The 466,700-nt window shown below is 39.4% G+C and overlaps 1 protein-coding gene and 2 pseudogenes across 1 annotated transcript; 2 read left to right on the top strand and 1 right to left on the bottom strand.

Moving 5' to 3' along the window:
* Nucleotides 1-43,004: 43,004 nt before the first annotated feature.
* On the bottom strand, nt 43,005-44,765 carry LOC136397996 (bromodomain-containing protein 9 pseudogene; annotated as a pseudogene).
* A 22,563-nt stretch (nt 44,766-67,328) lies between these two features.
* Nucleotides 67,329-385,026, top strand: CPA6 (carboxypeptidase A6). Its single transcript, XM_066378927.1, has 11 exons — nt 67,329-67,444; nt 203,055-203,130; nt 280,304-280,428; nt 287,250-287,364; nt 289,329-289,430; nt 291,524-291,628; nt 318,308-318,418; nt 318,897-318,987; nt 373,989-374,191; nt 378,643-378,727; nt 384,839-385,026. Exons 1-11 carry the CDS (start codon nt 67,329-67,331, stop codon nt 385,024-385,026), a joined length of 1,317 nt encoding a protein of 438 aa, XP_066235024.1.
* LOC136401156 (general transcription factor II-I-like) lies at nt 295,501-298,827 on the top strand (annotated as a pseudogene).
* Nucleotides 385,027-466,700: the final 81,674 nt, after the last annotated feature.

Below are 466,700 nucleotides of genomic sequence, written 5' to 3' on the forward strand. Positions count from 1 at the left end.
TTCATAAGGAGGATTTCTGGAGAGAGCAGGGCAGGCCTCCCAAATAGGTCCAAATGGCTTGAAAGAGAACAAGGAAAGGAGACTGGTGTGAGGTTTTCACGAAGGTTGAGGTGGGGCTGGAGTAAAGCTCACCACATGCAAGTAGGGGCTGGCGTGGTTTAAATTTTCCACCAGCACCAAAGGGAGAAGCAGCTGAGCTTTCTCACCGACTTTCCCTAATGTGGGGCTGAAGAGGGAAAGGTGAGGCTTCAAAGCAGTCAGCAGTCAAACATCAACATCAGCAGACTCAATTACAAACAGTTCATGTTTTGTGGTATCACAAGCTGAAGATCATTTCCAACATTTTTAGGTAACTTAAAACTTGTATGGTTATTAAATTGAGTTAATTAATCAGTAGTCAGAGGATGCTAAGATTAATTCTAGTAAGATAGAATACTGAAACATTCATTGCTAAGCATGATTCTAATTTTTATATATTTTTGCCTCTTATTTTTATGACAAAGAGAGGGTAGGTGTTTGGGGCTGTTAAAGAGCATGTTCATCTGGGCCACTTTGAGAAGGTGACTGTAAAGGATATGCTTGTGTCAAGGAAGTGAGGATGGTTTTGTCCTAAAGTAAAAGGACTGGTTGTTCCTGAGTGAGAAGAGGAAAATGAAGGACAAAATCTGAGTGAATATAGGAAGTTGAGAAAATTTTGCTGCAAGGGAATTTTATGGTCATGGTCCAAGCTGACGTGACAAAAAATTTGGTGGGTGTATTGGTTTCCTATTGTTGCTGTGAAAAACTACCACAAACTTAATGACTTAAACCAATCCAAATTTATTATCTTCCAATTTAGAAGTCTAACATGCCTAAAATCAACATACAGGCCGAGCTACATTCCTTCTGAAGGCTCTGGAAGAGAATTCATTTTCTTGCCTTGTCAAGCTTGTAGAGTCCGCCTGCATTCCTTGCTTGATGGCCTCTTCCATCTGAAGTCTCCAGCAATCTGTTGAGTCTTTTTCACATTGCATCATTCTGACACTGACTCCCCTGCCTCCCTCTCCCACATCTAAATGATTGTTGTGATGACACTGGGTCCACCAGACCCAATATTCAGAATAATCTTGTTATTTTAAGGTCATAGAATTGTCAACCATAATTAGTGAAATTAATTCCTCTTGCCATGTAATGTAACACATTCATAGGTTATAGGGATTAGGAAGTGGACATTTTTGAGGGACCATTTTTCTGCTTATCACAAGGAATTTATCAGGTTTTTAAAAGGAGATTTTATGTCAGATAGTGGTACAAAAACAGAATTTGGTCTTCTCTCTGATACAGAAGGTAGAATTTTTTTTTTATTGGCCATCTCTAAGAAGTGGTTGTGAGAGGTGATTCTTACCTTCTGTGATAATGCCCAGATGCCTATCAGGACTCTAGGTTGCCTGGCAGCTGGCTTTTCTCCCCACATTATGAAAAACCCAGGGAGCTAAAGCCCAAGGACTTAATACAAACCTCAAAAGACTCACCACCACTGCAGACCAGACATCAGCCAGGTTTCCTCCTGGATCCAAAGAGAAAGCCCTCTCTGGCCACTAAGGAAGTCCCATGAAATTCTTGTCCACACATGTATTTATTATTATTATTATTATTATTATTATTATTATTATTATTATTTTTCTGAAGTGAGAAGCGGGGAGGCAGAGAGCAGACTCTCGCATCTGCCCAACCATGATCCACCTGGCAAGTCCACTAGGTGGCAATTCTCTGCCCATCTGGGGCATTGCTCCATTGCAACCAGAGCCATTCTAGTGCCTGAGGCAGAGGCCTTAGAGCCATCCTCAGTGCCTGGGCCAAGTTTGCTCCGATGGAGCCTTGACTGTAGGAGGGAAAGAGATAGAGAGAAAGGAGAGGGGGGAGGGTGGAGAAGCAGACAGGGACTTCTCCTATGTGCCCTGGCCAGGAATCAAACCCAGGACTTCCACATGCCAGGCCAACACTCTACCACTGAGTCAACTGGCCAGGGCCCCTTACATGTATTTATGAGAGAAGTAACCACAACTGTGGACAATAATACCACATCCAGCTCCTGAGCTCTAAAAAATTCAACAAGTGGTCTTGTGTACTATTGAGATTTTCCTCCCTCCCACATTTTAGAACCCACTGATGTGCTTACATTCAGAATTCAACCCCCAGCTCTTGAATGCAACCTTTGATATTAATGTTTCTCTTTTTAGTCTGGGCATCCCTCCTTTAAGATACGTGAACCGACACTACAGCACTCTAAAACAGCCAACCTTTGTCATCCACGTCCATCAGATGGTTCCACTGATTTTACCAAAATAGTGTCAACAAGAATTCCTAAGGGACAATTGCCTAGCCCCTGCTTTCTTCCCCTACTCGGGAGGTTTATGGTTGTCTCTCAGTAAGTCAGCATGCAATGTTCATTGTCTTAAACAAAAGGGGAGCTGACAATGTTGAACTTTATCGGAGCCCCATGTTCCTGGAAAGGAGAAACAGGGTCAATAAATTCTTCCACCTTTTTGCAGCCCTTTTAGGTTGCAAGTGTCCAAATAGCTAACAGCAAAGAAATCTGCCCTTAAAGATTCAGACACATGCCATACATCATATCCTCAATGACACCCTTGTTTTTTAAAATTCTAAGTTCTCTTCGTCTTTGTGACATTAATTCATGAACATTCTCCCTGTTGCAACAACAACAACAAAAGAATAAAACATTTTCTTAATTGTGTAGTACATTGTATCTTTCACAAAATCAAGAAGTCATCCTAAGCTGACTTGTGCTTCACTTAGAACCCTGGCTCTTGAGGAGCAATGTAGTTTGGTTATTTGCTCAAAACATGGGGTCTGGAGCAAGTCTCACACTCTGGTTCTTCCATTCATACCATGTAACCATTGGTAAGGGACTTGATCTTTCTGTGCCTCAATGTGCTCATCTGTAAATAGGGATGATGATGATGATGATGATGATGATGATGATGATGATGGAACCTACCTCACAGGGTTGTTATGTAAAAAGCTCCTAAGAAGTGCCCGATTCAAGGAGCTATACACATGTCTGCCACTATTATTTGAAGAACACCTAAGGCTTCCCAAACTCTTATATTCTGATGAGTTTATTTTCTGTTCCATATCTGAACTGAAATTTCATATTCACCTTTTAACCACATATATAGGAGAACAATAAATATTGAATAAATTAATAGATTGCGGCCCTGGCTGGTTGGCTCAGCGGTAGAGCGTCGGCCTGGTGTGCAGGAGTCCCGGGTTCAATTACCAGCCAGGGCACACAGCAGAAGCGCCCATCTGCTTCTCCACCCCTCCCCCTCTCTTTCCTCTCTGTCTCTCTCTTCCCCTCCTGCAGCCGAGGCTCCATTGGAGCAAAGATGGCCCAGGTGCTGGGGATGGCTCTGTGGCCTCTGCCTCAGGCGCTAGAATGGCTCTGGATGCAACAGAGCGACGCCCCAGAGGGGCAGAATATCGCCCCCTGGTGGGCATGCCGGGTGGATCCCGGTCGGGTGCATGCGGGAGTCTGTCTGACTGCCTCCCTGCTTCCAGCTAAGGAAAAATGAAAAAAAATTAATAGATTGCTCAGTGAATGAATGGTTGGATAGAAGAAAAAGGGAAGTATAAGCGAGGAGGCAAGTATTATTACAAGACAAAGATGACTGTTTTAAAGCAAATGTAATATTTCTTTCCACAGTTAAATGAACAAGTTGAATTCCATGCTCGATCTTAAAGATGTGTCATTTATGCTCAGAAATCAACTCAAATACATATCACTGAGGGTGTGGGTGCTACACAGGAAACTGACAGGTTCCAGCACATTGGACTCAATGTTTTGGGGTCAACGCATGTGAGGCAATAGGCCCTAACTTCAATTAATGGCAGCTGTCTCTGGTTTCTTTCCTTAGGGAAAGAGAGTATAAATTAAAATCTAGCCAGATTGAAATGCATCATTGTTCAACTGAGTGCAGAAACTTGAATTCACACTTTTTGATTTATCACTAAGACAGAAATTCTTTCAACATATAATCAGCCCCATCATTCTTCACACCAAATGAAAATACACAGACTCATCCAGCCACTAAATGTGTGAAATCTTTTTGAGGTTTAAAACAGACAAAACTGTATGTCATTTTTTTAAAATTTAAGCTGTAATGTGATATGCAGTTTATGTCCTAAAACAAATCAATATTCCAAGCAACCAGCCATAACTCTTACTGTATACTGCCCTCCAGTGGATTCCTGTCTGACATAACCTCTGAAAAATTTAAATAACCTATACACAAGTTTTGTTTCAGCAGTGATATTCAATCTTTACTATAAACTTTAAAAATGCCCTAGCAGAGGATTCCAAGATGGCACTGAAGTAGGCAGGTATTCCATTTGCCTCCTTCCAGGACCAAACTGGGATTATAACAAAATTTAAGCACAATCATTCTGAGATACCAACTTGGGACTAAATGAAGAGGAGTCTATAACCAAGGATCACAGAAGAAGCCACATCTAGGCTGGTTGAAAGGGTGGAGACGTGAAAAGGGCTTCCTCGCTCCCAGGAGCTAGTGGCAGCTGAGGGTCCAGAAGGACTCTCAGCTCTGTGGAGGGTTGCCCTGAAAGGTGTGGGTCCTAACCCCAGGCCTGCACCCCAGCCTAGAGCACCAGAGCCTAAAAGAGGGGCCCACAAAATATTTGGCAGTAAAAATGGTGAGGTTTCTGTCTGTGAGAAAGAGACAGGAGTTCTTAGAGATGCAGGCACCCTCTTAAAAGGCCAGTGCAGAAAATCTCATTTACAGCCACTTACTCAGGGCTCCAATGAAGGGAGAGCTGAGAGGACTCGAGTTGTGTAAGGAGAGTGCAAACTTGGTAGCCTAGAAAGAGAAGTGGTGGGGGACAGCCATGGGAACCCCTGTGCTGAGTCATTCTTCAATACTCTACTTGCCATCTTTCTTGGGTGGAGCAGTCCCATCCCTGTGGCATCAGCCTGGGAGAGAGCAACTGTTCCAACTTCAGGAATCTCTCTTGCCCCACCCTATAAAAACTGGGCCCTCCTGAGAAGTAAGCAGCCTTGGCCAGGAAACAGGGGGAGTGACACAGACTCAGTTGTCTGATGTTGAGGCTTGAGCTTTCTCCCCCACTTTCCTGAGAATATGACTGGTGCTTCTGCCCCATGGGAGATCCAGTAGAAACTGTTCAGACTCTGAAAAGACCAAATATCTGGGTGTCAGAGACCATACTGACTCTGAGTGACCACACCCTACTGAGGTCAGTGAAAAAAGTCAGGACAGACTGACACCTGGGGCTGAAGGCGGAGCCACACCCACCACCTTTCCCAATCCTTAAATTGCCTCAGGCTCTAGACTCTACCAGAGGTTTTTCCAGTGGCTAAGCCCAACAAGCAGCCATCAGACAGAAGCAGCAGGAGGCAAATCTCAGGGAAAACTTGGGCCTTTTGCTGATTTAGCCCCAGGTCCAGTGCAGATAAAAGCCAGCCTCGGTGTGCAGCTAGGTCCTTCCATGTGCACCTGGGCCCAGCAGAGACAACCACAATCTCTGCTTTGCTTATAGCTCCAAAAAGTTTATTAAGGGTTAGCCATGGACAGTGTCTTACATTGGTCTATACCAGGTCCCTCCTAAAAGGCCCAGAACCAATACATCTGGTGGCCAACTACAGACTACATCAGAGCACAACCAGCTAATCTTTCTAGAATCATATCCAAAGAAAGTACTCATTAGCCACCAAACCCAACTGAGGAAAATTTTGCTTTCTGTGGTCAACACCTGTACAGCAGCTCACACACATTGGATGAGGTAAAGTTTCACAATCAGCTGGCCCAAATTCTAGATATCCTTCCCACTGGTCTAAGTTCCACAGGAGGAAGAGAGAAAGGCTTAGAGCACAGACATTCAAAGTGTGAGTTCCTTGGAGCTTATTATTGGGACTGGTTTAGGGGCTTAGCCACCTTCTGGGGGAAACAATCAACCCCAGTGGAGGACTCTCTTCATCTCTGAGACCAGGGGCTCCCCAGCTGAAAGAAATTCTGCAGAAGGGACTGCAGAAGGGATCCCACCCAATCTGAACCTGCTGCTCACCTCACTGGGGAGAAACAGAATTGAGGTATCCAACAGTGGCTGAGGGATTAGGTTCTAGAAAGGACCACTTTCTCTATATTGAACTCCTGACCAAGAGAATCTCAAAGTAGGGATTCCCACTAATGTTGTCATCCTGACCTCAGCTGCCCTAACCCACCAAGCTTGTAACCTGTGGAGAAGTTGGTAGGGTGAGGGCAGTCTGAGCCCACACTACAGTCTTTCTACAGAAGACTCTGGGGGGAAGGTCTGATAGCTAGCTACAAGAGGATGTGAAACAGTGCAGAAGTGAAGGCAAATCTTAAGGAACTTGGGCCCTTTTATGAAGCTGCTGTCAACTCTAATAAGAAGCTGATCCTTATACACAGGCTGGCCTTCCCACACTATCCAGGCACAGAAAATGCAGACACAAACAGCGAACAGAGTGGTAGCCCCAGACAAGTAGTCCACAGTGTTTTATAAACAATTTCTGACATTGCCTGACCAGGCGGTAGAGCAGTGGATAAAGCATTGGACTGGGATGCCAAGTACCCAGGTTCGAGACCCTGAGATTGCCAGATTGAGCATGGGCTCATCTGGTTTGAGCAAAAGCTCACCAGCTTGGACCCAAGGTCACTGGCTTGAGCAAGGGGTTACTCCATCTGCTGAAGGCCCGCGGTCAAGGCACATATGAAAAAGCAATCAATGAACAACTAAGGTGTCGCAATGCGCAATGAAAAATTAATGATTGATGTTTCTCATCTCTTTGTTCCTGTTTGTCTTTCCCTGTCTATCCCTCTCTCTGACTCTCTCTCTGTCTCTGTAAAAAAAAACAACAACCCAAAACAATGTCTGATATCAACTCTTACCTGAACCCCACCCAAGAGGATCCAGAACCAACACAACCAGTAGTAGATGGCAGACTGTACCAATACTAGACTCAACAAGCCACACAAGTGGCATGCCCAAAGGAAGAGTCCAGCAGGCACTGTACCCTAATGAGAATAACTACACCCTATAGGACAGCCACTACATGGCATCTAATACACGTGATCAAGATTGACTCTTAGAGCCAGCCAATCTGAAGGGTTAACTACATTCATGAAAGAACCAATAGCATTCAAGATTCACATACAACAGGAGGGTATATATAACCCTCAAGAAACATTCTTAGAGCAAGCAGTTCAGATGGCCTGGAGCTTAGTACTACTGAGCCTACCTTCCTTAAAAAGACATCAGAACAAATTTGGGAATCAGAGCAGAGTTACCTAAATACAGACAAAATGGGCAAAGAAATATGTCCCTAATTAATCAATAAGAGAAATCCCCAGAAAAGAATTAAATGAAATGGAAGTAATCAAACTACCATGTGCCTGTCAGTGGATGAGTGGATAAAAAAGCTGTGGTTATTTACCCAATGGAATACTACTTGGCAGTGGAAAAGAAAGAGATCTTATCTTTCGTGATAGCATGATGGACCTGGAAATTATTATGCTAAGTGAAATAAGCCAGGCAGAGAAAGACAAATACCATATGATCTCACTCATATGTGAAATCTAATGAACATAATGAACTGAGAAACAAAATAGTAACAGGCAGGGTCACAGGGAACAGATGGACAGCTGTAAGAGGGAAAGTGGAAGAAGAGACGGGATCAAAAAAGGAGAAGGGATTAGCCAAATTATATATACATAACACATAGATGCCGACAACTGGGTAGCAATTCTCAGAGGGAAGGGGGGGTGGAGATAGGTGGATGGCAGGCAAAGGCAGTGAAAAGAGGGTGGGCTTTGCATCAGGCTTGGGGGCATAATGTAGTGTGCAGAGAGTGTTATATTGAGTGGGACACTTGAAACCATGTCAACACATTAAAAATAAAATTTTTTATTTTATTTATTTTTTTATTTTTTACTTTTTTGTATTTTTCTGAAGCTGGAAATGGGGAGGCAGTCAGACAGACTCCCGCATGCGCCTGACCGTGATCCACCCGGCATGCCCACCAGGGGGCGATGCTCTGCCCATCTGGGGTGTCGCTCTGTTGCGACCAGAGCCACTCTAGTGCCTGGGGCAGAGGCCATGGAGCCATCCCCAGCGCCTGGGCCATCTTTTGCTCCAATGGAGCCTCGGCTGCGGGAGGGGAAGAGAGAGACAGAGAGGAAGGAGAGGGGGATGGGTGGAGAAGCAGATGGGCGCTTCTCCTGTGTGCCCTGGCCGGGAATCGAACCCGGGACTTCTGCACGCCAGGCTGACGCTCTACCACTGAGCCAACCGGCCAGGGCCAAAAATAAAATTGTTTTTGAAAAGGAAAGAAAAAAATGCTCTTGCAAATACTAAAAAATAATTCTGAAAACTATTTTTTTTCAAAAGAAAGCCTTGTATTTAAATGATCTTATCATATCACATCATTTTTTTAGGTGGAAAGTGTCATAAGAGTGAATTTCTAATCAGAAATATGACCATATATGAAGTACCAATTCAATTCTCTCAAAGCTTTACCCTACCTCAGTGCTGCCATAGTATTGGTTTATTTCTGTTTTGGCTCATCTCATTAGTGGGTTCTGAGCCTACTATTTTTTCTAACTAAATTCATACTGGGTAAAATGACTTTGTATTTGCCAGAAAAAACTCCAATAGCAATCTTTAAATGCTATCTTAACACTACTGGGTAAGCAAGCAAATATTTCTTTTTACTTTACAAATGAAAGTCACAAATTAATGGTAAAATTGAGACTAACAGTTAAGTTAGATGGCCCCATTTCTGGTGACCCCTGCATATGTGAAGTTCTGATAACAGTAAGATGACTTCCAACATACCATAATTTGACTTGTTCCATTCAAAATTTGGTTTGGTGAAATGTTTTCTATTTTTTGGTGTCTTCCCAGTTTCTCACAACCTCCTATTTAGTGTCCGGATACTGCAACCTTTTCTCTTGTTTTAAAATAGTACTTCCAGAGGGGCTATTTCTTGCTTTTTTTTTTTTTTTTTTTTGTAAACCTTGTACAGCAAAATTCCACAAGGAATTGAGAATTAAATGCATGAGGTTTTCTTAGGGAGGAAATTTATGATGAATACTAACTAAATAGCAGAACTCTCACAGGTAACTAATTTGATGAAAAAGTAAATGACTAGAGGATATTTCTGCAAGAAAGCAATTGTGTGGGGTTTTTTTTTCATTACTGTAAGCATGACTAAAGTTAAGCTAAATTTAGTCTTCTTGATTATACACAGAAGAAATTAAATAATTCCATGTAAACTGGCCTCTTTCTAGCTGGTAAAAGACCTTTTTAGAAGTGGGGTTTCAGTCTGACCAGGAGTGGTACGGTGGATAGAGCCTCGATGTGGGATGCTGAGGTCCCAGGTTTGAGACTCCAAGGTCACTGGCTTGAGCAAGGAGTCGCTGGCTTAGCTGTAGCCACCCTGTCAAGGCACGTATGAGAAAGCAATCAATGAACAACTAACATGAAGCAACTATGAGTTGATGGTTCTCATCTCCCTCTTTCTTTTCTCTAAAAAAATAAAGTGGACTTTCAAAATATTGTTCTACTAGTAATTTACTGTTGGGCAAATAAGGTTGTAAAATGTGATTTTTATGTTTGCTCACTTTGTTGTGAGTGGAGCTGCCAGGTGAAACTGCTAATTACCTTCCTGCTCAGGAGGGGCCATTGTTATGCTAATGTTGGTGGAAGAGAGGTCTTTGTGGACCCAGGTAGTTTTTTAGAAGAAGGAAGAAGAAGAAGAAGAAGAAGGAGAAGAAGAAGGAGGAGGAGGAGGAGGAGGAGAAGGAGAAGAAGAAGAGGAAGAAGAGGAAGAAGAAAGAAGAAGAAGAAGAAGAAGAAGAAGAAGAAGAAGAAGAAGAAGAAGAAGAAGAAGAAGGAGAAGAAGAAGAAGAAAAAGAAGAAAGAAGGAGGAGGAGGAGGAGGAGAAGAAGAAGGGGAGGAAGAAGAAGCCACCAAGATGGAAGGGAAGAAGAGAGAAGCCAGTTTTGCAGAGTAAGAAGATGTGCACATGGGGAACCAGAGGTGACTAAGACTGGTCAAGGGCCTTTGATTCTAGGAAAACCCAGATGTGTCAGTAGCTTTGTGAGCTCTAAATGAGTGGGTTTTGGAGTCCTGTGTGTTTTTACTTGCCTATTGGGTGCAAGGCTAGAATAAAGGAATGGCCCACCAGTTTTTGGCTCTGCAATTTCTTTACCATCTTCTTGAATCTATTAGGAACCTGCATGTGAATGGCCATGACAATGGCTGCCATGACTACTGGGCCTACATTTACCATCAAGTTATTGGACACAGAAAATGTGCTTGCTATGTAAAGAAATTTTGAAATAATATTAACACTGTGAGTCACACTATTTGAGTTATTTTGAAAGCATTTTTATATTCTGTTTGCTTATCAAAATATTTCCTCAATACTTAACAAAAATAAACATAGGAAATTATCTGTTTAGCTTACAATAATAACCTCAATTACATTTGAGTAGGCCACAACTAAATATTGAGATAAATCTCTTTATAGAATGCTTTAACAGAAAGACTAAATTAAGAGGAGCTCTTAAAAGCGATTGATTAAATGTGGTGCTTGTGTAATTTTTATATGTTCAACATGTATTCACTCTCAGCTCTAAAAATATTCATTGAACATCTACTGTATACCAGAAGGTATGGAACAAATGGAGGAACAAGACAACGTCCTGATGAGCAAAAGTCCAACATTTAGTGGGAAAATCAGGTGGGTAAATAGACCATAGAATACAATATAGTTAAATGTTGTAATAGACGCTTGTAGAGATTATTTTGAGGACATAAAAGGAATATGTAGCTCCAAGTGGAGATGCTTCTCAGAAGCAGTGTTATCTACATTTTAAAGTTTATATGACTTTACTGGGTACACAAGGCTGCAGCGAGGCTTCTTCAGATACAAATAGAGCCAGGCAACAGAAAGGTGTCTTGGGAGGGAAATTGCAAATAGTTCCATCTGGCCTAAATAAGGACAACCTGTGGGAGAAGTGGGTGTTTGCAGGTAGGCTGGGGAGGGGAAAGCTTACATGCTTCTACAGGTGTTTTGGAAAGTTAAGGGACACAGTTGAAGAATTTTAAGCAGGATAATGGCAGGGTCAGATTTTAATTATAGAAAGTTTACTCTGATGGAAAAAAAAAATTGTGAGGGGCATTTCATTTGCTGTGAGCAAGCCAGTTAAGCAGATTGGCTGGGGTGGGGGTGGGGGGGATCCAAATGTGAGATGATGGGGAAACCAAAGCCAAGCAAGTAGTAAATCCAATGAAATAAGTCTTAAAACATTTACATTCAATTTTTTCCAACTTCATAAATTTTCTAAAGTGTTTGTATAAATCATATCAAATCGTTTTTCAGGTGAAAAGTGTCATAAGAGTGAATTTCTAATCAGAAATATGACCATATATCATCAATATAAGCAGTTATTCATATTTGCTTACTTTTTCTTGCTTTTAGGATACCATTCCATATACCTATTTGGTTCTGCTTATATCTTTAAATTGTCAGATCTATAATCAGATCTGGATCTCGCCTTCTCAAGTGTATCCTATCCTTCCTGTGGTTATTTTAGTCATTTAATAGCATTATCCATGGGCCAAAAAATTATATATATATCTGAAATGAGAATGAAAAAAAAATATGCTTTTTACCCCTTAGCTCTGATTTTTTCCTTTCCTCTTTCTAAAATTAATCCAAATCTGTGACTTCATCTATCCCTCACCTTCTTAAGCAGAATTATTCCTTGAACTTCTCCTATTGACTTCATTATGATGTTTTTAATATCTTTTACTTGTGTTCTACCTGATGCTCAGTTATCAATTGTTCTGCCCCTCATTACCGTTTCTAATCAGGGGACTTTCTCCCCTGCCCAGTTTAAATCTTTAACTAATTTATTAGTTTTGTTTTTGTTTTCTGTTTTTTTTGTGTGTGTAACAGAGACACACACAGAGAGAGACAGAGAGAGGGACAGACAGACAGAAAGGGAGTGAAATGAGAAGCATCAAATCTTTGTTGAGGCATCTGAGTTATTTGTTGATTGCTTTCTCATATGTGCCTTGACCAGGGGGCTACAGCAGAGTGAGTGACCCCTTGCTCAAGGTTGAGACCTTGGGGTCAATCCAGAGACCATGGGGTGTTGCGGTCCTGGCACAACAAGTATATACCGGGGTCCTCAAATGGGAAAAGGTATGGAATTGAAATAAATGACAGACAGGAATGTAAAGATATATATATATATAGATAGATAAATAGATAGATATAGATATAGATATAGATATAGATATAGATATAGATATAGATATAGATATAGATATAGATATAGATATAGATATATCAGGGGGTCCCCAAACTTTTTTACACAGGGGGCCAGTTCACTGTCCCTCAGACTGTTGGAGGGCCGGACTATAAAAGAAAACTATGAACAAATCCCTATGCACACTGCACATATCTTATTTTAAAGTAAAAAAACAAAACGGGAACAAATACAATATTTCAAATAAAGAACAAGTAAATTTAAATCAACGAACTGACCAATGGGAGCTATGGGCCTGCTTTTGGCTAATGAGATGGTCAATGTCCGTTTCCATATTTGTCACTGCTAGCTGTAACAAGTGATATGACGCGCTTCCGGAGCCATGACACATGCGTCCCACATCACCGGAAGTAGTACTGTACATGAGCGACGCCATGCTTTGCAGTGCCGCCACATACAGTGCTCCTCTCACTGACCACCAATGAAAGAGGTGCCTCTTCTGGAAGTGCAGCGGGGGATAAATGGCCTCAGGGGGCCACAGTTTGGGGACCCCAGATATATACAGATGGGTTCAGGAGGACGCCACGGCAAACAGTCTCTACTGTTCCTTTGCCGTAACGTGCCTGCTCCCAGAAACACATCCACTTTTATTCATAGAAAAAAATGTGGTCCATCAGCAATTCAATTAAGTTTCCAAGGCAACTCAAAGACAACCCCCACCATACCATCCAAAGCTACTTTACACTAATGAGAAGCTAGCTTCCAGCCTACTCTGGAGAACATGGGTGAGACAAATGAGAATCAGGTGTAGCTCTTTGTTAACTAGGCAAATGAGGTGGGGTTTGGGCCCAGCACCTCTGTCCAGATTGCAAAAATACCCTGTTTATTTATTCAGTCCCCAACAATGGGGTCATGTCTATGATGCCATGTTCAAGCTAATGATTCTGCACTCAAGCTGGTGAGCCGCACTCGAGCCAGATGAACCTGAGCTCAAGCCAGTGACCTCAGGGTTTTGAACCTGGGCCCTCTACATCCCAGTCTGATGCTCTATCCACTGTGCCACCACCTGGTCAGGCTACTAATTTATTAAGATTTAAAGCTACTAGTAATCTAATCACTACCACACATGCATTTATTGACTAGCTTATACATGCTCTGGAGGAAACAAAAATGAATCAGACAGGTTCTCTCATAAAGAAACTTACAATCTAGTAAGGGAATTTGGGCAATTTAAAGAAATATATTTCATTTACATCATGCTTCAAGAGGAAGTTGCTATGGTTTACTAAATTGGTATAATATTAAAGCAACCCATAGTGATTTGTGCTCTCATATATTCTTGAATTTTTAAGCTAAATAATTAATTAAATATCTCCTGGAGAGTGTTTACTTTTCTCAAAAAAAAAAATATTGAATTTTAAAGAATCTCTAACTCCTCTATATAATATTTGCTAAAGTAATTATTGCTACTGGTTTCTTCATGTTTGTACTGGCCAGCCTTATAGATGTTAACATTTATGTGCAAAGAATGAACAAAACTGTATCTACATTCTACTCCTGACTCGGAGCTTGCAACCTGGCCCCTAAGGAGTCACTTGTAACTCCAGATGTGCATGGTTGGGCAACACTGTCGGTTTTTTAGAATTCTTATTATTTTCCATACTGCTTGCAAGTGATTTATCATGCACATGATTAATTCTGTGCCTTCTGCTGTTCCTCTGATGTTTAGGTCTGGCCCTTGCATCCTCTTTCCAGCTATGCAAATCCTGTCCATCCTTCAAGAGCCGGACACCTGCATCCCATGATTAAGCCTTTCTTATTAGTGCTACTTTTCACTGACCTTATTCTTTTCTCTAACCACTTTTATATGGCCTTTTTTATACATGAGGACATGTGCTGAAAGATTCATTCATTCCTCATTTCTAGAAGTGGCTTTGCCTGCAGACACAAAATGACTACCACTATTCATGACTAGGAAATCCCAGGGTTGTTCTGTTTCATTCTATTTCTCCCACTTGCTTTTACATTAAACAATTATATGTGTTTATCCATTATAAATATTGCATCTATCTATCTATCTATCTCTCTATCTGTCTTAAGAAATTAATAAGGAATAATAGTGAAATATTTTGTGCAAAGGGTTAAAATAGTTCATAATGAATAATGCTAATAATTAAAATTATACCTATATAATCAGTTTATCAGAGTTTTCCTGTGCATTGGGTACACAACTTGAAAAAATGATTTGTGTTGTCCCATTGTCATTTGTAGTCCCATCGGTAATATCTAGCATGTATTTTTCAAGGGTGTAAATTTCAGTTCTCTGGCAGTATGGTAGCTTTGCATTTAATACAGCTTTTGGTACCAGGCTACCTACTGTCATAGGTGAGGTAGACTCACTCTTTTAAAATTAGAAAGTGAAAGTCAATCAGATGTTGAAAAGGAGAATTAGAAAAATATACTGAATGAATCAAATATGTTGACATTTTTAATAACCCACCCACAATTGCCATGTTTATTTATCATTCACAGCAGGAAAATGCTTCAGAGCTATTCATTAATTAAAAATTATTCTGATCATGATGCTTATATTCATAAAATAATACACACACGTATAGTCACAACAGATAATAATCTCTACAAGCCATCCAAATCACCTAGTAGAGAATTTGGAACACAAATGGAGCACTGACACATTTAGCACCTCCTGAAATTGGCCATTCTGATTGGATTTCTCCTTGATTGGCTGGCCTCTGGCCTCTTTCACTTCTCAAACCATTTTAGTGGCCATACTTCGTCCCTAATTTTCAGTATTGAAATGTGTGTTCTTTCAAATCTCAGGATTTTAAATAAAGGAGGAAATAAAATAAAAAAAACAAGACTCTTATGGTAATGGAAGGAAGCACAATACATAAAACGCTAGAAAGAAAATAGAACCAGAAAAATGGTTAGGTCGGATTTGTGTTTTTCTGCCTGTAGGGCAGTGATTATTTCCATTCTAGGGAAGCAATGCATATTTCACTCTTTACTAGCTGTTAAAAGCTACTGTGACAAAGGTGCATATTTTCTTAATTCAGGAGCATAGGTAGGTTGTAAGATCACATGGTTAGTCACACTCTTGAAGATAATGGAGGAAAATCAAGCCCTAAAAGAGATTCATCATCTGAGGAAATTTTGTGACTATTTGTAAAATATAGAGTCTACTGGTGTCAGATGTCCTAACTGCATAACAATTATTACACATCAGATAATAATGTTCACTTTTTATAATTTTATAACATCTTTTTAAATTTACTAACTTAAATGTTTTCTGCTATATGTAACCAGGAAAGGTTGGGGTCTTTTGTTCAGGAGTGAGGATGGGGTAAAGCAGCTTTTTTTCAAAACTCCAAGAAGAGCTGAGACCAATATAGGCCTCCATAATCACAAAAGTTAATTCCTCATAATATGGGTATTATTTTCTGGTTCTGAGGAAATTTAATTGAATTAGTCAGTCTCTGGACAACTCTGACTAATATAATTGATGATGATTTCACTTTCCTCTCACATTTGCTCAAATGAATTTAAAAGAAAATACCACCAGATGTTTCAGAATTTTATTTCCCAAAGATACATTTTCAAAAACTGCATGTAACTCCTAAATAGCTTTTTAAATGTCAAAAAGAAATTGCCAATAAATATCTTAAAACAATCTTTTAAAGAAGTGTAATTTAACAAGTTACGTTGACTTTTTTCTAAGTAGCTTAAAATTTCAACTAGTCTTTTATTCCAACATAATATTCATAATATTTGTAAAAGACTAATAGATTTATCCAGTACTTCAAGTTTTAATTTCTGAAGGCATAAATATAAGTAGGAACAAGTGTTAATGGTCTAAATCAATTACAAATAAAGATAACATTTAAATTAACATTGTCTGCGTATTCCTAGGTATTAACAAGTGATACCCCATGACTGCGGCTTACCAAATGTGTATCTCTCTCAGACACTTCTCCAATTCTTGCGGCTACTCTGATTGGTCTCCTTAGGTGTCCTGACGAATGTTTCTTTGCATTGCTTCTGGAAGCCTCTGAAATGGTTCAAGATATTATTTCAATGCCATTGACTCCAAGGCTCCACCAAGTAAAAGGCTAATGTTTCCTAAACCTGGATGTGCATCAGAATCATCAGGGGAATTTGTTACACTGAACTTTATCCTCCTAGGTCTGTAATGGCGAACCTTTTTATAAAAACAGCGCCATGATTGACCCACCATGAAAGCTGGAATGCCCACTAGTGGGCAGGAGGGAACAGGTTGACCAGCACTGCAAAACTGTGCAGTTTTTATAAAAAGGTCCAGCTATACCACTTTTAGGAATATACCCCAAGAACACCATAGCACTGTTTGAAAAAAAGAAATGTACCTCCATGTTTATGGCAGCATTATTCACAATAGTGAAGATCTGGAAACAGCCCAAGTGTCCATCAGTGGACGAGTGGATTAAAAAGCTTTGGTACAGATATACTATGGAATACTACTCAGCCATAAGAAATGATGACATCAGATCATTTACAACAACATGGATGGACCTTGATAACATTATACTGAGCGAAATAAGTAAATCAGAAAAAACTAAGAACTATATGATTTCATACATAGGTGGGACATAAAAATGAGACTTAGAGACATGGACAAGAGTGTGAGGGTTATGGGGTGGGGGGGGGTTGGGGTAGGGGAGGAGCACAAAGAAAACCAGTTAGAAGGTGATGGAAGACAATTGGACTTTGGGTGATGGGAATGCAGCATAATCAAATGTCAAAATAACCTAGAGATGTTTTCTCTGAACATATATACCCTGATTTATCAATGTCACCCCATTAAAATTAATTTAAAAAAATAAAAAATAAAAAGTTCGCCATCACGGTCCTATGGTTGTAGATTCAGGGAGAGATCCAACATCTGTTTGATCTCATCTGAGAAAATTTTGTGACTATTTGTGAAATATAGATTCTACTGGTCTCAGATGTCCTAACTGCATGACAATTATAATACATCAGATAATAATGTTTACTTTGTAATGCTGTGACACAGAAGATGGGGTCCAGAAGTCCAGTTCCCTCAATACATACTCAGGTGGCACAAGTATGGGTTTCAGCACAGCAGGAGGTGGTCCATTCAAATATTTCCTAGGGAACACGGCTGCCAGTGGGATGGGTCACCTGAGTGGTACATCACTGTGCATCCTGGTAAGGCACCTTCTCTGCTTCTGGAACCACTGAAACTCCATTTCTTAATTTAAATGAGGATTCAAGTCTTCATCCACAAGTAGGAATGTCCCCTTTCTATAGAGTAAATGCTTGTGTCTCCCCAAAAGTTATATTTTGAAGTTCTAACTGCCAATATGATAGGATTTGGAGGTAGAGCCTTTGAGGGATAATGAAGTTTGAATGAGATCACAAAGGTAAAGCCCTCATGTTGGGATTATTGTCCTTATAAGAAAAGATCAAAGAGCTAGCTCCCTCTTGCTTTGCCGTGTGAGGATACAGAAAGAAGGTGGCCATCTGTAAGCCAGAAAGAGGGCTCTCACTACAACCCAAACATGCTGGCACCCTGATCTGCCCCCCACTGACATTTCTGGACTCCATTGTCTTGCTCTACTCTTTTCTATAGCATTGATGGCCCTCTGCCATATTATAGAATTCACTCACTTTTAAATATATTGTACCCACAAGAATTTAACTCCATAAAAACAGAAATCTTTGTCAGCTTTGTTCATTAATATATTCTGCACACTTGGAACAGTGACAGGTGTCTGGTGAGGCTCTATAATTACTTGTCAAATTATTCAATCTCAATCTTTTTCTCCTTTCTTCCTCGTACTTAGTATTATGTAGCTCAATATTTACCATCCATTTTATCTCTTTTGCCCATCTCTCTGACTCTGGATGATACACTGTATGAGAAGCTGTATAATTCTTATAAATAAACAATTTTTTCATGAGTTTTTCCCTAGAGGCTATTCACTACCCAGCCCATTACCCATTCCTCCTGGAGGCCATAATATTTTGTGGAGTAGACTCTGCAGTTCAGTTCCCTGTATATCTAGTTAGGAAAATCTCTCCCTACCTTACCATATATAACTATCACCAAAATAACCCACTATCCTTTTTCCATTGATTAACATAAAGATTATGTCTCTAAGCTCAGCTTTTCACGTTGTTGGAAGTTGGTGGCATCACACAGTATTCTAGGCCACAGGAACATCTGTATTGGGATCTCAAATGTCTCTCAGCCTTGGTTCTATAAACGCAAGAAAGCAGTTCATCTCCAGACCCTTTGGAATTGTCCCAACCTATAATGAAGGTGTCCTCTTGTACTTGGGAGGTTTTCACATGACCCTTTCTATCTAAGCATCACAAGCGGGGAGCATAACCTAGGGAAAGAGGCATCACATACACCACTGGGCCCTGCCCATCTGAGCAAACCATTCATGACACTCCCAGGTGCCAAATGCACCCAGAGACTACACCGGGTTTGGACCCCAAATCCTCTTAGAAGAATAAAATGTTCCTCTGTGGATATCCTTCCTCAAGGACCCAGCAGGCATGACAGCAGCCACTCTGGCCTTCTGGTCCTGGCCACTGCCCACGGGTGCTCTATCTCCCTCTTAAACCTGCTGGCACAGTGAGCAGCTAGGGGAGCGGCAGGGATTCAGGATGCTGGCTTTCTCATTCCCCATTGCACCAGCTTCATTTTGCAGTTGTGACTAACCCTTATTTCTGCTCAGCTATCAAGAGTTGAATTGAAGTAAAGGTGGGAATAGGAACTGTTAGCCAAAATGGAATGTGAAATTATCTTTAGATTTCAGTGACAAGTGTTTTTTCTCTCCTGTCTGCTTGTTTGTTTTTGTATTGGTCTTTACTGTGTTTGGTCACTACTGGTGCAAATTGTGTTTGAGTTGCATAGACTGGTAAGGGGAGAAAAAGGTCTTAACCATTAAAATATTCATATTTGCTGCTGAGGCAACATTAAAACCTTATTCCAGTTTTGAAACAGTCTGCTGTGAATGCCAGTAACACATCAACTTGTTTGGGGCAGACATCAATGATAATGATGCTCACTCTAATGACCTTTGGTCTCTTGCCTTCTTCATGCACTTCCCCAGCCCGCCAGCAATGTGTGATCTAGAAGGCACTGAATTTTCCATTTCTAACTTCTCCCAGTTAATAATAATCCAAGCTTACTGCCCAAAGATAAAGATCTAAAACCAATGACCATGCCTCTATCACAGATCACTGGGGTACACCGACAACTCAAAGGGCTTCACACGTGCCCTGGCTCATTAGCAGAGCATCATCCAGAAATGCAAAGGTTGCCAATTTGAACCCTGATCAGGGCACATACAGAAACAGATTGTATTCCTATCTCTCTCTTAAATCAATAAATACATCTCTTAAAAAAGGTTTCACACAATACCAATGCATAAAAAAATGTACAACCGAGGCTTAAAGGAATAAGGAAGCCTCCTGGTGTAAAAAACACTACAAAACTCTCACACAGCCACATTTAATAAGCCATTTTTCAATGTATGCTTGGTATGGAGACATTGCCAGTGCGCGCTCCATGCAGTAATGCTCAGCAGCTGCAAAGCTACCCCTCAATGTGTTCCATATGGAGCTGTGGCTATGATTGGCTCCTTCCGGAAAGGCTCCCTTGGACTTCTTTAATTAGGATTAAAATGCACCGAGCACCCACAGAAGATGCGAGAGAGGCCTTTTATTTCCATTATTATCATTTCTCAGGCAAGCTCACTTTTCAGAAAAAGCTGTACAGATTCTCTCTAATCTTCACACACAAAAAAGGAGTCCAGCCTGTTCAACTGAAGCCTCTTGTTTTTTTTATAATCTGAACATGACTCTGAGGCAGCAAGCCTCAGAAAAATAGCAATTGTTTGCTGCTCTACTAAAAGATGCTACTGGGGTCAAGAGTGGGCTGGCGTGTTTGTAAACTCATAAATAAATAAATTAGTATACCTTACTAGGAAGTACAGACATAGGAACCTTAGGAAGAAAGCTGACTGACCATTTAATGGAGTAATCTCTCCCCATACAGTATCTGAGACAAGACAATCATTTAAATGAACATATACTGAAGGCTGGAAAGACAATAGTAAAAGAGCTATCAGAAATCAACTGTGCATGAAGAAACAGAATTCTTGAAAGGAAGAGATTATTTGACTACTAAGCCTGTCAAGCTTCTATGTGACACAACACTATATATTAAATTAAAACTTAAAAAAACAAACAAACCCAGGCCCTGGCCAGTTGGCTCGGTGGTGGAGCGTCGGCCTGGTGTGCAGGGGTCCCGGGTTCGATTCCAGGCCAGGGCACACAGGAGAGGTGCCCATCTGCTTCTCTACCCCTCCCCCTCTTCGTCTCTCTCTTCTCCTCCCGCAGCGAGGCTCCATTGGAGCAAGGATGGCCCGGGCACTGGGGATGGCTCCTTGGCCTCTGCCCCAGGTGCTAGAGTGGCTCTGGTCGCAGCGGAGCGTCGCCCCCTGGTGGGCGTGCCGGGTGGATCCTGGTCGGGCGTGTGCGGGAGTCTGTCTGACTGTCTCTCCCCGTTTCCAGGTTCAGAAAAAGACAAACAAACAAACAAAAAAAACAAACCCAGGGTACGGAGAGGGAATTGCATATATATGTTAAATTGTAGGTGAATATCCTTCATATAGAAAAAGCTCTTAACGCACAGTAAGGTAAAAAATATATAAAACATCTCAATAGAAAACTTGGCAAAGCCAAAGAACAGGAAATTCAAAAAAGAACAAACAGCAGTAAACATAATTTAAACTTCATCATTAATTAAAAAAAAAAAATCTTTGCTCTGGGTAAGAAGAGCACACATTTTAATAATTTAGTAAGAGTGGAAATAGTTTTCCAGAGTAGTTAACTAACACCAGATTGAGCCAACTTTGGACTTCTGTAGCCTGCTTTTATTAACTGAATGTCATACAGTCTTTGCAGTTGGGTTCACAGGAGAACCATTTCTCCATGAGGAATTTACTTCCTTTCTGATGACATTTTATCCAGAAAGCCATCTCCAGGGAAGCCCATAGAAGGTTGTTAGGGACAAAAAACTCACACACTGCTTCTTCAGTTTGGGCACGGCTTTCAACGTCAATCCAGGTGCCAACAAGTAGCTCTGTGGGCCTTCCTCCCCAGATCCCCAAACCCTGGAACTCAGGGCTGCTTTCCAAATGGGCTCTTTCAGCAAGAACTAAAAGTATTGGCCTTAAAATTTTCTCCACAGACATACAATCTCTACAATAACAGATTGTTGGGATTTTGATTGGTGACTGAATAGCCCAACTCCATTTCATCGATGTCCAAGATGACAGAGCAGCTGCCAGTTCTACCAACAAGATAGTAATTCAGTTACTTCCCCTGCTACTGGGCATCATTCTGTGTTGCATTCCATGAACTGGAATTTAGGGCTCTTGCTCTGTGTCCCCAGAGTCCCTTAATCATTCTCACCCCAGTTCTCCAATAGTCTAGCCATGTCTCACTGGGATTTCACAGGTGGAAATTCAGGGTACTGCTGCTCTCATCTCTATGGTCCTCAAGGCAGAACTCCACAGATCAGGAATTCCATGGGTAAGGAGCAGGGGCACCAGGGGCTGCTTCTCGGCCCCGTTTAGAGACAGCTGGCAATTTTCAGTGTTCCCTAACACGATCCTTTACCCCCGACCCCAACACGCAGTCCCATACCAAGCACATGTATCTGACCCCAGGACTTCATATTTAGACCTGGTAAGACTATCCATGCCAGAATGTGACCCACGTCCAGCAATACCTTGCACCTCAAGTAAGTGGGATTTAGCATTCACAGTTTTACGTCATATCATTACATTTCTGCTATCAACCTGTATTAAAGCATCTCCATGATATTATTTTCATATCTTTCTCACACCATGACAAATGCATAAAGTTGTCAAGAGAAACAGGACATGTAGGAGGGCTGCCCAGCCCAGCTTCTTATAGCCATCCCAGGTCGGGCCACCTGTCCTGCCATCTTGGCTCCCACTGCCAGTTACTTTATTTGAGAACATACAAGCACGGAGACAAGCTGTTGCTGTCTATAGTTGTTCAACCAACTATACTCTAGAACAAAACTTGGGGAGGAAATAAAGACTCTAGGCAGAACAGGACTAAATCAAAAGAAAACTATGAGATTGACAAGGTCTTTCTTGGTTGCCTTCCCACTTTGCATTTCAGAATTCTCCTTCCATCCAGGCTGCCCCCACCCTGCCCTCATATCCTAGAATATGGCATGCTATTCTCCAACAGCTGAAGGTGCTTACTCGGAGAGGGAGGTCCTCATGGACTTGCCCTCCCTGAATAGCACTTAGTTATCGAAATAAGAAAGATTATCTCTTCTCATAAGTGCAATAAAATGTTATACCTTATATTTTATCCCTACATCTTAGAACACTGGTATCTTCTTGCTTCTCTGAAAAAAACTGTAAATGCAATTAATAGGTACCAATAAATTAATGTTATCTTCCCTGGGAAATAGTTCATTTTTCTCAGTTAACTAACATCTATTAAGTACTTACTGCGAATGAAGCCTTATGCAAAAAAAAAAAAAAAAGAAAGAACAAAATAGGGTTTCTGCATTTAAGAATAAGCTTACATTCTAGCTAGGAGGAAGGGCGCACAGCAAAACACTAAACAAAATAATTGTAATGCAATGTTATTAAGTGCTATAATAGATGTGTGCACAAGGTGCCATGGAGATAATGGACAGAAAAGAGAATGAGAATAATGGATGAGAGCATCTGGAAGTAAAACTATTAAAAATAGCTGAAGGCCAGATGTGAGGAGCTGTGTGTTGTCTTGAAAAGTTAGACCTCACTATCTTCCTGTAAGTGGAAGATTTAAACAATCACCTTCTGGGAAAATGTGACTAAAGAAATGACTGCATAAGAGGGAGGTTTTTGGTGCATCCCCCATGTAGAATACACTTTGGGTCCAACAAATCATTCAGAGTGGCCAGCACCGAAGCTCTGGCCTTGACCCCCCACCTTCATCACGCACACACTGTCCTGACACTGTGTTTGGGAAGTAATTGTTTAAGATATAATTTTAAAACAGCTTTCAGTCTGTACAACCCCGTCTTCTCAGATGATTTTAGAAAAAAAGGTTATTTATACCTCTATCAGAATGAGTACAATGTTATCAAACAAAAAAGGGTTGGGAGAACAACATTCATACTTTAGAAGTAGCAAAATCCATCAATAAACAGTACTGAAAGAAAGTATAGACTTCAACTTCAGTTGACAAACAGATTATCAGCAGATATCAGATGTAAAAGAATACAAATGGATAGAATACAAGAAATACAATTAGAACTACAATTTAGAAATTAGTAACCAGTCTTCTTGTTTCTTTCTTTCTTACTTTTTACTTTTTTCTTTCTTTTTCTTTATTTTTTTTTGAGTCTTCATGATTCTTTTCTTTAATATAAGGTTTGGAAATCAGCCTTGTGAATGTGATAAAAACATAACATTTAATATTATACATATCCTTTAAAATTTTTTAAACCATTACAAATGATTTTGACATCCACAGCTATGTACTTTGGGAAAATCTAAACCAAAATATATAGGAATGGGAGCCACTTGAGAGAAGTGAGAAGGAAGAGAGATTGATGTATACTAAGTTTACAAAGAAAAAAAAATAGAGGACTATCCAAAAGTGTAGAACTAAAAATCAGTCCTATAGCTATAGAACAAAACTCTTAAACTACAATAGACATGGGATTCAGAATTTTAAAATTATAATTGGCCTTTCAGCACTGTTTTTGTATTGAGTTAGTCTCCTTTTATTATTAATCCAGAAATACCAACCCAACCAATGCATCTTCCAAGCACCTCCAAAATTTGATAAATATCATTAGTTTCTTTAGTATACATGAATGTAAAGTTTTTGGTGAATGATTTCTTAATGTGCATTTTAAAAAGGATTACATGCTTTGGCACACAGGAAAGCTATAGACAGTCCCCAATTTATAATTGGATTGCATTCCAAAACATATGGGAAAGTTGACTAATTAAACCTCAAAATGTATTCTCTTGTATAAATAAATGGTGGATAATTTTCTGGATTGTCTACACCAGGTAGGCCAGGCCATGATATACTTCAACCATGTGATGTACCAATAGCATAGCCTATATTCTGGGTCCAGACAACAGGGATTTTTTGGTAGAGTAGGAGGAAAGGAGATATAGCGGGCCTTGCTCCTTGTTTTTTAGAATTACTGTTATTATATATTAAATAGATTGAGAGTGTCTTGGTCATGCTCTCTCCTCACATATAGGGTCTCTGTCCCCCTAGTTTGGACTCCTCTCTTTAAAGCCACCATATGTCATCAGCTAGCTTTTGTGGCACTCTCAATCCCCCACCCACCACCCCCTGCTAGCAAAGTGCTACAAGCTCTAAAAGTATCTTCCTTACCCCCATCTGAACCCAAATGCTCAGTTTTCCTATCGAGAGCTCCACAGAATGGGAGGCAGCCTAAGAGAGGCACATTTGCAGTTCATTAGAATTGCTACTTATTGACCAGAATTAATTTAGGAGCAGCAGTTTCTCTAATTGCTTGTTATGGCTTCCAAGTGATCAAATTGTCATTATGGAAAATTCAGTATATTTTCAGACGCTCCCTTCTTGTCAGGAGAAGAGTCCTGGTGAATGTCCAGACAACAGAAGCCCATGCCGCCATCATTTCTTGTTTCTGTACCAGTTTTGAATTGGTTTACAAAACATTATCCATGGCTTATTGCTCTTCTTTCCTCTTTTCTTGAATATTCTTCAGCACATTTTCAATAAATGCCTGGTGTTCCCTTTATGTTTGTTTTTGAAACAAGTGCATTTGTTACTATCCTATTCTGGTCATGAGATCTGTACCATGCAACCGTGTTGTCTTTGCATCTAGTCTGAACTTGAGAGAGCCAGCAGGTGAGGAGCAGGCATGGCAGGGAGGGCCTGGCTCAGTGTAAACTCTGAAGAGCCATGGGGCTGCCTAGAATGTGCCATGAGAAGGATTCTAGGAGAAGGTGTCCATGCCCCAAAGCATATAACAGCAACCTTGACTCACCAAAGCTTCTTAGAGGAGATGAAAACCATGTCAACAAGCACCCCAGGCATCTCTGCTCTTCAGATATCTGTGCGCCACCCACCACTGTGGAGTTTCACTGTCCTGTCTCACCCACTCCCACTTCACATTCTTCCTCTTTCTCTTTCCCTCCCTTCCTCCATTCCAAGAGCAAAGCAGAATTCATGTCCAGTCTCAGAAGAACTGCATCTACTCTCCTGTGAAGCCTTAGATCTGCCATTACTGGGACACCCTCTGACCTCAGCTCTTTCCAAGACCTTCCAAGCAAAAACAGTGGTCCTCCTAAGAAGAAATTCTCTTCAGATTACCCTGTAAAAAGATGGAGTGGCCAACAAGGACTGCTTACAGAGGAAGCCCCAGTGGCCAATAGCTTGATAGCTGAACAGAACAACTATTTCTGGAAGTCCTCCAATCAGAAGACATGACCTACTGAGAGGTTCCCCCTGATAATTTGAAATTGTTCAAAGAGAATGGACAGGCAGGACCAAGATTTCTAAATAAATTTAGAATCTTTACTTTCTTTAAGTCATACTAAAATTATTCCACCTTTTTATATAAAAGAGAAGTTATGAGGCTGAACTTGTTGTGTGGCTGTTTAAGATAACAGTGTATCCACTATAGTGGAAATGGTGTGGATCCAGCTAAACATGTGTTGGGTCCAATTTTGCCATTTAGCAATTGATTCTGGGCCAAATTATAAATTTTTTTTAACTTATTTTTATATTCTTAGCCTCAATTTCCTAATCTCCTAAATGGGAATAATAAACCTTGCCTTAGATGAATTAGGTCTTTTCTTAGTTTTGTTTTTTGTTTGTTTTGTTTTTAAATCACTGGTTTGCTTAGTTGGGAGAATTTTGGTTTCCTACTTCCCTCACTTTCCCCTTTAGTCATGTATTATGTTTTCTGCTATGTACTGAACATAATACCATTGAAACTATTTGTTCCTAAAGCTTAAATTGAAGCTGATATCAGTAGCTTCTATTTGAAAAACAATAATATCAGCATTAAGTGATAGAAAGATGACAAGCTTAGGAGCTAGATGCACCTGGGTTCCAAGCGTGCTGTTGGGTAGTCCTTCTCTCCATCAGTGACCTCCTCTGTGAGTGGGGATGTTAACACCCACCTGACAAGGCTGATGTAAGGCAGAGAGATGCTGATGAAGAATCTGACATGAAGCAAATGTGCAGTGAGTGAGAGCCCACCATGGAGTGTGTCAGTCCCTAATGCATACCCTACCATATTCGCATAGGATGCCATATACCCTCACCCTGCTATTCATGTTAGAGGCAGTCACACGGGATGCCAATGGATAACTCTGCACTTTCAAGGGACCATTCTGGTTATGCTGAGAAAAAAATCAGGCACTGCAGAACCTTTGTGATTGCCAAGGAATAGTGGCCATGGAAATAGCTGGCCCTGGAGCTTGCATTTCCATTCAGCCCACGTGTCACCAATTCCGGATGCAGGAACGCAGAGCTCCAACAGGCCCAGGAATGTGGCCTGTTGAATGAGTCACTTCATCTTTGAATTCAGTCATTTAGCACCAAAGAGAGAACCTAACATGGAATTAGATTCTCAATTAATTTGTTGATGATAAATTAATGGCATAAATATTGTATACATGCATTCCTGTACCCTAGGAACAAAATGTTTAGAAAGGGAAAGCAAGGAAGCAGTCAATAATTAGAATACCAAAATCTTTTAACATCACACTTAATCAAGTCTAGCAATTCTATCTTATGTAGCCCTATTATAACAATCTGCTATTTTGATTACTTTTAGCTCTGGCTTAAACTGTCAGGCTGGTTATCTATTGCCTGGATTTAAGATTCAAAAGAATAAAATATTGGGGGTCATTTTTAGGCCTGAGAATTTTTAAAAATTCTGATATTTAAGATAAAAATATTAAAATTATCAATTTTCTAGTTGTTGCCAGAGTTTTATATAGTATACCACCTTTAATAATAAAGATATATAAAGGTCATAGATAGCCAAGTGATAGCTAGAAATAAAACATTGATTCTTACTTAATAATTTTAAATCATTCAAAAAAAATTTTCCCAACAAATGTGGTATTTATTGCACTAAAGTTGTCACATTAATGATAGCCAGACTTCAAATATTTTCTATCCCCAAATTCTCTAATATAATTTTATTTGCTGATACTAATGCATATGGTTCATTCAATATAAAAGCATGAGTGCATTTTTTTTGTCACTAGAGGGCAGAAAATTCAAGTACATTATTTCCTAAACCCCTTAAAAATAATGGTGCTTTATTTAGGGAATCATAATAATCTCCTATAGAAGGAAATAATTAAGTAAATAAATATTGACAAGCAATTAAGCATTCATTTGTTGTTCCACTTAGTGTGCACTCTGCTTGCTTACTGCAACCTTGGTGTCTTGGGGATAACACTCTGACCGAGTGAGCTAACCAGACAAGGCCTTTGTTTTTGCTTAACAATGTGTGTGATATAACATATATAAACATTGTTATATATAAACATATATATATACAATATAAACATATATATAAATGTAAACATACATATAAATATATATATATAATGATAATCTTAAGAATGAACATTTCTCCTAGCAGAATATAACTTTCCTTTTAATAGGTTTTATTCACTGTAAAATATCCCTTCTTTCTTTTTTTTTTTTTTTTTTGGCTATCTACCACATAATGGGTTTCTTTCCCAAAGTCAAGTTTATTTATCTTTGTTACATTTTTAGCTAATGTTTAAAATTTTAAATAACAGAACTCTCTCTATTGATTTTCAGTCACCTTCTGAATGGTTTTCCAGGTGCTCTTCCATAACTGGCACACTCGTGAATGACTCCTGCGTAAGACCTCCAGGTAAATGCCTGTGAGAGGTATTTGCACACCCACCATTTCTGGAAGTATCCACTAAATGAACCAGAAGGGGCTCAGTCCTTTCTTATACTCTTTGGGTTTAAAATACAAAGCTGAAGTTAGACACTTAAATAAGAAAATAATACAAAGGAAAATGATAAAATATGAATTCTGTGGACGAAGAATTCAAATCAAGTGATCTCAGGCTTTCACGGATCATTTGTCCCAACCCTGGTGTGGTAGGGAGAACAATGACCCCCTGGAACCTGTCAATCTGTTACCTTCCACAACAAAGGGACTTGCAGAGATGATTAATGTTTAGGACCTTAAGGAGAAATTTTTCTAGATTATCCAAGTGGACCAGTGTAATCACATGGGCTCTTAAAATCAGAAGAAAGAAGTAGAAGGAGGAGGGGCAAAGAGATGAGAGGGGAAAAGGAGAAGATGTTTGAAGTGTGAGAGGAGACTGACCCACCGTTGCTGGCTCTGGAGATGTGGGAGCAGAGCCACAATCCAAGGAATGCGAGTGGCCTCTAGAATTTGTGAATGGCTCTTGGCTGACAACCACAAGACAACGTGGCCCATTGTCCTCCATCTGCAAGGAACAGACTTTGGCCAACATTCTGAATGAGCAAGAAGATAGAGCCTGCAGAAACCTTGATGTTAGCCCAGTGAAAACGGTGTTGGGCTTCTGCCCTATAGAAGTGTAAGATAATTCATTGGTGTTGTTTAATCTACTAAATTTGTGGGGGTTTGTTATGCAGCCTTAGGAAACAGGCACCTGGCCACTGCTGATGGGATGGGCAAGTTCCCCTTTTCAGGTTCCACCCCGTGCTTTAGCTCAGCCTGGTGCTCCCAGCTTCTGGGGCATACACCAGGTTTTCCAGTTTACCCCCAACTCTGCCTGGACTGAATCTTGTAGGAGTCATCCAAAAGAAATGGGAGGAGTTTCAGGCAGAAGAGATGGAGATGGGAAATTATATGCCATGTGGGAGAGAACTGAAGGCTGTGCTGTATCTTGAAGCATAAAGTGTGGCAGGGAACACAGAAAAGGAGCCTGGAGAGGTAGGCCAGGGCCACACTAGGGAAATAAATACCACGTTAAATACCATCTTAATCTATAGTCAGTGGGAGCCATTCATGGACTGTTAGAGGTGTGAGTATGTGCATCATAGGTGATCATTCTTGAAGCTGTCAGGAAAAAAACATTCATGGAAAATAAGACATTAAAATATTCATGTAGAGAGCCGGGTAAGATATGATGGAGACCTATAACAATGGTAGGAAGGACAGCTGTTTGAGGATGAATCCAACAGGTATTTAGCTCATTAAATTGGTAGAACTTAATGATTGATTAGAAACGGGTTTCGAGTGAGAAACAGGGGCATGACTATCTCTCAGTGTCTGAGTAAATAATGGTATCTCAACAGGGATGAAAAGGAAGGGCTGCTTAGTGAGAAAGAAGGTATTATGCTAAGTTGGGAACCGGTATATGCTCTGGAATTGGAGCTATTTAAGGATGAGCTGTTCAGCACTCAAATGGATATTTGAGTCTGGAATCCAAGGGAGATGTCTATGTTAAGTATATATAAATATAGAGGTTATTGGCATCTGGCATGTGGGGAGTAGTGAAAATCATGAGCGGCAATCAGTCCCAGAATGCATATGTAGAATAAAAGAAAATAATCTCAAATTAAACCCTCGAGTATATACTATTAAAACTGCAGAGAGAAAGAAGGACCCACTAGGAGGCCATGTGGTTAATCTTGATGGACATGTGGGGTATGGTGGCTGAGAGGGAGGGCAACGGAGCTGAAGGAAGAAGATGACCAAAGGTTTTAGAGATGGTCACGGAGTTGCATGTGGGATGAAAGGGACAGGGGTGTGCCTGGTTGGTGTAAAAAGATAAGCATGGAGTCATAAGGCCAAAATGAGGGTGAGGCCAGAATTTGGAGGAAATTAGGCCTTTGAACAATTAGCATAAAAAAAATAAATCTGGGCCCTGGCCAGTTGGCTCAGCGGTAGAGCGTCGGCCTGGCGTGCGGGGGACCCGGGTTCGATTCCCGGCCAGGGCATATAGGAGAAGCATCCATTTGCTTTTCCACCCCCCCCTCCTTCCTCTCTGTCTCTCTCTTCCCCTCCCGCAGCCAAGGCTCCATTGGAGCAAAGATGGCCCGGGCGCTGGGGATGGCTCCTTGGCCTCTGCCCCAGGCGCTAGAGTGGCTCTGGTCGCGGCAGAGCGATGCCCCAGAGGGGCAGAGCATCACCCCCTGGTGGGCAGAGCGTCGCCCCTGGTGGGTGTGCCGGGTGGATCCCAGTCGGGCGCATGCGGGAGTCTGTCTGACTGTCTCTCCCCATTTCCAGCTTCAGAAAAATACAAAATAAAATAAAATAAAAAAATAAATCTGATGGTTTTTAGGACTAAGAATATGATTGGTGTTCTATCTTAGAGAGATACTGTCTCTCTTTACCCCTACCTGCCTCCTAAAGTTCCCTATTAGAAGTTACCCAAGAATTCTGTATTAGTTTCCTATGACTACTATAGCAAATTATCACAAATTTGGTGACTTTAAGCAACAGACATCTGTTCTCTTTCAGTCCTGGAGGTCAGAAGTCTCCAGTCAGTTTTCCTGGGCTGAAATGACAGTGTCGGCGGGGACAAGCTCCCACCAGAGACTCGAGGGAAAATCTGTCTTTGTGCTTTTTCCAGCTTCTAGAGCTTCATCCCTCACATCCTTGGCTTGTGGCTCCTTCCACCTTCAGAGCAGCAATGCAGCATCGTGCTTCAGCGGACACATTGCCCTCCTCTTCTGCCTCAGATCTCCCTAAGATGTTATTCCTCCCTCTTACGATGCTTGTGATTGCACCTAAGGCCCACCTGGATAATCCAGGATCCTCTTCTCCTCCTAAAATCCTTAAGTTAATCTCATTTGCAATGTCCTTTTTTGTTGTTGTTGTTGTTTTTCTGCTACAAAATATAATACTCAAATGTCTTGAGAGTAAGACCTGGAATTTTTGGAGGCCATTATTCAGACTAGAACAACATCCATTTAGAACAATTCCAAGTCCTTTGGCCTGTTTTGCATCTTTGTCCTTGAGTGACTGAGTGGTGACAAAAATGTTATCATTCAGTTAGAACAGTGGTCTGGAATTGGCAATGATGAATGAGAAAAATGAAGACCCCCTCCATTCGCTGCTGTGGGGGTGTAGGAGGTGAGAGAAAGAAACAAACTATTGAAAGGAAAAACTAGACTTCATTTGACCAAGAGACGAGTGAGATGCCCTTTATAGTTCAAGTGGGGAAGTGGAGAAATGTAGGTGGGAAGTGGGTGATTCACTTACAGAACATGCGTTCATGGGAATGAATGGTGGGAGAGACCAGTGCATAGGTAGACGGGAGTGAGGACACTGCCCTCATTTAGGACTAAACTGGATGAAGACATGGAGTTTGAGAGGAAAAAGCAGTGGATGGGCTAGTACTCAGGCATGAGTCAGTTTCAACAAGGAGCAAGGGCAGGGCCCCTGGGGCAGCTGAGGCCCATGGATAGGACAGGAGTCCAGAGCAGAAGGATGTCCTGAAAACTTGGACATGGTGAAGTATAGATTTGCAAAGAAGAGGTTAGTTCAGCCCCTGTCAGGATGACAAGAAATTTTGAATAAGGAATAGCTAATTCATAAAAATTAACATTTTTGGCTCATCTCTTGTTATATTTCTTCCATCATTCCACTTTTCTGCAAAATTTAGATTTTTCTGCTTATTTTTAAATGTTGATTTCCACAACAAGAAATTATAAGTGCACAATGTCTGATAATAATGAGCTAAATAGGCAATTAATTTGTATTAAAAATATTTATTAGTGAAAAAAATATTGCTAAAGAACATCAAGCCCTTAGGGATTGTATTATAATGAACTTTCATAAGCTATTCATTACATTTGGGCTGGGATCAAAACCAGAAATAAAATGGTGGCTTTCTATAAATACACTACTAAAAATGTAAAAAAATTGTTTTAAGCTGATAAACCTAAAATGTTACCATACTGATAAATCTTAGAAATGGAAAAGATCTACTTTAGAAAGCTAGTACTTTTATGATGCAGATGTTTGCATACTAGATATTTCAGTCAAGGTTCTGGAATATGACAAATGGCATCCTCAGCTGGGACGTTTGAGGAGGCCTTTTGGTGGAGGTCTTGTTTGGAGTGGTGTAGACAGGGTTAAGGGAACCCACAGGGACTGCTGAAGCATGCTCAAGGACTAGCGACAGCTGGAAACCATTACCATCCATAGGCCTGAAGGCTAAGACGAGGGAGCCTTTCCTGGAACCAGGGATGGCCAAGATCTTGGGAGACAGAACAGTCACCATACTCACCAATAACATGTATTTGGTAAGACTAGGAGTCCTCAAGAATGAAACTCCAAGCAACTCCCACCCCTCTATCACGAGTCACGCTATATAATATTTTGCCCTGAGCTGTAAGAGTTGGCCTCAATCCAGAACAAAGCTAACCTTTTTTGGAGATTACCTCTGAAAAATTGTGTGCACCCTCAATTTCAGGCAAAAGCAGAAACTAAGGTGCCTCTTAGCAGCCTTCTGTTTACCAGAGCTCTGATGTGGTTTGACCCTGATGGAACGAGATTAGAGCAACCCGAGTATGGACAGTTCCGTACTGTCATCCCCCTGCATGAAATGCTCTGGTAAACATAGGGTTACTAAAAGGCACCTTAGTTTCTGCATTTGACTGAAACTGAGGGTGCACACAATCTTTCAAGGGTGATCTCCAGGAAAAAGAGAATGTACCCATTTCTCATATACAGAGTTGAATGTAGTCAGATTTAGTACAGTGGGCCGTCAAAGGTAAGCCTTGGACGCTAAGGTTGGAAGGAGCCCAATCATCCCTCGGGACAGTGAACAATTCCTGCAGGACTTGACCCCTGAACAGATATCGCTGAAAGGTGATAGACAAGTGTTCGGGGGGAAACACTTTTGCTAAAGGATTTCATACATTCAAAATGGGAAATGTCAAAACTGGAATATTATTTTTACTGTCATTATTATCACTTTTGCAGCAAATCATCACATATAGGCTTCACAGCTGAAAAATTTTCCCCAGCTTTTCTATTCTTTTGTCAGTCCTAAAGTAGGCAATTACAGAAGCACACGCAACCCTTTATGCGATCCAAAGGTTTTTAGGGAGCCATCATCACCTACACACTGGGCAGCAGGTCCTGTGGGAAACCTTCAGTGTGAGCCACATCTGAATAAAAGTAGAAACCAACAGCTTTAGTTCTGGCTTTGGAACATATGGTGTGGTAAATTATCAGCATGAAGTCTATAATTAAAGACACAGCTTCTCAGTAATGATGCCTAAATCTGCATGTACTCAGCTGCACATTACCTTCTGGAACGGAATCAGATATAGATCAGCTTTGGTCTGAGGCAACGCTGGTGCTCTGGTGACTGTGGTGGCAGCCTCCAAATTATAAATACCTTCCCTATCCACTCCCACCAGCCTTCCAGCAGCCTGCAGGACTTTTTTACCCACAAGTTTCAGATCTTGTATTATGTGACCCTATCATCCTGGCTGCAAGCAAATGGGATCAGGGACTGGGGTCTCAGTAAACAGCTTTGAGCTGGGTTAGCCTGAGAACCCCGCAGAGGCACTCTGCACTGATCAATGTGACCCAGGGCCATTTCATATTCTCTCTAGAGAAGTCTCAGTGGAGGCAGAGCTGGGCAGCAGGAGCACCCAGGAATCAACACAAGCCATCATCCAGAGGGTAGGAGAACAGAAGAAGGCAGCAGGAAGTGGCAGAGGAGGCAGAGAAACTGTCACTTGGCATAACGCACAGCAATAGAAACTAAGGCTCCAGAATAGTGGTGCAATTTAAAAAGAGAGCAGGGTAGGGATGCATGCCTGATTCTGGTACTGCTACCATTAACTGCCATCCATGTCAGCCATGAATGTGGCTTACCTTCCTTAGTGCCCAGCTATGAAATTCCAAGTACCATGTCCCCAGGTCTCCTTATAAAAATTCCCATCATTGAGGCAACATACACATGTCTCTGTACCTTGAAACTAGGCGAACAATTCAAAACTGAACACAGAAGATTCTGTGTTGAAACTACATTTGTGCACCAGGTCACTCCCATCGGCAATGTTGTCACACACAGGACGACAGTGGATGAGTATAAAGACTTGGAGGAACTTTGCCTCTAACTGTGAAGCAGCATTGCATTTCAGCTCTGCCGAGCCAACTGAGTACTTCCTATGTGCCAGCAACTATACTAGGACACAATTGGTCACAGGTTGGGGAAACTGTTGCAAATAATTTGGAAGAAACATGAGCTGTTAGAGATTTTAATTCCTGCTAAGAATAACACTACAAGATTTACATTAACTCAACTTACATGGTAGGCAACTTGAGCCTGAGAAATGTACATTAGTGCATTTGGTGTTGATGCAGAACCTGGCAGCCCTATTAGACTGTGCGAAGCTGGTCACCACTTCTGAAGTCTGGGTTGTCAAGACACCTGGGCCAGTGTTTAGGTAGATGTGGCCATGGACCAGTATTGCCTTAGTTTACTGTTGTTTGATCTTCCCACTTGTAAATCAGTGAGGGAAAAAAAATCTCTTTTGATTATAATTGTTAACAAGACCTCATTATCAAGAGAAAGCACAGGATAACTTTCACCACTTTTCGTGGTTTGCAATGCAATGGAAGCAGTTTTGTTGGCTGGTTGACCAGCTGCTCACATCTCAGCAGTGAGTGCTGAATTTCCAAACAGCAAGGTTTTGTCCTTAGTTTTGCAGGCTCACATAGGTGTGTGCCCAGAACTTAGACAATGCCACTTCCTGATTTACGTTAACAATATAACCACATTACAATGTAACAATGTGGGGCATTCATATGGGCTTGAGCAAGGTCTACCAAGAGAGGTGCCTGAAAACCTTATTCCAGGGGCTTCTTAGTTTGAACAGATAGAAGGAAGGGGAATAAAAGATATACTTTTATGCTTTGCAGCATCAAAATCTGTTATCTCAGTGCTTCTGTCTCTAAGATGGGCATATTCTACCAGGCATATGGTCCTCACATTGGCCTTCTAAGCAGGATTTGTATGAGTACCACCTCCTAGTTCTGACCTTTCAGGTCCCCTTTTTATGATATAAAGCCTGGAACTTTGTTGTTCACCATCCACTTTGGCAGACTGACCAAGTTCATGAATCCATTCTCAGAATTTTAAATGCTTAAAATAATACATAGTATTGCAAATGAAACTAGTTATAATGAAACTCATTGGTAGTTCAATTCACTCGGGCTAAGATCCTCTGTATCCTGACTCATTCTTACAGTCTTTCTACAAATCAAAGAGAGTAAAATTACATACTAAACTAAATTCATATTTATGCCTGGCCTTTTTATTATTTCTATCTTTTTTATTATTTCTAGACTGCCTTGGTGAGTTTGGCACATTTCCAACTTCCTGTTCTTCTGCCACAAAATCACAAACCTTTTCTGGGTCATGCCAACACATGGCTCAAACCATCCATGGCTGACAGAATCCATCATTGCTTCTATCTTCGAGTCCTTAAGAAGTCCCTCATTACCACTCACTCCCAAATACTGATCTGCAGTAGAGAACTAGTAAGAAGTAGTGCAGTGCAGTGCAGCAGCCTAGACAGAACCCCCTTACTTATAGCTTGCCTAATATTTACTAAACACCTACTGTGTATCAAATACCACACAGAGTCACACTCCCTGCTATAGCTGGAGTCCAGAGAGCTGTTTTGTAATTTAGTCTCATCTCTCAAGTGACTCTGGGAAAATCACTCAAAACTCACTGGGATTTTAGTTCCTCATGTGTAAAATATGTAAATAACAGCAATACCTCTGGAGATTGTTGACAATGAAATAAATGAAGACGTGAATTCCAAGATTGCAATGGAGTAGGCAGATGTTCCAACTGCCACCTCCCGGGACCAAATTGGATTACAACTTAATTTAAGAACAATCATCTTGAAAAACCAACTTTGGACTAAACAAAGAGGAGTCTATAACAAAGGATCACTGAAGACACCACACCTAGACTGGGTGGAGATGTGGAAAGGGCTGCCCTACTCCCAGGAGCGAGGGGCGGCTGAGAGTCCAGAGGGTCTCTCACTGCAGGGAGAGTGCCCCTGAGAGATATAGGGCTTCAGCCCCAGGCCTGAAACCCCAGTCTAGAGCCCCAGAGCTTAGAAGAGGCAGGCAGACAGCACTGAGTGGTGAAAGAGCAGGTTTCTATCTGTGAGAAACTGAGCTTTCTGAGATGCAGGTTCTCTATAAAGGGCCTGCACAGAAAATCTTGTTCACAGCCACTTACCCGGGCTCCAGTGGTGGAAAAGCTGAGAAGACTAGAGTTGCATGAGTACAGTGTAAACTTGGAGGCACAGGGAGGAACACGGTGACCAGAACTTCTGTGCTAAATGATTCTCCAATACTAAAGTGGCCATCTTTCTTGGAAGGAGCATCCCCTTTGAGTGGCAACAGCCTGGGGAAAAGCAACTGCCCTGCCCTTGGGAGTCTCTCCTGCTCCAGTCAGGGCAAAGGGTCGTTCTGAGAGGCCAGGAAGCAGGGGTGTGACAGTGACTCAGGTTTCTGGTATTGAGGCCAGAGCTACACCTTTCCCCCACTCTGCTGAGTAATCCCCAGGAGCCTGGCAGAGAACACCTCTGGATCTCAGAGGCCACATCCACTGGACTCCTGTGGCCACACCCTACTGAGATCTGTGAAAAAAGTCTGAATAGAATGATAGCTGGGGCCAAGGGGCAAACCACACCCACTACCCTTCCTAATCTCTGAATTACCTTGCAGAGCCCAATAAGCAGCCAGCAGACAGAGGCTGCAATAAGTAGGACTCAGGGAAACTTGGACTTTCAAGTGGACTTTCCCCAGGCCGAGTGTGGATAAAAGCCATCCTAGGTGTGCAGCTGGTATTTCCAACTGCACCTGGGCCCAGGAGAGGCAACCAAAAACTTTGGATTGCTTATGGCTCCAAGAAGGTTGCTAAGGGCCAGTCATAGGCAATGTCTCCCACTGGTCTGTGCAGGTCCCTTCCAGGAAGGCTGACACATCCAGTGGCCAGATGTGGAGAGCATCAGTTCAGGACCTAAAGACACTTGTTAAAGGGGTATCTTAAGGAAGAGCTCCTCACACCTGACGCAGCTAAGGTGAGTTCTGCCCTCTGTGATCAGCACCGACACAGTGACTCGTGTGCATTGGATAAGAGGGTGCTTCATTGTCAGCTGGCCTGCGGGCTGGATATCCTACCCTGATGGGCTAGACTCCAAAGGGGGAAGGGAGAGAGGTTGGAGCATTGACATTCAAAGTGTGGGTCCCTGTAAGCCTATTGTTGGATCTAAACAAGGGGGTTAGTAACTTTCTGGGGAACAGTCAGCCATAGGAGAAGACTCTCCCAGTCTTCTTCCTTGAGACCCGGTTCTCATCAGCTGTAAGAACTTCTTCAGAAGGGACTGTCTCTGAACCTGCTGCTCACTTTGTTGGGGAGAAATAAAATTTCAGTATTCAGCAGGGGCTGAGGGATTAGTCTCTGGAGTAGGGACCACAATTTCTGTACTGAACTACTGCCCAAGAGGCCCCTGAAGTAGGGGGTCTCACCAACGTTGTACTCCAAACTTCAGATGCCCTAACCCCCTGGTTGGCAAACTGTGGCTCATGAGCCATATGCGGCTTTTTGGCCCCTTGAGTGTGGCTCTTTCACAAAATACCATATGTGGTTGTTGTACTGTTGATATTTGGCTCTATTAACTAATGAGTTTGCTGACCACTGCCCTAACTCAACAAGCTTGCAACCTGTAGAGGGGTTGGCTAGGTAAGGCCAGTCAGGTCCACACTACAGTCTTTCAACAGAAGACTCTGGAAAGACCAGGCAGCTGCAAGAGAAAGTGGAGAAGCTGAAAAAAGTGGAGGCAAATCTTATGGAGCTTGCAGCTTTAACAGAGCTGCTGCTAGCTCTAAGCAGGAGGAAGCTGATCCTTATACACAGGTTGGCCCCTCTCATACTACCCAGGCATAGAAAACACCAACACAAACAGCAAAAAAAAAAACCACACACAAAAAAAACAACAAACAAAAAAAAAAAACCCAGTAGCTGCAGACAAGTAGCCCACAGCAGATTATAAACAACAGCTGATGCCAACCCAAGAAGATCTAGAACCAACATAATTGGTAGCTGGAGGCAGACAACACCAACCCTAGACTCAGCTAGCTACACAAGCAGCACTCCCAAAGGAGAAGTCTATACATAGACAAAATGGGCAGACAGAGAAATGCAATCCAAATGAATCAACATGTGAAATCCCCAGAAAAAGAACCGAATGAGATGGATGTAACCAAACTACCAGATGCAGAGCTTAAAATAATGATTTTCAGGATGCTCAACGATCTTAGAGCAACAATGTATGGACATAATGAGTACCTAAATAAGAAGATAGCAAGCATCAAAAAGGACATTGAGATCGTAAAAAAGAACCAGTCAGAAATGACAAATACAATATCAGAAATGAAGACTGAACTAGAAGGAATTAACAGCAGGCTGGATGAAGCAGAGGATCAAATCAGCGATTTAGAGGACAAGATAAATGAAAGCACAGACATAGAGCAGCAAAAGGAAAAGAAGCTCATAAAGTCTGAGGAAACTCTAATAGAGCTCTGTGACAACATGAAAAGAAACAAAATCCACATCATAGGGGTTCCTGAAGGAGAAGAGAATGAACAAGGGATAAATAACCTGTTAGAAGAAATCACAGCTGAAAACTTCCCTAAATTGATGAAGGAAAAAGTCACACAAAATTCAAGAAGCACAGAGTCCCATTAAAAATGAACCCAAGAAGGCCTACAGCAAGACACATTATAATTAAAATACCAAGGTTAAGAGACAAAGAAAGAATACTAAAAGCTGCAAGAGAAAGGCAGTTAATTACCTACAGAGGAGCCCCAATAAGTATGACATCTGACTCTCAACAGAAACACTTGTGGCCAGAAGAAATTTGCAAGAAATATCTAAAGTGATGCAAAACAAGAACCTACAACCAAGACTTCTTGATCCAGCAAGGCTATCATTTAAAATTGAAGGAGAAATAAAAAGCTTTCCAGACAAAAAAAACTGAAGGAATTTATTATAACTAAACCAGTATTGCAAGGAATGTTAAGGGGCCTGCTGTAAATAGAGCAAAAGAAAAAAAAAATCTAGAAAAAGAAGGTTGTAGATTTAAAGACTAAAATGACAATAAACAACTACATATCAATAATAACCTTAAATATAAATAGATTAAATGCTCTAATCAGGACATAGGGTAGCAGAATGGATAATAAAACAGGACCCACACATATGCTGTCTATAAGAGACTCACCTCAGAACAAAAGACACACATAGACTGAAAGTGAAGGAATGGAAAAAAGTATTTCACACAAATGGAAAGGTAAAAAAAAGCTGGGGTAGCAATACTTATATCTGAAAAAATAGACTTTAAAACAAAGGCTATAGTAAGGGATATAGAAGGTCACTACATAATAATAAAGGGAGCAATCCAACAGGAGGATATAACCATTATAAATATTTATGCGCCTAATATAGGAGCACTTAAATCTATAAAGCAGACTTTGATGGACATATGAGATCAATAGCAATACAATAATAGTAGGGGATTTTAATAACCCACTAACATCAATGGATAGATCCTCTAGACTAGTGGTTCCCAACCCCCGGGCTGTAGACTGGTACTGGTCCATGGGCCATTTGGTACTGGTCCACAAAGAAAGAATAAATAACTTACATTATTTTCGTTTTATTTATATTTAAGTCTGAATGATGTTTTATTTTTGAAAAATGACCAGATTCCCTCTGTTAGATTTGTCTAAGACCCACTCTTGATGCTTGTCTCGGTCATGTGATACATTTATTCATTCCACCCTAAAGGCCGGTCCGTGAAAATATTTTCTGACATTAAACTGGTCCGTGGCCCAAAAAAGGTTGGGGACCACTGCTCTAGACAGAAAATTAACAAAGAAAAAGCATCCTTAAATGACACACTAAATCAACTGAATTTAATAGATATCTTCAGAACCTTTCCCTCTAAAGCAGCAGAATATACATTCTTTTCAAGTGCTCATGGTACATTCTCTATGATAGACATATAGTAGGACACAAAACGAGTCTCAATAAATTTAAGAAGATTGAAATCATATCAAGCATCTTCTCTGATCACAATGACATGAAACTAGAAATTAACTACAATAGAAAAACTGAAAAACATTCATACACTTGGAGGCTAAATAGCATGTTATTAAATAATGAAGGGTTAACAATGAGATGAAGGAAGAAATAAAAAATTTTCTTGAATAAAATGAAAATAAACATACAACTCAAAATTTATGGGACACAGCCAAAGCAGTCCTGAGAGGGAAGTTCATAGCACTACAGGCACACCTTAAGAAGCAAGAAAAACCTCAAATAAACAACTTAATCCTGCATCTACAAGAACTAGAAAAAAAAGACAACAAATAAAGCCTAGAGGAAGTAGAAGGAAAGAAATAATAAAGATCAGAGCTGAAATAAATGACATAAAGGCTAAAAAAATAATATAGAAGATCAATGAAACCAAGAGCTGGTTCTTTGAAAAGGTAAACAAGATTGATGAACCTTTAACCAGACATACCAAAAAAAGAGAGAAAGAACTCAAATAAATAAAATTAGAAATAAAACTGCAGAAGAAACAACTGACACTGCAGAAATAGAAACCATTCTAAGAAAATATTATGAAGATCTGTTTGCCAAAAAAATGGACAACCTAGGTGAAACAGAATAATTCCTAGAAACATATAACTTTCAATATTCAATCTAGAAGAATCAGAAAACCTAAACAGACCAATTAAAACAAATAAGATTGAAACAGTTATCAAAAAACTCCCAACAAACAAGAGTCCTGGGTCAGATGGCTTCACAGGCAAATTTTACCAAATATTCAAAGAAGAACTAACACCTATCTTTCTCAAGCTATTTTCAAAAAATTCAAGAGGAGGGAAGATTTCCAAGCTCCTTTTGTGAGGCAAGCTAGTCCTCATTACAAAACCAGCTAAAGATACTACAAACAAAGAAAATTATAGGCCAATATCCCTGATGAACTTTGCTGCTAAAATTCTCAACAAAATACTAGCAAACCGGATTCAGCAATACATGAAAAAAATCATACATCATGATCAAGTGGTATTTATTCTGGGGAGGCAAGGCTGGTACAATACTCACAAATCAATAAGTGTGATTTATCACATAAACAAAAGGAAGGATAAAAACCACATGATATTATCAATAGATGCAGAAAAAGCATTTGATAAAACCCAGTACCCATTTATAATCAAAACTCTCAGCAAGGTTGGAATACAGGGAACATACCTCAATATGATAAAGGCCATCTATAACAAACCCACAGCCAACATCATACTCAATGGGCAAAAATTAAAAGCAATCACCTTAAGATCAGGGACAAGGTAGGGGTGCCATCTTTCACCACTCTTATTCAACATAGTTCTAGAAGTCATAGCCACAGCAATCAAACAAGAAGAAGAAATAAAAGGCATCCAAATTGGAAAAGAAAAAGTAAAACTATTCTTATTTGCTGATGATATGATATGATACTGTACATAGAAAACCCTAAAGTCTCAGTCAAAAAACTATTAGACCTGATAAATGAATTTGGCAAGGTAGCAGAATATAAAATTAATATTCAGAAATCAGTGACATTTTTATACACCAACGATGAACTGTCTGAAAGAGAAATCAAGAAAACAATTCCCTTCACTATTGCAACAAGAAAAAAATAAAGTACCTAGGAGTAAATTTAATCAAGGAAATTAAAGACCTGTACTCGGAGAATTATAAAACATTGATAAAAGAAATCAAGAAAGATACAAACAAGTGGAAGCATATACTGTGTTCATGGATAGAAAAAACAAACATTATTAAAATATTTATATTACCCAAAGCAATCTATAAATTTAATACAATTCCTATTAAAATACCAATGGCATACTTCAAAGATTTAGAACAAATATTCCAAAAATTCATTAGAACCCCCCCCAAATACGAATAGCCTCAGCAATCTTAAAAAAGAAGAATAAAGTGGGAGGTATCATACTTCAAGATATCAAGTTATATTACAAGGCCATTGTACTCAAAACAGCTTGGTACTGGCATAAAAACAGGCATATAGATCAATGGAACAGAACAGAGAACCCAGAAATAAACCCTCACCTTAATGGTCAATTGATATTTGACAAAGGACGTAAGAGCATACACTGGAGCAAAGACAATTTATTTATTTATTTATTTATTTATTTATTTATTTATTTTTTAATTTTTTTAGATGATCTGGTCACAGCCTTTATATAGGATTTCCACTATTCTGGGTTCAGGGGCTATCTACAGAAACACTGGATCAACGAGCAGCCGACATGATATCCAAGACAATTCACCATACTTCCCCAGGCTGCCTCCCGCATACCAGAGGAAACATGAAAGTCTATCTCATGACAAAACTCTGTACATGCAAATAAAAACTTTAAAAAAATAACATAATTAAAGACTATCTACAATGCTAGCTCTTTGTAGAGGTTGCAGGTTCTGGAGACTGAAGAAATTCGTACGGATCATGGGTCATCTCTGGCTGCTCACCGACACTGAGGCGAGAAGGGCTTCCCAGGTGTTGTTGATCCCTGTCGGAGGTGTTAGGGAGCTGAGGCTGGATGATGGCCAGGAGCCTCCACGCTCTGCCTGAGCCTCATGCAGGTCCTGTAAGAGCTTTGTCGTCTCATCCAAGTTCAGATGGTTGTCATCATGGTCCAGCTCTTTCTTCACTTTCCCCAGAGAGCTGAGCATGGAGATGTCCAGAGAGACGTCAGAATACGATTTCACTGACATGAAATCCAGCACAGAGCCGCCATCTCCTAGGAAGTCCCCAGCCTTTACTTCATCTGGGGGCTTCATTGGGACACTTCTCCTCTGCCACAGCTGAAAGAGCATCCGTGAGCGGTCTCCGCCTGTGATCTGGTCCAGGAGGTCATCCACCATTCTCTTGATGTAGCTCCCAGCATCCTTCACAAACTCCTGCAGGCTCAGTGCACACTGCACACCCGTATCATCTCCATAGGCTGAATATAGAAGCTCCATTTCATCTGATTTCAAGTCTCCAAATACAGAATTATTATGCATTGACAGTGCCGTGCTGGCACTGGAGAGAAATGTGACTTTACTCCTTCTCTCATCTTTGAAGCCAAGCGTGGTGAAGCTGAAGCCGGGGAGCAGTTTGCTGGAGAGTGAGCTCAGGTCCACCGGTTGGGTCTCCTCCTCCTCAGCATCTGGCTCAGCCGTGTTGACCACGCTGTAGAGCAGGCTCCCATCTCCACTCTTCTTCAGATAGCCCATCTTGCCACCCGGAAGGAGTCGGCTGATCCTGTCCCGATCCTCGTCCGCGGCCTGCTCTACCAAGGCCAGCATGCGTTCTGCTGTGCTGTCAGTCAGACTGGCTCAAACATGCAGCTGATGACTTCTCTACTCGGCCTTTTGGATTTCTTGGAAGTTTCTACTTGTACAGGTACAACTTCAGGAACAGGTTCCTCAACAGCTGTATCTTCATTGCCCAGAAGAGCTGCCTGTTTGCTCATCATCTTAAAACCTGCGTGAAGGATCTTCTTAACTAACTTGTAGTACACAGTGTCTGGTCTGTTGTATGTCATTGCATTATCACACATCAGTTTGAAATCTGCCTTAAATTCCGTGACAGACTTGTATTCATTAGCCACAATTTTGTCTTTCGTTGTGCCAAAATCCATTGGATGCTTTATTATCATTGAGTATCCAGGAGCAATTGCATCCGTGACAGAAAAAGCAAAAAATCCATGAGGATCTTTTCTCTGGAGCTGACGGAGGAAATGCTCTAGTAGTTGCTGAATAGGCGTGCTCTCGTTTTCAGCTGGCTGTGTCCCGCATGCTCGGACTGGCCCATCAGGAGGCGGCTCGACCTCTATCTTCTTCCCAGGATCTAAGTCATCGGCCTCTCCTTCTGTGTTGCAGTGCTCCTTTTCCCATTCCCGCTTCTTCTCTTCCTTTCGCTTCCTTCTTTCTTCATCGTCCAGATATTTCTCCTTCTCTGACTTTTTTTTCTTCTCTTTGTGCCTCTCTCGCTCATGGTCTGACCTATCATCGTTGTAACTGGAGCCATGGTCAGATCCAGAGAGTTCAGTTACTTTGCTTCCTCCAACCTTGAGACCAGCTTCAGGGGCTTCTCCAAGGGCTTGTCTGAGTAATCCTCGTACCACGAGCGCCACTCGGTCTTGTGTTTCTTGTGCTTCTTGCCCATGGCGGCAGCGAGGCCCAGGCGAGAGGCGGAGAGCAGCAGCGAGCGCCCCTGTGGCCTGGCTCACTTGCCGCCTCACCCTGTGGGTGTCTTAGAGCCGCGGAGGAAGCAGGTCCCGCAGCCGAAAATCTTGAATAAATGGTGTTGGGGAAATTGGACAGGCACATGCAAAAAAATGAAACTAGACTACCAATTTACACCATTCACAAAAATAAACTCAAAATGAATAAACGACTTCAATGTAAGTAGTGAAACCATAAACATCTTGGAAGAAAACATAGGCAGTAAACTATCCTTCTCTCGTAGCAATATCTTTGCTGATTTATCTCCACGGGCAAGTGAAATAAAGGACAGGATGAACAACTGGGACTATATCAAACTAAAAGTTTTGCACAGCAAAAGACAACATGAACAAAATAAAAAGACAACCCACACAATGGGGGAACATATTCGTCTGATAAGTAGTTAATAACCAAAATCTATAAAGAACTTGTAAAACTCAACACCAGGAAAGTAAACAATCCAATTTAAAAATGGGCAAAAGAACTGAATAGACACTTCTCCAAAGAGGACAATACAGATGGCCAGTAGACAGATGAAAAAATGTTCAACATCTCTAATCATTAGAGAAATGCAAATTAAAACCACAATGTGATACCACCTCACACCAGTCCAAATGGCGCTCATTAACAAAACAACACAGAATAAGTGCTGGCGAGGATGTGGAGAAAAGGGAACCCTCCTGCATTGCTGGTGGGAATGCAGACTGGTGCAGCCACTGTGGAAAACAGTATGGAGATTCCTCAAAAAAGTAATAATGGAACTGCCTTTTTACCCAGCTATCCCACTTTTAGGAATATATGTTAAGAATACCAAATCACTGATTCAAAAGAAGATATGCACCCCCATGTTTATTACAGCATTGTTTACAATAGACAAGATATGGAAACAGCCCAAGTGTCTGTCAGTGGATGAGTGGATTAAAAAGTAATGGTACATAGCCTGACCAGGCAGTGGCTCAGTGGATAGAGCGTCGGACTGGGATGCAGAGGACCCAGGTTTGAGACCCCCGAGGTCACCAGCGTGAGTGTGCGCTCATCTGGTTTGAGCAAAGCTCACCAGCTTGAGCCCAAGGTCGCTGGCTCGAGCAAGGGGTTACTTGGTCTGCTGAAGGCCCGTGGTCAAGGCACATATGAGAAAGCAATCAATGAACAACTAAGGTGTTGCAATGCGCAACAAAAAACTAATGATTGATGTTTCTCATCTCTCTGTTCCTGTATATCCCTCTTTCTGACTTTCTCTCTGTCTCTGTAAAAAAAAAAAAGTAATGGTACATATACACAATGGGATATTATGTGGCTGTGAAAAAGAAGGAAATCTTACCTTTTGTGACAGCATGAATGGACCTGGAGATTATTATGCTAAGTGAAATAAGCCAGGCAGGGAAAGAAAAATATCATATGATCTCACTTATATGTGGAATCTAATGAACAAAGTGAACTGAGAAACAAAATAGAGGCAGAGGCGGGGTCACAGGGACCAGAAGGACAGTGGTCAGCAGGAAGGGGGAGCAGAGGATGGGATCAGAGAAGGTGAAGGGATTAGTGAAATTATATATACATAACACAGAGATATAGATAGCAGGACAGCAAATCCTAGTGGGAAGGGGGGAGGTTATTGGGAGGAGGGTCAAGGGGGGTATAAAGGGGGATGTGGGGGTGAGGGTGAGGAAGTTATATTTGGTGGGACACCTGACTATGTAAACAAAAAAAATTATAATTAATTTTAAAAAAGAAAGAAATGAAGGTATGTGTGTGGAAGGGCTCTGTATTAGCAAACTAGGTGTTGGAAAATACAAACACTTAGGTCCTTTGTAGGCTGTTTCTTACACCTACATTCGACTCCTGTTAGATACTGTTGGGTGGACCCCATCCTCTCCCCACCTGTCCTCACGTTCAGGAGCATCAGCATCTTCTCCACCCTCAGTATATCCTATAGTTCTTTCTATTATAATTATTAAATATAACTCATTCTAAAAATGATAGCAATGTAAAATATCCTTGGTCCTCCTGGGATATTTAGCCCCCAAAAAATTGTGGGTGGTTAAGCTTCAGGATTTTAACCACCCACGATTGACTTTCCAGACACTCAACATTCAGTCCATAGCGGGAGCTTGATAAGTATCTGTAACATCTGTGAGGGTCTGGTCTGTGTGGCCTTCCCTCCAGGAAGCCAACAACTCATCCTCCTTTTGTCTTACAGATTTTTAAATCGGGACTTACAGAACAATCCGTCTTCTCTTGCACCACAGGGCTCATGTTAGGGTTTATTTCCTTCCCTCTTAGTCATCCTTTCAGATTGCCTTCTGACTCAGTCTCCTGCGTCACGGATGGGTTACAAACCGCTTTCATGTGTGAAAGGACAGGCAAACTGGCCCAGGCATTCTTCCTGTCAAAATGCCAAAGACACGCCAGCTATGTAGAAACTCCCCGTGCAGTCTAAGCCCCGCTAAAATGAGAGGACTCTGGCTCTTTTTCCTGTGCTCATCATTTCAGACTTTTGTGGGGGAGGATAAGGAAACATTGTTCTCTCTTTTTCTTTTTCATGGAAAAAACCTGTTATTACCCCTCATAAATGTATGACAACTGTAATACAGTCCTCGCCACTGTCTTACAGTGAGAAAAATTCTCTCCTGTTTGAAAATAATTCACAGGAAATAAATTCTGCTAGTGACAACATCAGATTCCCAGTAATTACACATTTTTTAGAAAAGTTCTTAAAATCAGAAGCCATTTTTGCTGAAACTTTGAATGCTCCAATGCAGCTTTCATGAGCCAAGACCTCTGTTTCCTCAAGTAGCATTCCATCAGTTGTCACTGGGCTCCTTCCCTTTGGTTCCACAAGCATTTGTCTCTGTGGCAGGTGTGTGTGGTGTTGGCACTGGCCTTACAACAGTGAATGGGACACAGTCCTTGCCCTTGAGGGACTCACTGTCTTGGTACTGTTTTCAATACTGGCATCACCAGTTATGAAGTAATTTGTCACCATCAATAGAACCATTATTGACCATGGAAGGAACTGGATGATTTACTTTTTTTTTTTGTAAATTAGATCGGGTTTAAAGTGATCCCCACAGAACATGTGATTTTTCTGATTGGCTTTCTTGAGTGCAATGGGTGGAGTTACAGTAACATCTAGATTTTTGCACAAAGGACTTGCAAACACCACTATTTATGAGTGTCACAGAGAGAAAGAGGGGTTGAGTACAACTGCCCTGGTATGTGCAATGATGTGTTGGCCTTGATAATTACAAGTAGTTAAGACATGGCTCCTGCCTCTAAGGAGGTTATAATATAACTAGCAGGATATATTGGATAACCATATGGATAATATCTAATTAACTAAATTCTGGACTTTGGACTTGGAAGTGAGAGAAAGTATAATGCAATAAGGAATGACTTCCTGTCAGCCTTAGGACATTTTGTAGAGGTGGAAATACGTCAAGGTTGGGAAGGTTTTGACAGGTAAGAGTCACAGAGACAAGCATATTGGAGCCAGATAAGCTTCCTCCAAAGTAAAACTGGCTGAGGTTGCTCCTGGTATCTTAAAGAGCCTCACACCTCTCCCACTAATCCACTCAGAGCTACAGCTCTCATCATTTCAAATCTCAAATCCATCTACTTCTCTGCATCCTCACAGCCTCCACCCTAACTAAGAATCTCATCAGGGCTCTCCTGTATTCCTGCTCTTCCTGCCTTCCCTACTGCCTGCTTCATGTCCAATCTTCACAGAATGACCCTCCCAACATCAAATCGACCACGTCACTAACTCTTTTGCTTAAAACCATTAAATGACTCACCTATCGCCTCCAGGAAGAAGCTGAGCCATGGGACTCAAGACCTTTTATAGTGTAGTTGTTGCTTCCTCTTCAGCCTCATCTCCTTCTATTTCCCATCATTCATCTCCCTTCCCAACCACTGAATTACTCACCCAGTCAGGTCAGCCTGCCATAACAAAATACCAATAACAATAAATAACAAATTTATTGTTTCACAGTTCTGGAAACTAGAAGTCCAAGATGAAGGTGCTAGCAAGATGGTGTCTGATAAGGGTGCTCTCCTTGGGCTGCAGATGGTCACCTTCTCGCCATGCCCTTTTCTTGATGCATGTCGGTGAAGAAAGAGAAAATGTGCAGTCTCTGATGTTTCTTCTTATAAGGACACTAATTCTTGCAGATCAGGTTCCCACCCTCATGACCTCATCTAACCCAAATAATATCCCAAAGGCCCCATCTCCAATATCATCACATTGGGATTAGAGCTTCAACATATGAATTTGGGGGGACACAATCATTTGTATAACTTGCTATTCTCTCAGCATACTCTATTTTCCTACATAACCCCATGCCTTTGCACAAGCTGCTCCCTCTACCTGGTGTGCCCTTCTCTGAACCACTCCCCAACAGCCCCACCAACAATCTCCCATCCACCTTATATATTTTTTGGATAAATGCTTTATACACCTTGATATTTAGTTAGAGCTGGGCTATGTACCTTCCTATAAGCTCCCATTGGGGTCTTATGTACCTCCATTGGAGTTGTTCAATAGCTGACTAGTGCAGGACTGTGACTTCCTTTGGGGTAGGAGCAAAGTCTTATCTTTTTTTTTTTTTTTTTTTTGTATTTTTCTGAAGCTGGAAACGGGGAGAGACAGACAGACTCCTGCATGCACCCGACCGGGATCCACCTGGCACGCCCACCAGGGGCGACGCTCTGCCCACCAGGGGGCGATGCTCTGCCCCTCTGGGGCGTCGCTCTGCCACGACCAGAGCCACTCTAGTGCCTGGGGCAGAGGCCAAGGAGCCATCCCCAGCGCCCGGGCCATCTTTGCTCCAATGGAGCTTTGACTGCGGGAGGGGAAGAGAGACACAGAGAGGAAGGAGGGGGTGGGGGGTGGAGAAGCAAATGGGCACTTCTCCTATGTGCCTTGGCCGGGAATTGAACCTGGGTCCCCCGCATGCCAGGCTGACGCTCTACCGCTGAGCCAACCGGCCAGGGCTAAAGTCTTATCTTTATACATTATCTGATCCCTTAAGCTTAGCACAGTGTCTAGCATGTGTTTATTGCATGCACGAATGCATGCATAAAGGAATGAATAAATGATAAGGAAGGCAAGGCCATGTTGTAGAATAAAATGAGTCAGAAGATTTATGATATAATTCAAATGGTTTTAGAAGAATTGGGAAGTTTTATACAAAAGGACAGGGTAAGGGTAAGGAGACCAGCTAGAATGGCATCATAATAATCCAATATTGATGTAATGGCACTGGAGATAATAATAATAACAATTATATCTAGCATTTATTCCAGACTCACTCTATGCCAGTCATGGTTTGAAGTGTTTTAAGTGTACTAACTTATTCTCACAATAACCCAAGCTTAGGGGAATTAAGGAAAACAACATTTTTTAAATCCCATTTTACATCTGAGGAAGTTGAGATACAGAGAGGTTAACTAACTTACCCAAGGTCACAGATCTAAGAAGTAGCAGAAACTAAAGGTAAACTATGGCTCTGGCCTGTTGGCTCAGTGGAAAGAATGTAGGCCCGGCATATGTACATCCTGGGTTCATTTCCCAGTCAGGGCACACAGAAGAAGTGACTAAATGCTTTTCCCCCTCTCCACAGCTAGTGGCTCAATTGATCTGAGCATCAACCTCAGGCACTAAAAATAGCTCAGTTGATTCAAGCATCAGCCCCAAACAGGGTTTGCTGTGTGGAGTGCATGAATCTGTCTCACTATCTCTCCACCTCGCTTAAAAAAAAGGGGGGGGGGAAACTATAAGAGATATTCCCAAGGGGAAAAGGACATTCAATGAAAGTCAAGGTATTATAAGATAATGGGATGTAAGTAAGAAACAAAGATGACTAGGTTTCTAACCTAGGAAGAAAGGAAATTGAGGAAGTTGAGATGGAAAGTCAATTTGTTGAGAGATGTTATGATTGTTGGGGAAAAGTTGGCTTTAATGCAGTGACTAGACATCCCTATGGAGACAACCTGTAGACAGTTATAAATATTCACAGCAATCCCACATAGACTTACTGAAAGCCAACTATAACAGATTTATTGAGGTCTGAATGGATTTTATATGGCATTTTCTAAAGCATTGATTTAATTATATTCTGTACACAAAGAGAGTGAGTGGAAGATTTTAAATAACAGGCCGACATAGATTTAGTTCATTTGAGCAAGCAAGTGAAGGATAAGACTGAGGGATACTTACTTAAGCTGAAGACACAGGGTAAGAACTGAGGGGCTTTGTATACTTAAAAATGGCTAAAATGGTAAATGTAATGCTATGTATATTTTATCTGTTACATCCCAGGAGACAGACCACAGCAAACCAAAGTGAATTTTATAAGTTTTATTGCAAACCTGCGCAGGGACTGCAGGCAACCCACGCAAGGGAACACTGCAGCCCCGAGCTTCTAAAATGGCTCCTTTTTATAGGGTGGCTATCTAGGCTGAGCAAGCAAGCAACGTTTATAAGGCGGGAGAGATGCGATTAGCTGACCTTGTTCTTAGCTAAGTCTCTAGGGTAGGGCTTCCTTGACGTTGGGTACATAGAGTTCTGTGGAAAATATTGCTACATTTCTAACGGTTGTTTATCTTTTTTTTTTTTTTCTCCAGCCATGTACTGGATGTACTCAGTTTTCATGGCTGGTGGCCTGCACCGCTTGTCCTAAGATGTCACATTATCCTACTAAAAAGAGTTGAGAAGTTGCTTCAAAGATCCAGGTAACAGAGGATGAAGGTATGGACTGGGGGAGGATCAAGAGAAACTTAGAAAAGAAGATTTACTGGGTCATTAATCCTCCCAGATAGTCTAGTTAGAAACACAGGAGTGGCTTATATTATTTCACATTTAGTGACCTGGTGCTCATGCTGTGCAGTATGAGGATACATAGATCCCTGCCCTCAAATGGCATAATGCACTTGATTGTCTAGTGTTACGATTCTCACCAGACAGCATGTGAAGATAGCATTAGAGGCCAAGAAAAAGCATCATGGAGGCCCAGTAGCGGGTAATCAATAAGTTGTGGGGAATAATCAAGGAAAGGTTCTGAGACATGGTGGGTCTTCAACAATGAAGTTGAGGCACTTGCTGGGAGGCAGAGAGAGGTGAGGAAGAGACTGGGAGGTCCTGGAACCCAAAGGACTCTTGTTGCTCTAGCACGTCTGCTGCTCCATGACAGGGCCCATTCACTTTGCCCGCAGAGGTGGTGACGAAGCCCAGGACTCAGGCACTCACCTGAGGAGAGCAGCTCTATCAGTCAGGGTATACAAACTTCTACCTTCAGGACCAGAGGGATACAGCCCCCATGAAGTGCCTCAGTCCCTCTTCAGGAGGGGAAGAAGTGGAGCGTGCCTTTGAGAATGGGTAGACCTCAGCAGTGGTGTCATTATGACCAGGAGAAGATTGAGTGGGTGTGGGGAAATGGGAGGCCCCCAGGGTGAACTCTAGAATTTTATTAATGAGTACCCATGGGGGCACAACTGAGAGACTCCCAGAACAAATGCAAGAGTTGCTTGAGGGGAACTGAACTTCCAGGGATGTCTCTGATAGTGGCTAACATCAGAAAAATCTATTCTATAGTGGATAAAAGCAGGCCTCAAAGTTGGGTACACTAAGCTTTAAAACTGAGACTCTGCCAGTTAGTAATTGTCTGCACTGGGCCACTGTGTTAACCTCTCTGAGCCTCTGCTCCTGTTTCTATAAAATGAATATAACAGTAGTGCCTGCTTCCCGGTGCTGCCCTGAGAACTAAATGGTACAACAGCCCTGTCCTCCACACAGTCCTGTCACACAGTAATGCACTCAGGTTCACGACTGCAACCAAGACTACTGAAGCGACACCCTTTCACCTCCCTGATCGGAAGGAAAGACATCCAGAAGTGGAGATCCCAGTAGTAACATTTCCAAATTTATAGTATAAGTCAGTATTTTTTTTAACTTAATTTCTAGATGTTTCCATAGAGTGAAGGAAATCCATGTCATCAGTCTTTTTATAACAGAAGATCTTTTTATCAATCAGAAAAGAGGAAAATTACAGGTTATTGAGAAATTGCCCTCAGTTTACCAGTAAGACGAAACCAACTATGCCAAATATGCTGTCTCAACATTAATTTTGGAGTGAACTGATCAACAAGAATTTTTCTCTCTCTGTCCTTCTTTTCATAGTTTTCTTGTTTAATGAAAACCAAGCATTCTAGTTCATGAAATTTGTTCAATGGGAAGGGCTGGCGTTCCACACCCGGGGTGAAGGCAGCTGTCTTAGGAGCTGACAAAAGGGGACATCATCACATCTCAGGTACTTTTCCCAAGAAGAATTGTGCCAGCTATACAGTCTACATTTTCACATATTAAGAAGCTGAATATCTTCATATATAGGAATTAATTAAAAACCAGTGCTATATATATATACTAACAATCCTAAATCACTGTAATCCTACAAAGGATCCAAAAGTTACAATAAATGAAATGGAGCTTTCTAAATATTTTTATTAAAACTAAACAAAACAAGAGAGGGAGATGTCACTTGCCTTCAGAAAACTCTAATGAATAAAAATATAATTTTTAGGGAAAAACATAAACCTTTTCTATGTAAAATTAAATCTGCAATCATATCTGTAAACAGTACTTCCTGTTCTGTACTGAAATGATGCCTTTAAAAAAAAAACAAACTCTAAAAACTTTCTGGAAATGTTAACAACTTCTACCTTGTTGATTGAGAAGAATGATGTTCAATTGTGAAGACAGCACAAGCATTGTTGAGAGGAAGCCAAATCTCAAGATATGGAGAAGGGTCAAGGAGTACTTGGTCACAGTGAACATATCAGACATTCAGACCAAGATGTACTATATCTCAGGATACAAAAGAAATGTGCAGGTACAATCAAGAACCCAAAGAGATTACTAATGAGAAATACAGATATCTTAAGACTTGAAAAAAATGACTCTGTCTTCTAAAAGATAAGCTCAAGAAACTATCAAACAATAAACTCTATATCTATATCTATATCTAGAAAAACCTTAAAATTGCCTATGACTTGCCAATATTAATGAAATAAGTGAGTGGTTAAGGCAATTCATAGAACCCAAATGGGTTCACTAAGGGAAAAAAATTGTCCAGCTACACAGCAATTAAGGAGCTGTCACCCACAGACCATATACCAGCATTTTAACAACGTGGTTTAAATGCTTCTCAAAAAATTCTATGAAACAAGCAAGGGTTTATTTGCATGCTCAATGTATGTGAATTCATGGAGGGTTGGATAATGTTAAATAAGGATAAGACTCCACTTAGAAAAATGTTTAAGGGGTCTTGTATCTAATCTAGGTTATTTCTGTAATGTTGTCAATGACCAGAATGAGCATCAAGAAGACAAAAATCTCAATTGCATGTTTAATTCATTAATATTTAACAGACTAATAAAAATCGGGTTGAAAATAAATAAGATAAAATGTATGAAATGCAGATAGACTATTTTACGTATCAGTTCAAAAGGCAAATTATGCAAGGCTTTTCTTGCTTTATCTTCAGAAAGGTCCTGGAGGTGGGTATTACATTTGCTATGTTATAGATGATATAAGTGAGTTTTGCCAAATTAGTAATTTCCCCACCATATTACAACCTCTTGCTTCCATTGTCACATCTCCATTGATTGAATCTGACTCTGGAACCTTGTGACTACATTGGACCTACCCAGATAATCCAGGATGATCGCCTCACCTCAAAACTTTTAACTCAATCCCATCTGCAAAGACTCTTTCACTACATACAGTAACATTCACAGGTTCCAGGGATTGAGACATGAATACTGTTGGGGCCTATTACTCAGCCTAACCATACCAGTGCACAGTGAGCAAGGGTGGGAGTAGTTGGAGATGAGGTCAGAAATATAACTGGGGACTAAAACACATGGGCCTTGGAGGCCATCATAAGAATCTCAAGGTTTACCAAAAGTTAAATGAGCAGTCGTACAGAGGAGGGACACAGCTGATCTTGTGTCTTTAAGACCCACTCCAGTAGCTGTAGTAAGAGGAGACCACAAGGAGGCACGATAAACACAGGGAGAACAGTGAGAAGATGCTTACAGTGAGCTAGGTGAGAGATGATGGCAACTTGTCCCAGGGAGGTATCAGTGAAAGTGGTCAGAAGTCGTTGGATTCTGGAGACACTTTGAAAAACAGAGGCAACAGGAATGATTTCTTTTTAATCTGACCAACTCAAATAATGAAATTGCCATCATTGAAATGGAAACGTCTGTCCAAGGAGTAAGTTTGGACTAGAACCATATACTCTGTTTTGGGTCTGTCATCTTACCATGACTCTTAACTTTCAAGTAGTGACATTGAGCAGGGAGTTGGTTTTAGGAGTCAGGAAATTAGGGGGAAATTTGGAACTAGGAATATAAATATGGGAATTGCCATTGTATAAAGGTGTTTTCATCCATGAAACTGGATGAGTTCATCATGGGAATAAGTGTAAGATAAGCAAGAGACCGTCAATAAGTAAATTCTTTAGCACATCCATGTTAGGAGGACAAGAAGAAGAGAAGCTAAACAAGAACTAAGAGAAAATGATCGTGAATGTGCAGTTTCCTAGATAAAAAAGTGAAAGAGTAAGTGTATTAAGGATGATGAGTTATTATCTGTGACACTGAGAACTGGATTGACCAGTCCATGTGGTCTGTGATGGTCTGAGAACTCTATCACAGTGAGTTGATAGAGATAAATCACTTAGAACAGTGGTAGTCAACCTGGTCCCTACTGCCTACTAGTGGGCGTTCCAGCTTTCATGGTGGGCGGTAGCTGAGCAACCAAAGTATAAATAAAAAGATAGATTTAACTATAGTAAGTTGTTTCATAAAGATTTATTCTGCCAAACAGCGAAAATCCAACATAAAGTACTTGGTAAGTAATTATTATTATATGCTTTAACTTGCTGTAACTCTGCTTTATAAATTTTGTAAAGTAAAGTTACTTCCCTACTTTATAAATCACCATTACTGTGGAACCAGTGGGCGGTTAGAAAATTTTACTACTAACAGAGATACAAAAGTGGGCAGTAGGTATAAAAAGGTTGACTACCTCTGACTTAGAACAATGTTTTCCAAACTTTGATGCATTTGGAATCACCTGAGAATCTTTTACAAAGCATGATACCTGGCTGCCTCCTCATACACCCTGGTTAGGATTTTTAAAGCTCCCCAGCTGAATCTAATGAGCAGCAAAGTTTGCGACACACTTGTTTAGAATAATGCCCAGAGTATAAAAAGCTTTTCCAGTATGTTAAGTTGAGGAAGCTTGTGGGAAGAGAGAGGGTTTGGGAAAGAAAAGGAATGGAAATCAGTGTGTATCTGACAAATTAGTTGAGTACAATAGTTCTAAACTGAGTGCTTCTTATTCAAGGGTTGCCTTGACAAGTGTAATTACATCACTTTTCCCCATTTGGTGCACCAAAAAGTTTGGTCCTGATATCAAAATAAGGCAAGTATTTAGTTCTGCTTAGCAACTGTTGGACAGAAGCAAAGACAATGGCTCTAAGAGTGAAACTTACACCTTGAAATGGTGGGCAAAGCCAAAACACACAGACTGTACAAAGCCAGGGCGGAGTCACCTTTAGTCCCAGTAATAATTTGAGTGATGCTGTCCCCACAGCCCTGAAAACAGTTTCTTCCACAACTCCAGGCTGCCTAAAGAAGTAAGATTACAGATAGGTTTTATTTCTCCTGTCGCCGATGTAACTCTATCCACACAATTTTTTTCTCCCTCCTAGAAATCTCACAGCTGTGGGTTTAATGCCAAGTTACACATATGAAATAAAGTTCAATAAAGGAAGGCCTGACTCAGATAACAAGAGGCTCTCTGAGAGTCTTTATACACCAGCTGTTAACTTTGGTGTTGAAATTCTGGTTGGACATCTGATGCTTTCCTTTAATTCAGAAAAGCACTTAACGCACTTAGGGAAGCACAGGGTTGATTTTCAATGTGGGAATCCTATGTCCAGAACTCGGAAACAGTTCCATAATGTTTTGTGAGTATGTTTCAGCTCCAGCAAGCAGGTAAAATGGAGTTAGGAATGCGTCTTGGACAAACAAGTGTTTGCATATGGTACACTAAGGAGTCCACACTGTAGGCCGGGAATGCGGGTCAGTCAGGAGGGAAGTAGAAGGGGTCATGGATTAGGAACATGGGTGACAATTGGGAAGAAAAGACCTGGAAAAAAAAAAGAAGAGAGCTCCATGATCAGAGAGAAGGGGTAGATCAATTAATAAAGAACTAATGATCATGACCGGGAACAGGAGATAGTAGAACCAAAAGACAGGGAAAGAAGAGAGCCCCTGAGCAAAGGGAAAGGAATAAGAAGGCCAGTTAACCTGGAACCTTTGGGGTGGGACAGGAAAAGGGAGTGCTCAGAGCCAGATGGGAGGTTGGGAGGGCAGGAGCGCAGGAAGAAGACTGCTCCAGTTCTGACATGACGGGGGAAGGAGGGCCAGTGATCATCGTTGATCACTCTTCTAAGTGTCACACCTACAGCAAAAAAGCCTCAGAAGAAGACAAAAACTATCTGTAGATGACAGAAGTTAAAATAGTTGTGGTTCATTTTTACTAATAATTTTCAAGTTACTAATAATTTTCAAGTGAAAGGTCTGATGAGAGTTCAGAATGAGAGTGATGCAAAAATAAAATTTTAAAAATAAAAAAATAAAAGACATCTCTAAAAAAAAAAAGAAAATGATGCAACTACTAGCAAATTTGGTTACACATATTCCATGAAATACAGGGTAAAGCCATTTCAAAGCACTTCAGTAAAATGTCTGTAAGGACCATGATTAAGCCTATTTTCAAAGAAGTCAGTGAATATTACATCAGATGTATGCAATTAGATGAACATACTTTTACAGAGGAAATAATTTTCATACATAACTAATAATCTGAAGACATTAGACACATAACATACTAACAATATGCAAATCATATGCTAAGAATATCCCAAGATAATTAGGTAAAGAGATTTAATATGTTTGAAGTAGAATCTAGACATCCATAATTTTATAAAACTTCATACATATGTCTGATGCACATCCCCAACTGAGAGCCACTGGCCTAGAAGATATTTGATTCAAATGAAGAATGTGCTTTTGGACAATAGCATTTTGAATAAGAACTGAAATTTATGATTAACAACACTTTACTGTTGATGTCTAATAATATTAGGCAAAGCAGCACCAGGACTCTAATAATTAGAAACATGTCATGGGCAGCAAAGACAAAAAATCCCTAGGAACTTCCTATACAGGATGATATTTCTGAACTATTGATATTAGTATAATTTACTTATATAGATTTTACCTAGAGAAGCATCTCTTTTGATCTGACAACTCTTCTTGGGCAACACATCAATAGGCATATCGATATTTTCAAAAACCCCAATTATTTCTAGCACTTTAAAAGTAAAAGAAAAAGTCTTAGTAATTTCACTGAGGCCCTCTGGGAAATAATAAATATAGTTTTAGATGCAAAATAAAACTTATTTTTTTTTCCATATTGAGGATTGATTTGGGGAGACAAAAATAAAAAATATCCTCAGAGGAGATGTAAACAGTTGATTAAGACAAAATTATGGACGCCTCAGAAACAGAACTTGTTCCCTATTTAATTGAAGTGACCAAGAAAATTTAAGAATAAACACAGAAGGTAACAAAACTGTAAAATGGTAGCTCTTTCAGAAGTGAATATTCTATGTTCTGTTCTGTTGTTGTTGTTCCTTTAAACAACCAGGATGTAATGAAGTCAACATAAAGCACAGAAGTTAGGCTGATAAAACAACCATTGCTACTCAGATGGATGACATGTACAGATGAACCCTTCATTGTAAGCGAAAGCAATAAACAGTAAACGGAGGAAGCAATCCCATTGCTTTGAGCAAACTTTGCCAAGCTATTAACACATTCCGTAGCTTTTCAGACTCAGGTATTATAAAACAACGCAAATAAAATCTACATTCCAAGCTTTGCCTTTCATTGTGCATGTTAATATTCTGGAACATACTCTTCAGAATCAATCTCGCAGCACCACCAAAACTAATTTCATAAGTTATTAGCATACAAGGCTTTCATCATTACTATCTTCAAATGAATCAATAAACATTTTCTTTTAGTTCTCGGTTTTAGTTTCAATACAGTGAATATCAGTAGCTATGACCCACATAAACAAACTCCTTGGAGGCCTCAATAGCTGTAAGAGTGTAAATGGGCCTGAAGAGCAACAATAAAAATCAGAGAAGTACTGTTTTAGGAAACATCTACTCTTCCTTAAACAATAGAAGCACATATGCAGTTGTATTTTCTCTGTCACTATTATTCTTAGTATAGTCTTAAACACCAATATTAATTAAAACTTTTAACCAAAATAACTAATTCGTATTTCACAGAGAAAATTTGGAGGTAGATAATGAAAAACTGTCATAAATCAGCGTTTTAGCCAACAGGTAAAACTCATATATAACACAACTTTCTACAGATGTATATTTGTTACAACTTTATATATCCTCTGAAAGTGGCAAAACTAGCCAAAGATATACCTATCTGTAGCACGTTAAAAGCAAAATTATATAAACATAAATTACACTTAGCAATCAATGTGTCCATGTCCTATCTTTTACATATATATATATATATATATTTTTTTTTTTTTTGTATTTTTCCGAAGTGAGAAGTGGGGTGGGGGCAGACAGACAGTCTCCCACATGCGCTCAGCTGGGATCCACCCAGCATGCCCACCAGAGGGGGGTGATGCTGGGCCATCTAGGGCGTTGCTCTGCTGCAACGGGAGCCATTCTAGCACCTGAGGCAGAGGCCATGGAGCCATCCTCAGTGCTTGGGCCAACTTTGCTCCAGTGGAGCCTTGGTTGTGGGAAGGGAAGAGTGAGATAGAGAGGAAGGAGAAGGGGAAGGGTGGAGAGCAGATGGGCACTTCTCCTGTGTGCCCTGGAGGGAAATCAAACCCGGGACTTCCACACATTGGGCTGATGCTGTACCACTCAGCAAACCAGCCAGAGCCTCATGTCTTATCTTAATTATAAATAGGCATCTAGTGAGTAATCATTAATTAGTTTAATTTAATCATCCTAATGTCTCAGGTGCCCCAAAGGTCTTTTCTAAAATTGAAATTTAACTCACATACAATAAAATTCACCATGTTAACGTGTACAATTCAGTGGTTTTTATATAGCACAAGATTGTATAATTATCACCATTATCCAATTCCAGAATAGTTTCATCACCTCTAGAAGAAAACCTTATTGCTATTAGCATTCTCTCCCCATTTCCTCTCCTTTCCATTCTTGGCAATGGATAATATTCTTTATGTCTACATGTTTTACCTATTCTGGACATGTCATATAAACATAATCACAAAAAATGCGGCCTTTTGTGTCTGGCTCCTTTAACTTAACATAATGTTTTCAAGTTTCATTCAATGCTGCAGCAAATATCAGCACTTCCTTCCTTTTGATGGATAAATACTATTCCATTATGTATATACCACATTTTATTTATCTATTCACCATTTGTGGGTATCTGGGTTGTTTTTACTTTTTAGCTACTATGAATAACGCTGCTATGAACATTTGTGTACAAGTTTTGGTATAAAAATATGGTTGAATTTTCTTGAGTGGAACCCAGGAGTATAATTTCTGGATCATACAGTAACTCTGTATTTAATTTTTGAAGAACTACAAAACTTTTCCATAGCAGTTGCATTATTTTACACTTGGACCAACAATACCTAAGGGTTCTCTCATTGTCTGTCTTTGACTAATTATCTGAGTGTGAGAGAGGTGGTATCTCATTGTGAGTTTGATTTGCAATTCCCTAATGACTAATGATAATGAGCATCTTTTTTGTGTACTTATTGGACATTTGTATATTTTCTTTGGAAAAATTTCTATTCATATCCTTTGCCCATTTTTCAATTTGGTGTTTGTCTTTTTATTGTTAAGTTCCCTAAAGATCTTGGAAATTCTCTTCAAACTGACATACTATAAAACATGATTCCTATTGAAATAGTGTTTGTCAAATCATGAATCAATTTAGTTGTACACAAATTCACATTTTTCATAACCACTCAGTATAGCTGTATAAATTTACAGAAAGAATGCCCAAATAGATTTTGTTTATTTATATATTTTTTTCTAAATAGATTTTTTAAATGTGCTTTTTATTGTAATTTTCATTGATAAACCAGAGAAGATATTGCTGTCTTTTATTATATTAAAATCATTCATCTAGTCTTATTTGTCAAATGTTTACCTTAATTCTGTGAACTTGGATCTTAAAATGTTTCTGAATTAGTTTCTGCAAGAGTACTTTTTTTTTAATTGTAGCACATTGGAAGTATTATTGAAGTTCCCTATTGTCTTGGAATTTTAGGAGCATTCAAACCACACTTATTTATCACTAGGACCTGATTGGAACAGAGCTCCTTTAATTTTTATTTACTTTTTCTCTGTCCTTCAGCATCAAGGAAATATTATTCTCCCTTAACCTTTATGAGTGTATGATATGTCTGGAGATGAAACATTCTTCACAACAGTTTTTCTTTCTTAAGACAGATTCTATCACCTGTCCTTTTGATCTTTGCTGTACTCGAAATTTCCCCTCTACTTACTCTTTTGGAAAACTTTTGACATCTGTCTTTTGTCATTACATTGTTTCTGTTCTTGTTTTTTTTTTTTTTTTTCTTTTTCTTTTTCCTCATTATTTCCCACTGACTTAGGCAATGAATGGGAGAGGAGTCCTTCAATCATTTGCTTTAATATTTCTTTTTCCTTTTTTTTCTAATCAAACTTTCTTAGTCTGTCTCATGCTGCATCTATCTCAAACATCTCTTAATTTTTATTTAAATGCTTAATGTCACAAATGGTATAACACAAACAGCCTTTCTCTGTCATTTTAAAGAGTTATCTTTAGAGTCTTTTTTATCGACTATGTTTTCCCTACCTTCTTCATTAAAGCCTTGGGGACAGCTATCGGAAAGGAAGGGAAAGCAGGGGAGAGAATGAGAGATAGAGAGGGAGAGGAAGAAGACAAAAGCAGAGAGGAAGAAGATGGCAAGGTCTCCTCTGCTGCTTGGAATCAGCAGCACAATGAGGGTACAACTTCTCATTCCCACTTTTCTACACCAACATAATTTGGTTTTGCTCTATAAATTCTATGAACATCTTTGTAACATAATTACAAGGGCCTAAAAGTATAATAATAGGCTTGGCCAAGGACAAGGGTGCAGTGTGGGTTCTGGACAAAGGCTCCCAGAACAACTGAAAGGTTCTATGAGCACTTGGCTGAAGGGCAATCTAACAACTTTGTGGATGTCAACTGTGGACCCATATGTCCCCCAGGCATGATGTAATATGAACACAATAGAGCAGGGGTCGGGAAACTTTTTGGCTGAGAGAGCCATGAACGCCACATATTTTAAAATGTAATTCCATGAGAGCCATACAATGACCCGTGTATGTTATGCATTATCTGATAAAAATTTGGTGTTGTCCCGGAGAACAGCTGTGATTGGCTCCAGCCACCCGCAACCATGAACATGAGCGGTAGGAAATTAATGGATTGTAATAAATAATAATGTTTTATATTTTTAATGTTATTATTATTTTTATTAAAGATTTGTCTGTGAACCAGATGCAGCCATCAAAAGAGCCATATCTGGCTCACAAGTCATAGGTTCCCGACCCCTGCAATAGAGTGACTGCCATCAAAGAGTCTACAGTAGATGGTAATATTGAATTTGGTGTCAACATCCACTAGAAAAAGCATGTACATGAATGAATACTGTCTGTTCCAAGAAGGTAAGCATGGTGGACAGAATGTGCTGGAACATTTTCATGGAAGAGACTGACTTGAGCTGGGTCCTAAAGGGATGAAAGAGTTAGGGTGAATAGAGGATAGGAAGGCTGGAGAGATGCCCATTATTATCAAGGAAACATTATAAACAAACCCAGAAGGAAAAGATACAGAGTATACAGGAAATATTGAAGAGATATAAAGTCTCAAAGGTCTTGAATGCCAAACTGAAAAGCCCAAGTGTCACTCTTCGTCCTGTCTTGACTTAAGGGAGGACAGTACATTCTGAAGAGGATTTCTTTGCATATGCTTTTCCCTATGCCCACAATGGTCTTATTCCTACTTCTCACTCCAGCCACACCACCACCACTGTTTGCTTGGTACAGCTGGCTCCTTCTCATATTTGGTTTAAATGCTCACTTCCTCAGGATGCCCTACATATGTGATCCACTCCCCTCTTAATTGTCTACCATAGCATCTGTGATTTGTTTGCACATAACTGATTTAACCTCCAAGTGTAACTATGTTATCTTCCCAGCCCCTCCACCAGCACCAATGTCACAAAATCAGGAACCATATCCTCCATGTGTGCATACAACGTTTCCTTGACAACAGTGGCCACCTCTATCCAGCCTTCCTATTCCTATCCAGCCAAAATGTCCCATGACTTCCAGACCTAGCTCAGGCTAATCTCTCCATGAAACTGCTCCTTACTATTCTGTCCACAGTGTATCAGGAAGAGGAGAGGCCCAAACAAAGAGCCTCTTGAAGCATTTACTTTTTAAGCAGGCAAAAAGAGAGAGAGATAGAGAGAGAGAGAGAGAGAGAGAGAGAGAGAGAGAAGTTTAGCAAAGAGAGGAGCCGGAGAGGACAGTGTCCCCAACTCCAAAGAACAGGTGGCAAACAGCCTTAGAAACCAGGCAACTATACAGTGGGGTGAGAACAATGGGTTTTCCCATTGTTAGAGATCAGCTATGATCTTTAAGAGAAAGTTCCATCAGGATGGTAGTGATGGAAAGCAAACTGTCAGAGTTCAAGAGTATGCTTTTGAGAAGCCTGAAAACAAACAAACAAACAAATAAATAAATAAGTAAATAAATAAACAAACTACAGAGGGAACTTGAAATAAGGATTGGAGAGATATGGATAGTAGAAAAGAAGATTAAAGACATAGAGGGAAGAAGGGGCCGCTGATGGCACTGAAGGAAATCACCTACACTGTGTTGTTAAAGGAAGCCTCAGAACATTCTTCACGAAGTAGCCAAGATACATGAGGTAGGAGCCTACTCTAACTTTACATTTGCTATTTCCTCACAGGTCTGAACAATGGCAGGAAGCCATAAGAGGCCTGACAGGCAATAGGTCTCTATTAATAAGGCAGCGAGGAATGAACTGAAAACCACCTCCAGTGGGAGGGTTGCCCGCGCCGCAAAGCCCAACCACACCCGTTTATCTTCTCCCCCAGATAACATGACCCAAATGAATCCACATGGCTCTCACTCAAATACTTACATAAGTTTTGCAAAGTCTTCTCCCACAACACCACAGAATTTCAGATCTAGAAAGGACATTAAAAAGCATCTGTTTATCAACAAAATGGACCCAAATCAAGACATTTTTTTCCCCCGACTGTCATTCCCTTTTTTTCTCTCCAGGGTAATATTTCTTTTAATAAAATTCACTAAAATATGACAAACGCATAGCCAATAAATGGAAATTCTCATCTTCCCATTGCCAATCTCTGAACTGGTTTAATAATTCACTCCCTCTCAGTGCCTCAAAAATGGGACTCTTATCTTTGAATTCATCTAAAACTGTTTTCTTCTCCTCCTGCTTGCTAAGTGAACTCCATTTATCACTCATTTTATGGGCGCTTATCTAATCCAAGAGAAGTCTGATCAGATAACCTGGTCCTCAGAAAAGCAGGGGAGGATTGTTACGAATGGCTTCTATTGTTTGAGAACCTCCCTTTGATCTGCATTTTTCAGGCCGGTTATAGGATGTCACCAGGGTCTCTTGCATATTTGATGGTCCAAGAAATTATTACCTTGGTCTCAGGGTCTGGAGAGCCTGTGTTGAACATGCCTGCTGCATCCAATCCTTCAGAATGATTTGAGGATGAGCTTAATCCCCAGTCAGAGGCTGAACATTCGTAGTTTAATGTTGTGATATAATATGACAGATTTATACATTGTTCTGACATAATGAAATGCAAAGAGATGAAGTGTTTTATTTACACAGTAACCTCTTATTTCAACAGTTCACTGGCTGTTATGTAGGCTCCCTTGGTTTCGGCAGAAAGGCTTCGGGCAGCCTCGCCAGTTTACAGAGACCAAAGTGCTGGGTCACGGAGTCAGGAAGAACAAAACAATATAAACCAGGGAGAAACAAAACCAGGAGACCCTGCGACTTCCTTTCCTTAAAGGCATCTGTAAAGCTCTCTGCCACTGAGATATCCTTGCCTCCGTCTGGATGCAGAAGGCACAGAGAACATGCTTGTTGAATGAATCCCCTCCCAGGTTCATCATTCACTCAACAAACACTGTTGATCACTTCTTCAGCGAACATGGTGCCCTGCAATGCTGATGGCTGAGGCCAGGCAATTCACACTGTATTCAGGCAAATGGTAGAAAAACTGCAGAGCCGGAAAGGGTGGGCCCTTCTGTTTGACAGTCTCACAACTGCAGACAAGCATACAGTCAGGGGGAAACTGTGCTTCTCAGGCAAAGAAACAGCAAAAACGGCCCTGCACAGTGGCGGGCAGACAATCCACAATGTGCCACCCACAATTCCCACTGAGCACAAACACCCATAGCCTTACATAGGCTATGCACACATGCCTCTGCCACGCGCTCACACACTAATCAAGCAAAGTGCTTGCAGCTGGTGAACCAGTGAGCAAGCCTAATGCACCTGTTTTCCCAACCTGCCCCCTCTGGAAGACAGAGGAAGTGCATAGAAAGGTGACAGGGATACAGCTCTGCATTCAAGGATAAGGCAGCCTTGTGAGGAAAACCAAACACTTAAATCCATGTGCTATGTGTGCTCTGCAGTGGAGGACACAGCAGGTGTTAGGGAGGGGTGCTGGGAGCAGAGATGAACTAAACTAACCCCAGGGTAGTGAGCATGTCAGCTCTGTTGAGGGTCAGCCTCCTATGAGTTAGGTTCGGCTCCCCAGGGAGAGAGACTAGGGAGAGATTTGGGGCTTCTCTTTTAACAGGTGCTCTGGCTACAATATCGGAGGGCACAGGAGTTCTTAAACACGGGTCTTCACGAAATTTGTAAAGTACATGAGTGAGTGTGACAGATGTTGGCTCACACTCTCTTCCATAATATGGCCAGGACCTGAAATGGGGGAAGAACAGGAGACACCCTATATAACATGGTTCTTATTTACTAGAGCAAGCACTTGGCCCAAATGGGTGTTCTGGTGTGCTTGGGCAGGACCAAGTGGGTGCAAAAGAGCCTTCTTTATTACCAACACTAGAAAAGCATGGTTCTCTCCACTTATAGTTTTGAGAGAAGAAAAAATAGACCTCATTCTAAAGAACAGCTTTGCTAATCCAGGTCTGGCTGAAGGGCCAGCAGCACAGGCAGCACCTGACCGCTTGTTAGAAATGCAGACTCGCAAGCCCCTGCCCCAACCTGCTTCATCAGAAGCTGCAGTTTAACACGCTCCTCAGGTGATCTGCATGCACATTCAAGTTAGAGAAGCCCAGTCAAGGCCAGCGTGGTGGCCGAACATCAGAACACCTGAGGAGCTTTTTAAAAGACTGATCCCACCCCCAGGAATTTTGATTTAAATGGTCTGGCTCCCTAAGTGATTCCAAATGTGCAGGGAAGGTGGTAAAGCACTCGGAGTCCTTCTGTTTCCCAGGAGAACCGCAGGAATAGCCGCCGGTCTGGGCGCTGCTGCCGGGAAGGACAATGAGAGCTCCCCGGGGCCCAGGGAAGCGGCTGCTCCTTCGTGGTACAGAGAAGCCTGGGGACCAAGGCTGGCTGTTCGTGTGCGGGCGCCCCCAGCTCACCCCTGTGTCCACACGCCTCAAGGCTCTTCACTGTGTATCTCAGGAGGTGGGATTCCTGTAGAAATTTGTTGTGGTAAATCAAAACTTTAAGCCTGGAATGTTCTACGCTTGCACATTTAGCTCATCTTCAAACAAATTATTTGCAACTAGGTTTAAGGTCTCTGCTATTAAAGGTAATAGAAGAAGAAAGGTTGGCCCAAAAAAGCTGGGAGCCTAAAGTTGGAAAGCAAAAAACAAGCAAACGAACAAACAAAAATAAGAGAAGAGTGACCCAAAGGAAGCAGCACCCAGCAACCCCCTGCTGTGAGTCAGCACCGGGCAGGCCCAGCCCCTTCCAGGAGAGCCTGGTGAGGGATCGGGCTCAGCCGCTGGGCTGGGCTGTGTGAGCTGCTGCTTCTCGCCCCAAGACCAAGTCTTAAGAGCAACTTCCCTTCCTCCGCTGCTTAAACTTTTTTTTTTAGTCCTGTGGCTGGAAAGAAGTGTCACATTTTGCTCAGTCCCAGCCCTTCTTCCCCACCCCCTCTCAGAGACCCTGGCGTGTGGAGGGGGTGCTGGGAGCCCCCTCCAGCCTCGGGTGACTGCTGGAGAGAACTTTCAGCTCCTCTCACTGTGACGCTATGGAGTTCCTCGGGAAGCCCAGGAGCCGGCCAGCTGCTTCTCTGCCTCTCTGCTTGCTTCTTTTGAAGATCCTGCAACCAGGGCACTGCCACCTTTACAGCAACCGCTATGCTGGGTGAGTGCAGCCACTTTTATGTCCTGCGTGGCTTTTAGTTGGACGAGCGGGCTGGTTTAGGTATGGGGGTATCTGTGTGAATCTGTTCACTTTCTGGGTCACCTAGAAGAAAATGTACATGAGCTCGTGGCTCGCTGGTTGAGCTCACTGAGAGAATGTGGGTGCTAGTCTAGCTGTCCATACTTTTAGTAGCGTGCCAACCTCCCCTGTGGACTGGTGTTGAATGGGATTCTGTCTTTGCAGTGGCTATGGGCAGTATGTGCAGTATTTGCTTTGGGGGATGCTGGACGGGAAGGATGCTGCAGTCCCACGTGAATTATGACCTGAAAAACTGAACTTCTCCTTTAGCATTGTATGTAGGAGCAAGGGATTGGAATTCACCAGTGATTAATTTAATAACTGAGTGATATATATATATTTAGTGTTTTTTAACCCACAGCATGGTTATTAGATTTTCAAATCTGAGTGATGCAAATGAGTCAACTTAAAATAAACGGAATAAAATAAGCCAACTGTAAAATTATGGGTGTTTTTCTGAAGAGCAAAACGGAGAAGTGGGGAAACAATTCGCTTTCTCCTGTAGGTGAAAGAGCTTTGTGTTTGCCTTTCACGAGGAGACACGGGTGCACAGAACAGTGTGTGGCTCCGCGCGCCCACTTGTCCCCAAGGCTTGCCGTGGAATATATGTGTACAGCATGTGCTTCGCTCCAATTTGCAGGGGGTCATTCTTTGAATCTAGAAATTATAGCATTCCTGCATTTTAGAGCTGGGGAAACCTTAACTCCTCTGGTTCAATTCCTTTCTGCAGAGGAGGAAAACATCTTTTTAAAATACTCTACTATCACACAGTAATTACGTACCAGCTGAGGAAAGCTTGCATATAGACCTGGATTATGACCATGGAGTGCCCAGTGTCTTAAAGCAAAGCTGTTCTTTCTAGGAATCGTGGAAAGAAGAATTTGTAAGTGTGACCCTGGAACAGACAATTGTGTTTAGCTTCTTCCCCTAAAGCACTGGGGCTCTGCTTTTAGAGTTCGCCTAAACACAGTGCTCACAGAGGAAATTTCAAAACATGTTCTCGGTTTTAGGGGGTGCAGGTTGGGGGTAGGGGTGCTGGTTGAGATGGGGACTAAAGATGGTAATGCAATCCCAAATTTTTCCACCCCAGTGTTCCCACAAGAAACAGAAAGGCATTAACATCTGAGGACTGCTTTTCGGTCTCCTAGACACACACGGTCCAGGCTTTACATCCTGTCATTTGTCACTGCCCTTGGAGATCTGGTTGAAGAGGCCCATGTTTAATGACTGATGGTACAGGCTAAGGTTGTGGAGGAATTTACTCTGACCGTCCTAGCTGACTCAGGCCATGTGATAAACATACATCACAGTTTTAGATGCACCATGTGACACGGGACCTCACTCCTCCACTCAGCTGTGGTTCTTACAGTAATTATTTCAGCGTGTGGCGCTTCTCAATGACAAGTTACAAGGCCTGCTTCAGCTAAGCAGGTGTGCATACTTTCCTAAGCACCACTTAGCAGGGAAATGAGGCCAATGCTGGTGCCCTTTCTTCTAGAATTTTCTGCAACTGTAATTCTGGAGGACATTGCATTAGCTTTTTTATTCTGCAGTGAAAGTAATAATTGCTATTTTCTCTTTGGCTGCTACATAATAAGTTAGTCCCAAATATATTAATTACCAGATGTCTGAAAGTTGGAAGAAAACGACGTAGCAATGAGGGAGTGAAGAAGGCAAGCTTACCTCTCCATCACAGTAGAAGCCTAGAGCTTTCTTCAAACCAGAAATGTTTCAGAGCACACTCACCACCCGAAGTGGGGGCCTTTACTTACTTGCATTACTTACCTATTCTCTCATCACCAAAGACAAATACTGCATAAGTTTGGGAGTATTCTGTTTTGTTTACTCAGTAACTTCTTTTTTTTTTTTTTTTCTGAAGCTGGAAACAAGGACGCAGTCAGACAGACTCCCGCATGCGCCTGACCAGGATCCACCCGGCATGCCCACCAGGGGGCGATGCTCTGCCCCTCTGGGGCGTCGCTCTGCCACAATCAGAGCCACTCTAGCACTTGAGGCAGAGGCCACAGAGCCATCCTCAGCGCCTGGGCAAAGTTTGCTCCAATGGAGCCTTGGCTGGGGGAGGGGAAGAGAGAGACAGAGAGGAAGGAGAGGGGGAGGGGTGGAGAAGCAGATGGGCGCTTCTCCTGTGTGCCCTGGCCGGAATCGAACCTGGGACTCCTGCACGCCAGGCCGACGCTCTACCACTGAGCCAACCAGCCAGGGCCTCAGTAACTTCTTTCTGCAAGTCTAGCTCTTCAGTGAACAAGAACTTGATGGGATGGCATAGACGGAATAATATTTAACATTATTTTGGTTGCATTGTTTTTGTTGCCAGTCCAAAGTTATAACTGGAAACCACTTCATTGTTATCCCTTACGTAATTTGTTCAGGGTTTTTGCTAATAATTATGGAGAAGCCCTATTTCTTGCATTTGTATAAAAATATTTTTCTAGGTCTTGATTGAATCTAATAATATGGGATTATCATTTGCAGGACTCTGTACATGAATAAAAAATAGACCACTGGGGGCAGACCATCATGCCCTCTTCAGGCAGCTATCAGCTCAGTCCACCTTTATAATGCCAGTGGCCACGGCTAGGCAGGTCCACATTGGATTCAGGCAGACAGTAGAGAAACTACGGAGCTGGAAAGGGTCGGGCCATTCTGTTTAATAGAGTCTTATAAGTACGGACAAGCACACAGGCAGGGAAAACCACTTCTCCTGCAAACAAACAGCAAAATGACCCCTCACAGTGGCTGGCTGGCTGGCTGGTTGACTGGTTGGCTGGTTGGCTGGCTGGCTGGCTGGCTGGTTGGCTGGTTGGCTGGTTGGCTGGTTGGCTGGTTGGCTGGTTGGCTGGTTGGTTGGCTGGTTGGTTGGCTGGTTGGCAGGCAATCTGCAATCCCCAACCTCTCTCAAGCACAAGCACCCACAGCCTTATATAGGCCATACACACGTGGCACAGTAACACACTCACGTACCAATCAGGCAAAGGGCTTGCAACTGATAACTCCTTGAGCAAGCCTAACACAGCTGCCCAAAGTTTTCTACATAAACTAGTAGCAATTGTATAATGCCGATTGTATAATAGATGCTTAGTAAGTAGCAAATTTAAGTGTCTTAGGAAAAAAATATTTGCAGAGGAACTACAAGGAAAATCTGATGAAAATTAATGCCTTTTAGATAGCTATATGAAATTACACCTTTATATAAGAGATTTAAAATATATAGAAAAATCGCTTCTCAGCCTTTTGGCTAAGATTAAGTATAAAATACAGAGGAAAAGAATTTAGCTAAATGTGGAAAATAACTTGACTTCAGATAATATTTATTGATTCTTTACTGTCAAGGGCTACAAATGTAAGTAACTCATTTCCCAGATAAACTAATGTCAGTCAGCGAGTAGACACAGGAGGACATCGCTGTTCTCTCCTTCTCCTAACACTTCTAGAGGTAGACCCAGTTATTGATTACACTGTCATATTGAGGGCAAAAACATAAGGATATCATATGAAATTAGGATGAATTTTATATATATTTTTAGTGATGGTAAAGGAGAGATCTAAGACAACAAAGTAATAAATTATGCCAACAAGGTGGAATTACAGGCTGCTTTCGAGAACTACTCATTCAAGTATTTTTTCCATGCAAGTCAATGTGACAACGTTTATAATTCCTGAACTTCAAACTGCGTAGGTTTCGATTTCTGCTTTTCCATACTTGGTAGTTCTGTTACCTTGGGCAAGTTCGGTAACCTTTCTAAGCCTCTGGGACAATGGAGATAGTATTAGAACCTTCTTTACCAAGTTCTTGTGAGGATTAAATGTACTAGCATGAGTAGTGCATGGTTCTTAAGAGGGTGATAAAATTATTATTAATAGTTATACATTTATAAAAATATTAATTTTCTCAACAACTTTTTGCAGGTTTTGGTATCCCCATTTTACAGATAAACTAAATGAGATGTGGACAGAGTAACCCAAGTTTAGCACTAACTAACCCAGCTCACCTGACTCCACAAACTAGTACTTCTAACTCTGCCATCCATTTAGGTATAAGAAAGAATTGCTTTTAAGAAAAACTGAATGTTGAATCTTGTTTGGGAAACTGATCTTTCAGGTAATAAAGGAAAAGAGTAGATTATATAGATAAAACTGGAAGCCTAATCTTGGTCACTTTCTCTAGGGTAATGATGAGTCATTGAGGGTAAATCATTATTAGAAAATCAGGCAGAGACCACAAGGGATGGGAAAATGAAAAAGCTTTAGATTCACACACACACACACAATGTAGCATAGAAAGTGGTGGGTGTGGTTATCTTTATTCAACAAGTGTTATTCAAATGCCTACTCTTGCCAGGATGTTGACCAACAGAGCCAATGTCCTCTGAGAGCTCACAGAAAATAGCCCCATACCTAGCATTGGTATACAACATGTAAGTGCTGTATGGATGACAGACTCCGTGGGATTAACAGGAGAGCTCCATGAACCAAGAAGGAGGGGTAGAAATCCCTTCCAGGGCTTCACCTACTGTAGTCACCCAGCCCTCCTGTATCTCAGCCTTGGGTGGGGAGAGAACTGACTCCTGCCTCCAAGGCTGCTTCTGGGGACTTGAACCCACTGGTAGTAGGTCTGCAATGAGGCTTTCTGTCTTCTCCTTCCTCACCCAGCCCTGCATTCATGAATCCCTTTCATGTCTCAAAGCCATTTCTTCCCTTCTCAGGGGAGCAGCTCCAATGACTCAGCGTTTTTCCCATGCCCAGAGGTGTGTGCGGGCTGGTTACAGCCACTTGCCAGCTGGTACTTTCTGATTAGTCAGTGTCCCTGCTGTAGCCACAAGCCCACCCCTGTCCTTCACCTGCCACAACCTCACACACACCACAGTTATTTGTCAAGTTACCTTGTCATCCATGGAAATGGGATATAAATATTCAAAAATTAGACTTGAAGGAAATAAGATTTTTTTAACTGTTTGGTTCTCCAAATTCCGTAGGCATAAAGGTTCCAAATTGGGAAGTAACATTGAAGAGAAGATGACTGTGAGAAATACAGTGACAGGAGATCAGATTAAACTTCAGGGACATCATTGTGTTTCCACCTCATCTCTCTGGCTGACAATGCTTTTTGTTCTTGTATCCTCCGATGGTGACTTCCTTTTAATGCTCTAAACTTCTAGAAACCTAGGGCTCGTGGCATGAATCTGGGAGTTATTTACTATGTTGACAGTCAAAGCTCTTTTTTAGGTCTCTGGCCATAAATTGTTACTTGTCCAAGATTGTCCCAGTTTGCACCTGCTGTCCTGATATAATCATTGGGATGTCCCCTGCCAGTCTAAGGAGGGTCCTGATTTGGATGGTAAATTGTGGGTTCAGGCATTTTATTCTTTACTGTCTTTTTTGCTTTGATGAGCTTTATTTCAAGTGTTCAACTACCCCCTAATTTCATTCCTAAAGAGCAAATTTATCTCTGGTTCCTTCATTCTTATAAAAAGTGACCTATTCTATTCTCTCCCTTCTGATAGCCAGCAACCATATTCAGGACTTCTTTCTATCAGCTGAGATTAAGGTCATTTTAACTGCCTACCTTTTTCTAATCCTTTCTCATATTGATGATCCTTACTACAATAAGACTTTGTTGTGTTTTTCCTAGCTCAAAGATCTGTTTGGTTCCCTGTTGCCAATTCCATCAAATCCAGAATCCTCTGGCTGGCTGATAAAAGCCTCTGTAATCAGACTCTCTGGCTCTCCTGCCTCTGTTTCCCTCGTCCTCAGCCCTGAAAGTCCTGGGTAGTCAGGTCAGAGAACTCGCTCAGCATTGCTCATATTTAACTAGCAAAGCAGGCAAGCTCCAGTCATAATAAGGATCTCTACAGCAAGGAGGAGCCATCTCAGTAATGAAAACAGGGTGAAATGTGAGATGCAGATCTGGAGCACTAGGGACCGTGAAGGATGCATGGAGGGCCCTCAGGTTGCTATTGAACCTTTCCCCCACAGGTTGGCGTATAGTTAATGGAATCATTCTCCAGTGCCTTCTGGAAGTTCCTTTGAATTTAGCCATTATTAATGGTAGAATATTTTTAGTTTTCTTTGTGCACTAGCTTAAAGTGCAGCCCCTAATTACTGATTGTTTATCGGCTGACTATACAAAGGCTTTCCTCCCTGTGGTGTGTTCTGAGCTGGGGCCTCCTGCTTTGCCATTAGCCGTGCAGTGCAGCAGCTCTCTCCTCCTGTGACCTGCAGTCACCGGCAGACTGCGCTCCTGGGGCATCAGCATCCCCTCTGCCGCGGAGCTAGCGGAAGGAGAGGGTTTCAAGTGCTTCTGGGCCACATTCTCCATGGAGCCCAAACTGATAATGGAGCCTTTATTTTATGGCGCCAGGATCCTTTCTGGGTAATACCATTAACATAATGATTTCCACCCTTGAAAAGCAATGAAGGATGTTAATGTTTCATAACTTCACAAGTCATATTGTACATTACATGTTTTTCTCTCTTTGTAAATGGGAACACTGAACAGAAAAGAAAACCCTTTTGGAGACTTGTTTTAGAGTCTTCTTTATGATCGATCAGTAGTAGGTAACTGGTTTATAGGATCAGAACTTGCTTTTCCAAATAAATGCCTTCCCAATCCGCCTCTGGGCCTTAGAAAGTGAAATACAGAATATAAAGCTTTCGGATCTCATCCTAGAAGTACAGTAAATTTCCTTTGAAATTATTTTATTAAAGGTTGAAGCAAACTTCTAATAACTGGTTCTCTTCAATAAAATTGCCATCTTTGTTCTTTTTCTCCCTGTACTTTGAAAGTAGACACTAAATTACTATGTTATTAGGGATCCTGCAAGGTTACTTTGTTTTGTTTCTCTTTGTTTGCCTTTTTTGCTATAATAAAAGCTCAAAACTCAATGGCTTAAACAACACATTTATTTCTCTCTCATATAGAAATACAGAGCAGGGACAGTGGGTAGCTCCAGAGAGCCAGGCTCCCTCTGCCCTATCTAGAGCTCTGCCATGCTCAATACTCAGCTCCTAAATGTAGCTCCAGAAGGAAGGAATGGTCACTTTCCTTTAAGGGCATAATCCAGAGGTTCACGCATCACTTCCTCTGGCTGGAATCAGTTATATGGTCTTAGCTGCAAGGGGGGCTATGAAACAATGGTCTTTACCAGGGGGCCAGATCTGGGTGGGCATGCTGAGAAATCACTAGCACTCTCCCTCTCTCAATGGTCACTCTGATATTTAATGGTTGCCAACCCCTTCTCCTAAGCCTCCAGCTGTTCTCCTAACAATCCATCCAAACAGGCTTTCAGATTTTCGCACTTCAAGCTAAAGTGTGCACTTTTATTCTGCAAATGATCTCTCTAAGTCCCAGCATGTCAGAACTGGAGGAGACAAAAAGGAAAGCCATGGCCAATCCCTTTATTTAGCCCATGAAGAAGAAGAACTCCAAAAAAGTAAAGGGATGTGCAGAGCTGGTGGTAGAGTTAGGACTAAAACCCAGGTCAGCCGAGTGCACAGTTGACGAAAGTGTCTTTGGTCAACCCAGAAATCATCTTCCTCTTTCCTAGTCCCTAGAGTTGTTGGGTGGAAATAAAGTGACTGGAAGGCCGAGAAGTGTTTAATGAGGGAGGATTTAATTTCGTATCTATAAATATTTGCAGGGTATCTGGCCCTCTGCAAGTTTGGGATTACAGAGATAAAAGAGAAGTTCATGTGCAGTCGTATTGAGTAATTTGGGAAAGTAAACAAACAGTTCCGATTCCGGGATGACTGTGCCCTCAGAGAGAACTCTTGGAGCTACTGAGTGCAGGCAAGGCCACTGAATCGGAAGGGTGGAGAGAAGGCCAAAGAAGGCTTCTTGGATATGAGATGAGTCTTAAAAGACAAAGAGGAATCTGCATGGATTTTTAAATAGCGCAGGTAGTTTACATTTTTCTTTGAAATGATTCATACTCAAAGGACATAGCCCTGATCTCTGTTGAACAACAGAAAAAGAAAGGAGGAAAAGTAGAATCTAGATTCTTCCCAAACACAGGCAATATATATAATTTATGTGCAAAAAATTACAGGTAAGAGAGCTTTGTGAAGTCTAAAGAACTGAAGCAATTAAGTATGGCTAAATTAAGGGAATTTTTCTTAAAGGGAGTAAGGAGAGGTGAGGTAAGGTTTCATGCTTATGTTCCATGGAGTTATGACTTCTCCCAAAGGTGACAGAATGCTAATGATGAATTTTAGACATAAAATTTAGATAATTAGTTTTTATTTAAAGAAAGTTCTATTTGCCATCTGTAAAGCCAGTATCCACGGCCACCATCTCAGCCGCCCGGCCCATGCAGGTTCGCATTGGATTTGGACAGACGGTAATGAAACAACAGAGCCAAGAACTGGTGGGCCATCATCTTTATCCTAGCTTGCACCTGGCGGGCAAGTAAAAACACACACTGGGCTCCAAACCCACTCATTCAGTGCTCACAAAGCTACTGACTTATCCTAGTTTCCTAGAATCAAAGGTTTCTAGCTCACCAGCCTTATTCACCTGTTTCCCATGTCCTTCCTTCTTCCTGCACAAACTGTGTACAAACTGGCTTCTCACTCAGCACTCCACCATCTTGGCTGCTTCTCCTGGCCTCCTCCACATGGCCTTTCTCTGCTCTCCTCTCTAATGCTAATCTCAGGAACCGAGAGAGCAAGCTCCCTGTCTGCCCCACTTTATAGTGCAGAAATCAAAACCTTTAATCCAATATACAAAATAGGGAAGTCTCTAATACAAAGTCACTTATCTGAGGCATGATGGGATTGCACCACCCCACATCAAAAAGGGTGGGAAAGGCTTAGTCCTAAACCCAAAGCCCCAGGCTACAAGGATCCTGCCTGCCCACAGCCCACCCCCAACACACATTAATATTACCTGGGCGATGGGCTTCCACGTGGGCAGTGCCATCTTTAACAAAGTGAGCATATATATCTTATCTGCCCAACACCATCACTGAACGGGGAAGATTTGAGGGCTGAAGATTTAAAGCAAGAAGATTGGCATGTTATGGTGACTATGGTAATACACACTAGAGTCTGGCTTATGGCAGTGACAAGAGAAGGGAAAGGGGGGAACCAATTAAAGAAATACTTAGGAGGTAGACTTTCCACAATTAGGTAATCAAAGAGGAGAGGGAAGGGGGAATTGTGCAAAGTGATTCTTAGGATTGAATAACTAGACTGAGCTCTTTGAAGAGAAGTTAAGTATTTCTTTATATGTAGAGTTTGAGGTGCCTATACATTGGACAGGTGGGTCTGAAGCTCAAGAAAGAGATCTGGACTGTGAAATAGATTCCAGTAACTGATGGGGAAACAGAACTTCTTGAAGCCTTGAGTGTAGGAAGGAGCATCCAGGAAGTACTCATTACATGAAAAGGATGGAGAGCCCCAAACTGAATAGAACAAAGAGGAAACTAACGTGAAGGCCTAGGAAGAGACTATGACACACAGGAATGGTCAGAAACCCTGGAAAGTAAGGGATCCAAGAAAGCAGGAGTCAGTCACATCAAGTACTGCAAAATAGCACCCACTGGTTTGGCCATTAAGAAATCAATTGCATTATTATCAAAGGTGCTTTTGTCAGTGTGGTGAATAAAAACCAGGACTTGGTAAGTGGAAGAATGGGCTGTAAGAAAATCATCAGGGAGTGTGGACCATAAGGTCAAGAAACATTCATGGGGGAGGGCAGTGGTGCAGACAGTCAATAATGAGTTGAAGAAGGGTTTTGTTATTTTAGCTTTCACTTCTTAAAATATGGCCACGTTGTCCTATAGTTGGGAAGTGGCAGGAATAGGGCATGTAGATAAAGAGGAGAGAGGGCTGAATGATGAAGTTAGGTCTCTGGCAAGACAGAAAGCTATCTGGCCTCTTTTTTCTCTGTAAAGTAGGAGGAGAGATCCTGGTCCCATGAAGAGATTGTGAGTAGGGAACTAGTAAAAAGAGAGGTGATTTAGTTTTAAAATGTTCCTGAAGGTAATGACTTGGACCTTCAGAGGGACCACCAGACATCACTGAGGGTCCAGCTGATGGCAGAGATGAGTTTGTAATGGAACCAGGAACCCAGTGATTATTGAGGATCATTCCATGTTTCCTCATGTTACATGTCACCTGGAACATGCCACCATGGACCCTCCTCATTCAAACCAGTACAGTTCCACAAAAGCATGTGGATAGATATTTAAGCCTGTAGGAAGCCAAAAAGCAAGTCAAGCAAGACTGATGTCAGAAATCTATCCCCCCACCTCCATTCTCTGCTTTTCTCTTCACTGTGCCTGTGAGTTCTGTCTCTGTGGCCTGTGGCTGGCTCCCTTTCCTGGCAGCTGAATGAAGGACAAGAGGAGAGAAAGGTAGGGGTCTTTCTTCCTCATCTCTCCCCTCCCAGTTTCAGGGTCAGCTCCAATGCTAGCCGCTAGCTTCCACAATCATGCTCCTGCTGGAGAAGCTGCCAATGGCTAGCTCTCCCTGCCCTCTTACAACATTTTCTCCCCTCCTTTGTTCCTTTGTCTCTTTTTTTTAAGTGAGAGGTGGGAAGCAGGGAGGCAGAGACACAAGCTCCCACATATGCCCTGACCAGGATCCACCCTGCAAGCCCCCTACGAGGCGATGCTCTGCTGGTCTTGAGCCACTGCTCTGTTGTTTGGAAACTGAGCTATTTCAGCGTCTGAGGCAAGGCCATTAAGCCATCCTCAGCACCCAGGGTCAACTTGCTTGAACCATTTGAGTCATGGCTGCAGGAGGGGAAGAGAGAGGGGGGGTGGGAGGGGGAGGACTGGAGATGCAGATGGCCACTTCTCCTGTGTGCCTTGACTGGGAATCAAACCCAGGACTTCACACACCGGGCTGATGCTCTACCACTGAGCCAACCATCCAAGGCCAAAGTCTCTTTAGTTACATCATCTGAACAGAATTGTTTCTGCTGGGACACAAACTGATAGAGAAAACAAGCTGGAATTGGAAGCAGAAAGAATACACCCTTAACTCTGAAGATTCGTGTTAGAGCAATTTCTGCAGCTCAGAATGAAATGAAAAAAGACATTTTTCATTCGGCAACAGCAGCCGAAGAGAATGAGGATAAGGAAAAGGCTGCCACTAATTTGTATTTCTTTAGCATTGACCGAACTGATAAAGTACTTTTAAAATTGGAATATAATATAAGGTATTATATTCAGTAAATTATTATGCCTCATGTTAGTTGGAAAGGCTCTCATATAGACACATCCTGTTACAAAATTGATTACCTTTCTGTTACCTTCTATCTTCCTGGGGAATTAAGTAAAAGACCTATGAAAATGTCTAAATGTGTTCTCAGCCAAATGTTCTCACCCTCCTCCTGTCAGTTACCTAAGAACTGAAGGTACCATCTTCTCTATCTTTCCTGTCCTCCTATCTTCCTGACCCAAGTACTAGGAGTACCAGTGATGACTACCTGGCCATCATTCCTTTTTCCAAAATTGGGTTAGAAATCTTCAAAATAGAGTCAGAGTCTCTGCCTCCTGAGGGCTTATGTTATAATCAAAATGATCAAAATTGGCAAAAAAAAAAAAAAAAAAAAGACAACACAAGTATATTAAGTCAATACAACCTCTTCCTGCTATCTATACCTTCGTTTTCTTTGTATTTTTGTAGCATTTTTGTCTTAAGATTACCAATTGCTAAAAGATGAAACATCTACATGACCACACATTTTATCATCAGAGTAATATCCTGGTCTCTTCTGTGCTTACAGAATCTGTAACCATTAGTAGGTGCGACCTCGTTGGCCATATTTTCATTTCCCCATCTACCTTTCAGTTTGACCTCTTCCTATCAGACTGATACATGAATTGCCTCAATGTTTCCTAAGTTTCTTTTTGTGATGTTTGTGACTGTAGTGAGGACATAAGACTTGTAATAAGATATAATTGGGGTCCTGTTATCCTATTTCCATGGAATGTATAGAATGTATGTATAATGATGTGATTAGCAATGTATTTGGCATCAAAATTGGTATGAGGGGGCATTTGGGACAAGCCTGTGTAGCGAACTATTTGGAGTAAAAACTGCTGCTGAAAAGATTTTCAGCAGAGCAGAAAAGGACACGTCTGGGGGCATCCAGTACTCCCTAAGTTTTCAGATCTCTGTGTGGAAGGGAAATGATTGCAAGGGATGAGTAGAAAATCATCTTAATAAAATATCTGATAGGAAAACCACTTTGGTATTTCCTAGACAAACAAATATAGTCTGCCTTGTTTCCTCTGCCTAAAATAAGGGTCTCTTCTTCTTTTTTTTCTAGAAGCCTAGTTTGCTCTCTATAACAGTGCTTCTAAAAATGCTCCCATTACTTCAAGTCCCCAGTCTGCCTAACCCTCCGTGTCTCCCAACCCAAAACCTGTTACTAATAAGAGCAAAGAAATGTATCTTTACTGATAAGATGGCGACAGTACAGCATCTGACCTGAGTTATATTGACTTCCATCCTCTGTTTCAAACTATATGGGTCCCTAACCCTGCCTTTTCTTTCCAAGACAATATCTCATTCATTTAATCAACACTACTGAGTGCCTACCATGCACTATTTTAAGGCCTAGAGGTAGACAGGGATTTAGATGATAGGAATATAGCACTGCTTTAGGCATCAGTCTTTCCTAGGATTTGTATTCTAATGGGATGACAGGATATTAATAAACCATAATGTTATGTTCTAATAAGGGTTGTAAAGATAAAGCATAGAAAGGGGATAAAGAATGTCAGGAGAAGAGATAAGAAAAATAAAGTGAGAGCAGGAGGCATGCAAATACCTGAGAGTAGAAACTGCCAGGCCTGGGAACCAGCAGCTGGTGGGAGCCCAGTTGGCAGATCCCTGAACAGTGGTTCTCAGATCATCAGCATCATTGTCATCTGGGAACTTATTAGAAATGCAAATTCTCAGGCCACACCCTCCCTCTCCTCAGGAACCCTGGGGGCTGGCTCAGGTCTGGGCTTTAAGGAGTCTTTCCCAAGATGGAACTGAAGTTTGAGAACCAGTATGGAGGACAAGCATGCAGGTGAGGCTGGGGCTGAGTGGTGAAATGTCTCAGGATCACCTCCACCTCTCTTGTTCTGTGCCTTTGTCTAGGTGGCACTTTTCTGGGGAAGCCCTCCCTCTTCTCTGCCTGTCCAGTTGTCATGAACTGGTTCAAGCACTGCTCCTCTTGCAAGAGTTCCCTGATGCCACCAATCAGCTGTGATGCTCCCTCCTCTGAGGCCCCATGGTGCTCTGACATTTATAACAATCAACATGTACTGCGGGGTGTTATGGCTGTTGGTGTACATGCTCACTCTCTTTTCTGGTGATGAGCAAGTTGAGAGAGAGGTGCTGTAGCTTATTCTTACCTGTATCCTCACAGACCCCCAGTAGTGTTTGGCATATTCAGTAAAAGCTGGATGGGAGAGAGGGAGTAAAGAAGGGAGGAAGGCAGGCAAAGAATGAAACTGACAAATTGGGGATCAAACTGCTGACATTTGCTGGCAGTTTGCCACACTGGATTTCCTCGATGACAAGTAGTGAGAAATAGAAACCATTTGCCCCTAATGGCTACAGGAAGAATGTGGTGACCCCTACAGCTGCCACCAGTATGTGGCTGCGTGTGATATTCTCCACCCTTCTGTCATTTTTCTCTCTGCTCAGTGTGGTTTGGGTATCACTCGCATGATCGCCCCAGTTCGGTCTCAATTCTGTTACTTATGCAGGCCCCTAAAATTGCTCTGAGGAGCATTCTGCATTGGGGAGCTAACTGAGGCTGAGCCTAAGCTGCTGTTTCCTGTCGAGAGCCAGAATGGGTGCTGGCTGGTCCACATGCTTATTGGCCATCACCTGTTACCGACTATACAGAAGTGACCCTTGCCTTTCTGTCATGGTTGTTTATCCCCTAAGGCAGCGGTTCTCAACCTGTGGGTTGCGACCCCGGCGGGGGTCGAACGACCAAAACACAGGGGTCGCCTAAAGCCATCGGAAATCCACCGGGGTTGCGACCCACAGGTTGAGAACCGCTGCCCTAAGGCATACATATGAACTCACCTGAGATTATAAATGGTTCCTTTGTCATTAATCCATGTTGAGTTTAACATCTTTTCTAGTCCCTGAATAATTTTTACAAGCCAAATATCTTCCAATTTATCTCTCAGAACTGTTGTCCATGTGCTTCTGTTTGGCTCATGGTTTTCTTACTCTTTAGCTGTCTTGGTGCAGTATGAACGTAAGTTTGCTTGCAATTCCTGTACTCAGCTCCCCTACTTAGATTGATTACCCTGTACATTTTGGGTGCCGCGGAGACAGAATGGCCCTGGAAAGTATAGGCAGTTTTTTTAAAAATAAGGTAACAGCACCAATTTGACCAGAGAGTATTGATTAAATAGAGTGCTCTGTGGTTGAAAGTGTCCTCAGACTAAGACTTTCATGATTGGAGCTCAGCGTGCTGCTCATGTCAGTGGCCAAACTTCAGAAAAGTCTGTAGATGGCCAGACAGAAAGCATGTGCCGTCAGTCAGTCCCTGTGAGAAAGGTTCCGTCTCAGAAAGCCTCACTTACGGAGCTGAGGACGGTGGAGGACGAGCAGGTGAGGGCCAGCTGGGAAGAGTAATAGGAAGATCCCAAGGTTGGAGAATCACTCTCCAGTTGTGACATTAATGCAGTTTCTCAAGAAAATGTATGATGGATGTGCCAAAGGACTTGCCACCAGCATGGCCTCTTTTTACTTTTTTCTCTTTAAAGCAACTTAGCGCCCTGGCCGGTTGGCTCAGTGGTAGAGCGTCGGCCTAGCGTGCGGAGGACCCGGGTTTGATTCCCGGCCAGGGCACACAGGAGAAGCGCCCATTTGCTTCTTCACCCCTCCTCCCGCTTTCCTCTCTGTCTCTGTCTTCCCCTCCCGCAGCCAAGGCTCCATTGGAGCAAAGATGGCCTGGGTGCTGGGGATGGCTCTGTGGCCTCTGCCTCAGGCGCTAGAGTGGCTCTGGTCACAACATGGCGACGCCCAGGATGGGCAGAGCATCGCCCCCTGGTGGGCAGAGCTTCGCCCCTGGTGGGCGTGCTGGGTGGATCCCGGTCGGGCGCATGCGGGAGTCTGTCTGACTGTCTCTCCCCCTTTCCAGCTTCAGAAAAAAAATAAAAATAAAAAAAATAAAGCAACTTAGCATTTAATTACCAGATGAATAGCTCACCCTGGGCCCACCTGTTGGTAGGTTAGTTCTTTCTCAGAAAGAACTCATAATAAATAGCTGAAATGGTCAAGTGGAATGAATTGTCCCAAGCCAACCCACAGGAAGATGCAAATTTAACATGCTGACCCGATCCCACTTCTGCAGCAGTAAACTGAAAATACTTAAAAAAAAATACATACCAAGAATGGAAAGTTTCTGTGGGAAATATTTAACAAAGGTTTTGTATTCTTACACATACTGTATAATCTATTTAGAAGGTATTAAGTATCGCTTTTGGTAAACATATCATGTATTTAAGGATTAATTATTCACAAGATTCTCCTCTTCATCTTGTAGCACAGTGGGAAGCCAGTTCTGCATTTCACCCAACCTAAAAATAGCCATTAACTTAAAAATCAGAATTGGCCAGGTAGGGGCCCATGAGAACAGTGCACCCTAAATGGTCAGACCTGTAACTCTCTTTACCTGCTGTCACCGGCAAGGATGGAATCATCTTGCTTTTGCAGTTCAAGTGGTAATTCCCATCTCCCGCACTTTGGGGAACACTTTACATTCTTCACTTGCTTGTTTTATCAGTTAAGGCTTGCAGGCCCATCTTGCTTGCCATCAATAGAAGCAAATCATTGTTTTCTTTCATCGCTTTTCTCTTCCAGAACATCACATAACTTCCTCCTGAGCTCTCAGAACGCTCTTAGGTAGCACTTACCACTTCATATTGAATTGTCTGTTTACTTGATTATTCTTCCTGACTAACCTGTGTACTCTTTGGAGGGGGCGGAACCCTGTCTTATTCTTCAAGTTCAATCTCTACACAAGACTGTGGATTCCTGTACGTTTTGTTATTGTTACCCCTCTACCCACTTAGGCGGAACCACTATAAATTGCCAGCATTTGACTTGTTCTTAAACCTAAAATAACAGCAATTTCATATGGTTCAGCCTAACATAAGCTTTAATTAAGGACTTTTTTTTCATGCTCTAGTCTAGAAATACTAGCAGTTTATATGCAAATTTTCCATTATAATAGCAAAGATCTAATAAGTTTACAGTGTCTTATTAGAGCTTCTCAAACTTGAATGTGCTAATGAATCACCGGGGATCTTGTTAACAATGCAGATTCAGCTCAGCTTCCTGAGGGCTGGCTGGGCAGGGCCTGAAACTCTGCATTCCTAACAGGCTCCTGGTGCTGCTGCTGATCTCTATGGCCTTGGGAACTGACTTCATTGCTCTGTGCCTCCGTTTCTTCATCTGTGAAACTGAACTAATATTGAATTAGTTTATGTATGTAAAGTGTTTAGGATAGAACTTAACATTTAAAGCTCAATAAATGTAAGCTAGTCACAGCATTAATATTTTCAATAGTTGCCTTTCTAAGAAGCTTACCTAAGGGAATTGTCTGAAATGGTGGTCAGAGGTTTAGAGTACAGGCAAAGATGTTTATTCCCAATGTATTTATTTAATCAAAATTTTAGTAGCTACTTAATATGTTCAACAATAAGAGAAAGGTTAATTATAGTGCATATTATGGGATCTTTGTGCCTGTTATAAATGTCTACAAATAATTTCTTTAAATTTTATTTATTGATTTTAGAGAAAGAGGAAGGAGAGAGAGAGACAGAAACATCACTTTGTTTCTGTATGTGCCCTGACTGGTGTAAAGCCAGTAGTCACGGCCACCATCACAGCCGCCTGGCTCTTGCAGGTTCGCATTTGATCTGGACAGACGGTCATGAAATTGCGGAGCCAAAAACTGGTGGTCCATTTTCCTTTATTCTTGACTCGCACTTGGCAAGCGAGTAAAAACTCACAGGGGAAAACACTTTCCTTTCCATTCAGGGCTCCCAAAGCCATTGACTCATCCGAGTTTTTCTAGAATCAAAGGCTCTCACCTCTTTGTCTCCATTTTGGCTGCCTCCTCTCCCCCCACATGGCTTCTCTCTCTCCCCTGGAACAACGTGATCTCTCTCTAAATGGCCTCCTAGCTTCTCCTTTTAAAACTTTTTGGTGCGAAAGCCCTCCCCTAACACATTAGCCCCTTCCCAAGCAAGAAGGGCAATTAGCTGTCATCACATGAGAGCATCACCACAGGAGAGCAGTGGCCATCTTTAACAGAGTGAGCATAAATTAATCCGCCCAATAACCAGGGATCAAGCCAGCAACCTCTGTGATTCAGGATGATCCTCTAACCACCAGGGTTTACAAATAATTTTTAATGCTCGAGGTACAGTGTGACATGGGAGAAAACAGAGCTGTATTAACTAACAGCTCAAGCGTATGATTTCTTACTTATGATATAGTTCACTATATCTGGGGGAAAATGTTCTAAAATATTAAGTAGTTATGACCAAGTGATAGCATGATAGGTGCTATTTTTCTTCCTCATTATAGTTTTTCTGTATTTACTCATTCTAATTAAAACATGAACAACTTTTATATTCCATGAAAAAGTAATCTGAAACATGTCTAAGTCCCAACCCCCACTCACCCAGCCAAAAAAAAATCAGCCCTATAACAAGCATTTTGTCTTCTGTGGTGCCTTATGCCAAAGCTGCTCTAGAAGCATTGCAAATAAGAATCAAAAGTCAATAAATTTAATAAATACAACACCCAGGGCCAAACCAATGACTGAGAAGTAAAACAGCATGTTCATTTTGTATTTCTGAGTCAAAATGAGATTTTGAGTATTCCAATGAAGCATTAAATGGCCAAAGCGGTAGATCCCGGAGACTGTGAAACACAGGAGCAGGGCTTCCAGCTTTCAGCTGAGAATAATACCAGAAACAACCAGTGTCCTGCTGATCTGTGTGCTTAAGTAGATGGGTTTTCAAATAGAAACCCTTTAGTGGTCTCAATACCACAGTGTGATTAAGTCTGTATTTAGATTTTCATTTAAAATTTAATACAATGGGTCAGGAAAAAAGCATTTGAGATGACTGGAGGGAAAATCCATTATGCTTTTACATATATTCCCCTATGACATTTATTTTTCCCAGCCTGAGCTAGCCCATTATATTTTGAATAGAAATTCAGGAAAAATATTTGCTAGCAGTTTCCCACACCATCAATTTCTTTGTAAAGCTGCCATAATAGTGACAGTCAGAACCCAGTCCAGGTTGAATGCCTTTTAAATTGCCAAAGAAGATTAAGGGCTATTTCATCTTGCCTCTGTGGGGCATGGATTGAGAGGAAATTCTGTCTGAATAACTTTTCTACCACCCCACTGCCAGGTAAAATCCCTCACCCTTAATTTTCACCTGACTTTTAGTACTTCGAACTTCTCACTTTTTGGGTAGACATCACCTAGGACCTATGGATGCTTGTTTCTCTCCCTAACCAGTAACTGCAATCTTACATCTAAAAGAAAAAGTACCTTTGAATAAAAATCACTTTTCAATAGCTTGCAAATAATTTTTTCTTTGCCTCCTTCTCGTGCATTTTAGAACGTTGCTTAAAAAGAATTTTGTCTTAAAACCCGCTTTTGGTTAAAGAATATTGAAAAATACTAGCTTTGCAGCTGTGCATCTGATTGCAGTTTAACTCCAGGTAACTCATTGCTATCCAGAAAAATGGGTCTCCAAGATAGGATGCATCCAAAAAACATTATCTAGCCTTCATTTTGTCACCTTTTTACTGAAATTTTTATTTTTAGATGTCTATAATATAGATAATATGTTGGTATGTTAAAATGGTACTTGTTAATGACTTAGTTATATAGGGATTGGGAGTGCTCACAATATTCAATTATGAAGGTTTGAAAATGGAAATGATGATTATCTAAAGATTCCATTCAGCCAGCCAACATATTCTGGGATCTATATCAAATTTGCACTAAGCACCTGTACGTCCCACACTGTTTCAAACGTTAGGAATATAAAGGGTGAGGAATAAGGCAGGCAAGGCTCCTATTCTTGTGAAGGCCATATTTTAATGAGGGAGATTGATTATGTACAAATGAACAAACAGGAACCACAGATTCTTACAACAGGGCTGATATAAATCAACAAGATGCTTATTGATCATCAGCCATGTGCCTAGTACTGTGCTACCCATTCTGCACAAAATAAATGTGGTGCTTGCTTTCATTAAGTATACCCTCAAGTCGAGGTGGTAGATGTTAATTACAACTGTGATCAAAGATATAAAGAAGTCATATAGTGTACTACCAAGTCAGAAGAAACTGACAGCTGAAAATTGGGGGGCCAGTCTAAGACAAGAGAGAGCCTTCTGGGAATGTTATTTAAGGCAGAGCTTTGAATGATGCAGTTACTGGGAATTGTTATTATAGCAGATGAGAGCTGGTGAGAAATGTGCTCTCTCCATTAAGGGAGAAAAAAGTAATGGATACATGATGTTTCCACTGCTGACTGATGGGTTTTTTTTTCTTTTCCAAAAGAGAAGAAGGGAGATAGAGAGACAGATTCCCACATGTGCCCAGACTGGGATCCACCTGGCAAATCCCATCTAGGGCTGATGCTCTGCCCATCTGGGGCTATGCTCGCAACCGAGCTATTATTAGCACCTGAGGCCAAGACTCCACAGAACCATCCTAAGTGCCCAAGGCCAATGTGCTTGAACTAATTGAGCCATGGCTGTGGGAGGAGAAGAGAGAGAAAGAGGGGAGGAGAAGGAGTAGAGAATCAGATGGTCACTTCTTCTATGTGCCTCAATCAGAATCAAACCTAAGATGTCCACACACCAGGCTAACACTCTACCACTGAGCCAACCAGCCAGGGCATGTCACTGATGATTTTTAACTGTATGGTTTAAAATAAAATTTGACCCAATTGCTTGCTTTCATTTGTATGTATCTCATAGATTACCTTAGCTGCTCCTCACATGCATGTGTGACATACAAGTGCTTTAAATTCAGATGTGTATAAGAATAATGCAGGTGCCTTTTCTAAATTCAGTTTCTAAACTTGAAAACTAGTGGTCCTTCTATAGCAGTGCACACCTGAACTAGTGAATTGGAGCTCAGTGGGGCCCTTTGCTTCGTGTACAGAGCCTTCTGAATATTAACTGTTGGTTTCTAGAGGCAGTTGGGCAGCTTGTGAGTTGGCTGCAGAGTTGAAAGAGGAGGTTGGAGGGAAATGTCAAAAGGAAAATGCAGATGTGATTATTAGGTATGTGATGTTTACCAAAGGCAACACACCACAAGGAAATCAGGACCAAATGCAAAAAGACTCTATAGGCAGGGATGGTTATGAATGTGAAAAGGTCATGTGGGAGAAGGGATACTTTCTATTCAATACTCTGATGTAAACACACACTTTGTCTACATGTTAAGCACAGAAATCACTGTGGGCAGTGAGAGAGTGAAAAGATATCACTGGACAATGTATCCTTTCTTTTTGCTTCTTTCATTTTTCCTTTTGTCATTTTTGTATCAATATTTTGAGAGAACCATATATAAGAGCTATTAATCTTTTGTATCAGATACAACACATGCCTTTTAAAAACCAATTATTATTTGTCTTTTGACTTTTTCTTTAAGGCAAAGGAGAACATAAGCAATTTCAATGCTTATTAATTCAAATTCTTAATTTTTCCTCCTTGGTGGTATTTAGGTGTGTCTTGTTTAAAGTGTTAATTATCTCTTCTACTCAAAGTCATAAAAATGTGGAGTTTTGCTCTTCTGATTTTGCAATCTTTTTTCTTTAGGCAGTTAATCTATATGGAACTTTTTTGTACATGGTATGAGGAAGAATATAATTTAATTTTACCCTGGGTCATTTACAGAAGACGACCTGCAAAGAGCCAATATATATGAGAAGGCACATTTTTACACACAGGAAAATGTATATTAAAGCATCTATCAGATCTTCAAAACTTTAAAGGATTGCAAGTTCTCAGGGCTGGTGAGGGTATGGAAGAAATTGGAACTCTCATACAATCCTAGTAGGAATGTGAAATCGCTACACGTTCCTTGGAAAATACTTCAGCAAAATCTAGTAAGAGTTAAGATCTTGACACACTTGTGCAGAGCAATTCCATTCATTGGAAAATACCAGTCCAAAATAAAAGAACTAACCTGTGTGTTACAATGTTTATTGCAGTACTGTATGTAGTGATTAAAAAATAAATAAAGAAAAAAACCCTGAAAGCAAATTAAAAGTCCATTGATAAGGAATTGATTGGAAAAAAAATCTCAGTATGCTATCTGTCAATACTATAGATTATAAAGCTATTACAGAGGATGAGTCATGAGCACTCATTGACCTAGAGAGATGTGCATGACATATTATTAAATGAGAATGGAAATTTTTTGAGGAATGTGTATAATCTTATTTTTGAAATGTGCTAGTGTTTGCACTGTTGGGATGCATCTTTGGAATATGGTTTGTGTTGAATCTTTTCCTTCTTTTTAGGGGTAGGTAAGAGATGGGGCAGTGGTATTTTGTGAGGGTAGATCCTCTTCCTTAAAATATCAAAAATTATCTGACTGTAACATGAGAGATTGAATTCTATTATGTAGCTTTGTGTCATAAGAGCAAGCAAGACAAGGGAAGAGGACACCTGAGTTCAGTTTGGTCTACATGTTTTGGTGTGTCATCATGTTCCTGATATCTCTTCTTCCGATACATTTTGGAAAATGAAAGAAAAAATCAAATGCTCCATATACCCCTGAAATAGGGGCATCACGGGGCAAGATGATAATGTAAAAACTGCAGGGAAAACATTTGCTTTAAAGACCAGACTTGCAAGTTCATAAATTAGTGTCTGTTTCAGCCCACTAGGGAAAGACCATCATTTTCTCATTGGGGAAAGATTCAGTTCCTTGATGACCACACTTATCATATGGATAATGTGAGTTCATCACAGAATCTCCCCGTCACAGACTGGTACACCTAGAAAGAACTGAGCTGACCACAGAGCTGATAACATATCAGAATTATCTGCAGATTTAAAAAATATAAACAAAAACACCCTGGACACTGCCAAAATTCACTGAATCTGAGTATCTAGAAATTGGGCCCCAGAATCAAATTTTTTAAATGATTACCAATGATCCCATCTATAGACTAGTGTTTCTGAACCGCTGATGAAATTTATCCACTGAGAAGGTCAAGCTACCTGCCAAAGGTGACATAGGCAGTCCAGGCAGCAAGCGTTTGTAAAGCCCTACATCAAAAAATCTTTTAGTGCTAAATTCCCTTGCACGGCAAGCAGATATGTGAAATTCAAACATGTTTGTTTGAAATTTTTCTCTTTTTTTTCACATCCTTGAAGCCATTAACCCTTGATATGGATTTTTCTTAAAGTAAAATACCAGCTTTGCCATAAAAAGTGTCACCCTGAGCCTCTGTTGTTACTCTGCACCTGACCCTCTCAGTCAGTGTCCTGATATTGGTTGTGTCTTAGTCTTTAGCCGTATGCATATACTCTGTACCAAAAACTCAGTCATCTGGGCAAAACTACCCCTTAACTTTGCAAGTAAAGCTAGTGTACAAATTTTAGTTGGATAGCCCCTTCCTTTCTGAGTAATGGATATAAGACTTATTTAAAATTTGAAAGAACAATCTATTAACACCAGACTTTCAATATCTGAAAGCCTTGAAGAATATTGCCACTTTTAAGGAAAGGAAGACCAAATGGAAAGGGAACCTTTTAGCGACAATGAGACAGAGCAAATGGCATGCCTGGTATTTCTCGTTAGCCTGGAAGGCAGTAAAGTACCAGATGTCATACAACAAAGTCTGAGGGGACCATGTAATCTAATGGGCATAGCTAGAATGCTCAGCTTTTAAAAGCTCTTGTGCTTATAAAAACAAGCAACTTGGCACCATTAACTCCATATGTGAGATTTAAGACTTTTCCCTCCAGCCTGCATTTGATTTATTTAAACATTTGTAATGCTTACCTTTTGTGTGAAAGGGGAAAGTACAAGTGAGTAAGATGTTTGTTTGGCCCCTAAAATGGAGTCTTTTGCATAGTAGGCTGCTTAGTTATTATCTGGGGACTGTATTCCCTGCTACCTTGTAACTGTGCAGCTGGAAAAGAAAAGATTGGGGAAGTTGATCTCTCTTGAGTTGAGTAAGCTGCACAAAATACACATTGCTCCCCTGGAGAGTGAAGTCTGCCAGGAAATGATCAACAGGATGAAGGAAATACAGAGCAGGGTTGTAATTGAGCACAACATCCCTAATTCAAACATATTAAAGTGAGCCGTTTGTTAAGTTTAAGGTAGACAGGGCAGAGATACAATTCTAAAATTACCAAAGACCTCGCCTTCCTTTTGTAAGTACTATTTCCTAGAAGTCGGTGACATTATCCAAGTGTGTTACTCCCTTCTCTCTGACCTCTTTTCCTCTGTCTCCATCACTGGGCCCCCTCCCCATCCCACTCCCACCCTTACCTGGTGCTTAGATTATTTATGACTCGGGGCTGTCTCTCTGAGCTCTGTGTTCTCTGTCTCAACGATGCAAATGGTTTTCATGGTTTTAGCTATTGCCTGTGTTCTGATGAGTCTTCACACCTTTTTTTTTTCCAGTCCTGAAATTTTACTCATAGTTCAGTTGCATATTCTAGTTGGCTGCTGGACATTTCCATGTGGATGCCAGCTTCTCTAATATAGTTCATTCTTTTTATTCCACATACAATCTTTCTGCCTCTTTTCTCTAGTCGCACTTAATTTAGAGAAATCCAACCACCCAGGGTCAAAACCTCTGTCACTTTTCTCCCTACCCTGGTTCATTGGCTCACCAAGTCTTATCTTTCCTGTTTCTCACAGTCTCCTCCCTTCGCTTCATTTTCCTCATGCCACATTCATTACTTTATGCCTGTGTGGCCATAGTAACCTCAAAACTTGCCTCTCTGCTTCCAGTTTTGTCCCCTCCAATCTATTCTGCACCTCAGTACCAAGTGAATCTTCCTGAAATGCCTTTCTGTGACATCTCTCTGATGACCCAGATCAATCAGTGGGCTGTGGCGTCTCCAGAAGCATGTCCAAAGTTGTGGTATTTGTCGGGCATCCACAGCTATGTTCAACTTGGCCCTCTACAGATCTTTTCCCATTTTGACTCCTTTTTTTTTCACTTCAAAACAAATCTCTATTCTGGTCAGAGTGGTCTGCCAATTTCCCCGAACATGACCACACTCTCTTCATGTCACCTGGGTGCTGTCCTTCAAGCTTCTACTTTTATGGTCCAGCTCTATTATAACTAAACGAGCCCACAAGGACATATCTCTCCTCTACCAGCTTTCTCTCTCTCTCTCTCTCTCTCTCTCTTTTTTGTCAGCTCGAGGCATCTTTAGTTTAAAGCTCATAATTTCAATTATTTTATATACCTCTACTAATACTTCATAATGTCTTTTTTATTAGATTTAGAACCTGGCCTTTTGTCTTAAGCATGATTCTCAACTCAACTTGCCCAAAACAATAAAAGAAAAAAGAGCCAAAAGAAATTTTGGCAGCAGGTTCAGTTTTTTTAACCCCCACCTAAGATTTAAACAAGAATTGCAAACTGAATTTATCCTTTACTTGTCTCTGTTCAAATAATACATGTCTCCTAAAACTGGGAAACCTGTATGTGCTTGGGGGAAAGAATCAGCCCAAATAAAGACATGGAAGAGAGACTCTTGCCAGAGGAATTTTTCTGACTTCCAGATTGATAAAAATTTTAGAGGGATTTTCTGACATGCATACATTTTCCTCACCACACGCAATACATAACTCCTGGTCCTCCTTAGATCTGAACGGTTTCCCTAAGATTTTGCAAATTCCGTTCTCTTGATCCTTATCCAGAAGAATAAATTATGATTTTACCTGGCTGTGTTTGTTTTAGCCCAAATTAGCTTTTAAAAAAAAAATCAAAGAAAAACACAATTCTTAAAACTCTTGATTGAGTTTTGGAATAGATACATTACTTTCTTAACTATGCCAATCAGGATTGATAGGACTTAATATATTTTGCTATGGGGAATTAGGTACTTTTAATAATAGATTAAATATTCTAGAAAATGGTATACTCAGATTGAACCCTTACAGGCTTTCTTGGGAGAGTACAAATATAATTCTTCTGGAAGGCCCAAGAACTAAATGAATGTTACCCATACATACATGCTCATCTCTTTATATGTTTTCGTGTTATAGATTCAGTCCAAATGGTGTTTAACCCCCGCTGCCACCCCCAAATCATACTTCTGCTACCAGTATGCCAGTGAGACTGAAACCAAGGTGTCAGCAGGCCTCCATTCCCCCCTGGAAGCTCCAGGGAGATTCCTGCGCTTCCTTCTTCCAGCTTCCGGTGACCACAGACTGTGGCCACCTCACTCCAAACTTTCTCCACAGTCACACTGCCTTTTTCACTCTTCTGTGAGAGTCAGATCTCCATCCTCTCTCTTATAAAAACATGTGTGACTGCATTTCAGGTCCACTGGGAAAATCCAGGATAATGTCACACCTGAAGTTCCTTAATCACATCTGCAATGTCCTTTTTTACCATATTAAGCCATATTCACAGATTCCAGGGATTAGAATGTGGATATCTTCCGGAGGCAAGGGGCACTATTCAGCCCTCCATAATGATTAGTTAGTAGCATTTTGTTTATATCAAATACATAATTAAAATTTTAAGTTATAAAGCAGCAATATTCTTAGAAGAATACTTACCCTACAGTTAACAATAGCTATCCCTTGGGAGGGAGTGGGTGGGTACAGAATTTTTATTGTCAATATTATATGCTTTTGAAGCATTTTACTCTTATACAAAGAGCATGTGATTGATATGTTTGAGTTTGAGGATAAAACAATAAGGATTAAAGGGGGAAAAGGGTACTTCTGGCAATGTTCATGCAAGCAAATGGTGCCCCATTGGGTGCCTTTATTATCCCCTAATTCGCGGTGCTTATTTCCAGCACTCCCCGCCTCCATCCCTGCGCAGCTGCTCTCCTCTCACTCATCTGTGCAGTCGGGATTGAAAACACCCTTCAGGCAATTACATCCAAACTCGGATTTGCTTGGCTTCAAAGTCCCTGCTGTTCCCTCTGTTGCAGGCTATTTTTTCTAATTTCTTCCTTCAGAGACCAAAGAAAATTTTCCAGAAGGAAGAGGACAAGGGGGAGAATCAGAAGGAACAGAGAATGTTTCTTTTTTGACCTGTGCTCTGAGATCTTTTTGGCTTTGGTTTTTCCTCCCTTCCACGAGGGCTGCTGTGCCCTGCTTCATGGGGACACCTTCGTGCCTCCTTTTGTGTCTCATTCCCGACCATTTGAGGAAGGTTTCTGTTGCTAAGACTATCATTTATTTGTTCATTTTCTCAACCCATATTCTTGAAGCAGTTTCCATTTTTTCAGGTTCTGTAAAGAACTGGCTGAGGACATAGTTATGAATAAGGTAAAGGACATGCCCTCAAAAGGCATGGTGTCGCTTTTCCCACTTTTCCCTCAGTCTGCTACCAGGGTCCAGACACATCCGGTTCACTGGTGACTAATAATTTCTTCTATCTCTCTCTCCTCTAACATCCAGTTTCTTCACAAACACCTCAGAAAGGCTGAAGAAACCACATGTCGAATCAGCAAACTAAACATTTTGAATTAGACAAGTATGTTGTTTCTCTCTAATGCTAATTTCATTATGTTAAAGAACAGATTTGGAAATTCATAACTTTTCTATAAGTGTATTAAAGAATTACAGCCACTATTTTCTGTCTAATTGGCCATACCCCAAATGACATTTGCAGTTTTGTATGACATGGGATATTTTCCAGCGTTTTTGTGATATGATCAGTTATTTTAACATGTATAGGTAATTGGGCATTTAATTAAATCAACTTGGTTTATCACTAGATGCCTTTATTATACTGTCTAATCACCTAGCTGGTATTGGGCCTTGGTTTGAATGCTCTGGGATAGGGAAATGGGAAATCTGTTGAAAGCTGCCAACAACCTCTTTCTTCTCTTTAAACATTACAGAGAGAGGCTAGTTTTCACAGACAAGGCAGCAGCAGAGTAGATACTTTTTAAAAGAAAGGGAAATCGCCTAGGTTGAAGAATTAGGGAAAACATGTATAGCCAAGCTGCTCAGACTTAATGCGCATAGAAATTACCTGGGGATTTTCTGAAAATGGAGATTTTAATGTAGTAAGGCTGGGCCGGGGTTTGTGGTTCTGCATTTCTAACAAGCTCTGGGGGTTGGTCTTAGCAAGACCTAGAGGAGTCAGTCAACTTACTCAAGGCCACAGTTTTTATGAAATCAAGAAAAAAAAATCCACAGCTTGGCTCTGAGATGGTTGATGTCATCATACTGTCTCTTTTAGGTGCCAAAGTAGTCGTATGCCTTTTGGTGACTTAGCATCTGGCCCAGAGGAGGTGCCTTTCTGGTACTGCACACCTGCAAAGGCTCCTCAGTTCTTTTAGTTGCTTGGTTTGGTCTGGACTTTTAAAATGTATGTATTCTTTAAATTCCCAAATGCTGCTATAAATCCACTGAGAGTAGGAACAGAATCCTGAAAGTGCTGGATGCATATTAAATATTTAACAAATGTGTCTAATTGAATATTATGACTCTTCTGTTTCTGCAAAGTATTTCCAGTAAGCCCAGTCTATCAGCTGCCACTTCGTCCAACAAAACAACTGAGAGAGTTTAGGAAGGCACTTAATCCTAAATTTTAAATGTGAACAGGGATGGATGTCAGATTTTAGGAAAAGGCTCAGTATTAGAATATAGGAGAAACTCTAAGATCTTTGGGAAGTTGTCACCACCTGAACACACCTGCTTTCTCTGTCCTCACCATCAGGATTGTGCTTCTGTCCCAACACCCTAAAGACGACACCTCATTCAGAGTGAATTTCATTTAAATAACTCTTTCTTCTGTTTTTATATATCCTGAATCCTCCACCCATGGGATACTCCTGTGCATTTTTAGAATGGAGGTGGGTGATAAGATCTTGGGCAAATTGTTTACCCCAGCATCTACTAGAATGTATAATAAGCACATGCATTTGGGGTCAGATTCAAACATAGACATATTTTGAATATTTAAATGACAGCCTTCTCAAGGACCCCATTCCTAGACAACAATTTTAGCCTGGAGATTTCAAAAATACTTTTGAGATCACAATTATTTGAATATAGAGCTTGTTGTAAAACCAACAGGATTAAAATTCATTGGTGGCTAGCATTTAACCATCACCAGAATCTCAGGTTTGTCTCTGTGCTAAGAGAGTAAAGTGGAAATAAATAGCAACTGAATGCAGCTCTAAACTGGAATTATATACAGAAGCTAATTTAATATAGAAAACTAATGTAGCCTCCCACTAGCCAGTATACTAGAAGATCAATCTTCTCTTAGAATTAAAGAAAAAAGGAACGCTGCCACTTAGAGACTGGGAACCACTTTAGCAATGCTCCTGGTGTCAAATGCCTCTGATGGAAACTGCAATTATAAATCTGTGCCTTAGAAACAATGGATGAAATAGTCCCAGGCTGCCTGGAAACTGCCCAGGGCACTACTGTCCACTTCTTGTTACCCAGAATGTGTATGTGTGTGTTGGGGGAATGAGTTGTATTTTCTGGTTTTTTCTCACTCTGTTAAAGATGGCCACTGTTCTCATGTGGTGATGCTCTATACTTAATACAACTAATTACCCTTCTTGCTTGGGAAGGGGTTTGGTTATGCTAATGTATGTTGGGGGAGGGACTTTGCGCCAAAAGGTTTTAAAGGGAGGAACTAGGAGGCCAGTTTAGAGAGAGTGACCACATTCTTGTAGAGAGGAAGAGCCCATGTTGTAGCAGGGCAGGGAGGCCACATGGAGGAGGCAGCCAACATGGCGGAATGGTGAAGGAGAAGCCAGTTTGTGCAGGAAAAGGAGACAGGGAACAGAGGTGAGTAAGAGGGGGAAGCCTTCTAGGAAAACTCAGATAAGTCAGTGGCTTTGGGAGCCCTGAATGGAAAAGGAAGTGTTTTCCCACTGTGTGTTTTTACTCACTTGTCGAGTGCGAGTCTAGAATAAAGGAAAATGGACCATCAGGTTTTGGCTCCACAGTTTCTTTACAATCTGTCCGGATTAAATGTGAACCTACACAGGCCAGGTGGCTTTGATGGTGGCTGCGACTATTGGCTTTACAGTGTGTGTGTGTGTGTTTCCACCAAGCATGAATGTTAGAGGCGAGGAAGAGTTCTTTTCCCTCCTCTTTTTTTAAAAGCATAGCCATGAGCTGATTACATGGAGTAAGTGACCCATTGGAGTCACCCATAAAAACTTGAAATGAGGAAGCAACATGACCAAGTATAGCTGCAGACAAGCCATTTAACCAGGTTCTGTATCCAGGCTTTTTCATTTACCAAAACAAAACTTTAGGTAAAACTATCTATTGTCCATTAAAATGGTCAATGTGGCCGTTGAAAAATGAGTTGTCCCTAGAGAAGGAGGTGGCCTCTAAAATGAGTTTGCTTTTTCTGGGAGAAGACTTTCTCTGTATCCTAACATCTCTGTTTCAGGGACCTGTCTCTGGCCTTCTAGAAAAACCTTCCAAAGCCCTCATGAGGATTCCCGCTCCCACGTTAAGCTTCCCAAAAGAGATCTTAGTGGGTCTTTATTTGCTTCTCTGTGCAAGATAATACCCCGCTCCTGGTGAATGCATAGGCACTGAAATGTGCTCCATGTGTCTGTGCCTTGCCATCACACGGTAAGCTGTGCTGACTCACGTGCTTTGCTGATTCCAGTTCCTGAAAAAACTTTTTCTGCTACTTGCCCAACAGTGCTGGCAGTCAGCTGAGGGCATAAAAGTGCATCCACAGATTGGACTAGAAGCTCTCCCAACACCCCAGGACATAAAGCCAGACCCTCCAGGACATAAGGTGCCAGCTTCGATTGTCCATCTACACCATTTCTATCGACCACAGCTGTGTGAGACTTGGTTGGGGGAGCTCTGCTCCCTCTGAGTCCCTGTCACCTCAGCCGTGGAATGACACCATTCCCTGCAGTTGAGCCATCTCTGTGCAGGTTAAGCTGAGATTTGGCCCCATCACAACTCCAGGTACATGCCCAACTGTCCCTGTCAGTGTGGGTTGCTGTACACTCACCAGGTCAAAAGGACTCAGGGAGGGAGAAAAAGAGAGAGAGAGATCATTCCTTTTATGAGAATGTTGAATCAGTCCCAGTGTAGGTCAGCTTGGACCCCAAAGTCTTAGATGGCTTTCTGAATCTGTCTATGGTGCCATTTCATCTTGGGGTGACCATGCCACTGGGATATTGATTGGGGTACCACCAGACTGTCTTCCCTCAGCCCCCATGTCCCACCTGATGATCAGGACTCACTGCTGACTGGCTCCCACAGACACCCTTTCCCATCCTGACTTCTCTCCATGGCTCTGACAGCCCTCTTTGAGAAACAGCTTATATAAGGTACCTCCCTACATTTCAGGGGCATGTATGTATGTGTATGTGTGTGTGTACACATGTACTCATATACATGCTACTGCTGGGGAAATGATTTAGATCCCTTCCCACTCAGAACCTGGAGCCATCTCAGGCTTGTGTCAATGAGTTTATGCAAATAGATATAGGCATTCCTCATTTTATTGCACTTAGCTTTAATTGCGCTTCACAGATGTAGCGTTTGTTTTGTTTTTCTTTGTCTTTGTTTTTTTTTTTTCAAATTAAAGGCAGGACCCTTTACCAGCAAGATTATGACTCACTATATTGCAATACTCACTTTATTGCTGTGGTCTGGAACCTAACCCACAGTATCTCCAGGGTATACCTATACTTTGAGAAGATGTTGTGCTGAGTTCCACAAATTGGATTAATCTGAGTGTGATCACAAGCCCAAAAGGGCCCCTGCTCCTATATCCTGGTGCTCTGAAAATGATCTGTTACTTTTAAGTGTGTTTCAGATTCTCCATAGAAAACCTAATAGATCTGATATTTTCTGTATTATTTATCATAGATAGTCTGGCTTCTCTAACAAATTAGCATTTGAACTGTGTATTTATTAAGGGTTTATTGTTTGCAAGTAACAGAAACCAATTTGAGTCACTTTAGACCAAAATGGGAAATGTGTTGCAAGGATTCAGGCAGGGCTCCCGGGACTGTGAGGCATGATCACAGAGCTTCCCTCAAGAGCCTTGTGCTCACCCGACCTTTGTTTGCAGTCTCTTTGAATCACAGCTGAAATCCTCAATTCTGGGCAGAAAGCATTGAGTGTCTGTTTGGCCATGTTCCAGCTAGCTAAGGCCAGGGACACAGTTTCCAGTTGCTTCAGATCAAATGCCTGGGGCCAGACCCATAGAAAAGGTGCAGAGATAGGGCTCCCAGTGGACCAAATTCCAAAAAGTAACCACTATAGGGAGCACTCATTCATCTTTTTTTTTTTTTAATCATTAAGAAAACATTAAAGATTGAATAACTACAACTCTTTAAGTGAGCTCAATGACCATGAGTTAAAATGCTTTTCAGAATGGAAAGAAACCTTTATTGCAGAAATCAAAGGAGGATAAAAATGCCCAGACAACTTGATGAGGGAAGTAGGATTTATTTAGCCGGCGGAGCTGTGTGACTCTAACACAGTCAACAAAACACATGCTCCCCGAAGTTAGATTTCTTACAATTTATATATTCTTACAGAATTCAGGTTTTCACGCAAGGGTCTCGGGACCCCTTTGTCTAGAGGTATACGTCACTCACATGACTCTAGGATGGGAGGGTGAGTTTAGGTAAGGTCAGAGAATAAGCATTGGAATTTGTAAATTAAGGTCTTAAAAACTTTTAAGAAAAGAGAAGAGGAAGGGGTTTTCAGATAAGTTCTATCTTCCTTTCTCTGTGTAGCAAGTGGCCCTCAGCACCCTTTCAGAGAACTATAGGAAGTAGTCAATCCACAGTTGGTTGACTCAGCTACCCCTGCAGCCTTCTTTCCCTTGCATTCTTCTTGTTTCTTCCTCTTCAGTGGAGGGGGGTGGGTAGGAGAGTCTGACTTATCCTTCCTTACCTTCATAACAAACCCAGTGATTCTGAACTTGGGTGCCTGGACCCATCACAGTCATACAGGGGTTCTGGATGTTCTATAATTCCCGCATTTATTTACCATGATATGGCTGCATAAAATCATGAGGACCTTGAGTTTCTTTGATGTGAGTTAAAATGGTATTAACTTGAAGTGATAGTGCTCATTGTTTTTCGTGATGAGGAATATTTGTTATATCTAATTTTCTTTGCTAATGTTGGGCAGATAAAATGTATTATGCTCACTTTGTTAAAGATTACGCTGCCCACGAGAGGAGGCCGTCACCCAGGTGATATTAATGTGTGTTGAGAATCCTTGTAGCCTGGGGCTTGGTTTTGGGATTAAGCCTTTCCCACCCTTTTTGATGTGGGGTGGTACAATCCAATCATGCCTCAGAGAAGTGACTTTGTATTAGGGACTTCCCTACTTTGTATATTGGATTAGAGGTTGTGAAGCTACAATATAAAATGGGGGCAGAACAAGAGTTTGCGCTCTTGGTTCCTGAGATTATCATTAGAGGAGAGAGCAGAGCAGAGAGCAGAAGGAGGCCACGTGGAGGAGGCCAGGAGAAGCAGACAAGATGGCGGAGTACTGAGTGAGATGCCAGTTAGTGCAGAGTTTATGCAGGGAGAAGGAAGGAGATGGGGAACTGAGGAGAATAAGGCTGGTGAGCTAGAAACCTTTGATTCTAGGAAACTCGGATAAGTCAGTAGCTTTGTGAGCACTGAATGTGAGTGGGTTTTGGAGCCCAGTGTGTGTTTTTACTTGCCCGCTGGGTGCAAGCTAGAATTAAAGATGACAGCCCATCAGTTTTTGGCTCCGTTGTTTCTTTACCGACTGTCCGAATCCTATGCGAACCTGCATGGGCTGGGCTGCTGTGATAGTGGCCTTGGCTGCTGGCTTTACAGCTAAACAAATGAGAAAGTATTTAAATAAACTCAGTGTAGTAGCAGTCATAGTAATAATAGTACTGCAGACTGTGGTGTGGTCGTTCCAAACCTGGTGTTCATGAAGGAAGGGAAAAGGGGTTTTTGAGTCCCAGAAAAGATTAGGAACCATGTTGGGCAGATAAAATGTATTATGCTCACTTTGTTAAAAATGGCGCTGCCCACGTGAAGCAGTCGCCCAGGTGATATTAATGTGTGTTGAGAATCCTTGTAGCCTGGGGCTTGGTTTTGGGATTAAGCCTTTCCCACCCTTTTTGATGTGGGGTGGTACAATCCAATCATGCCTCAGAGAAGTGACTTTGTATTAGAGACTTCCCTATTTTGTATATTGGATTAGAGGTTGTGAAGCTACACTATAAAATAGGAAAAGAATGGGAGCTTGCGCTCTTGGGTCCTGGGATAATAAGCATGAGAGAGCAGAGGGAGCAGAGCAGAGAGCAGAAAGAGGCCATGTGGCCAGGAGAAGCAGCCAAGATGGCGGAGTGCTGAGTGAGATGCCAGTTTGTGTAGTGTTTGTATCTGGGATAAGGAAGGAGATGGGGAGCTGAGGAGAATAAGGCTGGTGAGCTAGAAACCTTTGATTCTAGGAAACTCGAATAAGTCAGTGGCTTTGTGAGTACTAAATGTGAGCGGGTTTTGGAGCCCAGTGTGTATTTTTACTTGCCCACTGGGTGCAAGCTAGAATGAAAGAGTATGGCCCATCAGTTTTTGGCTCTGTTGTTTCTTTACCGACTGTCTGAATCCAATGCGAACCTGCATGGGCTGGGCTGCTGTGATGGTGGCCCTGGCCGTAACTACTGGCTTTACAAACCACCAAACTAGGACTTCAGTTACAGTTCAGAGTCTGAAGTGATTCTGATGCAGAAATAAAAACATTCCACTCTTAACAAGGGGGTTACAGTTCTTCCCAGGATGTTTCATAAATGAGACTTCTCTTGCTTGCCACCCTAGAGTTTGGTTTGAGCCACACTTTCACACATTCCTAAATCCTGGTTTCGGTCTGTTTAAATCCTTGGATGTTTTGCATTCTCTTACCATGTAGGGCATCTGAGGTTAGGTACAGTTTTTAAAAATAAAATCCTTCCTAGACAACAGGACACTTTCATGGAGTCGTCGTGTAGGTCAGTTGCACTCTGTCCTTTAAAGAATTGGAAATGTGTTCCCTGATCTGCCATGTGTTTTCATAGGCATGGCTTATCTATTCTTTCAAAACTAAGAAGGAGCTAACGACAATTCAGATTTAAATATTACCTGTTTATTACATACTGTACCAGGTACTTTTTGGTTGTACCCTTCACAACACCCTAAGAAATGAGTGATAATAGTCTCAACAGCACCCCTAGAATGGAGGCTACAAAGTTTCAGGCAGCAGGGAAGGTACCTGTGAGTTTCCTATTGTATTTTCTAGCACAAAATGGGCCCACATAAATATAGGAGTAAAGAATAAATAAATGACTCTGAACTCCAAAGTCTTTGCTCTCTCTGGTACACCATGTTTTTGCTGAGATTACACTGGGACCGGCTTTGAGCCTGAGTGAAGGAATAATTATTTCCATCAGCACTAATTAACATGATTATAATATTCTATTGTCATCGACTATATGTATATTTCTAGTCATTGTCTTGTCTTTACATATTCCTGGCTAGAGAAGGCTAATTGAAGAATGTGGAAATAAATCACAAATCCATGATTGTGAAGAAGTGGGTGGTGAGAATTTTATGTTTGAATGCTGTGTTATCATCAGAGCCACCAAAATTCACTTGCTAATTCTGGGTTATTTTTACTCCCAGATAATATATAATAACATGGAACTCCCTTGAAGTAAAATTGTTAGACATTTTCTTTGGACAATATGTTTAGTATTTGATGTTTTATAGCATAAAAATATACTTACACACTGCAAACCCCAACCTAAGTCACTGGGAGGAGAGATGAAAACAGATGACCCAGGCTGTAAACATCAGCCTTCAGGCAGCAGCGCTCCAACTTCAACCATACATTTGTTGATTACACCGCATTGTTTCAAACCTTAGAATTGTAGCTCTAATGATTCATTTGTCTCTGAAAAAATATATTCCAATATCTGTTCACTTATGTCTTTTGAAAACCCCACAACTGCCACAGACTTCCTTTGTCCAGGGGAATGCCCCCCAGTGATTGCTAGACAAAATGGCTATCTTCATTCAGAACAATGGTTTATATTAGCCTAGCAAATACAGTTTGAGTTTAATTACCATAAATCGTTTTTCATTCAGAGTTTATACACTCTCTTGGTATTTATAAAACTGAAAGAATATGTGCTGTTCAACTCGTAACTTTGATTATTCAGTGAGCCACGGTAAATAAATATATACGTAAACATCTGGCTCCAGAGACTGGCAAAGACAGCACAGCTTCAGGTCTGTAAATAGTGCCTCTCTATTAAAGCTACTATGTTAGAGTGCTTAAAGCTAACAACAACAAAAAAAAGTCATTGGGAGCAACATATAAGAAACACCTCAGTTTTGTAGGCCTCAAAATAAAATATTTAGATCGGAGAGTGATAAACTTGTTTGAGTTGTAGATCCCTATGTGATTCTGATGAACGGGTTGTACCTGCTCCTCCAAAATGGAAATATGCATGAAATTTCACATGCAGGTTTAGAGGGTTCTCTAATCTCTGAGGCTCCTCCATCTCAGTTAAGACTCTCAGTATCACTTTTTACTCTTTCTTTTTTTTTCAATCCATCCATTCCCCTCACTCCCCTACTGACCACTGTCAGCCTGCTTTCTATCAGGAGTCTGTCTTTATTTTTCTTGTTCATTCATTTGTTGTTAGTATTCACATATGAGAGAAATCATATGGTACTTATCTTTCTCTGATTGGCTTATTTCACTTAGCATAATGCTCTCCAGGTCTATCCATGTTATCACAAAGGGTAAGATTTCCTTTTTTTTTTTTTTTTCCTTATTGCTAATATTCCATTGTGTAAATGTACCACAGTTTTTTATCCACTCATCTACTAGTAGACACTTGGGCTGCTTCCAAATCACGGCTATTGTAAATAATGCTGCATTGAACACAGGGAGGTGCATATTTTTTCAAATTAGTGTTTCAGTTTCTTTGGAAATATTCCCAGAAGTGGAATCACTGGGTCATCAGACAGTTCCATTTTTTAATTTTTTTGAGGTAACCTCATACATTTTCCATAGTGGCTATACCAATCTGCATTCCCATCAACAGTATGTAAGGGTTCTCTTTTCTCCACATCCTGGTCAACACTTGTTTGTTGATTTATTGATGAAAGCCATTCTGACAGGTGTGAGGTGATATTTCATTGCAGTTTTAATTTGCATTTGTCTGATGATTAATGACCTTGAGCTGCTTTCCTGTGTCTATTGGCCCTCTGTATGTCCTCTTTGGATAAGTATCTATTCAGGTCCTTTGCCCAATTTTTAATTGGATTGTTTATTGTTTTGGTGTTGAATTTTATAACTTCTTTATAAATTTTGACTGTTAATCCCTTATCAGATGTATCTTTGGTGAATACGTTTTTCCATTCATTTTGTTGGTAGTTTCCTCTGCTGTGCAAAAGCTTTAGTTTGATGTAGTCTCATTTGTTTATTTTTCTTTTGTTTTCCTTGCCTGATGAGATATATCAGAAAAAAATATTGCTACAAAAAATGTCTAAGATTTTACTGTCTATGTTTTCTTCTAGGATTTTGATGGTTTTAAGTCTAACACTTAAGTCTTTCATCTATTTTGAATTTATTCTGGGTATGGTGTAAGAGGTGGTTTAGTTTTACATTTTGCATGTGTCTGTCTAATATTCCCAACACCATTTATTGAATAGACTATCTTTTCCCCATTGTATCTTTTTGCCTCCTTTGTCAGATATTGACTATAAAGACCTGGATTTATTTCTGGGCTCTCTATTCTGTTCCATTGATCTATATGTCTGTTTTTATGCCAGTACCATGATGTTTTGATCACTATGGCCTTGTAGTATAGTTTGATATCAGGTAGCATAATTATTCTAACTTTGTTCTTCTTTCTCAAGATTGCTCTTGCTATTCAAGGTCTTTTGTGGTTCCATATCAAGTTTTAGAATATTTGTTCTCATCTGTGAAATACACCAGTGGTACCTTGATAGGAATTGCGTTGAATTTATAAATTGCTTTGGGTAGTATGGACATTTTAATGATGTTGTTTCTTCCTATCCATAAACACAGTATATGCTTCCACTTATTTGTATCTTCTTCAATTTCTTTCTTAGTTTCTTATAATTTCCCAAGTACAGGTCTTTACATCATTGGCTAAATTTATTCTAGGTATTTTTTATGCAATTGTAAACAGGATTGTTTTATTTATTTATTTATTTATTTTTTTCTGGCTGGAAACGGGGATAGACAGACAGACTCCCGCATGCGCCCGACTGGGATCCACCCGGCACGCCCACCAGGGGTGACGTTCTGCCCACCAGGGGCGATGCTCTGCCCCTCTGGGGCGTTGCTCTGGCATGACCAGAGCCACTCTAGCGCCTGGGGCAGAGGCCGTAGAGCCATCCTCAGCACCTGGGCCAACTTTGCTCCAATGGAGCCTTGGCTGCGGGAGGGGAAGAGAGAGACAGAGAGGAAGGGGGGAGGGGTGGAGAAGCAAATGGGCGCTTCTCCTATGTGCCCTGGCCGGGAATCGAACCCGGGTTCCCCGCACGCCAGGCCGACGCTCTACCGCTGAGCCAACCGGCCAGGGCCAACAGGATTGTTTTCTAGTTTTCCTTTCTGATAGTTTATTTTTGGTATATAAAAATGCAACTAATTTCTGGATATTTGTATCCTGCTACTTCATTGAGTTCATTTATCAGATCTAGTAGTTTTTTGGTGGAATCTTTAGGGTTATCTATATACAATATCATGTTATCTGCAAAATATGACAGTTTTACTTCTTCCTTTACAATTTGGGTGCCTTTTATTTTCTCTTCTTGTCTGATTGCTATGACCAGGAATTCCAGTACAATGTTGCATAAGAATGGGGAAAGTGGACATCCCTGTCTTGTTCTCTATCTTAAGGGAAATTCTTGTAGTTTTTGCCCATTGAGTATGGTATTGGCTGTGGGTTTGCCATATATGGTCTTTATTATATTGAATTATGATCCCTCTATTCCCACTTTGCAGAGAGTTTTTATTATAAATGGGTGCTGGATTTTATCAGATGCTTTTTCTGCATTTATTGATGTGATCATGTGGTTTTTATCCTACATTTTGTTTATGTGGTATATCACATTTATTAATTTGTGGATATTGTACCAACTTTCCATCTCCAAAATAAATCCTACTTGATAATGGCATATGTTCTGTTTACAGTATTGCTGGATCTAGTTTGCTAATATTTTGTTGAGGATTTTAGCATCTATATTTATCAGAGATCTTGGCCTGTAATTTTTTCTTGTAGTGTCTTTGTCCGGTTTTAGAATTAGTATATTGTTGGCCTCACAATATAAGCTTAGGAGTCTTCCCTTACCTTAAATTTTTTAGAATAGTTTGAGGACATGTGTTAGTTCTTTTTTGAGTGTTTGGTAAAATTTACCTGTGAAATTATTCAGTTCAGGACTTTTGTTTATTGGGATTTTTTTGATTACTGCTTTAATTTCACTAGTTGTAATCTATCTATTCAGGTACTCTGATTCTTTTCAACTCAGTTTTGGAAAATTGTATGTTTCTAGGAATTAATTAATTTTATCCAGATTGTCCAATTTGTTGGCATATAGTTATTTGTAATATTTTCTTTCGATTTTTTTGTAGTTCTTTAGTGTCAGTTGTTCCTTCTCTTTCTTTTCTGATTTTATTTGAGTCTTCTCTCTTTTTTCATTGATGTATCTGGTTAAAAGTTTGTCAATCTTTTTTATCTTTTCACAGAACCAGCTCTTGGTTTCATTGACCTTTTGTATAGTTTTTTTTAGACTATTTCACTTATTTTTTTCTCTGATCTTTATTATTTCCTTTCTTCTACTCACTGTGGCCTTTGTTTGTTGTTCTTTCTCAAGTTCCTTTAAGTGCAAAGTTAGATTGTTTTAGATTTTCTTGTTTCTTGATATAAATTTGTAATACCATAAATTTCCCTCTTGGGACAGGTTTTGCTGTGTCCCATATATTTTGTGTCCTTGTGCTCTCATTTTCATTTGTTTTAAGGTATCTTTTGATTTCTCTTTATCTCATTGTTAACTCATTGTTTAGAAACATGTTATTAAGCCTCCATGTTTTTGTATTTTAGTGTTTTTTGAAATTAATTTTTAATTTTATACTATTATGGTTAGAGAAGATGTTTGATATTATTCAACTTTCTTAAATTTATTGAGACTTGTTTTATGTCCTAAGACGTGATCTATACTAGAAAACATTCCATGTGCACATGTAAAGAATGTATATTCTGCTGCTTTGGGATGAAATGCTCTGAAGATACCAAATAGATCTATCTAATCTAGTGTATCATTTAAGGCCACTGTTTCCTTGAGATTTCTGTCTGGAAGATCTATGCATTGATGACAATAGGATGTTAAAATCCCCTACTATGACTGTATTGTTGTCAAATTCTCCTTTTATATCTATTAAGATTTGATTTATATATTTATGTGCTCCTATTTGGGGTGCATAACTGTTTAAAAGATTTATATTTTCTTGTTGGATTGACCCCTTTATCATTATGACGTGTCCTTCTTCATCTCTTACTGTAGCCTTTGTTTTAAAGTCCATTTTGTCAGATTTAAGTATTGCCACCTCAGTTTTATTTTACTTTTTTCATTTTCATTGTATGCAGTATCTCTTTCCATTTCTTTACTTTTAGTCTGTGTGTCTATCATTCTGAGGTGAGTCTTTTGTAGACAGCATATATATGGCTCTTGCATTCTTATTCATCCACTCAATGTTTTTTTATTGTAGCATTTAAGCCATTTACATTTAAAGTGATTACTGATAGGTAAATATTTGTTGCCATTTTATTATGTTAACTATGTTCCTCTGTATCTCTTTTCCTTCTCTTTTGACTCAGCACAGGAATCCTGGTGGCTGTTCCTTTAGCTTTCTACCCAGAGCCCCAAACTTTAAACTCTCCACATGCAACTCTGGTCCACTCTGCCCTCCCTCTGCTGGGGCCCAGGATGACTGGCACCAATGAAATTTTGTGTATCAGTCCTTTAAGTGGGTGCCTGCATTTTTAGTGGACTTCTGTCTCCTCCTTGCAGACAAAAATTCTGCCAGTTTTCACAGTCAGATGTTATGTGGGCACATCTTCTGGCTCTAGTGCTCTGTGCTGGGGAGCTTGGCTTGGGATTTAGACTCCATACTTCTCAGGGGGTACTTCCAGCAGCTGAGATATCCCTCTGTAACCTCAGCTGCCACCTGTGGGAGCAGAGCCAGCCCTTGTCTCATCTCTACCCTTTCTACCAGTCTTAATAAGCTTCTTCTGTAAATCATTGGTTCTAAGACTTCTATTCAGCTAGTTTTTAATTGGTCATTCAGGATGATTTTTCTATAATTTAATTATAATTTTAGTTTGGTTCAGGGAGGAGGTTAGAATAGCTTCCATGTACTCCACCACCATCTTGGATCTCCCCCAAATATTACTTAAATTTTTAGGCACAAGCTTACTTTGACTTAAAATTGTTTAGTTAGTTAGTTAATTAACTAATTAATTTTTCTACTTAGCCCCCCTTTTATTATTACCCATGTATTTCTACAAGTGCCCAGAAGCCATCATGATACAATATTTAGAAAAAGTTATTCTAGCAACATGGCATTTGTTAGCCTGGCATTCTTCCAAGGCTTTCCCTTTTCATTTCAATGAGGTATTAGCTTGCATTGCTTACTTATGTGTAATGACCTGCCATAAGCTTAATTAAGCAAATATGAAGTGAGATTATTGTAAACTTAATGATTATTTCTCACTATGTACTTAAACTCATTTGGTCATAAAATCCTAATTTATAGCATCAGTTCATATTCCAAAATGCATACTGAGGAACCTTGAACTAGAATTATCATGATAAATTTTCCAGAGGGACAAAGGCCTTGGGAAATAGGTAGGATATGAGTCAAGTATGGTCTAGAATCACCAGGGGTTATTTGTTTTTAAAAATATTACTGAGCTCTTTCAAATTGTAATTTATGATACAGGAAACTTGGTTCTCTGCATTTTAACACCTGAAGTTATCTTCATGCACAGTCAGACATGAGAACCCCCATAGGGACAAACATAATGAAAAGGGAAGACAACATTCATTATTATCTAGTTAAATAATATTTAAAAATAACATACTTTGGGCTGTTAGAGTTCAGTCTCAAAACTTAAAAATTTACAAGCTCTTGCATGTAAGTGACTTTTACCAGGGTATCATTTGCTGGACCTAATAGAATAATACCTGATATTTCTGAAACAGTCATTTAGGATTTCATTTTAGTAGTATGATTTCAAACATTCTTTTTCTTCCTGATAAAGAGTTATGATTCAAATAATGAGTTCTTTCACATATGTGTAATTTACAGACACATAATATATTACTTTTTATTGAAACTTATGTGAGGTATTGGTAGCTTTATATGTCATACTTCATAGAAATGAAGCAAGGGAAGGAAATAAATATAGTAAAACAAGTTTCATGTACATTTATTTCCATGATGGCAAGTTCCTGGGTAAAGAAGCTAACTCTAATATCCAGGAGTGCTAGGTGCTCTTTCTATTTTTGGAAACAAATCTTTGTTAGATATGTTTTGTAAATATTTTCTGGCAGTCTGTAACTTGTATTTCCACTTTTTTGATGGTATGTCTCTGAGACCAAAGTTTTAAATTTTGCTGAAGTTTGATTTATCAATTTTTCTCTCTTATGATACAATAACCCCAAATCAGAAAAGAAAAAATACTTTTGGTGTCACATCTAAGAAATCTTTAAACGCCACAAAATTTTCCTAGGTTTTATTGTAGAGGTTTTATAGTTTTAAAATTCTCACATTTAGACTTTTATCCATTTTGAGATAATTTTTCTGTACAGTATGAGGGAGGCAAGAGTCAAGATTCATTTGTTTGCATGTGGATAGCCAATCATTCCAGCACTACTTATTTTTTTTTTTTTTTGAAAAATTCAAATCCTTTTTATTTGCACATTTCACAATCACCTATGTAAAAAATTATGATGAAATCTTTCTTTTTTTTTAATAAATTTTTATTAATGTTAATGGGATGACATTAATAATTCAGGGTACATATATTCAAAGAAAACATGTCTAGGTTATCTTCTCATTAAATTATGTTGCATACCCCTCGCCCAGAGTCAGATTGTCCTCTGTCACCCTCTATCTAGTTTTCTCTGTGCCCCTCCCCCTCCCCCTAAATCTCTCCCTCCCTCCCTCCTGCGTCCTCCCTCCCTCCACCCCTGGTAACCACCACACTCTTGTCCATGTCTCTTAGTCTTGTTTTTATGTTCCACCAATGTATGGAATCATGTAGTTCTTGTTTTTTTCTGATTTACTTATTTCACTCCGTATAATGTTATCAAGATCCCACCATTTTGCTATAAATGATCTAATGTCATCATTTCTTATGGCTGAGTAGTATTCCATAATGTATATGTGCCACATCTTCTTTATCCAATCTTCTATTGAAGGGCTTTTTGGTTGTTTCCATGTCTTGGCCACTGTGAACAGTGCTGCTATGAACATGGGGCTACATGTGTCTTTACGTATCAATGATTCTGAGGTTTTGGGGTATATACCCAGTAGAGGGATTGCTGGGTCATAAGGTAGTTCTATTTGCAGTTTTTTGAGAAACCACCATACTTTCCTCCATAGTGGTTGTACTACTTTACATTCCCACCAACAGTGTATGAGGGTTCCTTTTTCTCCACAGCCTCTCCAACATTTGTTATTACCCGTCTTGTTGATAATAGCTAATCTAACAGGGGTGAGGTGGTATCTCATTGTAGTCTTGATCTGCATTTCTCTAATAACTAATGAAGCTGAGCATCTTTTCATATATCTGTTGGCCATTTGTATTTCTTCCTGGGAGAAGTGTCTGTTCATGTCCTCTTCCCATTTTTTTATTGGATTGTTTGTTTGTTTGTTGTTGAGTTTTATGAGTTCTTTGTAAATTTTGGATATTAGGCCCTTATCTGAGCTGTCGTTTGAAAATATCAGTTCCCATTTAGTTGGCTGTCTGTTTATTTTGATATCAGTTTCTCTTGCTGAGCAAAAACTTTTTATTCTGATGTAGTCCCATTCATTTATCTTTGCCTTCACTTCTCTTGCCATTGGAGTCAAGTTCATAAAATGTTCTTTAAAACCCAGATCCATGAGTCTAGTACCTATGTCTTCTTCTATGTACTTTATTGTTTCAGATCTTATATTTAGGTCTTTGATCCATTTTGAATTAATTTTAGTACACGGGGACAGGCTGTAATCGAGTTTCATTCTTTTGCATGTGGCTTTTCAGTTCTCCCAACACCATTTGTTGAAGAGGCTTTCTTTTCTCCATTTTCTGTTGTTGGCCCCTTTATCAAAGATTATTTGACCATATATATGTGATTTTATTTCTGGGCTTTCTATTCTGTTCCATTGGTCTGAGTGTCCATTTTTCTGCCAATACCATGCAGTTTTGATTATTGTGGCCCTATAATATAGTTTAAAGTCAGGTATTGTAATGCCCCCAGCTTCATTCTTTTTCCTTAGGATTGCTTTGGCTATTCGGGGTTTTTTATAGTTCCATATAAATCTGATGATTTTTTGTTCCATTTCTTTAAAAAATGTCATAGGAATTTTGATGGGAATTGCATTAAATTTATATATTACTTTGGGTAATATGGCCACTTTAATTATATTTATTCTTCCTATCCAAGAACAAGGAATATTTTTCCATCTCATTGTGTCTTTTTCTATTTCTCTTAGCAATGCCTTGTAGTTTTCTTTATATAGGTCCTTTACATTCTTTGTTATGTTTATTCCTAGGTATTTTATTTTTTTTGTTGCAATCGTGAAGGGGATTATTTTTTTGAGTTCATTTTCTAATATTTCATTGTTGGCATATAGAAAGGCTATGGACTTCTGTATGTTAATTTTGTATCCTGTGACCTTACTGTATTGGTTTATTATTTCTAGTAATCTTTTTGTGGAATCTTTTGGGTTTTCGATGTATAGGATCATATCATCAGCAAAAAGTGATACCTTTACTTCTTCTTTTCTGATATGGATGCCTTTTATTTCTTTGTCTTGTCTGATTGCTCTGGCCAGAACTTCTAGCACCACGTTAAATAAGAGTGGAGAGAGTGGACACCCCTGTCGTGTTCCTGATTTAAGGTGGAAAGTCCTCAGTTTTACGCCATTTAATATGATGTTGGCTGATGGTTTATCATATATGGCCTTTATTATGTTGAGATATTTTCCTTCTATACCCATTTTGTTGAGAGTCTTAAACATAAAATTGTGTTGTATTTTATCGAAAGCCTTTTCTGCATCTATTGATAAGATCATGTGGTTTTTGTTCTTTGTTTTGTTGATATGGTGTATTACATTAACTGTTTTACGTATGTTGAACCATCCTTGAGATTCTGGGATGAATCCCACTTGATCATGATGTATTATTTTTTTAATATGTTGTTGTATTCGATTTGCCAGTATTTTGTTTAGTATTTTAGCATCTGTATTCATTAGAGATATTGGTCTGTAGTTTTCTTTCTTTGTGACCTCCTTGCCAGGTTTTGGTATGAGGGTTATGTTGGCCTCATAAAATGTGTTTGGAAGTATTGCTTCTTCTTCAATTTTTTGGAAGACTTTGAGTAGAATAGGAACCAAGTCTTCTTTGAATGTTTGATAGAATTCACTAGTATAACCGTCTGGGCCTGGACTTTTATTTTTGGGGAGGTTTGTAATAGTTTTTTCTATTTCCTCCCTGCTGATTGGTCTGTTTAGGCTTTCTGCTTCTTCATGACTCAGTCTAGGAAGGTTGTATTGTTCTAGGAATATATCCATTTCTTCTAGATTGTTGTATTTGGTGGCATATAGTTTTTCATAGTATTCTACAATAATTCTTTGTATATCTATGATGTCTGTGGTGATCTCTCCTTTTTCATTTTGGATTTTATTTATTTGAGTCCTGTGTCTTTTTTCCTTGGTGAGTCTTGCCAAAGGTTTGTCGATTTTGTTGATCTTTTCAAAGAACCAGCTCCTTGTTTTATTGATTTTTTCTATAGTTTTTCTGTTCTCTATTTCGTTTATTTCTGCTCTGATTTTTATTATCTCCTTTCTTCGGCTGGTTTTGGGTTGTCTTTGTTCTTCTTTTTCTAGTTCCTTAAGGTGTGAAGTTAAGTGGTTTACTTCGGCTCTCTCTTGCTTGTTCATATAGGCCTGAAGTGATATGAACTTTCCTCTTATTACTGCTTTTGCTGCATCCCAGAGATTCTGATATGTCATATTTTCATTTTCATTTGTCTGTATATATCTTTTGATCTCTGCGCTTATTTCTTCTTTGACCCATTCATTTTTTAGAAGTATGTTGTTTAGTTTCCACAATTTTGTGGGGTTTTCCCCCTTTTTTTTACAGTTGAAACCTAGTTTCAAGGCTTTATGATCAGAAAATATGCTTGGCACAATTTCAATTTTTTTAAATTTGCTGATATTGTCTTTGTGGCCCAACATATGGTCAATTCTTGAGAATGTTCCATGTACACTAGAGAAAAATGTATACTCTGTCGCTTTGGGTGTCCTGTAGATGTCTATCATATCCAGTTGTTCTAGTATTTCATTTAAGGCCACTATATCTTTATTGATTCTCTGTTTCGATGACCGATCTAGAGCCATCAGCGGTGTATTGAGGTCTCCAAGTATGATTGTATTTTTGTCAGTTTTTGTTTTAAGGTCAATAAGTAGCTGTCTTATATATTTTGGTGCTCCTTGGTTTGGTGCATATATATTAAGAATTGTTATGTCTTCTTGATTCAGTGTCCCCTTAATCATTATGAAATGACCATTTTTGTCTCTGAGTACTTTTTCTGTCTTGTAGTCAACATTATTAGATATGAGTATTGCTACACCTGCTTTTTTTTGGGTGTTGTTTGCTTGGAGTATTGTTTTCCAGCCTTTCACTTGAATTTGTTTTTATCCTTGTTGCTTAGATGAGTTTCTTGTAGGCAGCATATAGTTGGATTTTCTTTTTTAATCCATTCTGCTACTCTGTGTCTTTTTATTGGTAAGTTTAATCCATTTACATTTAGTGTAATTATTGACACTTGTGGGTTCCCTATTGCCATTTTATAAATTGCTTTCTGTTAGTTTTGTATCTTGTTTGATTCTTCTCTTTTGTTTTTCTATAGTTTGTTTTTGTTTGTTTGTATTCCATACTTCTTTCCTCTGTTGCTACCTTTTTTAAGTCAAGTGTTTTTGTGGTGGTTTTTTCAAGGGTGGTTACCATTAAGTAATGAAAAGGATACCTACCATATTCATTGTAGTACCCTTTCTTGTGCGTATTTCTGCACTTCATCGTCCTTTGCGACTATTAATCTTCATCCTTTCTCCCCCTTTTTTTTTTCTTTTGTTGTCACAGTTTAAGTTTGGTTTTATTGTTTTCTTGGTGGAGCTGTTACTTGTGGTTATGTTTTCTTTTGTTCTTTGAATCTGGTTGGAAAACCCCCTTTAGTATTTCCTGGAGTGGGGGCTTTCTGATGATAAATTCTCTCATCTTTTCTGTATTTGTGAATATTTTTATATCTCCTTCGTACTTGAAGGATAGCTTTGATGGGTATAGTATTCTTGGCTGAAAGTTCCTCTCTTTCAGGGCTTTAAATATTGGGGTCCACTCTCTTCTAGCTTGTAGAGTTTCTGCTGAGAAATCTGATGATAATCTAATAGGCCTTCCTTTATATGTTGTATTCTTCTTTTCCCTGGCTGCCTTGAGAATTTTTTCTTTGTCATTGGTTTGTGTCATCTTCATTATGATGTGCCTTGGAGTGGGTTTGTTGTGGTTAAGAAAACTTGGTGTTCTGTTTGCTTCTTGAATTTGAAGCTTTAGTTCTTTCCATAGGCTTGGGAAGTTCTCGTCTATTATTTGTTTGAGTATATTCTCCATTCCATTTTCTTTCTCTTCTCCCTCTGATATACCTATTATTCTTATGTTATTCTTTCTGATGGAGTCAGACAATTCCTGTAGGGCTTTCTCATTTTTTATTATTTTTGAGTCTCTTTCTTCTTCTCTCTGTTGTGCCTCAAGTTGCTTGTCTTCTATTTCACTGATCCTGTCTTCTATCTGGGCTGTTCTATTAGCTAAGCTTGTTACCTCGTTTTTCAGCTCTTGAATTGAGTTTTTCATTTCTGTTTGATTTGTTTTTATAGTTTCAATTTCCTTGCTAATATATTCTTTGTGATCGTTGAGTTGTTTTCTGATTTCCCTAAATTGCCTTTCTGTGTTTTCTTGTATATCTCTGAGTATTTTTAAGATTTCTATTTTAAATTCTCTGTCATTTGGCTCCAAGGCTTCCAATATGTTAAATCTTTTCTCCATAGATTTTTCCACATCTATTTGTGTTACCTCTCTGTCTTTTGTATCCATAATGTTCGATTTCCTTTTTCTTATTGGCATCTGAAGGTGGTCTTGATGATAGTGTTAATTGGAATTAATAAAAAATAAAAAGAAAAAAAAAAAAAAGAAAAAAGGAAAACACTCCACAAAAAAAAAAAAGTAATAATTTATTATTTCCCCCTTTTTTCTTTCTTCTCTTCCCCCCCTCTCACCTCCTTAGGGAAATATCGTGATGACCTGTGAATTATATTATGCTAAATGGAACAAAAACTGCCTATAATGGAGGGCCTAATTTGGGGTGAAGAGTTCAAGGGGCAAAAAAGGGAGTAGGGACCTACTAAATACAAAAAAAAGAAAAGGGGGGGCTGAAAATCTTAGACAAGCATAAAATGATTTGCTTGTAAGTGATGGTCGACTAAGAGATATAATGAGAGGGATGAGAGGGAAACAGAAAAAAGGAGAGAAAAAACAATAATTAAAAAAGAAAAAAAGAAAAATAAATATAATAAGTAAAAATCTGTTGTATTAAGTGGAGCGAAGACTAAATACAATGGAGACTTTGGGTTGGGAGGAATGCTAGTGAGTTAAAAAGCAATGTAAAAAGTGCCCAAAATGCCACAAAAACAAACAAATAGAGGAAAACCAAGAACAAAAGCAGAAGAAGAAAAAAAAAAAGAACAACAACAGAGAAAAACCCACAAAAACTTGAGTCCCAAATTAAATAATTTGTTCATGATTGAGGCTTAAATGGGAGGAAAAGTAAAAGGAGAAAAGAAGAAATGAATAGAAAGGAAAAAATAAGAGTAAGAGAGAAACGAAGGAAGAAAAAAAGGAAAGGAACAAAAAAAAAACAAAAGGGGAGAGAGTGAGAGTTAAGGGTTTTGGAGTGTAACCCTAAAGGAGAGTTAGGATGAAGAAAAGAAATAAAATGTAACACTCATGGGTAGTGTAGTTCAAGAAAAGGGTAGCATAAGATGGGCAGAGAGTAAAAGGACCGAGGTGGAAGAAATAGAAATAATAATAAAGGCAATAAGATAGAAGAAAGAAACAACAACAACAAAGAATTAGTGGAACAAGTTATAAAGTCTGTGGATTTTTCTTGATTTTGAGAGGTTAACTTCTTCCTTTTTTCTTTTCTCCCCCTCTTCCTGGTCGGTGACTCTGTACCCCAGGTTCTGCCCCTGTGTCACTCTTAGGTAGGAATTTGCAGTTGATGGGATTCTATGGCAATGTCATATAATTGGCTTTAGTCTCGCTGGTAGTCAAGGCTTGTTGGCGTTTGCAAAGTCCAACAATGAGAGAGTTTGCTTTCTTGGAGTCTCTTTCCTAGTCTCCCCTTCCTGAATTAGCAGCCTGGTGATCCAGCTATGAGGCTGCCACTGCTTCCGACTGGGGAGTAAGAGGCTCAAAGAGCTGGGAAATCCCCACTCTATTCTCACTCAGCGCAAGGCTCTGGGTAAGGCTCTGGTAGTCAGAGCCTCCAGCGTAATCAGGTGGGGCTGGGAGTCAATTGTTGTCAAGGTGACTGTTCAGCGGCTATCATTCAGTTGGCCCACTCAACCCAGGCTTTCCACACTTGGTAGCCTGTTTTGGCTGGGAAGAAGAAGCACTAGTCGCTGTTTGCTTTATGGATCTTAATATCTGCCAAGTCCCTCTTGTTAGGTATATCCCTGAATATGGAGGCTCTGTCAATCAGAAGTTGCCCCCGCCCCTTTAGCGAAAGGCACTGAAAAATATCACGCCTCTTGTTTTGGATCGCTGAACTGGGAGAGATCTTATCAATTAGAGCCCCGTGGGTACGTAGATTTCGTGGGTTAAGCTAATTTCATTGCTTGGATCCGCAGCTGTGCTCCAGAAAGTATTTCAGGCTGGCTGCGCGCCCCTCCCCCCAGCGCTTGATTGTTAGCTTGAATGGCTGGGTGAGGTGCCCCGCCCACAGAGAGAGTCTCCTGACTAAGAAAGACAGCCTTGGCGCTCCTCCCGGACCGCAGCTCGGGGCACGTGCACGCGCGTGCTGTTTCTCAGCACGCCAGTGGCCGGGGACCGCGGCACGGGGTGTGCGCGCGGTTTCTCAGCACGCCAGTGGACGGGGACCGCGGCACGGGGCGCGCGCGGGGTTTCTCCACACGCCAGTGGTCGGGGACCGCGGCACCGGGCGTGCGCGCGGTTTCTTAGGGTATGCTGGGGCGGCTGCCAGTGCCCAGGCTGCGGTCCCCGAGTGTGGGCGGGCAGCTGCACGTGTGGGTTGACTCACCACAGGTGTGCTCTCTCCTCAGCAACAGTCCTTTTGCTTTCAGTGTGTGTGTGGAACTCCGGAATGCTCCGAGGATAAATTTTTCTGTTTCTAGTTGATAAATTTTTGAGATTTTGGGGAGATCTGTCGGACGCGCTGCTCACGGCGCCATTTCCATGACGTCACTCCCAGCACTACTTTATTGAAAAGATTTTCTTACTTGACTGCTTTGTTAGTCTCTTTCTAGATTCTCTAATCTTTTCTATTGACTTATATGTCTATTTCTATGCCAATACTATACTATTTTATTAGATGATTTCACAATAAGTTTTGAAATCAGGTGACATAAGTCATCTAACTTTGTTCTTTTTAAAAATTGTTTTGGTATTCTAAATATTCTTGTCAAAAATAATCACACTAACCCTGGCCAGTTGGTTCAGTGGTAGAGCACCAGCCTGGTGTGTGGAAGTCCTGGGATTGATTCCCAGTCAGGGCACACAGGAGAAGCAACCATCTACTTCTCCACCCTTCCCTTTCTCCTTCCTCTCTATCTTTCTCTTCCCCTCCCATAACCAAGGTTCCATTGGAGCAAAGTTGGCCCAGGCACTGAGGATGGCTCCATGGTTTCTGCCTCAGGTGTTAGAATGGCTCCAGTCACTACAGAGCACGGCCCAGATGGGCAGAGCATCGCCCCCTAATTGGCATGCTAGGTGGATCCAGGTTGAGCGCATGTGGGAGTCTGTCTAATTGCCTCCCTGCATCTAACTTTGGGGGAAAAAAATCACACTAGGATTTTGATTGAAGTTGCATTGGACCTATACATCAATTTGAGGATAGTTGTCATCTTAGTAAGTTTTCCCATCCATGAACACAGTACCTTTCTCCATTTGTCTAGGTACTATTTAATTCCTTGCCATTATATTTTACAGTTTTCTGTGAAATTTTATACATAATTTGTTAAATCTATTCCTGAGCCTTTCTTTGACATTTTTATAAATGAGATTATCCTTTATTTTTTGAATTTTCACTGCTAATATATAGAAATAATTTTATATATTGTCAATTTTCTAATATTGCTATAACAAATTACCCTAGATGCAGAGGCTTAAAACAATACAAATCTGTTCTCTTCAGAAATCAGTTTCACTGGATGAAAGCCAAGGTATTGGCGGGGCTGGTTCTTTCTGGAGGCTCTGAGAAAAATTCTTTTTCTTTTTCTTTTCCAGCTTTTAGTAGCTACATGTCCTTCTTGTTTATGGCCCTTTCCTTCACCATCAAAGCCCAATATTATCATCACATCACCCTCTTCCTGTCGTCAAATCTCCCTATGCCTTCTCTTATAAAAATGTTTGTGATTACATTTAGGACCCATCAGATAATCCAGAATAATCTTTCCATCTCAAGATTCCTAACTTAATCACATCTGCTAAGTCTCTTTTGCCATAGAAGGTATTGGAAGATAGGTATCTTTGGAGACCATAACTTCGGTCTACTATATGGTCTTGCTAAATTCACTTAACAGTTATAATAGATTTTATGTAAATTCTTAAGGATTTCTACATGTACAATCTTGTCAACTATTATTAAAGAGTTTTACTTCTTTATTTCCAACTTGTATCCCTTTTATATCTTTTGGGGGGGATTATTTAAATAACTAAAAAATCCAATAAAATATTGAATAGAAATTGTAAAGGAAGACACCCTTTCCTTGATATTAATGGGAAAGTAACCTGTCTTTCCCCATTAAGTATGATGCTAGCTCTGAATTTTTCATAGATGCCCGTTTTTTGTTTTTTTGTTTTTCATTTTAAAATATTTTTAATGAGCTCAGTATTCACAAAAGTCTTTATTTGAGGTATTTGTTAGCATGGTAGAAAATTCTACAAATTTCCTAAGTATGTCTATATAAGGGATTTGTTTTGTTGAGGTATAATGTGACATATAACATTGTATTAGTTTTAACATAAACAAGTAAATGGAAGCAGACTCATAGATACAGAGAACATTTTGATAGTTTTCAGATGGGAGAAGTGTTGGGAGAATGGGTGAAAAAGATGAAGGGATTAAGAAGTACAAACTGGTACTTATAGCATACTTATAGCATGGGGATGTCAAGTACAGCATAGAGAATATAATCAATAATATTGTAATGACTATATATGATATCATGTGGGTACTAGTTTTACCAGGGTGATCACTTTGTAAGTTATATAAATGTTTAATCACTGAGTTATACACCTGAAACTAATACAGTGATGCCTTGTTTTCATCAATAATCTATCTGAAAACAATCAGCGAAATCCAAAACTGACGAAAACACAGGCAATTATTTCCATATGATTCAATGTAAATCCAATTAATTCATTCTAGACACTCCAAAATACATACAAAAAACACCTTATAGAAAATAAAAGTAGTGTTTAACACTAAAAACAATAAGAAATTAATATAAAATGATTATAAAAGACTACTAATGTAAAGCATATATGAACACAACATGGTATTTACCTTTCTGAAGACTCTTCTTGGCATATGGATGATGGCAAGGATGAGAGAGAGAGAGGTGCAGATCTTGTTTGGAAGGGGAATCCCTCTCCATTAGGACCTTAGTTATCAATACATTATCTGGGGTCACTTCCCTTCTTGATCTGTTGGCACTAGGATCTGCTTCAGAGTCAATGGACCCATGCCGCACAAGAAAGCTGTCCAAAAAGGTCTGTTTCTGTCATTTCTTTTTTTTTTTTTTTTTTTGTATTTTTCTGAAGCTGGAAACGGGGAGAGACAGTCAGACTCCCGCATGCGCCTGACCGGGATCCACCCGGCACACCCACCAGGGGCGACGCTCTGCCCACCAGGGGGTGATGCTCTGCCCCTCCGGGGCTTCGCTCTACCGAGACCAGAGCTACTCTAGCGCCTGGGGCAGAGGCCAAGGAGCCATCCCCAGCGCCCAGGCCATCCTTGCTCCAATGGAGCCTTGGCTGCAGGAGGGGAAGAGAGAGACAGAGAGGAAGAAGGGGGTGGGGGGTGTGGAGAAGCAAATGGGCGCTTCTCCTATGTGCCCTGGCTGGGAATCGAACCCGGGTCCCCCATACGCCAGGCTGACGCTCTACCGCTGAGCCAACCGGCCAGGGCATCTGTCATTTCTTTAAGATTTGCCTAAAGTGGGGCAAGACCTTATCATTAAACAAGTTTCAGACATGGCCTGCAGCAGCTTTGTCTGGGTGATTTTTCTTCACAAACCCCTGTACCTTACTCCACATGGAGAAGATGTCCTTAATCTGTGAAGAAGGCACATTCTCCCCTGTCTCTTCCTCATCTGAAGCAACTTCTTCATCTGCCGTCTGCTGCACTTCTAGGTGAAGGTCTTGCAGCTCTTCAGTGGTGAGTTCTTCACTGTGGTCATCCACCAACTCTTCTGCATCCTCACCGCTTACCTCCAAACCCATGGACTTCCCCAAGTCAACAATGGACTGCACCACATGTGTAGGGTCATCAGGCGAAGGCTCAAACCCTTCATAATCTTTCTCATGAACACATCTTGTCTGATTGCTGTGGCTAGGACTTCCAGGACTATGTTGAATAAGAGTGGTGAAAGGGGGCATCCCTGCCTTGTTCCTGATCTTAAGGGGATTGCTTTTAATTTTTGCCCATTGAGTATGATGTTGGCTATGGGTTTGTCATAGATGGCTTTTATCATGTTGAGGTATGTTCCCTGTATTCCCACTTTGTCGAGAGTTTTGATCATGAATGGGTGCTGGATTTTATCAGATGCTTTTTCTGCATCTATTGAAATTATCATGTGGTTTTTCTCCTTCCTTTTGTTTATGTGATGAATCACATTGATTGATTTGTGAATATTGTACCAGCCTTGCCTCCCCAGAATAAATCCCACTTGATCATGGTGTATGATTTTACTCATATATTGCTGGATCCAGTTTGCTAATATTTTGTTGAGGATTTTAACATCTAAATTCATCAGGGATATAGGCCTATAATTTTCTTTCTTTGTGTTGTCTTTGCCTGGTTTTAGAATCAGAATTATGCTCGCCTCATAAAAGGAGCTTGGAAGTCTTCCTTCCTCTTGTATTTTTTGAAATAACTTGAGAAGAACAGGAATTAGTTCCTCTTTAAATATTTGGTCGAATTCAGTTGTGAAGACATCTGGCCCCGGGCTTTTGTTTGTTGGGAGTTTTCTGATAACTGTTTTGATCTCATTTGTTGTAATTGGTCTGTTTAGGTTTTCTGATTCTTCTTGATTGATTTTTAAAAGATTATATGCTTCAAAAAATTTGTCCATTTCATCTAGGTTGTCTAATTTTTTGGCATACAATTCTTCATAGTATTTTCTTACAATATTTTGTATTTCCATTGTGTCAGTTGTTATTTCTCCACTCTCATTTCTAATTTTATATATTTGAGTCCTCTCTCTCTCTCTCTTTTTTTTTTTTTTTTTTTTTGGTGAATCTGGCTAAAGGTTCATCATCTTGTTTACCTTTTCAAAGAACCAGCTTCTGGTTTTACTGATCCTCTGTATTGTTTCTTTAGCCTCTATGTCATTTATTTCTGCTCTGATCTTTATTATTTCCTTCCTTCTACTACCTCTGGGCTTTGCTTGCTGTTCTTTTTCCTACTTCTTTTAGATGCAAGGTTAAGTTGTTTATTTGAGCTTTTTCTAGCCATACCATTTTCCACAGTGGCTGCACCAGTCTGCATTCCCACCAGCAGTGCAGGAGAGTTCCCTTTTCTCCACATCCTCACAGCACTTATTCTGTGTTGTTTTGTTGATGAGCACCATTCTGACTGGTGTGAGGTGATATCTAATTGTGGTTTTAGTTTGCATTTCTCTAATGATTAGTGATGTTGAGCAATTCTTTGGGTTTCTCTTTAATGGAATTCTCTGTGTAACTTTTTCCTGCACCAATTTAGGAAAGTTTTCAGCTATGATTTCATTGAACAAGGTCTCTATCCCTTGTTCTTTCTCTTCTTCTTCAGGAACCCCTATGATGCAAATGTTATTTCTCTTCATGTTGTCACAGAGTTCTCTTAGAGTTTCCTCAGACTTTTTGAGTCTTTTTTTTTTTTTTTGCTGCTCTGCTTTTGTGCCTTTGTTTATCTTGTCCTCTAACTTGCTGATTCGATCCTCAGCTTCATCCATTCTGCTTTTAAATCCTTCCATTGTGGTCTTCATTTCTGATATTGTATTTCTCATTTCTGACTGAATCTTTTTATTATTTTAATGTCCTTTTTTATACTTGCTATCTCTTTATTTAGGTGTTCATTATGTCCATCTAGTGTTGTTCTAAGATCTTTGAGCATCCTAACAATCAATATTTTAAACTCTGCATCCAGTAATTTGGTTATAATCTGACTCGTTCAAGTTCTTTTCTGGGGACTTCTCTTAATTCATTTGGGTTGCATTTCTCTGCCTTCCCATTCTGTCTGTGTATAAAAAGTGTGTGGCCACTGGAGTCCAATAGGTGTGGCCTCTGTGTTCCATAGGTGTGGTCTGTCTGCAGGTTCGCTACCCCTTCTGCTGCTGCTTTTGGTGTCAGGGTATGGGCGTTGCTGGCATCCACAATTTTTTTGTGTGTGATGAGAACTTTTAATATATACTTTCTTAGCAACTTTCAAATATGCAGTACAGAATTATTAAGTATAGTCACCATGCTATCCATTATATCCTCGTGACTTACTTATTTTATAATTGGAAATTTGTATTTTTGGCCTCCTTTCTCCATTTTATCTATCCCCCACTCTCCATCTCTGGCAATCACCAATCTGTTCTCTGTATCTCTGAGCTCAGTTTGTTTTTGTTATTGTTTTATTTGTATTTCACATATAAGTGAGATCAAACATACAGACAGTTCTCTGTCTGATTTATTTTAGTTAGCATAATCCCCTTGAGATCTGTCCATTTTGTAGTAAGTAGCAAGATTTCCTTTTTTTCTGGCTGAATAATATTTCTCTGTGCATATAAGTGTGTCTGTTTATCTCACAGTTTTTTCCCCTTTTGTCTATCAATGGACACTTAAGTTGTTTTCATATCTTGGCTATTATAAAGAATACTGCTGCCCTGGCTGGTTTGCTCAGTGGTAGAGCATTGCCCTGCATGCAGAAGTTCCAGGTTTGATTCCCAATCAGGACACACAGGAGAAGTGACTATCTGCTTCTCCACCCCTCCCCCTCTTATCTCTATCTCTCCCTCTTCTCCTCCTGCAGCCATATCTTGAACGGTTTGAGCAAGTTGGCCCCAGGCACTGAGGATGGCTCCATGGTCTTGCCTAAGGCACTAAAATAGCTCAGTTGCTGAGCAACAGAGCAATGCCCCAATGGGCAGAGCATTGCCAGGGAAAGGGCTTGCCTGGTGGATCCTGCTTGGGGCAAATGTGAAAGTATGTCTCTCTTTCTCTCCATTTCTCACTTAAAAGAATGCTATGGTAAACATTGGAATGCAAATACCTTTTCTCTGCCTTCCCATTTTGTCTGTGTAAAAGAAGGTTTTGGCCACTGGATTCCACTGGGTGTGGCCTCTGTATTCCCTAGGTGTGGTCTGTCTGAAGGCCTGCCACCCCCTCTGCTGCTGCTGCCTAGGGTGTTTGGGTATGGGGGTTGCCAGTGCCAGCCCACTAGGGCTGTTGCGGTGGTTTCCGCCTCTCCTTCACGGGAGGGGCTGTGATCCCATGCTCAGGTGTACAAGCCTCAGTGGCCTCTGCCCCGCCCCCACGGATGGGGTTATGCGCCATACCCAGCCACAAGCCTTTCCCTGAGGGCAGGGGTGAGCACCTTTGCTCAGCTGCAGGTCTCTGCCTGATTCTGGGCTTTCACCTTGCCCCTGTAGGAAGAGCCCACTCATGGGATAGCTGCAAGCCTTGGCTCCATGGGCCGGGTGGGACTGGGTGCCCATGCTCAGCAGCAGAACTCCACCCCCACGGGAGAAGCAAGGTCCTGCATCAGGCTGCAAGCCTTGGTTCCTGCAGGCTAGGGGAGGCTGTGCTCCTGCGCTCTTGCTCAAGGGCAGGTCTCTGCCCCTTCCCAGGCTCCTGCCCTTCCCCTACAGGCTGGATTGTAGGTGGCCTGCAGCTGGTCTTGAGCATTTTCATGGGTCTTCTCCTCCCCAGCCCGGCAAGACTGAGCTCACACCTGGGCCTGAGTTGTTGCCAGCTGGCTTCTGCCCTTGCTGACAGAACAGTGCCTCCATGTTCCATTGCTGCTCGCCCTCCAGCAAGCCCTCAGCTGTGTGGGTGGAGGCACTGCAGCTCAGACCCTAACACTCAATACTGTAGTCCTGAAAGCTCCCTCCTTCTAAACGACTCTGCTCTAAGTACTGTGGGAGAGCTTGTTTGGCTAGTATCCTGCTTCACTTTGCTGGTATTGCTGTTTCTAGGGGAAATATTCACTTCAGATTTGGGGAGTGACTCAGCCCAGGGGTTAGGGTGGCTGTAAAGCCAGTAGCCAGGGCTACCATCACAGCAGCCTGGCCCATGCAGGTTCGCATGGGATTCGGACAGTCGGCAAAGAAACAACAGAGCCAAAAACTGGTGGGCCATCATCTTTAATCCTAGCTTACACCCAGTGGACAAGTAAAAACACACACTGGGCTCCAAAACCCATTCACATTCAGTGCTCACAAAGCTACTGACTTATCTGAGTTTCCTAGAATCAAAGGTTTCTAGCTCACCAAACTTATTCTCCTCTGTTCCCCATCTCCTTTCTTCTCCCTGCACAAGCTCTGTACTAACTGGCTTCTCACTCAACACTCCACCATCTTAGCTGCTTCTCCTGGCCTCCTCCATGTGGCCTTTCTCTCCTCTCCTCTCTTCTCTAATGCTAATAATCCCAGGAACTGAGAGAGCAAGCTCCCGTTCTGCCTCCATTTTATAGTATAGAAATCAAAACCTTTAATCCAATATACAAAATAGGGAAGTCTCTAATACAAAGTCACTTAACTGGGGCATGATGGGATTGTACCACCCCACATCAAAACCAAGCCCCAGGCTACAAGGATCCTGCCTGCCCATAGCCCGCCCCCAACACACATTAATATCACCTGGGCGACAACTTCCACATGGGCAGCGCCATCTTTAACAAAGTGAGCATAATATATTTTATCTGCCCAACAGGTGGCTGTCCCACAAAGTGTTTCTCCCTGTGCCTCCTAGATTACATTCTCTTCCCGCTGCTCCGGTCCTCTACTCTCTCCCCATCCCCTGGATCCCGGGTGAGTGATTGTGAGAGAGGTTTTCTGCATGGTCCCTTTAAGAAGAATCCTGGGTTTGAGAAATCAGTCTCTTTCTCACAAACAGTATCCTGACTTGTTCCCAGCTAAATACTGTCCATACGCCTCTTCTAGGCTCTGGGTCTGTAGGCTGGGGCTTTGTTCCTGGGGCTCAGGACCCTCCCCTCTCTGCTAAACTCACTTCCCACCACGCGAGTCTCTCTGGGCTGCCATTCACTCCAGGGAGCTGGCCAGTCCTCTCAGCGTTTCTACTTTTCCTACTAGTCTCAGTGTGGCTTCTTCAGTGTTCCTTGGTTGAAGAGTCCTCTTAGTTTAGTCCAAAGTTGGTTTCTCCAGATGACGGTTCTTAAAATTAAGTTGTAATCCACTTTGGTTCGGGAGGTGGAGGTTGGTACATCCGCCTACTCCATCACCATCTTGTCCTCCTCTTGTATTTTCAATTTTTAAGAACCTCTCTACTATTTTTCACAGCAGTTGCACCAATTTACATTCCCACCAACAGTGCTCAAGGTTCCCTTTTCTCCACTTCTTCACCTGTACTTGCTATCTCTTGACTTTTTGATAAGTCATTCTAAAAGGTGTGCACTGATACCTCATTGTGGTTTTGATTTTTATTTTCCTGATGGTTAGTGATGTTGAGCATCTTTTCATATACCTCTTTTATTCCTGTTACCTTATTTTAATATATGTTTAGATAAACATTTACCTATCTTATTAATTTTTTTCAAGAGAGCAACTTCTGGCCCTGTTTGGATAGATTAGTTTGTTGAAACATCATCCCAATACACCAAGGTTGTGGGTTTGATCCTTGGTCAAGGCACATATAAGAATCAACCAATGAATGCATAAATAAGTGGAACAATAAATCAATGTTTCTCTCACTCTCTCCCTTTATCTCTTTCTAAAATTAGTAAATAAATTTTTATAAAAAGGAAAGCAACTTTTGTTTCCTTCAGTTTATTATTTTTCCTGTTTTAAATGATTTTAACTTTAATTGTGATTATTTTCTTCTACTTTATTAGGATTTAATTTGCTTTTTATCTAACTTCTTAAGATACAGCCTTTGATTTTTTGAAATATTCTTCTTTTCTAGGATAAATATTTAAAGTTATAAATTTTCTTCTACACTATTTTAGGTTTATGCCACAAATTTTAGCATAAATATTGTTTTTTATTTTTATTTAGTTCAAGATTGCATTCTAAGTCTCCCTGAATTTTATTAGATTGATCTTAATTTCCAAATATTTGGGCATTTCCAAAGCTTGTTCTGTCATTGGTTTCTAGTTTAATTCCATTGTCATTAGAGACCAAATTCTATATGATTTTGTTTCTTTGAAATACTTATCCTGGTAAATAGCCCATGTGAACATCAAAAAAACTCTTATTCTATTCTTGATTTTGTGAAGTTTTCTCTACATATTAATTTTATCTATATTGTTTTTCAGGTTTTCTCTATTATTGGTTTTTCTCTCTACTTGTTCTGTCAATTACTGAAGAGACAGTTTTGAAATCTTTGTTGATTTGTCAGTTTCTCCTTTTAATTCTGGCAGTTTTGCTGCATGTGTTTTGGACCTCTGTTGTTAGACTCAGATACATTCATAAATTGTTATACCTTCCTGCTTTATTAACTCTTTGACATTTTGAAATATACCTCTTTGTCTCTAGTAATTTTACTTGCCTTAAAGTCTCTTTTGTCCACTTTAACTCTCATATATTTATTGTTTGCTATATTATTTTCATCTTTTAACTTTCTACCTATTAGAGTCCTTGAATAGAGTGTCTTCAAAAGTAACATATACCTGTATATTGCTTTTAAAATCTCCTCTAACAATCTCTGCTTATTGACTAGAACATTTAGTCCATTCCTAATAATACACCTTTTGATATGATTGGATTTAGTTCTGCCATTTGATTATTTATTTTCTGTTTTTCTCATCACTCTTTCCTTCCTCTATTTCTCTCTTTTGTTTTGTAAAATAAGTATATTTTTGGCATGCCATTTTAATTTCTCTATTAAACTTGTAGCTCTATTTTGCTGCAATTACTCTATGCATTTTTAAACTTTTAATAATCTATTTCAAGTTAATACTGGCTTTTTTACAGTAAAATATAGGCACTTTATATTGGTATAGATATATACATTCTTTCTGCCAAAGTGTCATATATGTTTTAAACCCAATAATACAATTTTTTATTTATTTTTATTTTATTTTTTTAAATATTCATTTTAGAGAAGAGAGGAGGGAGAAAGAGAAAGAGGAAAGGGGGAGGAGCAGGAAGCAACAACTCCCCGTATGTGCCTTAACCAGGCAAGCCCAGGGTTTCAAATGGGGGTCTTCAGTGTTCCAGGTTAATGCTTTATCCACTGTGCCATCACAGATCAGGCTAATTTTTTATTTTTGCTTTAAGAAATCATACACTTTTTAAGAAAATACAGAAATAAAAAATTGTATGAGAGTAGAAATATATGTATGCAGGAGTGTGTGTGTATATGCACACACAGGTACATACACACAAACATACTGCATATACCTATACCTATATCTTCACATTTTTAGTTTTTTTCATTCCTTCCTCTGGATCTGAGTTACCTCTTGGTTTCACTTCCCTTTAGCTAAAGGAATTTTTTTTAATTTAGCATTTCTTGTAACATAACTTTATTAGCAATTTGCTGAGTTTTCTCTGAAAATGTCTTTATTTCATCCTCATATATTTTTTAATGAGAGAGAGAGAGACAAAGGTAGAGAAAGGGACAGATAAGGCAGACAAACAGGAAGGGAGAAAGATAAGAAGCATCAATTCTTCATTGAAGCACCTTAGTTGTTCATTGATTGCTCTCTCATATGTGCCTTGACCAGGGGGCTCCAGCAGAGCCAATGACCCCTTGCTCAAGCCAGCAACCTTTGGCTCAAGCCGTGACCATGGGGTCATGTCTATGATCCCAAGCTCAAGCCAGCGACCCTGTGCTCAAGCTGGTGAGCCCACGATCAAGCTGGTGACATCAGGGTTTCAAACTTGGGTCCTCTGCATCCCATGTCAATGCTCTATCTGCTGTGCCACTGCCTGGTCAGGCTATTTCATCCTCATTTTTAAACAATCATTTTTCTGGAAAGATCATTTTTGATTGACAGGTTTTTTTTTGTTTTGTTTTGTTTTGTTTAATTTCTAGCATCTTGAATATACCATTCTGGTATCTGTGTCTCTATTGTTTCTGATGAAAAGCTAGATATTACTCATATCATTGCCTCCTACATGGGTGAGTAATTTTTATCTTGCTGTTTCAAGATTTTCTCTTTATCTTTGGCTTTCAAACATTTGACTTTTATGTGTACAACTATATTTCCTTTGGTTTATCCTACTTTGAGTTTATTGAATTTCTTGGATTTGTAAGTTAATGGTTTTCACCAAATTTGGGCATTTTGATCCAATTTTTCCTCAAATTTCTTCTGATCTTTCCTCTCCTGGAATTTCTTAAATTGAATTTATTGGGTGGTAGTGATTAATAAAAGTTATATGGGTTTCAGGTGTACAATTCTATAACACACATCTGTATATTGTATTGTGTTCACCACCCCAAGTCAAGGTTCCTTCTATTCACCATTTACTTCCCTCCTTTACCCTCTCCTATCTCTTTCCACCTTCTTTCCCTCTGGTAATCACCATACTGTTGTCTTTCTATGAGGTTTGTTGTTATTGTTGTTGCTGTTTACTTCATTCCTTCCTGGAATTTGAACTACATGTATTTTTGCTATACTTGATATTGACCCACAGATCTTTAAGGTTCTGTTTATTTTTTTCAGTTTTTTTATTTTGTTTTTTGAATGGATAATTTCTACCAATCTATCTTCACATTCATTGGGTTTTTTCATTCTCCATCATCTCAAATCTGTGAGTCTATGCAAGGTATCTAGCATTTCAGTTAATATACTTTAACCCCTAAAGTTTTCATTTTGCTCTTTTTTATAGTTTCCTTCCTTGGTAATATTCACTTTTTTACTCATTATTTCCTTAAATTCCTTAACATAATTTTCTTGTGTTTTTTTAACATATTTATAATAGCTGAGATTTTTGTCCCCTCAGTTCTTTAATCCAAGAACTGAGCCAACTCAAAGTCGGTCTCTAATGTCTTTCTTTTTTCTTAAATATGTTATGCTTTCCACTTCTTTTGCACACCTTGTAACCCAATAAGAATATATTTATAAATACTTATAGTGATTCTGGAATCTGTTTTGTTCTTTGGAAGGATTTTGGCTTTTTGTTATTGACATGTTTGGAGTCAAGTTGAAATTTCCCAACTGTTTACTTTTTTTTACCAGAATCTCTGGGGAATAAGGAGGATCTCTCCTGAACTTTCAGTTTAAAGGTCAGACAATAATTTGGGCAAATATTATTGGTTTATTGAACCTGTTCCTATCCGAGCTTGTCACCTTAAGCTGACAAACCTGTGAATTTTCACTGCCACATTAGGCAGTTGGTACAGGATAGAAATGCTACCAGTCCAAAAAGTAAAAAATAAAAGCCACAAAACCCATAGTTCTCAATCAATGCAGTAGCAATTTCTCATGAGTAAACATTTCTCAAGTGGTTGCTTATCTTTGGTTATTTCCCAGGGCCCTGAAATTATTGTCATTAGTAATTTTGTCTAGTGTACAATCATTGTCTATTGAGAAAAATTATATGACCTATTCATACCATTATTATCAGTATAGTCCATAAGATTATTTTTTATTGAATTTTCCAGAGTGACACTGGTTAACAAAATTATACAAGTTTCAGATACACAACTCTACTACACATTGTCTGCATACTGTATTGTCTTGTCATCGCCCAAGTCAAGTCCTGGTCCATCACCATTTATTCCTTCTCTACCCTCCTCCACCTCCACCAAACCCTCCATGGGATTATTTTAAGATTAAAATAGTGTACATAAAGCATTGAGGACAGTGACTGTCACATGGTAAGTACTAATGAATGATAACAAGTTCTATTGTTGTTGTTATTGCTTAATAGATTCTAGGTCTCTCATTGGGCCCTCAGTATTCCTCATTCATCTTCTCCTCTGGCATAGGCTTCCAAATTATGTATTGGGAAATATAGCTCACCAATCCTCAGGTTGCCTGTCATCACAACCTCACCCAGGATTCCAAATTCCTCAGTTTACCCAAGTGTCTCAAATAAAAACTAACATTTGCCATGTGCCATGATGTGGAAAGTTTTAGGAAGTACTACTCTAAAGCACATCCCAGAGTAAGGTCCCTAGTGGGTCCTCTAGATCTGCTTTCAAACAGGTCTTTTGAGAACAATTTTTTTTTAATTTTTATTAATTTTTAATTTATTGTATTTCCATGGGTTCAGGTGTTCCACTGAATATAACTCCCTCACCCTCCACCCCTGTATCCCTTTTTATACCCCTTTTACCCCCCTTCCCTCTAGGATTTGCTGTCCTGTTATCTATATCTCTGTGTTATGTATATATAGTTTCACTAATCCCTTTACCTTCTCTGATCCCATTCTCTCATCCCCCTTCCATCTGACTGGTGTCCCTCTGGTCCTTGTGACCCTGCTTCTGTCTTTATTTCATTCCTCAGTTCACTTTGTTCATTATATTCCATATATATGTGGGATCATATGATATTTGTCTTTCTCTGCCTACCTGGCTTATTTCACTTAGCATAATAATCTCCAAGTCCTCCATGTTGTCAAAAAGGTAAGATTTCCTTATTTTTCACAACCGCATAGTATTCCATTGTGTATATGTACCATGGCTTTTTAATCTACTCGTCCACTGATGGACATTTTAAAGAAACTTTTGCAAAGTTCTCTAGAACAAAAACTCACCTACATATAAGACCATTTGTTCAACTAGTTATTTTGATAACTAGCAATGTGCCAGGTTCTTTTTTTTATCTTCTACTAATCCCAGGAGTAAATCAGAGATCCTGACTCAAATATGGTCCATGGTGAGTTATATATTCTTTGACTGTCCAGTTTTCCCTGGTAGTTTATTCACTACCAATGTTTTTCAATCACCAGCCCATGGACCAGTCTGCCAGAAATTTTGTGCAGGTCTGTAAAAGTGTTAACCACCCTGATGCTGCATGAAGATTAAAGACCCAATTGTCTTAGTCAAATTCGCTTATGCTCAGGGTGATTTCTGTCTTAGCAGTTCCTGAAATAATTCTTCTATTTTCACCTGTCCCCAAGTATAAAAAAGGTTTAAAACTACTGCAACTAGGTAATTGGAAATAGTACTAATTAAATTGTTGGCTTTACTAAAGATGTGGGCAAGGAAGAAAGACTCTAGAAATAGCTTTGAGTGTCTTATCATTTGTAACCTAAAATACTGCTACAGCATAAAGTAATAGTGATCCTGGATTCCATAGTTTACAAATGCTGCGTGGAAAACAAAAGGAATTTCATTTAAGTTATTTCCCTGTTTGGAGCCAGTCTTCACAGTCACCAATGCACTGATACCAGCCTTACTAACTAGAGATGGTTAATAGTGGTACAGTTCTGAGTCATCATTGGAATTTTGTTCAGGTTTTCATTCCTGCTCTTGTGAATTAGCCCTTCACCTACAGTATTTTGTGCCCTAGGCCTATGGATCTATGTTAATTACTATGACTCTTAGTGAATATATATCTACTTTTACAACTCCAGCATATTATCAGCTAATAAAGATTACAGGTGAACTACCTTGGGTATTAATTTACATTGATGATCTATGCCCCAATTTGAAGCAAAGAGGTCAACACTTTTATGAAGACCTATTATTTAATAGTAAAGAAATACATGAACTTCCCACTAATAAGACCGTGTTTTCTCTTGCCATGTAATAAACTCATCAGTTAAGGGTCAGCATTTCTGTGTGATACTAGCTTTAAGGAAAAAGTTTGGCATGCCCACCATTGAAATAATATATACATAAGGAAGACATGATTCACACATACAGTAATAAGTTATAGCAGGAAAGATAGGCTTCACTGTTAAAACTCTTAATTGGAAAAACATGTTTACTATCTGTCATTAAAATGCTTTACAAATACGGTTTGATAAAAATAGTACAGTGGTGAAATGCATTGTGTTATACTCATGAAAATAAATGATATTTTCAAGCAGCTGCCAGCACATAGTTCACACTTGAACAAGTGAAATATGCCTTTATCACACTCAAGTTTCACCACTCTCTGATTCTTGAAGTCTGTTTCTCATCCCTGCACAGGTGACAACTAGGAAAAAAATATGATGTGTTAATTAAAAAACTTCAGTGCAGTTCATAAGGGAATTATTCTCCATCTACCAAAAGAAGTTTTGGAGTTGGTGCCAAAGATTTATTTGGGGTTTTGTTTTATCAGTACATGTTCTGACCCTTGCCAGGAATATTATTATAAAATGGGGTTATACTAATACTTGCTATTTTATCTATTTTAATTATTTTTAATTATAGTTGACATACAATATTATGTTAGTTTCAGTCATTAAGCATTTATATACCTTATGAAATGATCCCTAGATAAGTCTAGTATCCATCTGGCACCATACATACTTATTTCAATAATATTGACCATATTCCGTAGGTTGTATTTTATATTCCTATACTATTTGGTAAGTGCCAATTTGTACTTTTTAAACCTTTCACCTTTTTCACCCAGTCACCAAACCCACTACTACTTGGCGACCATCAATTTTCCCCTAAATCTGAGTTTATTTTTATTTTGTTTGTTTCTATTGTTTTTTAGAATCCACATATAAATGAATTCATATGGTATTTGTCTTTCTATATCTGACTTATTTCACTTAAACTAATACCCTCTAGGTGTGTCCATGTTTTCACAAATGGAAAGATTTTATTCTTTTTTTTTTATAAATTTTTATTAATTTTAATGGGGTGACATCAATAAATCAGGGTACATATGTTCAAAGAAAACATCTCCAGCCCTGGCCGGTTGGCTCAGCGGTAGAGTGTCGGCCTGGCGTGCGGGGGACCCGGGTTCGATTCCCGGCCAGGGCACATAGGAGAAGCGCCCATTTGCTTCTCCACCCCCCCCTTCCTCTCTGTCTCTCTCTTCCCCTCCCGCAGCGAGGGTCCATTGGAGCAAAGATGGCCCAGGCGCTGGAGATGGCTCCTTGGCCTCTCTGCCCCAGGCACTAGAGTGGCTCTGGTTGCGGCAGAGCGATACCCCGGAGGGGCAGAGCATCACCTCCTGGTGGGCAGAGCATCGCCCCTGGTGGGCATGCCGGGTGGATCCCGGTCGGGCGCATGCGGGAGTCTGTCTGACTGTCTCTCCCCGTTTCCAGCTTCAGAAAAATACAAAAAAAAAAAAAAAAATCTCCAGGTTATCTTGTCATTCAATTATGTTGCATACCCATCACCCAAAGTCAGATTGTTCTTTGTCACCTTCTATCTGGCTTTCTTTGTGCCCCTCCCCCTCCCCCTTCCTCTCTCCCTCCCTCTCCTCCCCCCCCCCCGCTCCTGTAACCAACACACTCTTCTCCATGTCTCTTAGTCTCGTTTTTATGTCCCACCTATGTATGGAATCATGCAGTTCTTAGTTTTTTCTGTTTTACTTATTTCACTCCATATAATGTTATCAAGATTCGCCCATTTTGTTGTAAATGATCTGATGTCATCATTTCTTATGGCTGAGTAGTATTCCATAGTGTATATGTGCCACATCTTTATCCAATCATCTACTGAAGGGCTTTTTTGTTGTTTCCATGTCTTGGCCACCGTGAACAATGCTGCAATGAACATGGGGCTACATGTGTCTTTACGTATCAATGTCTCTGAGTTTTGGGAGTACAGGGATTGCTGGATCATAAGGTAGTTCCATTTTTAGTTTTTTGAGGAACAACCATACTTTCTTCCATAATGGTTGTATTACTTTACATTCCCACCAACAGTGGATTAGGGTTCCTTTTTCTCCGCAGCCTCTCCAACACTTGCTATTACCTGTCTTGTTGATAATAGCTCATCTAACAGGTGTGAGATGATATCTCATTGTAGTTTTGATTTGTATTTCTCTAATAACTAATGAAGATGAGCATCTTTTCATATATCTGTTGGCCATTTGTATTTCTTCCTGGGAGAAGTGTCTGTTCATGTCCTCTTCCCATTTTTTTATTGGGTTATTTGTTTGTTTGTTGTTGAGTTTTATGAGTTCTTTGTATATTTTGGATATTAGGCCCTTATCTGAGCTGTTGTTTGAAAATATCATCTCCCATTTGGTTGGCTATTTTATTGTTAGTTTCTCTTTTTTTTTTTTTTTTGTATTTTTCTGAAGCTGGAAACGGGGGAGACAGTCAGACAGACTCCCGCATGCGCCCGACTGGGATCCACCCAGCACGCCCACCAGGGGCGACGCTCTGCCCACCAGGGGGCGATGCTCTGCCCCTCCGGGGCATTGCTCTGCCACGACCAGAGCCACTCTAGCGCCTGGGGCAGAGGCCAAGGAGCCATCCCCAGCGCCCGGGCCATCTTTGCTCCAATGGAGCCTTGGCTGCGGGAGGGGAAGAGAGAGACAGAGAGGAAGGAGGGGGGGGGGAGGAGAAGCAAATGGGCGCTTCTCCTATGTGCCCTGGCCGGGAATCGATCCCAGGTCCCCCGCACGCCAGGCCGATGCTCTACCGCTGAGCCAACCGGCCAGGGCCTTGTTAGTTTCTCTTGCTGAGCAAAACCTTCTTAGTCTGATGTAGTCCCATTCATTTATCTTTGCCTTCGCTTCTCTTGCCTTTGGAGTCAAATTCATAAAATGCTCTTTAAAACCAAGGTCCATGAGTTTAGTACCTATGTTTTCTTCTATGTACTTTATTGTTTCAGGTCTTATATTTACGTCTTTGATTCATTTTGAATTAATTTTAGTACAAGGGGAAAAACTATAGTTGAGTTTCATTCTTTTGCATGTGGCTTTCCAGTTTTCCCAGCACCATTTGTTGAAGAGGCTTTTTTTTCTCCATTGTGTGTTGTTGGCCCCTTTATCGAAAATTATTTGACCATATATATGTGGTTTTATTTCTGGACTTTCTATTCTGTTCCATTGGTCTGAGTGTCTATTTTTCTGCCAATACCATGCTGTTTTGATTGTCGTGGCTCTATAATATAATTTGAACTCAGGTATTGTAATGCCTCCAGCTTCGTTCTTTTTCCTTAGCATTGCTTTGGCTATTTTGGTTTTTTTTTTTATAGTTCCATATAAATCTGATGATTTTTTGTTCCATTTCTTTAAAAAATGTCATTGGAATTATGATTGAAATTGCATTAAATTTGTATATTGCTTTGGGGAATATGGTCATTTTGCTTATATTTATTCTTCCTATCCAAGAACAAGGAATATTTTTCCATTTCATTGTATCTTTTTTGATTTCCCTTAACAATGGTTTGTAGTTTTCGTTAGGTTCTTTACATTCTTTGCTATGTTTATTCCTAGGTATTTTTTGTTGTTGTTTTTGCAATTGTGAAGGGGATTATTTTTTTTTAGTTCGTTTTCTAATGTTTTGTTGTTGGCATATAGAAAGGCTATGGACTTTTTTATATTAATTTTGTATCCTGCGACCTTACTGTATTGGTTTATTGTTTCTAGTAATCTTTTTGTGGAGTCTTTGGGGTTTTCGACATACAGGATCATATCATCTGCAAAAAGTGAAACCTTAACTTCTTCTTTTCTGATATGGATGCCTTTTATTTCTTTCTTTTGTCTGATTGCTCGGGCTAGAACTTCTAGCACCACATTAAATAAGAGTGGAGAGAGTGGACAACCTTTTCTTGTTTCTGATTTAAGAAGGAAAGTCCTCAGTTTTATGCCATTTAATATGATGTTAGCTGATGGTTTATCATATATGGCAGGAGTCCCCAAACTTTTTACACAGGGGGCCAGTTCACTGTCCCTCTGACCATTGGAGGGCCGGACTATAAAAAAAACTATGAACAAATCCCTATGCACACTGCACATATCTTATTTTAAAGTAAAAAAACAAAATGGGAACAAATACAATATTTAAAATAAAGAACAAGTAAATTTAAATGAACAAACTGACCAGTATTTCAATGGGAACTATGCTCCTCTCACTGACCACCAATGAAAGAGGTGCCCCTTCTGGAAGTGCGGCGGGGGCCAGATAAATGGCCTCAGGGGCCGCATGTGGCCCGCGGTCTATAGTTTGAGACCCCTGATATATGGCCTTTATCATGTTGAGATATTTTCCTTCTATACCCATTTTGTTGAGTGTCTTAAACATAAAGTTGTTTTGTATTTTATCAAATGCCTTTTCTGCATCTGTTGATAAGATCATGTGGTTTTTGTTCTTTGTTTTGTTGATATGGTGTATTACGTTAGTTGTTTTATGTATGTTGAACCATCCTTGAGATTCTGGGATGAATCCCACTTGATCATGATGTATTATTTTTTTAATATGTAGTTGTGTTCGATTTGCTAGTATTTTGTTTAGTATTTTAGCATCTGTATTCATTAGAGATATTGGTCTGTAGTTTTCTTTTTTGGTGCCGTCCTTGCCAGGTTTCAGTATGAGGGTTATGTTGGTCTCATAAAATGTGTTTGGAAGTATTGCTTCTTCTTCAATTTTTGGGAAGACTTTGAGTAGAATAGGAACCAAGTCTTCTTTGAATGTTTGATAGAATTCGCTAGGATAACCGTCTGGGCCTGGACTTTTATTTTTGAGGAGGTTTTTAATAGTTTTTTCTATTTCCTCCCTGCTAATTGGTCTGTTTAGGCTTTCTGCTTCTTCTTGACTCAGTCTAGGAAGGTTGTATTGTTCTAGGAATTTTTCCATTTCTTCTAGATTGTTGAATTTAGTGGCATATAGTTTTCTGTAGTATTCTACAATAATTCTTTGTATATCTAAGATGTCCGTGGTGATTTCTCCTCTTTCATTTTGGATTTTGTTTATATGATTCTTTTCTCTTTTTCCCTTGGTGAGTCTTGCCAAGTGTTTGTCAATTTTGTTGATCTTTTCAAAGAACCAGCTCCTTGTTTTATTAATTTTTTCTATAGTTTTTCTGTTCTCTAATTCATTTATTTCTGCTCTGATTTTTATTATTTCCTTTCGTCTGCTGGTTTTGGGTTGTCTTTTTTCTTCTTTTTCTAGTTCCTTAAGGTGTGAAGTTCAGTGGTTTACTTGGGCTCTCTGTTGTTTGTTCATATAGGCCTGAAGTGATATGAACTTTCCTCTTATTACTGTTTTTGCTGCATCCCAGAGATTCTGATATGCCATATTGTCATTTTCATTTGTCTGTATATATCTTTTGATCTCTGCACTTATTTCTTCTTTGACCCACTTATTTTTTAAAATTATGTTGTATAGTTTCCACATTTTTGTGGGTATTTATTCCTCTTTTTTGCAGTTGAATTCTAGTTTCAAGGCTTTATGATCAGCAAATATGCTTGGTACAATTGCAATTTTTCTAAATTTGCTGATCTTATTTTTGTGGCCCAATATATGGTCAATTCTTGAGAATGTTCCATGTACATTAGAGAAAAATGTATACTCTGTTGCTTTGGGATGAAATGTCCTGTAGATGTCTATCATATTCAATTGCTCTAGTGTTTTATTTAAGACTAATATATCTTTATTGATTATCTGTTTGGATGAACAATCCTGAGCCGTCAGCAGTGTATTGAGATCTCCAAGTATAATTGTATTTTTGTCAGTTTTTGTTTTAAGGTCAATCAGTAGCTGTCTTACATATTTTGGTACTCCTTGGTTTGGTGCATATATATTAAAAATTGTTATGTATTCTTAATTCAGTGTCCCCTTGATCATTATGAAATGACCATTTTTGTCTCTGATTACTTTTGCTGTCTTGTAGTCAGCATTATTAGATATGAGTATTACTACACCTGCTTTTTTGGATGTTATTTGCTTGGAGTATTGTTTTCCAGCCTTTCACTTTGAATTTGTTTTTATCCTTGTTGCTTAAATGTGTTTCTTATAGGCAGCACACAGTTGGATTTTCTTTTTTAATCCATTCTGCTACTCTGTGTCTTTTTATTGGTGAGTTTAATCCATTTACATTTAGTGTAATTATTGACACTTGAGGGTTTCCTATTGCCATTTTATAAATTGCTTTCTGTTAGTTTTGTATCTTGTTTGATTTCTCTTTTTTTTCTATCATTTGATTTTGTTTGATTCTAATCTAGTCTTCTTTCCTCTGTTACTAACCTTTTTAAGTCATGTGCTTCTGTGGTGGTTTTTTTCAGGGGTGGTTACCATTAAGTAATGAAAAGAGTACCTACCATGTTCATTGTAGTACACTATCTTATGAGTGCTTCTGCACTCCATCATCCTTTGCTACTGTTAATCTTCATCCTCCCCCCCCCCCTTTTTTGTTGTTTTTGTTGTCACAGTTTAAATTTGGTTTTATTGTTTTCTTGTTGGAACATTTACTTGTGTTTTGTTTTGTTTTGTTCTTTGTATCTGGTTGGAAAACCCCCTCTAGTATTTCCTGAAGTAGGGGTTTTCTGATCATAAATTTCCTCATCTTTTCTGTATCTGTAAATGTTTTTATTTCTCCTTTGTATTTGAAGGATAGCTTTGATGGGTATAGTATTCTTGGATGGAAGTTCCTCTCTTTCAGAACTTTAAATATTGGGGTCCGTTCTCTTCTAGCTTGTAGAGTTTCTGCTGAGAAATCCGATGATAATCTAATAGGCCTTCCTTTATATGTGATATTCTTCTTTTCCCTGGTTGCCTTGAGAATTTTTTTCTTTGTTGTTGGTTTGTGCCAATTTTATTATGATATGCCTTGGAGTAGGTTTGTTGAGGTTAAGAAAACTCAGTGTTCTGTTTGCTTCTTGAATTTGAAGCTTTAGTTCTTTCCACAGGTTTGGGAAGTTCTCGTCTATTATTTGTTTGAATATGTTCTCCATTCCGTTTTCTCTCTCTTCTCTTTCTGATATACCTATTATTCTTATGTTACTCTTTTTGATGGAGTCAGACAATTCCTGTAGGGCTTTCTCATTTTTTTAAATTTTTGAGTCTCTCTCTTCTTCTCTCTGTTGTGCCTCAAGTTGCTTGTCTTCTATGTCACTAATCCTATCTTCTATCTGGCCTGTTCTATTACTTAAGCTTGTTACCTCTTTTTTCAGTTCATGAATTGAGTTTTTCATCTCTGTTTGATTTGTTTTCAAAGTTTCAATTTCCTTGGTAATATATTCTTTGTGTTCATTGAGTTGTTTTTTGAGCTCCCTAAATTGCCTTTCTGTGTTTTCTTGTATATCTCTGAGTATTTTTAGAATTTCTATTTTAAATTCTGTCATTTAACTCCAAGGTTTCCATTATATTAAATTTTTTCTCCATAGATTTTTCCTCATCTATCTGTGCTACATCTCTGTGTTTTATATCCATGATACTCGATTTCCTTTTCCTTAATGGCATCTGAGGGTGGTTTTGTTAATAGCACTAATAAGAATTAATAAAGAATAAAAAGTATAAAAAAGAAAAAAGTAAAAAAAACATTTTATTATTTCTTTTTTTCCTTTTTTCCCTTCCTCCTTGAGAAAATACCATAAAAAACTATGAATTATCCTGTGCTAAATGGAACAAAAACCACCTATAATGGAGGGCCTGAGTTAGGGAGAAGTGATAAAGGGACAAAAAATGAGGTAGGGACCCACAAAATGCAAAAAAAGGAAAAAAATTGGATCAAGAATGAAATGATTTGCTTGTAAATGGTGGTCAACTGAGAGATATAATGAAAGGGATAAGAGGGAAACAGGAAAAGAAAAAAAAATACTGTTGTATTAAGTGAAACAAAAACTAGATAGAATGGAGATCCAGGGTTAGGGGGAATGCTAATGCATAAAAAAGTGAAGTAAAAAGCACCCAAAATGCCACAAAGAAAAAACTTGAGTCCCAAATAAAATAATTTGTTCATGAGTGAGGATCGAATGAGAGGAAAAGTAATGGAGAAAAGAAGAAACTAAGAAAGAGGGAGAAAAAGGAAAAAAGAAAAGAAGAAAAAGGAAAAAAGAAAAAAGAAAGAAAAAAAAGAAGAAAGAGTTAAGGGTTTTGGAGTGTAACCCTCATAGAGAGAAAGGAAGAAGAAAAGAAAAAAATGGGAAATGTAACACTTATGGGTAATGTAGTTTAAGATGAAGAGGAAAGAATAAGACAGGCAGAGAATAAAAGGACCAAGGTGGAAGAAAAATAATAATAAAAACAAGAAGATGAAAGAAACAAAAAAAGTGGAATAAATTATAAAGTCTGGATTTTTCTTGATTTTGAGAGGTTATCTTCTTCCTTTTACTTTCCTCTCCCTTTTCCTGGTTGGTGACTCTGTATCCCAGGCTCTGCCACTTAGGTAGAGATTTGCAGTTGATGAGTCTCTATGGCGATGTCATATACTAGGCTTCAGTCTCATTGGTAGTCGGGGCTTGTTGCATTTGCAGGCTCTAACAATGGGAGAGTCTGTTTTCCCAGAGCCTCTCTCTTAGTCTCTCCTTTCTGAATTAGCAGCCTGGTGATCCAGCTATGAGGTTGCTGCTACCTCTGCCTGGAGAGTAAGAGGCTCAAAGAGCTGGCCAATCCCCACTCTATCCCCACTCAGCACAGGGCTCTTGGTAAGGCTCTGTCAGTCAGAGCCACCAGCATAATCAGGCAGGGCTGGGAGCCAATTGGTCTCAAGGCACCTTTCTATGAGCCTCCAGGCATGCCCAGTATGCCTCAGCACTCGGTGGGGCCACTCTCCCCAGGCTTTTTGCACTTTGTAACCTGTTTTGGCTGGGAAGAATATGCCCTAGTCGCTGCCTGTGGAACAGGAGGTCTTAAAAGCTGCCAAGTCCTTCTTTTTAATGTACAATCCTGAGTATGAAAGCTATGCCGATCAGAGCCACCAGCTTAAGCAGGTGGGGGGGGGGGCGTGTTGACTTCTGTTCAGTTCCCCAGGTATATCTAGTTAAATTTGCCTTAGCGTTCCATGGTATTGTTTCCTGCAGGTTTCTTCCTTGTTAAAAAGCCTACAGCCTATCCTGTCTAACTTCTGCAGTGTTCTCTGAGGTTTGTTCTGTAGGAATGTGTTTTTCACTCTGTATCAGCTGACAGGAAGTTGCCCCTGCCCCTACATGCATAGCAAGAGGCACTAAAAAATATCATGTCTCTTGTCTTAGATCACTAATCTGAGAGAGACCTTGTCAATTAGAGCCGCATAAATCAGTTGGGAGGTAAGCAGACTGTGGGTTAAGCTAATTTCAGCGATTGGATCCGCAGATCTGCTCCAGAGACAGACTGCAAGCTGCTTGCGTGCCCCTCCCTCTAGCGCTTTCGTATTTTTTCTTCCCCAGGATATTAGCCTGAATGGCTGGGTGAGGCACCCCGCCCACCCGGAGAAGTTTGGGTATAGGAAAGTTCACTTTCGCGCACTCCCCATGGGCTGTTGAGGGTGCAGGGACCACACTGAGACTCTGGTCACAGCACACACAGAGGCCTCTGACTCTGCCCCTCTGTCCGAGAACATGGGCACCCACTCCCAGGGCGCTAGGAGGAACCTCTCACACATTATCCACGCTCATCAATCAGGATATCAGGGATAATGGCGGCCACCGTTCGCCCGCCTTTGCCGGGGTCTGGCACCAGCATTAGCTTGTGTAGGCTGAGTCGCCGCGGGCACACTCTTTCCTTGGCTTGGATGTCTGTGCCGCAGCCTGGTTCCCTCTGTGCTCCCAGCCCCCACTTTCTCTAAGTTCCCAGTGAAAGCAGCCCTTGCTCAGGTTAGTGAGGAAGGCTGAGTGTTCCGTTCTCCGTCTTATTTCCTACAGGGTTGATTATATATTTAGTCAATTTTTCACTGGATCATACCTTTGTGTTCAGTGTGTGGGACTTCCAAGCACTCCAAGGATAGATTTTCTGTCACTGGTTGAAGAACTTGTTGAAATTTTGGGGAGAGGTATCGGGAGCGCTCCTCATGGTGCCATTTTCTCTGATGTCACTCCAATTTCATTCTTTTTTATGGCTGAGTAATGTTCCATTGTGTATATACCATCTCTTCTTTATCCATTTATCTATTGATGGGTATTTTCACCAAAACCAATTTTCTGAAATCTATTCAGCATTTCAAAGGGCTAAGTAGATGAAACATTAGATAAGTTAAAAAATGTAGGTCCATGAAGTAGCACAGAAATACAAGTAGAGCACTGAAGATTTTTTTGTTGCTCATGGCAGCTTTAGGGCTGGGATGCTCTGTTGCACAGAGTCATTCAGGGATCCAAACTCTTTTCATCTTTTCTGCTATCTTCTCAGGCTTCAGAGTCTTGTAGTGGGCCCTCCACACCCTCAGCAAATGGGGAGAGGGAAGGTGAAGTGGGTTTCAAGGTACGTTCAGGAGCCAGGCCTAGAAGAGGCACATATCACTTTTACCCGCCATTGACCAGACTGGTCATCCAGGACCACCTAGATAAAAAGTAGCTGAAAAATATAGCCTGTGGTGTGCCAAAAAAGAAGGAGAAAACAAAGATTATTGATGACCACCACTAATATTAGCTACAGGCATAAACTATGGACTTATGTAAATTCATGACATGGACTCTGAAACAGTTATGAGGCCAACCTGTCTTATTTCAAAATACTGAACAGACAAATATTTGGTTCTTATATAGAGTTTTATCCTTCAGGGCATAACATTTAATTAGACGTTAGTCACTCATCATTTTGATTATTTAAGATATGGTTCATACAGTAAACCTGTTGTAGAGAAACCTGCACTATGTCAACTATGTAATACAGTTCAATTTCCCATCTCAAGTTTGTATCATTGACATTTTGTTGTTGAAACATACACCATATTAGAATATATAATTTACATTCCCTGCAATCTATCCAAAAGTTAAATATATATGTAAGTAAATTTTTTAAAATCTATTGATTTACCATGATATTTTCTGAGTTGTATTTTTGACATAATAAGGATTTGCTTCTGTAGTTACCACTTCTAAAGTGTCCAATATCAGCTCCTTGGTTTGATATGGCTGTTTTTAATGCTTTTGAAAGTTTAATAGGACTCTTAATAGGATTTTTCACTTCTGAGTCCTAAACTCTCATATTGCTTCACACACAGTCGTGGGTGTCAATAATATACCTTTGAACAAGCACTGATGTTCTCATTTGAAAGTGTGACTGAAAATAGCACACATCTCTAAAAGATTTCTAGAACCAAATTGTTTGACATATTATTTGATGTGGTGATAATTATTCAAACAGATTTTTAAACTTCTAATTTTTGATTGTAGTTAATATTCCTGTTACTCTAAATTATTTATTTCTGTTACCATTGACAACTTTAAATATATTAACCTCTGATATAATAGGAATTGGTAAGAACATGAGAATGTTTAATTGGGACCAGTCTAATCTTAACTACCCAATGAAATGTTATGGAATGTAAACAACACGGAGTACCTCTGAGATACAAATATGAGTAAAAACAATTCTTACACTTAAGAAGCTTATATCTAAGTTCTGAGTGAGTATGGAGCCAATATGTGTATATGTACATGTCTATAACTACAAACCCAGGCATGAGAGTAATTTCCAATAATAAAAGGTTTGGAGAGTCCCACTGAGTCTTTGGTGAATATTAGTAGATGAAATTTATGAAATACATCACAGAGAAAGTGATGTTAAGAGCAAGATTTTTAAAAATAGAAATAATATATTCAAATATAAGAATACTGTACTGGTCTATGAAGCCTCCTTAATTACTGGGTCTTATATATCTCCCTATCTGCAATGTCTGGCACAGTGCCAGGATCACAAGAATTTCTTCTAGAAATGGATAAATGGATGGGTGGGCAAACAGACAAATGAATATTAGAATTATTTATTCTTTATTCATCAAAAAAAAAACTATAATGGGGCTATACAATGTCATGGAAAGTGGAATAAGAAAGAATTTTCAGATTAGGGCACAAATTGAAGTTGATATTGAAAGTGCTTTCTTTGACTAAACTGCAGAATTAAGGACATAGTCCATAATTGATTACTTAACACATGCATAAGTAGTCTACAGTAAGGTAGTTTGAACTTTGTGTGGTTGTTTATGTTTCTAAGCTTTAAATCTTGGATTAATGAGCCCTGTGAGTTGATAGCTATATTAAGGAAAAGTAGTTCCTTATTTTTGTCCTAAAATCTGTCTAAAAATCAAGGAGTATTTTCTTTTTTTGGGGGGGGGCACTGACAAACAATTCTATAGTTAATTTTTTTATGCTATTTATTATTTTCTAGACTTGAGTCATCATCTGGTCATTCAACATCTCTTCTGTCCCCTTGTCTGTTTTGGTTGCCTTTTTCTAGGCCTATTGAAATAATTCTTGTCTTAATTAAAGTGAAACAACCAGAAATACACATAGTATTGCAAATGATGGTTTTTAAAATAAATATAACTGATATTATTCATTTATTTCAGGAAGTCCACCACTTTTCTCAGCATGTACACAGTATTACATCTTGAATCTTTGCATTAGAATCACGCTTTACAATTTACTTTACTCCTAACTGACATTGTCTCATTATAATAATTCTTTGGGAAAAGGACAGCTGCACTAGTTGTCTTCATTTTACAGATAAGAAAACTGAGGCTGAAGGAAATGAAATTACTTTCCCAAATTCACAAAAATAGGTAATGAAGCCAGAACCTGAACCCTTGCCTCCAAAGCCCACAGCAATGATATTGATGAGGTACCATCTATTGCAGCTTATTAAATATGTGGTTATTAAATACTAGGCATAGCACTAAGTACATATATACTTTTCCATGTTTGCATATTTAATTTGTATAATCACCAACTCTATTAGTGGAGGGTCAAAACAATTAAGCAATTTACAAAAGGTCACAGGGCTAGTAAACAACAAAAACAGGATCTGAGGAAAAAAGAAAGAAAAAGAAATCTCTACCAATCCCCCATAAGATAAACCAGTCCTGGGTCTGGTATATGATAACTTCCTACAAGTAGATATCTAATGGGTGAGTCCAGTTTGCCCAGGACTGAGGGGTTTCCCTGATCATGAGAATTTTAGTGTGAAAATGGAAAAGTTTTTTACAAACCGGGATGACTTGGTCACTGTAATTATCTTGTACCCTTCTGCCCACTAATGTATCTTGTGGGGAATTGCTATTTAAGTGAATGAAGGAGGAATTTGAGTCCTGGCAGGTATAGGCAACTTTGGATGATGAGATTCTTTTGGCCTCTGAAGACCCAGAGTAAGAATCATGTGGGTATCCATTACATGCAGAATTTAGTTCAACTGAGTTATGTTCTTTAGGATTCTTTTTCTGAAATCTTTGATATGGTATAATATTCAGTTCTATGTATTTTCCCATCCCTAATCTCATAAATTTTATGATGTATTTTATTTATTTTAGAAGCCATTCCCAACTTCTCCTCTTAGGTATTTAACTTGTGTTCATAAATCTATTCCTTAGCCAACACGTCCCCTAAAAACAACCTCTGTAGGTAAAGTGTCCTTGTGTCTGAATGACCAAAACCTCACCTGGAGCACGCCAATAAACAAGTGAACACAAAATTGCATAGAGTTCTGTTTTGCTTTATTGCAGTTTTAATTGAGAGCCCACATGCTGAAGCAGAGGCTCTGGCAGCTTCCCTTGCAGTCTAGACTAGGGTTGTGGTCAAGCAGGGCTAGATCCCAGATCCAGAAGCTCATGATTTTATTTTTTTTTGTATTTTTCCAAAGCCAGAAATGGGGAGGCAGTCAGACAAACTCCTGCATGCACCTGACCAGGATCCACCCAGCACACCCACCAGGGGGCAATGTTCTGCCCATCCGAGGCGTCACTCTGTTGCGACCAGAGCCACTCTAGTGCCTGGGGCAGAGGCCACAGAGCCATCCTCAGCGCCCGGGCCAACTTTGCTCCAATGGAGCCTCGGCTGCAGGAGGGGAAGACAGAGACTGAGGAGAGGGGGAGGAAGAAGGAGAGGGGGAGGGGTGGAGAAGCAGATAGGCACTTCTCCTGTGTGCCCTGGCCGGGGAATCAAATCTGGGACTCCTGCATGCCAGGCCAACATTCTACCACTGAGCCAACCGGCCAGGGCAAGTTCATGATTTTTGCTATTACCACTAGCCTCTTCCCAATTATGTGTACATAATTCTTCCTCTTTGCCTACACGTATATGTACATGTAAAAATATTTTTTAACATTAATGTGTGCTGGACCAGCTTTTATGTGAGAGTTGAGTCATTAAATGACAAATGGGTAGTAGCAGCTAGGCTAAGGGGAAAATGTGACCAAGCAAAGATCCCTATAGGTTGATCTGAGGTCATGGTGCTATCTCTCAGATAGTTGTGCTGGGCCACTCATGTTGGCTACTGATGTGGGTACTGCTTGATGAAAGAAGTCAGAGTATAAGGGGATTGTGGAACACACCACTGGTGCCATAATGACTGTGTGTTAACCAGAGAATTCTGCCTCATGAGTCTAAGTGAAATCGACCAAAGCAAAAAGCATTCTAGCCATTTGTTCACTCATTCAACAAGTGCTTTTTGAGAATCTACTATGTGCCAGGCACTTTTCTAGGTGCATAGGCTCCACCTATATCTTGATGGAGAAGAGACAAAGTAATAAATGTAGCAAGTGGTAGTAAGTGCTATAGTTATAGTCTCCAACAGAATAAGGAGACAGAGAATGTTAGAAGCTGAGTGCTGTTTTAGCTGGTGAGGTTGGAAAAGACCTCTCCAATGAAATGGCAATTGAGCAGAGCTATGACCAAAGTGAGAGAGTAAGCCATGTCTGTGTCTGGGAAAAGAGCATCCCAGGCAGCAAGAATGGTCCAAGATAATTGCCTTTAGTCACCCAGGGATAATTGAAAGAAATGGTGGCATACACCACAAACTTGAAAACAGGAGGGGACCATGACAATGACAACTGTGGAGCCTGACCTGTGATGGTGCAGTGGATAAAGTGTTAACCTGAAACACTGAAGTCACCCGTTCAAAACCTCAAGCTTGCCTGATCAAGGCACATATGGGAGTTAATGCTCCTCTTCCTTCCTCTCTTCTCTCCCCCCCCCCCTCTAAAATGAATAAATAAAATCTTAATAAAAAAGAAAAAGAGGGAATGACAACTATGGATCCTTTTACAGGTACCATGAGCTGTTATCACAATACATCATGGTAGTTAACAATTCTAATATTTAAGTGTGTGCCACAATATAAAAAAGGTTAAGGACCACTGGGCTAGCTACATCAGGAGATGGGGTAGTATCTCAGCATAGGAGATAGAGAAAGAACATTCTCTTTAGAGTACTGAGAACTTTGACTTATCTGAATACCCAGCCAAAAGAACCCTGCCATACTTTCTGAGAGATAGTGGGAAAGCTCCTGATTATCTGGGCTTGAAGCTGGCTAGGACTGTACTAGAGACAGGTTTCCCAGGTGTCAGGGCTGGAGCTGGGGAGAGGCTGACATGTTCGTGCTGTTTCATTGGCCATCAATTGTTTCAATGGCATTCCGCAGCCTGTCATAAAATCTTCCATATGTGAGGTGACTTGTGAGTTTTTCCTGAGAGAGAAATGGGGAAGGAGATGAGAACATTATTTTTTCATTTTCATTTTTATTAAAGCATGGTTGACATACAATATTATATTATTTTCAGGTGTACAACATAGTTATTCAACATTTATATACCTTATGAAGTGATCACCACAATAAGTCTGGTAACCATCTGCCACTCTACAAAGTGATTACAATATTATTGGCTGTATTCCCTCTGCTGTACATCATTACATTCCCATAATATTTATTTTATAACTGAAAACTTGTGCCTTTCACTCCTCTTTACCTTTTTTATCTGTCCCCTGACCCTTCTCCCTGCTGGCAACCATCAGTTTGTTCTCTGTATCTATGAGTCTATTTCTGTCTTGTTCGTTTTGATTTTTAGATTCCACATATAAGTGAAATCATATGGCATGTGCCCTTCATTGCCTGACTTAATTTGCTTTCCACAGTGTCCATGCGTGTTGTTGCAAATGAGAGGTAAGAATTTAGATGAAGGGTTCCTACACTTGTCACCGGGAAGCTGTATACTGGCAGGTGATCAGAGATGGGAAACTTACATTTGCATTTTTAGTGAGAGAACATGAACAAGACAGAGAACAACCATGAAATATTTACTAAGCGCCTACAAGACACATGCCACAGTGATAAACCTAAGCATGAGAGTAATAAAGCATAAGACAAACTGATCACCTCGCGAGAAAAAATCAGACTTTGTCAAAAACTAATGTTAATGAATGAAAAGAACCTGAATTCCTGAGCTTTGTTATGAGAAGCTGTTAAATTACTTAAATTGTTAAATAACCTACAAAATTGCTGTCTTGCCTACTAAGGATAGACGTAAAGGAGAATGTTTCTTTTGGGGACAATATCATAACAAGGCAGAGACTGTGATGTACAGTGATTCGGGGAAGGATGGTTTAGTTCAGCCTGGATAAAATATACTGCTCACAAAAATTAGGGGATATTTTATTGCTTCATATTTATTTTGAAATATCCCCTAATTTTTGTGAGCAGTATATTTGGGAATTAACTTTGGAAAGATAAATGGAGATCAGATTGTAGAGGATCTCATATACCAGACTGGGAATTTGAATTGCAAATTCAAATCCTGAAGGCAAATAGAAAATAGTTAAAATTTACTGTGACTGAGTTAGAGTAAGTAAATTGCAAAATTCAAGGACAGGGACAGTAGTTAGAAAAATTACAATTGTATTTCATGTGTCAGATGAGATAATGTGATACGTTAAATAAGTTGTACAAAGATTGACACAAGAGGTATGCCAAAAAAAAAAAAAAAAAAAGGCATGGCAACTTCTACTTTTGACCAAGATGAAGTAGCAGGGATTTAATATAACCTCATGCATAAAATAACTAAGAAAAACAAATTAATGAACTATATATGATATTGGGGAAAAGATAGACAAATAGAACAACAGCACCCTATAGAGGGTTAAAATATAGAACCACAGGTATATATATATGGTCAACTGAATTTTCCACAAAGTTGCAAATAAAATGAAACAAAGTCTTTTTTAAAAAATAGTGCTGGACATCTCTATGCAAAAAAAGGTCATAATTATACCATTTATAAAAACTAAGTCAAAATAGATTTTAAGCCTAAATGTAAAACTTAGAACTATAGAACTTATAAAAGAAAACATAGGAGAAAATTATTGTGACCTCAGACTAAGCAAAGATTTCTAATACCTAATATTAAAGCACTATCTATTTAAAAAGAAGAAAGAACAAAATTGACTTTACTAAAATTAAAAATTTCTGCTGTTGGAAAAATACTGTTAAAATAATAAAAAGACAAGCCACAGATTGAAAGAAGACATTTATAAAGCATATATTTGATAAAGGACTTATATACAGAATATTTTAAAAACTCTTTAAAAAATAAAATGCAAACTCTTAAAACTCAGGAATAAGAAAACAATCCATCAAAAGGAGGCAGAAGACGTGAACACTTTACCACAGAAGATATGCGAAATGGCCAAATTAGCACATAGAAAAGGGTTCACCATAAATAGCCATTAGACAAATGCAAATTAAAACTACAATGAGAGTAATAGCTTTGGACCTTGGGTAACTGAAAGATTGATGGTGTATGTGATTGCTAAAATAGGAAAGCCAGTTAGGACTGGGGGTGATGGGTTGGTATTTCGATACACTCCTGTTAAGGTAATAGAGGACCATTCAGAGTGGAAATACCAAGCACACAGATGATGATATAGTGTAGGACTACAATTTGAAAGACAGGTCATGTCTGGATATATAATTTAAAAAAATAAAACTATCTAAAAATCTGTACCTAAATGATTTTTCTTGATGATAGATGTTTTCATGTATATATATATGTATGTGTTTCATGTAGGTTGATGTGTAGTCATGTGAAAGCTTATAAGGTTACTTCATTGCTTTGGAAGTACAAGCACTCAAACATTTGTTAAGTCAAATTACACTTTGTTTGGATGGGAAACAGATGGCATTCTTAACCCTAATCTAGTCCTCTGTTCAGAGTGACATAAATATAGGAATCCTAGGGAAGTGCATTTTAATAGTAATCTTGAGAAAAGCACAATGAATGACTCTGAACCCAGCCTGCATTCAAGTCAGTTTTATGGGTATGCCCCGTCCTCCATGGCTATCATCAAAAACAATATGTTGTCCCTTCCATACCCCACTTCCAAGACTATATTACGATCACTATCAGTGATTGTAGCCAAGTAATAACATGCTGAACCACTTACAGAGGAAATGAGCAATTAAATCCTAACATTCTTGGATCTAAGCCTAATATTAGGCTGAACTATATGAAGAAATGCTCTCCAAGTAGTAGACAGCCATCTATACAAGAACGAAATAAAGCTCGGAAGCATACTTCTTAATTTGGGCTGGGAGTTTTGGCTAAGCAGATCTTGATTGTGGCTTCATATTCATCAAAAGCATGACAGATCTGGACATCCCTGGGCACTCTGCAGTTTCACTACTACACATAAGCAAAGTGACTTCCACTCTGGCATCGCAAATATCAAACTAATTAGCATAAGCATTTATTGATCTTTTAGGAGTAAAAAGCATAGTGTGTTCAAGTCCATGATATAAAATTGAAAATGTTTGGCTTAGCACATTATCAATAAAAAGACTTTCAGAGGCGTTAAAAATCCATTCAAAACAGATGCCTAGAAGCATTTTGTTTCAAGAGTTTGTTTTCTTCCAAATATCAAGTAAGATTTTTAACACAAAGGCATATGCTTAATTTGAGCAAAAATGTTCTTTCTATAAAAAGCAGGTTAATACCAGCTACTATCATCAATAAGCTCCCATGGATAGAATGCATGTTCTTGAAATGTTTGGAGCTGTTTTTTAATGTGAATGTTTTATTGGAGTGATATGTAAGTATAACATACCAAAAAAGTGTATAAAGCATACATATTCAGTTGAATGGCTTTTCAGAAAGTAAACACACCTGTGTAATTGATAAATCAGATCGAGACACAGCACCTGGAAGTTCCCTTGGGTTTCTCGCAGTCTCTGTCCCTCCTCCCAAAAATAACCAGCATGCTAACTTTTAATACCATAGCTAATTTTATCTGTGTATGAACTTTATATTAATGGAACTATACTCTCTAAATCTGGATTTCTTTCACTTAACATTATGTTAAGTGGTGGCTGTGTTTGTGCATGTAGTTGGAATTCATTCATTCTCATACCACAGTGTATCTATTTTACTATTGATAGATTTTGTGTTGTTTCCAGATGGGAGCTATGACAAATATTACTGCTATAAACATTTTGATCTGTGAGCATTTAGATGCATTTCTGTTGGGGTAGAGAATATTTGAAAATCGTTTCTTTTCCCCAAAAAAACTTTATCCTTTTCTCATTTAGAGCTACAATCCACATAAAATTTTTGTATAGTATGTGACATAGGGCATCAAAATTTATTTTTCCAATATGGCTATCCATTCTTGCCTAAATATTTATCACTCTGGGCACTTGATTATATATATATAAAAAAGAGAGAGAGATTTCACCTATACATATACAATTATATATATACACTCCCAAAGGTGAACATAAATACATATGTGTGCATATGCATATATACGTACACATTTGCATGTATATCACATATATGTTAAACAACAATACACACAGGTATTGAGGTACAGATTGTGCTCCAAACATTCAACAGTAAGTTGGCTTTTATGCTACTTCATATATCCTTTGTTGTTTCTGATCGTTGATTTCCAGGACAGTTTGCAAAGACTTCTTGCACCTACTGTTCCAAGTACACTGTATCAAGTATGGTGGAAAATGTAGTCAAATTCCATCTGGACCCCAAGATAAAATGGAGAATGAATAAAGAGATGGTCTTCAACCAGAATGAGTATGAAGAAGTGAAGCAGCTGTTATTGAACAATAATAGCTCATTCATTAGTAATTCATGGATAGCAAAATCTTTCTCTCTTCCCATGTGTTCTGAACTGAGAAATACTGAGTGCCTCCCATGGCAAGGCAAGAATTCTATTGGCAGATTCTAAGTCTTCCATGTAAAACTATGAAGATCATATCCTACACAATTCCTGGGAAAAGGTCATTGTTTACCTCAATGTTAATGGTACTCCTAGAGTTGTGCAGTACAATGGCTCTGCTAGGATGGAACTTTAGATAGATAGATAGATAGATAGATAGATAGATAGATAGATAGATAGATAGATAGATAGATAATAGATAGATAGATAGATAGATAGATAGATAGATAGATAGATGATAGATAGATATAATGTCATGCACATCTTCCCTGGTATCAAGGAAGAATTGTTTCTAGTATTGGAATGTCAAAATTTGCTGATCTGATATCCTTATTAATACTTCTAAGCAAGAATTTCAACATTCAAAGTCTTTTCTGCTAGATGCATTTTAAGTAGCAATGTACATTTAGAAAATAATAGAGTTCCTAATATACTATAACTCTTCAAGTAACACAAACTTCTTCCTTTTACTGCTTCTGGTGCTGAAGTTCAGTGCTCTAAAGGAATGTCCACTAGGCATGTAAAAGCCTGTTTAGGAAAAAATATTCTAGTTAATCTATTACAACTGGTGCCAGTTATTTCAATGCAATTAATCTATAGAAGTTTTATAACATGGCTGAGTATCCAAGTTGAGAGTTAAATGGCAATTCAGTGACCTTCTCCCCAAAACAGAGTGGTCTGATACAAGCTATCCCTTCTAAATTGCTGCAGAGTTACTATTATCAACTTAAAAAGTAAAACAATATTTTACATGTCCAAACAGTCATAGAGAGTAATTAAGACCAGGAGTTTAAAGGAAGGTGTAGACTTGCCTGAGCTTGGTATTTTAGTCAATGAGATCTGATTTATTTTCAACCTTATTTGAATGCAGGTTGAACCTTATAAATGCAGACTCTGTGGGATGCCCCTTGGTGGGAAGTGAAAGACAGCTGCCTCTCTGTGTTTGTGAACTGCCCAGAAAATTATGTCTGTGCAGACTAATAATGAGCGTTCTCGCTCCCCCCGCTGTTAGCACTCCCATCAGACTATTAAAAAGCAAAAGACCAAGAGAATTTGAGATCTCGCTCCCTGACATATGTCATCAGTTCAGCTCAAACTGATTACAAAATTACAGAAATTATAAAAAAAAAAGATTAATAAGTATTCATCTAGTGATACAATTGACAGCGAAGTGGAGAGTGTCTTATCTGAGAGCACTGTAATTTTGGAATGTGGTTCTTAGTAGAAAAGTAAGAGTTTGCTGATCTTAATATGAATAAGACCTCGAATCTGCCAAAGAAGCAAATGTGTTTCAGAGCAAAGGTGCCCTGTAGTCTGAGTCAGAAGTGCTTGGTGGGTTTGCACTAAGTTACCCGCCAAGCCCCATAAATGGCTCTCACACCAAATCATACTCAACTGTCACTGCAAAAGTCATTCCAGTGAGTTGAGGATTTAAAAAAAAAAAATTACCCAAAAGAGGGTCCCCTGGCAGTGCTGAGTAAATTAGACAATTGGATCATTCATACACTGTTGGTAGGAATGCAAACTCATGCAGCTACCATGGAAAACAGTATGGAGCTTCCTCAAAAACTTAAAAATAGATCTGCCTTATGACCCAGAGATCCCACTCCTAGGAATGTATCCTAAGCATCCTGAAATACTAATTCAAAAGAATATATGCACCTCCATGTTTATTGCAGCATTGTTTACAATAGCCAAGATCTGGAAAGAGCCCAAGTGTCCATCAGTGGACAAGTGGATAAAAAGCTGTGGTACATATACACAATGGAAGACTACATGGCTGTAAAAAATAAGGAAATCTTACCTTTGCAACAACATGGATGGACTTGGAACTATTTTGCTAAGTGAAATAAGCCAGTCAGAGGAAGACAAATACCATGTGACATGTTACATGTGTAATCTAATGAACACAATAAACTGATAAACAAAATAGAAACAGAGGCATGGATAGATGGACAGCTGTCAGAGGGGAGGGAACTAGATGGATGAAAGAAGGTGAAGGGATTAGCCAAAAAATATATCTATATAACACCCAGACATAGACAGCAGGGTGGCAATAGACAGAGGGAAAGGGGGTGGGGTAGGTGGAGGTGGGCAAAGAGGGGGAAACAGGGGCAGAAATAGACTTTGCTTGGAGGAAAGGGGTGCATGATGCAGTGTGCAGATACTGTTATATTGAGTTGTACGCTTGAAACCTGTATGTTTTTGTGAACCAATGTCATCCCAATACACTCAAATTAAGAAGAAGAAGAAAAAAGAATTAGTGGGCAAGTTAGAGTTGGTCTTGATGGAGTAGGGGAGAGGTGAAAGGACAAAATACCAAGATGGTAAGAATTGGATTAGAGCCTGACCAGGTGGTGGCACAGTGGATGGGGTATTGGACTGGGATGCAGAAGACCCAGGTTCGAGAGAGGTCACCAGCTTGAGCATGGGCTCATCTGGTTTGAGCCAAAGCTCGCCAGCTTGGACCCAAGGTTGCTGGCTTGAGCAAGGTGTTACTCAGTCTGCTGAAGGCCCACAGTCAAGGCACATATGAGAAAGCAATCATGAACAACTATGGTGTCACAATGAAAAACTGATGATTGATGCTTCTCATCTCTCTCCATTCCTGTCTGTCTGTCCCCATCTATCCCTCTTTCTGCCTCTGTTTTAAAAAAAAGAATTGGATTAGAAGAATTTAACTGGACTATAAATTGTGAGGGATAGTAGGGTGAGTAGAAAGAGGGGTAAAACCACTTGCAGCATGGAACAGGTCACCAGCACAGAGTCCAGAACTACAGGCAGGCATCCCCTCTGTTGTGAAGAAAGGGGAGGGTCCCCACAGGCATGAGGAGGGCGACCAACTGAGCAATGGGCAGGCTGTGTCTGGTGGAAAAACATACCTGGAAGCAGTACCACTATGGTTTTATTGTTGTTTGAAAGCCTTAAATTTTCAGTAAATCTGCAAGCAGAGCCAATCCTACAGTCTCTATCCCTATTCAGCAGAATTTTTCTGGAGTCCAGTTTCTGTTATGGATATGTTGCTGGACAAGAGTAGTTTTCCAGTTAAGATCCTTTAGCAAAAGAACTGGCTTGCCTTAATTACAGGTAGGGAATTTTAGAATTAAAGTGACCTTGGAGTTCTAGTACAGCCTTGCAGGCATCTTCTCTACATTGTTTCTGGAAAACGCTGTTAGCCTCTGTGGTGTAACCTGCTTAGGAAGTGTGAGCTATGGAATCAAACCTCAGTTCAAATCCAGACTCTACCACTTACAAGTTATATGGCATTGGGTTTAACTCTTCAAATGTCAGATTTCACAATATGGAGTAGAGTTCACAGTTCCTGTGTCATAGAATTGTTCTAAGAATTAAATAAAATGGTACATACAATATACCACAGAATATAGCACATAGTAAGTATTCAATAAAAATTTATAAATTTTTATTATCTATTTGACTATCCTCTCTTTATGTACCTTTATCTCATAAAGTAACCTTTGCTAGAATGTTTTCTATGCACTAAGTCCTTGAATAACTTTTTGTTCAACATCATTTTATTATAACATTGATGAGGTGCCATAGGAACTTAACTCTTGTTTATGTCAATTAAATTATTATAAAACTGGTTTCATTGTGCATCACTTTGCTTAAAATCACAGAGCTTATTGATGATGATAAGTGAGGACTTATTGCACAATGATTTTATTTAAGATTCTCAAGAGAAGAGACACTTGTGTGTGTGTTTTGCCTCCATGTAGCATCTTTAATCAACACCATACTCTCAATGCCTTGAATAGTACCTGGTGCTTAGGAGACACTCAGTACATCTTTGTTATATGAATTTTGCTGAATTAAGGCTATTCCATTCCATGTAAGTGCTAAAATGCTATTGTTTTCTGAGGGTAAAAAATAATAAAACAACTCAGATTACAAAGTTAAAACAATCTGGCCTTGAACATTCAGATCCAAATTTAAAATTGTCTCTTATTCCAGAAGCAGAAAAAGTGGGTACCCTTTATTTTGCCCCTTCAGGATCTGTTTTGATGCTGCATAATAGAGTAATAGAAAAGTAGACAGAGGTAAGGAGAACAAAACCAAAGAATTGAAACCTGGTATAATATCCCTGCTTCCATCCCTGTCTCCTTTTTCCCTTTCTATAGTTCATCTTGTTATATTTCTTGCTGGGTTACATTTCATTAGCTGCCCAGTGTACCTGCATCTTCAAATCAAATCTACTTCAACTGCAGAATTTGCTATAGCTCCCAAGTCACTATCAACCTTCGAAACTCACTTTGTTACATAAAAAGTTGGTTTAAAAAAAAAACTTAATGCAATAATACCTTCCTCTGTAGTGCCTAAAAGATCCTCTAAGCTTAAAGCAAATGAGGCAGTTGGGACTTACTTTTTCAAGGAAAACTCTGGTATGGCATTTCTTTGATTTTAAAAGCAAAATAGATATCATGTTATGAAACTTAGAATAAAGCATCATGGTTGTGTTCTGAGCAGAACTTCAGACTGGCTTGGTGCCTAGGCTAAAGGCATTTCAACCAAGATGCTTTCTAAATGAGAAATAATTGCTCTGGCTTTTGCAGCTACATGTTCATGCCGGACCTCAGCTCTCTGACAAACCTCCTCTCATTCTCGGAGACCCCTGGGGAGCTGAGACGACTTTGGCTTGATACTGGAGGCAGAGTAATAAGGAGTTGATGATGAGTGAGATGAGTGAAGAAGATAAAAGAAAGAATGTCTTCCCAGTTACAGGCTTAAGGGTCTGGATAGTTAGTTGTGCCATTCAATGAGATGGGAACAAAGTGAAAAATGAAATGTTTTTGGATCGCACAGAAGTATAAAAGGGTGATCTTTGCAGGTGGTACAAAAACATTTTATACAGGAGTCAAAACACTGTCTCTCTGCTAGTGTTAGACAGTGTGTGCAGCAGTGAGATGCCACTGAGAAGGGTCTTGCTGAAGAGCACCTCCTCCAGTCTGGTGAGCTTCGGAGGGGGGAGTGCATAATGAAGGAAAATGAAAGGATGTCAGGGGGACATGAAGCCCGAAGCTCAGGGTGGGGAACATACATTGTTATAGACAACTGAACAAAGCGCACAGGCAGTTTTTAATACCAAAAAATATTTAATGAGCACCTATTATGAGCTAGACTCCATTGTGGGCTAGAAGCAAGATTGAGGTGATTATTTTCAAGGTGATTCTTTTCATGACTACGTGATAGATTGTGTTAAAAAAGCTCCAGACTCCATGGCAACTGCAGTCACCGGTCAGAACAAGAACTCACATCAAACACAGAAAAATACTGTTTGTCCTCACCAAATAAAATGGAAGGTATCTCCCAGCCATACTCTTGGATTACAAAAAGGACAAAGGAAAAAAAAGGACAAAGATGGCAAAACATACGTGAATTTGTGTTTATGTATATAGATGAATCATTTACATACAAGTGTTTCCCTTCTCAGAACACTCAGAATCATGGCAATGACGCAGATAAAATGTGCACACAGGAATTGATATTTGACGTTTCATTTCTAGAATCACCTACTAGATTCCCTGCCACTTCCTTGCTTTTAGTTGTGTCCATTCAGGATGCCTCATATTACTTCCCAGCGCACAAAGAAGTTCAGATAACTTGAAGAAAACAATGGGTAATGACATCTACTTGCCGTTGACTTGCTACCCTGTAAACACACACACACACATAAAGACGCACAAACAGGTGTGTGTTCACACACTATTGCTAGTAGGCCAAAATAATACCTTGGCCCATCTATTAATAGATACTGTAATCTGCATTGATTTTTCTTGTAATTGTGATACACTTGTATTTTCTTTTACTCTCTTCAACTGGCCATATTGGGCTTCCAGATCTCAGAAAGCCCTGTATCTGGGGAGGGTGAGGTTTGCCTACATCAGTAATTAATGGCTTGTCAGTGATCTCATCTATAAACAGCATTGATTTTAAGAATATTAAGTTTAACTTTGCTAATAGGTGTGTATTTTGTGTCTTGGATAAGTACTTGGAGCGATTCCTCAGACACCCCCTAAACAATGTTATTCCATGCAGACTGGTTTTCCAGGAGTTGAGAACAATATAAACATCAATATTTTTATTTTAACTACTTTAGTAAGAAATCATTCTAAAATGTAACCCATCCTAACTAAATGTGAAGCTGATTTTTAACCTTTTATGAACAAGAGTAAATATCGTTGTCATCAGTTATTATTTAGAGACACTCAAATGCTGAGCATTCTTTGTGTCCATGCTATATGGCTCCCACATGCTCCGTGTTTGGTGCTTATATTAGTTTTTGTATTTCTTTTTTGCTCTTAGTTACACTAATAAAAGCAAGAAGCACCAAATGCCTGTGGGAAACTCTATAATTCCTTTGAACATTTGTCCTTCTGTTATCTAGGAAGTGATGGGTGTTCAACCAGGATGGGAGGAGGGAAGGAAGGAGGAAGGAAACTATTAGCTGAGAAACTAGATTTGGTTTGGAATTTTTAATAATTAAATTAATTATTGAGATTATTTCTGAATTAAATGGAAGTAAATTCCTAAAGAATTCTATACCTCAGAGTAGATTCTGTAAATTGCTCTGAGTGGCTTGGACATGATTGTTGCTTGTTTCTCATGCCTGGGAGGAGCTGTGGAAAGATTCTGTCTACACATGTAACTTGATCGAATTCCATCTAACCATTTGTTAAACTCACTCTCCTCTTACTACTTTTAATCTACATGTCAAGAAACCTCTGAAACAATAATCAGTTGTCAATGTAAAGGGAAATGATATTGCCACACTTAAGAGCAGTCTCATCGGTAAGGGACTACTTTCAGCCTCATAATGAATGTGCTCATTTAAGAATGTGGCGGTGAATAACCAATTTGTAATTAGCACTGGACTAAATCAGATGTAGCGCAGAATATGTTTCCTGAGTGATTATGATTTTGGCAATAGATCTTTGGTTAGCCAGGAAGAAAGCTGATTGATAATGGAATGGGTTTTCAGATCTGTCTCCAATTCATCCTTTCAAAGCATGAGTGATCCTTCCTCCACAACGAGCCTGACCACAGTTGCTCATCCTCTACCTGCAGGAGAGCAGCCACCTGTCATTCTAGTATTTGCTCAAACCGCCTCTTGTAAGAAACTTTTGGTTCTCTTTCCAGCTTTGCTCCCATGGTACTCCATTTTAGCAAACATATTGTAATGTAATTGTGAATCTGCATGTTAGTTTCCTCTCTAAATTATGTGCTTTGTTTTTACATATCTTGTACACAGTAACATGCCATGTGTCCAGTAACCATTTAGAAATACTTTTGAATTATTGAATATCGAAGGATTTTGTTATCATAAATCTCCAGATAAACTTCTGAAATTATCAACATCATACAGGTATCTATTCTTGCTATAGTGCATAGCTTTCATGGGATAAGCTATATATCACTTAGCTACATTAATTTTGAAATAAGTAACTGGAAAGCAGCCATTATAATTTGAAAAAAGAGCTGGCCCTGCATTTATAAATAATTCTAACTATCATAGTTTAGAGAAATTATTTATCTCATTTTAATGAAAGCATTTTTTTCACACTAACAAAGCAGTAGAGGATTGTCTGTGTGTGTGTAACTAATGGACAACAGATGAACTATAATACTACATACAGCCTTTACTGGGTGTGAATGTATTTTTACAGTTCTGACTATGTGGACTGGTGAAGTAAATATAAAGAGTATAGATTAGTTCCTGCCAGACAGCTCAGTTGTTTAGAGCATCATCCAGAAGCACAGAGGTTGCAGGTTCAATCGTGGGTCAGGGCACCTACAGGAACAAATAGATGTTTCTGTCTCTCTTTCTCTCTTTTCCTCTCTCCCTAAAATTAATAAAATAAACATTAAAAAAATTTTAAAAACTAAAAAAAAGAGTATAGATGAATCCATTGGAAGCTGTTGAAAGTACTTCGACAAAATATATTAAACTGCCTGAGGGCGGTGGCACAGTGGATAGAGCATTGGACTGGGATGCGGAGGACCTAGGTTCGAGACTCCGAGGTCACCAGTTGAGCGAGGGCTCATCTGGTTTGAGCAAAAGCTCACCAGCTTGAGCCCAAGGTCGCTGGCTCAAGCAAGGGGGTTACTCAGTCTGCTGAAGGCCCGTGGTCAAGGCACGTATGAGAAGGCAATCAATGAACAATTAAGGTGTTGCAATGCGCAACGAAATATGAATGATTGATACTTCTCATCTCTCCATTCCTGTCTGTCTGTCCCTGTCTATCCCTCTCTCTGATTCTCTCTCTGTCTCTGTAAAAAAATAAAAATAAAAAAATATTAAAAAAAATATATTGAACCAATTGCAACAATATCAATTTCCTAGCCATAAAAATGAATGAAGTTAAACTATAATTGTAGGGGAAAACCATGTTGAGCATGATCACCAATGTTAACTAATAATGCATATGCACATACAGTCTTATGGAATAACTCTTCAAGGAGGATAGATGATTTTAGTAATATGCAAATATGTGAAGAAAAATAACAATCATGTGCATGACCTGTGCCAGCTCAACCCAAGCACTGGAGAACCTTCCCTATGTGTAGACTAGCACCGTGTCCATACCTTATAACAAGTATGTTTTGATTTGTCATCGTAATAATGGCTGGCTAGACATATTGTTACTTAAGAAGCTTATGTCCTCCCAGGAGCCTACAAGGTGGGAACCAACTGGATTGGTCTTTCTGTCCCTAACCCTAGTACCCATTGAACTCTTTCTCAGAGAGCAGCCCACTATGGCAGCCATGGGGGGCTGGGCAGGCAGTACTGACCATCATTTCAAGCTGTGTCACATCATTTAAAGCTGAGAGTATCCTGTCTTCAGTTGGGATTAAATTGATTTAAATCATTCTCATACCAAAAGAAATCAGAGGGAGGGCCAGAGCACCAGAAGTATAATCCCTATTTCACTCCTAACTCTAAGGATGAGTCCTCCAACCTCACTGAGTCTCCCCTTGTAAATCTATAAAATGACAGGAGATGCGAAGGTGGACCCAGAGTCCTCTAAATTCTTACAGAGTTTTAAAATTCTTTTACCTATTGTAGGGAAATTAGAAAGGAAATTTGAGTGATATTGGCATGGGGCTCTTTCCCATGGGCTGGGAGTTAGGACACCTGGATTCTAGCTCTGATAATAATTAGTTTTGTGACATTGGCCTGCTTACCCTGTTTCAGGAGAACTTGAGGACTGAAGGGCTTAACTAAAGTCAGTGAGCTCTGAGGTCCTTTCCAGCTCTGAGAATCAAGAAGCCACTTGCCAAGCCACCTGTGACATTGTTAAACAGGAAGCCGTCACTCCTGATCTGAAGTGATATTGGGCACCATCAACCTTTCCTTGGCACACTGAACCAGTGGTTTTTCTCAGATGTTGTCAGAGTAGAAATGGAGTCTACTGTCAAGTTTTAAGTGTTTTAAAATGCTTAATCAAAAACTATGTAAACTAAAGTTTCAAAGTCTTCTCTTAGCTATTAAGTATGGTAATTAATTAGCTCATGGTATGTCATGATTAGCTCATGGTAAATGGTTAGCTCAGACTGTTAAGAAGATTTTGTTGGCAGTTAAGTGTATGTAATGAAAATGGGAAACAGGTGGCTAATAATTACATTCTAGAAGACTGAGTTTTCTGAGATATAATGTCCTTGAAGGAAACAATACATAGGGTCTTGAGTGGTGGAAAGGCAATGGCCTCTAGACTGGATCATGATGGAATGGCCATCGTATAGCCAAGTTAAATGAATTCAGGGCCTGCTTAGATGCCAGAAGATAGTTTTTTTTTTATTTTAAATAAACATTTATCATACATCTTCTGCAGGTTCTGCTCTGGTTGGCACTGTTGACAGTAATGACTACATGCTTAGGCTCACAGCACCCATAGTATAAAAAGAGAGAAAATATAGACACATAAACCCTGTAATTCACAATACGTGTAGAGCAGGTGTTTCCATGGGCTGTGCTATTCTAGAGATAGTAATAACCTAAGGGCCTAAGGGCCCAACTAGTCAATGTTTTGGGAATTTGAAAAATGATCAAGAGTTTTAACCAGTTTTTTTGACTCGCAGATCCCACATCCTGTCACCTGGACTCGGCCCTTCCCTTTCTGCCAATGCCCTAGATGGCAGGGCTGCAATCTTCACCCATGGCGTCTGTGTCACAAGCCTAGATCACTCTCATACCACCAGGCAGTCCTGTCCCCAGCAGGGCTGCTTGAAGGCCCATAGAGTAGGAGACTCACCTCACTGCCACTCTGGGTTCCAGAGTAAAAGCTTCCATAAAAGTCCCTGAAAGATCTGCCTCTCACCAAACCACCAACCCTAGAAGCTTCCTTCTTCACATCCCAGTAACAAAAAGGAACCTAGAGGACTTTCCGACCAGGTCCCAGGGCTGTGAGTCCCCAGATCTTGTTTCCCTCTGCCCAGCTTCCCTGGCCTCTCCCAAGGCCCTCCACTGGTAAACGTGATCTCTTGAGCCCTCTCTCACCAATGCCTGAGGTCTCCATGACCCGTTTTCCTGAGAGAATGAGTAACACCTTACTTTGGAGAGCTTGCTACAAACCTTCTGCCCACTTCTGTGACTTTCCTGACCAAGCAAGTTCTTGCACTCTCCCCACTGGGGAAGGGTGGCAGAAGGTACAGAATTAGCTCAGTGGAGGGAGCTGTCGCCTGTATCTGAGCAGTGGGAAGAACTCTTGAAGAGGTCATGTCTAGCTTTGTTCTTTAAAGATATGTGTCGGTCAGCTTTAAAGGAACAGTAGAGCATATTCATTAAACTCTGAGTAATTTAGTTGTTCTGACCTGCAAATAAAAAGACTGGAAAGATGATAGATCAAAAGGCGAGCCTATAGGAATGGGGTAGGCATAAATCCCAAGAGGTTACATGTATTTTGTCAAGTACTTATGGAAGGTGTGCCAGTTACCAGGCACTGCCATAAGACTTTATCTATATTCATTCACAACCCCATGAGATAGGCATCATTCCTATTCCCATTTTACATAGAGGAAAATGGAGACTAGAAACGTTAAGGTAATTGTCTAGAGTCCCACAGCTTGTCAGTCACAGACAGGAACTCAGACCCAGACTTTTCTAGCTCTAAATCTTACAATCAAACTTTATTGCCTGAGAATTATTGCTGTAGCAAGCAGGGACCCCCTGGAAGTTCTAAAATGAGAGGAGTGGTGCAATGAAAACAGTCAAAGCAAGAATCTATATATTGGAGGCTAGAAAGAAGGAAGAAGACAATGTCAATAAATTTGGACTTCATTGTTTAGGCAGTGAGAAACCACAGGAGCATATGATTAATTTGAAAAGATCCAAGGATAACTTGTAAGATATTGTCAAAGTAGTTTTATATAAACTGTATTTTTCATCCTTCCTTTTCAGTCTTTATATTTGGAGATATCTGTCCTGACTGTTGAGAGCTGTGTTCCCATGTCACTTTCTCATTTTTCTGGTGTTATACTCTTCAATTTCAGCAGTGGAAATTGAGGTCAGAGAATAGGAAATTACAACTTCATGTGGAGAACCAGTTGTGTAAGGTCCTGAAGATCTCGGTTGCGCACAGACATGCCGGTTAAGGAATGCGAAAAGGAGAGAATGGGATAAAAGCTTAGCACACTTGTAACCTGAATCATTTTCAGGTGTTCTAGTTACTTTTGTTTTGTTTTGATTTTCTGAGAAGAAATAGAAATCTTATAGAACAAAGCCACAGAATTCGCATTTGTAGTCTACTCTACCTTTCAAAGTGAACCTTTGCTGACTTGGGGGTGGGGTGGGAAGAACAAGCAGTTTTAACTTCAGAAGTAAGAAGATAAATGACTCATGATTTATTGTGTTGTTATGATTATTTTCCTTCTGTTTTTCCCTTTCTCAGGTTGTACCTAGAGAATTCTAATCTCTTGATTTAGAGTGGGGTAAACCAAAGGTGTGAATACAAGGCTCCTTTACTATTCTTCAACACATTCAGCCAGCCTTGTCATAGGATGAGCTATAATTACCCAAGTAACTTTTTCCTGGTGTCACAGCTAGTATTACATCTCCATTCTCAGGCAAGAGGGATGCATGCCCTGGGGCCATGCTCTGGTCCTTCTCCACTACACCCACGTCTGACTCAGAGTGTGCCCTTTCCACTGACTGCCCAGGAATCCAGGACCCTGATACCCAAGCCCAAACAACCTCAAGCCCACTTCTAAGGCATATCTGAGCCTGCAGCCCTAGCCCCACGTGGTAAGAAGGGGCAGGTATTTGTGTGGCTGTTTTTAGAGCTTGGATATGCACACTGGGGTATCCATAGTGCAGGGGTAGAAGAAGGCAGCACATGGGCAGCCTAGTGGGCCAGCTTTCTCTGTGCTGCCACATTTGGGCACAGTACCCCTGAAATCCAATAATTCTACATTTGAACCTGGACATCCAGGCTATTAGGAAGGTATGCCTATCACAGTATAAGGATAAAAAATGTTATCATCTTATTACCTTGATTTGTAACTTTATTATTTATACCTTTGGCATGAAGGTCTCCATTCACACTCTTGATTTGGGTCCTATACAGATGTTAAGGATAGGTCTGGACTGACACCTGACCCAAAACCACAGAATCATATTTTCCCAACTTGGAATGTGGAACTGGCATTTATTCAATAGTTCTGCTAGTTCCTTGAACAGATCCCAGCTCCACATCCTAAGGTGAGAAAACTGGCTCTTCACACAGAGCTCCCTGCTTCTCAGATCTAAGTGCTCCTTACCACCTTGCAAACCACATGCTCTACTTGTTATGTGTATTTTCTCCTCCCTGACAAAGGTCAAGGACTTTTGTATTATTGATCCTTGCTCTTTTTGCTTAGAAGGGTATGTTGTGTGCAGTACACACTCAAGGAATACTTGAATAAATTACCAAATATAAGAACGAATTACCAAATGCAGGGATGAACTGGTGTTCACTTCCCAAAATGGTTCAGAATAATATATCCATACAAAAAGCTCTCTCCCTATAGAACAGAATGATAACTAGAAGCTGTGTCGGTCCCCAGTAATCCCGGGATTCTGTGACAGCCAGGAGATGGTAATCCAGATTACTGCCATGCCGAAGTCACTAGGGTCTCAAGTGAACCATGACCAGCCTCTTCCCAGAAAACCCACAGTCTTTGGGGAATTAATGGAATCCGTCACTATATCACTGCATCTGCTCAGCCATATAAACACCAATGATAGCTTGGTCTTTCCCTTTGCAAATAAGTACGAACAGGGCAAGGTGAGAAGATTCCACCATTATAAGTCATTAAGACTGCAATGTTTAACCCTTACTATGTGCCAAACATGACACTGGTGAAGGTAAGGTTGTTTAAACTTCACTGCTCTATTAATAGGTATGATAATCTTCAGAGAAATTTAAAACTCAGAAGTGATCTTTCTAAATTTACGCTGCCATGTGATTAAAACTTAGTTTTTTTGAATCCCAAGTCTTTCCATGATGCTTCACTGCCTCCAGCAGTAATAATATCAGACCACTGAGGCTTTGTTACTGACCCTAAACTAGTTTTGAAATGATCAAGCCTCTATAATGGCTTCCTGCCTGAATTATTAAGACACTGACCAAGTCAAGAAACTTTTCCATAGTAAAAGGAAATTATATTTTAAAGGTTGCTATCTTTTCTAATTCATTTTTTGAAAGTTATTTTGGCTTATCACTGGGGAAAATCTCCAAGCAATAAAAGAAATGCAATGAAAAGAAAAGGCAATGTATCATAAAATGTGCTTTGTATCTTGGTAACAACATGTGATCTATTTATTACTTATGATAGATGTGAATACAAATTGTTTCAGTGGAATTCATGAATAGGACTGTTTGGGTAATGTGAAGTCTTGCTTTTAGCATTCAGCTGGTTGACTATCTTGTTGAAATGTAGAGAAGGACCTCAGGGCAGTTTTGCAAACATAATTAGGTTTGTAGTTTATTAAAGTGTGGATTTGACATTCTCTAATGTATAATGTATTTTAAAATAATTCAACTGCCAAGAGACTCTCTGAAAAAGATTAGGAAGAAAGTGATAATATTTTATTAGTATGCATCAGAAGAAAAAAAACCCCACATATCCATCTTAGAGCAACCATATTAGCTTAATCTATTCCATTTTTTTCCCAAGATAAACTATATCCTAAATGACTTTAGCTAATTTTAACTGAAGTCAATAGGTTTGTATATTTCTTTCCCATCTTAGGAAGTGCTCAATTATACATCCATTGCATTGTTTTGTCTCTTTATTAGTAGTTTCTCTAGTTTGAGTAATGACTGGCAGCCTTAATTTAATCAGGGGAATCTCAGCATCTCCTGATAACTCTTTGAATTTAAATTTGAACTCTGTTATGTATCTGCTTCCATTTGGTAGGGAGAATCCTGGCCCATTACAGAGCAATAAGAAAACCTGTGTGTCTGGACTATAAAAGATGGCAGGGTGAAGGGGTGAGGGGTGCAAGAAAAGCCTAGAGAGGGAGGCAGGGCCCAACTGGGAAAGGGATTTGAAGGCCATGCTAAGAATTTAATCTTTCATGAATGGAAAGCTAGTGAAGAGTTTTAAGTAAGAGGGGACAAGATGCCATTGGCATTTTTAAAAAGAATTGCTTACCTGTTTTGTGACCAGAGCAAAGGGGAGCAAGAAGGCAGCAAAGAAACTACTTTAGAGGCTATAATAGTCAACCAGAGGGCAGAGAGTAAAGGAGGGGCAGCAGAGATGAAGAAATCTGTGTTAGAAGCAGAATTACTAGATTTGATCATGGATTGGATGTTGGGTTGAGGGAGAAGGGCCTTTCAAAGACAAGACCCTGGTTTTTGGCTGGCAGATAGGAGAAGGGTTATGGATTTTTAATATTATTTAATAAAATGGAGAAGTGGACCTCAGAGAAAGATTACCTTCATTGTTGGATATGTGTTTGAGATGTTTGGAAGACATCCAGGAAGAAATACTTAGATATACAGTCAGATACGTGAGCAGGAACTAGGAAAAGAGGTCTGACATGGAAATAAATTTCAGGGAGTTATCAACATATAGATGTATCAAAGTAATGGGATTATGTGAGATTGCCTAGGGGAAGGGTTGTGCATTGAAAAGAGAATGGGGTCCTTGGAGGTGGTATTTAGGGGCAGGTACAGGAGGAGAATCCACGGGAAAGCTAATTTCATAAGTTACACCTATGTTGCTATTTTTTTAACAACAAAAAATGTATTACATCTTTTATTAGGCACTGGGCATACCAAATGCACTAAAACCAATTAATCCCTGACTTCAGGAAATGTGCACTGCAGCCAAGGAGACAGGCATGGAAAGAAAGTATTACAACCCGGGGCTGTATGTGGAATTACATGTGTATTACACTTGTGTATTACACTTGTGTAATAAGTGTGGTAGCACATACAATGCACAGGTACAATGGTGCCCTCTAGGTTAGATAGGAAAAGAGATCAGAGGCGTCTTGACAGAAAAGCCCCTTAGCAGGTATTAACAGGATGAGTAAGGAATTCTTCAGACCAAGAAGATGGAGAAGGTTTCATCACCAAGGGAACAACAAGGACCAGAAGGGGTGAGTCCCCACACCCCTCTCTAAACAAAAAGTACTGGTGAGGCTGAAGAACCAGCCCATGAAATGGGCAAGGAAGGCTAGAGTGGAGGCTGGTTATTCCACACGTGATGGGAAATCATTAGAGCTTCAGAACCTAGACGAGTGGCTGGCAGGAGACAGGAACCCCGTGAATACTAACTTGATGAATGAATACATGACCAGATTTGCATTTTACAAAGGCCCTCCTGGTGATAGAGAGGCCTGAGGAGAAAGTGGAGGAGGAGGCCCCCCAGAAGGGCTCCTGCAGGACCAGCTGAGCCATGAGAGCTTGCATAGAGGGGGGATAGAGGACAGGACGAAGACAAGGCAGGGTGTATGGAAGACCTGTTTAGCTATCCTGAGAATCACTAATATTCCTTTTTTATTCTTTTTCCAAGTGAGAGGAGGGGAGATAGACTCCTGCATGCACTCAGACCAGGATCCACATGGCAACCCCCATCTGGGGCCATGCTTGCAACTCAGCTATTTTTAGCACCTGAAGTAAAGTCTCCACAGAGCCATCCTTAGTATTCAGGGCTGATGCACTCCCGCCATGTCTGTGGGAGAGGAAGAGAGAGAGAGAGAAAAAACAGGGAGGGGTGGAGAAGCAGATGGTCACTTCTCCTGTGTGTTCTGGCCAGGAATCAAACCGGGACAACCATATGCTGAGCCAATGCTCTACCACTGAGCCAACTGGCCAGGCAATAATATTCTTAAATTAAAAAAGAAAAAGAAAGAAAGAAAGAAAGAGAGAGAGAGAGAGAGAGAGAGAGAGAGAGAGAAAGAAAGAAAGAAAGAAAGAAAGAAAGAAAGAAAGAAAGAAAGAAAGAAAGAAAGAAAGAAAGAGGGAGGGAGGGAAGGAAGGAGGGAAGAAAGGAAGGAAAAGGAAAGAAGAAAGGAGGGAAAGAAGGAAGGAAGGAAGGAAGGAAGGAAGGAAGGAAGGAAGGAAGGAGGGAAGGAAGGAGGGAAGGAGGGAAGGAAGAAAGGAAGGAAGGGAGGGAGGGAGGGAGGACGGAAGGAGGGAAGGAGGGAAGGGAGGGAGGGAGGGAGGGAAGGAAGGAAGGAGGAAAGGAAGGAGGGAAGGAGGGAAGGAGGGAAGGAAGAAAGGAAGGAAGGGAGGAAGGGAGGGAGGGAGGGAGGACGGAAGGAGGGAAGGAGGGAAGAAGGGAGGGAGGGAGGGAAGGAAGGAAGGAAGGAAGGAAGGAAGGAAGGAAGGAAGGAAGGAAGGAAGGAAGGAAGGAAGGAAGGAAGGAAAAGGAAAGGAATAAGAAAGGAAAAGAAAAAAACTTTAGAGTCTCCAAGGTTTAAAGAAACTTTGATCCAATAAATACACGCTGAGGGCCTTCCAGGAACTGGGAGCAGGGATGGCGAGGACACCAGTGATCACAGCACATCGGGCATGGACCAGCCCTCCCTTATCAAGGAAGGCGAAGTCAAACAGCCTGTCTTTGCTGTTCACTTAGCAAGTTAGCTCTTCTGATACTTTTCACCTTTTAGGGAAAGTAAGGAAGGGTATTTTTTTAATTGCTGTATATATTGTGCAGGTGTTGTTCATTTATTTGGTTGGTTGGTTGGTTGGTCATTTTTTAAAATTCTTTGTCCTATTTAACAATTGTCTGCTAACATTTATTCTCCAGCAACATGGAGTTATATTCAATGTATTATTTTTTTCACTTTGACTTTCTATCATTAACTATCTTTAAAGTGACTTTTTAATTTTATTTCATTTACTCTTTATGAATGGAAATTAAAGAAGAAACCTGAACTCTTAGCCTCTCTTGCTGAGTCTGGTTAAAGGTGTACCAATTTTATTGACCTTTCAAAGAACCAGCTCTTGGTTGGCCTCTCTATATCACTGACCCTTCCCCTCTTGGTACCTTCCTCAGCCATGTCCAGATTTGCAGTCATGATCAGAGCCATCCTTCTGATCTTCCTAGTCTGAGTCTAGAGACACCATTTGTTTGAGCAACATAAATCTAATGATAAGAAGTGGGGAGAGGAGAGGTGGGTATACAGATGGGGTGGTAGTCTTCATTTTTCAGTTTTATACTTGAGAGGAAAGGAAGAAATGGCATTGTATTACCTCAGTTCCCCCAACTCAGTCTTTGAGGCCAAACAGCTTGGGAATAGTCACATGGATCCAGAGGTCTCTGTGCAAGGACAGGTTCATTTGGCTCTGACACTCTGTTCTGGACCATTAAGGAATACCACCAAGCTCATAAAGATTATCCTTAAAAAGCCAAGGCCTGTAGGCCCAGACAGTACCTCATTTTTATGTGGCATTTGACCGCTTTACAAAGAGCCTTAATTTCTACTCCCATTCAGCCCTCCTGGGGTCTGTGATATAGGTGAGGTTTCACTGTCTAAAAAATTACCAATTGTCGGAGAGGAGAGTGACAGAGCCAAGCCTGGAAATCCTTTTCAATGTTGTGATGGCATAAGGCCAGGTTTACAACTGGTGTCACATGGTGACATCACATCACCTGAAGTCCTCTGAGTTCTTTGTCATGATGTTGTTCAGTGAGTGTTAAATTATAAATGACCTAGTTTGGGGCTAACCAGTAATTGCTGTACTGATCCATGTTTCCCATCCCCTGCCATTTGTGGGAATATTTAGAGGAGGAAGAATGGGATACTGGCCATAGAAATGACTTAAAAAGAAACTACTTCAAGCGAACAATATTTATGGGTATGGTTTCATGGGAAAATCAAATGGTTTCTAAAGTCAGGAGTGTGAGGAAAGCCCACTCTACCTCTGGTTGACAGAGACTGGGAAGAAACATTCCAGCCAGCCTCTCTCTAGACTTCTTTTCTCACCCAATCCTTTACAGTCTGAGCAACAGAGGCACAAATAAATAGCAGTAATAATTCCTCCAACTGCCTGCCCTTCTACCGAGACTAGATTCCAACACACACCAAACCGCATCGGCCTCATGGTAATATCAGTGCCAAGTATATTATGTCCAGGAGAATGGGTAAGAAATAACCTTGGGGAAAACAGAGCCAGGGATGAACCTAAGGGAAAGATTTTGTTACAAAGAGAATTGTTGTTGTTGATTTTTTTTTTAATTAAAAAAAAATCCTTTTCAGCTACTTCCTTCCATTTTTTGCCACCTTGAGCTCCTCAGTGCTGTCTCTGCCTTTCAGTTCACACAATGGTGACATTTAGAGTCAGGATTGCAGAGATTCAACATCCCTTTTTAGAGATGCCATTATAGAGTCACGTGGGACCTCCCTTTCGCTTCCAGCTGAGCTCATCCTCTACCCTTACAGGACCTTCTGAAAGGTGTCAGAGCCAGACGATCTGATCTCCTGCGAGATTAGAGAGAGAGGAGGGTTTCTGTTCTTCAGACATCCTGACTGATGCAGAACAAAAGAACTCCAGCTGAATAAAATGTTATTTTTAAACAACTTAGAGTAAGGACTTTAAATGTTTTTCATGGCCAAATGTAATGGGGCTTTAGAATTAATCTCAAGAGGGACATACATCCGTATGTCTTTCCATCAAAATCCATTTCTCCTGATTCCTAATGGTTATGTATTTCACAGTAGGTGTTATCTCTCTTTAGCTTATTGGAGAAAGTGAAATCATAGAAACTGTGATAATGGTGAAGTCAGATCCCTCTTATCAGAAATTTAACTGCTATTTCACTTGGATAACAGCCAAAAACTTGCACATGCTCCCCCCCCCCCCAGTATCTCATTTTATGAATTAGAAGCACCAGGCTCTGCTTTTTAGAATGATCAAATTATATGTATATCACACTGCAATGAGAATCCCTTTTACAGCAAAGAGCCCTCGGGCACATGGAGTAGCTGCACGGTTGAAACAGTCCAGATGATTTTAGCTGCTTCGGAGATTAAATAATAACTCTCTGCATTGTGCGACTTTATGATATTCATGGAATGCCTGTATATTACCTAATTTGATCCCACTGCCTGTGTGATGATAAAGGAGCAGCATTATCCCTGTCTTATAGAAAGCTCACAAAAGTGAAATCATTTGCCTTGAGTTTCACAGCTAGTAAGAGAAAAGCCGATACTGGAAACCAAAGTGCAAAAAAACAGAATGTTAAATGGATCTGGCTGCCTACATTGTAAGCCTTGAGGCCTGGGGTAATATGGAAAAAAAAGAAGCCAGTTTTCACATGTCAAAATAATTTCATGATGCCCACGGGACTTTGTTTCCAGCCTCACTTAGAAAAGGACATTGTCACTGGTTTCATAGGTTGGAACCCATCCTGGACAAAACGCCCTGCATCCATGACCCTCAGTCCTGCTGCAACCCACATCACATGATAAAGGAAGAGGCAATGGTGTGGGGAGAAGGGAAGCCAGCACAGGGCCGGGTCTGAGGTCCGTCAGCAGGAGCCCAGGCCTCCTTTCCTGTTGTATACTGTGTGATACGAATAAAGTGGTCCACATTCCAGAAACCTCCCTCTGTTCCAGACTTCCACAATTTCCTAATGACTTAAACCTGGGTTTCTTCCCAGGATCCGGTACCCGTACATTAAAAAGCCTACATCACACAGAATTTATTCACCTAATGGGGAAAATGAAATGCCAGTAAGAAGACCCTAAAAAATACAGCCTGAAAAAGAGGTATTAAAAAGCAAAGGAAGTTTATATAATCACAAAGCCATTAAGCTTCAGGCCAATCCCTTTTGGGGAGACAAAGAAGTAGTCTTTGCTAGTGAACACGGCTGACAACAATTCTTTGAGTCTTCAGCTTCTATGTGGTGATTTCAGACTGCTAATATTAGCATCCCGTAACTGATTGTTCTTAATTAAACTCACTCCCAAGCCACTGTACAATGCCAAAAATCTGGACCCTCCATATATTCTTCCAGAAGGCTTTGGCTGGTAGGAGCCTAGCAAAATTCTCCACTTCCACCCCTGCAGGTTGCCACCACTGTACATTAAATCCCACCAAATCACCCCCAGCTGACATCCCACCAGCCTGCATGCAATTTCGAAAGATAACTGGATGAGAGCATTGAAAGCAAATGCATGTAGGATCATCTCGGTTGAAATGTATGAACATTGTGAAGCAGCCATTGTTAGTTCAGTGTCTTCCCCACCATCGCCAGCGGCTGGCTACTCAGGTACAGGAGTGAGCCTTGGTATCATGGACCAGTCATCACATATTATTTTCCTGGCACTATGATTTGTTCAAGGGCAGGCTCAGTTTCTTACCTGATTCAAATCATAAGAAGTTTTGAACGTATTTATTTATTTATTTATTTATTTATTTTTCATTTTTCTGAAGCTGGAAACAGAGAGGCAGTCAGACAGACTCCCGCATGCGCCTGACCGGGATCCACCCGGCATGCCCACCAGGGGGCGATGCTCTGCCCATCTGGGGCGTTGCTCTGTTGCATCCAGAGCCATCCTCAGCGCCTGGGCAAACTTTGCTCCAATGGAGCCTTGGCTGCTGGAGGGGAAGAGAGAGACAGGGAGGAAGGAGAGGGGGAGGGGTGGAGAAGCAGATGGGTGCTTCTCCTGTGTGCCCTGGCCGGGAATCGAACCCGGGACTCCTGAACGCCAGGCCGAGGCTCTACTGCTGAGCCAACCGGCCAGGGCTTGAACGTTTTTCTTAAAGTAGATAAGAAAGTAGCCATTCTTTTTGACAATGTGTTGGATGGACTGGAACAGCTGCAGCCACTTTGTGTAGGGAAGTTGGTTTGACTGAACAGAACTAAGAGAATTGTAGAGAAATCAAGCAGGAGCCCTGGCCAAATTCTGAAGACCTATAGCTAGACTTTTCGTTGCTAAACAAGTCACTTCCCATGATGGTTCAGTCTAATCGGAGGTGGCTTTTCTGTTAATTTGGAAACAAAAGCATCCTAATTGATGCAGTAATTACACAACCATATATTCCTTTAGATTTTATTTATTGATTTTTAGAGAGAGAATGAGGGAGGAGGACTGGGAAGCATCAACTCATAGTAGTTACTTCCTTTATGTGCCTTGACCAGGCAAGCCCAGGGTTCTGAACTGGCAACCTCAGTGTTCCAGGTTGATGTTTTATCCACTGCACCACCATAGGTCAGGTACAACCATATTTTTTAAACCCCTGGCAGAAGTGTTCCAGAATTGGTTACATTTACAGAGCCAGACTATCCCACTGCCAAAAAAAAAAAAAAAAGTTGAGTATTTCCTGCAGAAAAAGGCACTCAGAAATCTAAACCACCCAGCCTCATACAGAGAGTTACCACATACAGTTAATAAAGAAGATAAAGGAAAAAGAAAAAAGCAGATCCATGGTTTGGGCCACGTGGGAAAATAATGAAACCCATTCCCTCTTCATGCTTTCTTAATTCTCAATTCCCTGCTAGTGCTTTTCCTTCTTGAAGGACAGTGCACAGATTGGCCACTTTCCCTCAAGTCTATGCTTCTACCACCCCTGCCATTCAAGAAGCTTTTTGTTAGACTGAGTTCTAAACTTTAATGTTTAAGAACATTTCTTGTTTCTTAGAAATGTTCAGATTTCCCTGACCAAGCAGTGGCACAGTGGATAGAACGTCGGACTGGGACATGGAGGACCCAGGTTCAAAACCCCAAGGTTACCGGCTTGAGCATGGGCTCATCTGTTTTGAGCAAGGCTCACCACCTTCAGCCCAAGGTTGCTGGCCTGAGCAAGGGGTCACTCCATCTGCTGTAGCCCTCCCAGGTCAAGGCACATATAAGAAAGCAATCAATAAACAACTAAGGTGCTACAACAAAGATTTTTTTTAAATTTAATTAATTTTGTTTACAAAGATTCTAGGGTCACACTGAATGCATCCCCCCTCCCCCCTATTCCCCTCAACATCTCCCTTGTCCCCCTTCCTATAGCGCCCTCCCCCCTTCCCTTCAGGTTTATTCCATCCTATCATCCCCTTTCCCTCTGTCCTCTTTTCCTCTGGTCCCTTTGATCCCTCCTCTGTCTCAATTCCGTTCCTCAGTTCACATTATTCCTTGAATTCCTCAAATGAGTGAGGTCATATAATATTTTTCTTTCTCTGCCTGGCTTATTTCACTCAACATAATAGTTTCCAGGTCCCTCCATATTGTTGCAAAAGGTAATATTTTCTTCTTTTCAATAGCCCCATAGTATTCCATTGTATATATGTACCACAGTTTTTTAAATGTAAATCGTGAAACCATAAGCATCCTAAAAGAAAACATAGGCAGTAAGCTCACCAACATCTATCGCAGCAATATCTTTGCTGATTTATCTCCACAGACAAATGAAATAAAAGACAGGATAAACAAATGGGACTATATCAAACTAAAAAGCTTTTGCACAGCTAAAGACAATATGAACAGAATAAAAGGACAAACCACACAATGGGAGAACATATTCGACAATACATCTGATAAGGGATTAATAATCAAAATTTATAAAGAACTTGTAAAACTCAACATCAGGAAAACAAACAATCCAATCAAAAAATGGGCACAAGAAATGAATAGACACTTCTCCAAAGAGGACATACAGATGGCCAATAGACAAATGAAAAAATGTTCAACATCAGTAATCATTAGAGAAATACAAATTAAAACCACAATGAGATATCACCTCACACCAGTCAGAATGGCACTCATCAACAAAACAACACAGAATAAGTGCTGGCGAGGATGTGGAGAAAAGGGAACCCTCCTGCACTGCTGGTGGGAATGCAGACTGGTGCAGCTACTGTGGAAAACAGTATGGAGATTCCTCAAAAAATTAGAAATGGAACTACCCTATGACTCAGCCATCCCACTTATAGGAATATATCCCAAAGACACCATATCACTGACTGAAAAAAAGAAATGCACCCCCATGTTTATGGCAGCATTGTTCATAATAGCGAAGGTCTGGAAACAGCCTAAGTGTCCATCAGTGGACGAGTGGGTTAAAAAACTGCAATGAAAAATTGATGCTTCTCATCTCTCTCCCTTCCTGTCTGTCTGTCCCTATCTGTGCCTCTCTCTGTCTCTCTCTCTCTTTGTCACACACACACACACACACACACACACACACACACGCACACACACACACACAAAGGTACAGATTCAAAAGAACAAGTCACAGGTAGCAATAGCTATGTAGTTCTCATGTCAGCCATTGCTTCTAGATGTAATAAACAATTTTGGACAAGCTACTGACAAAGTGTCCTTCTGAGTGTCTGAGATACTGACTAACCTTGACAGAATTCAAACCTAATTCTCAGTCTCTTGTATGTATACAGATAACCCTACCTCAGTTTACCATTTATTCAATCCTTAAAAGATATAATCAAATTTCTACCTTAAAATGTAGCCAATTACTTAAAAACCATGCAAGGAATAAGTGAGATAATGCATGTAAAGCAGTTAGAGCTTGATAAAATAACTCAAAACTATGGGGCATTATTATAATTTATTATTGCTGGGATTAAAATAAATACATCAAATATTATAATTGAAAAAGTTCCCTGGAGACTGTTCAGCTTGGACAATTACTATAAGCCTAATTATTCTTTACAAAATAATTTCATATTCACATTGCATTCAGATATTTCCAATATGATTTTAAATAAGCTCTAAACATCTTCGTCAAAATCCCCCCTCCCAAATTTAAGCAGAGCAAATATAGGAATTTAAAGCTATTAAAGTTTTATACAGCTTAGTCTCTGCATGAAAAAAAATTCAGTACTTTTACCTCAAGTTTTTCCCCAACTTTATTGAGATAGATATAATTAACATATAATATTGTTTAAGTTTGTGGTGTACAATGTGATGTTTTGATACACATACATATTATGAAATGTTTACCACAATAAGGTTAGTTAGCACATCCTTTACCTTACATAATCACCCTTTGCTGCTATTATGGTAAGAACTTTAAAGTTCTACTCACAGAAATGTTCAACTACACAATCCAGTGTATTGTTAACTATAGTCACCATGTGCTGCACATTAGATTCCCAGAACTTATCTTAAAACTGAACGTTTGTACCCTTTGACCAACATCTTCCCCTTTCCCCACCCTTCAGTTCCTGTTAACCACCATTTTACTCTCCGTTTCTATGAGTTTGACATTTTTAGATTCTACATACAACTGAAGTAATACAATACGTATTTGTCCTCTGTCTGACTTATTTCACTTAGCATAATGCCCTCAGGCTGCATCTATGTTGTCAGAAATGACAGGATTTCCTTTGTATGACTGAACACTATTCCATGTGTGTGTACATGTATTCATATATGTGGGTGTATGTATAGATATTGTATGTATATTTATACACATACACATAAACACACCACATTTTCTTTACCTAATTATCTGCCGATGGACACAGGTTGTTTGCATATATTGACTCTTGTGAATAGGGCTGTGTTGAACAGAGGAGCTTGCACCCATGTTGTGCATTCTGTGCTAACTGTACAGCCACCGAGCAGCAAAACAGTCACCTCCAAAGACACAAAGGCCATTCACATACCACTTAAAAATTTTTAAAATTCCCAAACCAAAGTAAAATCATCAAAAATAAAATCTCCAAAGCAAGGAACACATTTCTTGTTCCTTGTGTGTAAACAGATCCTTGTCTTCCCAGTTTCCTTGATTGCACCCTCCAGTTCTGTTTTCACTGTCATTTCAATCAACTCTGATTTTTGGTTAATAAATAAAAGGCTGATTTAAAAGCTGGCTCATAGCTTCCTAGGGAGCTTTTCCACAGCTTTCAGTAGCTGGTTCTTCCCTTTAACACACCAAGAGGAAACATTTCTGCATGTAGAATTTCCAATTGATTACTTAAAAATCTCTCATAGTATTACAGCCAGTGCCCACATTTTTGTCACCAGGGGACAGACACTGGACTGGCTCACTCGGCATTTCTATTCCAACCTCCTTCCAGTGTGTCTTTCTAGCCAACAGAGGCTACAAAACCCCCAACAGCCTTACCGTGCTGGTCCCAGATGTGATTTAGGTTCCAGTTATTGAGACTGAGATTTAGAGTTGAGTGAGTGGGATAGGACCTCTTGGCACCAAAACCACATTCTATGGGTGAGTATGTCTCGTGACACAGCAGCAGTGTTGTTCTCTACTGGAGTCCTCGGTGCTTCTTCTAATTTCTACTGAAAACTCACATCCTGATTTTACAAACAGAATGAAGGAATAACTAAGAAAGTCTGGCAAACAACTTGTAGGAGATCTGAATCCTGTTTATGAGATTTCATTGAGTCTCTAAACAGTCCATGCAGGACCTAGACAGGACTACACAAGTGAAATGGGTATATGACAGTTTAAAACCCTAACCCTCTGTTGATGACTCCTAAATTTAAATCTCTGGTCCTAGCTTTCCTGCTGAGCCCAAAATTCATACATCCAACAGACTCCTTAACATTGCTATTTGAATATCTAATAGCATCTCAAATGTAACAGGTCTAAGAAGAATAAAGAGCTTAATATTTTCTACCAAACCTGCCTCCAGTCACTTCTATCTCATCAAAAACATAGGAGTCACCTGTGATTCCTCTTTCCCAAACTCCCTTTCATTATGTAAATTCAACAGTTAGTCCTGCATGCTCTACCTCTAATATGCACTCAATCTAGCATCTCTCCTGCGTCCTCGGCAGGCTGCTGACAATCATCCTACCAGTCACCTTGCTCTCCCGTCTCTTTTCTTCCCTCATATTCCATTCTCCACACAGCAGCCAGAATGAGCATTTGAAAATTAAAATCAGATATTGTTCTTCTGATTAAAATGTGCCAAGGGTCTATGCACTGAGTGTAAGAGCCCAATTTCCTGCATCACATGACCTACCCTTGTCCCCCACACTGTGCACACATCACCTCCTTCCATTTGTCCCTGGTGGGTCCTCTCTGCTGCACTTTTCCTGTCCTCATACAGGCCAAGCATGTTCCAACCCAGGCCCTTTGCACTTGTGTTTTCTTTGCTTAGAGCCCTGTGGCTTACTATTACCCAGGTTTTAATACAAAAGTTTATTCAGAGGACCGGCCCCTCCTTGATCACCCAATCCGAGATGGCACCCCACACACACACACTATGAAATCACCTCTTACTTTTACTTATAGTTCTCCTCTGTACCTAAAAAAACATTACTAATTTGTTTACTCATTATCTGTCCCCCTCGATGCAATGTAAGAAAATGATAGGCATTATTTTGTTGCTGTATCACCTGCATCTAGAAAAATGGCAGTAACAGATATTTGGTCAATAATATTTTGCTTCACCCAGTAGATCACATATCAGTATTTTTAAATAAGAACCCTGAGCTCCTCTCTCAGCTTCAAAAAGAATGTCTGTCTTCCCTCCTTTGATTTTTTCCTGACAACTCCACAACCCCTGGGGTGGGGGGGCTCGGTCAGTTGGAGGAGTTACCATCTTCCCAGAGAGAGAACTGGAAACCAGCCCAGCTAGCTAAGGAAGGAGTCTCCCCCTCTTATGCCCCCAACAGAAGAATTCTGGAAAATAATGTGCCCCCTACCCATTTTTGTTTAAGCTGATATCAGCAGAAAGACTTGAGAAAATTGAAATATTGTTTACTTCATTACATCTATGCCAATACAATAATATTTGACAAAATGGTGTTATCCTTTAAAAAGAAGAAGAAAAACCAGTTTCTCTAAACCATGAAGCTGCAGGTATAGCTCATTTAGAATGCCATGTGCTATATCCTCTAAGTGGCAAAGGCAAATTTCATTGTCAATCCCATCAGCAAATCAGAAAGCATGCCTTCATCTTTCAATTTGTACTTTTGTGTTACACACAGCCTCTTCACAACCACTTCCTTGTTCGATTGAATTCTAGAATATATGAGTTGATATATAAAACTTGGCCCTAAGTTTATTGCCTGGCTGAAATATGTACCTTCATCTTCAGTAAGTTTAACTAATGCGCTCTTTCTTTACTCTCTGGGTCTCCTGGTCAGGAACATTGTGTTTGGCTGTTAAGAGGTGATGGGAAGCGAGGTTGTTAGATGTAAGTTGTCATCACACCTGCTCACTCTACGATATATCTGAATGTAGTCTGTTTCACCCTATCTCTAACACTACTTACCCTTATGATCTATGATATGATGACAAGAAAAGACATGAAGACTTACCATGGGCTTACAGTGCCAGAATTCTTTAATCATTGTTTTATTGGATAACCCCGAGAATGTCCCCCCTCCGAGCAGAGCAGTGCTGAGATAAAGGGTGGAGTAAGGTTTTGCCTTTACTCTGAAAAGTAAGAGGTATGTGATTATGAAGGATAATGGGGTGTGAAAGGAAAAGTAGAACAGCACCTCACTTCCAACTACACGAGTACATGTGAATGCTAAAGAGTTGGAAATTTATTCCATTGAAAGTATCAATGGCCTTACTCCCTTGGAAAGTCTCCAGGTACTCCTAGGAGTGTAAGTACTCCAGCTTGAAGACAGCTGGTCCAAGAAGCCCTGTTCCTTCTGGCTATTGTTGCTGTCACTGTCCCACACCACAGTATTGCTCCCAACATGTTCAACCCAACCAGATTTTGTCCCCTTGTTCACTCTGGGCAAATATCATCCCAAAAACATAAAAGTCCCTCCAGTCTGCATTCTCTCTTTAAGTTCTGGTACAGAGACCTGATTTTGGTATGTCTAGAAACAAGAACAAGATTGTAAGAGCTCAGCCTGTACAAAAGGCACAGAATTTGCCTCAGTTCACCCAGAACTCAGGACTTCACATATCAGAGGTAACTTGTCTTGGGTGTTGTGCAAGCTCACACTCATAACCTGCCATTTATTTTACAGCACCAAGGTGGCTATACTGAAATGGGTTAGTACACAATTGTTTTCTTCCAAAGTGTTACCTGATTTACACTCTATTGAGCAAATGTATGAGTTTCAATAGCCATTTCTTGATACTATACAAATATAATTGAAAAATTGGTAGTTATAAAATGGTTTTAATGGTAGCTGTCACTGTGATTTTAATTTGCATTTCCATGTTTAAAAATGATTCTGAGCATCTCTTCATATTTTTGGTAATTTGTTTCTTGTTAATTGCATGGGGTTTTGCCCATTTTTCATAAGTAATGCATCTTTTTCATGTTTATACTAATCTTCTGATTGATTTGTAAGTGTCTTCTCTTCACTTGTGGCTTGACTTGATTTTCTTTATGGCATATTTTGATGAAAAGAAGCTTCTAATTTTAATATTATTGAATTAACCAACCTTTCTGATTTTTGCATCGTACTTAATAAATCCTTTGCTACCCTGAGGCCATGAAGGTATCTTATGCCTTCTGTATCTTTTAAGGTTTTGCTTTTCACAGTTAAATTATTAATCCAACTTGACTTGACCTAGCTTGACCTGACTTGACTTGACTTGATGTGTGTGCAAAAGATAAAGGCCCAGGTTCATTTTCTCCCCCTGTGGATATCCAGTTGTCCCAGGTCTATTTATTAGAGTCCACCCTTTCCCCACTGATCTGCAACACTACCTCTGTCACAAACCAAGCTTCTCAGTAAGTAAGGATCTACCTCTAATCTATTTGTCCACTCTTGTGCCAATCCATAGTCTTAATTACCATAGCTTTATAAGTTCTGCTATTTGTTAGGACAATTTGCTCATCTTACTCTTCTTCAGAAGTGACTTGTCTGTTTTTGACTCTTTGTTCTTCCAATAGTTTAAATATAGCTTATCCCATTTCACACCAAAAAGAAAGGTTGAAATCTTGATTTAAATGCATTGAATCTAAGTCTGAGGACAACAGCTTTACAATATTTTCTTCTTATACATGGACCTTTGTATTTCTAGTTATATAGGTCCTCTTTAATCTCTTCTAACAAAACTTTATAATTTTCTTCATAACTTGTATATCTTTTGTTGTATGCATTGCTAAATACCTTATATTTTTATAGATGGGATAGTTTGACATAATATTTTATGTGCTGATAATTTATAAAAACTCAAATAACTTTTTGAATTTTTCAAAGTTATTTATTCTTAGGCTTTTTTTTTCTTTGTGACAGAGACAGAGAGAGGGACAGATAGGGACAGACAGACAGGAAGGGAGAGAGATGAGAAGCATCAAGTCTTTGTTGTGGCTCCTTATTCATTGATTGGTTTATCATATGTGCTTTGACCAGGGGGCTACAACAGAGTGAATGACCCCTTGCTCAAGCCAGTGACCTCAAGCTCAAGCCAGCGACCATGGGGTCATGTCTCTGATCCCATGCTCAAGCCAGTGACCCCAAACTCAAGTTGGTGAGCCCATTCTCAAGCTGAATGAGCCCATGCTCAAGCCGGCAACCTCAGGGCTTCAAACCTGGGTCTTCTGCATCCCAGTCCGGTGCTCTATCCATTGTATCACTGCCTGGTCAGGAGACTTTTTGAATTTTAATTATATATTGGTTTACTATGCTAAATTCTCTCACTACTTGTATAATTATAGATTTTTCAGTTTTCTATGTGGTTTTATATATAATATATAAAAATTGGCAATTTTTTTCTTCTAATTTCCCTACAATTTGTGTCTTGTTCTTATTGAACCAATTCTATTGAATAGAAATGATTATCATAAGTGCTCTTCTCTTATTGATTTCAAAGGAAAAAGCTTTGAGCACTTCACTACTGAGTATGATGCATGCCAGTTATAAACATAATAGACCATCTTACTTTATCTTAGATGTCTCTTAACTCTTTCACATTTTATAATGTTTCTTTCTGTACATTTTTCATAATTTCTTTAGATACACTTTCTGGTTTACTAATTCTGTTTAAGCTGTATCTAATATGCCATTTAACCTGCTCATTAAATTTCTAATTTCATTTACTATATGATTCAATTCTAGTTTTGTTTAGTCATCTTTATAGACTATTGTTTATTAGTCATATTTTGGATCCCCTTTTTCATCTTATTGGAATATTAAATATAGATATTTACTTCATCTCAGGGGTTGGCTACCTATGGGCCACAGGCCCAATGTAGACCTCTGCCTGTTTTTGTAAATAACATTTTATTGACGCACAGTCATACTCATTCATTTCACATTGTCTTGTTTGCTTGCACCCTGCAATGGCAGCACTGAGCACAAACATATCTCAGAGATACAGCAGATTCATTTCTAGACCACCACAGTAGAGAAAATCATAATCTTTTTGCTGTTGGAGGGTCCTGCCTTTGATTTGTAAAACAAACAAAAAACATCTGTGAAATACAATAAAACAAAGTGTATGAGTTATAGAAATGTTTAATCACTATGATATACACATGAAATTAATATAATATTGTATATCAACTGTAATTTAAAAAAAAATTAAAAAGGAATAAAAAACAAAGTTCAATCTAACAAGGTATGCCTATAGTTGCAATACATACAGTATGTCCTAGAACCCTAAAATATTTAACATCTGGCCCTTCACAGGGAAACTTTTCCAACTCTTGCTGTATTTGATCATTTCAACATCAATAGGCTTTAAAGGTCTTATTCTGTTCTGGGTTGTTTCTACTGACTTCTGCTCGTGGTGGCTTATTACCTATGTGCTTTATAATATTTGATAGTGAGCTTATTTTTTTTTTTGACACTTCATTTGTGGGAATTCTCTGAGGCTGATTTCAAGATGAATTCCTCTAGAAAGATTTTGTATTTGTTCTGCTAGGAACCTAGAGGTAAGTCATGTCACTGGTCAAATGCCCCAAGAAATGATCTCTGAACCCTGGCTGGTTGACTCAGTGGATAGAGCATTGGCCTGGTGTATGGACATTTTGGGTTTGATTCTCGGTCAGGGCATGCAAGCGAAGTGTCCATCTGCTTCTCTCCCCCTCCCTCTCCCCTTCTTCCATCTCCCCCTCCTTCTTCTCTCCCCCTTCCCTTCTCAAAGCTAGTGGCTCCATTGGTTCGACCATAGACCCCTGGTACTGAGGATAGTTTGTTGGTCCAAGCCCATCAACCTCAGGTGCTATAAATAGCTCAGTTAATTTGAGTATCATCCCCAGATGGAGGTTGCTGGGTGCATGCGGGAGTTTGTCTCACTGTTTCCCCTCCTCTCACTTAAAAAAAAAGAAAATAAAATGAAATGACCTCTGGAAAAAAAAAGTTTTTATGAAGGCACTTTATTGGGATTGCTCTCACAGAAAAAAAAATTAGCTCTATATATCTGTATCTGTAAGGAAATGAAGGAAAGGGAGTATAAAGAAAGATTTGAACAGCAACACAGTTACAGAAATTTCATGGGGATCAGTGAAGCTGGACTGACCCTTCAGCAACATCTTAAATTAAGACAAGGGGGCAGGCCTTAGTGCCACAGCATAAACACATGTTTGTATGTGGGTTTTCCTTGGGCAGGGGTTTTAATCTTGGGTGAAGCACCACCCTTCAACTGAAGACCATTTCTTAAGACAGACTCAGCTCTGAGCCATTAGTAGGATATGCTCTGCAGTTGGGAAAATGAACTGTGTAGATCTTTGGACCACATAAGTAATTTGAATTTCATTCCAAACCCTACTAGATGACTACTTTATGATTTTAAACTCTCATTGATGACTATCTTTTCTCTTCTATCCAGACCCAAGTCTAAGACCCAAGTTTCCCTACTTCCTCCTTTCACAAGGTATTTTTCTAGTTATATTTTCACTAAGGTTGTTATTGTTAAGGCTTTCTGTGACCCTTGCTCAAACTCTGGGGCATTAGGAATTATCAAGATACCTCTTAGCCAGGGTGGCCACAGGCCTTGGTATTAGCTTGTCTTACCATTTTTGGCTTCTTAGTTTGAACCTGACTTACTCTATTGCCACCCTACTCCTGCATGTTAAAAATACACCACATGGCCCTGGTCAGTTGGCTCAGTGGTAGAGCATTTGTCCAGTGTGCAGATGTGCCAGATTCAGTTCCTGGTCAGGGCACACAGGAAAAGTGACCATCTGCTTCTCTACCCTTCCTTTTCCCCTTCTCTCTCTCTCTCTCTCTCTCTTTCTCTTTCTTTCCTTCCTGCAGCCATGGCTCAATTGATTCAAGTACATCAGCCCTAGGTGCTGAGGATAGCATGGCTCTGTGGAACCTCTACCTCAGGTGCTAAAAATAGCTTGGTTGAGGGCATGGCCCCAGATAGGCAGAGCATCAGCCCCAGACAGGGGCTGCCAGGTGGATCCTGGCAGGATGCATGCCAGAGTCTGTGTGTGTCTCTCTCCTCCTTTCACTGGGGGAAAAAGAAAAAAAAAAGAATACACCACACACATACATATTCCAGTACTGCTAAGTGTTTTGTACTGGGAGGTGATTTCAGTATATTTAGTACAACAAATAATGCTGGGAGATAGATCCTCAGATGAATTTTATGCACACTCAAATTTCAAATCCAGGGCAGCTGCTGAGATCTGAGCCAACCGAGGCAGTCCTGGAAGCGGTTCAAACAGGCACACGGGCACATACAAGCCCAACCAGGGCAGTAGCAGTCATGGAGGTGGGCTGGGGCCAGCAGTGCCTGAGCTGAAAAGCCCCAAGCAGCAAAAGTGGCAGTGGCCTGGTAGAAAGACCACAGAATGGGAGCTACAATGTCTAGATAGAAAAACACCTGAAACAAAGAAGTAGGCCACATCTAATACCATACCTAATCACTGAATTACAGTACTGAGCCCAACAAGTAGCCAGCAATAAAAGACAACAGAAAGCAGATTTTAAGGGAGCTTGAACTTTTAAAGTAACTTCTCCCAGGCCAAGAGTAGATAAAAGCAAGCCTAGGAGTGCAGCTGATATTTACAATGGCACCTGGACTCAGCAGAAGGAGCCATAAGATCTGGATAACCTGTAGCTCCCAAAAAGTGGATAAGAACCAGTCACAGGCAGTGACTCCCACAAACCTGCCTCAGGCCCCAACCAGGGAATTCCAGGGCAACACAGACAAAATGGGAAGACAAAGAAGTGCAATCAAAATGACTCAACAAGAGAAACCCTCAGAAAAAGAGCTGATTGAGGCAGATATAAGCAAACTACCAGAGTCAGAGTTTAGAATAATGGTTATTAGAATGCTGAAAGACCTTAGCACAACAATGGCTGGTCACAGTGAGCGCATAAATAAATAACAAGTATTAAAAAGGACATCACAATAATAAAGAAGAACCAGTTAGAAATGACAAATACAATATCTGAAATGAAGACTACACTAGAAGCCATTAATAGCAGGCTGGATGAAGCAGAGGATTGAATCAGTGATTTAGAAGACAAGATAAATGAAAACACAGAAGTGGAGCAGCAAAAAGAAAAGAGAATGAAAAAATCTGAGGAAACTCTAAGGGAACTCTGTGGCAATCTAAAGAGAAACAATATCCACATCATAGGAATTCCTGAAGAAGAGAAAGAACAAGGGTTAGAAACCTTGTTCAATCAAATCATAGCTGAAAACTTCCCTAAATTGATGCAGGACAAAGTCACACAAGTTCAAGAAGCACAGAGAACTCCATTAAAGAGAAACACAAAGAAATCCACACCAGGATACATTATAATTAAAATGGCAAACTAAGAGTAAAAGAAAAAATATTAAAAGCTGCTGGAGAACAAATATTCAAAGCTGATAGAGAAAAAGGTGTACTATCACCTACAAAGGAGCCCCCATAAGGATGACATCCAACTTCTCAACAGAAACACTTGAGGCTAGAAGGGAATGGCAAGAAATATTCAAAGTAATGCAGAACAAGAACCTACAACCAAGATTACTTTATCCAACAAGGCTATCGTTTAAAATTGAAGGAGAAATAAAAATCTTCCCAGACAAAAAACCAAAAAACAAACAAAAAAAAACCTCAAGGAATTTATTACCACCAAACCAAGGCTGCAAGAAATATTAAGGGGCCTGTTGTAAATAGAACAAAGAGGGAAAAAATATATCAAAAAAGAAATATAGCTTTAAGAAACAAAATGGCAATAGACAACTACATATCAATAATCACCTTAAATGTAAATGGATTAAATGATCCAATCAAAAGATATAGGGTAGCTGCATGGATAAGAAAACTGGACCCATACATATGCTGTCTACAAGAGACACACCTTAAAACTAAAGATGTACATAGATTGAAGGTAAAAGAATGGAAAAAATATTTCATGCAAATGCCAATGAAAGAAAAGCTGGGGTAGCAATACTTATAGCAGACAAAATGGACTTTAAAACAAAGGCTATAGTAAGAGATAAAGAAGGTCACTACATAATGATAAAGGGAACAATCCAACAGGAAGATATAATCATTATAAATATCTACACACCTAACATAGAAGCACCTAAATATATAAAGCAGCCTTTGATGGACATAAAGGGTGAGATCAACAGCAATACTATAATAGTAGGAGATTTTAATACCCCACTAACATCACTAAATAGATCCTCAAGAAAGAAAATTAACAAAGAAACAGCAGACTTAAAGGAAACACTAGATCAACTCAATTTAATAAATATCTTTAGAACCTTTCACCCTAAAGCAGCAGAATATACATTCTTTTCAAGTACTCATGGTACATTCTCTAGGATAGACCACATGTTAGTACACAAAAGCGGTCTCAACAAATTTAAGAAGATTGAAATCCTATCAAGCATTTTCTCTGATCACAATGGCATGAAACTAGAAATCAACCGCAACAGAAAAACTGAAAAATACTCAACACATGGAAACTAAATAGCATGTTATTAAATAACAAACAGGTTAACAATGAAATCAAAGAAGAAATAAAAAAATTCCTAGAAACAAATGATAATGAACATACAACAACTCAAAATCTATGGGACACAGCAAAAGCAGTCCTGAGAGGGAAGTTTATAGCACTACAGGCATTCCTTAAGAAGTTTGAAAAAGCTCAAATAAACAACCTAACCCTTTATCTAAAACCATGATGGCAAACCTTCTTATAAAAACGCCAACTTTTGCAGTGCTGGTCAACCTGGTCCCTCCTGCCCACTAGTGGGCGTTCCAGCTTTCATGGTGGGTGGTAGTGGAGCAACCAAACAGTGCCATGATTGGCCCACCATGAAAGCTGGAACACCCACTAGTGGGCAAGATAGACCAGGTTGACTAGAACTGCAAAAGTGGGCAGTTTTTATAAAAAGGTTTGCCATCATGGATCAAAAAGAACTAGAACAAAAACAGCAAGAAAAGCCCAGAGGTAGTAGAAGGAAGGAAATAATAAAGATCAGAGCAGAAATAAATGATATAGAAGCTAAAAAAACAATACAGAGGATCAATGAAACCAAGAGCTGGTTCTTTGAAAGGATAAACAAGATCGATAAACCTTTAACAAGACTCACCAAGAAAAAAAGAGAGAGGACTCAAATAAATGAAATTAGAAATGAGAGTGGAGAAATAACAACTGACACAAGAGAAATACAAAATACTGTAAGAAAATACTATGAAGAACTGTATGCCAAAATATTAAACAACCTATATGAAATGGACAAATTCCTCAAAACATACAATCTTCCAAAATCAATCTGAAAGAATCAGAAAACCTAAACAGACCCATTACAATAAGTGAGATCGAAACAGTTATCACAAAGCTCCCAAAAAAACAGTGGGCCTGATGGCTTCACTGGTGAATGCTATCAAATATTCAAAGAAGAACTAACTCCTATCCTTCTCAAACTATTTCAAAAAATTCAAGAGGAAGGAACACTTCCAAGTTCCTTTTATGAAGCGAGCATAATTCCGATTCCAAAACCAGGCAAAGACAACACAAAGAAAGAAAATTATAGGCCAACATCCCTGATGAATATAGATGCTAAAATCCTCAACAAAATATTAGCAAACCGGATCCAGCAATACATGAAAAAAAATCATACATCATGATCAAATGGGATTAATTCTGTGGAGGCAAAGATGGTACAACATTTGTAAATCAATCAATGTGACTCACCATATAAACAAAAGGAAGGAGAAAAACCACATGATAATTTCAATAGATGCAGAAAAAGCATTTGATAAAATCCAGCACAGATTTATGATCAAAACTCTTAGCAAAGTGGGAATTCAGGGAACATACTTCAACATGATAAAGGCCATCTATGACAAACCCACAGCTAACATCATAATTAATGGACAAAAAGTAAAAGCAATCCCCCTAAAATCAAGAACAAGGCAGGGGTGCCCCTTTCACCACTCTTATTCAACATAGTACTGGAAGTCCTAGCTACAGCAATCAGACAAGAAGAAGAAATTAAAGGCATCCAAATTGTAAAAGAAGAAGTAAAACTATCATTATTTGCAGATGATATGATACTATATATAGAAAACCCTAAAGTCTCAGTCAAAAAACTACTGGATCTGATAAACGAATTCAGCAAAGTGGCAGGATATAAAATTAATACACAGAAATCAGAGGCACTTTTATACAAGAACAATGAAATGTCAGAAATAGAAATTAAGAAAACAATCCCCTTCACTATTGCAACCAAAAATATAAAGTACCTAGGAGTAAATTTAACCAAGGAGGTTAAAGACTTGTACTCAGAAAATTATAAAACATTAATAAAAGAAATCAAAGAAGCCCTGGCCGGTTAGCTCAGCGGTAGAGCGTCGGCCTGGCGTGCGGGGGACCCGGGTTCAATTCCCAGCCAGGGCACATAGGAGAAGTGCCCATTTGCTTCTCCACCCCCCCCTTCCTCTCTGTCTCTCTCTTCCCCTCCCGCAGCCAAGGCTCCATTGGATCAAAGATGGCCCCGGGCGCTGGGGATGGCTCCTTGACCTCTACCCAGGCCCTAGAGTGGCTCTGGTCGTGGCAGAGCGATGCCCCGGAGGGGCAGAGCATCGCCCCCTGGTGGGCAGAGCATCGCCCCTGATGGGCATGCTGGGTGGATCCCGGTCGGGCGCATGCAGGAGTCTGTCTGACTGTCTCTCCCCGTTTCCAGCTTCAGAAAAATACACACACACAAAAAAAAAGAAACCAAAGAAGACACAAACAAGTGGAAGCATATACCATGTTTATGGTTAGAAAGAGAAAACATAATTAAAATGTCTATATTACCCAAAGCAATTTATAAATTCAATGCAATACCAATTAAAATACCAATGACATACTTCAAAGATATAGAACATATATTCCAAAAATTTATATGGAAACAAAAAAGAACCTCAGCAAAATAGCCTCAGCAATCTGAAAAAGAATAAAGTGGGAGGAATCACAGTCCCTGATATCAAGTTATACCACAAGGCCATTGTACTCAAAACAGCTTGGTACTGGCATAAGAACAAGCATATACACCAATGGAACAGAACAGAGAACCCAGAAATAAACCCACACCTTTATGGGCAACTGATATTTGACAATGGAGTAAAGACAGTCTCTTTAACAAATGGTGTTGGGAAAACTGTACAGCTACCTACAAAAAAATGAAACTAGACCACCAACTTACACCATTCACAAAAATAAACTCAAAATGGATAAGACTTAAATGTAAGTCGTGAAACCATAAACATCTTAGAAGAAAATATAGGCAGTAAGCTCACCGACATCTATCGCAGCAATATATTTGCTGATTTATCTCCATGGGTAAGTGACATAAAAAGACTGGATAAACAAATGGGACTATATCAAACTAAAAAGCTTTTGCACAGCTAAAGATAATACATGAACAGAAGAAAAAGACAAACCACACATGGGAGAACATATTTGACCATACATCTGATAAGAGTTTAATAACCAAAATTTATAAAGAACTTGTAAAACTCAATACCAGAAAGACAAATAATCCAATCAAAAAATGGGCACAAGAAATGAATAAGCACTTCTCCAAAGAGGACATACAGATGGCCAACAGACAGATGAAAAATGTTCAACATCACTAATCATTAGAGAAATGCAAGTTAAAACCACAATGAGATATCATCTCACACCAGTCAGAATGGTGCTCATTAACAAAACAACACATGATAGGTGCTAGCCAGGATGTGGGGAAAGGGGAACCCTCCTGCACTGCTGGTAGGAATGCAGACTGGTGCAGCCAGTGTGGTAAACAGTTTGGAGATTCCTCAAATAATTAGAAATGGAACTGCCCTTTGACCCAGCCATCCCACTATTAGGAATATATCCCAAGGACACCATATCATCGACTGAAAAAAAGAAGTGCACCCCCATGTTTATGGCAGCATTGTTCACAATAGCAAAGATCTGGAAACAGCCCAAGTGTCTGTCAGTGGACGAGTGGATTAAAAAGCTAGGAATATATACAGTGGAATACTATGGGGCCATGAAAAAAAAGGAAACACTACATTTTGCAACAATAATAATGGACCTGGAAACTATTATGTTGAGTGAAATAAACCAGGCAGAGAAAGAAAAATATCATATGACCTCACTCATTTGAGGATTCCAAGGAACAATGTGAACTGAGGAATGGAATTAAACCTGAAGGGAAGGGCGGAGGGAGCTGTAGGGAGGGGGTAAGAGAGATGTTGAGGGGAGTACACGGGAGGGGGTTGCTTTTGGGGAGACACTAGAATCTATGTAAACACAATAAATAAATAAATAAATAAATAAATAAATAAATAAATAAATAAATAAATGTTTAAAAATTTCAAATCCCTTAAACTTAATATGGGATGTTGGCTGTCAGTCCACTGGGACCCAAATATTATTATTTTCAATGATCAAAGTCCTTCCATGTGATCTTCTCTGATCATCACAGCTAAATCTTTTTATGCATATGTTTTAAGTATTTTATAAAACGTTTATCACATGCTACCACATAAGTGTTCCCTTATGCTTTGCTACTCCTCCTACTCCCTCTGCACCAGAGACTTGCTATATAGGTATCTGTCGAATTATTGGTTTGTTCTGTATTTCTCAGAGGGAGTCCTATTCTTAAATTCTACAAGAAACGACTACTCTTAAATTCTACAAGAAACGACTACATTGAAGTATCATAAAAATTTCACACAATATATTTCTAGTCCTTGCAACATAGTTGAAGGTATTATCTTACTGTAAGAAATTAAAGGCAGGGTTACATTTCTTTTTCCTTTCTGATGGGAGAAGAAATTCTCAAACCTTACAATGGAAGTCAATTTCAGAAATTTAAAAGATGATGCAGTTTACACAGAGAGAGAGAGAGAGAGAGTCCAACTCAACAAATATCTATTGAGATACCATCGTATGCCTTCAACCCTTTGAGAAAATTCTCTTATGAAGTGAAGTACATCAATAAGGCTTAGGAGTACTGCTTTCTTTTCTCTACTGTTAAAATAGTTGCAGCAACCAAAGGGAGAGGAAGAGTCATCAGTCTGCCTAACTTGAAACCAAGAGTGAAGTCTAAATCATGTCCTAAGCAAAACTGCCACAGGGAGCTTCTGCAAGTTCTGAGCACTTTATATTGCAACTATAAACCATGACCAAAGAGGAAAGAATCCATTTATCGCTCGAGTGTGTATTCTCTGCCAAGTTGTCTCTTATTTATTGCTTTTTAATGAAATTTTTCATGTACATCAAAACACTTTTTCAACAAAAGAAACGCACCTCTAAGACCCAAGAACTTTATAATGCAAACATTCATTTTTTCTAGATGGGATTACCTAATGAGTTTCTTTGTGCTCAGGAAGAAGTGGGTTTTTTTTTTTAAATTAAGTGAACATCCTATTATAAACTCTTCCATGGCATATGAGCTTTCAGCATATATTTTAAATGGTCCATTTTTCTCAAGAGTATGAGATGAATTTAGCTATTGAGCAGCGGAAATCTTCCCCCTGAAAGCACGCACAGGTTTTAAGTGACTGTCAGAATTAAAGGGTGTTTTAGAGAATGGTGTTCAAGGAAGAAAGAAGGATACCAGTATGTGTTTTCCCACCCGTGAGGACTTTGATTTAACAGTACATTGATTTATTCCATTGGTTTTTCTTATCTCATTCCTTAAAAATAGCCAAACTAAGTAAAACTACTGTTAATGTGCAGGGTGGTTTGGGTTACAGGTAGGAGAAAACCTGATTGAAATTGGCCTACACAGCAAAGAAATTTTTAAATTAAATAACAAAGTCCAAGAAGCAGGACGGGGAAGCTTAAAGGTTGGTTGATTTCAACAAACCTGCTGAAAACCCAGGTCGTTCTCTGTCTACTCAACAGTCCATAGAATTTGCCTTATTCTAAAGCTCACTCCCTTTATAATTAAAGTGGTGAGGGTTATACATATGGGGTTACACATACAGGGTTACACATGTACTTGTTCACATTCAAGAGAGTGAATCTCTTCCTCCCTGACCATGGAATAATTATTCTTCCCTTAAAACTGATTGGGCCAATTTATAGCATATGTTTATCTCCAGATCAACAAAAGTTGCCAGAGACAGCTAAGCTCTGATTGACTGATTAAGACTCCTTTCTAATGTGGAGATGGAGTGAGTTTTCAAACAAATCAGTCCTGTTAGGGTTTAAGAAGGAGAAATGGATTTGGAGCCACAGCCAAAAGCAGCCACTACAATCATCTAATCAGATTCCTTGTGAAGGGCAGGAATGTAGAAATCCCTTTCTACATCCAGAAAAAAATGTGTCTTTAGAAGTATTGAGAAATTGAACACGTGCAGCTTGTACCAATAGAGAGAACATCTACACAGGACTTTCTTTGAAATTATTTTCCCTTTTTGTTTTACATAAAGTGTCTCATCCTCACTTGCTAATGTAAGACTACCTAATACAGGGGGTCCTCAGGTTATGACACAGTTTCATTCTTACAACAGTGATGTAACCCAAATTATGGTGTAAGTCAAAATACACCCTAGCCTAAGTCACTTACCTATCCTAACACAGTTGTAAAATCATAATCTAGAACATAAAAAAAAAAAAAACTTAGCCACAGAAAAAGGAAAAGGACATAAATATACTATACTGTATACTGTACTGCAGTAACAAAAAATGATCAAAACTGAATATAAAAAATTCCTTACCTTCCTATGATTGGCTGGTACACTGGAAAGGGCATTGCAAGGTGGAAGAGAGTGACCTATTGGGAGGAGGAAGCTGGAGAGGCAGGAGAACCTGCAGAAGGTGCTGGAGATACTGGGTCAGGTGAACCAGGATTGCCTAAGGAGCATGCAGGAGACACTGGAGATGATTCTACCTGTACTACAGGTATTTCATCTCTAGAAGCAGCTGATGTAGAGGGTGCAGGATTTGTTTCAGGCCTCTCCACCTTCTTAAAGAATTGTTTCAGGCTAGTCTGGAAGGTTGATGACTTCTTCTCTTCCAAAATCTGCGTATAGCATTGCAAGGCATCCATAACAGCCAAAATACTCACATCTCAATTTTTTAAAGTTTTTATGGGAGTGAGCATCGTAAACTCAAAACATTGTATGTTGAGACTGTCATAACCCGAGGGCCCCTTGTATGTGTGTTTCTCAGATGCCAAAGTGCTGCTTGAGAAGAGAGGGAATAGTAAGCCCCAAATCAGAAAACAGATCAATAATGAGATTTAAATAGCTATGAACACATCAAGAAAAAAAAACAGCATCAAAAACAAAAAAGGTGAAATACATCTGATGTTCACAATGAAACATACTTGGAGAAGTATCTGCTTTTAGTTCTTTAAGTTCTAAAGGACAAGAAAAATATTTTCCTGTAGAGGTAACAACAATAACTACTGCATATTGAGAGGCTATAAAAAGGTAGGTATTTTTCAGGTAATGTCATTTGGAATATGACTGTGAGCCCAATGCAAACAAAAACTGCTATGTCCCTAGCATTTGCCACCATGCCTGACAGGTAACATGACCTTAATAAATATGGCTGAGCCCTGGCCATTTGGCTCAGCAGTAGAGTGTCAGGCCCATGTGTGGAAGTCCTGAATTTGATTCCGGTCAAGGCACACCAGAGAACAACCATCTGGTTCCCCATCCCTCCCTCTCCTCTCTCTCATTTTCCCTCCTACAGCTATGGATACAAGGGTTAGAGCAAGTTGGCCCCAGTAACTGAGGATGGCTCCCATGACCTCACCTCAGGCATTAAAATAGCTCAGTTGCCGATCAACAAAGAAGAGGCTGTAGATGGGCAGAGCATTGCCTAGCAGGGGTCTTGGATCCTGGTTGGGGTGCATGGGGGAGTCTGTCTCTCTGCCTCCCTGATTCTCACTTAATATAAATAAATAAATAAATAAATAAATAAATAAATAAATAAGGCTGAGTGAAATAATTTTCACAGAAACCTTAAGCAACAATGTATTAATTTTTTCCCAATTTAAGAATTAGGAATTGCTTGCTCTAATAGCAATAATTTGGCCCAGTGCACACAGCAAATGGTGGGGCCCAAGTTAGAATCTATCTTTGCTCTCTTTCTTCCCCAAGTGAAGAAAAAAATGGACCAGAGAAAATAAATCCAGTAATTTGAAGATAGAAATGAAAAACTAAGTATCTGAAGTTTAAATGTTCTTAGCAGTAGTGCATTTGTGAAGTCTGAAAAAGCATGCGTGAGATGTTAGACATTTACTATACAGAAACACAAAGAAGAAGGGGGAGGCCCTCACCAGTTGGCTCAGTGGTAGAGCACTCGCTCGGCAGGTGGAAATTCTGGGTTCAATTCCCAGCCAAGGCACACAGGAGAAGTACCCATCTGCTACCCTTTCCCCTCTCCTTCCTCTCTGTCTCTCCCCCTCCCATAGCCAAGGCTCCATTGGAGCAAAGTTGGCCCGGATGTGGAGGATGGTTTCATGGCCTCCACCTCAGGGGCTAGAATGGCTCTGGTTGCAATGGAGCAACACCCCAGATGGGTAGAGCATTGCCCCCTAGAGGGCTTGCTGGGTAGATCCCGGTCAGTCCCATACGGGAGTCTCTCTCTCTGCCTCCTTGCTTCTCACTTCAGAAAAAAAAAAAAAAAAAAAAGAATGGGGACCATTTTCAAACCAGGGCTTGTGTTCCTTGCTTGAGAATTTTGCCATTATGAGAACTTGGCTATTATCTGTATCTACAGCCAGTGCTCCTAATACTGCAAACTCACTGATTATTTTCTTTCTGTCTCAAGTACAAACTCCCAAAGGCAGGATCTAATTGGATCAGCTTTCAGTCACTGTTCAGCAGAATGAGCCTGACTAGGAAGGATTCACTTTTCATTCCACCTTAAGGTTCACTGATTGCCTTTGAGTCAAGTGTCAAATTAGCTGTGGTCCCAGGGGAAGGCGTTGCACGATACCAAACAAAGGGCACCTGAAGGGGGACTATGGACACATCATACATTCAGAGGCCTCTCAGGGTGTTTGCTGCAAGTAGTTTCCTCTCGAGGAAATCATATTCATTCTTCTATGCAACCAGTTAGAGTAGGAGAGAACATGGAGGATGGAGTTGATGTAGTCAGGACCCCTCAAAGTATAAATACAGGATAAAGTGAAAAATGTAAAAGTGTAATAATAACATAAAGCACCTGTATAACCTTTATTATGTGTCAGGCATTATTCTAAGCAATTGACATGTACACTCAATTTTGTCAATAACCCGTGAATTAAGTACCCTATCCATGGTTGGAAGGACTAAAGCACAGAGAAATTAAAACCCTTCTAAAGGTCACACTGCAGGCACCAGCAACTTGTCTCCGGCAAACAGTATGTGCTTTTACCACCTGTCATTTGTTTTAATAGATAACTGATCCTTGTAGAGAGAAAGAAGAGGAAATGACTAGATGCCAAACATTTAGGGGGGGAAAACAAAGCTAAAGTGAAAAGAAAAGGCTGATGCCTTGTGGTTCTGGGTGGTGGAACTCTAAAAGGGGCCCTCAAGTCCAAGGCTGGGATTCCAATGCCTGTAATGGGAGAAGTGAGGGATAGAAGCAAGTCTCTACATAAAGCAGGGAGCTTCAAAGTGTAAGAAAATTCTACCGTGCCTGACCAGGCGGTGGCGCAGTGAATAGAGCGTCAGACTGGGATGCGGAGGACCCAGGTTCAAGACCCCGAGGTCACCAGCTTGAGTGCGGGTTCATCTGGTTTGAGCAAAAGCTCACTAGCTTGGACCCAATGTCGCTGGCTCAAACAAGGGGTTACTCAGTCTGCTGAAGGCCTGCGGTCAAGGCACATATGAGAAAGCAATCAATGAATAACTAAGGTGTCACAACAAAAAACTAATGATTGATGCTTCTCATCTCTCTCCGTTCCTGTCTGTCCTTATCTATCCCTCTCTCTGACTCTCTCTCTGTCTCTAAAAAAAAAGAAAAGAAAAGAAAATTCCACCCTGCAGCTGGACAAAACCGGGGAGGTTTTAGTCTACTAGGGATTTGCGGGGTTGGTGGTACCTGTGAAGTGGATGCCCCAGGTCTGAATAAAAAAATTTTCACAAAAACCTTAAGCAACCATGTATTGCGTGGCATGGGCTCCTGATTTACACTTTGTATAATATAGATATTAAAAACCAAACACTGGTTCTGGGCCCCTCAAGACAAGTTCCTAACCACGCTTTGCAGACACTCTCACTACCCAGGACTGTCACAGAATTAACCAAAATGTAGTGAGTGCTTGCTCATGGAGCCTAATGATAGATATGGGCATTAAACAAGCAATTACAACAATGGCAATGAGTTTTATGATGGGATATGTATAGAGTATTGATAGAATGTAGGAACAAGGTAAATGAAATCATCCAGAGATCAAGGAATAGCTCCCTGGGGACATAAACATTCAGCTGTGATCATCAAGGTATATGTTAGATTGCTAGGGCTCTGGTAACAAAGTACTACATATTAAGTGACTTAAACCAACAGGAATTTATTTCCTCACGGTTCTGGTGCTAGAAATCTGAGATCATGGTGTCTGAGAAACATAGCTTGGTTTCTTCTGAATCCTCATTCCTTGGCTTGTAGATGATTATCTTCTCTCTGTGTCTTTATGTGATCATCCTTCTGTGCATGTCAGTACCCAAATTTCCTCCTCATATCAGGAACCAGTCATATAGAATTGGGATCTACCCTTATGATGTCATTTTAACTTAATTATCTTTTCAAAGACCCTATTTCCAGATACAGTCACATTCTGAAATATGGGGGCTAAGACTTCAACATATGAATTTTGAAGAGAAACAATTCAGATATCCACATTTAGACTTAGGAAACAAACCCCTATTAAATAAACAAAACTAAAATCGCACACATTAGGTATTATATCTAATATGAATAAGTAAAATTCTCAGTGAAAATCAGAGTCCCTTATTGGAGTTTTATTTTGATGTTTTTGTATTAATTTTTAGAGAGACACAAGAAGGGAGTGAGAGAGAGAGAAGTTTTTGTTGTTCCATTAGTTGTGCACTCATTGGTCGCTTCCCATATGTACTCTGCCTGGGGATCGAACCTGCAGCCTTGGTGTTACAGAATGATGCTCTAACTAACTGGCCAGGGTATCTTATTGGATTTTTAGAAATTGAATCTAGCACTGTGATGTTGGCAGGAGACACATCTGGAAAAAAAAAAGCATAAGAGACAGGCAAAACGTGCCAGCCAAACAGCAAGAAAGCAGGAGTGGCAATAATATTGGGAAAAAATGGGATTAAAGGTATAGAGCATGAAATGAGCCAAGGAAGAATTTTTAAAGGACATTATGTTTTTAAGTTTTATTTCATCCAGAAGATATAGTAGCTATGAGCACTTATATAGCTACATATCATCAAAATACATGAGTCAAAATTTGTAAATTCAGAAACTAGTTGACAAATCCAAAATTACAATAGATACATTAAATAAAGTTCTATTAAAAATTGTCAGACTTAGTGGGCAAGAAATAAGGGCAGAGAAGATACAGATAACATAATTAAACATGTTTAATCAATATATGTAGAATTTTAACATTCTTCAAAATAACTTTAATAAATAGGAACTAAAAACTGACATTAATCAATTATCAGATGTGAACATCAATATGAATATCACATATTAAAACATGAATAACAAAGTAGACTTTAAAAAAGGAGTACAGATTTAAGATAGAAATTAACAATATGTACACACACAAAAAATCAATAAAAATAAAATGATTCTTTAAAAAAATAATGAAATAAAAAATAACTTTGGAAGGTTTGGTTAAGGATTTTAAAAAAGAACACAAATAGCAGTAGGACACTGAAAAGGGACAAAGCTACAGATAAAGATACGATGCCTTAAAATATAATTAGTAATTTATATTAATATATTTTATATAAATGAGTTGATGGCTCTTCAGGAAATGTAAAATGCCAAAATTAACTCTGAAAGCCCAGGAGAAAATTAAATAGACCAACATCCACAGAAGAATTAAGAAAGTAGGTATCTAACCCCCAAATTAAAAAAAATTTAGGAGTTTCCACCTTGAAAATTTTGTGTGTTCTACAAAACAGTAAAAAAAAAAAAAAAAAAAACTTCTGTGCCATTTCAAAATGTCAAATCATATTACAAGGGTGGAAAATTTCCACATTAATTCCATGATCCTACCATAAGGTGGATACCAAGATCATACAAAAGTGATTCAAAATAAACATTATTTTTAAGTTTATAAAAAGTTTATTTAAAAAAAAAAAACCACCTCTGTATGAATGTAAGGATAAAGTTCCAAAATACAATATTAGTATATAGAATTCAGCTGTTTATTTTTAAAAATAGTATTGTAAAACCAACATATTAGATGACAAAAGCCAATTTGTACTTTAAATGCCACACACAGACTGGTGTGTATAAGTGGGTACCCGTATCAGTGCAGAGAAAAGACTCTGGACAGAATCACGAAGAACTGTTAACAAGGCTCATAGGGAAGGATGGAAGGTCAAGGTTGGGAGAAAACTGGGAGGGAAACTTTATTATTTCATACCTCCCATGATGTTTTGATTTTTCCAAGCATGGGTTCATAAACTAGAGAAATTTAGAGCTTAATAAGGGAATCAATTGTGAAAGGTCATGCCAGGAGCCGGAGGAGAACTCTGGAACTTCATAGCATGTCTTCCAGAAGGCAGCCGAGGACGACTCCCGAGCTGCCCATAAAACAGACATGTTCTCCCACACTCAAGGCATAGCAGTCAATGCTCTAATCATCAAACTCGAACTACACAGTGCAGCAGCTTTAAAATGGAAAGGTGAATGGGAGTTCATCCCTCCGACGAAGACACTAAAGCCCAGACAGACTGTAAAAAAGTTAGAGATGGTGTTCTCTTGCCAAAGTATTTCCTCTGGATTCATACACTCTCATTACATACCTTTTAAATGGATTGTATTCATTTAAGATGATCTCATCTGTGTGGTTGCTACTGTATATAATAATTAGTCATCTAACTTAAAACCAAACTGGATGCTGGCATTATAGCAACACAACCTCAATTGTCCCGTAAGGCAAGGGGATAGAATCTAAGCATGTCTTGAGTAAATACATACGTATCTGTAATTACTCAGAGGTTGCTTATCTGAGACATCCTGCCTCTATATACAGCCTTAAACTGTAATTAAAAACATCTGTTTTTCTCTGACAACTTTATATAGGCTGTCTGAGTTAGAAATATCTAGTTTGCAAACACATGTACAAATGTCCAGTCGTCTCTCTAACCTCAACTGCATTCACAGTTTTGGATTCAGTCATCCTAATCCTAAAGGGTAAAGGGGTCTAAAATTGATGTTGCCATCTAGCGGTTGAAAAAAACTGATAAATTAGAAAGCCTCTCAGCTCACCTTCTTTGAAACTTGTTCACAGCTAGTTTTTCAAAGTTCCAGTTCCTATTTCTTTTCTTTTCTTTTTTTTTTTGTATTTTTCTAAGTTCCTAATTCTTATCTGAATCCTATTTATAGTTCTAAATTATTGTTCACTTCAGAATCGGCTAGCTAACAGATCTAGTGAGAGTGAGCTTTCTTTTTGGTGAGACAAGTGGGGCAGCTGGGGGTCATTTGGTTTTACTTGCTGAATAAAGAACTTTTGTTAGTTTTTGGTTACTGGTTAGTCTACCCCTATAACTTATTGGCTTATAAAAAAAGCAAGACATTTTATGAATTTTTCTAAATAGCTTTCTTTATTCTCTATTCTTTGATAAGTAACTAAATAGTAATAAACACATTTCTTAAGTTGCACCTGAGAATTTCTACAAGCTGAGATTTTTTTTTTTTTTAATGAAAATGGCAGAGCTGGGTTTGAGCAATCACTTTCAGGGTTAATCTTCCCACAGCTGTAAAACAGCCACAGATTGCTTTCTTGGCACTCTTGGGGTGCTGGCAGGCCCCGATGGAGGTGTTGCCCAGCAAGACATCAAGTGATCCATCTTCAGAAACAGCCATACCACCGCCCAGCAGAGGGGTCTTTCTCGGCCAAGAATTATGTTGGAGAGGCCAGGATCCGATGAGGGCAGGACAAACAAAGATCAGCAAATGTGTACCAGAAATTCAAAAGAGAAAAGGTATAATTACATTTAAATATCAAAGGTCATATCTGGAGTTGTATTACAGGACTTGATTCTTTTTTCTTTCCCTCTATGTTTATTCTTTCCAAAAAAAGATACAGAAAGGTTGTTTGTGTGACTTGGAGGAAACCAAGGCTGCAAAGCCAGATTAGGGCAGTAGTGCCTAAAACATCCTGAATTATCAGCAAGCCGAGGTATAATGGGATCATTAGAAATAACAAAGCTGAAGTGACTGGAAATGAGCACACAGCCCTAAAGAATCACTGTCCAGCAAATCTGGAAGCCTCCCCAGTGCCCTCCCTATTAATATCCCCTCGCCTTGGAAACCATCTCCATCTAAGCAAACCCATGGAGAAACGTAGATTCCTCCCTGATTCTGGAACACCTTTCTGGCTGGACGGAGACGTTGTAAGTGAACTGCTACAGTGTGGGTTTTGTGCTTTATGTAGATGGTCTTAATAATGTTTTGCTGTATCTTCAGTCATTGTAAACTGCTATCGAGGATTATAAAAAAATATTCATTCCTGCTGTACTTTATTTAGTTTTTCCTACATTTCCTCTGGAAGACAAGAATTTGCAATGATCTCCTTTGTGCCAACCCATTAATAAATATTTAATGTGTCTACTTTATGCAAAACACACTGACAGTTGTGGTTATTATACACCAGAGTTGTGCTTCCTGGCCTGTCCTCATCATGACATACTAAAAAATGAGAACACTTGTCTGGCACACCTGAGAGACAGGTCACCATCACAGACAACTCCCTGATGGGTAGCATGACACCTCCAGTCTTCTTAGTGCATTCAGGATCTTTACGGAAAGACCCTTACAGAGTGTTCAAATATAATTTCTACTGTGGTAAAATTATAATAGCTGTAAAAATTTATTTAAAATTGTTATCACTTTGAAACTGTTACAGCCATCGGTGTCTCATGGCACACCTGTAAACAATTGGTGGCCCTCCAATTAGGTCCCACATGCCAGTTGGGAAGCTCTGTACTAGAGAAATGAGACGCCCAATAGAGATGTGTGGGAAGAATCCAAACCAGGAATGTTCCATAGTGTATGGATTCCATATGTCCTCTCATCAAGTCACATTCCTTTTCAGCATTCAGTTTAAAAAAACGTAAGTGTTTTGTCTTCTGTCCTCAAGAATCTTCTTTGTCAGTATCAGCTCTAAGGTAGTTATGAAAGTTCTTGTCATTACTGCCTCTCTTCCTGTGTTTTTTTACCTTTCTCTGCTTAAGTGTGAGTTTGTAATCTTCAAAAGCTGCTGGAAAAAAAATGATTTTATGACAGAAGGAAACAGACTAACGCAATCAGAGAATAACAGGAACATGATAAAATACCTGTTGGCTAGACCAAAGTTATGCTGTTTTTCTTGTTGAATGCAAGGCAGTTTGTTTCTTTCTTTGTTTGTTTTAAGTAAAAAGAGATGGCTAAATCTTTATTTTTGAAAAGTAAGTATCACCATCTTTTTCTCTCTTACAGTGATAAGGTAATAAGGCTTATCCCCAACACCAATGAGAAAGCTTATGCCCTGAAGAAAATATGCCACCAGCTCAAGGTAAGAGAGTGTCCACTCACTTATCATTGTGCTTCTAATGTGTTTACAAGGCTTTGCTGACTGGAGCGGAATAATTGGAATTAATTAGCCAAGGGAAGAAAATCTAAGAGAACTTGAAAGAGCTTTTAAAGGGTAGTTCAGTTTATTCAGAATTTTATTGTGTATCTGACCCATTATTTACATGTACTAGTTCATTTATTTATTTTCCATCTCTCTTAGTAGGACGTAAGCTTTGTGAGAGAGCTTGCTTATTTCTGTCCATTACTGTGTTCTTAATGAGTCTCTAGAATATTCTAGAAGCTCAGTAAATGTTTTGTTTTTTAATGAATGAGTTTTTTTAAATTAGTTTATAATTTGCCAGAGCTTCACTTTTCCCTCTTGAAATCTTCCTGCTGATCATGACTCTTTCATTCTAATTAAAACTTCAAGCAGAAGTGAGTTGAGGAAAATAAATGCTAGAAATTTGAAGTTAATTAATTTTGCTATGTTTCAGTGGTTTTGATAAGAGAATTTTGTTGGCAAGTGTTGAAGGGCTCTGATTATTCAATCTTTGATGGATTTTATGGATTTTAGAGTTAGAGCATTTCTCATTCCCCATTACTGCATATAATTGAGTGTCAGCGTTAGCTAAAGATGTGATGAATAGTGTGGTGATGAGCGCTTTTCTACGCCTACCTCCCAAAAAGAGATGTTAGCCCATAAAATACGTGGTGGTTTAGTTTCATCTTCATGGAGATCAAAGCAGATTATCAAGGAGGCCATATTAATCTTCAATTTGGAATGGAAAAGCATGTGTCCTAGATGACTGGAATTCAATCCTACCTGGATTGTACATGGAAAAGATTTTAGGGGATGAGAAACATGGAAGGAGGGCTGGACTCCGTGACTTCTAAAAACTTTGGTAATTATCAAACTTTTGATCTTTTGTTTTTGGTTTGACTTTTCTATTTGACATCGTCCCTTCAAGTATTGCATTTATTTGCAAGTGAAGTTTTGAACTTCAAGTTTATTGATTTTCTTCCTTCCTCCTCATCCTCAGCCCCTACCCATGCAATGTCCAGTCTAAGATGATGTCTCGTCACAGGGACCTGAAGTGAGGATGCAGGAGCTTATTCCCATGTTTGTGAATATACTACATGGTAGGCCATACAAAGTTATAAAACCCCATCATTATATATGTGGTTCACTTACCATTATCAAAAGCAATAAAATTACATCAGTTGGGACTGTGAGGGTTACTGATAAACTCTTATAAGTCACAGTAAGTGGATCTAAAAGATGTTGAATATAGATATGTCTGTGGACACTGATGACAATACATTTATATTAGGCCCCTTTTTGTACACCTTAAATAAGGACATTCCTGCATATTGAATTCATTTAGTCCTGAAGGGAAAGTAATAAAAGAGGGAGGTGGTGGTTTGGACATCGAGAAGCTTGGACAACACTGGGAGAGGGGGTGAAAAAGGTAGGGGAGGGAGAGGGGAGCAGAGTCAAGGGACAAGGGGAGACAAGAGAAGCAGAATGTCAGGGATGCTCTGGGGACTCGACCAGGGAGAGTTACATCCAGGGTTTATCCAGTCCCTCTTAGTCACTATGTGTTCTCACAATACCAAGTGCTTCCTTTAAACTGTCTCATTTCAACAACTCTAGGATGTGAATACCATTATTATTGCTGTTTTACAGATGAAGAAACTGAGAGAGATAGAGGTTAAGTAACTTGCCTTGAGTCACAGTGTGCAATTTGAACCCATGTCTAGACAGGGCCAAGCCCTCTAGAACCCAGGTGAGGCTGCCTCTTGCCTCTAGTCTATTTACTCTGACTGTCTTCACGATGGAGAGGGTGAAAGTTTGAGGGGCCATGGAGCCTAGACTCAGTGTGAACATTATCCTACATTTGTTTACTTTAGTCCTGAGTCACCCACACTATAGCCTAGGGGTCGGGAACCTTTTTGGCTGAGAGAGACATGAACACCACATATTTTAAAATGTAATTCCATGGGAGCCATACAATGACCCGTGTACCTTACACATTATCCAATAAAATTTGGTATTGTCCCAGAGGACAGCTATGATTGGCTCCAGCCACCCGCAACCATGAACATGAGTGGTAGGAAATAAATGGATTGTAATACATGAGAATGTTTTATATTTTTAACGTTATTATTTTTTTTATTAAAGATTTGTCTGCGAGCCAGCCAGATGCAGCCATCAAAAGAGCCACATCTGGCTCGTGAGCCATAGGTTCCCGACCCCTGCCATAGCCAATGGCTCTACTCACAGCTATGACTTGTCACAGAAGGATACAAAGCAAATCCACAAAGAGAACATACACACAGGGTGAAGTCCAGGACAGACCAGGCACAAGCTTCCAAGCAGTGTCTCTGTGTGGAGCCACACAGGATGTTCTTTTTTTTTTTTTTTGTACTTTTCTGAAGCTGGAAACGGGGAGAGACAGTCAGACAGACTCCCGCATGCGCCCGACCGGGATCTACCCGGCACGCCCACCAGGGGCGATGCTCTGCCCCTCCAGGGTGTCACTCTGCCACGACCAGAGCCACTCTAGCGCCTGGGGCAGAGGCCAAGGAGCCATCCCCAGCGCCCGGGCCATCTTTGCTCCAATGGAGCCTCGGCTGCAGGAGGGGAAGAGAGAGACAGAGAGGAAGGAGGGGGGTGGGGTGGAGAAGCAAATGGGTGCTTCTCCTATGTGCCCTGGCCAGGAATCGAACCCAGGTCCCCCGCACGCCAGGCCGACGCTCTACCACTGAGCCAACCGGCCAGGGCCCCACACAGGATGTTCTTAATTGCCCCAACAGTGAGTTGTGATAACACACGTGAAACATTGTCTGCCAAGGAAGCTCATTAGAGATTTAGAACTCAGACTTTTTACTGGGGCCTAATCTTGTAGGTCCCTATGCCTGCATGTGCCAAAATTCCAGACTCTCAGGAAGAAAGTGGGTGCTCAGCATGAACTATGTTGTTTGAGCACACGGTTCAGGCACAGTTAGCCACTCTTCTCAGGGTGGTAGAAATCCTCCCCAAATCTAGGTTCCCAGATGTCAGCTAAGGGCCCACCTTGCTGGCAGGCCTTTCTAAGGATAGCAGTTTCATGCCTGCTGTGTTAATTCCTCTGCACATTTCTTTATTTTCTTTCACTAAAGAAATCATTTCATTGGGCTGAAGTTGAGGCATATCACTTAAATAAATTTCGATCTAAAAGCATCATGTTAACTTGATGTCGTTTTAAATGTAAATGCTTTCATCAAGTAATTCACTTGCACTACTAAAAGCAGCAATTTGGCCCGGCAGAGAAAGCAGTCTGCAGAGAGGAAGAATGACTGCCTGTCATCTTGTGCCCTGTGGAGCTGATGGGACAGAATTGGGGCCATTGTTAACAGCTCCTTTGCACATCCGTGCACTGCCTCTCAGGGGAGAGGAGGAAGGCTTGCCAGGAAGCCTTTAGTCCTTTTTCCCCTCCTAAAGTACAGTGTGCTAGGCATTCTAAGATGGACCCAATATTTCTTCCCCCTCATGTGCACACCCTACATAGTCTCTCCTCTGAGTGGGTGGGACCTGTGAGTAGGATGGGATAGTCATTCCCTTGACATATTAATTGTGTGGCAGAAGAAAGATTACCTGGGATGAGCCTGACCTATCAGGTGAAGCCTTTAAGAGCAGAGTTTTCTTCAGCTGTTCACAGAAAAATAAGTCAGAGAAGAACTCCTACTGGTCTCAAAGAAAAATCAAACAAGTATGTTGTGAACTCTCCTTGAGAGCCACATAATCAGGAAAACCCATGGCCTCTTGAATGAGAGTCGCTCATAACTAACAGGCAGCAAGAACATAGAGATGTCAGTCTGACAACCACAAGGAATATGCCATCACCATATGAGCTATTAAGATGACCCTAAGGTCCAGATGACATCACAGCCCAGCCTGGCTGCTTGATTTTAACCAACTGAAACCCCAAAGAGAAAATCCAGCCAGCTGTGCCCGGACTTCTCACCTACAGAACTGTGAGATGATAAATGGGTGTTGTTTAAAGCTGCTATGGTTAATTTGCTTTGCAGCAATAGAAAACTAATACAGTAAGGCAAAAACGCTGTATCTTGGCCTTTGATGGCTCTTAGTTTAATAGCATATATGACTGCTTTAAGTCTTTTCTTTTTCCACTGACTATCACCAAGGAGCTCTGGAAAAGTGAAAAGTGATTAGACTACATGCCTAGACTATAAATTCAGTGTTTTATCTGAAACATGAACAAATGCAAAATGTATGTGCAATGTTGAACAGAATCTGAGAAGGTGCAAAGTATAACTAATGAGATGCAGAACTGTTACAAAGCTGGTTACTTTCCTAATTAAATTTTATGGTTTTGCTGAAGAATTAAAACAAGAAAGTTAAACAGAAAACCATGCCCCCAGAGAACTGGATCAAGAAAGCGCCAATCAATTTAAATTGTTGATTAAGAGCATAGCCATGATTTAAATAAAGTTATGATGGAAGGGGACAGTTTGCAGGTGAGTTAAATGAGAGTCTGAACACCATGTTCTGCCCATATTTCTTCACAAATTCTTTGTTTATGCTCTAAGGAATAGAAATGGCTTTATGTAAGATCAGAGAACAAATTCCTGTTACAGAATTGACACATCCTTGTTGAAAGAAAAATTAATGCTGTTTCTGTTTCCAGTTTTCTCATCAGAGAGCTATATGATTAAAAATAATAATAATTGTCCTGTATCCAAAAGTTTTTCATTTTTTCAAACTATAACACAGCCTCAAAATATTAGCTTGCAAGTCAGGTATCACTGAGTGGAAGGTCAAGAGCTCCATGAGGAAGCCTGCACCCCTTCTCCGTTGCTTAGGTATGAAATTTGCTGCGGCCTTTCCCAGGTATACTCTCCCTCCTCAGCATCTTGGGGAGGTTGACTGCTCTCTTCGCTGATTCTCCTTGCTGCACGCCCAAGTCAGACACCTAGACCTACAGGAGCTTCAAACACCTGTGGTCCCGAGGAATGGACAAGTTCAAACATCCAATGGGACAATGAAACTGATTGGAAAACTTATGAGGAAGAGGATGGGTGATAGCATTCATGCTATGGGAGTTTCTTGTCCCAATTTTCATTAGAAACTGATTGTTCTATTATAGGGTGTCTTAATCGTGACTGTGGTAGTCAGAATTCTAAGATAGACTTCAAGATTCTTGGCCCTAGTATATACACACTTTCTCTCAGGTATTCCATCAAACACTAATTCCTGCTGTAAAAGGGTTTTGCATATGTAAATAGAGCTGCAAAACAACCTTGAAAAAGTAAGATTATCTGGGTGGGGCTGATAATCATGTGAGCCCTTTAAAAACAAGGTTTTCTCTGGTTGCAAGGGAGGAAATCAGACAGATGCACTGCTGCTGGCCTGGAGGAAACCAAACATCCATGCAGAAAACTGCCATGTAGCAAGAAATTGGAGAAGGCCTCTAATTGCTGAGAGCTGTCACATGTAGACTACAAGAAAAGCAGGGACCTCAATCCTACAACCAAAAGGAAATTAATTTTACCAGCAACCAGTGAGAATGTAAGAGGATCCTGCATACCAGATAAGACCATAGCCTGAGCTGACATCTTGATTTTAGCCCCATGACTTCCTGAGCAAGCAGAAAATCAAGCCACTTCTGACCTACAGAAATGGTGAAATAAAATTGAGCTGTTAAATTTATGGAAATATATCAATAAAAATTTAACAGAATGGCCTTAAAAATACCAGTGACTCAGTGAGCTACCTGAAGAAACACAGAAGTATTATGAACGATGCTGAGAGATAAAAGTGAGAAAGAGACCAAAACTTTGATCTGTCAATATATTTGGGACAAGAAAAAGCATTTTCATCATTTTGTTAAAGAATTTATAAAGCAACATTACTTTTAATTTCTCTGACATTTTGAAAGGGGGAAAAAGCTGCTTATAATCCAGGCAGATGTCCAAATGCAGTTATGAATTAAATTTTAGGCATGTAAATTTCAGACATGGCACGCAGTGCTCTCCCTCTGAGTGGTTATTGGCAATTAGTAAACTCAATAACAAAAACATATTGAGAGAAACAATACAATATGTGGGGGAAGAAGAAATATATTAGAAACATTCCTTCAAAAGTAAAAAATCCTCTACAGTATTATTATTATAATTACCCCAGTGACCCTTTATTTAATTTACTCAAGTCAGTTGGCAACATGAGCTTAGGCTATTGCCATAGTAATTTAAGTTTCCTTTCTGTTTGTAAGACTTTTCCATTTTGATTTTAGAGCAGCCTGCTTTGGGACTAGCTTTTAAACTTCAGAAGTAGTAGTTGTTCTTGGCTGGTAGTAACTGCCATTCCTGAAGTAGTATGAGTAACTGGACAGTTTGAAAGGCCAGGTCCATCGGAGCCTTCATAGAAGGTGATTAAAAGTGGGTCCATTCACTCTGCTGCCGTCACCTGCCATTGCCTCATTCTCGTGTCTAGTGGTTGGCAGGCTGAGGGCTGGGATGACTGGACAGCTGGAGGACATGTGTCTCATCATCTAGCTGGCTAGCCTGGCTTAATTACTCATGGGTCCCAGGGATCCAAGAGCAAGAGAGAGCCAACTCACAAAGCTCCTTAAACCCAAGTTTGGAACTCAGATAACATCACAATTGTTACATTCTACCAGCCAAAGGAAGTCGCAGGGCCAGCTTGGTTTCAAGTAGTAAAAAGAAAAACAGACTCCAGTTCTCGATGAGATGATTGCAAGGTGTGCATACAGACTTGAGAAGAATTTGTGGTCATTTTTACAGTTCATCACATCTCCTGTGCCCCCAACCCCCATCCACACATTCATTCCAATCTGTACTAAATCCAGCATAGAAGAAGGTGGCAGCCCCTAACTCCTCCTCTGCATTCTCAACACTGCTGCCTAGTTCTCGGCCTGCCTGTCTTTAGCCTGAATTGAACTGTCTCCCAAATTGCCTTTCTGTCACCTCACCTACGACTCCTACTTCTTCATTCAGTAGCTAAGGTGATCTTTTATAAATGAAAGTGGGTTCTGCCTTAATGACTGATATCAGGGCACAAGAATGTAAATGAGTATTAATGACCTAAAAGGGATTCGCTAGCACCATCCAAATGTTCTCATTAAATATTTAACTATGTGAGGTCTTGTAAGATCACATGTGCAAAGCAGTTAGCATGGTGATTAAAAACATGACCCCTGGCGATGTATTTTCTATATTTGTATATAGTCTCTTCCATGTCAAAGTCACACAAATGTCTGTGAATCACGTAATTTCTCTAAGCCTCCATTTCCTAATCTGTAAAGTAGGGAAATCCAGAAAAATTGACCTTCCCACATTTGTGCTGACGTGTAGCTTAGAACACAATACTATAGCATTTGTTCACATGTGTGTCTTACTAGACTGAGAACCCCCAGAGAGCAAAGGCTGCTTACCAGTCGTCTTTAAGGGGTAAGATCTGTGTCTGACTCATCTTTGTTTCCCTGGTGCCTGGCTATGGTAGGCACTCAGCACATCTTGAATGAAGGAGCAAATGCTATTCATTTATCTCTCTACTTGCCTATGATTATAATACAAACAACTCTTACTTGGATTCTAATCAAAAACATATATATGACTGCATAAATTTCCAACAAGGTCAAAATAGCAAAATCAAGGAAGGAATGAGAATTATTGTAGAATGATGGGTTAAGGGGGTATCAAAGGTGTGAGGTAGGGAATATTGTTTCTTTAATTACGAAAGATGTTTCTGGAGGAAGTAGGATTTCTGAAAGATCTTGAAGATAGATAAGTTTCTTGAGAAAAATAATCTCTAAGATCTGCAATTTCCTGTGAGAGCTTCATATAACTTTAAGATTGTGCCTTCCAGTGTTGACTAATTCAGTGAATACAATAATGTTAATTACCAGAATATTCTAATTTGAAAATCAGAGCTCAGGTGTTTTGCCTAGGAGTTAATTTGTTGTTCTGTATAATCAAAAATGCCTGTATTTTTTAAACCTCTGACATACTATTTGATTAGCAAATCTATTTCTTTCTTATAACCAAAAAACAGATATTAGGGATGTCAATGTGGCAATTCTCTGTGCCCTAAAAAACATTCAGAGCACTTTTTGCATATTTATCAGCCAAAACCACAAAGACTATGCTTGATTAAAGAACTTTCCTGTTTTCTACCATTTTGTTGTTGTAGCTGTATAAATGTGGAATGATTAACATTCCCATAGTCCTACAACTATATTTCTTAGATCTCTTTCTGATAAGCTTTGAGGCTACCTGATCATGAGTGTTCTTCCCTCACATTTTGGTTGCATTTTGAAAATGGACTTATCTGGGCTAAGAATCAGTGTCATATTCTTGAGAGAGATGAAAGGAGAAGGTAGGGAACACTAGCATGTAAAGACATTTACCCAAGGTAGGGAGTTGGTGATCTCTGAGAAGGGGGCATCACAAGTCTTGATTGTTCACTCTCTTAGAGAGATGAGGCTGGGAACACAGGTGGGAGATGCCTGTGTTAAGGAACCAGGTGAGCCTTTGGGTTATAGTGTGATGGATACCCTGAGGGGGCATGCCTTGGGCTCTGGGGCAAAGATTGAATGGATGGAGAATAATCAATGGAAGGGGAGGATATATGCTTCTTCTCTCATTTAATAGTTCCCTCTCTCCCTAGCCTAAAGCTCCAGCCACAATATCCAGAGCAGAGCTTAGAGTAGTAAGCCCATTCATTTAGTCAACAAATTATGATGAGCACTAAGATCAGTCAAGGTCTAGTCAGGAGGCAGAAACCACAGCAATAACTTGAACAGGAAAATTTTAATATAAAGTAGTATTAACTAGTAAATGGTGATTACTAAAAGGCATGAGAGAGGAAATACAAATGCAGAGAGCAAGTACTACCTCTGGGGATGAGAAGAGAACAGGAAGAGGAGATTAGAATTTGGTGGAGCCTCTTCCCCTCCCCTACCCCAAACCCAACCCCATGGCTAAGATTCAGGCCCTGGAATCAGTGGCCCACTGAGTGGTGAGAAATTTTCTGGGGTGCCAGCAGGCTACAGCTGGTCCAGTCATCTATGGAAGGACAGTTTGGTTGTCTCCATGTCTTAGCCACTGTGAATAATGCAGCAATGAGCATAGGGGTGCATATATCTTTACAAATAAATGTTTTCAAACCTTGGAGGTAGATACCCATAGAGGGGTTGCTGGGTCATATAGAAACTCTATTCTTAATTTTTGAGGAGCCTAAGGGAGAAGTTTTACCTGAAATATTTATCATGTTTAAAAAGGCTTTTGCTGAAATTACAGACATACCTCATAGATACTGTGGGTTCAGTTTCAGACCACTACAATAAAACAAGTCATAATACTTTTGTTGGTGGAGAGTTTTGGCTTTAAGTTGTAAAAAAAAAAAATGCAACATCTGTGAATCACAATAAGACAGAGCTCAGTGAATGAGGTGTGCCTGCCTGTGTTTGGTGGTCACTGAAAGTAAGAAAGGACACTGGGAAAGGCAGAGGGCTGAAGTGGAGGGTCCAGGTGGGGAAGCTGGGAGAGTGCCCCAGGCAGATAGGACTCACTTCACAATTGTATCCAGATGTGGTCGGGTCCTGGGCGCTCAGTCATCTCTCCTGCCACCTCTGGCAACCTGCCTTTTTATTTCTTAAAAGTGTGTTTAAATCATATAAGTCTGTTCCATTCATTCATTCATTCATTTATATTATTGAGAGGCAGGGAGGAAGAAACAGACTCCCTCATGTGCCCCAACTGGATCCACCTGGCAAGCCCCTTACTGAGCACTGCTCTGCCCATTGAGGCCTCTGCTCCATTGCTTGGCAACCAAGCTATTTTAGCACCTGAAGTGAAGCCACCGAGCCATCTTCACACCCGGGGTCAACTTTGCTCTAACCCAGGAGTCCCCAAACTACGGCCCGCGGGCCACATGCGGCCCCCTGAGGCCATTTATCCGGCCCACGTTGCACTTCCGGAAGGGGCACCTCTTTCATTGGTGGTCAGTGAGAGGAGCATAGTTCCCATTGAAATACTGGTCAGTTGGTTGATTTAAATTTACTTGTTCTTTATTTTAAATACTGTATTTGTTCCCTTTTGTTTTTTTTTTACTTTAAAATAAGATCTGTGCAGTGTGCATAGGGATTTGTTCATAGTTTTTTTTATAGTCTGGCCCTCCAATGGTCTGAGGGACAGTGAACTGGCCCCCTGTGTAAAAAGTTTGGGGACCCCTGCTCTAACCATTCAAGCCATGGCTGCAGGAGGGGAAGAGAGAGAGATAGAAAGAAGGGTGGAAGGAGTGGAGAAGCAGATAGTCACTTCTCCTGTGTGCCCTGACCAGGAATTAAACCCAGGACTTTCACACACCCGGCTGATGCTCTGCTGCTGAGCTAACCGGCCATGCCATACAAGCCTGTTTTAGAAGTGTTTTTCTAATATGAATATGTGAACAATGGAAGAGGTGCTGAGAGACTGGGGAGAAGGTGATAATGAGCATGATATTTCTATTTTAACAAACCTAAGATTTGACTCTCCCTATCACAAATATTTTTGTTTATTATGTGTATTTTTAAAAAATATCACGGTAAATAATTGGCAGATTATAGAGAAAACACAACATTATTTTTAGAATAATAACAAAGTCTTTTAGGGTACCTGATTTCTTTCAGGAGCGTAGGAGCCTGTATTGGTCAAGAAATCAATTTATCAAGGTTGATCAAGATGAATGACATATAGTATGTGAAATATTGACTTGTCACAGGGCTTGGGATAATATCTACAGTATTTTATCCCCAACAATTTGTCCAGATAAGGTCTATATCATACAACCATCACTGGATTTAATCTCAGATGAGGAATATAAGAGACATAAGCCATAAAAGTTAATTCTCTAACCAGTGATTTAGCTTTTTCTTCATCAAATCTATGAATAATGTTCTCTAGAGAGTGTCCAGGAAGTCAAAGATTACAACAATGGATAATGAGGAAGAAGTTATTTGAGGGGGTTATCATCAAAATTCCTGATTACTAATTAAACAGTAGAAGTTTCAGAATCACAAAAATTAAAGTTCTCTTAAGGATCAATACAGAGCAATGCCTACAAATTTTTAGACTGTAAGTCACACAGAAGGTAAAATCAAAAAGCACAGGACAGCCTGGCATGCAGGAGTCCCGGGTTCAATTCCCTGCCAGGGCACACAGGAGAAGCGCCCATCTGCTTCTCTACCCCTCCCCCTCTCCTTCCTCTCTGTCTCTCTCTTCTCCTCCCACAGCCAAGGTTCCATTGGAGCAAAGTTGGCCCGGGCGCTGGGGGTGGCTCTATGGCCTCTGCCTCAGGTGCTAGAATGGCTCTGGTTGCAACAGAGCAATGCCCCAGATGGGCGGAGCATCACCCTTGGTGGGCATGCCAGGTGGATCCCGGTGGGGCACATGCGGGAGTCTGTCTGACTGCCTCCCCGTTTCCAACTGCAGAAAAATACAAAAAAAAAAAAAAAAAAAAAGAGCATAGGAAAATGTGAGCTTGTGATGAACACATAGTGTAGAGTCACACATCTATAAGTTGTGTGTCTGTCAGGATATTCCAGGTGTGACCTCTGAAAAGCAGACTCTTATGCAACAAAATCCCGTCTTCTCTTCTTCCTAGGCACTCTTTTTCCAACCTCTCTTATAGTTAGTTAGTTAGTTAGTTATGCCCATGCAACTGAGCATTGCCAACGGAACATACACAGAAGTGATATGGGCCATTTCTGAGCCAAGACTTTAAAGAAAGTAAGTTTGTTCTCCATTTGTTCTTCCCTCTTCTGCTGCCTGGATGAGTAACAACAGGGCCCAAGAAGATAAGGGAGTCATGACATGGAAATTTCTGGATCCCTGAATCACCATGGAGAAGAAAGCTGACCCCTCAAGAAATATTTACCTTTATCTGTTATGTGACCAAAGAATAAACATCTCTTGTATTTTACTTATTATATTATATTTGAGCATTGTAGGGGAAGAAAAATAATTTTTCTTCTACTCTTCTTTGTTCTTAGCTGAGGCCCTGTAATAAAAGACAGATTAGCAAGAGAAAAACAAATAGAAGTTTATTAACATGTGTACTTCATGTATACATGGGAGTTATCCAACAAAAAAGAAGTAACTCCCCAAAATGGTTCAATAGTCAGACTTAAATATCACCTTTTTTTTTCTTTTCGAAGTTAGAAGCAGGTAGGCAGTCAGACTACCGCATGAGCCCAACCAGGATCCACCTGGCATGCCCACCAGGGGGCGATGCTCTGCCCATCTGGAGCGTTGCTCTGTTGCAACTGGAGCCATGCTAGTGCCTGCACCTGAGGTGCAGGCCATGGAGCCATTCTCAGTGCCTGGGCCAGCTTTGCTCCAATAAAGCCTTGGCTGTGGGAGGGGAAGATAGAGGTAGAGAGAAAGGAGAGGGGGAAGGGTGGAGAAGCAGATGGGTGCTTCTCCTGTGTTCAGATGGGTACTAAGCTTATTGGGGTAATCATAAGTTATATAAATGTCTAAGAACTATACTGTACACTTGCAACTAATATAATATTGTATGTCAACTGTAACTGAAAGTTTAAAAAAATTATATATGAAAAAAAGACTCTCCGGATTTCCAGGAATCAAACCTGGTACTTCCACACACTGGGCCAATGCTCTACCACTGAGCCAACCAGCCAGGGCAAATATCATCTTAATAGAGAAGAGAAAGAGAGGATGTAGCCCTCTTACAGGAGAATAAATAATTTTTAGGAAAGAACAATTTCTTAGAAGAATAAATGGGAGTAGGAGGCATATGACAAAGAGTATCTGGGCATGGAGTCAATTTCTGACCTCCCTCTCTGTGATAAGAATCAGTCTTCCCTGGGTGAGGAAACTCCCAGGGAGGGATCTGTAACAACTGAGTTCCGTGTAAAGGCTCTGTCTTTAGGGAGTACAACCAGTCCAGAGAAAGCTTCTTCCTGCATTTGCTGTTTTTCAAGTGGTACAGCTCAAAATTATCAATCTGCCACAGCAGCATGTTTTCAGGTAGCAGGTCCTGGACCCCTGCAGTCATATTTTGAGGTGGCATATTCTACTACTTTGTAGTGTAATCACATGGTACATCAGAGTCCTACCTGAACAAATAAAAAATATGTGGCATTGGCTTTGCAGTTGGGCAGTAGATGGAAGGAATATAGATATCACAGTCTGGAGAGAGACCAGTGTTTCATAGTAACAAAACATTTGGTAGCATCTGGTAAAAGTATCAGCTGAACAGGAAAGAGTATGGCTCTAAGGAAAGTAGTTGCAAATACCCAGAATGTTAGCATGTATTGGTTCTTCTCACTGCCTGAGGAAAGGTATTTATTACCAGAAGGATCTGGATTCAGGTAGGAATTGATGAGTTGACAAGCAGAAATGAAAGGAGAGTAGAGTTTATAAGAGGGCGGGAAAACCAGATTACTTCAAGATCCTACACATAAGAAAACAAGACCCAAAAAGATTTTACAAGATCCGTCAAGATATCTCAGGATTGCAAGGTGAATTCAATTAAGGGAGTTTTTTCTACCTTTCTACTCGAACGTACTGGTTCAACTGCCCTCAAAGTGGCTCTCATTAATTTGGAGAGAGATGGTAATGCGTGAGGCCCAAAAAGAAAAAAGAAAAGATAATACAACATATTTAAGAATTATAGCTAATGCAGAATGTTGGATATGGTTGCTATCTATTAAAACTTAATAGAGGAAAATAGTTTCTGACAGTTGGCCCAAAAAATCACAGACCCAACCACTCCTAAAAACGAAAACAAAAAAACTTTGCTAGGTAAGCCTTATACCACTATCAGAACCACAAATCTGAACAAGCCAGAAGCAGGTTGAAAAAAAGCTGCCTGTCTCCAAGGAGCACATATTCACTAGTATCCACTTCTAATGTAGCCACAAAGAATAAAGGGCAGAGGAGAATGTCCCGGAGAGGACTGGGGAGAACTGTGAGAGGACACGTAGCTCCTCCCAGACACTGGAGCGTCAGTCCAACCGAAGACCTTCCTCCTTTGCTGCAGAGCAGGGAGTCTTTTTATTATATATAAATTTTTTAAATTTTCAATTACATTGACATACAATATCATATTAGTTGCAACTGTGCAGTACAGTACTTAGACATTTATATAACTTATGATTACCCCAATAAGTTTAGTACCCTTCTGACACCATACACTGGTATTACAATATTATTGACTATGTTTTCTATGCTGTACATTACATCCCTGTGACTCATTTTATAAGTGGCAGTTTGTACATCTTAATCCATTTCCCTCTTTCACACATCTCCCCATTTGTTCTCTGTATCTATAATTTTGTTTTTGCATTTTGTTTGTTTTTGGTTTTTAGATTCCACATATATAATAATTATATATTTGTTTTCCTCTAACTTCTTTTACTTAGTATAAGGCCCTCTAGGTCTATCCATGTTGTCTCAAATGGTTAAACTTTATGCTTTCTTATGGCTGAGTAATATTTCATTGTACATACCATATCACCTCGTGTATAAGACGCACACTTTTTCGAAAAATTTGGGGTCTAAAATCTGGGTGCGTCTTATACAGTGGTTGTGAGGGGTTTTTTAATTGCATTTCCCATAGCTGGAACTGAGGACGAGGCAATATATAAAGACATGATTCATCATCAGACACAGATGAGGACAAGCTAATGGATGGGAATTTTGACAGTGATGAGGAGTTTATGAATTTTATGATGAATAAAACTTGAGTTTAATAACTTTATGTAATACATTTTTTTTTATTTCGGGCCCCAAAATTAAGGTGCGTCTTATACATGGAAGTGTCTTTTACATGGAGAAATACCGTATGTACTAGTTCTTATTTGTCTATGGATGGGCACTTACATTGCTTCCATGTCTTGGCTTTTGTAGATAATGCTGCAGTGAACATAGGGATACATATGTCTTTGAATTAGTAATTTGGATTATTTTTGGATAAATATCCAGAAGTAGAATTGCTGGGTAATATGGTAGTTTTATTTTTAATTTTTTAAAAAGAATTGCCATTAATTTGAGAGAGAGAGTATCAACTCATTGCTCCACTTAATTGTTCCAATTAGTTTTGTACTCATTGGTTGCTTCTCGTATGTGCCCCGAGCAGGGATTAAAGTTTCCAGGGGTCCCCAAACTTTTTACACAGGGGGCCAGTTCACTGTCCCTCAGACCGTTGGAGGGCTGGACTATAAAAAAAAACAACTATGAACAAATCCCTATGCACACTGCACATATCTTATTTTAAAGTAAAAAACAAAACGGGAACAAATACAATATTTAAAATAAAGAACAAGTAAATTTAAATCAACAAACTGACCAGTATTTCAATGGGAACTATGCTCCTCTCACTGACCACCAATGAAAGAGGTGCCCCTTCCGGAAGTGCTGCGAGGGCTGGATAAATGGCCTCAGGGGGCCGCATGTGGCCCGTGGGCTGTAGTTTGGGGACCCCTGGATTAAACCCATGACTTTGGCATGCCCAGATGATGCTCTGTCCACTAACACACCTGGCCACAGCTTTATTTTTAATTTTTTGAGGAACCTCAATACTGTTTTCCATACGGCTGCACCAATTCACCGTGTCATCATTACACAGGCCATTGACTGCATACACTCCCCATTCTGCCCTGTTGAAAGGGATGTTATTGTGGCTGTCCTCTCTCAGCTTACCCCTGCACCTGGGGCAAAGGGAAGTATGGGGGCAGATAACCCACCTTTTAATTTGTCCATTCCAAAGTATAAGGAGCCATGTCTGAACCTCTCAAAGAAGACTGTACTAACTGAAGGGGACTTTGGTGGTTACCTCACGCAGACAACTAGTGACTAAAAGAACATGTAACTAGTGACTAAAAGAACTACTGACTAGTCACCAAAAATATCAATCTTTAGGCTCTTGTTCCTTGGGCTCCCTCATAGAAAGAGTGAGCATGTGGGTGAGTCCCAGCCAGTGACGTGCAAACAGAAATAGAGAAAACCATCTGCAGTTCAAAGCTTTGTAGCCCGGTCACTCCCCAGCCCTGTCCACTGGCTGAGCACTGACTGTGACCAGGTCTCAGTGTGCAGTGGAGCCAAAGGATGGAGCGAGCCTGGCCCCTCAATCACCACATGATGGAAACCTAACCCCCAGTCAATACCAGCTTCTCAGAAATGAGGGAAAACTACTGAGTTTGAGCTGATATACATTCTGAGTCTATCTGTTGCCATACCTGATGCTACCCTGACAGAGATGGTATCTCTAAAACTCACCCCACCTCTGGGGCTCCTGGGCATAAGATCTGTGGGTACACTAAATATCACTGGAGTTTAAAGTCTACAAAAGTAGTATAGCCTGAGAACTTACAAACATTCTCATTGCTTCCATAGGTCTTAATTGACAACCATGTGCTCGGCACTGCATGACTTATACACTGTGCCATGTGTAGAAACTGGACTGTGGGACTAGGAGCTTAGAGATACTCATGAGGTCATCCAGAGCCAAAAAGGATGACTTTGTAAAGTAGATTTAGTCCAAGTTCATACATTACACATATTCAGCAATCTAGCCAAACTTGCTTGTCCACTGTTCCTCAAATATGCCCTACATGTTTGAGTCTTAATCCTTCTCTATACAGATGTATAAATGTTAAGTGACTACCATGTGCTAGATATCATTATAAAAACTGAGGGCTACAGCAATAAACAAAACCAACAATAATCCCTGTCTTCATGAAATTTATATTCTATATAAAGAGGCTGACAAAAACAAAAGGTCAACCACTAGCATATCAGATGATCAGAGTTGTAGGGGAAAGATTAAGAGGCATGGAGTATAATTTTAAATAGAGTGGTCAGGGAAGACACCACTAAAAAAATGGCATTTGAGCAGAGGTTGGAAGGAGATGAGGGTGAGCAGTTATTCCCACACCTCTGGGAATGCCCACCCCTTCCTTCTTTACCTGTCAAAAGCTAAGTCTCAGAAGATAATTTGTCCAAAGCTTTCTCCGTCTGCCACAGCGGATGTGTTCCTTCTCTACCTTGAGCCCGTAAAGAACTTTGCAGTTCTCTTATACAATCTGTGCTCAGATTCTGGTTTTCTTACTCAAACACATGTTCTCCTTCACTCGTGAGGTTTAGGGAACAACAAACGCAATTTGATTGGGATGACCTAAGGTTAATAAATTGTAGCTCTCTTTACCATAACCCCATGCAACCTCCATCACCATCTGATATATTTTGCTGCTGACAACTGACATTTTCTCAACATCCTTTTACCCTTTGCAATCAAATCGCTGCTCACACACTCCTTCCACATAAAAATACTACCTTTCATGCCTTGTTTACAAAGAATACGGTTTTTGAAAAAGAGGTATAGTACATTTTTTAATCCGAAAAATGAAAAATGTCAATGACATCTATAGGCTTAACTTGAGTCAAGGGGACAGGATGGTGAAGCAAAAGCAAAGCAAAAATCAAACAATTACTGAATTTAGGTCCAGATTGTCTGGGGTTCACGGATTTTTAGATATTTAGAGATAACTTCATTCAGTGATTCAGGTACGTTGGTTAGTTTGTAAAGGCAGGTGGAAGGACAAACCTGACTTGCCTGGGAATTATTTTCAGACTATTTCACTGCATATGCATGACCACAACCCCAGGTTATCATAAAGGAAAACTTAGTAAATACTGATTACAGATCTGAATGTTCCCAGTACCCTTCAAGCACTTGACAAGTGTTTCTCTTTAATGTTGTTGAACAAAAATTTATGGAGATGCTTCAGGGACTGTTGGTTTCATTTAGCATCCATTTTAAATTTATGGACCCTTTCTTCCTTTTAGTAACACCCTTCATTGCTCTTGGAAAACCATAGAATTATAGTAACTGCAGAAAGAACTCTTTCAAAAATAAATGTGTTTGTAATTTAATAAGAAGTTAAATGAATTTCTAAAGTTTTCTCCTCAAAGAACTCTGTAAAAGGAATTGCTAAGATTAAAACCGTTTGGAACAAATGCCGCACCCATCTCCACTTGGGAGGTAAGAAGTGCAGAAGTGTTAACTGCAAGTTCAAAGTGACCCTCTGTACTTAGTTTGGAAGCATTTCAAGAATGCATTCTTGTACAGTATTGAAGGATAATTCATAGAAATGGAATGATCCTTGGAACTAACAGCATTTTGTTTAAGGGTAAAATAGACAAAACCCAGATCAAACCACAAAAATAGAAACTTATGTCTTTCCAGGATGGCCCCACTTAATTTCTCATTTATAATGAGAACATTGGCATTTAATTTAAGTAGGATACAGAAAGCACGAGATGATAAAGCTCTTTATAACACTTTGCTATCAAAGGGTTCCAAATTCTTTGTAAAATGTTAGTTAACTTAATTCTCACAGTTCCCAAGCAGGTAAAGAAATAAGTGGTGTTGTGACAGCTTTGGCTCATTTTCTGCTAGAAACATGAGTCATAATTAGTGTCAAAGTAGAAATGAGCTATAATTTCTCACATTCGGTCGCGGTGCTGACCTGACCTCATTTTATGTCTCTCCATTTGGACAGTTATGTTCTGGTTTTGCTTGTCTTTCTATTTCTCTGAGTCTGGCAGTTAACTGTCATAGTCCATGGCTTCATGCTGAAGTTGATGAGATGAGGGAGAAGAGGAGCCTTTTCGTAGATGGTGCTTTTGTTTCTATTTTAAGGGAAGTAAACCTTTAGGATGTTGGGTCTCAGTACACCAGAGTTATTCTGATAACGAGTATCTTTTTTTTTTTTTTTGTCTTGACATATGTAGCATTCAAATGGACTTATAAAAAGTTCAATGTATTCAGTTTTGAATATATAACACATTATATTGATATTATTTAAAATTTAAACTATTTAGAAAATTCACAATAAAAATATCTCCCTCCCACTCCTCTCCTCTAGTCACCCAATACTTCCCACGGGAAGCCATGGTTATCCATTTCCTACGGAGAAGTTATTGTGCTTCCACTGATACTGTATATTTTATAGCTTGAAGGTAAGTCCCTCTACCAGCAAAAAAAAAAAAAAAAGGTTATGATATGCTAAAGGCTCAGATGATGGTTAGCATTTTTCAGCTATAAAGTATTGTTTAAATTAAGGTATGTATTTTGCTTTTTAGACTTAATGCTATTGCACACTTAATAGACTGCAGTATAGTGCAGACATAACTTTTATATGCACTGGGAAGCCAAAAACTTCCTATGACTTGCTTTATTGTAATATTCACTTTATGGCAGTGGTCTGGAACTGAACCCACAGTATCTTTGAGGTACACCTGTATAGAGGAGTATACTTCTTCTGCCTTTTTTCATTAATTATAGCAAAGCTACACACACTGTTCTACTACTTACTTTCTTCACTTAATATATCTTGTCAATCATTGTACAGTCATTCTATAACAAAACAAGAAAAGCTCTGTTATTCTTTTTCGTAGCTGCATAGTCTTCTATTGCATGGATATACCAGTTTCTCTTTAACCATTCTTCTACTGATGATGTTGAGATTGCCTCCAGTTTTGTGCTATTGTGAGCATTGTTCCTGTAAAGAACATGATGAGAAATTCATTTCATGTATGTGAAAGTAGCATAAATTCTCAAAAATGGAATTCCTGGATATTTACTTTGATTTATAGATATTTTTCAAATTATTCTCTATAGAGACTCCATCCATGCTCCCACCAGTAATGTCTGAGTACTTCTGTTTCTCTACATCCTTGCCAACATAGTGTACAAACTATCTAACTCAAATAGATATTATAGACTAAATAATGTTTTCCAACTTTTGACAGAAATAGCTGATGTATCAGAGTATATCTTATGTTTTCACAGGCCCACAAATTTGAAATAATTTGCATGTATTTTTAAAAAAACTGATTTGTAAAATTTAACTTTGACAAAATTTCTTAAAAAATATAGATCACAGCCCATTTACTAGGCCCATAGATTTGCCACAACAATTCTGTATGGCAGATTTCTAAAGCTCAGCCAGCTAACGAGTTGTTTCAAGAAATACTTGATACATAGTATTTCCAGTTCTATCTATAGGACCTCAACAATATATTGGAGCTTCTTGTATTCTGATTCTGTCACTTTCAGGAAAATTTGGGAATGTGTATTTATCAAAAAGTAGAAAATGTTATTTTGTATATGATATTTAAAGTATATATCTGTAGCAGGAGAGGCACTTCAAAACTACATATAAGTTGGTATTTTTGATAGTACAAGTCGAGCTACAGAGATGTCCTATCAAGTGAGAAGCTTGTTTTTATGAGCTGTTGAAGTGTATGTTGCGTAAGCTGGCACAACTAAGTATACTACACATTGTGTAGTGTGTGCAAAGGTGTAATTAAGACATCTGATATTCCAAACAAGGACTTGTACCCAACTATAAATAATGTCTCAAGTATCTTTGTAATAGTCTTCTCCATTCACAGACATTACAGGAAATTCTTGAGATTTCATTATGTACACGTATGTATTCATATGCCCCCAAACCTTGCTCTTCTCCATAAAGTAGTGTTTGACAGAGTTCTAAACTATTAGACCATGTTCAATTATATAAAAACTTCTTGAATAGTACTGTAATATCAGCAAAAGGTTAGTATTTATTCATGGCCTTCCCTTGAACATCTTTGTTGTCACAAAATGGGGTTCTTTGAAGAAACATTCTTTGTGGTTATATTAAACTGGAAAGACTAAAGCATGTCTAAATTGGTATTACTAGATGTTCATACAGCATAAAAACCGCTTCTCACTTTATACCCTTAAAATGCTAAACACTATTTGGTACCATTTACCTGGTTTCTGCAGGAAGGAACAGGTGAGGTACAGTAAACCAACCTAGGATTGGCTAGTTTGTTTATTGATTTTTTTTTTTTTTTTAGAGACAGAGATAAGGGGGGGAGGAGGACTGGGAAGCAACAATTTGTAGTAGTTGCTTCCCATGTGCCTTGACTGGGCAAGTCCAGGGTTTCAAACCGGTGACTTCAGCATTCCAGGTCAGCGCTTTCTCTACTGCGCCACCACAGGTCAGGTTTAGGATTGGCTGTTTTGAATAATTTCAATAGACTCTGCAGCCCCAGGAGGTTGTCTGTGCTAGTCTGGGGCCTGGCTCTGGGGTAGTCAGGGTAAGTGTAAAGTAGTCTAGAGTGTGAAAGCCCAATAAGGGAGGTGGTTAGTGTATAGACTCTGGATTGGTTGGTTTGTATTTGAAAAGCACAACCCCAAAAAGAGTATTCCTCCCAGTGAGCAGGGGATAACAAAGGAGGCAAGAGGGCAACACAAGGTGACACAGACATATTATCAGGTTGTCCAGAATGAGGAGTATCCAGCATATGCATGCAGGACAGGTGTTCAAGCGTCAGTTTACAGAAACTTGGTCAGAGCACCAAGTTTACAGAACATAGTTAATGCAATAAAACATTGACTTGTGGCTATTTGACCACTGCAAAACTTACCCATTACTATTAGTATTTTTACATATAATTATATAAGTACATGAATCTGTAATTATATGTTTATATATAACACAAGAATTTATAGTTTCACGTATAATGAATCCTTAGTCAAAGCCAAGTAGCACAATGTACAATGATGTTAAAACACCACAATAATGAGGAATATTATAATGATGATAGTTCAGATAAAAATTCTCTTCAAGATGATTTCTACCAGATCCATAAATTGCACAAATCTGATTTTAACAATGTTAAAGAATATTTTACAATGAACCTAGTACTTTAAAAAATAATATTTAGCCTGACCTGTGGTGGCACAGTGGCTAAAGCATAACCTGGAATGCTGAGGTTGTCAGTTCAAAACCCTGGGCTTGCCTGGTCAAGGCACATGTAGGAGTTGATGCTTCCTGCTCCTCCCCACCTTCTCTCTCATTCTCTAAAATGAATAAATAAAGTCTTTAAAAATAAATAAAATATAACATTTAAAAGAGAAATAATTGTGATAATATTTTCTATTTTTGCTTTTTCTTTATTGGCAATATAGGTTATTCATACATACAATGTATTAAAATATGAAAGGCCTTGTAAAAAAAAAAATAGCCTGAAACCTCTCTTAAGCTCATCATCTAGAGAAAAATATATTTATTTAGAAACCAAAATTATTTTTAGAAAAGTAAATTGTGTGTATAATCCTTTTAATATATTATTGAAATCAGTTAGCTAATATTTGTTGAGTATTTATCCAGTAGAGGTATAGGTCTATCATTTTCTTGTTTCTTTGGTTTGGAATCAGGGTAACACTGGTCTCGTAAAATGAGTTTAAAAGTTTCCCCTCCCTTTCTATTATTTGGAAGCATTTGAGAAGGATCAGTATTAGTTCTTCAAATATTTGGTAGAATTCACCAGCAAGGCCATCTGGTCCTGGAGTCTCATTTGTTGGGAACTCTTTGATTACTGATTCAGTGGTCCATTCAGATTTTCTATTTCTCCATGATTCAGCCTTGGTGGATTATATGTTTGTAGGAATTTATTCATTTCTCCAGGTTGTCCAATTTTTTGGTATATGATTGTTCACATGAGTCTCTCTTATACTCCTCTGTATTTCTGTGGTATCTGTTATAACATCTTCACTTTCATTTCTGATTTTATGTAATTGAGTCCTGTCTCTTTTTTTCTCAGTAAGTCTAGCCAAAGGTTTACCAGTTTTTTCTGTTCAAAAGAGCACCTCTTAGTATCATTGATCTTTTGTCTTTTTAGTCTCTGTTTTATTTACTTCTGCTCTGATCTTTATTTCTTTCTTCTACTAACTTTGGGCTTAGGTTTTTTGTTATTGGAGGTGTAAATTTAAGTTGTTTATTTGAAATCTTAATGTAAGTGTTCATTGCTATGACAGGAGATCTTAAGAGTTCTCATCACAAGAAAAAAATATGTAACTATGTGCAGTGATGGATGTTAACTAGACTTATCATGATGATCATTAGGTTGTACATCTGAATCATTATGCTGTGTATAATGTTATATGTCAGTTATATCTCTTTTTAAAAAAGTTCATTTCTGCCTGATCAAGTGGTGGTGCTGTGGATAGAGTGGTGGACTGGGACACAGAGGACCCAGGTTCAAAATCTCAAGTTCACTGGCTTGAGCACGATTCATTCAGCTTGTGCGTGGGCTTACCACCTTGAGCGTGGAGTCACTGGCTTGAGCCCAAGGTTGCTGGCTTGAGCAAGGGGTCACTCATTCTGTTGTAGGCCCCTCGTCAAGGCACATATGAAAAAGCAATCAATGAACAACCAAGGCACCTCAATGAAGAATTGATGCTTCTCGTCTCTCTCCCTTCCTGTCTGTCTGTCCCTATCTGTCCCTCTCTCTGTCTCTCTCTGTGTCTCTGTCTCTCTCTGTCTCTGTCAAAAAAAGTAATTTCTTTTTGGCCCTGGCTGGGTGGTTCAGTGGATAGAGCATCATCCTGGCACCAGTCAGGGCACAGGTGAGAAGCAATCAATGAATGTACAACTAAATGGAACAACAAGTTGATGCTTCTCTCTCCCCCTCCACCTCTTTTGCCTCCCCCTCTCCCTCATTCTCAAATCAATGGAAAAAAATTTTAAAGATAGTTTCTTTTTAAATGTAAAATTCAAGAATCTCAAGTATCAAGACATGAAAAGAATTTGTTAGGTGATTTTAAAAATACAAAAAAAAAAAGATTGCTATAAAATTCAGAAAAATTTTCTCCTTTAGGGGTGCTATTCAGGTTTTGTTTCTTATGTAAGTATGGTTACATGGATTTTCACTTTGTAACAATTATTTAAGCTCTACACTTGCTTTGGTGTTTTATTCTGTAGCAAAAATGTTTTTAAAACTTGATAATATTATATCAGGCTCTCCTTATAAGTACTACATGAAAATGATGATATGTCCCCTCCAACTCCTAAAAGACTTCACAGAAGGTAGATACGAGGTTCATAAAAGGTTTAGAAAAGCTCTCACCCGTGCCTCCCATTACAGGTTCTACCCTGCCCCTCCAGACTGCTTTCAAATGTTCATAATATTGGATTTTTTGCAAACTGTAGCTGCACAGCTTTTGCTTTGATACTAAATTTCTATCTGTCTTCCTTCTCTTCAGGGCCACAGCCTATAAACCTATGTATTGGTTCTCTTTCAATGAGGTATATTGTCCATTAGCAAGTGTATAATCTCATTAGCACCGTTTTTCTGAACTGAAGGTGCTGTGCTGCCCAGACCATTTACTGAGGTAGTTTTGATTAAACCCTCTTTAAAAAGTAAATTGACTTTTTCATTTAATTTTTAGAGGATTTTATCAAAACCACCTCAGGTTTTGATAAAAAAAAAATTTACTAACAGGGCAGATCTTAAATGTTTGCTACAAAAAAAAACAAATTCATTAAATTTACAAAAATCAAAATAGACTTACAGAAAGTTTGAAATAGGCTAAAAGTATTTACAACATTATAAAACTATCAAATTTCTAATTCTCTAACCTGAAGTTTCTCTACACCAGTCCCAATAATTATGGCTTCCCAAAATCAATCTTTAACATAACTCTGCCTCCTAGACTTCCATCACTCATGATCTTGATAAATAAATCATACTTTGGAGCTGAGCTAAAGTAAAGACTCAGAAAGTAAGACATATTTGACATTTAGATTCAGCAAACTGATCTGATTTTGTTTGAGAATAATTTTCTAATTCAGAAGGCATTTTGAATTGCTCATTCATTGAGCATTTCTTTTTTAAAAAACAGCTATTTTATTATTATTATTACATGAGAGGCAGGGAGACAGAGAGACAGACTGCAATCCACCCAGCAAATCCCCTACCCAGTGATGCTCTACCCATCTGGTTGTTTGTTCCTCAGCAACCAAGCTATTTTAGTGCCTGAGGATAGGCTATGGAGCCATCCTCAGTGCCCGGGGCCAACTTGCTCAAACCAATTGAGCCATGGCTGTAGGAGGGGAAGAGAGAAAGAGAGAGAAGGAGAAGGGAGGGGAAAGGGTGGAGAAGCAGATGATCACTTTTCCTGTGTGCCCTGACCAGGAATCAAACCTGGGATATCCACATACCAGGCTGATGCTCTACCACTGAGCCAACTGGCCAGGGCCAAAAAAATACAACTATTTAAAAAAATATTTTTTTAATTTTTTTTTTAGCTGGGTCTGATGCTCGAGTACTGAGCTATTTTTAGTACCTTGGGGTTGAAATACTCCAACCAAGCTATCCTTGGCTCCCAGGGCCATGCTGGAACCAATCAAGCCACTGGCTGTAGGAGGGGAAGAGGGAGAGATGAGGGAAGACATGGGAGAAGCAGCAGATGGTTGCTTCTCCTGTGTGCCCTGACTGGAAGTTGAACCCAGAATGTCCATACACCTGGCCGATGCTCTACCCACTGAGCAACAGCCAGGACCTCAAAATACAGGTATTTTTAAAGTATGGTATTATTTAAGCAATAGAGGGACTATAAAAACTTCCTGCGGCCCTGGCCGGTTGGCTCAGTGGTAGAGCGTCGGCCTGGCGTGTAGAGGTCCCAGGTTCGATTCCCGGCCAGGGCACACAGGAGAAGCGCCCATCTGCTTCTCCACCCCTCCCCCTCTCCTTCCTCTCTGTCTCTCTCTTCCCCTCCCGCAGCCGAGGCTCCATTGGAGCAAAGATGGCCGGGGCGCTGGTGATGGCTCCTTGGCCTCTGCCCCAGGCGCTAGAGTGGCTCTGGTCGCGGCAGAGCCACGCCCCGGAGGGGCAGAGCATCGCCCTCTGGTGAGCAGAGCGTCACCCCCTGGTGGGCGTGCCGGGTGGATCCCGGTCCGGCGCATGCGGGAGTCTGACTGTCTCTCCCTGTTTCTAGCTTCAGAAAAAATACAAAAAAAAAAAACACCAAAAACAAAAATAAAAACTTCCTGCCATTATTTTAGTGTAATAATTAGGAATTAAACTTATTTTAACCCTCTGGCTTATTTTTCCTCTCCATACGCATTTCCCCTTCCTATCCCATGTTTTCTCCTTCCCTCTCTATTTCAAGTATCCTTCCTTACTTTACTTTTAAGACATTAGATTTTTCTGGAAATGAAAACTGTACTTCATATAATGCTCTGGTGGCATTTTAACAATTCTTTTCATGATTTCATTGAGGCCAAGCTGAAGACAACCAGAGGGTCTGAACTCCCTTCTCATCTAGATATGACACATAGTGCTTCATTAGGACTTGTGGTTCAGAAGGGCTGTGAAATATTGCTTATAAGGAAAGGTAATGACTTCAAATTATAACCCATGGATCAAATATATACTGTATATACTTATATTGCATGTTAAAACATATATGCAAGTATTACATGCAAGACTTCCTGATGTGACAACAGGAAAGGTATAAATTAAGTTAATTAAGCTTAAACTGGGTGCTGAGATGCTTGTTCAGAGAACGGCTTAGCTAAAATAGTTAAAGCATTTGTCAAGACAAGAGGAGCAACATGCAGAGAAGATGGTGAACAGCCTGTAGACAGCTAGGAAGAAAGCACGATCCCCTATACAGGAGCTCCAGAGCTGGACTGAGAAGCGAGGCTGTGGCTTCCTCTGTCGCACCTGATGCACAAGCACAGGGAGCAGCTCCCAGAGCACTTCCTCTGGGCGCTGGGAGACCGCCCCCTGCTCCCTGGCTGCGTGAAGCCCTGGAGAGCAGTGCACACTTGTGCCTCTTGTATTTTGGTGGGGCATGTCTCTGTCCTTACACCAAAAATACAGGAGTGGGCAAAAGTAGGTTAATAATAACAAATAATACAATAATTAGTAGATAATAACACAAGAATAAACTGTGTTTTCCGTACTCACAACTGTAAATGTCCTTTCGTCCGTGTGTGCTCTGCCCTTCCCCATCCTTTCTTTCCTATCCTCAGTCTTTATTGTCTGTTGTTGTTTTGGGGTAAATGGAGAAGGAAGGAGGATAAACAGTCTTAAAAAGAAGCTCTTGGCTCATAGTCTACCAAACACCCTTCAGGCAAAACTGTCTGCTACAGTGATCCTTTATTTGGGTTTTTGAAATTCAAGTACAGCAGGACTTGTGTCTTCTAAAAAAAAAAGTGGGAAAGGGGGAAGGGACAAACTTTCTGTAAGAGTAAATATTTTAGGTTTGAGGGCCATATGGTCTCTCTCAACCACCTGACATTGCCGTGTGCTCCTGAAAGCGGTCATAGGCAATATTTAGACAAATCAGCCTAGCTGTGTTCCTATAAAACTTTATTTATGGATGCTGAAATCTTCTTTTTCTACCGTTCGTTTTTGTTTTGTTTTTTTCATTTCCATTTAATATAAAAACTGTTCTTAGCATGGGGTCATATCCAAACAGTCAGTAGGCATGATCCTCAACTTAAAAGGTAAGGTCTTTTTACCCCAGGATGTTTTAAAATTAAGAATGAATGAAAGTAAGTCAACCCATACCATCTATACTTTGGAGATTAAGTTAGACACGGGTTTTATGATCTTTGGGACAATCTGTATGTATTTGATATTTATTGTGCTTGTAATGTTTAAGAAAAGTTGACATGCTAGAGAACCTGATAGATTAGTTAGAGAGATTCCAATATAAATGGATAATTGATTATATACTTGTGATTTTTAAGTTGAAAGTTGGGAGGAAATTTAACTACACTTATAAACAATAATGAATAGCTTGAAAGAACTTGAATCTCTATTATCATAAGTTTATTAAAACGCTAAAATTTATGTTTAACTTATGTTATTTAAGTATGTAGAAGGATTTATGTTTTTGGTAGTAAACTTGCTGGTCAGGCATTTTAAGTAAAATCTATTGAAAACATTTATAAATGCAATGTAAAGTGTTTAAAAAATTTTATAAACTAAAGGCTGATTATTATTTAAGGATGTTTATCCTGTGCAACTTAAATTAATTAACATGGAAAGGTAAAATTCTTATTTTAGATATAGATTTATAAACAAAATAATAAGAGTTATATGTATTAAAAGTTAATGAAAAGAATGTTTTAAATTACATAGCATTACTAAACTGATATGTGTTATAAATGCAAGTAAATGGGACTAACCATTTCTGTGCAAAAGCCTCTTGGACTTCAATACTCATGATAATAAGAGAGACCCATAAGGAGCACAATTACAGGAAGAGGACTTCAGGTGTAGACAACCAGAGGGGCCAATCCATCTTAACAATATGGGTGCAAACCACTTGGTTATCGATGATGTTGTACAAATTGGGTTGTGTCCATGTAAAACCAGTATCCATGGTCACCATCACAGCCGCCCAGCCCAAGCAGGTTCGCATTGGATTCGGACAGTCGGTAAAGAAACAACGGAGCCAAAAACTGGTGGGCCATAGTCTTTAATCCTAGCTTGCACCCGGCGGGCAAGTAAAAACACACCCTGGGCTCCAAAACCCACTCACATTCAGTGCTCACAAAGCTACTGACTTATCCGAGTTTCCTAGAATCAAAGGTTTCTAGCTCACCAGACTTATTCACCTCTGTTCCCCATCTCCTTCCTTCTCCCTGCATAAACTCTGCACTAACTGGCTTCTCACTCAACACTCTGCCATCTTGGCTGCTTCTCCTGGCCTCTTCCACATGGCCTTTCTCTGCTCTCTGCTCTCTAATGCTAATCTCAGGAACCAAGAGCGCAAGCTCCCGTTCTGCCCCCATTTTATAGTGTAGATTCAAAACATTTAATCCAATATACAAAATAGGGAAGTCTCTAATACAAAGTCACTTTTCTGAGGCATGATTGGATTGTACCACCCCACATCAAAAAGGGTGGGAAAGGCTTAATCCCAAAACCAAGCCCCAGACTACAAGGATCCTGCCTGCCCACAGCCCACAGAGACACACATTAATATCACCTGGGCGATGGCCTCCATGTGGGCAGCGCCATCTTTAACAAAGTGAGCATAATACATTTTATCTGCCCAACAGCCATTATCTTTAATCCTAGCTTGCATCGGCAGGCAAGTAAAAACACACAATGAGCTCCAAAACCCACTCATTCAGCGCTCACAAAGCTACTGACTTATCTGAGTTTCCTAGAATCAAAGGTTTCTAGCTCACTAGCCTCATTCTCCTTTGTTCCCCATCTCCTTCTCTCTACACAAACTCTGCACTGACTGGCTTCTCTTTCAGCACTCCATCATCTTGGCTGCCTCTCCTCTCCTCCACGTGGCCTTACTCTGCTCTCCAACCTGCTCTCTGCTCTAATGCTAATCTCAGGAACCGAGAGAGAGCAAGTTCCCAGTCTGCCCACATTTTATAGTGCAGAAATCAAAACCTTTAATCCAGTATACAAAATAGGGAAGTCTCTAATATAAAGTCACTTATCTGAGGCATGATGGGATTTCCCACCCCACATCAAAAAGGGTGGGAAAGGCTTAGTCCTAAAACCAAGCCCCAGGCTACAAGGATTCTGCCTGTCCACAGCCCGCCCCCAACACACATTAATATCACCTGGGCGACGACTTCCATGTGGGCAGCACCATCTTTAACAAAGTGAGCATAATATATTTTATCTGCCCAACAGTCCATGACGTAGCATTGGTACTATGTCTCTGTAACGTATGCCTTCGATCCAAAACTATGGCCTAACCAACCCAAACCACCAAGCCAATCAGAAGTCATGGGTAGAACAGATGATAATGTTACAATTGAGCCCTTTGAGGGAGGAGACCCACAAAGGGGTTGTAAATCTTCAGCATAATGCCTAAAGAACAGCTGGTGCACAGTATTACCTCTGCATAGAAGCACAGAACAGAAAAGCGGTGTCCCTCTGAACCTGTAACCAGCTTAATCCTAAATCTTTCCTGAGCGTAGTTTAGAACAGAGATCAGCAAAAACTACAGTTTAAGGCAAAAAAATCTGACCTGCTATCTGGTTTTGTATAGCCTTCAAACTAAAACTTGTTTTTATTTTTAATAGTTAAAAAAATCAAATAATATTTTGTGACATAAAAATTATATGCAATTCAAATTTCAGCATCCATAATAGAGTTTTACTAGAACAGCCATGCCTACTCATTGGCATTTTCGTCACTCCATCGCACTGGCAGCGTTCAGTAGCTGCAGCAGAGACCAGTGGCCCACAAAACCTAAAATGTTGCTATCTGATCCTTTACAGAGAAAGTTTGCTAAACCGAGCTCTAAATGGAATAACTTTATTATCTCCAGTGATTTGATGAACTGGGTAGATGATTCAAGGCTGAGATGATTGATTGGCGTAGGATTTGGGGTGGGAATACAGCCTCTGGGTAAGGATACAGACATTGCAGGGTGGGTATGCCTGATGTGCACTTGACCTTGTCCATGTTATTTAAAGGGGATTGGTTTATCCTAGGATTAAGTAAGTTACTCTCTTGTGAGAACTAGCATCAGGTTATAGCTAATCTCCTGCTTTTCCTTGGGTCTCAAGAAATTTTAATAACTTATCTGACTCAAAAAAAAACACTTTGATCCTAATTCTTTGGATCTGAATATCCTTATACCTTTGTGGTCTTCAATAAGAATGAGAAAGATGCCTGATCTTTAATCAGTATATGGAAGTAGCTGATCTTCCCCACTAGGACCCTCCAGAATAATTATATGCTAGGCACACCTTAAGAGTCCAGACACAAAGCTGAATTTACTACAAAGCTAAATAAATGGAATCTCAGAACCCCTCACCTGGACAGCCCTTTCCAATGTGTTGTTCATAGGCCCATAAGCATTGGAAAAAGTAATATCACTCGTGTCCTCTTGTCCTAGGAAAGGCCATGGCAGTTGGGAGGTCCAGCTGAAGGGAGGTGAAATATGGGATACACTTACTTTGGTTTAAGTGGGTTTATATTCATATGACTTGAAGTCAATTGGTGTATAGTTACTACTAGCTGTCTCCTTCCACTCCATATGCCAGCACAGAAACTTTGCAGCCAGGGCAGAGGTAACAAAGCCATCCAAGCTCATCCTGTAGCGCCCAGTACCAGAAGTAGTCCTAAAGAAACAACGTTTGAAATATGTGAAGCCAGGCGCTGCTGTGTAGAATATCCATCATATCAGATATGCATAATCATCAGCAAAACATTTATTTCTCAAATGTCTAGTCAAAACAGACATTCTCTGCTGTCAAAAATATGCTCGATAGTGAAGCACACACAAGTATAAATGTGCCATATGTTTACAATGGAAATCATGTGAAGTAAAATTTCTCCTTTTTAGAATTTGTGTTTTCAGAACATAAAGCTGAAGCACTTCTAGCAATGAGCCTATCTGTGTGAAAGAATCATGTGTTTTTTATGTTTTTTCTTTTATTAAGGGAGAGGCAGGGAATACAAGAAACAGACTCCATATGCACCTCAACCAGGATCCACCTGGCAAGCCCACTAGGGGGCAATGCTCTGCCAATCTTAGGCCTTTGCTCTGTTGCTTGGCAACCAAGCTATTTTAGTGCCTGAGGCAAGACTATAGTACCATCCTCAGCGCCTGGGGCCAACTTGCTTGAATGAGCCATGGCTGGGGGAGGAGGAGAGATAAAGAAAAGGAAGGGGGAGGGGTGGAAAAACAGATGGTTGCTTCAACTGTGTGCCCTGAATGTGAATTGAACCCAGGACTTCCACACGCCAGGGCTGAGTCATGTTTTAAACATACCAATGTATCATATCAAATCTTAGCACCTAGAGTACTTTTGTCTGAGTAAGTCTGGAATTTCATGACAGATGCCAGATGCTTTGCAAAACTGCCACTGACTCAGGTAAGTAGCCAGAAAAAACAAGTGTTTCAGTGGCAAAACCATACACATATATGTATACACACATATAATACACACACACATGTATATATGTGTATATATACACAGAGATGTCATGATTGCCATATAAAAGTAATTTGATTGCCCAAATATATAGCTCATTATGAACTTGTAACCATTTTTGAATCTATTGGAATTGTTTTTGTGACCTGGCTATCCCCTGGCCAAGCCCAGCATCTGGTACCCGGTGTGAGAGAGGAGCTGCACTGGGTTGTCCCCTCTCTTCACCCCACTGTCTAAATAATACATAATACACACATTTATGAAGGAAGAGGTGAGGAGGGGAGAGAGTCTACTATTACTATGGTTCTTGCTCTCTACATGTCGGCCCCTCTTTCAGTCTCTGACAATGCAAACTGATATTCTTTCCATTCTTAAAGTTCAGATTTTAGTACCGGATGTCTAACTCACCTTTTGCCACCAGGCCACAGTATAAGTTATTGAGTAGCCTATGGAGTGGCCACTCTTCTGTAAAGAACAACCTTGTGCCTCCCAGCATTCCTGCCTTTCTCATTCAATATCTCCAGTGAATATGAGTGTCCTGCTGAGGTTAGAGATCATGCCTTGAAGCCAATCTACACATTCCCCCATCTCTCTGGCAGCTCTGGTTCTCTAGGGGTGGAATGGAAAGGGGCAACTGGAGCACTAGTCTGTGGCTGGGGCTTGGCAGTGAGGTTATTATAAATGCTACCAACTGACCTTGGCCAGTTTGATCAGCAGATAGAGCATCAGTCCAGCATGCAGATATCCCAGGTTCAATCTCAATCAGGGCATACAGGAGAAGTGACCATCTGTTCCTCTTCCTCTCCCCTTTCTCTCTCTCTTCCCTTCCCACAGCCAGTGCCTCAGTTGTTCTGAGAGTCAGTCTCTGGTACTGAGGATAGCTCGGTTGACTCAAGCATTGACCCCAGATGGAGGTTGCTGGGTGGATCCAGTTGGGGCACATGCAGGAATCTGCCTCACTATCTCCCCTCCTCTCACTTAAAAAAAAATGCTATCAACTACAATGTGCAAAGTTCCATTTGGATAAAGAAATAAAAGCTAAGGGTGAATTAAAATATCTGGAGAAAGCACAGGGATATAGAAACTGGATATCTAAATGAGATTAAAACTCAGAAAGGTGAAAGCACAGATAGCAATTTGTAGTCCAAGGGCTGGAAATTGAAATACAAGATATCGGGGGTGCAACAAGCATTGTCCTTAAAGTGGGTGTCTGAAGTGGGGGACAGATTTGGGTGATGGGAGTTGAGAGGTGGAAGCTCAGGTGTCAGATCTAGACATGGACAGCCTGTAGGGTGTTGTCTGCAGGTGGGGTGCTTACTGCAGACTAGGAGGAGGTGCCCATCACAGTGTGTGAGGGAAGTGACTGCAAGGCCAGTACGGGCAGCCCTGAGTCCAGAGAGATGGTGGTTAATCCCAGCAGCAGCATCTTGGGAGGAAGATGCTCTTCTACAGGAAAACTTAAGAGGAGCCAGTTTGAAGCAGCAGTGGGGAGCAAGGAGAATGACAAGCAGGAGAACAGCAGAGGGTCAGCTGCTGTCTCCCTCAAGATCTGAGCTATTTATCCAGAGGTGAAGATTTGCTTTGGCCGTGGAAGGCTCTTCAAAGCTCTTTTGGGTGTCTGACAAAGAAATGAAAATCATGAATCAGCGGTAACCATTTGAGTGAAATTCTCTCTGAAAACTTAATTTGGTCTTGGCAGCATTAAAGGAAGGGTTCCCTTGTTTTAGTGACCCATGTTATCCAAGTATATGCAGAAGGCAGTTTCCGAAGTAGTGCCAAGGAGCCTGGCAGTGTCTGAAAACTTGATCAAAGTGAAGACGACATTTCAGAGACTGAGCTGGTCTCCCTGAGAGCGTTACAGATCATGCAGAATTTCAGAATGGACCCCAGCTACTTGATCAATACAAACTAATGATTTGTTCATTCTGCTTTTCCCTGGAAAAAAAATAGAAATTTGACACATAAGCACCATTAAATTTGCAGCCCTAAAGGCCTTTTTCAAAGCAGTTTAGCCTTTGAAAACCAAAGCCTGGCGTTTTGTATGGGACTTCTGCGCCATATCCATTAGCTGCTCCGTGGCTCCATTTGCAGGGTCTGTGATGGCCACGCACCTCCCACATAGTGCTAGGTGCTCCTTTGATGCATCAAGTCAGCAGTGAAGGAGGCCCAGAGCAGAACAGAGCTCTGACTAAAAGAACAGACTTCAAAGTGAGTGTCATTTTCAGAAACAAGCACACTCCACCAGGTCTGCGTGAGGTTTTGTAATCCACACTGCTGACAGAACAATCCTCGTCGTTTTTGTTTGTCCATGTCCCATTATCCTTCCCATTTTCCCCTTTGAAGTATTTACACATAGTCTCAACATCTGGGCTTTGAGGGGGATTCTGCAGTGGTTTGTGGCATACCTAACAACAGAGAAAAACCCTCAAAAAAATAAAGACCATGGCGTGGTCCCAGATCTTCTAATTATCTGCCACCTGCTCTCCATTATCCAATATTTTTGTTTGGGAGTGAAGTGTGCTGCTTCAGATATCCATCTAGGGCTTTAATTAGAATGGCGTGACTGATCTGACCAAATGCTACACACTGAAAGATTTAGAGGACCACACTGTGATTCTCAATTCATTTCTCAGTAAATGTTTTTGACATGGAGTCAAATAATCCTTCCAAAGTTCTTTGAAAGGCCAGTGTTTCCTTTTGTTGTTTGTAATGATTGCGCTGAAGTAGGATGTGCATATTACCACATTATGGACGATTTTACAATTTAAAAAAAAAAAAAAAACACTACCATGGGATTATATTGGCAGTTACAATCACTAATGAAAATACATTGACATCATACTTAATGTGTAAAATGAGTTGAATTAAGCCTTTTTTAAATTAGAAAATTTGCTCTATGCACAATTTGTAGGTGGAAACAGACATATGTCCTTTCTAATGGATGCTGTGGGTATCAACATTTCAGTGATATGATGGTTTCAAGAACATTCTGAGCATTTGATTCAGCTCACTGCCACTCTTCCTATGACGCTGAAAACACACACATAGAATGCAGTTTTGTTACAGACTATATTGTTGTGGCACAAGTAGGAAGACTGAATTAAATAAATCAACACCTTAGATGCCGCCCTTTATCTCCAAAACAAACACAAGAATAGCTTTAATAGCCACTGCATAGCCTGCATCCTAATAGAAGCACAGGCTTCCTGGAAATAATAAGTTTGGAGGGTTTAACAGGAGAGTAATAGTCAGATAAGGAGACAGAAATCTGGGTTTGACCACCAGCAAGCTTTACTCCTAGAGTCAGAGACTAATGCAGGCTTCTTTCTGTTTCCTATACATATATTTTGTCTCACCAACAAGATGATAAATTCTTTGGAGGCAGTGGTCTCATTCTTTCAACAACAAGGCACGAATCCGGAACCAGACCTGAACAAGTACCAGGCACTGAGTGCCTGAGTGGAATGTTCAGGGAGGAAGGGACAGAGCATGGGGAAGAAAGAATAAAGGTGCAGCAGGAGGAAAGAAGATGTAATAAACCTAAAAGACATCTGTATCTTTGTTTCTACTTGTGAGGTTGGAAGGGCATGAGGGGAGAGTATTGGTCTGTGAGCTCTCTTGTAAAGAACCCCAGTCATTTCTGGTTCCCCTGAGCAGTAACAGCTCCCCTCCCTCTGCCAGAAACTGCATCTCAGAGCCATTTAACCTTCTAGGGATTATCCTGAGACCTAATTCATTGTTTTAAATCTGGAGAATTTTCCCGAACAAACTCTCACTCACCCAGTTATTCCATTCTGACAGCCAGAGGCGGATTTAATGGCGGGCGCACTGGGCGTGCACCCTGGGTCCCAACTTCTGAAGGGCCCCACAAAACCTCAATTTTACTTTGTTTTCTAATGGAAGGGGCCCAGTATTTTCTTCTGCATGCGGGGCCTCAACAAACCTTAATCTGCCTCTGCTGACAGCCATTTCTCTACTCTTCTGTGGGCAATTGCTAATGGCTTCCCAACTGCTCTACCTTCTTTCATGGTCAGTCTGAACCAGTCCCAACCCTTCTGCACAGCACAGACCGATCACCTCCCCTGAAGAGCAGTTCACATCATCACGGTTGTCATATCCTCATCACCATTGCTAGCACTGCTATGTGGCAGAAACTGCTGAACCCTTTACATACATAATCTCATTTATTCTTATACACATAAAAACATAATTTATTCCTATTTTATAGATGATGAAACTGGGACTCAAATAGTCCAAGGTCCCATAGTCAGTTAAAAAGAAATTCAGCATTTGAATCCTGGTCTAACTGTAATGCCCATCTTAGCCAATTTTCTATACTGCATTCCATTTCCTTGTTCAAAACCTATTTTGTAAGGCAAAAGGGAAGCACTAAATGTGGTTGAACACACCACCATTTTTACATGAAAAAATTTCCTTGTAGACCCTTCGACCTATCTAAATTCTCCCCAAATTTTACCTCCTTTTGCACAATATAGTACAAGGTAGTTCATATATTCCTAAATTTTTTTTTTTTTTTGGAAACAACCAAAAACTTACAGAAAGCTTAGAAGTATGGTACAAAGGGCTTTTTTTCTGAAGCATTTGAAAGTAAGTTGCCTCATTACTCTGGACACTCCAAAGACCATTTCCTCCAAATAAGGGCTTTCTCCTAATAGCCACAATAGGACCATCAAAGCCAGAAATTAACATTGATACCTTACCACCATTTAGTCTTCAGACCCCACTCAACTTTTGCCACTTCTCCAATAATGTTCCTTATAGTCAGAGCATCTGGTACAGAATCACACAGTTGGTTTATGTTGTCATCTTGGTCTGAAACAAAATCTCTCCTTGACTTTCATGGCCTTGATACGTTGAAGATTTCAGGCTGGCTCTTTGCATCTTGATTTGGGTTTGTCTGATGCCTCCTCATTACTAGAATCTGGTTATGCTTCTTTGGTAGGGACACCAGAATGTCACCGTGTTCTCACTGCATCCTATCACAGTGCAAGTGTCAATGTGTCCCGTGGCTGATGGTGTCCACTGTGGTCTGTGAACTGAGAAGGTATCTGCCAGGTTTCTTCACTGTTTTACCAAGTGCCCTGTAGGGAGTCACTTTGAAACTATTTAATGTCCCATCCCTCATAAGACTTTTAATTGATCTATGTATATAGTCATTTATATTAATGGGAACTTAATATTTTCTTTTTTACTCAATAGATTTAATTGAATATTATCATGATATATATTGATGCTGAAGTTGCCCTATATTAGGCCAGTGGGAGCTCCATTAAACTGGTTCTTGTGTCTTTTAACATATTCTCATCATTTTTAAACTATTGTCTTTCTGGTACAAGAGAAAATTCCCAATTCAATTTGAACTTTCCCTACACAGCCCTGAAATTAGCCATTTCTCCAGAGTCCTGGTTCCTTTTAGCAGCAAATGACATTGAGAAGCTGCACTTTGGGGACCAGGTAACTCTCACTGATGCTGGGGTGGACAGAGCTAGGGAACATATGACTTATTCACACACACATGCACATATGTTCCAGCATTCACAGGTATTGTATATTTATTTTGTATCTATTTTTATATTGAAAACCATGGGTTTACATCAGGGGTCCCCAAACTTTTTACACAGGGGGCCAGTTCACTGTCCCTCAGATTGTTGGAGGGCCGGACTATAAAAAAAAACTATGAACAAATCCCTATGCACACTGCACATATCTTATTTTAAAGTAAAAAAACAAAACGGGAACAAATACAATATTTAAAATAAAAGAACAAGTAAATTTCAATCAACAAACTGACCAATATTTCAATGGGAACTATGCTCCTCTCACTGACCACCAATGAAAGAGGTGCCCCTTCTGGAAGTGCGGCAGGAGCTGGATAAATGGCCTCAGGGGGACACATGTGGCCCACGGGCCGTAGTTTGGGGACCCCTGGTTTACATTAATACCTACTTTAATTTTGTTTTGTGTTTACTTGTTTTACTTTAATTATTCATTTTCCATGTTTGTAATTACCTCCTTGACGCTGAGAAACCAGCCAGCCCCCCACTATTTGAAATACATTTAGTTATTTGGCCAATACCCCATATGCAACCCATTCTCCTGCCTTGATACACACAGGCGCACACACACACACCAAATAAGACCCTGGTCCAGGCCACCACTACCCAATGCAGAAACCCTTCTTAACCTACGCAAGCTCTGACACCCAGGGTTAGTACCCCTTCACGTAGAAACTTCCTCACCCCACTGGGGCTCTAATGCTCATCACCTGGCCAAGCCTTCCATGTGGACACCTTCATCACCCTGCCCAGGCTCTGACACCACACACGCCCTTCCCTCCTGCAGTGTGACACCCTCTTCATCCTCCTCAAGCTCTTGCCTAAGAAGACTTCCTTGTTACTCTACCTGGGTTCTGGGTTTCCACACCACAACCCAAATAGGAACACCTACCTTGCTCTGTTTGACCTCTTTTACCTTTTTGGCTAAATTGTTTAAAAAGCAAAGGAAAGAAGAGCAAAAAGAGAGAAAGGAAGCAAGCCCATACTTTGAGGTCAAACAGATTTGTTGTTTAGTCCCCATTGCCACTGAAGAGCTTGGTGAACTCTGGCAAGCTGCTGACCTTCTCCAGCTCCTTTTCCCTAAGAAGGCACATGGCATAGTCCAGAGCAGAGGTAGTCAACCTTTTTATACCTACCGCCCACTTTTGTATCTGTTAGTAGTAAAATTTTCTAACCGCCCACCAGTTCCACAGTAATGGTGATTTATAAAGTAGGGAAGTAACTTTACTTCATAAAATTTATGAAGCAGAGTTACAGCAAGTTAAAGCATATAGTAATAATTGCTTACCAAGTACTTTATGTCGGATTTTCGCTAAGTTTGGCAGAATAAATCTTTATAAAACAACTTAACTATAGTTGAATCTATCTTTTTATTTATACTTTGGTTGCTCAGCTACTGCCCACCATGAAAGCTGAAACACCCACTAGTGGGCAGTAGGAACCAAGTTGACTACCACTGGTCCAGAGAATAAAGACTTCAGAGACAGAGAGATCTAAGTTTGAAACTTGGTTCTGCCATTGTCTTAGTCCAGTGGTTGGGAAACAGTGGCTGCCAAGCCACATGCGACTCTTCAGCCCCTTGAGTGCGGCTCTTTGGCCAGCTTAGGAGTACCCTAATTAAGTTAATAACAATGTACCTACCTATATAGTTTAAGTTTAAAAAATTTGGCTCTCAAAAGAAATTTCAATCGTTGTACTGTTGATATTTGGCTCTGTTGACCAGTGAGTTTGCTGACCACTGTTTAGTCTATGTAGGCTGTCTATGTAACTTAAAAACAACAGAAATTTGGCCTGACCTGTGGTGGCACAGTGGATAAAGCGTCGACCTGGAAATGCTGAGGTTGCCGGTTCGAAACCCTGGGCTTGCCTGGTCAAGGCACATATGGGAGTTGATGCTTCCAGTTCCTGTCTCTCCTCTCTCTCTCTCTCCCTCTCCTCTCTAAAATGAATAAAAATAAAAAATAAAAAAACCCCAGAAATTTATTTCTCACAGATATGGAAACTGGGAGTCCAAGATCAGGGTAGCAGCGTAGTTGGGGTTCTAGTGAAGGCCCTCTTCTGGGCCGCAGACTGCTGGCTTCTCTGTCCTCGCATTGTTGAAAGGGGCTAAGGAGCTTTCGCAGGCTTCTTTTATAAGGGCACTAATTTCATTCATGAGAGCTCTACCCTCATGACCTAATTGCTCCCAAAGTTTCCATCTCCAAATACCATTGGACATTTGCATTTGGACCAAATATTCAGACCATAGCAGCCACTGACTATTTCTGTGACTTCAGACAAATCATCAGCACTCATTTGTAAAGTGACTTTTTATGGGGATTAAATGTGATCATGTATACACACAGCTGGCACTAGAAGAAATTTGGTAATTGCTATTGTCTGTAAGTGGAGATACCTACCTCTGTTATAGTACTGTTGTGAGGATTCATGGTAAGAGAGGTGCATTATCTAGCACACAGTAAATGCTTTAGTATAAAATTGCTGTTATTATTTATGTCTCTTTTGTGGCCCTCCTATTCTGCCTTGTAGGTTGTTGACCCTATAGCCTTCCAATTAGATTGTAAATTTTTTGAAAGCAGGAATCTTGTTATGCTCATTTTGTGACTTCACCAGTACCTCGTGGAGTTCCTGACATGTATTTGTCACTAAATTAATGGGGAGTTTTAAATCACCAAGATTAAAATTTGGCAGTTCATCCTATTAGCAGTTTGTAGTAATTATAAATTCTGGGGTCTGGGAGAAACATTGAAAGTGTTGTTAAAGAATGACTAATTGGATCATTCTGTATGAGATGAATTAGAATAGAAATTGAGAAAGTATTTGGTCATCTATATAGAATCATCCATGTTTGCATGTTTATAATGTGGTTTCAAACAATCAGGGTTTTATGCAGCTGGCTGCATATATTTACCAAACAATAATTATTTGTTTTAAGCATAGCTAGAGAAATGCCTTTGTTTGTCATGTCTGGGTGAATGGGGGGATGGGGCTGAGCAGAGGGTAGCAGGAAGGCGCTGAGTCACAAACACTGGGAGCGGGGATCTAACCGGAAAATAGGAGATGGCTTAGCAATTCATTTCTACTTGGCATAGACCCCGGTGTCAGCTGGTCAGTTAGAATGTCAATCAATACCCAAATGAAAAAACCAGGAACAGGGGAGAAGTCAGCAAACCTCAGCTTCCTCCATTTCAACCCCCTTTTCCCATGTGAGCCTCTTCTAATAGGAGAGAGGAGTGAGGGGGAGAAAGAGAGTGAGCAGTGATTCTAGGGTCCCTCCCCACCAATGAACAACATAGTTTATTACACTATACAAAGGTTTCCCATCCACAGGGCCATTGCTCTCACCCCCTAGGAAGATCAAAGGCCTCGCAGAGCACTGCTAACTAGTCTCTTGCTTTTGAAAGGCTTTGTATTTCTTCCTAGCATGTACCTGTATTAAAGGATAGGAAGTCTGAGAAAAACAATTTGAGAAAGTGTAGTTTTGTCCCACTGAGGGCAGCTGTAAATCAGCCTATACAATACCAAGTGTCATAAAGGATAGAGTCTAGCAAACTCCTTTAGAGAACATTTCTTTTGTAATTACAGCATTCTCTCCATTTCATTGTGTGATGGTTTGGAAATAGAGCCTCGCCAACAGCACATCTGGAAAACAGGATATTTTTTGGTCCAAATCACCAGCAATAGAAAGCCCTAGTGTAGAGTCCTGGGTTTATGAGGGTCCTGACACATTTCCCATTTTGCCACCTCTTCTGGACAACTCAGAGCATCATTCCATGGCTGTGAGCTGTGATACACAAGGGACTGATGCTAAGATTTATCACGGCCTTAAAAAGAGAAACAGAGTAGAATGAACAAGAAAGTTTGCTTGTATCTCCACTCTTGAAAAATTTGAATAGACAGTGCTATATTGACAGTAGAGAAAGTTAGTTCTGTTTCTATAAAATTATGACAGAACACAATCAGAAATCTGAAGATTGTGCACTTGTGCAGTCATGTGCCACATGATGACATTTTCGTTAATGACGACTGCATATACAATTGTGGTCTCATAAGATTGTAACCTCATTATACTTTTCAGACCATATTTTTACTGTATCTTTCCTATGTTTAGATATGTTTAAATTTAAAAATCCATACCACTGTGTTACAATTGCCTACAATATTCATTGCGGTAACATGCTATACAGGTTTGTAGCCCAGGAGCAATAGGATATACCATTTAGCCTAGGCATGTAGTAGGCTAGACCATCTACTGGTAGGTTTGTGTAAGTGCACTCTATGATGTTTGCATAATGACCAAATTGCCTAACGACTCATCTCTCAAAACACAGTCCCCCATTAAGTGGTGCATGACTGTACCTCTAAATCCACCATCTGAGAACTGAGCAATCATAGCATATCATGGCCATGGAGCAGTGCAGGAGTGTGTGGCCAGGCTAGTGTCCTTGTCTTGAGACTGAATTTGCAGGTGAGAATTGTCTTGTTCTCTTCTTCCACCCAGTTTCCTGTATATGTGTGTTTAGGGGAGGGTACTAAATTTTTTCAGTGGAAGAAGTATAAGACTTGGATAATATATCAGTTAGTAAATCATTCTCTGAATAACCTAGGTAAAATTTTATATCAGTCTTATTAGGTCACGTATATAATCATTAAATGGTTTAGAAACCAATTTCATTGATGGCATAGTTATGGTATAGCAAATATGTGTCAATATATGGGGCAAAGAAACTTTAGCTGACTCTTAATGAAATACAACTCTCCGACATTGATAAGAGTGTGGTGATTACAGAGGGAGGGGGAAAGGGAGAGGGAAAGGGGGAGGGGGAGGGGCACAAAGAAAACTAGATAGAAGGTGACAGAGGACAATCTGACTTTGGGTGATGGGTATGCAACAAATTGAAAGACAAGATAACCTGGACTTGTTATCTTTGAATATATGTATCCTGATTTATTGATGTCGCCCCATTAAAAAAAAAAAAAAAAGAATAAACTAGCTAGATTATAAGTAAAAAAAAAAAAAAAAAAGAAATACAACTCTCCAAAAGTGTAATGAATTATTAAATTGGACCCCAAACCTTGGTGCCAGGACACTGGAATAGTCAACTCTGAATCAAGTGGGCTTTGCATGCATTTTGAAAAGCAAGGTCAGTCAATATCGCCTGGAAAAACTTCTTGGGCCATTATAATTTGGCAGGGCTTTGTTAAAAGAAAATATCACCAATTTCACTGACTTTTAAACTTTGCCTTAATTTTATACTTACTTGATAAGACTGTACATTTTTCCCTTTGAGCCAGTGTTCAGGGTTATGTTTATGGACACCTTCAGCCTCATGATGAAGTATGACCAGATGAGAGGAACAGACATAAGCCTGCAAGATTTGTGCTGCGCATTTGCTAGCATGAAACATGTTGGACAGTTTACCACAGCTCTTCTTCACTCTGACAATGTCTTGCATTGATATGGTCTTGCATCGAAACTGTGCTGACCCCCGTTGCTGCTGATCCCTTTTCCAGATGACTTCCTGTAGTGCATGAACGGTCCATCCTTTGGAAATAGTTGTTCATTGTCTGGAGTTGACTGAGAGGAAGAAAAAAGTTATATATAGGTAGTCTGAGTTTCTGGGTTTCTTTAAAGTTTAAAAGTAATCAATTTGCATTGATTTGTATATTTTAGACCACCAAAAGCTAAATTTACTTTTTGTTCACTAGATTTTTAAAGAGAGTAATCCACAAAATAGACAAAATAGATGCCCTTATAGTGGTGAAGAAGAAAATAGACAAATAAAGAAGGTAGTTAGATTGTGGCAAATGCTACAAAAGAAATAGACAGGATTAAATAGAATGGGATTATTTGAAAGTCCCAAAAGGCCTCTTTAAAAAGGTGATAATAAGCTATATAACCAGGCATGTAAATATCTCAAGAAAGCATCCCAGGCAGAGGTCATTGTAAGTGCCAAGGCAGATTTGCCTAGCTGAACTCAGTCATTTGAGAGAAATACAGCCAGGATGGCTAGAGTGTAGTCAACAAAAGAGAGAGCGCAGTTCAGAGATGAGGTCTGAGAGATGCAGCCCAGGGCAAGTTCATACAAGACCTTGGAGGAAAGGACAAAACATTGGGGTTTTTGTTCAGAGGACAGTGGGAAGCCATTAAGAGTTATTAAGCAGAGATGTAATATGGTCTAAAGAAAAACACTTTCTTCCAAGAATAGACAGACTTAGCCTGAACACAAAACGAATATTGAAAATGGTCTTCCTCAAGGCTCAAGGGTTATGATTAGAAGCCTGGTTAATGTCTATTCCATACTTAATGCTGGTCTCATGAACAAAGGGAATAGGTTAGGATTACAAGACTTCAGAGCTTGTAGGAAGGCTCCCACAGAGCCAGAATTCAGCCTCGGAGGGAGGGCACTGCCGGCTGATACTGGTGCCCTAGGAACTTTGAGCAGACACCCTGCCGAGCTGAGACTGGACCTGAGGGTGGAAGGGTTTGCTGGCAGAGTGTGTTGATCTCTCTGAAGTTGCACAAGGATGCTGATTCTGATAGGGTAGAAAAAATTGCACATTGAATCCTACTGCTAGAAACAACTGACACAAGAACAGATACAGAGGGGATGGCAGCTGCTTTGTTATTGCAGAGAAAAATAGAAACTTCAGGCATCACTTCCACTCATAGCCTATTGGTCTATCAGGCATACAGGTTTAGGAATAAATACAAGTGATTCTTGGTAAGCATGCAATTCAACTGATGGGAGAAGAGGTGCATAGATGTCCTATGGAGAATAACCTTGGAGAGGAACCATTCAACAAGCCTTGGTCATGAGTCAGTTTCCTTTCCACCAGGAAAACCTGGGTGTGGCAATCAGTTAATTGCATTCTAAATTAAGTGAGCACTTGCTGTAACTCTAGCCATAGTCAAGCCTCACCACTTGTCCCTATTTCTAAAAGCAGAGAATTCTATTATAGACCAAAGATAACATGTAACCCTCGGAAAGGTACCAAATTAATGGGACAAGTAAAGAACCATAAATGGGACTTAACAGAAGTAAAAGTTCTTTATCCTATGTCTCCCCCTACCACCACCTTTGCCATATCTGGCAGGACCTGGTTTAAAAAGACATAGACAGAGGTGGCTTAGTAAAGCTCAACTTCAGGTCTTAGGAGAAAAATGTCATCTTCTTTTGCCATCCAACTGCCTACTCTCAAGGGCCAAGCTCACATACAGTCCAATGACAAAGAGCCTAAGCAACAGATCATTAGCCTGGATCTTTTTTTGGTCTTTGGCCTAAGGGAATCAAGCATTAAGTATGGAATAGACATTAACCAGCCTTCTAATCACAACCCTTGAGCCTTGAGGTTGACATTCAAAAACAGTTCCTCTTGCTCTAGCTGGATATCTCATTGGTTAGAGCATTGTCCCAATACACAAAGGTTACGAGTTCAATCTCTGATCAGGGCACATACAGAAACAGATCAGTGTTTCTATCTGTCTGTCTCTCTCTCCCTTCCTATCTCTCTAAAGTCAACAAATAATTTTTTAATTATTTCACCAAGTCTGACCAGACTAAAGTTTGGGAAGAGGACTCTGGCTCATAGTAGAGCCAGCATTTTTTCCTGGCATGTGCTCATAACACGGGTGCTTTCATGTGTGTCAATGTAGCTAAACTTCCCAGAGTTCCCATCCAGTTCTGAGGTCGGATTGGCCACGGGAGACCTTGCTGGAAATAAGTGAGGAGGTACAGCAAAAGCCAGCCTGCTCTGAGGTCCAAGTCAGCGGCCAGGCACCCACAGCTCACCCTGTGGTCCCTGACCTCCCAGTTCACCTTCACCACGTCCATGCAGAGCAGTCTGGCCCACAGCTTCTCAGGGCCCACAGAATCTCTTTCTTCACCTTCAAGTTCTGTGCAGGTGCACGGGCAGGTCTGTAGCACAGCCAGCTCCTTCTGCAGGTTCCCACGTGGTGAGGGTCAGAGGCAGCCAGCAACAGGCAGGTTCCACTTTGTCCTCCCTGTCCCCGAACCCTGCTGACCAGTGGTTGTTCCAGGAGACCAGAAGTAACACCCTCTGACCAACTTGTTCCCCAGTTCCTGTAACTACATAGTTCCCATATGGGAACTCTGTCTAGTTCCCATAATAAACCCCTTATTCCCTATCACTTGAACTTTAATATAATAAGCTAGGTTATGCTGTAGAGACAAGTTATGCCTCAACCTTACCAACAAGGGTTACTTCTTCTTGCTCATGGTCCATCCACAGCTCTTTTCTGCATCATCTTGCTCTGGGGCCCAGGCTGGAGGAGCAGCCTCTGTTCAGGACATTGCTGGTCATTGTGACATCTAGACAAAGACACCCTACTCTTAAGGCTCTGCCTGACAGGGACTCCTACCACATCCCCTCACACCTTTTTTGTCAAAGCAGTTCCCACAGAAATGCCTGAATTCAACAGGGAAATGAGTGAACATAATACAATATGTATATATTTTTTTCTGACAGTAAATATGTGTCATTTTTTTCCACATCAATTCTGCAATTCTTAACAATTCGGTGTCCAACAATTCAATTCAGTCTGACACTAACTCCCAGAGCTAGCACAGACCAAACAGGTTAAGGGCTCAGTCCCACAAGACGGCCCCCACTTCAGACATCAGCTGCAAATAAGGTGCCCAGGATGCCTACACTTCTGCCTAGCAAACTGCCAATTTAGGATTTCCATGACTCCCCTCCCTGGGTCTAACAGTTTGCTAGAATGACTCAGGACTCAGGAAATTACTTTACTTACCAGTTGTTGTTTTTTTATAAAAGGTACAACTCAGGAACAGCTAAATGTATAGGACAAGGTATGGGAAGGTGGCACTTCCATGTGCCCTGTCTGGGCACTTCAATATGTTCACCAAATTGGAAGCTCTCCAAACCCCATTAATGGAGGTGTCTTTAGTAGATAGGATTTATGAAATCACTGGCCATTGGTGATTGAACTCAAGTGCCAGCCTTTCTCCCCTCCTCAAAGATCAAGGAGGAGGCCGGGGAGGCTGAAAGTTCAAACCTCATCACCTGGTTGGTTTTCTGACTACTAGCCCCAGTCCTGAAGCTATTTACTCTCCCCCACACCCATGAGTCACGTCTCCTATATACAAAAGATAGTAAATTCCCAGGGTTTTAGGAGCTGTACGCCAGGACCTGGGGACAAAAGATCAGTACTTACTTTTTATTATGCCACAGTTGTCACAGTAATAGGAATACATACACATCCTTTAAGAATCGAACAGTTTGAAGAAAGTCAAGGATACGGGTTTGAAGATCTACATTGTCTCTCTCTCTCTCACCACAAATGACTATTTTGTTCTCTCCCCAACGTTCTGGGGACCTGAATGAGGTACAGACAGAGTATTGGGGTTATTTTAAGACAAGTCATTCTGTTTATTTTTATTATTAAAAATAGTTTTCCTTTGGGGTTAAAATTCTACATTTTATTTCTATTGCAAGAAAATAAAATATTTATTTGAGAAATGAATGAGTTGACTATTGGGTCACTTCTGAATCTTTAGACACAAGAGGAAAATGACTGTTTTTTTGTTTTTGTTTTTTTGTTTTAGTTTTTCTTTTACTCTAATGTATTAAAATAGACCAATTTTAAAGTGGCTGTGGGGGATTTGTATCACATGTGCTTGAGCAATAAATTAAAGGGTTTTTACAGGTTATTTCCTGGATGCTCACAAAACTACTTCAACTTTTTAGCTATCATATAATCAATATCCCTCGTATAATGATGTTACCAGAGGGTTTCTCCTTGTGTTTAGAGTGAACAGAAAATTAACTTGAGAACTCATAAGATCATTATTATTTATACCTGATGTTGTTAGATTTCTCTACTTTTCTCCTCTGGGCTATATATTTATTCAGTGTACGGCCTGTATCTTGTTCATGTTTGTATGTACAGTGGTTATCATTTGTTGAGTAGATGCTCGACAAATGCTGATTATATTGCCATATTTTACCTGTTTTAAGATGTGCATGGGCCCTCGCCAGTTGGCTCAGTGGTAGAGCCTCAACCTGACATGTGGATGTCCCTGACATGTGGATGTCCCAGGTTTGATTCCCCTTCAGGGCACACAGGAGAAGCAACTATCTCCACCCCTCCCTTCCCCCTTCTCTCTCTCTCTTTCTCTCTCTCTGTCTGTTTCTTTCTCTACCTCTCTCTCTGTCTTCCTTCCTTCCTTCCCCTCCCACAGCCATGGTTCAATTGGTTTGAGCACATCACCGACTGATGAAGATGACTCTGTGGATCCTCCACCTAAGGTGCTAAAAATAGCTCATTTGTGAGCATGGCCCAAGATGGGCAGATCATCAGCCCTAGATGGGGGTTGCCAGGTGAATCCCAGTCAGGGTGCTTGTGGAAGTCTGTCTATTTTCTCTCCTCTCACACACACACAATAAAAGATGCACACGTTTTCACATTTTAACATCTCAGAAGTTGGTATACATCTTGTAATTGATAATGGCTTAATCACGGCCTGCCAAGTTTGAAAATTTTCAGTATTTTCTGATAAAATTAAGAAAGCATCAGCTTCACAGCATATTAGGTTGGCTCAAACACGGGTCATTAATAAATTACTCAAAAGTTACTTTTCTAGAGTTATAATATTAATTCAAATATATTTTATAAAATGATGTCATGAGTATGACATTAAATACTCTTTCACAGTTTTACAGCCTCATAAAGTTTCACCCAAATTTTATCATTATCATCTTATTTTGTTACTTATCAGTTCAAATGAAAATATAACTCTCCAAATGAAGTTTAATCATTTTAACCAAATTGATTATCTTTATCCTGCCGTGAAATTGAGACACGGGCCCTTCTTTTCAGAGATTTTATTGTCCTTTTATTCATTCCCTTATTTACCCAAAAGATTTAGGACATATTTCACCTTAATTAGTGTTTTGTATTAACCTGATTATTATAAAAATTGAGTCCACATGGTGAGTAACATATCCTGCTGAAAGCCATGGCATGGAGCAGTTAATATGCTATCCCTGTGCCATCTGAGTCCTGAAGCCACAGGCAGAGCCTCCACTAAGCAATTAGCATTTGTCTATGTGAAGCAACGGTCACAGCATTGTGACCAACCAGCCCTCTCTCGAGCTTTATTTAGTAAGTAACCTGCTGCTGCACCTATTCTATTTGTGAATTCCAATTTACTTATGTGTGTGTGCTGCCTTGTTTTTCTAATGCTCCACTTGTAAGCCTGGCAGTTTTAATAGCCAGGGGGAAAACATTTCCTTACAAACTGCATGACCATATTTGTTTAATTTGAAAGGATTTGGAAGAACGAAAACTAAGAGGCATTTTTTAAAAAATGTGTATGTATGTTGTAAATGAAGTATACAGATGAAAGAGGGAAAGAGAAATCTTATTTTTAAAGAAAGTCTTTTTAGTATAGCAGGTTATCAGAACCGCCGACTGAACGTCTGTGCTGGACCATTTCGTCAGCTGCCACAGACAGACAGGCTTTCTCTTAAACCCCGTGTTCTGCAGATGTTCATAAAGGCAACTCCTTATATTATACATGAAAAGATGACTCAAATGGATACACTCTTTTCCCATTTTTTTAAAGAGAAACTTGTTTGTTACCTGTTTAGTTATTGTGTGTTTAGTATATAGGTTATTTTCAAATAAAGTGTAAGTGGCCTTTAATGAGTAATTGACATTGCAATCTTGGGCATTTGCCCCAGAGAAATGAAAACTTACATTTACACAAAAGCCTGTACACAAATGTTCCTAGTTTTATTCATAATAGCCTCAAACTGGGGGGCGGGGGAACCTGATGCCCTTCATTAGGTGCATGCTTAATTATTTTTCAGTTTAATCTTTATATTTAAATACCCACCATGAACCAGGAATGTGCTTAGAATGAATGGGGTATATTGCTTGTAGAAGTTGGCCATCAGCACCACCTGGGAACTTGTTAGAACTGTAAAGCCTCTGACCCCATTCCAGGGCCACTGGGTCAGGAACTCGGGAAGTGAGATTAACAAATCCTGCGCACTGATTCTGATGCATGCTGAAGTTTGAGGACCACTGGTCCACAAATAAACAATTAGCAGGTAGTGTTGAAAGTGCCACATTAAATGTGTCTACAGAATGCTCTGGAAAAATGGAGAGACAGAAATAACTGGGAAAATTCAGAAGGAGTGTACAAAAGAGACGACATTTTAGCCAAATTTAAAGGTGAACAGAATTTTATTCTTCAATTCAGCAAATCTTTAGTGAGCCGACACCATCCTAGTCACTCTGCCAGGCTGAGAAAGTTTAATAAACAGTAGTTCACTGGAAGTCATTAGACAGTAACTCAGAGGCAGATTTACCAGGTGGAAGCTTCAGGCTTCCTCTCTTACCTGGAATCCTTGCAATGCCCTGTCTGTTTTTGTAACTATACAAAATTATAAGAATACATAAATGTGTGCTCTTTTTCTGACATTAGACCCCAAATTTGTAAAAGCCTCAGATCCCCCACAAAACCTGGACCTACCTTATACTCACTCTGTTTATGGGTATGAGGTAGATAGCAAGGAAGCAAGCAGGACCTTTCAGTAAAGAAAAACATACATTCTGGGGACAGAGGCAGAGCCTGACATGTCTGTTGGTGTAACCAGAGTGTGAGTGAGTGACAGGTGCATTACCAGAGGCCTTGGATGTGCTGCCAAACCAGGTTTGGACTTTATCTTCTATTCAGTAGGTAACATAAGAGAGTTTTCAGTGTGTGCCTGCCTGCATTTAACAACTATACAAGGAAACATTTCTGAAGAAGGAGACTGGAGTGAGACTCGTGGGTTAGCAACATGATGAGATGGACCAGCAGGGAAATACTGAATGTGTAGATTCAAGCAACGGGAGTGAATTTGAGGGACAATTCAGAGAGGGATTCTACCTCAGGATCAATTGATGAACCAGGTAAAAACATTAAAAGTGACTTTTAGATCTGTAGCTTGGTTGTTTGGGTAGATAATAAACCTCTCAACTCTAAGAAAAATAGGGGAGAAGTTGTGGGTTTCATGGAGAAAATAATAAGCCTCATTTTCATTTAGTTGCTTCCATCATTCTGAAATATATATATAATTCTACTTAAATACTTTCAAGAAGAGCTACAAGTTTGAAAGAAAAATCATTTATGCATATAGCCCAAAGCTTTATGATAATACTATATCATTATTCTAAAAATTGTTATATCCCATAGTCATTACTTAAATTGCTTTTTCTAAAGAATATGAAGTGGGATTTAAGAATAGAGGTTAAATTCTGCCTTACTGATAAAATATGAATCAAGTAGGCTTTACAATAGTTTAGCCTTCTCTGATGGCTAGAAAAATAGTTCTAAAGTCTCTGCAAATAGTTTCTAGGATGAAAAGTTCAGAAGACTCCCCTTTTTATAGTATCATTATATGGAAGCTGGCAGAGCCAGTAAGGAAAGGTAAGAGGAAGCTCTGCTGGGATCCAGGTGGAGGTGGGGGCTTAGTGGAAGAAAGTTTAAAGATGCCTGTCAGAGATATGCATGATAAAAGTAGAGAATTATATGGGCAATCCAAACCAAAGAACACTAAACAGATTTTGTGCCCTGATATAATTATACGGATTAGACATTTAGCAAAGCATAAAACAGCATGATGTCCCAAGAAAAAGGTCATCTAAATATACTTGAGTGATTGTTCACTGAGATTATTTGGAAAGCGTGCACTTCTGTTGAGGATGAGGGAAATGTGATTTGGGTGCATGAGCTCTGCATGGTCTGTTAGATTTCATGACTCATTGCCATTTAACAGGAAAGTCATTGCCAGGGCACCCCGGTCCTAATTCAGTGCTCTGTGTTCTGGGCCATGGCATTGCAGACACGTCAGAAAGAAGCCACCAAGGCTCTGGACTTGTTATGAGTGGCCTCGGGCCAGCTTAACAGACATCAGAGCTCCTTTCTGTGAATTATGAGGTGATACACCTGGAATTCTGACAATGCATCCTGATCGCATTTCTACTCTTAGGATTAGAAATGTTTCCCTCTTCTCCTGGATTTATCTCAAACTGGTTAAAGTTAATTGCCCTGGTTCTCTGCATCTTTTATGACTCCTCAAGTAAAGGCTGTTTCAGATATGCATACTGTCACCACCTGCTCAGTTGGCAGACAGTCAGGGATTTAAAAAATAATAGAGGGAAAAGAGGAGTTGTATATTGGGTATAGATGAAGTTCTGCAGATTTGTTTCACAAGGATATGAATCTATTTAATGCTACTAAATTATACACTAAAAATTGCTAAGAGGGTTTCAAGAATAATAATGGATAAAACTTCTCACTTACTATGCAAAATGCTAAAAACAAACAAACAAAAAACAGCAAGGCCTTTCATGGATACTATAAAACTTCAGGATCACCAAAGAAAGCAACCTCTTCCTTTCCATACTTGTTTTTGTATAGAGTTCCTGGTTTCATTCTTGGGTCTTTAACTGTGTCTTTGTCAGACAGAAATTGAGCAGCAATCTGATGCTGTAAGAGGTCATGTGATTCATAAACTGATCCCTTGATGTGGTGCAGAAAACAAGATTTAATGATTACAAAATCAAAGCCAAAATCCATTCATTCTTCAGCATTTCTCTTCATGGAACTAACAAAAACTTAAATGATTTGAAACAGCACATAGATAGATGGTCATTTCCATTTTGTTTAAGAATGTAGGTATTTATGCTGTAATGCAATATATGTAGTCTAAAAAACCTTGCATTCTAGAAAATTATATTCTGAAAATAATGGGTTTTGAGAAAAACTGGACTAGTGACTGACCATTCAAACCTATAGAGCTGTATAAACAGAATATTAACAACAACAAAAACCATCATACAACAAAAACAACAATAATAAAATACTAGCACCACTTAAAAAGTATATTAAATTTTTAATGAGTAAATATGACAGTTAATATAGATAAGGTAAAATGAGCAGTTATTGCAATAAATAACAGCAGCTTGAAGGAAAGGGGTGATAAAAGGGTTAAGGCCAATGAGCTACAAGGTCACCAGGACAACATTCAGAGGGATCAGGGAAAACCATGCAAAGGGTACTTCCAAGACAGAGCAGTGGCCAAGCTGAGAAAACAGTGGGGACCTGGGGTGAATGGGATCATGAGTGGTATGTATTCCTCTGTGCCATTCTGTGCTCTAGTACACTTTGTTTTCAGTTCCTGTAACTAGGCAGTGCACTGGGGAAATCATGTATGAACCAATGGAAATTCAGGATTTTAACATTACTCTGTATTTACTACTATAGACTGAATGTCTGTGCCCCCCCCCCCCAATTCATGTTGAAACCTAATCCTCACTGTGATAGGGCCTTGGGAAAGAGATTAGGTCATGAGGGTGCGGCCCTCAGGCCTGGGATTAGTGACCTTATAAACGAGACCCCAAAGAGTTTCCTTGTTCCATCACCTGGTGAGGACACAGCAAGAAGATGGCCTTAAAAGCCAGAAAGTGAGCTCTCATCAGACGTTGATTCTGCCAGCATCTTGATCTTAGACTAATAAGCTTCCAGAATCTAGCAGCCTTAAACAGGCAAGCACCAATCGTGTTGAAGCTATTTTGAATTATAGAAATATACATTCTACCAGATTATACCGTATCTGCATTTGAACATTTTCTGAAAATGCATGTAATGTATAGATTTGACTCAGGACAAATCAGGAATCAATTTGGTTCCTATTCCTACATCAATACCTCTATGCAAATCCTTTCTGCAGCAAAATAAATGAGTTTTCCTCTAAAACTATGGCAGGACTTGACCTTTTTCCAAGATTCTCTCAAAAAAAGCAGGTGATTAAGGGCTACTATGGGTTTCTTAATGTGCAAAGCAAGCAGGGAAACTTTCAGGGTCTTAAAACTGTAGGTAAATTTTGTGTTGTCATTAAGGACTACTTGAAAGAGCAGTCCCTAAATGCAGAAGACTTTCATTAAGTGTGGTCCTCAGACCAACTACATGTAGCCCTCTTTATCCACAGGGTTCACATCTCTGGATTTAACCAACCACTGATCCAAAACAGTATTTCAATCCAGGGTTGGAAAGGAAATTCAAGAATGCAGAAGGTTAACAGTATGCATTGTTCTAGGCCATTTTCTACAAGGGACTTGAGCATCTATGAATTTTGGTATCCATGGCATCCTGGAACAAATCCCCTGTGGATACATGAAGAACAATTGTACTTCAGAATTGTCTATAGCAGTGGTAGTCAACCTGCTCTCTACCACCCACTAGGGAATTCCAGCTTTCATGGTGGGCAGTAGCGGAGCAACCAAAGTATAAATAAAAAGACAGATTTAACTATAGTAAGTTGCTTTATAAAGATTTATTCTGCCAAACAGTGAAAATCTGACATAAAGTACTTGGTAAGTAATTATTATTATATGCTTTAAGTTGCTGTAACTCTGCTTTATAAATTTTATAAAGTAAAGTTACTTTCCTACTTTATAAATCACCATTACTGTGGAACCGGTGGCAGTTAGAAAATTTTACTACTAACAGAGATACAAACATGAGCGGTAGGTATAAAAAAGTTGACTACCCCTGGTCTATAGGCAGGTTAAAAAGGTAAATTCCTGTGCATCAACCCAGGACCCTTGAAATCAGTATATCTCGTAGTAGGTCCCAAGAATTTTCATTTTATCAAAATGTCCAGATGACTCAGATGCTCTCTAAAGTTCAAGAAGCTGTAACAGAAAGATTTCTGGCCAGATAATACAAATGGACATAGTATAAAATAATTGTCTAAAATATATTTTTTAAAGGATATACTACTTAGAAATCTGATACATCCTTATGACAGGCCCTGGAGGGAGGAAAGCATTGCAGCAATAAACTTAGGCAAGTCATACCTGACGCTGTTAGGAGATATTACACCTGAGACATTGGTCTGTGATATGCATCTATTCCCTGACAGGGCATTCGTGTCTATGTTTAAGCCTTTAACCGTCTTAGGTTGATTTCTCTGTGTGGTGAGACATAGCGGTCTGGTTTTCCCACCACCATATTGAAATGGCTATTCTTTCCCCCACTGTATATTTTTGGCTTCTTTGTCATAAATTAATTGACTATATATATGCGTGGGTTTATTTCTGGGCACTTTTTTCTGTTCCATTGATCTATGTGTCTGTTTTTATGCCAATACTGTACTGTTTTGATTACTATTATTCTATTATATATTTTGAAATCAAAAAGTGTACTTCCTCAGCTTTGTTCGTCTCTCAAAATATCTTTGGCTAGGCCCCGGCCGGTTGGCTCAGTGGTGGAGCGTTGGCCTGGTGTGCAGAAGTCCCGGGTTCGATTCCCGGCCAGGGCACACAGGAGAAGCAAGCGCCCATCTGCTTCTCCACCCCTCCCCCTCTCCTTCCTCTCTGTCTCTCTCTTTCCCTCCCACAGCCGAGGCTCCATTGGAGCAAAGATGGCCCGGGCACTGGGGATGGCTCCTTGGCCTCTGCCCCAGGCGCTAGAGTGGCTCTGGTCGCAACAGAGCGACGCCCCGGAGGGGCAGAGCATCGCCCCTTGGTGGGCAGAGCGTCGCCCCCTGGTGGACGTGCCGGGTGGATCCCGGTCAGGCACATGCAGGAGTCTGTCTGTCTCTCCCCGTTTCTAGCTTCAGAAAAATACAATATATATATATATATCTTTGGCTATTTGGGGTCTTTTCATGGTTCTGTATAAATTTTAAGATTGTTAGTTCTAGTTCTGTACAAACTGCCACTGGAAGTTTGATCGAGATTGCATTGAATCTGTGCATGTCTGTGGGTAGATGGACACTTTAACAAAACTAATTCTTCCAATCCAAGAACACAGAATATTTCCATTTATTTGTTGTCTTCCATCTCTTTTTTCAATATCTTATAGTTAGTTTTGGGTGTACAGGTCTTCCACCTCCTTGGTTACATTTATTTCTATATATTCTTTTTGATAAAAGAATCTTTAAATGAGATTCTTTTCTTTCTATTTCTAATAGTTTGTTTTTGGTGTAAAAAAACACAACTTGTTTTTGCATATTGATTTTGTATCCTGTAACTTTACTGAGTTTATTTATTCTAACAGTTTTTTAGTGGAGTCTTTGGCATTTTTTAGATATAATATGCCATCTGCAAACAGACAATTTTTACTTTCTTCTTTCTGATTTGAATGCATTTTATTTCTTTTTCTTACAAAAATATAGTTTTCTAGTATTACCCAGGTGTTAGTTATGCAAATGAAACTATCACTTCAGTAATGAATGTTCTTGGTTTCTTAAAAAACTTAATCAGTTGAACATGTGAAAAATTTTAATCCTTTTAAAAACTAGCAGTTCTTTTCTATCCAAAAAAACAAACAAACACTTGGCTGCCAGTGTATGCAATCTTTTTTATTCTTCCCCTTCCTACAGCTACAGCCATTTTCTTGTCTTAGACAGATGATCTGACTCTGAGAGAGTGATGGAGGTGAGCTTGGAATAGCAACCACCCATTCTGACCCTCTGTCCCATTCAGGATGTGCAAAATGATTGAATGTTTTTTGTTCCAGTTTAACTAGAAGTTAAATTAACAAAAACATCATTTTTTTTACTACCTAAAGAAAATCTTATTTAAATGAAGCCCAACTTGTACTGAGCCTAGAATAAGTCCTTTTTAAGCTAGAAACAGCACCTAAGAGGGCTAGAATTTACATTGGCAAATACACATCTAAAACATGTAATTATTAAATCCAATGTTCTTATCCTCAAAAACTTTCAGAGGTGCTATGCCTTGTTGCCTATATGCCCACCTTTTCTCACACATGAAATTTAGAATAAACATCAATAAAACATTAATTTCATGATACTTATTTGGTGACCACCAGATATAGGAAAGAGGGCAATAATGTAGGAATGTATTGACAACTGAGTGGAGTCGGGAACAACTGATACAAGCATGCATTTATTTAGAGGAATGAAAAGGGAACATAGTCATGCAGAATCCCAAAGCGGTGATCTCGAAGGAGTGTTAAACACAAGATTCTTAAAACTGTCAGTTGGTACCAACAGAGCCTGTTCATTGTGGGCTAAGCCACCAGAGTATTGCATTCACTTCTGCATTTTAAGGCTAATGGGCTACACTGATGTGTAGCTGTCATCAGTCCTTTCCTGACCTTCGGGACAATGCAGAGTGCAGGACAAAGGAGTGGAATGCCAGCAACAAAAGCAGAACCGGAGCTGCACCACTTTGGAAAGCCTGGCATGATCGGGGAATGCATATGGTCTATTCAAAAGCAGAGATGCCTGGATTCAAAGTTCCATCAACAGAGTAGAAGCACCAATTTGATCAATTAACAAAGAAAGCAATAGAAGAGAAACATCTAATAGGTGCCCAGCTACCTACTGTGGGAAAAGCAAATTACCAGAAATTTACCATCTCTGCAAGCCCACCTCCAAATTTAGAAGAGTTTCAGGAATATAAGAAAAAGTATGCCATACCTGACCAGGTGGTGGTGCAGTGGATAAAGCATCAGACTGGGACATGGAAGACCCAGGTTTGAAACCCTGAGGTCACCGGCTTGAGTGCAGGCTCATCAGGCTTGAGCACAGGCTTGCTGGCTTGAGTGTGTGATCATAGACATGACCCCATGGTTGCTGGCTTGAGCCCAAAGGTCACTGGCTTGAAGCCCAAGGTCACTGGCTTGAGCCTAATGTCACTGGCTTGAGCAAGGGGTCACTCACTCTGCTGTAGCCCCCTGGTCAAGGCACGTATGAGAAAACAATCACTGAACAACTAAGGAGCTGCAATGAAGAATTGATGCTTCTCATCTCTCTCCCTTACTGTCTGTTTGTCCCTATCTCTCTGTCCCTCTCTCTGTCTCTGTAAAAAAAAAAGAAAGAAAAGAAAAGAAAAAGTATGCCACAAAGAAACCTGTCTTCACATATTTCAAAGAGAGTACACTAGTTGCGTTTTTGAAATTTGTTTTCTAAGGACCCAAATTCATCAATAAATTATTGGTGTACACATTTTGGAATAGAGTTGTATGTACTGACTAGAAAATGTCCTTGATACTTTGCCAAATGAAAAAAAAAAATCCCTAACAGTTCTGCTAACCAAATAGTTAGGTTCAAATAACTTAATAATGGTATACTCAAGGTATGTCCATTAAAATTTTTCAATGTCTATGTGGTATTAATTCATTCTGTCTTAATTTTCATTTTCCTAATTGCTAGTGGGACTGATCCCACCATGATGTTGCTAGTTATCTGTCCCTGGTGCACAGGCAAGTTTCTAACCACAATGTATAAAACACTTGAACAGTGAGGATAAAAACTTTGTAGGTGGCAAAGTTGGGTAGCATTCTGTGCCAGAAATCAAATATCCCTTTGTAGAATTCAAATGGCTTGAATTATGGGTCTTTTTCTATATATATTTGTTTTATACAAATGGCATCATACTGTACCTACTATTCTTTTTTACTGAATTAAGGTGATATTAGTTAACATAATTATACAGATTTTAGGTGCCCAATTCTGCAACACATCTCTGTATACCATATTATGTGTTCACCCCCACCAAGTCAAATTTTCGTCCATCACCAATTATGCCCCCATACTCTACCTCTCCCCTTCCTGGACCTACTCTTCCTTTTCAGCTCAGTGAGATATAATTGACATACAAGTTTGTATAAGTTAAAAGTATACAACATGTTCTTTAATATACTTATATATTGCAAACCAATTATCACTATAGCATTAACTAACACCTCCATCATACCACATAATTACCATTTCTTTTATGTGTTGAGAACATTTAAGATCTAGTCTCTTAGCAACTTTGAAGTATATAATATGGTATTGTTAACTATAATCACACATCTATGTACTTACTCATAACTAAAAGTTTGTACCTTTGACCAAATTTCCCCATTTCCCACCTACCCCTTGGTAACCACCATTCTACTCTCTGTTTCTATTACTTTAGCTGTTTTATATTCCACACATAAGTGATATCACGCAGTATTTGTCTATCTTTGACTTATTCCACTGAGCATAATGCCCTCAACATTCATCCATGTTGTACAAATGGCAGGATTTTCTTCTTTCTCATGGCTGAATAATATCCATTGTATATGTACATACCACATTTTCTTTTTTTTAAGATAGTAAATGCTTTTATTTTCAATATTAAATATCAGCATTTTTAATATTAAAACAGTGCTAATGTTAACAAAATGACGGGAAAAAAACCCAAGGTCCAGTCTACAGGGAAACCCATTCTGACCCCCCACAGACACACATGACTTCATCTATTCACCCAAGACAGACACTGAGGTTGTTTCCTCATCTTGGCTATTATGACTAAAGCTGCAGTGAATGTAAGGATACAGATATCCCTTTTAGTTCCTGTTTTCATTTCCTTTGGATAAATACTCAGAAGTGGGATTGCTGGATCATACAGTAGTTCTATTTTTAATTTTTTGAAGAACCTCCGCACTGTTATCCATAGTGGCTGTCCCAATTTTGTCACTATATAGTGACCTTTATTTTATTTTCTTTTTATTCAGTGAGAGGCAGGGAGGCAAGGAGGCAGAGAGACAGACTCTTCATGCGCCTCCAGCAACCCCCCACGGGACAATGCTCTGCCCATCTGAGGACGCTGCTTCATTGCTCGGCAACTGAGCTATTTCAGTGCCTGAAGCAAAGCCATGGAGCCATTCTCAGTGCCTGGGGCCAACTTGCTCAAACCAATGAAGCCATGGCTGTGGAAGGGGAAGAGAGAGAGTGAAAGAAAGAAGGGGGATGGGAGGGGTGGAGAAGCAGATGGTCGCTTTTCCTGTGTGCTCTGACCGGAAATTGAACCTGGGACATCCACATGCCAGGTCAACAATCTACTGCTGAGCCAACCGGCCAGGGCATGACCTTTTCTCTTGTTACCATTTCTAATTTAGAGTCTATTTTTTTTATACAAGTATGGCTACCCCTGATCTTTTTTGGTTTCCATTTACAATGGAATATCTTTTCTATCCCTTCACTTTGGCTTATGTGTGTCCTTAAGCTGATGTGGATCTCTTATAGGCAGCATATGGTTGGTTCTTGTTTTTTATCCATCAGCTATTCTATGTCTTTTGGAGAATTCAAATCATTTACATTTAGAGTAATTATTGATAGATAAGCTCTTACTAATGCCATCTTACTGTTCTCTGGATGTTTTGTGGTTCCCTTGTTTCTTCCTCTCTTGCTATCTTCCTTTGTGAACTGATACCTCTGTAGTGGTATGCTTTGATTCCCTTCTATCATTTGTGAACCTACTATAAGTTTTTGTTTTGTGGTTACTGTGAGGCCTACATAAAACAGCAATCTTATATATATAGTCAGCCTACATAGATCACCCTATTTTACTTAACTTTGATCACACAAAAATTCTGCTCCTTTACTTTCCATTTTTATGCTTTTGATGTCACAGTTTATATTTTTTTGTATTGTGTATCCAATTAACAAATTGTCATGGCTATAGCCTTTTTTTAATACTTTTATCTTATAGCCTTTATACTAGAGTTAAGTAGTTAATACACCACCAACATTACAGTACAAGAGTATTCTGAATATGACTATGTGCTTACCTTTACAAGTGTGTTGTATATTCTCATGTTACTAATTAGCCTCCTTTTGTTTCAGCTTGAAGACTTCCTTTCAGCATTCCTTGTAAGGCAGGTTTAGTGAAGAAATCCCTCAGCTTTTGTTTATTAAGGGAAGTCTTTATCTGGCCTTCATATCTGAAGGACAACTTTGCTGGGTAAAGTATTCTCTGTTGACAGTTCTTTTCTTTTAGCACTTTGAATATCTCATCCCATTTTCTTCTGATTGCAAGGCCTCTGCCACAAATCCACTAGTAGCCTAATGGGATTCTTTTTTAGGAGACAATTCTATTTCTCTTGATGCTTTTAAAATTCTCTGTCTTCAATTTTAGAGTTTTTTTGACATGTCTTGGAGAATATAATTTTGGATTAAAATTATGCAGTAACCTATTAGTTCCATGAACTTGGATGTCCAAATTACTCCCCAGGTTTAATTCCTCACCCATTGTTCTTTAAATAATCTCCGCCCCCCTTTATTTTCCCCTCTCTTTTTCTGTGTTCCTTATTTCTTTTTATGGCATCCCAAAAATAGCATAGGCTTTCTTCATTTTTTTTTTTATTCTTTTTTCTTTTTGCTCTTATAATTGGATAATTTTAGTTGACCTATCTTCTAGCTCACTAATTCTTCTGTTTGTTCAAGTCTGATCTTGAAATAATTGAATTCTTTAGTTCAGTCATTGTATTCTTTAGCTCCAGAATTTCTTTTTGGTTTCTTTTTTAATCTGTTTACCTTTTCTTTTTGTTCATGTAATGTTTCCCTGATATCATTGTTTATTTGTGTTCCTTTGTAATTCTCTGAGCATCTTTAGAGTAATTATTTTGAATTCTTTATTGGGCAATTCCTGGATCTGCATTTTCTTTGGGCCAGTTACTGGAGATTTATTGTATTCTTTTGGTGGAGTCCTGTTTCCCTAATTCTTTGTGATTCTTGTAGCTCTGCATAGATTTGTGCAAATTTGAAGAGGCAGTCACTTTATCCAGACTTTATAGACTGACTTCAGTAAAGGAAGAATTTTAGTTGCAGGGGTGAGGGGATACTAGGACATGCTGTGACTCTGAGTCTAGTGGTGCAAGGTACCACGTACAGGGGCATGTTGTGGCACTAGGTCCAGGAGGGCATTATAGCTCTTCATCTTAGGCCACTGGGGTTCATTGCATCAACAACTGTGTGGTCCTTGCCCGACTGGTGGTGGCATAGTGGATTGAACAATGGCCCAGGATGCTGAGGGCCCTGGTTAGAAAACCCAAGGTTGCTAGCCAGGGCATAGGCTTATTAGCTTGAACACAGGCTTGCCAGCTTGAGTGCAGGGTCATGGGCTTGAGGGCAGAATCACTGGCATGATCCTAAAGTCACTGGCTGAGCCCAAAGGTCAATAGTTTGAGCAAGGGGTCATTGGCTCATCATGAGTCCTCCAGGCAAGGCACATATGAGAAGCAAAATCACTAAGAACAACTAAAGTAAAGCAACTACAAGTTGATGAAAAATAAAATAAACTGTGGTCCTTGATGAGAAATGGGAGGTAACCACAGTGGCTACAAGAGCTGCTGGAGTTCTGAGCGGTACCTCCAGGTTCAATGGCCAGAGCTGGTAGGATGCACACACTTGTCTGCAGTGGCCAAGTGCAGATGCCTGTGCAGTGGCAGGGGCTGGATGTGGATATGCTCACAGTATTAATGGCCAGGGCACACAGCAAGAGCTGGGGCCAACTACAGGCTCTCTGAGAGCTATAGGGACCCTGGCTGTTAGCATGCTCTCCCATGATGGCTCAATCTTCCTCCGGACATATACACTACAGTAGAGGCAGGTGACAGGAATTGGGCCAAGGTGTGCAGTTAGAAAGGCTAACTACAGGTGAGTATGATAGTGCTGACCAATGACAGAGGAAAGGGCCTGATCCCAGTCACAAGCAGCTGCAAGGGTCCTAGCTGTCAGCATGCTCACCCATGGGTACACACTCTCCCCCAAAGTGTTCACACTGCAGGAGAGGCTGGCGACAGGTATCAGTCCAGTGGCATGCAGCTAGGGGTGCAGCCAGAAGCACATACACAGCAGTGTGGGTCAGTCAGAGGGGTCTAGGCTGGCATCTTGCACTCACACAGCCACAGAGGCCTGAGCTGCCTGTGACCACAGCTCTAGTGGAGGGGGAGGGGAAGGGAGGGAGAGGGACTCAGGCAGATGTCATCAACAAATGTGAACTGTGGGGCAAACGCTGGTGAAATCTGCATGAGGGAGGTATGTGGCTGCTGTGCCAGCAGTTGGTTCCTTCCCCAGTGGTGCAAACAGCTGGGTCACCCGCAGAGCAGGTCACTGTGAGCCATGATTGCTCCCGCCTCATGGCTGCTATCGGCAGCCTCTGCTTTTCTTCCTTGTTCATACCACCCCTGTGCATTTCAGCTGTGTTGGTTGGAATGGATGAAACTGAAGCAGGATCTTCATGTGGTGCCCCTAAAAACTGGAGACACTGGTGGCGCACCCAGCTCTCCCTTTCCCGCGAGGGGAGCTCCTGGTGCTGAGCAATGGATGAGATGATGCTGGCAACATGCAGCCGCCTCCCTTTCCTTACTGCGTGGTTACTCTCATGGTTTCTGTTCCACTGTGTGCTGAACTTTCTCAAGTGAAACCAGCATTCCTCACAGCTGTTTTTGTTCATGGGTGGCTCATCATTGACCTCTGTTGGAGAACAAAGGCTGAGGTCTGCTATGTTACCATTTTGGTGATGTCACTGTTCCTGCTGTTCTATAACCCGCCTTTTTCTCCTAATGTTATTTTGGTGAAGACATTTCAATGTCAATAAATACACATTGAAATTGATGTGTGTAAATATTTACTACATTGCTATTATATCCCTAAATGCTGCTAACCTTTGAATTTCATGGTTTACTTGAAGTGGTTCTCTTGGCTTCTCTGTAGATTGTGTTCTATGAGTGACAGTTTTGTTTCTTCTCTTTTGATTCTTAGCCTTTTTAAAATTTATTCCTGCACTCTAGCAATGACTCTTAGTATGAGTCTGTGGGATTGGTATAACAGCACATTTATTTTGTGTCTGACTTTAAAATAAATGCTTATAACACCAGCACTGCATATAAATGTTTGCAGAAGATTTTTGGTAGATACCTTTTAATTGGTTAAGGAAATATACTTTATTATTAATTTCTACAGATATTTTATAATTAAATAGATGTAAATGTTTGAAAAGTTATTTGTCTGAGTGTATTGATTGGACATATTTCTTTAATACATTACTATTAATATGAAATACCTTAGTTTTTTTAATGTTAAACTGCAACTGCATTCAGTCATGATTTTAGTAATTGTTTATATTTAGTTTGTTAATATACATTTTTTTTTATTATTCAGTGAGAGGAAGGGAGGCAGAGACAGACTCCTGAGTGCACCCTTACCATAATTCACCCAGTAGGCCCTCTAGGGAGCAATGCTCTGCCCATCTGGGGCATTGCTCCATTACTCAGCAACTGAGCTCTTCTTAGCATCTGAGGTGGAAGCCATGGAGCCATCCTCAGTGCCAGAGGCCAACTCCCTCCAATCAAGCCATGGCTGCAGGAGGAGGAGAGAGCTAGAGAGAGAGAAGCAAGAGGGGGAGGGGCAGAGAAGCAGATGGGTGCTTCTCCTGTGGGCCCTGACCAGGAATTGAACCCGGGACTTCCACATGCCAGGCCAACGCTCTACCACTGAACCAAATAGTCAGGGCCCTAATATATATTTTTAAGATTGACAGCTGTGTTTATAAGTAAGATTGGCTTATAGTGACTTTGCTCATGATATCCTTGCCTATATTTTCTTATCAAAATTATACTAGTCTCTTGAAGTGATTGGAAGAATTCTTTCTCTAAACTCTGGAAGAATTAAATAAGATTGGGATAATATTATGTTTTGCATTTGTGTTAGAACTTCCTGGGCCTGCTGTTTTTTGTCTTGTTTTATATGGTTTGAGGCATGCAGGGGTTGGGAAGGATATAAATTTTTTAACTACTAATTCAATTTTGTTAATTGATAATAAGTCTATTTAGGTTTTTATTTAACCTTAAGCTAATTTTAAGTTATAATTTGGTAAATTGTGTTTTCCTATCAAATTTTTTATTTGTTTTCAAATGTGTTGTTGCTTAAGATCATTTATAGTACCTATTTCCTGTTAATTTGATAAATCTGAATTTATATCATTCTCATTGCTAATATTGGTTGTCTTCATTCCTTTGTAAGCAGATTTGCTAACAATTTTTCCATTTAAAATGTTTCAAAGACCAACTTTTGTGTTTTGTTGATCCTATTACCCTTGCTTTTCATTTCAGATTATCCTCTTAGCTACATCATGCCCCATATTCTACCTTTTTGCAGTATACTGTTGTTCTTTTTCTAACTTCTTGATTTAGACATATGACTCATCAATTCTTCAACTTTATTCTTTTGTGTGTGTGTGTGTGTGTGTGTGTGTGTGTGTGTGACAAGAGACAGAGAGAGAGACAGATAGGGACAGACAGACAGGAAGGGAGAGAGATGAGAAGCATCAATTCTTCGTGTGGCACCTTAGTTGTTAATTGATTGCTTTCTCATATGTGCCTTGACCAGAGGGACTACAGCAGACTGAGTGACCCCTTGCTCAAGCCAGCAACCTTGGGCTCAAGCTGGTGAGCCTGCACTCAAGCTGGCAACCTTGGGGTTTCAAACCTGGGTCCTCCACTTCCCAGTCCAATGCTCTCTCCACTGTGCCACCGCCTGGTCAGGCTTATCTTTATCCTTTTGTAACGTAAGTGTTTAGGGTCATAAATTTCTCCCTTAGATATGTTGTATTTAGTTTTGATGGTTCTAATTTCATCTGTCTGTTTTTCCCCATTGATTTGAGGGTGGGGGAGGGAGAGAGAGAGAAAGAGAAGCATCAGCTTGCTGTTTCACTTAGTTGTTCCACTTAATTGTGCACTCCTTGAGTGCTCCTCGTATGTGTCCTGACCAGGGATCAAACCTCCATGTGCTGGTGTGACACTTTATCCACTAGGCCACCTGTGTCTTTTTTAACTTACAAGTTAAAGTGTGTTTTTAAATTTCTAAATGTATATAGGTCCTGTCACTGATTTCTAAATTTAATTACTCTAGTCAGAGAACACGTGTCTAACATCCATTTTCTGACATTTGTTGAGACTTGTTTTGTAGCCTGATATCGAGTCAATTTTCAAAAAAATTATGTGTGTGCTTGGGAGGGAAGTCTGATCTTTCATTTACTGAGATATAACTAAGAATTTATAATTTATAATCGTTATGATATTGTCAAATTTTTCCGTGTAGTTTTTGGATGCATTCAGATTAATAGTATTTGTATGTTCCTAGCAAACTGAATATTTTATCAGTATTTTTTTAAAAGCAGCCAGATGGTGTATAGATTTTTGCTTAATCTGCCAACATACTGCCCCCAGCCTCTTGTATGTGTTGTATTGTGACTTCAAAGCTCCTCTGTTTCACTTTCCCCAGAGAACACCTGGGAGGGCCCACGGACTGAGAGTGGTGCTGGTGCTCTGAGAATTTAGAGTCCTTACTCAGATTTTCATAAGGTCTCTTTGTTTTCCTGTCACCATCCTTCATTCCCACTTTTCATTCTCCACAGCAACACCAGTCCCTGAGCCTGTCTGGGCTTCTGTGGAGCTGATGAACTTGCGTTTCAGTGATATCCCACACCATGTCCCTTGCTGGTTAAATCTGAAATTTTTCTGATTAGATATTTATCATTTCTCTGTTTGCTTTCAGTCTTTATTCTTTATTGCTCAGGTATGCAGCTAGTTCCATCAAAGTAAGATTAGCATTTTTCTTTCAAGTGCTCCTTGTTATTCTGAAGTGATTGTGTGGAGGCGGTGGGATGGCAATGTCTTTATTTTGCATCTTATAACAAGATGTCCTGTCAATACAGATCATTATTAGTTAAATCAGGATCCATTACAAGGAAGTTGGTTAAAAGTACTTCTTCTGTACTCTTAATTCTTGAAATAAACCATGAGCGTGCTGTCAAATAAAAAATAAATTTGCATTACATAAGCAGAAACTTTATTCAAAAGGATTATTGCAAATATGAGAAATGAAATACTGCAATAGAAAGAACAGGCCAACCTAAAGATCCGTCAATCTCAAAATGGCTTTTTTGGAGAAGAATGAACAAGACTACAGACAAGAAGGTATGGGAAAATGGGATGAACAGGGGAAGGTGGCTTGATCAAACCATAGATGAATGTTCACATGAGATCGGTTGATGCTCAGGAGCAGCTATTACGGGAAGGCTGTATTTTGTCTCAGGCTGAGGCTGGGTAAAAGCTCAGGGCCTGGAAGAAAGAGAGCTTAACACATGGTTAAGTCAAGGTTGCAGGTATTTTGTCCAGATTGTTCAGGGGGATGAATGGGTCAGCTAATTATTTATGAGGCAAAAAATGAAATATGAGGGACTATGTATGGGCTTGCCATAGATAAACAGGGGTGGAATCCATGAGTCTTAAGTCATTCTGGAGAGGGTGGTTCCTTGCAGGAAGCCATATCTAGAACACAGAGGAGCAGTGTAACCATCATATTCCAGGATTACAGGGCTCATGTAGACTTCAACATTGTCCTTCTCTCTCCTTTCTCTTCTCTCCCTGATCCAACCCACCTTGCATGAGAGCCTCTGACTGATGCCTCTTGCCTTCACCTTTGCCAGGCTCATCATCCAATGTTATGCACAAGCAACACCTCTCCTGGGAAGGTGCCTCAAACTACCTCCCAAAATGTAATAGAACAGTCCGCAGGTGTCTCTCGCTAAGCATGTAATGTCTGCTTAGTCCTTGAGAGGAAAGCTGTGTCATACTAATCATTGCATCCTCAGCCTGCAGCTCAATGGCTGAGGCTCAGTCAGTGCTCAGTAAACAACAAATAGGTGCAGGGCGGTTACTGTAGCTTTGTCTGTTGGAAATCAGCCTGTTCTAACAAACAACTGAGAGGCAGAACAACCTCCAGAGCCTGCAGACTGGTCAAAGGTTGATGATCTAGCCCTCCAGTTGAAGGATTCATCACTGGTCTTTACCATCAGGTGGCAATTAATGTGGAGGAAAATAATGTGCTAATTTCCATTTCATCTTCTCAGCTGTTTTGGAAAAATGTTTTCAGCAAAGGGTCTGAAAATACATAAAAAGTGAGCCATTATTTTGCTTTTATATTCAACACTGATCTATATAAGTGTGTGAAAGGTGATTCTAGTACTAAATTGTTGAGAGGGTCTGTTTTCTACTTTCAGGGTAAGAAGAAAATATGGGTAAATTTGACAAAGGTTTTCTTAGGGAAATGTAAGCTTCTAAACTCAGAAAGAGACTTTGAGTTTCACAGAATTGTAGTTTAAGGGGTATTTAGAAATCATGTAGTTTAAATACTTATTGTAATTAAGAAAATTAAGGCTCTGAAATGTGACATCAAAATTTAGAAATAACCAGAAAGAAGCCGTTTCTTTTATATCCTAAGTTGTGGATTTTTTTCACTATACCAAAGACATTTCGTTTGATTTCTTTGGATAATACATAGTCAAGTTCTTGAGCCAGCTTCTGCAGAGAAAATGAATAACAAAATCTGAAGTGCTTTTCATTGAGTATCAACCTCAGAAAAGAGCCAGAATTTTATAATGTAAATGCATTAGCATGCTGTTGTTAAAATACCAAATGAAATACTTCTGAATGTAGCAATCAAATATCATGGAGAAGCCATCAATGTTAAAACCATAAACCATCCAAAGAGCATGGAGGGAAATCTCTTATTACTTTATGGGATGCAGCCCAGGGGCTCTTGCCTTCAAATATACTTCCTAATGAATAGCCAGGTGTTACAGCAGGTGATTTCTGATTATTTCTAACCATTCTGCAAAGCTGAAGGCTAAAAATGCTAACTCAATTCTCTGGTATAGAATTATTTTAAGCTAGCAAAATATAGTGAAATATTACTTTTCTAATCTAATAAGTTTCCTGCATGGCTGCTGAGTTTCAGCGCCTCTGGCATAGGAGCCAGGAACCTTTCCTTAGTTTTATAAGTCTTCAAAGTTTCCTCTAGAGGGCGAGAATTAAGGTAGTATTGACTCTTTTATATGAAAGAGGTGGTGGTAGGTGCTACAGACAGATGCAGGGTGGCAGAGGTAGATGTCCTGGACTTCCCAGTTTCTCCTGGGTGGACCAGCACAGCTCTGCATGCCTCATCCCATAACCCCAAACTGCCTAGCCACCAAATCACCTCTGAGTCACCCTGACCAATAATGCTGAGAGTTCCCAGCCTTCATGTAGCATACCATTAGTTACCACATGACCTAGGTTGAACAGTGTTTACCCTGAAAAGGGGAAAAGCAGCTCCTTGCCACCCAGACCTGACTCACACTAACTACTAGACTTGGTGTTGTCCTGGTGAATACAAGCCATTTCACAGAGTGCCAACTTTAGACAAGAACATGCTGTGTCCGTCATGAAATAAAATGAAAAAGTAAGACCGCAGTGATCATAGCTAAACACAGACCAGAAAAGGACATTGTCCAAACCAGAAGAATGACCAAACACCCCCTTTTTTGGTTGATATAAGTGACAGTGGCTTCTTTACCGATTATAGCTATAGCCCCAAGTTATTTCCCCCAATTTTTGGATAAAATTATTAAGCTAGCCAATGACAGAATTGCCCCTTTTTAGGATAGCATTCACTCCCACTCCCTTAACTCCTTCACAAAATCACCTAGCATGAACCCTAATCACACAGGTTCTTTCTTACACCCTCAAACTGAGATTACCCATTGTTGCACCAATCTAATAAACCAAACTTTTTTTAAACAATCTATATGTTCTGAGCCTGTCACTAATAGGCTTCAATAATCCTTCCAAATTGGTAAATGTACTTATTATTAGTGTAGGAAGATGTTAAGACTTTTCCCTTTTCCAATATGTTTGCTTTGTTTTGATAAATGAGACTGACTATCCAATTATTACAATCAGCCTTAAAGAGAATTAGAGGAAAAACTTGGGCACCAAAGCAAATCTTTTCCAGGGCTTTCCTTTACCTCATGTTGTAGAAATAACATTTTTCTGATGACTATACTCAGGTTGGTAGCATTAATTGCTATTATATTAAAATGTATAAGCAATGCTTTTATTTGGACTGATTTAATTTTATTCTGATATGGGGCCTCCACTATTTTTTATTATTTTAATGGCTAAATAGTTATTAACTTATTTTAATCACTACTTAGTTGTTAGTTAATATATTTTCATTTTTTTTAATGGTGAAACAATGGGAAATTAAATTGCCTAAATTTCTGGAGCCTTTTATTGACTCTGTTGGGGCTGAGCTTTAGGGAAGTGTTAACTTACAAAATGCTCCTTGGAAAGAGAAGACAGGGCTAGGGGAAACTGGCCCCAGGAATTTAACAGCTTATCAAATGCCTTTGGTTTATAGGAGACCGTGTTCTCTGGCTAAGTTTCCCTTCCAGCAGCCCACTGATTATTTGAAATGTTGACAAGTCATAAGAAGTAGAGCAAGGACAAACTACAGTGAAAAATAAGCATTTCTTTACCTGTGTAGCTAAGGTGACCACTACAGTCATCAGAAGAGGATGCAGAACCTGTGACCTGAGAAGCAGGATTATACTTAAATGTAATAAATTCAAAATTAAGAACTTGTGAGTTGAGAAGTGGGATGAGTGGATAAAATGTTAGTGAACTACCTTAGCAATTTCTTGGTAAGATAAGCTAGAATTAGGAACCTAGAAATGCTCTGCAGCAATCTTAGAGAGGATACTTATTTGAAGAAAGTGGAAAGAGATAACTGTGCTGTTTCATGTGTCCCTTCTATAAAATATTTAGTGCCCAGCATGTACCATGCATGTTCTAAGAACTGGTAACATAAAGTAGATGAGGGTGGGGGGAAGAATTCTAGTTTCTTCTGTTGTAGAGATAATGGGGAAAACAATTATTAATATAACGATATTAGCCTTACCAGGCAGTAGTGCGGTGGATAGAGCGTTGGCCTAGGTTTGAAACTCCAAGGTCGCTGGCTTGAGCATGGGCTCATCTGGCTTGAGTACAGACTCACCAGCTTGAAAGCAGGAATCATTGGCTTGAGCATGGGATCATAGACATGACCCCATGGTCGCTGGTTTGAGCCCAAAGGTCACTGGCTTGAAGCCCAAGGTCGCTGGCTTGAGCAAGGGATCACTGGCTTGGCTGGAGCCCCCTGGTCAAGGCACATATGAGAAAGCAATCAATGAACAACTAAGGTGCCACACAAAGAATTGATGCTTCTCACCTCTCTCCCTTCCTGACTATCTGTCCCTCTTTTGGTCTCTCTCTCTCTCTCTCTCTCTCTCTCTCTCTGTTTCTCTCTCTCTTGCTAAAAAATATATATGGTAATATTAATGAGTTTAATGGTGGTCTCCAAAAAATGTATGTTTATGCCCTAAGTCTTGGAACCTATGAATGAGACCTAATTTAGAAAAAGTATTTTCAAATGTACTTTAGGATTTCAAGCTGAGATCATTCTGTATTACCCAGATGGGCCCTAAACCCAATGATAAGTATCCATAGAATAGACAAGAAAAGAAGACACAGATAAACAGGAAAAGCTCATGGAAAGACAAAGGCAGAGGTTAGAGTGATGTGGCCACCAGCCAAGGAGTGCCTGAAGCAACCAGAAGCTGGAAGACCCAGGAAGGATCCTCCCCTACAGCCTTCAGACACAGTACAGCCCTGCTAACTCTTGAAGTTTGAACTTCAGGCCTCCAGAACTTAAAACCAAAAAAATTCTGTCTCATTTTAAACCATCTAGTTTATTGTAATTTGTTATGGCAGCCCTAGGAAAGCAATAAGACAATTAACTATACATGTAAGATATAACTAAGGTTTTATGAAAGGAGATAACAAAGGTCCTCGACCTAAACTTGGCAGTCAGAGAAGCCTCCCAACAGTTTATAGACAGCGATTCCAAAAGAAGATTCAAGAAGGTTAAATGGGTTCAGACCAAAAAGACAATTTTAAGAGTAAATAAGAGTGGGTACTTTTCAGTGCATTAAAATTGTGTGTGTGCTAACATGTTGATTAATATGATTGTGAATTTAATCAGCACTAGTTGACAACATACTTAATATCAAGTTTTCTTACTCAGAAAACTTACTGCCTAAGACTTTTCCAAACCAATAAAAACATAAGAGTAAATATAGAGCAGGACTGTCCTCTCCCATGTTTCTGTGTTACTTTGGGCAGCTGGGAGGCAGGCCATCTGTTACCAAGTGGAAGGAACGTCTCAGACATCTTTCCATATCCACATACGGGACTCACCCTGAAGCTGCTGGAGGACACTAATCACCCTTCTCGTGACACCTAAACACGATGTATAATCAGCCTTGGGCGTAAAAGACAGGTGGGCGCTTCACGGAGGCTGGATCAGGCCAGTAAATGAGCACAGGACAAGAAGCAGAAGAGCCATGAGATTAGAGCCAGACTGAATTGTGATTATTTTTAAATTGCAAAAAATATATATTTTTGAATTTTGAAACATTTATTTAATGAATGTCTCCTAGTCACCAGCTATGGTTTTAAACAATTTATATGTATTAATTAATGTAAGTCTAACAAATCTATGAAAATGTACTACCCATAACCCCACTTTATAACTGAGTAAATGGAAGTTCAGCGAGCGAAAGTAAATTGTCCAGTCCCAGAGTTGATAAGTAGCAGAGCGGGGATTCCAACTCCGCCTGTCTGGTTCTAGAATTTATATTCTTAATCACCACATTCTATAATCTCTGTTATCCTATAATAACAACACAACAATAATGACTAACATCAAATATTAAATTAATCAAGATGTTTAATTATCATCTTCATTTTACAGATGAAAAATATTGAGGCCCAGAGAGGTTAAGGAACTTGCCCTACATCACAGAGAGGCTAATTGGAGGGCCCTGGATTTAATCATAGGGACCGAGAGTTCAGGGAATGTACCACTACATTGGAGTGGCTTCTAATCCAGCTCATTGCCTTATGCTGGAACACAGTCCAGCTATGTTTGTATCCATGGTTCAGTTATTGCTCCCCCACCCTCCTTAAAGCCATCTGTAGGTGTTTACTGTATTCTTCATCTTAACCGGAAACACGTAAAGTATAACTTTATCTTTACTGCTTCCGGCTTTCCTTTTTATATGCTTTCCAAAAATATTAACAGCTAGTATTTGTTTCACTCTCACTGTGTGCCAAATGCTGATATGTGTTTAACTTCTATTATTCCAGTTAATCCCACAGAAGAGCCTGTGGGTAGGTTTTTAAATTATCTTCATAGGACAGATAAAGAAACTGAGTCTTAGAAATGTTAAAAATCTCCCCTAATGTCACAGAGCCGATGCTGCCAGAGCAAGCATTCAGCTCAGGGTCATTGGGTTACAAAATCCATACTCTCCGCCATTACACTGAACTGTCTCCCCCTCTGAACAGATCTGACTGTATGTGATAGGTAATCACAGGAAAGGAACGCATGGGAGCAACCCCTGGTTCCAAGTCCAGAAAGTTCCACAAAGGAGCATCCTCTCCTTGGAACGGATGGCTGTTTGCAGCAGAGACCTGTGGTAGCTGGCAAACAGCCTTAGACTGACAAGCGTTGGTGATGCTTTGTTGTCATCATAATGCAGGGTCACCCAGAGACTACAGCTTCATCCAGATGTGCTTATGCCACATGGAAATGACTGATGGTAACCTGCCCCCAGTGGGCCGATTGGAACTTTAAAATACCTGCATATTGATTTATAGGGCAAATAAGCCCTGACAGGAAAGACCAGAGTATGAAATCCATTAACTGACCCTTCAAACACTAAGGAAGGAAGTTAGAAGTTACTTGTTCTTCTGAAATATTCTCTGAAGATCCTGAGACACTTACCCAGTCAGCGAGTTATGGGCAGCTGAGTTAGGTATACCCTGTGTCACCATTTTGTAGCTGATCATCTTTAGAAAAGAGACTTGCTCTTTAGGAACCTGAGTCTTCCCATTCATAAATTGACAATTAACTCCTATCTTAAGATGTTATAGAAAAGATTAGAAATGTCTATTAAGGCAGGTGGTACTTTACAAATCTCACATGACTATTACTGTGTCCTGACCCAAGACAGAGGCATGTATGTGCCTGCCACTCAGACTGAAATATCCATGTTACTTATCCAGGCAGCCTTTGCCTAAAATATTAGTAGGGAAAAGGTGATAATTCATTTTAATTTGCTCTCCTAATTTCATAATTTACTTTCCTTCTTTTTTTTTTCTTTTTTATTATTATAAAATACCATCCCTGATTTTGCAAATTCTTTTTTGTGGGTTTCCTTTAGACCAGCTACTTTGTAATGACGTGCTAGTTTCCAGAAGGCCTTCCCCAGGTCATGTTGCAGGGCGGGTAATTCATGTAACTTTGGAATGGAGAGGCTACTCTTTTCTGTGGGGGTGAGGATTCTTATTTTAGCATGTACTCCAGAAAACAACACTTCCAGACTCATCTCCAGAGTGGTTACTCCTAGTAAGTCAGGCTCCTGTGGCTCTTTGTCCTATATACACGGCACTATCTCATCTCCCCCGGCATTCAGGGATGGCAGCAAACCTTAATATCGAAAAGATGCTTGTAGAATAAACTGACAGTTGCCGGATGGGAGAGGGATTGGATGGATAAAAAGGGAAAGGGATTAAGAAGTACATATTGCCAGTTGCTATAAAAAAAAATGTCACAGGGATATAAAGTACTGCACAGGGAATATAGTCAATAATACTGTAATAACTATGCATGGTGTCAGATGGGTACCAGACTTATTGGGATGATCACTCCACCAGGAATATGAGTATCTAATCACTATGTTGTACACTGGAAACTAATATAATATTGAGTGTCAACTGTAATCAAAAAAATGTTTTTGGCCCTGGCTGGGTTGTTCAGGGAATAAATTATTGACTGGGAGCAACATAGGTCACAAGTTCAACCCCCAGTCAGAGCACATATGAGAAGCAATCAATGAGTACACAACTAAATGGAACAACTAAATGAAACAAGTTGATGCTTCTCTTCCCCCCATTCCTCTCTCTCTCTCTCTTTCTCTCTCTCTCTTTCTCTTTCTCATCAATGGAAAAAAAAATTTAATTAGTCATATGAAAATAAAAACCAACACAGTCAGAAAAAAAAATCTGGCATGTCCCAAAGATGATTAAAGGATTAGAAAATCTAACATATAAAGAAAAGTGAAAAGATACCAACATGCCTTATCTCATAAAGGCAAGAAACCAGCCATCACTCACTGAGGAATGGATGGAAAAAGAAAAAAAAATGAAACTGTATTGCAATATAAGAAGTTAAGACAAATGTCTGCTATCTTGTTAAATGTGGATATTAGTTAAAATAGTATGCTTTCAACTCTCCTCTTTTGGAGACTAAAAGGTGTGGTTTAGTTGCATCTTTCGGGGACAGTTTAATTGAGTCCTAGATGTCTCCTTGCTCAAGGGCTGACAGATGGAACAGTGATCTCTCAGCATCCCTTCCAGCCCCACACTTCTGTTTCTCTATGATTGTTGGACGAAGATGTTAGCTGAGTCAGATTTGCCCTTGCAGGTTACTGGAGGAGTCAGCTGCTTGAAAGAAAACAGATAAATTCCTTGTCCCGAAAATATAATGCCTCTCTACCCTGTTCCAGATTAAATTACACTACTAAAGGTGCATTTTCCCTTGAGTCACAAGTATTTTTAGTCTTATAGAGCTCATAGCTGAATATAGAGTTCTTAGCTGAATGCAGGCACTGATACCTAAGTGAAGATAAACTCAACCTTATCTGATGAAAACTTAGCAACAAACCAAGACTGGAAATGCAGGAAGAGAAAGTCCCAAAACAGAGAGAAGACAGACAAACTGCACCTAATGAAAATGTAGTTCTAGGCTCATGCAGAAGAAAAGGCTCTCCTCCCTCCCAGCTGAATTCAGTTATTCCTTCTTTTCTTTTAAATTAACTGTATTAGGATAACATCAGTTAATAACATTACATGAGTTTCAGGTATACAGTTTTATATGTCATCTGTATATTGAATGGCATCCTCACCACCCAAACTCTAGTCTCCTTTTGTTACTATATTTTTTACCCCTTTTACTCTCCTCCCACCCATCTGGCTCTCTGGTAACCACTATACTGTTGTTTGTGCCTATGAGTTTGTTTTGTTTGTTCATTTGTGGCTTTTTGTTTTATATCACAGACAAGTGAAATCATATGGTTCTTGTCCTTTTCCATCTGATTTATTTTGCTTAGCATGATGCTCTCAAGATCATCCATGTCATCGTGCAATGTAATATTTCATCCTTTATGACTGAGGAATATTCTATTGTATATATGTGTCATTCATCAGAGGACACTTAGATTGTTTCCATGTCTTGGCTATTGTAAAATAATGATGCAGTGAACATAGGGGTACATACATCTTTACAAATAACTGTTTTCACATTTTTCGAGTTGATACCCAGGAGAGGGATTACTGGGTCATATGGTAACTCTATACTTAACTTTCTGAGGAACCTCCATAGTAGCTGTCCCAATTTACATGTGCACCAGCAGTATACAGGGTCTCCTTTTATCCACATGCTCTCCAACATTTGTTGTCTCTTATCTATTGATAATAGCCATTCTACCAGATATGAAGTGGTACTTACTGTATTGCAGTTTTGGTTTGCATTTCCCTTATTTTATTTTATTTTATTTTTTTTGTATTTTTCTGAAGTTGGAAACAGGGAGGCAGTCAGACAGACTCCTGCATGCGCCCACCAGGGGGCGATGTTCCGCCCATCTGGGGTGTTGCTCTGTTGCAACCAGAGCCATTCTAGCGCCTGAGGCAGAGGCCATGAAGCCATCCTCAGCGCCCGGGCCAACTTTGCTCCAATGGAGCCTTGGCTGCAGGAGGGGAAGAGAGAGACAGAGAGGAAGGAGAGGGGGAAGGGTGGAGAAGCAGATGGGCGCTTCTCCTGTGTGCCCTGGCCAGGAATCAAACCAGGGACTCCTGCACGCCAGGCCAACACTCTACCACTGAGCCAACCGGCCAGGGTGGTTTGCATTTCCCTTATAATTGTACATCTTTTCATATGTACAATTGGCCATCTGTTGGCCATCTGTATTATTTTGGGGAAACATGCCTGGTCAGGTCCTCTTCCCACTTTTAAATTGGGTTGTTTGTTCTGTTGTTATTGTTTTGTTTTGTTTTTTTGAGGTACATGAATTCTTTATATTTTTTAAATATTAGCCCCTTATTGGAGGTTTTGTTTGCAAATTTACAGTCATTCTTTCAATGACTGTGGAGCTCCTCCTGGGGGCAGAGCAGTAGACAAAACAGTAGGGACACTGTAGTAAGCCACACAGACATGGCTTTTGCTTCCCTGCAAAACACGGAACACATGGTGAACATATAGTGAATTATTAAGTGTGGTCTACATGCATGCAATAGGTAACAACTGAGTTGCTAATATGCACAAAGCACCATTGTAGGAACTTAGAATGAGGTGGTAACCAAATGGTCAAATCCTTTGCCCACATAAAGCTTACATTCTGGTAAGAGGAAGTTACATAAGGAAAGCATAAGGTGTTCTAATAACTATGACAAAGAGACCTACTCTAGTTGACGATTCCTCCTTGAGAAAGGGATGTATCTATTCACATGTGAAAACCTGGTAGGAATTGATGAAAGACATGTTGGGGAAGGAGGAGGCACCTGAAGAATGTTCCATTTGAAGTTACAAAACATTGTCCACAATACAAGTACCACAATTTGCTTGTATAGTAGGACAAAGAGTAATGTCTACATTTTTCTCATTATTATTCAAATATGCAATAAATAGTTTTAAACAATATCAAAGTCATACTTAGGACTATATTATGTTATCTTTATCTTGTAGCTTTAATGTGTTGGCTTTTATTATAAATTATGATCAAATTTTATATGGGTATCATTTGGAGGGCAAATTCAAAATCAAATAGGAGTTTTACTCTAATGATGCAAGCATTGAGTCTAACTCCAAAATGTGTTTGATGTTACTAATTGCAAACAAGATAACTTGCTTGACATGTGCCACGAATCTTTCCCCATCTACACTGAATATGAATTATAGGTTGGTTCCTGCACTACAGGTGGACCTGTGGCAGCCCAGCAGTATCTCCTATGTCGCAGAGGGAACAGTTACTGATGTCCATATTCCCCAAAATGGTTCCGGAGCCTTGTTAGCCTTCTTACAGGAAACCAACATACCATACAAGTAAGCTTTTTTTTCATTGCTTAGTTCATTTATACTAAGTTGAACTGAATGATAGCTGTATTCAGGTTACTTAGTGATGCCAATGACAATGTTTCAGGTACTGTTTATCAAATTGGGAAAACCAGCTTGAATATAACAATTATATTTACCTTTCAGCTGTTAATGTAATGGGGGAGAAGAGAGGAACCACACTGACATACTATCTCACCATCATCAATCACTAATGATTGGTATAAACACAGAAGTTTTTTTTCTATGGAAAAAGAGAAGAGCAGCCTAGCAATGCCTAGAAGGTGGATGGGAAGGCAGGGACAGAAGAAGCTTCCTATAGACTGTTCAGTTAGGCAAAGGATAAGACTCAGGGCTTTGCAAGTAGAGGGGACAATCCAAGCAAAGAGAGAAAGAAACTAATATGTGTGCAGAAAACTGATGTATTATTAGTTCAGTATTATTAGTGTACAAATGCAAATCAAAGAGTAGAATGAAAAAATGCTAGAGAGGTGGAGGAGGCCAGGTTGTGGCAAGATCAATGATCAGGGTTAGGGACTCAGACTTTATCCTGAGGGTGACGCTGCACGAGTGGAGGATGTGAGACTGCAGTCATGGTCCAGGTGAGAGATAATGAGGCCCCGCATCACAACCAGAGTGGTAGGATCAGAAGAACATTCAATAAAATCATTCAGAGGAAAAATCACCTGGGCTCCACAATTGGTTGAATGAAGGTACAAGAGGAAAAAGCCAAAGATAATGTCAAGTTTTCTAGCTTGGGTGACTGAGCAGACAGGTTCAAATAGATTTGGATATTTTGAGGGGATTTTTAGGGACTAATTAGAGTAGTAGGAATAGAATAAGTGAAAGTCACAGGAGTCAAAGAAGGAAGGAAAGCCCTGGCCAGGAAGTTCAATTGGTTAGAGCATCATCCCAATACCCCAAAGTTGCAGGTTTGATCTCCAGTCAGGGTTCATACAAGAGTCACCCAATACATGCATAAACAAGTGGGACAAGTCATTGTTTCTCTCTCTCTCTCTCTCCCTCTCTCTCTTTATCTCTCTCTCTCTAAAATTAATAAATTTTTTAAAAATCTTCATGAAATACTTTGGAATGTCTGCAATGCCAAGTGCTGCAGTGACTCCAGCAAGAAAAGGATTGACCAGTTTCCTTTGGTTCTGACAATAGAAACTGTGTTGGTAGCTTGGGGGGATGAGATTGCCAGGAGCAGGAGACACAGAAGTAAACAGGAGGTGAGAACATGGAGCAGTGGAGCAGATGACTGCTCTTAGAAGGTAGAATGAGGAGAAGCAGAGAATGAGAAGTGACTACAGAGAGATGCTGCATCTGTGACTGCTTAAGATTGGGATTTGTTTGGGGAGGGAGAATTTGGGCTTGTTTGTAGGCTGAGGGAGGGGGGTGATGATGAGACAGGAAAGAATGCACACATGGAGGAGGGAGTTAGAACAAAAGGAAGGAACCTTATCCTCTAAGACTGAAGAGGTTAATGTGGGACTAGTTGAAAGAAATCATAACTGATGGCTGAATATTCTGAAGTAAGAAACAAGATTATCTTCTGAAAGTGAAGAAATAAGGGTTGAAGAGTGTTCCCAGAGAAAAACTGGGATAGGAACCAATAAAAGTAGTTGTTGCAGAGAAGAAAGATTGTTACCCTGATACAGAGCTGAGATTTCATTGTACAGGACCACAGAAAGGTCAAGGTTGCCAGGAAGTTGAAATTCCTAGTGAGGTTCTAAGTCAAGTGTTCATCCACGGGGTCTAATCTGCATAGGGAAGGAGGAGAGTCTTGGAGGAATGATGGAACAAAATGAAAAAATCAAGGAAGGGGTAAAGATGTTTATATTGAAAACAGGTATAGTGTGACTGAGGACAGCAAACTGAAAGGAAGGAAATTTTGACAGAATGCTTGCTTTTGGCTATTAGAATATTTATGGCTGGTGACAAGATGAAGGAGGTGGCCATGGGGGATAGAGGGGATACACTGAAGTGTAATGGAGATTATTGAGGCTGATGTGGTCAAGAATGGGTGGGCTCAATCACCAGAGAACCATAGCAATCTTGATTCTCCTTGGCTGATGGCAAGATTAGAGGTGGAGAGATGCCACCTCTATATTACTGGGTAGGGATATCAGGAAGTATCCAGAAGAAGTTAGAGAAAAGCAACTAGGGTGGTGTAACGCTAGAAGGAGGATGAGCTTTTCCTGGAAGGTAGAAGATTAAGGGGGAAGCAGAAATGGGAGTCCAGGAGAATGCTGACCTCCTTCCCTTCTGGCCCCATGGTAGGTAGAAGTGGAAGAAGAGAAAGCCACAAAAGAATCTGCATCCTTAAGGGAGTCTTATTTTGATTTGGGGCAAGAATATGAGAAGCAAGAGTTCTCTGAAGAGACTGGAGGATATAGGAAGTTTATTTACAGTGGAAGAAGAATGCCAGCAGGTACAAGAAAAAAAGAAGTAATAAAGAGTGGAGACTCAATGCAGGATCTAAAGTGCAAGGTAGTGAATTAATGAGACTAGATTGCAGGATCTAAAGTGAAATGTAGTGAATTAATTTCATTTGAAATCATAAGATCTGGGAACTGAAAAGCATTATTGTCAATCACTAACCTCAACTACACCGACATTTTAGCAAGTTCTGGTATTGCCAAAACTGGCACAGAGATCTGTAATGATGTCTGGCAAAGCCTGAGCTCACGGCTCTGGCGTTAATGGTGAAGGCCTTAGTCTCTGTGGAAGGCTGGGCCAAGGGTTGCAGTGTGACAGTGCCATCCCTCCCTGGTCCACACAAATACTTCCCTGCCAGAAAGACAGCTGCAGGCTTATTAAAGTACTATTTGGTTTTTCAGTGAGATATTTTATCTGTGCTTCTAGAACAGGGTAGAGTCACAGCTGTGCATAAACTATTGTTCATATTGAATGCATTTTAGTCATTTCTGTAGCTTTGATTCTCTGAGTGCCTGGCAGGAAAGAGCTTGGTAATTATATTTATAGGTGCTCAGTAACAGCTCACATGATTCATTAATTATTATTTGGTAGAAAAGAATATACCAGTTATTTTAACAAATCTCTATTTTCTGCCATTAAATGTAGGTCATATGGAACTAACAGAGAATAAAATATCACACTGTATGTCACAAAGAACAGTCTTAAAAAATGAATGTTTTAAACCACTTGTCTTCTTATGGAGAACAATTATTTCAAAATTATTCATTTTGTTGGTCCCAAGATTATAACATGTAAGAGTCCATTAAATTCCATGGGGCTACTCAGTAGAGGTCATTTTAATTGTCTTTTATTATTGTAGTCTGGGGTATTTTCAAAAGATTATCATTTACTCTGTCTAACTATACATAATGTATAGCTATAGTCATTTTTAAAGCAGGGAGAGTGCAACCCCATGTATCTGGCCCCTAGGTGATCAATCCCTCTTAATGACATGAAAAGTGAGATGACTCATTCTGTCATCAAATTTTTCAATCATTTTGTAAATTAAATACCTGTAAAAATCAGTCATGAAATTTCAAAGTCTGAGGTCCCCTTCCACTCTGGAAGCTCGAAGGAGGTGGTTTTGTGCTAAGTGATGATATCACTTAGAAAGTTCTTCGTAGGTACGCGTACAATTGGGGTAGGGATAATAACCAGTCATAAAGAACTACGTAAGTAAATACAGCAGTTACAAAAACCACTTTGTGGTTTGGTGGGAAGGCTCTATTTCCTGGCCTTCCCACCAATCGACTAGCTTCCAACCAAATATTTGATGAGGAAAATGAGCTAGACCTGCCACATCACAATTATTTTAATTTTCATGTTGGTGTCTTAGGGTCTGTATTAAGGTACAGTCTAAGTTATTGAACTGTATTAGTTTGTGAGGGCTGTCATAACAAAGTGCAACAGCCTGGCAGGCTTAAAAAACAGAAGTGTGTTGCCTCATGATCCTGGAGGCTAGAGTCTGAAATCCAGGCGTCATCAGGGTTGGTCCCTTCTAAGAGATGTGAGGGAAGGTGACCTACCCCACACCCCTTTTCTTGGTTTGTACACAGCCATCTTCTTCCTTTGTGTCTTCATGTTGTCTTTCCTCTACATGTATCTCTCTTTGTTTCCTAATTCTCTCACCCCTTTTTCAATGTTTGTTCTATCCAAAGCAGCCAAACAAACAGATGTGTCAGCATTTGAATTTCAAAACTTCCTGGTGCTGCGTGAGGATTGCTCTTACCTATGTGGAAACAAGTTATCTGCACTTGTTTAAGCTTAGAGAGTCAGTCTGCTTTAGAAATATTGCAAAAACAGTATGCTACAGCTCCATTTTGGAAAAATTCTGGAAATTGTTAGACCCTGAAAACATTTTCCTATTCCTGCGTTTATTTATTTTTTCTTTTCTTTTTTTTTTTAGACAATTAATTTTAATGGGGTGACATTGATTAATTAGGGTACATAGATTCAGAAGAAACATCTCCAGGTCATTTTGACATTTGACTATGTTGCTTACCCATCACCCAAAGTCAAATTGTCTTCTATCACCTTCTATCTGGTTTTCTTTGTGCCCCTCCCCTGCCCCAATCCTGTATTTTATCTTTTCAAACTGAAAATTCAGAGGGAGATTTTGGTATAGAACCTGCTGGCATTCGCAAATCTATTTACAGTTATTTTTTTTTTAGTTTCCTGAGATATTTCTATAGCCAGGAGAAACAGAGATGGTACTAGGGAGGGAAACCTATCTAAAAAGTGTTGACAGTCTATAGTCAACTGCCCTAAGCAAGGTTGGATCTTTCTTGACCATCCCACATTCTCTCACCACACAGGAAGTTCAGACATTGATATAGAGGCTCATTTGGTTCCTCAGACCTACACTGGCAATATTTGAAGGTATTTTTAGTCCATACAAGCCTACTTTCCTCTATAACTTCTTTTCTTGCAGAAGAAAGGAAGCACAAACACAGACCATGTTCAGACTGACATTTAATGCTCTGCTCATATTTTGAGCCACCATAGGTAGCAACCAAGTGAGTTTACCAACTTTGTGTCACCCCACCTTATCTTAATAGTTAATGTCTCTATTTGTAAAGTCAACAATTGAAATAAAAAGCAGTAAGGCACTGATATATTCCTAAGTATTTGTCCACGGTGAGTAAATTACTCAGTAAATAAATGAGTGAATCAAAAGGGCTGTCCTACACCCAGCATGACCCTAAGTTAATCTCCTTTTCACAGACCAAAAAATGTATATTCAGGTAATGCAATATAATTTTTAATGAAGTGGCTTTTATATAGCTCAACCTTGGAAGTCATTTAAAGATGCCATTACATGTTCATTTACCACGTAAACCACCAAGCAACAGTTCTTTTGGGAGATGAAATATAAAAGCAAAGCTTCTTAGCTACCTGCCAGGCCCAGAAAAATCACTGAGGGGTTCATCAACATCTTTTTTTCTTTTTTATTATTAAGTGACAGGAGGGGAGGCAGAGGGACAGACTCCCACATGTGCCCCAACAGGGATCCTCCTGACAACTCCATCTGGGGCCGTTGCTCTGTTGCTCAGCAACTAAGCTATTCTTAGCACCTGAGGTGGAGGCCACTGGAGCCATCCTCAGTGCCTGGAGCCAAACTCACTCTCTTGCTTGAACCATCAAGTCATGGCTGCAGGAGGTGAGGAGAGGGGTGCCAGAAGTGGGGAGAGGCATGGAAAAGCAGATAGTTGCTTCTCTTGTATGCCCTGATCAGGGATCGAACATAGAACATCCACAGGCCAGGCCAATGCTCTATCACTGATCCAACTGTCCAGGGCCTCATCAACATCTTTAACTATTCTATAATAATGTGTTACTTCATGGCTAGTCATCTCCACTTAAAGGACATTGGTGAGTATTAGGGAGACAAGCCTACATTCAGCCCAGATGCTTTATCAAGAACACTAATGACTACAGCTGAGCTGGTTCCACTCACTGTGGTGACACTGGAGTCCTCCACCCTGGCCTCTGCCTTCACTTTCCAAATGCGTACCCTTCAGTTAGCTGAGCTTGTCTTCTCTTGGCGTTCTTCCGACTGGCAGGCAGTGAAATGCACTTTCTCACTCTGTGTATTCCTTCAGTGTCCTGTTGAGGACCGTAGCTTCTTTCCTTCTCTCCCTTTCCTAAGTCTTGGGTCGTGTGTGCTGGGTGATGACATGAGAAAAGTCTCTCAGTACTGAGAGGGATAGGGACAGATAGAAACAGCAGGAAAGGAGGATGTGGCAACAGATTGGAAGAGTTCGTCTTGTTTCAGTTCTCATAATGTCACACTAGACTTAAAGACGTGAATTTGAGTCCACATTTCAAGCTACATTGTGGTTCTGCACTCACTAGCAGACTGACGGCAAATTATTCACCCTTTCATGGCTCAGTTTCTCCAGTTATAAAATGGGAATAACAATACAATCTTATTTACACACACAATCGTAGCTAAAAAAATATTACCTACATAAATATTACCTAAGATTGTGCATGTCATGGACATAGGACAGTGCCTAGCACCTGGCAGGTACTCCATAAATATAAGTGCTTGTACCCATCATTCAGTTCTTCTAGTTGCTCAATCAATGGTAGTTATTATTACTATTATTATGATGGAACATCTGCTTATAATTTTATATTTCATATTTATTATACCATTTGTTTAACAGCTTTTATTTCCTGAAAAAGAACATTTACCAACATTTGGTATTCTAAAAATGTCAGTCTTTGCTGCCTTCTTTTCATAGATGCATTATTTCCTTTTGATATTTCTTGGCTTTTATATTATCCCCATTTAATTTTCATCATGTCTGTCGTTTCAAATCCAGGATTCTCATAGAAGATCTTCAGAAAGCACTGGAAAGGGGAAGCAGTCTGCAAGCACAGAGAAATCGAAGATCCCTCTCTGAATATAATTATGAAGTTTATCACTCCTTAGAAGAAGTATGTTACCAAAGGAGATTTCATTGCTTTTTTGAAAATTCTTTAAATTTTTTTATTGATTGATTTTAGAGAAAGAGAGAAAGAAAGAGAAGTACTTATTTCTTGTTCTATATATTTATGCATTTATTGGTTGATTCTTGTATGTCTCCTGACTGGGAATCGAACACACAACCTAGGCATATCAGAATGACATTCTAACCAACTGGCCAGGGCACAATGCATTTTTATCAGTTAGCTCTAAGGATTGGGAGGGAAGCACCAAGACAGGGGCAGGGGCTATATGTAGAATATCTATAGCTCTTCATATTGCCAGAGTACCTCAGGTCAGTCCTCTCTTCCATTGAATTTTAACTGCTATATAAAAAGTAGCAAAATAAGTTTAATCTGACCTGCTTTACCACACCCACCCCTACAAAGAACATGGGAAGTGTATCAGAAGAGTGAAGTCATGTTGTTATAATTATAGTTATAACAATCTTAACTTTAAAGCCTGATGCAGTTATTGATGGAAGGTAGAATCTGAAGGCAATGATTTGGTTGAAGGGTAGAATGAAACTTGATTCTTAACCCACACCCTCTGCAAATCTGAGACTTCCCAAAGACCAAGCTTCATCTGTGGCACTGCAAGGTTTATTCACATGCTGTTATTTAATCTACCTGGAAAGTACACAACCTCATTCACACTACCCCGTCCTTTGTTATCCACCTGGACAACAACTAGTCACCCTTCAAATCTCAGCATAAGCAAGAAGACAACTGTTTTCACTTTCCCAGACTGGATCAGAACTCCACTCTCTACCTCCCACCCCCAGAATATTTCATGCACCATAGCACACAGATGTATGATTATTTGATCAATGCCTTTCTCCCTAATAAGCTGCAGTTTGCCTGAAGGCACACCATTTCTTGTTCACCACTGTTCTCCCTAGTAGCAAATAGATAGTGAGGACAGAATGAATAAATGAATACACACATATCTTTTCCATGCTTCCTCTGAATTGAGCAGTGGAATCCCAGACATAGAATTCATGTGAGTCTGTTATATTCTTAAGTCAAATTTTGGTTCTCTTGATAATGACTTTCCTTTCTAATTATTCCTGTGTATTTTATGTTACAACAAGGAAAGGTTTTAGATATGTTAGCATATGGAAGTGCTATTAACATTAACTAGAATTAAGTCAAATTTCAAAAAATACATCTATATACATACATATCTATAAAGACTCATTCGCCTAAGAATAGAAAGAAAAAAAAATATGGTAGTTTCCAAAATTGACTTTTTCAGTACAGACCCTTTCTTTTACATCATGAAACAGTGGCACATTTTTGTGTGACTTCCTTACTCCTCGTAGAGCTTTTAAGTCAGAAATGTCACCCATCTTTCTAAGTGTCTTATCCATTCATCTCAAATAGAGCTTCTCCTGATGACAGATAAATATATGTGAAAGATCAATGCAAATTGCTATTCCTGGGAAATTTATTCAGACTGCCCTGCCATGCATGGCTCGACAGAATACCTTTAAGTGCAGAAAACAATGTCTTTTCTTAGCATCTCCTGTTCAGTGGCAAATTATAATATATTGGACTTTAATGAACACTTTCAAGTAGTTTGGATGATTTTCCTGAAGCCAATTTTTTTATTTTCCTCATGGGGGGGAAATAGAAATAAATTTTGATTATCAAAAGAAACCCAGAACACGTTGGTTAACATTCTGTAAAACCCTGCCATCAAGATATTAATGATAAATGATAGTAGGAGGTATGCTACTATTTGTAGAGACAGAAAATAAAGGGTAATTTTAAAATCCTGAAGAAATTTAAAATAGAGAATTGGTTTTTGTTCAATTTTATATTCTATGTATGTTCTCTGAGTTCTGAGACCTATTTATGCCTTGTTACCTTTTGTTCCCTGAAAGCTCTGTAATTACAGGAACCTGAAAGGGTTTTTATTTATTTGCTTTCAGATTCAAAATTGGATGCATCATCTGAATAACACTCATCCAGGCCTCATTCACATGTTCTCTATTGGAAAATCATATGAGGGAAGATCTCTTTTCGTTTTAAAGGTAAAAATATGAAATTATTAACTAAAAAGCTTACTAAACATTTGTTCTAACTTTCATCTATGGGGAAAAGAAATGAAATGGTTTCTCATAGTGTCTAATATTTAATATCATCTGATAATTTAAGAAAAAAATTTCCCTTAGGATTTTAAGCCATATTGAATTTTTGCCATTGAGTATCCCAGAGAATATTAACATATTCAGAGTTATTAATGCACTTAAAAATAATAATAGCCTTCAAAATGATTGGTGAATTGGTGTTACTAAAGATGACCACTGCAAAGCTATTTATATATGTGTAAGATGGTGTGCGTCATTCCCAGCCCCTGACCCTGCATTCTCTTCTCATCACAGACCTACAGCTCTTTCTCTCTTCTCAGTCAAACCATGACTCTCTACTTTCTCACTTCCTATTCACACCTTGACTCACTGGCCTTTGCACTCCATCACTCCTCTAAACCTTCTTCTGTCAAGGTCAATGATGACCACTAGGTTTTCCTCCTATCTCTCTGACCGTTCCCTCTGGTCCCATTGTCCGGCTCCTCATCCCTATCCTTCCCTTAAGTTCTGGCAGTTCCAGGATTCTGTCCTCAGATGTGTTCTCCATCTACGAGCAGTCTCTAGATGGGCACCTTCACCCTATGGTTTCAACAATCCTTCCAGACTTTGCTATTCAATGAAGTCCATGCTCTGGAGCTTTAAAATTCACATTTCATTGCCTGCTTTAACATTGTCATCTCATAAGTCACTAAAGTACCTCCCTTCAGACTGGCACTGCGCCTCTCCCAGTCTGAAAACATGAGCATCACCCTAAATTCCTCTCCTTTATTTTAATCACTAGCTTTAAATCTACCACCCAAGAATGTTAATTCTTCCTTCAAAATATCTTTTGGGTCTGCACCAACCTCTTTTCTTGTTTTCACTCATCTCTGAATCTATTCTCTCCCAGACTATCGCAATAATGGCCTCAGTACTGAACGTCCATCCAAGAGCCCGGCCTCTACCCTCCCATCTTCTCACCCATCTCCACACTCCTGTCAGTGCGAGCTCTCTTCTCAGCTTCACTCTACACACACTCCTCCCATGGGATCCAGGATGACGCCTTCTCTCTTTTATATAGTATCCCAGAATGTCACATGTTCTTTGCCTCTGTATCCAGCTTCATCTGCCATTTCCTCCTCATGCCTGAGAAGCAATTCCTCATAGAGGATGTGCTCAGATTCTCTTCCAAGCTTGTGATGCCTTCTTCCAATTTGTCTGCCAGGCAAGTGTTCATTCGGTCTTGCTCAAGTACGCAAGTGCTCAAGAAGAAGGCTCCTCTGTTGAGAAGGCTACTTTTATTTTTCAGGAAAATTAAACACATTCCCATGTTCTAGAATACCACCATGTTCCCAAAGTACCTTATGCATATTCATATCATTCTGATTAATTGCTCACATGTCTGCCCTCCCCTCTAACATATAAATCCTGTCTTTCTTTCATCTTTGAATCTCTGGTGCTGAGTACTGCCTGATATTGAAAAGGATTTCCTGAGTGAATTAATAAATAAATAAAAAATAGATTCCCTAAAGGTACAGTGTCAAGAACCACCTATTGATTACTAGGTTAAAAACCAGGTTATAAGTAGAATTATAAAGAAAAACTTGTCAATTGCTTCTACAAATCAAGTTGTTTCATGTTTTCCCATTTTGTGTTGAGATAAAATTTAAAAATGTCTATCTATAAAACAGCTGATTCTTTACAAACTATTCCTTGGGAAATTTCTGATTCCTGGGATGGAGGAGAGGCAAAAAAACCTGGCTTTTTACCTAATGGTCACATATTATATTAAAATAGAGAAGCAAACCTGTGTAAGGATTGCCATGCTCCTTGTGGATTTTCTAGTTCTTTAGTTGGTTATTAGGGCAATAAATTTATTGTTTCTGCACGAACAAGCCTGGATCTCTGAAACAGACAGGGAATCTCTCTTTTTTTATGAGTTACCTAATGAAACCAAGTATAGTGAAGAATTATGCTGGACCCTTATTAAATTATGCTGCTCAGTAAATCCCCAAATTAAAGCCTGCACTGGTTACTTTGAGTACTCTTGTTTTCAGCTGGGCAGGAGATCACGAGCTTACAAAAGAGCTGTCTGGATAGACTGTGGTCTTCATGCAAGAGAATGGATTGGGCCTGCCTTTTGTCAGTGGTTTGTAAAAGAAGTAAGTTAAACCCTTTACCCAATGTCTGTTTCAGCTATTCGGTGGTTCCCATGTGTTTTTATTCTGCGCAAGGAACAACACTGGTAATGGGAAGCCCGTGATGCCTGCTTGAGTGGTAACTCCTTGATTCTGTGGGTCGCTTTCCTGGTTATGAAGACTTTTCATAACCCTGGCTCATTTTATACTCACCTCTGCTCTTGGAGGCTGGAATTACCAACCCTCATTAAAGAGAAGGAAACAAAGATTCACAGCATTTATTAATTTGTGACAAATTCAGAACAGATGCTAGTAGCTGAAATATGGCATCAGGTTAAAAATCAAATTAATGGTGTTCCAGGGCAGTTTCTCATATAATACTCAGCTTGGAAAATTCTACATCACATGTATTCTCTGTCAAAATGATCTCACATCTGCTATAACAATAAAGAGATGAGCAAATGATTGCATTTTTTCCTCCTGCTTTGGATCTGTAATTGAGATAACAAAGACCTTTAACATCTGTGGGTTTAATAGTCTCAGTGCCAGTATTTTTCAGTGACTCTAATTGTTAATGACTCATAGTGATTTCTCATTTTCCAAAGCTTCTGTAGTTTCATGTATCTAGTGGGTCCCTATCCCAAGAATGAGCCAGCCTCATGAACCAACATCTTAATATGTTCGTATATTTTTCTATCCATTGTCAAGAATATGACAACTTTGATTGTGTTCTTTTTTAAACTTTGACTTCTTATTGATTTTAAAAGACTCAAAAGAAAACCAAGCAATGAAAATGAAGAAGTCTAAAGAAATAAAGGTCCTTATCCAGAAAATAACCCTACAAATATTTATAAAGACCCATTAAGGATATAAAAGATATTTTAGATTTTCAGTTTTATTTCACTGTGTGGGGATATTATGTGCCCTAGTGAGGTTTGTGATTTTGAGGACTCTCCTAGTCTTAGAAAATATCCCTCACAGATGTCAAGAATGTACTAAATATGTGAAATCTGCCACTGCCACTACCAAACCCATAAAAGTATCTTTAATTTTATCAATGTTATATAATAATAAAAAATTTAAACTATTCCCACTCAGTGTTTTGAACAACTCAGATCCTTTTTTTTTTTTTTTTTTTTTTTGTATTTTTCTGAAGCTGGAAACGGGGAGAGACAGTCAGACAGACTCCCGCATGAGCCCGACCGGGATCCACCCGGCACACCCACCAGGGGGTGATGCTCTGCCCCTCTGGGGCATCGCTCTGCCGCGACCAGAGCCACTCCAGCGCCTGGGGCAGAAGCCAAGGAGCCATCCCCAGCGCCCGGGCCATCTTTGCTCCAATGGAGCCTTGGCTGCGGGAGGGGAAGAGAGAGACAGAGAGGAAGGAGGGGGGGGGGTGAAGCAAATGAGCGCTTCTCCTATGTGCCCTGGCCGGGAATCGAACCCGGGTCCCCCGCACGCCAGGCCGACGCTCTACCGCTGAGCCAACTGGCCAGGGCCAGATTCTTTAAAATACCATTTAACCCTAGGAGGATAAATGCAAAAGCTATTCGGAAATTAACTATACTACCTTATATTAAATATCCATTGTATATATACAACATATTGTCTACTGTCTCAAGTTTTAAAAGGGGAGAATTGGCTATGTACAGAACACCTATTGTTAATAAAGTATGGTTCTATGTATTATTAAAGGACATAAGAAATTACCTCCCAAACATTTTACTTTACCTCCATATAGGCAGCCTATGCTTTATAACACCTAAGCTTACTTGATATCTTCATGGTGTCATTCTCTATTTTTGTACCAAGGGCAGAGACACCATTTATCTTGTTCATTGCCAAATCCCCAGCACCCGTGACAACACCTGGCACTAATAGATATTCAAATATTTGTTAATGAGTGGGAATAATGAGAATCCAGCGGTAATGATATGGAAAGATTTCTGAGAGATGACTTGTCAAATATTCTCATGTACTATGAATGGTACCACCTGGGTTTTTACAGTGCACAGTCTGTACAGCCATATACAGCAGCTCTACAACCCAAGCTCAGTGTCCAACAAAGAGGAAAACACAATGTAACCACAGAACAAGAAGAGGGCAGGTATGGTGACAGCCAATCGAGAACAGTTGATTTAGGAGCAAAAGCAAGAAGCATCCACTAAGATTAGGTGCCATTTCACCAAAGATAAGTAAGGAAAGGCTTTTCCCTCCTCCACCAGGCCATCTCCAAGTGTGCAGGTGTGTCTAGACATTTCTCTGCCCCTGCAACCCTTCCCACGCCTCTGTCATTCTCACTGTTTATGGCTGTTGCTTGCCCCTCTACATCACTTACATTTTCCATCTGAGTCAGGATAGCAACCAAAACATGGAAAAAAAGGATGAATAGGGGTTGCTTGTCCCAGTGGCCTGGTGGAAGCAACGAAGCTGCCAAGGGGTGACAGCCATGTGGTAGTAGTGACTAGAGTAAGTCAACATGACAGGCTTGTCAGAAATATTTCCATTAATGGTGTTGTTGGAGGCAAAGGGAATAGGGGCTTTAAAGATCAAAATAAACTTAACCTGCCAAGCATTAGAACATCAATGTCTCTTACACGCCAACTCAGTCTCCGGAAGAAGGCAGGGGATGGCTGGTCCAAGAGGGGCCCCAAGCAGCATCCCTTCCACAAGTCTCCCCCACCCCACCACCTCACCAGAGAAGTCCCAGGACCAGCTCCGAGGCTCTCAACTCATGGAATCTCCATGCTCCTCTGTCACACCAGAGAACCTGTGGGCTCTCTCTTTGCCTCCCAGGAGACTCTAGGATGCTATGTCTAACTCTCTCTCAGCTGACAAATGCCACTCAGACATGTGGTGAGCAGGGCAGAGGTTCTCTTTCCTCATGTGTTTTACTTTAGTCTGTCAGTGTTCTCTCCCATCTCTTGGTTTCCCTGGAGTTCCAACCCCAAGAGAAGAGGGTTGTGTCAGAACCCAAAAGATTAGCTTCCTGTCTTTGCTTTCTCTCTTTCTTGGGTGCTTTAGCCCAAACACAACAGCTTAAAACAACAATCCAGGCACAGATTAGCCAGGTGCCTCTTGCTCACAAGGCTACAGGAGCTTCAGTCATAGAGGCTTGTGTGGGGTAGTGGGGTAGGATCTGCCTCTGAGCTCACTCATGCAGCTGCTGGCAGCCTCCATTCCTCCCTGGCTGGAAGCCAGAGAGACATCAGTTCCTTGTTACATGTGCCTCCCCACAGGGCGGCTCACAACACAGCACCTGTCTCCCCTCAGAGCAGACGAAGAAGAGAACAGGCTAGATGGAAAACACGGTCTCCTTGTTACCTAATCTCAGAAGTGACATCCTGTCACTTTTGCCATATTCTGTCCATTAAAAGTGAATCACTAGGTCCAGACCATACTCAAGGGGAGGGCATTATACAAAGCTTGAGTATAAAGAGTTGGAGATTGTGGGAGACTACCTTAGGGGCTCCCTGCCATACTGTGGTGGGACTTTCCCCACAGCCACCACTGTAATGTTTCCATCCTTACTCAAATGTGAACTGGGAGAAGACTTATCAAGTGCTCTGGAATCTGATAGAACGGCAGATTGCATAGAGGCTACGTGCACACATTTCATAGTCAGACAGCCCTAGGTTGGAACACCAGCTCTGCCATTTAAGAGCTGTGTGGGCTGGTCGCCCTCCTGTCACAGTTACCCCGGCCTCTCTCTCCGTCCCTTGCGATTGGATCTAGGTACTGAGCAAAGCCCTGCTGGGATGGCCACGAGGTGGTGACAGAAGCTCCCCTGAGACACACGGGCCCCTTGCCCTCTCACCTTCTGCCCTCTAGTCAGCCTACCTCAGCCCGAGGCTGCTCCGCCGCTGCAGCTCCCGAATGGCCCACATGTGCTTCCCTTCTGCACCCCTGCCCCGGCGCTGCCTGGAGGCGGCTGCACTTGGGGGTCATGGCCCAAGTAGCAATATCTGCCCTGCCAGTTGAAGATGAAGAGTCTTCAGAGAGCAGAATGGTGGTGACGTTTCTCATGTCTGCTCTTGAGTCCATGTGTAAAGAACTGGCCAAGTCCAAGGCAGAAGAGGCCTGCATTGCAGTGAATGAAACAAATGTATTTGTCATTGGAACTGAGAGAGGATGTGCTTTTGTCAATATCAGAAAGGATTTTCAGAAAGGTTTTGTGAAATATTGTGTTGAAGAAGAAGAAAAGGCTGCAGAGATGCAAAAATGAATTCTACTACCCAGACAAATCGCATGAGTGTAGATGCTGTAGAGATTTAAATACTCAGAAAAACAGTTAAAGACTATTTCAGTCTAACGCTCTCCAAACTGAGCTATTTCGGCTCCAAGAAGACTATTTCTGCTTTTGCTATGGGAAAGCTTTAGGAAAATCAACAATGTTACCTGTTCCATATGAGAAGATGCTACGAGATCAGTCGGCTGTGGTAGTGCAGGGGCTTCCAGAAGGAGTTGCCTTTAAACACCCTGAGAACTAGAATCTTGCAACACTGAAATGAATTTTGGAGAACAAAGCAGGGATTTCATTTATCATTAAGAGACCTTTCCTAGAGCCAAAGAAACACCAAGGTGGTCGTGTGATGGTAACAGGTGATGAAAGGTCAATGCTATCTCCAGGAAGTGGCCCCATCAAAGTGAAAACTGAACCCACAGAAGATTCTGGTATTTCCTTGGAAATGGCAGCTGTGACAGTAAAGGAAGAATCAGAAGATCCCTATTACTATCAATATAACATTCAAGGAAGCCATCATTCTTCAGAAGGCAATGAAGGAACAGAAATGGAAGTACCAGCTGAAGATTCTACTCAACATGTCCCTTCAGAAACAAGTGAGGACCCTGAAGTTGAGGTGACTATTGAAGATGATGACTATTCTCCACCTACAGAGAGACAAAAGAGCAACAAGCCACCCCAGCCGCCAGTCACTGAACCTGCCAATGCCAGAAAACGGAAAGTGAGGGAGTTCAACTTTGAGAAATGGAATGCTCGAATTACTGACCTACGTAAACAAGTCAAAGAATTATTTGAAAGAAAATATGCTCAAGCTATAAAAGCCTAAGTTCCTGTGATGATCCCGTACCCTCTTTTCCAGTCACATGTTGAAGATCTTTATGTAGGACTTCCAGAGGGAATTCCTTTTGGAAGGCCATCTACTTATGGAATTCCTCGTCTTGAGAGGATATTACTGGCAGAGGAAAGGATTCGTTTTGTGATTAAGAAATATGAACTTCTGAATTCAACATGTGAAGACTTAACAGCCTGATATACCAGCTTCAAGAGTAAAGGAAGAGTGGTATGCCAGAATCACTAAATTACACAAGATGGTAGATCAGCTTTTCTGCAAAAAATCTGCTGAAGCCTTGGGGAGCACTGAGGCCAAGGCTGTACCTTACAAGAAATTTGAGGCACATCCTAATGATCTCTATGTGGAAGGGCTACCAGAAAACATTTCTTTTAGAAGTCCCTCATGGTATGGAATCCTGAGGCTGGAAAAAATCATTCAAGTGGACAATCGAATTAAATTTGTTATTAAAAGACCAGAACTTCTGACTCACAGTACTACTGAAGTTACTCAGCCAAGAACAAATACACCAGTCAAAGAAGATTGGAATGTCGGAATTACCAAGCTACAAAAGCAAGAGGAAGAGATTTTTAATTTGAAATTTGCTCAAGCTCTTGGACTCACAGAGGCAGTAAAAGTACCATACCCTGTGTTTGAATCAAACCCTGAGTTCCTTTATGTAGAGGGCCTGCTGGAAGGAATTCCCTTCGAAGCCCTACCTGGTTTGACATTCCACGACTTGAAAGGATCGTCCATGGCAGTAATAAAATCAAGTTTGTTGTTAAAAACCTGAACTAGTTATTTCCTACTTGCCTCCTGGAATGGCTAGTAAAATAAACACTAAAGCCTTGCAGTCTCCAAAGAGACCACGAAGCCCTGGGAGTAATTCGAAAGTTCTTGAAATTGAGGTCACTGTGGAAGGCCCTAATAACAACAACCTTCAGACCTCAGCTGTGCAAACCCCTACTCAGATTAATGGTTCTAATGTTCCCTTTAAGCCTTGAGGGAGAGAGTTTTCCTTTGAGGCGTGGAATGCCAAAATCACTGACCTAAAACAAAAAGTTGAAAATCTTTTCAATGAAATATGTGGTGAAGCTCTAGGCCTTAAACAAGCTGTGAAGGTGCCATTTGCATTATTTGAGTCTTTTCCCAAAGACTTCTATGTGGAAGGCCTACCTGAGGGTGTGCCTTTCCAACAACCATCTACCTTTGGCATTCCGAGGCTGGAGAAGATACTCAAAAACAAAGCCAAAATCAAATTCATTATTAAAAAGCCTGAAATGTTTGAGACAGCAATTAAGGAGAGTACCACCTCCTCTAAAAGCCTTCCAAGAAAAATAAATTCATCATTCAATGTTAATACTACTATATCAGGTGTTGAAGATCTTAACATCATTCAGGTGACAATTCCAGATAATGATAATGAAAGACTGTCAAAAGTTGAAAATGCTAGACAGCTAAGAGAACAAGTTAATGACCTCTTCAGTCATAAATTTGGTGAAGCTATTGTCATGGGTTTTCCTGTGAAAGTTCCCTACAGGAAAATCACAATTAACCCTGGCTGTGTGGTAGTTGATGGCATGCCTCCCTGGACTGTTATTCAAAGCCCCCAGTTACTTGGAAGTCAGCTCCATGAGAAGGATTCTAGATTCAGCTGAGTTCATTAAATTCACAGTCATTAGACCATTTCCAGGACTTGTGATTAACAACCAGTTGGTTGATCAAAGTGAATCAGAAGGCCCAGTGATACAAAAATCAGCTGAGCCAAGCCAGTTGAAGGTTCCTGCAACTGAAGAAATAAAGGAGACTGATGGAAGCTCTCAGATCAAACAAGAACCAGACCCTATGTGGTAGACCTCTTCCTTCCTAGGCTTAAAGTATCGGTGGGTGAGAAGAGCTTTTCGGAACTGTTACTGCCCCAAGCTGTGTAATATACTTGTATAACAGAAATACCTTCTATACAAACCTTTTTTTCTACTTTTAGATAGAAATGTCTACTTCTTCAGCAGTTCTGTGAATTGAATTAAAGAGCAGAGTGACTGTAGATTTGGAATGGCTGGTTTACTCTGGAATGCATTATAAGGATTTTACAGCAATGCTGGAAAAACGACAGGGAAAATGACAGGGATGAATCTTACCAGGCTTTTTTATGAATTCCGCAGAGCCTTCGGCTATGGTGTTTATTTCCCAATCAAATGAAGATATCTCCTATTGGAACATCTCAGCATCTGCAGCAAAGAAAACACCTGTGATAGTTAGTTCTTTAGTTTTTCTATTTGAAAAATCACTTAAATGATCCTTTTGTTCATGGATTTCTTTAATGACTGAATGAACAGTTAGTATCTGTATATTTGACTAAAAAAATTTTTGAAAAATAAAATAAATTTTTTTTTAAAAAAAGGAGGTGTGTGATCCTGGGGGCAAGTCATTTAACCTCTCTGAGCCTCAATAATAATAATGTGACAAAATGGGTCACTGGAAAGAGGAAAGATATAATACGTGTAAAAGACTGAAGGAAATGTTTGGAACATAACAAGCCCTTAATGAAATCAATGTTTAGTAGTAGTTACTGCAATTTAGGTTTTTTGGGTGTTTTTTTTTAAGTGAGAGGAGGGAGATAGACTCCCACATGCAACCTGACCAGGGTCCTCCCCCACCCCCATCATCTGATGTCAATGCTGGAATCATCCGACCTATCTTCAGTGCCTGAAACTGATGCTTGGACCAACCAAGCCACTGGCTGCAGGAGAAGAATAGAGAAAAGGGGGAGGGGGAAGGGAAAGAAGTGGATGGTTGCTTCTCCTGTGTGCCCTGACCTGGAATCGAACTCAGGCCATCCCTACACTGGGTGGATGCTCTATACACTATCTACTAAGCAAACCAGCCAGGGCCACAATTTGTTATTTTTAATGTGAAGAGAATCATTAGAAAATCAGCAAGAATATGAAAGAACTCAACAATGCTATCAACCAACAGAATCTAAACAGTGTCTATAGATCACTCCACCCAATAACAACAGAGTACATGTTCTTCTCAAGAGCCTATGGAACATATATCAAGATATCAAGATATATCATATCCTGGGCCAAAACAACAGACCTTCACAAACTTAAAAGATTTAAAGTTATACAGATTGTGGTTTTTGACCCCAGTGAAAGCAATCTAGATATCCATAGCAGAAAGATGACGAGAAAGCCTCCAAACACTTGGAAATTAACATGCTTTAAAATTATTCATCAGTCAAAACAAAATCTCAAGGAAAAAAGTGTAATACATTGAACTGAATGAAAATGAAAATATAACATCTGTGGGACACAGTTAAAGCGATACTGAAAGCATAAATTTATAACATTAAATGTATACATTAGAAAAAAGGGAAAATTTTCAAAATAATAATCTAAGCTCTTACCTCAAGAATATAGAAAAAGGAAAAAAATAAAACCAAAGCAAGTAGAAATAATATTGGTAAGAGCAGAAATCAATGAAATTGAAAACAAAATCAGAGAAAATCAGTGAAACAGATCTGGTTCATTTGAAAATATCAGTGAAATTAACAAAACTCCAGCAAGGATGACAAAGGAAAAAATATAGCAGATACAAATTACCAATATTAGAAATGAAACAGAGGATGTCACTATAGACCCTGCTGATATTGAGAGAATAATAGGACAATACCATGAATAACTCTATACATATAAATTTGACCACTTAGACAAAATGAATCAATAAATTGAAAAACATGAACTGCCACAATTCATTCATTATGAAACAGATAATTTGAATATCCCTATCACTAGTAAAAACATTAAAGTCATGATTTTAAAATTAAAAAAATATATCTCTAGACCCAGATGGTTTCGCTGATGAATTCAATCAAATGTTCAAATAATTTAACTAAATTCTCCACAATATCTTTTTAGAAAATAAAAAAGAACACTTTCAATTTATTTTACAAAGCTAATAATTTCCCTGTGTACTACAGAGACAAACACAGTAGAAATAAAAGAAAATTAGAAACAAATATTTTAAATGAAAATAGATTCAGAAATTCTTAACAAAATATAAGCAAGTAGAATTTAGCAAACTATTAAAATAATTATGCACCATGGGGTTTATTGCAGGGATGTAAGCCTGGTGTGATAGTTGAAAGTTAATCAATATAATCTACCATAGTAACACGCTAAAGAAGAAAAAAAATTACAATCTTACCAATACAGAAAAAGCTTTGATAAGATTTAACACATATTCATGATTAAAAAAAAAAAAAGCCTCAAGAAGTAAGAATAGAGAGGATATAAAGAACAGCTACAGAAATCCTGCAGCAAACATTTATACTTAATGGTAAATGACTGCTTCCCCATAAAATTAGAAACAAAGTTAGATGTCCACTCTCATGACCACTCCTAATTAACGTAGTGCTCAAAGGTCTAGTCAGTACAGGCCAGAAAAGGAAATAAAAGGCATACAGATTGTGAAGGAATAAATAAAAGTATCCAATTTGTAGATGGCATGATTATCTACATGGAAAATCCCAAGGAATCTATAGAAAAATTTAGGAACTAATAAATGAGTTCAGCAAGATCGCAGGATCCAAGATAAACATACAAAAATTAATTGTATTTCTATATATTGGCAACAAAACTGTGGACACTAAAATTAAAAATACAATACCATTTATAACTACTTGAAAAACAAAATACTTAGAAGTAGATCTAACAAAACATGTACAAAAGTTATATGCTGAAAACTACAAAAGATAGTGAAAGAAATCAAAATCTAAATAAATGGAGAGACATGCTATATTTATAGACTGAGGTCTCAATATATAAAGATGTCAATTCTCCCCAAATTGATGCACAGATATAATTTCTATAAAAATTCCAGCAAGACTTTTTATAGATATAAGATTATTCTAAAATGTATGTGAAAAGGCAAAGGAACTAGAAGGACCAAAACTCTTTGAAAAAGAATAATTCTATAAAATTTCAAAACATTAATAGCTACACTAATCAAAAGTGGGTGATATTCAAGAAGGGATAGACAAAGATATGTGGAACAGAATAGAGAACCCAGAAATAGACCTACACTCATATGCCCAAATAATTTTTGACAAAGGTACCAAAGTAATTCAATGGAGAAAAAATAGCCTTTCCAACAAATGATGCTAGAGTAAGTGGACTTCTATAGGCATGAACTTCAAACCTAAGTCTCACTCCTCATACAAAAACTAATTCAAAATAGATCACAGACTTAAATGTAAAAGTATAAAACTTTTAGGAAAAAATCCTCAGGCTCTAAATTTAGGCAGACTCCTTAGTCTAAACCCCAAAAGCATGTTCGTTCCATAAAAGAAAAGTTGATAAATTGAACATTATTAAACTTGATCAAAACTAAAAACTTTTGTGTGTAATGAACCCTGTTAAGAAGATGAGAAAGACAAGCTACAAACAGGAAGAAAATATATACAAACCACATATCTGATAAAAGACTCATTATATGGAGCATATAAACTCAAAATTTGACAATGATAAAGTAAGCAATCCAATTAGAAAATGGGCAAAAGATAAAAAGATATTTCACCAGAGTACACAAATGGCCAAAAAACAAAACAAAAAAAAACCACCCCCACAAAAAGAGATGCCATTAGGATATTTCAAATTAAAACTCCATGAGCTATCACTACACATCTATCAGAATGGCTAAAAATATATATATATGGAGAGGGAGAAAAGGAAAGAGGAAGTGCCAGCACCAAATGCTGGAGAGAAAACAGAAAAACTGCATCACTCATATGTTGCTGATGGGAATGTAAAATAATAGAGCTACTCTTGGAAACGGTGAACAGTTTCTTTTAAAACTAGACATGTAACTACCATATGACCCAGTCAGTAATTGCACTCTGGGCATTTATCCCAGAGAAATTAAAACTTATGTTTGCTCAAAAAGGAACATTTATAGCAGCTTTATTTCCAATAGCCAAAAACTTGAGACAATCCAGATACCTTTCAGTGGGCTAATGATTAAACAAACTAGTACATACACGCCGTGGAAAACTACACAGCAATACAAAGAAACCAATTATGGGCACACATGACAACCTGAATGACTGTCCAGGAAATTACACTGGAAAACCTATCCCAAATAGATACAAACTGTATGAATTCATTTATATAATGTTCTTGAAGTGATAAAATTATAGAACTGGAGAAGACTAATGGTTACTGGGGGTTAAGGAGAGGTGGATGGAGGAGGGAGGAAAACTGTGGCCATAGAGGACATAATGAGGGGCCCTGCTGGTGATGTGAAAGTTCTGTTCTATATATTGACTGCATCAAGGTCAGTAACCTGATTTGTGATATTATACTATAGTTTTGCAAGATGTTTCCATTGGGGGAAAGTGGGTAATGAGTACATGGGATTTCTTTGTATTGATTCTTATAATTACCTGTGAATCTACATTCATCTCAAAATCAAGAATTTATTATTAAAATAACAGCCAGTTCTCTATATTTCTGGGTTCACTCTCTTTGGAATAAGGTGCTTGCTATCTCTTGCCTGGAAAATCAGATAAGTTCATCCCTGCTCTCTTCCCTGCTGGGTACTTTTCATCAACGGATCCTGACTCTATGCCATGGAAACTGGAATTATTTAGATGTAAGTCTAGCTCCATATGTCCCTTTCTTCTTCAGCCAGCTTGACCATCCCATGCCATGCCCTGAGAGTGACTTCCTCTTCTGCTCCCCACTCCAATTTAGCAGATAGGTCCATGCATGTCTTAGACACACAATGCTCAGAAAACAGTGAGATAGAAACAAACTACCTGGCTTTAAATGACAGATGTGATGGGCTTGATTACTTTATTTTGAAAATTGCTCAAATGAATTCATCATCTCCATATATAACTGCTGGTTGGTAGATATTTTCAAAATGCAAAATGCACGATAAGATTGTAGGCTTCTGTCCTTTAAATTGAAAATCATTTAATTGGAAAATATAGAGCCATTACTTGTGATTTCAATACTTGCCACCTCTCTTATTCCTAGTATTCATATCACAGAATTTTATATCTTATAAGCAATATAAAAGAAACAAATGGATGTATGCTTGGATTGCAAAATCTTTCTCTTGCTAAATGCTTGAGTATATCAGGTTAGCAGAACCATCACTAACATTATATTTAGAGAACTGTGGGGTTTTCCTTTTGGCAGGGGGAGCAGACATGGTGGACTTACTAATGAGATGTGTACTACGATGCCTCTTCACCATGAAACCAAACAGCAGCTTTAAGAAACACTACCTTTTGGTAATAAAGTTTTCTTAAATTTGTCATAAGCTGATAGAGATAATACAGACATGAAATTCATCAAAGAAAGAAAACTAGAATAGATATATAAGGAGAAGGAAACAGATACATATACAGAATTTAGAGGTTATCTTTGTGCAAAAGCAAACAGCTATTGTTTACCAAAAGGTAGAGACTTCAAGCTGAGGGCAGGGAAGAAAGAAAATAAACAGCAAGTAGAGACATGAAAAGGGACACTCACAAACTCAAAAGTTATGGACTTAAAAGTTAAAAAGCAAATGAAACTACCAAGTTAGAAAAACAGGTTAAAAACAGTTGAATGGTTCCCCAAAACGTTAAACATAGAGTTACCATGTGACCCAAAATTTTACTCCTGGGTATATAATCAAGAGAAATAAAAACATATATCCACACAGAAATTTGTATATGAATGTTCACAGCAGCATTATTCATAATAGCCAAAAAGTGGAAGCAACTCAAATGTCCAACAACTAATGAATAAACTAAATGTCATATATCTATATAATGGGATATCATTCAGCCATGAAATGATTTGAATACAGTGCAAGTTACAACATGGATGAACCTTGAAAACATGCTCAAGTGAAATAAGCCATACCCAAAAGATTGTATGTTTGTATGATTCTATTTATATGAAATATCCAGAATACACAAATCTATAGAAACAGGACATAGATTAGTGGTTGCCAGGATGTGGGGTGAGAGGAGAACTGGGAGTGACTAACAGGTATGATGTTTCTCTTGGAGGTGATGGAAAAGTCCTAGAATTAGATAGTAATGATAATTGTACATTATGTGTATACCAAAAATCACTGAATATCCACTTTAAAGTGGGGAATTTTGTGTTATATGAATTACAGCTCAATAAAAAAGAAATAAAGTGCTGATACATGCTACAGCATTGATTAGCTTTAAAAGCATTGCTAAGAGAAAGAAGCCCTTCACCAAAGACGCATATTACATGATCCCATCTATATACAATGTCCAAAATGGATGAATTTATAAACATAGATAGTAGATTAACTGTTGCTGTGGAATGGGGAGTTGAGGGGGTTGGGGAACTGACACTTAAATATGAGATTTCTTTTTGGATTATGAAAATAGTCTAAAATTATACAGATGTGATGGTTGCACAACTCTGAGTATATTTTTAAAACATTGGATTGCACACCTTATAAGGATGACTATTAAGATGTGTAAATTATTTCCCAATAAAGCTGGTATGTTTAAAGAGTTAAACAGGGCTTCCCTAGAAGACATTTGAATTGATTGGTCCAACAATTTCTTGTTGAACACTACATTTTCAGCACTCTCTAGCATTATGAAGGTCAGCATAAGTTTATGGTCCCTGAACTCAAGGAGTCTACATTCTACTAAAGAAGAAATATTTATGTGCAAGAAGCAATAATAAGAAACATAAAACAGTATATCTTTGGGGGTTAAATTGCACTGACTATAGTAACTGGAGGAATTCAAGAATCGGAGAAACCCAAGAGGCTTTGGAGGAAGGCAAGGTTTGGGAAAGATTTGTGGAAGAGGTGAGTCTTATTAGACCTTCACTGAGGAGTAAGAATTTGATAAGGGAGATAAAAAAAGTGATAAAGAGAGAGAAAGAGAAAGAGAGAGAGAGAGAAGACTAATGCTGAGAACATGGTATATGTGTGGTGGCAGATTTTTGTGAGACAAAGCCTATAGTCTGTGTGAGTAGATTCTAATGCAATATGAGACTGGCTGAAAAATTATAGTTAGCCTTGGAAACCAAACAGAGCTTTCTCCACTAAAGTAAAATATAAAAACACTGATATAAGTAAAAAGCATGTGTCGTTATTCAGAGAGTTTAATGATAAAAGGCAATGATGTATGGATGAAAGAAAGGAAAGTTCCAGAGTGAAGGCAATCAACTAGAAGTTTTTAGGACAGGAATCTACACATGGACAGGAAGAATGGATGTAGGAATGGAAAATAAAGAAAGCATAGTTATAGTTCAAAGGAAAAATTATTCATTCATTCTATCCAATGCTTATTGAGCAGTTCTTTTTTATATGAAGGCAGTTTGTTAAGTCTTGTAATGGTATAAGTACTGTAATGTATAAGATATTAACCCTTTCTAAAATTCATTTATAATTCTACTGGGGAGATGAGACAGAAACACAAAAGGTGGCACCTATGAAGGAGGTCTTTAGGGATTGATGATTGACTTGATATGGAGATGAAAGTATAAAATGATTCAAAGATGACAAGATGCCAAAGAGAGTAATGATGTCCTTGAAACTGTGAGAGCACCAGTTGAAATGTTGGCAGTATCATTAGTTTGAAGGGAAGAACCCAACCCAACACTACACTAAGCAGGTTAGAGGACAATTTACTCATCATGTAATCACTAAGTGCCCACCATGCACCAAGCCAGGCATTGTTAATGCACTGTGGATATTGGGGAGCGATAGGAAGGACCATAAAAAATTCTGCTATCCTACAACTTTATTCTCTTGGGCCAAATGAATGAAATATTTTGTGATGAGAGGTTAAAGAGATTTGGTAATGAGCCAAAATGATTGAATACCTGTTTCACAGGCTTAATTTGGACCAAAGACATCCAGGAATAAATTCAGTTATTTTGTCCACTATAACAAAACTGTTTCTAAGTACTTTTCTTGTCATATTACTTAATCTGATAATAATAAACAGATAAGAAGATTGTAACAGTTCACCACTGCGGTAGTAATATTGACATATTATAAGGTAGCCGATGATTTTTAGCAGTAGCCCATTTTTATATCTTTTTTTTTTTAACTATGAAAAGGCCACTTGATTCTTTATTGCCAATGCATAAAGGATAACATTTGCTGAATTTCTCAGGACCATCTCCAATTGAATGAAGCAATTTGGGGCTTTGTTCACTCTTGAGAGTTTGAAATTGTCAATCTCCCACAATATCTTTCTCAAGCCATGACTGGCGCTAACTGTATAACACTTAATTTTTGCCTCAAATAATTCTACATTGCTGGGGTAAATCTGACCAGAGTCTTTATTCATAGAATATTTAGAAAATATACTAGAGAAATATTTATTTGATTTCCAAGTGGGAACAACATTTTGAAGCATAAAAGCAAAGAAAAGGGCATAAAGAAAATGACTGATAGCTCTGACTTTATAAAATATTTTAGAGGAGTAATTAGTGATATGAGAAACTATTCATGGCATGCTGTTATATCCAAAAAGTAAAATAAAAACCAGCATGGACCTTATAATTTTAGTTTTGTAAAATCTATATCTGACATACCTATACATGAGAAATACATTAAATGCTAAAAGAATTGTGAGTGATTTTGATTTTCTTGCTCATGTTTTTTTTTATTTTCCAAAATTTTTACATTGAACAGAAACAAATGTGATTATTAAAAAAATTCAACACAACCAAAAATGAATACATCTTATTTTCAAACAACATTCATTTATGCTTGAATCATATATTCCCATAGATATTTTAGAATCAGTGGTTGTGAGCTGTTTAACTCAGTAGCGAACCACAGATAAAGCAAGAGTTTGTGAGAAGATGATCCACAGACAAATTGGGACAGTGATGGTCTGAAATGGAAAATTCTTCCAGACTCTGAGATATAATGTACAAGTGGATCTAATTTGATCTTGTTACAGAAAGGCAGCACCACCAAAAAGAAAAAAGAAAGGAAGTAATGAAAAAAAGGGAGGGAGGAAAGGAAGAAAAAAAAAGAGAAGACAAAAGGGAAAAAGTTACTTAGTTTCCAGGTGAGCCACCATATTCTGCTCCTGCTACATAATGTTAAACTTCATCCTTCCTGGCCCAGCCTGATCCCTTACATGTTCCCACTTATCTATACTGGGCACCACTGATGGCTAATCCTGGTACCAAAATCTGGCATATGATTCAGATGCACTATGAAGGTAATTCAAAATAGCAGTAAGAGACTTTCAGGGAAGGGTTCTTTTTCCCCTAAGAACCAGCTGATAATTGTGAGCTGGGTAAGCATAATTTTGGAGGTTGGGATGGATTGTGTGTAAAGCATAAGCTCGTGGGAAGGCTTGGAATGTGGTTGTGGAAAAAGTCCTTCAACTGGGAAGGCTTTCCAAGAAGGGAAGGCACTTTCTCCCAGGATCCAAGAGCTTTCCAGGGAATACTCTTTTTGGATAATCATCTTTTTCAGTCTTGTATGTCTTGTTGGCTATTAAAGGTAAAACTATAATATAAACCTTCAAATGTAGGTTTGATACTCAGTTTTTATTAAGAAATGTATCACTAAAAGTAAAATACACCTTATAAAGAAGAGAACTTAAATTGTGTATATAAAACATGCCAAAGCCAAGGAATAAATGAGTTATTAAGCCTAAATCAAATATGAGTTCAGTTAAGTAAGCAATTAAGTCCTTATTCTTAACCGCATAATAAAAATATATATATATTTAAATGACCAGCATTTTTTAATTGTCTGACTTTGTTCACTACCATTCCAAGAAATTATAATATTTTGATTTGTTTCCTACTAGCCTTTAGTACCTTTAACTCAACACATTCTCCCATCCTGCCTCCGCCCCAGTCTTTTCTCTTTAATCCTCTGCCTCCTCCAACCTAGCTTCTTCTCCCTTTTCATTCAATTTATAATGTCTTGTACCTAGCAAGGTCTGTACTAATATTTGTTCAATTTAATTGAATTGAAATTCATTTCATCCCTTGCACTCCACTATCCAATATTTGAGAATGTGGACATTGTGTATCCAGGCAGTCCTCGCTTTTCCTGCACAGTAGCACAGGACTGAAAAAGTGGCCACACAAGCTGAAGCCATGAAAATCTATCTTAATAATCAATGGGGAAAATTATGTTTGTTCTATGACCTTTACGAATTTTTCCCAAAAGATTAAAAAACTCTCTTACTCTGTTATAAATATGTAGGGAAATGAATAAAAAATAGTAAACCTAATATTTATTATGCTGTAATTTAAAACATTAGAAATAGTAATAATTAAAATGACCTAATTGTAAAAAAAAAAAAACACAAAAAACCTTATAACAAGTAGTTTAGACAGTGCTTCCCTTCCCATTATATAACTTACAATAAGAAGTGAACATCTTTTTTATGCCTTGGCAAATTGCCATATTCCTTTCTTAGTTTGGATCAGCTTCCAACATTTTCTTCCTTTCCCCTTTCAATATTATAAAACATCTATGTGTTTCTTTAATGTGAAATGTTGACAGTATCATTTCTGCTGGGATATCTTCCTCCTTTTCATCATAACCACTTTTCTCATTTTTTACAGGAAGTTCATCTTCACTAAGTTCTTCTGGCTACAAAGCTAGAGTGGAGTGGCGACAGTGTCAACATTCCTATGGTCACCTACTTCTTCTTTTACTTCATTTACATTTGATTCAAATTTCACCTCTACTTTTTATTTCTTTGCTGAACTTTAATCTTTGTTGGTCAATTCCTTTCACCATCATCCATTTTTGTAAACATAGGTTTAGGAGACAGGGGCAACACAGCTACACACTTTGCTGTCTGTGTGTGAACTGAATAATGGAGGCTTGGTGACCAATCACCCGAAGACAGACTTTAAAAGAAATGACATAATTGATAACAGATCTTGATGCCCATTTGTTATTTACATAGTGATCTGCAGACTAAAAATCAATTAGTGGTCACTGAAATCTGAACTGTACTTGTTGAAGGACTGATGTTATTTAACTAAACCATGATAACTGACATTGTGTATAGTGAAGCCAAGCAAAGTGAGGACAACTGTACTTTCATTTTGATAATAAGAGATTCTTACATAGACTTTAATAATGCCACAAAGTTGGTCCTGACCTTCATTCTGTTAGTCCTAAGTAAATACAACCAACCATTGTTACTAGGCTATGTTAGTACATAATGTTCCAAAATTGTAAAGTAGTGTTACTTAGGAAAGAGAGTGGACAAAATATTTGGGGACAAAATATTTCAAAATATTTATATTGCTTATTAGCAAGTACAGACTAATAGATATAAATTTTAAATCATCACTTGCCCTATTAGATCAGTCATCTCTGAGCAATTCTAAGTATAAATTAACTAAATGTAAAAACAACTAAGATTTAGATATCCAATAGATATATGAAAAGATGCCCAACATTATTAATCATCAGAAAAATACAAATTAAATGAAAGAATGGCTATCATCACCAAATCAACAAACAAGTGTTGGCGAGGATGTGCAGAAAAGGGGACCCTCCTACATTGTTGATGGGATTTTAAATTGGTACAACCATTATGGAAAACAATATAGAAGTTCTTCAAAAAATTAAAAATAGAACTACCTCGTGATCCAGCAATCCCACTTCCAGGTATTTATCTGAAGAAATTTGAAATACTAATTCAAAAAGACATATGCATCTCTATGTTCATTGCAGTGTTATTTACAATAGCCAAGATTTGGAAGCAACCTAAGTGCCTATCAAGAGATGATTAGATAAAGATATGGTACATATATACAATGAAATATTCCTCAGTCATAAAAAAGAATGAAATCTTACCATTTGTGATAACATAGATGAACCTAGAGAGTATTATGCTAAGTGAAATAAATCAGTCAGAGAAAGACAGATACCATATGATTTCAATCTAAATGAACACACAAAACAGAAGCAGCCTGACCAGGTGGTGGTGCAGTAGATAAAGCACCAGACTGGGAAGCAGAGGACCCAGGTTCGAGACCCCGAGGTCGCCAGCTTGATTGCGGGCTCATCTGGCTTGAGCAAAAAGCTACCAGCTTGGACCCGAGGTCACTGGCTCGAGCAAGGGGTTACTCAGTCTGTTGTAGCCCCCAGTCAAGGCACGTATGAGAAAGCAATCAATGAACAACTAAGATGTAGCAATGAAAAACTGATGATTGATGCTTCTCATCTCTCTCCCTTCCTGTCTGTCTATCCCTATCTATCCCTCTCTCTGACTCTCTCTCTCTCTGTCCCTGTTAAAAAAAAAAAAAACAGAAGCAAATTCATAGATACAGAGAACAGATGGTTGCCAGCTGGGAGGGGATAAGGAGCTGGGTGAAAAAGGTGAGGGGATTAAGAAGTACAAATTGGCAGTTACAAAAGAGTCATGGAGTTGTAAATACAGCATGAGAATACAGTCAATAATATTGTAATAACTATGTGTGTTACCAGGTGGGTACTAGACTTACCAGGAAGATCAGTTTGTAAATTATATAAATGTCTAACCATTATGCTATGATATACACCTAAAACTAATATAATTTTTTATTTCAATTGTAATTGAATTTTTTTTTCATTTTTAATTTTTATGACTTTCATTTTTCTTCTTTCTTATTGAATGTATTGGGGTGACACCAGTTAACAAAATTATACAAGTTTTATTTGCACAAGTCTACAACACATCATCTGTACACTATATCATATGTTTACCACCCCAAGCCAAGTTTCTGTACATCACCATTTATCCCCCCATACTCTCCTCTACCTGTCCCCAGACCCCTACCCCAGCAATCACCCCCCAAAAATTTTAAACTAGGATTTATAAAATTAGAATATGATTTTTTAGTTCTCCGTCCTTCGCTCACAGAGCCTCTTGCTCAAGTTACTTTCAAACTATTATTTATTATAGATATCATCTTGTATTTAACAAGCTTCTCAGCATGGCATCAAATACCTTTATTATATTAGATTAAGCTACCTTTTTAAAATTTCCCTGAAAACTCTCTCCTGCTCTAATTAATTCTCCTAGTATCAAATTTTATATATCTCTTTTGTGTCAAGATGTACCCGCTTAGGTGCTACAACTTTTTTCCATCCTAAATAATTTTACTCTTCTCCAGTCCAGGTGAAGATATTCTTCAACTTGTAACTGTGCCATTCCTTTGGCCTCAGCTGGAACATGCTTACTTCTCCCAATGTGCCCTTCAGTGAATGTGTGGTTATTCGATATTTTTAGGTCCCCTGTAATGATTCTAGAGGGAAAAAAATAATGGAAAATGTAAAAACTACAATGTAAAAGACCAGTAACACTGATAGCATGGGAAGGGGAGGGAAAAGAGAGAGAGAGAAAGCCCCAATATTCCAAGTCGTCATGGGGCTTTACAAAAGCAACATCCAACCAAATAAATCCAAAAATAATGAAAAGGAGTGGGGACCCTTGGGCCTAACTTTGTCACAACCCCACAAAGACTTTAGTAATTGAAAACATTTTCTTCAAATTTAACCACAGTTCATGTGGTTAATTCTGTTATGACATGTATATGTTTATCTGGAAGCCAAAATAGTCTTGATATGTGGTATCAAAGAGACACATTGTCTTTCTTAACTTTAGAAATTCCTTAACCTAACACCAAAATATCATTTTCCTAGCAGAAGGTAATACTCAAAACTTTCTTTGATGTCTTTCATTTTAAAATCAAAATCCATTTTAGTGATGTATTTTTTAAATAAATTGATGAAGGTGACTGTAGTACCTACAGACTGCCACACTGAGGCGTGTGGTACATTGTTTTGTGACTGGCTTTCAGATCAGGACTACTTAGGTCTTCCTTCTAGGTAATAATAGTAGTCAAGAAATTAAATTTGTAAAGCCCAGATGGAGCTTAATTAGTAGGCATCTTCTTTTCTTTGTGTATGGGTGGTATGAATTGATTGCTAAAATGAGAAAGCACATCCCTTCATGGTTATCATATGTTAGAATGATAGGAAATAGAAAGTCACATGGTCATCTTTTTTTCTAGAAACTTCATCTAAACCATAAAAGAGAAATGATCTATGTGCTTACTTAAAACATTCAAGTAAGGAGTCTCTCAATTATCCTATTCAGTACTGAACAGTCATAGTGTGATCATTCCTTCTTTGTCTGACCAGATGGAGAATGGTTACAATTCTTAGAGAGTTAAAAAAATCACAACAGTAGCATATGCAATACAATAACACCCTGTTTATTTGTCAGAGGAAAAACACATTTTGGCAAGTCTTGGAAATTAAGTTCCTTCAGAATAGAATACTAGAGAACAGCTTGCTTATTTAATATATTATTTGGAAACAACAAACTTTAAAATGAGGCCATATTAATGGCCTCAAAATATGTAAAACAAAATTTGACAGGATTATAAGAAAAAGTGACAAATCTAATAATGTAAATTTTTTAACATAACTCTCAATGACTAAAACAGCATATAGGCGCAATTTTTAATAAGAATATACATGATATAAACAATGTGGTTATAAACTTAATCTAATGAACACATATAGATTCAATACCCAATAATTAGAGAATGCATATTCCTTTTAAGCACATTTGGAACATTTGCAAAACTTGACTACCTACGAGGCCACAAAGCAGGGTTTAAGATATACCAAAGACTTTGTATCACATAGACCATCTTCTCTGACTACAATGCAGTTGTTAAAAATTATTTATGAAATATGACTGAAAAACTCACATATTTTAAAATATAAAAATATTTGTAACTTATGGTTTAAACAAATCAAGAAAAAAAATCAACTGAATGGAAATAAAACTATCATATATCAAAACACCTAGAATATAGCTAAGGTAGTACTGAAGGGGAATGTATAGTTTTAAATAAATATATTAGAAAAAAATTAGGTCTCCAAATTAATGAGCTAAACTTTCAAGTTAAGAAATTAGGAAAGAGCCCTGGCCGGTTGGCTCAGTGGTAGAGTGTCGGCCTGGCGTGCAGAAGTCCCAGGTTCGATTCCCGGCCAGGGCACACAGGAGAAGTGCCCATCTGCTTCTCCACCCCTCCCCCTCTCCTTCCTCTCTGTCTCTCTCTCTCTTCCCCTCCCGCAGCCGAGGCTCCATTGGAGCAAAGATGGCCCCGGTGCTGGGGATGGCTCCTTGGCCTCTGCCCCAGGCGCTAGAGTGGCTCTGGTCACGGCAGAGCGACGCCCCGGGGGGGCAGAGCATCGCCCCCTGGTGGGCAGAGCGTAGCCCCCTGGTGGGCGTGCCGGGTGGATCCCAGTCGGGCGCATGCGGGAGTCTGACTGTCTCTCCCCGTTTCCAGCTTCAGAAAAATACAACAACAACAAAAAAAAAAAAATCAGGAAAGAAAAAAAGAGAGTCAACAAAAGAAACAACAAAGAGCAGAAATCAATGAAAAAGAAAGGAGAAATACATATTTTCCCTATTGTACCTATTTTATATTTAATTAATTTCTGTTCTAGGCCTAGATGACTTCCTCTCCAAATAATAATGAAGAACATAACCCTGACACCAAAACCAGACAAGGACAAAATAAGAAAGGAAATTATAGGCCTATCTTATGCAGGAATATAGATGTAAATATTAGCAACTTGAATCCAGCCAATGTAATAATACATATTATAAACAAATGGGCTTATTCTATGAATACAAGAATGATTAAACAATAGAAAATTATTCATAAATTGATCATAGCAACAAATTTATGATGCTAATAGTAGATGTCATAACATCTGTTAATGACAAAAACAAAAAACACAAAACATAGAATAGGACAGAACATCTTTAATGTGATCAGCCCTGATTTCAAAATTAATGTGAAGAGGGAAGGGTTGAAAATAGCCAAGGCAATTCAGAAGTAGAACCACATGGGAATATATAATCTACCAGACTCAAGAGACTCTATATAAACCGTGGTATGACTTTGGTGAATGGATATAAACCAAAGTACATTAGGGCAATTCCACCTACAAATAAAAACTTGACATTTGAAAGAGAACATACTAACTCACTGAGGAAAAGACCATCCAAATGAATACAGTGGCATAACTGGTCCTCCATAATGGAAAAATAAATTCAATAAATCCCAACCTCACATCATGTAAAAATCATTTCTAGAAGGTTTCAGGACTACATTTGAAAAACAAACTTGAAAACAAATTTTTAAAGAAAATTCAAGATGATATCTTTATGATTTTAAAGCAGAGATGGGTTCTGAAAGAAAACCTATACATTTAATGGTGATAAAATTAAAAATTTATGTACAACAAGGACATGACGAATATAGAAAACAATAAGCATCAAGAAAGGAAGATGTTCATTATGCATATAACCAAACAAAGGATTAATAGCAGGATATGAGAAGAATAAGAAGAGTTTAATAAAAAAAAATGGGCAAAAATATAAATGAGCAATTTATAGTATGGCCAATTATTATATATAAAGCTATTCAATATAATTTATTATCATAGAAATATAAAGTAAAGCAACAAAACTATTTCATACCTTTTAATTCTTTTTAATTATGAGTTTAACAATACCAAGGGTTGCTAAGTTTGTAGAGCAGTGGGAACTTTCATTTACTAGATATGAGAATCTTTACAGACTTAGAAAATGGCAACTTTTAGTAAAGTGGAAGCCAGGTAAACCCATGACTGAGCAAATCTATTGCTATATACATACTATGAAAAAACTCCCACATGTCTAAGGTAAATATGTGATTTCTTTGCACACATTGCAATACTGTAACAGTAAAATAGCAGAAGCAACCCAACTGTTCATTAGTAGAGATCAATACAGTGTGTGCCTATAATAGACTACTATGTAGTTAAAATTAGTAAATCATCAACTTAGTGTCAAAAATATAATATTGAAGAGAACAACAGACTAAAGATTGACACATCTTGATGCATGAAATTTCAAAGCATACACATATATATTGTTCATGAATTGATATATATGTATGTAGCATGACAAAACCATGCATAGGAAAAATAATGTCAAATTTAGGACAGTGATTACCTTGGCAGGGGAGGAAAATGGAATCGAGGAGTGATAAAAAGCTTTAGTTTTATCTACAATGTCTCAAAAGATTTGATAAATGTGGCAAAACATGATTGGTGGGCACATAGATAATATTCTTCTCTGTACTTTTCCTACTTACTTAAAATATATTGTAATTTTTAAAAAGAAAATTAGCACCTTACCAGTGGTGGCACAGTGGATAAAGCATCAACCTGGGACACTGAGGTCCCAGGTTCCAACCTTGAAGTTGCCAGCTTGAGCACAGGCTCACTAGCTTAAACCCAGGGTCGCAGGCTTGAGTATGGGATTATGGACATGACCCCATGGTTGCTGGCTGGAAGCCCAGGGTCCATCCCTGGCTTGATCAAGGTGTCACTGGCTCAGCTTGAGCCCCCTAGTCAAGGCACATATGAGAAGCAATCACTGAACAACTGAAGTGATGCAAATACAAGTTGATGCTTCTCATCTCTCTCTCTCTCTCTCTCTCTCTCTCTCTCTCTCTCTCTCTCTCTCTCATGTGCAGGCACACGCAGCAAAAAAATAAAGAGAAAGTTATCAATATTCTTCTAAATACAAAACTATGGTGGTCACTTGCAGTGAAGAAGGCAGGATAAGCAAACATGCAAATCTCTAGCATAGTTTGGTGGTTAGGTGCTAACATGACCCATAATCCATGCCTGGAAAAGGCAAGACTTCCCCAGTTTTGACTGGCACAAATGAGCCAAGACCCAGTGCTAAGAAGATAAATTACCACGACTTTTTCCTACCCCTTCTTTGCTGCTTTGTTGCCCCAGCTTTCTTTCCTCCCATCTCTAATCTTCCTTTCTAGTGTGGCATCGAAAGCCACCTTAAGGGAGGAATATAGCTAACCATATAGCACTGTCACTGCCATTCCCAGCAGGAGACTTCCTTCAAATATTGGGGAAACTCCATTTTGTAGAGGGAAATTCCAGGATATGTACAATTGATCATATACCAGAGATATTCCTCTAGTTTGAAACATTAGACGGTTAATGGAAATTCAAGCATATATAAATGTTCTACTAATGCTACTTGGCCAACATATTATTATTGAGCCTTAAGTAAAGGAGAACAGGAGAAAATTGTATCAACATATATCTATTTGTGTTGATCCCATAGATATTTCTTATATTTAATAAAGTTGGATTTAATAATTCCTTTCTTATGTTCTTGAATATATCCCTTTATTTTCATTATTATTTCTAATCGAGTGATAGTTTCCAATAATAAATTGTATTATTGGATTGCTCTCTATGAACAGAATTTTCACCATGTAAATACAGAATGCCTCTTTGATGAGTTCAGAAATCCTACTTAACTAAATATAAAAGAAGATTGAAATTTTAAGTATGAAATTTTCCAAGGAAGTTTATATATAATTTAAGAATTATTTTGAATTGCAATCCAAATGGGTATAAAATTAAAGGTAATTCCCCTTCCTGTACATTGTCTCCCAGTCTTGCTCCCCAGAGGCAGCCATTGTTACAAATTTCCTATGTGTTTCTTTGAGGTACTTTACACATAAACAAACATACATCAAAAAGAACTTTTTAAAAAGGAATAGTATTTCAAATTGTCTTGACCTAGCACATTCAATGCTTTTCTGCTTGAGGCCAAATCCATAGCACAGAATCTTCAGACTTGGGGTCAGATACAATGTAATCAAAACCCAATCACAAGAACAAGATGACATAGATGTTATATTATTCATTACAAACTTTTACAAACTTTTTATAGTAGAGTCAGGAGGAAACTGATTGTCCATGCACAAGGTTCTAAGACTTGAATCTGGTACCAGTTAGACAAAGGCAATTAAGTGACGTATAACTAGCTTCTGTTATGATGTATCATGCGAAGAGATAAAAAATATATTTAGGTAACTATTTTGTCCATTGAATAGACTCCTAAAAATACCTGATTATGCAAGATTATTAATTTAAAGTTTGTTTTTCATTAATTTGAGAGAGTGTGTGAGAGAGAGAGAGAAGACGGGAGAGTGAGAGAGAGAAGCATCAACTTGTTCCATTTAGTTGTGCACTCATTGATTGCTTGTCCTGCATGCCCTGATCAGGGGTTGAACCACAGCCTAGCATACTGGGATGACACTTTATCCACTGAGCTACACGGCCAGGGCAATTGTTGCTTTCTTTTTTTTTTTTTTTTTATTTAGACAATTAATTTTAACGGGATGAGATTGATCAATTAGAGTACATAGATTCAGAGAAAACAACTCCAGATCATTTTGACATTTGATTATGTTGTATACCCATCACACAAAGTCAAATTGTCTTCCATCACCTTTTATTTGGTTTTTTTAATGCCCCCTTTGTAAAATGTTTTTTATAATATAAAGTTTAAGACAAGTCTCAATAAAGAATATGTCAAAGAGTATAATTCATATTATTATCTTGTTACTTTTTAACCCAACATATTTAGTATTTCCCTTGGAGACCAAGGATTTTCTTTTTTTTTTTTCTAAATCTGTGTTTTGTATCATTTTGTAAGAAAACTTTCACTTTTGTCTTTCAGGCTCTTCTAACACATAGGAGTGACCCAACCATGAGAAAAATGATGAACCATCTCTATTTTTATATCATGCCCGTGTTTAACGTTGATGGATACCATTTCAGCTGGACTAATGTAAGTCACTTTGCCTATCACTTAAAAAGAGAGACTAAATAAATTGTAGAAAAATATCACAGAACAGGAAGGAATCTCGTGGGCAGCCAGCCTAGTGGTCCAGAGCTACAAAAGAGACCTCCTTTCCCTCCCCCATCATGGCAGCAACCTTTTTATTTTGTTTCTATGTTTAGCTTTGCATGAATTTCATGTAAATAAAGATTTCTCCTTTTAAATAAATTGTGAAAAATCACTATTTTAGTGCAGCTTATTCAATCTGCCTATAAAGAAGTGAAGCCAAGGTAAGAGACAGCAAGTTTGTGGCAGATGTTAGAGCATAAACCTAGGTGCCCAGTCCTCACTCCACTCCCTGAATTTGTCTATTCCCAGAGGAACTCTCCCATTGAGGCTGTGATTCATTCACTAATTGTGCTACTAAAATGCATGTGAATAACTTTGTATTATTTTTTCTGCAACTATGTTTTTAATTACATTCTAGGATAGATTTTGGAGAAAAACAAGGTCAAGGAACTCAAGGTTTCGCTGCCGTGGAGTTGATGCCAATCGAAACTGGAAAGTGAAATGGTGTGGTAAGTTGGGGACTAATTGAGATTCAGATCCAAAGCCTTCTACAGCTTTTACATGCAGAAATGATGAGCCCGTTAGGACTCTATGTAAGACTGATGTTTCTCTGTATGTGAAAACCTGAGAGAGAAAAACATGTACATTGTAGCTGTAATTTGCAAAACAAAATGAAAGGGTTTTTATATATGTAAACATCAAGGATTTAAATCTGTCAATGCAATCCTGAAAACTGAAAATTTCAAGTAAGGAGAAGATGTCATTTTAAGGAAGAAAATTTGCAAAATAAAAAAGCAGGTAGGGTAAACAGAGAGAGGGTGGGAGGAGGGGGAGATAAGGAGGAAGAGTGTGAGAGAGGAGGAAGGGAGAGAGGAGGGTGGGAGAGAGGGGGAAGGAAGAGAGGGGGTGGGAGAGAGGGGGAAGGAAGAGAGGGGGTGGGAGAGAGGGGGTGGGAGAGGGAGGTGGGAGAGGGGGGTGGGAGAGGGGGTGGGAGAGAGGAGGGTGGGAGAGAAGGGGAAGGAAGAGAGGGGGAAGGGAGAGGGGGGAAAGGAGAGAGGGGGTAGGAGAGATGGGGAGGGAGGGAGAGGGAAGGAGAGGGAGGGAGAGAGAATTAGCCATAGCTAGTGTAGAGGAGGCAAAATTTTAATTCTACCCATCTTGAAGTTTTAGCTGGAACTCTTAAACAAAAAAAGACAATTTAACAAGAGAAAAACAGTTTATCGACCTGTACAGTGCATGTCACAGGGGAGAAACCTCATGAAAGGAACTCAAAGTGGCAACTTAGAACTCTGGCTTATAGAGCAGCTCCAACAAAGAGCAATGAATTTGAGGAGAAATGTCAGTACAGAGGGAAGTAGTTTCAGGCTTCCAAGGGCAGCAAATTATGGGAAGATAAAATATATGGTTGGAAACTAATGGAGTAAGGTTTGTTTCCTTTTTCTCTTGTGCCTTCTCTGGCTGGTAAGAATCTGTCTCCAAGAAAAGTAGAGTGTATATCCTGTGTTTAGGCAGAAAGGGGGAGGGTAGAGAGAGCTCTCCCTGTATTTGCTGCTGCTTCATTGCCTTCAGCACTAAATAGTTGTTATATCAAAGAGGCATATTTAGGGTGACATATTTTAGTTTCCTTCACTGGTATTACATGTGGTAACAGGAGGGAAGGGAAGAAGTGTTATCAAAATGCAGTTGTAAGGAGCTGCCCTTTGCCTGAGTCCAACCATAGCTCCCTCAAAATATGACCTTTGCACAATAGAAAGTCTTCGTTAGTCCCTCAGAAGGAGGCCTATCATCAGCCACTCAGTCTGTGACAGTTTGGGTTCTATGTTAGATGCTACTCCTCCTGTCCCCAAGAGCCTGAGAGAGAATAACTGGGTGTGGCTTAGATTCCTCCCACATCTCCCTCTGGGAACCTCCCTCCATCAGTTAGAACTGGCAAATAAAAATGTGATAGAGTAGAAAGAATATGACTCTAGAATATGACAGATAGGGTTTCAATCTACTGTTATTGCTCAAATGATCTGGGCAATTTTCCTTTATCTATCCAATAATAATAATACCCACCTCAGAGGGTTCTTCTAAGGATTAAAGAAATTCACGTATGTTAAACGGCTAATTTAGTCCTAGTTCCAAATAGGAATCTAAGTGTCAGTACCCGACCTCTTCTCCCCAAGGCTCCAGAATGGTCAGCTCATGTCTGAGCCTCAGGTCAATTGTAAAACTACCTTGTCCTTCAGGAGAGTGTTGTGACGATGATCCATAAGGCAAGCTGAAAAGGTTTGCACTCATGGGGAAAGAAAAAGCACTGCATAAACACTACAAAGTGGTATTGTTGGTGTCTGTTTGCAGGTAAAATATTTTTCTTGCCTGGCCAGTTGGCTAAGTGGTAGAGTGTCGGCCTGGCGTGCAGGAGTCCCGGGTTCGATTCCCGGCCAGGGCACACAGGAGAAGCGCCCATCTGCTTCTCCACCTCTCCCCCTCTCCTTCCTCTCTGTCTCTCTCTTCCCCTCCCACAGCCAAGGCTCCATTGGAGCAAAGTGGGCCCAGGCGCTGAGGATGGCTCCATGGCCTCTGCCCCAGGCGCTAGAATGGCTCTAGTTGCAACAGAGCAACACCCCAGATGGGCAGAGCATCACCCCCTGGTGGGCGTGCCGGGTGGATCCCGGTCGAGCACATGTGGGAGTCTGTCTGACTGCCTCCCCATTTCCAACTTCAGAAAAATACAAAAAAAAAAAAGAAATTTTTTTCTTCAACCTGGGCTGAGGCAACAAACTTGTTCACGTAAACACCCTAAGACCGCTCATACTTTTCATTCTCTTTTTCCCCCTCTCTGATGGGACCACTGTGTGTGTTCATTGGTATGTGTCTCGTTTCACAAGTTGGCAGCCACCCATATCCATACAAGTGTCATACATGTGATGGCCCCAACCGTCCGAGTGAGTGTCCCGAAAGGGTAACTGAGCTGAGTAACCTGAGCAGGCAGCCAGCTCTGCCGTGTAAGGTGAGACCCTTGTTTATATCCAGTTCCAAATAACTGCCTTGCTTCCCTTGGTTCTTCCTCCCTTACCCGACGTGCTCCCTTCATCCATATGCCTTCTTTGACTTCTTAGTTTCAACCTCTGTCCTAACTAGTATTTTTTTGACTCTTCCCATTTTTGAGTCATTCTGATTTTTTTGTAAGTCAACACTCAAGATGTTGACAAGGGATTATGGCAAATGTCAATTGCAAATGTCCTTGATAGACCACTGTAAGTGAGGTGGAAATGCAAACAGTCTGGCTGGGACCATCTCTCCCCCTGAATGTCTCCCAAGTCAGTTCAGCTGATTTGACAGGCAGGCAGCCCTGGCCTTCCTGCCTCATGGCATCAGACCCATCTCTCCACAGCTGTTTGTTTGGTCAAAGGGACAGTGAACCTCACTGAGGGAACCACTCTTAGGTCAAAGGCATGGAAACAAGTGCAATCTCTCAGTGAACCTACAAATAAGCATTCACTGTAAAAATGATATGGAAATGCCCAGGTCCACTGAAAACACTATAGAATCAACACTGAACCGACAAAAACAGCTGCTTCTGTCTCTTAAGTCAGTGAGCCTCAGAGTTAATGAGTAGAACACAAAACTGCTTTTTACCAATGAGAACTCTGCCCCATAAGAAGTGTTAACCCTTCAGTGACTTTAATGTAGAGTATATAGCCTCCAGCATACACATGGAAACCAGTACGTACTTCTTTCCAATACTTCATAGCTCTGCTTGGTGGCCTTCAGGCCATGAAACAAATAGCAGTGCTATGAAAGCCCAACCAAGATACTCAACAAAGTCAGAGTAGTGGTAAGAACCAAAAATAAATACATCAATTTCATGTATTTACTTAACAAAGTTAATTGAGCAAATACTCTGTACTGGACACTGTGGGGGTTTCTCCCATCTTTCTATACACTCTTCTTAGAGAATTCTGTGAACACAGTTTGCTTTTTCCAAACTGTAATAAACCCAGGAGAGAAGCAAAGAGTTTGAATGATAGCCATACTTAAGCTTTAATCTCTGAATAAATCAAATGTTGCCTAAACATAAATTACAATTAGGACAATCTACAGAATGAGAGAATATGTGTGAAAGTCATATATCTAATAAGGTGCTTATATTCAAAATATTAAAAGAACTCTAACAACTTAACAGTAAAAATACATATAACCCAATTTAAATGCACAAATGATTTAAGCAGACATTTCTCCAAAGAAGATAAACAAATGGAAATAAGCATAAAAAAAAATGCTCAACATCATTAGCCATCAGAAAAATGCACATAAAGGTACCACTTCACACTTACAAAGATGGCTATAATAAAAAGACAATAATAAGTGTTGGTGAAGATGTGGACAATTGGAACACTTCCACTTGCTGCTAGGAATGTAAAATGATGCAGCCACTAGGGAAGACTATTTAATAGCTCCTCAAAGTTAAACACAGAGTTACCATATGGCCTAGCAATTCCACTCCTAGGTATATACCCAAGAGAAATAAAAACATTTGTCCATACAATGACTTCCCCATGAATGTTTATAGCAGCATTATTCATACCAGCCAAAAAATAGAAACAAATCAAATGTCTATCAACTGATGAATAAACAAAATATAGTATATTCATACAATGGAATATTATTTGGCCATAAAAAAGTTAAAATATTGCCTGACCAGGTGGTGGTGCAGTGGATAGAGCATCAACCTGGAACGCTGGCGACCCAGCTTCGAAACCCTGAGGTCACCAGCTTGAGTGCAGGGTCGCTGGTTTGAGCATGGGATCACAGACATGACCCCATGGTTGCTGGCTTGAGCCCAAAGGTCCTGGCTTGAAGCCCAAGGTTGCTGGCTGAGCCCAAGGTTGCTTTCTTGAGCAAGGGGTCACTGGCTTGGCTGCAGTCCCCCAGTCAAGGCACATATGAGAAAGCAATCAATGAACAACTAAGGTGCCACAATTAGGCTACAATTAGGTGCCACAATTAGGCTTCTCATCACTCTCCCTTCCTGTCTGTCTGTCTCTCTCTCATACACACACACACACACACACACACACACACACACACAAATAAATAAAAATAAAATATTGATACATAGATGCAACTTGAAAACATTATGCTATAAAATAAGCAATAACAGTATAACATTATATGATTCCACTTATATGAAATGTCCAAAATAGGCAAATCTATAGACAGTAGATTAGCAGGTACCAAGGGCTTAGAAGAGGGAGATTAGGGAATGACTGCCAATAGGTAAGGGGTTTCCTTCAGGGATGCTAAAGTACTGGGGTAGGCAAAACAGGTTAATAATAATAAGGAATACAAACAGTAATAAATAAATAAATACAAGCATAAACTCTTTCGCATACTCCCAACTGTAAACCAACTTCTGCCCACCCCAGTATTTTGGAATTATATTGTGATATGATTGAGAATATTCTAAAATTCATACTCTACAAATTACACTTCAAAAGAGTGAATTTTATGGTATGTGAATTATAGCTCAATAAAGCTGTTCCAAAAATTTTTAATTGCCATTCAGGAGCTAGTTAGGCACTTAATGAAATATAACTCTCTCTTTAGAAAAGCCAGTCATCTAATTTTGTAAATTAGGTGTAATATGGAGAAAACCATATTTTTTGCAGCCTGATTACTACGTCCCTCTTCACACATGCCCTTCCCCTGCTAAAAACCCCCTCAGTCTATCAAAAAAAAAATGGGGGTCCTGTTTAGTTGGAAAAATGTTTTGATAGATCACCTGAAGTGAAAAGGGAACTTACTACATACCGTTGCTCTCAGCCGATGCCTGTGAAAAAAATAGCTGGTCTCTGGCCATCTTTCTAAGAGGATGAGTTCCGCCCATTGAAGGGCTTTGGTTTTGAGAGAATCTATTCTACCTGAGAATCTGAGCTGAATTTCTATTAAAAATATAGGAATTTCAGAGACTAAATTTGGGATAAGGAGGGGTGGTAAAAGAGAGAGAAAGGTAACTGCTAAAAACCTAACGAGGGACTTTGGAACTCAAAGATGTCTAACGAGGATTTTAATTAAATTTTTGCTGTGCAGTATGTAAATCCTCTTCAGTATTACATAATCACCACCATTGTTAGTATTCAGTACAATTTGCTTCACTGACTAAGGTTTGTGTAATTAGACCTGCTATTTGGGAATGTGAAGAAGTGCTGAGACTGGTCTCCAGGTGAGCTCAGGGAAAGAACTCATCCTCATCAAATTTTCAGAGGCATGGAACTCACAACAGGAATGCACTGCCTTATAAAACAATGAATTACATCACTGAGTTTGACAGATAGGAGTTGGATAACTTGGGGCTGAGAATAACATATAGATGGAATTAGATATTAACTAGATGATCGGACTAGAATCTTAAAATCCCTACCATCTCTGTTAAAAATCCTTACCTATTGTCTTTTCTAAGGGTGCTTCTAACACATTATATATTAATCCATTTTTAAATTAAAAACAAATGTATATCTAGCTGCCAAAGAGGAAAAAAAATGTATAAGTACCTTCTATAATACAAGGTGCTATAAATTGTATCAGAAAGTTCTGGAAGATTTAACGGGTCCTTATCTAATGCCCAAGGAATTAATTGAGATTATAGCAAAATATAAAGGGAAAATCTATTGGTTTATCCCATTTTTTTATAACCAGTTGAGTATAAAATGATATATTAACTATCTAAAATCTTCTGCAGAAGTTGATAGAGAAATTTTAAAATTAGAGAATCAATTAGTTAAATTATTATGCTCAGTTGTACTTTTTATAGATAGTAAAAGGCATAGAGTCCTAGAGATTTAGAAATCTGGATCATAAGGGTTTGCTCACTTGTGCTGATACGTGGCTAGCATTTGTTAAGGATTCATCATGTGCCAAGCATGTGCTAAGTGCTCAAGATGAATTTCTCAGTAGTCAATGCTATTGTTATCCCTGTTTAACTGATGAAAAAACTATGATTCATAGAAATTAGGAAACATGCTCCAAATTATACAAAAATTGAGCCAGAATGGGAAGCCCCTATTTCTAGTTATTAGTATGACCCTGAGGGATCAACTTACCATCATCAGTTGCTCCATTTTGTTAAACAACGCATGTATGCAAAGGAGTAGTTTGGTATTAAAAGAGTAAGAAGTCTGGGCTCATTTAACCAAAGTGATGAAACAGAAAAAAAAGAGAGAGAGAGAGATTGGGAATATATAAAGAGAAGAAAGGAGAGGAAGATTCCCCAGTTGCTATTTCTGATCTTGGGCCACCTCATATCATGCAGGTAGTTTGAATTTGCATGTGATATCATGTGGTAATCACAAATTCTCCTGGGAGACTTATTTTCTCCCAGCCAGAGGTTGAGATCATCCCTCAGAGGCAGACTGTTTTGTAGCCCACACCCTTTGAGGGTCCCAGGTATATGCCCAGGGCTGGTTGCCCCTTCCTGCATATTGAGAATCCAAACCAAGTTCCCCTGCCAACATGGCACTCAGCCGTTTATACAAGACTCTGTAACCAACACCCTGAGAATGGCTGCCACTTTTGCTTCAGCTGCTCTCATTCCAGCTCCTTTCTCCTGTCCCTTCAGGACAGCGGTTCTCAAAGTGTGCACCAGGGTGCACTTGGTGTGCCCTAGAAGATTTCCAGGTGTGCCCTATGGTATTCCAGAGAAATATGTGCCTTTTGGGGACCAAATAACCAACAGGGTTTTTGTAGTTTAGATTTTTGGGAGACAGAGGTGTGGGGAATTGGCTGTAAGCTGACAGTCTGCCCAACCCCCCCACCTCACTTGCCTGATTAGGTTGCAAAAGGCTGTTAAGCTGTGGTGCTGGATTGTTTACACTACCCCCATGTTCCCGGGAAAGACTGGAGGCAAGTTTCTTCTATCCTTTGTTTGATGTAAAGTTAAGATGATATGTATAGTGGAGGTTTTCTACACTCAACACAATTAAAAGTAAAAAGAGAGGAATTCTTCAATGTATTGACAAGGAAATGAGAGTTTGCCTTTCAAATATATGCCCAAACATTGAAGAAATCACTAGGACACATCAGGCTCATGTTTCTCATTTACACAAGAATGAAAAAACTTAACACATTCGTGCCAGGACCTGCTGAATTTACTAAATCTTACTAAGAATGTATCTACCTATATAAAAAGATAACTTTTTTGTCATTTTTAAATTTTTTTAACCCCTCTTTCTTACGAATTCTAAAAAGCATGACTCAAAAAATGTAACATAAAAATGTTTCTTAATGTCAGAATAAATTTAATTTTGTCATATTTATTTTGTTTAATTACCATAAAAGCACACTTGGACTTTATATTTTTTTCTTTAATATTTGACTTAATTATTATAACATATTTTTCAGAAATCTGTATATAGTGCGCCTACAATTATTTGTAGAATTTTAAATGGGCCGCAACTTCAAAGACTTTGAGAACCACTGCTTCAGGAACACCTTTGAGAACTTTGCCGTGTAATCACATTGATTTATTGGACACGTGGATGTGTTTTAAACAGAAACTTTTATCACCTTATCCGCCACATCCTGCCATGTTGCCTGAAAACCCAGCTAGCATTTTAAACATGAACACAATTAGAATTAGTGTTGGCCTGACTTCTTGGTGATGGTTTTGAGAGCCTCTCTCATCACCATTATTGCCTCAAACAATCCTACCTCTACTTGACCATAGAGAACCTACCAATACCAGGCCACATTCTCTCTTATTTGCAGCCTTCCTCAAGGACTAACACTACCAGAGCAATACTATCACAGTTTCAAATTGAAGCTTTCCAGATGAAAATATGCAGCTTTAAGGTATTTTTTACTCTTCTTCCAAATGTTCGCTTTTAAATCCTTGTATAAAATAGCCCTTGTGATGTTTGGCAAGAGCTGACAATGGGTGTTGAAACTGAGAGAGAACTGGTTCTTACTGATTTTTCAGGTTTTGTAGTTGTTTTAGGTGGTTTCTCTCTTAAATTTCTCCCATAATGAAGTCTGTAATGTGTGTCCTGGGTAGGCATTCTTCACCCATTCTGACCTCTTTCTAGTGTGACTTCCTATACTGCTGAGGTCAAAAATGATAAAGACTGCATTTCCTGGAACCCCTTAGAGCTAGGAATCTGGGTGTGATTTAGACTCTACCATCAGGTGCCCTCACATGAGACTTTGTGAAAGGAAGATGGAGGTCATTTTTCTATGGCTTCTATTGTCCCTGCTCGCTGGTACCATTGCAGAGGCATGTGGTTTATCTGAGGAAGTTCCCTCACCTCCACATCCCTGAAAGTGCTGCTTCCTCACCTTAGAAAAGACAGTAGCCCTCCTGGCACCTTCCTGAAAGCTCTAACTACAAAAGATCCTAAATGCCATATAAATATATTTTTTAACCCACTGTGTTTAGCCACAGTAGATTCTGTAAACTTTCATGGAACCCTGACCAATCCAGAGCCTCTCAGAAATAATTTATTTCCCAGTCCACATCTACTACACCAGCTAAGATGTTTACTCTTGCATAAGCTATCTCTGACATTCTGTTCAATTTTTCTTTTTCTTTGTTTTCATTATTGCTACTATTTAGCCCACCTTTTCATATTCAGTTGCCATCTATACTATTTGCCTTTTAAAATAATGCACCTGTTAGAAATACTAGTAGTTGCTATTACCTCTATCTCTTGAGTATCACTCAGCTGAAGATATAGTGCCAATTCCCTTTAGCGCTCTTCTAACTCATCAACCTTCAACATGTTTTTTTGCAAATTTCATTCTTTCTAGGCTAGAAGATTTTAAGACAACTGAAAATACTTCTGTTTCTAACATTTAGAGAACATACCAAAAGCTTTTTTTTCTTCTCTTGCTATAGAAACACATATATATGTATGTATGTTTATTTTTTGCTTAATCCCTTTACCTTCTTTCATCCAGTCCCCAACCCCCTTCCCCCCTGACAGCTGTCAGTGTCTTTTCTGTATCTGTGAATCTGTTTCTCTTTGTTTATAGTGTTCGTTAGATTCCACATATAACTAAAATCACATGGTACTTGTCTTTCTCTGACTGGCGTATTTCACTTAGCATAATAATCTCCAGGTCCATCCATGCTGTCCCAAATGTAAGATTTCCTTTTCTTTTTTTTCTTTTTATGGCAGAGTTTTATTCCATTGTGTAAAATGTACCACAGATTTTTTATCTACTCATCTACTTGTGGGCACTTAGGCTGTTTCTAGGTCTTGGCTATTGTAAATAATGCTGCAATGAACATAGGAGTGCATGTATGCTTTCAAATTAGTGTTTGGGGTTTCTGTTTTATTTTTTGAGAAGTTACTCTTAAATTCTATTTTTCCTAATCTAGATAATGGTAATATGCAAAACTCACTTCATCTCCCTGTTTTATATTTGATGTTCCTTACTCAAGACACACACAAATACTTTTAAAAATTAGCTTTTTGTGTCTGACTAGATGGTGGCACAGTGGATAGAGCACTGGACTGGGATGCAGGGAACGCAGGTTCGAAATCCTGAGGTCACCGGCATGAGCGCGGGCTCATCCAGCTTAAGCATTGGGCTCACCAGCTTGAGCAAGGGATCACTGGCTTAAGCGTAGAATTATAGACATGACCCCAAAGTCGCTAGCTTGAGCTCAAGGTTGCTGACTTGAGCAAGGGGTCATTCACTCTGCTGTAGCCCCCCCAGTCAAGGCACATATAAGAAAGCAATCAATGAAGAACTAAAGGAGCTGCAACAAAGACTTGATGCTTCTCATTTCTCTCTCTTCCTGTCTGTCTGTCCCTCTCTCTGTCACAAAAAAATATATATATTAGCTTTTTGTAACTACGAATTAAATTATGCTTGATATTGATTGTGTGTGTGTTCACAAACTCAAATATTGTTTTATTTCTCTAATTATTCTTGTGGTTAAATATGCAAGAATTTGCATATAAAAGACAATATCTTAGTTTATTTATAACATCTATTCCAACATCATGAACAAATATCACTGAAGTAAGTAGCATTAAAAATATATTTTTTAAGTAATGCATAATAGTGGCCACAGCATCAGCCCCTCAGCTCCTTGAATACTGAGCTACTGATATTTCATTTGGTTCAGTAATTTTAAGTGATTTTTAAGTCCAGTAATTTTATTGCACCTGTTTCAGCAGGCAACCCTTTCATGTTGCTCAATCATGAAAAGGCCTCTAGTCTTGCTGTGGGCATATAAGTAAGGTGGTGGGTTTGAGGGGGGGTTGTTTTTTAGTTTTCAAAAGTTAGAAGCAGGGAAGCAGTCAGACAGACTCCCACATGTGCCCGACTGAGATCCACCCGGCATTCCCACTAGGGGATGATGCTCTGCCCATCTGGGCTGTTGCTCCTTCCGTTGCAGCTGGAGCCATTCTAGTGCCTGAGGCAGAGGCCATGGAGCCATCCTCATTACCCAGGCCAGCTTTGCTCTCATGGAGCCTTGCCTGTGGGAGGGGAAGAGAGAGACAGAGAGGAAGGAGAGGGGGAGGGGTGGGGAAGCAGATGGACACTTCTCCTGTGTGCCCTGACCGGGAATCAAACCAGGGACTTCCACACGCTGGGCTGACAAAGAGTAAGATTTTAAAGCCTTTATCTATTAATTACTTTTTCACTGTGCTGATTGCTTTTTAGCATTATTGCATTTCTGAGTTTACCAAAAACAAAATACATCTCCTTGATAATTTTCCTCTGGCTGTGTCATTTGCCTTTGACAAGTTAAGTTATTTTTGATTTTCATAAATTTCATGTGCATCTAACTGCTTTGAAATTTTTGGTTCTTGTAACTGTTATTAACATCTCATAAGCACCACAGCATTATGTTCCTTCTGGGTCACTAATGTTGTGAAATATTTTCCTTGTGTTCAGGTTTTCTTTCAATCTATATGCTTATTTTAACCCAATTTCTTTTGAAGTAACTTTTCCTGTTAGTAAAACAATCTTTTTTGAATGCTATCCTTACATACAAAAATAGAAAACTGGCCCTGGCCGGTTGGCTCAGCGGTAGAGCGTCGGCCTGGCGTGGGGGGGAACCCGGGTTCGATTCCCGGCCAGGGCACATAGGAGAAGCGCCCATTTGCTTCTCCACCCCCCCCCCTCCTTCCTCTCTGTCTCTCTCTTCCCCTCCTGCAGCCAAGGCTCCACTGGAGCAAAGATGGCCGGGGCGCTGGGGATGGCTCCTTGGCCTCTGCCCCAGGCGCTAGAGTGGCTCTGGTTGCGGCAGAGCGACACACACCCCCCACACCCCACCCCACCCCCCCCCCCCCGGAGGGGCAGAGCATCGCCCCCTGGTGGGCAGAGCATCGCCCCTGGTGGGCGTGCCGGGTGGATCCCGGTCGGGCGCATGCGGGAGTCTGTCTGACTGTCTCTCCCCATTTCCAGCTTCAGAAAAATACAAAAAAAAAAAAAATAGAAAACCAATGATATTCTTTCTATCTACTACTTTTTATAATTGCTTGAAAAGCTGTCATGTGCTGAATAATAACAAGAAACACATGCGAGTCACCCTGCCTTAACGCAGTCTTCTAGAATAGCACAGCCCAAACCACACACGACCCTAGTGAACTGCCAAACCCTAGCGGCCCAGAAGAAGTTATTAGGGGCCCCTGAAATAATGGTCTTAGTCTGTTCTAGCTGCTATAATGAAATCCCAGAGTCTGGGTTGCTTATGAAAAATAAACGTTCATTCCTCGTAGCTCTGAAGGCTGGCAAGTTCAGGATCATGGCACCAGCCAGCAGATGCAGTGCTTAGTGAGGGCTCTGCTTTATAAATAATGCCTTCTCATTGTGTTCTCCCAAGGTTGAAGGTGCTGGGGAGCCCTCTGGAGTCCATTCTATCAGGTCATTAGCCCCTTTTATGAGGGCTCCCTCTCATGACCTAATTACCTGCATAAGTCCCACCTCCTATTACCTTCACATTGAGCATTAGGATTTCAACATATGAATGGGGGGGCAGACATTCAAACCAGAGTCATAAAAGATATAATAATGGTAAAATTTTTAAGTTGTAAGGAAAAAGATATTTTTACAGCATTAGAAAAAAGACCAAATACATTTTCTATAGTGGTCATCTGAGGTTATCAGATACATGCCTAAATTTGTTCATTCATGTATTCAACTACTAGTCACTGAGCTGGTCAATGGGAAACAGCAGTAAAAAAGAAAATTCAGATTGTCACTTGTTCTATGAAGAAAAAGTAATACCTGGAGAGTAATAGAGAATACCAGGTGGGGAAGGGTGAGCTGTCTAACGTGGCAATAGGGAAGCCACAGTGATAAGATAAGCCTGAGAGTGAAGGAGGGCTGGGCCCATAGCAGGTAGAGGGAACAATAGTGTAAAGGCTCCAAGTTGGGAGCATTTTTGTGTGTTTATGGAAGAACAAGAGGGCTGCATGGCTGGAGCTGAGTGAGAGACGAGAGCAGGTGGGCGATAAAGTCAGAGCAGAACCAGAGGCCAGGTGATATAGGTCCAGCAGCTTCGGAAGGACTTTGGATTTTTTTCTGAATGGAATGAGAAACCACTGGAGAGTTTTGAATTGAAAAGTGATATCATCTAACAAACATTTTAAGATAATCTGGCTACTCTGTACTGAAAAGACTGTTGAGTGTAAATATTTATATTCAAATTACACTTATATGGTCAATAATATTGTAATAACTGTATGGGATCAGATAATACTAGATTTATCAGTGTGATAACTTTGTAAGTTATGTCTAATCACTATAGTTGTATACCTGAAACTAATATAATGTTGTTTTTTAAACTATAATTGAACATTTCTCTTTAAGTGAAAATGATTCCTCCACAATAATAAAAATACCTAATCCAAAACCTCAAAAAATTATACTTGCACATTTGAAAGCATTGCTTTCAAAATATAATTAAAAATGTCTAATCTAAGAATATTATTATCCACATTTTTAGCCATTCATGGCATATATCACAATAAATTCCAAATGTAAATATATTTGTATTAAGTAAAGATCTAAGTGTTTTTTTTTACAGGAACCAAAGTAAAAATAAGCATCCATGCAAGAAGAAAATATTTGCAATAAATATAGAAAAGAATGTTTTACTTATCATTTTTAAATAAACACTTCAGAATCAAACATTCCATAATAAAAATACTTTTTAAGAGACAAAATAAAATGTGAAGAAAAACTCCAAGATTCTAGAGGTAAAAGTTAAAAAAACAAACAAAAAAAATTATAATTCATGAAAATAAACTAACATGATAAAATGAACAACCTCTTAGAAATCAAAAATGATATTAAAACAAGATAATATTTCATCTATTAGATCATCCCTCAAAATGTTTAATAACGTAAGTTGGAAGCAATGGTAAAACTAGGAGAGCGTGTATTTCTGGGGGCATTAGAAAGCAATTTGACCAGACACATCAAAAATGCCATTCATTCTTCCATTTATTGGGGGGAAAAAAGTTATACTGCATGCATTCTTTTACCACACTGTGCTAGGCACTTATAAAGCAGAGGTAAATCTAACAGATTCCCTGTCCTCATCAAGTTTGAAAACATTGAGGCTGGAGTAGGTGAAGAGAAGAAAAAAAGGAGAAAGAAGTGAAGAGAAAAGAAAGAAAAAGATGAAATAAAATGTTATAGATACTGTATAGAAATATATATGGTATATCTATGCAGATATATACAAATATGCATATGGTACTGTGGAAATATAAAGAGGTTACCAGATCTACTTAATAAAGTTAGAAAAGTCTTCATAGAAGAGATAATAACAGATTTAAGTATTAAAAATATATCTGTCATCAGGTAGACTAAACTGGGGCAGAAGGTAAATAGAGAAAAGGATTCCGTGTCAAGAGGGCAACCAGGCAGGGGAAACAAGAATGACCTTGAGGAAAATATGCAACATGAAACCGAAGGGAGTGCTATGAGGATGGCAGGTGGCCCTGCATGGTCTGAAAGAAGCATAACTGGAAGAACTGGTGAAAGATGAGGCCAGAGAAGGTCCCAGAGGTCATGATGGACATGCTGAGGTTCAGTACTGTGCTGAGCTCTACAGATAAATTTTAGAAGCTATGCCTGTCAAACTGAACTGAGGTTTTATGTATATGAAGTTATATCACAAAATCACAGAGACATAGCATACCTTCAGGGCATATCCGTTTCATTTGAAGATATCAGGAGAATTATTTGACGTTAGAACACAAATACATAATTGAGTGGACTGGACAATCCACATAAATTTTTAGAGAAAAACAAAGATTTCAAAGAAGTTATAGACTACAGTCTTTGTAGACTTTGCCCATTAGGGGTATTTTGATGGAAAGATTTGCACTGAAAAATTAGAAGCCTTTAAAAGGAGGAATAACTAGGAGCTTCTAAAGCCAGGTAGAAAATGACTGATCTCTGAGTGTCACTTAAGCAGGAATGTCAGCCAAAGGATCGGTTAGTAAACTACAGCAGGACCATAGTTCAGGGAACAAGGATGGAGAGTGCAAAAACAACAGCACTCACTTAAATCCCAGCAAGACACAGACGATGAATTTCAGATGGAAAAGGGGGGTTCTAGGATTACTCCATTTCTGGCTAGAGTGACTGGTGGATAGAGGCGTCATCTATCTAGATTGGGCATTTGTGAGAGATGAAGATTTGATGACAAATTTGCATCTTTAAGCAGTAGATTTAAAGTGTCTGAGGGAATCTAGGGCAAGAAGTGCAATAGATAACTGGATGTAGGCTTGTAGTATTGGAAAGGGGGCAAGTCTTATCATTTAGGCTTGTAGGTCCTTAATACTTAGGGAGTGGTTGAAGATTTGGGGACAGATCAGATGGGTACACATGAACAGTGAGAAGAGAGTCAAAGCAGAACCTAAAGCCTACATATAACCTTTGGTTTAAGCATTTTATTTTGAAAATATATTATAAGGAAAGGGAAAAAGATGCTAACCATAGTATCACTTATAATAATAAAAGGTTGAAAACGACTCAAATGTTGAAATGGGCAATGGTTAAATTAATTAATATATTATATATTCATTTGTTAAAACTTTAGAAAGCATAAAAATAGCATTTTTAAATAATTAAAAGCTTATAATATTGAGTGTTTCTAGTTATAACTTTTTCACTGTGAATACAATTCTATAAAATATATAATGATTCTATATGTACCTGTGACAGATATGTGTGTGATATATACACATTCACATACTAACATGGGGGGGAGAACTGGGGAAGAATATACCCAGATGCTGGTATATATATTGTAGGACTAATGTTGTGTTTTCTTCTTTCAAATGTTTTCTAAACTGAGTCTTAAAATTCCACTTTAAGAAACAAATTTGCCTTTAATGATATGTACTCTGTATTTGTTTTTCCCATATAATCTACAAGTGATTAGCCAAATGACCAATCAATAAACATAAATTTTTTAAAAGATGCATATAATGAAATTAATCCCAAAGATAAATAATATTCAAATATATGTTCTTGATGCCACTCTGAGACTTAAGTTAGGCCATCCTACTGTAGAACTGAGAATTCAGCAACACTCAATATAGCCATAGGAGCCATTTAAAAGATATTTACTGAGCACCTGATATATGTGTACAGGTACTCTGTATGGAGGCTCCTTTAGAATGTTTGTTTAGATCAAGGAAACAGTTTCTCAATTTTCTTCAAGTACATTTTTCTCTACCTATGTTCGAATGACACTGTAAATAAAAACATCTTACATGACCTGTGGTGGCACAGTGGATAAAGCATCAACCTGAAATGCTGAGGTCACCAGTTTGAAACCCTGGGCTTGCCTGGTCAAGGTACATATGGGAGTTGATGCTTCCTGCTCCTCCCCTGTTCTTTCTCTTTTTCATTTTTCTTTTTGGTCTCTCTTCCTCCCTCTCTCCCTCCTCTCTAGAAATGAATAAATAAACTTACAAAAATAAATACAAACATTTTCTGACCATCCAACTTAAGCCTATTTATATTCTTATAAATGTATTATGTTCCATAGCTATATGTGTTAAAAGACAGAAAGAGAATAAAATTTAAAAGAGGTGGCGGCAAAATGGTGATGGAGTAGGCAGATGTACCAACTTCCACCTTCCAGAACCAAAGTGGATTACAACTTAATTTTAAGAACCATCTTCTGGAAAAACCAACTTTGGACTAAACTAAGAGGACTCTTTAACCAAGGAATACTGAAGAAACCACACTGAGACTGGTAGGAAAAATGGAAACGCGGAGGGCTGCCCAGCTCCCCAGAGCGAACAGCAGCTGGGAGAGACTCACATGGTGGGAAGTGAGTTTAGCGGAGAGGGGAGGGTCCTGAGCCCCAGGAACAAAGCCCCAGCCTGCAGCCCCAGAGCCTAGAAGAAGCATATGGACAGTATTTAGCTGTGAAAAAAGTCAGGATACTGTTTGTGAGAAAGAGACAGATTTCTCAGACCCAGGAATCTTCTTAAAGGGACCGTGCAGAAAAGCTCTCTCACAACCACCCACCCGGGGATCGGGGAAGATAAGAGAGCAGAGGACTGGAGCAGCAGGAAGAGAGAATAATCTAGGAGGCAAAGTGAGAAACACTTTGAGGGACAGCCAACCTAACCCCTGGGCTGAGTCACTCCCCAAATCTGAAGTGAATATTTCCCCTGGAAACAGCAATACCAGCAAAGGGAGGCAGGACGCCAGCCAAACAAGTTCTCCCATGGCACACAGAGCAGAGTTGCTTAGAAGGAGGGAGCTTTCAGGACTACAGTAGTGAGTGTTAGGGTCTGAGCTGCAGCATCCCCACCCACATGACTGAGGGCTTGCCCAGCACAGGCGGTAGCAGGACGCAGAAGTGCAGTTCTGTCGTCAAGGGCAGAAACCCGGCCAGCCATGCCTGAGGCCTGGCTGAGCTCAGTCTAGCCCGGCTGGAGTGGAGAAGATGCACGAAAGTGGTCAGGCCCAGCTGCAGCACTCCTGCAATCCCACTTGCAGGGGAAGGGGTAGAGACCCACAGCTGAGCAAGGGCTTGTGGGTGCGCAGCCTCACCCGGGCTGTGAAATCCAGGCTTGCAGCCTAACGCACCAGCCGGCTCCTCCCGCGGGTGTTGGGCGAAAACACAGAACAGGCAGGAGATCTGTGACTGAGCACAGGTGTGCAGCCCCGCCTGGCCGGTGGAGCCGATGTTTGCAGCGGATCTGCAAGCGGGCTCCTCCTGCAGGGGCGGGACAAAAGCTGGAAAACAGGTGAAGACCTGCAGCTGAGCAAAGGTGCTCACACCTGACTGCAGTGCAAGGCCAGCGGCCTGGGTGAAGCACATAACCCCACCCAAGGGGACGGGGCGAAGGCCAAGGCCCAGAGGCTTGTAGACACCAGCACATGATCACAGCCCCTCCCGTGGAGGAGAGGCTGAAACCACAGCGACAGCCCCAGCAGGCTGGCACAAGCAATGCCCATACCCAAATGCCCTAGGCAGCAGCAGCAGAGAGGGTGGCAGGCCTGCAGACAGACCACACCTAGGGAACACAGAGGCCACACCCATAGAACTCCAGTGGCCAAAACCTCTTATACAGAGACAAAATTGGAAGGAAGAGAAATGCAACACAAATTAATCAAGAGAAATCCCCACAAAAAGGACGTGAATGAGTCAGATATAACCAAATTACTGGATGCAGACTTTAAAATAACAATTGTTAGGATGCTCAAAGATATTAGAACAACAAGAGATGGTCATTACAAACACCTAAATAAAGAGATAGCAAATATAAAAAAGGACATTGAAATAATAAAAAAGAATCAGTCAGAAATGACAAATACAATATCAGAAATCAAGAACACAATGGAAGGAATTAAAAGCAGGATGGATGAAGCTGAGAATCAAATCAGCGAGATAGAGGACAAGATAAATGAAGGCACGGAAGCAGAGCAATAAAAAAAGAGACTAAAAGTCTGAAGAAACTAAGAGAGCGCTGTGACAACATGAAGAGAAATAACATCCACATCATAGGGGTTCCTAAAGAAGAAGAGAAAGAACAAGGGATAGAGACTTTGTACAATCATATCATAGCTGAAAACTTCCCTAAATTAATGCAGGAAAACATCTCACAAGTTCAGGAAGCACAGAGAACTCCATTAAAGAGAAACCCAAAGAAATCTACACCAAGACACATTATAATTAAAATACCAAAGCTAAGTGATAAAGAGAAAATATTAAAAGCTGCTAGAGAAAAAAAGGTTATCACCTACAAAGGAGCCCCCATAAGGATGACATCTGACTTCTCAACAGAAACACTTGAGGCCAGAAGGGAATGGCAAGAAATAGTCAAAGTAATGCAGAACAAGAGCCTACAACCAAGACTACTTTAACCATCAAGGCTATCATTTAAAATTGAAAGAGAAATAAAAAGCTTCCCAGACAAAAAAAAAAAAAAAAACTCAAGGAATTCACTACAACCAAACCAATGCTGCAAGAAATGCTAAGGGGTGAGCTGTAAACAGATCAAATGGGAAAAAGAATACAGCAAAAGAGGAATACAGCTTTAAAGAATAAAATGGCAATAAACAACTACATATCAATAATAACTTTAAATGTAAATGGATTAAATGATCCAATCAAAAGACATAGGGTAGCTCCATGAATAGGAAAACAGGATCCATGCATGTGCTGTCTACAAGAGTCACACCTTAAAACAAAAGATGCACATAGACTAAAGTTAAAAAAAAATGAAAAAGTATTTCATGCAAATGGAAATGAAAAAAATGCTGGGGTAGCAATACTTATATCAGACAAAATGGACTTAAAAACAAAGAACATAGTAAGAGATAAAGAAGGTCACTACATAATGATAAAGGGAGCAATCCAACAGGAAGATATAACCATTATAAATATCTACGCACCTAATATAGGAGCACCTAAATATATAAAGCAGACTTTGATGGATATAAAGAGCGAGATCAACAGCAAAACTATAATAGTAGGAGAATTCAATACCCCAATAACATCACTAGATAGATCCTCAAGAAAGAAAATTAACAAAGAAACAGCAGACTTAAAGGACACACTAGATCAACTGGATTTAATAAATATCTTCAGAACATTTCACTTTAAAGCAGCAGAATATACATTTTTTTCAAGTGCTCATGGTACATTCTCTAGGATAGATCACATGTTAGGGCACAAAAGTGGTCTCAACAAATTTAAGAAGATTGAAATCATATCAAGCATCTTCTTTGACCACAGTGGCATGAAACTAGAAATCAACCACAACAGAAAAACTGAAAAATACTCAAACACTTGGAAACTAAATAGCATGTTATTAAATAACGAATGGATAAACAATGAAATCAAAGAAGAAATTAAAAAATTCCTAGATGAACGATAATGAGCATACATCAACTCAAAATTTATGGGATACAGCAAAAGCAGTCTTGAGAGGAAAGTTCATAGCATTACAGGCATACCTTAAGAAGCTAGAAAAAGCTCAAATAAACAACTTGACCCTACATCTAAAAGAACTAGAAAAAGAACAGCAAGTAAAGCCCAGAGCTAGTAGAAGGAAGGAAATAATAAAGATCAGAGCAGAAATAAATGACATAGAGGCTAAAGAAACAATACAGAGGATCAATGAAACCAGGAGCTGGTTCTTTGAAAAGGTAAACAAGATTGATGAACTTTTAACCACACTCACCAAGAAAAAAAGAGAGAGGACTCAAATAAAATTAGAAACGAAAGTGGAGAAATAACAACTGACACAACAGAAATACAAAATATTGTAAGAAAATACTATGAAGAACTGTATGCCAAAAAACTAGACAACCTAGATGAAATGGACAAATTCCTTGAAACATATAATCTTCCAAAAACTAATCTGGAAGAATCAGAAAACCTAAACAGACCAATTACACCAAATGAGATCAAAACAGTTATTAAAACACTCCCAACAAAGAAAAGTCCTGGGCCTGATGGCTTCACAATTGAATTCTACCAAATATTCAAAGAAGAACTAACTCCTATCCTTCTCAAGCTATTTCAAAAAATTCAAGGGGAAGGAAGACTTCCAAGCTCCTTTTATGAGGCGAGCATAATTCTGATTCCAAAACCAGGCAAAGACAACACAAAGAAAGAAAAGTATAGGCCAATATCCCTGTTGAATATAGATGCTAAAATCCTCAACAAAATATTAGCAAACCAGATCCAGTAATATATGAAAAAATCATACATCATGATCAAGTGGGATTTATTCTGGGGAAGCAAGGATGGTACAATATTTGCAAATCAATCCATGTGATTCCTCATAAACAAAAGGAAAGAGAAAAATTGCATGATAATTTCAATAGATGCAGAAGAAGCATTTAATAAAATCCAGCACCCATTCATGGTCCAAACTTTCAGCAAAGTGGGAATTCAGGGAACATACCTTAACATAATAAAGGCCTTCTATGACAAACCCACAGCCAACATGATACTCAATGTGCAAAAATTAAAAGCAATCCCCTCAAGATCAGGAACAAGGCAGGGGTGCCCCCTTTCACCACTCTTATTCAACATAGTCCTGGAAGTGCTAGCCACAGCAATCAAGCAAGAAGAAATAAAAGGCATCCAAATTGTAAAAGAAGTAAAACTATCATTATTTGCAGATGACATGATATTGTATATAGAAAACCCTAAAGTCTTAGTCAAAAAACTACTGGACCTGATAAATGAAGTTGGCAAGGTGGCAGGATATAAAATTAATATTCAGAATTCAGAGGCATTTTTATACACCAACAATGAACTGTCAGAGAAATTAAGGAAACAATCCTCTTCACTATTGCAACCAAAAATATAAAGTACCTAGGAGTAAATTTAACCATGGAGATTTAAGACTTGTACTCGGAAAATTATAAAACATTGATAAAAGAAATCAAGGAAGATACAAACAAGTGGAAACATATACTGTGCTCATGGTTAGGAAGAATAAACATCATTAAAATGTCCATATTACCCAAAGCAATTTATAAATTCAATTCAATACCAATTAAACATCCAATGACATACTTCAAAGATATAGAAAAAATATTCCAAAAATTTATATGGAACAAAAAAAGAACACTAAAAGCCTCAGCAATCTTGAAAAGGAAGAATAAAGTGGGAGGTATCACACTTCCTGATATCTAGTTATACTACAAGACCATTGTACTCAAAACAGCCTGGTACTGGCATAAGAACAGGCATATAGATCAATGGAACAGAACACAGAACCCAGCAATAAACCCACACCTTTATGGACAACTGATATTTGACAAAGGAGGTAAGAGCGTACAATGGAGTAAAGACAGCCTCTAACAAATGGTGTTGGGAAAATTGGACAGCTACCTGCAAAAAAATGAAACTAGACCACCAACTTACACCATCCACAAAAATAAACTCAAAATGGATAAAAGACTTAAATGTAAGCCATGAAACCATAAGCATCTTAGAAGAAAACATAGGCAGTAAGCTCTCCGACATCTATCGCAGCAATATATTTGCCAATTTATCTCCACGGGCAAGTGAAATAAAAGACAGGATAAACAAATGGAACTATATCAAACTAAAAAGCTTTTGCATAGCTAAAGACAATAAGAACAGAATAAAAAGACACACTACACAATAGAAGAACATATTCGACAATAGGTCTGATAAGGGGTTAATAACCAAAATTTATAAAGAACTTGTAAATCTCAACACCAGGAAGACAAACAATCCAATCAAAAAATGTGCAAAAGAAATGAATAGACACTTCTCCAAAGAGGACATACAGATGGCCAATAGGCATATGAAAAAATGCTCAACATCACTAATCATTAGAGAAATGCAAATTAAAACCACAATGAGATATCACCTCACATTAGTCAGAATGGCACTCATCAATAAAACAACACAGAATAAGTGCTGGCGAGGATGTGGAGAAAAGGGAACCCTCCAACACTGCTGGTGGGAATGCAGACTAGTGCAGCCCCTGTGGAAAACAATATGGAGATTCCTCAAAAAATAAAAAACCGAACTGCCTTTTGACCCAGCCATCCCACTTTTAGGAATATGCCCCAAGAACACCATAGCACTGTTTTAAAAGGAGAAATGCACCCCCATATTTATGGCAGCATTGTTCACAATAGCGAAGATCTGGAAACAGCCCAAGTGTCCGTCAGTGGAAGAGAGGATTAAAAAGCTTTGGTACATATATACTATGGAATACTACTCAGCCGTAAGAAATGATGATATCGGATCATTTACAACAACATGGATGGACCTTGATAACATTATACTGAGTGAAATAAGAAAATCAGAAAAAACTAAGAACTATATGATTCCATACATAGGTGAGACATAAAAATGAGACTCAAAGACATGGACAAGAGGGTGGTGGTTACAGGATGGGGTGGGGGGCAGAGAGGCGAGGGAGGGAGGGGAGAGGCACAAAGAAAACCAGATAGAAGGTGACGGAAGACAATTTGACTTTGGGTGATGGGTATACAACATTATCAAATGTCAAAATAACCCGGAGATGTTTTCTCTGAACATATGTACCCTGATTTATTAAGGTCACCCCATTAAAATTAATAATAATAATAATAATAAAAGAATTCAAAACTCTATTGTACCATGCAAGATTGTTGTGAAAATTGAACAATATAATGTATGTAAAGAACCAACTAGGATTCCATGTATTTAATGTGCATTCAGGAAATAGCTGCTGTTGTTCAGAAAGTCAAGCTAAAATTTTGGGATTAAAAAAAAGGAGACTAACTCAATAAAAGCTCTTTGGTTCTCTAAAAAAAAATTTAAGATATGAGAAAAAAGGCAATAATATACATTCCTTTGAGAAAGGAATGGGTACAACTTCTGTGGAAGGGTATTTGGCAATGTCTACAAAATTAAAAAAATACACATCCTTTTGAATAATTCAGTAATTCCCCTTTTAGAAATGTATCTTATTGCTAGAGTCACATAAGTAGAAAATAACACATGTACAAGGATACTCGTTGCAGCACTCTTTATAATGAGATTAGAGGCATCCCAAGTGTCCATTAACAAAGGACTAGATAGGTAAATTACTGTGTAATTATACAGTAAAACAGAAATAGCCAGAATTATATAATTATTTTATGTGTTCATGAAAAAAATCTCCAGGATCACATAGAGAGAGAGTAAGATAGAGAGATTTGAACAAAGCAAGGTTTAAGATTAAAATATATAAATAATGCTGCTCTTTGTGCAAAAAGTTTTATTTTTCAAAGATGGACATAATAAAACTGGTTCTTTGCTTATAAATACTTTGACTAACCCTGGCATAATACAAGAAAGTAGTAAAAGTGATTGCTTCTGGGTAAGAGAAACTGGTGGCTAAACAGATGAAGGGGGAGCAATTTACGCGGCATAACTATGTACAAACATTGGCCACTCAAAAAATTAAAAACAGTCAAAATAAGTCAACATTTTTTCTAAAAAAAAATCTAAAAAATACAATTTTAATGAAAATCAAGCTTCAGAATGCAGTATCACCATTCAAATCACTTCTTTAATACTGGTCTTTGTTATTTAACTTTCTTAATTATTGGTAAAACAATGGGAGAGTGATACCAAAAAGAGGCAGATCATGGTTCCATAAAGAAGTCATATTAGGCCCTGGCCAGTTGGCTCAGTGGTAGAGCATCGGCCTGGCATGCAGGAGGCCAGGGTTCGATTCCCGGCCAGGGCACACAGGAGAAGCGCCCATATGCTTCTCCACCCCTCCCCCTCTCCTTCATCTCTGTCTCTCTCTTCCCCTCCCACAGCCAAGGCTCCATTAGAGCAAAGTTGGCCCAGGCACTGAGGATGGCTCCATGGCCTCTGCCTCAGGCGCTAGAATGGCTCTGGTTGCAACAGAGCAATGCCCCAGATGGGCAGAGCATCGCCCCCTGGTGGGCATGCCGGGTGGATCCCGGTCGGGCGCATGCAGAAGTCTGTCTGACTGCCTCCCTGTTTCCAACTTCAGAAAATACAAAAACAAAACAAAACAAAAAAATCTGGAGGGTGGGATATCCAAGGTCAATGTATCTGTGCATGAGTATCTGATGAAAGCCTGTTTCCTGGTTCAAAATGGCTGTCTTCTCCTGGGTCTTCACATGTTGGAAGGGACAAAAAAAAAAAAGAGGTCATATTATACCTCCCATCACCATTCCTTGTTAACCCCACTCACTAGCCCCACCGAATGGAATGGGGGAAGGAAATGCATAGTTGGAGTTCCTACGTAGTTACATATTATCTAACCTAATAAACACCAAAAGCACTGCCCTCCACCCCTCTGGCCTCCCCCATCATTTCTCTTGATCTTCCCCTAGAGGAGTTGAATATGAAAGAGGGAAAGTAAAGTTTTATACTGATTTAAAACACTTTACAAAAAATTATTGTTGCAGATAGCTTGGTTAGTTAGAGCATCATTCTGAAATGCAGAGGTGGCCGGTTCGATTCCTGGTCATGGTTCTGGTCTCTCTCTCTCGCTCTCACCCTCCCCCTCTCTAAAATCAATAAAATAAAATTTTAAACCTCAAAAAATAAATTTTAAAAAATTATTGTTTTATTATGTAGAGAAATAAAAAGTGTACATCAACAAAAAAGATTTTAATTCATTTAACATATTTCATTAGAAAACAGTGACTGTTTTCTTACACTGCCATCTATTTAAAATGAGGTTCTGGCATGCCATTCTAGCCTGTGTAATTTTGAGAGAGATTCCAGAATGGCCTTCCAGCAAGTTCCATGACAAAAATAGCACTAATTATCTCTTCCATCACCCTTAGATTGGGAAGGTGCACTGGCAACAATCAAAGACAAAGTAGTAACATGATTCCAAAGTAATGATTCCTTTCTATTTATCATCATTCTCAGGTATATTCTTAATCTCAGGTCTAATTTTATTTGCACATATTTTGAGGGCATGCTAGAAACTAGAAAATAACATTGTGATTCAGACTCTTGTGCAAGCGCTTAACGTTTATTATAACCTTAAAATATAATAAAACTGACCCTCAGCTATAAAACACAAATGGAATTTTGATGTAACAGACTGAGAGGGGGCTTGCTAGAGGGCAGACTGATTCACTCAGTAAACATTTATCAAGCCCCCGCTATGAGCAAAGCACAACACCAGGCGAATAGGAACACTATTCAGTTCTTGTTCATGGAAACGAGCAGCCCAGGGAGGGAGTCTGGCACGTAAACAACCAGCTGTGACCTGAGGCCAGTGAAAGCTGACAACTAGAGGCATGAGTGTCACAGTACCAAAGAGAGAGGAGAGAGAAACTCTGCTGGGTGGAAGTGGGCAAGCTGCAGACAGACGGCTCTTGAGCTGAGCCTTCCAGGTGCGGAAGGATGCTGACAGGTTTCAAGAGGCGCTGGATAGTTTGGACTGAAGGAAGAAGAGGAACAAAGGCAGAGGGGTGGGAGGGATTGATGGAGTAGAACCGGCTCTGGGAGGGGTGGCGCTGCAGCTATTTAGGGGGTGTTCAGAAAAGACATGAGCCTAAAAACAGCCCATCAATGGGGGCTTGGACACCATGCTGAGGGCTCTGCACTGATGTTGCCCATGAGAAGCCAATGAGAGTTTGGGGGAAGCTGGGAGGAATAACATGATCTATTTGCAGTTTAGAAAAGCACTCTGAGAGCAGTTTGAAGGATGGATTCAAGCGTGTGGTGGCAGGGAGACCAATGGAGAGGTCACGCTGTTGTCCCGGTGAGAGACGATGAATGCCGGAATTAGGGGCAGAGAGGTGAGAAAGGAGAAGACTCTGGAAGGTAGAGCCATTGAGCTTGGTGACTGATGAAGGGGGAGGGAAAGATTGGAACACTGTGGGAGTTAGAGAGGACTCAGAGAGCTTTAGCCAAAAAAATACATCCAGTGAAAGGGCTTTGACCCCCAAATCAAAGAATGTTAATAGAGAAAAAGAACAATTTTCTGGAGGCATCCTCTAGTCTGAATCATATTTTAAATTTATTAACTTATTTAATACATATTTTAAAGGCAGTATGCCAGGCGTAGGAGATACAAGCAAGAAAAAGACATAATTCTTGCCCTCAAGAAGATGGACAGTTTAGTAGAAATACAATTACATTAAATGGTGATAAACACTGTGTAGAGATCAAGGGGCTTATAAGAGTGTATTAGTGTCCTTTTGCAGCTCTAATAAATACCACAAACTTGGTGGCTTTAAGCAACACAAATTTATTTTCTTATACTTCTGGAGGCCAGAATCCAAAATGGATTGCACTAGGCTGAAAGTAGGGCAAACCATACTCCCTGGGGGGGAAAAGGGGGGTCCTTGGGAGAAGCCATTTCCTTGCCTTTTCCAGCTTCTAGTGGCCACCTGTATCCCTTATCTTGTGACTTCTTTCTCCACCTTAAAAGCCAGTGACATGGCCCTGGCCGGTTGGCTCAGTGGTAGAGCGTCGGCCTGGCGTGTGGAGGTCCCGGGTTCGATTCCCAGCCAGGGCACACAGGAGAAGTGCCCATTTGCTTCTCCACCCCTCCCCCTCTCCTTCCTCTCTGTCTCTCTCTTCCCCTCCCGCATCCAAGGCTCCATTGGAGCAAAGATGGCCCCGGCGCTGGGGATGGCTCCTTGGCCTCTGCCCCAGGCACTAGAGTGGCTCTGGTCGCGGCAGAGCGACACCCCGGAGGGGCAGAGCATCGCCCCCTGGTGGGCAGAACGTCGCCCCCTGGTGGGCGTGCCGGGTGGATCCCGGTCGGGCGCATGCGGGAGTCTGTCTGACTGTCTCTCCCGGTTTCTAGCTTCAGAAAAATACAAAAAAAAAAAAAAAAAAAAAAAGCCAGTGACATGGCATCCACTCACTGACTCAGCCTCCCTCTGCTTCTGTCATATAGCCTTCTCTTCTGTGTCCCTCTTATAAAATACTGTGATTACATTAGGGCCTACCCAGATAATCCAGGATCCTCATTAAAACAACCTTAATTTATCATATCTGCAAAGGCTCTTTCCTGTATAAGGTAACATTCACAGATTCCATGGATTAGGATGTGGCAATCTTTGGGTACCATTATTCTGCTAACCACCGGGGTTATAAGGAAAAGGCCCCTAATCTGGTCCCTTTATCCTGAAAGCAGTGGTTGGCCATTGGAAAGTTTTAAGCAAAGAAATTACATATTAAGATTTGCATTTTGGTAAAATTAATATAAGATGTCTGAGGATGCAGATTGAAAGAGTCTGGAGTCAGGGAACCCCTGCAATAACCCAGAAGAATTTTGACTAAGACAGTAATAGTTAGGTTGGGTATGTTGGAGAGAAATTAAAACAATGGCATCAACAACTCTGCAGACTGTTGGCTGCAGTTAACAATTTCTGGTTTGGGCAATCAGGAGCCCTACACCAAGTTTTGTAATTCAAGAGCTGAAACAGATTTGAGAGGGGGTTGGAGGACCTTAGGTAATGAGGGAAATTTTTATCTAAGAAAAATATGTTCTGAAAATTAGACAATTTTCTTGCCAACTAAGTGTTAGACTGCAGTCATTCTTAGAGACTACCTCTAAGAACGAAAACGAACATCAATTAAGTCACACAACATTTGTTACTAAATTTTACCCTCCCATCCTCAGAATGGAATCAAGGATGTTAAGGAAAGGTAAGTATGCCATTACATTGGAATTCTTTTCCATCTGGACTGGAACCACAGACTGTCAATGCTTTAAAGAGTCTTAGCAATTATTTTCTAGCCAACAGGTCTCAGCTTTTTCCCCACAACCACACACCCAGTAGAGGAAGGGAACACACTCCATACATCTGTGGTTACTTCCAAGCACACCCACTCTAATAGATGGTTTCTCTTCCCTGTTACAAGAGTATATTAGAATAAATTAAGAATTATTTTTTTAAAGAATTATTTTTCAGGACAACTAAAGCAATTATTTTTGTTAAATAATTTTACACCATGTAACTAGCTGCTGTGTGACACCCCACACACACACACACACTGATAGCAACACAACACCACGTGAGAACCGCTGATCAGGTCCCTGATCCACTCAGAACAAAGGCAGCCAGAACAGTGACAGGTCTGTCATTGAGCTCATTAGTAGACAGTTCTTCCTAGAACCCCGTCTCATGATTTTTAAGTCCATTACGGCTTCTAGCACCCCTTTCTTCTCCAATTTTTTCTCTAAGGACCACCTCCACCTCATGTTACCATCCAGAAGGACTAAGGTTCATAGAAGCAACAAAGGCTTTATTTTTTTTTGTCCTTTATTTTTTCAAGTTCTGTCCATCTTCCATTCCACCAAGTCTTTCTGCCATTTCAGTCTCCCCAGGGCTCCTAATCCCCTGCTCCCTCTCCCTCCTGTGTGCTTCATGTACTTCGTCTGTACTGCACACTTCACGATTGTATTCTATCTACACTGCCTTGTCCTCTAATTTCCTCCCCTGTGCACGTCTTGTCTCCTTTCCAGATTTATGAGGTCCCTGTAGAGTTTCACATCTCATTACTTAACAACTAAAGGGGTGATGTATGGTATGGAAGTTAAATTGCTGAAATGTTCAGAACAGAGATGTACGCTGTTTTATTTGACAAGACTAAAATCTCTCCCTCTGCACTGCAGAGATCTGATATATGTTCTGCTCTTGTTCTGCATGTGAAGATGGGAGAGAATTTTGTCTCAGCTCCAGAAACAATATACTGGCTCCCATAAACTAAAGAAAAATAAATCACCTTTAGATTCTCATGCTCCTAAAGCCTAAAGTTTTGAGTTTGATGTTGCTTGTCCTTTTCCCTTAAAAGCCTGTTTTATCATAGTTTCCTGGATATTGAGTCCTTTTCTTGGTGTTTTTTACTTGTTTCCTTGCAATGCTGTCTGGTGCTTTCACTTTCTGCTATCTTGATCTTCTATAGTGCAGCAGATATTTCTGATCAGATTCTGTATAATTGAGGCAAGACCTGGACAAGACTCTTCAAATTGTGTGTCCAACATAGCTACTTAAATTCTGGAAGGGACTTACTGTTCAATAATATCTGTGAAATATTCCTTTGCATTTAAGTAATGCCTGAATAGTACCCCAAAAGGCTATAAATAAGATTAGATTGTTTTAGTGGCTTTCTTTCCACCTGAATTAATTTATTTCCATTTTAGAGGCCCCGCTATTCACAGTCTGTGTCTATATTTTAAAGACAAGGTTAGTACAGGAGATGAGTAAAGCAAAAATTCAGAGGAAAATACAGGCAGAATTTTGAATGTGCTATCCCATGCTACTGAATCAATACTTAATCTGTGGTAAATAACATTGGAAGGATGCCAATCCATAAAATAAACTATAACATGCTATATAGCATATTCCAGGGGCTAATGGGCTTCCCAGGCAAACAGCATTAAATTAAGGCATGGCCATTCTTAATATTATACATTAGCTTGGGCATGATAATTAGCAAATAAAATGTTGTTTTATTTTATTATGTGCTCAATATTGATCGAACACTGTGCTAGGCCCAATGATTAGAGAAACAGGTATGCACACAATTTTCACACAGTATACTAAGTTTTATGACTAATGCAGGTAAAATTGTGTTATGGACACATACAGGAGAGGTACCTAACCCAGTCTAGGGGCATTGGAGGAGATGCCAAGAAGTGGAAACTGAATTGAGCACTGAAGGACAAAAAAACACACCACACTGTGAGGAAAAGAGATGTTTCAGACAAATGGAACAGCATGTGCAAAGTCAAAAAGGCAATGGAGTATGGAACCTCAGGAAAATGACCAGTAGTTTAGGAGGAATAAAGGTAGAAGGTTTAAGGCAGACTGGTAGAAGCTAAAATTTCAATCAGGTTGACCAAACAGAATTTGAAGGGCTTTATTCCATACACATCTGGTCAGAGGGTGGGATGCTCTGAGTCCCAACAAAGAAAATAAATCTATGTAACTTTCAAACGAACTATTATAAAGCCATGGAAAGTACATGAAATTACCTAGTAAAGGGCAGAATACCAGTCACAATTATTTCTGTACAGCAACAGGGCAAAATTGACAAATTGGTTTTTAAGACTGAAAAAACACACACACAAGATAAAATAGCTACCACTACCAAATTCAAACATTGTCATCACACTACCTCTATGGCTACTAAGCCATAGTAAAAGTTTTAGAACTATGTCCAGAAGGCAACCACTGAAGGATGCCCAACAGCAGAACAATAAGATTGGATTTATATTTTTTATATTACAACTAGAAAGCCCGGCGGTCATACAAAATGACCGCTGTTCTAGATATTATAAATTGTAATTAAAATGATTTGTGCAAAGGTGTCTGCTAATTCAAACTGAATTACCCAGGGCAGGCGGCGAGGACGCCCCTTTGCTTAGTGTCCCACGGGGTTTCCCCCTTCTACTTGCTTAATTGGTGGATAATTCTCAATTAGTGGAACTACAATGTTTCCGTACTTGCAACATTGAAAAAATCCTCTCTTGCCACGGTCAAATTGATTAGTTTCTAACTTGAAGTTTAAGGACTGACAGTGTTCACATTTAATATTCATGTCACCAGAGGAATGCTCAAAAATTAAAGTTTCTCCATTTGAAACTGTTTTAATCCTTTTTGCGTTTCGGTCAGCATTACTCTGTCGTTTTTTTGCATTTCTCTCTTGCCTTTGTTCAAGGGACTCATTTTGTCGAGACAGGCTTTTTTGTCTTGCATCTGAGGCAAGCCTTGTTTCTCTATGCTCATCAGTCTCATTTTGCCGAGAAAGACGCATTTGCTCTGCGACTGAAGCAAGCCTTGTCTTTCTCTGCTCAGTGGTTTGTTTGTTTTTTTGTCGAGAAAGCCGTTTTTGTGCAGCTTTAGCTCCTTTTCTCTCCTCTTCAGTGCTGTATTTTCTAGGAGGCATTCTTAAAAGAAATTACGTTAAGACGTAGTTTTTATGTAAAACAGATGATTGCCAATGCAAACAAATGTTCACCTTCCCCCTGACATGCTCAATTTGCTTTCAGCCTTAAATTGTTTCAAAAGCACCCTGGCCGGTTGGCTCAGTAGTAGAGCGTCGGCCTGGTGTGCAGAAGTCCCAGGTTCGATTCCCAGCCAGGGCACACAGGAGAAGCACCCATCTGCTTCTCCACCCCTCCCCCTCTCCTTCCTCTCTGTCTCACTCTTCCCCTCCCGCAGCCGAGGCTTCATTGGAGCAAAGATGGCCCGGGCGCTGGGGATGGCTCCTTGGCCTCTGCCCCAGGCGCTAGAGTGGCTCTGGTCGCAGCAGAGCGACGCCCCGGAGGGGCAGAGCATCGTTCCCTGGTGGGCAGAGCGTCGCCCCCTGGTGGGCGTGCCGGGTGGATCCCAGTCGGGTGCATGCGGGAGTCTGTCTGACTGTCTCTCCCCGTTTCTAGCTTCAGAAAAACACACACACACACACACACACACACAAAATTGTTTTAAAAGCAGATTATTGCCAATGCAAACAAATGTTGACCTTCCCCCTGACCCACTCAATTTGCGTTCAGTCATGGCAACTTCACCTTATTGGCTAGTACAGTTACGCAAGCAACCAATAAGCTATCGGCAACAAACAGACACTTAAGCCGCATATAATAAAGACTAGAAAGCCCGGTGGTCATATGAAATGACCACTGTTCTAGATATTATAAATTGTAATTAAAATGATTTGTGCAAAGGTGTCTGCTAATTCAAACTGAATTACCCAGGGCAGGCTGTGAGGATGCCCCTGTGCTTACTGCCCCACAGGGTTTCCCCCTTCTACTTACTTAATTGCTTAAAGTAGAGTGCAATGAAGGAAACCACTGGTGGTACATTTCTTGAGAGCCACCGCTAGCTCAATAAATAAAGGTGATTTAAATAATAAAATGTTAATTCACATGTCAAAGATCTCTTTGTACACAACATTTCTTGTGTAGATCTTTCCATGATTTTTAAGCTCGCCTTGCAGAGGACCATCAATTATTTTTAATTTTGTGTCCATTCTTTCACGAACTCTTGAACAGGCAACATAAAGTAGACCGTGTCCAAATGCAGGCTCAGGTAAAAAAAATGCCAACAAGCTTAAGCGTTTGGCCCTGAGACTTATTGATGGTCATAGCAAAGGCAAGTTTTACAGGAAATTGTCTACGCCTCAATTGAAACGGCAACCCTGTTTGAGAAGGAGCCAAATCAATTCTTGGAATGACATGTATTTCACCTTTAGAGGAGCCAGTCAAAGACTTAGCTATTATGACATTATTTTTCAATTGGAGAACCTCTAGTCTTGTACCATTGCAAAGACCCCTTCTGGTGTTAAGATTTCTAACAGCATAATAATTGCTCCAATCTTTAACCTCAATTTGTGAGGTGGCATGCCAGAAGGTGGGACTATTTGAATGCCATGGCAACTTCACCCCATTGGCTAGTACAGTTACGCAAGCAACCAATAAGCTATCGGCAACAAACAGACACTTAAGCCGCATATAATAAAGATGACATAACTGAGAAGGCTGAATTCAAGGTAGGCCAGACTGAAGGCAGAGACTATTCTGATAATGTAGGGGAGTAACAGTTATCACTGAAGATTGGTGTTGGCTGGATCTAGTGAGGATGTTGAGAATAAGGCTAGCAGTCTCCATTCAACAGGAAGGCCTCACTGAGGCTGGGTCTCATGCTAGCACACAAGGCAACATGCTTACCACCCACATGTCCACTTTTAGCCCTGATTGTTCCCCACTTCAGAAGGCTCCATTTTCAGCACCAAATAGTTAGTCCTCTTCCTATTCAATTTTGAAAAAGAAAATCATTAAGTTTGGTTTTTTCTTCCCTTATAAAGGATAAAGGACAGCAATTCTACCCTTTGTCAGTTAAGAAAGAAGTGTCTAGCCTCTATGAAATTCAGGAGTTGCTTAGAAATAATTACAATCTACAGAAAGAATAAAAAATGAAAATACTAAAGAATTAAATGCTTTTTTCTTTGACACTTTGTACAAAGCAAATATCTTATCTTTAGTAACTTAGACTGTGTAGTTATTTCATAGAGGGTCTGATTTTCTAAGGAAATGTTAATAGACCTGTTACTCATTATCCCAAATATGTGGTAAGCATATATTTGTAGAAAACATTTGTAGGAAAAGTTATCAGAACACTATGTTTATATAATATTGAATTAGTATATAATATTGAATATAAAATTTTCTCAATGGGTCATATTTTTATTTTGGTAACATGTAAGTCTCTAAAATGGAGTTTAAAAAGCTAACTTGAGGAACTAGTTCTGGCCATATTAGCTGGAGTTGTAAAGCGCTCTGAAATAGCCATTTGAAAAACAGTTATCAATTCACAATAGTAACAACAGCAACAACAATAAAGAAGATATACTAAAGAAAAAAATGTTAAACTATGAATGAAGAACATAAAACACAATCTGAGCAAATGGAATGGAGTAACACGCCCTTGGATTGGATGACTCAACATAATAATATACTCCCAAAATCAGTATAAATTGAATGCAATCCCAGCTAAAATCTCAATGCGGTTTTTCATTTTGTTTTTGGCTCTTGAGAATTGATCAAATAATCATAAAGTTCTTAGGAAAAAATAAATGGACTCTAAAAAGGCCAGAAAATTGCAAAAAGAAAAGAAGAAAGTAAGGAGAACTTGTCTTGCCTAATATCAGAGCATTCTGCAATGCTACTATATATTGATAGGATAACAATATGGAAATAGACAAATAAATCAACAGAATAGCACAGAGCACCTGAAAATAGATTCACAAGATCTATACATGCAATAGACTTTAAAATATGACCAAATAGTGTTTCAATTCAGTGGAAAAATAATAAAATATTTAATAAACAATGCTGACAGAATTGACTATCCATATAGAAAAACTGAAGGTATAACGATATCTTACATGTGTATAAAAAGAAATCCAGGTCAGAGTAATGGCGTGGTAGGAAGCGATACCAATAAATCTCCCCCAAAACTCAACAAGATCTTTAACCAGAAACAGAAAAACCTATCCTTGGAGCCTCCAGATGTTTTGCAATACACCCGAAGGTATGGTCGAGCGAAAAATTGGCTAAATATATAATCAAACCCCGAAGGAAATAGGGAGTAAGAAATGCTCCGCATTCCTCACTAACCTAAACAGGGCGGCTTTCACTGGGAACTGAGAATATAGAAACTAAGGCGGGCAAAGGGGGTGAATAGATCCAGGCCGTGGCACAAACGGCCAAACCAGGCTGTGGCACGGAGATCCAAGCCGAGGAAAAACTGTGCCTGTGGCAACCCAGTCAATACAAGCTAACACTCGCGCCAAACCCAGACAAAGAAAGACAAGTGGGGCAGCCATTTTCCCCGATCTCCGGGTCGGCGTGCGCAAATAGTGGGCAAGAGATTTCTCCAAGTGGCTCAGCAGTGGGCGCTCGTGTTACCCCACAGAGAGGCAGAGTCAGGGGCCTTTGTGTGCGGAATCTCCGGGCTGCCCCAGCACCCTGAAAAAGCCACACACAGGGAGGGAGTGAGAGCCAATACCAACACTGGAACTTTTCCGTGCGGGTGGGGATTTCACTCAGAGGGTGAGGTGGCTGGACTGATATTCTGGTCTGCGCACAGAGAGTGGGCAAGAGACTCCTCCCAGCACCTCAGGAGTGGGTGCCCATGTTATCCCACAGAGGGGCAGAGTCAGAGGCCTCTGTGTGGGCCAAAAGCGGAATCTCGGGCCGCCCCAGCGCCCTGATAAAGCCGTGCACGGGGAGGGAGTGAGAGCCAATTCCTACACTGAAACTTTTCCGTGCGGGTGGAAGTTTCACTCAGAGGGTGAGAATTCCGGCCTGATATCCTGGTCTGCGTACACAGATAGTGAGCGAGAGATTCCTCCGAGTGCCTCGGCAGTGCGTGCCTGTGTTATCCCAAGGAGGGGCAGAGTCAGGGGCCTTTGTGTGAGCCAAAAGCGGAATCTCCAGACCACCTTAGCGCCCTAAAAAAGCCAGGCACGGGGAGGGAGCAAGAGCCAATTCCAACCCTGGAACTTTTCCGTGCGGGCGGGGCTTTCACTCAGAATGTGAGACTACCGGCCTGATATCATGGTCTGCGCGCACAGACAGCGAGCAAGAGTTTCCTCCAAGCACCCCAGGAGTGGGCGCCCACCCGTGTTACTGGACAGAGTGGTAGAGCCAGAGGTCTTTGAGTGGGCGGAAGCCCCGCCTGATTATGCTAGCAGCTCTGACTGACTGAGCCTTACCCAGAGCCCTGTGCTGAGTGGGAATAGAGTGAGGAATTGCCAGCTCTTTGAGCCTCTTACTATCCAGGCAGAGGCAGCAGCAACCCCATAGCTGGATTATCAGGCTACTAATTGATGAAGGAAAGACTAGGAGAGAGGCTCCAGGAACACGAACTCTCTCACTGTCGGAGCCTATAAATGCTAATGAGCCTCGACTGCCAATGAGACTGAAGCACAATACATGACATTGCCATAGAGACTTATCAACTGCAAACCTCTACCTGAGCGTGCCAAAGGGGCAGAACCCGGGGTACAGAGTCAACAACCAGGAAGAGGGAGAGAAAAGAAAAAGCAAGGAGATAACCTCTCAAAATCAAGAATAATCTGCAGACTTTATAACCTATCCCATTTTATTATATTTGTTCGTTTGTTTCTCTTCATTCTTGATTTTTTTTTTCCTCCTCCAATTTGCTTGTTAAACTCTCTGCCGGTCTTACTCTCTCCTCTCCTTGAACTACACTACCCATAAGTATTACATATCCCATTATCTTTTCTTTCCTCTTCCTTTCTCTCTATGAGGATTGCACTCCAAAACCCTTAATTCTCTCTCTCTGCTCTTTTTTCTTCTTTTAGTGGTTCCCTCTTTTATTCTCTCTCTCTCTCTCTTTCTTTTTTCCCTCTATATTAGTTTCTTCCTTTCTCCTTTACATCTCTTCTCATTCAAACCTCAATAACGAACAAATTATCTTATCTGGGACTCAAACTTATGTTTGTGGCATTTTGGGGGGGTTTTTACTTCACCTTTTTAACTCACTAGCAGTGCTCCCATCCCTGGCTCTCCATTTTATTTAGTTCTTGTTCCATTAAATACAATAATAACTTTTTAATTTGTCCCCCCATTTTCCTGTTTTCCTCTTATTCCTCTCATCATAACTCTTAGTCAACCAACACCTAAAAGCAAATCATTCTATTCTTGACCCAAATTTTTTTCTTATTTTCTTTTTGTGGGTCCATACCCACCCTTTTTTTGTTTTTTTGTTTGTTTTTTGTTTTTTGTTTTTTGCCCCTTTATTACTTCTCCCCAATTCAGGCCCTCCATTACAGGCATTGTTTGTTCTATTTAGTACAATATAATTCACAGTTCACCACAAGATTTTCTCAAGAAAGAGGGGAGAGGAGAGGAGAGGAAAAAAGGAGGAGGGGAAATAATTTCCTTTTTTTTAATTTTAATTTTATTTTATTTTTCTTTATTTAATTAATTTTTTTAAAAAAACAACTCTTTCCGATTTTTTATTTTTATTTTTTTAACTTTTTATTCTTCATTAAATCTCATTAATACTATCAACAAAACCACCCTCAGATGCCATTAAGTAAGAGAAAATCGAATATCATGGATACAAAAGAAAGAGAGGTAACAGATAGATGAGGAAAAATCGATGGAGAAAAAATTTAATATATTGGAAACCTTGGAGTTAAACGACAGAGAATTTAAAATAGAAATCCTAAAAATACTGAGATATACAAGAAAACACAGAAAGGCAATTTAGGGAGCTCAGAAAACAACTCAATGAACACAAAGAATATATTTCCAAGGAAATTGAAACTATAAAAACAAATCAAACAGAAATGAAAAACTCAATTCACGAGCTGAAAAACAAGGTAACAAGCTTAGCTAATAAAACAGGCCAGATAGAAGGTAGGATTAGTGAAATAGAAGACAAGCAACTTGAGGCACAACAGAGAGAAGAAGAAAGAGACTCAAAAATTTAAAAAAAAAAATGAGATAGCCCTACGGAATTATCTGACTCCATCAAAAAGAATAACATAAGAATAACAGGTATATCAGAGGCAGAAGAGGGAGAAAATGGAATGGACAATATACTCAAACAAATAATAGATGAGAACTTCCCAAGCCTGTGAAAAGAACTAAAGCCTCAAATTCAAGAAGCAAACAGAACTCCGAGTTTTCTTAACCTCAACAAACCTACTCCAAGGCACATCATAATGAAATTGGCACAAACGAACGGCAAATAAAAAATTCTCAAGGCAGCCAGGGAAAAAAAGAATAGAACATATAAAGGAAGGCCCATTAGATTATCATCTGATTTCTCAACAGAAATTCTACAAGCTAGAAGAGAGTGGATCCCAATATTTAAAGTCCTGAAAGAGAGGAACTTTCAGCCATGAATACTATACCTGTCAAAGCTATCCTTCAAATATGAAGGAGAAATAAAAACATTCACAGATACAGAAAAGATGAGGGAATTTATCATCAGAAAACCCCACTCCAGGAATTACTAAAGAGGGTTCTCCAATCAGATACAAAGAACAACAACAAAAAAAAAGCCACAAGTAAAAGCTCTAAGAAGAACACAATAAAACCAAATTTAAACTGTGACAACAACAAAAAGAAAGGGGGGGGAGAGGATGGAGATTAACAGTAGCAAAGGATGATGGAGTGCAAAAGTACTCACAAAATAGTGCACTACAATGAACAGGGTAGGAACCCTTTTCATTACTTAAAGGTAACCACCATTGAAAAAACCACCACAGAAGCACATGATTCAAAAAAGATAGCAACAGAGGAAAGATGTATGAAATACAACCAAATAAAAACAAAAGATAGAAAAATGAAAGAGAAGGATCAAACAAAACACAAAACTAACAGAAAGCAATCTATAAAATGGCAATAGGGAACTCACAAGTGTCAATAATTACACTAAATGTAAACAGGTTAAACTCACCAATAAAAAGGCACAGAGTAGCAGAATGGATTAAAAAAGAAAATCCACTGTATGCTGCCTACAAGAAACTCATCTAAGTAACAAGGATAAAAACAAATTCAAAGTGAAAGGCTGGAAAACAATACTCCAAGCAAATAACATCCAAAAAAAAGCAGGTGTAGCAATACTCATATCTGATAATGCTGATTAAAAGACAGCAAAAGTACTCAGAGACAAAAATGGCCATTTCATAATAGCTAAGGGGACACTGAATCAAGAAGACATAACAATTCCTAATATATATGAACCAAACCAAGGAGCACCAAAATATATAAAACAGCTACTTATTGACCTTAAAACAAAAACTGAAAAAAATACAATCATACTTGGAGACCTCAATACACTGCTGACAGCTCTAGATCGGTCATCCAAACAGAGAATCAACAAAGATATAGTGGCCTTAAACAAAACACTAGAACACCTGGATATGATAGACATCTATAGGACATTTCATCCCAAAGTGACTGAGTATACATTTTTCTCCAGTGTACCTGGATCATTCTCAAGAATTGACCATATGTTGGGCCACAAAAACAACATCAGCAAATTCAGAAAAATCGAAGTTGTACCAAGCATATTTTCTGATCATAAAGCCTTGAAACTAGAATTCAACTGCAAAAAAGAGGAAAAAAATCCCACAAAATTGTGGAAACTAAACAACATACTTTTAAAAAATGAATGGGTCAAAGAAGAAGTAAGTGCAGAGATCAAAAGATATATACAGACAAATGAAAATGACAATACGACATATCAGAATTTATGGGATGCAGCAAAAGCAGTGATAAGAGGGAAGTTCATATCACTTCAGGCATATATGAACAAACAAGAGAGAGCCCAAGTGAACCACTTAACTTCACACCTTAAGGAACTAGAAAAAGAAGAACAAAGAAAACCCAAAACTAGCCAAAGAAAGGAGATAATAAAAATCAGAGCAGAAATAAATGAAATAGAGAACAGAAAAACTATAGAAAAAATTAATAGAACAAGGAGCTGGTTCTTTGAAAAGATCAACAAAATTGACAAACCCTTGGCAAGACTTACCAAGGAAAAAAGAGAAAGAACTCATATAAACAAAATCCAAAATGAAAGAGGAGAAATCACCACGGACAACGTAGATATACAAAGAATTATTGTAGAATACTATGAAAAACTTTATGCCACTAAATTCAACAACCTAGAAGAAATGGATAAATTCCTAGAACAATACAACCTTCCTAGACTGAATCAAGAAGAAGCAGAAAGCCTAAACAGACCTATTAGTAGAGAAGAAATAGAAAAAACCATTAAAAACCTCCCCAAAAATAAAAGTCCAGGCCCTGACGGCTATACCAGCAAAATTTATCAAACATTCAAAGAAGACTTGGTTCCTATTCTACTCAAAGTCTTCCAAAAAATTGAAGAAGAAGCAATACTTCCAAACATATTTTATGAGGCCAATATAACCCTCATACCAAAACCAGGCAAGGAGGGCACAAAAAAAGAAAACTACAGACCAATATCGCTAATGAATACAGATGCTAAAATACTAAACAAAATACTAGCAAATCGAATACAACAACATATTAAAAAAATAATACATCGTGATCAAGTGGGATTCATCCCAGAATCTCAAGGATGGTTCAACATACGTAAAACGGTTAACATGATACACCATATCAACAAAACAAAGAAAAAAACCACATGATCTTATCAATAGACGCAGAAAAGGCTTTCGATAAAATACAACACAATTTTATGTTTAAGACTCTCAACAAAATGGGTATAGAAGGAAAATATCTCAACATGATAAAGGCCATATATGATAAACCATCAGCTAACATCATATTAAATGGCACTAAACTGAAGGCTTTCCCCCTTAAATCAGGAATAAGACAGGGTTGTCCACTCTCTCAACTCTTATTTAATGTGGTACTAGAGGTTCTAGCCAGAGCAATCAGACAAGACAAGGAAATAAAAGGCATCCATATCGGAAAGGAAGAAGTAAAGGTATCACTTTTTGCAGATGATATGATCCTATACATCGAAAACCCCAAAGAATCCACAAAAGGACTACTAGAAACAATAAGCCAATACAGTAAGGTCGCAGGATACAAAATTAACATACAGAAGTCAATAGCCTTTCTATATGCCAACAATGAAACATTTGAGAACGAACTCAAAAGAATAATCCCCTTCACGATTGCAACAAAAAAAATAAAATACCTAGGAATAAACATAACAAAGAATGTAAAGAACTTATATAATGAAAACTATACACCATTGTTAAGGGAAATCGAAAAAGATATAATGAGATGGAAGAATATTCCTTGTTCTTGGTTAGGAAGAATAAATATAATCAAGATGGCCATATTACCCAAAGCAATATACAAATTTAATGCAATTCCCATCAAAATTCCAATGACATTTTTTAAAGAAATGGAGCAAAAAATCATCAGATTTATATGGAACTATAAAAAACCCCAAATAGCCAAAGCAATCCTAAAGAAAAAGAATGAAGCTGGGGGCATTACAATACCTGACTTCAAACTATATTATAGGGCCACAACAATCAAAACAGCATGGTATTGGCAGAAAAATAGACACTCAGACCAATGGAACAGAATAGAAAACCCAGAAATAAAACCACATATATATAGTCAAATAATTTTTGATAAAGGGGCCAACAACACACAATGAAGAAAAGAAAGCCTCTTCAATAAATGGTGCTGGGAAAACTGGAAAGCCACATGCAAAAGAATGAAACTGGACTACAGTTTGTCCCCCTGTACTAAAATTAACTCAAAATGGATCAAAGATCTAAACATAAGACCTGAAACAACTAAGTACATAGAAGAAGACATAGGTACTCAACTCGTGGACCTGGGTTTTAAAGAGCATTTTATGAATTTGACTCCGAAGGCAAGAGAAGTGAAGGCAAAAATTAATAAATGGGACTACATCAGACTAAGAAGTTTTTGCTCAGCAAGAGAAACTGATAACAAAATAAACAGACAGCCAACTAAATGGGAAATGATATTTTCAAACAACAGCTCAGATAAGGGCCTAATATCCAAAATATACAAAGAACTCATAAAACTCAAAAACAAACAAACAATCCAATAAAAAAAATGGGAAGAGGACATGAACAGACACTTCTCCCAGGAAAAAATACAAATGGCCAACAGATATATGAAAAGATGCTCATCTTCTTTAGTTATTAGAGAAATGCAAATCAAACTGCAATGAGATACCACCTCACACCTGTTCGATTAACTATTATTAACAAGACAGGTAATAGCAAATGTTGGAGAGGCTGTGGAGAAAAAGGAACCCTCATACACTGGTGGTGGGAATGTAAAGTAGTACAACCATTATGGAAGAAAGTATGGTGGTTCTTCAAAAAACTGAAAATAGAACTACCTTATAACCCAGCAATCCCTCTACTGGGTATATACCCCAAAAACTCAGAAACATTGATACGTAAAGACACATGCAGCCCCATGTTCATTGCAGCATTGTTCACAGTGGCCAGGACATGGAAACAACCAAAAAGCCCTTCAGCAGATGACTGGATAAAGATGTGGCACATATACACTATGGAATACTACTCAGCCATGAGAAATGATGACATCAGATCATTTACAGCAAAATGGTGGGATCTTGATAACATGATACAAAGTGAAATAAGTAAATCATAAAAAACCAGGAACTGCATTATTCCATACGTAGGTGGGACATAAAAGTGAGACTAAGAGACATTGATAAGAGTGTGGTGGTTATGGGGGGGAGGGGGGAGAGGGAGAGGGAAAGGGGGAGGGGGAGGGGCACAAAGGAAACTAGATAGAAGGTGACAGAGGACAATCTGACTTTGGGTGATGGGTATGCAACATCATTGAACGACAAGATAACCTGGACATGTTATCTTTGAATATATGTATCCTGATTTATTGATGTTGCCCTATTAAAAAAATTAAATTAAATTTTAAAAAAAAGAAATCCACAAAATTAAAGCCTTGGATGGAAAAAAATAAAATTATGAAATTCTTAGAAGAAAATTTATACATCACCTATACTCTCTAAGAATAGGAAAAACTTTCTTAACCAACACAAGAAACCCAAATGTGATTTAAAAAGAAAAGAGTGATTATGTAAAATTCAATGGCTAAAATGCTTAAAGTAACCATAAACAATTGAATAAAAAATATATAAATTTGAGGATAAAGTGCAATGCAGATGACAAACAAGTATGTATACAAAGCTCTTTTAGAGATGGGTAAGAAGAAGATGAACAACCCAAGAAAATTACATGAGCTGAGGACATGGGTAAGCAATTCAGAGAAGAGTCCAACCAAAACAGAATTCGAAATTGGTGTTCAAACATACCTGTAGTAAGAAAGCAAGTTTAAATTCTGGCTACCAAACTGGCAAAAATCAAAAGGTAATAAAAAATGATGGGAATATATTCAATAACATTGTAATAACTATGTAGGGTGTCTGATGGCAACTAGACTTATCAGGGAGATCACCTCATAAAATATATAAATGTCTAATCACTGTTGTACATTTGAAACTAACATAATATCTGCCAACTATATTGAAAAATTTTAAAGGTGATAAACTTGAAGAGTATTGTTGGTCGGAATTAAGGACAGATGTAGTCTTATATACTGCTTTTGGAAATGTAAATAGTGAAAATCTTACTAAGCAATCTGACAAAAATCTACGAAAATTAAAAATACAATCCTAAGTTTAAGGGGGATAGCTCAAGGCTAGAGCATTTAACTGCAGATCAAATTTAAAATCATTTTAAAACTTTAAATTTTAAATCATGTGACTTTTACACCTACTTAAAAATATATATATAATAAAATTTAAATACATCCTTCAACCCAGTGTCCTACTCCTATAGATCTAGCTCATAGACATAAAAGTACTCATGTGTACTAGAATATTTATTACAGTATTGCTTCTGTCATCAATAATGTCCCCTACTTTTTATGTTGTAATATTGTTTATCATTACAAAGAGAGAAATAAACACAATTCCTAGAAATAGGCAGGTGGAAGATTAAATTATGTTATAACAACAGAATAAAATTTCAAATAATTCATTCAAATTAATGAGGAAGGAGTTTCACAAACTATCACTGAAGGAAATAGCAAATGGCAGAAAACTATATGATTATGATCCTGTTTTATTATAAAAAATGAATATGTTCCTATACAAAAATACATATATGTATGGGCACATGAACATGTAAGCACACACACGTTTGTAAACTATATTAACAATGGCACTCACTTGTTAAGATAGGTTACCTGAAGGTTTGTTGACAGTGTGAGATGGAAATGAAAAATAAATTTTTAAAATGACTTAGAACAATTAAAAAGAATAAATAAATGGAGTATGATTCCATTTAGTGAAATTTAAAAGATATAAATGAAAAGAAAAGCAAACATAGAAAATGAAAAAATACCAATTGAATTTATGTGATAATAACGATGACCTCTTCAAGTTATGTCAATTGGAGGACCCATCCGTTTCTGTGAAATCAAATTTCATTGAGGCCAATTCCGGCAAAATATAAAATAAAATAAAACTTATTTTTTCTTAAAAAAGTTTTTAAATTTTTCTCTTTTAAAAATGATCAGGTAAATACAAATTAAAACCACAATGAGGTATCATGTTACAGCTGTCAGAATGGCTATCATCCATAAACCAACAAACAAGTGCTGGTGAGGATCTGGAGAAAAGGGAACCCTTGTGCATTGTTGGTACAATTGTAAATTGATGCAGTCACTATGGAAAATAGTATGGATATTCTTCAAAAAAATAAAAATAGAGCTACCATAAGACCCAGAAATTTCACTTCTGGGTATCAATCCAAAGAAAATGAAGACACTAATTCAAAAAGATATCAATATATGCATCCCAGTGTTCATTAGAGCATTACTTACATACAATAGTTAAATATGGAAGCAACCTAGGTGTCCACAGATAAATAATTAGATAACATTTGGGATATATATATATATACACACACACACACACACACACATATATATATACACACACACACAATGGACTATTAGTCATAAAAAATAAAATCTTGCCATATATAACAACATTGATATGTCTAGAAAGTATTATGCTAAGTGAAATAAGTTAGAGAAAGATGAATACCATGATTTCACTTTTATGTAGAATCTTAAAAACAAAACAAACTCAGAAAACAAACTGATGGTTGCCAGGGGAGAAGGGAAATGGACAAAAAGGGTGAAGGGGATTAAAAGGTACAAACATCCAGTTATAAAATAAATCATGGGAATGTAATGCACAGCATATGGAATATAGTCCATAACATAGCAACTTTATACAGTAAGAGATGGTTACTAGGACTTATTTTTGATAGTCACTCTATAAGATATATAAATGTGGAATCATTATGTTGTATACCTTTAACTAATATGTCAACTATACTTTAATAAAATATAAATGCAGATATCTGATATATCCACTTGTACCATTTTGTATGTATGTGTAGACATAGTATTACTGGATATTCTTTATTTTTCTATATGAAAATATCAGTAATTTCATTGGTGAGTTTCATCTGTTAGCATTTTTCATAATTACTATATGTTAATCATTAAACTTACTTATTTCTGCCATCTTAATTCTCATTCTCTATTTTCAAATGTTTCTTTTTTTTTCTCTATTTTCTATTGAATGGGTCAAAGTTATTTCTGCCAGCTGTGAAGTTTGTGTTCTATTTTTCTTTTTGTGGTTATTTCTAACTTATATGCATGCTTAGGTTTGTTTTTCTTTATCAATTTCTAAATTTAATCCATTTCTAAATTTAGTCTGTCACTCAATTTCCTTTGCAAAAGACACCAATTATTTAGCATGCTTTTTCTTCATCTGGTCTTCTACCCTCCATCATTCCATTTTGTTTATCTTCTTGCATTTGATGCTAGATCATTATACCTTTTTTATCCTTGGGATACTGTTTATTTAGACAACAGACCTTACTGAGGTGCTTACTCAGTAATTCTCAGATCAAGTACCTTCTCTGGAGTTATTCATCATTTTGTTGCAATACTTTCTCCAAGGGTGTTTATAAGTTATGCCTATGTATAGTACAACTTCTGAGGCCTTTTATGCCAGAAAACATCTTTATTTTGCTCTCACATTTCTTGTTTCTTTTTAATTTTATTTTTTTATTTTAATTTGTTGGGTGTACATAGTTCTATTGTCCCCCTGAATACCTTCCCCCCTCCCCCATGTTCCCCACCACATCCCCCTTGCCCTTCTCCCCGCAACACCCTCTGCCCAGTTTTGCTTTTCTGCTCTCATCCCATCCTATCATCCCCTTTTCCTCTGTCCACTTTCCCTCTGGACCCTTTGATCACACCTCTGTCTCTATTCTGTTACTCAGTTCATATTGTTCATTGGATTCCTCAAATGAATAAAGTCATATGGTATTTTTCTTTCTCTGCCTGACTTATTTCACTTAACATAACACTTTCCAGGTACATCCATGTTGTCACAAAAAGTAATATTTCCTTCTTTTTCATGGCCCCATAGTATTCCATTCTGTATCTGTATCCCCACTTTTTAATCCACTCATCCACTGATGGACACTTGGGCTATTTCCAGATCTCAGCAATTGTAAACAAAGCTGCCATAAACATGGAGGTGCATTTCTTCTTTAGAATCAGTGATTTGGTGTACTTAGGATATATTCCTAAAAGTGGAATGGCTGGGTCAAAACGCAGTTCCATTTTTAATTTTTTGAGGAATTTTCATACTTTTTTCCACAGTGGCTGAACCAGTCTGCATTCCCACCAGCAGTGCAGGAGGGATCCCTTTTCTCCACATCTTTGTCAGTACTTATTATGTGTTGTTTTGTTAATGAGGGCCATTCTGATTGGTGTGAGGTGATATCTCATTGTGGCTTTAATTTGCATTTCTCTAATGATTAGTGATGAACATTTTTTCATCTGCCTATTGGCCATCTGTATGTCCTCTTTGGAGAGATGTCTATTCATTTCTTTTACCCATTTTTTGATTGGATTGTTTGTCTTCCTGGTATTGAGATTTACAAGTTCTTTATAAATTTTGTTTATTAAACCTGTATCAGCCATATTGTCGAATATGTTCTCCCATTGTGTTGTCTACCTTATTATTTTGTTCATATTGTCATTAGCTTTTTATTTCATAAAAATTAGCTTTTTTGTTCATATTGTGCAAAAGCTTTTTAGTTTGATATAGTCCCATTTGTTTATCCTGTCCTTTATTTCTCTTGCCAGTGGAGATAAATCAGCAAATATATTGCTACGAGTGATGTCGGAGAGCTTATTGCCTAAGTTTTCCTCTAGGAAGCTCATGGTTTCAGGACTTATATTTAAGTCTTTTATTCATTTTGAGTTTACTTTTGTGAATGCTGTAAGTTGGTGATCTAGTTTCATTTTTTGCAGGTATCTGTCCAATTTTCCCAACACCATTTGTTAAAGAAATTGTCTTTATTCCATTGTATGCTCTTACCTTCTTTGTCAAATATCAATTGGCCATAAAGTTGGGGGTTTATTTCTGGGTTCTCTGTTCTGTTCCATTGATCTGTATGCCTGTTCTTACACCAGTAGCAACCTGTTTTGAGTACAATGGCCTTGTAGTATAACTTGATATCAGGAAGTGTGATACCACCCACTTCACTTTATTCTTATTTTTCAAGATTCCTGAGGCTATTCATGTTCTGTTTAGGTACCATATGAATTTTTGGAATTTTTTTTTATCTCTTTGAAGTATGTCATTGGTATTTTAATAGGAATTGCATTGAATTTATAAATTGCTTTGGGTAATATAGACATTTTAATGATGTTTATTCTTACTAACCATGAACACGGTATATGCTTCCACTTGTTTGTATCTTCCTTGATTTCTTTTATCAATGTTTTATAATTTTCCAAGGACAAGTCTTTAACCTCCTTGGTTAAATTCACTCCTAGGTACTTTATTTTTTTTGTTGCAATAGTGAAGGGGATTGTTTTATTAATTTCTCTTTCAGACAGTTTATTGTTGGTGTATAAAAATGCCTCTGATTTCCCTGCCACCTTGCTAAATTCATTTATCAGTTCCAGTAGTTTTTTGACTGAGACTTTAGAGTTTTCTATGTACAGTATCATATCATCAGCAAATAATGATAGATTACTTTTTCTTTTCCAATTTGGATGCCTTTTATTTCTTCTTCTTGCCTTCTTGCCAACATAGGACTTCCAGAGCTATGTTGAATAAGAGTGGTGAAAGGGGGCAACCCTGCCTTGTTCCTGATCTTAAAAGGAGTGCTTTTAATTTTTGCCCATTAACTATGATGTTGGCTGTGAGTCTGTCGTAGATGGCCTTTATCATGTTGAGGTATGTCCCCTGAATTCCCACTTTGCTAAGAGTTTTGATCATAAATCAGTGCTGGATTTTAGCAAATGCTTTTTATGCATCTATTGATATTATCATGTGTTTTTTCTCCTTCCTTTTGTTTATGTGATGAATCACATTGATTGATTTGCAAATGTTGTACCAGACTTGCCTCCCCAGAATAAATCCCACTTGATCATGATGTATGATTTTTTTCATGTACTGCTGTATCCGATTTGCTAATATTTTGTTGAGGATTTTAGCTTCTAAATTCATCAGGGATATTAGCCTATAGTTTTCTTTCTTTGTGTTGTCTTTGCCTGGTTTTGGAATCAGAATTAATGCTTGCCTCTTAAAAGGTGCTTGGAAGTTTTTCCTCCTCTTGAAATTTTGGAAAAAGCTTGAGAAGGGTAGGAGTTAGTTCTTCTTTGAATATTTGGTAGAATTTGCCTGTGAAGCCATCTGGGCCAGGGCTTTTGTTTGTTGGAAGTTTTTGATAACTGTTTCTATCTCATTTGTTGTAATCAGTCTATTTAAGTTTTCTGATTCTTCCAGATTGATTTTTGAAAGATTATTATTTTTCAAGGAATTTGTACATTACACCTCAGTTGTCTAATTTTTTGGCATACAGTTCTTCATAGTATTTTCTTACAATCTTTTGTATTTCTGCTGTGTCAATTGTTAATTCTCCACTCTCATTTCTAATTTTATTTATTTGAGTCCTCTCTCTTTTTTTCTTGGTGAGTCTGGCTAAGGGTTCATTGATCTTGTTTACCTTCTCAAAGAACCAGCTTTGGTTTCATTGATCCTTTGTATTGTTTTCTTAGCCTCTATGTCATTTATTTCTGCTCTAATCTTTATTATTTTCTTACTTCTATTTCCTCTGGGTTTAACTTGTTCTTTTTCTAGTTCTTTTAGTTGCAAGGTTAAGTTGTTTATTTGAGCTTTTTCTAGCTTCTTAAGGTATGCCTGTAATGCTATGAACTTCCCTCTCAGGACTACTTTTGTGGTGTCCCATAGATTTTGAGTTGTTGTATGCTCATTATCATTTGTTTCTAGGAATTTTTTTATTTATTCTTTGATCTCATTGTTCACCCATTCATTATTTAATAACATGCTGTTTAGTTTCCAAGTGTTTGAGTGTTTTTCAGTTTTTCTATTGTAGTTGATTTCTAGTTTCATGCCACTGTGGTCAAAGAAGATGTTTGATATGATTCCAATCTTCTTAAATTTGTTGAGACTCATTTTATGCCCTAATATGTGGTCTATCCTAGAAAATGTAGCATGAGCACTGAAAAGAATGTATATTCTGTTGCTTTATGGTGAAAGGTTCTGAAGATATCTATTAAATCCAGTTGTTCTAATGTGTCCCTTAATTCTGCTGTTTCTTTGTTAATTTTCTTTCTTGAGGATCTATCTAGTGATGTTAGTGGGGTATTGAAATCTCTTATGATTATAGTATTGCTGTTGATCTCGCCCTTTATGTCCATCAAAGTCTGCTTTATATATTTAGGTGCTCTTATATTAGGTGCATAGATATTAATAATGGTTATCTCTTCCTGTTGGATTGCTCCCTTTATCATTATGTAGTGTCCTTCTTTATCCCTTACTATAGCCTTTATTTTAAAGTTTATTTTGTCTGATATAAGTATCGCTACCCCAGCTCTTTTTTTTCATTTCCATTTGCATGAAATATTTTTCCATTCTTTCACTTTCAGTCTATATGTATCTTTTTTTTTTTTTTTTGAGGTGGGTCTCTTGTAGACAGCATATGTATGGTCTTGTTTTCTTATCCATTCAGCTACTCTATGTCTTTTGATTGAAGCATTTAATCCATTTATATTTAAGGTTATTAGTGATATGTATTTGTTTATTGCCATTTTTTATCTACATTCCTCTTTTACTAGATTTCCCCCTTTTTGTTCTGTCTACAGCAGCCCCCTTAACATTTGTTGCAGCATTGGTTTGGTTGTGATGAATTTCTTGAATTTTTTTGTGTGTGTGTGTGTCTGGGAAGCTTTTTATTTCTCCTTCAATCTTAAGCAATAGCCTTGCTGGATAAAGAAGTCTTGGTTGTAGGTTCTTATTCTGCATTATTTTGAGTATTTCTTGCCATTCCCTTCTGGCCTCAAATGTTTCTGTTGAAAAGTCAGATGTCATCCTTATGGGGGTTCCTTTGTAGGTGATTGATTGTTTTTCTCTTGCAGCTTTTAGTATTCTTTTTTTATCTCTTAGCTTTGGTATTTTGATTATGATGTGTCTTGGTGTGGTTCTCTTTGGGTTCTTTTGTAATAGGGTTCTCTCTGCTTCTTGAACCTGTGTGACTCTTTCCTGCATCAATTTAGGGAAATTTTCAGCTATTATTTCTTCAATCAGGTTCTCTATCCCTTGTTCTTTCTCTTCTCCTTCCAGAACCCCTATTATGTGGATATTGTTTCTCTTCATGTTGACACAGAGCTCTCTTACAGTTTCCTTAGACTTTTTTATTTTATTTATTTATTTTTTTGCTGTTCTGCTTCTGTGCTTTTACTTATCTTGTCCTCTAAGTTGCCCATCAATCCTCTGCTTCATCCAGCCTGCTTTTAATTCCTTCTAAAGTAGTCTTCATTTTTGATATTGTGTTTGTCATTTCTGTCTGGTTCTTTTTTATGATTTCAATGTCCTTTTTGATGCTTGTTTTCTCTTTATTTAGGTGTTCTACGATCTTTGAGCATCCTAACAATAATTATTTTAAACTCTGAATCTGGTAATTTGGTTATTTTCATCTCACTCAGTTCTTTTTCTGGGGATTTCTCTTGTTGATTCATTTGGATTGCATTTCTTTGTCTTCCCATTTTGTCTGTGTATACACTCTTTCTTTGGGTGTGTTGTTTGTGTAGCTAGCTGAGTCTAGGATTGGTATTGTCTGCCTATAATTTTCAGTTGTGTTGTTTCTAGGTCTTCTTGGGTTGGTATCAGCTGTTGTTTGTAATCTGCTGGGGACTACTTATCTGCTATCAATATTCTTTTTGCTATTTGTGTTGGCGTTTTCTATGTCTTAGCTGGGTCAGGTGTAAGGAGCTTTTTCGTAAGATACCACTCTAACAAGGCTTGTTAGGTCCTGATCTGATGCTCTCTGTATCTGTCCGCTGGATGTGCCTACCCTGGACCTCCCTGGCTGGAGCCTGGTGCAGATCATTGGGGAGTCACAGTTCTTATCAACCTTTTTGGAGCTACAGGTGATCCGGATCTTGTGGCTGCCTCTGCTGGACCCAGGTGCCATTTTAAATATCAGCTGCATTCCTAGGCTAGCTTTTATCTACTCTTGGCCTGGGGAAGTTCCTTTAAAAGTTCAAGTTCCCATGAGATCTGCTTTCTGCTGCCTCTTATTGCTGGCTACTTGTTGGGTTCAGTATTGTAATTCAGTGATTAGGTATGGTATTGAATGTGGCTTGCCCCTTAGACTGAGATGTCTTTCTATCCAGACTTTTTATTTGTTTTATTTTATTTTGTGTTTTTCTTCTTTTTCAGCACTCAGAAGGGTGTGATCTCAGGTAACCAGTGGGTATGGCCTCTGTGCTCCTGATGTGTGGTCTGTTTTCAGCCCCCCCCCCCATGCTGTTACCACCTCAGACATTTGGGCTCAAGCACTGCCAGTGTCAGCCCACCTCCGTGGCTGCCGTGGCTTTCGCCACACCTGGTGGGCCCACACACGGGTCCACACAGACCTCCCCCGAGGTCACCTGGGCCCCAGTCACCACCAAGGATGGGTTCATGCAGCAGGCTGGATTGCATGCAAGCTCAGACCTCTGTAGTGGCCCACCACAGTTTCTGCCACTGTGGGCAGCTAGAGCATGCCTGTTCAGACTTTTTCCACTGTCACTTGGGCCTCAGCCACCACCAGGCATGGGCTTACGCTGCAGGCATGATTGCATACAAGCTTGGACCTCCACAGAAGCTGCTGCAGCCTCTGCCTTTGCACATGGACCCATGTGCAGCTGCTCAGACCGCTTCCAGTGTCACCTGGGTGGGATTTCCCGCTAGCTTGGACCTCGCTTGGACCTCTGTAGTGGCCGCTGTGGCTCCGGCTCCACTCTCACCTCTGTGGATGGGCCCACATGCACCTACTTGGACTACCTTCGCAGTCGCCCAGGCTCGCGCCTGGGGCAGGCCTCCACACTCGCTCTGACCTCCGCAGCAGCCGCAGTGGCTGCCCGGGCTTCTGCCTTTGCAGATGGTCATGCATGAGCTCACCGGGACCACCCTGGCTCCTGTAGCTGCACCGGCCACTGCTGGCCCACCCGCCCCTGGGAGCACTCAGCGGAGGTGGGAGGGCACTGTAGCTCAGACCCCAGCACTACCTGTGTCTCTAATGTGCTGCCTGCCTCTAAGCACCTCTTTGTTCTGACTGGAGCAGGAGAGCCTCGGGTGGGCAGTGTAATTTCTTCCCTTTGCTGGTGTTGCTGCTTCTAGGAAAAAATGTTCACTTTAGATTTGGGGTGTAATTCAACCCAGGGGTTAAGATGTCTATCTCTCAAAATGTCTCCCCCTGTGCCTCTGAGACCACACTCTCCCTTGGCAACTCCAGTCTTCCTAGCGCTCCCCATTCCTGGAGCCCTGGGCAGGTGGCTATGAGTGAAGCTCTCTGTGTGGTCCCTTTAATACGGAGCTTGGGTCCATGAGTTCTGTCTCCTTTCAAACAGTATCTAGGCCCCTTTCTCTGCCAAATACAGTCTGTTTGTCCCTTCCAGGCTCCAGGGATCTAGGCTGGGACTCCATTTCTGGGGCTGAGGACCCACAACACACAACTCGCCAGGCACTCCTCCCCACTGCAAGAGTCCCTCTGGGCCACCACTCTCTCCCAGGAGTGGGGCAGCTCTTTCCACATCTCCACCTTTCCTACCAGCCTCACTGTGGGTTCTTTGGTGGTCCTTGGCTGTAGAATCTTTAGTTTAGTCCAAAGCTGGTCTTTTAGGATGACTGTTCTCAAAATTAAGTTGTAATCCACTTTGGTTCTGGGATGTGGGAGTTGGAACGTCCATCTACTCCGTGGCCATCTTGTCTCTCCTATTTTGCTCTCACATTTCAATGAGAGTTCAGTTAGATACAAAAGTCTAGATTTAATATTTTTAAATACTTTGGAAATATTACTCTAGTGTTAACTATTAAAATGGTAAATGTGAATCTAATTCTTGTACCTTTATAGATGAGCTAGTTCTGTCCGTTTTTGGCATAAAACAAAATACAAATTTTTCTTACCGTCAATAAACATTATTAAATAATATAATTGCCATTATTATTAATAATTTCTTGCCAGCATGAGGGCAATTTGTATATCCCATTTTTGAAAAATGTTTTATCTTTCGATGTGAAAAATTGAACCAGTGCTTATTTGATATCTTCTTCATTTTTGAATTTTTTGCCCTTCAAAAAATTTTGTAAGGACAAAAACAAGTGATAGTCGGAGGGTGCTAAGTCCAGGGAATATGGTGGATGCGACAGACATGCTTCTGTAGCATTTCTTCTTGTTGAAATTCCTAAAAATTACAGTGGCGTAAATGAACTTTATCAGTAGTCATGGGTACACTATCGCTTCACACATAAGACTAACATGAATCAACTTTGTTTTAGTTAATTTGCTACGTCAGTATGTATACATTAAGTGATAAAAATAGGCACACATGTGCCAAATAAACATGTACTTACGTGTCAAAACTTGTTGTGATAGAAACGAACAGAACTTTCCGGTAGACCTTATATAAACAAGATATAAAGGACAGATCCCTGCCTTTTTGTTTCTCTAGCTCATTAGTTCTGGTCCCTCTGGAATTAATAGTTCAGATTATGATCTTTCCTTTCCAGTGCTTTACATTAGTGTTTGTCAGATGTCTATTTCTCCTATTCCTTTTGGAGTATTGGCTATAGTTTTTATATGAAGTTCTCCATTCCACCCATATCCCTCCTGCTTCTGAGGCATCTCCAGAATTAGAATCAATAGAGGAGAACCACAATTGCTTTAATTGCCCACCTTGACTCTCCTATAGCATAAACTAGATTCACTAGCCTCAAGACTTAATCTGATTTGATGTGATTGTCTTTCCATGTTGAGTAGAATTAGACTATGTCACAGAAACACTAAACATTTTCCATTTGTTTCTGGAAAGAGTTACAGTTTTTTAGGGATATGAGAAGGATAATAATGGCCCAGAATGGCAAATATCTATAGAAAATGTAATTATTTCCAAAATTTCCTGGAACCTTAATATTTTGTGATTGTTGCAGTGAATCTTATTTTCTTCCTCCTCTTCATAGACTGTATAACATAATCTTTTATTTCAAAATTAATAAAATTTAGTTTGGAGGATTTCTAAACTACCCTATGAAACCCCCAAGATGGGTTCTATAAAACCTATGTAGATATTGCTGATCTAAGAATAGAATGAAATGGGCTTGGTAGTGTTCTGTGGAATTATTTGTCTTGCTTCCATGTCCTTGATATGTCAATGTTTGTATCTCACCAGACACCTGTATAGATATCTAGCCTTTTCTTTTGATTTGACATTCCCTTATTCAACAAATATCTCCCGAACATTTGCCTGACTATTGTTCTAATCACCAGGTGCCCCGCAGGAAGAACACAGTCCCTGCCTTCACAAAGCATTCTGGTCTAACAAGGACTCCAGGTTGAAGGCAGGTTCTGTTACAGCAGTGTTGTAGTTGTGTGGGTTTTTTTCTGTGTTTTCCAGTGTATCCTAGGTACCTGACCAGTGTAAATATTGGTTGAATAATAAGTATTTTACACTAATTACAAGTGGGTTGAGCATTTTTGAAGGGAAAGTACAGGTATTGTGGAGTTTATAAACGGGAGGCCTTACCTTCTCTAGGGGATCACATAGAACTAGTTGTCCAACTGATAGAACTATCTCTTTAAAGTGTTTTTTCAGGCTCATTGAAACAATAAGTACCTATTTCCTATTCAGGCCACCCTCCTATTATGCATGAAGGTATGAACCATGATGAATTTTTCAGTAATTGATTTCTGTAAATGGAAGTTAGATGAATTGCTTAATAATACCCTATATTTATAGAAATAAAAGAAAAATCACTGTTTAATACTGCTGATTTATATTTCTTGTTTCTTGCCTGCCTACTCCCCTACCCCATTTTTGTTTCTATCTTGCAGATGAAGGAGCCTCTATGCACCCTTGTGATGATACATACTGTGGACCTTTCCCAGAATCAGAGCCAGAAGTGAAAGCTGTAGCTAACTTCCTTAGAAAACACAAAAAGCACATTAGGGCTTACCTCTCCTTTCATGCATATGCTCAGATGTTGCTGTATCCCTATTCTTACAAATATGCAACAATCCCCAATTTTAGCTGTGTGGTAAGTATTTGGCCTTGTACAAGTATGTCAGGCTTCATTCTTCATTTAAAATGCTGAGATGATGATAAGTACTCATGATAATAGCAAACATATATTGTGTTAATTCTTTTTTTATTATTATTCAGTGAGAGAAAGTAAGACAGAGATAGACTCTCTCATGCACCTGGACTGGGATCCACCCAGCAAATCCACTAGGGGGTGCTGTTCTGCCCATCTGGGGCATTGATCCATTGCTCAGCATCCAAGCTATTATTAGCACCTAAGGTGGAGGCCATAGAGCCATCCTCAGTGCCTGGGGCCAACTTGCTCCAATCCAGCCAAGGCTACAGGATGGGAAAAGAGAGAAAGAGAGAGAGAAACGAGAGGGGGAGTGGTGGAGAAGTAGATGTGTGCTTCTCTAGTGTGCCCTGACTGGGAATTGAACCTGGGACATTCACTCACCAGGCTGACACTCTACCACTGAGCCAACTTGCCCAGGGCCTATTGTGTTAATTCTAATAAGCATATATATATATATTACCAATGAGGAAATGGAACCCTAGAAAATTAATTAGACTAAGTACACAGCTACTAAGTGTCAAAACCAAGATTCAGCCCCAAATCTACCTCTAGTGCTGCTGTTTTTAACCAATGTTCTCTGTTGATTCTCAAATGCAACCATTTAAAACCTATTACATTCTCACCACAGGTTATACTGAAAATGTCAGGATGGATTTGATTAGTATTACAGCTTCAGTCACATATACAAGGGCTGTGATTAAGTTTATTGAGTAAATAATTGCTCCTAGATTATGGTCTGACTCTCATTAATTAAAAGCAATTTTAATTTATAAGCTCTATTTGCTTAATGTTACTAAGTCTCTGGGCATGTATCCGACAAGTTACTGCTAGGAATGAACAGCTTTTCTGGCATAAGATTACTTAAAAGTGAAAAAGCAGTGTTTCTGTCTCTCCTCCTCTCAGTAACCCAACAAGCTATCCACTATAGGTATTAATTCCTTGTAAAGTAGGTCTGGTTCAGAGCTGATAGTATCTAAAGACCTATCAAGTTCAAAACCAGGCCAAACTAATATATAGTGTTAGAAGTGAAGAAGAGGGAGGGAATATGATTGAGAAGACACATGGGCCCTGGCTGGCTGGCCCAGCATGTGGAAGTCCTGGGTTCAATTTCCAGTCAGGGCACACAGGAGAAGCAACCATCTGCTTCTCCACCCCTTCCCCTTCTCTCTCTCTCTCTCTCTCTCTCTCTCTCTCTCTCTCTCTCTCTCTCTCTCTCTCTCTCTCACCTCTCTCCTCCCTCCTCCCACAGCCATGGCTCAATTTGAACAAATTGACTCCAGGCACTGAGGATTGCACCATGGCCTCGCCTCAGAAACTAAAATAGCTCAGATGCTGAGCAACGGAGCAATAGCTCCAGATGGGCAGAGCATCACCCCAGAGAGGGCTTGCCAGGTGGATCCTGGGTTGGGGTGCATGTGGGAGTCTGTCTCTTGAGAAATTCTCTCTCTTGAGAAATATTGTGAACATGGAGGCTATATTTGATGGTGCTAGTCTTTGGCTACTCTAAGGGTTAGATAGGATTTTTGTTGTTATTGGTGTTAACCTGGCCCCCAAACAACCTTGTATCACAGTGTTTGGGCAATGTTCAGTCCTTTTTAAATTAGGCATAGTGATCTATTTACATGATCACAATAGGTTATATGAAGTGTGCAACATATGAAAACTATTACATGAGATTGTTCTGAATATTTTGAATTCATCTTCCTACTAGGAGTGGAACCTATTTTCTTTTCCTCTTGGATTGAAAAATGTGGTATGAAGAGTAGATTACTTTTTCAACCAAGGATGAATTTGCCTCCCAAAGGACATTGGACACTGTTGGAGACATTTTTGATTGTCACAACAGGGCCAGGGCATGCTATTGACATCTATTGAACAGAGGTCAAGGATGCTGCTGAACATCCTATAATGCAGTGGTCCCCAACCCTTTTTGGGCCACGGACTGGTTTAATGTCAGAAAATATTTTCACGGACTGGCCTTTAGGGTGGGATGGATAAATGTATCACGTGACCAAGACAAGCGTCAAGAGTGAGTCTTAGACGGATGTAACAGAGGAAATCTGGTCATTTTTTAAAAATAAAACATCGTTCAGACTTAAATATAAATAAAACGAAAATAATGTAAGTTATTTATTCTTTCTCTGCGGACCGGTACCAAATGGTCCACAGACCGGTACCGGTCCGCAGCCTGGGGCTTGGGGACCACTGCTATAATGCACAAGACAGCCCCCTCCCCACAGCAAAGAATCCTTCAGTCCAAACTGTCAATAGTGCCACTGTTGAGAAATCCTGACAGTGGGTTACATGTAAGCTAAATCACTAAAACCAGGATTATAATTCTCAGAAGCTATATAGTCTCTGAATCTTGACCAGAAACCATTACCGTATTTTTCGCTCCATAAGACACACTTTTTCCCCCTGAAAGTGTAGGTGGAAATGCCAGTGTGTCTTATGAAGAAAAAAAATGGTATTTTAGTAAATATTTTAACACACCATTTGGTTCAGAATATTTTTTTTTCTTATTTTCCTCCTTAAAACCCTAGGTCTGTCTTATGGTCAGGTGCATCTTATGGAGTGAAAAATATGGTACATTCTATTAAAATTGTTCAAAACAGTCCATCAACATGTAGGAGTCTGTGTTTCTGCTAACTTTCTTCAGATCATTCATTCAGTTTTTCAAATATGAAAATATTTAAATAAAAATATATTCTTTCTTAGCTGAAGTCTGATAAGGGAAGCCTGGGTCCTTTGGGACAATTAAGAAGAGAAAGCAACAGGGAAAAGAGGAAGCACTTAAACTCCCTCAATAAGTGTCTAGCTGTGGCAACTGGGAAAATAGTTCTTTAAGAAATTTGCTGAAGTCTCCATTTTTTGTGGCAGGATCATATCTAAACCTCTTATCTACATGCACCAGCACCGAGTAGCAGAAGTGCAGTGAGCTGTAAAGCCTGCAACTATACACATGCTTTGTGTAAATAGGCAAAGTGGGTATCTTTTTTTATTTTCTTAATGGATATTTTCCTTGGGGTTAGTCATCTGAAATAATGAGGAACAAAGGTCTCTGCACCAGCAGAATGCAGTAATCTCCTAAATATAGAAATATCTGCCCTTGCCATGGAATATTTCTCTACTTGATAAGATGTTAAAATATTAGAACATTCTCCACAAAGATACCTCATTATGGTGTTTACATTCTTTTGCTGTTGGCTCCTGAGACCAGAATGCCAGCATTGGTGAGATCAATAATAAATTGATCTGCCAGGTTCTGGAGCCTGGTCCCTGAATAGCCATAAAGGGTGGTGTTTGCTACAAGTGCTGCTTGATGCCTCCCCGAGGGGAATGGGGACAGTAAGCTGACGCTGGATGCAACATAGCCCATGCTGTCCTGAGTGCTTCCATTGACAATTTAAATTATTCATGGGCAAATTGAAATGGGAGAGTTGTATACTGGTTTCAACATTCTTCTTTACCTCTCACTGGTCATACAATACCTCTCTAACTCCTTCCTGAAATGTGTACTTTTATACTATTTAAAATGTTTTCAAGAGTAGTCGGTATCCTTCTAGTTCATATTAGAATATTCACTTTCTAGTCTTTTGGTTGTGTTTAATATTTTTCTGGATTTTGGCTTTGGTAGAAATAGTTCCACCTCAAAATTTCTACATCTTGGAAGTACTGCCTAGTTCTGGCAGAGTCTTCTGTAACTTTAGAAGTCACGAAGCATTCTGAAATTGTTCCCATTCCCAGTTGGGATAAACACATAACGTAAGACAAGTCATTCTTACTGAATTGAAGAGTTTCTTAATTGATCCATGTGTGTTTTAACTACCTTGTACATCACCACTGAAGTATGTACTTAAAGATCAATAAGACTGTGTTGATACTCTTGCTGATCTATGCTTATTCAACATTCATGCAAGACATATTGATTAAACATCTGTATGTACAGGCACATGTATAAATACTGAAGTTAGTCCTGCCCTATCAAGCATTTTGTACTATTGTGAATAAGACAGAACCCTAAATCAGCATTGGAAGATACAAGTACTTATCCACTTATCTTATCCCAACTCAACTCCTCCCTGCTGTCTGTGTAAGCCCCAGCCTGCCCATTTAACCATGCTGAGATGTCCTTTTCTAATCTGCACAATGAAAATATCACCGATTGCTAGCTTGTAGTGAGGATCAATCTAAAGAAACATTCTAAAACATTGTAAAATACAGCATGTGACAAAGAATCATACAACATTATTCTTAAACATAGCTATTAACTAATGTGTCCATCCTTGTTCTTCAAAATGATGACTAGTAAGGCTCAAACAATATGCCAGTGCTTTCAAGGTTTCAACGCAATGATGTAAGTGATTCAGTTTCTCCATTTTCCCTCACAGGAATCAGCAGCTTACAAGGCTGTGAATGCACTTCGATCGCTATATGGAGTACGATATAGATATGGACCTGCCTCCAGCACATTGTGTAAGTTTCCCGTGGGTGTTGTGTTAGAGTCATTTCTTGAGCCAATATCCTGTATAATGACTTCCCTTTTTTAAAAAAAGAGAGAGTGTATGTCCCCCACTGACGTGAAATCTCTGGCTACCAAATTGCCAAGGAAGATGAAGGGAGTTTATGTCTGATTAGTTTTACACTACTCGACAGAAATCACTGTACCAATTTATATGAATTTGAAGCAGAGAATATTCTAGTCATGTGGTAATGACTACAAAGTTGAATTGAGATCTTATGACAGTAGAAAGCACCAAAATGGACTCCTTAAGCAATTGTAACTACTATCAGCCTGGAAATGGGCCTGGAGGAAATCATGAAATAATGTTTCAGCCTGTAAAGAGCTTCCCTTTTATTCCTTTCCTCCACTATTCTTAACAAATTCTATTTCTTACATAACATCTTCAGCTGAATTTCTCCATAAAAGGTGATTGAAATAGTTCTTATTTCATAGAAAAAAAAAATTGGGTACATGGAAAGAACTCGGACAAAGAATTGGAACACATGAATTCTATCCTAATTCTGCACAGGTCAGGATAAAATCCTGGCCAAGACATTAATCCTGGGTTTAAGTATCCACAGCTGTTAAATGAGGAATCAGACTAGATCATGTCTTATGGCCTTTCAACTTCTAAAATTTATTGACTACATGACTTGGAAAAATCTAATGAGAAATCCTAACTATCTGGAATGTCTATGTATGCATGTTAAGGTATACACACAGAGAGAGCATATGCATGATTTATAGTGATGTAGCAAAACTTCTGATGTCTCTAATCTACCCATCATTATAGTCATAATCATTCACTTTCTTCAGCCTTCAGGAAAAAAGCTTGGTTTGTCAATTAACACTGTATGTCAAATAAGTTTATCCCAATCATGAGGATGTCCTACATATCAGAACTTTCTTCAAACTTCAGGGCCATTGGTCTCAGGCTGACCTCTTTAGAACTACTTTTCAATAAAACCACTCTAAAAGGGGAAATACAGCCTGACCAGGCGATGGCGCAGTGGATAGAGCGTTGGACTGGGATGCAGAGGACCCAGGTTCGAGACCCCAAGGTCACCAGCTTGAGCACAGGCTCTTCTGGTTTGAGCAAAAACCTACCAGCTTGAACTCAAGATGCTGGGTCCAACAAGGGGTTACTCGGTCTGCTGAAGGCCTGTGGTCAAGGCACAGATGAGAAAGCAATCAATGAACAACTACGGTGTTGCAACGTGCAATGAAAAACTAATGATTGATGCTTCTCATCTCTCTCTGTTCCTGTCTGTCTGTCCCTGTCTATCCCTCTCTCTGACTCACTCTCTGTCTCTGTAAAAAATACATAAATAAAATAAAAATAAAAGGGGAAATACAATATTTTTTTAAATTACATTATAGACTTCAGTCAAGATGGCAGAGAAGGTACACGATGTGCTCCCCGAACATCCTAAAAGCAGGTTCGGCTGCATGCTGCAACAAAAGTCAAAATCATCAGCCAAGTGCTGGTGCAAAAGGAAAGAGGTTTATTCAGATGCTACAGGCTGGGAGAATGGTGGACTCCTCTCTCAAAGACCACTTCCACTTTCTGCTCAAGCTGAAGGTTCTTACAGGGATAGGGAGGAAAGGGCTTTTTTACTATCCAATGATCTCGCTAGCTTTTCGTGCCCTCAGGGCCCATCCAGTCATCTTTCTAGCCTTTAGTGTGCTTTGTTTAAGACCCTCCCCTGCAGCCATCTTGCTCAATGGGGAAGACTCCCTGGTGCTCCTTGACTATCTATGGTAGCATTCTCGTGACCACATCAAATTTAAACTAAATTGTAGTACCATCATCATTAAGAACCACTTGAAGACTAGCTATGTAAGTTCTATAACTAAGACTATAAAGAAGCCACTTAAGGACTGGTAGGAGAGGTGGAGACATGAAATAGACTGATCCCACACCTGTTCCAAATCAGAAAAGATATCTTGGCTGCTGAGGTCCTCCCTGAGGAGTGAGGGATCCCAGCCCCACACTGGGCTCCCCAGCCCATAGCACCAGTGCCAAGAAGAGGAGTCCCCATAATATATGGCTTTGAAAATCAGCAGTGGTCTGTCCAGGTGAAACAGAGAGCTGCTATAGACCCAGGCATCCTCTTAAAGGGCCAGAGTACAGACTTACAAACACCCTAAGTTAGAGCAAAGGGACAGCAGCTGGAAAAACACCAGGGACTTATAGGGAGAAAATGAATTGACTGGCTTCAGAGCAAGCGCTGGAGCACAGCTCCAAGGACAGAAGTGCTGGCAGGTACCACTGTTCAGTTGTTTGAGCCCTCCCTCAGCTCAACCTGTATACACAGGCAAGTGATAAATTTGAGTCTATTAATCTGGGTAACACTACTTGCCCACCTTGGTGATTCCCTGAGACCCTGCCCAACCAGCTCACACAACAGCCCAACCACTTCCAGCCACCGTTTCACACAAGCAACAAGACTTGGCCCATACTACAGACTTTACTAAAACTCTCAAAGGTCTACCAACCCAAAACAAGCATCTCTGGCCTTAGCATGTCTGTACCTCTTGCTAAGTGGCCCCAAAATCCCAAGATGTAGCAGCCTGCCACAGCTCACAGCATAACCTCTCCCAAGTACCTCCAAGCCCTTGCACAGGCAGCTAAAAATCACAGATCACTTAAATAGGCACTTTACCAAAGAGGACATACAGATGACCAATAGACATATGAAAGAATTTTCAACATCTCTAATCATGAGAGCAAATTAAAACCAAAATGAGATATCACCTCAGACCTGACAGAGTGGCTATCCTCAATAAATCAACAAACAAGTGTTGGCAAGGATATGGAGAAAAGGGGACCCTCCTGCACCCTTAGTGGGGTTGCAAATTGGTGCAGCCACTATGGAAAACAGTATGGAGGTTCTACAAAAATTGTAAATTGGAACTGCCATATGATCCAGCTACTCTACTTCAGGATTACCCAAAGAAATTTAAAACACTTATTTACTTATTTGAAAAGATATATGCATCTCTATATCCATTGCAATATTATTTAAAATAGCAAAGATATGAAAGCAACCTAAATATCCATTGATAGATAAAGAAGAGGTCACACACACACACACACACACACACACACACACACACAATGGAATATTTTTTGGCCATAAAAAAGAATGCAGTCTTCCCATTTGCAACAATATGGATGGACCTAGAGAGTATTATACTAAGTAAAATAAGTTGGATAGAGAAAGACAAATACATATGATTTCACTTATATTTGGAATCTAAAATACAAAATAAACAAGCAAACAAAATAGAAAATAAAAATAGAATAGAAATAAAAATAAACTCATAGATACAGAGAACAAATGGGAGGGGAGTTGGAAATAGGTGGAAAGGTAAAAGGATTAAGAAGTACAAATTGGCAGTTACAGGCCCTGGCCGGTTGGCTCAGCGGTAGAGCGTCGGCCTGGCGTGCGGGGCACCCAGGTTCGATTCCTGCCAGGGCACATAGGAGAAGCACCCATTTGCTTCTCCACCCCCCCCCTTCCTCTCTGTCTCTCTCTTCCCCTCCCGCAGCCAAGGCTCCATTGGAGCAAAGATGGCCCGGGCGCTGGGGATGGCTCTTTGGCCTCTGCCCCAGGCGCTAGAGTGGCTCTGGTCACGGCAGAGCGACGCCCCGGAGGGGCAGAGCATCGCCCGCTGGTGGGCAGAGCTTCGCCCCTGGTGGGCGTGCCGGGTGGATCCCAGTCGGGCGCATGCGGGAGTCTGTCTGACTGTCTCTCCCCGTTTCCAGCTTCAGAAAAATTTTTTTAAAAATTAATTAATTAAAAAAAAAAGTACAAATTGGCAGTTACAAAATAGTCTCAGAAATGTGAAGCTCTCAAGTGCAAGAAAAATAGTCAATTATAGTGTAATGGTTCCAGGTGGGTACTAAACTTATTGGAGGGGATCTCTTCATAAGGTACATAAATGTCTAACCACTAGGCTATAAACCTGAAACAAATATAATATTGAATATCAACTGTAATTGAAATTTTTAAAATTTAAATAATGGGAAAAATCACATTACCAATACTAATACATATTAACAAGTTTAAAATGTTAATTTAAAAAATCTTACACTGCACCATTGCAGCTTGATATCAAGGCACAGTCATATTACAATATTTACCAAGAAGAACCTGTTACCATAGAAATGAGGCTGTCACATTACCATGAGGTAACTGTTGACACATACTGTCTCTGGCTTGGGCTACTATGACTACTGTTTGTAGTTCCAGTGTATTCTAACCCGGAGGGACAATGAAGCTACAGCCTACCTTCTGTTCTTAGCTGAAGCAAAGAGAGCCTGAGAAGCAGCAGTGCCATCTAATTGTCCTCTTCCCATAGTAATTCTATCTCTAACTTGTCCTGGCAAAAGTAGCATAAAATCTGGTATTATTTGAGTAGATAAACATGCTCCATAAATCTTTAAATAATAGTGTATGTCAGGCTAGATTATATAAATTTCAAGAGAAAAGCATTTATATAAAGATTCATCTATGAAATGTGCATTCATTTATTAAACAATTATTAAGAGCATGCTAGGCTCAAAGCTATCTACTAGATACTTTAGGGTATATAAATGCAAAGTAAGAACAGCTAAGATAGACGAAGCACATTCTTTAATTTTCACAGCAACCCTCAGCAGTAGGTATTATCATCCCTTCTTCAAAAGGGCAGACTGAGACACAGAGCAGCCACAGGTGGTGGGATCAGATATAGCCCAAGCCCACAGTCTGTCTCTCTTGCCTGTACTTTCAACTCTGCTGAAAAATTGGAGCATGTAAGGTCACAGGAGCTAGAAGAAGAAGGCTACCAGGAAGGACTGTCCGCTGAGTTAAATGCTATTGAGAGGTTGAAAGTGAGAACAGAGAGGGAAGAAAGACAGATTAGGTCTGGTGACCTTCAAGAACAAGATTTCATAGACAGTAGAGGCAAGAAGCAGATTGAAAGTGACTGAGGATGTAGAAAGAACATATACGGATTCTCTTTTGGTTGTAAAGCAACAGGAAGAAGAAATAGAGGATGGCATCTAGCAGGATTGTGAGAAGGAGATGCTGCAGGAAACATTTTGGTCAGTGCAGCTGCAAGATAGAGAGCGATTCAACTAATGAAACAAAGGCCTGGAGGAGAAACCCACTCACTAGCAAAGAAGACAGTAACAAATGGTTTCAAAAGATGACATGTAAAAGACAAGCACATTTCTTCCTCTGAGCTAGTAAGAAGTCAGAGGGCTGTGATGTCAGTACAGGAGGTGATGAGCTAATTCCCCATTGAGTATGGAGACAGTGAGAAAGTGAGGGGCAGGACTAGAAGAGGATAAAAAAGATTCAGTAAGTAAAGGTCCAGAAAAAGGAGCCTAGAACAACATTGAGAACAGAGAAAGAGTACAGTAATTAGTGTGAATTTACAGCAAAGGCTTTCTGCAGCTCCCTCACAAGGCATGAGAGCAGAGAAACTGGGTCAGGGACTGAGCGTTAGTGAAACCAAGGCAGAAAAACAATGACTGGATGAGTCATTGTAGGGGTCTGGTGAGAAATTCAGTGAAGTAATGACCATGGTCAGGTAGAGTCAAATGAAATGATAAGGCTGGGAAGAGTCTGGGAACTACAAACTTAAGCAAAGGCAAAGAACAAGTTCATTAGGAATGAAAAAAAATTAGAGGAAGTATAAGAAATAAGGAGGTTTTCTGGGAACAGAATTTCAATATTATAGACCTTAGAAGTAAAGAAGAACTGAGTGACAAAGAGAAGAAAGTTCGTGGTGTGCTTTTGGTTATGGGTGAATAAAGTGTGGATGGAGATAAATGTATTGGAGTTGAGACGGAGATAGTCTGAGGTCATCATACTGGAAAAGCATTAATACTTCGAGTAGGTCTTCAAGGATGATGGTAGGTGTGATTTATAAGATCTATGAGCCCAATGCCAAGGAACTGCTGTTAAATCACTCTTGCTGAAACAGTATTCATTGGGAGAATTTAGTATAGCTTAGTAATATCATATATACATTTTTGAAACTTGATATATCTTTAGTAAAGCTGACATTTTTCTTTTAACTTTTAGATGTGAGTTCTGGTAGCTCAATGGATTGGGCCTACAAAAATGGAATACCCTACACATTTGCTTTTGAACTACGTGACACTGGGCATTTTGGATTTTTACTGCCAGAGGTGCTCATCAAACCAACCTGTACAGAGACCATGCTGGCTGTGAAGAACATCACAATGCACCTACTGAAGAAGTGCCCCTGAGGTGGCCCGAGGGTCATGTCAACTGCCAGAGAAAGCTGATTCTGCACAAGAGCTACTTGGCAATGGATGAAAATTGTTATTAAAGAAAGGGGCAACTGCTTGGAGTGAACATATCTGTGGACTTTCAAAAGAACTTCTCATGCAATTCAACTCCCTGTGGCAATAGAAAGTGGTAAAAATAAATAAATAAAGAGCATAGGCTAGTTTGTTGTAAGCAAAAGCGTCCATTTTATAGCCCATTAGAATCTCATTTGATTAAGGTGAGGCATGTTTTCTAATTCTTTTATCTTACAAAATGTACAAATTGAGGATGACACTTCAATAAATCACATGTTCTCAATTAAGATTTACTGTTCTCTTAAAATGGAAATGTTTAAAATGGAAAGAATTATATTCCTTAATGTAAGAGATATAAAATTTTCAAGACCTCAGATTATTCACAGCTTTACCCCTGGCTTTAGTGCACCATATACCTATAAAAATATAGTAAGGTAGAGCACTTAGGTTTAAATTCTGAGAATACCACTTTTAAAATCGGGAAAAAACACAAATTGCAGTGCCAGATATGATATTAAGAGCTTTATGTAGCCTGACCAGGCAGTGGCACTGTGGATAGAGCATCATATTGGGATGCAGAGGACCCAGGTTCGAAACCCTGAGGTCACTGGCTTGAGCGCGGGTTCATCTGGCTTGAGCAAGGCTCACCAGCTTGAACCCAAGGTCGCTGGCCTGACCAAGGGGTCGTTCGGTCTGCTGTAGCCCACCCCCCCCCCAGTCAAGGCACATATGAGAAAGCAATCAATGAACAACTAAGGTGCCGCAACAAAGAATTGATGCTTCTCATCTCTCTCCCTGTCTGTCTGTCCCTATCTGTCCGTCTCTCTGCCTCTGTGTCTCTGTCACACAAAAAAAGAAAGAGCTTTATGTAATAATCTCACATTAGTCCAAAATATGAGGTAGATACTATTATCCTAGTTTTTCAAATGAGAAAACTGAGGCTTAGAATAGTGATACAGGCTTTTATTTCCAGGAATATGACACAATAGTTATCTATCTCTACTGTTGGAAATAAAAACTTCTGGACAAAGTGTAATTTTTTAAATCATCTTTAACACCAGACAAAGATGTAAAGGAATCTCAGGCTAGGCAGTGAGTAAAGACACAGGAGCCGAGAAAGCTAAGTGATGCACTGTTACCCTGAAAGCATCCATCACACCAGGGGAGTGCAGACTGATTCTCACAGTTTCTCATAGAATGAGAGCAGAGAACAGACCTCCCAGCTCCTCCTAGGTGGAAAGTCTAACAGCAGGTTCTCCTACCAGGTTTCTGTGAATTCCAAGTGTAAATTATAAATTACCCTCATACTACCTCTGATGGACCACAAGGAAAATGAATGAGTTCAAATTTTGGCAAGAGTAAAGAGGGGAAAAATTGCCACTGAGAATTTGGAACCACATGTCAAATCTGGGTTTGAGACCCAAATTCAGACTACAGGCATCCCCTGCCTTTGAAAAGTTCTCTTTTTACCACTTTGCTCTTAGAAAAGACCTAGGTCAGTACTTGGTTTCACTAACCAAAAAAAAAAAATCTGAAGAGGATTTTTGAAGAAAAACAAAAAGTGAACATAGTACTTAGTGTTTGTTTTGCAGCCAGACATTAAAGAGACAGCTCATACCATGAGCATCGAGCAGAGCCCCACCAAGCCCCTTCTCAAGGAAACACACTCAGCATCAAGCCACCAGACCTATGAATTGTGTCTGATTATCTGTGCTTCAGCTTGATTTATTCTGTGATTCCATTAGCAAGATATGTCCTGAGGAAATTGCTCCTTCACTTTATGCCATTTCGGCTTTTGAAAGGTTTCATAGGAACTAGCTACTTTTGGATAGTGGGGGAATACCTGAATGGTCAGATAAACCTCTAACCAAGAATTTAATTCAGATTAATCCCAGATTGGTTATACTCTCCAACTATTTGGTAGAAGCAAATACAAATCCTCTCAGAGGATTTATCTGAACACAAGGATAAAGAGATGAGCCTAAACACTTCCAGAGAGAAAATATATATCATATATATGATCACAAAGGAATGAGGACTAGAGTAGCATGAAACTTCTCAATGGCACCACTGAAGCTTAAAGACAATGGAGAAATACGTCAGAGTTTTGAGAAAAAGTCTATCCTAAAAATATATACCCAGCAAAATAATCAATGAAATGTCATTGTGGAATATTTTCATAAAATTGAAGTCCTAAACTATGGACCTTTCTTAGGAAACTTATGAATAATATACTCTACCAAATGAGGGAGCAAATCGAGAGCTCTAGGGTCCTAGAAACTAGGAAATCCAGCATAGCAGAAAGGCATGAAGAGAAAAATCTAAAGATGATGGTGAAGGTAAACATCCCAGTAATAGCTATATGTCAGGCTTGGAGAAAAACTAACTTGTAATAGGAGGAGGAGAACTGAAGGCTTTAGATTATCTCCTCCAAGATGAATATAAAATGGAACAAATAAACATGTCCAGAGGCAATTTTTACATCAGAAAGTTTGGGATGAATTAATAATAAAAGCACAGAACAAGGAAACAAAAGAATGCAAATTAACTCTGGTGAAAACAAGGAGTAATACAAAAGAAGAAATATAATCATAGTATACCATGTGACTTAGCTATAAATAGTATTTAGACAGTTAAATAATGTTAGCCCTAAATATTAGCCACAAACTGTAATATAGAGGTATCCAAGATGGTGGCAGAGTAGGTGGAGATTACACTCACCTTCTCCCAGGATCAAACTGGAGTTACAACTAAATTTAAAAACAAGCAACCTGAATAACCAACTCAAGACAAAAGGAAGAGAAGTCTTATAACCAAGATTCAGAGAAGAAGCCACATGGAGACTGGTAGGAAGGGCAGAGATGCAAAAAGGGCTGGCCCACTCCCAGAAGCAGCAGCTGAGGTTCCAGAGGGATATCTCCCTGCTGGGGATTTATCCTGAAAAGTGTGGGGCCTAAACCCTAAGCCAGGCTCCCCGGCTGAGAGCCCCAGAGCAGAGAAAACCCCAAACAGCATTTGGCTACAAAAAGCAGCAAGGTTCCTGTCTGCCAGAAAAAGACGGAGTCCACAGAGACATGGGCACCCTCTTACAGGGTCAACACACAAAATCTTGTTAAAAGCCACTTACCCTGGGTTACAGCAGAGAATGGGCTGAGCAGACTAGAGCCACATGAGGAGACTCGGGGACTTGTGGCTCTGGGGAGAGACACAGGAGAGACAACCACCAGGAGCCCTGTGCTGAGTCATTCACCAATACGGCAGTAGCTATCTTTTTTGGGTGGAGCACTCCCCTCCATAAAGCATCAGCCTGGGAGAAGACAATTGCCCCATCCTGTGGCGATTAGGTCCTGCTGAGGAGTTGGTGGCCTTGGCTAGAAAGTAGAGATCTGGACAGACTCAGGGGATGACAATGATTCATTTGTCTGGCTTTAAGGTGGGGGTCATTCCCCTCACTTCCCTGTGAATCTGACTGCCACTTAACCCTCACATGAGAATCACTAGAACCAACCTCCCGGCTGCTGGTAGAATCACTGTTTGGGCTCCAGAGGCCCCCACCACACTACTCCTAGAGTTTCTACCATGCTGAGGTCAGGACAAAGCTAGGACAGAGACTAGTGGCTCTGGAAGTTGGGCAGGGTACACACATCACACAATATGGTGTTAGAGATATGTTGTAGAATTGGACACCTGAAACCTGTATAATTTTATTATCTAGTGTCATCCCAATGAATTCAATGAAAAAGTAAAATAAATGAATATAAAAAAAACTGTGATAGAAATATATTGAAAGGACAGGAAGAAGTAAATGTATGTAAAAACAGGAAGTAAACAGAAACCCTAACACTAAAAAAGAATTCAATAAATATTAGTATTTGCATTTAGTTTAGAAGTAAAAAGGTAGACCTTGGCCAGCGGCTCAGTGGATAGAGTATCAGCCCAGCATATGAATGTCCCAGGTTCAATTCTTAGTCAAAGCACACAAGAGAAGCAACCATCTGCTTCTCTCCTCCTCCCTCTCCCTCTTCTCTCCCTTTTCCCCTTCCACAGCCAGTGGCTCAGTTGGTTCAAGTTCAGGCTCCAGGTGCTGAGGATAGCTTGGTTGGTCCCAGCATCAGCCTCAGGCACTAAAAATACCTCAGTTGATTCAAGTATCTAGGTGGATCCTGGTCAAGGCACAGGTGGAAGTCTGTCTCACTACTTCCCCTCCTCTCACTTAAAAAAAAAAAAAAAAAGCTAATAAGAGGGAATTGAATGTAAGGAAGAATGGAGCAGAGGACTACTGTTTTTAATATAAGCCTTATCATCATACTTGGCTGTTTTGGGGGGTTCTTACTCATACAAAGAACACAGCCCTCTTTAAAAAATCATTTTTAAAATGAATTCCCAGTGACATCAGAGAAATGGCAGCATGAGAGACACTCCCAATCTCTCCCCTTGAAATTTCAACAAATTCTACTATATGCATAGAAAAAACCCCAGATGAACCTGAAATACTCACATACCAGATAGACAAAGGTAGGATTGTGCAAAAAGGCAGGCCAAACATAGAATCTGCTCACAGAGAAAATATGCCAGAGGATAATGAGTCTTTCTCTTTCCTCTCAGACCTGAGGGAAGGAGGTTCTGTTGGCACAGGCTTTGTCTCAGAGCTGAGAGAAAAGGAGAGTCTGGGGGGAAGGAGCTGAGATAGGGGCGATGACCAAGAATGGGAGCAGAACTGTTTCCTGGTGTCTGCCACACTGTGATTGCAGACACTGGATGATTACAGGCTTACAGGCACTGGGCATGCACAAAGCCTGTGTGTGCTCCCAAGAACTACTTGCGAATAGCTTGTGGAGATCTGCCAATGGGACACAGGCGCATTTGATCTGCCTTCAGAGTTTAACCTTGTAAGACCAAGCGCACTTGATCTGGGATCTGTGCCCGACCCGCTCTGAAGCTTGGGCACTGGGTTGCCAGTTGGAGATTTGCATGTGTGGTCAGGAAGCCCCAGATATATAATATCTACCACAACTGCTCCTGAAGCTTGGACACGGCTTGTGGCGCACAGCTCCTGTCCTGCCCAGGGCTGCACTTTGAGTGCTTAGAGTGCAAACAATGGTGGTGGAAGACCCCCCTCAGCTGGGTCTCCAGGCTGCTCTCTTCTGTGAGAGGCAGGGATACCCAGGCGCTTGATCCCCTGCTTTGTTGGGACATGAGGGAGGGCTCTGGAGGACCCCTGGTTGGCCATTGCTAGAGCCCTAAATTTGCAAAGCCCTAAAAAAAAGCCCCTTCTACCAATGCCACGGCCTTGCCTGCATCATTAAACAGTGACATCTGAGCAGAACTCCATCCAAGAATCTCGCAGAGGCCACTCTTGTAGTACAGCACCCCTTACCAGATAAAGGAATAATTATCTCTTGTTGGGAGTTATTAACAATACTCGCAAATGCCACCAAGGAAAAAGAAATTAAATAAGGATATACAAGACAGAGACATAGCTCAGATAGATGATGAAAAATCTTCAGGAAAAAAATCTTAATTACACAGAAACCTTGGAACTTAATGACAGAATTCAAAACTGAAGCTCTAAAATTACTCAATAAGATACAAGAAAACACTGAAAGGCAATTTAGTGAGCTCAAAAAACAACTTAATGAACAAAGAGAGTACTTCACCAAGGAAATTGAAACTATAAAAAAGAACCAAGCAGAGATGAAAACTCAATACATGAACTGAAAACTGAGGTAACAAGCTTAGCCAATAGAACAGGCCAGATAGAGGAGAGAATCAGTGACATTGAAGACAGGCAACTAGAGATACTACAGAGAGAAGAAAAGAGAGACTCACAAATTAAAAAAAAAAAGAGAAAGCCTACAAGAACTGTCTGACTCCATCAGGAAGAGCCATATAAGAATAATGGGTATGTTAGAAGAAGAAGAGAGAGAAAAGGGAATGCAGAACATATTGAAACAAATAATTAATGAGAACTTCACAAGTCTGTGGAAAGAGTTAGAACATTGAATCCAAGAAGCAAACAGAATACCGAGTTACCTCAACCCAAACAGACCTACTGGGCGCACCAAGGCACACCATAATGAAATTATCACAAATCAATGACAAAGAAAGAATCCTCAAGGCAGCTAGGGAAAAGAAGAATATAACATATAAGGGAAGGCCCATTAAGCTGTCATCAGTTTTCTCAGCAGAAACTCTACAAACTAGAAGAGAGTAGACTCCAACATTTAAAGTACTGAAAGAAACTACCAGCCAAGAATACTACATCCATCAAAGCCATCCTTCAAATATGAAGGGGAAATGAAAACATTTACAGACATACAGAAGCTAAGGGAATTTGTCACCAGAAAACTCCCACTGCAGGAAATACTAAAGGGGGTTATCTGACCAGATACAAAGAACTGAACAAAACAAAACTACAAGTAAAAATTTTAAGAAAACCACAATAAAAACAAGGATAATCTGTGACAACAATAACATAAAAGGGGAGAAGATAAAGATCAGCAGTAGCAAAGGAGGATGGAGTGCAGAAGCACTGAGATAATGGACTCTAATAAATTTGATAATTTTTCTTTTAATAACCTAATGGTAACCACCCCTAAAAATGCCATGATGGAAATACATAGCTTAAAAAAAGAAGAAACAGAAGCTAGAAGTATGGAATACCACCAAAGAAAAACAAATGACAGAAAAACAAAAAAGAAGAACTAAACAAGACACAAAGCTATCAGAAAGCAGTATATAAAATGGCAAGAGGAAATCCTCAAGTGTCAATAATTACAATAAATGTAAATGGTTTGAACTCACCAATAAAGAGGCACAGAGTAGCAGATTGGATCAAGAAGCAAAACCCAAGAGTATGCTGCCTTCAAGAAACACATCTAAGCTACAAGGATAAAAATAGATTCAAAGTGAGAGGTTAGAAACCGATTCTCCAAAAAATATCCAAAGAAAAGGAGGTGTAGCCATACTCATATCTAATAGTGCTGACTACAAGACAACAAAGGTAACCAGAGACAAAGATGGACATTTCATAATAATAAAGGGGACATTGTATCAAGAAGACATTATACTTCTTAATATATCTGCAGCAAATCAGAGAGCATTAAAATATATAAGACATCAACTAACTTATCTAAAAGTACAAACTGAAAAAATATATAATCATACTTGGAGACCTCAATACACCATTTATGGCTTTAGATTGTTCTTTCAAAAAGAAAATCAATAAAGAAATATTATCCTTAAACAAAACACTAGAACAAATTGACATAATAGACATCTATAGGACATTTCATTCCAAATGTCAGAGTATACATTTTTCTCCAGTGTACATGAAACATTCTCAAGAATAGACCATATGCTGGGCTACAAAATTAACATCAACAAATTCAGAAAAATCGCAGCTGTACCAAGCATATTCTCTGACCATAAAGCTTTGAAACTAGAATTCAACTGCAAAAAACAAAGTACACACACCCACAAAAATGTGGAAATTAAACAACATACTTCTAAAAAATGACTGGGTCCAAGAAGAAATTAAAGAAGAGATCAAAAGATATATACAGACAAATGAAAATGACAACATGACATACCAGAATCTCTGGGATACAGTGAAAGCAGTAATAAGAGGGAAGTTCATATCATTACAGGTTTATATGAAAAAAACAAGAGAGAGCCCAAGTAAACAACCTAACATCACATCTTAAGGAACTAGAAAAAGAAGAACAAAGGCAACCCAAAACAAGCCGAAGAAAGTAAATAATAAAAATTAGAGCAGAAATAAATGAAAGAGAGAACAGAAAAATTATAGAAAAAACTAATACAACAAAGAGCTGGTTCTTTGAAAAGATCAATAAAATTGACCACCCCCTGCCAAGATTAACTAAGGAAAAAAGAGAAAGGACTCATATAAACAAAATCCAAAATGAAAGAGGGGAAATTACAAAGATATCATAGATATACAAAGGATTATTGCAGAATACTATGAAAAATTATATGCCACCAAATTCAACAAACTAGAAGAAATGAATAAACTCCTAGGACAATACAATCTTCCTAGACTGAATCACAAAGAAGTAGAAAGCCTAAATAGACCGATAAGCAGGAAGGAAATAGAAACAACTATTAAAAACCTCCCCAAAAATAAAAGTCCAGGGCCAGATGGCTATACTAGTGAATTCTACCAAACATTCAAAGAAGATTTGGTTCCTGTCCTTCTCAAAGTCTTCCAAAACATTGAAGAACAAGCAATACTTCCAAACACATTTTATGAGGCCAACATAACCCTCATACCAAAACCTGGTAAGGACAACACAAAAAAAGAAAACCAATATCTCTAATGAATACAGATGCAAAAATCCTAAACAAAATACTAGCAAATCAAATACAACAATCAAAAAAATAATTTATCATGATCAAGTGGGATTCTCCCAGAAACACAAGGATGGTTCAACATACATAAAACGATTAACATAATGCACCATATCAACAAAACAAAGAATAGAAACCATATGATCCTATCAATAGATGCAGAAAAGGCATTCGATAAAATTCAACATCCTTTTATGTTTAACATTCAACAAAATGGGTATAGAAGGAAAATACCTCAATATAATAAAGGCCATTTACTACAAACCATCAGCTAACATCATACTAAATGGTAAAAAGCTGAAAACTTTTCCTCTAAAATCAGGAACAAGACAAGGTTGCCTGCTCTTTCTACTCCTATTCAACATAGTGCTGGAAGCTCTAGCCAGAGCAATCAAACAAGAGAAAGAAATAAAAGGCATTCATATTGGGAAAGAAGAAGTAAAGGTTTTACTTTTAGCAGATAATATGATCCTATATATAGAAAACCCCAAAGACTTCACAGAAAGGCTATTAGAAACAATAAACCGACTTCCTGGGACGCTGAGAGGGCAGCTCGGAGAGACTGCTCGGTGTGGGCGAGCAAAATGCCTGGGATGTGAGGCACAGGCCCAGACAATTCCTACTCACTGTTCAGATGTGCAGATATTTCTTCAAAGTTGATTAAAGTTGTTTTAGAACTATCAAGTACCTCACAGAATCTCTGTAAGAAACTTTAACTTGAGTGACGTCACGGAAATGGCGCCGTGAGCAGCGCGTCCGACAGATCTCCCCAAAATCACAACAAATCTATCAACTAGAAACAGGAATATTTATCTTTGGAGCATTTCGGAGTTCCACACAAACTGAAAGCGAAAGGACTGTTATCACTTGAATCTGAGAGACGAGGGTGTGGAGGAAGCTACCGCAGGGACGTTCATTCAAGCCGCGAGGAAGTGCGCCTGTGGTGAGTCAGCCCGCACTCGGGAGCCGCGAGCCGCCGCTGCTAGCCGCCGCCGCGAGCCGCCACCGCGAGCTGCCGCGAGCAGCGCCCGGGTCGGTTGCAGAGCGAGCACCGCCGCCGCGAGCAGCCGCCGCGAGCAGCTGTGAGCAGCGCCCGGTCCGGTTGCAGACCGAGCACCGCTAACGTTCCCAGCGGCCCGCGCACGGGGAGCGGGAGAGGCCCCAGGGCGGTATTCCCTACTTGGGAGATTCTCTCCGCGGGCGGGGCACCTCACCCAGCCATTCAAGCTAACAATCAAGCGTTGGGGGAGGGGCGCGCGCAGGCAGCCTGAAATACCTTGGGAGCACAGCTGCGACCCAATTACTGAAATTAACTTAACCCGTGAAATCTGCGCACCCTCGGTTCTAATTGATAAGATCTATCTCAGTTCACCGACCCAAGACAAGAGGCGTGATATTTTTTAGTGCCTCTCGCTAAAGGGGCGGGGACAACTTCTGATTGATAGAGCCTCCATATTCAGGGATAAACGCTAACAAGAAGGACTTGGCAGATAATAAGATCTATACTACACTAGTCTCAAGCAGAGACTAGTGCCTCTTCTTCCCAGCCAAAACAGGCTACAAAGTGTGGAAAGCCTGGGTTGAGAGGTCCAACTGAATGCTAGGCGCTGAACAGTCACCTTGACAACAACTGACTCCCACCCCCGCCTGATTACACTGGAGGCCCTGACTGCCAGAGCCTTTCCCAAAGCCTTGCACTGAGTGGGGATAGAGTGGGGATTTCCCAGCTCTTTGAGCCTCTTACTCCCCAGGCAGAAGCAGTGGCAGCCTTATAGCTGGATCACCAGGCTGCTAATTCAGGAAGGGGGGACTAGGAGAGAGAATCCAGGAAAGCAAACTCTCTCATCGTTGGACCCTGCAAACGCCAACAAGCCTTGACTACCAGCAAGACTAAAGCCAATTATATGACATTGCCATAGAATCCCATCAACTGCAAATCCCTACCTAAGTGTGACACAGGGGCAGAGCCTGGGGTACAGAGTCACCGACCAGGAAGAGGGAGAGAAAAGAAAAAGGAAGAAGTTAACATCTCAAAATCAAGAAAAATCCACAGACTTTACAACTTGTTCCACTAATTTTTTTTTTGTTGTTGTTGTTGTTGTTGTTTGTTTCTTCTATCTTATTGCCTTTATTTCCTCCACCTCGGTCCTTCTATTCTCTGCCCATCTTATGCTTCCCTTTTCTTGAACTACACTACCCATAAGTGTTACATTCTATTTCTCTTCTTCATCCTCACCCTCCTTTGGGGTTATACTCCAGGACACTTAACTCTCACTCTCTCCTCTTTTGTTTATTTTTTTTGTTTGTTTTGCTTTATTTTGTTTTTTTCTCTTCCTTTTTTATTTCTTCCTTCGTTTTTCTCTTTTTCTTATTTTTTCCTTTCTATTCGTTTTTTCTTTTCTCGTTTTACTTTCCTCCCATTTAATCCTCAATCACGAACAAATTAGTTAATTTGGGACTCAAGGCTTTTTTCGGCTTTATTTTTCTTTTGCGCTTTTGTTTTTTTTTTTCTTGTTTGTTTATTTTTGTGGCATTTTGGGTCCTCCCAACCCAAGGTCTCCATTGTATTTGGTCTTTGCTCCACTTAATACAACAGATTTTTACTTATTATTTTTATTTTTTTCTTCTTTATTGTTCCTTTTTTTGTCCTTTTTTCTGGTTCCCTCTTATCCCTCTCATTATATCTCTTAGGTGACCATCACCCACAGGCAGATCATCTTATGCTTGTCTAAGATTTTCTTCCTTTTTTTTTTTTTTTTTTTTTTTTTTTTTTTTTTTTTTTTTGCATTTAGTAGGTCCCTACTCCCCTTTTTTTTTTGCCCCTTGAACTCTTCACCGCAAACCAGGCCCTCCATTATAGGCACGATATTTCCCTGAGGAGGGGAGAGGAGGGAAAGAGAAGAAAGAAAAAAAGGGGGAAATAATAAATTATTACTGCTTTTTTGTGTGGGGTGTTTTACCCTTTGGTTTTTTTTTTGTTTTTTTTTTTTGTTTTTTTTTTTTTTTACTTTTTACTCTTTATTAATTCTAATTAGTGCTATCAACAAGACCACCCTCAGATGCCAATAAGAAAGAGGAAATCGAATATTATGGATACAAAAGAAAGAGAGGTAACACAAATAGATGTGGAAAAATTTATGGAGAAAAGACTTAACATATTGGAAGCCTTGGAGCTAAATGACAGAGAATTTAAAATAGAAATCTTAAAAATACTCAGAGATATACAAGAAAACACAGAAAGGCAATATAGGGAGATCAGAAAACAACTCAATGAACACAAAGAATATATTACCAAGGAAATTGAAACTATAAAAACAAATCAAACAGAAATGAAAAACTCAATTCACGAGCTGAAAAACGAGGTAACAACCTTAGCTAGCAGAACAACCCAGATTGAAGATAGGATTAGTGAAATAGAAGACAAACAACTTGAGGCACAACAGAGAGAAGAAGAAAGAGACTCAAAAATAATAAAAAACGAGAAAGCCCTACAGGAATTATCTGACTCCATCAGAAAGAATAACATAAGAATAATAGGTATATCAGAGGGAGAAGAGAAAGAAAATGGAATGGAGAATATACTCAAACAAATAATAGACGAGAACTTCCCAAGCCTGTGGAAAGAACTAAAGCCTCAAATTCAAGAAGCAAACAGAACACCGAGTTTTCTTAACCCCAACAAACCCACTCCAAGGCACATCATAATAAAGATGACACAAACCAATGACAAAGAAAAAATTCTCAAGGCAGCCAGGGAAAAGAAGAGTACAACATATAAAGGAAGGCCTATTAGATTATCATCAGATTTCTCAGCAGAAACTCTACAAGCTAGAAGAGAGTGGACCCCAATATTTAAAGCCCTGAAAGAGAGGAACTTTCAGCCAAGAATACTATACCCATCAAAGCTATCCTTCAAGTATGAGGGAGATATAAAAACATTCACAAATACAGAAAAGATGAGAGAATTTATCACCAGAAAGCCCCCACTCCAGGAAATACTAAAGGGGGTTTTCCAACCAGATTCAAAGAACAAAAGAAAACAACACCACAAGTAACAGCTCCACCAAGAACACAATAAAACCAAACTTAAACTGTGACAACAAAGGAAAAAAAAGGGGGGAGAGAATGGAGATTAACAGTAGCAAAGGACGATGAAGTGCAGAAATACTTATAAGATAGGGTACTACAATGAATATGGTAGGTACCCTTTTCATTACTTAATGGTAACCACCCTAGAAAAAACCACCACAAAAACACATGACTTAAAAAAGGTAGCAACAGAGGAAAGAAGTATGGAACACAAACAAACAGAAACAAATGATAGAAAAACAAAAGAGAAGAATCAAACTAGATACAAAACTAACAGAAAGCAATTTATAAAATGGCAGTAGGGAACCCACAAGTGTCAATAATTACACTAAATGTAAATGGATTAAACTTACCAATAAAAAGACACAGAGTAGCAGAATGGATTAAAAAAGAAAATCCAACTATATGCTGCCTACAAGAAACACATCTAAGCAACAAGGATAAAAACAAATTCAAAGTGAAAGGCTGGAAAACAATACTCCAAGCAAACAACACCCAAAAAAAAGCAGGTGTAGCAATACTCATATCTGATAATGCTGACTACAAGACAGAAAAAGTACTCAGAGACAAAAATGGTCACTTCATAATGATTAAGGGGACACTGAATCAAGAAGACATAACAATCCTTAATATATATGCACCAAACCAAGGAGCACCAAAATATATAAGACAGCTACTTATTGACCTTAAAACAAAAACTAACAAAAATACAATCATACTTGGAGACCTCAATACTCCGCTGACGGCTCTAGATCGGTCATCCAAACAGAGAATCAATAAAGATATAGTGGCCTTGAACGAAATACTAGAACACCTGGATATGATAGACATCTACAGGACACTTCATCCCAAAGCGACAGAGTATACATTTTTCTCTAGTGTACATGGAACATTTTCAAGAATTGACCATATGTTGGGCCACAAAGACAATATCAGCAAATTTAGAAAAATTGAAATTGTACCAAGCATATTTTCTGATCATAAAGCCTTGAAACTAGAATTCAACTGCAAAAAAGAGGGGGAAAAACCCACAAAAATGTGGAAACTAAACAACATACTTCTAAAAAATGAATGGGTCAAAGAAGAAATAAGCGCAGAGATCAAAAGATATATACAGACAAATGAAAATGAAAATACGACATATCAGAATCTCTGGGATGCAGCAAAAGCAGTAGTAAGAGGAAAGTTCATATCACTTCAGGCCTATATGAACAAACAAGAGAGAGCCGAAGTAAACCACTTAACTTCACACCTTAAGGAACTAGAAAAAGAAGAACAAAGACAACCCAAAACCAGCCGAAGAAAGGAGATAATAAAAATCAGAGCAGAAATAAATGAAATAGAGAACAGAAAAACTATAGAAAAAATCAATAAAACAAGGAGCTGGTTCTTTGAAAAGATCAACAAAATTGACAAACCCTTGGCAAGACTCACCAAGGAAAAAAGGCACAGGACTCAAATAAATAAAATCCAAAATGAAAGAGGAGAGATCACCACAGACATCATAGATATACAAAGAATTATTGTAGAATACTATGAAAAATTATATGCCACCAAATACAACAATCTAGAAGAAATGGATAAATTCCTAGAACAATACAACCTTCCTAGACTGAGTCATGAAGAAGCAGAAAGCCTAAACAGACCAATCAGCAGGGAGGAAATAGAAAAAACTATTAAAAACCTCCCCAAAAATAAAAGTCCAGGCCCAGACGGTTATACTAGTGAATTCTATCAAACATTCAAAGAAGACTTGGTTCCTATTCTACTCAAAGTCTTCCAAAAAATTGAAGAAGAAGCAATACTTCCAAACACATTTTATGAGGCCAACATAACCCTCATACCAAAACCAGGCAAGGATGGCACAAAGAAAGAAAACTACAGACCAATATCTCTAATGAATACAGATGCTAAAATTCTAAACAAAATACTGGCAAACCGAATACAACAACATATTAAAAAAATAATACATCATGATCAAGTGGGATTCATCCCAGAATCTCAAGGATGGTTCAACATACGCAAAACGGTTAACGTAATACACCATATCAACAAAACAAAGAACAAAAACCACATGATCTTATCAATAGATGCAGAAAAGGCTTTTGATAAAATACAACACAATTTTATGTTTAAGACTCTCAACAAAATGGGTATAGAAGGAAAATATCTCAACATGATAAAGGTCATATATGATAAACCATCAGCCAACATCATTTTAAACGGCATAAAACTGAGGACTTTCTACCTTAAATCAGGAACAAGACAGGGTTGTCCACTCTCTCCACTCTTATTTAACGTGGTGCTAGAAGTTCTGGCCAGAGCAATCAGACAAGACAAAGAAATAAAAGGCATCCATATCGGAAAAGAAGAAGTAAAGGTATCACTTTTTGCTGATGATATGATCCTATACATCGAAAACCCGAAGGACTCCACAAAAAGATTATTAGAAACAATAAACCAATACAGTAAGGTCGCAGGATACAAAATTAACATACAGAAGTCCATAGCCTTTCTCTATGCCAGCAATGAAATATTAGAAAACGAACTCAAAAAAATAATCCCCTTCACTATTGCAACAAAAAAAATAAAATACCTAGGAATAAACATAACAAAGAATGTAAAGGACCTATATAATGAAAACTACAAAGCATTGTTAAGGGAAATCGAAAAAGATACAATGAGATGGAAAAATATTCCTTGTTCTTGGATAGGAAGAATAAATATAATCAAAATGGCCATATTACCCAAAGCAATATACAAATTTAATGCAATTCCCATCAAAATCCCTATGAGATTTTTTAAAGAAATGGAACAAAAAATCATCAGATTTATATGGAACTATAAAAAACCCCGAATAGCCAAAACAATCCTAAGGAAAAAGAATGAAGCTGGGGGCATTACAATACCTGACTTCAAACTATATTATAGGGCCACAATAATCAAAACAGCATGGTATTGGCAGAAAAATAGACACTCAGACCAATGGAACAGAATAGAAAGCCCAGAAATAAAATCACATATATATGGTCAAATAATCTTTGATAAAGGGGCCAACAATACACAATGGAGAAAAGAAAGCCTCTTCAACAAATGGTGTTGGGAAAACTGGAAAGCCACATGCAAAAGAATGAAACTCGACTACAGCCTGTCCCCGTGTACTAAAATTAATTCAAAATGGATCAAAGACCTAAATATAAGACCTGAAACAATAAAGTACATAGAAGGAGACATAGGTACTAAACTCATGGACCTGGGTTTTAAAGAACATTTTATGAACTTGACTCCAATGGCAAGAGAAGTGAAGGCAAAGATAAATGAATGGGACTACATCAGAATAAAAAGTTTTTGCTCAGCAAGAGAAACTGATATAAAAATAAACAGACAGCCAACTAAATGGGAAATGATATTTTCAAACAACAGCTCAGATAAGGGCCTAATTTCCAAAATTTACAAAGAACTCATAAAACTCAACAACAAACAAACAAACAATCCAATAAAAAAATGGGAAGAGGACATGAATAGACACTTCTCCCAGGAAGAGATACAAATGGCCAACAGATATATGAAAAGATGCTCAGCTTCATTAGTTATTAGGGAAATGCAAATCAAAACTACAATGAGATACCACCTCACCCCTGTTAGATTAGCTATTATCAACAAGACGGGTAATAGCAAATGTTGGAGAGGCTGTGGAGAAAAAGGAACCCTCATTCACTGTTGGTGGGACTGTAAAGTAGTACAACCATTACGGAGGAAAGTATGGTGGTTCCTCAAAAAACTGCAAATAGAACTACCTTATGACCCAGCAATCCCTCTACTGGGTATATACCCCAAAACCTCAGAAACATTGATACGTGAAGACACATGTAGCCCCATGTTCATAGCAGCACTGTTCACAGTGGCCAAGACATGGAAACAACCAAAAAGCCCTTCAATAGAAGACTGGATAAAGAAGATGTGGCACATATACACTATGGAATACTACTCAGCCATAAGAAATGATGACATCAGATCATTTACAGCAAAATGGTGGGATCTTGATAACATTATAAGGAGTGAAATAAGTAAATCAGAAAAAAACAAGAACTACATGATTCCATACATTGGTGGAACATAAAAATGAGACTAAGAGACATGGACAAGAGTGTGGTGGTTACCAGGGGTGGGGGGAGGGAGGACAGGGGGAGAGTTAGGGGGAGGGGGAGGGGCACAGAGAACTAGATAGAGGGTGGCGAAGGACAATCTGACTTTGGGCGAGGGGTATGCAACAGAATTTAATGACAAAATAACCTAGACATGTTTTCTTTGAATATATGTACCCTGATTTATTACTGTCATCCCATTACCATTAATAAAAATTTATTTAAAAAAAAAAAAAAAGAAACAATAAACCAATACAGTAAGGTCTCAGGATACAAAATTAATATACAGAAGTCTATTGCTTTCTTATATGCCAACAATGAAACCTCAGGAAAAGAACTCAAAAAAATAATCCCCTTTACAGTTGCAACAAAAAGAAATAAAATACCTAGAAATAAACATAACAAAGAATGTAAAGGACCTATATACTGAAAACTAGAAAGCATTATTAAAGAAAATTGAAAAAGACAGAATGAAATGAAAAAATATTCCTTGTTTGTGGATAGAAAGAATAAATGTAGTTAAAATGGCCATATTACCCAAAGCAATATATAAATTTAATGCAATTCCCATCAAAATTTCAATGTCATTTTTTAAAGAAATGGAACAAAAAATCATCAGGTTTATATGGAACCATAAAAAACCTCGAATAACCAATGTAATCCTAAGGAAAAATAACAAAGCTGGAGACATTACAATACCTGACTTCAAACTATACTACAGAGCCACGACAATCAAAACAGCATGGTACTAGCAGAAAAACAGACATACAGATCAATGGAACAGAATAGAGAGCCCAGAAATAAAACCACATATATATGGTCTGATCATCTTTGATAAAGGGGCCAAAAACACACAATGGAGAAAAGAAAGCCTCTTCAATAAATGGTGCTGGGAAAATTGGAAAGCCACATGCAAAAGAATGAAACTTGACTACAGTTTTTCTCTTTGCACAAAAATTAATTCAAAATGGATCAAAGACCTAAATATAAGATCTGAAACAGCCTGACCGGGCGGTGGTGCAGTGAATAGAGCATCGGACTGGGATGCAGAGAACCCAGGTTCGAGACCCCGAGGTCGCCAGCTTGAGCATGGGCTCATCTGGTTTGAGCAAAAGCTCACCAGCTTGCAACCAAGGTCGCTGGCTCAAGCAAGGGGTTACTCAGTCTGCTGAAGGCCCATGGTCAAGGCACATATGAGAAAGCAATCAATGAAAAACTAAGGTGTCACAACGAAAAACTAATGATTGATGCTTCTCATCTCTCTCCATTCCTGTCTGTCTGTCCCTATCTATCCCACTCTCTGACTCTATGTCTGTCACTGTAAAAAAAAATAAAGATCTGAAACAATAAATTACATAGAAGAAAACATAGGTACTAAACTCATGGACCTCGGCAGTAGAGAACATTTTATGAATTTGACCCCAAAGGCAAGGGAAGTGAAGGCAGAGATAAATGAATGGGACTACATCAAACTAAAAAGCTTCTGCACAGCAAAAGAAACAGTCAATAAAACAAATAGCCAAGTAAATGGGAGATGATACTTTCAAACAACAGCTCAGATAAGGGACTAATATCCAAAATATATAATTTATATAAAGAACTCACATAACTCAGCAACAAACAGGCAAACATTCCAATAAAAAAAAATGGGAAGAGGACATGAACAGACACTCCTCCCAAGAAGAAATACATATGGTCAACAGATATATGAAAAAATGCTCATCTTCACTAGCTATTAGAGAAATGCAAATCAAAACTACAATGAGATACCACCTCACACCTGTTTGATTAGCTATTATCAACAAGACAGATAATAACAAGTGCTGGAGAGGCTGTGGAGAAAAAGAAACTCTCATTTACTGTTGGTGGAAATGTAAATTAGTGCAACCATTATGGAGGAAAGTATGGTGTTTCCCCAAAAAATTAAGAATAGAACTACCATATGACCCAGCAATCCTTCTACTGGAAATATACCCACAAAACTTGAAAACATGGATATGTAAAGACATATGCACCCCCATGTTCATCACAGCATTGTTCATGGTGGCCAAGACATGAAAACAGCCAAAATGTCCTTCAATAGAGGATTGGATAAAGAAGATGTGGTACATATATACTATGGAATACTACTCAGCCATAAGAAATGATGACATAGTATCATTTACAACAACATGGATGAACCTTGATAACATTATACTGAGTGAAATAAGTAAATCAGAAAAAGCCAAGAACTGTATGATTCCATACATAGGTGGGACACAAAATTGAGACTCATGGACATAGATAAAAGTGCAGTGGTTACCAGGGGAAAGAAAGGGTGGAGAGGAAGGGGGTTAGGGGGAAGGGGAGAGGCTTAAAGAAACAAAATATAGGGTGACCGAAGATAATTTGACTTTGGGTGATGGGTATACAGCAGGGGTCGGGAACCTATGGTTTGCAAGCCAGATGTGGCTCTTTTGATGGCTGCATCTGGCTCACAGACATATCTTTAATAAAAAATAATAATAATGTTAAAAATATAAAACATTCTCATGTATTACAATCCATTCATTTCCTACTGCTCATGTTCATGGTTGAGGGTGGCTGGAGCCAATCACAGCTGTCCTCTGGGACAACACCAAATTTTTATTGGATAATGATTAAGGTACACGGGTCGTTGTATGGCTCTCATGGAATTACATTTTAAAGTATGTGGCGTTCATGGTTCTCTCAGCCAAAAAGGTTCCCGACCCCTGGTATACAGCATAATTGACTGTTTAATGATGTGTAGATGTTTTCTCTAAATCTTGTACTCTGATTGACCAATGTCACCCTGTTAAATTTAATTGTCTAAATTAATTAATTTTAAAAAATGAATTCCCAACTACTCACCACTCAGTCTTTTGATGTTATAAAATGTACATTGTTCCAATAAAAAATTAAAATTTAAAAATAGTAAATGAGATTATATGTGGAATGCCTAGCACAGAAGCTAGACTATAGTAGGTACTGTTAGTTTCCTCTATTTTCTATGAATCTAATTTATCTTTTTATCTTGTAGCTCCAGTTATGTGTTTGCAGAAATGGCTTTCAGGTAGATTTGAGGCTCTGTCCTGCTTAGGAACAGTACACCTGGGAATTTAAATTCCATTTCATCCCATCTGGCAGTAAATGTTCAGAAGTGATTGGGAAAGGAAGGTTGTGTATTAGTTATTTCTACCCATAGAACAGGCAAAAGCCAAAGTGCTCAGAGCAACCAGCACAGCTGGAAGCTCTGAAGACCCCCAACACAGCTTATCAAAGGACCTGACAAAAATGCACACAACTGACTGGTATCATCTGGAGGTTTTCATGGACCCTGGATGCCAGGAAGCTTTTCCCTTTGATTGGAAGCAAGCTGTTATCTTCTGCTCTGACAGCTGTCTGTGTATCTGTTAATGTCTTTCTGTCAAACATTGTCACCCTTATAACAACCAAACAATAATCAACTCTTGAAATAAGAATTTACAGGTAACTCCCAAAATTCATTGTTTATATCAGGGGTTGGGAACCTATGGCTCGCGAGCCAGATGTGACTCTTTTGATGGCTGCATCTGGCTCGCAGACAAATCTTTAATAAAAAATATAATAACGTTAAAAATATAAAACATTCTCATGTATTACAATCCATTCATTTCCTACTGCTCATGTTCATGGTTGTGGCTGGCTAGAGCCAATCACAACTGTCCTCCGGGACAACACCAAATTTTTATTGGATAATGCTTAAGGTACACGGGTCGTTATATGGCTCTCATGGAATTACATTTTAAAATATGTGGCGTTCATGGTTCTCTTAGCCAAAAAGGTTCCCGACCCCTGGTTTATATTTTTAATTTCTATCTATTCTATACCCTACGTAATAAGATCTGTTAGCAAGTTAACACTAACAACTTAAATTTATATTATTTTAGTTTTTCTTGCCCCCTACATAGCATAAGTCCTAAAAATATTTTTTCAGGCAAATGAGGACAGAAAATCTGAATAATCCACAAATTAGCTGAGCATATAGTTTCTTTTGTTATCTACATATAGACTCAAGAGAAAATTCGCTGTGAAGAACCTCATGTAAATTCTTTTCAATAATTACTCTCACATTTCAGTAACACAGTATATTTAGGGCTCAAGTTCTATAAGTGGATATTTTAATATTTATAGGCTAATTTTTTAAAACTAAACCACAAAATATACTGCTGAATGATTTATGTTCAAGGCACTCGCTCACTGCTATATGTGAGGAAGGGTGCTAGGAACAAAAGGAAGTTATATTTATTTTGACATTTGCTTAAGAATGTAAAAGTTAACCAAACTGAAAACAGTGCATGAATTTTAAAAATCAATTTAGTGCCCTGGCCGGTTGGCTCAGCGGTAGAGCGTCGGCCTAGCGTGCGGAGGACCCGGGTTTGATTCCCGGCCAGGGCACACAGGAGAAGCGCCCATTTGCTTCTCCACCCCTCCGCCGCGCTTTCCTCTCTGTCTCTCTCTTCCCCTCCCGCAGCCAAGGCTCCATTGGAGCAAGGATGGCCCGGGCGCTGGGGATGGCTCTGTGGCCTCTGCCTCAGGCGCTAGAGTGGCTCTGGTCGCAACATGGCGACGCCCAGGATGGGCAGAGCATCGCCCCCCTGGTGGGCGTGCCGGGTGGATCCCGGTCGGGCGCATGCGGGAGTCTATCTGACTGTCTCTCCCTATGTCCAGCTTCGGAAAAATGAAAAAAAAAAAAAAACAAAAAAAAAACAACAACAACAAAAAAAAATCAATTTAGTAAGATACTTCACTCCAGACACTATTATTAAAGTAATTTTATCAGTTTTTATTGAGTTTAAGTGAGTGTATTAGTTTCCTAGGGCTGCCATAACAAAGTAATACAAATTGGTGGCTTTAACAACAGAAATTTTGTCTCAGTTCTAGAGGCCAAAATTCCAAAATCATGGTGTCAGCAGGGCCACGCTTCCTCTGAAACCTGTTGTAGGGATCCTTCCTTGACTTTTCCTAGTTTCTGGTCATTGCCAGCTATCTTTACTGTTCCTCAGGTTGTAAGTACAACTGTAAACTCAGCCTTCCTCTCACATGGCCTTCTCCCTGAGTTTCTCTGTGTTGTCACATGGCGGTGTTCTTAATAAGGACACCAGCCATACTGGGTTAGGGACCCAGTGACCTTCAGTATGACCTCATCTCAACTAATTACATCTGCAGGGACACTATTTCCAAAGAAAGTCACATTCTGGAGTACCAGGGAGTTACAACTTCAACATACTTTTTTTGGTGGGGGACAAAAGTTAACCCATAATAGTAAACAAATATGAGATATTCATATTAATGAGTCTATTAACAAAGCTAAAAAATGATGACTCTTGCTTGAGTTTAATTGTTTATTCCCAAGGCTAACTGTTGGGGAATAGCTACAAAAATAAAACATATATTTTAAGTTCTAACACTCCCCATAGGTTGTTTTTAATAGACCATTGGCAGAAACAGAAATATCCACTCTTTATAGTTTATTTTCTTAAATAAAATTATATCCAAATTATGATGTACTTTTCTTAACATGGGAAATTTGTTAGCTTTAGACAGTGTCATGTATTACCTTCGCTCTCATTAATGATTTTGGGCTGCTGCCTCATGAAAGTATTTACAACTAAGTTATACTAGATCAAATCTAATTGAATAAATCAGATTTCTGTGCAATGTTAATTAAAGTATGTGGTAGATTAAGTGAAGTAATTACATGAACGATTGCATTTAATAGAATATTTTCATGAATCAGAATATTGCATAATAAACCTGAAAACAGCTATACTGAATACCTAATATATTTCACAAAATAAATGTCACTGAGAACTGCTAAGATATCTGAATAATGCACATGAAAATAAAGGCAACTTGAACACCTTCTAAAGCAGACTCGAAGTCATCATTGCCAATGTACTACCAATCCCTCCCCTGCTGTGTTTCTGTAGTTATGACTTCTAAGACAACTTCCTCTTGCTCCAGTGGATATCCCATGGGAGTCTGCTCAGGACATCCATCCTTGTTCCACCAGCCCAGACAAGGCACATCAAATGATAACTCTAGACTTCATAGTATATAAACTCTGGAGTTCTGTACTCTGTATAATTTAGTTATGAGTTCAACAAAAATGATGCTTCTGAATAACACTAAAACCAGTGTGTTTTAAGTTTTAAATTGACTCGAGAGTAAATGCTTCCCCAAACGGGAAGAATTAAAAACAATAGAAATGACTAGCTACTCCAGAAAGTGAACCTGCAGCCCAGAGTACATGCTCTGGAAGAAAATAATTTATGACCCAATGACTGGTGTTAGGTTCACTTATTGAATTTCTATTATAGCTATACTCTGGCAGAAGCACAGAACCCTTCTATTCCAGGTAGCATTCTTCAGTAATTTAAACCTGTATTCAATATTCTAAGGAAGACTTCATCTAATACTTGCTAAGCAGAAATTGTATTGCTAGCTGTGCTTAGATCCAGTTGTTTATCTCAAGCAATACTGGTCTGAAATACTGTATAAGATTTTCATTTGGTAGAACAGCAAATGGGAATAGACAGTTTGATGGCTTTGTGCCAGGATCAACAGAATTTCATAAAAGAGTGAATATTTGAAGTGTCACTGCACCTGTCACAATCTATCATGGGTGAAGCATAAGGACATCCTAAAGAGGTAGTACTGAGCTAACTTGTCCAATAATTAACTAATTATTTGTGATAATAATATAGCTCTGAGTAGAATTTACCCCCCAAAGGATTAATTCTTTAATGAGAAATTAAAACTAAATTAATGACTTTTTAGACTCATAAATATAAATACTAGCCTTTATCTTTCTTTTTATTTATTTTTTTGTTTGTTTGTTTGTTTGTTTGTTTTTTGCATTTTTCTGAAGCCGGAAACGGGAAGAGACAGTCAGACAGGCGCCCGACTGGGATCCACCCGGCATGCCCACCGGGGGCAACGCTCTGCCCACCAGGGGGCGATGCTCTGCCACGACCAGAGCCACTCTAGCGCCTGGGGCAGAGGCCAAGGAGCCATCCCCAGAGCCCGGGCCATCTTTGCTCCAATGGAGCCTTGGCTGCGGGAGGGGAAGAGAGAGACAGAGAGGAAGGAGGGAGGGGTGGAGAAGCAAATGGGCGCTTCTCCTATGTGCCCTGGCCGGGAATCGAACCCGGGTCCCCCCGCACACCAGGCCGACGCTCTACCGCTGAGCCAACTGGTCAGGGCTATCTTTCTTTTTAAATACTTGGAAATTTGTTCCTTTTTATGTATTTACTATCTTTAGTCTAGCTACTTTCACATAAAAGACATTTTAATCACAATTAACATTTCAACCATAGATCTTAATAACAATGTGCATATTTGGTTAAGACTAGTGAATTATTCCAAGTAGCTCTTAAATATCACTTCTAAAAGTGTCCCTATGATTAGATACAAATCTTGAGTGCACCACTGTCTTTCCCCTTTCCTCCTTCAGGGCTAGAGAGAATCTTAGTTTTGTCTGTCTTAACCCTTTTAGAATGAATGTTCATGTACGTCCTCATGCTTCCTGACCATCCAGAGTACGATCGATTTATTTTAAAAATGTGTAAGGCAACATTTTAAAAAGGCAAATGTATGCTCTTTTTGTTTCTATAAATTGGTTATCAAACAAACATTTTAAGTTAATTTAAATGTTTTAAGTTAATAAAACTGTAACTGGAATTAATTTCATTTTTTTGAAAAAAACTTACTCCCTGAGGTCAGTGAGCATGAAAAAAACTCACTACTCCAAGGGTTAATCCCTTTCCTCTGCCTCCTTCCAAGGCAGGTTCTTGAGCTTTTGCATGGAAATTGGGAGGAGAGGTGGGGAACAGAAGGAGAGCAAGAGGGTCCCCTATTCCTTAGATAAGGATTAGGAACTTTCCCAGGACTTTGACAGCAGGAGGCACAGGCAATGGGTATGAGAAGACAGAAATTTTAAGAATCTCTGGTGAAGATTTTTTGTGATGTTCAACAAAGAGTGTAAAATTGCTGGGCCATATTCTTTAAACAACATCATTACTTGAGAATGAACCATTTGGATATGAGTTTCGTAAACATTAAAATCCGTACTGGATATTTAATATAATTTCTGTGTAGCTAGCACCTTAGAATGCCCTTGCCATATCTAAATAACATAAGCTTTAAGAACCCCGTCTTCCCATGATGGAACCCAGAAAATGTGGTTCCCCAATATCTTTTGCAGAATACAGGCATGTGACTTAGGCTCCTCTAAGAATGGGTTCAAAAGTGAGAGTTGCTACTGAACAAGTGTAATTTCACTTATGCAAGATGAATAAGCTCTAGAGATCTATTGTACCACATTGTGCCTCTAGTTAACAATACTGGATTGTACACTTAAATTTTGTTAGGAGGATAGATGTCATATCAAATGTTCATACCACAATTTAAAAAAAATAAATAAATATAGGAAATGAAAAAAAGAAAAAAAACAAAAAGAGCCACTTGAGAAAGGAGGCACCACACAAAATCCATATGGTAGCAAAAATAGCAGCTACATCTGTGCTGCAGAAATGGCAGTGGCAGGGTGGGGGCAGCAGCAGTGTCCCTACGGCCTGCCAGGCAGTAGTGGGGGCCATGGTTAAACTGACCAGGCCAGTTTTGCAACCTGTGGTTGGACTACATTCTGAGATTCTCAGCTTTGAGCTGGTTCTACCATTAATATCTATGTAATAAACTCCTTTCCTGCTTGTTCAACTAGCGCCAATTTCCAGTACCACACAACACATTGTATTAAAACTTTTATTAGGTTATATATGAGAATAATGGCTGAGTTTTTCAGGCTTACGCTATTTTTATATTCAGCCCAGGCATTACTTGCTAGATAATGTTACTTGCACATTTTAATCAGTGGTTTTAGTTCAAAAGAGGTTTTGTTTCCAAAATATTAATGAAAATGACATGAGTAGACCATTGAATAAGGTGTTTTCAAAATTCCAAATTTTTCAAGGTAATTCACAAGCAAAACTGTAAAGAAAGTAGTTTGCCTCAACGCCTTCTTTCTTAGCAACTTCTGTGTCCTCTGAATAACCAGCACCCTCTGTTGCCTCCCAAGGCCTGTCTTTCCAGATGGGTCTCGCAGCCCAGACTTCTCCACACCTCTTCCTAGAAGGAAGTGCTCTCAGCTAACTGTCTATCGGAGGATGTACTTGTTTCCTCAAGCTGCCAAAACAAAATACCACAGATTGGGTGGCTGAAACAACATTCATCTTCTCACAGTTCTGGAGCCTGAAAGTCCAAGATCAAGATTTCAACCACTTCAATTCCTGGTAAGACCTCTCTGACTGGCTTGCCTTTCTTTCATGCATGTGGGGGGAGGGATGAAGAAGAGGGGTAGGCAGAGATAGAAGAGGAAAAGAGAAGGGGGAGGGAGGGGAAGAAAGGGAGAAGATGGAAGGAGAGGGAGAACAAGCTCTATCCTTGTGACCTCATTTAACTTTAATTGCTCCTCAGAGGACCCACCTCCAAATACATCTATGCTTGGAGTTAGGACTTCATCATATGAATTGGAGGGTGGACAACCAACGTTCAGTCCATAACAGAGGGAATACAGTTAATTCAAACATAGCACATGATGAAAGGATTTTAACCCTTTGCACAAAATGCACCTTTAGGCAGGGAATAATTACTTGCCAATCACAGGAAAGAATTTCTAATGATTCAGGAGGGTAGGTACACACTACACTTGTCATATGGCACCCACGTCTACCCTACTCCATGGGGTGCAAGGTGCATCCTCATCCTAGTCCCCAGACCTTCAGGCCACTGGCCATTTCTGGAGCTGACCCATGCCATGGCTTCAAGTAAGAAGTGGGACATCTGTCTCCTACTCTGACAGTTTGCCACACAGCCATGCCTGGATTGTATTCCAAATTTTCTAAATGATTTAGGCTTGTGCATACACAGTGACAGACACACACACAAGCTTACATAGTCTTAACCTTTAAGTTTTTCCTTGTACATATACCTGCCTTTGGGGAACTGACCGCAAAAGTGTCCAAATTAAATAATATATTACTGTGTAGGAGATACAGATAGTATTTAGAAATCTTAAAAGTTGCTTTGCTTTTTTTCTCAAAAAACACAGAAGAAGCCAAGATGTGTAACTTTTTTTTTCTGTCATATTCACACGTAGAAATCTGAACAGCTGCTCTCTCAGCAGACACCTAACCTGAATAACTATTCTTAACACACACACACACAAAAAAAATATCTTTGGGAACCTCATTTATGAAAGTTCTATGTTCTAAGCATTTGTACTCAGTGAATTGCAACAATGGATTTTGTGGTAATAATACTTGAAATGTAGGTTTAGTGTTTTTAAAGTACATTATATTTTCTAATAATCTGACAACATCCCTGGGTATTTGGCTAGAACCCTTAGAATGCTTCTGACACAGTAAGCTTTGCTTAAGAATTAGTTAATGATTAATTAATTGCAATATGACCATTTTTAAAAATTGAGGCACAGAACATTTCAATAATTTCAGTGTCTTTTATTTTGGTCCAGTTAGCAGGAAACTAAGAATATAAACCAAGTCCCTAGTTGTTGTTGGGTTTTTTTAACTAATAAAAAATTTTAAATACACAAACATAATATAGTAAAATAAACCTTATACTCCCATCCCCCAGTTTCAATAATTATCAATATTTTATTTTACCAGCCCTGGCCGGTTGGCTCAGTGGTAGAGTGTCGGCCCAACATATGGATGTCCTGGGTTCAATTCCCAGTCAGAGCATACAGAAGTGACCATCTGCTTCTCCACCCCTCCCGCCTCCCTTCTCCTCTCTCTTTCTCTCTTCCCCTCTTGCAGCCATGGCTCAAGTGATTAGAGTGCATTGGCCCCAGGCATTGAGGGTGGCTCCTTTGAGCCTCTGCCCCAGGTGCTAAATATAGCTCAATTGAGAGCATGGCCCAAGATGGGCAGAGCATCAGCCCCAGATGGGGGTTGCTGGATGGATCCTGGTTGGGGCACATGCAGGAGTCTATCTATCTCCTCTCCTTTCACTTGGAAAAAAAGAAAATAATATTTTATTTTACCAAATTTATATCATATTTCTTCTTCCAATTTGTCTAATTGCAGCATTTTTAAGCAAAGTCTAGAGATCATATAATTTCTTCCATAAATACATTAGTATTTATTTCTAATAAGGTAGTCCTTAGATTTTAACACATATCTGTGTTAGATTAAACCAGTGGTTCTCAACCTTTCTAATGTCGTGACCCTGCAATACAGTTCCTCATGATGCGGTGACCCCAAACCAAAAAATAATTTTGGTGGCTACTTCATAACTGTAATTTTGCTACAGTTATGATTCGGAATGTAAATACCTGATATGCATTATGTATTTTCCGATGGCTTTAGGCGACCCCGCCGGGGTCACGACCCACAGGTTGAGAACCACTGGATTAAACAATAGCCAAAGGACTGAGACACCGAGCCAAATAGCTTAGTAGTCTTCTTTCATTTTTTTATCTATGTATTTCTCTCCTCAAAAGAGAAAATTCAAATCAATTTTAATAAGCCAATAAATAGAAAAGTGAAAAACAATAATCTTGGTAACAGAAATATAAATATCAGCTTTAAAATCACTTTAAAAATGTCAATATGTTCCAGTTTTATCAAGAGCACAAGCAAATCCTGCTTTTATTTTTCTTCAAGAAAACCAGGTCCTTGGAAAGAGTGCGGAAGTAAATTCCATTCTGGGCATTCCCAAAATCCTGAGGTTATATGAATGCTATCTGTATATATAATTTGCTATGGAAATTGTGGTGGTGTTTAATAAAGTATAAGTGAAATTCCTAAGTGTCTCACCTTGTTAAATATTTATTTGGTATATAATTTAACAAAGGTTTTCTGCTATTACTATTTTTTATGGGCTTATGGAAATTTTAATTCTATTCTAATTTCAATATGGAACTTTAATTTTACAGCCATTAAAAAGCAGTCCACTCACTACAGAGGCAAATAACTTACCTATAGAGTGTTCATAAAGTCTGAAAGCAAAGGCAACTATATATATAATGAGTGGCTTATTGATATTACATGACAATACATGATGTTTGATGTGTTGTCCCTCGTTAGTGATGCACAGTGTAGTGTGCTAGGCAGAGTGGCTCTGAACAGAATACAGCAACACAGCATTCCAGCAACCCATGCACAAACCTTTGTAATGCATTGCCTCCTATCAGTAGTTCTCAGAGGAGATCCCTAGAATCAGCAGAACCAGCAATCCCTAGGATTGGTAAAAATGTAAATTTGGGGACCCCATACCAGACATAATGAATCAGAAACTCTGTGTTTTACCAAGCTCTGCAGGTGATTCTTATGCAAGCTCAAGTTTGAGAACCACAGTCTCAGGCTGTCTCTGATTTTCACTGGAGAAAAACAAATAAGCAAAAACCCTGCCCTTTCATTGTACCCCAAGCATAGAGTTGCCAGAGGTAGCAAATAAAAATATAGGAAAACACCAGATAAAAACCAAGTAAGAGTATAGTATAATTATATTCGTTGTAGGTATGTCACATATACATATCCCACTTATGCAAGGGGTGTATAAGTAGGTACCCTCTTGCATACTTACACTAACAAATTATTTGTTGCTTATCTGATATTCAAACTGAACTTTACATCCTGTGTCCTGAGTCTTTCTGGCATCCACACCCAAGGGTGTTCAGATCTGGCCAGCATCCAGCATATTCCACAGAACTGCACCATCCAACCCAGTTTTAGAAATTATGCTACCACTCTCTCACCGCTGGGGTCATGTAGGGGTCAGTCTCTGAGCGACCTTCCCTTGCCTGTCAAGAGCATACACCAATTGGAGGTCACATAACATGGTCAGGCAGGGCAGAATCAAAGTAGGTACAAATACAGTAAGTCCTCACTTAACATCCTTAATAGTTCTTGGAAACTGCAACTTTAACTAAAACAATGTAAAACAAAACTGATTTTACTGTAGGTTAATTGATTGAACAAGAGTTAAGTTCCTACAGCATATTTCTAGTCACAAAAACATTATCAAACCTCTAAGTTAAGACCCAAAATACTTCTAATATTAACATTGAAATCAATGTGAACTAGATGTACATTTAAGAAAGATGAATAAAATTAGTAAGGTTGGCCTGACCTGTGGGGGTGCAGTGGATAAAGCGTTGACCTGGGAACACTGAGGTTGCCAGTTCAAAACCGTGCACTTGTCTGGTCGAGGCACATATGGAAGTTGATGCTTCCTGCTCTTCCCCCCTTTCTCTTTCTCTCTCTCTCTCTCTCTCTCTCTCTCTTTCTCTCTCTCTCTCTCTCTCTCTGTCTCTCTCTCTCTCCTCTCTAAAATGAGTAAATTAAAAAAAAATAAATAAGCTAACTCTTTTTCTACCTGCTTATTCTAGTTCATGGTCACAGTGGCCCGAGCCTGTCTCAACAGCTCAGAGTGCAAGGCAGGAACCCACCCGGGACAGGACACCCTTCCATCCCAGGGCCATGCACGCTCCCTCAGAAGGGAACACGCAGACCCGCCCATTCACCACACATGCACGTCTTTAGGATGTGGGAGGAACCCGAGTCCCAGAGAAAACCCACAGAGATGTGGTCAAAACATGCAGACTTTACGCAGACAGTAGCCCCAGCTGAACAATTTTGTTTTTCTCATCAACATTATAAGGAAACCATGTTGATTAAAACAACCTTATTCAAGGACCTGCGGTATTGTGTCAGCTGAAGACAAAAGCTAAAGAAATGTGTGCCAAATCTCATCTAGCTAACTTTAATACGAAATGTAAAATCAATATTCTCCTGCTTCATGTAGGATTCTTGGTTTCTAATACAAATTTCTAACCATGAACTAAAATGTTTTTATAGCCCTTAGCAGAGCTGCATGCTGATGGTATGCCCTTTCCTCTGTCTTGATTTCAATCAGAAAATGAAAACCAAACAATTGTGAAATCTAAAACTTTCCTGAATTAGTTTGATGTAGTCATTTCTTTTTTCATTTTTGAACCGTCATCCTATTTTATTTTTAAATTTACTTAAAATAATATACAAAGATTTTAAATACACACTTCAGTGAGTTTTGACATACATACATCCTCAAACGCATTAAGATACAGAATATTCCTTTCACTCTAGAAAAGACCCTTAAGCCCCTTTCTAGTCTAATCCCCACCCTGGACGCAACCATCATTCTGATCTCTATCACCATAGATTAGTTTTGTTTGTTCTAGAACTTCATTGAAATTGCTTTCTCATATTCAAAATATTTTGCTATATGGCGGGGAATTTATAATGCATTTTTATTTATTACTTTTATCTGAAATTGTCTGAAAAGCCCTAAAGATAGCACCCCAACTGCCTCCCTAAAGGATAAAAGAGAAGGAGTGCTGGACATTTATCTGGTCTAAGGAGAGGCATCAGAACCTAAGGAAATGACTAGAGGGACAAGACAGGATGACTTAGGTCAGGGATCCCTGATGGCCTCCTGCGATGGGTCCTCAAATCAAGAAGTGCTTGGGCCAATGGACCCATGAAGGGATGGCTGTGAGGGACACCGCAAGGATACCCAGTAGCACCGCCATAGGCTATATAAGGCAGGTGCTGCACCATTGCCTTTATGGCCACGCCCCATCCCTATACCTCATTTAATGACCGGGGTCACACCATTGCCTGTGCGCTCGAAGCTGTCTTTAATAGACCTCTGTAGCATCCCAGAGCATAAGGGTGGGCAGCGGCTCTCATATCTGCACCGAGTCCAGGGGTCCCCAAACTTTTTACACAGGGGGCCAGTTCACTGTCCCTCAGACCGTTGGAGGGCCGCCACATACAGTGCTCCTCTCACTGACCACCAATGAAAGAGGTGCCCCTTCCGGAACTGCGGAGGGGGCCGGGTAAATGGCCTCAGGGAGCCGCATGCTGCCCGCCGGCCCGTAGGTTGGGGACGCCTGATAGACCATAGCAGTACTCTCTAAGGTAAGGTAAGGTCAGGGAAATGGAGATACCCCTGTTCCAGCTAATGTAAGTTAAACATTCAAGTTATTTAATACTTTAGTGCTTTTCAAAGTACCCACTGGAGTAGCATCTAATTATCATTTTAAAAGTCTACTACCCAGACAGAACATAAAATTTAAAATGCCAGCAGTATGTAATCTAATACTATCCTCCATGGAAAAAAAATATTTTCATGATGTTCACTTTTGCTCACATTCCTGGGGGATCCAGGAATGAAAGACCATATAAATCCAAACAGACATATTACTAGCATGGTTAATTTACATAGACATATTCAAATGTTATCATCTGAGACCAATTTAGAAAAATACATACAAAGAATAAAATGCATTTTAAATGCACCCTCAAAACATTAATGCTCATCACAAATCCTCACTCCCTTCACGCTGTTCTTGAACTTCCAGAATGTCTCAGAGGCAAACTTACCTGCAAATCCTCCAGGGAAGACTCTGAAGTCGTTCTCACTCACCTCACCGATCATGGAATCCATCCCTATTAGGTTTCAAGGATCCTCACTGCCGTGGAGTCTGGGAAGAAACCTCATAGTATTATCATACATGACACAAAGACTTCCTGTTTCTTTGCTGTTGAAGGTCAGGTCCTCCAGGAGTTTGAGGAACACGATGTGTATTAGGGATCAACACCTATGAAAGTAAGGGGACAGAAACAGGTTGGACTGAGGAAGCAATTAAACTGCAATGCAGACCCAACAAACATAAGCCAGGAGTTCTGTGGTATTGCCCGTGCCGGATGGCTGTGCCTCTATATCCCTGTCTCATTCAGTCACCAGATTCTGACAGCTCCAAGAAGGGGGTGACCTTGGGTGAGGTGGCTTTGGGAGATAAGGCACACCTGAAACAGCTGACAGTTGTAAACTGTTCTGCCGATTATTGTACACTCCACAGCTGGAGACCAAATCCTTCTTTAAAGAGAGATATAAGTACCTTACACAACTGTTCTCTAACTCTTTGTGCAAGAGCCATATGGATTTTTCTCCGTTCCTTAGAGCACCATGCTCACCCTCATTTTGGAGTGGGTCCTCATACCTGGCACATTTTCCCCGCCCTTTTCACCTGGCTGACTCCTTCACGTTCTTCATATCTCACCCACTCCTTTAGAACACTCATCTCACTTGTTAAGTTGTGCAATGCCTTTATTCCTTGCTTAAATACCCTCTGTGATAGTAGAGATGATACTGGGCTTGTTTGTGCTGTCTCTTCAGCGTTGAGGAATGTGCCAACAAAGAGTAAATATTCAGTGTATATGTGATGAGTGTACTAGTTAACTTGATCTATCTGGTATTTTAGTTTGGATTTCCCCAGAAGCAGACCCTAAAACAAGGTTTTGAGTGCAAGCCTTTTATTTGAGAGGTGATTCAAGGAAATATTGGTGGGTAAGTAGAAAAGTGAGACAAGAAAGGAGAGGCAGCCAATTAATTAATTACACGTTACCACTGTGGACAACAAGCTTAATTCTGCTGGGGAAATCTGAAAACCATCACTGAGCATGTGCCAAAACTGAGTATAATGCTATTTATATAAAATGTCCATAACTGACCAATTCATGGAGACAGCAAGTAGATTAGTAGTTGCCAGGGGATGAGGGAGGGAGAACTGGGCATAGCCCTGTGGGGAAGCAGCTGTGTTAGGCTTGCTTGCTGGTTTACTGGTTGCAAGCACTTTTCCTGATTGGTGCATGAACACATGGTAGAGCCACATGTGTAAGGCCTATGTAAGGCTATAGGTGCTTGCATTCAGGAGGATTGCGGAGGGGCCATTTTGCTCTTCTTTGCCTGAGAAGCAGTTTTCCTCTGCCTGTGTGCTTGTCTGCCATTGGGAGACGCTATTAAATGGAATAGCCCAATGCTTTCCAGCTCTGCAGTTTTTCTACCGTCTGCCAGAATCCAATGTGGACCTACCTGGCCTTGGCCACCGGCATTATAAACCCCATATGGGGTTTGGGTGGGGGAGGGATAAAAATGATGATAGTGATGATGGTTGTACAACATTGCAAATTTACTAAAAGTCACTGAATTTTATACTTACATATGAATTTTATGTTATGAAAATTATATCTCAATAAAACAAATTATGATAAACAAATAAGGAGCTGTAATCTTTATAGATAGCTCCATTTATTAATCAGGGTTACTGGGCCCTGGAGGCATTTATTTCTCCAGCATGCCAGCCTGTCCCAGGGCAGACAGACCACGCTCCAAGACCAGGGCAAAGAGATGCAGATGTGCATCTCATTACATATTGTCTCCCTTTGCAGTCTGGAAGCATGATGCCTGAAATGGAAAGAATGAGAGAGTATGGGTAGGGCACAGATGGTAGGGCACTTAGTGAGAGACAGGCGTAGCTAACCCACCTGGCATATTCTTTTTTCTTTTTAACTTTATTTATTGATTTTTAGAAAGAGGAGAGAGAGAAAGAAATGGGGGTTGGAGAGGAGCGGGAAATAGCAACTTGTAGTAATTGCTTCCCATAGGTGCATTTACCGGGCAAATCCAGGGTTTCAAACTGGTGACCTCAGAATTCCAGGTCGAATGCTTTACCCACTGCGCCACCACATGTCAAACCCCACCTGACATATTTAAAGATGAGCCATTCTGTGGAGAAGGACGATTTACTGAGAAACCACCTCCAAGAACATACTTTTCTAAACCTATTCTAAAACAGATCAATACACGGATGACATGTTTACGGAGCCCAATTATCTCAGCTGTAACCCAAATCAAGTAAAGCTGTGGAAAAAGAAAAGCACAGTGCTTTCAGTGGAAAGTGGGACTGAGGGAGGCTGAATAACGACCCTCCCTCCCCCAAAAAACTCCACATTCTAATCCTCATAACCTGTCAATGTTCTCTTTTAAAGGCAAAGGAGCTTTACACGTGTGATTAGGTTATAGATTTTGAGATGCAAAATTATCCAGAATTCCCTAGGTGGATCCAGTGTAATCAAGGAGGATCAAAAACAGAGGTCAGCATGACACACTTTTAACATAGAGACAGGGGCCATGAACCTAGGAATACAGATACTACTAGAAGGTAAAAATGGTAAAAACACAGATCCTCCCCCTCAGGCTTCCAGAAGGAACCAATCCTGCATGCATCTTGACTTTAACCCAGAAAAATATTATTGCAAAGCACAAATTGGCAGTTAAAAAAAATGGTCACAGGGATATAAAGTATAGTTTAGGAAATATAGTCAATAATATTGAAATAACTATGTATGGTGCCAGGTGGGTACTAGACTTATTTTGGGAATCACTTTAGAAATTATATAAGTGTCTGACCACTGTGCTCTATACCTGAAGCTAATAATATTGACTATAAACTGTAACTGACAAATGAAAGAAAATGATTGCAAACTTCTGAGCTCCACAACTCTGTCTTGTTTTATGCCACAATTTGTGGTAACTTGTTACAGTGGTAAAAGGAAACTAATACAAGGATCGAAAGCACTTTCCCAGAAAGGATTTAAAAAATAATCACCATCACTTCTTCCCTAGAACACATTGCAAAATTTGGAAGGGTCTTAAAATCACAAAGAAAAGAAAATACAACAACTTGTACCTTGACTTTATGTTCAATCTAGTTAGTCCATTTTTTAATATTTTAAAATCTTCATATGATTTCTTCTTAGAATAATTACATACCATTTTAAATAGAGTACTTGCGTGTTTTTCACTTTAATAAAATGAATGTTACAATTCACCTTTTTAAACTTTGGGTTTATAAATTATATCATACCAAGTAAATAATCTTACTAGAATATTGACATAAAAAATCAGTGGATATATTTCCAGAAAATAACATGTTTACAACTCTAAAAATACTGGAAATTTTGATAAATTAAATAGAAATATTCCTACTGTAGAGCAGCAAATATCTGAGCACTTTCAATGTGAATGAAAGGGTGAGGGCTGCCAGGCATGAGGGTGAGTGTGGGAGGATCTGGAAGCTGAAAATGGGACATAGGGTAAGATAAGGCAGTGACGTCTTAGAATAATGAGGGGGGGGCGGAGTAGGTAGGGAGTTAAAGGACATAAAATAAGTGAGATGTTCTGGAGATACCTAGTAAAAGGCTCAGGTACCTTATCTCTGATTCTAGCCTATCCTCACACTGTCACCAGATAATAGAAAATAAAATCCAATCATGTCATATCTCTACTTAAAATGTGTTGAGCTTTGTAAGGTAAAAATAAAACAAAAAACCACATGCCATAATCCCCATGGCATGCAAAGCCCTTGATGACTAAACGCCAGCTTACTTGTTCAACCTTATCACCACCACGTCAATCACGCCAGGCTCTCGCTGTTCCTGAAACATCTCAGTATCTCTCATACCACAGGGCCTTGGCAAATACGATTTCCTGTGACTAGAATGAGTCTTTCTTGTTCTCATCACATATTGACTCATCCCAACATAAATATCTTCTCAGTGAAGTTTCTGCTAGAAGTAATTCACCATGGGCCTTGAGTATCCCTCCCCGCACATTCTTGCCAGGCATACCAAGAACCCAAACCCTGACTACTCTTTATCCTGGCCATTTCTGAGAGTCATGCTTGCAGAGAGCAATCTTGAGGGCTAAAGTAAGATCTTGCCTTTCATTCATTATGAGAAGAATTCTTTAAGCTCAGTGTTCCTCTTCTGTAACACAATCTGTAGCACATATCGGCATGGGACCTGAGTACATCATGAGGACTGGGGAGTACATGGGGACCTGTGACTGATGTCATGCTAGTTCTGCTCACTGTACTGTGAGTAATAAAGTCATTCATCTATGATCTAGGAGTCTCATGTCTTTTGTCAGTGTCCATGAAACAGTACCAGGCTAGAGTGTTAGCTCACAAGTACGGTAAAATCCCAGATTTTTCATAGACCTTGATATTTCCCTATCTCTCAAGATAAGGTTTGTAGCCTCTTATATCTGTGATCTTATAACATTTACTCAAATAAAATGTGATGTTTTTATATGAGGGCATGGGTTATGGCCCATAGGAGATGTTCAGAAAAATGTTAAATAAAAGCAAATATTTCCAGTTCAGTAAAGGTGTCGTCTGCTCTGATAACTGCTTTATCTTCCCCTAACTAAAACTAGGCCCATTTAAATAAAATAGACAAAATGAGACTGTTCATTCATTGTCAGATGAAAGTGTTCCTTAAATGACTAATATTCTGAAGACCTTGGAGAATCTCATAGTGACAGTATTGGGCTCTTTCAATCTCTCCTCATGTCAATTAAATTTGACTGGCATGAACCTGTTAATGCCTAGACTTTTTTAAAAAATCCATTTTAAAAGCATTCTTTCTCTATTCCTTGTAGATGTTTTCTATTCTTGAGAACTGAAGGTTAAGTCCACATTTGAATATTTTAAATAAGATTTTTTTTTCTGAATGTTGTAAGCTGGGAGAATAAAACTTTCATTAATTATTGAATTTTTCTGGTAATTTTATCATATTTTTGCAGCCAGGAGGCATGGCAGTACATTAATAAGCTGAAAGAAAGAAATGAATATGTAGAATCTTACTTGGTTATGAGATCATGAAGAAAAATTGAGAAAATGCAGAATAGTGAACAGAAGCAGCTGTTATAAGCCCCAGAAGTGATTTATATTATAAAACAGTAGCCATCTCTTCAGTCAAAGGCAATCAGTTGGGTTACAAGATGAAAGCCATAGTCTCCCCACTTATGAGCTATACAAAAAGTACATTTTTCCTCCTGACCAAATGGTAGGAAAAGAAGGGAGTACTTATTTAATTCAATTCAAAACTAATCAAACATTTGTGTTTAAATTAAGAACTGACTGCTAAGGCTCTCATATTTGAAATCAGATTTATATTGATGAAATGTGCATCTTATTTTTCAGATAGCCTGTGGGCAGAGTTGGAAATGAATCCTTGTTAAATGAAGAAGGCAGATCCAGTCCCTCCGTCTCTGATGGCATGGTGACCTGTGAAGTCACACCAAGGTTAAAATAATACAGGTTTGTGCTATTCACCTCATATTCTGGCTCCAGGGCTCAGTCTGTGTGGAAAATTTAAAAAACAGCTAGATGTTTTGCCAGAACATTCCAAGATTTGGAATGACTCAAAAGAATGTTGCACATTTTATTCAATCTTAATCTGTTTTCTTTAATTTCATCCTGCATTTGAAAATGGGAAACTGGCCCCATGGAAATACCATTAATCAAAGCAACATGAGTAGAGAGGAGAGATGAGTCTCTTGACATTTGGAGAAAAGGATGATGTATATCTTCATACTTTTTGTCAACTATGTTGTACTGCCCTTATTGTGTCTCAAACCACAATGCTGGATCTGTATCTTGGGCTATGGAGAGGGAGCAGATAATCCCCAGGAGCTTGACTGGGAGGTCAGTGTTGCTTCTGCTACTGACACATAGGAGTAGGAAATGTGGAAACAGCCAAGGCCAGGTCTTGCCAATGGCATCCTTCTGCCCTTTTCACTGCAAAGCTGGAACAGCATGGTGCCTTCTATTTGAAAGTTGCATGGGCCAATTATAACTCTCACTCTACCAATTCCTTCATGATAGTTCAAGGGCCAGGGAAAAAATAAATTGTGTTGAAGGATAAGTCTTTAATAACTGGATAGTTTATTTAAAGAACTTGGGATGCAGCAGTGTGTGAAAGGGCGAGGTGAGAATGATGTTGAAAACAAAACAACTCAGGAGAAAGAAGTCTCCAGTCTCAACGCTTCACCTCCCCCAGCCACCTTTCCTACTCTGCAAGGCAGGGTCCTTTTCCCATTGACAGCTTCTGCAGGGAATGTGGTTATAGTTCCTGGCTGCTAAGAATGTCTGTTTTGATGTTTTGCACTGCAAACTGATCTTGTGGCATGAATATTAACTAAATCATCCCCTGTGCCATCTTGTGTACATGGCTAATAAGATGAGTGCCACTGAAAAAGACATTGTCACAGCATCCAAGGAAATCTGGACTTCCTGACTCTGGAGTTTTTTCATGTACCATAGGAAAAAAAAGCCCCTTTTTACCTAGCCACTTAAGTTTGTGCTTGAGTCCACTAAATCATGGGTTTGGTTCTTCTGTGGGTTTTGCTTCAGCCTTTTCAGGATGGGGAAATAACTAGTGAAAGTTGTTTTTAACTTCCTTATTTGTAGTAAGAGAAATAATAGGGCTCAAAAATTAGAGTCACCTAGTTACCGCTCTGCTTAAAGTTTGCCTACTGGAGGCTGGGACTTTTCCATGTTCTATGCTGCACGTGTCTCCAAATGCCCCACCCCGAGTGGAAAGTAGGAACCATGAAAATGACCTGACAGACATTTTCCTCAGGAGAGGTCGACTTGCTGTGATCCCTGAATTGGCAAGTAGTAGTTTAGAGCCATGCTCGCTTCCCTAGAGGTAGAGCCCCAGAATACTTTTTCTTAAAGCCTATAAAAATTGGCCACATTTTTATATTCATGGGTTACACAAAAAATTTTAAGTAAATCAGCTTTTTAAAAAAAACTGCATTGGCCCTGGCCGGTTGGCTCAGCGGTAGAGCGTTGGCCTGGCGTGCGGGGGACCCGGGTTCGATTCCTGGCCAGGGCACATAGGAGAAGCGCCCATCTGCTTCTCCACCCCCTCCCCCTCCTTCCTCTCTGTCTCTCTCATCCCCTCCCGCAGCCAAGGCTCCATTGGAGCAAAGATGGCCCGGGCGCTGGGGATGGCTCCTTGGCCTCTGCCCCAGGCGCTAGAGTGGCTCTGGTGGTAGCAGAGCGACGCCCCAGAGGGGCAGAGCATCGCCCCCTGGTGGGCAAAGCGTCGCCCCTGGTGGGCGTGCCAGGTGGATCCCGGTCGGTCGGGCGCATGCGGGAGTCTGTCTGACTGTCTCTCCCCGTTTCCAGCTTCAGAAAAATACAAAAAAAAAACCCAACAACAAAAAAAAAAACCCCTGCATTTAAAGAGAGTCATATATGAAACACTAAAAGTAAAAGGCCAGAATACACTGAATTGCTATATTGGACAATATTTACTACCCCAGAAATTTACTAGAATGATGAGAATATTCTAAAGACTTCACTAATGTTGGCTAATTTATAATTACCATTTAAAACTCAGTTACCCTGAGCCAGATTTCTCATGTAATCCCAAAGAGCTATTATTCATGACTATCCTATTTCTGTTAGTAGCACTAATATTCTTCTGTTCACCCAGGCATAAAATGTCAGATTCATCATGACACTCCTTCTCCACCCAATCAATTGCCAAATCCTCTATTTCCTTCATGAACTGGCTCCTAACCTCCCTTTCTATTGAAACCCTAGTTCTGATCATAGTTCTGACCGGCAGTGGTCTTCCTGCTCCTAGTCTCTTCCTCCAACCAATTCTGCACATGGCAGTTCAATGAAGCTGCCCAAATCATCACTTTGGTTGTAGGAGCTATCTGGTAAAAAGTCTCCCACAACTCTCTGTTGCCTACAGCAATGGTTTTCATTTAGTAAAACAAAGCATTCTGCTGCTATATTTTGCATGCTTTGCAAACATCCTATCACCTTTTGATCGATAGGTAAATTTTGGTTTTGCCAGTATTTCAAACTTTTAACAGCAATTTCTGTCTAACAGAATGCTGGTCTCAGCAACATCATGTGGGTTGTTAGAATGCAACTTGCTACAGAGGGAAGAGGCTTAGAGTGACGTCCAGTCTGTGCCAAGGGCAGTATCTTGCGCTAACTGGGACATGTGAGAACACTGCATAGAAGTATTCTAGAGTGCACTGTCTGGGAGTAAAAAGCTCTGTTCTGAATAAACAACGTTCAAGTTCAACCAAGCGAATAGTGAAAGAACTGTAGGTGATTTTGTAGACACTGTGAGAACATAAAGACACTGTATATTGCTTGTGCTGTGATTGCTGCTGGCTTGTTTAGTGTTTCCAGACCTTTCATTGTTCCCATTGTCCTGCTAAAAATTCTAGTATTTGAAAGTGTGCCACAAACCTAAAAGACTGAAAATCACTGTTAAGATGTAAGTCCAAATTTCTTGCCACTACCTACAAGGCTCTTCTCATTTTGACCCCAATATCTTTCCACGTTCAACTTCCAATACTTGCCCTTTAAGTCACATGGGACCACACTTTGAGCTCTTTTGTGTCTCTGGGACATTGTATGCAGAAGAAAGGTTATGTATCTTTTTCCTGCACTCATTTATCAGGACCCAGTTACAATGCTGTCTCCTCCCGGGTGTTTTCTCTGACTCCCCCAGTAATTGTTCCCATTGTTCTTTGCACTTAATTTTATTACAGCATGTACCCTCACATTTCATAATCACTGCACTATGCCTGTCTCCAAGGCATCAAGGATTGTGTGTCTGCGTTCCCAAGGGCATGGGCTTGACCTCATTCATCTCTGAATTCCCAGCTCTTGAGATATTACAAACCCTCAATAAATATTTGTACAATTGTGTTTTTCCTGAGGTTGAGTTTGCCTATGACCTATTGCTAATTAGTCTTTCGAAAGTTATCTCCCACAACTGTGCTACACACATTTTATACTCATACCAAGTTAGAATACTTAATGTTTCTGAAGTATAATATAATTTACCCTTTCCCACCCTTGCAAATGAGCTCATAAGATTCAAAGAATTCTTACATTTGGGACACTCACCCTTTTTCTGTGATAGCCACTTATAAAAAAAACTCTACTCATCCCTTTTGACCAAACTCAAGTCCATGTTCTCCCAAAAGTCAACCCTGATACCCACACTAAACATTTTCTCTGAACTCTTTTATATTTGGTATATAGGTCTCAGAACACTTAGCACAAACTATTCTGAATTATAGTCACTTGAGTATATTTTACCTCCCTTGGTAGGGTATAATTTCCCTGAGGAAATAAAGATACCTTATTAAATTTTGTTTTCTCATTAGTACCTATGTGATATCTTGCACATGAAAGGTATATATTTTTTTTATTCATTTTAGAAAGGAGAGAGAAAGGGAGAGAAAGAGACAGAGAGGGAGAGAGAGGAGAGAGAGAGAGAGAGAGAGAAAGAGGAGGTGGGGAGGAGCTGGAAGCATCAACTCCCATATGTGCCTTGACCAGGCAAGCCCAAGGTTTCGAACTGGCGACCTCAGCATTTCCAGGTTGACCCTTTATCCACTGCGCCACCACAGGTCAGGCCGAAAGGTATATTTTTTAAGTGTATGAATGAATGAAATGATGCATATGTCCAAAGCATCATGCTATTTGCTGTATTTTATTTATATATACTATTATACAATTAATTCATAGTTTATGTAATAGGAGACATTTCAACATTTGCTTGGTACATTTTGTAATTTAATTGCATGTAGCAAATTATTCTACAACATTCTCAACACTATTGCAGGCCTATTTGCTAAATAAGGTAAATTTTAAAACCCTACACAGGATACAGGTGTTAACTAACCTTATCGTGGTAATCATTTTGCAATACATATGTGTATCAAATTATTATATTGTACACCTTAAACTTGTCAATAATATCTTAATAAAGCTGGGAGAAAAAACCCTACACAGACATTCTCTCTTACTCTGGAATATGAAAATCCCAATTTATAATGCAAAGTAGTAAGTCCTCATACAAGTGAATTCCTTTTTTTCCTCCCCTTTGCTTCAGTTCACATATCTATTAAACAATTATTTCCATTGCTTTGTTATGTCTTTACATTTATCTCCACTGCTATGTTTTTTTTAGCTTCTCAAGGCTAAGAACCATGACTTATCCATCTCTATCTATCTATTGACCAGTCAATCTATAATAATTAGTTTACATATAAATATATGTATAGATTTATTTATATTATATTTATACTTATATAGAGATATATAAATATATACTTAATATGTATATATGTAATAAGAAATACATATGTAAATTCATGTAACAATTTTGCCTGATGATATTTTCCATTCAATAAATATTATTGAAGTAATGGATGGACATTTTAAAGGGTCGACTCATTTTATCACCAATAATTTGTTTTCAGATCTCCTAGAAGGAGAAAAAAATTAAAGCAAAGATACTAAGATCAATTGCTTCCAAAATAGTAACTGGCTATGAATACAAAACACCAGTGAAGTAATAATAAAAGCCAATAGTCAAACATGATTCAATTTTCATAAAACTTTATAGTTTGATATTATTTAGCCACTGGGGTAATACTGATCTTCCACTGCAATTTAGAGCAGGGTTTCTCAACCTTGAGTAATGAACAGACCCCTTTTAAAATATAAAAATATAAGAATCCTCCAGATTCACAGACTTGCTATAATTTGTGTTTACTGTTATTATTTATGTAAACAAATTATAAATATATTATACTTATAGACCTCATACAATTTAAAATAAAAAATAAACTTGCAAATTAAATTCCAACAAAACTAGAAAAATTAATAAAATTCAAATTAACAACATTAACATAATGGAATATGCCCTTTTGCCAAAACCAAATTACCATTCGCAGTAGAAAGGAAGGTAGTACCCACATATAACAAGGTGAGCTCTCTTAGAACCCTTGTGTTCCTATTATCTAAATGTGTCTTTCCTCAGAGGTCACGTATCTCCCACTACTTCTCCCTATTCAAATGTCATTTTTCTTACAAACACAGAATAACTCATTTGGTCTTTACTTGTAACAAACACATCATTTACTAAGTTAACCACTACACTTTATCATCAGCCCATGAGAATTAGAGTAATCAAGGCTATTTTACAATCACCCAAGCAAATACAAAAGTAAATATTGCTATGAAATGATTAGACGGTATTTTGGTATAAAGTGGTCATTCTGGTGATTCATGATATGCTTATGTTAACATTTCAGAAGGTTATGATCAAATGGAAACTACCAAATTTGACCCAAGGACACACCTTCCTCAATAATATAGGGTTCAGGCCCTGGACAATTGGCTCAGCAGTAGAGCGTCGGCCCAGGGTGTGGAAGTCCTGGGTTCATTTCCTGGTCAGGCCACACAGAAGTGAACATCTGCTTCTCTATTCCTCCTCCTTTTCTCTCTCTCTCTCTCTCTCTCTCTCTCTCTCTCTCTCTCTCTGTTTCCCCTTCTGCATCCATAGCTAAAATGGTTTGAGCAAGTTGACCCCAGGCTCTGAGGATGGCTCATGCCAAGCAACAGAGCAGCAGCCCCAGATGGGCAGAGCATCACCTGGTAGGGGGCTTGCCAGATGGATCCCAGTCTGGGCCCATGCAGAAGCCTGTCTGTCTGCCTCCCCCCCCCCCTTGCTTAATTAAAAAAAAAGAATATAGGGTTTAATAACCAGTCCAACAAACATCCCAGGAAATAAGATTCCCCTATTGTGAGTTTCTGTTGAAATCCCATTCACAATAGTACAAGTAACTTTGAAGGACCTGTGTAAGATAACACTTTTAAAAGTACTGATAGTCCAATTGAGTCAGGAGCTCAATTGGTTAAGCATCATCTCAATACTCCAGGACTGTGGGGTTTGACCCACAATCAGGGCACATATAAGAATCAACCAGGCCCTGGCCGGTTGGCTCAGTGGTAGAGCATCAGCCTGGCGTGCAGAAGTCCCGGGTTCAATTCCCGGCCAGGGCACAAAGGAGAAGCGCCCATCTGCTTCTCCGCCCCTCCCCCTCTCCTTCCTCTCTGTCTCTCTCTTCCCCTCCCGCAGCTGAGGCTCCATTGGAGTAAAGATGACCCGGGTGCTGGGGATGGCTCCTTGGCCTCTGCCCCAGGTGCTAGAATGGCTCTGGTCGCAACAGAGCGACTCTCCGGAGGGGCAGAGCATCGCCCCCTGGTGGGCAGAGCATCGCCCCCTGGTGGGCCTGCTGGGTGGATCCTGGTCGGGCGCATGCGGGAGTCTGTCTGACTGTCTCTCCCCATTTCTAGCTTCAGAAAAATACCAAAAAAATAAATAAATAAATAAAGAATCAACCAGTGAATGCAAAAATAAGTGGAACAAATCAATGTTTGTCTCCCTCCCTCTTCCTATCTTGCTAAAGTCAATAAATATTATATATTTTTTAAAAGTTTTAAAACAGTGATAAGAATATAATATTATCAATGCCAGCCTGTTTCTTCCATTTATTATGGTTTCTCCTCTCTTCCTCCACTGCCTAACTCATCCTTCCTACTTTCTTTATTTACCCACTTATTTGCATCTTTTTCTTTCTTCCATCTTCCCTACTTCTTCTATTTTACCTATTCTCTCTTTTCTGTTCTCCCTACTGGACATTCCATGAAATTAAAGCATACATTCCAAAAGCACTTTTTACCTTTGATTGGTCTTCTATAGAGTAGTAGCCACACACACACACACACACACACACACACACACACACACAAACTTTCCCATCCCTGATGGCATGATGAGATGCACATCTAACAACAAGTTTGGGTGTCTAGATTCTGTTCCCAGTTTCCCAGTTTCCACAAGTGCTTCTCTGAGAAGACTAGCTTGTACGCAAAATAATAGCAGATCTTCTTTCTTTTGTCTTTTCCCTGGAGCAATATTTAGAGAAAAATGACTGTTATCTCCACTTACATGTTACTGAACATTCTTATCATATTTTATCCCAGACTAAACATTTCTACTTGAAACAAGCCTGCCTTCACACCAACTATTTCTGAACTTCTACAGGTCACTAGGCTTCATGGCAGAAGAAAAGAGTCCCCTTAGATAAAGGTCTGCAAACAGCCAGAGACATTCCTCTTCTCTGCTCCTCTCCACAAATCACAAAGAAATGAAAGGAGAAGCCAGGGTGTCCCAGGCTCCAGACAAGCATCAAGTCCATGAAGGAAGAAATGCTATTTGTTTGAGCTGAGCAGTGAGCAGCATACTAAGAAGCAAAATGTGACTACAATGAAAGGGGGTTGATCATCCTGTGACTCAGAAATAGAAAGTAGAGGCAGTCTAAAGTAATTTGATTACTTGTGACATCATTCAAATATAATATAAATATAGTCCCCCAAGCAGATCTTGAAGGGTAATTCTGGTAGGTTTCTATTTGTTTGTTATTTATTAAATAAGACTTAGGTCAAATACTACCCTTTTGTAAAGCTTTCCTTGATCTTTTTTGTCAAAATTCATTGTTCTCCCCTCTTTATTTTCATCGGTATACCTCTATTAAATATGTTTCACTCCTCTTCATATTGTAATTAGTTGTTTAAAATTTATTTTATTACAAATTTATTGGAAACAAAAGTTAACTTTAAACATATTTGTATCCCTCAAGTTCCATGCTGGTGCCTACAAATATATAGAAGGTATTCAATGCATGCTTACTGATTAGACCAAAAGCCTGCTAAGTTATTTTGGTCATTAACGGTTGGGAGGGTAATGAGTCTATGTCACATGGTCTTTTAAACTAATTACAGCAGACCCAACCTGTGATGGCACAGTAGATAAAGCATCGACCTGGAATGCTGGGGTTGCCAGTTCAAAACCCTGGGCTTGTCTGGTCAAGGCACATTTGGGAGTTGATACTTCCTGCTCCTTCTCCCACCCTTCTCTCTCTCACACACACACTCTCTCTTTCTCTCTCTGTCCCCCCACCTCTCTAAAATGAATAAATAAAATAAAATAAAATAACTGGCTATTATAGTTGATAAGTTAGGATTTAATGAGATAATACAGAGAATATATACAGCTAGTGCTCGACTTACGACCACAATTGGTTCCGACAGACCAGTCGTAACACGATTTGGTCCTAAGTTGAGTAGGCTATATGTACAGTACTGTGAAATGATGTTATAAAAATCTTTAAGTCATATTTTATCATAATTTTCTTTCATTATTGTGATATATCGTAATTTTCATTGTTCATTTTATGCCATTTGTATCATCTCTACACCATTTTGTTTCTTATTTTTATATTCATTAAGTTTAAGTAAAACACTGCATTACCAGTACAACTAGTTTAATATTTTCAAAACATACAAAATTACAAAATAAAGGTGCATACAAAAATACAAAATATAGGTGAAAAAATACCATAGGAAACATTTTCCCAATTGCAAAACATATCAAAATATATAAACATGTATGAAACATTTTATTGGCTGCTGGTGCTTGGCTGCGAATCGTTGATGTCGTCAACTGAAGCAGCAGTTGGGGTTACCGGAGTTGGTTTTTTCATAAACATGTGCGATCACATTCACTTTCTTTCCTCCTTCGTACTTGTTCATTGATTGCTTTCTCATATGTGCCTTGATCAGAGGGTTACAGCAGAGCAAGTGGCCCCTTGCTCAACCCAGTAACCTTGGGCTCAAACCAGTGACCATGGGATAATGTCTATGATCTGATGCTCAAGCCAGTGCCCCTGCACTCAAGCTGGTGAACCCATGCTCAAGTCGGATGAGCCCGCGCTCATTTTCATGTCAAGATCAATGGCCTTTCTTTCCTTCTTGGCAGGCTGAGGCATAGACAAAGACAGTTTCCTCTTGGTAGACATCTTGGGAGGGGTTTGATGAAAAATATCTAAGACACAAAACACAAATTGCTGTACCAAGTCTGGGATGACAGTTGAAATGGTGCATGTGGAGATGGTAGTGCTGCTGGAAGCTGGTCCACACTGTTGTACACCTAGCTGGGCAACGCTTGCGCTGCCAGACATGGAGCAGTCGTGGCTAGTGACTGTGTCGTAAAGTCGAATGGTTGTAAGTTGCATAGATCGTAAGTCAATCAATATCTGTATACAGATACACATATATAACATTATCTACCACCTAAAGTTTAAGGAGATCTTTGAAAACACTAGAATCATGATGCATGTGAAAGGACTGGAAACCATAAAGTATTATAAAAATGCAAATGGTTACTGTGAGGTTCTGAGATGAACCAAGAGTATAGTATTTCTGTGGCTAGGCAGTCTAGTAATATTTTTTTTTTGGTTAAATGTGGTAATTTAAAATAAATCATAATATAATAAAACCTCACAACTACAGTTAATTCTTACTCTACCAAAATCATAATTAATTATTATGATCATATGGGCTAAAAGGTACCTTTACCAGTAGTACATGGTTTTGCTAAAAAAAAAAAAAAAAAAAAAAAAATTTAATCAGAAGAAGAGTAAAAAAGCTGTCTTCAAGGAATTTGATAGCCTGCATAAAGAAATTATTGTGATAGCTGTGTTATTAAAAAAATACTTTTTCACAGACTGGTACAAAGGGACCTCTAGCAACATTTTGGTCTAACGGAGAGACATCTCTAAATGGCTACTGCATCTGAAGGTATTAAAGGTGCCTAGTTTTAAATATTGCTTTTTATTTATACTTTTCCTTTAGCATGATTAATGTTGTATATCTTTTACATAGTTTATTTAAAATTGTTATAGACATGGATCACCAGAGAATCTCCGAAATCCAACTTATTTTATAAAACAGTGACAGAAAATCATTCCAAAGAAACTGTAATGAACACCAACAAGAAAAAATAAGTAACCTTCAGTATTTGCAAGCATATAAATTTTAAAAAGCTGACTATATTTGTAGCAATATACTGTTGTAAAACATTCCATGAAGTTTAAAATTCAAAAGATTCCTTTGAAATTAACAAAGGGAGTTTAGAAGGACCAAGATTGCAAGGAACTTAATGCCACATTGCTACATAAGAAAGTGATAAGTACTGGCCCATTGACATATGGTAGGTGTGCTACTGTTATTGAATATTTAACATTGGAGAGACTTCAAGCATCACCCAGTGGTAAAACTCTTGAACATAAAGAATTAAGTGTAAAACTAGAATTATATAATGCTATCAGAGCTAAAATAGAGGAACAACAAATAGACCAACTCATAAAAGGCACCAGGAGCTAAGATCTATTCCACTGAGTTCTGTTTTCCCATTGTTCAAATTGTTTTTATTGGAAATTGTGTGTGTGTGTGTGTGTGTGTGTGTGTGTGTGTGTATTTTTTTGAAGTTGGAAATGGAGGGGCAGTCAGACAGACTCCCGCATGCGCCCGACTGGGACCCACCCGGCATGCCCACCAGGGGGCGATGCTCTGCCCATCTTGGGGCGTTGCTCTGCCGCAACCAGAGCCATTCCAGTGCCTGAGGCAGAGGCCTCAGAGCCATCCCCAGCGCCCGGGGAAACTTTGCTCCAGTGGATCCTCGGCTTTGGGAGGGGAAGAGAGAGACAGAAAGGAAGGAGAGGGGGAGGGGTGGAGAAGCAGATGGGCGCCTCTCCTGTGTGCCCTGGCCGGGAATCGAACCCGGGACTCCTGCACGCCAGGCCGACGCTCTACCACTGAGCCAACCAGCCAGGGCTTATTGGAAATTTTAAGTAGAACAATAAGAGAGATATTTTCTAATCCCAATTCAAAAATAAAGGAAGGCAACACAGAAGCACTCTCAGCACTTGGGAAAACACTTGATGTAGGATCTGAGAAAATGTATAATCAAAAACAATAACACATGCAGGAAAGAGAAATACTATGAACATTAATTATAAAGAATTATATCTAGTGATCACACTTTTCTTATTATAAATTTTATGAATACATTTAAAATGTGCTGCATTCATGTTTTGAAGTAAGCTATAAATATAATCTAAGTAAATGAAAATGCCACAGTCCTTGGCTAGGTGGCTCAGTAGATAGAGCACTGTCCCAGGCACCAAGTCCAGGCATATCTGAGAAGCAGCCAATGAGTCACAACTAAATGGAACAACCAGATGCAACAACGAGTTGATGCTTCTCTCTCTTTCTCTGCCTCTCTCTCCCTTCCTCTCTCTCACTCTCTCAAATCAATGGACTAATAAAATTAAAATGCCACATTCCTATAAGACTATATTCTAATATTATGTCTCATGCATTTATTTTTATATTATTTTATATGCCTTTTTTATTCCTCAAGTGAAGAAACTAGAAAATATAGGTATAAGTGAAAAAAAAGAAAGGAAAGGAATTCTATATTTTCACTACCCAGAGATAAAACTTAATACACTTATTATATTGTAACCCATTTACCCCCCATTACTATAATGTAGACATCTTTCCATGTCAACAGACATGCTACCATTTTTAATGGCTTCCTACTATTCCACTGTATGGCTATGTACGATTTTCTCAAACCAATTCTACATCAATAAATGCTTAGGTGGTTTATTATAAAACTCTGTGATTAAAAAAAAACAAAAAAAAAAAAACACTTTTTTATCCTGCACCCAGAATGATTTTTTTAAAATAAAAATCAAATAACTCCCCTACTTATTATTTCACTTTACTCTTGGGGAAAATACCCTAAATAACAAGTACTGGCTCCTGACCTGTTGGTGGGCACAGTGGATAGAGCCCTGGGACATGGGACATGGAGGACCCAGGTTCTGAAACCCTGAGGTTGCCGGCTTGAGCCTGGGATCATAGACATGACCCCATGGTTGTTGGCTTGAGTCCAAGGTCACTGGCTTGAGCAAGGGGTCATTCACTCTGCTGTCAAGGCACATATGAAAAAGCAATCAATGAACAACTAAGGTGCCGCAACGAAGACTTGATGCTTCTCATCTCTCTCCCTTCTTGTCTGTCCGTCCCTTTCTGTCCCTCTCTCTGTCTCTCTCTGTTTCTGTCAAAAAAACAAACAAACAAACAAACAAACAAAAAACAAGTGCTTGCAAGGATGTGAAGAAAAGGGAACCTGCACTGTTGGTAGAACTTTTCATTAGTACAGTCACTTGAAAACAGTATCGGCCCTGGCCGGTTGGCTCAGTGGTAGAGCCTCGGCCTGGAGTGCTGAAGTCCCAGGTTCGATTCCCGGCCAGGGCACACAGGAGAGGCGCCCATCTGCTTCTCCACCCCTCCCCCTCTCCTTCCTCTCTGTCTCTCTCTTCCCCTCCTGCAGCCAAGGCTCCATTGGAGCAAAAGATGGCCCGGGTGCTGGGGATGGCTCCTTGGCCTCTGCCCCAGGCGCTAGAGTGGCTCTGGTCACGACAGAGCAACGCCCCGGATGGGCAGAGCATCATCCCCTGGTGGGCGTGCCGGGTGGATCCCAGTCGGGCACATGCGGAAGTCTGTCTGACTGCCTCCCCATTTCCAGCTTCAGAAAAATACAAAAAAAAAGAAAAAAGAAAAAAAAAGAAAACAGTATCAATATTCTCAAAAAATTAAAAATTGAGATGCCATATGATCCAGTAATTCTACTTCTGGGTATTTATCCAAAGAGAACAAAAACAGTAAATTGAAAAGATATATGCACCTCTATGTTCATTACAGCATTACTAGTAATAGCCAGTATATGGAAGCAAGCCCATCAAAAGATGAATGGATAAAGAAGTGGTATAGATATGCAATGGAATAATATTCAGCAATTAAAAATAAAATCTTTACATTTGACATAACATGAATGGACTGGGAGGGTATTATGCTAAGTGAAATAAGTTAGAGCAGCGGTTCTCAACCTGTGAGTCGCGACCCAAGCGGGGGTCGAACGACCAAAACACAGGGGTCGCCTAAAGCCATCGGAAAATACATATTTCCGATGGCTTTATCCGCTGAAAAGCCGCACTACCGTATGCAGCAGCGCTATTCAGCTTGAACGCACACCGTTATGGACGCCGCAGCAAGCGCCGGAGGACAGAAGCCTAGGAGGCAGAGAGACAAGAAGCGGAGAGCCAAGAGAGCCTGCAAGACTGAAAGAGGCCTCACACTGAGGAATCTGCTGTGCGGATTCTGCAGTGTAAAAGATCTGCCTCCTATAGAAGTCTATTGGGGGTGACAGATTCCACCTTTGAAATTTTTCTGCTCTAGGAAAAGTTCTAGCATGGAAAAAATTAAGCAACATGCTCTATATTTGAGCGGAATCTGCTGCAGCCTCCCATTGACTTGAATAGGAGAGGAAGAAATGTGTTGGAACTGCATTTCTGCCGTACAGGGGATCTCTCTTCTGCAGAATCCACGGGTCTCCCATTGAAGTAAATGAGATGTGGATTCCACCGCAGAAACCGCTGCTTTATAGTGTGAAAGAGCCCTGAAAGATACCATGCTGTGCAGAAACTGCAGTGTATCCTGTGACGTAGTTCACACTGTTCTATATAGAAAACTTGCCACTAATCTGGAAAAAACAGATCCATTAGTTAAGCAGCTATTTACGGAATGGTAGCCCCAATACACTAGGTAAGGAGGTCCATTAGTAATAAATATTTCTCAATATAAATTAAATATTGTTTTTGTGATTAATCACTATGTTTAAATTATGTTTGATTTGTAGCAATGAGAATACATAAAGCATATCAGGTATTTACATTCCAAATCATAACTGTAGCAAAATTACAGTTATGAAGTAGCCACCAAAATTATTTTTTGGTTTGGGGTCACCACAACATGAGGAACTGTATTGCGGGGTCACGGCATTAGAAAGGATGAGAACCACTGAGTTAAAGACAAATACCATATGATTTCACTTATATGTGGAACCTAAAAACAAAACAAAACAAATAAATAAACGAACAGAAGCAGATTCATAAACATGGTTCTCTGATGGTTGCCAAAGGAAAGAAGGCAGTTTCGAAATTTTTAAAAAAGGAAGACCCTACCTAACTCCTCTCATGGTCTATAAAACCCAACCTAAGCAGGACCCTGGCCCCACACCAATATCCTCCTGCCCCTCTTCCTGTCACTTGCGCTGGTCCCACTTGCCTTTGTCTGTGGTTAGACAAGCCAACAATTTTGTTCCTGCCTCAGGGCCTTTTGACATGCCTTCCTTTTAGCTGGACACACTTTTCAGCAAGGTCCACATGGTCCGGGCCTCTCAACCTGAGAAGGTCTCCCCTGACCACCTACCCAGCCACCTCTGTCCTGTTTCTTCACTTCATTCTGTCTGGAAACCGTACTTCTTTATTTTTTGTATATTTTCTGTCACCTACTCTAGCTGCATGTAAGCCCCAGGTGCTCTTAGCACCAGGCACATAGATGCTCCTCAATCAGTGTTCCATGAATGATCGCTTAATTCAGGGCTGAAACTCAACAAGTGTCATGCTTCCTATTTCAATTGTCTTTTCAGAGGCAGCATTCAGAGAAAATAACAATAAACCTAAGAGTAAACCAACCTTTTCTAATCCTGGGCAAATTAAATGCTGCCAGGAAAATCTTCCCTTACCCCTCACCCCTCTCTGTCCCTGCCAAGCCCCTCCAGAAAAAAACTCAGAAATTTTCTTTTGTGGTAATTGCTATAGTTGTTAATAATTATTCACATCACTATTTGTTTAAAACATTTCTCCTGCTGCAGACTGAAACTCCATGAGGGCCAGGCCTGGGTCTTATTTCCTGCTGGGTTTACAGTTTCAGCAATAATACCTGGCAGAAAATAAGCATGCAAAATATATTTGTTGAATAAAAGAAATAATGGTCTTCTCTGGGCTGAAAATAAGTTAACACAGTGTTAAAATTTTTATCTTAACAGCTGGCACCAGAATTCTTCTTAGGAATGGAACGGTGCCTGGGGAAGTACCTTGATAAGCGATTATGAGTGGGTGAGTGCCACGGCTTGTGGGAAGCCAGTGAGGCAATGAAGGCAATGGCTGACTGGTTCTGCATGACAGAACCAGAGGAATTTGTTTTGCCTCTGAGAGGAAGGAGGAGCTATGTTGATGAACGACTTTAAACTGAAGCACTGGGTGAGGAAGAGAGGGAAGTGAAATAATCTTTTTTTATGATTATTGGTTTTAGAGAGAGAAGAAGAAAGAGATAGAGAGAGAAAGAGAAAGGATTGTCCCACTTATTTATGCTTTCATTGGTTGATTCTTGAATGGGTCCCGACTGGGAATCGAATCCACAACCTTGGCTTATGAGGATGACGCTCTAACCAACTTAGCTACCCGGCCAGGACTGGAGAGTCTTTAGTCAAGTCCGCTTGCTATACAAACCACCTCATGGGAGTGGCATGTGTTGCATCTGAGTCAATGCATTGCAGGACAGAAGCAAATCATGTGAAACACTAAAACAGTCCATAAACCAAGACAACAAAAGCTTGGAGCCAGAGGTGACTTTAAGACTACAAATTGCCTAATAATTTCTAGAAATCAGCTACAGGCCTTGGAATTGGGGAACTGATTTTATTTTACTCAGACTTTAAGGGACAGGGAGAGCCCAGGTCACATCTGGATTAAAACAGCGAGCAACTGCTATTACTTGTCACCCAACTCCCATTCTTTACCAGTTTGGAATTGGGGGTCTAAAGGGCTGAATAAAATGGGGAAAAATAAAGAGGGAAAGTTGGAATGAGAGACCCTTCTCCCTTATTACCAGATAAGATAAACTTTACCAAAATGCCTTGTTCTACCTGTCTTTAAAGAGCTAACACAGTAATTTAGCAATTTGCCGTCTTTGAGGGGAAGTTATTCTATAAATAAGCAGCACATACTTTGCAGTTGTAATTAAGCTACTCAAAGTAAACCTCACATGGTTTTTTTTTTATTTCACTTGGTTACTCAAACAGATTATACTATTTTGAAATTTCTTCAGAGCATGAATTGCTAGATTGCTTTCAACTTCCTACCTAGAGAATCATCTGTGAGGACAATCCTATTAAGAATCTCTGGTGGTGAATCATGAGTGACCTGCCAGGAGAAAATTATCTGACATCAAGAATATAATTCCTTATATTTGTGTAATCCTCAGACACTGCAGGAAGAAGGAAATAGTTGCCCAGATACAAATGATTATGGTATATGTATAAGCAAGTTCTTTTTCACAGAACTCAGTAAGCTGAAGTATGATTAATACCAGGCTGTGTTACAAGTGTGAACACATCCAGGTTTCACTACTGCCAATGGTTCCTGTTTTCATTGGAATGATGCTATTCTTCCCAGCATTTAAAACTTTCTTGCCAAATTCGGCCAACTCTTAAGTCAGCATGCACTATACATTCACTCTGCTTGCAGCGCTGGCAGCGGCATCTGAATGGGGTAAAGGGAACAGGTGGGGCCACCTTTGTTGACTCTTCAGTATTTACTTATTACATTCAAAGTAGTTTTACTGATTATAAACTGAGCTCAAAGTAGAGAATGACCTACATGTTATTCAGAAAACCAAAACAATGATGTAGTTACTCAGAAAACTTCATTCCCCTCACAGTCATCACTCCACTTTAAAATGGGAAAATCTATTACATATAGTGATATATACTTGCATTTATGTGAACTGAAGAAAAAGTAGAAAGTCATGTAATGTTTATGATGCTCTTTTCGAGTATGAAGATTATGGGTGTGATAGAATGATGACACACTCCCCCTCAACAGTGGTCCATCCTAATCCCCAGAACCTGTGAACATGTTACATTATGTGGCATGAGGAATTCAGGTTGCAGAAGCTAATCAGATTATCTTGGGTTATTCAGGTGGGCCCAATGTAATCACAAGGGTCCTTAAAAGTGGATGGGGGCAGTAGAAGAGAGTCAGAGGGACATGTGAATATGGAGGAGTGATCAGAGAGAGACGAAGGTGCAGGAAGGGGACAAGCCAGAGGACATGGTCTGCGGATTCTCCCCTAGATCCTCCAGGATAAACTCAGCCTACTGACACTTTAATTTTAGCCCACTAAGAACTGCTTCAGACCTCTGAGCTCCAGAACTGTAAAATACCAAACTTTTTAGGGTTCAAATTTGTAGTAATTTGTTATGGTGACAATAGGAAACTAATGGGTGGTTCTGGTTTTTGGGGGGTGGGGGTTTTGGGGGCTTTTGAAAAGGAGTTTGATACTTTCCTAGTTTTATATAATGTATATGCCTTACCTTTGTCATTAGGATTTTTTTTTTCAAATACTAAAATAGTAATGAGGGCTGTGGTAGAAAATTTTCAGCATTTAGGCTCAGACTTGGCAATGCCAAAATTGCTCCTTAAAGTTCTTAATGTCATTTATTGAGAAAATTGACATAGGCAGATTCACGCAACAAAAATTGGTAGTTTAATCAAGAGCTCCTAAACAATTAAAACTGAACATAATAAGTATTTATAGAAAACCTGCAGAGTGTCAGGCATGAACTGAGTCCATCAGCTGTTGTATCCTCCCCGCAGAATCCCGTAAATGGACAAAGCATGGCATTCTCTGGCAGGACAGTGTGCAACCCAGTCTGATGGGTCTCTCTCCCATGAGCATCCTCTGCTGTGCTTGGTGGCTGTGGTGGCAACTCTGACATTCAGAGATGGGGGGAGTTTGTCAGACATGATGAAGTGGAGTTAATGGTGTTGGTTCCTATGGAAGAGATTGTGGCAGCTCAAGTAGGAGAAGTAGGTGTGAGTAGAGTTAATAGACAATTTCACAATTTCTTAATTAGGAGGCTAGGGTGACACATACATGTCCTTGTTTGTAGCAACATGTGGATTTCCTTACTCTACTCGGGCACTTTTAAAGAATATTTTTTTATTAATTTTAATGGGGTGACATTAATCAATCAGGGTACATAGGTTCAGAGAAAACATCTCCAGGTTATTTTGACATTTGATTATGTTCATACCCATCACCCAAAATCATATAGTCTTCCGTCACTTTCTATTTGGTTTTCTTTGTGCCCCTCCTCTCCCTCCACCCCCTCCCTTCCCCTCCCCACCCCCCATAACCACCATACTCTTCTCCATGTCCTTGAGTCTCGTTTTTATGTCCCACCTATGTATGGAATCATATAGTTCTTAGTTTTTTCTGATTTACTTATTTAACTCAGTATAACATTATCAGGGTCCATCCATGTTGTTGTAAATGATCCGATGTCATCATTTCTTATGACTGAGTAGTATTCCACAGTATATATGTACCACATCTTCTTTATCCAGTCATTTATTGAAGAGCTTCTGGGTTGTTTCCATGTCTTGGCCACTGTGAACAATGCTGCAATGAACATGGGGCTGCATGTATCTTTATGTACCAGTGTTTTTGAGTTATGGAGGTATATTCGCAGTAGAGAGATTGCTGGGTTATATGGTAGTTCTATTTTTAATTTTTTGAGGAACAACCATACTTTCTTCCATAATGGTTGTACATTTTTACATTCCCAAAAACAGTGGATTAGGGTTCCTTTTTCTCCACAGTCCCTCTAACACTTGTTATTACCTGTCTTGTTGATAATAGCTAATATAACAGGTGTGAGGTGGTATCTCGTAGTTTTGATTTGCATTTCTCTAATAGCTAATGAAGATGAGCATCTTTTCATATATCTGTTGGCCATTTGTATTTCTTCCTGGGAGAAATATCTGTTCATGTCCTCTTCCAATTTTTTTATTGGATTGTTTGCTTGTTTGTTGTTGAGTTTTATGAGTTCTTTGTATATTTTGAATATTAGGCCCTTATCTATGCTGTTGTTTGAAAATATCATCTCCCATTTAGTTGGCTACCTGTTTGTTTTGTTGTCAGTTTCTCTTGCTGTGCAAAAGCTTCTTAATCTGATGTAGTCCCATTCATTTATCTTTGCCTTTCCTTCCTTTTCCTTTGGAGTCAAATTCATAAAATGTTCTTTATGGCCAAGGTCCATGAGTTTAGTACCTACGTTTTCTTCTATGTAAGTTATTGTTTCAGGTCTTATATTTAGGTCTTTGATCCATTTTGAATTAATTTTAGTACAAGGGGACAAACTGTAGTCGAGTTTTATTCTTTTGCATGTGATTTTCCAGTTTGCCCAGCACCATTTGTTGAAGAGGCTTTCTTTTCTCCATTGTATGTTGTTGGCCCCTTTATCAAAAATTATTTGACCATATACATGTGGTTTTATTTCTGGGCTTTCTATTCTGTTCCATTGGTTTGAGTGTCTATTTTTCTGCCAATACCATGCTGTTTTGATTATTGTGGCTCTATAATATAATTTGAAGTCAGGTATTGTAATGTCCCCAGCTTCGTTCTTTTTCCTTAGGATTGCTCTGGCTATTTGGGGTTTTTTATAGTTCCATATAAACCTGATGATTTTTTGTTCCATTTCTTTAAAAAATGACATTGAAATTTGGATGGGAATTGCATTACATTTGTATGTCGCTTTGGGTAATATAGTCATTTTGACTATATTTATTCTTTCTATCCAAGAACAAGGAATATTTTTCCATTTCATTATATCTTTTTCGATTTCCCTTAACAATGCTTTGTAGTTTTCATTATATAGGTCCTTTACATTCTTTGTTATGTTTATTCCTAGGTTTTTGGGGGTTTATTTGCAACCATGAAATGGGTTTGTTTTTTTGAGCTTGTTTTCTGATGTTTCATTGTTGGCATATAGGAAAGCAATGGACTTTTGTATATTAATTTTGTATCCAGCAACTTTACTGTATTGGTTTATTGTTTCTAGTATTCTTTTTGTGGAGTCTTTGGGGTTTTCTATGTACATGATTATATCATCTGAAAAAAGTGAAACTTTTACTTCTTCTTTCCCAATATGAATGCCTTTTATTTCTTTCTCTTGTCTGATTGCTCTGGCTAGAACTCCTGGTACTACGTTGAATAAGAGTGGAAAGAGTGGACAACCTTGTCTTGTTCCTGATTTTAGGGGGAAAGTCCTCAGTTTTATGACATTTAATATGATGTTAGCTGATGGTTTATCATAGATGGCCTTTATTATATTGAGATATTTTCCTTCTATACCCATTTTGTTCAGTGTTTTAAACATAAAATGATGTGTTTTATTGAATTCCTTTTCTGCATCTATTGATAAGATCATATGGTTTTTGTTCTTTGTTTTGTTGATATGGTGTATTATGTTAACCATTTTACATATGTTGAACCATCCTTGTGATTCTGGGATAAATCCCACTTGATCATGATTAATTATTTTTTAATGTGTTGTTGTATTCTATTTGCTAGTATTTTGTTTAGTATTTTAGCATCACTATTCATTAGAGATATTAGTCTGTACTTTTCTTTTATTGTGTTGTCCTTGCCAGGTTTTGGTATGAGGGTTATGTTGACCTCATAAAATGTGTTTGGAAGTATTGCTTCTTCGTGAATTTTTGGAAGACTTTGAGTAGAATAGGAACCAAGTCTTCTTTGAATGTTTGATAGAATTTACTAGTATAGCCATCTGGCCCTGAAATTTTATTTTGGGGGAGGTTTTTAATAGTTGTTTCTATTTCCTCCCTGCTTTTGGGTCTGTTTAGGCTTTCTGCCTCTTCATGACTCAGTTTAGGAAGATTGTATTGCTCTAGGAATTTATCCATTTCTTCTAGATTGTTAAATTTGGTGGCATGTAGTTTTTCATAGTATTCTACAATGATTCTTTGTATATTTATGCTATCTGTGGTGATTTCTCCTCTTTCATTTTGGATTTTGTTTATATGAGTCCTTTCTCTTTTTTCCTTGGTGAGTCTTACCAAGGGTTTGTCAATTTTGTTGATCTTTTCAAAAAACCAGCTCTTTATTTTATTAATTTTTTCTATCATTTTTCTGTTCTCTATTTCATTTATTTCTGCTCTGATTTTTATTATTCCCTTTCTTCTGCTGGTTTTGATTGTCTTTGTTCTTCTTTTCTAGTTCCTTAAGATGTGAAGTTAAGTGGTTTACTTGAGCTCTCTCTTATAGGTCTGTAGAGATATGAACTTCCCTCTTATTACTGCTTTTGCTGCATCCCAGAGATTCTGATATGTTGTATTTTTATTTTTGTTTGCCTGTATGTATCTTTTGATCTCTGTGCTTATTTCATCTTTGACTCACTCAGTTTTTGAAAGTATGTTGTTTAGTTTCCACATTTTTGTGGGTTTATTTACCTCTTTTTTTGCAGTTGAATTCTAGTTTCAAGGCTTTATAATCAGAAAATATGCTTGATAAAATTTCAATCTTTCTAATTTTGTTGATGTTATTTTTGTGGCCCAATATATGGTCAATTCTTGAGAATGTTCCATGTACACTAGAGAAAAATGTATACTCTGGCACTTTGGGATAAAATGTCCTGTAGATGTCTATCATATCCAATTGTTCTAGTGTTTCATTTAAGGCCAATATTTCTTTATTGATTTTCTGTTTGGATGAACGATCTAGAGCCGTCAGCGGTGTATTGAGGTCTCCAAGTATGATTGTATTTTTGTCGGTTTTTGTTCTAAGGTCAATAAGTAGCTGTCTTATATATTTTGGTGCTCCTTGGTTTGGTGCATATATATTAAGAAGTGTTATGTCTTCTTGATTCAATGTCCCTTGTATCATTATGAAATGACCATATTTTTCTCTAATTACCTTTGCTGTCTTGTAGTCAGCATTCTTAGATATGAGTATTGCTAAACCTGCTTTTTATTGGATGTTATTTGCTTGGATAATTGTTTTCCAACCTTTCACTTTGAATTTGTTTTTATCCTTGTAGCTTAGATGTGTTTCTTGTAGGCAGCATACAGTTGGATTTTCTTTTTTTAATCCATTCTGCTACTCTGTGTCTTTTTATTGATAAGTTCAATCATTTAGTGTAATTATTGACACTTGAGGGTTTCCTGTTGCCATTTTATATATTGCTTTCTGATAGTTTTGTATCTTGTTTGGTTCTTCTCTCTTTTTTTCTCTATCATTTGTTTTTGTTTGGTTATAATCCAAACTTATTTTTTCTGTTATTTCTTTTTTCAAGCCATGTACTTCTGTGTTGGTTTTTTCAGGGGTGGTTACCATTAAGTAATGGAAAGCATACATATCATGTTCATTGTAGTACATTATTTCATGAATGCTTCTGCACTCCATCCTCCTTTGCTACTGTTAATCTATGTCCTCCCCCCTTTTTTGTTTCTTTGTCAAGATTAATCTTGTTTTTATTATGATCTTGATGGAACCTTTACTTGTAGTTTTGTTTTGTTTTGTTTTTTGGGTCTGGTCAGAAAACCCCCTTTAGTATTTTCTGAAGTGTGGGTTTTCTGATGATAAATTCCCTCATCTTTTCTGTATCTGTGAATGTTTTTATTTCTCCTTTGTATTTGAAGGATAGCTTGGATGGGTATAGTAGTCTTGGCTGGAAGTTCCTCTCTTTCAGAACTTTAAATATTGGGGTCCACTCTCTTCTAGCTTGTAGAGTTTCTGCTGAGAAATCTGTTGATAATCTAATGGGCCTTCCTTTATATGTTGTATTCTTCTTTTACCTGGCTGCCTTGAGAATTTTTCTTTGTCATTGGTTTGTGTCAATTCCATTATGATGTGCCTTGGAGTAGGTTTGTTAGGGTTAAGATAACTCGGTGTTTCGTTTGCTTCTTTTTTTTTTTTTTTTTTTTTTTTTTTTTTGTATTTTTCTGAAGCTGGAAATGGGGAGAGACAGTCAGACAGACTCCTGCATGCGCCCGACCGGGATCCACCCGGCACGCCCACCAGGGGGCGACGCTCTGCCTACCAGGGGGCAATGCTCTGCCCCTCCGGGGCGTCGCTCTGTTGCGACCAGAGCCACTCTAGCGCCTGGGGCAGAGGCCAAGGAGCCATCCCCAGCGCCCAGGCCATCTTTTGCTCCAATGGAGCCTCGGCTGTGGGAGGGGAAGAGAGAGACAGAGAGGAAAGAGAGGGGGAGGAGTGGAGAAGCAGATGGGCGCTTCTCCTGTGTGCCCTGGCCGGGAATCGAACTCAGGACTTCTGCACGCCAGGCTGATGCTCTACCACTGAGCCAGCCAGCCAGGGCCTTGTTTGCTTCTTGAATTTGAGGCTTTAGTTCATTCCACAGGCTTGAGAAGTTCTCGTCTATTATTTGTTTGAATATGTTCTCCATTCCATTTTCTCTCTCTTCTCCTTCTGATATACCCGTTATTCTTATGTTGTTCTTTCTGATGGAGTCAGACAATTCCTGGAGGGCTATCTCATTTTTTTTAATTCGTGAGTCTCTCTCCTCTTCGCTCTATAGTACCTCTAGTTGCCTATCTTCTATGTCACTAATTCTCTCCTCTATCTGGCCTGTTCTATTGGATAAACTTGTTACCTCGTTTTTCAGTTCATGAATTGAGTTTTTCTCTCTGTTTGATTCATTTTCATAGTTTCAATTTCCTTGGTGAAGTATTCTTTCTATTCATTGAATTGTTTTTTGAGCTCCCTAAATTTCTTTTCTGTGCTTTCTTGTATATCCCTAAATATTTTTAGGACTTCAGATTTAAATTCTCTGTCATTTAACTCCAAGGTTTTTAAGCTATTGAAACTTTTTTATAGATTTTTCCTTATCTATCTGAGCTATATCACTGTCTTTTATATCCATGATATTCAATTTCTTTTTCTTAATGGCATTTGAGAGTGGTATTGTTAATAACACTAATAAGAGTTGATTAAAAAATATTTTGGAGAAAATGCAGTGAGAAACTGAAAATTTTATTGTGCTAAGTGGAACAAAATTATGTATAACGGATGGCCTGGGTTGGGAGGGAGTGACAAAGATGCAAAAAACATGGCAAGAACCCACAGAATGCCACACGGAAAAAAAAATGGATCAAGAATAAAATAATTTGTAAATGATAGTCGAATGAGAGAAATAGTGTGAAAGAAAAGAAAAAAAGAGAAAAAAGAAAAAATACAGTGAAAAATGAAAATTCTATTGTATTAAGTGGCACAAAAACTATGGAATGGAGAGTTGGAGTTGGGGGAAATGCTAAAGAGATGAGGAGCAAAATAAAAAGCACACAAAATGCCACAAAGAAAAACTTTGAATCCAGAATAAAAGAATTTGTTTGTGGGTGAGATTCCAATGAGAGAAAAAGTGAAAGAGAAAAGAAGAAATAAAAAGAGAGAAAAAAAGAATTGAGTTAAGTTTTTTGGAATGTAACACTCATAGAAAAAAAAGAATGTAAAATGTAATACCTTTGGGTAATAATGTTCAAAATGAAAAGAAAAGAATAAAATGGAATGAGGATAAAATGACCAAGGTGGAAGGAAAAAAAAAGATAAAAAATACAAGAAAAAAATGGAAAAAGTTATAAAGACTGTGGATTTTTCCTGGTTTTGAGATGTTATCTTCTTCCTTTTTCTTTCTTCTCTCTCTTTTTGGCTGGTGGCACTGTACCCCAGGTTCTGCCCCTGTGGCACTCTTAGGCAGAGATTTGTGTTGTGTCACTATGGTGATGACATAAACTAGGCCTCAGTCCCTTTGGTAGGTGGAGCTTGTTAGTATTTTCAGGCTCTGACAATGGGACAGTCCATTTTCCAGGAGCCTCTCCCCAAATCTCTCCTTCCCGAACCAGCAACCTGGGACCCAGCTGTGAAGTTGTCCCAGCCACTGCCTGGGGAACAAGAGGCTCTAAGAGCTGCTGAATCCCCCCTCTATTCCCACTCAATGCGGGGTTCTGGGTAAGGCTTTGCCAGCCAGAGCCACCAGCATAATTAGGCAGGGCTGGAAGCTGATTGCCTTTCAGGTGTCTTTCTATGAGCCTCCGGGCATGTCTAGTATGCCTCAGCACTCTGCAGGTCTGCTCTCCAGAGGCTTTCTACAAGCTGCCTGCGCCCCTACCCCCACCACTTCCGTAGTTCTCTTCCCCAGGAATGTGCTTTGTTAGGCTTTATAGCTGGCAGAGATGCCGCACCCAGACAGGTCCAGGTGTAGGGAAGCCAGCTTTTGTGCACTTTCTGCATGCTATTGTTTGGGAAGCCGGGATTATTCAGAAACTTTGGTCACAGCCCACACAGAGAGTCACTACTGACAGTCTCTAACCCAGCCCCTCCATCCAGGAACATGGGCACCCAGGCCCTAAGCACCAGATGGATCCACTCACACACTGCCTGCGCTCGCCGACCAGGATACCGGGAGTAAACAAGGCAACTGCTCACCCACCTCTGCTGGGGTCTGCTGCTCGTGTTAGCTCTGCATGGGCTGAGCCCACTCTCAGGCACACTCTCTCCTCGGCTTGAACGTCTCTGCCCTAGCCCAGCTTTTTCCGAGCCCTCAGCCCTCACTTTCTCTCAGTTCTAAGTGAAAGCAGCCCTTACTCAGGTCAGTGAGGAAAGCAGAATACTCCATTCTCCATCTTTTTTCCTTCAGAATGAATTATATATTCAGCCACCTTTTCACCCACTCATATCTTTGTTTGATATATGTGTATTTTAGATGCTCCTGAGATTGTTTTTCTGTCTCTAGTTGTTGAATTTGTTGAAGTTTTAGGGAGAGATATCAGGAGCACTCCCATGGTGCCATTTCTCTGACGTCATGCCTTTAAAAATATTTAATTTGTTAATTTTTAGAGAAAGGGAGAGAGAAAAAATTGGGGGGGGGCAGGAAGCATCAACTCATACTAGTAGTTGCTTCTCGAATGTGCCCAGGGTTTCGAACTGGCAACCTCAGCACTCCAGGTCAACACTTTATCCATTGCACCACTATAGCTCAGACCTCCTCTGGTAATTTTCGATCAGAGGTAGACTAGAGAAAAGCTGATGATATGTCTGATGAAGGAGGTAAAACAACCACCTTTGTCTTTGTTTTCTCTCAACTCCACTGGCAGTTACACAACACTCCCAGGGATTTGTCTAACAAAACTTACATATCCTGTTTACTCTCTCCAGACACCTGTTGCTGAAAGTACACTACCAATGCTTCACTCCCCATTTCCCTCCTGAGCCTCAGACTGTCACCTCTCTATCTCCAGGCTGTTCCTTCCACCTGGAATACCTTTCTTATTCTAAAATTTGTTTTATCCTTCAGGTCTTAACTCAAATGCCAACAGCTACTTGCAACAAAAATTGAAACTATGTGCCAAGGACTTTCATATATGAATTAATCCATTCCATTCAAGTCTTGCTTTCTGGTCTTAGGGTGTATATTTGAACCTGGGATCTATCCACTCCTGGCTGCTGCTGCATAAAGCTCCCTTCAGTAGGAATCATGGTTGGTCACTCTTGCCTCTTTGCTCCCTTAGTTCTATGTATAAGTCTCTCTATTATTACTTACTTTATCCTGGTTCAGTTAGGTTCTGTTCTACATGTTTGTATCCTCCCTTCTAACCCCACCATCAGGTTTCTGAAGACTGGTACCTTGTCCCACCCTCCTATGTCCATGAAGCATAGCCAGTAGGGCTCTATAAAAGGCAGGCAAGCAGACAGTATGTACTAATAAAACATATACATACATTAAGCTACAGGTCAGATATTTCTTCTCCAGCTTCTTCTACCCATGAATTTTGACAGAATCATACAATTTCAAAAAGTTTTCATTTTCCCTCCACACTACCACCACTCATAATATAACAGGTGTGTCTCAGACTTAAAACTGAGTAGCTTTTTTTTATAATGCTGCTAACATCATTGCTCACTGCTACTATTTCTTTTTAAAGGCTTTAGCTAACAGGACCAGTTGCTTAATGAAGTGGAGTAATGAACATTGTAGAAATGGCTCTGGGATTTCAAGGTGGAATAGTAGACAGTGTCACTGGAGAAAAAGTATAGAGAACTAACTCAAGATCACGCCACCACTCCCAACTGAACTCATCTTTGTCACATAAAACCTGGTGGAGGGCAGAGGAGGAGAGATGGGACAGAGTCTGGGAGACTTGTTGAACCTGTTGGCTTTAATGCTCAGACAGAAGAGGCAATGGTAGTTCAGGTTTGAGATTTGCAGGCAGTTACTGAAGAATTTCAAAGCTTTTAAGTAAAAGAAGCTTTTAAGTAAAAATTAAGGAAATTCCACTCAAATGCTTTTGGTTGTTTGAAGAAGAAGTGGGTCTGAATTTTTTTTAAATTTTTTAAAATTAATTCTAAAGAGAGAAGAAGGGGGAGACAGACAGGAACATAGGTCTGCTCCTGTATGTACCCTGAGTGGGAACCAAACCCACAACCTCTATGCCTCAGTAGGAAGTTCCAACCAACGAAGCTATCAGGCCAGAGCTGATCATTCTTAGAGAAAAAAAAATTGTTGATACCTTTTGGGAACGGCACCTCCCCAGATGATATTGCCAATTTGCCACTAAATGAGGCAAGACTCTGGAAACTAGGACATGTTTACAAAATAAAAATTCTACTGTAAGAAATACAAAAAGCTATCTCATTTGCTAGAATTTTTGTTTCTAAAGTTAAGGGTCATTTTCTATCCTTTCAAAAAACTCTCTCGCTCTCTGTAAAAGTAAATTTTTTTTTAATTTACCGTATCCTGTATTTTGCAATAGTATTTAACTTAGAAAAACAAGAGAATATATTTTCCCAAAACAAAGCTTTCTCATACTATTTTCCCCCCTAAAACAAGTGTTTCCAGAACCAGAGACTTCTTTTTGGGGAATGTGTTTTTTCCATTTCCAGGTGAGATAAGGCGATTAGAACAGCCATAACTGCCTATCACTGGCTAGAGCAGTAAACAGAAAAAATTCCCTTTCCTCTCTCTGAGGCCCTGCTCTCGTCCACCAGGAAGGAGCGCTTGTCAGCTTCCCTCCAGACCTCCTTCTCTCAGTGGCAAGAAGGGAGAGGCTTCCAAAGGCCTGGTGTTACATATTCTAGAACCAGACATACATAATCTTTCACTGTAAGAGTAGAACGGAGATGCAATATATAAATACCCTCACATAGAAATACCATTGCTTTTCTTTCCTAGTCTTTCTGAACCATATATTCAGTTACAAAAAAATGTTAGCCAAAACACACATTTTACGATACTTAGCAACCTTTAAAGAGAGATGGATAAGAATTCATTTTATGAGCTCTACATTCTCCTTACTGTTTACAATGGTCAGTCTTGTCATTGTCATTTAGAAATTGTTTTATAACTTCAAGATGAATGAAGGTTGCCATGAGTGTTGCTGGACCAGGATCCTTCTAACTCTTATTTTAGAGCAAACAGTGGGGAAAAGGAGAAGGAAGGAAAGGAGCAGGAGTAGGAAAGTTTTGCAGACACATTCTTCAGGTTGATGTTTATTGACATAACTAGACTTCAAGTTACAGTTAACTAACCAAGTCCTAGTTATAGCTCATGGAGCAGGTTTAACCCCCTATTGCAGTAGTACTCAGACATTAGCCCATCAGCCTCACCACAAGGTCTTGTTGAAACACAAAGTGCTGGGCCTACCACACTAAGCCTCATGTTCAGTAGGTTTAGAGCTGGGCTTCTACCCTCCTAACTTCCTTGGCTGGTCTAATAATTAAATCGATGTAAGCATATTAACAGGAGAGGAAAAATTAATTTCATACATACTGGACCTCCATAAGAATAAGAGACCCACTGACAGCCAAGCAATTGAGGCTTATATGCTATCCTGAGCTAAGAAGAACAGAGGAGTCTGAGACGTCAATGTAGAGAAAGATGATTCAATGTAGAGAAAGATGATTTTCAGGAAATGGGGGGATCGAATAGTAAACAGATGTTTGACATGACATGCAGAGATAGTGGGGCCCTGAGAGGATTTTGATCTGTTTCTAAGCTCCCCCAGGTGACCTGTACCTGGCCCACACTCTCTACAGTTATCTCTAAGGATAGCTCTTTCCGGTCCAGGCCCTCTAGCTAAATTCTTTTAGGCAGAGAAAGGAGAGGTAAAAGGTTTTTTTTGTTGTTGTTTTTACTCTGCTGGGTCTTGATTGCCTCAGCTCAAAATAGTCCACAGGCCAAAGTGAACCCCATTAGGATTTAGCATTTGCCTTTCTAACAAGTTCTCAGGTTATAACACTGTTGGTCAGAGACCTCACTTTGAGAACCACTGTTGTAGAGCAGTTATTTGCAAGGCTCTTCTTTAGAGGTTTTATAAAACCCAGATGCCAGGCCTCACTCTACATCCACTGAAGCAATTTCTGGGCTTGGCCTGGTCAAAGAAAAATCTGGGTATGCTAAGGAGAAGGCACTGAGAGATGTTGAGGGTCCATGTGACTAGGCCATCTGGGTTTGTTGACTGGCACTTATCCTAAGAGGAACAAACTTCTCATATCTTTAAAACAGGAGGCAGTGGTACAGGTTAGAGCACTGCACCCACCAAAGTTATGCCCTCCCTCTCCACAAGGGGGGTGGAGTGAGGTAGCTCCTTGAATGTTTGTTTCAAAGAAAGATCCTTGAGATTCTTGAGAAGCCCTTCTGGGTGGCAGAAATTTAGATCTCACAGGAGCAGGGAAAGGATTTGTAATCTCAAGCTTTCTAAAGCAACCCTTCCAAGAAGGGGTTTAGGGGCCTATCTACCTATTCACAGGTTTTGGCTACAACAAACAAAACTCTTGGGGTAGCCTTGACCTTTCTTAGGCCGGAATTTAAGGAGGCTGGTGGTGTCCTAGTGATGCAGACTTGAGCTGTTAGAAACCATGCTAGTGTTTCAAGTGTGTGTGTGTCTGTGTGTGTCTGTGTGTAGATGAGGTGAGGATGCAGGACATGGAGGAAATTATTTATGCTGTGAGCCTGTGGTTTTTTACAGGCCAAGGTTGAGGTATGATTGAGAAGAGAGCACAGGAGTCTGACTAGAGTTTGGTCAAGGAAAGTGTCTTGTTCATCTGGGCATCTATGTGTTGAAACTTATCCATAGATAACTCTAGTGACCAGTTGAAAAACAATTCCTATGGTAAGGAGATTTCCAACACTAGAAGAGAGGCAAAGTTTGCTTAAATGCATTTGTTTAATAAGTTGTTCCTAATACTTACACAACTACAGAAGCAATTGGCAAACAGGAAAGATTGCTGCACTACTCTGTGGTGTAGACATGTGGCATTGAGAGCGGTTGCAATTACCTTATTTTATAAAGTAATATTTCATTCAAGTTCCAAGTCAAGGGAGATAAGAAACTGAGAAGTAACAACAAATACCCTGAGTTCTTTTTATGTCTTAATATTTAATAGTGTGTTCAGGGACATTCAACTGTTGACTGTGAGAGACCTCTCCATGTCCAGAGCCACCCCTGTACATACCCAGGGAAAATTGTATATGACATCTGGCTGCAGCATTTTTGTTTGGGGGAAATTATATAAAAAATACTAAATGCACTCTTGAATGGGATAAGATTTTTTTTTTTTTTAATTCAGCATAAGGGGGCAATTTTCTTGATGATGGTATGAGTGAACTGGTAATGGGATCTGCTATGAACTGAATTGTACCCCCCAAAAAAATTAATATTTTGAAGCCCTAACTTCCATTGTGACTATTTGTGAATAAATCTGCAAGCCAGGAAGAGATTCCTCACCAGAAATTTAATCAGCCAACACTGTGCTCTTAGACTTCCAGCTTCCAGAAAGAACTATGAGAAATAGATTCTGTTATTTAAGCCACCTGGTCTGTGCTGTTTTCTTATGCTAGCCTGAGGAGACTAAGACAGAATCATTCATTTATTCAACAACCATCCCTCTTTTAGCACTAAGGATAGAGCAATTATCAAAATAAAGTTCCAACTGTTGAGGAGCTTATATTCTAGGGGCGAGGGGAGAAACAACCCCCTCAAAACAAAACAATAAATAGTGTGAGAAATGGCGATCAGTGCTACGGGGAAAAGAATGAGAGAGAAAGGAGTGGGGAGAGACCATTTTACATAGTGTGATCAGGGAGGGCTTGCTTATCAGATGGCTCCTGAGTAGAGTCCTGAAGGAAGAAAATCAAAGGCAGAGGAACAAATGCAAAGATCTGGAAGCAGAATATATATTATGGTCTACCGGAAAGTTCTGTCCGTTTCTATCACAACAAGTTTTGACACATAAGCACATGTTTATTTGGCGCATGTGTGCCACTCTATTTTTATCACTTAATGTATAGATACTGATGTAGCAAATTAACTAAAACAAAGTTGATTCACGTTAGTCTTATGTGTGAGGCAATAATGTACCCATGGCTACTGATAAAGTTCATTTACGCCACTGTAATTTTTACGAATTTCAACAAGGAATAAATGCTAAAAAAGCATGTCTGTCACATCCACCATATCCCCCGGACTTAGCACCCTCCGACTATCGCTTGTTTTTGTCCTTACAAAATTTTTTGAAGGGCAAAAAATTCAAAAATGAAGAAGATATCAAAAAGCACTGGTTCAATTTTTCGCATCAAAAGATAAAACATTTTTCAAAAATGGGATATACAAATTGCCCTCACGCTGGCAAGAAATCATTAATAATAATGGCAATTATATTATTTAATAAAGTTTATTGATGGTAAGAAAAATTTGTATTTTGTTTTATTCCAAAAATGGACAGAACTTTCCGGTAGACCATATATATATATATATACTCGACAATACTGGAAATAGCAAAGAGATCATGGTGGCTGGAGCTGAGCAAGCCAAGGAGAGAGGAGTTGTGTGCCTGTGGAGGTAGTGCATTGCATAGAGTCTTGTAGGTATGGATTAGAACTCTGGCTCTTACTGAGTAAAATAGGCTGCCACTGAAGAGTCTCAAATGGAGCAGTGACATAGTTTGACTTCCATTTCAGAAGAAACATTTCTAACTGTGTGATAAATTGTGTTGAGATGGAGGAAAAAGCCAGAGGCAAGGAGACTTGGTTGAAAGTGAATAGATGCTTACTTATCAAGAGTTTTATTTTATTTGGGCTTAACTTTTGAAACAGCCAATAAATGCATATGGGGGGGGGTCTCCAACAATAATTTTGTTTATATTCTTAAGTTATTCATAAATGAAATAGAAAATGTACTGCAATTTTATTTACACCCAAGAGCTGAGAGTTCTCTTTTGACTTTACGTTTTACGGCTTTTCTAAGATTTCCTTTGGCTCTTTATCAAACTTCACCAAAGACTGCTTAGTAAACTTTATCTCTGATAGAGCATCAATTTTCACAATATCCCAGGGCTACTGGCACTATCTTCATCCAGCTCCATCCTGCCTGTTGAAGCTGTAGTTCCTTGCACTTTAAAGTGCACATAAATCTCCATGGGAAATCTTGCTAATGTGCTGATTCTGATCTACGGTGCCTGGGTTAGTGCACAGGATTCAGCTTTTCCAGCCAGCTCCCACTGCTACTGGTAATCGAACAATACTTTGAATAGTGAGCATTCAAAGAATCCTACACACTTTAGATACTCTTTTTTTTATTTCTTTTTTTGAAGAAAAAATCAGACAGATGTATGCAATGAGAAATTTATTCTTCAGTCCATTTCTATTGAGTGAGAATGTTGGGCATCAAATATCAAACTGAATTAGTTTCTTCTTTTTCCAGGCAATTAAAAAAAATACACAGACACACTTTGTTTTAAAAGGGAATGGTTTTTATTTTAATTATTTTTGTTATAGGCAATGCATTCACAGGGTTCAAAATATAAAAGGTATACAATGATCACCAGTGATACATCCCTACTGTCATTCATGAACACCTAATTATGCACTTCCGTAGAGATAGTCGCAAATTAAAGTAAATACAATGTCCTCATTTTTGCACAAATGATAGTTATATTATGCCTACTATTGATAGTTTGCTTTTTTAAACAGCTAACACATATTAGAAGTCATTTTATATCAGTATATTAAAAGCATCCTCATTCTTTATTATAGATACATAGTATGCCATTAGATGGATGTATAACTTAGCCTCAAGAAGTAGTTTTAAATCAATGTTATTGGAACTGACAACTCTTAAAAACTGTAAATGAAAACAAGTTATAATCCAGTTGTCCAGCCACAAGAAAAAAAGTATTTATGTGCAAGATAAAGACTAAATTGTTATTATAATAAATTCAAATTTTTCTTATATATTTTTAAAAATTAAGACTATATATCAGTGATGATATTTTAAATATTGTTTTTCAAGAAAACAATGTTAACATTTTCTAGTATGTAAGAGATTTCTGCCTGACCTGTGGTGGTGCAGTGGATAAAGCGTTGACCTGGAACACTGAGGTCACCTGTTCAAAACCCTGGGCTTGCCCGGTCAAGGCACATATATAGAAGAAGCAACTATGATTGATGCTTCCTGCTTTCTCTCTACTTTCTCTCTTTCTCTCTCCCCAGATCAATAAATAAAATCTAAAAAAAAAAAAAAAGATTTCCTTGAGATTATAATGCTGTGTTAGGGTATTACAGAAACTCTTTCAGGTTGATACAGTGGTAAATCACTAAAAGGGGCTTTGAAAGTATGTAAGTGTTCATGGAGAATTTCAAAAAATGTAAATTATTACAGTGGAACCATTTATGCACTTCAAAAATCATATTTACTTATAGTTGAGTGAAATCTTGCGTAATTATCTAGAAAAATCCATTCATAATCAGTCTGGGTGATTTAGCCTCTTTACTAACCAGACTCTCCTTCCCCCAATACTCACATTTTAATACAGCTTGATATAGCAAACCTGTGCTTCTCTCAGTTACCTAAAAATCTCCAGAATGAGTGATTCTTATATCCAGTGGGTTCTGATTTAATAGTCCCAGAGAAGTAAAATTGATAGTTGGTGTTATTAAAAGTAAAAGGTTTTTAAAGAGCATTATAGAAAAAATGCCTTTTTCATGTGAGCAGATTACTTTGAACACATGTATGTATTCAACACACGTATGTATGATTTACGTAACCACCACCATAATCAGGATATAGAATACGTCTACCATTCCCTCCCCCCCAAAAAAAACCCTTTATAGATACCTCCTACCTCCACATGCAACAGCTGTTGACAACTGATGTTTTTTGGTCCTATAGTTTTGCTTTCTTGAGAATGTTCTAAATATAGATCATACAGTATGAAATCTTTGAGACTGGCTTCTTTCATTCAGCATAATGTCTGAAATTCAGCCAAGTTGTTGCATTTATCAATAATTTGTTTTTTGGGGTTGCTGAATATTATTCCATTGTATAGATGTACCACTGTTTGTTTATTCGTTTACTCAATGAAAGAAATATGAGTTGTTCCCAGTTTTTCGTGAGTATGAAGAGAATTTCCATAAACATTTATGAACTTGGATTTTGAGAATTTTAAAAATATGTATTCTGGGCCCTTGCCATTTGGCTCAGTGGATACAGTGTCAGCCTGGTCTGTGAATATCACGGGTTCGATTGCTGGTCAGGGTATACATGAGAAGTGACCATCTGCTTTCTCTTCCCCTCCCTCCCCCCTTCTTTCTCTCTTCCCCTGTTGCAACCAGTGGTTTGATTGGTTCAAGTGTCGATCTCAGACACTGAGAATAGCTCAGTTGATTCGAACATCAGCCCATGATGGGTTGCAGAGTGAATCCTGTTTAGGGTGCATGTGGGAGTCGGTCTATCTCCCCTCCTCTCACTTAAAAAAAATGTATTCTGAATACAAGCCATTTATTAGATATGTGATTTTCAAATATTTTCTCTCATTTTGTAGCTTGAATTTTTACTCTCTGAATAGTGTTTTTCACAGAACAAAAGTTTTAAATTTTGTGAAGTCCAATTTATCAATGCTTTTCTTTCATGGATCATGCTTTTCGTGTCATGACTAAGAACTTCCACTTACCCCCAGCTCATGAAGATTTTTTCCTATGTTTATTTCTGAAAGTTTTATAGCTTTACATTTTACATTTGGATCTATGACCTATTTTGAGTTAATTTTCATATAAAGTATGACCTTTAGGTTGAGGCTGGTGTGTTTATTTTTGTTTTTTACCTCTGGATGTCTAATTGTTTCACTACTATTTTCCTGAAAAGACTATTCGTTTTCTCCCTAAACTGACTCTGAATCTTTGTCAAAAATCAGTGAGCTACATTTCTATGGGTCTATATTTGGATTTTATATTCTGTACTGTGATTCATTTGACTATCCCTCAGCCAATACCACAGTGTCTTGATGATCACAACTTTATATTAAAGCTAATATTAAGAATTGTGATTCACCCAATTTTATTCCTTTTTAAAAAACAACCTGTTATGATTATTCTAGTTACATTGCCTTCCCATATAAATTTTAGAATCAGCTTCTATATAACTACAAAATAAGAATTGTGCTAAACCTGTAAGATTAGTTGACATTTTTACAATGTCTTCCAATCCATGAACATGATATCTCTTCATTTGTTTAGGTCTTCCTTGAGATCTTTCATTAGCATTTTGTTGTTTTCAGGATAGGATTCTACATATATTTTGTTAGACTTTTTTTTTACAGATATTTTTAAAATATTTTATTTATTTATTTTAAAGCGGAGAAAGAGAGAGAGAAGAGGGGAGGAGCAGGAAGCACCCCCTCCCACATATGCCTTTACCAGGCAAGCCCAGGGTTTCTAATCAGCAACCTCAGCATTCTAGGTTGACGCTTTATCCATTGTGCCACCATAGGTAGGCTGTTTTGTTAGATTTATAACCAAGCCTTTTATTTTGGGGCTCATTGTGAGTGGTATTTTTAAATTTTTGGTTTCTGATTGTATATTCATAATTTATAAAAATACAACAAAAATTTTTATGCATTGACTTTGTGACCTGACCTTGCTAAAATCAATTGTAAGTTCTAGGAGTTTGGGGTTTATTGGTTGGTGTTTTGTAGATTCCCTGGAATTGTCTACATGCACAATTACCGTATTTCCCCATATGTAAGACACACCCTGTTTCAACAAAATGGGGGTCTAAAAACTGGATGTGTCTCATACAGTGGTTGTACATTTTTTTTACTTGCATTTCCCATTTTTTTTTTTGCTCTTATTGTCTGTGCTTATTGTTTCACACTTGTTACCAGTATATTATGGTAGGTTACATTTTGCCACGTTCTGCCCAGAAATGGCTCAGAAAAGATTTCATACAGTGCTGAATTCAAGTTAAAAGTGATCCAGTTTGCAAAAGTGAATGGAAATCGTGCTGCTGAACATAAGTTTGGTCCTCCTCCAACTGAGAAATCAATCCAAGACCGGCTATGGGAAGAAGAAACCCTACTGAAAACGCCACAGCAGAAGAAGGCCATGAGAGGCAAGTCAGCAAAATGGCCTGATTGAGAGAGGGAATTAAAGCTATGGATTGTAGAGCAAAGGGCAGTTGGAATTCCTGTGTCCACCAAGATGGTTCAGCATGAGGCAAGAAGAATCACTGATGGAAAAGAAGTTACTGATTTCAAAGGAGGACACAATTGATGCTTCAGGTTCATGAATGAAATGGACTAAGCATGCGTACATGCACCAGACTTGCCTCAAAGATGCCTTAAAACTATGAGCAGAAGGTCCTTGAATTTCATTGTTTTGTCACTCAATGTCAAAAGACACATCAGTTTGAGTTGGGACAGACTGAAAATATGGTTAAGTCTCCCTTCAATTTGATGTCCCAAGTAACAGAACTGTTGATAAGAAGGGGGTGAAAACTGTACCTGAAGACAGGTGGACATGAAAAGAGCTATTATACAGTTGTTCTAGCTTGTGCCAATGAACCAAGCTGCCTCCTATGCTGATTTTCAAACACAAAACAATGCCAAAAGAAGACATTCCTCGAGGAGTGATTGTCTACGTTCATGACAAGGGGCTGGATGGATCAGGATGGGATGAGATCTGGTTTGAGAAACTTTGGAGAAGGAAATAGGTGGTCTCTTTCGCAAATGTGCCTATTGATGCTTGACCAGCTCAGGGCACACGTGACAAAAAACACAAAGAAGATTGGTGCAGAGCAAAAAACAAAAGTTTCCCTCAAACCTGGAGGCTTGACATCCCAGCTCCAACCACTCCATTCAGCATTAACAAACCCTTCAAAGCTGCCATGAGAGATGAATGGAACCAATGGATGAAGTCTTCTGGGGACAATTTGACACCAGCAGGTAGAGTGAAGAAACTAACTATAGGAGGAGTTTGTACCTGGGTGAAAAGGTCCTAGGATAAGATCAAGATTGAAATCATTGTCAAATCATTTAAGAAGTGTGGCATTTCAAATGCCATAGATGGACTGAGGATGAGATAATATATGAAGACAGTGATTTGTCATCAGATACAGATAAGGACAAGATGGGAGTTTTGACAGTGATGAGGAGTTGTATGAATTTTATGATGAATTAAACTTGAGTTCAATAACTTTACATAATACATTTTTTTCAAAGTTCAGCTCCCAAAATTAAGGTGCGTCTTATACATGGGGAAATACAGTACATCAGCTATCATTAAGGATAGTTTGTTTCTGCCATTTCAATCTGTGTGCCTTTGCTTTCCCTTGCTTTACTGCACTCTGCTATGATGTTGAATAGAAGTAGGCAGAAAGGACATCTTTGCCTGGTTTCTCATTTTAAAATCCAGTTTTTCACCACTGAATTTCTTTCACAATTGAATATGATGTTGACTCTAGATGGTTTTTTTGAAAATGTCCTTAATCAGATGGAGGATGTTTGCTAAGATTATTTTATCTTGATTAAACACTGAATATTGTCAAATGCTTTTTCTTAATCAATTGATATTATGTAGTTTTTATTTTTTAGTCTGTCATTGTGGTCAAATACATTGCTTAATTTTGTAATATTGAGCCAGCCTGAATTCCCAAGATGAACACCTCTACCCCCATTTGTTGTGGTGTATAATTCCTCTATATATTGCTAAATTTTATTTACCAATATTTTGTTGAGGATTTTTACATCTATGCTCAGAGGGGATATTAGTCTGTAGTTCTCTTTTCTGTATTGTCTTTATCTAGTTTTGGTGTCAGGGTTATGCTGGTCTCATAAAAAAAAAGTTGACAAGTGTTATCTTCTATTTTCTGAAAGAGATAGTGTTAATGTTTTTCTTCTTTATATGATCAATAGAATTCACTAGTAAAACCATCTGGAACTAGAGATTTTTTTTAGAGGTTTCAAACTACAACTTAATGTTTTTTTAAAGGCAGGCTTTTAACAAAAATTACCATTTTTAATTTTTTGAAAAACCTACCTCCAGAGAATGAATGCCCACATAGCCATTAATATTTAAAACTCACACCTAACCAGGCGATGGCACAGTGGATAGAGCTTTGGCCTGGGACATTGAAAACCCAGGTTAAAAACCCCGAGGTCACCAGCTTGAACATAGGCTTACCAATTTGAGCACAGGGTTGCTAGCTTGAGTGTGGGATCATGGACATAACCCCATGGTCTCTGGCTTGTGCCCTAAGGTTGCTGGCTTGAGCCCAAAAGTCAGTGGCTTGAGCAAGGGGTCACTGGCTCAGCTACAGTCCCTTGGTCAAGGCACATAAGAGAAAGCAATCAATGAGCAACTAAGGCACTGCAACTATGAGGTGATGCTTCTCATCTCACTCCCTTCCTGTCTGTCTGTGCCTCTCTCTCACTCTTGCTAAAAACAAACAAACAAAAAACTCAGTTCAGTATACTAGTTCTTGAGAATAGTTTAAAATAATTATGGTACAATATTGATGAAAAGGCATTTTCAAGTGGATATATAGAAATATGTGACTAAGAAATAATAGAGCAATGGTTAAAAGTATGCATGAACTTTGACATGACAGTTTAATTTTGTAAGCTTGGGTAATTAACTTCCCTAACCTTTTTTTCTTCATTTGTATAAGGGATAACAACATTTACCTGGCTGAGTTGTTGTAAGGATTAAATGAATTAATGCTTGTGAAGGGTATCATATGAAGTAAGTACCTAATAAGTAATAGCTATTTTTAGTATAACTATAGAGGACAAATTATAACAGTGTATACAGTAAAGAAGAGAATAGTACTATAGACTGAAAGAAAGTACTTTCTACCACTCTAGAAAATTATATAACTTAAAGATTTTTAAGGAAATTTAAGTGCTTATGTTATCAGTTTTATTATTCAGTAAAATATTAGCATTTGATTTAAAATTCATGAAAATTTATTTCTTTTTTTTTTCTTTTTTTTTTTTTTTTTTCCATTTTTCCGAAGCTGGAAACGGGAGGCAGTCAGACAGACTCCCGCATGCGCCCGACTGATCCACCCGGCATGCCCACCAGGGAGCGATGCTCTGCCCCTCTGGGGCGTCGCTCTGTTGCATCCAGAGCCAGTCTAGCGCCTGAGGCAGAGGCCACAGAGCCATCCCCAGCGCCCGGGCCATCTTTGCTCCAATGGAGCCTTGGCTGAGGGAGGGGAAGAGAGAGACAGAGAGGAAGGAGAGGGGGAGGGGTGGAGAAGCAAATGGGCGCCTCTCCTGTGTGCCCTGGCCGGAAATCGAACCCAGGACTTCTGCACGCCAGGCCGATGCTCTACCGCTGAGCCAACTGGCCAGGGTGAAAATTTATTACTTCTAACTTCTGATTTTAGATTTGTCATTTTTCTGCAACATTCTAATATTTTTGAAAATTTAATTATAAAAAACAATATAGTCCCTAATTCAAAAAATTTGCTTGTTTCTCTTATGCTTTCTTTTTTTAATTAATTAATTATTTTACTTATTTATTTATTTTACAGGGACAGAGAGTCAGAGAGAGGGATGGACAGACAGGAACGGAGAGAGATGAGAAGCATCAATCATCAGTTTTTTGTTGCAGTACCTTAGTTGTTCATTGATTGCTTTCTCATATGTGCCTTGACCGTGGGGCTTCAGCAGACCGAGTAACCCCTTGCTCGAGCCAGCGACCTTGGGTCCAAGCTGGTGAGTTTTTTGCTCAAGCCAGATGAGCCTGTGCTCAAGCTGGCAACCTCGGGGTCTCAAACCTGGGTCCTCTGCATCCCAGTCTGACACCCTATCCACTGCGCCACCGCCTGGTCAGGCTCTTTTTAAAATTTTTATTTTATTTGAAAGACAGAGACAGGAAAAGAGAGAGATGAGAAACATCAACTCATATTTGTGTCACTTTAGTTGTTTATTGATTGTTTCTAACATGTTCTTTGACAGGGGTGGGGGAGGCGCTCAAGCCTGTGACCGTGGGATCATGTCTGTGCTCCCATGCTGAAGCCGGCAACCCTGTGCTCAAGCTGCAAGCCACATGAGCCTACGCTCAAGCCAGCAACCTCGAGGTTTCAAACCCTGGGATCTCAGTGTCCCAGGTCAATGCTTTATCCACTGTCCCATCACTGGTCAAGCATTCCTCCTTTGTTTTCTTTTTAAATGAAATTCTTTGATCTTTCATACTCCCACTCTCTGTCCTGTCCAGTGTATTGAAACTTTCCCTGCCAAACAATGAGCAGGAACTCTTAAGTCTGAAGACGCACTATTATTTCCTTACGAAACAGATGAAAACAGGCAGTCTTGATAAAAGAGTAAGATCAAATTAGCTTACAAGCTTCTTCACATGAAAAGCAAGAAAGCAGATTTGACTTACTTTGGAGATGGCCTTTCTTATATCATACTAGTCATGTTCCTGTGGTCTCAGCAAAACTGATGTTTCTCTGTTTAATCTATGTTTCCCATCTTTTCCTAAGTTTATATTTTCTTATATCCCTGGCCTTCAAAAATTGCAGTCTGATTAAACACAACCATGGGTACATAATTAGGTATAAGGGGTAAGGGGTAGATGATGCTATGAAAGTATAGCGAAGGGAGAGATTATTGTTATTGGAGGTAGAAGAAAACTTAGAAGGGATGAATTTCAAGGAGGATTTGAAGGTTGGAAATCCTTCAGGGAGAGCAAACACAAGGTGATGGTGGGTACTCTGGACTGCTGAAAGATAAACACATGCAGGTGCACAAGGGTGTTGGCACGGATATGTGGAGAAAGGAAAAGCAGAGGAGGAATGGGCTCCTGGAACTTGCGTACCTACTTGTAAGTTTCAAGGGAGGAGAGAGTAGGCATGGAAGCAGGTAACAAGCAAAAACTGTTTAGAGAGGCAATGTAGTTTTAGTAGTTTAGAGCAGTGGTCCCCAACCTCTTTTGGGCCACGGACCAGTTTAATGTCAGAAAATATTTTCACGGACTGGCCTTTAGGGTGGGATGGATAAATATATCATGTGACCAAGACAAGAGTCAAGAGTGAATCTTAGATGGATGTAACAGAGAAAATCTGGTCATTTTTTAAAAATAAAACATTGTTCAGTCTTAAATATAAATAAAACGGAAATAATGTAAGTTATTTATTCTTTCTCTGCGGACTGGTACCAAATGGCCCATAGACCGGTACTGGTCCGTGGCCCGGGGGTTAGGGACCACTGGTATAGAGCATGCTCTCTGGAGCCAGATTTTCCAAATTATAATCCTGGCTCCACCGCATATGATTTGGGCAAGTTACCTAAATCCTCTGTTTCTTCATCTATAAATCAGGGAAAATAATGGAAACATCTTCAATTGGGTTATTGAGCCTGGCTCCTAATAAACTCTATATAAATGATAATTATTACCATTGTTGAGAAATTAGTTTGAAAGTCAGGGAAGGGTCAGATTTTGGAATGTTTTGAAAGCTAATAGAACTGGAAGCATCAGGGGTTATTTGTTGTTGCTGTTGTTGTTTTTTAGTCTCGTGAACACAATGCTATTTTTATGTTAATTAATATTGGCTTGTAACATCAATCAGATCTATTCAGCATTAATTAAAATTTTATTCAGATTTTATATAGTTCTCATGTTATATCGAACTTGTATCTACATTTTGAAGGATGATGATAACCCAGGTTGAAGTCTTTTATTGTTTGATATTAAAATCAAAATGGTAATATTATCTAAAGAGAAAAGTCAAGGCAGCTAATATATAGCAAAGTTATAGATGAAATGGGAAATGATTAGGGGAAATTAAGTGATAGGAAGGTGGGATTGCAGACTGAGGGGCAAAAAATGGACTCAGGAAGGAAAGCAATCATATATTAAAAAATATTTTAAAATTTAAAGGATGATAAGCATTTCAGAAATATAGAACTTGAATGTTTTGAAAACAGCCATGAATCAAATGCAAGTGAGTACTGAGATTGAGTTCCTTATTTAAATAGGTTGGATAAACATCAAGCAACAACACCACCACCAATAAAGAAACATTCCCAAATAATAGGGGAATATACTCAAAATTTTGTGTAAACATTGCCTGATTCTGGTACCCCAAACCCCTTCCCTTTCACTTTTGAATAAATGACTAAAAATATTACCTTTCTCTTTATCTTTCAAGAACATCAGCTTTATTTTAGTCTCACCCTATCCTTCACTCCAGGCAAGTGAGAGTTAGTATCTTGAGTTCCTTGGTTGGGGAAGAGTGCTCACCTCCCAAGGCTATGTACACGCCTGATTCCCATCACAACCACCTTGTGGGTGATGTCTTAGACTCAGCAAAGGAGGACAAGTTGTCCTCTGGGAGAAAGGAGGATGGAGGCCATTCTTTCTGAGAGAGTTAGGTCATTATTTCAGAAGAGTTGATTTTTCTAAACCCAAAAGCTGTACTCTCACTCTCAAATTTGTTCCTATTGTACAAACAGCCTACGCCTTCTCCACAAACAGCATTTCTATTCATTCCCTGGTTCTGGTCGGAGGCATGGCATTTGTTTGAGACCTCTTCCTTTCTCCTAGCTTCACTGCACTTCATTACTAAATCTGTCCATGCTGCCACCCTAGTATACTTCAAATGTGTCCACTTGGCTCCATCTCTACTGCCATCACTTAGACACCACTGGTTTATCTAACAGTTATGCAAATTGGAGAAATGGAGCCCCTTCCCCTGAGCAGCTGCTGGGGCTAGACTTCAGCCCCACTTGCCATCTTTGTGTGAAGCATTATCTCTAAAACTTTGCATTGTGGTCCTGGACCCCATCCCAAACAATGCTGCACCGTTGTAATCATATCCTTCATATTCTGTCCACTTCCACTCTTGTCCCCTTCCAATCTATTCTCCACACAACAGTGGGACTACACTTAAATCACCAATTTGATCACTGCATTCCCTACTTAATCCTTCAACAGATTTCTACTGCTATTGGGATAAAATCTGAAACCCCTTAATATGGCCTACAAGATTCTGTATGATCTGCTTCCTAGTTCCCTCTATACTTACTGGCACAATTTCCCCCAGATAATTTTTAGCCATGCTCCCTTGTTTTAGGTCCTGAAATTTGCCAAGCTTTCCCTCTAACCCAAAAGACTGTCTGCAAAGTTCTTCCTTGACTTAGTATGGTTAATTTCTACTCTTCCTTCAGGTCTCAGTTCAAATGTTCCTTTTTTAGGGAAGCCATCCCTGAATCCAAAATCTAAAGTAGATTCCTTCATAGCACTCTATTCTTTTATTAAATCATACTTAACACATTAACAATTATATATTCATTTACTACTGATATACTTGTTTAATATCCTTTTCCCTTCCATATACTGTAAACTCCACAAGAGTGAGAATTATGCCTGACTTAGCCCACTGTCTTTCATTCCTCCAAGCTTCTATTCAAGTTTATACCAAAGGTCTTCTCGATGCCAGTGACTATACTAGATTCTA

Source organism: Saccopteryx leptura, chromosome 3 (genome assembly GCF_036850995.1).
Source record: "Saccopteryx leptura isolate mSacLep1 chromosome 3, mSacLep1_pri_phased_curated, whole genome shotgun sequence".
In the NCBI taxonomy this organism is placed as follows: Eukaryota; Metazoa; Chordata; class Mammalia; order Chiroptera; family Emballonuridae; genus Saccopteryx; species Saccopteryx leptura.

What these genes read in the sequence shown, in the direction of transcription:
- CPA6 (XM_066378927.1), top strand. Translation starts at nt 67,329, where the DNA reads ATGGAGTTCCTCGGGAAGCCCAGGAGCCGGCCAGCTGCTTCTCTGCCT. An exon ending in GATCTCTTTTCGTTTTAAAG is followed by an intron (nt 289,431 to 291,523) that starts GTAAAAATATGA and finishes TCTTGTTTTCAG; the next exon opens with CTGGGCAGGAGATCACGAGC. An exon ending in ACCATTTCAGCTGGACTAAT is followed by an intron (nt 318,419 to 318,896) that starts GTAAGTCACTTT and finishes ATTACATTCTAG; the next exon opens with GATAGATTTTGGAGAAAAAC.